At 43.6% G+C, this 542,684-nt stretch overlaps 3 protein-coding genes and 1 pseudogene across 6 annotated transcripts; 2 read left to right on the top strand and 2 right to left on the bottom strand.

Moving 5' to 3' along the window:
- Positions 1-1,268: 1,268 nt before the first annotated feature.
- LOC309554346 (proteinase-activated receptor 3-like) lies at positions 1,269-47,570 on the top strand. Its single transcript, XM_082256005.1, has 2 exons — positions 1,269-1,432; positions 46,361-47,570. Exons 1-2 carry the CDS (start codon positions 1,357-1,359, stop codon positions 47,374-47,376), a joined length of 1,092 nt encoding a protein of 363 aa, XP_082112131.1. The 5' UTR covers positions 1,269-1,356; the 3' UTR covers positions 47,377-47,570.
- Positions 47,571-68,252: 20,682 nt separating this feature from the next.
- ARAP3 (ArfGAP with RhoGAP domain, ankyrin repeat and PH domain 3) lies at positions 68,253-413,773 on the bottom strand. Of its 3 annotated transcripts, none has more exons than XM_082254616.1 (34): positions 413,755-413,773; positions 242,402-243,422; positions 216,014-216,075; positions 213,277-213,347; positions 206,777-206,853; positions 197,334-197,597; positions 194,506-194,575; positions 190,205-190,325; positions 187,414-187,601; positions 184,213-184,319; positions 181,528-181,727; positions 178,858-178,943; positions 175,160-175,342; positions 172,775-172,925; positions 162,131-162,265; positions 158,352-158,505; positions 151,955-152,057; positions 150,007-150,205; positions 146,941-147,004; positions 145,855-146,018; positions 139,463-139,675; positions 134,585-134,690; positions 128,950-129,097; positions 125,999-126,067; positions 123,838-123,912; positions 119,904-120,018; positions 117,694-117,822; positions 114,372-114,505; positions 113,504-113,586; positions 111,827-111,862; positions 111,632-111,695; positions 89,039-89,176; positions 72,049-72,087; positions 68,253-69,409 (listed from the first exon to the last, which is right to left on the bottom strand). In XM_082254616.1, exons 2-34 carry the CDS (start codon positions 243,343-243,345, stop codon positions 68,765-68,767), a joined length of 5,337 nt encoding a protein of 1,778 aa, XP_082110742.1. In that variant the 5' UTR covers positions 243,346-243,422; positions 413,755-413,773; the 3' UTR covers positions 68,253-68,764. The 3 variants fall into 3 exon arrangements, with proteins under 3 accessions (XP_082110742.1, XP_082110741.1, XP_082110743.1); XM_082254615.1 differs by lacking the exon at positions 413,755-413,773 and adding an exon at positions 295,370-295,538; XM_082254617.1 differs by lacking the exons at positions 72,049-72,087; positions 413,755-413,773 and adding an exon at positions 295,370-295,538.
- Positions 413,774-419,332: 5,559 nt separating this feature from the next.
- Positions 419,333-419,837, top strand: KRTAP4-16 (keratin associated protein 4-16; the record flags this gene model as incomplete). Its single annotated transcript, XM_082253613.1, is given in 3 exon segments — positions 419,333-419,377; positions 419,642-419,664; positions 419,666-419,837. Coding segments are annotated over 3 exon segments (240 nt in total), but the record flags the coding sequence as incomplete, so codon positions are not given.
- Positions 419,838-465,794: 45,957 nt separating this feature from the next.
- Positions 465,795-472,640, bottom strand: LOC309552686 (putative nuclease HARBI1; annotated as a pseudogene). Its single transcript has 3 exons — positions 472,203-472,640; positions 470,860-471,618; positions 465,795-465,866 (listed from the first exon to the last, which is right to left on the bottom strand). The product of its transcript is annotated as a putative nuclease HARBI1 (transcript).
- Between the last annotated feature and the right edge of the window lie 70,044 nt (positions 472,641-542,684).

The following is a 542,684-nucleotide window of genomic DNA, read 5'->3' on the forward strand; positions in this document are numbered from 1 at the left end:
GGCCATCTTTCTCCCCAATAGAGCTGTACCATCCCCATTAAGGTGCAGCCCATTCTGTAGCCGACTGAGAAGTCAGCCTAGTTCTCCAGGAACCCAGACCCCTCCTTCCTACACCAGTTCCTCAGCCACTTGTTCAATTCCCTAAGCTCCTTCTGCCTTTCTGGTGTGGAACAGGCAGTATTTTAGAGAAAATCACCTTCGAGGTCATATTTCTTAATCTATTCCCTAAGTCCCTGAAATCATTTTTTAGTATCCTCCACCTTCCTCTCACTTGGTCATTGGTGCCTACATGCACCATGACCGCTGTCCCAAGCCCCGCCCAATAATCTGTTCACCTGATCCGCGATGTGCCGAACTCGAGTGCCCGGTAAACAACATACTTTTCGGCTACCACGATCGTTTTGATTGCCCTCTTTGTCCTTTTGATAATTGAGTCCCCTACTACCACAACCTGTCTAACCTTTCCTGAGTCATGGCCCCCCTCCTTCCTGGAGCCGCCGCTCCCCTGGCAGTTGCTCCAGAACTGCCGCCCCTGAGCTTATATCTCCATCATCATACAACTTAGCATATTTGTTGGGGTGTACCAACTCAGGACTGGCCTCCCTAGCGCTCTTCCCTCTTCCCCTCCTTCTAACTGTCACCCGACTGCCTACCTCCAGTGCCTGCATTTCCACTTCTCCACTCTCCTCAATGCTGGCCCCTGCCAGCACCTGCTGGGTAATGTCCAAGCCCCTTTCCAGGTTGTTGATATTACGCAGTGTTGCCACCTTGTTTTCTAGATCCAGGATCTGAGCTTCCAGAGAAACAAGTCGCTCACATCTTGCACAGCAGTAGAGTGTACAAAAAGGCACCCCCTAAACTCTTTACTGAGCTGGAGTGGATGGATGCCACGTGCCTTGCTTTACGGCACTGATTAGAGAAGGAACCTGTTCTAAAATACAGTGGCCCCTCTAGGGGTAGCACTACATGCAGTATACACAATATAGTTGCATGTCAACAATTTATTCATGCAGACTTGTAAAGTCTATTTTGAAGTGTTCTGAGAAAAAAAATATTTGTGTTCAAACAGTTCTGGCATGAATTTTGTTGACATAGTTTCGATAGTGCATCAATTAACAAATATCCCTAAATCCTATTTTGATTACTCACAGCAAGCCCTGACTGTAAACTTCTGACCAGAAAAGAATGGAAGAGGAGGTACTTTCTTTTTTTTTTTTTTTAGCTTCGTTTTTAGTTTTGTGTAATGTACACATCATGCTACAACACTTCTGCTCTGGTGATAGATGTATCCTGTTATTGAAAAAGAGGATTTCAGTAAGAACAGATGTAGATAGCCGTGCTGGAGCAAAAGGCAGAATGGCTTTACGGGTTTTATTCACTGCTGTGATCCTCTTCACTCTTTTCAGCATCTCTAATGCTTCCTGCGGTCAAGGTAACTATTGATCTATTATTGTTGTATATTTTTCTGTAAAGATATAGAAGGAAAGGCTGAGGGGGAATTTTTTCAACAGAATCCCCCATCCATGCAACACAACATGGATGGACTGATCTAGAAGGAAAGGCTGAGGGGGGATTATTTCAACAGAATCCACCATCCATGCAATACAACATGGATTGACTTATCTCCCACTATGTCTATTGTATTTTGAAGGCCAGCCCTGCCAGCTGTCAAAATACCTAAACAGTGCCTGCAAATAATTGAATGTAGATACTATTCGGAAACCTAAATGAGTTGGTGATGAGTAATTCAGGTAAAAAGTGCAGCAGATAAAAGCGAATAGTTTGAACATCAGTGCCTGGAAACGATAAGTCTAAAGTATTTCTGATTTTTTTTCTTTTTTTTTTTCAAATTTTTTTTTTTACAATTGTTTAATGTTGGTATTGTAGCTGTTGCTATTGGTGATCACTTACTAGGTTTTGCTGGTACAGGGCTAATTGTTTACATTGTTTAGTGGCCACATTACATATCGGATGTAGAGTTTGAGTAGTCAAAATTCAAGGAAAACGTCTAACGCAGTTGCATTTAGAAGCTGAATGGATCAAACTGATTTAAGCTTTCCACACGACTCAAATTCCCAGGCAGAACAAGAGAAATGATACCTTGTATGGACAGCTTTACAATCATGCTTCAAGCCAAGCACCGCTATTTATTTTTCTCAGCAGGTCTACTTTTAGGTTGGCATTTTCTCCCCTTGCACACTCTTTTTAGTTCAATATGGTTTTATTTAACAGATAGAGAATAGTAAAGCTGGCTATACACTAACAGATTTATGAGTGAAAATTCTTATGAGAAATCTCAGCACATTAATCGGCTTAAAAAATGTTCAAAAGTAGTTAAAAAACTCTTTGATTTTAAAAATTGATTTTGGGACTAATGGACTTTACAGAATGAAAACCACATACACTGTTGGAAATTTTTGTCAATTTTACTCCACTAACAAGTGGGATTTACGCAACGAAAACCACATACACTGTTAGAAATTCATTTTTTTGTCTATTTTACCCCACTAATATTTAGAAAAATGAATTAATTTTCCTTTTAACTAAACTTTTCAAACACAGTTCTACTAGTGTATAGACAGTTTTATATCTTAGGCTGGCCATACATTATACAATTTTCATATTTTACATGTAGTGATTTACATGTAGTGAAAGGGACTGTCTGATTGCATATGAATTAAAAGTGTTTAGGCTTGACCTCAAATTATATTGTTTTTGGTAAATCTAAAGGAAAACCATAGAAAAAAATTGTATAATGTATGGCCAGCCTTAGGTACCTGCACATACCTGCACTTATTTACAATTGCACGGACACAAAGTCCTCCAACCCCTTCATGCCTCACAAGTGCTCACCCCCTCACCCTGTTCATGCAAACCACTGCGGGTGTGTATGTTAAGTTGATACCCCACAATTGTTTTGCAAAACAGTGCGATTTGCAAAATTGGATCAAATTTTTATGCGGCCAAATAAAGGATATTGCAAGATTTTGGTGCGGATTCAGTGCGATTTGAGGCATACAGAATAATGGCTTAAATTGTACTGCTGAAAAATCGCATGTGATTTGAACAGAAATGCGGTGTAATTCCTGTTCAAAATCGCATGCGGTTCCCACATCGCATAGTGTGAACAGGCACTCAATGGTACATACAGTAGTAGATCAACAGAAAGGGAGGCAGAAATATATGACAAGGCTTAAACAATAGGGGAATAAAGGGGACAGAAAGGAAGGATGAAGGGAACCTGAGTTTGGAGCCATGTCTTGCAAACACACTGAAACAATTAGACCACCAGTGTGAACTATGTGTATGCAATGCTGCTACAGCAAGTCACTTAGAAATGTGATACTAGAGTTGTATATTTTGTAGTGATTATGAAGTGGTTCCAACCAGCCCAGCTGTAGTCGAACTGGTAATCTGTGTTTTTAACTAGATAATTATTCAAGCAAACAAATTTTGTTGAGTTTTTGCAGCCATTTCTAGCTGTGGGGGTACTTGAGCCTTCTAACAAGTAGGAAATAAATTGTATCTATAGCCCAAACTTTTGTTTTTCTTAATTTTGGATAGCCTGGGGAAGGATTGGAACCCCTTTTAGGTTTTGCTGCTATACAGGGCTCTGTAAGTGAGATCTGTCCTTACACACTGTTCTGAAAAAAGATTGGGACTTTAGATGAGGCATGAGTCTGAGTCTGATTGTAAAACACAAGAATGTAGGAGTATAATGACAAATGTATTGAATACAACAGATAGTAACAATGCATAGAGTCACATACATGAATGATATTGATCTAACCAAGACATATTAAACGTATACAATGTATCAATGATTCAAAATGAGACAATGATAAAGGACAGATACATATAAAAATTGTATAAAATGTTATTTCATGAAGATTGCATTCTGTTATGCTCTACGCATTTCGTGTTTCCACACTCTTCAGGAGCAGAAGCAATCGATTGTCTATCAAAAAATGATGTGTATGTCAGAAAAAATATAACAAAAATGTAAAGCAGTATCATCGCCTGGTCAGGGCAATGTCTGTAATAATGGATGATTTACTTACAAAATGGTTCAAATTGTCGCCACATGGGGCTTATGAAGGGGGTCCTCTGAGACCGTCTACCCCGGGAGCTGAGGGAGCAATGCCATGCGGATGTGGGGGCAAAAGCAAAGAGTAAAGCAAAAACCATCTCCATGGGAAGAAAACCACAGCCTCAGCTGAACGTCCAATATAATCCTAAAAATATATATATTGAAGTAAGTATATACATGTATAAAAAGGGTATGGATATGATGCAGTATAAATGCAATAACTGAGTATCATGCATAAAAAATGGAAGGGACCAATACGCTACCATTGAGGTAAATGACGTAGATAGATAGCAGAAGAAGATAAGTGGAGCACCGAAATCAGCTGCCGATTGTAATAGTGTCACCACTTACTGTTAAAAAGTGAAGGAAAGGGGGAATCAGCGTTTAATTTCTAAAATGGTGGGCCACAAAACACAAAGTGGATGAAAGGTGTTCACAAGAAATATATGATGAATAAACAATATATATAATATGAAACATACAATGAAGATCATAAAATTAGCTAAATAGCTGATAGGTGATAAATATTCAAAAATATGCAAATAAGCAAAAAGTGCTGAAGTGCTTAGTGAAGTGATAAATAAGTAATCATAAAAGTGCAAAAGATGCAATAAATCAACACATACAAGTGACTGTGACAATACTGAACAGCAAATAAATAAAAGTGCAAGTGATGCAATAAAGTAGCATACAAAAACACTGTGAGGATGCTAGCAGCATAAATAGTCCATGTGTCACTGGATGGTGTGCATAGGTGTGCGCAGCCTAAGGCATTAGGGTGTGCACACCAAAGATCAAACACACACTACCGATCACTTACGATGTTCATTCAGAAAGGGAGGGGGCCAGCAAATTATATATTTACCGGCCCCTTTCCCCACTCATCCTAAAATATCCCCACAGCAACAGCCGGCTGGAGAGGAGAGGAGGGAAGCCGGAAGAGCTGTGGGGGTAAGAGGGAGGGGAGCCAGGGCAGTAGGGGGAATCTGTGCTGCACAGGGTGATTAGGGTGTGCCTGGGCACACCTGGCACACCCTGTGCGCACACCTATGATGGTGTGCACAAAATAGATATGCATAAATAAATAAATGCAAAATGAGGTGAAAGAGTTCAAGGGTGTTCCAGTGTGTAGAACAAAGAATCTCATCCAGTGTTATACGTGTGCAATTAATTTGTGAGCTCTAATCCTAGATTAAGTGCAATTGCCGCTCACCTCCATTAACACTGAAAAGAGCGTTTTTGGTGTGTTAGATCACCATCAAGGACATCAGGGGGTTTTCCAACGAAGTATAGCTGGGAATGGACAGTGGATATCTCTTTAGATCATAAAATAGTTGTCTGTAGTGGAAATTCCTCTCCTTAAGGGGACTTTTATCCTGATGTATTCCTATGCCACTCAATCATCAAAATGACAAGAGGGGGCGCTCATAGTGTAGTAGGTAAATACTTTAATAAAGCAAGCAATAAAAACACTTACAGTTGAAGTAAGGGTAAGCAAGCAGGAACAAGTAGCAAAACAAACTGTCGATGCGGTGTCCACAGATGCTTCCGGTCTCGGCCGTAGACTGGAAGTGACGTCACCTGGCTTCTCCCGGCGCGTTGCGTCAGAACAGACATGTGACTTTATCAAGGGTATAGACATGGGAGTGATCAAAAAAGCAAATGTGCATCCAGGAAATGCTCAGTGAAAGTGACCGGTAGACAAGGTACATATGTACCCCCTCAAATCCACACAGGGTATGCTCCCAGCCTCACGTGGCAGTTCGTAGGAGGGGGTACGTGCCAATCCTGTCAGGAAACCCGACAGGCATATGGCGCCAAAACTCCCTCGTGAATGAACGCTGATGGAGATATCAACGTGCAGGAGGTACGCCACCACCATAGTGATGTCACTTCCGGCACTGATAGAACGTGACGCCGATGCGCTGCGGCCGCAACCCGCCCACATCCTGTCCACCATCACGGCTCTTGAAGAGTGTGGAAACACGAAACGCGTGGAGCGTAACAGAATGCAATCTTCATGAAATAACATTTTATTCAATTTTTATATGTATCTGTCCTTTATCATTGTCTCATTTTGAATCATTGATACATTGTATACGTTTAATATGTCTTGGTTAGACCAATATCATTCATGTATGCGACTCTATGCATTGTTACTATCTGTTGTATTCAATAAATTGTCATTATTTTTTACTCCTACATTCTTGTGTTTTAAAATCAGACTCAGTCTAATGCCTCATCTAAAGTCCCAATCTTTTCTTTTTGTTTCCAAATAATTAGGGATGGAGGTACAATTTTTAGTTGTAATCTCATTTAAAGTCCCAACCCTCTCTCCATATATACATATGTCCCAGGGATGGAGGCATTTGACCTACCCTGATTGTACCCTGTTACTTGTTTGATGTCCTACAACATCCAGGGGGCTGACTCTATTTTTCTTTTGGGTCGGCAATTATTTTCAAATTTTATTTTGTATTCTTTACTCATTTATTGTTACTATACATTTGGTTGATATTCATTGTGACATGATCCTGACATTGATTTTTTGGTTCTAGCGCTCTTTTTTTGGTCATGAAGGGATGGATGGTCTGGGCTCTACCTTGTCCTGGGAGCTGCGATGCGCCCCTGCTGCTCTTTGCTCATTTCCTTCTCCTTCCTTTCCATGATGGTGGACAGGATGTGGGCGGCTTGCGGCCGCAGCGCATCGTTGCCACGTCCTATCCGTGCCGGACATTACATCACTATGGTGGTGGCGTACCTCCGGCACGTTGATATCTCCATCAGCGTTCATTCACGAGGGAGTTTTGGCGCCATATGCCTGTCGGGTTTCCTGACAGGATTGGCACGTACCCCCTCCTACGAACTGCCACGTGACGCTGGGAGCATACCCTGTGTGGATTTGAGGGGGTACATATGTACCTCATCTACCGGTCACTTTCACTGGGCATTTCCTGGATGCACATTTGCTTTTTTGATCACTCCCATGATTATACTTATCCAGACAAGGTAATCCTTCCATGGTATCTGCCACTTGATTTTCTTATGTGTTTTTCCTTTTTCTCTAACCCCAGTAGGGTGTCTGGGGTTTAGGTTACTTCCTTATCCATCACCTTTTCACCCCCACTCTCTATCACCTTTTCATCCTTTTCATGCCTGCCACACCAGTGATTATCCTTGGGCACTCCTCCCCTTTTTCACTCACGTTCATTGCACTTCTATTGTGCACACATCCACATTCAGTACAGACTCTCTGAATAGACTCTATGCTCTTTTCCTTTTTTCCCCGCCTAGTTTTGGGACTTATTCCCAGCCTCACCATGCATGATACTCAGTTATTGCAATTATACTCCATCATATCCATACCCTTTTTTTATACATGTATATATTTACTTGAATATATACATTTTTAGGATCATATTTGCTTTACTCTTTGCTTTTGCCCCTACATCCACATGGCATTGCTCCCTCAGCTTCCGGGGTAGACAGTGTTAGAGGACCCCCTTCATAAGCCCCATGTGGTTACAATTTGAACCATTTTGTAAGTAAATCATCCATTATTACAGACATTGCCCTGACCAGGCGATGATACTGCTTTACATTTTTGTTATATTTTTTCTGACATACACATCATTTTTTGATAGACAATCGATTGCTTCTGCTCCTGAAGAGTGTGGAAACACGAAACGCGTAGAGCATAACAGGATGCAATCTTCATGAAATAACATTTTAAACAATTTTTATATGTATCTGGCCTTTATCATTGTCTCATTTTGAATAATTGATACATTGTATACGTTTAATATGTCTTGGTTAGACCAATATCATTCATGTATGCGACTCTATGCATTGTTACTATCTGTTGTATTCAATAAATTTGTGATTATTTTTACTCCTACATTCTTGTGTTTTACAATCAGACTCAGTCTCATGCCTCATCTCAAGTCCCAATCTTTTCTTTTTGTTTCCAAATAATTAGGGATGGAGGTACAATTGTTAATTGTAATCTCTTTAAAATCCCAACCCTCTCTCCATATTTGCACACTATTCTGGGACAACCTTATAACCAGACAGAACAGAAAGGAAACCCTCCAATAGCAACACATACAAAAATATACAAAAACAGATACAAAAATATCATTTCTCTTTCGTTCACTGATGGACACAGCTCCATATCTTCTTAGACCCTTGGGCTTATACTGCTCTCTGCACAGGAGTAGGACTAGGTGGAAATAACTTTGGGTACCCCCCCTGGGGCAGTCCCAAGGGGTATACTCCAGTTCCTGCTCTAGGACCTCCGTTTTTTCTGCCTAGTCAGGAGTAAGGACCTGGTTCCCTGCTTGGATCTGCGGTTCTTTTTTTTCCTCTTTTAGATGGAATCTCTTCTTCTTTTTTGATTTTTTGTTCTTGTGAGAACTACAATCAATTCTGTTCCTGTGAGAACTACAATCAACTGCCGGACTGGGTGACACACTGGATATCAGAGATCCTTACTGTCTTCCCAGTCTGGGCAGTGACCACGACCCAACTATTAGCACCACGCTAGGTTGGCCACGACATAGCCCCATTGGACAGGGGCTAGCCGGCAAGTGAAACTGCTCGTGAGGACGCATAGCCCTGGTCACGATAATGGTCACGGCCAGAGTCGCAGCGTACCTCTGACCCGAAGCACCCCAATTACAATATGGTGAGGTGGACTGTCAGGTGTGGTGGCCGCTCGGTTCCCAGGTGTGGTGAGTAGTGTCCCCCTCTCCTCTGGGGAAATACTGGGGTGGATGCGGGCCCTTCCTCGGGTTGGTAGGCCCCTTTTGTGCCCCTCCTTCCCTCATGGTTCCCCCTCCCTCACTAGTGGGGTTTCCCTGTACTGGTCTCCCTCCCTTCCCCCCCTTAATCCCCCCTCGGGATGCACGAGCTGTTGTGATGTTTGGGGTGTCATTGGTGATGGCCTCGAGGGAGGTGGGAGCACGCCGCTGGCGGCTCATTTTCTGATGCTCCTGCGGCAAATTGCTGCACTGTGAGGGCCTCCCCCTGGTGGACTATAAGTACCTGTAGGGACAATCTGCATCTTGAGTGCCACGCTGCGCTGCGTGGTGCCGCCATTTTGTTGTGGATGGCTGTATACAGCCTCAGCGGCCATGTTTGTGTAGTCTGGCGGATATGTTTTTGGAGTTTCCCATTGAAGTCAATGTGTCAGCCATTTTCTTGTAGTCTGTGGAGCGGTGATGCAGCGGTGGGCCTCTAGTGGCAGTGACTGCACTTCCTCTTCCTCTCTGATTGCAGCATTGCACGCAGCTTGGAGCTCTGTATCCAGCTCTGAACAGGTGGCGGTGAGTCCTTGCAAGTATACAGCTCCTTCTTCATCTATAGCAAAGCGGCTGGTGCGCTGGGTCTTGCAGTACCACAGCGGTGGCGGTTTGAGGGGGGGAGGAACCTGACACAAATGTTTTTTTCCTTGCATATTAACCTTCCATACCTACATCTTCTGCCTCCTCAGAGTCTGAGGTAAATTTGGCCGCCACGGACGCGAGTCAACCCACTGGTTCTGCATCCACGCACCCTGAGTGCTCTGATAGTGAGGATAAATCCTCTTCCACTACAGACGAAAAGGCGCTTGTGGAGGCACTGATTGTATTAGTGTAGGAAACGTTAAAATTGGAGGACTCAGCTGCTGAGTTGGCTGCGCCCAGGGCTGGTGCAAGGATTTTTGACACTCTAGGCGAAACCTGATTTTGCCACCCCCCCGGCTCTACCCCTGACTCCTCCACCCCCTCTTCCCTGCCCATGAGTGTGGTATGCTTATTGTGGAAGGATTCAAGAGTGCATTTTGCAAAGTTCAGGGGTGCATTTAATACAGGGTGCAAGGTTTAGAAATGCGTTGTACAGGGTGCAAGGTTCAGGAGTGCATTTCATAAAGGGTGCAAGTTTCAGGAGTGTGTTGTGCAGGGTGAAAGGTTCAGGAGTGCGTTTCGTACAGGGTGCAAGGTTCAGGAGTGCATTTCATACAGGGTGCAATCTTCAGGAGTGCATTGTACAGGGTGCAAGCGCCAGGAGTGCGTTTTGTACAGAGTGCAAGGTTCAGAAGTGCATTGTAAAGAGTGCAGGTTCAGGAGTGAGTTGTACAGGGTGCATGGTTCAGGAATTTGTTAAACTGCAAAGACACCAATGAATTAAACATAGCACACTTACATCCTAAAATCTTGATTAGCGGCATACAGGAGTCGAGGGAAGAATGCAGGCATCAGATAGATAATAAATGAGAGCAGCCTATAGCAGGACATTCAGCAGTATAAACCTCTATCCAGCACAGCCAGGGATTGGTGGGCAAGCTAGCGGGGTGTACGGCTGCAATGAGAGTGAGTGTGAAAGAGTAAATGACTCCTGCGCTTGAGGGGTAGCCTTGGGGCGGGTATCCTAAGAATGCGATTCAGGTCTAGTGGAGGTTGTCCCTGCTGTGCTGCCAGTCTCAACAGGTCGTGGTAACCCAAACAAACTCTAGACTAGGAATGGACAGAGGGCGCACCAGCCTAGCGCATTATCCTTAAAACAATTTATTAAAATAAAAAGACATACACATTATACTCACAAAGCAAATGTGAAACACCGGCAAACATGAGCAATAAAGATTTGCTTTGTGAGTATAATGTGTATGTCTTTTTATTTTAATAAATTGTTTTAATGATAATGCACTAGGCTGGTGCGCCCTCTGTCCATTCCTTTTCGAGAGTGAGTGTGAGTCTGAGTGGAGCTGTCAAATCAAAGCTCTGATGGCAGGAAGGGTGGGGCCAAAATGCAGGGACCCGCTCATTTGTCCCCTGCATAGACAAAACAGTCGGCATTTAGACATTGGTGAGTGGGGAAGAAGGTGGCAGGGGGCGGGACCAACTATTGCATGTGCACCAACAGCTCTGTATAATCAACCTGAATTATACACAGCTGTGGGTGCATATGCAGTGGTTGGTCCCGCCCCCTGCCACCTTCTTTCACCGTCCACCAATGTGTAAAAGTTGGCTGTTTTCTCTATGCACAGAACAAAGGGATGGAGCCCTTTCCGACATCAGAGCTTCAATTTGACAGCTCCACTCGTGGACTCACACATGCTCTCATTGCGGCCATATGCCCTGCTGGCTTGGGACTGTTGGGACTCAAAGTATGCTACTCCACAAGTGATAGACGCTGGGGAGGAGAGAGGGATGCAGAGAGGGAGGGCGAGTGCCGCCCCCTACTGATGTGCGCTCTAGGCCAGAGCCTACCTTGCCCAGAGGTAGCACCGGCCCAGGCTGCGCAGGTGCAATTTGGCACCTGTAGGCCATCCAAGGTGACTAATGTGTTCCCCTTTCCTGCCTATTTTGATGAGATTGTCGCTAGTCAGTCCCCGAAAAACACATGTTCGGAATACCTAAGCGTTTCGCTAGGGGGTATCCCTTTGAGGAGCCTCTTTTAAAGAAGCTGATGGTTCCACCAGCGGTGGGCTCCCGGGTCTCCAGATTGAATAAGGCCACACTTCTTCTGATGGAGGATTCTCCGTCTTTTAGGGACCTTGTGGACAAGAGAGCTGAGGCCTTGGTTCGATATCTCTTCACCGTGGCGGGTTCAATTTTGAGACCGCTGTTTGCTATCACCTTGGTTTTCCAGACCTTAATGGAACGGGTGAAGTTCCTTCCCCAGGATCTGGAAGGAGGTCAACATCCTCCTGAGCTGGCAGATCAGTTGATACAGGGGGTTACAGTATATCTGATGCATCATTGGATGCGGCCCCTTTGGCTTGCAGAGTATCTGTGACTACGGTGACCCTTCGCTGCATGATATGGTTGAAGTACTGGTTGGCTGACCAGGCTTCCAAAAAGGTGCTGACTGACCTTCCCTTTACAGGAGCCTGTTTGTTCTGTGCGTCTATGGAAGAGATCATTAAGGGTGAGATTTAAGGAGTGTACTGTGTACATGCAGGTAGATTCTTGGTCGTCATCTGTTTCCGCCATGAGTGCATGAAGGGTAGGCACGTATATGTGAGAGCCGCAAGTCTCCAAGAGGAAAGCTGTCCTTGTAAACACAGAAGGCTTCTGTGTTTACAAGTGATAGTGATGAGGGGGAGCAGAGGACAAGAGCCAGAGGTGGCGGAATAGAGTTTTGCCATGTTCTGGATGAAAGACCTGGCTGCAAGGGCCACATGAAATGGCCGAAGGGCCGGATTCGGCCCCCGGGCCTTGTGTTTGACCCATGTGTTCTAAAGTGATCCTACAGGTATGGGATATGCATAGTTTGTCCAAGCTAAACTAATGTAACTAAGTAAATACTGTATATCCATACCTGGAATTCTTCTTTCAACATGTAATGCCTAATAAAAGGACTGCTAGAGCAGATCTAAGAAGACTACACAACAGAACCTCCTTGCTTCAAAGCTGCTTGCCCTAGTTCAAATCTGAGACAGTCATCCAATAAGCTGTATAAGAAGACATATTCTTCTGACTCATTCCCTTGTGTGTGTAAATTTCAGCTTGAGCTATTGAACTGAACAAAGCTCTACCTGCTCACTCAATAGAATATTGATATGTAATATTTACTTAATATTTATGTGCAATTGTTCATCTTTACCTTGCTAATTTTTTTTAGTCCTTGAATGGAATAAAAAATAATATAATAAAAAAACAATGTACATCCTGTGTATCCCCTTCCTGGGAGGATGCAGCAGCTTTAATACTGGGATGCAGAGTAGCTTCCCGACTACATGACCACTGTGATTGGCTCTGACAATGGTCGCATGATTAGGAGCCTATCCTGCACAATGAGGGCATGCTGTCAGCACACAAGCTCAGACTGCCAAGGACGCATATGTTCTGTGGTTGGGCATTAAAGCCCACTTTTCCTGCCCCAATCAGAAAGCGGTTAGGCAAGTCTTGTGAAAAATAGACATTTACCACGTTTATAATACAATTATTTGTGAAGATAAGTTTGAGGATGTAAAAAAATCATAAAACAAAAGATTCCCAGCAAGAGCTTTCCACCCAAAAACCCAGCCTTATGCACATTTCATCTTCTGATTTCATAATTACCGGTATACTTTGTAGTTTTCCAGGATATGATGAAATAAGGTACATTTCAGAATATTTTTTTTCTTGTGCAAAATCCTCAACTCCTGTGAGTTGTCTTATATCTTTATATAGTATGTAAAGCTGTAGTGTATGTGTCATTGTGCCTGGAACTCTTCAGAGGTCTCAGGCCAAATCTGTATTTGTATACATATTCCCATTTCAAATAGGTAGAGGAGTAATTGCCAATTTACGATGCAGATATCTGAAGAATATAATTTCGTTAGCAGACTTTGTTCACATTGTATTCAATGCAGTAGAGCATTTGTTGCAATTCGTTTTCTGGACAGCTTTTTTTCTCTGTGGCTTTAAATGCTGTCGTGGCACCATGAAAAACAAGCCATTCAAATGATAAGACAGCATTCAGCCAGAAGCATCACAACACTTCCCCACCACCAAGGTGCCTGCAGAGTGCCAGGAACCCCATTAAACCCAGTGCATTTGATCCCTAAAAACCAAATAGCATTGCTACATATAGTATATATACTGTATAGTATGTTTTCACACACACTCACTCACTCACTTTGTAAATATCATGATATTGTTGACAGGTTTATGGCAAAACCTTGAGTTTATAGGAAAACATAAAAAAGTCCTATACTGTAAAGCTTTTATCATATCACAGCTGGGGGACCTTAATGACTAATGTCATCCTTACTGTTTGTGTTGGAAATTCTGTATTTAGCCATACAGAACAAACAGACAGTGCACAGTCCACATGGGCTTTGCTGCTTAACTGCAAACAGGAAACAGCAACCTTTTATTATACAGAGAAAAGACATAGAGTTTAACCATGCATGCGATAAAAAAGTAGTGGTCCAGGCATGGGATACTTAACCACTTCCTTCTGGGAGGACATCCATGTCCTCCAATTTCAGTGGTTATACCAGAATGATGCCTGCACCTACAGGCATCATTCCAGTATGTATCTATTCAGCCAGTGATTCTCTTTCATGCAGATGTGATTCGAGTGGCTAATTAGCAACTTGATCACTTCTGCAGGTGGCGAAAGGCGGTCCCACCCCCTCCTGCACCCGCCGCCGTCTCTCCTGGGCTCTAGCGTCCCATTGCGGGAATGATGAAGCCAGCGGCGATGGGCTGCCCTGAACAGAGAGAGAGAGGAACTGACGTCAATCTGTTTCTGATCAGCTGCATGGGAGGCTAGAGGAGAGGTTTGGGGTCTAATAGACCCCAGATCTCTCCATAAAGAGGACCTGTCATGTCCCATGCTGTCACAAGGGATGTTGTGATAGCAATAAAGTTCATCCCAAAATAAAAGTTAAAAAAAAACTGTATAAAATACATAATATAATAAAAAAATGTAAAGCGCCCCCATTCCACCGTGCTTATACACAAATGCAAGTGTATACGCTACTCCCGCATGTATATGTAAATGGTGATCGCACCACACATGTGAGGTATTGTTGTATTCAAAAGTGATGCCACGTTCCCAAATACTAATGTGCTACTATCCCTTTAAATATGTTTGCATAGCAATTTTCAGAATCAGCATATCATATCAAACCATATATAACATTAACAAAACAAACCAAACAATGCATCAGTCCAAATAGTGTCCTTTGGTATGAATTCGCTTGCATATGCTTAATCTTTTATAAAAGCAGGCTTGTGTTCACAAATCCGAAGGACTGCTTCCTTAATTAGTGTTCACCACTATGTGCTCCAATCATTCACATACATTAGTGATAATCCCCTCATCCGATGTGCCCTTACCTGGGGGATAGGACCAACCAATGGTCTATATGTGCTTTTGTGCCTCTCTTGGGATCTGTTTTATACTGTTTCACTCCTTTTGTGAAAATCTAGAGTTAAGAATTTCCTTTTCTTACACTTTCAGTGCCTTAAAAAGTATTCATACCCAATTAAATTTTCCAAATTTTTTCATATTACAACCAAAAATGTAAATATATTTTATTAGTATTTTATGTGATAGACCAACACAAAGTGGGTATGTCTCTACCAGCTTCGCACATCTAGAGTCACATTTTTGCCCATTCTTCTTTGAAAAATAGGTCAAGCTCTGTCAGATTGGATGGAGAGCATCTGTGAACATTTATTTTCAAGTCTTGCCACAGATTCTCAATTTGATTTTGGTCTGGACTTTGACTGGACCATTCTAACACATGAATATGCTTTTATCCAAACCATTCCATTGTAGCTCTGGCTGTATGTTTAGGGTTGTTGTCCTGCTGGAAGGTGAACCTCCACCCGAGTCTCAAGTCTTTTGCAGACTCTAACAGGTTTTCTTCTAAGATTGCCCTGTTTTTGGCTCCATCCATCTTCCCAATAACTCTGAACAGCTTCCCTGTCCCTGTTGAAGAAAAGCATCCCCACAACATGATGCTGCCACCACCATGTTTCACGGTGGGGATGGTGTGTTCAGGGTGATGTGCAGTGTTAGTTTTCCGCCACACAAAGCGTTTTGCTTTTAGACCAAAAAGTTCAATTTTGGTCTCATCTGACCAGAGCACTTGTTTGCTGTGTCTCCCACATGGCTTCTCACATGCAAATAAGACTTCTTATGACTTTTTTTCAACAATGGCTTTCTTCTTAGCACTCTTACATAAAGGCCAGATTTGTGGAGTGTGCAACTAATAGTTGTCCTGTGGACAGATTCTCCCACCTGAACTGTGGATCTCCGCAGCTCCTCCAGAGTTACCATGGGCCTCTTGGCTGCTTCTCTGATCAATGCTCTCCGTGCCCGGCCCATCAGTTTAGGTCAATGGCCCTATCTTAGTAGGTTACCTTGGATTGTGGGGGGGGGGGGGGGATGCTGTGTTTTTAATTCATTTTTTCGATGCCATAATTTTTTTTTTTTTACATTCAGCTTTCAGTTTGTTTGTTAGTTTTTTTTTTTTTTACATTCAGCTTTCATCGGTTGTTAATGGCACGGCAGCCTCCGACCCCTAACAACCAGCTTTTTACAGTCTTTGTTAAGGACGTAGGCCTAAAATACCGCATGACTTCATAAAATAGTGCATGCGGTATTTTAGTAGCATTTTTTAGTCAATGCCAGCATTTTTTTTTTAAAGATGCCATGTGATATCTTACCGCTAACTTGGATGCTGTAGGATACTGTTTTGTGAATGAAGCCCATAGTGCAGTATACATGGAGTAATCATCTATAAAAGTTAGAAAATACTTCTTTCCTGGAGTAATTTTTTTCATTGGACAGCAAAGATCTGAATGCATTAAGCCCAGAGATTTCTTAGCTCTGCTGTTAATCTGCTTTGGAAAGACTTCTTGTAATTTTTTTCCTTCATACACCTGGTGCATTTTATTGTTTGATCACATGGACTAATTTTTATTCTACTTGTATAGTCATTCTCATTTAATTTCTTTATTATCCTCCTTGGCTGTATTAACCACCTCATTACAGTTCAGCTGATACAGTTCATCTGTAATTTTAGCCTTTGCAAGTAATCCTCTTTTGTGATGACACAAGTGTCATCTTGGAAGGTCAGTATTTTGCCTTGTTTTGTGAGCTTCTTCACTGACAGAAGATTAGTTTCAAGAGACATAGGGGACATTTTTCACAGGTATCTTGCTGGTGACACTCCGGGAAATAGGACCGTAAAGAAAACCATCTCTTATTCATTCAAATGCCCTTATTTGCCTATTAGCTGTGCTGATTTGTTCTTTTTTAAATCTGGTAAAGGTGAATAAAGAAATTTCTGTCATTTGTCATGTTACTCCTAGCTCCTGAATCAACACACCATGCCTAAAAAAATGAGGTACAACTTTTGGATTGAAAAACATATTCATTATCTGAAGCAAAATCTGTTTCCTGACAGACTCCATGGCAGCATATGTTCGGGTAGGCCCCACCTCCTCTCCTACGCTATAGGACCCCACTCCCATAAATCTTTGCTTCCTTTCAGCATCCATTCCCTTTTTTTGTCTTCCTCATACATATGGTGTTATGTTCCTACATACGGTCCTATATGCTGGAAGCAGGATTGGGTCATGGAGCCTCCGCTAAGCCCTTGCTCTTAGCAGGGTATGGAGGGGGCAATAGAAGAGACCCTTTGCAGGAGCTCTGTGGTCCGGCCAAGAGAGCCCAGCTGCTGCGGGTGGCCTATCATTGCCCGAAGATACAGCCCGGTGTTGCGTCTCTGGACCCGTCTCTGCTCCGGGCAGGGTGGTAAGCCCTGTTATAGGACCCATTTTTTCTCTCTTTTATCTCCTTCTATGGCTTTATTTTGTGTCTGCTAGTGTCTTAGCATGTTTTCTGGCCGAGTACTTCTGCAGGGCCATCCTGCTTACCAGAAAGAGATCTCCTGGTTCAAGATCCTTTTGAATCCTCCCAGCCATCCTTCCATTCTCCCTTCAGAGGCTGAGTCCGATTCGGATGACTCCGGTAAGGGGTTTGAGTTCAACCTTGTCTCTCCTTTGGTAAGGGCAGTGAGAGAAGCCCTTGATTGGGAAGATCCTGCAGTCTCCCCCCCAAAGCAGAAGAAATTTTTCAAGCAGTTATGCAAAGAACGCTTGAACTTTCCCTTCCTAGGGGAATTGGGAGATATAATAAAAGGGCAAAGCTTTATCCGTTCAAACAGGAGGAAGTGAAGGACTTGGAGTCCCCTCCACTGGTGGATTCAGCTGTGATGCGGCTTGTGAAACACGTCACTCTTCCGACGGAAGATACGGTGTCGTTTAAAGATCCCCTGGAAAGGAGAATTGACGCCGACCTTAAACGGGCGTATCTCTTGGCTGGCATGGCCTGCAAGCCAGCCTTAGCCTTGGCCAGAGTATCAAAAGCCATGGAGGTTTGGATCAACGGCCTTGATGAAACTCTTAAAGGAGTTTCGGAAGAAACAGTTCGGAGCTCTCCGGTTCAAGAACTGAAAATGGCTCCGGGTTTCTTGGGGGAGGCGTCTATAGACATCATTCGCCTATTGGCCCGAGTCATGTTGTCTTCGGTCATGGCTAAACGTGCCCTCTGGCTTCGTCCATGGGTGGCTGACGTTGCATCAAAACAGGCATGGTGCCGGATTCCCTTTGAGGGATCTTCCCTCTTTGGGAACAAATTGGATGCGGCCATAACTTAGGCCATGGGTGGTAGGTCTGGGTTCCAGGAGGCCACCAAATCTTTTTGAGGTTGGGCCCGCCCAGGCATCCCCGGTAGGAGCCAGGTTACTACAATTTCGGGATATTTGGGCGGCCTCAATCCAGGATCCCTGGGTTCTAGACATTGTGTAACAGGGGCACTCTTGGGTGTTCAACAACGTTCCCAAGCCCAGGTTCATCACTACATCTCTCCCTCCTTCAACAGAGAAAAAGAAGGTCCTTCTATCTTACCTAGACACCTTAGTGACTCAGCAAGCGGTAGTTACAGTTCCCGATGCGGAAAGAGTTCAGGGAGTCTAATCACCCCTCTTCCTTGTCCAGAAGAAAAATGACACATGGAGGCCTGTGATAGACCTCACGTACCTCAACAAATCTATCCTTCGGGAGAAGTTCAAGATGGAATCCCTAATCACAATCCAGAAATCTGTTCTTCCAGGAGACTGGCTAGCATCCATAGATCTGAAGGATGCGTACTTTCATGTGCCAGTGGCAAGAGAGTATCAACAGTTTCTCTGATTCGCCATCGGTCATCCTCACATGCAGTTCACATGTCTCCCCTTCGGGCTTTCAACATCGCCTCGCACGTTTTCCAAGACCTTATTGGCAGTTGTGGCCCTTATCAGGATCAGAGGTATCAGGTTACACCATTATCTGGACGACCTGCTTCTTCTGTCTCAAGACAGGTCTCAACTTCTTCTACATCTAGAGCAAGTGACCTTGACTCTCCAAGATTTTGGGTGGATCCTGAACCTCGAGAAGAGCCATCTGGTTCCAACACAGTCGCTTGTGTTCCTAGGGGCATTGTTCAACACAGTAAAATGCACCATCTCTCTGCCCGAGGAAAAAATTCCGGTGGTTCAAGGCAGGGTGGCTCTCGCCCTAGCTGCCTCCCGTCACACTGCTCGCCAGTGTCTGAAGATAGCACAGCCCCCATGGTGAAGTGGGCTCTGTGGAAACTGAGACCTTTCCAGAGGGGTTTTCTCCAGCAATGGACGTCAGAGAACATGGCACAGGTTATTCACCTAACCCCATTCATGAAGGGATGCCTTCCTTGGTGGCTACGTTGAGTGAACCTCACAAATTTCCATTCGATTGCCCCAATCACTTGGGTCACTTGCCAGCAGTACCGGCTGGGGAGCCCACTGTCTATCAGAAGTGTCACAAGGCAGGTGGAATTTTCCTGCTCGCGGAGTAGTGTCAAATATTCTGGAACTGCGAGCTGCCTTCAAAGCCCTTCAGGCTTTCCGCCATCTGATCCAGGGAGCTTCAGTGTTACTCAGAATGGACAACACTACAGCAGTGGCATATGTCAAAAGGCAGGGAGGAACACGCAGCATGACTTTACTCCAGGAAACGGAACCGATCATGTCCTGGGCCCAGCAACATCTGGCCAATCTTTTGGCAATCTTTATTCCAGAAGTACTGAATGTGGAAGTAGACTTTCTGTCCAGATACAAACTCGACAACAACGAGTGGTCTCTCCATCAGGAAGTGTTCGATTGGTTTCTGTCTCTGGGAATATCTCCAGAAGTGGATCTTTTTGCGGCCCCCCGCAACAAAAAACTCTGGAAATACTATGCGAGGTTCCGGGATCCTCAGGCCTTTGTGGTAAACGCCCTCACGGACAGCTGGAATTTTCAAACAGCCTATGCTGAAAATGGAGGAGGTAGAAATCTTAGCGATAATCCCCTTCTGGCCCAACAGGCCCTGGTTTCCCCTGATGTCTCTCCTCAGCTTCAGGGATCCAATCTCTCTACCCCTCAGGCAGGACCTTTAATCACAAGGTCCTACTCTGCATCCATGCCCTGCACATCTGCACCTTAAGGCTTGGTTCTTGAGAGGGGGAGGTTGGAGGCCCTCGGATGTCCAGAAGAGGTAATTCCTACCCTTATGAATTCAAGAAGAGGTAGCCACAACATGGTTTAGTCCAAATTTACTAGTCACCAAGTACCGGGGTCAGGCGCACATACGATCCAGCAGGTCCTGAGTTTCTTGCAGTCTGGCCTGGATCTCTCCCTATAGGTCAGTTCACTCCGGGTGCAAGTTTCAGGCCATTTCGGACTTCACCGGAATTTCATGGGCAAAACATCAGCTAGTCCAACAATTTTTCAAGGGTGCGGTCAGGCTCAGGCCTCAGAGAAAACCAAGATTCTCTAAATGGGATCTCCCGCTAGTCTTTGACTTCTTTTCTTCTGTCGATATGGCTTCAATGTCGGTCAGAGAGCTTACGCTGAAGACAGTGTTTTTGGTGGCCATTACCTCCGCCAAAAGAGTCTCCAAAGTGCATAATCTAGGTTCGAAAGAGCCTTTTCTGACCTTCTTCCAAGACAGAGTGGTCCTAATCCCTATGTTAGGGTCAAACCCTAAGGTGACCTTCGTCTTCCATGAGAACTCGGAAATAGTCCTTCCCACCTTCAGAACCAATGAAGGATCTCCAGTCCATCCCCTAGATGTGGACAACACTTTGAAGCAATACTTGGAGTCTACATCCTCCTTCCGTCAGTCGGATTTTCTTTTTGTTCCTCTCCATGGGAAGAAAAGAGGAATGCGTGCTTCTTGTAGAGCGGTGGCTGCGTGGATTGTCCAGGCTATCCAATTGGCATACAGAGCAAAGGGTTTGGCTCCTCCGGAGGAGGTTACGGCACATTCAACTAGAAGTATTTCCACTTCTTGAGCAGTCTCTAAGCATGTAGCGCCCGATGTGATCTGCAGGGCAGCCTCCTGGTCATCTATCAACACTTTTCTTTCTCATTATTGTGTTGAACCAGCTGCATTATCCTCTGTTAATTTTGGTGTTCAAGTCCTGTCAGTTGACGGTACCAATTAAAAGATTTTTGTTCAGCATCTTCCACCCGGGAGAGTATAGCGAGTTATTTCCCGAACGTATGCTGCCTTGGAGTCTGTCAGGAAAACGGAGAATTGATATCAAAAACTTACCGTAATTTTCCTTTCCTGATGGACTCCATGGCAGCAGGAGTCCCCTCCCAATTCCTGGGTAGGCTAGTTACAGAACATGGATGCTGAAAGGAAGCAAAGATTTATGGGAGTGGGGTACTATAGGGTAGGAGAGGAGGTGGGGCCTACCCGAACGTATGCTGCCATGGAGTCCATCAGGAAAGGAAAATTATGGTAAGTATTTGATATCAATTTTCCGTTTTCTTCCTTCATACTTTTGTTCTTTTGTAGTTTAGTGTGTTTTTGCATTCTAATTTTCCAGATTCTGCAATCTGCTTTTAAATGACCTCGTTTCTTGCACACAAAACATTCACGAGTTTCTTGTTGCATGTTACTGTTTTTAACTTTCAATAGATTTTTATTGAGATATGCAAAAATAATACAAAGATAATACAACAACAAATGGTCACAGTAAATTGCATAAGAGGCAGTAGAAGATTAGTAAACATAGTCTACAGATGCTCAACAATAGTCATTAAAAGGAAGGGAAGGTCACAAGACCGTTAATAAAAAATTAATACATGAGGTCAAGTATTGAAATGAAAGGCCAATACAAACAGAATAATAGGAGAATCCCTGGCACCCCTATCGGGAACCTGCTGTGTCCAGAGACCCTCCTAGTATAACAATAAAACATAGGCCATAGAACGGGCTGAGCCAAGTCAAACCTCATATAAGGCACCCCCAATTTAATGTCAAACCGAGTAGACCATAAAAAAAAAAAAAAAAGGGGGGGGGGGGAAACCCCAATTATAGAAAATCATAACAGTGACATGCAGTATCTAAAAACCAAAAAGATGATCCCTTTAGCTGAAAACAGCCCGGGAGAGAGAAGAAGAAAGAGAGGTCGGAAAAGGAAAGGGAAAGAAAGGAAAAAAGAAAAAGTGGAGACAGAAACAGAGTCCACGGAGAGTGAACATACCGATAGGCATAAAAAATCCAGGCACCCAGAACAGAATTTATACCAGTGATACCTTAATATATTCGGCCCAGGGTTCCCAAGTAGCTTCAAACCGTGCTGACGAATTTTCCAATACACTGACCAACTTTTCCTGTGACATGATCCATGATATTTTCCGTTTAGCCCTGGCGAAGGAAACCGATGGGCATTTCCACATACCTGCTATTGTCAATTTGGCCCCCGTAAGGATAAAGTGAATGAGTCGCTTAGCAGACTTACTGGCTTGGAAATCCCTGGCATGTAGCAATGCAATCAGAGGAGATTGAATTAGGGCGACTCCAGTAATTCTGCGGATAACATTAAAAATTTTGTTCCAGAAGCCCCTAATTCTAGGGCAAGTCCACCATACATGCATCATGTCACCTGTGGAAGCACAACCTCGGAAGCAAAGAGGCGATGTGGACGGGAAAATACGTGAGATTTGCGATGGTACTAGGTACCAGCGCATCATTACCTTTAGATTGGCTTCAATCAGAGATATATTGAGGACACCTTGATAAGCTCTAAAAGAATTTCGATACCAATCCTCCGTGGGCTATTCAAAAGCTAGGTCAGACTCCCATGCCAGCATATATGGTGTTTTCGAAGATTGTGACGCTAAAGAGTTGTAAATAATTGTGATTCAACCCTTCCGTTCCGTTAATTGTCCACACCAAGCTTCATAATGAGTGGTATGAGGTGGAATAGGTTTGGAATCCCATAGGGAGTGCAAAAAGTGTGATAATTGAAAAAATCTAAACTTTTCAGAGAGCGGCATTTTCAATTCCTGAGTGCAATATTTTTCAGTAATGGGACCAGAAAGCGTAAAAAAGTGTCCAATACGATATAGCCCCTTGTCCAACCACCATTTGAACGCCATTATGTCGGTACCCGGGGGAAACATTGGGTTCCTAAATATATGTGCCAGCGGTCTGATGGATGATGTGAGAGCTGGGTGATCCCTAACGGAATCCCATAAATGGAAGGAATGAGAAAGCGTAGGTGAAAGCAAGGGCGGTCTAAGTTTAACGGAGCACCAGAGGAGAAAGTCCAGAGTATGCCGGGGGGTCGCCTGCCGTTCAATCGATACCCAGTCGGGAACACCTGAGCATTTGTAGATATCAGATAGTTGAGCTAGATGGGCCGCTTGGTAATACCAGTGCAGGTTTGGTACCCCTAACCCCCCTTGCTTCCGTGAGCGAAACAGCACCCCTTTAGTCAGTCTACAGCCTTTAGATCCCCAAATAAACTGTGTGATTCTAGCCTGCAATTTCTTCAAGAACGCCCTGGAAACTGGAATCGGGAGTGAACGGAAGTAATACAAAATTTGAGGCAATAGGGTCATTTTGACCGAGTTAATCCTACCCAACCAAGATAACCGTAAACGAGACCAACCGTTCATTTCAGCTTCTAATTGTTTGAGTAGTCCCGGGTAGTTAGCCCTGAACTAATGGTCAATTGTTGATGTTAATGTGATACCCAGGTAGGGAATAGAGGAAGTAGCCCATACGAAATCAAAATTATTCTGGAGGTGGAGCACCTCTGGGGGGGACAGGTTTACATTCAACGCCTGTGACTTGGAATAGTTTATCTTTAAACCAGAAGCTTTTGAGAATGCGTTAAGAGCCTGGCACACATGTGGATGAGAAACCATTGGAGACGTAAGAAATAACAATAAATCGTCAGCATATAAAGCACATTTATGCATAGTAGGCCCACATTGGACCCCTTTGATGTCAGGATTGTCCCTAATGGAGATGGCCAACGACTCAATTGCAATGGCAAATAAAAGGGGTGATAGAGGAGACCCTGTCTCGTACCGCTAGAGATCTCCAAGTTATCCGAGTAGAAGCCCTGAAGTTTAATTTGTGCCACTGGGGTGGAGTAAAGTGCCCTAACTAGGTTCAAGAAGTAGTCACCAAAGCCCCAACCCTGAAGTACCTCAAATAGGTACCCCCAAGAGATGGAGTCAAAGGCCTTATGAAGATCTAATGAAAGTATTAACCCTTTCTGAGGAGTCCCACCATCCCAACGTGACTGAAGGAGGGAGATAAGGTCAATCGCCCTGCGTGTCTGATACGGTCCCCCCCTCCCCGGAATAAAGCCCACCTGATCCTTATGAATATAGGACGCAATAAATGTGGCTAAGCGGTCCGCCAAAATTTTGGTCAATAGTTTAATATCATTGTTGATAAGCAAAATAGGATGATAATTATCCACCAGACTGGGATCCTTCCCTGGCTTGGGCAAAACCGAGATGAATGCGGAATTCAAAGTCTTATCCAGTGGAACACCAGACCGTAGACTGTTGAAAAAGTCCGTCAAGTAAGGTGCTAAAGTGGGGGCAAAAGTTTTATAATACTGTAAATGTTGGGAAAACCATCTAGACCTGGTGCTGAAGCTGTCTTAAATTTTTTGATAGTCAAGTTGACCTCCTCTACCGTAAATGGTTGTTCTAGTATAGACCGGTGCTTCTCCTTAAGCTTAGGAAGAGCAACGGAAGATAGATAATCGTCAATCACCGAGGGATCCGGGGAGCAGGATGGATTATAGATCTTCTGAAAGTAGTCTTTAAAATGTTGCATAATGCGCTGTGGATTTTGGGTCAATCGCCCGCCTGCCACTTTTAGTTTTGGAAGGGTGTATGAATGCGCCTTGGGGTGTAGCCTTCTTGCTAAGATTGTGCCAATCCTATCTGTGTGGCAATCAAATCTAGCTGAGGACCATCGCAAATATTTTTTAGCTTTGGTAGTCAGAGCCATGTTTAGTTCAATCTTATTTTATTGAAAGAGAAGGGTTTTACAGAGTTAGGGGAGAAGCATGGGGTATGAAACATACAGTGAAATAAATTGTTCAGGTATGACATATGGTAAACTGTGAGTAAGTGCATACAACTATCAATATCAATAAGTGCAAATAAGTAACCTAAACCGCCAGGTCCATCAGATCCTGGCAGCAGCACAAGGTCAAGAAAACAGCAACTTGGGGTGTCAGGTGGTAACATAAATAAGAGAAAAGTCAAGGAAAGGCCAACACCAGTATAAACTCTTTCATGGCTGGCATCACTTGAGGAGATTGTGGGAAGTGTGGTAGGCATTGATAAATATCCCGGATTTCCATTGAGAAGCGCCTAAAAACAACAAATAAGCAAAAGATGATTGCCTTATGGTGTCAATGGTACAGCCAGAGAGGGGAATAAAGGTAAGAGGATGGGATAAAGCAGGAGAATGTAAAGAGGTATGCCAAGGGGGCAAAGAAGGCGGAGGAAATCAGGAGGGGCCGCCCACGTCCCACTACTGCCCCCCAGCACCAGGTAGCACAGACGTCTCGAGCCAGGATGGAAAGGCGTCCGAACACCGAAACATGTCCCAGGACCTCCAAGCAGCAGAGAATCGGTCCTCCCTGCCCCCCTCCCGCGCCAACAGGTTTTCCATGTCTCTAAGCCGGTCCAGTTCCAGAGCCCACTCAAGTTTAGAGGGTACATGCTTGGTCCTCCAGTGTCTGGGTATCACCGTCCGAACAGCCGCCAAGAAAAACCTCAAAACGTCTCTCTTGATCGACCGGAAGGAGCCGGGTAACAAAGACAACAGGGCCAGCTCCGGTGTCGCAGGGACATTGGTTGCCTGGAGCCTGCAATACAGAGCTATAATTCCAGTCCACAATTCATGGATCTGGGGACATTCCCACCAGATGTGAATAAGTGTTCCCCTAGAGGACTTGCACCGCCAACATTGGTCCGATTGGAGTGGGTCAATGTAGGCGATCGAGGAAGGGCACCTGTACCATCTGCTCAAGAGTTTGAACCCCTTCTCCTGAACTTGGGTAGCAGGAGACAGTGAGTGGGTCATCGCAAAACATTTGTGCCAGTCGGTAGATGAAAGGGTTCGGCCCAGGTCCCTGTCCCAGACAGCAGTATATGTCGGCAGGTCAGGGCGGAGGGCATGCAATAACAAGGAATATAAGAGAGACACCGTGTGCGTGGGGGGAACATCCTGGAGCAGGATAGAGTCCAACTCCGAAGGGTCTCCCCTAACATCAGTCAACGAGGGTAGAGTGTGTATATAGGAGAGGGCCTGGCGGCGCTGCAGCCAGTTCAAAAGATCACCACTGGGGGTGGCGGATGCAGGAGACATCAACAGGGACGGGTCAGCTCGGAGAATTTGGGATACCCGTCGGTGGTCCGTCGCGCTCCAGGAGCCAAATCTGGAACACGAGGCCGCCGGAGGGAACGCTGGGGATCCAAAGAAGGGCGTCATGGGGCCCTGAGGACTTGACAGATGTCCCGATTTATTCAGGCAATCCCAGACCCGTAAGGTCTGACGCGTTAAGGCGCCGAAAGAAGAAGTGTGGCCATGGAGATGTACCGGGGTCCAGAGGAGTGCCCTGAGATGGAAGAGGGCCAGAAGATGTTCAAGTTGCACCCACAGTTTAGTTGGGGCATTGTGAAACCAATCCACTAAACGCGTCAAGGTCGCCGCTCGGTGGTAAAGAGCGAAATCTGGGATACCAGTGCCCCCTCTAGACTTTGGAAGGGTGAGAGTCGCATATTTTAAGCGGGGTCGGCTATGAAGCCATACAAATCTCGAGAGTGCTTTGCGTAGCTTGTCAGAGAAGGAGGCAGGTATGTGGATAGGAAGCGCTTGAAAGAGGTATAAAAAACGAGGTAGAACATCCATCTTCAGAACATTGATCCTCCCAAACCAGGACAAGCGTTTCGTGGAGTAGGTAGATAGGTCAGATAGGGTTTTAGTGAAGAGAGGGGCAAAATTGTCAGCGAAGAGTCGTGTCGGGTCAGAAGGTAGCTGAACGCCTAAGTAGCAAACGGAGGATGATCCCGTCTTAAAGGGATAAGCATCCGAGATACGCTGGAGAGTTGAGTTAGGCAGGGAGATATTTAGTATCTCCGATTTAGAGTGATTAACTTTAAAATTGCTCATAAGGCCAAATTTGCGGAACTCGTTCAGGATCGCAGGGAGGGACTTTTGAGGAGAAGTGATGTAGAGCAGTAGGTCATCGGCAAATAGTGCCAGCTTAGAATGTATGGGGCCAATGGTCAGTCTGCAAACATTGGGGTTGTTGCGAAGTGCAACGGCCAAATGTTCCATACCCAGGACATAGAGGAGCGGAGACAGGGGGCAACCCTGGCGCGTGCCGTTGTGTATGCTGAAAGCAGGGGACAGGGAACCGTTAATTCGGAGCCTAGCGGAAGGCGACTTATAGAGGGCCATAATTCTAGCTAGCATCAACGGGCCTACACCGATTTGCTCCAGGGTAAGACGTAAAAAATGCCAGTCCACGCAATCAAAGGCCTTCTCCGCGTCCACCGTCAGCAGGCATAGGGGTATAGCTTGGGAGCGGGCATAGTCAGTAAGCAAGAGGGTCTTCAGGGTGTTGTCCCTAGCCTCTCGGCCCTGGACAAAGCCCACTTGGTCCTTATGGATAAGGTCCGGCAATAAAGGCTTCAGTCGGGTTGCTAGGATCTTAGCATAGAGTTTAAGGTCAATTCCAATTAAAGAGATAGGCCTGTAATTGGCGCACGAGGCGGGGTCTTTCCCCGGTTTTGGAATTAGAGATATGTGGGCCTCTAACGTCTGAGGGGGAAATGCAGAGCCGTCCGGAATCGAGTTAAATACCCGGGCTAGAAAAGGAGCCAGAAGGGGGCCAAACACCTTATAAAACTTGGCAGTAAAGCCATCGGGGCCAGGACTTTTACCAGTAGGGGAGGATGCAATCGCCGCTATAACCTCGTCAGCTGAGATCGGTACTTCTAGGTCCGATACTGCTTCAGCAGGCATGGATGGGAGAGCGGTCGTCGACACATATGCGGCCTTGTCGTCGAGGGAGGCCCGTGGGGCACCTTGGGGCAGGGACACAGAAATATGGTAAAGCGACTGATAGTAAGTCGCAAAGGATTGACCAATTTGTGTCGGGTTTGTCGCCAGGGACCCTGTAGGGTCACGAATCTGGGTGATAAACGCAGAGGCAGTGCGTGGGTGGAGAGCGCCAGCCAATGGGTGTCCACATTTATCCTGGGACTTGTATCTGTGTAGGGCCATTTTCTGGTCAAACGTGTGGGCGGAGGCCACATATAGGTCTCTAAGTTGGGAGCGGGCCGTAGAGAGGTCTGCCAGAATGGCATCGGAAGGGGTCCGGCTGTGCTTCATTTCTAGTTCGTGCAGTTTTAGAGTCGCGGCTGCAATGGAGGCCGATCTTTCTTTTTTAAGCCGGGTACCCATCTGAATAAAGGTACCCCGTAGCACTGCCTTGAGCGCTTCCCACTGATAAGGGAGGGGCGTAGGGTCGTCAGCGTGGTCCGAAAAGAAATGGTTAACGACAGTGGAGATCGTGTCCACACAGCCCGGAGTCGCCAGTATAGAGTCATTAAGCCTCCAGGTCCATTCTCTCAGCCGAGTATCCGGGGGGGAGAGTGTGAGAAAAATCGGGGAATGGTCGGACCAGACCAACGTCCCAATGCCATCCTCGGGGGACCAATCAAGACAAGCATGATCCACGTAAAAATAGTCTATCTTGCTATATGACTGATGGGCTGACGAAAAGTGAGTGTAGGTCCGAGAGGTCGGGTGGAGGATTCTCCACACATCAACAAGGCGCATGCCGTGAAGGGTACGCTTCAGAGCGCGTAACTTCGTACAGGAGAGGGATGAGCGAGAGGAGGAGGTATCTAGCAGCGGGTCCAAAGGGAGATTGAAGTCGCCACCCAGGATGACCCTCCCCTCCGCGAACCACGCAAGCCGTTCAAGGTACCGCAAGGCCCAGGCGACCTGATTAGTATTAGGCAAGTAGAAGTTGGAGACTGTGTACGTCGTCCCCCAGAGTGCAAACTTAACTAGCACGTACCTCCCCTGTGGGTCTGCAACCTGGTCAATCACGCTGACAGGCATGGATTTATGAAATGCCACAGACACCCCTTTGGACTTCTGAAGAGGATTAGAACTGTGTATCCATCGGTTGTAGTACCTGTTGGAGCAAGCAGGGACAAAGTCAGAACAAAAATGAGTCTCCTGGAGTAGCAAGATATTGACATGGTGCTTATGCATATGATATAGAACTTGCCCCCGTTTAGAAGCTACATTGAGGCCCTGTACATTATAGCCTAGGGTCAGTCGGGGGCGAGTACTTACCGTGTGGGCCATAGTGGGACGCGAGCGGGCAGGTAGAGGATAGTAGGTCACCAGGGGTATGCAAGCCGAGCCCGGAAAAAGGGGTCGGGGCACAGAAAAAAGGAAGTGGTAGATGGAAACCCGGAAAAATAGGAAAAGAAAAGAAAAAGAAAAATAGAGAAGAAAAGGAGGGGAAAACTAAGTGGTACACTGAGGAGTAGACAGGGGGCACTCCAGGAAAGGAGCCTAGGAAACTATGGTGCCTGAATACAGGACACCGCACGTTACATACGATACGGGCACAGAACCGTGCTCAACCTATGGGGGGGTGGAAATGTGAAGAGGGAGTTAGAAGCACATGAGTGGGTCCGGCAACACAGCAGACCTAAAAGAATCAGTTATGAGTACACCAAAGAAAAAATGACAATAACAGAGCTCAATACAGGGAGAATGGGAAAGATGCCGAATCGCGGCTATCGGGGTGAAAGTTACAACCTCATGACATATGGCAGATCAACAACGAAATAGCAATTGAAATACTAACTGATAAGACAAGATCCAACAGAATCATGCGGCGTCAGGCGTCCCCCCCCCCCAAACCCCAGCTGTTCAGGACAACAGCAAAGGGCAGGAGTAAGGGCAGGTTAAAACAGTAAGTGCAGGATGCCATGGGGCGATGAGCAGTAAATATGGAGAAAAATACATATACAAATTGTCACCAACTAGAAGAAGCCTCATCATTGTATATCAAGCAACACCAATAACATGGAACAGAGAAGCAACTAAGAACTTGTGGACCAGAAATCTTCAGCGGTAATGGTCACTCCGCGACCCCCTCAAACCCCAGCCAGATATAGCAATAGCAAAGGGCAGAAGTAAGGTCAGTCTCCGACGGATAAGGCTGGTAGCTGTGGAGAGAAGCATGATAGAGCGGGAGAGGGAAAACAGGGGGTCAACAGATAGGGTCCGGTCACATCAGGACAGTCAGTGTAGAGTGCGGTATATGCGGTACTCAAGCTTCCGGTGACTGAGGGCGACTAGCCCCACTCCTGGGTATGGCAGAGCGTGAGCGGGAGCGCCATCTTCTCTGAGGAAGAGGGCCAGATGTCTGTGGTCGCACCCATTCAGCAGGAGGATCCAGCCAATTCGGAATGTCCACCGGAGTGTGACCCAGGAAGGAGAAGAAGTCGGTTAGTTGATCAGGATCCGCCAGCACAAACTTCCGGGAGTTGAAAGTTACTTTAATGCTGAAGGGGTGCCCCCATGTATAAGTGGCCCCAATTTGGCGTAGCAAGTCCAGTAAGGGACGGACCACTCTCCGCATGTGTAGGGTGTTGCAGGATAGGTCGGGGTAGAGGTGGATGGAGGAGCCATCAAAGTCTAGAGGACCCTGTTGCCAAGCCTTCCTCATAATTTCTTCCTTCAGGGTATAGAAGTGAACCCTACATAACACATCACGGGGACGATCATCACCCCTACCTCCTGGGCCCCCCACTCTGTGCACCCTGTCTAGTTCGATGGTTGTGGTAGGGGCTCTACCGAGAACCAGATTGAGAATGGCAGTCACAGTGGGTTTAAGGTCCGTGCCAGAGGTGGCCTCAGGGAGACCCTGAATCCTAATGTTGTTCCTACGACTCCTGTTTTCGCCATCATCAATGCGAAGTTGTTGCTGAGGTGGTCACGGGAAGCAGCCTCCAGTGCGGAAATGCGGGACTTATGGGCTTCTTGAGTAGCGGTGACGGAGGCAACAGTGGAGTCAGTAGTGGAAATCTGCTGATGGATCGCATTTAATTCAGCATGCAGTGAGAGTTCCATTTTAGAGGCCCAGGAGTCGAAGTCCGACCTGAAGGCCGAGAGAAGGGAGGCTGCCTCCGACCGGAGGGCTCCCCCACAATCCCGGACGTCCGGACCCCCATTTAGTGCAGAAGAGCTGGGCAGGGGAGATGAGGAAGAGGACGTTGTTGGAGAAGGAGGTCGATCCGTGCAACCCGCGTCCACACCAAGGGAAGCCGGCTGAGACGGTGGAGGGGGGAGGTTTAGCTTTCCCCACTGCGCGACCGGTCGCCATCTTGTCAGGTCTAGGGGGGCGGGGTTCCGTTGGCGCAGTGCACAGCAGGTAACGTTGCATAGAGCTCTGTTGAAGGTCTGAAGAGTCGGCGGGGTGGGAATTGCCCGCCGACATGTATATGGTAGGTGTAGCTAGACTAATACGTAACTACTGGAGCCGGATGATCTCGTGGCTCAGCACCGCATGACCAGTGTCTTCAAATCAGTTGCAATGAAATCCACACGGGAGTGAAGACACGGGCAGGTAGTGCAAGTCTGTCAATGTAGGATAAATTTGAGCTTAGCAATCCACAGCAAAAGAGGAGCAGAGAGACAGATGATCTGGCACAGGTATTCGTGAGGCAAGGAGTGGAGGCCTGGTGCAATACTCTGCAGAGCTATGAGGATGTAGCTGTGAAGCCTCAGAAGCAGCAGACAGGCCCTTGTCAGACTGAGGGATACTCAGCAGGGGCTATAAGCAATACTCTGCAGGGGTTGTGAGCAATACTCTGCAGGGGCTGTGAGCAATACTCTGCAGGGGCTGTGAGCAATATTCTGCAGGTGTTGTGAGCAATACTCTGCAGAGGTTGTGAGCAATACTCTGCAGGGGTTGTGAGCAATACTCTGCAGGGGTTGTGAGCAATACTCTGCAGGGGCTGTGAGCAGTATTCTGCAGGGGCTGTGAGCAATACTCTGCAGGGTCTGTGAGCAATACTCTGCAGGGGCTGTGAGCAATGTTCTGCAGGGGTTGAGAGGTAGTAGGCAGGTAAAGATGGCAATTGAAAGGGGGCCAGTATACAGGCTTCAGGACCCCCTCCCCCCAGCGTCCGCAGGATAACAGCAGCAAAGAGTCCTTGTCCAGGCCACAGCCTCCCTCAGCAGTGGGAATCTGGAGGAGCAGAGCGTGCCCCTGAGCAGCAGCAACACAGCAGGGGGGAGAGGATGGGACCCCCAGTGAACTCTCTGTGGCTAGGTGGGTCTTCCAGGACGGCGTGGGTAGGCCGCAGGCGCCTGTCCGGCATGATCCCCGACAGGATGGGGAAAATAGGAGGATAGCAGGCTCCCTAGACCTTGTCAGCTGCGGGGGAGAAGCCCATGCGTCGATCTGGAGGCCTGGTGAGTGGATGGCTGTGGATTAGATTTTTGCTGGAACGGAGCTCCCTCTTCATGCGGCCATCTTGGCCAGCGTCCGGACACGCCCCCCCAGAGCCATGTTTAAAGCTAGTCTGGCAGCCCCTAATGCTTCTGCAGATTGCCTGGAAGGATTCAATTTATGAAGCCTACCCTATTCCTGAAACTCCTTTTCAAGCTTCTCAACTTCAATTTTCCTCGATTTACGGGTGCGGGAAGAAATTTGGATCAATACCCCCCTAATCGTGGCTTTGTGAGCCGCCCAGAGGATCTCAGGTTCAAATGGAAATATTCCTGCATAGCCTTTTCAATCTCTGTAACAATGCTAGGGTTGCTAAGGAGAGACTCATTGAGTTTCCATCGAAACTCGCGAGTAAGGTTCTCCCCCCCCCCCAAAAACTGCAGGAAGACTCCAGAGTGATCAGACCACGGGGAGTCCTTGATGTATGCTTTTCTGGCTAGGGGAACATGCTGCGATGAAACTAGGATGTGGTCGATCCTGGCAAAGGAAAGGTGTGGATGGGAAAAGTGTGTGTAGTCCTTCCCATTGGGGTTGGTTTCCCTCCAAATGTCCACCAGGCCCTGGCTGTCTAGCAATTTGCATATACTCAAGCTTTGTTTAGAAGGAGCCAAACCCTGGGCATTGGGTGGTTTCTGCTTATCAAGACGTTGGTCAAATGCCACATTAGAGTCACCCCCAAAAATCCTCACTCCCTCCAAGAGAGGACCCAGAGTATCAAACATAGATCGAAAAAATTGGAGCTGGTTCTGATTGGGGGCATAGTAAGAAATCAGAGAATACAGGGTACCTGCAATATATCCTTTAACTAGGAGATACCTGCCCGCGGGGTCTGAATAGGTGGAGACAAGGGTAAAAGTGCAGTTACGCGACAATAGGATTGCAACCCCTTTAGTTTTATTGGGGGCGTTGGCCATATAAAAGGTTGGATACTTTGCATGTAAGAAGGATGGCCGATAGTGTGCTCAGAAGTGCATCTCCTGAAGCAAGAGTATGTCCACTTTCTAGGAGTGGAAGTATTGGAGCACCTTTCTACGCTTTATCGGTGAATTCAAGCCCTGCGTGTTTTGAGAGGCCATACGAAGTTGCGGAGTTGAATTATTGACTGGAGCCATACATGTAGGGAGTGCGACCTAGCTGTAAATAAATGGCCTTACCTAAAAAAGGAATGATGACATCAACCATCTTGTTATCGGACGTAGAGATCCTGAAGTGCCATGAGAAGATCTCCCTGGACATCAAGAAAAAAGAAAGGGGGTCAAAGAAAGGAAAACGAGGTGAGGATAGGAAAGAGAAGTAGAGTTCCAGGCACAACGTGTGCCCGGCCTGGAGAAGCAATATTAATCCCTGGAACTCAAGTAATGAACATCGAGTTGCATAAACAAGAACAATGTACACATATACATATAAGACATACAAGGACAAACCACAAACATGGTCTAAGAGGACCTTTTGAACAGAGTGAGCATCCCCCTCAGTAGAGAGGGGCGATCCCATGTTGGCTAGCCGGAAAAACCAGTAACCAAGATGGGAAGTGGGGCATGATCACCGCCCCAGAGATCCGGATCCCCCAACAGAAGCATAGTAGCACTATAAAGTGAATACAGCAGCCAAAAACCCACATGTAGCCTTGAAGGAAACAAAAGGCTACATATGCAACTAGGTAAACATTATAAAAAAAAAAAACATTGCAGTTAGAAAAATGTTAATAAGACCTCAGGCCCCGACGGACCCAATGAGCCGGACAGGCGAGCCCATCCATGGGGTAGCCAAAACTGTCAATAAAGGAAACCAAAGATATGCGACGGGATATATTTTTCTTCTTTGATACTTAACCTAAGCACCCGAGAGTCATGAAGGTCTCAAAAATGAAAACTGAAAAAAAAAAAAAAACCCACAACCAGGGGGAAGCAAAAATTACAACTGTCACCCGCCGGTGCAGGGTAGCAACTGGAGAGTTCCACATGTCACTGTGAAATGAAGAACAAGGTTCTAAGTGCGAACTGAAGCGTTTCAGGGAGGACGACCATCTTTAGACTTCTTGGATGCTGACTTGTACCACAGAGGGGAGACAGGGCTAGTAGGCAGCTGACGCTTGGATGAGCTGGGAGCTGCCGCACGTGGAGGTGAAGAAAGGTTCCAGAGAAATGATGCGCAGTTTCAGCAGGAGCTTCTCACCCTCCTGAAAGGAGGAGAAAGTGTAAGACTTCTGCTTATAATCGAACTTGAGGCTGAATGGGAACGACCATCTATACTTGATGTTATGCTGAACCAGGACAGCCAGCAATGGTTTGAAGGATCTGCGGCATTGAATGGTGGAAGGGGATAAATCTGTAAAAATTTGAATGGGCAAACCTTGGAAAGTGAGGTGGTCATTATAGCGAGACTTGCGCATGACTTCTTCTTTGACGCTATAATAATGGGGCTTTACTAAAATGTCTCTAGGAAGACCATCTTGGCACGGTGACTGCAGCGCCCTGTGAGCCCTGTCCAGCTCGAGCTTGTGAGGAGCTATATCAGGCAAAAGATCCTTAATTAGGGATTGTACTGTGGTCTGAATGTCTTGGAAAGATTCTGGGATCCCCCGTATCGTAAAATTGTAACGCCGACTCCTATTCTCAAGGTCATCAATTTTTAGGAAGGCGCCTTCTAATTGGTCGTGTAGCTCTTGAATGCGGTCAGAATTCTGGTTCGTTTTAAGGATAGTGAGATCCATTTTGCCCTCAATAGCCACAATACATGAGCCTATGTTAGAAAGGTCAGCTTTAATGTTCCCAGTAATTTTAGAAGCAGTGGTAGTGAAGCCCCTGTCTAACATCTCAGCAAATTTAGAGAACATGGCCTCCATTTGAGCCTGAGGTCCAGGTGAAAGCACAGCCCCAGAGTAAGGTGATGGCGGGCAGGCCGCGCTTGCCTCCATAGGAGATCCTGGGAGGGTATGGAGCATGAGACCCAGTAATGATTCAGTGGAGGCAGGAGATGCTGATTCCACATGAGGAATACTCACAGGCGAATCCCCAGCCGGGCTAAGTGTGTATCCCTGTGAGCTGTGCTCCGGCGGTATGTGTGGACTCTGGAGAGCGGCGTCCGCCATCTTATCTCTCCCTGTCAGGCAGTCCGGAGTGGTAAAAGATGCTGAAATGTCCCTGCGGACAGATCCCGAATACATCGATTGGTGCCGCTGATGTTCCCCCACCTGGCGGTAGTTGCGGTGACTCGTTAATGTAGTTGATGTAGACCTCCAAAAAAACGCTTACGCATTTCGGGGTGTTCCCCCTTCATCTGAGCTCTGATGAAGGGGGAACACCCCCCCCCCGAGACGCGTAAGCGTTTTTTTGGAGGTCTACATCCTTCCACGGCCTGCGGCAGCTGAGGATGCCCAGTGGAGACCCCTGGTGGTCCCTCATTGCTTATTGCCCGTGTTTCATAATCGTTTTGTGAGTATAATGTGTATACATGTCTATTACAATAAATTGTTTTAAAGATAATGCGCTAGGCTGGTGCGCCCTCTGTCCATTTCTCTTTTCCACTATTTCTGACACATGTTGTTTACAAGTTGAAATCAGTATTTTTTGCTAGAAAATTACTTAGAACCCCCAAACATTATATATATATTTTTTAGCAAAGGCTCTGGAGAATGAAATGGCGGTTGTTGCAATATTTTTTGTATTTGGTGGCACAGTGGTGTAGTGGTTAGCACTTTCACCTAGCAGCAAGAGAGTTGCTGGTTCAAATCACAACACTACCTGCCTGGAGTTTGCATGTTCTCCCTGTGCCTGCATGGGTTTCCTGTGGGTAATCAGGTTTCCTCCCACACTCCAAAGACATGCTGGTAGGTTAATTGGATCCTGTATAAAAAAAATTGGCCCTACTGTGTATGTATGTGAGTTAGGGACCTTAGATTGTAAGCTCCTTAAAGGGCAGGGACTGATGTGAAAGTACAATGTATATGTAAAGCGCTGCGTAAATTGACAGTGCTATATAAGTACCTGAAAATATTTGCGCAGCAGTCTTTCAATCGCATTTTTTTTGGGAAAAAAAAAATAAATAAATTTCACTGCATTTAAAAAAAACAAAACAGTAAAGTTAGCCCAATTTTTTTGTATATTGTGAAATATGATGCCACCCTGAGTAAATAGATACCTAACATGTTAGGGTTTAAAATTTCACACACTCGTGGAATGGCGACAAATTACAGAATTTAAAAATCTCCATAGGCGGCGCTGTAAAATTTTTTAACGGTTACCAGTTTAGAATAACAGAGAAGGTCTTTTTCTAGAATTATTGCTCTTGCTCTGGCGATCACGGCAATATACCTCACATGTGTGGTTGGAACACTGTTTTAATTTGCGGGGCACGACTTAGGTATGCGTTTTCATTCGTGCGCAAGCTCACGGCGACAGGGGCACTTTAAATTTTTTTTTTTCCTATTCATTTTATGAATTTTTTTTATTTTTAGCACTTTAAAAAAAAAAAATCTGATCACTTTTATTGCTGTCTCAAGGAATGTAAACATCCCTTTTGACAGTAATAGGCAGTGGCAGGTACTCTTTATGGAGGGATCGGGGGTTTAAAAGACCCCAGACACCTCCACTGCACTTCAAAGTATTCAAAATGCCGAAATCTGCATTTTTCAATACTGGCAGTTTTTTCCGGGTTACTACATCGGAGACCCGATCAAAGCTAAATCTGGCTTTGTACGGGATTCCAACCAGCTGGCGTACGTGCCGGCTGGTTGCTTGGGTCTTCCGGGAGGGACAGGAGACCCAGGCAGAGCTGTGGAAGGTGGCGGGGGGTGTCCCCTACTGCTCGCTGCCATAATGGCCGAGTGGCTGCTGAGCTGCATCGGCTGTTATCTCCTGAAAGCTGACCGCCTGCTCTAAAAAACTGTACCGGGTTGATGCCTGCAGCTCCAAGCATCATCCAGGTACAACCACTTCTGCAAGCCGATGTACAGGCACGTCGGTTTGCGAGAAGTAGTTAACAGTGAGAGATAGAATAACAACAAAAAAATCCAGAAAAACGCATTTCAAAAAAGTTATACATTGATTTACATTTTAATGAGTGAAATAAGTATTTGACCCCTTTGCAAAACATGACTTAATACTTGGTGGAGAAACCCTTGTTGGCAATCACAGAGGTCAAACATTTCTTGTAGTTGGCACACATCTTAGGAAAGATTTTTCCCCACTCATCTTTGCAGATCCTCTGCAAGTCTTTAAGGTTTCGAGGCTGACGTTTGGTAACTCGAATCTTCAGCTCCTTCCACATTTTTTCTATGGGATTAAGGTCTGGAGACTGGCTAGGCCACTCCAGGACCTTAAAGTGCTTCTTCTTGAGCCACTGGTTTGTTGTCTTGGCCGTGTGTTTTAGGTCATTGTCATGTTGGAATACCCATCCACAACCCATTTTCAATGCCCTGGCTGAGGGAAGAAGGTCCTTACCCAAGATTTGACGGTATGTGGTCCCGTCCATTGTCCCTTTGATGCGGTCAAGTTGTCCTGTCCTCTTAGCAGAAAAACACCCCCAAAGCATAATGTTTTCACCTCCATGTTTGATGGTGGGAATTCTGTTCTTGGGGTAATAGGCAGCATTCCTCCTCCTCCAAATACGGCGAGTTGAGTTGATGACAAAGAGCTCTAGTTTGGTCTAATTTTACCACAACACTTTCACCCAATTCTCCTCTTAATCATTCAGATGTTCATTAGCAAACTTCAAAGGGGGACCTTGCGGGCTCTGCAGGATTTCAGTCCTTCACGGAGTAGTGTGTTACCAATTGCTTTCTTGGTGACTATGGTCCCAGCTGCCTTGAGATCATTGACAAGATTCTCCTGTGTAGTTCTGGGCTAATTCCTCACCGATCTCATGATCATTGAAACTCCACGAGGTGAGATCTTGCATGGAGCCCCAGACCGAGGGAGATTGGCAGTTATTTTGTGTTTCTTCAATTTGTGAATAATCGCACCAACTGTTGTCACCCTCTCACCAAGCTGCTTGGCGATGGTCTTGTAGCCCATTCCAGCCTTGTGTAGGTCTACATTCCTGTCCCTGACATCCTTGGACAACTCTTTAGTCTTAGCCATGGTGGAGAGATTGAAATCTGATTGATTGTTTGATTGCTTCTGTGGACAGGTGTCTTTTATACAGGAAATAAGCTGAGATTAGGAGCACTCCCTTTAAGAGAGTGCTCCTAATCTCAGTTCATTACCTGTATAGAGGACACCTGGGAGCCAGAAATCTTGCTGATTGATAGGGGATCAAATACTTATTTCACTCATTAAATTGCAAATCCATATATAACTTTTTTTAAATGCTTTTTTAGGGATTTTGTGTTGTTTCTGTCTCTCGCTGTTAAAATAAACCTACCATTAAAACTATAGACTGACCATTTCCTAGTCAGTGGGCAAATGTACAAAATCAGCAGGGGATAAAATACTTTTTCCCTCACTGTATACCTCTCAGGCAGTCAACCTTTTCCAAGGTGTGCCTTATGTATTCCATGTATGATTTGATCCTCTTCTGTCTTCAGCTTTTTAGTCTTTCTCTATCCACTCATCTGAAGGGTGTTCTGGCCTGACTTAATTTATACATTTCCATGTACCTTCTCTTATTAGCAGCATTGTCATCGTACATTTCCAAGACTGGTATTTCTGGTTGGTCAAATTTGCAAATTAAAGCTTTGAAGCAGCTGTGTTACTGGCCATTTTATTCTTTTGCAGTCTTCTTTCTGTTGTTGTATCTTGCAATTATTTGCTATAGGTGGCTATGACTGGATTCTCAGCTTTTCTCTGGGTGTATGGATAGGTGTCTATGCCCATAACCTGTTAGAAACTCTGCATATAGCCCTACAAAACAAACAGACAGTGCACAGTCCACATGGGCTTTGCTGCTTAACTGCAGACAGGAAGGACATAGCATTTAACCAGTGTTTATAAACGTATAAACACTGCCATCTACTGGCTGATGTAGTTGTTGCACAAAATACATGAACAATGTATTCCAACAGGTTGTCCTTGACAATCTGTCTCTACAATTATGGATGAGCTATTAGTTAGAGTTTGGGCTGAATTTCAGCTGTTCAGAAGGTTCGGTGAATCGCAATACTAAATTGGTGTTCCGCCAAGCTGAAACTCCAGCTGCAGCAGAAAGTGAAACATTTACTAGCAGTATTACTTACCACTAAATGTGACAGATTCCTGTTCAGGGCTCCTGGTAGTTAGGGAGCCAGCAGGGACAAAAAAACAACATGGAGTTCCCCCCAAAATTCATACCAGGCCTTCAGGTCTGGATTTTAAGAGGCAATTGCAAAAAAACCAGGGGGGGTGTCTCCCCGAATTCTATATCAGTCTTTTCAGTTCTGGTATGGATTTTAAGAGGAAACCCTTCCCAAATAACAAGAAAAAAGTGTGTGGTCCCTCCCAAAAACCATAGGGCGCAGCCCAACTACAAGTGAGCATTTTAGAGCTTCACAGAGTTCAGTTTTAAGTTTGCAGCATGAGCCCTGCTGCAGTTCCTACATAATTGTTAATGCACGTGTCTGCAGTGTAACTATTTTTCAATGCCTATTATGTATAAGTACACATTAAAATGTGTTTCAATTCAATTCAGTGTGTGTGTGTAGTCAGTGGTGTATTTTGGTTTTGTGCTGCCCTAGACAAGACTAAAATCGGGCGCCTCGCCATTTAAATTTGTCCCACTTCATCTACATTAGTCCCACCCCTTCCTGTTTAAGATCCACACCTTTATCTGTAAACTCCACCCCTTCCTCATTAGGCCCCGCACCTTCCTATTAGAGCTCCACCTCAGGAGTTGGTCAGAGACTGCAGACATAATACAGGAGATGGTCAGAGACTGCAGACATGATACAGGAGATGATTAGAGACTGCGGACATGATACAGGAAATGGTCATCATAGGGAATAGAAAAGTCGTCAGTCATTTATTCACTGTAATCACAGTGGGGAACAGCTTAAGAGACCGCCTAGCTGAGCCGAGACTGCCCCCTGAGCCCAGCTGAGACTGCTCCCCCCCAAGCCCAGCTGAGACCAATCCCCCCCAGCCCAGCCCAGCTGAGACTGCCCCCGAGCCCAGATGAGACCGCCCCAATGCCAGAGATGAGCCGAGGCCGTCGGAGCCCAGCCAAGTCCACCCAATACAGTCTGCTCCTGGCAGGGAGGCACTTGCCCCTCTGTAACAATGGCACTGATCCCTTCTGCCTAAGGGTAAAGCAGCAGCACCCCCTGAAAACTGCCACCCAAGGCAAAAGCCTTGCTTGCCTTGCAGCAGATATGCCCCTGTGTGTAGTGTGTGTGCTTGCATTTTCTATATGTATATGGATTCACTTCAGTTTTTTTGAGAACACTAGCTTTCTGCAAAAATCCTTCTGACAAAAGCATTGCGAAGTGCACACCAGGAACCCAAATGTGTCTTTTAGATTTTAAGCAAACTTGTAATGTTTAAAGGCTGACATTGCTGACCTCTTCCTCTGAAAATGCTTCTAGCCTGGATGTCATGGCAATCCACTGGCTTTATTACTGTACATTGTTTTTTTCAATTATTTATTTATTCATTTTTTATGTAAAGTTATATCAACCGTGCAGCAGGAGGATAAAAGTAAAGAGTATAAGACAAGCAGTCAGACATAATTCTGTATGGTCGTCACCACTGACACCCAGATGAGAGGATGTGGTTGGTAAACAATTCTAGCATTAACATGAAAAGAAGATCCAATAAATGCAAAGAATGTGTGGACATTACCTGCCCTTTGAGGTCTGCAGCATACGACCAGAGCAAGTCTGATCACATGAAGCAGATGGTACTAAACTAGAGGTTCACGGAAAAAAGCTGATACTAGTCCTCTGAGATCTGAAGGTAGAGGGCTGCTAAAACAGCCCTGAAAGGAAACAAAGAAAAAACATATAATAAGCTACCAGAGTGACATCATTGATGTTCATGACAGGTGTTGGAGGGGCAAAGACCCCTGACTTCCATAGGCAGGGGTTTTATTTTTCCTAATGATTTCGATACATTGGCCTTGGCATACCATTCAGTGACCTGGAATGACACCATGAGTTGAGTTATTTCTGAGGTAGTGAAAGCATACTCAATGAAGGGTTTCCATCCTGTGAAAAATATTGTACATTCTGAGTCACAGTTATTGGTTATTATTGCCCATTGGTATTGATCAGCTTGTAAAATTGGGTACACACGTATCAAAATTCAGCCAGTTCAGCAGGATTTCTATCTGTGTGTGGCCCTCTCTGTTCAACAAAAGCCGATCGTTAGACTAGCTTCCGTTGAACGGTCCTGCTGGAAAAACAGCATTTGGTCAGCGCTGATCGGTGTATTCTGATGGGGGGGGGGTCCCTATTGTCAGATTACAATAGTGCAGCAGGGAAGATTCATCCATCTACCTCACTTGTGTGGATGCAGGAATCTGTGAGTTTTTTTTTTTCATTCAGTCCACTGGTTGAATGAAAACACACTCACATTGCGCACTCAGCTTAAGAGCTTTGAAGCCAGGAGCAGCCAGATAATGCGCATTTTCAGAAGGAGGTCAGCAATGGCAGTTGTATTTCTCTCAGTACTGCTTTCCTGATTGCAGAGGAGCCACCTCCACGGTATATAGAGGTAGAGGTTTCACTGCCTCATGTCAGAGCCTCTAGCAAGAAGAACAGTAGTGACATAACCAAATCTCACTCCAAATCTCCTAATGCCATGAATTTTCGGCCAACGTCCGATCGGCCGATTTTCGGCTTGTTAGTATGATGCTTCCGACAACCGACTGCGACTTTTCAGCCGAACAAAATCTGGTGTGCATGCTATAAAATTTTTGTTGGCCGTCAACAGAACGGCCGATTTTTCGTCAGTCAGTACAGATTTCGGCAGACAAAAATGTGATGAGCAAGACTGGGCATGCTCAGAGAAGAAAAAACACACGAAAAGTAAACCAGAACATGACATCACTTCTGAAGTTGGTTTTTGTTGGCCGCTAAAATTTGTGTGCAGTCTAGAGCACATTTCAACCAACACAACAACACTGGACAAAAGACGGCCGATCGGTCGGCCGATAATCGTTGCGTGTGTACGAGGCTTAAGACTAGTAGTCAGAGAAAGCAGTGCCTTAGATCTCACACTGTAGATACACAACTATGAACCAAACACACTCCTCTATGGCTGAGCTGCGATGGTGCACGGGAGTCACATCCACGGCACAGTGCTCTGAAAAGACAGCGCACTTGAGAATGCCGTCCATGCAGAGCGCAATGTGCATGCGCTGGTAATGTCTCCAGCTGCTACAGATGTAAATATCTTCAAAACGGCACACATTTAGGAGATATCCACTGTACCTACCTAGCCTTATACCTTACCTGTAGGTACAACTGAAAATGCAGACTTTAATATTGCTTTAAACATAAGCTAAGACAGCTTCCTTGGCTGTAAAGGATAGGAGGGCTTAGTTGTTTTTCAAAGTGGTCGTAAACCTTAGACATGAAATTTGAACAAAGCATATCCCTCTGTAGCGTGTACTTGTCTCAATCTAGAGCACTATGTATTTAATTTCTGTCTGCTGCTTCATTCCTCTGCTATCAGCATGAATCACTTCTGACAAGTTTTCCTGACAACAAGAGAAAAAAGTTGACAGAGGAGGGACCTCCGGCACACAGCCTCAGCTCTGTTCCTGTGTGCTATGTGGAGTGGGGTGTGTCCCTTCCCTCAAATCACCTGTCAGAACTCTTAACTGAGCTCTGAAGTGTGTCATTTCAGCTCTCCAACCCTGTTTTCTATAAGCTTAGACAAGCTTTAAAAATTCTGGACTTTGAAAGATTGTAGAGAAGAGTAGACTACAGATAAACAGGTACAACTTGTGTAGGAGGATTTGTTTTACCTGAGGTCAGTCACTTTGCTAGAGTAAATGTTGTAACTGCATTTAAGTGATTCAGTGAACAACTTGTGTATTTCAGAAAACTTTGCAATATGGCTAAACTCAGAATTTCCACTTAACCACTTCTGGACCAGAAGGTTTTACCCCTTAATGACCAGGCCATTTTTTGCGACACGGCACTGCGTTACTTTAACTGACAACTGTGTACACAAATAAAATTGATGCCCTTTTTCCCCACAAATAGAGCTTTGTTTTGGTGGTATTTGATCACCTCCCACCTTTATTTTTGCGCTAGAAACAAAAAAAAAACAGCAATTTAAAAAAAATAATTTTTAATTTCTGCTTTAAAGCATAAACCAATAAAAAAATTTAAAAAATCAAATTCTTCATCAATTTAGGCCAATATGTATTCAGCTACATATCTTTGGTAAAAAAAAACAAAAATCCCAATAGGCGTATTTTGATTGGTTTGCACAAATGTTTTCGCGCCTTCAAACTAGGGGATAGATTTATGGTATTTTTATTTATTTTTAATTTTTTTGCTATTAATGGCGGCAATCAGCGATTTTTAGTGGGACTGAGACGTTGCGGTGGACAGATCGGACACCTAACTGACACTTTTGAGGGAACCAGTGACATTACTACAGTATTCAGTGCTAAAAATATGTTCTTTTACTGTATTAATGACACTAGCAGGGAAGGGGTTAACACCAGGGGCTATCAAACGGTTAAGTATGTCCCGAGGGGGTGTTTTCTAACTGTGGGGGGATGGACTCACTACATGAACACAGAGACCTGCGTTCTTAAATAGCAGGAACACAAGATCACTGAACGGCGGTCTGCCTTGTTTACATCAGCAGACCACCATTCTGTCTTTCTGTGGAATGATTAAGGGGGGCTGGCGGACATCGTGTCCGCCAGACCCGCTGATTGGCTCCACCTCTGGCCAAACGTTGAGATATAACAGGACTGCCTACCCACTGGAGACATCGCAATTGCTGTCTATTTAATGTTTGATAAATTATCTATCTTACTGATGTGTTAGGTGTCTACACCTTGCTATGGTAGGGTCCCAAGGAAGGACTATTTTATTTTTTTGTGCTATTTTATGGTTTTAAAATCACTTTTTGGAATAATTAATCAAAAACTAGAGATTGTATTGATAAGTTGTTTGTTGGCATTTCAAAAGTCCATTTTGTTTCCATTTCTCTTTATCCTGTTGATCTCTTTATCCTGTGGATCTAGCCAGAAATGCAGCCACTTTCCGTAAGCTCAGATGCACAAATACATATTATTTTTCTTCTGCAAACTAATAATTTCCCCAACCCCTTTATAATAGAGATTAAAAAAGGCAGACATGTGAATCAAATAAATGTGTTGCACAATCTCTTTAAACTCTTAATTATGAAAAATCACATGTGAATAACAATCAGAAACGGACAATAAAGGAACAAAAAAATCACACAACAACACTACAGTGTCATAAAAAACAAAAGTGCTTAAATCAGTGACATAAAAGACATAAGTGTCGACACTCCTTGCTTCAAAACGTGTGACTTGTTTTTAGAGAATAATCCTCCAAGTGCTCCACCACCAGCTCATTAATTAAACTGCTTGCCAAAACTAGTGAATGCAAAAAAAAAAAAAAAAGGATCAATACTCACAAAACTTTAGTGTACAAATGAGCATTGCTTGAAAATGCATATCACTGCTACGTTCCGCCCATATTTTACATTTTTAATCTCAAAATATGTCTTCCAGAGTCATTCAGGTTATATATACAGACACGTATTTGAGGTCCAGCCTAGGTGACAACCATGGCTCCTTCCATAGTTACAGTGGAGATGCAAACGTAGCCACCTAGGGACAGGAAATGTGTTATTCACAGGGGCAGGATTACCAGAAGAAAGAAGCCTGGAGAAAAATGAATGCAGCTATTTCAACTGAGGACTAGTACCCTGTAGTATATTTAAAGATTGTTTTTAGGTTTATATAAGCTGAACTGTGGTGGAGAAAGGACATCATTATTTTCTTATGATAGCTTGGGTGGGGTGTACATTTAGGGGACATAAGCTTTATGATGGGCAAGGTTGAGTAATCCTGTACTGTAGAAGTATGATCTTGGGTTTAGGTTTTTCCAGAATAACAGTTTAGTAGCAAGCAGATGTTTTTACGCTAAGGTTTGACACAGTGCTTTAAGTGGGCCGGTATGCACTGGTACTCAGTACCACCACTTCAAAATATGGCTCTTGAGCATACCGCCACCGCCTTAGCGTACGCTCATTTTGGACATCTGCACCCTCAATTGCCCCCCCCCAAGAATATTTCCCACTCCAGAGCCAGAGCAGTCACCACCAGTGAGTTACCCTGCTCCGGAGTTCCAGCCCAGGCCGCGGGGGGGGGGGGGAGCTCTGTGGGGACCCTGATGTGGGGTGGGGACAACAATATTTATAGGTTATAATAGAGTATGGCACCTCTTTTGGGCCACTTAAAGCACTGGTTTGATATAATTGTTGTAGATAACTGTGTAAAGTGGACATCTACCTCCAGAAGAAGACTTCAGGTTGAAACGCGTCAGGGCTTCTGTGTCCACTACTTTTGATGTCATTAATGTCCTCTTGTATGCTTTCATGGTTTTTTATCTTACCCAACAATGATCTTTCATTGATCTATTGTACTGCATTTTGTATCAATAAAAAATCCTTTTTAGAATATTAATTTCCAATATTTACATTTTTATTTTCTATTACATTTTTCTTTATTTGGTATCACATAGTCCCAATCCCCCCCCCCCCCCCCCTTGTCCCTCTGTGGACTTTTTACTTACACTAAGCTTTCATCCAGTACTCCCAACTGACTGGGTGAAAAACAAAAGCCATTGACAGCCTTTGCATCATACTTGTATTACCATGTTCATTTTTATGTTTACCTGAATAGTACCTTTAAAAAAAGAAAAATGGCTAGTATTAACTTTTTTTGTTCTTTTTTTTTTTTATTTTACAGTTAAGAAAACAGGAAGAGTTCTCCGCCCAAACAATTGTAATTCTTCGGTACTTGATAAAGACATTCAGTACTATCTAACGTTTCCTGTCACCGTCCTCGTTGTGCCATCCTTCTACGTAGTGATATTCCTCCTGGGTCTCCCAGCTAATGGGATTGCTTTCTGGGTACTTCTCTTTAAAGCAAAGAAGATGCCATCTACTGTTCTACTAATTAACCTGGCAGCTGCAGACTTGTTGCTCGTGTTGTCATTGCCTTTTAAGTTTGTTTATCACTTCCTGGGAAACAACTGGATTTTTGGGGAAACCATGTGTCGGATAGTCACTGCGGTGTTCTATGGGAACATGTACTGCTCTGTGTTCTTTCTCATGACTATCAGCATTGATCGATACTTTGCTCTGGTCCATCCTTTTCTGGCCAGGAGTCTACGAGGTTGGAGAAGTTGTGCATTTGTCTCTACGGTAATCTGGCTGGTTGTAATAGCTGGTGTCTCAATATTCCTTATAGTCCCCCAGTCAAAAACATTTAAAGATCCAAATATGACAACCTGCCATGACGTCTGGCCGACTTGTGATGGTTATGAGTGGTACACCAAATATTTCCTTGTGCTCTTCGGCGTGGGATTTGCCATTCCTTTGATTGTTATTTTGTTTTGTTATGTATCAATTTTGGTGACCTTGTCAAAGAATAAGGAATCTCACAGTCAGGTGATAAGGCTGATGATTTTGGTGGTTGTCATGTTCATCTTCTGCTTTACCCCCAGTAATATTCTGCTTATACTTCATTACTTGCAAACAGAGTGGGATTGTCACAACCAACTGTACATCTGGTACATGGTGGCATTATGTTTGACATCATTCAACAGTTGTATTGATCCATTCATATACTATTACATGTCAGAGGACTTCCGGGCAATGGTAAAAAATACCTTTCAGCGGAGCAGCAGTGGAAACAGTGAGTCAGTGGAGAGCACAAAAAAAACCAAACTGATTTCAGAGATGGGCAGAATAAGTACTTAATACTATCACACTATCATGTTTATTCCACATCTCATAATACTGACAACATATATAAAATATGCATTTATTTTTTGGACAATTAAAAAAATATATTTTTTCTTTGTGGACATTTATAAATTATATTTTTCTTCATGGACAATTATACATTTTGTTTTTCTTCCTGATCAATTTAAAATTCTATTTTTCTTTCAAGGCATTTTTTGTTGACAATAAAAATTGCTCTAAATTGAAATGGCTGTTTTTTGGTCTTAACATGCTATAATGTTTTTATGAAAGGTCAATATAATAAATGTATTTGTTGATATCTGTGGGCTGCTTGAAACTTTTCAAATAGTTACTGAATATGTCAGTGCGATAACAATTGTGGTGTTTTTCTTTGTGTGTTTTAAGGTTCTTTGCAGTAAAAGCAAGGAAGCATAGAAACCTCTGCAAAAGAAAAAGAAGTGGTCAAACTGGGGTGTAGTAATCCAAAGCTACAAAGAAGCATTTGTTTATTAACCACTTCTGGACCGGAAGGATTTGCCCCCTTAATGACCAAGCCTTTTTTTGCAATTCGGCACTATGTTATGTTAATGGACAAATGCGCGGTCGTGCGATGCTGTACCTAAATAAAATTGATGTCCTTTTTTTTCCACAAATAGATAAACATTTCTCACATTCTGCTATATAAAATATTCCCCCCCAAAAAAAAAATTAAAAATCTAATTTTTTAACATTTTAGGCCAATTTGTTTTCGGCTACATATTTTTGGTAAAAAAAATAGCAATAAGCGTATTTTGATTGGTTTGCGGAAAAGTTATCACATCTACTAACTACGGGAAAGAGTTATGTCATTTTTATTGTTTATTTTTTTACTAGTAATGGCGGCAATTTGCAATTTTTAGCAGGACTGCAACATTGCGGGGGACAGATCGGACCCCTAACTGACATTTTTGACACTTTTGGGAGGTCCAGTGACATTACTACAGTAATCAGTGCTAAAAATATGCACTGTTACTGTAATAATGACACTGGCAGGGAAGGGGTTAACACTGTGGGTGATCAAGGGGTTAAATGTGTACCTAGGGAGGTGTTTCTAACTGTATGGGGGCGAGGCTTTTGAAATGATCGCAGAGACCTGTGATCCTATATAGCAGGATCACAGGCGCTCTGTGATCATTCCAGTGTGTTTACAACAGCTGCCCGTCCTTCTCTCTCAGCGGGGAGCGATCGTGTATGGCTGGCGGCAATCAGAGCTGCCAGCCTCATGCATCGGAGTCCCCGCTGTTGAGTGGGGGCGGGAGTGTGCTGCCAGCAGCGTGCACTCGCCCCCTAGCTGCAGGCGAGTGACCGATGTAGGGCTACGTCTGTTCGCGCAGGAGGGCCAGCCTGCGGCAGTATATCTGCGGCGGGCGGTCTGAAAGAGGTTAAATTTATCAGGTTATGAGTTATAACCAAACAATAAAAAGAGCGCAATCCTTGTGCCAGGTATAAGTTAATAAATAACATAAGAGACACAATAAAAGTGCATTAAACATATGATGAACTCGTCCTAAATTGACATATCTGTCCAATTAAAGCGATAGTAAACTGCTGCAAAAAAACCCCCAAAAACCTGCAACACAAAAAAAGTAAAAGTAAAGTCATTTCGAGTCATATGTCTCAAGTCAAAGTCAAGTCTCAAGTCATGAATACCAAGTCAAAGTCAAGTCGAGTCTTTTATTAATTTTAGTCAAGCAAGTCTCAAGTCCTCAAACTGGTGACTTAAGTCTGACTTAAGTCAAATCATGTGACTCAAGTCCCCCACCTCTGGTGTTCAGGCAGTGGTTGGCAACAGGAAATCAGGCAGATAAACAGATATCTAGATATGAGAGTAAAATTAGCGCAACACAGTGGATATATAAACTGAAATGATTGTGCCGTGAAAACACAATTAATTTAAAATCATAAGAATGAAAATAATGTGCTAGTGCTAAATGAAGTACAAAAGTTGAATATTAAGTGTCAGATGAAATCAAGCAGCTGCTAACACTATAAATGCTTCCAGTGCACATCTAAGATCAATAGTAAAGAGAAGAAGAGCAGCGCCACCTAAATATATATGAATGTTAAATGTGCAACATTAGTAAGTGCAAATAAAGTGAGAAAGTGCCATACATAGATATACACAATCACAATTCATATGAATATAAATCGTGCATAAAAATATTGTTCCTTAAAATCGCACAAGATAAATGAATAGAAAACATACAATTTCCGGGGAAATTGTGTGAAGTGTTCTTGTGGGGGGTGTGTGTGGTGTGTGTGGGGTGTAGTGTGTGTGTGTGTGTGTGTGTGGTGTGTGTGTGTGTGGTGTGTGTGGGGTGTACTGTGTGTGTGTGTGGGTGTGGTGTGTGTGATGTGTGTGTGTGTGTGGTGTGGTGTAGTGTGTGTGATGTGTGTGTGGTGCAGTGGTGTATTTAGGTTTTGTGCTGCCCTAGGCCTGACTAAACTTGTGCACCCCTAATTTAAATATGACGCACCCCTTCCTGTAAAGGCCACACCTCTTCCTGTTTATGATCCGCCCTGTCATCTTTAAACCACAGCCACAGTCTATCAGTGCCCATCAGTGTAGTCTCATCAGTTCCCATAAGTTCAGCCTCGGCAGTGCCCATCATCATACCATCATATCATACCATATCATACCAGGAGGTAGCAAAACTACCTGTGTGGTGTGTGTGTGGTGGGGTGTGTGTGGTGTGTGGTGGGGTGTGTGTGTGGGGGTGCAAGACTGATTTGCCTCCTGGACCCTGCCCTCCAGCCCAATTCGCCCTATAAGACTGGCACTATACTAAAAGTGTGTAGCGCAAGCCGTCAGGAACTCTTTTTAGTGGGGGAGGCGGGAGGAGGCTGTTTTTTACTCGTGCGTGGTGCAGCTTTTTTGCTGCCCCCCTGCAAAGTGCTGCCCTAGGCCTGGGCCTTGTTGGCCTAGGCCAAGATACAGCACTGGTGTGGTGTGTGTGTTTGGTGTGTGTTGTGTGTGGTGCGGTGTGTGTGTGTGTGGTGTGTGTGTGTGGTGTGTGTGGTGCGTGTGGGGTGTGTATGTGGGTGTGCTGTGTGTGTGGTGGGGTGTGTGTGTGGTGTGTGTGTGTGTGGTGGGGTGTGTGTGCGTGTGGTGTGTGTGTGTTGTGTGTGTGGGTGTCCTGTGTGTGTGGGTGTGCTGTGTGTGTTTTGGGGTGTGTGTGTGTGTGTGGTGTGTGTGTGTGGTGGGGTGTGTGTGTGTGTATGTGTGTGTGGTGTGTGTGGGTTGTGTGTGTGGGTGGGCTGTGTGTGTGGCGGGGTGTGTGTGGATGTGCTGTGTGTGTGGTGTGTGTGTGTGGTGGGGTGTGTGTGTGTGTGTGTGGTGTGTGTGTGTGGTGGGGTGTGTGTGTGTGTATGTGTGTGTGGTGTGTGTGTGTGGGTTGTGTGTGTGGGTGGGCTGTGTGTGTGTGGCGGGGTGTGTGTGGATGTGCTGTGTGTGTGGTGTGTGTGGTGGGGTGTGTGGTGTGATGTGTGTGTGTGTGGTGTGTGTGTGCTGTGTGTGTGGTGGGGTGTGTGTGTGGTGTGTGTGTGTGTGGATGTGCTGTGTGTGTGGTGTGTGTGTGGTGGGGTGTGTGGTGTGTGGATGTGCTGTGTGTGTGGTGTGTGTGTGTGGTGGGGTGTGTGGTGTGGTGTGCGTGTGGTGTGAGTGTGCTGTGTGTGGTGTGTGTGTGTGGTGGGGTGTGTGGTGTGGTGTGTGTGGTGTGGTGTGTGTGTGTTGTGTGTGGTGTGTGTGGGTGTGCTGTGTGTGTGTGGTGTGTGTGTGTGGATGTGCTGTGTGTGTGGTGTGTGTGTGGGTGTGCTGTGTGTGTGGTGTAAGTGTGTGTGGATGTGCTGTGTGTGTGGGTGTGCTGTGTGTGGTGTGTGTGTGTGGATGTGCTGTGTGTGTGGGTGTGCTGTGTGTGTGGTGTAAGTGTGTGGTGTCTCACTGTCCTTAGCAATTTCTCCAATGGGAGACAACAAATAGGGACAAATCTAGTGCTCTCTATATGTATAGCTTTATTAGGGCAAAAATACAATAGATATCCATTAGATGATGCCATTAGAGTTCATGTGCGCAGGAAGCCATGCTGGAAGAGGAGGTGATGTCACAGATGTGCAATGCATTTCCGAGCTTGCCTGCGAGCTTGCATAAGTCATCGCAGCCAGCAAGCTCGGAAACGCGTTGCGTATCTGTGACATCACCTCCTCTTCCAGCATGGCTTCCTGCGCCTCAGGCCTCTTCTTTGGCTCGTCCATCAGCCAGCGTCAGTCGGGCGTCCCTGCTTACCAAACAGCCGGCTTTTCAACACGGTGCACGGATCCCTCCTGACAGCCTCTGCCGTTGCCAGAAGATAACTGACGTCTCACCCAGGACATCAGCCTACAGTCTTTTAATTCCTCTTATCTTGTGAGTTGCTTTATTACTACGTTCCAATAAATCCCGAATCTACTACACTTGGAGGCGCCTCCTGTTCTCTTTTCTCATTTAGAATTATGAGATGCATAATAAGTTCTGTTTTACGTCCTGGAGCCCAGAGGTTTTCTGGAGCTTTGAGTGGCATTAAACTTGCATTCCTAGGCCTTCATCTTACTTTGTAGCCTGGTAGCCAGACCTCATTATCAGTCTCAGCTGTCCATGGGTCTTTATATATGTGAGCTGATTGATGCTTAGGTTTTTTCGCTCTCATTTTCTCTCTGTCGTGGAAGTCTACTGCTGTATGTAAAAAGGCCAAGTGTTCAGAAAACATGAAAAAAAAAAAAATCCAAATGCGGTTTGTGTTGAGGAATTCATTCTGTTAGTCAGAAACAGAGCTGCGTTTTAGTTAGTGGCTCAGATGAGCAGATGATTTAGGTTGTTTATGCTGTAGACTTGTACAAAGCCCTCTTGCAACGAAATTGGTAAAATACAGTCAGCAGAAAGAGGACTTCAGCCCGCTGTCTGCTGAAAACAGGTCACAGGAGTGCAGAACGAACTGCACTCCTGTGATCCATAGGAGATGTACAGCCAAATGGGCTTTGCCTGTACATCTCCTTTATATGTGTGATTACTGAGGTCACTCCCTTTTATTGATATATTCTAAACAGATTCATTTTGTTCTATCAGATGCACCATTAAAAAACAGTAAGAGCATAGGATTTTCCCAGCTGATAAGTTTGCAATTTGCATTAGGTCTAGACATAATTTCCTCTTTCATTCTATTTTAAGATTAAAATATACTGAGATCACATGAGAAATGGTGACATTTTTTTACTTTTCTGCTGCTGACTGTTCTGATACAGACTGTTCCTGTTTGCAGAATGCGTAATTTGTGTCTTGCGTGGCACGTGAGGACTATTTGTAATACTGCCAACAGTTTTGTGTAACAGCTGCTAGCGATTCTTTCATTTGTGTTATTTCACAATGTAAACCATTAGGCCAAATCAGTAAGGTAATGCAAAGGGCAAAGGAAAGCACTGTAAACCATGGCACGCAATGGGAATTTATCTTGAAACTGATCTGCCGCACTGAAAAATCAAGTATTTTAAGCATTTCAATTTTGAACAGTCAGGAATGAGTTTTATAGTTTACACTGTGTCCCAATATTTGTGTTAAAGCCCAAATGAACTTCCAGTTTAATCACATGCCTACTGGGCACTTTTACCCCTTTCCTGCCCAGGCCAATTTGTAGCTTTCAGCGTTGTTGCACTTTGGATGACAATTGCGCGGTCATGCAACACTACCAAAACAAAATTTTATCATTTTTTTTCACAAAATAAAGCTTTTTTTTTATTTTCAATAAATTTTAATTCGAAAATATCGAGTACAAACAGTAACTGGAATGGTACAGAAATGAAAACTGTAACACAACATGCGGTAGTAGAAACATGAAGTACAGCAATATGGGGAGGATGTGCAGCAAGCAACACGTATATATAAACACCAGGAATAAGTCAGTGTAAGTGGGACCAAAACTTGACTCAGAAAAGCCTAAAAAGTGGGATACCAGCTAGCGGATAACAGGGGCGACCCCCCAATGGCAGAGCTCCACCCCCGAGACACCCCAAAAGGGAACATACTGTGCCTCGAGGTGGGAGCACCTAACCAATATTATTGAAACGAGTGGAATCCCAATCACCAGGACTCCAAAGGAGAACCAGGTATAGGTAAGCAGATCCCAGTCCCTAGCTCAAACAGAGATGGACCTGTATTCCCGATCATAGAGAAGAACAGAAAAATAAGAAATTATCGTTATCAAAGACCCATTCCAAACATTTGGCAGGGGCTCTGGGCTTAAACCAAGAGACCCCACCAAGCGGGTTAGTAACCAAACACTCTGAGTACAACATAAACCAAATGTGAGCAATCAAGAGGAAGAAAAGAAAAAAGAAAAGGAAAAAGAAGAAGGCAGAATAGATAGGATAGGAAACTGACAGGCATCAAGAGAAGAGAGGAAAGAAAGAGAGGAAGAGCAAGAGGGAGTAGAAGGTTCCAGCGGCCCGACGCCGGTCAAATAGTAACATTAACATAAGCTGCCCAGGGTTCCCAGATCCGCTCGAATTTAGCTCTGGAGTCGTCAAGAATGATATACATCTTCTCCTGTGCCATCATCCACGAAATCTTACGCTTAGCCAGCTGCAACGGAACCGAAGGCATTTTCCACTGCCTGGCTATCGCCATTTTGGCACCGAGGAAGATGTAGAAAATGAGGGCCTGGGTGTGTTTGGGAATTGTAGGAATGCGCTGACCCAAAAGAGCATGCAAAGGGGACGGATGTACCGCAAGACCAGTGATTCGCCTGACCATACCATAAATGCGTCCCCAGAACTTCCGCAGCCTTGGGCATTCCCAGAAGATATGGAGGACCGTTCCCGTCAGGGTACAATCACGAAAGCAAGTGGGTGGCGTGGAGGGGTAGATGGCAGCCAGCCTAGCCGGCACCATGTACCATCTCATAATTACTTTTAGGTTAGCCTCCATGAGCCCAACATTGTGAATACCCCGAAAAGAACGTCCTACACACGTGTGCCAATTAGGGAGGTCCCATTCTATATTGAAGTCCTGTTCCCAATTAAGCAGGGGAAATACCCCCCTTAACATCAGTAATTTGGGCACACCATTGTTCATAAGGCGACACCCGCAGGGGCTCAGGAGAACGGAGCCTGAGGGAGTGAATATAGTGCGAAATTTGAGTCAGACGGAACTTCTCCGCAGATGGCATCTTCAGCTTAGAAGTACAATGTGAGAATGTTATGGGACCCGAGCTATCAACAAAGTGTCCGATCCTATACATGCCCTTGTCAGTCCACCACTTAAAAGCCCCTATGTTTCCCCTGGAGGGAAGGCCGGATTGTGAAATAGATGAGTGAGCGGAGCCCAATGTGAGGTCACTTTGCGCGTCTTGTGAATGCGATCACAAATGGAGAATGAATGTGAAAGGGTCGGAGACAATATTGGAGGACAGGCAGGGGCAGGACTCCAAACCAAATAATCAATAGTGTGTCTGGGGACAGCCTGACGTTCCATATGACACCAGTCGGGTTTCCCCCCCCTGGAATATATAACAGAAAACTGTGTCAGCTGTGCTGCTAGATAGTAGTTCCAGAGGTCAGGTACACCCAAGCCCCCCTGTTTCCGGGAGCGTAGAAGCGTATGTTTATTGATTCTATGTCCCTTCTGTCCCCAGATAAATTTAAAGATGTGGCCTTGTAAATTCTGAACATGGGATTTACGCACAGGGATCGGGAGAGACCGAAATAAATAGAGAATCCGGGGCAGTTTTCATTTTAACTGCGTTGACTTTCCCCATCCAGGAGATGTGATAGCGCGACCAATCAGAAAGTTCCCGCTTCAGTCGTCGGAACATGGGCGGGTAATTGGATGGGTAGAGCTTATCTATAGAGGGGGTTAACGACACCCCTAGGTAGGGGATGGAATCCGAGTGCCAAGAGAAAGAGAAATGGTCCTTTAACCGATCCACTAGAGAAGAGGGGAGGTTGACATTAAGGGCCAGAGATTTGGACATATTGACTCGTAATCCAGACGCTGCCTCGAAGGCGTTAAGGAGGGAGACGATATTGGGTAGAGAGATCAAGGGGGAGGTGACAAAAAGCATAATGTCGTCTGCGAACAGCGCAACTTTGTGGGTCGTGGATCCACACTGTATACCATGAATATCAGGATGAAGGCGGATGGCTGTTGCTAAAGATTCGAGAGCCACCGCAAAAAGGAGCGGAGAGAGGGGGCATCCCTGTCTCGTGCCTCTCCGGATGGGTATGTGCGCCGAGTAGTAACCCTGCATCCGGACCTGAGCTACCGGTTGCGAGTAAAGGGCCCGAAGAGTGGTGAGGAAAGAGGGGCCAAAGCCCCAACATTCCAGAGTGCGGAAGAGGAACGGCCAAGAGAGGGAATCAAAGGCCTTTTGGAGATCAAGGGACAGGAGGAAACCATGTTGGGGAGGGCCACCGTCCCACCCAGAGTTCAACAAAGAGATGACGTCAATCACCCTCCTTACCTGGTCAGGTCCCTGCCTACCTGGAATGAACCCCACCTGATCCTTATGAATGTATTTGGTAATAAAGCTAGATAAACGATTAGCGAAAATTTTTGTCAGGATCTTGAGATCGTTATTAATAAGCGAAATTGGTCTGTAATTGCCCACCTCAGAGGGATCCTTCCCAGGCTTGGGGATAACCGATATGTAAGCTGTATTAGATGCTTCCTCAAGACTAGCACCTCCCCTGAGGGCATTAAAGAACCTGACCAAATAAGGAGATAGGACCGACACGAAAATCTTGTAATACGAGTTTGAAAAACCATCAGGGCCTGGGGCGGAATTGGATCGGAGATTCTTAACGACATCAAGCACTTCCTGTTCATCAATAGGGGCTTCAAGAAGGGATCTATGTGTAGCCGATAGGCGGGGAATAGGTACTTTGTTCAAGAACGAATCAGGATCATCCCCCTTGTGGGGGGCAGGGGCCGCATAGAGATGTGAATAGAAGGAGTGAAAGGAATCCATGATGGAGACGGGATTACTCGAGAGAACGCCAGAGGGAGATTTAATCTTAGGCATGGAGATCGCCCGAAATTTGGGGGAGAGTTTCCGCGCTAATTTCGTGCTCAATTTGTCCCGAGAAGCGTAAGAGCGAGCAGATTGCCACCTCAAGGCCTTCCCCGCCCTGGAAGTCAGGGCTAAGTTCAACGACAGCTTGACAGCATCCAGTTCTGCCAGCGAGGTAGGGTTCGGGGATCTCCTATGGACTCTGCGGAGACGATAGTATTCAGTCTCCAAACGGGCAATGTCGATCAGTCTTTCCTTTTTAATTTTTGCCCCCAGTTGAATGAGGTAGCCCCGAATAACCGCCTTATGAGCCCCCCAAAGGGTGGAGGGGGACACGTCAGGAAGATCGTTGAGCTTGAAATAGTCTCGGAGTGCAGCCTCTACCTGAGAACATCTAGCGGGGTCACTCAGGATGGACTCGTTAATTCTCCAAGGCGAAGGGCCTCGGGGAGGCAAGGAGCAGGAGAGCTGAAGCGAAACTATGGAGTGGTCCGACCAAGGAACATCCTTAATTTTAGACTTCTGCGCAGATGGAACATCAGTTGTGGGGACGAAAATGTGATCTATACGCGCAAACGTATGATGGGGTGCCGAGAAATGTGTATAGTCACGGGAAGAGGGGTTAAGTTCCCGCCAGATATCAATCAGACCTAGCGAGTGAAGTGTTCGAGCTACTCGCAGACTCTGCTTGGAGGGACGTCGAAGCCGACCACCAGAGGAGTTAGATTTATCTAGGGAGCAATCAAGAGCCAAATTGGAATCCCCCCCTATGAGAACTCACCCCTCGAAGTGAGGAGAGAGTATGAGGAACATGTCCGAGAAGAATTTTGCCTGACCCCGATTGGGAGCGTAATAGGATACAAACGTGTATAACTCCCCTTGTATGTGGCCTTTGACTAATATGAAGCGACCGTGGGGGTCCCGAACCGTTTGTAGATGGGAGAAGGGAAGGGATTTAGCGAAAAATATGGCCACCCCTCTCTGCTTGGAGGGGGCGTTGGCCAGATAAAACAAGGGGTATTTGTGGTGGACATAGGAGGGTTGATAAGAATCTGGGAAGTGAGTCTCCTGAAGCAGGAGAACCCCTAGTCCCTGGGAATGGTAATGTTGGAATGCCTTCCTACGTTTAACCGGGGAATTTAAGCCCTGGGTGTTGTGTGATGCCACCTGCAAAGAAGATACCGTACTCACGTTAGACGTCATGGTGTGCCATCATAGAGTGCGCTGGAGTGAGCTCAGTAGTGGATTCCCAATGTATCCCATGGGAGAGGTCAGGATCTGTAACGCAAGGGAAGAAGGGACATAAATAGACCAGTCGGACCGCAGGAACCCCCTGAAAAGAACAAGAACCCCGTGAAGGGAGAAAAAAGAAAAAGAAGAGGACAGTAAAAGGAGAAAAAGGGCGCAAGAGCAAGCCCTTGCGCATGGATGAGGTGACCGCAGGCAAAGCCCACAGCCCCCCATCAAACGTACAGATGCGCCCTGATCCAGTCAGGACACATTCCTGTGGGAAGCAAGAAGTAAACAACTTACGTCCGACAGGAGGAGGCGCAATGAAACCTCCCCGGTCAAAGAGCCCCAACCCAGCACCCCCATAAAACATTAATACAAAACAACATCAAAGCACTACGATCCCTCTAGTTACAGAGCGGGATCAACAACCCAGCATATACTGTGAGGAGCATGGGAGTAGATGAAATGAGAGGGGAAAAAGGGTCTGGGGAGAGGAAGGGAAGGGAGAGAAGGGAATCGGGAGGGGGGGAAGGGATAGATAGACGGTGGGAAGGGAGGGAGGACGAGGAGGGGTAAGACAAAGAGGAAGTATGAGGGAGGGGAAAGGGACCAGAAACAAATTAGCCCAAAAACATTCAGAGGAGAAGGAAAAAAAAAATAAATAAATAAATAATAATAATAAATAAAAAAAAAATAAGGAAATAGAAAAAAATAAAAACAGCAACCAGTTCAGTCGTAAAAATCAATACCAGAAATGGCCTAAAGTATGGGAGAGCCAGTTCGCTGAGGAAGAAAAAAAAAAAAAAAAAAAATCAGTGAGCAGTCCAAACACGGGCCAAAAAAAGGGGGTTCAAAAAGTGAAGGCAGGAATCAACGGGGACCCCAAATCAGGCTAAGTAGAGTAAACTCTAACAGCCTAGAGGAAGTGTTGAAGGAGAATCCACGCGGTCATCAGGGTGGCTTGACATCACGGTGGCGTTTCGTATGTTGTGCGGTCCATACCGAGGACACAGGGCTGATCGGTGGAGGCCGCTTGGCAGATTCTCTCCTGTTGGTAGATGAAGTGGGGACTGGGTCCCTGGTGAGAATTCCCATCTGTAGGAGCAGGTGTTCGCCTTCCTGGAAGTTGGCAAAGCTGTAAGTCTTGTTTTGAAATAGAAAATTCAGGCGGAAGGGGAAGGACCACCAATATTTCAGCGCCCTAGCACATAACGCCAATGTAAGCGGCTTAAAGGATCTACGGCGTTGAATGGTAAAGGGGGAGAGGTCAGCAAACAGTTGAATCTTGTGGCCTTGGATGCTCAAATCCTCCCTACCCCTGCTCTTTCTCATGAGCTCCTCCTTAACCCCGTAAAAGTGCGTTTTGACGATAACGTCTCTGGGCAGGCCATCTTTGCGGGGCAATTGCAGGGCCCTATGAGCTCGGTCAAGTTCCAGGCGATGTTCAGAAATGTCCGGTATAAGGTCCTTAATAAAAGCTTTAATAGTGACGGGGATATCTGTGATGGTTTCAGGGATCCCCCTGACTCTGAAATTCAAGCGTCTGCTCCGGTTTTCCAGATCATCCAGTTTACTGAGCGCAGTGTCCAACTGATCCTGCATAGTCTGGATGCAAGCTGTATTCTGATTGGCCCGTGCTACTGTGTGGTCCAAGGTGCTCTCAATCGCTTCTATCCTGGTACCAAGATTCTGGAGTTCTGCTTTAATAGACCCAGTGATTTGTGCGGCATTGTGAGCTAGACCAGTGGCTAGCATTTCCGAGAAACGTGCCATAAGTACTGACAGGTCCGGGCAGTGACCAGGCAAATTGAGGCCTAGTTGAAGAGGCAAAGCAGGGGCCTCAGGTGATAGCAGCCCTGGATTCCCTGGGGCCTGCTCCACGGTCCTGCTTAGCAGGGATTCCGTGGACGCTGGGGAGGCTAGTGGGGGCTGATGGAGGTATGCGGGGGTAGAAGGTGATGGCCAGGGGTCTGGAGAGGGAGATTGGGAGTCCATTTGGAGTGCCTCAGCGTCTCCTACCTCCGGCGGGCCGCGGTTCCCTGAGGTGAAGGAAGGCGCGGTCGCCATTTTGTTTGTATCTGGCTCCGGGGAGAGAAAGAGTAGATGGCGGGAGACTTCCCGGCGGCGGTCCGCCGACATCCACCGGAGGTCCGCGGGAGGAAGGGGCAGCGGAGTGTGCCGATCGTAGGGCACAGTGTACAGGAATGCCGGTGTCGGGGCTCTCCGATGGCCGAGGAGGCGCGGAGCTCCGGGCTAAGGCGCCATCACGGAGCTGCCGCGCATGCGCACTCCATAAAGCTTTTTTTTTGTGTTTTTTGTAACCACCACTGAGTATTGTATTTTTTGCTAAAAAAAAACAAAACAAAATGCAACAATCTAGAAAACTAAAAAAAAAAAAAACGTTTTCATAGTTTGTTATAAAATGTTGCAAACAGGTGATTTTTCTCCTTCACTGATGTGTACTGATGTGGCTGCACTTATGGGAACTGATAGGCTGCACTGATTAGGCTGCACTGATGGGCACTGATGGGCACTGGTAGGTGGCACTAATGGGCACTGGTAGGTAGTAGAGATAGGCCGAACACCCCCCGGTTTCGCGCAATAACTCTTGAACATCGCAAAAGTTTTGACCCAAACCGCAAACCCTATTAAAGTCTATAGAACCCAAACTTGAAAAATCATTTTGAAGGCTTATATGCAAGTTAAACGGTATCGGGGCCCAGGTACTGCCCCGGGGGACATGTATTAATACATAAAAAGTTTTTAAAAAGGATTTTTTTAAAGAAGCAGTGATTTTAATGGTGCTTAATGTGAAACAATAAAATTAAAAATCCCTTTAAATGTAGTGCCTGGGGTGGTCCCCTTAGTCTACCTATAAAGTGGCACATCTGTACCATGTATAGAACCTGCTGCAGCAAAACTGACATTTATAAAGAAAAAAATACGATTTAAATTGATTTTCCCGGCAAGCTTTCTTTATTTTGTAAACAACGGCTTGAGGAGCCAGTCTTTATGATAAAGCCACAATTTAATGCCCTATGAACATCAGTAGAGATTTTTTGGATAAATTCTGGTGTCTCTTTGGCAGACTTTGGATGGAAATAACAGCGTTTTTGCACCACAGTGAGCAAGCCTTATATGAAGAAGCCACATTATAGTACACTCAGGCCAAAATTAACAATTTATTTTTTTTAGGTAAAGTCTGGTGTCTCTTTTGCAGACTTTAGATCGATGTACCAAGTACAGAAAAATTGGTCTTTGGGTGTTGGTGGTGCGTTCACACTGTAACCCTATAGAGGTTCTGTTATAAACAAGAATTTGCCTTGCTATAAAAATGTCTAACTATATGCCCTGGTCAAACAGGTGCGGAAAAATTGGTTTTTGGATGTTGGTGGTGCCTTCACACTGTAACCCTTTAGAGGTACTCTTGATGAAAACAAGAATCGGCCTTGCTGTAAAAAAATTGCAATGATATGCACCTGTCAAACAGGTGCGGAAAAATTGGTCATTGGGTGTTTGTGCCCATGAAACCTTTACCAAAAAATGTTTTCAAGATAAAATCAACACCCACAAAGTTAGGCAGCTTAGACAGTCTTGCAGAGATCCAAGATCTCAAAAACACTTAATCAGTGACAGCGACATCAAGGACTTGATAACCGCTGCTAATCCAGGACTGATAAATTTTGACAAATGTCAGCAGGGTAATGGAATATGTGGACAGATGAGCTCTTTTATTTGTCACAAAACCTCCAGTAGCACTGAATGCCCATTTGGAAAGCATGCTGGATGCAGGGCAGCCCGCTAACTCAGTTGCATACTATGTGAGGCCAGTGGTCTATTTTCATGACCTAGTAACTCAGTGGATCATCTACAGATAATCTTCCACCATATGATGCAGACGCTGCCAATGGGATGTTGCAGCTGACAGCCCTGGGCGCCGAGGACTTAAACATTTTTGAAATGCTTTAATTAGGCAGCCCTCTTCTCCACCACTCTTCTCTTGACCAACAGAAGCCTTAAAACTACCTTTTCCATGAGACTGTAACCTGCCAGAGTCTGGAAAGGCCCTCTTTAACCTCTTGCCGACTGTGGGGCGGTGGCTCTTCTATGCAAAATAACATACAGGTACGTAATTTTTCACTCCTGGGTCTGCAGTGCACAGGCGTGCCGCCGGTGACTCGCTCCCAGTGTGATTGGACACAGCGAGAGCCAATCCGCAGGTCCAGAGGACCCAATGTCTGCCGGGACCCACTGATCGTTCCCAACAGAGGCAGAACGGTGGTCTGCCTATGTAAACAAGGCAGATTGCTGTTCTGTTAGCAGGTAAGACAGAGATCCTGTGTTTCTGCTAAGCAGGAACACAGATCTCTGTCTTCCCACAGTTAAAGCATCCCCCACACAGTTAGTAAGCACTCCCAGGGAACACATTTAACCCTTTGATTGCCTCTGATGTGAACCCCTTCCCTCCCAGTGTCACTAGCACAGTGACAGTGCATATTTTTTTACCACTGATCATTGTATTGGTTTCACTGGTCCTCACAAAAGTATCATAAGTTTCACTTAGTGTCTGATTTGTCCACCACAATATTGCAGTCCTACTATAAGCCACTAATTGCCACAATTACTAGTAAAAAAAAAAAAAAATATTCTGAAGTTACCATTTCTATGAGCAGGGAAATAAATGCGGCCGGTTGTTAGCTAGACAATTAAAGAAACAGCAGGATTCCCGTCATGTCCACTCCCTGACTACCCACAACAAATAGATAGTGGATACTCAGTCCATAGCTGCAGAGTTCTACTGCTTCTATGAATCCTTGTATAATATTCTCCCATCCTCCCCAACGGGTAAGAGTGGGCACCAGGTAAATAAGATTCGGGCTTACCTGGAGGAATCTGCCTTGTCTGACCTGACTCCTTCAGTTATTGATGAGTTCGATTTACTACTGAGGAATTGAGTTCAGCAGTTAATGTCCTGCCACCAGGCAAAAGACCAGGGCCAGATGGCCTTACAAATGCTTATTACAAACAGTTCTTCTCCACCCTAGTGTTGCCTCTCTGTAGTTACTTTAACTCCATCACTACTTCTAACCCCCTTCCTCCAGAAGCTTTGTTAGCCCATGTAATGGTTCTACCAAAACCTGAGAAGGACCTCCAATTTTGCGCAAACTATAGGCCCATCTCCCTTCTAAATTCTGATACTAATCTTCTAGCTAAGATGTTGGCTCTTAGATTATAAGACCATGTGGCGACGCTGGTCTAACCCGACAAGACAGTATTCATGGTTGGTCGCGAGGCCAGAGATAATACTATTAGAGCCCTTCACATCCTTCATAGAGCACAAAATGGACCTGATTGCGCTATCAATGGATGCCAAAAAGGAATTTGATTGGGTGATTTGGGTCTTTATGACAGAAGAATTACGAAAACTTGGCCTAGGCGACCATGTGATGGGCTGGGTCTCAGTGCTGTATACAAACCCCAGAGCCAGAGTTAAAGTTAATGGCACATGTTCTGATTATTTTTATATATGCAATGGAACCAGGCAGGGTTGCCCCCTTTCCCCATTGTTGTTTGCACTGGTATTGGAACCCTTTTTTTGAACAATCAGGAGAAATACGGATATCTCAGGAGTGCATATCGGCTCCGCAGAACACAAGCTTTCTGCTTATGCGGACGATTTATTATGTTATCTTTTTCACTCCCCAGGTGTCCATGCCCACCCTAATGTTGGAAGTCCAAAAATTTGGCCTTTTATCCAACTTTAAAATCAATTTTGGGAAACCTGAACTTTTGCCTATTCACGTTCTCCCAGCCATGGTAACCTCCCTGCAACATTCCTTCCGCTTTATCTGGCGTTCTACTTCCTTACCTTATATGGGGATTCATATTACTCCAGGCCTTAAGCTCCTTTTCAACCTCAATTATGGGTCTCTACTAACCGGTATTCTGAGGGACTTGCAGGATCGGAGAGGTTACCTCTTGTCATGGTTTGGTTGAGTAAATGTCCTTAAAATGACCATATTGCCCAAAAAAAATGTATACATTATATACCATGCCTATCACCCTCCCACAGACCTTTTTTAAACATGTTCGTAGAGAGTTTATAAACTTTGTATGGAAAGACAGACTCCCTAGATTAACTTATGACATCCTTCATAGGCATAAACTAAGTGGTGGAGTTGGGCTCTCTGACATAGCTCTATATTAGAAGGCTATGTCCTTAGTGTGTATTTTCAATTGGTGCCATGATTCTTCCACTAAACTGTGGGTGGAGAAAACGTTGGCCGGTAGGAACCTAGTGGGAGCTCCCTGGATTCCAACTGCCTCTAGGGGGTCTCTTGGACTGGCTGTCTCCATTAACCCGAGCTTCTCTCACTGTGTTGGACAGGTTGAATATATCAGGTCACTATGCCCCCCAAACATCCCCTCTAGCACTGAGCTGATATCCATGACCCATGTATAGACTTGTCCTCAACGCCCAATCAGTCACATATTATGTTGGAGAATGGGAAAGAGGGATAGACCAAACCTTTACTCTTCCACAGGTCCAGAGAATAATTAAGCTAACACATTCCACCTCCATAAGCTCCTGGGTACAGGAAATGTCTTACAAATTCCTTAGCAGATGGTAGCGGACTCCTTCCCGTCTAGCGCAGATATACCCGGTGGTGGATGACCGCTGCTGGAGGGGTTGTGGGCATCAGGGCACGATCCTCCACACATGATGGTCTTGCCCTAAGATTAAATCGTTTTGGGGGAAATCACCCTATGGAATAAATGGATGACACTGAGACCTATAGAAATTTCTCCTATGCATCTTCTTTTTCATGGGGTCCCCTCCTCCACCAAACTCTAAAAAAAAGCGTTATTCCTCATTTACTGAACGTGGCCAAATCCCTAATACCCAGATTTTGGAAACAATCAAAGTGACCAACCCTGCTAGATTGGAAACGGGAAGTTGATACGATTATGGAGGCTGAATGATGGGTTCATATGGTCAAAGACCAACAAGACAAGTTTAAGGATATATGGTCAGGTTGGATATATTGCTCGAATAACAACACTTCTGGGTTTTTTTTTTTTTCTCTTTTTACTTTCTTTCTTTTATCATTTCGTCCTCCCCTAATAAAGGTTGTCTTCCTAACCCTAAAGTTATTCTCTATCAATATCCATGATGTACAGCTCCAATTGGGATAATGTTTATATAATGTCTACTTTTTGTTCCATAGGCTAGTGCCAGGAAATTTGCAGGTTCATCCCTCGTGAGTTACCTTAATTTGTCCCTGTCTGCCCTGTCGTGTCTGTGTTGACGATGGCACAGGATCGGATGGGACTTCGAGGTGAATCATTTTTTTTTATTTTTACGCTCTACCTACTGCCAGCTAGGGCTTATTACATTGCATAAAAAGGTATACTGTACAGCACTGTATACAGCACTAAATGTCATGTAATGCTGTGTTAAACACTGCACTACACTAACACACTACACTATACTACTATACTATACTGCACCACACTATACTCACACTGTACTGATACACTACACTATACTCACACTATACTGACACACTACACTATACTTAAACACTATACTGACACACTACACTCACACTATACTGACACTATACTCACACTATACTAACACTACACTAACACTCTACACTTTGAGACACAATAACAGACTAACTTGCTAGTAGCAAACTAAGCCCTGCTATCTATCTCCAACAACACACTGCAAAAGGTTCTGGTGGGAAGAAACCATTTATAGTGTGGGGTGGGACTATGAGCAGTGAGCCATGATTGAGCAAGGGCCTGGGTGGCACACAGTGCATTGTGAGGTGCTCGGCAGGCGAACATATCGCTGAGTGCCCTGCAAATTGGGGTGTTCACACTGACCACGTGGGAGGACTCTTAATCAAATACATTCCAGGTGAAAAACTAAAGGAGCTCAAATCTAACAATTCACTTTCTTTAGAAAGGATCCACAGCATAGGTATAAAAGCATGTACCCTGCCAGCATGCTGTAGAGAAAGACTTTTTTTTCTTTGTGGGGAAGCAGAAGTTTCTCAGCAGAGGTCCAACACACCCTGCTGAGTTGCAGCAAATGTTTTTTTGGGTCAATACTAACCAAAATATTAAAAATTAATTTAAAGCCTAAACTCTAGCCTAAATGATATATTTAGTTTTGGATAGGTGGAGGGAAGGATTTTAATTTCTATCAGGTTGTTATTACTTTTTGTGTCCCCACCGAGAATACACAGAAAATAAAATATTATTAGTAACATAGGGAAGGGTTAAGGGTCCATTCACACTAGCGCGACTTGTCAGGCAACTTGGTCGCCTGACAAGTCGCGGTCGGTCGCTCGCCATTGAATAGTACAGGACCCGTTCTAATAGGAGCGACACAAGTCGCTCCGACTTAGAAAAAGGGTCCTGTACTACTTTGGGGTGACCTGGAGGCAACTTGCATTGACTTTTTTGCTATACTACTGAGCAACCATCCTTGTGATGGTCCGCTGGTGGTTTGCACAACCCAGAGACAATGCTGCTGTTCACACATGAAGCCGCGTTGCTTGGCTCTTATGCAACCCTCAGTAATTTGCCTTTCTGAGGACCCCAGTCTAGCCCTGTTCTTTCTATTCTGATAAAAACAACACTTTTTGTTTGTAAAGAAGCTAGAGCTCAATATGTGGCAGATGACACATACTCCCCATTTACTCCCCTGTGGGGCAATCCCAATCTTTCCCATTTCCACACAATCTCAGATCCTTCCCTATGGACCAGACACGTAATTACGCTACTCAAGCATATTATGCCACAGGGTTCCCTTATGTCCTTTAATACGCTGCAAGACCGTTATCAATTACCTAATCATATGTTTTTCTGGTTTCTTCAATTGCGACATACGGCAGCTACACAATTGTCTCGTAATGTTATACTGACCTCTGAGCCTTTAGAACAGCTGTTGTCCTGGGGAGACCTCCCTAAACCACTATCAGCACTTTATTTTCAATTGATTCCTTTAACCCTACCCAAAATGGCTGATCTTTATAACAAATGGCGAGCTGATATTCCCTCACTGACGGATGATGACTGGGAAGACTGCGTGCTCCAGTTTCTAAAAACTATGATTTCCTCTAGAGATCCGTTTCTTCAACTGAAATTCCTCCATCATGTTTATTACACACCCCAGCGACTTTCCTTTATATACCCTGAGTCCTCAGATACTTGCTCTTGTTGTGGCACGAAAGTAGGTACCTATTTTCATGTTTTTTTAGGCATGCCCTGCTCTACAACGTTATTGGAATGGAGTGGTGGATACAGTTAACAATGTAGGTGATCTTTCCCTTCCATTGGATCCGACCATTTGGTTGTTGGGCCTGGTGGAAAGGGTGGTGACTGCCAGGTACCCACGACTTTTTGTGTTTTTGTGTTCTACACGGCATATTACGCACGTAAGGAGATTCTTGTCATGTGGGTTTTTCAAGCTGCCTATGACCTTGCTCTCTACTCCCCCTTACCCCCCTTCCCATCCCTCCCCCCTTTTGTTGCTGGTTGTACATTCTGATTTACCTTCAATTCATATTAATATTGTCTGTAATCCTACTACATTATGATAACGCACTATACATTGGGCCTATTGCTCTTACCTTTCTTGTGAATATGAGATACTGTACGTTAGAGGGTAACTTACTGTTTGTAAATTTCCCTTTTTTCTCTTTTTTTAATTTTGTAATTTTATACTGAACTGTATATACTGCAGACTTTATTTAAAACTTATTCTCCCCTTGTGCTCCCAGTAGTTACCTGTTTATGCTATGAAACCATCATTACCTGTGGAGGGCCAGCAAAAATATAAGATTGATGGCTGAATTTGCAGCAGCGTTGCCGGCTCTCTGATTAGTGTCCCCCTATTCCTATTCACCATCTGGAGAAACAGAAGTCTGAGATAAGTATCAGTGGATAACCGACTCCAGCAAATACAGAGAAAAAAACTATTTAGAGGCATTTTCTTTAAAGCATCAATTACTAAAGGGCTATTCATGATGGGCTGTTCTGTATGTTTGATTGTGTATACTTGCCATATACTATAAAACATAATATTAAAAAAGTCCTAAAAGTTCAACAAAGTGCATCATTTTTATAAACTCATCATAATGAGAGAAGTTTTTATTATAACAGTAATAGATGAATATGAAAAATTTAGAAATTATCAGAATTATTAGCGTCTGGTGACCATTACAAAACAGTGTTGCACCGACAAATTTATTTTTTCTTGTTTTTTCCTGTTTTTAGTTTTCAAGGATAATCATTTAACATCTACTGTAAGATAATTACAAATCAAATGGTTGGCATTTTTAAATGTTTTAATTAAACAGAAGTAAAACAGTTTTTTACAAACATAATTCATTGCATGTGGACTACCAACCTTACTTTAGCCAGCACTTGCATCAACAGTTTTGGTGAAAATTACTTAGAGGTCCATTTATCAATGCTTTCACCCAAAATTTACCCAATTTCCTAATTTAATCCTATGCGAAAGATGGGCAAAATGATGTGAATCTTGGGTAAACTTTAGTAAAGCCTTGGTGAAAACACTGATACATAGACCTCTTAATGTCAAACATTGATGTATGAATTTGGAGAGCTAATAAATATTGTAAGCCATGAATTATATTTTTGTGTACTTCAACATCAAATTTATGTCCTCTTACAGTTCAAACAAGCTTTTAATACAAAAGGTTTGGACAAAAATTTTGAATTGCATAACCATAAATCCTTAATAAAATATATAACTTAATAGTCACAGAAATTAAATAGTTTTAAAACATCACAGACTTTATACATTAATGGATGTTGAGTAGGCAATGTGCTAAATCTTGATACTGGTCCGAAGATGACCATGAATAACTTTGTACAAAGAATATTTAGATTACATACATATCAATCAAAGCAAAAAGCCAATGATTTCATAGTGCCATGTTAGCTCATGGTTACAGTTATCATTGTTTGTTCTGTATCTAAATCAATAAACAACAGAGTGCCAAGCTGAAGATCAAGACTGAAAATAATTCATGGGATGGGGATGTACTAAGTCACGTCACTTGCTGGCCTGCTCCTGACCCAGTTTCATTTTTCTTACTAAGCATGGTGTTGAGTTCCTGTACCAGCTTATCTTGTATATTTATGGAAAAAGGAGGGGTCTTCTTCCACGCAGGAACCTTTGATGAGTCTGAGGGGGCTGTTGGCTCAAAAAACAGTGGTAATGTGCTCAAATCAAGAGTGCTTTTCCCACCCTGTGTTCTTGTAGTACCTAACGGAGTTCGGTTTGGCTCCACCTGCCTTTCGAGTGAATTTGTTTTTGTGATACTAGGACCGCCACCTCTGTCTGACATTAATGTTTTATTGCTATCACTTGGGAAAGTCTTAAAATTTTCCACACAGAAGTTTCGGTCAAGAGACTGAGTCTTGTTACAATGCTCCCTGTCAGACTTCTCTGGCGAGCTGGACTTAGTTGGGGCAGATATAGCTGTCTTTATCTGGTCTGAATTAGGGTTTAGTACAGGCTTTTTTGTTCGGTCCAGTGGGGGAGGCAGATGGAGTCGTTCTGTTGGTAGTATGCAGTCTAGTTCTGCCTGTGGTAGGCTGTGAAAATTTCCTACTTCTTCATACACAGGCTCATGTTCATCATCTTGTTTTTCCTGAAGCTCTTCTAGAGAGTCCTGATGCATCTTCATAGGCTAAAACAATACAACATTTTATGTCAGAAAGCAACATAAACATTTTCCTATTACCACTACAGCGTTAAAGCAAACCCCTGCTTTACTTACTCATGCAGGACAAAGCAAAAGGTTTGCTTTAATGAAGTGAAAGACGTTCACAGTACTTTCATGTATAGAGAAGTACACGACTCATTCCATTTGACAGTGATGGTGCTTGTTGATTTTTCCAGCTCCATCACATGGGAATGGGGAGATTTTACCCCAGCCCTATGTAAGCTCTAACTGGAGCAATTCAGAACTGACACGGGGCTTTCTTAAATCTTGATGGTTAAAACATTTTGCGACGTGTGACATAAGGTATGTGTTACTAAGGAGTGGGGCACCTGTGACTTTGTATTTAAATAAAGAGGTAACACAGACCCATTCTCTCTGTTCCTGTTCTATTATGCTGAGCTCTTTTCCCTAAAGACGGAATGAAGTTCGCATGGCACAAGAACCTGGGTTAATTAAACTGTCCTTCGAACACTGCATTGCTGGAAATACCAAGATATTGGACCATGTCCCATTGGCTTGTGGTCAGCATTGTGTATGATATACAGTGCATCCACATATGATATACACCGATACAGTGGCAGGTGCATTTGCTGCAATGTTTAGTGAATATTTTTTTTTTTTTTTTTACAGATAAAATATCTTAACCCTGTGGTCTATGCAGCTCAGCAGAACAGAACATAAAATGACAAATGGTAGTTTTTATTTCTTTCTTTTTTTAAGTACAGCTCATGCACGAAGCAATAGACAAACATATGGTAAGTAAATGTACCTTACATGCACATGCAAACTGAAGTACATTCATGTTAGTCTGTGGCTAAACACTAAAAAATACTAGGATTTTAATTTATACTCTCTCCTGCAACCTAAAGCTTGTGGCACCGATTGTTGAAAGCAGCACGATCACATCCAACTTCCCTAGCTCTGTAAGGTTGACCATCACATTGCTTTTTCATTAAAAATTATTTACATATGGGTACTACTTATGACAATTTTTCCATGTATAAATAGTTAACAACTAGTTTAAAAACAAATGTATTATAAGGAATGAAAATCTGCAGGATTGGTAGAAGCAGACTCCCAGCATACTTAAAATTAATGGCACTGGAATGCCAGAGACCTCTGGAGTCTTATATGTAAAGGACGATAGGGAGAGGTACAACTCTCAATGAAGGCCTTTGAAGGATTTTTTAAGCAAAGAAAAAAATATGTGAAGGCTTCCTATTCTCTAATCAAGTGCAGAGGGTTTGTCCTTCACAAACTCATTCAGAACTGCGCTCATTGATACTGATGATCCCCCTGCATCCAGCATAGTTACATATCTGATTTAACTGTCCGAACTATACAGTTACAATCTGGAATCTGTCTTTCCAGAAAAATGTGTGACTGAAGAATTATCTACACTGAAAGGTGTTCATATCAGGGGCACTATTTGCGCCCTGGGGGCCCCAAAGCAAAATAATTTTATTCTCATTAAGGACTCACTGTTTCTCTTTGAACTCAATTGTTTCAAGGACAGACAGTAATGCAAAGTTCACAATTAAAAGCCATCCAGAACATAAAATAAGGAGCATGAACTTTGCTGATTGCATAGCTATACCTCAGACTAAGCAGGAGGCGTGTGAGACCTCTGCAGAGGGACCACTGTTTCCTTATCTACACCATGCTAATTGGGGGCAGGCATTTCTACTGGTGGTTTTCATGTGATGGTCTTCTCAGTTAAACAAACTGTAAGACTTTGCAAACCTAAAAATGACTTTAGATATGTTGCATTTCTTTTTCTGCATGGATAAACCATGCAGTTATAAATGTACTAATCTTTGTTACATGCTTCATAGCATTCATGTGGTTCTACTGGTGTGATCCCTTTTGGGTGTTCCTATAAAATCTTACAATTCTTTGGGAAACTGTAAAATATTTAAACTTATTTTGTTACATTAACATTCTGTTTCATTAACTGAATTCCAATGACGCCCACCAGCATTACAGAGAAGACCCCAAACAAAGCAAGGCCAGTGAGAGCCAGCAGATATGGGGAGAACTTGTTACCATTTAAATATGATGCTTACATCAAAGTTATTACCAATTAAAATGTTTGATATACATGGAGAACCACACAACAGGTGATTCTCCATTAGGCAGTAATGGGGCACAAGGGTATAAAAGAATGGATAGAAAAAAAATAACTTGCCCAATCAAAAGTAAATCTGTTGATCATTCCCATACCATACACATACCAACACTGGCACAATTCAGCATATTGTCAAAATATATATGCTTATTTATGGCAAACCTTTGTGACAACATAAGATGTCCAACTTTCATTAAAATAAAAAAGTGTCCTGTTAGCTGCATACCACTGGTGTTGAATTGTACAAAGTTAACCAACCTACAAAGTGCATTATGTTCTATTTGCTAACGTATCTTTTGGTTTAGTCTTATTACAGGCAGAAATGGTTACAAATGTCAGAAGATTACAGAAAACAGCAATCATAACATTTTTGGCTGTCCATGCTACTGTACTTGATGCCTCAAAAACTGACATGCATTGTACAAAGCATGATGAGTGCACATGCAAGGGTGTATACTACCACATATATACTTACAAAGAACATTGACAGAGTTCTTCTTGTATGGAGACGACGCTAAGGAACAGAAATAAGGTTTGAAAGAGAAATATGGAGGCATTAACATTGCTAAAAAGTTAAAGGGGCGTTCCTTGGGCCTGGTCTCTTTCCCTTTTCAGAATCTTTGTCATTTTTGTTTTTTAATATACAGCATACTCTACTGTCTTTGATTTTAATATTTTTACTACATCCTATAATGTTCATTTACAATAGTACACTTGTCACAAACCTGAGCAAATAAAGCAGAACACATGACGATAAAATGAATAAGCAGTGATTAAAACACATACTGTATCTAGAAGAATAGTAACTCCAGAGGTATTGGCAACTAAAAATGCATGCAAATCTCAACTTTTCACATAAAATCAGAGGTTAGCCCTAATCTCCCTAGTCATTAATGAGGAAGCTGTGCACATCCTCAAGAACTTTGCTTACAAGGTGAGAAGGAGCACAGCATTTACACATTAAACTAGATTTTTACTTTGTTTCGCCCTATTGTCTTGCAAAAACACTTTTTCATTAGCAAATCAACTCAGTCCTGTCTTTTCTGCAATAAAAAAAAAAAAAAAAAAAAAACCTTCCTGCTCACAAATTTTGGTTTTACAGAGAACATTTTTTTGCCTTTTGCAGTGAACAGTTTTCTGCCGTTATTTGTGTCACATTGTGATATATCTAGTTTCACAAGATACCACATCCTCCAACTCCCTCCTCACATGGCTAAGTGAGTTTTGTAACTGAGGTTATAAAACAGACCTCTTAAAGGTAACTTCAAGGGAACCAACCAACCTAAATTCAATGTTTGGTTTTAGGCTTTTCTTTTTAAATAAAAACTATTAGGCCCGCCTCATGCACACTGGATGTTTTCGGCGTCAGGCGTTTTTTTCTGCAGCCAGTAAACTGCCCAGCATGTTATGCTATGTGTCCATGCACACATAGGCTGTTATCAGCAGTTTTTGGCAGGGGTGTTTTCTGGCTGGGAAAAAAAAAAACATAAACTAGTGGCTTTTAGCGTGGCATTTTTCAGCTGTAAAAACACTCTAACGTCAATAAACCCCGATAAACGCCAAAAAACGCTGCTAACTGGTGTTTTTTGATGTTTTTGATGCCATTGCTTTTTTTAAGCCTGGGTTCTGTTTCGAGGTGTCGTTCATGGAACATAGCCTGGGTTCACACTGGTGCATGCTGAACACCGCATGTGATTTGCACCAAAAATACGCCGCATTCCTGTGCACATCACATGTGATGTTTGGGCAATGCGATTTGAGCCATATATTTTGTATGGCTCAAATTGCATCACATTTGCACCAAAATGTTCTAGCACCCTTTTTTTTCTCCACACCTAATAGCATTGCATAGGTGTGCACACCCCTGCGATGCGATTCTGGCAAGCGCACTGCATTTTTCAATCTGTTTCGGGGGGGGGTATCATTCATGGAACATGAAGTCCCCATTGACATTGTGCTGACTTAGCATGCGATTTTTCATGTCGAATCGTATGTCAAATTGAAGCCTATTGCCGGCACCGGTTCACACTGAGGGTGGGTTTGAAATCATTCAGCTGAACGTGCACAATTTCAAACTCGCATGTCAGTGCGAGTTCTGGGGGCGATTTGACAGACATCTGTACAGGTTCATGCACATATGTCTATTGAAATCGCCCTGAAATCGCAGAAAGTGCAGAATCTACTTTTGGAAATCGGTGCAGCGCCGCAAAGTCAAGGTTGCACCTATTCGGACAGTGACGTTGCCAACAATAGGTCTCTGATTTGGCATGCAATTTGACATGTCAAATCTGCCCGATGTGAGCGGGAGCTTAATATTCCATGAACAACACTCCAAAACAGATTGCAAAATGCAGTGAACTTGACAGAATCACATCGCATGGGTGTTCGATTGCGATTTTGATGCAGGGAAAAAAAGGTCCACATTGGCACCAAAATGTTGTAGGACTCTTTTTTTCCCCCACACCTAAATCTTATCGCATGGGTGTGAACACCCATGTGATGCAATTCTGGCAAGCATTGCATTGTAGGAAACTGGGAGTTACTAAAATAGCAGAGAAAACTGAATTTTTGTAAAATCTTACCTGTAAAATTCCTTTCTCTGAGTCCTCCGACAGTCGCCGCCTCTTCATATTCGTCACAATGGGGTATTAGACTTTGCTCCGAAGGAGTAGCTAGGCAACAGAATATGTTAACATTAAAGCTTTTAACATATCCCACTCTCAAGGGGTGGTCCCCTCAGTCAATACCCTCCTACTTCCTGCAACCATATCTCAGTTTCAGTGGAATAGCAGTAGAGTATACAACCAAACCCCAAAAGAGGGGCGGGGGCGGCGACTGTCGGAGGACTCAGAGAAAGGAATTTTACAGGTAAGATTTTACAAAAATTCCGTTTTCTCTTACGTCCTCCGACAGTCGCCGCCTCTTCATATTCGTCACAATGGGGACGTCCCAAAGCAGTGCAAACATGAGGGGTGGGAAACGCATCCGCGCCGTAAGGCAACGCAGTTTCCGCATCAAAGAAAGGAACCTTACCAAAGGAAGGAAACCAGCTGGGCAACAGGAAAAAAATTGCTCAACAGGAGCAACAACCCAGGAAAAAACAAAGAACCAGGGGATAAAAACCTATCCCAACAGCCAGAGGTCCCAACAAGGGACCCTAGGGAACTGCCGCACTAAGAACCTTGCGGCCAAAGGAAGCATCCGCCGATGCCTGAACATCTACCTTGTAGAATTTTGTGAAAGTGTGCACGGTCGACCAGGTCGCCGCCTTACACACCTGGGCTACAGAAGCCCCATGACCAATGTTCCCTCTAATTTTTTACTGGGCTGAGCAAATAAAAAAATTTCTGAGCGCAGTGCTCCCCAACCTTTTTATCGCCGCGGACCGGTCAACGTTTGATCATTTTTCTGTGGCCCCCAATCAATGCAGAGTGCCCACAGCATTGCCCCCAATCAATGCAGAGTGCCCACAGCATTGCCCCCAATCAATGCAGAGTGCCATAGCATTGCCCCCAATCAATGCAGAGTACTACAGCATTGCCCCCAATCAATGCAGAGTACTACAGCATTGCCCCCAATCAATGTAGAGATGCCAGCGTGCCCCTTTTCAATGTAGAGGTGCCAGTGTGCCCCCTTTCAATGTAGAGATGCCAGTGTGCCACCTTTCAATGTAGAGATGCCAGTGTGCCACCTTTCAATGTAGAGATGCCAGTGTGCCCCCTTTCAATGTAGAGATGCCAGTGTGCCCCCTTTCAATGTAGAGATGCCAGCGTGCCACCTTTCAATGTAGAGATGCCAGTGTGCCCCCTTTCAATGTAGAGATGCCAGCGTGCCACCTTTCAATGTAGAGATGCCAGCGTGCCCCCTTTCAATGTAGAGATGCCAGTGTGCCCCCTTTCAATGTAGAGATGCCAGTGTGCCCCCTTTCAATGTAGAGATGCCAGTGTGCCACCTTTCAATGTAGAGATGCCAGTGTGCCCCCTTTCAATGTAGAGATGCCAGTGTGCCCCCTTTCAATGTAGAGACTCTTCAGTCCCGAGTCTAGTAATGGTTCTGCCATTTTTTCAGTTTTTAATTAATGCAGAGTGCCCACAGCATTGTCCCCAAATCAATGTAGAGATGCCAGTGTTCCCCCCCCCCCGTGCACTTACCTCATGGTCACGGGCGGCAGCTTCTCTTCAGTTCATTCCCCGGCTTCCTGCCTCTCCTCAGTCCTCCTGACTCCCCGAGTCCCGGCGCCTCTTCCTCGGCCAATGGCATGAAGTTGGCCTTTCGGCCAATCAGGAAGCGGGAGGACCCGCTCCCTGATTGGCCAGGAGGAGGATCCGTGTGACAATAGCGAATTTTCATTCGCTATTGTCACACAATGGGCGTGCTCTCGCGGCGCACGCTCTGCTACACGGCCGCCACGTCTGCGGCTGCGCGGTTTGAATAGGTGCTTGCGCGGGACCTTCATTCACACTGCGCGCCCGCGCATGCGCGCAGGCTAAAGGGAACACTGCCCATGACGACAGGCCCAAGACGTACTCAGAGATCTAGTAGAGTGCGCCTTCACAGGCACAGGGGGAACCTTCCCCTGCAAAGCATATGCCTGTTCAATGGTCTGCCTGATCCATTTGGCGATGGTAGAGGCCGACGCCGCCATGCCCTTCCGAGGACCCTCAGGAAGAACAAACAAGGAATCCGTCTTTCGAAAAGACTCAGTCGATTTAAGGTAAACCCTTATCGCCCGAACAACATCCAAAGAATGTAGTCTCACCTCTTTCGGATGTTTAGGCTTCGCGCACAGCGAAGGCAAGACAATATCCTCATTTAGATGGAATTCCGAAACTCGCTTCGGAAGAAAAGAAGGATTAGGTCGCAAGACCACCTTATCCAAGTGAATAACCAGATACGGAGACTTGCAGGACAAAGCCGCCAGCTCCGACACTCTGCGAGCCGAAGTCATCGCAACCAAAAAGGCGACCTTTTTGGACAACTTAGACAACGAGATCTCCCTGATCTGTTCAAAAGGAGCACGTTGTAACACAGATAGAACGAGATTCAAGTCCCAAGGGGGCAGAGGATCCCTCCTAGGAGGAACCAGATGCTGCACACCCTGAACAAAAGTGCCAACCAAGGAGTTGGAAGCCACGGGACGTTGAAAAAGAATGGCCAGCGCAGACACCTGACCCTTTATCGTAGCCAGCGCCAAACGCTGATCGACACCTGTTTGAAGGAAGGACAACACTCGGGAAACCGAGTACGTGCGGGGTGAAAACCCCCTGGACTCACACCAGGCAAAATAGGCCTTCCAAGTACGGTAGTAAACCTTCCCCGAGGAAGACTTCCTCGCGTTGATCAAGGTATGAACGACCTCAGGGGAGAGACCCCTCTCCTTCAGGACCTCGGTCTCAACAGCCAGGCCGTCAAAGCCAGTGACTGTAAAGCAGGATGGTATATCGGCCCTTGAGACAGGAGATCGTCTCGAAGAGGCAGACGCCACGGGGCGTCGACCGCCAGATTCACGAGGTCTGCGTACCAGGACCGGTGTGACCAATCCGGCGCCACAAGAATCACCGTGCTGCGTTCCGAGTGTAACCTGCGAAGGAACCTGGACAGCAACTGAATCGGTGGAAACGCGTACATCAGCTTGTACTGATGCCACGGGGCCACTAACGCGTCCGACGCGTCTGCCCGAGGGTCGCGCGCCCTTGCCACGAACCTTCTCACCTTGTTGTTGAGACGAGACGCGAACAGGTCCACATCTGGAAGACCCCACTTCGCGCACAACATCTGGAAGACAGCCGGGTGGAGAGACCATTCCCCCTGATCTAGGGTCTGGCGACTCAGATAGTCCGCCTGCCAGTTCTCCACCCCCGGAATGTGAACCGCCGTTATCGCCGGGACATGAGTCTCGGCCCAGGACAGAATGTCGGCCACTTCCCGAGCCGCTCGGGCACTCCTGATGCCCCCTTGGTGGTTGATGTAGGCCACCGCCGTGGCATTGTCCGTCTGCACCCGAACCGGGCAGCCCTGCAGCCGGTCCGTCCAACGATGAAGACAGAGATTTACCGCACGCAATTCCAGAATGTTGATCGGAAGGGAGGACTCCTCCTCCGACCAAGTTCCCTGGGCGGACAGAACGCCCAGAACACCACCCCAGCCCGACAGGCTGGCATCCGTGGTGATTACCGTCCACGAGATAGGACGAAAAGACTTGCCCCCCGACACCATCGGGGACTGGAGCCACCACAGAAGGTCTCTTCTGGTGCGATGGCCCAACAAGATTTGAAGATCCAGAGATTGAGGTCGCCCGTCCCACCTGGACAGGATCTCCGCTTGGAGACCCCGCGTGTGAAACTGGGCGAAGGGAATCGCCTCGAAGGTCGAGACCATCAATCCCAGACATCTCATGCACGTCCGCAGAGACGAGTGTGGAACATCCCTGAGGGACCTGACTTCCTCCTGAAGAGTTCTGAGTTTGTCTCCCGGCAGGAAGACCTTCGCCTGAACCGAGTCCAGGATCATTCCCAGGTAGGGAAGACGAACCGACGGACTCAGTGTCGACTTTGGAAAATTTATCGTCCAACCAAACTCCTGCAGAGTTTGCATCGTGACAGACAGGTCCTTCTCCAGACCCTGGCTGGTCGCAGACCGAACCAGAATGTCGTCCAGATACCCCAGGACAGAGATACCCTGGGCTCTAAATAATGCCAGAACCGGTGCAAGCACCTTGGTGAAAACCCGCGGAGCCGAGGCGAGACCAAAAGGTAACGCCACGAACTGGTAGTGATCCTCCGCAATGGCGAATCGAAGGTACCTCTGGTGACCCTCGAAAATGGGAATGTGAAGATACGCATCCTTCAAATCGATGGAGGCCATGAATTCCCCTGGAACCAGGGCAGCCACCACCGACCGCAGGGATTCCATGCGGAACTTGCGAACCCGCACAGAGCGGTTTAGAGCCTTCAAGTCCAGAATTGGACGAACCTTGCCCTCCTTCCTGGGCACGGTGAACAGATTGGAATAAAACCCCCGAAATCTGTCCCGATGAGGCACCGGAACCACCACTCCCTGAGCCCTCAGGTCTCGCACCGCCAGGTGCAGGTCCCGTAAACGCTCTGGAGACAGTTGTAGATTTGAGGGAAAAAATCTGCTCTCTGGCCGAGAGAGAAACTCGATCTTGTAACCAGATCGAACGATCTCCTGAACCCACCTGTCCCGCACGCGGGCCAACCAGGGTTGAAGAAAACCGAGCAAGCGTCCCCCCACCCCAAAACTGGGTGAGGGCGCCCCTTCAGGCCGCACTGTTATGGGCAGCGGGTCCGGACTGACCGGACTTCTGTTTACCAGACCAGGGGTTCTTTTGAGAGCCTTGTCCTTTGAACGGTTTGCCCTTGTAGTGCGACCGAAAGGCACGAAAGGACCCCTGAGGGGGCCGAAAATTAGCATGCTTCTTCCCAGAAGCCCCCTTAGCCTTGGGGAAATGGGGCAAGAGAGTGCTCTTACCTCCGGTGATCCCCTTAATCAACACATCCAAGGACTCCCCAAAAAGGCGAGACCCATCATAAGGCAGATTGGTTAAGGTCTTACGTGAAGATTGGTCCACCGACCAACACTTCAACCAAACCAGGCGGCGAGACAACACCGCCACGCTGTGCACACGTGCAGCCAACGGGACTAAGTCCAAGTCCGCATCACACAGATACATGACACCCTGGTGGATCTGATCCACCATATCCAGGGTCGCCGGCGAGGCCGAATCGGCCACTAGGACGCGCCTAAGCATCTGCGTCCAACTTGCGACAGCCTGGGCCGCCATGAGAGAGGCAAACAGAGCCTTAAGCATAGAACCCGTAACAGAATAAGTATGACGGGCAAGAGATTCCATTCTTCTATCCGTGGCATCACGGAACACCGGGGAATCCTCTGCAGGAATCGCAGTGGATTTGTTCAAAACCGCAATTGCGTGATCCACCGGGGGTGGTACACACCACCGTTCATCAGTGGAAGGCGAAAAAGGATAACGCAGCTTGAACCTACTTGGCACAGTAAAAGGTTTGCGTAAATTGCGCCATTGTTCCTTAACAGCGCGCTGAAAATCATCATTGCAGGGAAAAACCTGCGGCGTCCTGCGTTTTCTCTGCGTCCCATAAGCGGCCAAGGCAGCGGGGGGACACACTTCATCCTGCAAACGCAGCGTTTGTTTTATGGAAGCAATCAATTCATCCATGATTGCAAGCTCTTCAGGCGAGCCAGGGGGAGAATTATCCCCCCCTTCAACTTCAGCCTCCACCTCGGACCCCACTAGATCCAGGGAGGAGCGGGACCCCGATAAGGAGACCCCCGCCATAACAGCCCCATCACCTTCACCCTCAGAATCAGAGGAAATAGAAACTCTGGGTCTTTTAGTAGATTGAGCAGCCACCAGCATCTGCACCTGAGCAGCAAGGCCAGCCACAATAGTGGCCAAATCCCCCCCTGGGGGGGAAACAGCGGTCCCCTGGCTTTCCACCAAGGTGGCAGGAAATTTGCCCTCCTGAGAATCCATTGCCCCAATATGATATGCCGGAGAATAAAGGGTTAACTGCCCCTTTAACAAGCGCGGCGAGCGCAGCCCACCGCACCACACACAAGCACAATGAGACCCCCACAGGGACAATAAACTGACACAGGCAATGGATATAGCAAGAACAGAAGGATAGAACCTGAGGAGACCCTCGCCGCTGCTGCTGCCTCGATCGGTGTACCCAGGAGAAGAGGAAGTGATGAGACCAGGGCGCTCTATTAAAGCCTATGGGAGGCTACAAGAAAATGGCCGCCATGCATGTAGAACATGCGGCCGGAGCGAGTGTAGGCAAAATGGTGCCGTTTGGCGCCGAAACCGCCGCTCCTCAGTACAGTAATGCACATAACACCATCCACATAAAAAGCATGGCAGATCGCCGCAGCGATCGCTGTATAGTGCCCAAACATGCCACAAAACATGCCCCACAGCACACAGCTTCTCACACTGACAAAGCTGACACAGACAGTGTCACACAGCTCTCCCCCCCCCCTTGCAGCCCGCAGCATGCAGCAGAGTGATAGGGAGACAAACAGTGAGAACAGAGGCAGGTTACACAGTCCCAGACTGACACCCCCCAGACAGACAGGTCCCCACATAGATACACTTACCTCTCAATGGCGTGGGGGACCCGCACAGGCAAACAAGCCGCTGCACATGAGGCAGGGAGAGTCGCATACAAGACGCACAAAATGGGGGTTAAGAAACCGCACAGCGTCCAGTGAGGTAGCCACCTCACCAATCATCCCTGCACCGAACAGGGATGGGTCGTTCACTGTGCCAGGAGCGTTACCTGGCTGAACGCTCGATGGCAGGCTGGGAAGCCACTGACCCACGACCTGCGACCAGGGGGATCAGCCCGAGACCCAGCCCGCATAATCCTCTACGTCAGAAGAACTAACTAATGCTGACAAAAAGAACAGCTAGGTAAAGATAGAGAAAAAACTCAAACAAAAAATCAAAAAAGAAGAAAGAGGCTGGGGCACAAAGCCCCAGCACAGAGAGAACCAGCTACTCCTGACAAGCTAGACATTGAAACTGAGATATGGTTGCAGGAAGTAGGAGGGTATTGACTGAGGGGACCACCCCTTGAGGGTGGGATATGTTAAACATATTCTGTTGCCTAGCTACTCCTTCGGAGCAAAGTCTAATACCCCATTGTGACGAATATGAAGAGGCGGCGACTGTCGGAGGACGTAAGAGAAATTATTTTTTTTAGCTAAAAACGCCAAAAAACACTAATGCCAAAAAACGATAAAAAAACGACAATGTAAAAAAAGCTGAAAAACGCTTAAAAACTCACTACAAAGCTACTGGCTAACCTCCAGTGTGCATGAGGCTTTATAATGAAATAATTAACATAACAGGAAATGAAAGTTCAGTATCGTGCTGTCATTAGATTTATTTAAAAGAAAACGTATTAAAATAAAAAAAAAACAAAAAAGAACTAAAAATTCCAGACAGTGTTCTCATTTCATCTTTATAGAAAAGCGGATATTAGTTTTACTCTGTTGCCAGTTTCGGGGCATAAAGAAGAACCAGACCCGAATGGTACTTCTACTTTGCTAGAGTAAAAGTATCGCCACCACTAAAAATGTGAATCCCCCAGGGAATCAAGTGCGTGTAGTCCTTGGTCTAATTCTGATCTATGATATGGTTTTGCACCAAAAGTTGGCTGTAGACCCAACCCAGGCTGTTGCCCAGTTCATGGGCATTCATATGGGTGGGCTACAGCATAGCATTGAAGCCACTGTAAGGTCTTGCAGATTCTCACTTTGCTTTGCACACTCCCCTGGTTTTTATGTTTATGTATAGTTAAGTATGCCAAGTGTCCCCTGGTGCTTCCGTTCAATTGTACTTAAGAGGTCTGACCATTCGCAGCCCCACCAGCACTGATTCATTCTTTATTACTGTAAGTGGGGTGGAAAGGTGATTCACAGACTGCAATCACCACAGTAAAGTATAAAGGCCCGTACACACGTACCGATCGTCGGCATACAAACGTCGGTGGACGAAGGATCTGCCGATTGTACGCATGTTAGTATGGTGCCTCCGACAGATGTCTGCGCACAATCCGCAGACAAAAGTCTTTCGTGCAAACATGAAAATATTTGTATGCCGACACCAGAACGGACGATTGTTCGCCTGTCAGTACACAATTCGGCCGACAGACCGCAGATTTGCAAGACTGGGCATGCTCAGAAAATAGAAAACACAGGGAAAGTTAACCATTACATGACATCACTTCTGCAGTCGGCGGACAAAATTCTTGTGCTGTCCTTGTGCTGTCTTTGCACTTTTCAGCAGACACCGACATCCCGGGGAGAAAAGAGGAACATTTGTAAGCCGACCATCGGTACGTGTGTACGGGGCTTTAGTCAGCACCGGTGGGGCTGTGTGATCTATTTTTTGACTGGTGCTAAACATTCCCCTGCATTTTCAATAAACATCCAGCAATGGCAATGCTGTCAGCCCCACCAGTATTGACAAATCATTGTAAGGACAGGGGAATTTTTACCAGCCATGATTTATATATTCTTAGCTAAACCCTGCTAATGCCGAATGATGGCGCTCATGCACCTGTTGGTACAGACCAGCACCATCAAAACGTGTTCATTACACATTCAGCTGAATGGTCGGATAATGGTGTGAGGAGGGGTAATGCATTGTGGTGCTATGCTGTGCTAGCTAAGCTTTAACACCACCTGGAAAATTGGGAAAAAGGGGTTTAATTTACTAAAGGAAAATGCACTGTGCACCTTTGCAAGTGCAGTTGCACTCTGCAAGAGTGATTGCTCCACAGCTTGGTAAATGAGCAGAAGCATTGCTGACTTCCATCATCCAATTATGTGCAAGCAAAAGTATAATTTTCTAAATTTCCTTGCATGTGATTGGATACTCTTTGCAAAGTGAGGCTTTACCTTATTTACTAAGCTCTGGAGCAACTGCACTTGCAAAGTGCACAGTCTATTTGCCTTTAGTAAATCAAACACAAAGTGTTGCAAGCACTGTGTCCCCTGGAGGACAATATTAACATTCTGTTACAGGGCATGGAGCATTGCCAGCTCAATATGATGTAAGCTATAGACCCTATAGCAGTGGCTAAACCTTGGCACCCCAAATGTTTTGGAACTACATTTCCCATGATGCTCGTGCACTCTGCAGTGTAGTTGAGGATCATGGAAAATGTATTTCCAAATCATCTGGGATGCCAAAGTTCACCATCACTGCCCTATAGGGTTTATATTATTGAACATGTAAATAGTGGGAGTTCTGACTCTTACTTATCTTGGAGGCCGGGAATCATACAGAAATTAAGTGATAGTATCTTCATTGCGGTAATGCACAGAAATAGTGCTCTCTACTTGAAAAACAGTCTCAGCTGCATGCTTCTGCTATATACCAAGACTGTGAGCATTTTGGTGTCTTAGTGGTCAGAACTCTTGCCATGCTTTGTGAAGTACAGTACCCACAAGAGACATCTGTATAGTATTTAAAATAATTTTCTTTGTTTGTGTAGATTTCACATTTTCTTCTCACAACTCAAGCACTTCCAAACTAACCCCACTTTGTGGATCTGTGGGTGAGAATATTACAATGTAAAAGTAAATGTTTTTTTTTTTTTTTCTATGCAAAGATTGATATAAATGGTTCTATGCATTTTAGAATGTACCCTGTGACATAATATCAATGCTTTACAAAATGCCAAAGAGCAATAGGAGAATGATAGGAACAGAGTGTGAATAGACCTTGCTTATGGTGCAGGAATTTCCCTGTATATTATACAGTTTCCTGATCAGCTCTGTAGTTAAGCGTCGTAGCTCTTTGACATGGCATTTCAAACACAGGATTGTATGACAGTAATTAATATTTTAGGTCTATAATATACAGTGGCAATAAAAAGTATGTGAACTCCTTGGAATTAGTAATTTTTGCCTATATTTTTATCTGTAATCTTGTAAAGAAATCCTTCCTATTGAAGAGTGACTACACTCAACTGCATCTTTGGGTTGGACAAGCCCATCTGCCTTTATCTTTGTTTATGTGAAGAATGGTTAGATTTGTAGTTTACAGAAGTAAATGTACATTGTTTGATGCTTTTAGCTACAGTAAATGTACAGGAAGTGATAAGGACACTGCATTTCTAGCAAGATCAACTGTGACTTTCTGTACTTGCTAAAAATGCAAAAGTCGCTTGACCAGACTTGAGTTCAATATTGGATCCCTCAATCTTAACTAGATTTGAATCCACTAGTCTGGCTAATTTTTTATAATACAGTCATTGGCATCTTCACCACATTTCTGGATCAAGCAGCACAACAAACAAAATGGATGTTGATTACTGCATACAGACAGAAATGTAGTTATCTTGTATCTGACAGTAGATTTCTACCGACAGAAGAGATCTCATAAACCAGTATGATGTCAAACTATTTTCTTTAAAATAAATTGCATTCACCCGACTGGCAAAACAGACGTAAAATCTCATACCGAAACTACAGTGAGTTATCTTGTTTTGTTGCCGTCAGAAAACATCTAAATTTATCTTCTTCCTGGAATCAGCAATGTCCGAGGCTACCGTATTGCTGGTTAGCTATACTGTACAATTCAGACACTTCCCCAAATTATGGGGAAAAGGTTATTAAAAGGCACATCACTGACAGCTGGATTCCAGCAAGAGGTAACACCATAACTATGAATCTTCAAAGTAAATATCTGTGGTTAAAGAAAACCTGTCATGAAATAAATATGTTAGTTAATTGGATGTCATACTGCTGATTTGGTTTTCCACAGAGCAGCCGCGATCCTCCTCTTCTCAGGTCTCAGGTCTGGTGTTCCTGGCTCCCCCCGCTGAGTGTCCCCATAAAAAGCCAATTTCTATGGGGGCACACATGCAGGCTCAATCCTAAGCCGCTCTGTCTGAATCTATTGACACAGACACAGGTGCCAGCCCCGCCCCCCACTCCCTCATCATAGGATTTGATTGACAGGAGCTGGGACAATGGCTCCTGCTGCTATCAATCTCCCCAGTGAGGAGGAACAGTGCTGGAAGAGCCAATGCTCTTGTGCACAGCACTGGATTGAGATTGGCCGCAGGTAAATAAAAGGGGGCTGGGGGGATCCTTTGCAACAGAAGGTTTTTTACCTCAATGCATAGAATGCGTAAAGGTGAAATACCTTAAAGTGGTTGTAAAGACACAAGGTTTTCTACCTTCATGCATTCTATACATGAAGGTAAAAAAACCTTCTGTGTGCATGAGCCCCCCTGACTCTCCTAATACGTACCTAAGCCCCCTTTCGATCCAGCGATGTCTATGAGAGCCTTGCCTCTCCGGGGACTCACAATCCTGATTGGCTTTTGGCCAATGGCTCCCGCTGCTGTTAAACACAGTCAGTGAGCCATTTAGGAGACAGAGGGGGGCAGGGTTGAACTGCGGCTTCATGTGTGAATAGACACACAGACCTGCTTGCTGTGGGAGCACCCAGCAGGAGGGAGGAGTCAAGAGCGCTGGAGAGGGCAAAACAACTGCACAGGTAAGTATAACATGTTTGTTATTTATTTTTATTTTTTTTTAAACCAAGGCTTTAGTATCACTTTAAGGCTTTAGGACCACTTTAGGAATCTATCTAGCTATTCACTGATCATTAGGCTGCTGGCAGGTGCTGGCTCCTTCACAACCAGCATCTTTTTAAAAAAAATGCTATGTGACCCGTAAAATTGCATTTTTGGTATGTCTTTATTCATTTAAAATGGAAGGTGCATTTTTGGTGCGCTTTTGAAAAGCGCACCAAAAATGCAGCATGCAGGACTTTTCAATATGCAGCACCAACGCAGCATGGTGATGTGATAAGTCGCATAGGATTTAAAGGGGAATAATTCTGATGCACTTTTTTCACGCTGAAAAGGTACTTTCTAGAATGGCAAAAGCGTTCCAGGGTGAAAGGGTCCTTAAAGTTGTCAGGAACTTGAAAAACTCTCAGTTGAACAGGCACAGAGTCAGGAATTATGGAGAAGAAGTCTCACTGCTGTAGTATTGGAGACACATAAAAAGCCTGGGCTGAGCAAGCTTAATAGGCTCTGCCTATAACTAAAGTATCATTTTCTGGCTAGCTGATTCATTAAAGTATGTACAGTACATCTTTTTATAAGGAAGCAAGTATCCATTGAGTGTGTCACTTAAGTACTCCTCCATATCTATACATTATTGACCATATTGCCTGTGTAATGCATGTGCTGCTGTTGCCATCATTGGAGCCACCAAATTGTGTTAACGAAATGAAAATAATTGACACAGTCCTTTTTAAGCCCCATACACACACGCAGATCGTCGTCATACAAACGTCGGCGGACGAAAGATCTGCCGATTGTACGCGTGTTAGTATGGTGCCTCCGACAGCTGTCTGCACACAATCTGCGGACAAGAGTCTTTCTTGCAAACATGAAAATTTTTGTCTGCGGACACCAGAACGGACAATTGTTCGCCTGTCAGTACAGAAATCAGCCGACAGACCGCAGATTTGCAAGACTGGGCATGCTCAGAAAATAAAAAACACAGGGAAAGTTAACCATTACATGACATCACTTCTGCAGTCAGCTGAAGTCTGCGGACAAAATTCTTGTGCTGTCCTTGTGCTGTCTTTGCACTTTTCAACAGACACCGACATCCCGGGGAGAAAAGACGAACATTTGTATGACGACGATCTGCGTGTGTGTACGGGGCTTAAAGTGTGCCACTTGTGACTGGAGCGGAGTTCTGTTATGTGAATTTGTCAGGGCTTTCTTTCTCCAACTTTTTATTTGTTTTAGGCATTCAGATGAATGGTGCTCAATTGTAAAGCTCCATGTTGTTCTTTATAATTATAAGGCCATATTGCTGCTTTATAACTGTGGCCCTTAGTTCATTTAGCCAATGCTCCATGCCATGTCCATTTAGCAGGATCCACTTGGTACAATTTTCTTTTTATACAGTAATTGGCAAGATCTTTCACACAAGTGAACACCAAATGATAATACTTTGTCTATTGGTACCTCAGGCACCCAGCAGTATATCATGGAAAGAAGGGGGAAGGTTATTTGTTGCCAAATTTGACAAAATGGGTGGGTTCAAAGGCAGCATCATGAGGAGGCACTGGAAGGCAATTCCTCAACGTATCCTTCGTGCAGCATTTACTAATATTTATTCTTCCATACAATGCCCCCCTACCTCCAGTCAGTGTCTAGAGCCAGCTTTAAATGGTGCAGGATATTTACTCTTTAAAAATTGAGCTGCTAAAAAAAAAAAAAAAATGCTTTAAAGCGGTATTAACCTCCCTGGCGGTATGATTCTTTTGGATTTTAGGTGCTGAAAGTGGTACCATTATTTTGCATGTAATTCTTGTGAATGAGCAGCCCAAACCAACTGTATACATTTATTATATATATATATATATATATATATATATATATATATATATATATATATATATATATATATATAATGTATACAGTTGGTTTGGGCTGCTCATTCACAAGAATTACATATATATATATATATATATATGTGTATATGTATATATATATATATATATATATATGTATATATATATATATATATATATATATATATATATATATATGTATATATATATATATGTATATATATATATATATATATATATGTATATGTATATGTATATACATATATATATATATACACATAAAAAGTACAGTAAAACTGCAGGAAAGGGCACTGGGGGTCAAACTAATGTGATTTTTTTTTTTATTTTGAATGGTATCAGTGTGTTTGGTGCGTTTTTACATTTGAATTTGCCGCTGGTTCCACCCCCCTGCGAACGTCACGTCGCAGGAGACGGAAGCCTGGGGCACGGAGAGGATCGGGAGGAAGATCCGCCGCGAGACACTGCCGAGACACATTGCTGGATCCCGGTGACAAGGTAAGTAACCTCTTTTACAGGATCCAGCGATGCTTCTGGCGGTACCCCGAGTGTGGCTCGGGGTTACCGCTTTTGGCTCTGAAATGTAACCCCGAGCCACGCTTGGGAATACCGCTAGGAAGGTTAAACCCAAATGCAAAAATGTAATATATTGCAGTTCAGCAATCATTACATGCGGTGGCTATGTTAGTTTTCTTTTTTAAACTTTTCCCCCTCTGTTTTTACCTAGGAATTTGGCCAGTAACATACCTCCTGTATTAGAGTACCCCCACTTTGGATAAAGGAGCATAGGGGCACCTTTGGACAGCACCATTATTATTCTGGGGTGAGGGAGTGTTAGATCTGCTAGCAGATTTAGATATACTAACAAGCTGAAGTAAAACACCAGGTCACACTGCTGTTACAGCAACAGTTTTTTTTTTCTTTTGGGGTAAAGGTTTTACATGAATTAATAAAAACTGATCATTGTTAGCACCCCTGTCAGTGGTAAATGGTTTGTCTCAACACACTAATGGCTACATTTAGAGGAGAGCTTGTTCTTTTGAAAAACAACAGACTTACTGGCTAGATTGCCATGTAAAAATAAAAGAAAGAAAGCCTAAAAAAGAAAACGAATGCAGCCATCACATCTAATGATCTAAAGACTTGGAAAGCTGCAATATAATACATGGTTGTTTTGGGGTTTAATGCTGCTTTACCAATGGTTATGATTTGCGCCCCCCTATTACCTTTTTTGACATATTTATTGAAATCAAGTTGCTAACTAGCACTGTTCGGGAATGGGCTGTTTCAGGTATGTGAAAGTTAAATAATGTGGATATCACACTTCCATCTTTGGTCCTACTCAAACAAATACCATTATTTTTTCACACAGTCTTCAGGATTGCATAATATTGTGTAACAAAAAGACATGGCTGCAACACTCTACCAAGCATGCATGATTTGCCCCAGTCAACCATGGACCTACTTCACTGAAACTTACCAGTGTCTGATTAGCAGTCACCATGGTAGAGTTGGTGTCATCCCCACGAATCGGTACTAAAGGCATAGTACCAAATTTCTGCTTTGTTACATCGGAGGAGGAATGACGTCTTAAAATCACTGGCCGTAGATCATCATGCTGCAAAACAATAATGTTTGTTTTTATTTATAAATAATACATCATTTAAAAGCCTTGTATCCCCATTAAAGGGATGTGTGATGTTTGTGTATAAATATTTATATTAATATATTATTATATGTAGCACCCTCCTAGGTAGGTGCTAGGAAAGAGCATATTGTGGCCCTGTCTGCTATCAGAGGGGCATAATCATTTAGTTAGGCTGTCATGTGCTTCCAGGTGTGTCTGTTAAGCTTGGGGAGTCTCCCCACTGTATGCAATGAGGGCACTTGTTGGGCAGTGGAGGAAACCTGACAAATAGCACACCAGGGCTTATATTAGTCTCAGTGGGCAGAATCTGCCACAATGCACTCTGCGATGGGGTATAAGTCTGAGGGGAGCACATGACAGAGTGTCTTTGGCGGGAAGCAGAGTCCCAGGAGGAGGGTGACGGCTGTCTCTCCTCTTGTCAGCGCGAGTGAGGGTGTCGTGGGCAGTCGGCCTACAGGATGAAGGTTGAGCTGAGCTGCAGAGAGGGATCCAGTGTGCTGTGGACCGAGTGGAGCTGCTGGGCAGAAGTTTCCAGGAAAAACAGTATTGTGAGTACTCGAAACTGCCCAGGGGTCTGCCTAGGAGAGAGGACCACTCCAGAAGGTTTGAGGGATTCAGGAGCCAGCTAACCAGTGGAGGAAGGCTTAGAAAGGGGGTGCCAGAGTTTAAAGCCCTGAAGATAAGTGAGTGAAAGGGGGCGCCGGTGTGGGCCCTGAAGTCTTCAGCAGCGCAGCAGTAGTACAAGTAGCTACCTCAGCAAGGAGTGCTTAAGGGAGCTCAAAGAGGACTTCTTTATGCAAGAAAGCAGTCCAAAGTCAGTTTGGAGTTAACATGCGGCAAGCCAGCGTTAACCAGCGTTAACCGGCGTTGACCGGCATCTAGCCAGCGTCAAGTTAGCGCCACTCGGCATTTTTCAGTTGTCCCTAGCAATTTGTGTATAGTTGAGCCAAAGGAGTATCCCACTCATTCCCTTCTCCCATCCAGGTTCTCAATAAATACAAAAAACCCAAAGATACTGGACTGGTCATTGTCTCTGTGCTCACACTTGGAGAACATGCTTAAATGTGCTGTTGTTGCTAGCGGTAACCCAGGCGGACCCATATCCAGCAAAACGGCTGGGAATCCTGCTACTATATATATATATATATATATATATATATATATATATATATATACAGGCCCGGACTGGGACAAAAAATAGGCCCGGGCATTTTGGACTGAGCAGCCCGGGAGGGAGGGGGTGACAGGGGCGTGGTGGGGCGTGGCGGGGTGTTCGTCTGGATGGTTGATGACAGGATTTAATGTTCCAGGATGTGTGGATTTGATTACGGTACCTTTTTTAGTTTAATCTGACAGACTGGGTTCAATTTAGATCAGAGCTGCCATATGATGCTGTTTTTTTTTGTCTTACTTTAAATCCTGCTTTGATGGTTGAGTCCTAAAAATATTATGAAGCAGCACAAGATGAGGGTTACTCTAACCAAGGGGTAGACAACCTTTTTGGGCACAGTGTGCCGAAAAATGTTTTCAAAGAAATTGGGAGTGCCAGATACTTAAAAAACAACTGTCAACTTCATATAAAGTAACTGCTGTAAACCGCTTGAATGATAGTAAGAAATCAAGTGAGCTTTGCACCTTCACACCTCAGATCACCCCAATTCCTGCACCTTCACACATCAGATCTCCCCAATTCCTGCAGCTTTACACCCCAGATCACCCCAATTCCTGCACTATCACACCTCAGATCACCCCAATTCCTGCACTATCACACCTCAGATGGGCCCCAATTCCTGCACAACCCCCCCTTAGCTCACCCCAATTCCTGCACCTTCATACCTCAGATCACCCCAATTCCTGCACTATCACACCTCAGATCACCCCAATTCCTGCACCTTCACACCTCAGATCACCCCAATTCCTGCACCTTCACACCTCAGATCAGCCCCAATTCCTGCACTATCATACCTCAAATCACCCCAATTCCTGCACTATCACACCTCAGATCACCCCAGTTCCTGCACCTTCACACCTCAGATCAGCCCCTGGTAGGCTGGCACTGGCAGCAACAATTTTATTCAAATCAGGATTTCTTCTGCAAATAGCCTGGCCTGGCAGGCTGACACTGGCAGCAAATATTTTATTCAAATCAGGATTTCTTCTTCAAATAGGCTGGCATCAGTCAGACAATTACCAAAACCAATGTCATCATGTCACCTATGTAAACCCACTATTAGGGATAAGAAAATAGTGAATCAATGAGTAGGGTGGGGTGGTATGTGCTAGAGAAGAACAAAGTGATGGGGTGCAGAGAAAATTTGAATATTCTAGGCTGTGTGGGGACAGGACAGAAGAGCTAAAAGCAAACTGGGATGGAAAGGGTGTACGATCAGTTAGTGGAATGCTGAGCTGAGCCCAGAGGAAATGTTTTTCTCTTTTAAATGTCTGTTCATTTTATACTGATGATTTGAAAATTTAATAAATTACGTTTTTTCAATATGTGAAGTGATTGTGTCATGCTCACCCATCAGGAGCCCTCCTCAGCATATCCACTATTTTTATCTCTAGGTACCAGTATCCTATTACCCTTTGGGGTGATGGATCAGAGTCCTTGGTTCTTTTATCTGTTTACTAGGATTGGAGGTCTCCTGTATGATTAAATCACACCCACTAAGGCTATCTTTGTTTGATATCATGTTCTATTCAGGGTGAAATACCCAGCTCTATTAGCCCTGTGGGAGTGTACTCTTGGTGATCATTAATTGATTATGTGTTATGTTGATTCAAGGTTTGTTGCTAGAATTTAATTAGTAATAATTTATGTATGATTTATTTTTGTGGTGGGAGTTCTGGGTTTAAGCAGGCTTATGCATTGCCTCTGAGAACTGGTTTGTGATTTGGGTTACAAGACAGGGGATATGCCCCTCGATATTACCCTCAACACCTGCACTGAGTGTCCATCATAGACAATTAGTCCACTGTTGTCTTATATTTCCCCGTGTCTCTTGGTCAGGATACTTCTATTTCTGGGAACGAATTCCCCCTCACTTGGCTCTGGCCCTGTTTCCCCCTTCTCCTCCTCCCCTTCCTCTCTGGCAAGTGTGAGGAAATGGCATGCTATGGAGGAACCAAATGGGATAAGTTTATGGATTTAGTTGAGAAGTCCTATAAAACAAGTACCCAAACGCACATAGGCTTGGAGGTCTTCTTCCAGCAACTCACCAGACTAATGGAGAAAAAGTCCACCGTTAGCTGGCATATCAGATATTTTGACTTCTATCTAAAAGAAAAAATCAACCCCATTGGTCTCCGCATTCAAGTGTTCCCTGCGTTTGAGATACAGGATGAAGTGAAGTGTAGGAGGCAATGGGAAGCGAGCCTTACCAAATGCACGGCTAACCTAATGGGGCTGTTGAGAACTAGGCAGGCTCTGGAGGTTGCTGAACTGGACAAAGAAATAGATAAGCTACGTAGTGCCAATGAAGAAATCTTTCATGGTTCTAGTCGTACCCGCCAGACAGCTAGGCGTGGCCACCCCACTGGTGCCTTTAAGAGGTATTGAACCTGTGTCCTTCTGGCTTCCCAGTCTGCAAACTAGCCTCTGAGCCACTTCAGGACTTTGGATAACTCCTGTTTATTCCTGTATTGCCTGCAGCACTAGGGGGCTGGATTTCACCAGAGGCTCAGACCTGTCAGTAACTCTCCAGCTGTATTTGATACCTAATTAACAAGGTATAAGACACTGCCCCTCCCTAAGGGCAGTGTCAGTTCATTGATTCTGGTTTCCTGGTTTGGTTCCTGTTGTTTGAGTTCCTGCATTCCTGTTTGTTTCCGGCATCTGACCCCTGGCTTCACCTGACGGTTCTCCTGCTCTAGTCCTTGCCTGTATTTGGACCTGGTTATCCTGAACAGCCCCCGTGCACAAACTCACAGGCCAGGTGGCTTCTTACCTGGTCACCCTGGTCTGTGTTTGTTTGCAAGGGTGAGCATAAATCTCTGCCTGAATGACTCCCAACAAAGGTAAGCCTTGACAAAATCTCACAACATCCAGATTTTGCTAAAAGGGAAGAAACCTTGATGCAACATCTGGAGCGTTTCAACAGAGATATTCAACAGAGATATTTTGGAGAAAAAAGATACCAAGTTTATTAAGGACAAACTTGCCTTTGCTGGGGGGTATGCCTATCGCTGGCAGCGGGGTCGCGGCCAGAGGAGGGGCAGACCCGTACGGCGCCAGGATTGGCAAACGGACAACTTGTCAAGATCTGAATCGGAGTTCTCCTTGGTATCTTCTGTTTCCTCGCAACGCTCTCCGTCCAGACGACAGAGAGGAATGGGGGGGACGGGCACGGCAGGAAATAGAGGTCGAGGCAGGAATAGGGGGAACAGTGGGGGCCACGACATCCTAGTGAACGAAAACAAGAAACGGGGAATATCAGGACAGGGCCAGCGTACCACAAAGGGGAAACAATTAGGAACTGAGACTGATCAGACCCCTAGGGGCGAAAGTAATTTATCTATGTTTAGAGGGAACCAGAACAACGCTGGTAGAACTCAGCGTGAGTTAGGAGCGGTCCCCAAAACGTTATCTCACAACTCTAGTGAGGTGCCCTCTATCCCCGAAACAATCCCTTTAGGAGCCGTGGGGCCCAGCCCAGGATCAGAGATAGACAAGAAATCAGGGACACTAGATGCTTATATGATAAGACAACAGGGAACTCCAGCTCCCTTGATATAATTAATCTATCTTCTTATCAATTGAGCAATTGTGAATGTGAAGTTCTCAGGCTGGGCCTGAGCTTCTGTCCGGCGCGTGGCTTGAATAAATTCGATGTGGTCAAGGATCTGCACCTCTTTGCCAGGAACCTAACATTTAAATATCTATATGATAAATAACGCACTAAATGTTCCGGAGGGGATGAAAATCCCTATAAGGACTTTAAAGTGCAGGATTTTAAGATGTTGAAAATTCTAATGCAGTTATGGGAGGAAAGTGGACAGGAGGGTTCAACCTCTGAACAAGATTCCTCCTCAGATGAGGACAAATCGGCTCCTTGTACCAGACCGTCTTCATTCAAGCCACGATCCAAGAAGTTTCCAGGCTTACAAACCTGCCCTGCCATCTGGGCATTTTTAAAACAAACCACGAGAGATATCGAGGGTCTCTCAGCAGACTTGCCTTTTCAGTCTAACCTTACAAGATCACAAAGGGAGGCTTTACATAATTTAACCACCAACACAGACATTGTCGTGAAACCCTCCGACAAGGGGGGCAATGTCGTCGTGATGGACAGTTCCCAGTATGAGAGGATGTGCGAGAGAATATTGTCCATCTCCGACTGGTACTCCGTTATATCCTCGGAGTTGGCCAATACTCTCTCAGCCAGATATAATACCCTGATCTTGAATGCTTACCAACAGAATATCATCAATCATGACGTATATCTTTTTCTCAGGACGGATTGGCCCATTACACCTACTTTCTATGCGCTCCCCAAGGTTCATAAGAACCTTGGGGATCCGCCAGGGTGCCCCATCGTATCGGGTGTAGGTTCACAGACTGAGCATGCAAGTCAGTTCGTGGATAGTCACCTGAGGCCTCTTGTTGAAGTTCTGCCTTCGTATCTTAAGGATACATTGGATCTCCTTCGGGCAGTTGAGGGGGTGCTAGTTCCGACGAATGCATTGTTGGTAGCAATAGATATTGAGGCCCTCTATTCGAGTATCCCTCATGGGAGGGGTATCGAAGTGGTGTCCTCATTTCTATACGAACAGGATGAATCCTTATGGCCAACAATTGATTTTGTGGTTCTGCTATTGGACCATATACTTCGGTCCAATGTTTTCACTTTTAAGGGTACCACCTACCTCCAGGTACAGGGCGTGGAGATGGGGACTTCGTGTGCCCCGTCATACGCGACCCTGTACCTGGGGGGTGGGAAAGGTCCATTTTCCATGATGACTCCTTGTCTATATACCTGCGCCATATTTTGTTATGGCGCAGGTATATAGACGACGTGTTCGTCATTTGGACTGGGAGTACCCAGGAGTTACAGGAGTTTATGAAGGTTTTATCGGTGAACTCCTTTAACCTTAAGTTTACGATGGAATACAATACGGATAGTATTCCGTTCCTTGATACTCGTTTATTCTTGGATCAAGATCGGATACTCAGAACCACGTTATACCGAAAGGAGACCTTGGGAAATACTATCCTGCATTTCAATAGCAGTCACCCCAGATCTCTAATTAGGAGTATCCCCTATGGTCAGTACCTTCGCTTGCGCAGGAATTGTGGAAGACGAAACGCCCTTTGTCTTTCCGCATTGGAGACCACCTATACTATCTGGAGGTAGGGTTGGTCTATACCCCCATATGCAAACATGTGGGGGTATATCATAATTTCAACCCAGAAGTGATTAAATTCTTTGTACTGGAGGTAATTAAACCAAATGTTCGGGGGGGAGAATATTGATCAGAAAGTCCTCCAATGTGAGGCGAAATGGATTTATGACCTGCGAGCAACCCAGCCCCCAGGACTAAATTCCTCCATCTCTTATCAAACTTTCCTCACTTGATTGGGGATTGGGAACTGGTTCCTGTGCTCATATACCCTTCTTTTGGAATATACTCGATTCCCTCCAAAAGTACCCATATATCCTTCTTGAGGAGTATGTTCGATTTCCTCCAATAAATCCTCTCAGGGCCCGTCAATTAATTAGTAGAGGCATATGCGGTGCTGATACCTAGGATTCCCTGAAACACATTGTTTTGTTAGTGGTTACAGTATGTTAAACAATATATTCTGTTGGTTATTATAACTATTGGTCTCTTCCCTTGTAACTGTATAGGGATACATTCAAATTATTTTGTTTATTTTTATGTTGAAATATATTTGTGTCTAGGAAGTACCCTGGGGATATACATCTCCCCTGGGTTGCTTCATGGGGTAAGGTTGTGTGGTGGGCATGGGGGTTCCATGTTGCGGCTGGTGCGGGTTATCGCCTTGTGCTCTATGGGGGTGCAGCGGGATGTCCCTCTAGTGGTGGGATGTTCGGGCGCAAAGCCCGGTGAGTGCGGGTGTCTTTATGACGCTCCACTTCCGGGCCGGCCTTTGGCCGGTGACGATGGCGGAGCGCGGTGCGTGATGATGTCACATGCGGCGCGTCCGTCCATCATTCAGCGCCCGCACCGGAAGTGGTTGAGATCACTTCCGGTGGAGTCCGGCCTTCTTTAGGAGGGGATGTGCACGGCCAGGTCATGGTGTCTCAGCCTCCGTCCGTATGTGGCGGCGGGGGCGTCCTGGTTTGGTGTGGCGTGCAAATAACAGGTATGTGGGGAATAGGGATATAACTGCTCAGGGGCTCCTTTTGTTTTGGATGGGATTATGGCTCTATTCTAACCTGGCCTTCGGGTCCAGGCTATTTTGCCGATGCCTGCCTCTTCCCTCTCTCCCCCTTTGGTGGCTATAAAGAGGGCTATACCTGTCTCTTCCCTCCCTTTCCTCTCTCCCCTGGTCTGGTGGCTGCTAACATGGTCCCTCTGCTCTAGCTGGTGTACTCCCAATCCTCACTATCTATCTATGCTTGCTGCCCCCTCTCCTCTTCTGGTGACCTACAGTATACCTCACAGTGAGGGAGGGGGACTGGGACACCAATTAAACCTCTAATAGAGACGGTTCCCTTTTCCCGATTCAGGATCCATTGGATGGGACGTTCTCCTTGAGGTGGTGTGTATCTTATCTACTTAATTTCCTACTTTTTCACTGAGTGTTGGGTGCGGCTCTCAATCTATCTAGTGATATGGAATAGCCTGATATGATGCAATGAGGGGGAGGAGGGGGAGTTGTGGGAAACATCAGGCCTATTATGTATATATACGCTTCTTGTTTTTCAGAGCCCACCGAGCTACCCCATTTAGGGGATATTTTATTCCTTTTTCTGGATAGCCTTTGTTCCCCCGAGGTCCTTGATTTTGATCTCCTTCGGAATAAGGGGCGGGGCTCGACACCCCATCTTTTGGGACAACTCTTCTTGCCCCTTTGGGGGCCGGAGGTGCTCAGTCTGTACTTCCTTGAGCGCGAGTGTGAAATTGTGCATCGGGTTGTATGTGGAACCCCTGGTCACCAACAACTATCCTTAATCTCTCTTTTCATGTGGTGAGCATATATTATATATTTTTGATGTAGTAGAGTAATGTTTCATAGTAGATACTGTTGTACTGGAATAATACGATGTTGTTATATTTGTAAACTTAATGATACATTTTCTCTTTTTGTAATAGTCCACCCGGGACTGGCTATGGTCTTTGAAAAAGCCCATCCAAGGGCGAAATGCGTCATTCCTGTCCCAGGGCACATGTGAGATTTATCTGGACTGTTGTACCGAATGTACCATGGAAAATGTTTTTCTCTTTTAAATGTCTGTTCATTTTATAATGATGATTTGAAAATTTAATAAATTACGTTTTTTCATTATGTGAAGTGATTGTGTCATGCTCACCCATCAGGAGCCCTCCTCAGCATAGCCACTATTTTTATCTCTAGGTACCAGTATCCTATTACCCTTTGGGGTGATGGATCAGAGTCCTTGGTTCTTTTATCTGAGCCCAGAGGATGTAGGACAAGTGTTGTAGAGATTTATAGACAGAACAGATAAGAGAAGGACAAAAATCAACAGGGCAGAGAAGCAAGGAGGATCGGTGTGGCTTTACTGGCTTACATTCACTGCATGTCAGACAGTCTTATCTTTGTGACTGATGAGTGAGAGCCGCGGCCCACCGGGAATATGCCCGGTTTTCCCTATGGCCAGTCCGGCCTGTATATACAGTGGGTACGGAAAGTATTCAGACCCCCTTAAATGTTTCACTCTTTGTTATATTGCAGCCATTTGCTAAAATCATTTAAGTTCATTCTTCTTCCTCATGAATGTACACATAGCACCCCATACTGACAGAAAAACACAGAATTGTTGACATTGTTGCAGATTTATTAAAAAAGAAAAACTGAAATATCACATGGTCTTAAGTATTCAGACCCTTTGCTGTGACACTCATATATTTAACTCAGGTGCTTTCCATTTCTTCTGATCATCCTTGAGATGGCTCTACACCTTCATTTGAGTCCAGCTGTGTTTGATTATACTGATTGGACTTGATTAGGAAAGCCACACACCTGTCTATATAAGACCTTCCAGATCATAATGCATGTCAGAGCAAATGAGAATCATGAGGTCAAAGGAACTGCCTGAAGAGCTCAGAGACAGAATTGTGGCAAGGCACAGATCTGGCCAAGGTTACAAAAAGATTTCTGCTGCACTTAAGGCTCCTAAGAGCACAGTGGCCTCCATAATCCTCAAATGGAAGACGTTTGGGACGACCAGAACCCTTCCTAGAGCTGGCCGTCCGGCCAAACTGAGCTATCGGGGGAGAAGAGCCTTGGTGAGAGAGGTAAAGAAGAACCCAAAGATCACTGTGGCTGAGCTCCAGAGATGCAGTCAGGAGATGGGAGAAAGTTGTAGAAAGTCAACCATCACTGCAGCCCTCCACCAGTCGGGGCTTTATGGCAGAGTGGCCCGACGGAAGCCTCTCCTCAGTGTAAGACACATGAAAGCCCGCATGGAGTTTGCTAAAAAAACACCTGAAGGACTCCAAGATGGTGAGAAATAAGATTCTCTGGTCTGATGAGACCAAAATAGAACTTTTTTGCCTTAATTCTAAGCGGTATGTGTGGAGAAAACCAGGCACTGCTCATCACCTGTCCAATACAGTACCAACAGTGAAGCATGGTGGTGGCAGCATCATGCTGTGGGGGTGTTTTTCAGCTGCAGGGACAGGACGACTGGTTGCAATCGAGGGAAAGATGAATGTGGCCAAGTACAGGGATATCCTGGACAAAAACCTTCTCCAGAGTGCTCTGGACCTCAGACTGGGCCGAAGGTTTACCTTCCAACAAGACAATGACCCTAAGCACACAGCTAAAATAACGAAGGAGTGGCTTCACAACAACTCCGTGACTGTTCTTGAATGGCCCAGCCAGAGCCCTGACTTAAACCCAATTGAGCATCTCTGGAGAGACCTAAAAATGGCTGTCCACCAACGTTTACCATCCAACCTGACAGAACTGGAGAGGATCTGCAAGGAGGAATGGCAGAGGATCCCCAAATCCAGGTGTGAAAGACTTGTTGCATCTTTCCCAAAAAGACTCCTGGCTGTATTAGATCAAAAGGGGGCTTCTACTAAATACTGAGCAAAGGGTCTGAATACTTAGGACTATGTGATATTTCAGTTTTTCTTTTTTAATAAATCTGCAACAATGTCAACAATTCTGTGTTTTTCTGTCAGTATGGGGTGCTATGTGTACATTCATGAGGAAGAAGAATGAACTTAAATGATTTTAGCAAATGGCTGCAATATAACAAAGAGTGAAAAATTTAAGGGGGTCTGAATACTTTCCGTACCCACTATATATATATATATATATATATATAATGTGAGGGATTAGCTCGGTGGCGGGTGTGGATGACCCCTTGGGGGGTGCGTTTTCCCAGAGAGGTAGCCGACAAGTGCTTGCAAACAAACAGTGTGGTTTATTAAATGGTGTTTTCTTCACCAGGCTGTATGCAGCAAAACATCCAAAATAAAATAAAACAGAAAATAAATCCTTGCCTCTGTGGGCGGCTACCTTCTCACAACTGGAACCTGCCTAAGTGTCTGTCTCCAACCTACCGTCGGGCAGACTTCCTTGTCCTACAGCGGACACTCAATAGTCCTTTTATAATAGCTTCACAGGGCAACACAGTCCTTTTGTTTCTTTCACATCAACAGTTCGTCTTCTCACCTTTGAGACGTATTCACCCTTGGTTACCGTCCCGGGCACACATCACTCCGGGGGGTCTTCTCCCAGGCCCACACATCCTGTCGGGAGGCACACGCTGACTGTCCTCCTGCTCCCAGCCCACATGGCTTCAGGATGCAGCTTCTGGAGGCAGCAAACAATAGGAATTTCTCTGAACAAATTATAGAGCCTTAACTCCCTCATTCTGAACAGGTGAAGGCCTTTCAACTTCCTGCTGGCTAGCTCTGTAGCCAACACCCTAAATTAATTAATGGACTTTCTAAATCAGGTAGAAATGTATCTCCTTCCTGTGACTACATTCCCAGATTTAGCTGACTTCCTGTTACATACCCCCCCCTCTTGTTTCAACCCTAGGGTTGGGACACAGATTTCCAGGCACGCATGTGTCAAGCACTGCTGACTCACTGATAAGCCTCCTATTATCCTCAAGCTTCCGGATGAAACTGTTTTGTCATCTTCATTGACGGATTTCTCATAAATGCCACACAGTTTGTCTCTCATCTCATATACACATTCTTCAACTGCATTTTTGGCATCATTTCGCTCCTTCTCGTTTCTGTCATCTTCATTGACAGCTTTCTCATAAATGTCAGACAGCTTGTCCCTCATAACCGTCTGTCCAATCCACCATGGAGGACCGTGATCCATAGGCAACTCAATTGGGCTAGTCTTAATGTCTTCAACATTCTTAAGACGCCTCTCTCTGCAATCCATAAATGTTTTCCACAAAACTTTGAGAACCTTTGCTTCACTAAGCTTTGTTCCAAGTAGGGACTCTTGACATCCCTCTGTGACTTGAGTTGCCTCTCCATACAGCTGTACACAATCATTGACTTTTTGTTGTAAAAGGGAATGATCTTCCTTCTTGAGCTTTGCTTGCTCTAAGATGCTGTGCAGAGGATTTTCCAATTGAGACAACAGGCTGTCACACATTTCTTCAAAGTGACCCCTGTTCCTTTTCCCAGAGATATCAATATCATTCAAACATTTCATATTCATAGGCAGATCTGAAGCATTTGCACTCATCAACTTCTTAAACTTTTCGCCCTCCTGAGCGAGTCGCAGTAAAGGCCTACTACTTGATTTGATATTCAGTTTATATTTCTTGCCAAACTCTTCACAGAAGTAGCCAACCAGAACATCATCAACTTTCCTTCCACCAACATAGGGGTCAAAGGCAACAACACAGTTGAACCCAGCGATCTGGGTGGTATCCATTATAGACCTCCTCTCTGCATCAGTGAAGAAGCATGGAACTGCAACACATTCTTTTACAGGTTTCTTCAATGCACTTTCTGCTGAACTATTTGACCGCTCAAGGTCACCTAGTTCTTTTTCTCTATCTGAATTCCACATGGAATGCATCTCAAGATCACGATCAAACTTCTGCCACCCGTCTTTCACCAGTTCCATTTTGGAAACACTCCCTGAAAGGCACTTATTCATTTGCTTCACGTTTTCACCAACAGCCTTAGTTTTCTCCACTAGGTTTTCAGCCTGAACTGAGAAATCACCACATTTCTTACTCAGCTCCTTTGTTTGCTGAAGCTCTAATGATACATTTTCCAATGCTTGAAGTTTTTGAAGGAACGGTTTATTCCAAAGGGGTGATTCAAGCCACGTGTCATCACATTTCTGAGGCTCACTCAGGACAGACCCCAAAACACTGATCCTTTTAAAAACTGCATCAGGCACACTATCCCCTCTTTGGGACAGATCCTCTGTTGCCTGGAATTCCTCTTCCAGTTCCTGCAACGGAATCTTCATCTCTTCTACTTGCTGTTCTAAGGCTCGTTTAGACTTTTCTAGCTCCTGAACGCTTTTCTCAACCTCATCCTTGTAGCTGACCACATGTTCCATCTCTGTACATAGCTGCTTGTTAACTCTTTCTAGTTCAGCCTTGGACTCTAGAGCTTCCTCCAAAGAGCGAGCCAAGAACAGGGCTTTGCTCTCGTTATCACGCGCCTCCGCTTCTGCGCGGTCGCGTTCTTCTGCATATTTTGCAGACACAGTCTTCTCTTCACCAAGCATCTGATCAAACTTCTTTTTCACATCTTCAACACACTGTAATGAAGCAACGCTTTCTTCCATGCGTTTTTTCATATCCGCTATCTGAGCTTGCAATGTTGCGACTTGCTCTGATAGGTTTTTCTTTGCTTCCGCCTCCTCTTTTAATTGTTCCAGGAAGCCATTTTTCTCATCTTCCATTTGTTTGAGCTTTGTGCTAAAACTCAGCCTTTGACACCTCTCTTCCTGTAAGAGTTCCTGCGTGTCTTGCAGCTGCGATTCCAAGATAGAAAAATCTTCCGCAATTTCTCTAGATTTGCTGTCTGCTTGAGAAAGCTGATTTGTAACATTGTCCAACTCAACCTGCAGTCGGTTTGCCTTCTCTGACAGCTTAGCACACAATCGGTCACCTTCTGACACCTTGACTTGCGATTCCAGAAGCTGTGCCTCTACTTTTTCCCTCTTATGTTCACAATCTTCTTTTCCCTGCATAAGAGCCTTCACCTCATTGGCTAGCATCTGGGAATAAGAATGTAATTCTGCCACACAGGCTTCTTTCTCCTTTAACTGCTGCTGGACACGTTGGGCTTCCCCTTTCCAACTTTCACAGTCCGCACGCCATTCATCTACCACATTGCTTAAAGTAGTGAGCTCATACACAGTACTCAGTAATTTAGCCTCTCTTTCACTTTTCTCTTTGTCGCTGAGAGACAATGTCGCTTTCAGAGCAACATTCTGTTCCTGCGACTCCTGCAGGTCTATTTTTGTAGCTCCCAAAGACTGAAGACTTTTTTCCAGCTGATTACGCAACTCCAACATATCAGCCATACTTTGCTTCTGCAAAGTCTGAATTTCACTTTCCTTTTCCATGAGGATGGTATCTTTCTCCATTATAGTCTCTCTGCGTTTTTGCAACTCGACCAAAAGAAGAGCAGTGGATTCTTCCCACTGTGACACATGAGACTTGAGTAGTTCATTCATTTCCTGCAAGTTTCTATGCTCCATTTTAAGCAATTCCAAGGCTTGTTCCTTTTCTTCCATTTTCCGTTGCAAGGCATCCAACTCAGCCCTGCACACATACTCGGTTTCCTCCAAACCGATGGCCTCCATTGGCTGCTGGCGTCTCTGTTTCCAGCCTGCCATGCTCTCTTGATGAGCCTTTTGTTGAGCTGCAAAGCTCCGCTGAAAATCCGCATTTGCCTGCTGTTGAGCTGCATTTGCTTGCTGTTGAGCTGCATTTGATATAATCAGATGTTTCAACATCTCCTCCATTTTGAGTTTACTTTTCATCTGAGCACACTGCGTCTCCATAGCAGTTTCATCAGTGTTGCTAGGGACAACAACCTTCCTCTTTAGTAGACTCTCTTTAGGCATGGATGGGGCTGGTTCAGACGGTAGCATCCCCTCCATCCATAGAATCCGGTCTCTCATTTCATCTATCTTTGCATTCTTCAGGCGTTTTGAACGCCCCATCTTCAATAACTCCACAAACAAATTTTTCACAGTCCAGCAAAAAATTTTCAGACCACTGTCTCTTTAACACATGTAGTTTTTCTCTCTCTTGCAAGATCTCTTTTCCTGCGCACACAGTTTGTGCAGTCACTTGCACCAGACACAACAAAGTTCATCAAATAATTTTGAGACCCCTGTCTCTTTAAAACACTTTTTTTTTTTTTTTTTTGTCAGGATCTTCTCTCCTGCACACATAGATTGTGCAATCTCATGCACCAGATAAAGTTCATCAAACATATGCACTTCCTTGCAGGGATCTCTGCTTATGCCCACTGCATACCTCCACCATATGTGAGGGATTAGCTCGGTGGCGGGTGTGGATGACCCCTTGGGGGGTGCGTTTTCCCAGAGAGGTAGCCGACAAGTGCTTGCAAACAAACAGTGTGGTTTATTAAATGGTGTTTTCTTCACCAGGCTGTATGCAGCAAAACATCCAAAATAAAATAAAACAGAAAATAAATCCTTGCCTCTGTGGGCGGCTACCTTCTCACAACTGGAACCTGCCTAAGTGTCTGTCTCCAACCTACCGTCGGGCAGACTTCCTTGTCCTACAGCGGACACTCAATAGTCCTTTTATAATAGCTTCACAGGGCAACACAGTCCTTTTGTTTCTTTCACATCAACAGTTCGTCTTCTCACCTTTGAGACGTATTCACCCTTGGTTACCGTCCCGGGCACACATCACTCCGGGGGGTCTTCTCCCAGGCCCACACATCCTGTCGGGAGGCACACGCTGACTGTCCTCCTGCTCCCAGCCCACATGGCTTCAGGATGCAGCTTCTGGAGGCAGCAAACAATAGGAATTTCTCTGAACAAATTATAGAGCCTTAACTCCCTCATTCTGAACAGGTGAAGGCCTTTCAACTTCCTGCTGGCTAGCTCTGTAGCCAACACCCTAAATTAATTAATGGACTTTCTAAATCAGGTAGAAATGTATCTCCTTCCTGTGACTACATTCCCAGATTTAGCTGACTTCCTGTTACAATATATATATATATATATATATATATATATATATAAATAAAGGTTTCTTCATACCTATAGGTGAATAATCAACTTTCCAAAATCTGCTCTCCAGCTCTTACATTATCTGGACTACCTGGGTCTAATCTTGGACACAGCCCAAACCAGGAGAAAGTTTCTTCCCTAAGGTCTCATAAGATAGCCCTCAAGTTAAAAAGGAAAGCTCAGTTCACTTCTACATGAGAGTTTTGAGCTTGATGGTTGCCTCATTTGACACATTTTCCTGTGCCCATTATCATTCCAGAGCTCTTCAATCTAACACACTCATGAAGTGGAGCAATGAGCCCTGGCAAACAGACCAAACTTAACTTACTGGCCCAAGGTCCCCAATTCCATCCTGCTTCTCAGCCGCTGGCTTTAACAGCATGGCTGCTGAAACCCGAGTCCTAATGGAAAGCGTTACTTGTGATTCTGTTATGCATGCCTTACTCAGAGCAAGACAATACAACTCCAGCAAGAATTATCATTGCACATGGAAGGTTTAATTTGCCTGGTGTGATGACAGGGAATAATCTATCACTCATATTTTGGCCTTTCTTCAGGCTGGTTTTGATCAGCATCTGGCCCTGAGTACCCTTAAAATATAGGTTTCTACCTTATCCATTTAATTTCAGAAACCTCTTGCCTTAAAACCTCTAACTAAAACTTTTCTTTGGGAAGAAAGGGTCTAAATCCCCCAATTCAACCTCCCGTGCAGTGGTGTATTTAGGTTTTGTGCTGCCCTAGGCCTGACTAATCTCGTGCACCCCCTAATTTAACTATGATCCACCCCTTCCTGTCAAGGCCACACCCCTTCCTGTTTAAGACCCGCCCTGTCATCTGCAAACCACGCCCATTCCTGTTTAGGCCCAACCTCTTCCTCTCTGTACATTACGTCAAATCTGGACGGATGGAAATCCTATTTTCCATCCGTCCAGCGGATCGGATGGGATCGGATGAGAACGGACAGACTGTCCATTCCCATCCGATTTCCCCCATAGAGATGCATGCGGAGACACAGCTGTCCTCCTGCTGCTCAGCGGGGGATCAGCGGCTCGTTTCCCCGCTGAGAAAAACAGAATCCGTCCGACGGACGAATAGTGTGAAAGGGGCCTAATAATTTCACAGCATGTAAAATAAAATTCACCAAAAAAGAACTGGCTCTTTAACTGGAATTTCAGTAGCGCAGGGAGGGTGATGACCTCCCACTATAACACACTGCCAAGTGCCAATACAATGTGATTACTCAAAATAACTGGATCTGATAAGATGCATAAATATGAGATAAATAAATAAAATCACATCCATAAGAGTCCATAAAGTCCATTAATAAAGTGCATAGAGCATTTCAAGGTGCATTCATGAGGAGTCCAAAGTGCAATCATGCAGGATCAATGGTGTGAATTATAGGACCACCCTTGCTTGCCACCACCTTCAGTGCCGCGACACTTTATTAATAATGCACTTTATTAATGGACTTTATGGATGTGATTTTATGTGATTTTAATTATCTCATATTTATGCATCTTATCAGATGCAGTTATTTTGAGTAATGTGGAGCCTGTGGTGGTGGGAGGCAGCATGGGACAGGTCAGGGAGGGCGGGGGCTTTTTTGTCTGGGGGGGGGGCTGCAAAAAATCCCTAGAACATCCATAGGCCTGGGCCTTGTCGGCCTAGGCCAAGATACAGGCAGCGTAGTAATTAGAGCATATTTTGCAGTACATTTTTTCTTTTTTTTTTTAGATTTAATATTATTTTACATTTTTTTAACAGTACATGAACCTTGACAGAATGTAAACTGTTTAATGATTTTTCATTGATTTCAGCATGCATGAAACACTTGATGAAATCACAATGCAACGTCATTAAACAGTTTACATTCTGTTAAAATGTACTGCAGTCAGTGCACAGCTGCAGCACAGTTACATTTTAATTTTATAGTACCTGCTCGCTGCTCCTGCTATCCTGGCCTGGGGGTTCCCGGGTTCTCCTCTGAAGCTGTTCCGTGCTCTGAGACTGCTCTCAGACTCTATCTCCTGCAGTGCTGTCTCTCTCTCTCCTCGTCCTCTCGTCTCTGGAATGGATGTGCAGGGATGGCGGCCGCGCGGAGGAGGGTGGGTGGAGAATTAGGCTCCGCCCCACCACCTAAATTAGGAGAAGCATCTATGGGGACCGTGACACTGTCCCTCCCCTCCCTCCCCCCTGGCAAAGTACGTCGCCGCGACGCCGCCCCTTCAGCAGCTGCAGACTGCAGTGAAACAAGCCGCAAGTGTGTTTACTTCCTCAAGCCGCCGGCCGCCTGGGACTGTCACTGCTTGTGTGTGGCGGAGGGCGGCCGCGGGAAGGAAGGATGCAGAACATTGCAGCGGGTCCCGGGAGGATGGGTTGGGGGGGGGTTCCTGCAGGGGGGGCGGCTTTTTTGCCGCCCCCCGCAAAGTGCCGCCCTAGGCCTGGGCCTTGTCGGCCTAGGCCTAGATACAGCGCTGCTCCCGTGTCACCTTGGGATCTTAAGCTGGTGCTCTCTGTTCTTCAGAGACCCCTCTTTGAATCAATTAGAGACATTCTGTTGAATGACCACACTTGCCTTCCTGGTGGCCATTACATCTGTCAGGTGTGTTTCTGAGCTTGAAGCTCTTTCTTTAAAGAACCCTTTCTTGTTTTGTACAAGTACAAGGAGGTTTTGAGGCCAAAACCTTCCTTCCTACCCAAGATGGTTTCTTCTTTCACCACTGCCAGATGTCTCTTGTGCTTTTCAGCATCAAGCATCTTCTTCCCAGATTTTATCAGGTGGCTGTTCAGACCTCAGCGAGCTAGCTCTGGTGCTTCAAGCTGTTATCAGAGTTTTACCTTTGGGTTTTTTAACCCCTGTTTTTCTTGTGGGCCTGTTGGCAGTTCTGTTTTGCTGAGTTGCTGTCTAACCTTCATTTTATTGCTTGGGTACGTCCCATGGTCCATGAATACAAGTTCTCTGCCCTGTATTATACAACTAAGATAATAGGAATTTTGGCATAACTGTAAATTCCTTATCTTGGAGTATAGTACAATACACATGCCCCACACTTCTTTGTCTAGATCACTCCTCGTTGCTTGCTAAAAAACTGGATTCTCACAGGCTGTGCATGCTTATATTAGTATTCTCTAGGGGCAACCCTAGCAAGTTTTTTGCCAATGTCCAGTACTGGAGGTAGCATGCTCATAACTCATGGCATATAAATACAAGTACTGCATTCTGCACTATACTTCAAGAAAAGGAATTTAAAGGTAATTCAAAATTCCAATTTTTTTAATTTCCAGCAGTGAAAGTACCTTAACTTTGGTATTAGCCTTTTACAGTCCCTGTACAGCAGAGCTCAGCCTTGAAATGTCAGAAGCAACACAATGAGCCAAACAGCTGTAATGTAGTGCTCATGTGCTATAAAGAGACACGCTAATAGGAGAAGGTATGAGTTTATCAGTCTGCTGCTTCTCCTTTCATTGTCCAGTCATAGCCTGGGGGAGGGGCAAGACTTTTAAATGTTACTTTACTTTAGCAGAGAAAAATGAGGTTTCCTGCCCTGCCATGCAGAAGTTTGGTGTGCTGCAAAGCAGCATAAATCTCAGAACTGGATACACATACAGATAAATACTTTGGTAGGTAAAACAGTTCCTTATATGTATTTCATTTGTGTGTTTATTGGTTTGCCTGGAGTTCAGCTTTAAAGTGGTTGTAAACCTCAGACAAGCAATATGAACAAAACATACCCCTCTATAGTGTGTACTTATCTCGATCCAGAGCACTAAGTGTAAATTCTGTCTGCTGCTTCATCCCTCTGCTATCAGAATGATTTACTTCTGACAAGCTTTCCTGACATCAAGAGAAAAAAAGGTGACAGGGAGCTCCAGCCTGTAATTGACAGCCTCAGCCCTGTTCATGTATGTTGTGTGAAGAGGGGGGGTGGGGTGGGGTGGGTGGTGTTCCTTGCCTCCAAACAACTGCCAGTGCTCTCCTTAACTGATCTCTGCAGTGTATACTTCATGCTCCCTGCCCCCTGTTTTCTGACTGCTCAGAAAAGCTATATACATTCTGGACTTTTAATGGATGTAGAGAGGACTGCAGAGAAAGAGGTACAACTTATGTAGGAGGATTTGTTTCATTTCTGTGTATCACATGAGGCCAGTAACTGGAGAGATATGAAGTCCATTATACACGTGTATAGAGGGATTGTACAGGCCAAAGTCAATGACCTTTAAACTGAAATAAAAAGGCACATTTAGAGAAAGTCAGCTATAAATATACATCAAGAGGCCTAATAATAGCAGAAAACAAATTCCACTATCAGCTCTCCACAGGATACTCCACAGGAAACTACAGTTTTTATTCCAGGCAGAAACAGTTATGCTCAGTATAAATTGCTCTCATGTATCTATACATTTGCTTTGTCAGAATATACTGCTACTACCCCCCCCCCCCCCCACCCTCATTAGCTAAAGTAATGTGTGTGCTGCTGTGCCAATGCTTTCTCTATGGGGTAAAGATTGCTTGACAGTACTGGGTGCTCCCTCACACCCATAACATTACCTCCAGCGTTGTATTATGGTAATGAATGATGGGACTTATATTTCCAAGGGAACAATTAAATACTGTATCACATGTATTTGACATTAGTCTCTATACCAATTGTTTCTCCTCACCAGCATTTTAGATCCATTTTCCATGAATTCCACTCATTAAAAACATATATGCACCTGGGACTTCTCTTTCCACTGTGAGCTGCAGCAGTATTTACACTGAAAATCTAACATTTTGCAGCTTACTAGTTCTTAGATGTGGTGTCTGCATTGGGTTTTTTTTAGGATAAGAACATTTTTAGCAAGTACAGAAAAATATGATTTTTGTAGTTACGGTAAAATATGTTTTGGTGTCCAAAAAGTGACACAGGAAAGTAAATCATCTTAGACCAATTGGTTATATTCTATTGCTGCCTTCAGGAGGTTATGATGCTGGCAAACAAAGAAATGTTAAGTCAGCCCTCTAAATACCCTCAACTCTAACCGTCGTGTTTTAGTTTTGTGAATAAGCAGAATACAGGGACAATAAAAAAAGAGGGGTAGGACTGTTCCTCAATAGGCACAAAAATAAGATTTTACAGTGGAGGAGTGAACATAGCCACCCAGAGACAGGAAGTGTGTCAGGTGAAAAATCACCTAGTGAAATGAAAAGACAGAATTCATAGGTGTGCGCAGCCTATTGCATTAGGGTGTGCACCCCAAAGTTTAAATACACATGCATGTGTTTGCCTACATGTACATGGCCCCTTTACATTACTCTCCCTGCTGGCAAAGTGAAATAGAAGTGTGTGGCACTTCTCTTATGGCAGAGCAGGTCCGAGGGAGATCTTTCCCATCTCCTCACTGGCAAACAGAGCGATAATGCTAATGTGCCCTAGGTGATTAGGGTGTGCCCAGGCACACCCGGCACACCCTGTGCGCACGCCTATGACAGAATCCTTAAAGCGAGCGCAGCTACCTCGTCTAAGGACTGGTAAGCTGCAATATACTGCATTTTTGTTTTGAGGTTCATATACACTTTAGGTGGAACATCGGGATTGGTTATTGGATGGAGCTGCACTGTGTATATTTTGTGTCCAGAAGCAGCATTGCACTGTATAAAGTATTTGTTTCTTCTCCAGGATTTGTTGAACAAAACAGCTGTCCACTTTGCACATTGTTTCATTTGGAGTTGTTTACAGGCTATCAATTATCCAGCTTTTATAGCACAGAGAATCATTTAGTCATTACATTACTTTCCCTTAACCACTTGATGACCGCCCACGGTTCAATTACGTGATTACTTTGATGTTAAATACCATTGTTATGGCAGCATAGCGCCGTATTATTTTGTACTTTGGCCAATTCTGCGTCTGATAAAAGTGGTCCCGACAGCAGATTCTCCACAAGATTACTTTTAGAGGCGGAGGGACAGGTGCCCCCCCTTCCGGACGCTTCCTGGTAGTTTGCGAGCTTACCAGACCTGTCGGTAAGCCCGGATCCAATCCGATTAGTCCAGTTCTTGGGCAGGAAGCCGAGTGAGGGTAAGATAGCCCCCACTCAGTCCTATGCCCTTGGAAGACCAGAACGGAGCGATATCTGATGTCACTTCTGCCTTTCGGCCTTAAAGGGATGATTTTTTTTCCTCTTAAAGCAGGGGTGTCAAACGCAATTTCATTGCGGGCCACATCAGCATTATGGTTGTCCTCAAAGGGCTGGCTGTATCTGTTAAACAAGATGTCTGGACTCACCCCTCCCTTACATCACATATTAAGATCCCCCCTCCACCATCAGAAGTCAGGAGTCCCCCACCCTCCCTTACATCACAGTACACCCCCCTTTGTACTGCTGCTGGAAAGAAACTGGGCAGCGGAGCTGGGAAACAGAAAGTGCAGGGTCTGGGGGACCAGCTTAATGCTGAGACCAGGAAAGGGGGAGAGGACAGAGTGCTGCGGCTGCATAAGGAGGCACAGCATCTGTAAGAGGAGTTCTGTCCTCCTCTCTGCTGCCAACTGCTGAAACAAGATAGAGGCAGAGACCAGGCAGCTGCAGGAGAGGCGTGAGGGCCACATGAAATGGCATGGAGGGGCAGATTCAGCCCACGGGCCTTGTGTTTGACACATGTGCCTGAAAGGCAAAATTACTTTTTTTTTTTTTTTTGCTTTTAAAGGTGAAAGAGATCTGGGGACTTTTTGACCCCAAATCTCTCAATAAAGAGGCATGCTTATTTCTATTACAATGGATGTTTACATTCCTTGTAACAGGAATAAAACTGATTTTAAAAAAATTAAATAAATAAAGGGTCAGTGTAAAAATCAAAAACAAAAAGTAAAAGAAAAACATTTATTTTTAAGCGTACCGTCCCTCTGTGCTCGCACGCAGAAGTGAACGCACACGTAAGTGGTGCCCGCATATGTAAACTGTGTTCAAACCAAACATGTGAGTTATCGCTGCAATTGTTAGAGCAAGAGCAAAAATTCTAGTTAATTCAAGTAGTATGCATTTTATACATATTATTTTATTACCTGTGCCTTAAGAATGCTGGTGATCCAGTCCCACATCTCTGCCTGTGTTGTGCAACACAAGCACCTGCAAAATATGTAAAATATATACATGTTTATATCTATACGTGATTTCAGCTTTCAAACAAATATTTTTTCATGAATACTTTAACAATCATCATGAGTTTGCCCAAGTACATGAGCACTCAGAATACTTACAATTGCTGTTTATCCAAGTGTATAGTGAAGCCCCACCTAGTGAAGAAACAAGGAACTGCAATCAGCATGAATAAAATGCAATACACACTGTAAAGCTAATTCAGTAAGGCAGTGCAGAAAATACATTTTATTTTAAAGTGTATGTAACTAAAACCTATACAATGATCTTCCTCTATTTTCTCAATTTAAGTTAGTTAAATATACCAAGAACACTTTTTTAGGAAAGCCTATAAGAGCTAAAGAAAAAAAAACGATTGATCTTCCCAGAAATCTTGTGAGTGGATAACTTTCTGTGTGCTCTGCCTCTGCTGACTGTTATTAGTTCACATCATTCCCAGTTCTCTCAGTTATAGAGAAGAGGAGAGGTGTTCTGTTGTTCTATATCACTTTCTGTCAAACAGTGACAACGTAGCCTCTCTATAGATACAGTACAGTGAGGGTTGTGACCCTAGGACAGAAACCTTTAATTTGCAGGATTACCAGATGAAAAAAAAAAAAAAGGAAACACAGCCCGAGAAGACAATAAATTAATAAAACCTAATCCAAGGACTTGTGAACTGCAAAAAAAAAAAATTGTACATACAGGTTCATCTCTCAAAATAAGAATATCATCAATAAGTTAATTTATTTCAGTAATTCAATTCAAAAAGTGAAACTCACGTATTTTATATAGATGTGTTACACACAGAGTGATATAATTCAAGCATTTCTTTCTTTTCGTTTTGATGATTGTGGCTTACAGCTAGTGAAAACCCAAAATTTAGTATCTCAGAAAATTCGAATATTAGATACGACCAATAAAAAAAGGATTTTCAATACAGAAATGTTGGCTTACTAAAAAGTTTGTCCATGTTCAGTATAGTATGCACTCAATAGTGATTGATGCACGAATTTATGCAAAAGGAGCTCCAACCAAACATTGAGTGCATACTATACTGTACATGGACATACTTTTCAGTAAGCTAACATTTCTGTATTAAAAATTCTTTTTTTATTGGTCTTATGTAATATTCAAATTTTGTGAGATACTGAATTTTGGGTTTTCACTAGCTGTAAGCGGCAATCATCAAAATAAAAGAAAGAAATGCTTGAAATATATCACTCTGTGTGTGAAGCATCTATATAAAATAAATGAGTTTCACTTTTATATTTGAATTACTGAAATAAATAAACTTTTTGTTGATATTCAAATTTTATAAGATGCACCTTTATATATATATATATATATATATGTGTGTGTGCCTGTATACTTTCTTTCTGGGTTTACATACACTTCAACCCATCTTTATTAAAATCAGTTCAATTACAGGAAAAATAGACATGGAATTGACTGTATTGAACTACGCCATTATTTTGTCCGTTATCATTTTTATCATATTCATTGCCTAATGTATGTTGCGCATTAGTTCAACAGCTAAGGTGACATGAGGATAGAACAGGCATGTAAGAGAAAGTATTTAATCTTGAAAATAAAGTTTTGTTTAATTTTTATTTCTCACAAATGACCTAGTTCTTACTTCATATCAATTCATGCCAACACAAGTTTTATTAATATTTTATTCCAACTCTAAATGTAAAGTCCTTATTTTTTTTTATTATGCCCCAGTCTTGAGGGATCAATGCATTTTTTATAGTTTAAACAGTTATTCTTTGAATATGTATAAAAAAAAAACCTACGGAGACGGTGGCTTTACTTTTTTTTTAATTCCCATGTAAACCTTGGCAGTATCAAGAGTCCATTCTCTTTCTGGCTTGGAGCTCTGCAACACAAAATAATTTTAACAGTGAATACAGTGAATATGATGCTTAGGTTAGGGCTTCAGTGGTGATTAAAGCTCTTTGCTACTGAGAGATTTACTTTATGTAACCATGTAAACTAAATCACTAAAAAAAAAAGATTTAAGCATTAACATGTTTATGTAATTCCAAAAGTCAAAATCTGCAGCTTTCTTTTAAATAATGTCTGTTATCCTACCATGAAGGCCTTTGTTTAGATACTTCATGGTATGGGGTGACAACACTCTGTCCCTGTCTCCCAATTGTTCTAATACATTGTCACCTGACCATACAGACTTCCAATGGAGACTACAATTGTCTGTGTCCACAAACACTATGCAAGCATGGTATGTTGCTGTCACTATCAGGAAATCCCTCCTGAGAAATTCCAAGCAGCCATTACTGTAATGCATGTAGACAGGAAATTGGAGCAAAGAGGCTGCAGGAGATCAGAAGCACTGGGATGCAACAAAGTATAAAAAGGTAAAAAAAAAATCTGACATTTTTCTAACTGAATCTTATATGAAAGGAACATTGGTAAATACATTCTAGTAGTGTAACCCTGGACTTAAAGTGTAACTGGCAGAAAAAGAGACACCTTATTAGGGTTAACACATTCACTACTTCTGTTTTGTTATCAAATTCCTTGATTTATGTTTGGTTATACTCAAAAAGAAAAAGCATTAAAGCAAGGAGGAGGGAAGAAAATAAAAAGAGGGGATGAAGAAAAGGCATGCAGAAAGGATCAAATGGGTTTTAGACATTAAACCTTTTTTTCTTTAAGCAGAAGAAGTTTTCGATCCTTGATAACAAAATATCTCTCCTGAAATTTGCTGGCCAGCAACTTTGGAGTTTCTTCTCTGCATTTCAACAAGCCACATTTTGGGCTTTCCCTCTTTGTACCTAAAAGACACATGTACGTTAGTAGTCCCTATGTTTTTTTAAATCTTTATTAAGGGCAAAGATGCATATACATTGAAAGCAAACATTTAAATAACTATGAATTCCTTGAAAGCTTAGTGTGAACCTGTGGTTAGACTATGGACATCACTGACTTATGTAGCTGCAGACACTGTATGCTCAGACTTACAGCAGAAGCACTGAAATTCTTAATGGCCGCTCTCTCGGCAGCTCAGCTCATTCTGAATTAGTAGTGAGAGGGGAAAATGCCCCTTACAGTGAAAGTAAGAATGCCCCCCTTGCAGACAGCAAAAAGAGATCACTAGTGTCGGTAACCCAGAACACCTGGTTGAAAATGGCTTCTCTAATGTAAACCCAGAATAAATGTTTCTGGAGGAGGCAGGAGAATAAGGTAACCTGTTCAGAGAATCTATTAATTAACTTTAAAGTGGTTGTAAACCCTTACATATACTCCATAAAGTGACTGGCCTCACAGAGATGAAACATCCTCCTACATATGTTGTACCTGTCTATCTGCAGTCTTCCCTTCTCTACAGTGCCTTGCGAAAGTATTCGGCCCCCTTGAACTTTGCGACCTTTTGCTACATTTCAGGCTTCAAACATAAAGATATAAAACTGTAATTTTTTGTGAAGAATCAACAACAAGTGGGACACAATCATGACCTGGAAGTGGAACGAAATTTATTGAATATTTCAAACTTTTTTAACAAATAAAAAACTGAAAAATTGGGCGTGCAATATTATTCAGCCCCCTTAAGTTAATACTTTGTAGCGCCACCTTTTGCTGCGATTACAGCTGTAAGTCGCTTGGGGTATGTATCTATCAGTTTTGCACATCGAGAGACTGATATTTTTGCCCATTCCTCCTTGCAAAGCTCAGTGAGGTTGGATGGAGAGCGTTTGTGAACAGCAGTTTTCAGTTCTTTCCACAGATTCTCGATTGGATTCAGATCTGGACTTTGACTTGGCCATTCTAACACCTGGATATGTTTATTTGTGAACCATTCCATTGTAGATTTTGCTTTATGTTTTGGATCATTGTCTTGTTGGAAGACAAATCTCTGTCCCAGTCTCAGGTCTTTTGCAGACTCCATCAGGTTTTCTTCCAGAATGGTCCTGTATTTGGCTCCATCCATCTTCCCATCAATTTTAACCATCTTCCCTGTCCCTGCTGAAGAAAAGCAGGCCCAAACCATGATGCTGCCACCACCATGTTTGACAGTAGGGATAGTGTGTTCAGGGTGATGAGCTGTGTTGCTTTTACACCAAACATAACGTTTTGCATTGTTGCCAAAAAGTTTGATTTTGGTTTCATCTGACCAGAGCACCTTCTTCCACATGTTTGGTGTGTCTCCCAGGTGGCTTGTGTCAAACTTTAAACGACACTTTTTATGGATATCTTTAAGAAATGGCTTTCTTCTTGCCACTCTTCCATAAAGGCCAGATTTGTGCAGTATATGACTGATTGTTGTCCTATGGACAGAGTCTCCCACCTCAGCTGTAGATCTCTGCAGTTCATCCAGAGTGATCATGGGCCTCTTGGCTGCATCCAGTGTTGGGGTAGTTACTCAAAAAATGTAACTAGTTACTTCTGTAAATTGTAATGAGATTACTTTACTAGTTACTGCATTTGAAAAGTAACTTCACTACTTTTTACTTTACTTTCCTCTTTCTTAATTGACTGTGTAGAAGAAGATACATGACACTCTTTCTGCATAGAGTTTATTGTATAAACACAGGCTTTGGGAAAGATGAGAACAAAACCTGAAAAAACAGAATAAAACATAAAGTGCAACAAAAAGTCATAAACGTCATCCCTCTCTATTCTTCGAAAATAACGATTGTATCGCACGGCTTGGGTAACGCAGGAAAGCGCGTTCCTATAGCCTAGTAAAGTAGTGTAGTTACCAATATTAGTATTGTAACTAGTTACTTTACTTAGTTACCAAAAAAAGTAATGTAGTTACTGTAATCAGTTACTTTGTAACTAGTTACCCCCAACACTGGCTGCATCTCTGATCAGTCTTCTCCTTGTATGAGCTGAAAGTTTAGAGGGACGGCCAGGTCTTTGTAGATTTGCAGTGGTCTGATACTCCTTCCATTTCAATATTATCGCTTGCACAGTGCTCTATGGGATTTTTAAAGCTTTGGAAATCTTTTTGTATCCAAATCTAGCTTTAAACTTCTCCACAACAGTATCTCGGACCTGCCTGGTGTGTTCCTTGTTCTTCATGATGCTCTCTGCGCTTTAAACGGACCTCTGAGACTATCACAGTGCAGGTGCATTTATACGGAGACTTGATTACACACAGGTGGATTCTATTTATCATCATTAGTCATTTAGGTCAACATTGGATCATTCAGAGATCCTCACTGAACTTCTGGAGAGAGTTTGCTGCACTGAAAGTAAAGGGGCTGAATAATTTTGCACGCCCAATTTTTCAGTTTTTTATTTGTTAACAAAGTTTGAAATATCCAATAAATTTCGTTCCACTTCATGATTGTGTCCCACTTGTTGTTGATTCTTCACAAAAAATTACAGTTTTATATCTATATGTTTGAAGCCTGAAATGTGGCAAAAGGTCGCAAAGTTCAAGGGGGCCGAATACTTGCGCAAGGCACTGTATATCTGTTAATGTTATTGCACTGATAGTGTTTAGATGGGATGCAGTATATGATCATTCAAAGACTGAAGTACTATAATGCATTAGCTCAATGTTTTCTACTTTACCCCAAATTAAATTCATAGTTGGTACCTTTCTAGACTGTCACTATGGAGGATATTTATTAAAACTGGAGCACTCAGAATCTGGTGCAGCTGTGCATGGTAGCCAATCAGTTTCTAACTTCAGCTTGTTCAATTAAGCTTTGACAAAAAAAACCTGGAAGCTGATTGGTTACTATGCAGAGCTGCACCAGATTTTGCACTTTCCAGTTTTGGTAAATCCCCGCTATCTGTCAAACTTTCCTATCATCTTAGTGTTAATTTGTTATAGAATAGGGTCTCCAAGAAATAGGAACCTGATGTGTCCATGTATGAACCCTGTTCATATGACAAACATGACAATGCACAAAGTCTGGAGTGGCCAATGGAAAAGAACATGTGCGGGATAACTGTTTTAACATAGGACAGTGACAAATTAGTTTTTAGATCTGTGACTATGATCCACCTGTGAACAGACAGATTCCTTCAGCGAATGAAATCTTCTTTACAAGCAGATAAGCAGAGCTAGGCTCCGCCAGCTTGCACCACTGCAGGGCTTGCTCCAGGACTCTCTCCTTGGGATGTAATGGTCTCTCTGTGGAAAAACAGGAATATAATAAATATCCGAGAAGAGTCTTAGCGATTGCTCATCAAGGTTATCATTGCAATTACACGAGATGAAAAGAAGGCATAGCTTTACAATGACCACATTCAAGGGGATTTTAGATGGGCAAAAGCAGCAAACTTTCAGGTGCACTCAGCTTGTAGTTATGTCAGTTAAGCCCCGTACACACTAACCGATTGCCGGCCGTAAATATTCGGCCGACGACCGATCGGCCGATTGTAGGCTTGTTAGTATGATGCTTCCGACAGCCAACAGCGCATTTTCGGCCGAACAGAATCTGTCATGCAGGCTTTAAAATTTTTGTTGGCCAACACCAGAACGGCCGATTGTTTGCCAGTCAGTACAGATTTCGGCCGACAGACAGCAGATTTGCAAGACTGGGCATGCTCAGAAAAGAAAAAAGACAAGGAAAGTTAACCATCACATGACATCACTTCTGCAGTCGGCTGTTGTTGGCCGACAAAATTCGTGTGCAGTCTTTTGCAGTTTTCAACAGACACGACAGCCCTGGACAAAAGACGGCCGATCGTTCGGCCGACGATCAGTACGTGTGTACGGGGCTGTAGAGATGCTTCTGATCTTGTTCCGTCACAGGTGCATCTGCAGGCAATTGCCAGGCCTAAACACCCTCCTGTTGACAGGATGACACGTCATCAATCCTGCCTAAACTCTGACACTAAAGCCCCGTACACGATCAGATTATCGAACGATCTGTCGTCCATTTTTTGTTGCATGCTAGTCTCAAGTTGAAAGTGAAGAGATTACTTTTATACGAAAATACCCATACAACAGAATTCTACTTCAGAGGTGATGTCATGTGTTGAATTGTTTTGTATGTGTTCTTTCTTTGCTGAGCATGCCTAGTCTTGCTCTTACGATTTTTTTCAGACGAAAACTGTACTAATTAAACAAAAATAGGACGTTGTGTTGACGTACGATAAAAACTTTATAGCCTGCACATCCAGTTTTTTATCGTCTGAAAATTTATAATTGGCTGTCGAAAGCACTATACAAACAATCCGAAAATCGGCAGATCGTTTGTCGGACGAAATTTCCCTTTTTTTCGTATCGTATGTACGGGCCTTTAGGCCCCTTTCACACCTGTCCGTTCCGCCAACGGACTCCGTTTTTCTCAGCGGGGATTGATCCACTGATTCCCGCTGAGCAGGTGGATGACAGCTCCATCTCCGCACACAGATCTTAGGTGTCAGATCCCCGCTGTCCTCTATGGGGTAATCAGATGAGAACGGACCGCCTGTCTGTTCTCATCCGATCCGCCAGATGGATGGAAAATAGGGTTTCCATCCCCGGATTTGACGGACAGGATCGGGTCAGATTTCAGCGGACATGTCTCCACTGACATCCACTGCCCCATAGAGATGCATGGGGCATCCGTTCAGCCTTAGACTGGGTTTACATATGCAATTTGGATGCGGGTTTCCCCAGCATTAAATTCGCATGACAGGAGAGTGTGACCGGGTCCCAATGGAGCCAGTTCACACGGCTCTGGGCCCGCCAAAGTCTGCATCTGGAAAGGGTCCTGTGTGTCTTTAGTTCCGATTCAGGTGCGAATTCAGGCAGAAATTTGGACCTGATTTGCACCTGAATCAGTGAACAGGAACGCATCAGACCCCCTGCTGTGAACTGTGGCCGCAGCATGCGTAAACCCAGCCTTAGCATTTAGTCATCCCCTAAAATGAGCCCTGGACACTTAACCCCCCCTAAACACCTTACACCCTAAAACAACCCTCTAAATACCTAATACGTCCAACCATAACACGTATAGCCCTATTACACTTTTAAAAGCTTAGATTCTCAATGGGTATAAAACTAACACAGCTGGCTGCAATACTTGTCTTCAATACAGAGATATCCCTAGCAGTACTTTTTCTCTGCCACTAGCTTTCCAGGTTGAATGATACCCAGCAGCAACTGTGAGCCAAGCCATCAAGGACAGAAAGAGCTATAACTTGGTTCAGTGACAAGCCTGACAATGTTTTATTATCAGCGGTTCTTAAACCAATACGCGTACATTCACCACCTTTGCTTACCCAGTTCACCATTTTCAAAAACTTCATAGGTCAACCAGATGTCTGTGCTGGCTGGAATATTCCTCATATCTAAAACCTGATTGGTTAGTTCTTCTGCAGCCATTAAAGGAGAGACCTAGCAGAGACAGAAAAGTACAATTTGAACCTTCTTAATGTTTATATTAGAAGTTACATACTCAACGTTGTATTTTATGTCCTTTAGCAGTTGTTGATCGGCATGGGTGTCCCTTAAAGTATTGGTAAACTGAGTTTTTTTACAAATAAACATGTTATACTTACAAAATGATTGTACAGAGCTGCCCCGATCCACCTCTTCGGGCCCCTCCCCCCACTGAGTGCCACTATAGCAAGCTGCAGCAAGTGTGGCTTGGCCCTGTCCCTTTTTCACTGGATTTGCCCCTGCTGCTCTCACTGAGTCTGCTGCTCTCACTGCTGGAATGGAGACCGGGCTCAGGTAAGTATCTGGGGTACTGGAGGGAGCTGCTTGTAAAAGATTTTTGCCTTAATGCAGAAAATGCTCTAAGGTAAAAAATCTTTAGCCTTTACAACCACTTTAAGGCCTAGTTCACACTGTTACACTGTGGTATAGTGAGGGGAAAAAGGCGTTTGATCCCCTGCTGATTTTGTACGTTTGCCCACTGACAAAGAAAAGATCAGTCTGAAATTTTATTTGTAGGTTTATTTTAACAGTGACAGACAGAATAACAACAAAAAATTCAGAAAAACGCATTTCAAAAAAAGTTATAAATTGATTTGCATTTTAATGAGTGTAAAAAGTATTTGACCCCTTCGCAAAACATGACTTAGTACTTGGTGGAAAAACCCTTGTTGGCAATCACAGACGTCAGACATTTCTTGTGGTTGGCCACCAGGTTTGCACACATTTCAGGAGGGATTTTGCCCCACTCCTCTTTGCAGATCCTCTCCAAGTCAATAGGGTTTCGAGGCTGATGTTTGGTAACTCTAACCTTCAGCTCTCTCCACATATTTTCTATGGGACTAAGGTCTGGAGACTGGCTAGGCCACTCCAGGACCTTAATGTGCTTCTTTTTGAGCCACTCCTTTGTTGACTTGTGTTTTGGGTCATTGTCATGCTGGAATACCCATCCACGACCCATTTTCAATGCCCTGGCTGAGAGAAGGAGGTTCTCACCCAAGATTTGACGGTACATTGCCCCATCCATTGTCTCATTGATGCAGTGAAGTTGTCCTATCTCCTTATCAGAAAAACAGCCTCAAAGCATAATATTTCCACCTCCATGTTTGACAGTGGGGATGCTGTTCTTGGGGGTAATAGGCAGCATTCCTCCTCCTCCAAAAACGGCGATTTAAGTTGATGACAAAGGGCTTGATTTTGGTCTCATCTGACCTCAACACTTTCACCCAGCTCTGCTCTGAATCATTCAGATGTTCATTAGCAAACTTCAAATGGGCCTGTACATGTGATTTCTTGAGCAGGGGCACCTTGCGGGCTCTGCAGGATTTCTGTCCTTCACGGAGTAGTGTGTTACCAATTGTTTTTTTGGTGACTATGGTCCCAGCTGCCTTGAGATCATTGACAATATTCTCCTGTATAGTTCTGGGCTGATTCATCACCGTTCTCATGATCATTGAAACTCCACGAGGTGAGATCTTGCATGGACCCCCTGACTGAGGGAGATTGGCAGTAATTTTGTGTTTCTTCTATTTGCAAATAATCGCACCAACTGTTGTCACCCTCTCACCAAGCTGCTTGGCAATGGTCTTGTAGCCCATTCCAGCCTTGTGTAGGTCTACAATTTTGTCCCTGACATCCTTGGACAGCTCTTTGGTCTTGGCCATGGTGGAGAGATTGGAATCTGATTGATTAAACGCTTCTGTGGACAGGTGTCTTTTATACAGGTAACAAGCTGAGATTAGGAGCACTCCCTTTAGGCCCCTTTCACACATGCTGTCCGTTTGTCCGATTTTCATCCATCCGTTGACGAATGAAAAACGGACATCAATGTATCTCTATGTAAAAACGGATGACAACAGATGATCATCAGTTAACATCCGTTTTCATCCACTTCCGTCAATGTCCGTTTTTTTGAATGGATGAATGCCCTATTTTTCATCCGTCAAAAAAACGGATCGGACGAAAAACGGATGACAACGGAAGAAAAACGGATGACAACGGATGAAAGATGGATAACAACTGACGAAAAACGGATGACAACTGACGAAAAAAGGATGAAAAACGGATGAAAAACTGATGAAAAATGGATGAAAAACTGATACGTTTTGACGTGACTGAACTGAAGAACTGAACGGACCGTATCTGTGAAAGGGGCTTTAGGCTTCTTTCACACGGTCCGCCTCCGTAGGCGGATCCGTGTTGCTCAGCGGGGATCTATCCGCGATCCCCGCTGAGCCGGCGGATGATAGCTCCGTCTCCGCTTGCAGAGCGGAGAGGGAGGTGTCTCAGCACCCGCTGCCCTCTATGGGGGATCGGATGAGAGCGGACCGCTTGTCCGCTCTCATCAGATCCGATCCGCTCCGATTACTGAACGGATGGAAAAATAGGGTTTCCATCCGTCCAGATTTCAGCACAGGATCGGATGTGGATGGCAGCGGGTGTCAGCGGAGGTGTCTCCGCTGACACCCGCTGCCCCATAGAGCTGCATGGAGGATCCGATCAGATCCGCCTAAAAAACTGACAGGCGGATCTGATTGGACCGCCCGTGTGAAAGAGCCCTTAAGAGAGTGCTCCTAATTTCAGCTCATTACTTGTATAGAAGACACCTGGAAGCCAGAAATCTTGCTGATTAATAGGGGATAAATTACTGATTTCACTTATTAAAATGCAAATCAATTTATAACTTTTTTGAATTGTGTTTTTCTGGATAATTTTGTTGATTTTCTGTCTCGCAATGTTAAAATAAACCTACCATTAAAATTATAGATTGATCATTTCTTTGTCAGTGGGCAAATGTACAAAATCAGCAGGGGATCAAATATTTTTTTCCCTCACTGTAACACATAGTACCATGCATTCCTAATTGCACCCCAATGTACCTCTCCAACAGATTTGCGTTGTACTGTACCACAATGCAGGGTAACACACTACCATGCATTGTTGTGTGCTGCATTGCAAAAAAAAGTACATGTACCTTTTTTGGTGTGTTAGTATACCCATTCAAATGAATGGGCTGCTAATACGCAAAGCATATTAGTGCATTAAATAACACATGTGATAACACACAGCAACAGTGTGAAACCAGCCTGAGGCTCCATTCACACTAGTGCAACTCCAAAGTTGTGAGATTTTGAGTGCAACTTTGATGCAACTTGACACTCTCTGGCACTCAAGTCGCAAGAAAGTCACATCAAAGTAGTGCAGGATACTTTTTAAAGTCGTTGGAACTTTAAGTCGCATAGACTGGAATGGATGCCATTGAAATCAGTGGGCTGTGACTTGTTACGTGACTTTATGTGTCCAGAGTCACATGATAAGTTGCACTAGTGTGAATGGAGCCTTAGGAATCCCATAATTAGCTTTTTTAACAGATCAGCTAAGCAGACACAGGTGCTCACTCTGGCTTTTGTTTCTTTGACTACCCCTGAGGGACCCTTACAAAAAGAAGACAACTAGCTGCCTATTTTATAACAACATTTCTGGGAGTGTGTTTCAGCACAAAATCATTCTGGAAGTCAATGGCTCTGAAATTCTGGTTTAAATGTCCATGGTTACATGCACTCATGTTTTAGGTACAAAAGAGTGTAAAGATTGAAAATGTGATATTTATGACATTTAAAAAGTCTTTTCAGGGTTGCCCATAAAGGCCAGTAAACAAAAAACATTCAACCTTTATGGTCTATTTGGGTTGGGGACACTCTAAAAAACCTTGGATTTATACATGCCCCTACAGTATGTTACAGTTCTATATCCTATTATGGTTTATTGATCACTGACCTTTAAAGTGACACAACAGTCTTGTTCTTTCCTTTCCAAGTAAACCTCAATAATGAGATCTCCGGCTTGAGACAGCTGTTTAGAAAAAAGTATATTTTTGTATTAGATGTTTTTTAGATTTTTTAGATGCGGTTTCCTGTTACGTTTTGCGTTTTTGAACATGCTTTTTTGGTGCGTTTTTGCATGCATTTTTTTTCTCCCTAACAAATTGTGAAATTGCCAGCAAAGAGAAAATAATAAAAAAAAAATGGCATGCTGTCGTCCCTCCCCCCCCCCCTCCATCTATACTAGGCCCTTTGGGTCTGGTATAGATTTTGAGGGGAACCCCATGCCAAAATGAAAAAAAAATGGGGCGGGCCGGGCCCCCCCAAAATCCGTAACATACCTTTATCTGAGCATGTAGCCTGGTAGGCTAGGAAAAGGGAGGGGAGACCGCAAGCGCCCCCCCCCCTACTGAACCATACCAGGCCACATGCCGTGAACATGCCCTGCCCCAAAGCACCCTGTCCCCATGTTGATGGGGACAAGGGCCTCTTCCCCAGAACTCTGGCCTTTGGTTGTGAGAGTCTGCGGGTGGGGGCCTATCAGAATCTAGAATCCCCCTTTAACAAGAATCAGGAAGCCCCCTAAAACAGATCTGCAAAGAATACCCAATCGCATGGAAGGAAAATAAAAAAACAGCATTTTTGCATGCACGTGATTGGATGGTGGAAGTCAGCAGAGCCTTCCCTCATTTACTAAGCTCTGCACTTGCAAAGTACATAGTCTGTTTGCCTTTAGTAAATCAACCCCAAAGTGTAACATGCCCCCCCCCCCCATAGCTAGCATAGCTAGCACTGGTGTTGGTGAGGGACTAAACTATCTAGCACAACATAAAGTGCACCTTTTTCTGTATGAAGAAAACACACATTGAGTCTAGGTAACCAACTACTAACCCCTCTAAAGCTAATAAACTTATGGTGCCCAGAGTTCAACTTTAACCACTTGCCGACCGCTCACGTTGAGCCTAGTGCGGCAAAGTGGTTCATTATCGTCCAGCCGGAGGCTCGCTCCCGCTGTATTCAGTCACAGCGGGAGTTGGGCCAGGGGAGGAGCGGCGGTAATCACCGCCGCTCTTCCCCGATCGTCGGGGATCGAGTGTGGAGATCCGCCCGCTTGTGTAAACAAAGTGGGTGGATCTCCTAAGTGACAGGCAGGGACAGATTGCAGGATTCAGCATAACTGAACCTGCGATCTGTGCCTGTGTCACACAGTCCCCTCCCCCCACACACGTCAGTAAGCACCAGGCATACATTAAGCCCTTGATCACCAATAAAAGTTAACCCCTTCCCAGCCAGTGTCATTTTTACAGAAACAGTGCATATTTATAGCACTGATTACTGTAGTAATGTCACTGGTACCCCCAAAAGTGTAAAAAATGTCAGTCAGGGGTCCGATCTGTCCACCGCAATGTCGCAGTCCCGCAAAAAAAATCACAGATCGCCGCCATTACTAGTTAAAAAAAAAAACAATAAAAATGACATAAATTTCCCGTAGTTAGTAGCTGCGATAACTTTTGCGCAAACCAATCAAAATACGGAAGTGACGTGCGGGGCCGGTGCCGTCGCATTGATTCCTGGGAGCGATGACGTTCAGCTCCCAGGAATCATCGCGAGGCAGGAAGTGACGGGGTGAGCCGCGGCGCTGGAGGAGGAAGTACCCTGAGGTGAGTATTTACGATCTTCGATTACAAGGTGAGTGTACAAAAAAAAATAAAAATAACTATCCAATTCCTTTTCAGGTTATGTGTAGCTAGCGGAGGGGCACAAAAAAAAATACAGATTTTGTGCCCGGAACTCCGCTTTAACTGTCAAAATAGAAATATATTGTTATTTTTTCAAAATTGTCGCTTTTTTTTATTAATATCGCAAAAAATGAAAAGCGCAGAGGTGATCAAATACCACCAAAAGAAAGCTCTGTTTGTGGGGAAAAAGGATGTAAATTTTGTTTGGGTACCACATTGCATGACCGCACAATTGTCAGTTAAAGTCGCACAGTGCCGAATCGCAAAAAGTGGCCTGGACGTAAGACAGCAAAATCCTCCGGTGGTAAAGTGGTTAATCCTTTATGAGAAAGCATTTAGATGGAATATATAACCAAGATACACAACAGGATGTGTTACCTGTACATCCTTCCAGGTGGTGATCAGGCTGTTTTCCAAATCCATTTGTGTCACCTGCTCTTCATCAATCTTAAATAAAAATGAAATGCATTTTTTTTTTACATTTTTTGTTGTTGTTGTTGATTTGTTTAAATGGTCAAATAACATAACTCCTCTAAACAAGAAAAAAAATAATGTTTGTGCTTTCTGTCATACAGTATGCAGTAAAAAGGGATACTGCATTTAGCAGTTATTTTCCTGTACTTGCTGAAAAATGTTCTTGGCCTAAATGAAAACAAATGTTGCCACCAAAATCTGAACCAATAAAATATATTATTTTTTGCTCTGGTATTTAGATATACTTAAAAGTAAGTCTGTCTAGAAAGTAAGGGGTTGCCACAGCTGACTTCTCCTAAGGGTCCATTCACACGGGCTTTCCGCCCAGCGGACTCCATTTTGCTCAGCAGGGATCGATCCGCTGATCCCTGCTGAGCAGGCGGATGACAGCTCTGTCCCCGCTAACTGTGCTGAGACGGACCTCTCAGAGCTCGGATGAAAACAGACCACCTGTCCGTTTTCATCCGATTCGATCCTCCAGACTGATGGAAAATAGGGTTTCCATCCATCTGGATTTCCCAGACAGGATCGGATCGGATAGCAGCGGGTGTCAGCAGATATGTCCCCGCTGACATTCGCTGCTACTTAGGGGTGCATGGAGCATCCGATCAGATCCACCTGAAAAACTGACAGGTGGAACTGATCAGAAAGCCCGTGTGAAAGGGGCCTAAGAGAATTTTAGCACCTGACTATGCTGTGAGTTATTTTTTCAGCATATTAAGGTGTTTTTGATCTTATAGACTTTCATGGAAATGCCTATAAATGCATGATTTGTGTATTATTTGTGCATGTTTATGCCTTAAAGAAGGTCTCTCCTCCCCTTGCCCAGCCAAGAAACACATTTCTAAAGCTTGATACAATTGCAAAAAACCTTTAAATCTCATGTAAAATGTCTATAATAAATGCCGTAAAATGGCTGAAAAATATCTGAAAAAAATGCTTTAAAATCACCAGGCACAGGTGTGAATGCAGGCAAGTCTGCTACTTTCTTGCCTGCTGACCCAGAACAGTATTCGGTAAAGTAATTCTGTCTCTTTTCTCACCCCTTTTTACAGCATGCTTTTCTAGGTCTGTGGTTAAAATTCTTGAAGCCAGACACAGCCAAGAATCATTTTTTATAAAGTGAATCGGCAATGGCAGACCCCTTCCCTTCTAAACACAGAGTCACTTTAAAAGGTATTTATAATGTATTTTTATATCTATACAAACATGTTTTGCCTTTCATTTCTATTTTAAACTGAATGGGTTGTTTTACAAGATGTTTGTTCACAATCACTTTAAGTTCCAACACATTTTTTGGTCTGCTCTTCCAATATGGCGTCAAATATAATTTTTAGGTGTTGCCTGATTTTTTAAAATAAAACATTGGAATTCACACTGGTTAAGATTGGCAATATTTTCTATTGCCCTGTATGAACCAAAAGTCGGCAACAAGAAAGATCTTTATTTTCGTTGCTTGTTGATTGAACTTCTGGGGTTACATTTTAACACACACATGCGCTGTAGATTTTTTCAAACTATTTTCAATCAATTCCACTACTGTTTAGAAAATCAATTGTTTTGGCTCAGAAAATCTGACATGACGGTTCATTTTTTTTTTTCCATTAAACTTTGCATTTGGATAACTAAATTTGGCCACTAACATTTCGAAAGTCAAATGATCGAGCATATCAAATGATTTTCAAACCAAGTATGGCCAGCTTTACTCATGGCCTCCAACTTTCCAGCTCGGTGTAGACTGCACATTTATAACAACTTGAGTGTCTCATCTGAGGTTTGTATGGGGCTTATGTTAATTGCTTAAAAAGACAAGAGGGGCCAGTTTTCCATAAAGTTTTTCCCTTTTTTATAAGGGATCACATCTCAGCTGTATAAGAGCTGGGGGGAGGAGAAGCAGCAGCACACTGAGCTTACCAGTGAATGGCTGTGCAGTGGGGGAGTGTCAGCACAAGTCTGATCATTGGAGGAGAGAGGGCTGAGTTCCCACCATAGCTAGAGAACTGACCATGCTGTGCTCCCCTTAGTGTGGTCAGTTTTTAATAGGAAAGCAGATGGGCTGGCAGGAAGGAAAACCAGGGATTTCACACAAAGGTAGCAATACAAAGAAAACAGGATACTTTCTCATACAAGTACTTGATACAGCCGACACATATCATGAATATGAACTGTAGGGGAGACAAACGCTTTAAGGATGTTATTATTGATCGATAATATATTGATAATTGTGGGACAGCTGTCAATACAAAGATGGCATAATCTTATGCACGTTCAACAGATCTTTTTAAATCCAATCATTTTTTCAAACGATTTTCTAAACATGTATGGCCAGCTTTACTGTACCTGCATGGCTTTCCATGAAAATAAAGTGGAACCTACCTCCTTGCAGGCTTCATAATCTGTAGATAAAAAGTCAGCTAAGCACAGTATCCAACTGGAGAGGCTAGAAGCTGCCTGCCCAGGCATCTTTTGGAGCAGCTTATGTAACTAATCTGAGGTCTTTGTAGTGCATGCAGCCCTGCTTGGAAAAGTCTGTGTGGAGGAGTCAATTAACTTTAACATTTTTAGAATTATGGGAGCTATAATTGCTGCTTGTGTCTGAAGATACACACTCCAGGGCTGTCCTCCTTACACGTCATTCACTACCTGGTGAGTCAATGACCTGGAAAAAGCATAACGTATGCTTGTTGCAGGTCAGTAACTTCCTAAATAATAACAGATAAGGATGTTAACCCTGAAACTTGAACATTCCAAGACAAGTCAGCAGTACTAGTTCCCTTATTTCTATGATGACTAGGTCACACATAAATACCAGTAACTCATCCAAGAAAATAAAATGTATTAAGTACATTACTTACAGAGAAAACACTAGGATAATTGTCAATCAAATCCTCCATTATCTTCACTTCATGTTCTCCTTTCCCCTCCGTTTGAAACAAACTCGGAGCAAATAGAAGTGCAAGATTTTTGGTGCACATCTGGTTTAGATCTGCACATTTTTGGACCCTAGAATATCACAAAAAAAGGAATGCACAAAGATCATCAGAAATATTGTATTAAACCAATTTGTAATGTAACTTCTATAATACAAAAAATACCCAGGGATATCTAAATATGGAACAATGAATAATTAACAGAGAATACCATCCAAAAGTTACCCTTGCAGCAGAGTTAGCTGACTATGTATGAATATTACCTAAAGGATAAGTATAGGCAAAGCTAGTTTGGCTATACTCCTTCTGGGGATCGTGGGAGTGCAGTTCGTTCTGCACTTTTGTGATCCATTTTCAGGTGCCAGCAGGCTAAAGCCCGCTGTTGGCTGACCTCACTCAGTCAGGTTAGGCTTCGCAAAGATCCCAACATTAAAGTCAGAATCCATCGAGAAGCCTGGATCGTCATCTCGAGGGGCAGAGCAGAGAGCTGGTGACTGACATTCACCACTTTATGATAGGAGCAGGGGAGAACTGAGCAATCAGCTGTGTTTAATCACTCATTTCACAGCACAGAGCCGGTGGGGGACAGATTTAGCAGCGGATCAATGCTGCATCCACCTAGTTGAGTTTAAATCTTTTGTTTTTTCAAAATCCATACTTCTTTAAAGTGCAACTCCAACCAAAATGTCACTAATTACAAGCAACAAAGACCCTGTGAAATGGCAATTCTTCTTTGCTTGCAGTCTCATTTTAAGCTTGGGGTAGAGTGGGCCCCCAGTGCTTCTTAGTCCTGCCAAAGGGGCTTGCTCACAAAGCTGCAAGGGTCCCTGGAAATCAGGAAAGAACTCAAACAAAGTATGTCACTAGTCAATTGGATGCAGAGTGTGCACACGTGATCATAACAATTACAGAAAAGAACGAAAATTACATTAAAGAGTACCAAATAACATACACAAGAGCCTGTATTCTCCCTGTACTCCACCCTATATATAATTGAAAATATCATCTAAAAATATGTTTTTTAGCTTTTTGCAGTGTAAAGTGCCTTAATATGCATCCTAAGCAACAAGGTTTAGAACAGCCACTTTTATTTTTAATAGTTTTCCTTTACCTATGTGAACTGACACAAATATCAGATGTTACCAGGGCCACCCTGAACGCAGAGGCCCCATTATAATCTTGCATTACAATATGGATACTTTGCCAGAACAGTCACAGGCTTTATACTAAACTGTTCTGAGATAGCCTTGGCACAGCAGCCCCTCCCTCCTGTCCATCTCAAAACATTCCTCCCTGAGGGATTCCTCCTGAACCAATGCAGAGCACTGCAAGCTGCCAGGGGAGGGTAGAGGGGGGAGATGTCATTCCGGATTGTATGTTTAGCCCAATGACAGGCTATCAGAACAGGTAAGATATGTGCCAGCAGCTTCCCTGTGCAGCTCTGCTTTAGGAAACCTTTTCTGTATTGTATATTACTGCCCCCTGTACTGTGCCCCCCCATTCAACCACACTGTGCCCTACTGCATCTGCACTGTGCCCTCTTGACCCACTCATACTGTGCCCAATTGCCCCTTGTACTGTGCTCAAGGTTTAGAACAGCCACTTGTATTTATAATAGTTTTCCTTTACCTATGTGAACTGACACAAATATCAGATGTTGTTACCAGTTCAACCTGAAGGCAGAGGCCCCATTATAATCTTGCATTACAATATGGATACTTTGCCAGAACAGTCACAGGCTTTATACTAAACTGTTCCGAGATAGCCTTGGCACAGCAGCCCCTCCCTCCTGTCCATCTCAGGAGCTTACATCACAGGAGATGGGCAGGAGAGAAGGGTCAGCAGGGATCAAAGCAGTACACATCCTGCCGACACAAGCAGTGACAGTAAAACATTCCTCCCTGGGGGATTCCTCCTGAACCAATGCAGAGCACTGCAAGCTGCCAGGGGAGGGTAGAGGGGGGAGATGTCATTCCGGATTGTATGTTTAGCCCAATGACAGGCTACCAGAACAGGTAAGATATGTGCCAGCAGCTTCCCTGTGCAGCTCTGCTTTAGGAAACCTTTTCTGTATTGTATATTACTGCCCCCTGTACTGTGCCCCCCCATTCAACCACACTGTGCCCTACTGCCCCTGCACTGTGCCCTCTTGACCCACTCATATTGTGCCCAATTGCCCCTTGTACTGTGCTTGCCTGACCCACCCACACTGTGCCCTCCTTAACCCCATATTGTGCCCTCCTGACTCACCCACACTCAGGGCCGGACTGGGAATAAAATTCAGCCCTGGAAAAAATTTCATACCAGCCCCATAGCATTATTATACCGGCCCAACAGCATAACGCCATTATTTTCTTGTTCATAAAAGGGAAAGCCATGCATTTTAAAGTAAATTTGAAGAGTGTACTATCATAGATAAGATAGATATAAAAGCATATAGGGCTTTATATATAAAAGAGCAAATTCTAGTAAAAAAAGGGGTAAAAGTGCGGACATGGTAAAGGAGAGGTCAGAGGATGTGAGGACATGGCACAGGACATGTCAGGGGCTGTGCGGACATGGCACAGGACATGTCAGAGGATGTGAGGACATGGCACAGGACATGTCAGGGGCTGTGCGGACATGGCACAGGACATGTCAGAGGATGTGCGGACATGGCACAGGACATGTCAGGGGCTGTGCGGACATGGCACAGGACATGTCAGAGGCTGTGCGGACATGGCACAGGACATGTCAGAGGCTGTGCGGACATGGCACAGGACATGGCAGGGGCTGTGCGGACATGGCACAGGACATGGCAGGGGCTGTGCGGACATGGCACAGGATGTCAGAGGCTGTGCGGACATGGCACAGGACGTCAGAGGCTGTGCGGACATGGCACAGGACGTCAGAGGCTGTGCGGACATGGCACAGGACGTCAGAGGCTGTGCGGACATGGCACAGGACATGTCAGAGGCTGTTGCGGACATGGCACAGGACATGTCAGGGGCTGTGCGGACATGGCACAGGCCGTCAGAGGCTGTGCGGACATGGCACAGGACGTCAGAGGCTGTGCGGACATGGTACAGGACATGTCAGGGGCTGTGCGGACATGGCACATGACATGTCAGGGGCTGTGCGGACATGGCACAGGACATGGCAGGGGCTGTGCGGACATGGCACAGGACGTCAGAGGCTGTGCGGACATGGCACAGGACATGGCAGGGGCTGTGCGGACATGGCACAGGACGTCAGAGGCTGTGCGGACATGGCACAGGACATGTCAGGGGCTGTGCGGACATGGCACAGGACATGGCAGAATTATCAGGGGCCCTAATACAATGCTTATCCCTCTCCCCCTAATACAATGCTGATCCCCCTAATACAATGCTGTTCCCCTCCTCCTAATACAATGCTAACCCCCTCCCCCTAAATTTGGGGGGGGGATCAGCATTGTATTAGGGGGAAGTCATCATTTTATTAGGGGGAGGGGGGTTAGCATTGTATTAGGAGGAGGGGAACAGCATTGTATTAGGGGGAGGGGCCCCAGGGGGAATGGCAGATAAGCATTGTATGAGGGGGGGGGTAGGTTAGCATTAGGGGCCCTAATATGCGGATTCTCTCCCCCAAATGCAAGAGGACGAGGTCCCCTACGCCCCAGCCCATTTACACTTGCCTGGCTGTGCTGTCTCAGGCTCTGCTCCGCTCCACTCCACTCTTCCTTCAGTCACACAGTGTGACCTGGCTGCGATCATGCTGCTACCGCTGCTGCTGGCTTCTGTGAGGTGTGGGAGGGATCGGAGCCGTGACCGTCATGCAGACAGTCAAATGATCCACCGCCGTGCAGCCGCTCCCGCCGGATGTGACGTCATGCCGCTCATAGCGGCTGACGTAGGAAAGACTCCAAGAATGTATCTGTCACTGGAGCACAGCGGGGGCCGGGGCTGCAGCCGCCATCACAGCGCGGCCGCGGCGCGGTCCCAATGCTTAAAGCGGTCGCATCTCAAAGCAGCCCCAGGGCCGGCGGCCCACCGGGGAAATTCCCGGTATCCCGGTACGCCAGTCCGGCCCTGCCCACACTGTGCCCTACTGACCTCCATACTGTGCCCTCCTGACCCCCCCCCCCCCACACTGGGCCCTACTGACCTCTGTGCTATACCCTCTTGACCCACCCACACTGTGCCATCCTGGCCCACCCACATTGTGCCCTACTGATCCCTATTTTGTGCTTTCCTGAGTCACCCACACTGTGCCCAACTGACTTCCGTACTGTGCCCTCCTCACCCACTTACACTGTGTCCTACTGACCCCCCCGCTGTGCCCTACTGATCCCATGTGCTACGCCCTGCTGCACCTTGTACTGTGCATTCCTGACCTCTTGTACTGTGCCATGCTGATCCCCCCGTACTGTGCCCCATTGACCCTTCTGTACTTTGCCCTGCTTGAATGTACTAAGAAATATATGTTTAATTCTATCAACAATTTATACTTTAATTCTTGAGAGTAGGTAAATAAATTGCTGGTAAGGCCTTTACGTTGCCCAGGGGCCCATAATTCTATTAAGATGGCCCTAACGTTAACTCATGTAAAATCATATAAACTAAAGTAGAAACATGCACAATAACTGAGGTCATTGTGCTTTTCCATGCTGAAGAAAACTACTTTTGTGAGAATACTGCCATGGGCAATTTTATTTAATAACTAAGCATTCCATCGCAAAAACAACTGAATCAAAACCAAAGAAACCATACAATATCCCTAGCATATACATTTAAAAATATACACTCTTGGTGGTAGGTTGCTTTGAACCTAACTGTTAAACTGTTTTCTGTGAAAGAATAAAGCCAGAAGATTCCAGCTTTAACTTTTCATTCATTCAGGTTTAAAGAAAAAAATGTAAGACATAGGTTACTATGAGCAATACAGAAACTACGCTTTGTAAACATGAAATCCACTGGTTGAGAATCAGTGTTATAGGCAAATAAACTGTCAGTAATTAGTGAGGAGAAAACCCACACCACTAGTAGTGGATCCTGCTATTCTCTCAGCCAGCATGTATTTTTGATAAGTGTCATCATTGAGTGAACTAGTAAGGATGTTTGACCTTTTACTAGTTCACTCTGGTATCTAAATATCTAAGTGCGCAGCAGACATCCCTCCCCTGCAGAAATGGCATGTTCCATTGAAGCGGACTGACTCTCATTGGTGATCTTAGGTCACCCATATGAGAATCCCCAGCCCTGTAATGTCACTATCCAAATAAATAGGTACTTTGTTTCCTTATAACAGTTTATCTTCCCGGCCACTGTACCAGTTAACAGAACAAGTTGTATAGAAGGTGAGTGGATTGGCCAGTTCAAGCAAACTTATGTTTGGAGTAGTCCTTCATGAATTCTGACTTGCACAAACAAGTTTGCTCATCTCTATCAGTCATGTCAAGTCTTTCCTTTTTACAAACTCTGATTCCATCAGTTTATTTCCTAAATTCTGATTGGAAAACCACAACAGAATGAAATATTATTGCAAACTAATATAACATTAGAAATATATTCAAAAGTTATGGCAAATGTAGAGGTATTACCGGTAGAGGTGACCAATCAGTGCAGCCAGCGTAGCTCGATTTACTTTAGGAAGGTGGTTTATCAGCTCCATGTAATTTTCTAGCCTTTTAGACTTTTCTTGATGTTCTTAAAAAAAAAAAAAAAAAAAATATTTGGCATTTAAAACAGGAAGATAATGAAAATACTCACAAAAACAAATGTATACATATTCACTGTAAAATCCTTTTCTTGGAGTCCATTAAAGTCCACAGTCTTAAGCCTTCTAGCTATACTGCCACCTGCAGAATGATTGGATACTGAGAAATAAAACTGTACTGTAGGGAAGCCCAGGAAAATCCCTCCTACTACCAGCATGCCTCTGTTTTCTAACATAGCAATATTGAAAGCATAATCAGAAACATAGAGGGGCGGGACCTATGTCCCTTCATGGACTCTAAGAAAAGGATTTTATGATGAGTACAAACATTCTGTTTTCTTACTCGTCTCTTGAGGGACACATAAAGTCTAACTTTCAGGACATCCAAAAGCAGTTGAACTGGCATATAGCAAACAGCCACTAAACGACCCAAGAAAGAGACAACAGAAAATCTGGGGACAGCCTGCAGCTCAAAGAGTAGCCTGAAGGATCGTATGCCTAAAGTTGGCATCAGATGAGATATAAACATCCTCCACCTGGTAGAAATAAGAGAATGTGTAAGCAGAGTACCAGGTCACAGCCTTGCAAATAATGTTGATGGTCTGCCTGAGCCACCTAAAGGTAGTGAAATAAGAAGCTGATGCACCCTTACGAGGTCCATCTGGGATGACAAAAAAAGAATTAGTCTTTTTGAAAGAAGCAGTGACTGAGAGACAGACTCTCCCAGTCTGAACCAATCAATGGGTGGTCATTTCTTTTTGATGAACTGAAGCCAAACAAAGGGTTGAAATAACAATGTCCTGATTGAAGCAGAAACTACCTTGGGCAAGAAGGAAGTCCTGGGACTCAACACCACCTTGCCCAATTGCAAAACTAGATAGGGTTTCTTGCAGGATATGGCCACCAGTTCAGACGCTCGTCTTGCATACCTGATGGCTTAAGAAACATGACCTTGTGAGTAAGAGTAGAGAGAAATGTCTCTAATGGGTTCCAATGGCAGTTTCTGAAATTCAGAGAGAAACAGATTTAGAGCCCTCAAAGTCACTGGGGGATGGATGGGGAGAGCTACATTGGAGACAATGTACAAACCTAACCCTTAACAGTGCTGAGATCCAAAAACTGGTCAAGACCCAGCTGCATGAAGGAGAAGATTTGTCCCACAGAGAAACTACTGGGATGGAAGACCCTAGACCCTTCCCAAATCAAGTAGGCCTTTCATGTCTGATGATCAACCAATGTGAAAAGTAGATTTCCTAGCTTTTATATCGTAGAGGTCGCAGACTCAAAGATTTCCCTGTCCAACAGAAGCTGGGTTTCAAAAGCCATCCTAGTAAGGCCAGGGGCCATTAAGCAAAATGGCAATAACAATCTGGAACAGCCTATGAAGCATCTGCCAGGAGTTTTACCAAGCTGGCATTCCACATCCACCTGGGCCAGCTGAAGCAATACGGATTACTGGATGCACTCCATCTTGAAGTTGCAAAGCGGACAAGGAAGAGGTTTCAGAAAAGGTATAGTAAAGATCAGGGTGTACTGAAATCCCATAACTACCTGTGCATTCTATACTTCTACTAAAGGATTTCTGTACCTGAAGACAATCCTATCCAGTTTGTTGTTAAACTTGGATGCCAGGCAGTTCACATCTGGCATCTTTTGCCTGTGACACAATCCTGGAACACCTCTGGGTGTAAGGATCACTTCCCCAGCTCCAGGTGCTGCCAGCTGAGAAAATCCGCCTTCCAAATGCCTACGTCTGGAATGTACAGGGCAGGCAAAGCTGGAATGCAAAGTTCTACCCAAGACAGGATGCAGTCTACCTCTCTTGCTGCTGTGAGACTCCTTGTTCCTCCCTAATGATTGATGTATGCTACTGCTGTGATGTTTCTGAAAGAATCCAGACCAGATGCCCTCCAGTAGCATAATCCAACTCTGCAGACACAGCAAAGAAGTTCCAAGTTGTTGATTGGGAGACAAAACTCATCAGACAATCATGTTCCCTGCACAGAAAACCAGAAATTTTCCGTGGCCCAAAAGCCTGAAATTCAATGTAAAGAGTCCCCTGAAAACAGGAAGCAAGGACTGCCACCACTTCAGGGCCAGATTCCAGAGCCACCAAGCCAGGGACAGCCTGGTTCTTGGTGACAGACAAACGTTGCATTGCTAAGGTCTAAAGATTAAAAAAGAGCAAATGGAACAGTTGTGAAGGAGGCTACCATTAGACCTAGGACTTTTATGCAAAAGTAGAGAGTCAGACGTCTCCTGGACTGTTTATGCTGTGGTCTAAACCATTTCCAGGATTAGACGTAGATACTCTAAACCAGCCTTTCTCAACCATTTTACCATAGGGAAACCTGTAATATAATTTTCTGATTTCAAGGAAGTCCTGCTAGCTATTGCTAAAGATACAGTAAACAGTAAATAAGTATGATGGTCAATGCTCCTTATATTGTTGGTCAGTGTGAAGGACAACTATTAGTCGTGCAGTCCACAAATCTGCCCTTCAGGGAAGAGTGGCAAGAAGAAAGCCATTGTTGAAAGAAAGCCATAAGAAGTCCTGTTTGCCATTTGCGAGAAGCCATGCGGGGGACACAGCAAACATATGGAAGAAGGTGCTCTGGTCAGATGAGAGCAAAATTGAACTTTTTGGACTAAAAGCAAAACGCTTTGTGTGATCGAAAACTAACACTGCAGATCACCCTGATGGTTTATATCAAAGCATATTCATGTTTTCGAATGGCCCAGTCAAAGTCCAAACCTAAATCCTATTGAGAATCTGTGGCAATACTTGAAAATTGCTGTTCACAGACGCTCTCCATGCAATCTGACAGAGTTTGGGCTATTTTGTAAAGAAGAATCGGCAAAAATGTGACTCTCTAGATGTGTAAAGCTGATAGAGACATACCCAAAAAGACTTGCAGCTGTAATTGCAGCAAAAAGTGGTTCCACAAAGTATTGAAAATCATTGATCATTTTCCTTCCACTTCACAATTATGTGCCACTTTGTGTTGGCCTATCACATAACATCACAATGAAAAGCATTTCCGTTTTTGGTTGTAACATGACAAAATGTGGAACATTTCAAGGGGTATGAATACTTTTTCAAGGCACTGTATATACCCCATATCCCTAGTGATGAGAAATATACAAGCTGACTGTAAAAAAAAAAAAAAAAAAAAAAAAAACGGAATCATAATCTGTTTACAACAAGAAGAATTAATAAACATGCAGATAAAGCAAGTACTTTTGCCTCCCTGTTACTTTTCTTGATTTTTAATTTCATGGTTTAATGAACAGTATTTTTCTTTTATGGTAAACAGCAAACATAACAACAAAGATAAATGTGCTGCTGCTGTAACAAGACTCTGAATGTCACATGTGGAACAGTACACATGCTTAACATAAAATATTTAAAGGAGAACTCCAGCCAAAAAGAAAGGCCTCATGCACATGGACATGTTTGGCATGACAGCATCAAATCCTGGTATTTTCGGGTGCCCAAAAGACACATCTGCAATGTTCCAGCCCAGCAGCTAGTCAGGAATGCTGCACTTGGTATATACGTTCTTGAACCTAAACATGAGTACCGCTCAGTAAGACCTCCATCCTTGCATTTCGACCTGTCATACATTTTGACAGGCTGCTGGAAGGGGGGCTGGATGCTGCACCTGTGCTTCCCTCTCCCTGTGACAGCATGCAGGGGTTTTACTCCTCTGCCTCCGCTGTAACTTTTGAAATCAGCACAGGCACAGAAGCACACGGTCATGTCATTCATTCACACAGACATTAATGAATGAACTACAAATCTTGTCTGCTATCACAACACTGGTAGTCCATTGGCACATCCTCCAGCTCTCCAATTTTAAGCCCATTACCTAGGTATGGAGAGGGAGGCAAAGGATAAGTCCTCAGGAACCTGGCTTTGCACCTGTGAGCAAAAAATCTAAAATACGCTTTTTTTTTTTTTTTTTTACCTGCAAATATGCATTTATTATTTTGCTCTAAAAGGTGGCTTTAGCATTTAAACCACCCATGTGCATGTAACCTATCAAGATAAAACTGAACAGCCTGATGAGCTCATCTAGCTTTGCTTTCTCTTCAAATCTGCATTCTCCATGTTTGCACCTAAACTGACTGACTCCTTGTCTCCTTGTGCTGCTTTGTCCCCTCACGTTCCAGCCCTGCTGTACAAAAACTGCAGGAGGCTGATACCAGGTCAAATTCAGATACTGCTCATATTTATATTCATATATTCATATTTATGATTAGAGAATACATTTAATTTTATATTAGACATTACAGAATTGCATTCATTTGTCTAGAGTTCAGCGTTAAAGTAAAATTCTGCATATGCAGAGAAACAGTTCTCTTGAGTCAGTTAAATAAATATTGCAGATTTCTATTTGTTCTGGTCATCCATGTGACTAGCTTCCTCAAACTTCCTCCAGCAGACTGCTAAATGATAGCGCCTACTTGCTATAACTCCCCAATCAGTCCCAGTGTTGTAAGCTCAGAAAACCTGTATCTCAGAATCCTTCAAGATGTGCAGATCCACTATTAATATTCTCACCAATGGCAGCAAAGCTAAGAACAGAGCTCAGAATGGCTGTGATTTTACCTCCAGCATTGTGCACACTTCTGGAAGAATCAAAGAGCCAATCAGATGAGCGGGAAATTAGATTTTAGGGGGTATACTAAATAATAATATCTGCTTTATCTTTGGGCTGATTGGGGGGACATGGGCAGATTGCTCCTCTTTTTTTACCTGCAGCTTCTCTCCATTGTGGATGTCGTTCTGTTGTGAAAATGGGATCATCCAGCTCCCTGAAAAACCTCTTCAACACATCCGTGACATCTTCAACAAAGTTGTCGCTGATGCGAAGTTTGACGTTTCGGGCATCTTTTCGAAACTCGTCCATCAGCAGTTTAATCCGAGATTTTGCTCCATTTTTCCGATATATCCCCTCATGACAAAGACCTGTACAAACACAGCGCTATGAGCCATTCATATCCAAAGATAATTGGCAGACGTGTAATGTGTTCCTGAGTCAGGACAACTAGTCAGATTATGGTATGACATGCACTAAATTCTTTATCTTCTGAACATTGATGCCTCCACTGTGCACCCTAATATTTCCATTCATATAACAACTGTGCTTTATATAATGTGGAACAATGGCAGAGCTGAAGATAAGAACACATTGGGGTTGATTTACTAAAACTGGAAAGTGCAAAATCTGGTGTAGCTCTGCAAAGAAACCAATCAGCTTCCAGGTATTATTGTCAAAGTTTAATTGAACAAACTGAAGTTAGAAGCTGATTGGCTACCATGCACAGCTGCATCAGATTTTGTATTCTCCAATTTTAGTAAATTAGTCTCACTGAGCATTCGATTCATGAAAGTTAATGTGGTAGTTTGGGAAGACAAATGCATCAGTTATCTGCAGGATTTATTTATAAATGGTATTATCTGACTGCTTCTTATGGGTCATTCCCATTCCTGCCATTTTAACACAATAGAAATAAATAAGAAATCTATGACTATAAAGTCCATGGCTAGAATGAATAAATGATAGGATGCATATGGAACTTATTAAAGCAATAGGCAGGGATACCATATAGAATTTGAACAGAATCTGGTTGAACTGGATCATCTATAAAGAATCTTAAAGACTCAATTCTCTCTATAAACTATAACTAAAGGCAAAAATTTTTTTTTATTAGTTTTGGATAGAGTGGAGAGGGATTAGAACGCTTGTCAGTTTGTTTTTGCTGTCTGTGCCACCATTAACCAGTTAAGGACCGCTCGCCGCAGTTATACTGCGGCGAGGCAGCCCCTCCTGCACAAACCTCCTGCAGCTAGGGGGCGGCTCCCGCCCCCACTCGTTAGCGGGGAAGCTGGCGAGTGTGTCAGGTGGCTCCTATTGCCGTCTGACACCCTTGATCTCTCCCCGTTGAGAGAGAAGGACGGTCGGCTGTTGTGAACACAGCCGTCCGTTCTTCTCCCTGGGATGATCACAGAGACCATGTGATCCTGCTATATAGGATCGCATGTCTCTGTGATCATTTCACAAGCCCAATCCCCCAACAGTTAGAATCACTCCCCTAGGCTTACATTTAACCCCTTGATCACCAACAGTGTTAGCCCCTTCCCTGCCAGTGTCATTATTACAGTAAGAGTGCATATTTTTAGCACTGATTACTATAGTAATGTCACTTGTCCCCCCAAAAAACTGTCAAAAATGTCAGTTAGGGGTCCGATCTGTCCACCGCAATGTCGCAGTCCCGCAAAATATCACAGATTGCTGCCATTACTAGTAAAAAAAAAAAAAAAAACACAATAACAATGACATAAATCCTTCCCGTAGTTAGTAGACGCAATAACTTTTGCGCAAGCCAATCAAAATACGCTTATTGCGATTTTTGTTTACCAAAAATATGTAGCAGAAAACAAATTGGCCTAAAATGTTAAAAAAAATTTGATTTTTAAACTTTTTTTTTGAGAATGTCATATAGCAGAAGGTGAAAAATTGTCGCTATTTTTTTGTTTATAGCGCAAAAAATAAAAATCGCAAAGGTGATCAAATATCACCAAAAGAAATCTCTATTTGTGGGGAAAAAAGGACAAAAATTTAGTTTGGGTATAGCGTCGCACGATCGCGCAATTGTCCGTTAAAATAACGCAGTGCCGAATGTAGGGCTGCAACTAACGATTAATTTGTCTGTCGACTAATCTATCGATTATTTTTACGATTAGTCGACTAATCTAACGATTATTTTTATTTTATTTTTTTTGCTTAATTTAGTGTTTTTTTGATTAGCTAATTAATCCTGTAATTAATACAGACCCCTCAGTAAGCCCCCTCCCAGTACAGACCCCACAGTAAGCCCTCCCACCTAGTACAGACCACTTAGTAAGCCCCCCTCCCAGTGCAGACCCCTCAGTAAGCCCTTCCACCTAGTACAGACCACTTACTAAGCCCCCCCTCCCAGTACAGACCCCTCAGTAAGCCCTCCCACCTAGTACATACCACTTACTAAGCCCCCCCCCGTACAGACCCCTCAGTAAGCCCTCCCGCCTAGTACAGACCACTTACTAAGCCCCCCTCCCAGTACAGACCCCTCAGTAAGCCCTCCCACCCAGTACAGACCACTTAGTAAGCCCCCCCTCCCAGTGCAGACCCCTCAGTAAGCCCTCCCACCTAGTACAGGGCTTACTGAGGGGTCTGCACTGGGAGGGGGGGCTTACTAAGTGGTCTGTACTGGGTGGGAGGGCTTACTGAGGGGTCTGCACTGGGAGGGGGGCTTACTAAGTGGTCTGTACTGGGTGGGAGGGCTTAATGAGGGGTCTGCACTGGAAGGGGGGCTTACTAAGTGGTCTGTACTGTACAGACCACTTAGTAAGCCCCCCTCCCAGTACACTAGTACAGACCCCTCAGTAAGCCCTCCAACCTAGTACAGACCCCTTAGTAAGCCCCCCCTCCCAGTGCAGACCCCTCAGTAAGCCCTCCCACCCAGTACAGACTGTACTAGGTAGGAGGGCTTACTGAGGGGTCTGCACTGGGAGGGGGGGCTTACTAAGGGGTCTGTACTGGGTGGGAGGGCTTACTGGGGGGTCTGTACTGGGAGGGGGGCTTACTAAGTGGCCTGTACTGTACAGACCACTTAGTAAGCCCCCCCTCCCAGTACAGACCCCCCAGTAAGCCCTCCCACCTAATACAGGCCATTACAAGCCGGTGTAGCGCCGCACATGTGACATGTCTAAGTAGCTGGGTGATCGGGGAGGATGGCGAATGTGTTGCGGCAGAAGCTGTGGCAGTACAGGCAGTACAGGGGTGCTGGAGACGGTCAGCGCTCACCTCTTGTCTCCGACGGAGCCCGGCGGGGGAATTTCACCCGGCCGGCAATGCTTCAAGCGGCGCGGCGGCCGGCCAGGGGGCGTGTGACGTCACGCGTTGACGCGTCGACGCTTTTCACGCACGTCGATGATTTTTTGTAGTCAACGTAGTCGACGCATCGTGGCAGCCCTAGCCGAATGCTGAATCGCAAAATAGGGCCTGGTCAGGAAGGGGGTAAAATCTTCCGGTCCAGAAGTGGTTAAGGAGATAGATTCACCCTCTCTATTTCTCCTGTTTACCACTATCATTGAAAGTGAAAGAAAATCCTAAATTTTGGGCTGTGCCCAGAAAAGTAATAGAGGGGAAATCTTCCAATTGGGACACTAGTTCTGGTGATCTGGGGGTTCCCAAGAAAAGTGCTGCATTTGTGCTTTTCAGCACTAAACTACCCCTCTCTTCCCTCCTTTCCACCATTTCTCTCCATACTTATCTCCTCAGCTTTTCCCCTTCTGTAGTTCACATTTAAAGACACCCCCTCCACTCTCTCCTCCATCCTTTCTCTGTAGTTAACCACTTCCCCACCAGGCCTATTTCGGACACTTTGTATTTACAAGTTAAAACCAGTATTTTTTCCTAGAAAACTACTTAGAACCCCCAAACATTATATATATTTTTTTAGCAAAGACTCTGGAGAATAAAATGGCGGTCATTGCAATATTTTTTGTCACGCGGTATTTGCGCAGCGGTCTTTAAAACGCCATTTTTTGGGAAAAATTACGTTTCACTGCATTTAAAAAATACTAAACAGTAAAGTTAGCCCATTTTTTTTGTATATTGTGAAAGATGATGTCATGCCGAGTAAACAGATACCCAACATGTTACTGTTTAAAATTGCGCCCCCCCGTGGGATGGCGACAAACTACGGTCAATAGAGATCTCAATAGGCGACATTTTAAATTTATTTAACGGTTACCAGTTTAGAGTTACAGTGTAGCTCTTTTTTTTTAATTATTGCTCACGCTCTGGCGATCGCGGCGATACCTCACATGTGTGGTTTGAACAGCGATTTCATTCGCGGCTCGACTTCCGTATACGTTTTTTTTTGTGCGCGAGCTAACGGTGACGGGGGCGGCTAAATTTTTTTTTTCCCATTTATTTTATTTATTTTTTTAACTTTATTACAGTTTTTAAAAAAAAATCTGATCACTTTTATTGCTGTCACAAGCAATGTAAACATCCCTTGTGACAGCAATATGCAGTGACAGGTACACTTTATGGAGGGATCGAGGGTCTAAAAGACCCTCGACCCCTCCACTACACTTCCCTGTATGCAAAACGCCGAAAACAGCGTTTTTGCATACAGCCGTTTTTCAAATTTGCCGCCGTTTTTCAGCACACTAACCCGGAAGTGACGTCATGGACGCCGCCTCCGGGTTACGTCATCGGAGACCTGATCGATGACGTTTCCGGCATTCATCGGGACTCCATCCAGCCGGCAGACGTGCCGGCTGGGTGCTCGGGGCTCCCGGTGGGACGGGAGCCCCGGTAAAAGCCGCGGAAGGCGGCGGGAGGGGGGGACGTCCCCTCCCGCCCCCCCGGGTAACGATCGAGCGGCTCCCGAGCCGCATCGATCGGTACCGACGGAAAGCCGACCGTCGGCTTCAAACAACGGTACCGGGATGATGCCTCTAGCTAGAGGCATCATCCCGGTATACCCCCGCAAAGTTTAGGACGTCATATGACGTCCACCTAGGGGGAAGTGGTTAATTTGACAATGCAGTGTATGTCCTTGTATCAAGCTAAAGCTTTGTTTTTCTTTGTGAATGTACCTTTACAATGCTGTACTCTTTAATGTATGTAATGTAACACACACATCATTTATGTACCGATGGTCAATGTATGGGTACCTTTTCTGGATGCTCCCAATTAAAATTGAAAGAATTACATTGGCCTTTAGATCATAATTAAGTATGTTGAAAACCCATTATGTGGGATAAAACCATTTCCACATAACATGGAATACTAAACAAAATTGAAAAAATATATTAACATAAAGAGAGAATCTAATTGCAGTACAGATTTTGAGATGCTTCACATTGTAAATTATAAGCTTAGAGTAAGTTAATGGCCATTTCAAACTGAGAAAAGACTGACTGCTATGTGACTGTCACTAATATATGAATATTTAACCTGCAAATAAACCCAGCTTTAATATAGGACTCTAACTTAAATATATGTAATATTTTTCATCCAAAGCGGCTGTGAAAAGTTAAATACACAAGCATAAGGCCCCTTTCACACATGCTGTCCGTTTGTCTGTTTTTCATCCATCCATTGACGGATGAAAAATGGACATCAATGCATCTCTATGTAAAAACGGATGACAACCGATGATCATCTGTTAACATCCATTTTCATCCGCTTCCATCAATGTCCGTTTTTTGGAACGGATGAATGCCCTATTTTTCATCCGTCAAAAAAACGGATCGGGTGAAACACGGATGTAAACGGACAAACTGTCTGTTTTTCATCCGTTTTTGCATTGGTAGTGAATGTAAAAAAAACGGCCAAAAAAAAACGGGTGAAAAACTGATGAAAAAAACGGATGAAAAACTGATACATTTTGACGTGACTGAACTGATGAACTGAACGGACCGTATGTGTGAAAGGGGCCTTAGGTCCGTCAGGCGGACTCCGTTTATCTCAGCGGGTGATTGATCCGCTGATCCCCCGCTGAGCAGGAGGATGGCAGCTCTGTCTCCGCGCTGTGAGTGGAGAAAGAGCTGCCAGGTCCCCGCTGTTCTCTATGGGGGAATCGGATAAGAACGAACCGTCTGTCCATTCTCATCCGATTCCGGCAGACGGATGGAAAATAGGGTTTCCATCCGTCCGGTTTTGACGGATCGGATGTCAGCGGACATGTCTCTGCTGACAACCGAAGCCCCATAGAGATGCATGGGGCATCCGTTCAGATCCGCCTGAAAAACTGACAGGTGGATCTGAACAGAGTCCCTGTGTGAAAGGGGCCTAACTTTTAATTTTATCTGACTGCAGTGTCAGTATACTGGAAAGTAATGATCAGGCAGTATAAATAAGACTGGGTACAGAAAACTGTTATTAAATGACATGTCTACACAGTGAAACAATGAGAAGAATTGAGTGAAAGCTAATTGCTGAATGAACAGGTGACATATAATCTAATGCTAGAGCCATAGACTCCTTCTAGCACAAACAATATTCCAGATTTTTATTTTTTAGTTTGGCTTATTAAATCACTTTAATATATCAGGTTAAAAAAAAAAAAAAAAATCACACCCACCGTATTGAGTAAGGAAAGCGATGCAGCTGTCTACAATGATAGGAATGTCATTCCTACTAAGTTGCTGATCACGTAACATGTTTCCGCTACTACATGCTGCTACTTGGATATCCACACTCCATGCCACAAAATCTGCTCGTGTGATACCCTGCAGATACAGGGTCCTAAAGAGTGGAAATAATGTCAAGTCAAGTCTATTTTAAAAATCCAGATGCACAGAAAACATCATTTGGTTCATGTACACTTTAAAAAGCCATAAAATCATGACCACTGGTCCTTCATCGTGTCAACATAAGGCTGCATTCACACCTGAGCGTTTTGTAGCTTGAAGCTCAAAGAAGCTTAACAAGCAAAATCCCATTCATTTTAATGGCCCTGTTCACATCTGAGCATGAACAGGGTCATTAAAATGAATAGGGTTTTGCTTGTTGAGCTTCTTCGAGCTTCAAGCTACAAAGCGCTCAGGTGTGAATGCAGAAGAATGGGGCTTACTCCACCCATTGATTCCACTGGTATGTTGATATGATGGAAGATAGAAAAGGGAGGAGCGTCCTGTCAATTGTTCACCATAATTAGTAGGATTAGAGAAATAATTTAAGTATTTGAAAAAAATGTATTCCTATCCTGAGTCTCTGTCATTGCAGCAAACCAATCTGATCAGAAGGGGCAAACAGACTCATTATTATGTGGACATGAATAGGACCAGAATAAGAAAATTACAATTAGTATCTGACAAAAATTCTCTCCTCACAATCCAGCAATTGCAATTACCTGAATACTATCCACCTGAAACATAGACATAATGCGTGTGTGAATTTTGCTGGAGTTGCCCTGTAAACTGTAACACTATTTATATAGTTAGAAGAGATTTTGAAACATAACAATTAGGTAAGTGAACTACAACTTTTGTGAGATAATGCACATAATAGATGGTCTAGGTTATAGTTTAACTCTTCTCTGTTGTTCTGAAGAATGGCCACCAGGTGGCAGAGGAGCACTGTGTAAAATCAGCAGACTTCTTATGTAACGAAATGTAAAATAGTGACAAAAATCAACAAAAAAAAAAAAAAAAGAATTTACACATACCTTCCTTTTTCTACAAGGATTAATATATCTTTCTTTTCAGAATTTTCTGCGGCTGGTGATACAGCTAAATATCAAGAAAGGAAAAAGTAAGCAAAGACTCACTAAAATGAACAGAATCTTGTTTTCAATATTTTACACTATTCACATGAACTGCAGGCACAAACACTTTTATTTAAATATATTCCTCGGTAGTCAACAGGATATAAATTCATCTGCAAACCCAGATATTAGATTGTAAAAATAGCAGTGACATTTTTTTGTGAGTGGAGCCCACTACAGGCTGCCTGCAGAAACTATAGAGGGGGCAAACACGAGACCAGACACTCTGCACAAGGAGTGTAGTGCAATGATCTATCTTTATAACAGGAACTCCTGCACAGAGGCAAAGCTTTATTCTGGATTAACGTAAAAATGCACATTGTTTTTGTATTTAGAGAATATTTGGTTAGCCCGGATATCAGTTTTAAAGAAAGCATTTGGCTTCATAACACAGTGAAGATAAAATGATGATGAACAATTGGTACAGCAACTAGTCAGACATCAGGTGTGAGCCAAAATAATGAAAGGTGATATTTAATTGGTTACCATGTGTTTAAGAAAGCCTAGGACATAGGATGGTGGTCTGAAGTGTGTGTAAGAAACAACATGCTCATTTATTTTAAATTACATTTTTTTTCTTTCTTCTTTACTAATGCATAGAAATTCATGTTCATATAGCCTAAAGTGCACCTGTCCCCAGATTTTGATGAAGTAGTTTACATATTTTAACCACTTTACCACCGGAGGATTTTCCTGCTTTACGTCCAGGCCACTTTTTGCTATTCGGCACTGTGCGACTTTAACTGACAATTGCGTGGTCATGCAACGCCGTACCCAAACAAAATTTACGTCCTTTTTTTCCCACAAACAGAACTTTCTTTTGGTGGTATTTGATCACCTCTGCGCTTTTCATTTTTTGCAATATTAATAAAAAAATGCGACAATTTTGAAAAAATAACAATATTTTTCTACTTTGACAGTTAAAAAAAATCCAATATATTAAATTTTTGTCCTATATTTAGGCCAAAATTTATTAAGCTACATGTCTTTGACAAAAAAATTCTCAATGAGCGTATTTTTAACCGCTTTAAGACCGGAAGATTTTACCCCATTCCTGACCAGGCCATATTTTGCGATTCGGCACTGCGTTAATTTAACGGACAATTGCGTGGTCGTGCGATGATGTACCCAAATTAAATGTACGTCCTTTTTTTCCCCCCACAAATAGAGCTTTCTTTTGGTGGTATTTGATCGCCTGTGCGATTTTTACTTTTTGTGCTATAAACAAAAAAAGAGCGACAATATTTTTTCAATTTTTTTTATTTGAAATTCCCCCCAAAAAAATTAAAAATCAAAATTTTTTAACATTTTAGGCCAATTGCTACCTATTTTTGGTAAAAAAAATCGCAATAAGCGTATTTTGATTGGTTTGCACAAAAGTTATCGCAGCTACTAACTACGGGAAATTTATGTCATTTTTATTGTTTTTTTTTTTAACTAGTAATGGCGGCAATCTGGCGGTAATCTGTAATTTTTTTTGCGGGACTGCGACATTGCGGCGGACAGATCGGACCCTTGACTGACATTTTTGACACTTTTGGGGGTACCAGTGACATTACTACAGTAATCAGTGCTATAAATATGCACTGTTACTGTAAAAATGACACTGGCAGGGAAGGGGGTTAACTTTTATCGGTGATCAAGGGGTTAATGTATGCCTGGTGCTTACTGACGTGTGTGGGGGGAGGGGACTATGTGACACAGGCACAGATAGCGGGTTCAGCTATGCTGAATCCTGTAATCTGTCCCTGCCTGTCACTTAGGAGATCCGCCCGCTTTGTTTACACAAGCGGGCGGATCTCCACACTCGATCCCCGACGATCGAGGGAAGAGCAGCGTTGATCACTCGCCGCTCCTCCCCTGGCCCAACTCCCACTGTGACTGAATACAGTGGGAGCGAGCCTCCGGCGGCGCGCGTGCGCCACCCACAGGGGGAGGAGTCCAGCGACGTAGACCTACGTCGCTGGACGATAACAAGCCACTTTGCCTCAGTACGCTCAATGTGAGCGGTTGGCAAGTGGTTAACAAGCTGTAAAAGAAATGTAAAACAAACCATCCCTGACCTCTGTTGCTGCTGATATTTTGAAGTAATTCATATTTAAAGATCACAACAAAGTCTCTAGCATTTCTGTTAGTTTCTAACAGCTTAGAGCCCCATTGGCTGATTACATTGGAGGGATGGTAGGCTGCTAAGAATAGTTAAAGCTTTAGGGCCCCTTTCACACTGGCGGAGTCTGCTTGCTCAACAGTGGATCTCTCCACTGATCTCCACTGTCCACTCCGCTGGATACAGCCTGCTGTACTCTATAGGCTGTTGGATGGAAACGGACCACCTGTCTGTTTCCATCCAACTGTCAATCGATCCGATCCGCCAGACAGATGGAGAACGATCACCATACGTCTGTTTTTCCTGGACAGGATCGAATTTGATGTCGGCAGGTGTCAATAGACACGTCTATTTATATCCTGCTGCTCTATACAGAGCAATGGATGGTCCGATCGGTCTGTCACTGTCAAAGGGGCCCAAGATTTCAGTGCCACTGTTAAACACTGATTTCTCCACAATGGCTATAACTAGAGATGAGTGAGGGCTTGTTTTAAAATGATTCTACTTCTTGTACATAATATGTAAGACTATACTTCAGTGTGTATAGTCTGGGCACACGTTAGTTTTAAGTGTACATATCTTAGCAATGGTCTGGGAATAATGGTGACTGGATGGGAGGCACTAATCCCCCCATTGATGCCAACCATGGGGCACTATTCCTCCTGCTAAAACCAACAATTGGGCACTTTTCTCCTTTTAAAAACCAATGATTTAAAAGTTTGGAGACCCCTGATCTAGTGTTTCAACTCAATAAATGGCAATTTTTGGATGCACTGTGCAACATACACTTTATTCTTGATTACGCCTGTACCAACTGAGGTCATTTATCACATTTATTGAAAGCTGTCTATAATACTTACTGAGCTCCTGGATCCGACGTAAATTGACGCTGTCCTCTGCTGCACCCTGTTCTTCTGGACAGATAAAAAGGTGACTTTTCTGTAACAGAAAGAAGCCTTCCTTCCACTGATCTGGGTTCAGCATTGCTTTGTAGCGCATCTTACCCACTCGCTGGAACTCATATCCTAGCAGACAGTGGCAGCTGATTGGAGTGAACCACTGCATGGAAAGAAAAATATCTGCTGTCACAGGTTTTAAAGAACAACCCCTAAGGCCCCTTTCACACATACAGTCCATTTGTCCGTTTTTCATCCATCCGTGACGGATGAAAAATGGACAACAATGTATCTCTATGTAAAAATGGATGACAATGGATGATCATCCGTTAACATCCGTTTTCATCTGCTTCCGTCAATGTCCGTTTTTTTGAACGGATGAATGCCCTATTTTTCATCCGTCAAAAAAAAGGGATCGGACGAAAAACGGATGACAACGGATGAAAACATATGACAACGAATGAAAAACGGATGACAACGGATGAAAATGTAAGGGTAACTCCAGAACTCATGGGTTTCAGTAACATTTTGACTGTTGAAGCCAGATTGAAAATCACATTACATTCTTGATCATGAAAATCATTTGCTCTAACTTCCTAAGGACTTGTATTACAATTTATACATTCTGAAGTGGGTGTCACCTATCTATCTAAAGGTTCTTTGAAGTCACATCTTTATTGAAATGCGGGATAGTTGTTCACAAAGGCTTGTTACTTCCAGTAGGGCAGTAAACAACTGGACAGGTCTTTAAAGGTTGAGATAGCAATCTAACAACAGGAGGTATAAATGGTATAAATGAAGACAACAGCTGTTATACAATATGACTTATCACAAAATATACATCTAATATATCTGCTTAATCATAAATCCATGTTTGATAATCATAAGTAAATATTGATAAATAAAATGGCTGCTTTCCTTTTCCTCATCAAAAACATATGACAACGGATGAAAACGGATGAAAAACGAATGACAACAGATGAAAAATGGATAACAACTGATGAAAAATGGATGAAAAACGGATGAAAACTGACGAAAAAAGGATGAAAAATGGTTAAAAAAACGGATGGAAAACTGATACATTTGACGTGACTGAACTGAACGGACCGTATGTGTGAAAGGGGCCAACCCATTTAAGTAGATTCTCCAGCTGATAGTTAAGAACCCATGGGTTTCACCTGCAAAACCTCTGCAATTACCCAGATAGAGTAGCATATTTGTAAATATAGAAAGAAAGAAAGAAAGAAAGAAAGAAAGAAAGAAAGAAAGAAAGAAAGAAAGAAAGAAAGAAAGAAAGAAAGAAAGAAAGAAAGAAAGAAAGAAAGAAAGAAAGAAAGAAAGAAAGAAAGAAAGAAAGAAAGAAAGAAAGAAATAGTGTCACCTGTTCAAAGGGAAGTGTTATTTATGACTTTCTTCTCCAGTCTACTGTTCTCTGCTTGGCTGTGGTGTATGGAGTTGCCATTTAAATTTAAAGACACTTTTGCCAGTGTCCATTTTATATATAAATATATATATATATATATATATATATCTTTTTTACTAAATCTGATTTCTATTAGCTTCCAATAAACCTTGCTCATCAGAGCCAGGATAGAAAGGGGCAGCATTGCCTTGTATTATTATCTAACACTGGGAGCTTATGTATAAGAAGCGAGCACAAGGGTGACCTTATAAATGATCTACTGCAGTTTTTTTGTCCAGTCACAAGCTAAGGAGAATTGGCATCCAAGCTGTGGAGCCTGAAAGGAGTGCAAGAAGGTAAGTTACTAACATTACTGTACTATATAGTTAGAGTGCCTGGATCATAAGACTGAAGAGAATTTGACATTTTCTGGCAGCTAAATTTGTATATTAAATGTGAATTTAGCTGGCATATGGTTGTTGCCCGATAATAAAAAACATTTCAGCTCACCTTCCCAATTGCACTGGTCCATGTTTGCAGTGTTTCAGCAGCATCAGTCCCAAACAGGTGCACTTTTTCACAAGCCAAGACAATTTCAAATGTGTACCGAAACCTAAAATGTTAACACATTTAGCACGAATCATTACGCATTCACGTGTTTTCAAATGGAGAAAATAAACTCAATGGAACAAAAAGGCTGTAAAGACAGTTATGGGCTGCTGGGTAATAAATAAACTGACTTCCACAATGGTATATATCTGTAGTATTGTTAAAACTATTAAAAATTTATATTTTTCTGTACACAGTTTATTCTTTAAAGATCAGTTAAGCTGGGTACCATTTGAAATTACTATGTGGGTGCCCCTGTCAGCTATCCCCCACTCATCACCCTTAAATTATAAATCCAATAATCCAAGCAGAACATTTTTAGCTTCACAGCAGCTGCATCCAATCAAATGCAGCTTCTGCTTCAGTATTCTGGCAGACGCCTGCTGAAACTGTCAGAATACAATAGCCACAGCGGGATTCCTCCATCCATGCTATACAGCATGGATGGAGGAATCAGCTAAAAATTTTCATTCATCGCAAAGACTGAATGAAAATAAACTAAGCCTGTATATCCAGTATAAGTCTATGGTGCTGTGATTTGAGTGTAGGATGGATATGGAGTTTTTGGAGACAATAGTTCTGCGGCTTGAAATAGTAAATATGGCATTTCAGGGATTATTCAGTGTTAAGCACAAACTAGGGATCAAGTACTTACAGAATATTTTTTAGGTAAAGAGATAGGCTAAAGCTGAAGTTTAATCTGCTAATTTGCCTTCCTTGGTTCCTCTTTTCTCTCCTATTCAACATGCTAAAGCAAATTTTAAATAGAACCATCCTGATTTCATTACACACCTTGTTTTATACCCAGTGATGTCACTGTACTTTGCTATGCAATGAATGCTAATCATGGCTGGTGGAAGGGGTTGGTAGGTTGCTGTATATACTGTAGCTTCTTGAAAACACCACAGCACCCTAGATCAGTACTCCTCTCAAAAGCCCTCAGCCCTGGTAGGAGGTATGCAAATATCAAACTGCATTAATAGGTGAGTATCAGTCTGGAGGAATAGGTGCTCCTAGGCAAGTTCTATTTGCATGCAGACCATCCTATGTAAAGCCCACTTGTAATGCTGAGCATCCATTATTGAAATAACTGGAATCGAATGAATGAAAGCATCAGGGACAGTAAGGCTAGGGGGGAGGATGCTGGACATCGGAGTCCAGCCAGAAAATGGGACAGGCTCTATCTGACTTGTGAAGCTTCTAATGCACACTGTGAGAAACTTACAATGTGTAGTGAGTTTAAAGTAAGCAATTTCAGTACAATAGCGGAGCCTGTGCTACTTTTCATGACTAAGGGTAGGGCTGGAGTTTTAGGAATCAGGTTGGGGTTCATTTTAAGGGTATTAAGAGTAAGTATTAGGGGCTCGTAGGGGATATTTTACTAAAGGGAGAGGTGCCACACAAAAAATATATATATATTTTTTTTTTCAGGAATTTAATCATGAAAAAAAAAAACAATGATCTTGTGATTTTGAGACATTGTTAACAATTTTAAAATTGTATTTATACAGTATATAGCACAAAAACACTCTACTATATCAGTAAATGTATATCTGTTTATCTTCCTACTCTAGTTTAGTGGCTACAAAGTGGTATACTTTCTAATAGAGGTAGTTCAGAAAACTATTCTGCATTTTGGCCACTAGATGGAGCTGACAATCACAGGATGTCACCCCTATCCCCACTGCCACTGATGTCATTCCTATTCCCACTGCCAATGATGTAACCCCTATCCCCACCACCACTGCCACTGATGTCACCCCTATCCCCACCACCACTGCCACTGATGTCACCTCTATCCCCACCACCACTGATGTCACCCCTATTCCCACCACCACTGCCACTGATGTCACCCCTATCCCCACCACCACTGCCACTGATGTCACCCCTATCCCCACCACCACTGGTGTCATCCCTATCCCCACCACCACTGATGTCATCCCTATCCCCACCACCACTGATGTCATCCCTATCCCCACCACCACCATACGAAACTACATACAAATTTTGGGGGCGCCTGTGAACAAAAACCTTGATTTTACTACACGTGTAATATATGACCCTGCACACTGGAATGAGAGCAATAATTATAGGATCATTATTCATGGTTAACTCTGAACTGATGACCTGTATGATCTTTAACTACCTCCCACCCGGGCCATTGTAGATATACGGCCGGGCGGGAGTCTCGTCCTTCTGAATGGACGTTCCGGAACGTCCTTCAGAAGGAGAGAGATCGCGCCGCCGTGGGCACGCGCAGTGGCGCGATCTCGATTTGCCTGTGTCCCTCGGACACAGAGCAACATCATTCGGCAGGAGGGCCCTGTGATTGGCCCTCCTGATCACATGACGGCTGTGTCCAATCACAGCCGTCATGTAATGTAAATAGAGCCGTTGTAACGGCTTCGATCTCTTCTCCTCCTGACAGATCCTGTCAGTGAGGAGAAGAGAAGAGGATCGGTGCTGCTGCTGGGGTGATCAGTGAGTATTTCTAATTACTCACTGATCACAGGGGAGGTCTGTGCTGGTAATCAGATGATTGATTACCAGTGCAGCCTTGGGGGGGGGAGGGGTGCCACTAAGCCACCAGGGATGCCCACCCATGACCACCAGGGATGCCCACCATGGCCACCAGGGATGGCAAGCAGGGCTCAGAGAGCCCCCCAGTGCCCTCCCTATCAGTGTTGCCCACCAATGCCATCTATCAGTGCTGCCCACCAGTGCCGTTATTGCCATCTATCAGTGCCGCCCACCAGTGCCCATTACTGCCCACCAGTGCCGCCTATCAGTGCCCATCAGTGCCCCCCATCAGTGCCGATCAGTGCCCCCCATCAGTGCCGATCATTGCCGCCCAACAGTGCCACCTATCAATGCCCATCAGTGCCCATCAGTGCCACCAATCAGTGCCCATCAGTGCTGCCTATCAGTGCCCATCAGCGCTGCCTATCAGTGTCCACCAATGCTGCATATCAGTGCTATCTATCAGTGCCACATATCAGTGCCCATCAGTGCTGCATATCAGTGCTACCTATCAGTGCCCATCAGTGCTGCATATCAGTGCCACCCCATCAGTGCCACCCAATCAGTGTCTCCTCATCAGTGCCTGTCAGTGCGGCATCATCAGTGCTCATCAGTGCAGGAAAAAACATATCTATTTACAACATTTTATAACCTAAACAAAAAAACTTTTTTTTTTTTTCAAACTTTTCAGTCTTTTTTTATTTGTGCACCAAAAAAGAAAAAACATGACGGTGATCAAATACCACCAAAAGAAAGCTCTATGACTGAAAAAATGACACAAATTTGGTTTAGGTACAGTGTTGCATGACCGCGCAATTGTCATTCAAATTGCAACAGCGCTAAAAGCTGAAAATTGGTCTGGGAAGGAAGGGGGTTTAAGTGCCCAGTATTGAAGTAGTTAATAGCTTTGCCTATGGAAAATATAGGGTACTGAAATGTGTTGCTATTTTCAGGCATGCATAGTCTTAAGGTTTGACATGTTGGGTATTTATTTACTTGACACAAACTCATCTTTTATATTTTACCCAAAAATTCGGTAATATATTTTTAATGTACCCTAAAATTACCTGTTATCTCTTAGCCTGGGTTCACACTAAATGCAGACTTCATCTAAATAGCAACCTGTCCACGCAAACAGATTGCGGAGTGTATGTTAGGTTAACGACACCCCGCAATCAGTTTCCAAAACGCAGTGCGATTTGCAGAATCGGATCGCATGGGTGTGCAGGCTAAATATAACTAAAAAACATAGAGAAACCGGTAGTTGTTCATCATTGGTCATTTTGTTAAAAAAAAAAAAAATGGGCTGCTCAGCCTAAAATGCCCGGGCCTATTTTTTGTCCCAGTCCGGACCTGCGAGTCCAGCCAGAAAATGGGACAGGCTCTATCTGACTTGTGAAGCTTCTAATGCACACTGTGAGAAACTTACAATGTGTAGTGAGTTTAAAGTAAGCAATTTCAGTACAATAGAGGAGCCTGTGCTACTTTTCATGACTAAAGGTAGGGCTGGAGTTTTAGGAATCAGGTTGGGGTTCATTTTAAGGGTATTAAGAGTAAGTATTAGGGGCTCGTAGGGGATATTTTACTAAAGGGAGAGGTGCCACACAAAAAATATATATATATATTTTTTTTTCAGGAATTTAATCATGAAAAAAAAACAATGATCTTGTGATTTTGAGACATTGTTAACAATTTTAAAATTGTATTTATACAGTATATAGCACAAAAACACTCTACTATATCAGTAAATGTATATCTGTTTATCTTCCTACTCTAGTTTAGTGGCTACAATGTGGTATACTTTCTAATAGAGGTAGTTCAGAAAACTATTCTGCATTTTGGCCACTAGATGGAGCTGACAATCACAGGAATGAATTTGTTATAGAAAATATGGGGGAAAATTTGCCTAGCCTGCATGAACATGTGTGATATTTGTCCATCAAATGTTATGTAAGTAGACCCCTTAGCGTTTAATGGCAGCCATTAAGTGAGACTGCTTTCCAGAATCAACAAAAGTCAATTACTCGACTCTATCTACTTGTAGATGGAGCCAGGCTGCAAATTGTCAGCCAAAAAGTGCTTGAAGCCAATCAGCTGCAGACCCTGCTTAGGTATCCTAACAGAATACAATGTCCCAGCAAAGGGGATTTGTCTATCCATGCCGATTGTGTAGAAGCAGGAATCTTTTAGATATATTTTGTTTGCCTGCAGACTGAGTGAAAGAAATCTATTAGTGTATGGTGAAGCCTAGGCACCTTTCACACAGGGTGGATCCGTTTTGATGGACTCCGCTTGCTCAGGGGGGATTGCTTCGCTAATCCCTGCTGAGCAGGCGGATGACAGGTCTGTCTCCACTCACTGTGCAGTGATGGACCTGTCAGAGTCCGCTCTCCTATATGGGGAGATCGAATGAAAACAGACAGCCTGTCCATTTTCATCTGATCCTAACCGATTTGACCTGCTGGACGGATGGCGAACGTTTCGCCATACGTCTGTTCTCAGGAGATTTTGGCGGATCGGGTGTCAGCGGACACATGTCTGCTGACATCCGCCTCCCTTATAAAGGCCAATAGGTGGCCCGATCGGGTCCGCCTGAAAAATGGACAGGCAGACCTGATCAGTCCGATCGTGTGAAAGGGGGCTTAGATTACTGTATATCAGGTAAAAGAAGATAATATAAGGCTGTCCATACATTATTCAATTCTCTTTACAATTTTCCTTTAGATTTAACAAAACCATATAATATGAGGTCAGACCTAAACATTCAATCAGGCAGGCGCTTGCACTACAAAGTTAAAGGTAAATCTAAAGGAAATTAAATGCAAAATATGTATAATGTATAGCCAGCTTTAGCATGAAGAACATATTCTATCTACAGGTACTTCCTGTGGCTACTTGAAAGTGGTCTTCTTTAACACTGGAGCGATTTGTCATGCAATTTGACAGGTCAAATCACATGACAATTCGCAGCCTATTGCTGGCAATGGCACCTTTCCAATCGGTGTGACGCCAAATTTGCGGCGCTGGACCAATTTTCAAAAGTAGTTCCTGCACTACTTTTGCTAATTTTGGGTGCCACTTTAATAGACATCTGTGCATGAAGCACAGATGTCTTTCAAGTAGAACCTGAAATTGCGCTGACCTGCTACTTTGAATTGAAATCGTGCTACTTCAAGTGAAGTAGCACATTTTCAATGTAGAATCAATATGAACTAGGGCTCACTACAGTATTTTGTAACCTACTGTTACCTACATCACTAAGTGCCGGTTCACACTAGTGCGGATGCGCTAATCGCATGTAATTTGGAGCGCACTGCTCCTTCATTACATGCGATCTCCTGTGCGGATGCGAGTTCAGACATATACTTTGTATGGCTGAATTAGCAGCGCATCCGCACCAAACTCGCACATGAGGCATTTTTTGAGCTGCCTCAGAATCGGATCGCACAGTGGTTCACACTTGTGGGAACCGATTCTGTGCGAACTTGCAGATCGCACTGCGATATGCGATCAAACTGGGGGTGTTGTTAACATTTAATTGACACCCCCTGCGTATCGCATATAGCAGTGTGAACTGCCAGATGTGCGGATGCGATGCGGGAACACGCTGCATATTCGCCTAAATGTGACATTTGTGTTTGCTTCAGTAAATATACAATATAGATAGATATGCAAGGTTCATAACAGTGGATGACATATTAACAGATGACTTCCGCATAATAGCAGTTATTTAAAAGAAAATCAGGCTGGCCTACACATGCCATATGTGATTTCTGACCTTTCCACAGGTGCTGGGCTGTTCAAGATGTCCAGTTTGTTCACTCCCAAGCAAATCACTTCTGATGGACCAATCTTTCCAACCTGTTCTGAGCTTCTGTCATTCTCGTAAAATATAAGCGATCTTTCCAGGACACACCAGTGTTTGTGGAAGTCTGTTCATGAAAACAAATGTTACATATCTGTAAAAAGGATGGGACAAGAGCAACTAGGCCTCTATCTGTTTCAGTAGATACTTTCTTGTATTAAGTGCCGGTTCACACTACGTCGCTTCGGGGGCGACCTGTGGAGTCGCGTGCAGGGCGACTTCGGCGCGACTTGCACGGACTTCATAAAATGAATGTCTATGAAAGTCGCCTCCAGGTCACCCCGCAGTAGTACAGGACCCTTTTTTTAAGTCGGAGTGACTTGTGTCGCTCCTATTAGAACGGCTCCTGTACCGCACAATGGGAGTGTGACGGACTGCGACTTGTCAGGCTGACAAGTCACAGTCCAAGTCGGACTAGTGTGAATGCGGTCTAAAAGGTATAGACTCCAGAGAAGAGACAATCGTGCCCCTATACAAAACATTAGTAAGACCTCCTCTGGAATATGCAGTTCAGTTTTGGGCACCAGTTCAGAAAAAGGATATCAGGGGACTGGAGAAAGTGCAGAGAAGGGCAACCAAACTGATAAGAGGCATGGAGGAGCTCAGCTATGGGAAAATATTACCTAAACCCTCCAAAGATCATCTTTTATATATAATATCCACATAGAGAACTTGTTTTATTTTATTGAAGTGTCACAAAAAATCTATGCATTACCATGCCATGTGGTGACATGCACTGAACCGCATAAAAATGCAGACATGCTGCATCACGCTTTAACCCAACATAGGTGTGAATGGGGCAAATAAAAAAAAAATGTTTTCTATGTGCCCTTGCATTGAACCTGTGTTGATCTATGCAGATTAAAGCAGCTCAACAAAGATGGTGTGACTGAAATGTGGATGTTACAAGGCAATGTTTCCTTTTTAAAATTTTATTAAAATGTATATTAGTAATTTCTTTGCATTGCAGTTCTGCTACAGTACAATGACTGACAGTGACATCAGGGGAGCTCCAGTGTGGAAAATGCACCCACCTAAAAGAAGGGTTGTGATCTAAACAGGACACATAGAAAACAACTGCTTTCTATGTACCCTTGCAGTGACGTACATTGATCAGGTGCAGAAAAATGCAGGCCGCAGCATACAGTGTAATCAAATCCAAAGGGGGTGTGCGTTGTGAAGGGCGATGCAATGTGTTGTTACAAAGTATTGCACTGTTAAAATATATTTTTTAACCCCTTTGAAATGTTACAAAATTACATTTCATTCATCTGTATGCATTGCAGTGCGTTCACATGCCATGCAGCATGTACCACTGCAGAAAATGCAGACATGTGGCATTTTTAAGCAGTGCACATCACTACGCATGTATTGTGTGAACAGGGCACATACAAAACAATCAAAGTAGAATTTTGGGCTAAATCTAACTAATCTTAAAAGTTCTGCCTCCCCCCTCCTAACACTTATGCCAAACAACCTGTGTAAGAAGGATGTATATACTTACCTGTTTTTAGCCCACTCTGGTCCATTCACGTGATCCCCTCTGTCAGCCAGCAATGGCTGCAGAGGAGAGGAGAGGGCTCTTGACAACAGCTGGGAGTGGTGATATCCACAATAGGCTTCAATTGCTCATCCATTGTCGGTGCTCCCTCCTCTCTCCTGTAGCTGCCACTAACACTGGTACAGGGGAGCCAGATCATGTGACCAATCCAGAGCAGGCTGAGAATAGCAGAGGTGGGGGACTTGAGTCACATGACTTGACTTAAGTCAGACTTAAGTCACCAGTTTGAGGACTTGAGACTTGCTTGACTAAAATTAATAAAAGACTCGACTTGACTTTAACTTGGTATTCATGACTTGAGACTTGACTTTGACTTGAGACATATGACTCGAAATGACTTTACTTTTTTAAGTTATAAAATATTTGCATTTTCTCAAGACGTGTTAAAGCTAAATGAATGTGTCTGTTATGTTTCTGACACCACAGTCACTTAAAACACCTCAGTGTGTTCTGATTTTTAGGACACTGGCTGTTTAACAATGGAAATACTTAACATGTTTTTAGTGACTGTGGTGTTGAAACATGACCGGACGAAGGATTTTGAGCTGTTTGGGCATTCAAAGTGTTTCTTTATTATGCCAAGAAAAAAGCACTAAGCAGTTTTGTTAATGTTGAAAATAAAACAAAACCTTTCCTGACCACTGACTTTTAACTGATTAAAAGGTGAAAATTGGGGTGGATCAGTATTTTGACTTGATTTGTGACTTGACTAAAATAAATGACTTGACTTGACTTGCTTGATTTCTAGCAGGGACTCGACTTGACTTGCTTGCTTTTCACCACAGTAACTTGGGACTTGCTTGAGACTTGAAGGTTAAGACTTGAGACTTGCTTGTGACTTGCACATGTGTGACTTACTCCCATGTCTGGAGAATAGGTAAGTATATACATCTTTTTTTTACACAGGTTAATCAGCATAGGTGTTAGGAGGGGGGAGGGAGCATTTTTAAGACTAGATAGATATAGCCTGGAATTCTACTTTAAGAATTTAATAACATTTACTGAACAATTCTATCTTGTACTTTCTTTCGGAAAACTGTTAAATTAATGGGTTAAGTTACGCTCTAAGTCCACTAAAAGTTTTGGTTGTGGGTGCAATGACTACTATATGAAAAGCAATACACTACACATATTTAATGAGTGGCTTGGGTGGGATCACACTTAAATTATTTCTGCCGTGTTGTTTAATTTGTGATCAGCTATTATTAGTATATGAATCCACATGTGCCATGACCATATTTAATAATGCAATACAATGCAATATGTTATTTATTGCAGTTATTCAGATTTCAGTATACTGCAAACTCATCAGTCAAGAGGTCGTGTCTGATTGACCAGTGCAATTTTACTATTTCATGGCACTTTTCCTTGCCTTACTAAGTAACCCTTAATAGATCTGGTACAAAAAGGTTTTACTGACAACAATAGGCAATCACATATATAAAAAAGTACAAGATAATGGGCACACCAAATAAATATGATCTCCCCTAGACTGCAAGCCCATGAAGGTGATTCAGTGTATATCAAAAGAACCAATTCCAAGATCTATAACAACTGATAACAAAAGTACAAGGAGTACCAAACAACATAAAAAGATACAATAAAAAGAAAGTATCGGTATATATCTAGGTGGTCGTGTGGAATTGCTTCATGAACCACAATGAAAAAAAGTATAAAGCATTATCAGCATGGAATTGATGGTGTATAAATGATTCAAGAGTGGAGAGGAAGGAAAGAAAGCAGGAAACTGGTAAAAGGCTAAAGACAGGGAAAGGAAATAAGAGAAGAGAAAAGAACACAGGAAAAAGAAGATCACAGAGGTTGCCTAAGGAAGCATCCCAGGCCAATAATAAGAAAGAAGGGTAAAAACATCCTAAGTTATCAAAGCTGGATACATGAAGAATGCTGCCCGGGGCGGAGGGGGAGCGGCGTAGTAATCCATCCAGGGCTGCCAGATCGAAAGGAACTTATCTTGCTTTTTCTCCAGGACCACTGTTGACTTATTATTCACAAATTACCCTGAACCCCAGATTTGACTTCTTCAAAGTTGAGTTAAGGAGACTTCCACACACGCGCCATGGCCTGCTTAGTCGCTATAAAAATACCTGCTGAATCCCTTAATAGTTCTTACCATCTTTTGTTTTCTTGGCTGTACATGTTTTGCTCAAGTTGGCAGCCTTGTTCAAGTACCCAGAATGCACCACGGGCTGCATTATCTCATCATATACTCTTCCTTGGTTCAAGTCATCTGGAAAGAGTCCTTCAGCTATAAAATTAACAAGCACATCATAATTATTGGTTTAATTATACATAAGAGCACATTGGATAGAGGCTCATTTATTTAATAGTGGTAAAACTGCAGCTGAACTATAACTGATTGTTATGAGTAACACAGCAATTTTCAACCCAGGCACATTTTATAACCAAAGCCCTTTATACATTTTTTTTTTTTTAATTCTAAATATCTATACAACATTAAGGGGATCACTTAAAACGCAGTGGTATGGCCATACCAAGGCCATACTGCTGCAGTAACAAGGCACCTAACTTCAAAAGCTAGTTATAAATTGGGGCAGTTGCCATTTTTGTATAGATTGCTCGCTGCAATTGGCATGGGGACATATTGGTCACCTTCAGCATCCACTGTGTTCTTGCTGGGCTTTTAATGTGTCACTGTGCATTTAAGGAGGTATGAGCTGCCTCCAGTGTGGAAGACAGGGGGGAGGGGAAGCCGCTCAGGTGCAAGCCCAACCTGGTGCTGGCCAGATCCGCCATCCAGAAACATGCATAGTAGGTTTTGAAGCCGCACACAGGTAGATGAAATAAACAGTGTTTTTATTCTTCAAAAATCATCAAGGACAAACAGACAGTCTCAGAGTAATGAGTAAGCGGCCGTTTGTGCTGTGAAACGCGTCTACCTTGGACTCATCTGTTCCCGTCTGTTTGTCCTTGATGATTTTTGAAGAATAAAAACACCGTTTATTTCATCTACCTGTGTGCGGCTTCAAAACCTACTATGCATGAGCTGCCTCCAGACACACCTGCCCTTAATGTATCCATTGCTATATACAGTGCCTTGCGAAAGTATTCGGCCCCCTTGAACTTTGGGACCTTTTGCCACATTTCAGGCTTCAAACATAAAGATATAAAACTGTAATTTTTTGTGAAGAATCAACAAGTGGGACACAATCATGAAGTGGAATGAAATTTATTGGATATTTCAAACTTTTTTAATAAATAAAAGACTGAAAAATTGGGCATGCAAAATTATTCAGCCCCCTTAAGTTAATACTTTGTAGCGCCACCTTTTGCTGCGATTACAGCTGTAAGTCGCTTGGGGTATATCTCTATCAGTTTTGCACATTAAGAGACTGAAATTTTTGCCCATTCCTCCTTGCAAAACAGCTCAAGCTCAGTGAGGTTGGATGGAGAACGTTTGTGAACAGCAGTTTTCAGTTCTTTCCACAGATTCTCGATTGGATTCAGGTCTGGACTTTGACTTGGACTAACACCTGGATATGTTTATTTGTGAACCATTCCATTGTAGATTTTGCTTTATGTTTTGGATCATTGTCTTGTTGGAAGACAAATCTCTGTCCCAGTCTCAGGTCTTTTGCAGACTCCATCAGGTTTTCTTCCAGAATGGTCCTGTATTTGGCTCCATCCACCTTCCCATCAATTTTAACTATCTTCCCTGTCCCTGCTGAAGAAAAGCAGGCCCAAACCATGATGCTGCCACCACCATGTTTGACAGTGGGGATAGTATGTTCAGGGTGATGAGCTTTGTTGCTTTTATGCCAAACATAACGTTTTGCATTGTTGCCAAAAAGTTTGATTTTGGTTTCATCTGACCAGAGCACCTTCTTCCACATGTTTGGTGTGTCTCCCAGGTGGCTTGTGGCAAACTTTAAACAACACTTTTTATGGATATCTTTAAGAAATGGCTTTCTTCTTGCCACTCTTCCATAAAGGCCAGATTTGTACAGTATATGACTGATTGTTGTCCTATGGACAGAGTCTCCCACCTCAGCTGTAGATCTCTGCAGTTCATCCAGAGTGATCATGGGCCTTTTGGCTGCATCTCGGATCAGTCTTCTCCTTGTATGAGCTGAAAGTTTAGAGGGACGGCCAGGTCTTCGTAGATTTGCAGTGGTCTGATACTCCTTCCATTTCAATATTATCACTTACACAGTGCTCCTTGGGATGTTTAAAGCTTGGGAAATCTTTCTGTATCCAAATCCAGCTTTAAACTTCTCCACAACAGTATCTCGGACCTACCTGGTGTGTTCCTTGTTCATCATGATGCTCTCTGTGCTTTAAACGGACCTCTGAGACTATCACAGTGCAGGTGCCTTTATACGGAGACTTGATTACACACAGGTGAATTCTATTCATCATCATTAGTCATTTTGGTCAACATTGGATCATTCAGAGATCCTCACTGAACTTCTGGAGAGAGTTTGCTGCACTGAAAGTAAATGGGATGAATAGTTTTGCACGCCCAATTTTTTCGTTTTTTATTTGTTAACAAAGTTTGAAATATTCAATAAATTTCGTTCCACTTCATGATTGTGTCCCACTTGTTGATTCTTCGCAAAGCAAAGCCTGAAATGTGGCAAAAGGTCGCAAAGTTCAAGGGGGCCAAATACTTTCGCAAGGCACTGTATATAGAATTATATACTACACAAGTAATAGAGGCTGGGGGGGGGGAGTCTGTCAATTCTAAGGAAAAGGGAGAATATGGACCATATTAGTGTTGGGAAGAGGTACTAAAGGTTTTAGTTTCCTGCTCTAGTGAATTTCAAGAAGCTATAATATACTGAATTAATATATTTTAATGGCAGCATTTCATACAGATTTTTATCTTTTTCCCTTTTGATATTAAACCTGTTTTGCATTCATTCGTTTCAACAATAAAGTGGCAATAATAAATGACTGTTGTGCTATTTATCGCTGCTCTTGAGGATAATGTGAGTCATTTTTATGAATCAGATTGAGGGCAGTCATTGCTATAGTGTATTCATGCATATCACATGTCATTGAGCACCCCCCCCCTCTTTGGGCAGCACGTGGTTTGCTACAATGAGCTGTTGTTTGCAGTGGAATTAAACTTTAAGGGGAATTTATAGCTACAGCTGATTTGCCTTATATGGACAGGAAACACATCAACATGATTTATTGTAGGCTGACAATATGCCTTTTCTCTGAGATTGTTAATGACAGACTTTCCTATACTCGTGCTGTATAAATGTGTGGAGCACCTTGTGCTTCAGGCTCCACCATGCCCTAAACAGACCCTACCCTGTATGTTGTTAAAGTTCCATCTGTCTATAGTGTCATTTAAATGTTCCTGTCTGATGATAATAGTCACTGGGACACTAAGTATATTTAAATTGATCAATAAATTAATGAGGGTAAATCACCCTAAAGGGAGAAGAGGCAGCAGTAAAAACGACAAAGGTTCTGATCTTTTCACACCCCATCTAAAACAAAACTTTTTTTTTTTATGGAGTCCACTTAGAAGGACAGCAAACCTCAATCACAAAATAGCTTTAGTTTTAAAAATGTTTAACATTCATAAATGTTCACAAAAATGTTTGACAATGTTTCTACTAAGGAAGTTTGACATGTTTATAACTTTGTTGGACAATCCATTTGTCGACAGCAGTTTTATTGTAAAGAAGGCGAAAAAAGCTGGGTATAGACTAAGCTTTAAAAAAAAAAATGTAGGATACAGAACTGCTTTAAAAGCTCAGACAAATGAACAAAGCATGTCAAAATATTGTTAAAACATAACAAAGCAGCTTTATTTACCCTACAGAATGAATTTAGCCTCAGTGACTTTTCAGAGGATCCTACAGAAAATAGACACAGCATCATGGCGCTTGGTACCCAGCTGCTGTGAGCAGACAGGGTATCATGTGATCGCTATGATGAATCATAGCGATCGCATGATTACATGTACACAAAACAGTCTTCCATTCATGACTTCATGCTTACAATTGTGATGCTTTGATTGGCCCACAGCTATCACATGGTACCTGGCACCCTGTACATGTGATTAGCTGCTGCCAATCACAGATCACAATAGTCAGAAAGCTGTCATGAAAGAAAGCCATTCATGACAGTTAAAACTATAGCTTATAAAAGTGATCTTTACTGTTATGAGGGATTCCTGTTTAAAAGAAAATACCTGATCACCCCCCCCCCCCCCATATAGAGTAGTACAGTGAGAGAATGTAAAAAAAAATCTTAAAAAATGTAATATTTTTTTTGTTACCATTTAGTATTCCTTATCGCCACCACACCAGTCATATACTGTTGTAGTGTACTGGTGACAGTATGTAAAAAAAAAAAAAAAAAACTTTATTTAATTTCTTGATATTCAAAAAAATTGTGACAAAAAATTACAACTTAAAAAAAGCTTGCTGTGCCTTTTACTAAATACCTTGGACTGTCTACTTTCCGAAAAGGGGTAATTTGGGGAATATTTGTACTGTCCTGGCATTTTAGGGATTCAAGAAATGAGATAGGCCGTCGGTACACCAGGATTGCTCAATTTTCAAATTTCCTGTATATACCATAATTTGTAGACTCTATAACTTTCACACAGACAAAAAAAATGTATTTGATCACGGGTACTTATATAGTGCTGTCAATTTACACAATGTTTTACACATATATTGTACATTCACATCAGTCCCTGCCCTCAAGGAGCTTACAATCATAGGTCCTTAACTCACTTTTATACATCCTTGTACACATATTAGGGCCAATTTAGATAGGAGCCAATTAACCTACCAGCATGTCTTTGGAGTGTGGAAGGAAACCAGGGTACCCGGAGGAAACCCATGCAGGCAGAGGGAGAACATGCAAACTCATGTCAGGTAGTACCGTGTTTTTTTTCAAATTTTTTTTTTATTTATAGAGCAAAAAATAAAAAAACCCAGAGGTGATTAAATTCCACCAAGAGACAGCTCTATTTGTGTGAAAGCTCTATTTGCGAAGGGGCCCCTTACCCCTGGAAGCCCAAGGAAGAAAAGAACTGTTTCCACCTGTGAGGAATTTGATGATGTCATCCAAGGAAGCTCCAAACAGGCGATCCCTCACGAATGGAAGATTGGACAAGGCCTTCTTAGAAGCCTGGTCCGCAGACCAGCACTTCAACCAGATGATACGCTGCAGGACCACTGCTGAGACAGTCTAGAAAGCAGGGGAGGGGAATCCAAAGAGGTGTCGCAGACGAACTGTAACCCTTGGACCAACTGATCCTCCAGCTCCACAAACTCAGGAGGGAGCTGTTTCTCCTCCAGGTCAGGCGTAAAATTTTGCCCATTCAGTCATAGCTTGTGACACCAAGGTGATGATAAACACCGGCCTAAGTGCCGACCCAGCCATAGTGAACATATGGCGGGTCAAGGCCTCTGACCGCCTATCAGCCGGATCAGAGAAGACCGGGGACTCTTCTAGCGGTATGACAGTGACTTTATTCAACCTGTAAACTGGGGAGTCCACTACAGGAGCTACGGTCCATTTTTTAAGGAGGGACTCCTCATAAGGGTAACACATTGCAAAACGCTTATGGATTGTAAAGGTGCCTTTTGTGGAACCCCCACTGTTTTGAGACAATATCATCAAAGAAGGCGGGAAAGGGGAACACCCTCGCCGTTTGGAGGACTTGTGGGTGCCAAATGTAACCCGCGCCTCTGATGCTGCGTTAGTCGCATCTTCCATATGTAAGTTTTCCCGCACCGATACAATTAGTGCATCCACTAGTGCCTTTTTATGTGCGGCTAGAGAAACAGAGGAATCATCGTTACTATCTGAGCACGCAGGGTGCGTGGACGCAGACCCCGAAGGGGTAACTAGCATCTGCGGCGGCCAAATCAGATCCTGGATCTGATGAGACAGAGGAAGCAGGTGAAGGTGGGGGACGCATTTTGGTAGCCCAAATTCACTTTGGACACCAGGGACTCCAGGACCGCCGTCAGGGCACTACCGCTGTATAGCAGCAAGAGGGAGAGACAACCCCACCAGGCACTCACCACTGCCAGTCACAGCAAAGCTATCTGCACCCACACGGCAATCAGGGAGAGGGACAGTGCTATTTCAGACACTAGAGGCATGGAGGATACTTGCCACTGCCGAATCACCGCCCATCTGAATTCCAAAAACATGGCGGCCGCTATTTGCAATGGGAAACCATGGGAAAATGGCTACACAAGTGGGAGTATACCCCCAGGGACTGCCCCGTAGACATGCTCAAGCTTTTCTCTGCCTAGTGTCCTACTCCTGTTGGGGGCAGCATAACCCTATGGTCATGAAGATAAGGAGCTGTGTCCGTCAATGAATGAAAGAGAAAATTATATAAATTTAATTTGCGTACAGTGTTGCATAACTGGGCAATTGGCAGTTAAAGTAGAACAGTGCTGAATAGCAAAAAATGCCCTGGTCATGAAGGGGGTAAAAGCTTTCATAGGTGAAGTGGTTAAACTTTGACAAAAAAAAAATGATGCTGATTGGTTTCTATGCAGAGCTGCACCAGATTTTGCACTCTCCAGTTTTAGTAAATCAACCCCTATAAGTTTTAAGGACCCGTGATAATTACAGAAACCACTTTATACATCATGACACTTTATTCATGTCTCTGCACAGCAGCACGATGGGTTGAGCTGATGTTTGGTGGCATATGGTGCCATACAGTGTACTGCGAAAAATCTCAGAGATGCTGCATTTTTCTGCACTGCACCATACATTACACCAGTGACATGGTGTGAGTGGGGCACATAGAAAACATTTGTTTGCAGAGTGCCCAAGCAGTGACTTGTGTTTATCCATTACGGAAAAACAAAAGTCACAGCACATGGTGAGCCCTAAAGGTGTCAGAATATGAATATGTTAGAATTTATTTCATAAAATTAAAAGTATTATTTATTAGAAATGTAGCACCTTCCTAGGTAGGTGCTAGAGAGAAAGCATAGTTTTGAGCTCTGCCTGCTTACCAGAGGGGCTGCAGGTAAATCTATATTGTTCTCTGCCTACCAGAGAGCAGAATCTGTTAGTGAGGTCTGCTCATTGTGCTCAGTATGGGATTCATTCAGTCTGGAGAGTGTATCACGCTGGTCCAATAGGGAGGCATGTTGGACAGTGGGAGGAAACCTGACGAATGAGTGCATAGGTTTTTGATACAGTCCTGATGATTGGCAAAGGGCAGGTCGCCTCAGTGCATGTTGGGATACTGTATAAAAACCAGAAGCACGGGTCTTTCGTTGGAGAGTGGAGTCCCGGAGGGAGGGGGTGGCTGCCTCCTCCTCTGTAGAGGTGTCATGCGGTCGCAGGAGGCCGTTCTGAGGGCCAGAGGAGCAGTTAAGAGGAGCTGAACCCAGAGGTCCAGGGAAGCTGGCTGAGAGGGGAGACACTGGAGGTCCTGTTTCTGTAGTATCGTGAGTACAGGAACTCGTGTCAAATGGCCTGACCTGAGGGGGGCCACCTCTGCTCATAGGATAGTGAGTGGACGGGTGTCAGCAGAAAAAGGATACTAGGGAGAGTATCCTGAAGATAAAATATTGTTCACTAAGTCGTCTTGTGAGAGAGGATAAAGAAAACAAGAGACTTAACCCCATTCATCTAAAGTGGCAGGATGAATTAACAGCCTGGCTGTTCCATATCTACAAGTAGAGTTGTGAAGATGGAAGTCCTAAGATATTGTGAATAGTTAAATTGGAGTATCCTACTATCCTCTTCTCCTATCCCCATTACAAAATAAACAACCAAAAACCCAATACCCCTGGACTGTTTATTACATTGAAAAGCCAAGAGGAATTGTGGAACTGTATTTACTTACAACTGTGTGTTGGTAACAAGGGGAGCCCGCAGAGTTAATATTCAGCAGTCCCTACGGGGGCTGTGCTACAGAGAAATACTAAATACACAATGAATTATCCAAGTAAGTTTGTGCAGCCCATATCACTACCTCTTATCATTCACTGGTCAGCATGGTATAATATAATTACAGGGATATTGTCTTCTATTGAGTTAGTAATGAGTGCAAATCAAAGTGGAATAGAGATAGCGTGCATTCATCACAATCGTACCATCCCCCATTCCACTGGGAATTTTAGCCATATTTGCATGATCAACTGTCTATTATCATTGGCTGATGAGTTTACTCTGACATATGTTCTGTGTGTTTTTAATACTTTTGTAACTAATAATACTTTACATTTCCATAAATAAATTGTAATTTCTGTGCTGGAGACCATTAAAGTCCCAGTTACTGGAACATTTTTCTCTTTTTGCTTATATCATATCTCAATAACCTCAATATATGAACTGCATACTCCAAAACTATTTTTCTATGACAAACTAAAACATCCTTTTAATGTGAGCCAAAAAATGACCTGTCTTTAATTATCTTTCTGCAGACTAAATTGTCTAGATTTCAGTGACATAAATTAGTCAGTTTACCCTGTTACTCATGGCTCTAATGTGAGGTCACAGTTTCCTCTGGAAATCAAAATTGCCATTTAGAAGGATATTAATCACCCCACAAGGATGATATATTGTAACTCAATATGCTTTCCTAATAAATGAAATGCTTAGCCAGCAAGTAACTACAATACAGTATCAGGTCTTTATTTGTCAGAAAATCGGTGTAGAAACTCTCCTCCCCCCACCAACCCCTTCATTTGCAGGGGGGAGTAGTATTGAAACGCATTGTGCACATCATATCATCAGGTGGGTGTGACCAAATAGAGCAGGTGGCAGGGTCTTATAGGGGCATTGTTAAAAAAAAGAAATAAATAAGTGTGTGTGTGTATACAGAATGGCAGTGTACGAGAGGGGGAACAACAAAATCCTAACTGCTGCATTACATATTCTTGACCACTGAACTCTGTATGCTGTGCTGTCCCTCCCCACCAAGTAAAAATCTTCCCGAGTGAAAACTTCCTCCCCCCCTAAAAAAAGAAAAAACCCTTTATTTACCTGTACAACCCTCTTCCACAACTTACCTCTGCAACTCTCATCTAAAGCTCATCTCTGCATCTTCTGTCCACAGTTTTCCTCTGCACTCCCCTGTCAACAACACACCTCTAAACCCCCTTCCACAGCTCACCTTTGCACCCTTGTCCAAGCCTGAGCTCTGAGCTCTTGTCCAAAGCTCACATCTACACCTCTCATTCACAACTCACCTCTGCTTACCTCATCTCTGCAACCCCCCTCCTGCCCATAAACACAATGTTCCTGTGCAGCTCTTCCTCTCCTGCCCCGCCCTGAGTGACGGGTCAGAGAGGTTTCTGTGGGAGCCGTGCTGTAGAGAGGTGCGCTGTCACACACAAACACGGAAGCTGGGCTTTTGTGTTTACAAGTGACAGAAGATAGGGGTGAACCCAGGGCTGGTGCTGGCGGAACATTCCAGCACAAAAAACCCATGTACTGTATACTATATCATATATATACAAAATACGTAATGAATTGTCTGATGGTGTTTTTAGATGCAAGATAATGTAAAAAGAAAAAAAATCGATGTCTCAGGCTTGATTAACCACTTGCCGACCGCCGCACGACTATCTACGTCGGCGGTCAGCCCCTCACAGGCAAAGTGACGTAGGGCTACGTCACTAGCTTGTGAGGGTCTAGGGAGCGAGCGCGCGCCCCCGGAGGCGCGCTCCCGCTCCCGAGTGGTCACGGACCCCCCCGCGCGTGTGACCGGCGGACCCGATGTCCGCCGGCCACTCTGCGATCGGCGGGGGAGAGGGAGAAAGTCAGGCAGCTTGTGTAAACAAGCTGCCTGTCATTCTCCTCGCTGTATGAGAGCTGATCATCTGGATCTACTATGTAGATCCGTTGATCACTCTGCATACAGCTGAAGCCCCAGCCAATCACAGTTAGAATCACGCCCCTAGGGACACACACAGCCCCTCCCTCTCAAATAAAGTTAACCCCTTCACTACCAGTGTATTTTTACAGTAACAGTGCATATGTATAGCACTGATTACTGTAGAAATGTCACTGGTAACCCCAAAAGTGTCAAAAATGTCAGTCAAGGGTCCGATCTGTCCGCCCCAATGTCGCAGTACCGCAAAAAAAAATCGCAGATCGCCGCCATTACGCGTTAAAAAAAAAAACAACAAAAATGACAAAAATCTTTCCCTTAGTTAGTAAACGCAATAACTTTTGCGCAAACCAATCAAAATACGCTTTTTGCGATTTTTTTTACCAAACATAGGTAGCATAAAACAAATTGGCCGAAAATTTTAAAAAATTTTGATTTTTACATTTTTTTTGGGGGGAATTTCATATAAAAAAAAGGGAAAAATATTGCTATTTTTGCAAAATGGACGCTCTTTTTTTGTTTATAGCGCGTGATCAAAAAATCGCACAGGTGATCAAATACCGCCAAAAGAAAGCTCTGTTTGTGGGAAAAAAAGGACGCCAAATTCGTTTAGGTACAGCGTCGCACGACCGCGCAATTCTCCGTTAAAGTCACGCAGTGCCGAATCGCAAAATACCCCCTGGTCGGAATGGGGGTAAAATCTTCCGGGGCTTAAGTGGTTAAACTACTACACCTTCTACTTCTACTGGATTCCACTCCTGTGCCTTCCCGGTGCGTTAGCTGTCTCTGGGTCTAGTCAAATAAGCAAGCTATTATATAATCCAGACATTAAACATAGAGCATGCAGCTGAATTGATTGCATTTTAGGTAAATTTACTTTAAGATATTTTTAGAAATCGCTGTTTGTTATAAAAAGAAATACAGAAAATATATAATTACTGTTGAGACTGTAGGAGCTTGCCCTCCAGTTGTCTGGTGAGTTGGAGGAAAGTGTAGAGCTCTCAAATGGATCGGCTAAAGACTCAGCATCAGAGAAAAACTGCATGACTGTCTTTAGCAAGTTTGGTCCTGAAACTGCACCAGAAAGCACCTGAAAAACACAATTATCCATATGAATCAGCAATTACACAAAAAACATCATGTTTATTTGAGATTTTGCAAAATATTATTTGCAGAAAATTACCCAATATTCCTAATTGAGTTCATAACATTTTGCTTTTTAAAACAGGCTACTATAACCTACTATAATCTTGTTTGCTCCAACCTGAAATTAATATGGGTACTCATGTGATGGCTATGTAATAACTACAAATGCCATTAAAAAAAAAAAAAACACTTGAGTTTTAGCTAGCTACAGTTTCAAAATGGCACAAGGACAGCGGCAATCATCCCAGCACGAATTTAAAATGGCACCTGGACTTAGCGGGTCCTGTGGATCCCAGTCCAGACTAAGAACCTGCTCCTGATCTTGTTACATCGCACAGCACTACTTCCTCTTACTACAGATGCCAGTACAGAGCTGTTGCAGCTCTGTCCTGCATCTCCCTTTAGCAACAGATCACTGCTATAGAAACCTTAACAGAATGCAATGATCAATCAAAACAGAATCAAAACAGAATGCAATGATCTGCAAAGCTCATAACCCCATATTTTATTCACAACAGAAAATAAAAAAACATCAAATGTTCAAACTGAAAAAATGTACCATTTAATAAAAAAAAAGGAAATTGATGGCAGCAACACCAAAGGTTGGGACAGGGCAACAAAAAAGCTGGCACAGTATATGTTTCCAAGAAGGAAGAGCTGGAATGACATTTTTCCACTAATTAGGTTAACTGGTAACAGGTCAGTAACATGATTAGGTATAAAAAGAGCATCTTAGAGAGGCAGAATTTCAAGTAAAGATGGGCAGAGGTTCACCATTCTGTGAAAAGCTGCATCTAAAAATTGTTGAACAATTTCAGAATAATGTTTCTCAATGGAAAAATGCAAAGGCTTCAAGTGTATCATCATCTACAGTACATAAAATCATCAAAAGAATCCAAGAATCTGGAGAAATCGGTGTGCACAAGGGACAAGGCTAAAATGCAATATTTGATGCCTTTGATCTTCAGGTCCTCAGACAGCACTGCATTAAAAAAAAAAAAACAGGCATGATTCTGTGATGGACATCACTGCATGGGCTCTGGAATACTTCCAAAAATCACTATCTGTGAATGCAGTTCACTGTGCAATCCAAAAAATGCAAGGCGAAGCTCTATAATGCAAAGAACAAATCATATCTGAACATAATCCAGATGTTTTGGTCTTCTCTGGGCCAAAGCTCATTTAAAATGGTCTGTTGTAAAGATAAAAACTGTTCTGTGGTCAGACGAATGGAAATTTGTCGTCCGAACTAAAGAGGAAATGGACCTTACAGTTTGTTATCAGTGCTTAGTTCAAAAGCATGCATCTCTGATGGCATGGGGGTGTATTAGTGTGCATGGAATGGGCAGGCTTGGACACCTAAAAGGCGCTATCAAAGTTGAAAGCTATGTACAGGTTTTAGGTCAGCGTATACAGTACTCCCATCCAGACAACGTCTTTTTTAGGGAAGGCATTGCATATTTCAGTAGGACAATGCTAAACCACATACTGCATCTACGATAACAGCAGGGCTTTGTAGTAGAAGAGTCCAGTTGCTTAAATGGCCTGCCTGCAGTCCAGATCTTTCACCAATTGAAAAAATGGGGTGCATCTTGAAACACAAAATATGATAAATAAGGCCAAGGACCCTTAGAATCCTATATCAGCAGTTAGAGCAGTTAGAATCCTATATCAGACAAGAATTGGACAACATTCCTCTCCTAAAACTCCAGCAACTGGTCTCCTTAGCTCCCAGACATTTACAGAGTGTTGTTAAAAAATGAGGGCATTCTACACCACGGTAAACATAGCCCTGTCTCTACTTTTTTGAGACATGTTGCTGCCATCAATTTCAAAATTACCTTTTATTTTTCTTAAAATTTGATATTTTCTCAGTTTAAACATTTGATGAGTGCTCTATTTTCTATTGTGAATAAAATTTGGGTTTATGAGATTTGCAAATCATTGCATTCTGTTTTTAAGTAGATTTTCTACAGGATTTTGTCTCCTATATAATGTACATTTACACAGTAAGTGTATGATTCTCAAAACTTTGTTACCTTTGTTCACCTTCAATGTATCATAAGCAAAGAATTTAAAAATTGAATTTTTAGTTGCTTTTCATTCATACTAACAAAAATTGTACAGAAAGCAATATTCTTTCCAACGTTCACACTTGACATTTACGGTGTATTTTACCTTGAGAATTTCCTCTTGTGTGCTGTAGTTGGGGTGTGGACCTCTATATTTCCCATCTCTGTACTTGTGTGCAATAAAGTCTCGTCTTTGTTCAATACTGTCTTCTGGATGGAGAATCTCCGATGATGGCAGCCGTGCAGCCCAGAACCGGTTTGCTCGATCATTACCCAGGATAATAAATAACTGCAAGTGCAAATATAATTTTCAGTTATAATTGTTCACTAATGCTTCTCCTGTGATAAGTCATCAATGGGACAGTCGAGAGCACATTAGCAGTGTTTCCCTCCTGTAAAGCCTAAACAGAAGCTATCATATGACCCATATGTCTAAAGTATGACTGAAAGTGGACAGTAATACATTGTTACATAGCCAGAACACAGGGCCGGCGCTACCAGTAAGGCGACTAAGGCAGCTGCCTAGGGCGCAGCTTAACAGGGGGCGCCGCCATTCTGCACCCCGAATCAGTAGTGGACCGGCCGGTGTGGCACTCCTCATGCTGTGCCGCCTGAGCGCTACAGCAAGCGAGCCCCAGGCAGCACACACCACTTGTCTAGAGCGCACATTAGAATAGTCGGGGCGCCAGAAGTGCCCTCCATAGAATCCTGGGGATCCAGCTCGGCGCTCACTGCCCTCCGGTCTCCGCCCCTCCAGCTGATTTCTGCTTGAAGAAGATCAGGAGCCGATCTCCAATCACACTCAGGGAGCTGGGCTTGTGCCTCTCCAGACGCCCCCCCCCCTCTGCTCCGTGTTCAACTTCTGGCAGAAGCAGATTGCTGGACACCGGACAGTCTCCCATCCCCCATCACATGCCGAGGACAGCATGCAAGGTGAGATGATGTGTGTCCCGTCCTCTCCCACCCCTCACACAGACAACACAGTACACTCCCCCACCCGGACACTGGCCTCACTCTTCATACATGGGGGGCTGCATTGTATGATATTGGGGGGGGGGGCTGTATTGTATGATATGGAGGGGGCTGCCTGCATTGTATCATGGGGGGGGGGGCTGTATTGTATGATATAGAGGGGGCTGCCTGCATTGTATCATGGAGGGGGGGGGCTGTATTGTATGATATGGAGGGGGCTGCCTGCATTGTATCATGGGGGGGGCTGTATTGTATGATATGGAGGGGGCTGCCTGCATTGTATCATGGAGGGGGGGGGGCTGTATTGTATGATATGGAGGGGGCTGCCTGCATTGTATCATGGGGGGGGGCTGTATTGTATGATATAGAGGGGGCTGCCTGCATTGTATCATGGAGGGGGGGGGCTGTATTGTATGATATGGAGGGGGCTGCCTGCATTGTATCATGGGGGGGGGCTGTATTGTATGATATAGAGGGGGCTGCCTGCATTGTATCATGGAGGGGGGGGGCTGTATTGTATGATATGGAGGGGGCTGCCTGCATTGTATCATGGGGGGGGGGGCTGTATTGTATGATATAGAGGGGGCTGCCTGCATTGTATCATGGAGGGGGGGGCTGTATTGTATGATATGGAGGGGGCTGCCTGCATTGTATCATGGGGGGGGGGGGGCTGTATTGTATGATATGGAGGGGGCTGCCTGCATTGTATCATGGGGGGGGGCTGTATTGTATGATATAAAGGGGGCTGCCTGCATTGTATCATGGAGGGGGGGGGCTGTATTGTATGATATGGAGGGGGCTGCCTGCATTGTATCATGGGGGGGGGGGCTGTATTGTATGATATAGAGGGGGCTGCCTGCATTGTATCATGGGGGGGCTGTATTGTATGATATGGAGGGGCTGCCTGCATTGTATCATGGGGGGGGGGGCTGTATTGTATGATATAGAGGGGGCTGCCTGCATTGTATCATGGGGGGGCTGTATTGTATGATATGGAGGGGGCTGCCTGCATTGTATCATGGGGGGGGGGCTGTATTGTATGATATAGAGGGGGCTGCCTGCATTGTATCATGGGGGGGGGGCTGTATTGTATGATATGGAGGGGGCTGCCTGCATTGTATCATGGGGGGGGGCTGTATTGTATGATATGGAGGGGGCTGCCTGCATTGTATCATGGGGGGGGGGGCTGTATTGTATGATATGGAGGGGGCTGCCTGCATTGTGTCATGGGGGGGGGCTGTATTGTATGATATGGAGGGGGCTGCCTGCATTGTATCATGGGGGGGGCTGTATTGTATGATATGGAGGGGGCTGCCTGCATTGTATCATGGGGGGGCTGCATTGTATCATATGGAGGGGGCTGCATTGTATCATATGGAGGGGGCTGCATTGTATCATATGGAGGGGGCTGCATTGTATCATATGGAGGGGGCTGCATTGTATCATAGCAGCCCCCTCTATATCATACAATACAGCCCCCCCCCATGATACAATGCAGCCCCCTCCATATGATACAATGCAGCCCCTTCCATATCATACAATACAGCCCCCTCCATATGATACAATGCAGCCCCTTCCATATCATACAATGCAGCCCCCTCCATATCATACAATGCAGCCCCCTCCATATCATACAATGCAGCCCCTTCCATATATCATATGGAGGGGGCTGCATTGTATCATATTGAAGGGGCTGCATTGTATCATGGGGGGGCTGTATTGTATGATATGGAGGGGCTGTATTGTATGATATGGGGAGGTTGTTTTGTGTAGGCTGTATTGTGTGATATGGGAGGTGTGCTGTATTATATGGGGGGGGGGGCTGTATTGTGTGATATGGGGGGGCTGTGTATAATGGACAGTGTCCCCGTCTACCCAAATGCTGACCTCGTCTGACTGATGGTGATCTGTGATTGGCTGTCTCCATGACCTTATTCACATGGATGGCGGTGAAGCTGCATTATTACCAACCACCAACCGGGAGGAGAAGCTGAGGTTGGTGGGGACTGTACACAGGTCACAGCAGAAATTACCCCCCATCAGTGTTCCTTTAAACTGCTTCCCACCTCACTACATCAACCACTGCGCTCACACTTGCGTAATGCAGAGATCTTCTGGCTCTTGGCTGATGTAGTGAAGGTAGGTCATATGGGGGGGGGGGGGGGGGCGGCAATTTTTATTTTGCCTAGGGCGGCAAAAATCCTTGCACCGGCCCTGCCAGAACACTAATGTCAGGCCATGTTCTGATGTCCAGCTTTTGTGTGAAGCTGTCCTGGGACTGCAGTCTTACATTGCACAGTGGATTTGTGGCCAGTTTCTCTATAACACAGAACTAGTAACATAAGTTCTTTTGTTGTGCACTGTAACATAGACACTGGATTGTTAATGAGATTCAATACTATCACAGGACTAATAGCTCCTTTTCCCAATGCAACCAAGGACATCTTGGTGATGCCTACAGATGGAGCTGTGGCTGCTTGCCGATGCAGCTGTGGCTGCTTGCAGATAAAGCTGCGGCTGCTTCCAGCTAGAAATAGCAATTGGTTAGGATTCAAAATCAATTCTGATGTTTATCGTTCTCCCCTGATACGACGGTGCTGGCCACTCCCCTCCTATTTTTATGTACGCTTGTAAAATCAGCAGTCAGTCGTACAAGAGTTATATGCAGACATCCGAGTGATCTTGCTTGCATGAATGACCACCTTCTCAGTTTTATGAACAAGGAGAAATTTGTACAGACAGACAATGTAGGAATATTGGAGAAGATCCACAATGCATCACTATTTAACAGTAGTAAATATGATTGTATCTACAGACTGAGTTGAATCATACCTGTACAATTTCATTGCTCCAGATGCTTATGTCTAGTTTCAGACTCTGCACTTTAGAGATGCTGGTCCCCAGGCTTCTGTGTTGACCTGTACAACAAAGACAAGTATGCTAGTGAAATTGTTCAGCTTTCCAAACAAAATAAACTTCAACTTTCTTGCAACTATGGCAGCAGTGTACAGTTTGTAGTTGTGATTTCCCAGACTCCTAATAACCTCATCTGGCAATTGGTTCACTTCCTGTCCAAGAAATCTGAATGAAAGTTGAAATGAAACTACTGACAGCGTGTAGCATGAAATATACATTTGATGGACAATTTATTAAAGAATACTATACTAATGAGTAGGGCCTCTATTTGCTTTAAAAGCAGACTTAATCCCTTATCCTATTTCACAAAAGATCCTTTGAGATTCTGGTCTATGTTGACAATCCTGCATCATTCAGTTTCTCCAGATTTGTCAGCTGCACATTCATGCCATGAATCTCCATTCTACTACATCCTAAAAGGAGTTTTAGGCTAGTAGCTTCACATCCATGCATTCTCTGCGTGAAACGTTTGCATGGGCACAGCAGCCTATTCTTTTAAATGGGCTGCTGTATCTGCAGCCTCAGGAAAAACTGCATGGTGCTTTTGCACGTGTTTCATTTTCAGATGCCTGATGGTGTCAATTATAATTAATGGCAACCTGCACCTGCAGGTGCTGTAACTTGTGCCATTTACGTGCATTCCCACACCCTCAACAGTGTGAACCTAGCCCTATTAAATAAGACCTAGTGACTGACCTACCATTATGGGGTCTCTACAGAAACTGAGATTTACCCGAGCAGGCAGCATTTTTCCAGTCTTCAACTGTCCAGTTTTGCTGAGCATGTGCAAACTGCAGCCTCAGTTGTCTGTTCTTGACTGACAGTAGGACAACCCAAAGTGATGTTCTGATGTTGTAGCCCATACACCTCAAGGTTTGAATTGTTGTTAAATGTGAAATGTTTTCTGCTCACTGCAGTTGTAAAGAGTGCTCATCTGAGTTACCATAACTCTGTTAGCTCAAAACTCAAAAGTCTGCTCATTCTCCTCCAATATCTCCTACCAACCAGGGATTTCTGTCCACAGACCTGATGCTCACTGGAATCTTTTGACACCATCCTGAGCAAATTCTAGAGACTGTTGTGCGTGAAAATTCCAGATCAGCAGTTCCAGAACTTCTCAAACTACTCTTCCTGGCACCAACAATCATAGCACAGTCAAAATCACTGAGATCATATTTTTTCCAATATTTGAAGCAAACATTAATGTTTTCTGGAGAAAGTGGTTATCAAGACAAACAGGGATACTAACTCTCCTCTGCAGGGGCACTGACAGTAATTAAAACCTGACAGAGGTTCAAACGCCTCACTACCATTCAAAACTAAAAAATGTTTGTTTATATGCATTTTAACTGACCTGAATCTGCATTATTGCATTCACTGCCCTACTGCTACACGATTGTCTAATAATTGCACAATTAAGCAGGTGTACAGGTATACAGTATACTGTATTGTTTTTTAAGATTGCAGTGTTTCTGGTATGTTCTTAGTTCTACTACACTACATTTTATCTATTGTGAAACACAGCCACAGAGTTATAAATCTAAAGTTATGCTAAAATTGCAGTTACAACACTTGATCTGAACATGTAATATAGTAAAGGTTGAACCTCCCACTAAGCACTCAATTTGAAAAATTTCAGCATTTGGAATATCTTATTTTATCCCCAAGGCTTTCCTGATCATGTGATCGTTGTCACAATGATCACAATTGGCAGCCTCTTCTACCTTCTCCCAATCATCACTGTGTGACCAGGAGCTGTCAGTGACAGTGTGGTAACAGGGCTAGAAGCATTAATTTCAGTGAGCTCCGAGCACAAAACATAGCCACATATACTGAATGTGGCAGCACAACTCTATGCTGCCACATATATGTATACAGCCAATGCTAAGAGGTTAATATCTCAAAAATAAAAATGAGCATAAAAATGAAAAAAGTTTGTTACATTCTGTTTAGTCTGTATCTTCATTGATCTTATTTCAGAGCTCACGTAACTTCCATCTGGGGGAGTGCACCCCCACATACTAAATCACCCTTCTTTCAGGACTACATGTCCCAGCAGCCTTTGCAGTTTATTTAAGCAAGCTGACATGAGGGAAATGACTTGCCCTGTCAGCTGAAGAAATCAACCTCCCAGGCAGGCCCATTTACCACCCTTCCAAAAGCGCCCATTGCACCTTATCTGTGCTTCCGATACAACAAGAGCTGTCAGTCACAGACAGGAGGCAGTATTGGTAGGACTTCTGTTGTAGTGTTGACAGAATAACCCGCACATGTTTATTTGAAGGGTGGTGGTACAGAAGCAGGGCTGTGGTGTCCTTCACTTTTGGTATGCCTGTGTGTAAGGGCACAGGCATCGTTAGGACACTAGGATGTAGTCCTATGTCTGGGAGCGTGCACGCACAAATGCTTCCTTGGGATTGGCACAGGACAGGGTGCACTTAGCTGCTGGATGTTGATAAGCAGCAGCCACAAAATACTAAGACACAGCTTCACAACAACAGCTTATGGTTTAGACATATTTATATGGAACATATACTGTTTAGGAATACATAAGACACTTTGTATGATTTGATTACTAAAACCCACCTGCACACTGCTTGCATATAATTACACACAGGTTAATGGAGGCCCAGTCCGGGTTGCATGCTCGGCAGTCTGCACATGACTTGTTGGCTTTATTTGACCAGATCTTCTCAGCAACCTCATAGTCTGACAGGGACTCAGATATACACTCCAACAGGGCTTCCATCCATTCCTTCTTCTCCCTCTCTGACTCTGCAGTGAAACTGAGAAACAATGGCATTTTGTGAAAGAAAATATCTTATATAAAATAATAATATTAATTTTAGGATCCAAGCAACCAGTATGCCTACACCAAGTTTTTGTTTTTTTGTTTTAGATGCAGTAAGAATATAACCCCTGACTGGTTTTTATTGCTGTCTAGGGCTTTATTCGAGACAATTACACACACTTCCTGTCCTGGTGACAACATTTTCACTAGGTAGAAAGTGAAGGAAAATCTCTGACAGAAATAGGAACTTTTATTTCATAGAGCAGGAAAGACTATGGGGCTGATTTACTAACGGCAAATAGACTGTGCACTTTTGCAAGTGCAGTTGCTCCAAATCTTAGTAAATTAGGTGAAGCTTTACTTTACAAAGAATACCCAATCACATGCAAGGAAAAATGTAAAAGATATTTTGCTTGCACATGATTGGATGATGGAAGTCAGCAGAGTTCTCCCGCATTTACTAAGCTCTGAAGCAACTGCACTTGCAAAAGTGCACAGTATATTGCTTTTAGTAAATTAACCCCTATAACCCCAGTCAGCTTTTAATGTTTAATATTTAATCAGATTTTCTTTCACTCCCTCTTTGACAATACTATTGTCACTGGGGCAGCAACTGAAATCTCTCTAAATTGGCCCCAATATCCAGATTCTCTCCCCTCTTTACTGCAGCTTCTCATTCTCATTCCATTTTCGGCAAGTACAGAAAAATACCTGTTGATACTGTAGAAAAAACAGTGTCCTTGTAACTTCTTGTGCACTGAATTGAAATCCTAAACAATGTTATCAATCTTTCCCCCTATCTTGTATATACTACAAAACACCTTCAAAACAGTTAGATACAGTAAAGTGAGTGAGCGTTGTCACCTTAGGACAGGAAGTGTGTTATAGGCAACATTAACACCCGAAAGCCCGAAGAAATAAAAATATATGAAGACATCACATCTAAGGATGGCTAAACTGCAATTTGCTAGATTTTGTGTTTCTGAGTTTGTATAAGCTTAGCTACTATGAGTCCTTTGCAGTCACACATGCTAAGGTTCTGAAGTACTGTATACTAAGGATTCGAAGCAGGATTTTTTTCACACATGAAACTGTTGCCTAATCTGGCTCTTTTCTCTCTATAGGTTCAAAGAATGTAGATTATAATTTAATAATAATATAATGCTCATAATAGGGGTTGGAGAATTTTAGTATTGTCCACTTGCAGTGAAAAGGCCCAGCCAGCCATGTGCACTTTCCTCTGTAAGTTATACATTTAATTTGTGGCTGCCACTTTCCAATTCTGCTGTATTGGATGCAGACATACACAAGGGGGTTTCCAATGTGCCCATAGACACAAGATAACAGTCAAAATTAGCCAGATCTAATAATGTGCTAATGATTATGAGGAAACTGCAAACCCTATTGGTTGAGGAGACTATCAATGGCACATGTTAAAAATGTTGCTCTTTTTAACTCCTTGCTCCCATCTCAACTATCTAAGCATGAACAACTGCCCAAAGTGACTAATTATGTTTAAGGAAGTACTGGTTTGAAAGGATGGCCCTTGGAGCAGTTGGATCTTAGGAAAGCAAAAGTATGAAAATAAGAAAAGCACGAGATGAAGGATAACCCCTAATACCTGAAAAGCAAGACACACTGCGGTTGATTTATTAAAACTGGAGAGTTCAACATCTGGTGCAGCTGTGCATGGTAACCAATCAGCTTCTAACTTCAGTTTCTTAAATTAAGCATTAAAAAAAAAAGCTGGAAGCTGATTGGTTTCTGTGCAGAGCTACACCATATTCTGCACTCTCCAATTTTAGTAAATTAACCCCATTGATTCACCAGTGTTGATTAGTAAACCAACCCTAGAGGGTGGGTCTCTTGACAGGAAAACTACTCAATCAACAATAGACAAGATGTTTCACAGAAAAGCAGCCAGATGATCTGACACCAAGCAGCACTGTATTGCAAAAATTAGAAAACATTTTTATTAAAAGACAATTCAAACCACTGGAAAAAATCACCACCACCAACCAGTTGGACCTTGACTGTATGCTCTCTTATCTTCTAGAGTCTAGATCAGCTTTAAAATGGTTGTAAAGGCTGAAAGTTTTTTACCTTCATGCATTCTATTCATAAGCGTAAAAAACCTTTTGTGTACATTCCCCTCCAGCTCCCCCTCCCCATTCAATACTTACCCAAGCCCCATCTCGATCCAGTGATGTGCACGAGAGCAGCGGCTCTCCTGGGTCTCTCCATCCTCATTGGCTAAGACACAGCCAATGAGGAGTGAGCGGGGGGGCCGTCCTCCTGTCAGAACACAATAGAACAGCAGGGGAGACTGCTCTACTAACATCGTATTGTTAGTACAGTGGCTTTGACCGCTCTGGTGTGTACTAGGCATTTTTAGGAGGGCTCTCATTGTCTATCAGTAAGCTTATCCTTTTATGTAAATCACAATAAACATGCAAGTTAACGAAAGTTAATGTGTTTACCTGAAAGTTTTATGTGGTGTGATCAACTCAAAGGTCTTGTTCCTTGGATCTCGGATAGTAGAGCCATTCATATCGATTATAAACATCCCGATGCCCATTTTGAAAAACTGCCAGGAGGAATAGATAATCATTGCATAGCTAATGTATAACAGTCAAATGATATCAGACCCAATTATTTTTTAATCTTTAAAGCCTCATGCACTCAGGGCTTGAAAAATGCCTCTGTTATAGACTTTTTTTTTTGAAGCCTATAAAAGCACCTTGATGTTAGCCTATGTATCCATGCACATGGGATCTTTTGAGCAGAAAAAATGGTTGATGTGCCTAAACAACTAGGCGTGTTTCAGCATTTCAATGGCCAAAATAAACTAATATTCTGGTCAAAGGAATCAATCAATGCTCCATCAATGTGCAATATGCAATATGCTGCTTTAGGTGTGTTTTTTTATTTTACCAGATTTCCTCCTGTCTGCCAGCAGTTCTTGCATTCAGAGGAGAAATGCAAATGGCCTGTATGCATGAGTCCTAATATTCACAATAATACTCTAGTTTATTTTTTTAATACTTTAGGAGGTATATGAGCTCTGTAGAGCTATTCTGGTATGTAAATGGTGAAACAGGGGGGATATCACCAGAACTGGTGTTGAACTTAGAACCAGTTCTGAGGTAGTGGGGCTCTGGAAGTGTTGTTCCCTGCTGTATAGATGTGGTTTGCTACAGTATGTCCAATCCAACTTTCTTGTTCTCGTTTCCCTCAAAATAAACTACTGTATATTAAAACACACTGAAGCTGAACCCCAGGAGATTAAAGACACAATCTACTGCCACTAAGTTTTAATTAATAAATAAGTACAAGTATTTTAAAGTGGTTGTAAAGCTCAGACATGAAATATGAACAAAGCACATCCCTCTGCAGGACATACTTGCTTCAATCCAGAGAACTAAATGTAATTTCTCTCTGCTGCTTTGTTCCTCTGCAATCCATCCGCATGCATCACTTTTGACAAGTTTTCCTGACACCAAGAGAAAAATGGTGACAGGGGAGGGACCCCCAGCTGATTGACAGCCTCAGCTCTGTTCCTGTGGGCTATGTGAAGGGGGTGTGTCCCTTCCCTCCAATCAGCTCTTAGAGCTCTCCTCACTTCAGCTACCCACCCCCTGCTTTTCAGAGCTGAGAGATCCTGTGAAAAGTTTGCACTTTGAATGGATGTGGGGGGGGGGGGGGGGCAGCTGTCGATAAACATGTACAACTTATGTAGGAGGATTTGTTTAATCCTTGTGTATTACCTGAGGCTAGTAACTTCAAGGGTAATTTAAGGGTTTACAACCAATTTAGGAACCTGAAATAAACTTAGTATCATTCTCTTGCAATCAGCTATATAGCAGTACTCAGCCTTGGAGAGAGAGGGACAGGACTGGGAACCAATTAGGTGTGATGCATGCAAATGTATTGAAATGGAATATGCTGATAACACAAGAAAGCAAAGTGAGCAGATGATGCCATTATTGGTCTCCAGTTCTTGCCATGTCCCATCACCATGCTGGGAGTGGACAAAGGACAATGATATATCCTTTCTACAGTCTATAAGTGTAATAGAGAAAGAGGTGTAACCCTTCTGACTGTGCTGCATGGAAGGTCTGTGTAAATCACAAAACTGGATGGATAGAAATAATAAATCCTTTGGAAGTTGGAAAGAATATCCAATAATCTGTCCTTAGTTTGCTACACAGACAATGCACAACTGTCACTGTGCTCACAGAACTAAAACTTTCTAAATACAAGTTATCGCCATTTAGCCTCACTCGCCCTAGCGTTACTTTAGTTTTATCTATGAAAAGGAAATGTTTGCTTCCTTTTTTGTTACCAAGAAAATAATAAGATGTCACAATTCTTACGTAATATGCTTAAGGGTTGAGTAAACAAATATGTAAGTTGTGTAATTGATGTTGTTTTTAAAATAGCCTATGGTGTCTATTAAGGTGCTCAAAAGATAACAGATGGAAATTTTCCTGTCTTTACATTTATTGTCTATATGGCAGGTCTTAACAACCATGAACAGTCTTCCTCAGAATACAAAATTACTGAACAGGATAAATAATCTTGTCCAACTGCTATTGTTCATGCTAGGCTACCCAAACATGCCCTCTCCTTACCTTAGCCAAGGCTACAGCTGCAGCTGTCCATTCCTGACTGCAATTGGGGGCAGTGTGGTGCCTGATTTGTTGTACAAACTTTATTTGAAGTGTACAAAAGCACACTTCATTCATGTCGCTGTACAGCAGCACGATGCAGTGCGCTGTTGTACAGTGCCATGCAATTCTGTACAGCATGCTGTGATAAAATGCTGCATGTTTGCATTTTAGTGTAGCTCCAGGCTCCATAACAGTATGAATTGGACACACATAAAACAATTGTTTTCTGTGTGTCCTTGCAGTGACAGGAATTTTAAAATGCAGTAAAACACCTGTCACCCTTAAACTAAATGTAAAGCCTTTTTTTTTATTTTTATAGAGTAAGGTATGTTTAGAACCTCAAGTCAGGTCAAGTTTTTTGCTTTCTTGATGGGGAGATAAACCCTCTCTCTCTGTCCTGATGCCCATTGTCACCAGTACTGAAAACAAGCAAAAAGCTGACATTCTGAATTGGCATTGAGTCAGCAATATCTTAAAGGGGGACACTTGTTACAATGGCAATTAGGAGAAGTTACTTTGGAGAGACTGCCTCTCATTTCTCATTGTGTCAAACTTGTCAGGAGTTCCAGCCACTTCCTTCTTTTGGCTTAAAGTGGAATTCCAGGCTAGGATTAACTAAGCTTATAACAGCTCCCACCCTCCTTCTAACACCTATACTAATAACCCTGTAAAAGGAAGATGAATATATTTGGCTAGTCTCAGGGAGGTCAGGTCTGGTCTTCAGGGGAGAGATGGGAAAAGCGACGACAGATGCCCTATAATAAGCCTATAAGTGACATCACTTCCCTTGCATTCCCTCCGTTGTCAGTCTCTCCCCTGAAGCCAGCCATTGGAGAGATCATGTGTTTGGAACAGAGCAACCTGGAAATAGGTAAGGATATGCATCCTCTTTTTACAGGGTAGTTAGTTTAAGAGGTAGAAGGTGGATGGGAGCCGTTTTAAGCTTAGCTAGCTCTAGCCTGGAATTTGACTTATAGATAAAAGAGCACCTCATCTTGTATTGCTTACCTGTTCATTCTTATGAATCCATAGTTGATCTGTGGTGAGAACGGCATAGATTTTTGACTTATAACCTTTGAGTTCCAGATAGCCAAATTTCTGACCGAAGAGAAGACAGCTTGAGCGTGAACGAGGATTAAACATGCGCTGTTCTTTCACCTTGTTTTGGATCGTTGAGCACCATTCACTCCTTTGAGCTATTGACATAGGTTACATTATTTCTTAAAATCATTTTTGTAAAAAGTCAATAACAATATTTCACCTAATTTTAGACGTGTTTGTACAAAAAAAAGTCCACATCTATTAACCAAATGTGATATGATGACCACATTGACGGATGCTAATAACCCACAAGTTTTATACCCATGTTTTCTTGCAATTTTACAGCACAGGCAGACATCTGTTACCCATAAAATTACATTATTATTGTTAGGCCTCATACACACGATGAGGATATTGGATGAATGATCGTCCATTTTTAAATTTTTTTTGCATGCTAGTCTCATTACGAAATTGAAGAGGTTACTTAAGTTACGATAATTCTCGCACAACTTCGGAAGTGATGTAATGTGTTGTATTGTATTTTAATGAATTCTGTTGTTTCCGAGCATGGCCTTTCAATTTTCTTTGTTCGAATACTGTACGGATTAAATTAATAATGTATGTTCTGGTATCATAGGAGAGAAATTTTCGTACTTGTCCCTTAGGATAATTTAGTATGAACTGTCATATTCGGCTCTCAAAAGCTGTGTACTAACGATCAGATTGTCGTACGATACCTTCAAAAGCGGAATTTTTCTTCTATTTTCTGTACGTGTGCACTAGGCATTATTGTAATTATTATAACTATTTTTATTATCTTATTGTTAGATGTAATAAAGCCAAATATGTCATGTATGGGTATTTAATTTATATCAATATATCAGGAATCTTTCTGCAAATAATTGAAATCTGTGTACTTTAGTTGTTTCCTTGCTAAAACTGCTTTAAGGTATGATATGACTCTATAAAGGAGACTTCAACATATAAGTATAAATGACAAAGTTAAAACAAATGTTTCAGAAATAGAATATTGGGGACAAAGCAATTGTTAGCCTAAAACAATACCCTGTCATCTGCTTACACTAAGGAAAAACGTTTCTTTGAATGACATCCAGACATCCTGCTCCCCAGAACAGGAAGTCCTACTTTAATGCAGTATAAGTCAGGAAGCCACTGAGATCTACTGTTGGAAGGTTTCAGGAGACAGTTCCTAAAGTTCAATATATCTAGTGTTCCTGGCTATTAAAGGTACACTCCAGTCAAAATAAAAGTTAAAGCTCCAGTTTTTCATAGCTGTTGTACATCACTGTTTTCTGTTCTGGTTCATCATCAGATTATATGTCCTTTATTCATTGGCCTATGTAAACTCCAAGCTGATAGTTTGAGCTTACATTGTACTAATGGCTCCCTCAATGCCCTCCTGTAAAAGTACTGGGAAAAATCACCAAGCACTAGCAATGGCTTATGAGCGCATGGGCAGTGAAGCACATACTGCTGCATACCAGAAAGTATCAGGTGCTTCCTTGGCATTTAGCAGATGAATGGGGCAAAGTTAACTTGATGCTTTGCCAGGCAGGTATACTTTAAAGTTTAATTCACAATGGTGGAGAGGGAAAAAGTTCTACAGCACAAATGTCAACAGTCCTCTACATGTGCGTAGGAGCTCTCAATTTTCACCCAAGTGTAGCACAGGGCTGTTAAATTGGAAGCAAGCTATTTACGGCCATGTTTTCTTTTGAAAGTGGGAAAGATTTTATATGTGAGTTTTATTTCCATATTTTATAGAAATCCTATCACCAAGTTTGAAATAAATTGTTTGTAAAATCACAGAAACATCAAGTACTTTTAAAAGCCTACTTACAAAATGTTTCAATTCCATTAATGACTTTTGAAATGACTTGCAATGTGACTCGATTCCTTTAGCACAGCTCTCTATTTCCTTGCACGTCATAGCCCTCTCCTCTTCTAAGAGTGTTTAATTACTGTCTGTGGTGGATAGGAAACCCCCGTAGTCCAAAGAATGGGGGCTGGATTGTTTTGGAGCTCAGCTGGGGACACTTGTTTCCTGCTAGACCGGCAGAAGATACAAATAGCACCTGAGCTTAAGCATACCGCTTTGACTCTTATTAAATATATATTATAAAAAGGCCCATTCTTTGGAATAGGGGGGATCCTATCTACCACATAGCTGTATGGTTTTGGCTGCTTAAGAGGAGTCCTATACTCTTGTCCACTGACCAATGTGCTTGTCCTGATCCTGGGTGATCTGAGGTATTCCCTACCTGGTTGTAGTGCCTACAATGGCATATTATGGTCATATACTTGGTCTCTTGATGAAGCAATTGAAAGGCAAAACGCGTTGAAGCACATGACCATAATCCTGCATTCTGGCTATATGTGACATAATGTTAAAACCTTATGAATATTTATGTATTATCTTTCCTTGATAGTTAGGGCCAGGCATGATTAGCGCTCTTTCAGGGATTACCAATATGATAATACTGTGATTTTATAATATTCTTTGTAACTAATAATGATGTCAATAATCTTTATTGATTTTACTGAGTTTCATTAGGGGTTATGTTTGGCATCTTAAAGTCCTCTCTTTTCCCTTTATTTTGTTTCATTTGTGAAATGTTAGAGTAAACCTAATTGAATGAAACCTTATGTAATGGTCTTTCAGAGCTTAGCCTCTGCAAGAGCATTATGCTAACCACCAAATTGATGCATCCTAGAGTGTAAAAATACTTTAGCATACCTTCACACTCAGCTCGGAAGACAAAAATTCTGTGTTTGGTGACCACTTCAAATTTGTTTTCCTTTGTTGAGCGAGCCATTTCAATGGAGGCCAGTGGAATCACACCTTTAGAATACATGTCCTAAGATATGAAAGAAGAGAGTCAATAGAAATTCCTCCTTGTACCAAACACAAGCTATAGATTTGGGACAGCAGTCTAATGATAAAAAACAATTCAAACTTTATTCCCACCATCATCAGGATGCATGTTCAAGGAGTGGTGTATGGCATATGCCAATAATCCAATCTAGCCAACATAATTTACTCCCTAAATCTATCAGTCAGAGTCTCTGTGAAGTCTGAAAGTATCTAGCCTTTTTTTTTTTTTTTTTTTTGCTTTTAGCCAGTAATCAACAAATCACAAGGCAGTAAGAAGTTAGTTTTCTTGTTTTAGTCTTTATTCCCTCTGTTTTCACCTTGTAATCTGGCCAGTAACACACCCCCTATATTAGAGTGCCCCCGTTCTGGATAAAGGAGCACAGGGGTGCCTTTTGACAGCAGCATTGTCAGTCTGAGGGAAGGGGTGTGTTAGATGTACTAGCAGATTTAAAAAAAACGAACACATTGAAGCCAAGTTCCAGCTAACACATTATAAGCAGTTAAGGCAATGTTTTTTCCTTTTGGGATTAAGGTTTTACACAAATAAATAAAAGCTGACCATTGTAAGCACCCCTGTCAATGTTAAATGGTTTGTCTCATCCCTGTGACTGCAAGAGAACGTGTTCTTTTGAAAAACAACAGACTTACTGGTTGGATCACCAGATGAAAATAGAAAAAAAGAAAGCCTAAAAAGAAAACAAATGCAGTCATTACATCTAAAAATTGGTGAACCGCAATATAATGTAATATATGTTTGTTTTGGGAGCTTAATACCTCTTTAATTGAACAGGTCAAACATGTTTAAAGTTTTTAAAGTGTATCTAAACCCAAGAACATAAATGTAAGATATTACAGCTTATTAGTTCTTAGATGTGGGGCTGCATTTTCTTTTTCTTTCCTGCTTTTTTTCCTAGATTTTCACCTGTCAACCCTGCCAGTAACACACTTTCTGTCCTAAGGTAACAATTGTAGCTCACTGTACTCTGGTATGGAAAGTATGTTGGACTACAGAACACCTCCCCTTCTCCATAAGGTCATCTGCAATCTTCATACATTTTACAAGTTTAACATTTTGTTATTTTTTTTGCATTTAACATAAACAACAAAACACTTTCAGTGGTATTTACCAGACCAAAAGGGGGCAAGCCAAAAGTTCATTATTAAGGTTTACATACATTTTGAATACACAAATTTACAGATTATTGTTGTTTGATCATACTATTATTCGCGCAAACAAAGACTGGTTGGTTAGTAAAACATCTCCTAAAGCTCCAATTGAATTTTATTGAATTTTATCATTTGATAAATTCTGTTCTATAGGCAAAACTGTAAATAGACTGTCTTCAATTTCCCTGCAAATGTCTTTAAAACACAAGCTTTATTTTTTTTTTTCCCCAAAAAAAAAAAAAAAAAAACACAAGCTTTTTTAGGTCTTTTGATACATCTGTAGATCTAACATTTAAAAATGTTATTTGCTTGTGTGTTCCCTTGTAAAATGACCATTCTCAGCAGTAATTTGTAATTAAACAAAGCAATTACACCAGCTCCCAACAGCCATTTATTTAATTTTTAAGGGAAATCTGAAGTTAGATGTGCCCTATCACTGGGCTGCTGAAGAAAATAAATAGGCAGTTCCAAGTACCCATGCCTTTCTTTAGTTCCCCTAATAATGCAAACAAAAGAGTCAAAATATGTATGACAAGAGTACTAGTCTCATAAAATAACTCACTCCCCGCACAATACTAAAATGGATAGATGGCAACAGTAATGAAATAAAATGTGTTAAGAAGACGTAAAGTCTCAAAGCAGCTGCTATACAGAAATAGATACTAACAAAGGTGTTGTAGAATATTAGAACTAGTAAAATAAACTATAACACTAGCAAAAAAAAGAAACGAACTGTTGTGTAAAACAAAGTCCTTGGCAGCTCATGTGATATACTAGCATATAGTCCATACAGTGATTAATCAGGCAAAATCCATCCACCAGGGTAGGGGAGTGAAGGGTCTTTACTGTTCTACCAAGCTTCCACCACACTGCGGTGCTCCCCCCTTGAATGGAACACTCACCAGAAAGCGGTGAACAAAAAGCCTTCAAATATATCCACCACTCGACGGGTATAGGGATCACTGCTGGGCATTACCTAGCTCCTTCCTCTTCCAATTTTCCTCCGTTCAAAGCACATGCAATTGAACAAAGTGGGGGCAAACAATAGTGTAATTCCGCTAAAATTTATTGAAAAACAACACAAAATTACAGCCCCTCTCCCCTTCAGATGTCTCTCAGGGCTCTCAGAAGAAGTCGAGAAGACGAAACGTCAGAGCTGATGTGCGCGGTCGCTTATTATCACACACAGGACGTCCTCTAGGGTTCCTATTAGGCTGCAGGAATTGCCTGTGATGACCATCCGGTGTGCATATTTTTATCTGTATGCCTTCACTCCATTGCCCTCCTGTAAGTAGACATCTGGAGGGGAGAGGGGCTGTAATTTTGTGTTGTTTTTCAATAAATTTTAGCGGAATTACACTATTGTTTTCCCCCACTTTGTTCAATTGCATGTGCTTTGAACGGAGGAAAATTGGAGGAGGAAGGAGCTAGGTGATGCCCAGCAGTGATCCCTATACCCGTTGAGTGGTGGATATATTTGAAGGCTTTTTGTTCACCGCTTTCTGGTGAGTGTTCCATTCAAGGGGGGGAGCACCGCAGTGTGGTGGAAGCTTGGTAGAACAGTCAAGACCCTTCACTCCCCTACCCTGGTGGATGGATTTTGCCTGATTAATCACTGTATGGACTATATGCTAGTATATCACATTAGCTGCCAAGGACTTTGTTTTACACAACAGTTTGTTTCTTTTTTAGCGCTGCTAGTGTTATAGTTTATTTTACTAGTTCTAATATTCTACAACACCTTTGTTAGTTCCCCTAATAAGTTCTCCTAGGACCTAGGTCCTCAAATCCTAGGGTTATTTATGCGCATAATTTGACCTGCTTTCCAACTTGGCTCCACCTCCAACTTTTTCTGTGAAAGGCGATTTTTCTGGCCAAAATTCAGGTAGGGGAGTTTGGAGAAAGCAAAGCATTGCTGTCGACCTGAAGAATGGGCCAAAATCAACATAGTACAATGCCTTTGGACCTATGGATTATCTAAGGGTAATAAAAGCAAAACCAAAATAAAGAAACTCTGGGTGTCTTCTAATGCATCATAGCAGTGTGCCCAGACCCTCCCTCTTTTACTTTTTGACTCGTTCTTCATATGCACCCTGGCAAAATTGGTCTTTAATATCTTAAAATTTGGTTGACCTCCTGCCGCATTACTGAATTGCAGGCTGTTGGCACACATGTAGAATACGCACATACAAAAGCATCAAGTTTACTGCTTACAAATGTCAGTCTGGAATTTAGGAAATTAGTATTTTAGCACCAGTGACATCCCCATAAAGTTACCTTGTTTCCAGTTCCTATGGCATGGCAAGGGAAAACAGAAGATAGAGGCAAGGTTAAAGAAAGAAGAAAACATAATGTTTGAAAAAGAAAACAGACATTTGTATAGGACAATAAAGACTGCTGGATTGTGTTTATATACTGTTTGCTGGCCCATTATGATGGGGGTTCAAGTACCACACACTAATGTCAGTGGGCAGTTAAAAAAGACTGAAACCAAAAAACAAATGGAAATATCATTGTATGGATTTAAGATGAAGTAAACTGAACTGAAGTTCTCAAACCTTGGATGGGAAACTGTTTAACACCAAGACCAGATAATGCTAATGGTGATGAGTAAGTGTTATAGAGCCAGTAAGAAAAGGGAGTTATCTCAACATTGATAAGGCGTAAAAAAAAATAAAAAAAGACATATATATATATATATATATATATATATATATATATATATATATATATATATGGGTCCACTTCTGTTTACCACAGAGCAAATGGTGCCAAGAGGGTGCTAAGTGCAAGATGTGTATGTGATATGTCTATTACGTACATATGCATCAATTTGTGTGCATAGATAAGTCAAAGAGTATCAAACAAGTCACAGTCTAATTTGCATCACATAGTTTACTTTGTTATGATATGACTACTACCACGAGCGCCATCACGCCTTCTATTTCTCCATGTGAAAGGTCACATAAAAACTGAACAGCAAATGAGCCATTTACCTTATCATTACTGAAGTACATTAGATTATTTCCATCAAACTTTACAAATCTTCTCTGGAAAACATAGTTCCTGCAAGAAATAGCAAAAGGCACTCATTATATCTTACGGCTGGTTTCTACCTTTGAGGAGGTACAGAGATAGGTGCATGGAATATTGGTAAACGAAAAGCCCACGGCAATACTCGAAGACACTCAGCACAAATTTAAGGGCATCTGGCAACCCTGGTTAGATCAGTTTCTATCGATGCGCCTGTCTTCGCATTTTTTGGACTCATAGAATCTCCATTGTGCTCAGCTGGGCTTGCCAAGAACGCCCCAGTGGAATGTACTATTATATTGATACCCTAACTTTGGTATTATTTGATTAGAGTATATGCTGAGCCTCTTTGATTGTGGCGATGACCTAACTTTATGATATTCATCATAATTTTACCTGCACCAAAAATAGACATATGTAAAAAAAAAACTAGATGTGTAACTGAATAAAGGAGCTATATAGAGCAGAGAAAGGGGTATTTTTCCAAAGTGAGGATTCTGATGTAAACGCGGTTCTTGAGCTTCAGTTAAGTGAATTTTCCTAGGCTGAAAAAAAGTGACCAGTCTGCTGCAGGCAGGAGAAATCATTTTCTTAATTTTCTCTCCCTCAGTAATCAGACTGCAAGACTCCTTTCACACGGTTGGTGCGCCCAACGGACTCTGTTTTGCTCAGTGGTGATTGATCCGCCGATCCCCGATGAAGCAGGAGGATGACAGGTCAGTCTCCGCTTACTTTGCAGAGATGGACCTGTCAGAGCCCCACTCTCCTGTATGGGAGATCGGATAAAAACAGACCGCCTGTCTGTTTTCATTCGATCTTTACCGAACCCATCCTCCAGACGGATGGAAAATAGGGTTTCCATCCATCAGGATTTCACGGACAGGATCGGATCAGATAGCAGCGGGTGTCAGTGGAGGTGTCTCTGCTGCTCTATAGGGCTGCATGGAGCATCCGATCAGTTCGACCTGAAAAACTTAGTGGCGGACCGGATCGGAAAGCCCGTGTGAAAGGGGCCTGAAACTGTAACTTTGTGTCAAGTGAAGTGAAAGCTGAGGCTAAGCCTTGTCAGACTCAGACATCTGTGAACACACCCGTGACCTGTTCAGGCATCAGGATGTATATTGTGTTATCTATGAGCCAACATCCCAACTTTGACTTTAAATGTTGCCTGAACAAAGATGGAACCATCCATCAGGAGAAAGAAGATAACAGCATTGTCAGGGGGAGTACTGTGATATCTCTGAGAAGTAGTAAATACCTGTAAGTGTCACATTAGGGTTGATTTACTAAAGGCAAAAAAACTGTTCACTTTGCAAGAAAAATTTCCCCTGAGCATAGTGAATGGAGGTAAGGCACTGCTGACTTCCACCATCCAATCATGTTCGAGCAAACATGCTACTTTTTTATATTCTTTGCATGTGATTGGGTATACTTTGCAAAGTGAGCTTGTACCACATTAACTAAGCTCTAGGGAAAATCCCCTTGCAAAGTGAGTAGCCTATTTACCTTCAGTAAAATAAACCACACTTTGTAGCATGCATGCACAGAAAGTGGAAGAAAGCCTAACTATAATTATTTTTAAAAATGTTTCCTCCCCTACCCTCCTATCTATTCCGTCCACCCTGTATAAAAAAGATATGTGCACTTACCTATTTTTATTCAGCTCTGGTCTGGTCACAGGATCTTGCAGCTCCAGCTTTCCAGTGTAAGGGAGCTGCTGCTGCTGCAGGTGAGAGGAGGGAGTGCCGACAATGGCTGGGCCATGGGAGCCTACAGGTGACGTGATAGCTCCCGGAATTCACAGCCGTTGCTAGCAATCCTTTACACTGGGGAGCCGAAGCTGCAGGATCACGTGACCAGAGTGGAATGGATTAAAAATATGTAAATACAAAAATCTTTTTTTGAACAGGGTAGGCAGAATAGGTAGGAGGAGGGGGAGGGAACATTTTTAGGAATAGTTATAGTTAGGCTTTTCTTCCACTTTAACAAAAAAAATATATGTAGGTTCAGACTAAGATAAACCTTGTAAACATGTGAAAAAGAACCTAAAGCTTTACCTGCTGGCTGAAAAAAAGTGTGAAATATTTCAAAGCAATATTTCATATTTCTCTTCTCACACTTAGAATATCCATCATTAGGGTTGCACTGATATAGATACCGGTATCGATACTAAGCAATTGCCCGGGTATTTTTACTCGTGCAAACGCTGCGATACATTAATCCAGTACCTTTTTGTGTGGTGCAGTGTGATTTGAGACCATATAAAATGAATGGGCTCAAATCGCACTGCAAAAAATTGCATGCGATTTGAACAGGAATGCTGTGTGATTTCTATCTGAATCACATGCGGTTTCCCCCACTGCTCCTGGATGAACCCAGGCTTGTCATAGTAACTTCAGCCTGGGTTCACAGAAGAGCAGTGCGGGCAACCCCCTGTGATTCGATAGGGTAACGCACCATATCCCTGTTCAAATCACATGCGATTCTTTGCAATGCGATTTAAGCCCATTCAGATATCAGTAATTGGTATTGGCCAGCACTCGGTACTCGTACTCGCTCTAAAAAAACTGGTATCAGTGCATCCCTATCCATCATTTTATTCAAATAATGGTTTTACTTTTCTCAATATATACTTTTATAAACGCTTTATGCGTTTTTGGATCTTTCTTCTTTCGTATATGACCTTTCTTTAGTAAAAATAGAATGTTATAAAATCATAAATAACTAACAGCATATAAATAGAATAATCAATCACACAACAACTTATTTTAAACATGATAACATTACTTACCCTTGTGGGGACAGTTTATCCAGCCACCCGACTAGCACTGGCCTTGACTTGTCATGCATGGAAGTGAAACTAGCGTAGGGTGAAATGGTCATATCATCTGTTATTTCATCTGTGTACAGGTGAGATGGGAGGCTGAACCTTTTGTTTTCCTCAGGAGAGTCCACAGTGGAGTAACCTTCCTGCTCGTTGTGTACAATCTGTGTGATTCGCTGTGTTTTTCCATCTTCAACCTCACTCTTCTCCTTTGATGCATCACCAGTATTCCTATAATAAATAAACACACTCATTTATAGAAGTGTATATAATTGTGGGAAAAAAAAATGTTTACAATAAAAAGCACTAATCCATGGTAGTGGAAGATGAGTAGGGGAAAAGAATATTAGTAGTAATGAGATTTACAGTACGTTTAGCTATATCCATCCATGTAATTTGTTTACAAAATCTTTATTTTCATCATTATGGCTTTCTAAAATTAATAAAATTCTACTTTGACAACCTAGTTTTAAACCACAAGAAATATTTTACACTATCTCAGCTTATAAAAAAGGATGGAGCTCCTCAGGTTCCTGTCTCTTGGATCTCGGCCCTGTGGACTTGGGCCGACTGGCACCAAGACACCAATATTGCGCTCCCGCCGGCTGCTGGCCCATGGCTCCCTGACTGGACCAAATAGGATTCTAGAGGCCGCAAGCACCCCTCTGGGGCGGCACACCCTGACTCTCGCACCAGTCCTGCCTGAGGACCCGGAACAACCAGGAATTTTCCCCTTTCTCTTTGCCCAGCTGCTGTTTGACTTTTTTCCTACCCCAGCGTCCTAGCGGGGTCTGCCGCCTTCTGTCGCTGCCCTTCCACTGGCGGCCCGCTGCTTACTGAAGGTATCGGCGGTACCCCCCCCCCCCCTTTTTTTGTTTCTCTATGGACTCTGGAGTGTGTTAATTGATGCTTTGATATGTTGGGACTGTGCTGGGTTCTGCTTCTCGTGTCTGAACACGTTTCCCTAGTAGGCCTAGCCCCTTTTTATTACTACCTATGGGTATTAGCCCTCTTTTGGGCACCATGTCTGGCCTGGGTGGCCTCTCACATAATGGGGGGCTGCCGGGGTCAGCCATGTTGTTTTGTGTGGGCACAGGGGGGGGGCTCCTGCCCGTCCCTGGTCCCACAGTCCAGAGTTTATCTCCAGGATGTTGTGTTTTATGTTTTTCATGTTCTTCATTATGTTTTTTAATGTTTCTCTTTTCCTTCCTGCCGTTTTTTTTTTTATGTAGGTCTGGAGATGTTCACGCCTGGCTCCTCGTTTCAGTAGCTTTCTTTCTGGCAATTCTCTTTCCCATATCATGGCGGAGGTTAAGGTAGTGTCTTACAATGTCCAGGGCCTCTGCTCCCCCAATAAACACAGTAGACTGTGGCTCCAGTTGAAGCGTCTTAGGGCGTAGGTGGTCTTCCTGCAGGAGACTCATTTTACAGTTACCTCTACCCCTAGGCTACCGGTGCACCTGTATCCCCAGTGGTACCTGAGCTACTCTCCGACACCTAAATCCCAGGGTACTGCCATTGCGATACACAAGAGCTGCCCTTTTCAGATGTCAGCACATCAATCTGACCCCCAGGGCCGCTTTGTGTTTCTCAAGGGTACTATATCAGGTCAGGTCTACACAGTCACTATGCTTTATGCCCCCAACTCCCAACAGATAACTTTTCTTGACAAGGTACTGGAGCTGCTAGCCGGTTTCCATGAGGGCCGTTTTATACTAGGGGGGGGATTTTAACTTATGTCCTGACCCGTCTTTGGATGCGTCGTCCTGCCGCTCGACACATTCTTATTCCTTCCTGCGTCACTTTCGCAAATCCCTCCAGAGCCACACCTTAGTTGACAGTTGGCGAGAGTTGCATGCTACTGCACGTGATTATAGCTACTATTCTAATGTCCACGACGTGTATACTAGGATTGAAAAGCAAGGCGGATAAATGAAGGTGTGTGAAAAACAGCCGGTCCCTAGTATTAGCAGCATGTCCTTGCTTTTGGGAAGACACTCAGACACTTAGGTTGAGCAGTGTTATTTAATGTTAGGTTCTGCAAGATACACAGTATGCCTTGTTGTTGGCCTTGCAGCTTTCGCATACATTTGCAAATATGTGTTAACTAAACTCCTGTTTTTAACCTATATTGTTAGACAGGTTTATTTGGATTGTTAGCAGACTGGTGGGTAAGTATTTCAAACTAGGGACCGGCTGTTTTTCACACACCTTCATTTATCCCCCTTGCTTTTCAATTGACCATTTACAGGGATGAAGACACTGAGCAGTGCTCTACAGTTCTTACATAAAGTCCCAAATTGCCCATTTCTTGTATCTTACTAGGGATGGAGACGCTTGCTTTACATGCGGGTGTCTCACTCAAAGTCCCCATTTGCCTATAACATCTTTACTAAAGGGATGGGGGTGTGTGTTTCCCAGCTGATCACATTTAGTTTGCACCCTATGGCTATTATACAGCCATTCGTTTTTCATTGCCAGTCATGGATTGGAGCAGATGGGGGAGGATTGGGCGATCTCCAATCCCATCTGTTTCCCATCCATCTATTAGCAGCATGTCCTTCCTTTTGTGAAGACACTCAGGTTGAGCAGTGTTATTTAGTGTTAGGTTCTGCAAGATACACAGGATGCCTTGTTGTTGGCCTTGCAGCTTCCGCATGCATTTGCAAATGTGTGTTAACTAAACTCCTGTTTTTAACCTATATTGTTAGACAGGTTTATTTGGTTTGTTAGCAGACTGGTGGGTAAGTATTTCAAACTAGGGACCAGCTGTTTTTCACACACCTTCATTTATCCCCCTTGCTTTTCAATTGACCATTTACAGGGATGGAGACACTGAGCAGTGCTCGCCAGTTCTCACATAAAGTCCCAAATTGCCCATTTCTTGTATACTAGGATTAACCTACTGTACGTTGACCAGGGTACCCTTGACCTGCTGATGGACTCTACCATTGTACCATTGAGCAAATCTCTATCTCCGATCATGCGCCCGTTACCTTGCGCATCCCGTTACCGTCGGTGACTGCCAAGCCCTGGTTGGAGGCTCAATGAGAATCTCCTGGACGACCCGTGGGTGTCCTCTAGGGTGGCTCATTATTTCGTTGAAAATGCTACAGGGGAGGTTGATGATGGCTTAGTGTGGGAGGGCCATAAAGCGTGGTTAGGGGCTCCTTTATTGCCTGGGGGTCTAAAATTAAGAAGGAGAGACAGGCAGATTTTCAGCATGTCCTTACTGCTTTGCAAAGCGCCGAACTGGCGCATAAACTTAACTCTGGCCCAACGGCACTAGCCCGGCTGACTGAATTGGGTACGCTGTTTACCAAACTCCTAGACCGTAAGATTAACCACAGGTTATGATACATGGCCCATAAGTACTACGAGTTTGGCAATAAATGTGGTCGGATGTTGGCTAGGGCCCTCCAGAAACACCTGATGGCAATGCATGTCGCTAAGCTTCACTCCCCCACGGGTGACCCAGTATACCCTAATTCCAAACTTGCGTTTATGTTCCGCGACTATTATGCGGCACTGTATAATCTGGACCCGGGAGTGGACGCGAGCGAGCTGTCACGAAAATGTAAGGCGATTGATGACTATCTCTCCTCTTCTGGCCTGCCCAACATCCCCCCGACAAACGCGTGGACTTGGAGGCTCCCATCACGCAACGTTCTGGCCTCGGAGGGCCGCCTTCCCAGAGCCCACATTACCGTCCTCCCGAAGGAGGGGAAGGATCATACCCAGCCGCAAAACTATCACCTGATCTCGCTCTTGAACACTGACTTCAAGCTGTTTGCTAAGATTCTGGCGAATTGACTCGAAGGCTTGATCCTTGGATTTGTACACCCGGATCAGACGGGTTTTGTCATGGGTTAGGAGGCCAGGGACAACTCTGTCCGTGCTTACACCTCATTCACTGGGCTCGTACTCGTGACCCCCAGCCCCCGTATTTGCTGCTTTCGACTGACGCTGAGAAAGCTTTCAATCGGGTCGATTGGAACTTTCTCCAGGCCGTTTTGCGGAAGCTGGGCCTGGGTCCCCATATGTAAGGCTGGATCTCTGCGCTTTACGCGTCTCCTCTGACTCAGGTCAAGGTCAATGGATGCCTCTCTGAGACGTTCCCCATCCAGAATGGCACGCAACAGGGCGGTCCCCTCTCGCCCCTCTTATTTGCTCTGGTCTTGGAACCTCTGCTACGAAGGGTGAGGGCGAACGCGGAAATTAAGGGGGTCCAAGTGGGCTCAAAAGAGCATAAGCTCTCCGCATATGCGGATGATATTCTGTTCCATGTGATGGACCCGGTTGTCTCGTTGCCTAACCTGATGACGGAACTCTCGGCGTATGGTAAGGTTTCAAACTTTAAGATTAATTATTCCAAGTCGTAAATCTTACCGATCACTATACCCCAACCCAAGACATTCGCACTGAGGGGGTCTTTTCCCTTCGTGTGGACTGTTTCTTCTATGAGATACCTGGGCATACAACTTACTAGGTCCTTAGACTCCTTGTTCACATGTAACTATGCCCCACTACTTCAGAAGATCAGGGTGGATCTTGACTCCTGGGATAGGTCCTCTTTTACCTGGGTTGGCCGCACTAATGTTCTTAAAATGACGGTCCTCCCTCGTGTGTTGTTTCTCCTGCAGATGATCCCTGTGCCCCTCCCCAGACGCTTCTTTACCGAACTCAAGAGTCTCTTTCTTAAAATTGTATGGGGGAGGGGGGGGGGGTAAGAGACCTCGGATAGCTGTTAAACTGTTACAGAGGTCTAAGAGAAGCGGCAGCCTTGGCCTGCCTGATGTCCTCCAGTACTATCGGGCTATAGCTCTTCAACATTTGCTGGACTGGAGGTTTCAGGCTTCCTCCAAAATGTGAGTTACCTTTGAAAAAACGGTCGCGGGTCGCAACCTGGCATACGCCCCCTGGGTGCCAGCTGAGAACAGGGGCCAGTCGCACTGGGTGTCCCGTTTTCTGTCTGGTGGGGCCCTGGTCCCCTTGGCATCTCTTAGGGACCACTATGGTGGCTTTCCCTTTGATTTCTGGAGAGACCGCCAACTGACGCATTTTGTGGCCTCTGAGCGGCGGATAGCCCAGATCAAAACCAAGCTCACTGACTTCAAAAGCCTGTGGGCGACCCGCGATCCGCAGCCGCATTTGATCTCGGTTTTGTATAAGCTTCCAGAAGCAGTCTCAGTTTATTGTGTTCAACTTGGGGCACTATGCTGCTGCTCACCCTGAGGTGGTGGGCCTGACTTGCCCGTACTATTAGTTTCTTTTTCTTTTATGGTTGTTTTGATACCTGGGGGGTGGAGGTTCCCCTCTCCTGTCTCTACGGAGGGGGAGCTATGGGTCAAATGGGGCCGAATGCCCGGACCTGGGGAGCCCTGTTCCCGCACTGGTCTGAGCCGGGCTTGGTCTCTGCTAATGGGTGAGGCTTTTTCATGTTTAGATGCACTTCAGCTACTATTTTTATAGCATTGTTTTGTTCAGAAGAGTGCCTTATGCCCTCTCTAATCTCCTGGTTTGTCTTTTTCTTGTATCTCACTGTTGATTGTTACTTGTAAATATTTCTAAATAAAGATTATACAAAAAAAAAGGAGATAGGCATTACCATCTAGGGGAAAGCTTGTAAAGCAACACCCCAACTAAAGAAACCATGCGGTATCTACCACGAGCTGTTTATTGGAGGAAAACATATTTGGGGGAATTATCTGCATGTAAGATGATGTAAGAGAACCTGCGTGGTGTAGATCCTATAGCAAAAAAGGGAATTCAAACTAAAAGAGGTCAAAGATGGAGAAAGGAGGAAGGAAAGGGGTGTGTGAAAGGGAAAAAGAGAGACTATGGTCATGGAGAAGAAAGGGGAGGTTGGAGCGCTCCATCATGGCTAGGTAGGGTTAAGGGGGTAGATTAGAAAATATAGTAAGTAAGCAGAGTGGCTTGGGAAAAAAAATTTAAGTATAACTAAAGGCAGTTTTTAGTTTGGGATAAAGTGGAGAGGGATTATAGCGGCTGTTAGTTTTTATTGCTGTCTGTGCACCCCTCCTCCTCTCTATTTGTCCTGTTGTCACTAACATTGAAAGTGAAATTAAAAGAAAATCACAAATTATGGGTTGTCCCCAGAAAAGTAATAGAGGGGAAATCTTCCAATGCGAACACTAGTTCTGGTGACCTGGGAGTCTCCGAATAATTCCCTTAATTTGTAGGAACACGACAAGAAGGGAGATCTCAACAATGGGACACAGATGGCAAAAAAATAAATAAAAAATCTGTCAAGGGTTATAACCCCCTTTACTCCTTTACTTTACTCCCTTTAAAAAAAAACATAATTGAATATAGTTCTACTTTAACAATGGAGTTTATTTTGCTTTGAGAAAATTGTGTTTTTGGACCTAAATCAAAGTCCTGATAAGGATTTAATAATAATTGCACTCTTAGAAATCTTGAAAATTATATTTTGACTGAAAAAGGTTCCCTTGAGTAAAGAATGTACAGAAGCATATGTCCCACTATATTATACTGAAGTTTTATGATTAGGTTTGTGAATCCTCAGTCAAGTAATGGAAGGTGGTGTAGGTTTCTGCAGCAAATAATAGGATGGTAACAAGTGTTGGATGTTTTATGGAGAGTAGGATACATTTTTGTAAGATGAAAGTGTTGTCTTTTTTTTACTTTTTTTTTTATAATAAATACAAAACAAAAAGTTTTAGAATTTGCAAAGCACTTAAAGTGGTTTTGAAATCATTTTTTTTTTTTTTTTACCTTAGTGCATTCGCCGCATTAAGCTAAAAAAATGTCCCAGTAGTTTATCCCCTTCATCTTCCAAAACACTTACCTGAGTTTTTTCTTGATTTAGCGCTGTTGCAGCCTCTTACCAAAGGACAGGAGGACAGGAAAGTGCTGGTGGGGGACCCCAGAAGAGGCGGTGAGAGACCACTCTGAGCAATACCATTGCACAGAGCAGGTAAGTAAAACATCTTTTTTTTGTTTGCCTTTTTAACCACTTTAATCATTCCAACAACCCTGGCTAATGCATAGCAAAATATCAATCCTATATTAGTCTTAACAACTATAATACGTGCATTTTAACCAGAACTGCTGCTTGAAATCAAGCTTTACCCTCAAGGTACCCAAAAGCACACATCCCTGCTAAATATCACCTCTTTTAGCCAAAGCAATTGTTTTTATCAGTGCTTACCTGGCTTAAAAATTGTGACAAGGTAGAATGTGTAATGTGACTAAAGGATAGGTAAACTTTTGCAACTGATAACTGTACAGGAAAAAGCTAACCATATATCTCTGCCATGTATAGACACAAGTTTTGTCTAATAGTAAATCAAGACTTGTTTCCAAGTAAATGTCAGGTGGAGGACAATGCCACCTCCAGAGGACACAGAGAATAAGGATTTCCAAGAAATACTTGCAAGTAATAGTCCTAGTTAAAACCTAATGTGATTGTAAAGTCTTGTTTTTTTAATTAAACATACCAAACTTTTGCAGTGGTTTGCAAAGAGCACCCCAGATCCTCCTCTTCTCAGGTCCCTCCTTGGCTGTTCTGGCCCCTCCCTCCTGTTGGGTGCCCCCACAGCTAGCAGCTTGGGGGCACCCGAGCCGAGTCACAGCTTTGTGTGTCCATTCAGACAACCTGCAACCCGGCCCCGTCCCCTTTTTGTTCTCATTGGCTGACTGACTTTGATTGACAGCAGCAGGAGCCAATGGTGCCGCGCTGCTGTCTCAGCCAATGAGGAGGTGAGTTCTGGAAGGCTGAGGCATTCCTACAACATTGCTGGAGCTAGAGGGACCTCAGACAAGTATTAGGGGGGCTTAGGGTGGCTCCTGCACACAGGAGGCTTTTTATCTTAATGGATAGAATGCATTAAGATAAAAAAAACCTTCTGACTTTACAACTCCTTTAATGAATTCTTACATTAAAGCTGAAATTGTAAATAAAATACCACCAAATTCCCTCTTCCACCCACCCCATGACAAAACTTCGAAAACACAGAGCTCAGGTCATACAGATCTGTAATTTTTTTAGGCTGCTCTAATTTTATGCAGCAACTTCCCCTCCTGCTAGGCAATTGGTTGCTTAGTAGTGCACATGTGCTGGCTTCGCTCTAGACTATAATAAGTGTTTGTATATATACAGGTAGTCCAGTATACTCTGTGGCAGAACTCTATGCTCTGTACCAAAAGTATTGGGCAATCCTTATGTTAGAAGAAGAGGAAGAAGCTGAATTGAGCATGGGCAGGATACAGAGCTGAGTATCCCATCAAGCCTAAGGTCTTTGTCTATGTAGGGTTAGATCCTGAAGATATGAGAGTGAAAAAAATGGTATTTTATTTATTAACCACTTAAGGACCACCCACGCAGTTTTACTGCAGCAGGCAGCCCCTCCTGTGCGAACCAACGTAGTAATACGTCGGTCGTGCGCCTGGTGCTAGGGGGCGAGGGCACGCAATTGCCACGGCCACCTGCGATCGTTCCCCGATGAGAGAGAAGGACGGGCAGCTGTTGTAAACACAGCTGACCGTTCTTCTCTCTGGAATGATCACAGAGCGCCTGTGATCCTTCTATATAGTAACACAGGTCTCTATAGTCATTTCAAAAGCCCATCCCCCATACAGTTAGAAACACTCCCCTAGGCTTACATTTAACCCCTTGATCACCCACTGTGTTAACCCCTTCCCTGCCAGTGTCCTTATTACAGTAACAGTGCATATTTTTAGCACTGATTACTGTAGTAATGTCACTGGTCCTCCCAGAAGTGTCAAAAATGTCAGTTAGGGGTCCGATCTGTCTGCCGTAATGTTGCAGTCCCGCTAAAAATCGCAGATCGCCGCCATTACTAGTAAAAAAAAAAAAAACAATAAAAATGACATAACTCTTTCCTCTAGTTTGTAGACGCAATAAATTTTGTGCAAACCAATAAAAATATGCTGCGATTTTTTTTTTTTTACCAAGAATATGTAGCAGAATACAAATTGGCCTAAAAGGATTTTTTTGGGGGGAATGTTACATAGCAGAATAATATTTTTTTTGTTTATAGCGTAAAAAATAAAAATCATAATCAAATGATCAAATACCACCAAAAGAAAGCTCTATTTGTGGAAAAAAAAGGACATCAATTTTATTTGGGTACAGTGTCGCAATTCTCCATTAAAGTAACGAGGTGCCGAATCTCAAAAAATTGCCTGGTCATTAAGGGGGCAAATCCTTCCGGTGCAGAACTGTGTAATGTAGTTTTTGTGATCTGAAATATTTCAGATAATGCTCTATTGTTCTCTTCTATTTAGGCAGAGATAAGCAGGCACCTCAGCATGTTCCACTATCTATAAATCCAGACATTTCACTACAATTCGTTAGTTTGCAAAGGTTCATAGAGACATGTAATCTGGTAAATAAATCTCACCAGGGATGACTTCTTTCTTCCCCAGGTGTAAACATTGGCATGGTGGAACACGTTCGTATTTTGCCATTCTTGACATCCTGTGTAATTCAAAAATATTTCTTAAAACATATTTCGTTTTCAGGTCATAGCCCTAATAAAATATCAACATTCAGTTACTGAAGTATAGAGGTCCATGCATGAAAAGATAGACAGGAACATAATAAAAATGAAATGTTTGCAGTGTTGGCTGCCAGTGTTGATGTCCGACTGCTACAGTGAGGCTGAATTACTAAAACTGGGGAGTGCAAATTCTGGTGCAGCTCTGCATATAATCTAATCAGCTTCGCTTCCAGTTTTTTTTTTTTTCAAAGCTTAATTCAATAAGCTGATTGACTACAATGCACAACTGCACCAGATTTTGCATTCTCCAGTTTTCGTAAATCAATAAATTTATAGGGTACATAAAATCTCACTGGAGCACCAGGTCACGGGAACTTGAAGGTCTTAAGGGGAAACAACATTGCAATCACATATTTTGAGTTATTGTTGTACTATTTTAATGTGTCATTACAATTTGAAATGCTTCCTGTACCATAGTTTGATTACTGTATTACATATATAGTTTTATAGCATCCCTTTCTAATGGCTGTCTGTATTTTACTTCAGGCACTTTAGTAGCACACAGACACAGGATGACAGTGGCCTGGTTTTGGCTGTTTTGGGCTAGAAGGCTCCATGTACACGGGACGTTGTTAAAAGTCCCTTTGAATGCTGGAATTTTTAGGACGTTTGAAACGTCCGTTCGGTCGCGTTTGTACCCGTGTTTAGCGGGCGTTTAGCGGCGTTTGCGTTTAGAAGCGGTCCTAGAGGTCAAAAAAATTATTCCCCTTTAAAATGGAAGAACGCGAACGCTAAACGCGGGTCATCGCGTTCGGACGCGTTCAGACGCGTTCGGACACGTTTGTGAGTTTGAAACGCCGGGAAACACACGTTCGAACGCAAATAATTGCGTTCTAAAAACAGTCCCTGAACGCAACTGCCTGCAAATGACTGCAAACGACCTGGTGTACATGGACAGATAAGATAAAATGTAGATGGGTTCAGGGGCTTCTGAAAAAAACGCCCAACTGCTCCTAAACGGCCATTTCCAGCGTCCCGTGTACATGGAGCCTAAGAGTCTGATGTCTATAGGTCAGGCAGATATCAACAGGTGTTCTATCACAATACGGCTACCCATCAGAAAATGTAACGGAAATGACGTTGCGAACAAAATTGCTTACTGTGCATGCGCTATGTCTTCCAACATGGCCGCTATGCGTTTCAAAAGGTTCCCTAATCTGACAGAATACAAAGGCGTCAGCGGACATCTTCTTACACCCAAGCAAGTCTTAAATTTTACACTTATTTTAGCAGTTAACTTACATTATATATATATATATTATATATTTATCTGTGACTGAGTAAAATAGTCTATTTACCTATAAAATTAGTTTGGCGCTGAGCAGTGCGTGGTGTACCAAGATGGCTCTCGCCCTCACTCAAAACCTGTGCATGAACAGTGTGCTCCCCCTGTAGTGGCATCCTAGTTGGCCTACAATGGGAATTTTATCGGCCAGGCTTTGGAGGTGGCACTCATGGCCTACTGGTATGGCATTTAAACTAACTTTTTTTTAAATCAAAATAATGATGTTTTTTTCTGAAAACAGATCCTGTTTCTGTATACTGTGACACGTCAGGAAGAGTTTAATAAGAATTTATTTAGTTTAATTCTGTGATTACTTCAACGACCTTAAGGTATACTATTTCTGCAGGACAGAAGCAGAACTTGTGTATGTAAAGCACAAATATGGCTGCCGCCATGTACATATACGATTTAAAGTTATACATAGAAACATAGTTTTTATAACATTAAAGATTATATAAGATTGTGTACATCAAGTTGATCCCTTTTACATAAATATTTAAAAAATTCAAAATTACTATACATTCCCTTTAAAGTAAACCAACATATCAGTAGAATAAACTTTATAAATTGAATACATTACCAATGGCTACAGGTGCCAGCAGATACTTTTACATATTTGGAGTGCCCCAGTTCACTGGAAATATATTTTTGTAATTTTCTTCTTGGAGACAACATCGAGCCTTGGCTTGCTCTCTGCCACTTTTTAAAGAAACACTATTTAGTAGTCTGGTGGGCTATGGACTAAACTTTTGCTGGAAAAGCCAAGATTTGCGTAAGTTGAGTTTCGAGGTTCCCAAGGCGCCATGGCACACATGAAATTGCTTTAAAGTCATGTAGGCAGTATATGAGGTTTGTTACGCTGACAGAATAACTTGAAGCACAGATGTTGCATATAGCATCTGTGTGACAAGTCTGTTTTTGATGAGTTAAGGTATTAGGTATAATTTGAGATAAGAGTTTTATAAGGCAGGTTCTTTTCTTCTGTCAAGATTTTTATCTGCTTTGTATCATTCACTGTGTCCTATCATGCTGTCTTAAAGGAGAAGTAAAGCCAAAGCTCATTTTTCTGTACTCCTGTGGATCACAGGAGTTCAGTTTGTTCTGCACTCCTGTGATGCATTTTCAGCAAACAGTGGGCTGAAACCTGCAGTCGGCTGACGTCACAGAACGCCCACATGCCTGGACCAGCGCCTGACTCAGCCTCTCAGCGAGCCACTGTGAGCCTGAGCCGGCTTTCCTGCCCCCTCCACAGCCCAGCACTTCAGTGAGAGCTGGAGGGGCAGAACAGAGAGTTGCTGACAGTCAGCAGCTCTCTGCTCCGGGAGCCCTGAGAACCGAGCGATCAGTGGTGTTCGATTGCTCCGTTCTCAGTGTTGGAGGCACTGGGGGACAGATGCAGCATCGGACAGGTGCTGCATCCACCTAGCTAAGTATGATTCTTAAAAAAAAACATACATCTCTTTTAAGTCTTAACAAGTATGGCCATCACATCTTTTTTGATTCTTGTGTTTTATATTCTTGAATTAAAATACATACACAGCATAAAAATCTTGTGAGTGCACAAGTACGGTACTTATTTTCCTTTGTTCAAAGTGGTAGTGGAGATATTCTTGAATTTTACTTTTTTATGTGGCTAATCCCATCAATCTGCAACAGAAATTCAAGCATGTACCCTCAGGTGTGCATACAAAACTTTTGAGCTCTTCTCAAGCACATCAGAATCCCCAAAAATTCAAAAATGCCCTAATATACAAATATATGACTTAACAGCTGGAAAAATGTATTATAATAAAAGCCAGTAAAGGTATGCTTGTTGATAGTACATGCTTAAATGTGAAAGTCGTTTGAAAGAGTTAAATGTGGAGTTGTATGAATAAGTTCTGGTTTAAATTCTATATACCAATATTGTGATACTTAGGGTTATGGAATATATACAGTAATGTACAGCATAGCATTCAAAGTGGATCACTATGTAGCATGTACAGCATGAGATAGTTTGGGGGATTGTAACTTACTGTACAAACAGAATGAGCATATTTTAGCTACTATCATAGTAGACTTGGAGCTCTCTGTCTGCAACACACAACACATCTAATTGTGAAAAGATGTGGGTTGGGCCACCTCTAACTCATGTCTTGGGCTTCTCCTTTAATATTAATATAGTTTTGGAAGGCTGGGTAAAACACATCAGCTTGTATACTCCATTAAAAGGTTTTCTTTTGCAACATGCATGTTTTGGGGATCAGCTCTCCTACTTCATCAGGGCTAAAAAAACAAACAATAGAGAAAATAAAAAAAATCCTAAAACATATTAAGAGCTATATAAATGTATAAGGTAAAAAAACCTTGATGTATTGTTATTAGAGCCAAAAAGACACACACCATTGCTCAATTAAAGCAGAGTTCCAGCCATTTTCATGTTTATTAAAAGTCAGCAGCTACAAAAAGTGTAGTTGCTGACTTTTAATAAACACATACTCACCTGTCACACAGTGCAGTGATGTGGCCGGGGGGAGCCCCGGTTCTCTCCGTCTTCTCCCCGCGGCACCAGCATCTCTGGTGTGGGCACCCGGCTGTGACAGCTTGCTGCTTCAGAGCTGGGTGCGCACTGCACATGCGCGAGTTGCGCTGTGCGTGCTGAATGAACAGGCAATTTTCTGGGACCTCTGACGCGTGGGAGGGGCAGAGGGAAACTTCCGCCCGAGCCACCTAGGTGGCCCGAGCAGAAGTGGGAGTGGGTACCTGTCAAATCTAGGTACTCGCTCCCCCCCCCCAAAAAAAAATGTGGCATGTCAGCGGGTCAGGACCACTTAAAGCGGAAGTGGAACTCCGCTTTAAGAAGTATACAAGACTAAAAAAAATCAAAATCAAATGTTTGTTAACCAGTTCCTGCCCAACCTATAGCAAAATGGCAGCCAGGCAGGGCTTACGTCGATCCGGGTGGAAGTCATATGTCATACTTGTGGTGCGATCTGTCACTGACTGTGTCCATTGGACACAGCCGCTGACTGATCAGTGTACCGGCCTGCTGCTGGTACCATGTGACCACTGTGACCAATCACAGCAAATCAAATGACAATTGTAAACAATGGATGGCTTCTTTTCATGCCATCCATTGTGTACAATTGTGTTGCTAGCTGTGATTGGTCACAGTGATCACATGGTACAGACAGGGCCAATCACAGCCCATTTGTACCATGTGGTTAGCTGTGGCTAATTACAGCTAATCATAACAAAACAAACTAAATGAATCAATTTCATTTAGTAAAATGCTTGCTTATAGCAGTGAAATTAAAGTGATTGTAAAGGCAGAGGTTTTTTTCTTATCATAATTCATTCTATGCTTTAGGGATAAAAAAAAACCTTCTGTGTGCAGCAGCCCCCCTCAGCCTCCCAATACTTACCTGAGCCCATCTTAATCCAGCAATGTTGCAGGAGTTTCTCAGCTCCCCTGAGGCTGTGAAAGCAATGCGGCTTGATTGGCTCCCGCTGCTGTCAATCAGTCAGTCAGCCAATCAGGAGAGAGAGGGGTCAGGGCCGGGACATGTCTCCGTGTCTGAATGGACACTCGGGTGCCCCCATACCAAGCTGCTTGCTCTGGGGCACTCAACAGGAGCGAGAAGCCAGGAGCACAGAAGAGGGACCCAAGAAGAGGAGAATCCAGGCCACTCTGTGCAAACCCAACTACACAGAGCAGGTAAGGAAAAAAAAAAAAACGAGACTTTACAATTACTTTATTTGCTATGAGCATGTGTAAATGTGTAAAAAAAAAAAATACTGATCACTCCCCAAAGTAGTACAATGTTACTATGGTAACATATTATTGCTCTGGCTACAGTGTGTTAAAAAAAATCGTAAAAAAAATGATTACATTTACTTTTTTTGTACTTTCACCAGTCAGTTTCCTCGATCACCCCCACATCCATTATATGATGACGTTGCACTGCACTGGTGACAGTATGTAAAACAAAAAAAAAATTTTATTTACCAAAAAACGATGACAAGAACTTACAAATACCTTGGACTGTCTACTTTCCAAAAAGGGGTAATTTGGTGGATATTTGTACAGTCCTGGCATTTTTTAGACCTCAAGAAATGGCTAATCAATATTCAGATATTCAGTATACCACAGTTTGTGGACTCTATAACGTCCTACAGGCTAAATAATAAACACTGATTTCGGTTATTTTCACCAAAGAGATGTAGCAGAATACATTTTGGACTAAATTCATGAAGAAGGGATATTTATTTGCAAAATTTTATAACAGAAACAAAGAAAAACGTGGGTTTTTTTTTTTTTCCCACAATCTTCAGTCTTTTTTCGTTTATTTAGCAAAAAATAAAAAACCCAGTGGTGATTGAATATCACCAAAAGAAATGTCTAGTTGTATGAACAAAATGATAAAAACTTTGCTTAAGTACAGAGTTGCATGAACGTGCAATTGTCATTTAAAGTGCAACATTGCTGAAAGCTGGAAGTTGGCCTGGGCAGGAAGAAGGTGAAAATGTATTGAAGTGGTTAAGGCAACAAAACAATGCAAAAACAAGGAAAAAAAAACACACATACATAAAAACAAATGGTGTTCCTGTTAAGGCAACAAGACAACACAAAAAATAAACACACCTACACACACACACAATTGAGAAGTATATAATCCAGTTCATACAATCCATAAACAATGTAGTATTCTTGCAAATAGTCTTTAAAAGGACTATACAAGCTGGTATGGCTCTCCCATTCTTTCAAAACTTTAGTAAACTCCTCTGGGGGTCCAGCCTGAGCAACCTCTGGGACTGCAATTTATTATGTTATAACGCATCTCTATCTATCTATCTATCTATCTATCTATCTATCTATCTATCTATCTATCTATCTATCTATCTATCTATCTATCTATCTATCTATCTATCTATCTATCTATCTATCTATCTATCTATCTATCTATCTATCTATCTATCTATCTATCTATCTATCTATCTATCTATCTATCTATCTATCTATCTATCCAATAATGATAATACAATTACTGTATTAAGAATAAACCAAAATTCTTACCTTTGGTTCCTGAGTCTGAGGGATTCGGTTGAAGACAGTTTCACAGTAAGGGTTTAATGCTTCAGCGTTTACTAAAGTAAAACATATACAATTAAATACCGAAAAAATAATAACAGCTTGTTCCAATTTACTATAACATTCTGGGGTTGATTTACTGAAGGCAAATAGGCTATTTACTTTGGAAGTACATTTTTACTTTGGAAGAGATATTTCCCTTAGCTGAGTGAATATGTTATATATCCACGTTGTCAAGAATACCCAATCACATGCAGGGGGAAATTAAATAAATAAAAAAACAACAAAAAACAACAGTATGATGCTTGCAAAAGATTGGATGATGAAAGTCAGCAGGGCTTTACTGTGCGTCATTCACTAAACGAAGTGAAAATTCCCTTGCACAGTGATCATACTATTTGCCTTTAGCAAATGAACCCCTTTGCCACATACGACCTTTCCACTACAACAAACTACAAACAAAACAAAGCCACACCACACACCCAAAGTGCTTTAAAAATACAGTATATCCAAATAGTAAGTAAAAAGATGTATTTAAACAATATAACAAAATCATGTTTCATTGGATTGCCTATATCATAAACATCTTCCCTTCCTTATTTCTTTCCTACCTAATTATAACTAAAGGCAAAACTTTTTTTTAGTTTTGGATAGAGTGGAGATGAATTAGAACGCCTGTCAGGTTTTTATTGCTGTCTGTATCCCTGTTAAGGAGATTTCCCCTTTGTATTTGTCCTGTTTATGAATATCATTGAAAGTGAAAGTAAAAGAAAATCCCAAATTTTAGGCTTTTAAAGTAATAGAAAGGAAATCTTCCAATGGGGAAACTAGATCTGGTGACCTGGGGGTCCCCAAGGGATTCCTTTCATTTGCAGGGATTACCTCTTACTTCCTGTTTGACTATGGGAAAGGAAGTGAAGTGAAATCTCTGCAATGGGACACAGATGGCAAAAGAAAATCTGCCATAACCCTTAATTACTCCATCCAAAATGAAATAAAAGTTTTGCCCATAGTTCTACTTTAACCCACTATACTCGATCTCTTTCCACCTCTATATTTTAATAACTAATTTGTGCAATGGAAAATTTAATTTAATGAATCTTTGTCTGGATCGTAAGTAACAAGATGAAGTAGCATCTTTTTTGCATATACTAAAAGCATACCTTACTTAATGAAAAGCTAACAGTCCAACACTGACTATGCCTAAGGGAAGTTTTGTAAGTAATGCTATGAAGATCCATTCAAAAAGCAAAAAGTGTAACTTTCATTATGCCTTTGGATCTGTAAAATCGATGACTTGATAGGGTATAGGTACATGATTTTACCTTCATTTGTAGATGCTCACAATGGAAAAGTCCCTATTGAGGATTCAACTTCAAAAGTTAATTAAAGTGTATCTAATCCAAAGAACAAACATTTAAACCAGGTTTCCGTGGAATCCCAAGGTTCCTTCTGAGGTTGCTAAGGGTTCCTTAAACAATGGGCAATTTCTGCCTCTCAGATAAGTTCCCAATGACACCATTGTTCCTTTTAGCTATCTGTAAGGGGGTAATTCTTCCCAATGATGACAAGAATAAGGAGCATTCTTCACACTGACTGTCACACTAATGCGTGTCATGAGTTGTAGATTTTTAATTTTGAGCAGGGGTTCCCTGAGACCAGAAATTTATTTCAAGGGTTCCTCTGTGTTAAAAAGGTGGAGAAAGGCTGATTTAATATATTGAAGATTATCAGTCCTTAGATGTGTTGGTTGCAATTGTTTCCTTTTTTGGGGTATTTTTTCTAATATGTTCTGCTGGTAATCATGCTAATATCCATGTCTGTTGTAGGGTAGTTACTCTCACTCTGTCTATTGCATTTGTGGAGGGGACTGTGGTTGTCAATAAGCTTCTAAAGCTGGATACACACTATACAATTTTCTTTATATTTTTTTCTTTAGACTTACCAAAACCATATAATATGAGGTCAGACCTAAACACTTTCAATTTGTATGTAATCAGGCAGGCCCTTACATTACATAGTTGAAGGTAAATCTAATGTGTTGCAGGAAACCAAGGATCTGTGCGTGCTTCCTGCACCGCATTTAAATCGCACTCACCCTGCAATCTGCAGCGGGTATCAGTGGAAACTTAATGACACCCCAAATGCCGGTTGCAAATGCAACACTTGAAAAAAGAAATTCATGCAGTGGCTTCATCTAAAGCTAAGTAAACTCCAATATAATAAATATCTGCTTTGGGGTTTATATATAATTTAGCCCCCGTTCACATTTGACCGATTTGTCATGCGATTATGACAGGCCGCATCCTATTGCAGTGTACAAATTGGTTTCATGCTGACTTTGCGGTGCTGCATTGATTTGAAAAAGTAGTACATGCACTACTTCTGTCGATTTTGGGTGCAACTTCAATAGACATCTGTGCATTAGGCCACACAGACTTCTTCAAAGTTGCTCGTGAAGTCGCACTGAGATGGGCTTTGAAACCGTGCGATCTCAGGTGAAATCGCACGTCTTCAAAGCCACACTCAATGTAAACAGGTGCTTATTCTTATGACATTAACCATATATACAGCATATTGTGTAGCTCATCCTTTACACTGGATATCTGTGGCATCAGATGAACATCATTGGTTCCAATGACAAGCATTAGGAGGTAGAAGCACGTTTCCACTGTGCCCTGCTGTCTTCAGTTGTTAAAAAAAAGTAACAAAGAATTCTTACCTAAACTAGAGATGGGTCTTTCCGGAACCACTGGCAATTCTGCTTCTGAAGAACCTGGGCAACTTCAAAAAATATTAATACAGTTTAGTACAATGATTAATATTACTATAGACTTAAAATGTGTTGCTGAACTTTATTGGCATAACATTTGTATCCTTTCTCAGCATGTAACATTAAAGTAATATTAATCCCTCAGTTTTTTTAAAGCAGAATTCTGGAATATAACTAATCCTAAAACTGCTCTCGCCACCCTTTTAACATCTATACTAACTATCCTGTAGAACAGGGGGTCCCAACTGCTGGTCCACAGAGCCCTCTGATGTGGCCCGATACTTTCTGCTCTGAGATGGTGGGTCGGCAAGCCCAGATAGCAGGTTGCCAACCCACATCCCAGAGCATCAGTGTTGTGGATGGAGCCCGGCGGTAGAGAAAGCAAGCGGCTGTGGAGGGAGCAGAGCTGCAAAGGCCAATGTTTCCTCTATAGCAATCTATATAGGAGTGGTACCAAATGCCCTCCGCCTGGGACAGCAACATTTTCTACAGCCGGCGATTCCTGCAGATGCAGTAAGTGAAGGAAGGTCAGTTTATTAAAAATCACAGTTTGGGTATTACAGCAACCACCGCAACTAGAGATTGGGCATATATGAGCAAACATTTTGCAATGGTTATTAGACTGCATTCACATTGATCTTCAGGTGCAGCACAGTGCCCCTGGGGCTTTCCTGCAGGTTCGCTGCACTGAGCCATAGACTTCGATTATATTCTGTGGGTTTGGTGCACTTTCAGAGAGTGTACCATACCCACAAGATGTAATAGAAATCTATGGGGTTGATTTACTAAAGGTAAATATGCTGTGCTTAGTAAATGAGGTAAAGCTTCACTTTGTAAATATACCCAATCATGTGCAAAGAAAATAAAAAACATAATTTTTCCATGCACGTGATTGGATGATGAAAGTCAGCAGAGCTTCTGCTCATTTAGCTTTGGAGCAACTGCTCTTGCAGAGTGCAACTGCTCTTTGTAAAGTTCACAGTCTATTTGCCTTTAGTAAATCAACCCTTATGGCTTAATGCAGCTAAGCTGCAGGAAAGCTACAGGTGCTCTATGCTGCTCCCATGGTGCGGATAAACCACAGGGCATCAGTGTAAAAGCAGGGGCTCAGGACAATAGGGGTCATTTACATTTGCAGTTTGGGGTATGGTAAAAGCCCACAGTTCATTGTGGCCCTCAACCATTTACCAAAATACTTAAGTGGCCCTCTTGCTCTTTAAATGTTGAGCACTCCTGCTGTAGAAGAAAGATGCACATGCTTACCTATACTCAGGCCATGTGATTAGCTCTCTATGTCATACAGCAGCTGCTTCAGGGAAGAGGAGGGAGCGCTGACAACGGATGGCCCATAGTAAGCCTATGGGTGATGTCACCGCTCAGGCACTCCAGCCGTTGTTGGAGCGCTCTCTGCAGCTGGCACTGGCTGACACAAGGGACATTATGATAGTACAATTAAATACAAAAACAAAACAGTAAAGTTAGCCCAATTTTTTGTAGAATGTGAAAGATGATGTTAAGCCGAGTAAATAGATACCTAACACGTCATGCTTTAAGATTGTTCGTGGAATGATGACAAACTATGGTACTTAAAAATCTCCATAGGCGACGTTTAAAATTGTTTTCCAGTTTAGGGTTACAGAGGAGGTCTTGAGCTATAATCATTGCTCTCACTCTAACGATCTGGGGGATATCTCACATGTGTGGTTTGAACACTATTAAATTTTGCGGGCACGACTTACGTATGCGTTTGCTTCTACACGCAAGCATGGAAGGATGGGGCGCTTGAAATTTTTTTTTTCTTATTTATTTATTTTACTTTTTATTTTTTATGTAAACATCCCTTGTGACAGTAATAGGCAGTGACAGGTACTCTTTATGGCAAGATCTGCGGTCTATAAGACCCCAAACCCCTCTTCTGCACTTGAAAGCATTCAAAACGCCAAAATCTGCATTTTTTAATACTTTAACATTTTAAAAACTGGTACCTTTAAGACTCCAGTAAACAGGAAGCGATGCAGTGACATAGCTTCCGGGTTACTACATCCAAGACCCCAACAAAGCCGACTCCAGCCGGCTGGACACTCGTGTATCCCAGTGGGATTGGAGAGCCCGGGCGAGTGGAGAAAGGCGGCGGGGGGGGGGGGAGGGTGTCGTCTCCTCCCACTGCCTAATATATGCTGTATTAAAACTATATGGTCAGGTATGACAAAAGGAGGAACTGTGAGTTGAAATCACTTCTTTTGTGCATGTTGTAACATATGGGCTATACAATTGTATTTATTATTGTATACAAAGTAGTTGTTAAGCCACTACTATAAAATAATCTAATCCTCTCTGTAATATAACACTAAGTGCTCCTGTGCCTGTTTTATAGAAAAAAATTTGCCGATCTGTACCTATATCAGATCGGCTCCTAGCGAATAGCTGATTCCTCGGCTCTTTTCTCTGCCTGGCTGACAGCTCCAGTGGGCTACGCCGAACACTACAGCTGACGTCAGACAGGGAGGAGGGCAAGAAAGGAGAGAGAATGCCAAGCGGTCACGTGATTGCTGGGAGCCACTCTGATATAGGTACAGGTTGCATATTTGTTTTATAAGACAGGCACAGGAGCACTTAGTGTGATATTACAGAGGGGATTAGATTATTTTATATTAAATATGAGAGCAGCAGGAGTGGAGGGGCAGGTGCTGACACAGCAGACAGGCAGGGAGGGGAGGGGGGAGGAGGACACAGGAGACAGAGAGCAGGGCTGCAGATGAAGGAGGCACATACACTGACCACGGTGTCAGGGCTCAGCAGCCATGATATACCGTGGTCAGTGTACTGAGGGGAGGGTAGAAACTGGCAGGATCAGCCAGGTTTTTTAGGTGATAGAAGGGGCCAAATTGCCCAGCACAAGCACTGTGCTGTATAACATGCTTTAAGGGAACAGAATCTATTTTTTTTTTTGGGTAACAAACACTTTAATCCTTTACAATAAAAATGTAGGTTTACAAAATAGAGTTTACATTGTGAAAACAATATTTGGTGCCAGGATAATCCTAAATATCTATGTTCAGAATTCATATAAAAACAAATGGTAACCACCCCCAACCTGTAATTGACCTATAACAAACTGAATTGTCCTGTCTAACAGTTACCGTTAAAAACAGGGGTTTAGTTTACACACATTTGCAAATATATGGGTAAGCTGCAGGGCCACTTCACGGCACCCCAGTGTACTGCAGTCCTAACTCTAAATTGTGAGAGCCTCCAAAGTTGGACATAAATAGAGAAAAAGCAGACTGATGAGTTCATCTCTCTGTCACTCTACTCTCTCCTCCTTTCAGCATGTCCCATTTTGGCACTGCAGCATAACTGAATGGCTCCTTGTGCTGCTTCCCAGCAAAAATAAATTGATTCATGTATTACTGAATACAGAGCTGCATAATTTTGCGTGTGGAGCTTTAGGAGCTTTAGGATGGGTTCACACTTGTGGTTTCCCCGCATCCAATTCGCATGACAGCAGAGTGTGACTACGTTGGAAAAGGGTCCTGTGTGTCTTTGGCTCTATTTCAGGACCTGAATTGGTGAACAGGGAAGCACCGCACCCCCTGCTGTGACCAGCGGCCACATCAGTGTGAACCCAGCCTTAAGTTAAAGCTGCACGATTCTGGATAAAATGAGAATCACATTTTTTTGTCTTAAAATAAAGATCACGATTCTCGGCGTAATATCATCTTCCACATTATACAAAAAAATTGGGCTAACTTTAATGTTCATTTATTTTTTTTAAATTCATTGAAGTGAATTGCGTTTCAAAGACCGCTGTGCAAATACAGTGTGGCATAAAATATTGCAACGACCGCTGTTTTATTCTCTAGTGTCTCTGCAAACAAAATATATATAAAGTTTTTGGGTTCTATGTAATTTCTTTTAGCAACAAAGACTGAATTTAACTTGGCTTAGTCTTTAAGTGGTTAAACTGCCTTCATTTAGGGATGAAATTCATCCCTTTTGATCTAAGGCTCCATTCACACCTGAGCGTATCCTTTTCAGGAGTTTGTTTGGGCGTTTTTCAGGCATTTTTTGGGGCGTTTTATAGGCGGTTTTTGCAGGTGTTTGGAAGCAAGCATTGACATCTAAGGCTCCATTCACACCTGAGCGTATCAATTTCACGCATTTTTTTGGGCTTTTTTCAGGTAGTTTTTTGGGGCTTTTTACAGGCGTTTTTTCGGGCTTATTTCAGGCGTTTTTTGCAGGTGTTTGGAGGAACGCATTCGACATCTAACAAAAAAACTTGTAATCTGCCAAAAAAGAAGCTCATGTACTTTTTTGAGCTTCAGGGGTTTTGCTTCAAGAGACAAAACGCTCAAATGTGAACAGGGGCCATTGAAATGAATGGGATTTTGCTTGTTGGGCATTTTGAGACTTCAGAGATGAGCGTTTTACGAACTGAAAAACGCTCAGGTATGGACAGGGCCTAAGTGTCCATTCACATTGATCCGACTTGTCAGGCGACTTGTCAGCCTGACAAGTCGCGGCCCTCACGCTCCCACTGTGTAGTAAATGAGCCGTTCTAATAGGAGCGACACAAGTCGCTCCGACTTAGAAAAAGGGTCCTGTACTACTTCGGGGCGACCTGGAGGCGACTTGCATAGACATTCATGTTATGAAGTCCGTGCAAGTCGCGCCGAAGTCGCGCTGCACGCGACTTCACAGGTCACCCCCTAAGTCGGAGCGACCTAATGTGAACGGGGGCTAAAAGAACCAAATGATACAATGTTTCTATTTATCTCTCAGTGCTAGGCAATGTTGTGATAAACTTTGCCGGCTATTTATTTATTTTTTGTTTCGACGGCTGTGAGCACAGAACTGCTCTGCACAGTTACATGAATCGTGGAAATGTCGGATTAAGATTGTGAGGGGGGTTGAATGCCGAATTAAAACAAAAGGCAGGTAGCTACTGCTGAATTGCCTTTCTAGCAAATTCACAGTATTCTAAGAATCCTTTATCACATATTACATTTTTATTTTTAAAACATAAAACATAAATTGTCATCTATAAACAGAAACTAAATGGACCTTTTCAACTTTGTGGGAACTAACAGATGCAGAATAATGCATAGAAACATAATTAATAAAAAACAATAAGTTGATGGTTGTAAAGAAAATCAAAACTGTATTTTTAAGATCAGGGTCAGGAAAACATTTTTTTTAAACAATTATTATTTTAAGTAAAATAAGGTATGTCTTGCCTTTTCAGTTTAGCTAGTCTCACCTTTATTTTAGTGGATACAACTTTATGAAAGTTGATGTGTACCCCTAGTATAGTAGACCATGTAGTTTCAAATTATCCATGATGTGGCCACAACCAGAACCCAGAATACAAATGTTCTCCAAACAGACCATCATGTTTTTTAAAAAATGTTTTAAAATTTTGTTGGCCCTGCTTGGTATCCATGCGCTGTTATATGAGAGAGTGGAGTTCCACTTTAACTTTTTCTATTACTCCAGCCCACCCCTTACCTCCATTCTTGCCTAGGCAAGCTTGTCGTGTCTCTCCTCCTGACACTTCCTGGGATATGCATGTAAGATATCCCAGGAGGCATCGGCTTCCATACCACAGACAGAGGAGTGCAGACCTTTTGCTGCATCATCAGGGGACTAGCTGCAAAAGGGACAACTGGCTTCTGGTGAAGAAAGTAAGAAAAATGGCAGCATGGGACGAGGCGTGTAGTGGGGGTGCAGCAGATTACCAGAGAACAACACTGAATTTGTTGGATGTGTGGGTATGTTAATTTAAACGCACCCAGTGAAAAAAGAAAGGGGGTGAAAAAACACATGGAGGTAGGTGGAGTTGTGAAGCTCCTCTTTGAGGTTTCAATGAAGATCTCACAATTATTTTTTGTTCACTGCTGAAGTGCAAAGCGTGGTAACCCATGGCAACCATAGCAGTCCAAATTTAGTTTCTTGAAGTCAGTTTCCTACAATGTGATTGGTTGCTATAGGCTACTTCAGGTTACTATTTGGCTCTGCACTTTCCTGAAGAATGCTCTGATCAGAAGCTATTTTTGAGGTTCCACCACAATGAAAAAAAAAAAAGAATTTCAGATTAGGCTGAATAATTCATACATAACAACTTGACAAATCTAAAGTAAATAATGACAAGAATACAGCAGCAAAGTGCTTTCACCATCTTTATTGTGTAAATTCTTAACCCAAATGGACAAAATAAAAAAAAATACAAAAATAAACTGAATCCATATTGTGCAACATAGAAAAGTATACTAACAGAGAGGAGAGAATCCCGAAAAAAACAATGAATTAACAGCTATGAAAGCCAACTGATGGTTGAATTATGCGCTGCATCTTAGTTCATTGTAAAATTTGGATTTAATTGAAAAGACAGGTTTACTAAATTAGAAGCACATCAAATTAGTTGTTTAAAAAATCCAGCTTGCAAGAATAGGATCAATACTATCAATACAATACCTGTCCAAATACATTATTCTTTGCTCTGTGGTCCCATCTGCCAGCTCCTATGCCACTACAGGACACAGTACTAGTGTTGGAGCAAGTGGAACGAATGACAGTACACAGAGGGGAGGAAGGCAATCTACACCCTTAAAGAGAAAAAAAAAACAACATCCCTCTCTGGGTGATCTATGTACATTACAAGGATTTTAACAAACTTTGTTGCAGATTCCTAACTTATGGTGTTCTGAAGAAATAGCTGTTTGCTTGTCTGTGTCCAAGTGCTAAGTGAATCTGTATGGAAGTGGTTTTACAACTATCAATCAGCTGCTGCACCTGCAGGTTTCTAATTAGGAAAGTGACAGGGTCTGCATCCATATATGTGATTTCCCTGTAGGAGTATCTCACAAAAAATGACATTTTTGCTGCAGGGGATGCAAAAATCTGACTTGTATCTTAGTACAGACTTCTGGGAAAATCAGTAAGCCAATTACACAAGCAGGAAATGACATTTCTGGTGGTATACTGTATACTACATATATCAAACACAAGGCCGCGGGCCAAATCTGGTCCACCAGGTCTTGTCATGTGGCTCTCGCATCCAGTTTTGCAGCTGGAATATGGTAGAACTCCATTTTACCACCTGTGGCTCTCATCCTCTGCTCCCCGCTGTCGATTGTAAACACAAAACCTTTCTATGTTTACTAGGGACAGTTTTGCTCTCAGAGGCTCCTGGAACTAACAGATACCTGCACGCACTCACTGAGGGACACAGCAGGGACAGATCTCCTAAATCTGAGAGAGAGAACGGTCTCCCTGCAAGGTGAGGCAGAGCTGCGTATACAGGGAAATACTAGCGTTGGGCCAGATAGGGAGAGATGTGAGGAAGCATTGGGGGGGGGGGGGGTTACGTACGTATTGCACTCCTGAACCCTGCACTTTGTACATAGCTCACGCCTAAACCCTGCACTCTGTACATAGCGTGCCCCTGAACTCTGTAACCTGTATGTAGTGCACTCTTGAACTCTGCACTCTGTACGTAGTGAACCCCAGATACAGCCAGCCCTTTGAGGGTAACCCTGCTGATGATGCCGCCCGCGTTGAAATTGAGTTTGACACCCCTGCTCTATACCAACTGTGTACAGAACCCCTCCAGGTAGACATATTGCAGCATATTACAGAAAATGACAGTGCTGCAGACTTAAAAGGAAAGGTCAGTTTTAATAACATTCAATTACAATATGACATGCGTTACAATTGTATAAGCTATATTATTTTTTATTTCCCAATTTTTTTCCCACGAAAGTGGAGTTATCCTTTAAGCTGGCTATACACAGCTCAAACTGCATCCAATTTCTGCTAAACTGGCCAAAATTAGAGCCATGGGTAGCCCTGTTGGCACAGCCCAGCTCCAAAAACTTTGAATGGAAAATTGAAGGAGATTGATGGAAAACTCAACTGAACAACGAATGGACCCTATCAGTTGCAGACACTGTTTGGGTATTCAAGCAGCTGCGGGTGTCATGGCTGCTTGAATAAAATAGTCAACAGTGGAGATTCCTCCATCCATGCTGTTTGGTGTGGATGGAGGGATCCATTAGGTTTCTCTTGTTCAGCCCCTGGGCTAAAATCTATATGTGCATGACTAGCTATAGAAGTGTGTTGGATACAAAAGGTTTTTTTTTTTTTTTTTAAAAGCATAGCTTTTCAATGGAGTGATTGCACAGTCGCACTGGAATATTTTTCTGTTTCAGTAAGGCAAAGCAATTAGATATTCTGCAAAGGGCAGTGGCCTACAGCACCCAATAAAATTTCAGTTCTCATTGTAGTCAGCTACTCTGAAAGATTTCAAAAATCTATATCTGATTGGCTGCTATTAAAAAGCCTGTTTGAGCCTGTGAATGGCCACATTTAAAGATAAAAATCTCTAAAACTGCAAGATCTGTGGTCAGGTAAATATATAAATAAGCTTTATACTTTGTTTGATGCCTCTGATTATGAGATCTACAGATGAAGTTTTTGGATCCCTGAAAGCTTCTGACCATAAACAGCAAAAAATAATTTGAAAAAAGAAAACTGTCCTAGACCTCGGGATCAATGACATACAAAAATAATGTGGCACATCGCCAGGGCCAGATTAACATAGGGGCTATTGGAGCTGCAGCTCAAGGCCCCTACCTTTATATAGGCCCCAGGTTGGCCATATTCACTGTTACCGCTCTTCTGTCACTTGTAAACACAGAAGTCTGGCTTCTATGCTCGCTTCCCCAGGCAGCTCCCTCAGAACCTCCCCACACAGCACGAAGGCTGGACAAGGAGGGACAGTTGCCGATGCATGGATGTGTTTATGGGCTTCAGAGACAGCATCCCTTGTTGAATTAGGCATGCATGGCTGCACCCTTCCTCCTCTGGGTGCATGCCAAGGCACGGCCCTTAAGGCCCTTCAAAATCCTCAGCACCAAGCCCATGATGCTCTTAATCCGGCCCTGCACATCGCAGTCCCCCTGCCCCGATCCTCAGGTCAGGAGATGCTGGAGGTTTCTTTAAAGTGGTACTCCAGCCCAAATTTTTTTTTTGTTTTAGAGTGGGCTAGAACCTCTGCCAGTTTTTTTTATATCTTTGTGCTAAGTGTGGAAATAAATCACACCTTAACAGTTGTCACTGGAACAGGGGGATTTACCCTCTATTCATATTCTGCTAAAATGTAAAATTGAAAGGTCTCAATTTCTATAATAGTGACAACACATATGGTTGAATGTGAGAAAGAATTTTCCCAGTGGGGACAAAGGCAGCAATTAAAACCTTACAGATAATCTAACCCTTCCCCACTCAATCCAGTACTAGAAAATACATTTAGTTTAAATGTAGATCAAATCAAAACTAATAAAATAACGACATTACAGCCTGAGTAAAAGTTGACTGATGTCACAATAAATGTGAATGTTCCCTATATTTCCTTCCTATAAATGTATTGCTCTGATGACAGGTGTAACATGGGACAACATTTGACCATCAGCCTATCAGCAACTCAGGCTTGTCTCAAATGCAAAGTAAGGCAGGCCATACATGTTCAATTTTCTTGTACGATGTTCTGTTAGATTTACCAAAAACCATATAATATGAGGTCAAGCTAAACAACACTTTCAATTGTATCCAATTAGGCAGGCCTTTGTACTACATAGTTAAAGGTAAATCTGAAGAAAATTGTACAGAAAATTGTAAGAAAATTGTTTAATGTATGGCCAGCCTTAGCCTTCTCATATTTCATGGGAGCCTGATTACTAAAGTAAAAAAAGTTGAATCAGCTTATATTTACAAGTAAAAAAAAAAAGAAATACTGTTTTTATTTCATACCTTTTTTTGACCAAGTGATGTCATCACGGGGTCCCTATGCTTCTCTAGGAAATACAGACAAATCATGGCTGGTTGGAGGGGCCAGCAGGGTGCTGTACACAGTGATCTGAAAATATCACCCTGCCTCAGTACTCCTCAACCCTGATGCAAGCAGTGGAATGGCTCTTGGGAGGAAATATCAATATGGCTTGATCAGGGGAGAGTGGCCACTTCTAGGAAGGCTACATTCGCATGCAGACTGCCCTAAGCAAAACCCACATGTGATGCTGAGCCTCCATGATTAAATGTACCAAAGTCCAATTAAGGAGCAGACCAGGAAAAGTAAGGTTGGAGGAGGAAAGAGTTAGATGATAGTGAACGTCCTCCAGACAGGAAATGAGGTGGGATATATCCTGTTGCAACTTCCAGTGCATGCTGAGTATACAATTTTACAGGAGAGGAGCCTATTCAACTGTGCAAGACTGAAGGGAAGGTTGGGGTTCAGATTTCAAAGAAACTGCACATGTGTGAGTATAAGAGTAACATGGTGGGTCCATGGGCATCCGCAGATAGGGGCGGGGGAGGGGCAAATCCCCCCTTGAATCTCAACTTCCCCTTTAAAGTGGATTTTTTTTTTTTTTCTGTTCAAACGGTTTTTATTGAGGCAGAAGGAATGTAGTACAAAACAATACCAATAGGTAACAGTGGTGCATAACAGATGAATACACGTCAAAATGACATCATGAACAGCAAGTAGTAGCATAACAATCAGGTTAAGGAATAGGAAAGGGGCAAGCTGGGCGCCCGGAATACAGGTACAAGGGATAAACACAGTGCACAGGGGCGGCTGGGGGTAGGGCAAAAAGGGAGGCCGTAGTGCAGCAAAAGTTTGTGGTCCAGCCACAATAGGGAAACAAATTAGGTAGCGGCCAACTCGAGGCAACAAGGGGGGGGGGGGGGGAGAAAAAGAAGGGAGTAAGAGGGGCAAGAAGGACGGGGGGAGAGGAAGGGCAAAACAGTGGGGGGGGGGCTTATGCGGGAGAGGAAGGGTGCCCGGAGGGAGTCCCGGGCCACTGATGTGGTTCAGATCGACAAAGCCATCAGGGAGTCGGTAACCACAGGTCAAGCTAGTACAAGAGATTCATCAAAGCCTATCGGAAGACAGTTGTCAATCCATGGTTTCCAGAGCTTTTCGTAAGGTATAAGTTTATCCAGCAGGATAGCTTCAGTTTTAGCATGGATCATAGCTTGAGTGACTCTATTTTTCATGGTCAGGAAACAAAGGGAGGAAGTTTTCCAGGCCTTCGCTATGGTCTGTTTGGCAGCTGTGGTGACATACAGGAAAAGTTTAAATTGGCGATGTGTGAGGTCAGGTGGCTTGCGGTTAAAGTGGATTTTAAGCCACTTTATATCATCCTGTCTGGTCTGTTTAATAATTCTGTGTGCCCCTGTGTCTGTTTTAAAAAATAAGCCATTCTTTACCAGTTTTTAGAGCGCTGAGCGCCGCTCATGTCACCCGTCGGCTCTCTCCTTTCCCCATCAGACAGCTGCCTGCCGCGGGCGGGGCAGAGGATTCCCAAATCTTGCTGACGTCATTTGGAAGGGGAGGGGGAGAGGAGGGGAGAGGTGGTGGGTCACGTGAGCGTCGATTGGCACTATGAAAACCTGTAAAGAATGGCTTATTTTTATAAAACACAGACACAGGAGCACACAGGATTATTTAACAGACTGTAGACAGGATATGAAACTTTAAATTAAACTACAGCAGCCGGAGGGGAGGGGGCTGGCACAAACACACAAGCAGACAGGCAGGGAGAGGGGGGGGGCAGAGGAGGACAGGAGGGCTGCAGATGACGGAGGCATGTAAACCGACCACAGTGTCAGGGCTCAACAGCCATGGTATACTGTGGTCAGTTTACAGAGGGGAGCACATAGCCAGGCAGGATCAGCCAGGTATTTTAGGTGATAGAAGGGCCAAATTACACAGCAATGCACTGTGCTGTATAACATGCTTTAAGGTAATAGGATCGACTTTTTAGGTTAACAAATGCTTTAAAAATAAATTCTGCCATTTGCCCTTTAAAATAAATAGTCAAAATAAGTATAATGACTAAGCCCCTCCCCTTCATGACATTGTTGAAAAGGGGTGGAGCATAGGTGACCTTATAATTATGCCCCCACCTGAAAAAAGTACTGCTGAAGCCCATGGGTGGGTCTGTTATGTGCTGGAGTCATGTCTCCTTTATATCACTGGTCAGCTGAAATCCAGAAGGGACAATGGTATACTGTATGACTTTTCCGTGCTTTTGTGTATAAGACATGACCTTTTGGGATATATCAATTACTCTACCATTCCAAGGGGGTCTTTCTGGTACACAGTACTCAATAAGGCCCCTGTCACATGGGCTGGATCTGGTTTTTCTCAGCAAGTGATCTGTCCGTTGATCCTTTGGTGAGCTGAGTGGAGCACCCGGATGACAGGTCTGCATAAGAGGAGCGGATACGGACACAGCCACACTGCACAATGGGCAGTCGGATGTAAACACACTGGCTGTCCATTTACACCCGACTACCCTCCTAATTGGATCAGGCCAGATGAAGGCGAACAGATCTCCTTCCATTTGTTTTTGCCAGATCAGATCAGAGGTAGCCGGTTGTAAATGAACACAAGTTCGTTTACATCCAAATGCCTATGGAGGAGAATGCAGGGTCCAATCGAGTCCATCTGAAAAACATTGGTCCTCTCGTGTGAAAGGGGCCTTAACCAGTAAGGAATAGAAAAAAATATATATAAGACTCGTTGCCTCTGTAGGGCAGAAAAAATAGTGAGGGACTAAACTCATCCCGGTTATCATTTCTTTGAATTACTGTATTGCAGTCTGGGAGACGTTTTAGATTGATTATAACGAGGACAAATAGATTTAAAGAGAGCTTTTATACCCAGGGCTATTAAGGCTATTAAAGCAAGAATAAAATGAAAGTGGTCACATAGTTCTATTTTATTGCTTTGTCTTGTTTTTAATATGGAGACATTTTTAATATTTTGGTATATTTAAGGCTGCATTCACATGTCAGCTTATAATCGCGGGCAGAACCGCCGCGGTTCCGCCCGCGATTCGGAGATTTATTGCAAATCGCGGGACGCCTAGCGTTGCCTGTTGATTTGCAATAGCCCCCCAAACGCCGAGCGATGTTGCCGCGATTTACACCCGCCGAATCGCGGCAACATCACGCAAACAAAATTGCGGGACGCAATACGCTCCAAAGAAGCTCTTGTACTTTTTTGGAGCGTATTGCGTCCCGCGATTTTGTTTGCGCGATGTTGCCGCGATTCGGCGGGCGTAAATCGCGGCAACATCGCTCGGCGTTTGGGGGGCTATTGCAAATCAACGGGCAACGCTAGGCGTCCCGCGATTTGCAATAAATCTCCGAATCGCGGGCGGAACCGCGGCAGTTCTGCCCGCGATTATAAGCTGACATGTGAATGCAGCCTAAATCATGTATGGTAAATGAATAGTTGATGATTGTGATGTATGAATAATGTGTGGAGTAGAAATGTGATTTTATTGTAAATTTGTTTTCTACAATGGCAATAAATCTTATCCATCTATCTATCAAAAGAAAGAAAATCCATTTAAAGGGAAACTGTAGTTTATTTTCAGTATGTCCACATTACTGTCATTTTTGATGTTTACATTTCTCCCTGTTTTACATTTTGATATACTATATTTCATATAAAGATTTTTAAATTCACATTTTTGTGGTCAGGTACAATTTACAGTGCCTTGAGAAAGTATTCGGCCCCCTTGAACTTTTCGACCTTTTGCCACATTTCAGGCTTCAAACATAAACATATAAAATTGTAATTTTTTGTGAAGAATCAACAAGTGGGACACAATCATGAAGTGGAACAAAATTTATTGGATATTTCAAACTTTTTTAACAAATAAAAAACTGACAAATTGGACGTGCAAAATTATTCAGCCCCCTTAAGTTAATACTTTGTAGCGCCACCTTTTGCTGCAATTACAGCTGTAAGTCGCTTGGGGTATGTCTCTATCAGTTTTGCACATCGAGAGACTGAAATTTTTGCCCATTCCTCCTTGCAAAACAGTTTGAGCTCAGTGAGGTTGGATGGAGAGCGTTTATGAACAGCAGTTTTCAGTTCTTTCCACAGATTCTCGATTGGATTCAGGTCTGGACTTTGACTTGGCCATTCTAACACCTGGATATGTTTATTTGTGAACCATTCCATTATAGATTTTGCTTTATGTTTTGGATCATTGTCTTGTTGGAAGACAAATCTCCGTCCCAGTCTCAGGTCTTTTGCAGACTCCATCAGGTTTTCTTCCAGAATGGTCCAGTATTTGGCTCCATCCATCTTCCCATCAATTTTAACCATCTTCCCTGTCCCTGCTGAAGAAAAGCAGGCCCATACCATGATGCTGCCACCACCATGTTTGACAGTGAGGATGGTGTGTTCAGGGTGATGAGCTGTGTTGCTTTTCCGCCAAACATAACGTTTTGCATTGTTGCCAAAAAGTTTGATTTTGGTTTCATCTGACCAGAGCACCTTCTTCCACATGTTTGGTGTGTCTCCCAGGTGGCTTGTGGCAAACTTTAAACAACACTTTTTATGGATATCTTTAAGAAATGGCTTTCTTCTTGCCACTCTTCCATAAAGGTCAGATTTGTGCAGTATACGATTGTTGTCCTATGGACAGAGTCTCCCACCTCAGCTGTAGATCCCTGCAGTTCATCCAGAGTGATCATGGGCCTCTTGGCTGCATTTCTGATCAGTCTTCTCCTTGTATGAGCTGAAAGTTTAGAGAGACGGCCAGGTCTTCGTAGATTTGCAGTGGTCTGATACTCCTTCCATTTCAATATTATCGCTTGCACAGTGCTCCTTGGGATATTTAAAGCTTGGGAAATCTTTTTGTATCCAAATCCGGCTTTAAACTTCTCCACAACAGTATCTCGGACCTGCCTGGTGTGTTCTTTGTTCTTCATGATGCTCTCTGCGCTTTAAACGGACCTCTGAGACTATCACAGTGCAGGTGAATTTATATGGAGACTTGATTACACACAGGTGGATTCTATTTATCATCATTAGTCATTTAGGTCAACATTGGATCATTCAGAGATCCTCACTGAACTTCTGGAGAGAGTTTGTTGCACTGAAAGTAAAGGGGCTGAATAATTTTGCACGCCCAATTTTTCAGTTTTTTATTTGTTAACAACGTTTGAAATATCCAATAAATTTCGATCCACTTCATGATTGTGTCCCACTTGTTGTTGATTCTTCACAAAAAATTACTGTTTTATATCTTTATGTTTGAAGCCTGAAATGTGGCAAAAGGTCGAAAAGTTCAAGGGGGCCGAATACTTTTGCAAGGCACTGTAGGTAGAATCAAGATAAGCTAATCTTTTTGCCTGATTAGCTCTCCCTCCCTCTGACTGAGTGCTACTATACAGGGAATTACAGTAGGCTGATGTTAGGACAAATATCAGTACTTAAAGCGGAGCTCCAGCCCCCCCACCAAAAAATGACTTTTGATATTAGGATACTTTCCTGTCCAGGGATTCCGCAATGTCGGCACCCCAGCCGATTTTTCAAGCGGCTCTTGGGTGCTGCCGCCACCGTTTTTTGTAAGGGAAACCGGCCATGAAGCCTTGCAGCTTCACAGCCAGTTCCCTACTGCGCATGCGCAAAGCGCTTTGTTTATGGCCCGGCAGCAGGGGAAGAAGGAGGGGGACCGAACTTCCGACTGACTTCGTTGCAGTGAATTCACCTGGAAGTGTAAGCGGGTACCTGTCAAAAACAGGTACCTTCTCCACCCCCCGAAACGTGCCAAATGTGTCAGTGGAGGGAGGAAGCAAACAAGCAGAGCCTCCCTTTTTGGGTGGAGCTCTGCTTTAAACTGATTACATTTAAAAATACATATACTTTTTTTTAATGACTTGCTTTTATATCTGCCTGGAGTTCAGGTATACACTTACAGAGAATCTATTCTGGGAGATCAAGCTAGGCCTGAGCTTTGGTTTGGCACTGAGAAAGTGGAGCAGTAAAAGGCTTTGTTCACACCATGTGAAGAGACGTGAGCTTTTCTGCATGCATTCTGCAAGGACACAAAGAAATCAATTGTTCTCTATGTGCCCTGATCACAACACTTCTGTCACAGATTTTTGGAATCTGCGATGTGCATGCAGTTTTCTGCGCATAAAAAAAAAAAACCGACATGACATTTTCATTGGGGTGTGAACAGAGCAAAAGAGAAGGTGATGGCACAGGGTGTGATGTCTATCTGTGTATAAAAAGAAAGCATATGGAATTCAATCTCAAAGTGCCAGGACCGTCTTTAATATTGATTGGACCCTGGGCAAACATTTTTTTGCCCACCAACTTTAAGGCATACATGAAATAGCAGCTTGACTCAAAATCAGTTTACTGCAACTGATCACAGCACATTTTTTCTGCTTGCTGATTGGTTGCTAGAGATTACTGCACATCATTAACGCCCACTGATTGGTTGCTAGGGGTTACTGCACATCATTGCCACTCACTGATTGGCTGCTTGAGGTTACTGCACATCATTATTGCTCACTGATTGGTTGCTAGAGATTACAGCAGATCATTACTGTTCACTGATTGGTTGCTAGAGGTTACTGCATATCATTACCTCTGCATCAAATTGTGGGTGTGGCTCAACTGCACTAACAGTGTGGCATTGTTATATACCCGGATTTCAGGAGTGCGCTATATAAAGACTGCAGGGTTCTGGAGTGCACTACATAGAGTACAGGGTTGAAGAGTGCGCTATGTACAGAGTGCAGAGTGGAGAGAGTGAGCTACGTACAGAGTGCAGGGTTGAGGGGTGAGCTACATACAGAGTGCAGGGTTGAGGAGTGCGCTATGTCAGGAGTGCAGAATTGAGGGGTGCACTATGTATGGAATGCAGGGTTGAGGGGTGCGCTATGTATGGAATGTAGGGTTGGGGGTGCGTTATGTACTGAATGCAGGGTTGAGGGGTGCGCTACTTATGAAATGCAGGGTTACATAGTTACACAGTAGTTGAGGTTGAATAAAGACAACAGTCTATCCAGTTCAACCTGTGCAGGTGTGCGTGTGTGTCAGGGACATGATCATTTCCCATAACCCTGAATGTTGTGATCTGTGAGATGCACGTCCAAGAGTCTTTAAAAAGTAGCCATACTCCCCGCAGCTACCACCAATTGTGAAAGAGAGTTCCACATTCTCAATGCCCTTACAGTGAAGAACCCCTTATGCAGCTTAAGGTTAAACCGCCTCTTATCTCATTGTGTGGCCACGTGTTCTCTTGCACTCCTTGAGACTCAATAGTTTTTTCCCCTATGCTGGGATCACCATTGAGGTATTTGTAAATCCCTATCATGTCTCCTCTTAGGCGTCTCCTCTCCAAGCAGAATAAATTAACCGCTTGTAATCGCTCCTCGTAAATAAGGTCCTCCAATCCCCTAATTAGTTTAGTTGTCCTTCTTTGGACTCTCTCCAGTTCCAGCACATCCCTTCTGAGGATTGGCGACCAGAACTGGACAGAATACTCCAGATATGGGCGGACCAGGGTTTTATGGCAGAATTATAGCTTTATCTCTGGAATATATCCCCTTCCTTATGCATGCTAATATTCTGCTGGCTTTCGCAGCTGCAGCTTGACATTGCATGCTATTGCTTAATCTATCTTCTACTAGAACCCCCAGATCTTTCTCCATCCTGAATTCCCACAGAGATTCCCCCCTAGAGCATGATTTGAGGAGTGTGTTATCTATAGAATGCAGGGTTGAGGGGTGCGCTACATATGGAATGCAGGGTTGAGGGGTACACTATATATGGAATGCAGGGTTGAGGGGTGAGTTATATACTGAATGCAGGGTTGAGGGGTGTGCTATGTATGGAATGCAGGGTTGAGGGGTGCACTGCGTATGCAATGCCGGGTTGAGGGGTGCACTGCGTATGCAATGCAGGGTTGAGGGGCGTGTTATGTACTGAATGCAGGATTGAGGGGTGCGCTATGTATGGAATGCAGGGTTGAGGGGTGCATTATGTACTGAATGCAGGATTGAGGGGGGGGTTATGTACTTAATGCAGGGTTGAGGGGTGCGTCATGTACTGAATGCAGGGTTGAGGGGTGTACTAAATATGAAATGCAGGGTTGAGGGGTGCGCTACCTATGGAATGCATGGTTGAGGGGTGAGTTATGTACGAAATGCAGGGTTGAGGGGTGCATTATGTACTGAATACAGGGTTGAGGGGTGCACCATGTATGGAATACAGGGTTGAGGGGTGCGCTATGTACGAAATGCAGGGTTGAGGGGGTGTGTTACATACGGAATGGAGGGTTGAGGGGTGCGCTGCATAAGGAATGCAGGGTTGAAGGGTGCACTGCATATGGAATGCAAGGTTGAGGGGTGAGCTTTGTATGGAGTGCATGGTTGAGGGCTGTGTATATCCAAGTTCTCCATCTGCGTAAGTACAAAACTCTCCCCCCAGATTCTAGTTATGAGCTTACAACCACGATCTACCCCAGTGTAGAGCTTTTCGACCACCCCAAATCCACTCCCAAAATCTAGAAACCTCACAGAGTGCAGCTACAGAAAAGTAGCTAAACGTACAACATGTCTGTGCAGGATGCTGGCTCCACAAGGAGCTTGTGCCTGTGTAGATTCTCCGCCCCCCTCCCTCCTCGGCTCTTCCTTCTCTGCTCTCATATAGAGATGTGCAGAGCAGGGATGGATGTGAACGGCTGCCAACAGAGGAGCGCTGTCACTTGTAAATGCATAAGCAGAGCTTCTGTAGTTACAACTGACGGCAGTGAGCCGCCAGCAAGTGACCAGCGTGGATGGAGACGGAGCTCCGGCGGGCAGCAGTGCGGGCTTAAGGGACAGCTGCTTTTGGCCCCCCAACAATGACAGGGCCCTGGGCAGATGTCCCTTTTGCCCCCCCCCCCCCAGTGAAGACGGCCCTGCAAAATGCATAAAAATTCACTGAAACATGCATGAAAATTGATGTAAACAGTGTTTATGCAGATATGATGTGAACAAGGCCTTAGTCGCTGTCATTGTGCAGTACTATGAAAAAGGAAGCACGATGAGCATATGTAACATTTACAAAAATATACAAAGAATGATTTTTCTTTTACATTCACACTCATCGATAACGATACCACATTACGTTGATCACATTCACATATTTATCTTAAAAAACTCTCAAAAAAGGCTATAGTTTCCCTTTAATAATGACAAAAGATGGAAAAGTGCTTAACAAAAGAACAAGCATTTACAAAATATTTCTGAATATTTAAAATAAAAATATTTTACAAAGCTGTATCTTCCCTCAAGAAAGGCTACAAAAGTATAAAATTGATTCATTCTTAATATGTTAAAACAAGTGCTCTAAAAATAGTATTAAATGACTCCCCACTATCCAGTAGTGGTAGCATAATTATACAACAAAGCTATTGAATACATTCTTGTAATATGATTTTATGATATTGCTTTATGTACTGTACTCGATTTTATAAAAATATAATATATTTTACAATGGCAGCTACCTAAAGTGTTAGCAAAGTCTAAAAGTTTATAAAGGCTCATCTGATGTTTTTAGTTATGGGGGAGCACGTGACTTCCTCCTAAAATTAAGTGCTCGGGCGTGAGTGGCTAATCACCAGGATGAAGAGGAGGATGTCATCAACCTTATGCAAGCGCCAACACAATCTAGCATGAAGCCTACAAGTATTTAACTTTTAGAGGAATGGAGTAGTGGGAAAGCATAAGTCTAAGTGGGTCCATAGGGTAGACAAGCAAGAAATCCTATCACTGTGCTCCGAATAGGCCAATAAGCAATAAGGAAAACAGAAAACAAAAATAATTCATGTGTTACTGATCTGAATACAGCAAACAGAAATCTGATTGATTGTTTTCAGTTAAGGCCCATACACACGATAAGAAAATCTGTAGGGAAAATTCGTCCGACGACCGATCTGTAAATTTTCGGATTGTTAGTATGGTGCTTTCGACAGCCAACTCCGACTTTTCAGCTGACAAAATCCTGATGTGCAGACTATATAATTTTTGTCCTCCGTAATACAACGTCCGATTTTCGTCTCATTAGTGCAGATTTTGACGGAAAAAAAAACTTAAGAGCAAGACTAGGCATGCTCAGAGACGAAAGAACACATACAAAGCAATCCAACACATGGATGACAAAATCCTGATGTGCAGGCTATATAATTTTTGTCCTCCGTAATACAACGTCCGATTTTCGTCTCATTAGTGCAGATTTTGACGGAAAAAAAAACTTAAGAGCAAGACTAGGCATGCTCAGAGACGAAAGAACACATACAAAGCAATCCAACACATGGATGACAAAATCCTGATGTGCAGGCTATATAATTTTTGTCCTCCGTAATACAACGTCCGATTTTCATCACTTCTGAAGTAGAATTCTGTCGTACGGGAAAATTCATATGAAAATAGCCTCGTCACTTTCCACATCAGACTAGCATGCCACAAAGAACGGACGACAGATCGTTTGATAATCTGATCGTGTGTACGGGGCTTTACTGCGCTTTTCACATCATCATTCCTCTTTATACTATCTTTTTTAAACTTTTACATAAATGGGCTTTCCGCAGTAGTGAACACCACTAGTAGGCCCAAACAGGGAAGAGGACCACACTGTAGCCTGTGATTCTACCACTAATAACCAATGCCTTTCGGGTAGTGTTTATTTTGAGAAATGAGGAATCTCTGATGTTCTTCATTGGCTTTTCTCAACCATTTAACATGGGGGAACCCTTAAAATAACTTTCTGGTCTCAGAGAACCCCTGCTAATAATCTGTATCTATAGCTATATCTATAGCTCACGTTACAATAACACGAGTGGTCAAAATGTTTCTTACATTTGTGATCTTTGGGAAAGATTCATCCCTAAAGCTGCCCCTTCACTAGTAAATGTTTTTCATTCAACCTGTGGGATGAACAAAAAAAAATCTATACAGATTGGATGGATGAATCTCTAGAACCGGTTAAATTTGATCACTGTAAGGGCCAGCTTTAGAGACAGTTAAATAGATAATTGGTATAAGAATGGTTACATATCTGAGAAGCAAATTTGCTCATTGCACAAGGAACCCCCAGTAATTTCTGGAGGAACCTGTTGGTTACAAGGAACCCTGGTTGAGAAAAGCTGTTTTACATGGTTATGCAATCCCTGCTATGTCCTCTATAAATGAGCCATGACTATTTTGTAGCCAGTTAAATGCTAGTCAAACAGTAATATCTTCTCTTTTCCATGAACCCCATTAGAGAAAAAAAGAGGCTACCAGTGGTCTCCTTTCCTCCTGAAAATGCTAGCTGCTTGCCTGTCACCCAGACCCTCTTGCTTTAATACTTTGAATAATTAACCTTTGACAGGTATTCAGAAAAGAACTTCCTACTTTTATTGTACATTCTTGATCTGAATGCTTGTTCCAGATCAGTGACTAAAAGATAGTGGGTCACCATGACAGCAAAGCAAGTAGCATTTTAAGAAGATCAGTAACAGCTGACCTCATTTGCCTCTCATGACAGGTTTATTTTACCTCACAATACACTTCCACTAGCTGTTCTCACACTTACATCATAGGCCTCATATACAAATATATATCAAGTAGGAACTGTTATGATTCTCGTAACTACTCTCATGGTTTTGACTGGTAAATTGGGCGAGGTTATGAAAATGCAAGCTTTAACTTTAGCCCTCTATATAGGATTTTTCTTCGCAAGCAAGCTTTCAACAGCATGATTTGCAGATTACTTTGTATCGACAGGACAGAACAGTAAAAAGATTCTATAAACCTACATTATTATTTGTATAGCATTACTTGTTATCTTCTTCCTCGATCAGACCCCCCGAGACAGTAAACATGTCCCCCTGCCATATTTATGTATATATATATATATACATAAATATATAATGTATATATATATATATATATATATATATATATATATATATAATGTATCTATGTATGTATGTATATAAATATATATATATATATATATATATATATATATATATATATATATATATATATATATATATATAATGTGTGTGTATATTTATATATATATATATATATATTATTTTTTTTTGTGTAGGGGGACTAATTATTTTATTACCATTAGGTGTGGGTCTCCTCTGAGATTGCCCGTGTACTCAGCAGTGATAATTTACCACTGCTTAATAAACGGGCACCAGAGTATTTCTTGCACTGTAATCTTACTATGTCTCCTCTGATCTCCCTCTGAGAAGTGAAGTTCTCCGCTTCATAAACAAGGTGCCAGAGAAGATCATTTTCCTCTGAGAACTGCCGAGAAGTGAACTGAGAAAAAAAATTCTCAGTTTCATAAATGTACACCTTAGAGCCCATTCACACTTCTGTGTTACCACACTGGGGTGTATACAGTAGTGGCAACACAGCAGCACTGCAGCACACTATAAAGCACATGTCACAAGCGATGTGGTGCACTGTGTAAAGAAAAAAAATCAAATGCATTTTTCTAGTTTGTTAAGGTGTGCTGCAAGCCCATTCAAAAGGAATGGGCTACCCTAATGCATTTGAACACATAATAATGTGTGCCATCAAAATGTTACAATGCATAGTCTAAATAGGCCCTCAAGGCCATAAAAACAAATACTAACAATATTATAAAGAGGGTTTCAAATTTCACAAAAAAAAAAGAGAAATGTATCTACAAGGCAACTAAATCCTTATTGCCAAGCGCCTCCCTTTTTGCAGTATAGTTCCGCATTTTAAAAATATTTTACCACACTTAAAACCGTGTCACAAAACTCTTAACCCAAAACCCATTGCTGTAAAGCTGAAAAGGGTCAAACAAGCACACATCATCAGGTAAATGCAGAGGGTTTCCGGGGTCCTGCCATGTTAGGAACTTCAGTAACGTCCCTTGGGGACAGAGTAAACTACACTTAAGAACACATTTTGCAGACAGTTGTAGGAACCATACAAGCAGTAACATTAAAAAAAAAAAAAAACAGAAAACATTAGAAATTGGAACATGCACACCAAATAAGACTTTTGGTATTTTAAGATGTAAAATGATTTAGACTTTCTGTCCATCAACATTATGAAAAGTTTAATCATTTACCATCTTTAGCTTTGGAAATCCGATATTTTTGCTCAAGGTACTCATCACTTATATGAGATCCCAACAGCCTTGGCCTAACGAGGACTAAATGTTCGTCCTGTATTGGCCTGAATATAGCTGCATTTGCCCTAAGTGCTGCCTCTAGAGACTCTTCTGTTAAAGTTGTATCCCAATTGTCTGAAAACGTATTATGTAAATCAAGACTGTCCTCTACCGGAGGTAAGTCCTGCACTGGATCTGTCACATCATTTTCCTCTACTGTTACATTAGGAGAAACTTTCCACCCTGGTGAACAAACCATATAACTATTATCCTCTGCTCTGGAAACAGGACTTTTCATAATAGTCATTTTAGGAGATTTCTTTTGCATAAATGGCAACCTAGGCAAAAGCTGGCTGGCTAATTTTTTCGGCGGAGTTCGTGCAATGCTCTCAATAGGCTTTTCATAATTAGGTGAACTCTTTGATTTACAAGGTATAGATTTATTTCCCAATGTTTGTGGTCTTGGTGAGACAGTATTAGTAGTAGTGTCATTCTGCTTTGCTCTTGCTGAAGGAGTTTTTTTGATCACTTTTGAAAGTGATATGGTGGAGGTGTTTGCAGGCCTTGCTACTTCAGCATTCCCTAGTGGCCTTGGCACAGTCACACTCTGCTGTGAGTTTTTTGTACTTGACACAACATTCCTGCATTTAGCTGTTTGGGAACCAGTGTTTCCTGTTTGCTTTGGCCTCTGGAAAGTTACGCTTCCTGCAGATTTCTGTATTGATAATCCATATTTTTCTGCTGGTTTCTGCTTCAGTGAAAACTTGCTTCCCTTTGTTTTTGTCCTTTCAGCAGGGCATTGTTCTGCTTCTATTGGCTGGGGCGATAAATCGTTTTTTGTAACTTTTACTTTTTGTGTGGCTGAAATCCCTATACATTTTGTCCTTGGCACCCATCCAGCTGGCTTTATTTTTGGTTTGGCAGTAGTTTCAAGAGGTCCTTGATGTGAGAGAGCACTGTCTCCAACCTTTGATTTTAGTGTAGGAAGAGCACTTACCGCTTTTCTGGGTGAAGGAATAATTGAAGCAGTCTTTCCAACAAATGATTTTTTGAGAGTCGAAGATGGTGACATTCCCATTGGAGATGGTCTTTTTGATTCACAATTATCAGTAACATTTGCTATATTTTTCTCGTGTACATCCTGGGCTACATCTAAGCATACTGGAGAAATTGGTTTAAGTACACTTGTATGCGTTGTGAGGGCATTCTTTGAAATTGGTAGCCTTGCGGGAATGTTATACCTCATCAGAAAGGATTTCTTAGATGGAACACTTCCTGACGGTGTATTAGAAGTACTTGCATTTCCAACTGGTGTTGGCCTGTGTGACATGTCTTTCGCTGTCAGGTTAGATCCCGTGGAACCAACTTTGACGTCAGCTGTGGATCTGTTTTTTGTAACAGACCTTTGTCTCTGCAGTGATGCGCTTCCTATTACATCCTGACGTCCTGTCAACTGTTTTTTCTTTGTTTGCTTTGCAGATGCAGGATTTGTTAGTGAAGAGACATCATTTTTTGTTGTGTCTGCTGCTTCTGGAGGTGAGCTCTTCCCACGGGGAAGCAATGGAGAAGCAGAATGTCCTATCGGAGAAGGTCGTGGAAAAGCTGCATGTCCTGTTCGTGAAAGTCTTGGTGATCCAGAATCTCCTACTGGATTTGGTCTTAGAGAGGCAGCTGAGAAAGTAACAGGTATAATGCTTTTTTTATGGCTGGGTGGAGGATGAGCTTGATAGCCAGCTGGCACCTGTCTTGCTGGGGCAGATGTTTTCACTCTGGAAGCAGTTGGTGATGCTGAAATCCCTACAGGTGCGGGCCTTGATGAAACTCCATCTCGTATCCATGCTGGAGTCGGTGAAGGCGTGTTCCTCATTTGGGCTGGTTTTAGAGTTGAATTCCTCATCGATGGTGATCTAAATGAAGCAGCCACTAATCAGGTTTAAATGCTAGTCAAACTATGCATCCACCCTGCTCAAGCTGCAGCAGTATCTACTATCCATACATGTAATGGTGGAGCGGACTCTACATAAACTAAAATTTTACTGCATCAGATAAAATGAGCCTGTGGATTTTGCTCCCCTGAAAGCAAGCATTGCCTGGCTGTGGCTATTGCCCTTAATGAGTTATGTAAAGTCATTATTATAATTTCAGCAAGGTCAAGACTTCCTTCAATTGTCTGAATCCAGCTGTAAAGTAATCTCCACCCTTTCCTCAACCACTGGCTCCAGGAAACTCTCTTAGACTTCCATGGTTGGCTCCCTCTATATACTTATCTGTAATAACCCAGAGTTCCCACTACTATGCTCTGAGCACACACATATTAACCACTTCCTAACCAGTTTTTATGCCCAAATTTTTATATTTATTGCATTTATAAATTAAATATTAAATATAAATTTTTATATTTAATATATTTATTGCTCTAACAATAATATTGGCTATAACATCAACGATACCCAAACACAATACCCAAAACACTATGCACCATGTGTAGTTCTATACCTAGCCAAAATGAAGCTTATAAAAACCAGCGGTCCTCCAGGTGATCAAGAACTTGGAAGTACCAACATGTCCTGCCAACAAGGCGCGGTAGGCAGGCATGTTTAGTTCTCAAACCAGTGAACTATGGGTTGTTCAGGACTTCTGTAAATTATTCTTTTACTCACATGTCTTAAAAACAAGTTTACACAAAGGGTTACTCTAAAGAACCAGCACTAGCACGTAAGTGTTTCTACACCAAAAAGTATTTTCTCTAGTACTTTTATTTGCATTAATTTTAAAACCTTCTATCCATTTTAGAATCTAACACTTTTATATAGACAGCTGCAGCATATATCTTTTCTACATAAAAATGAACACACTGTATTTAAATGACATATTCATGTAAATACAAATTTGAAGCAATGGTCTTCAGTTGTTTAGAAGAAAGAGATCTATACATTTTCTGAAAGTCAAGAAAAATATATACTGTACTTTATGTCCAATTTCTAGATTTTACTTGATAAAATGATTTTACCTGTTTAAGATCTTAACCTTATTAAGAAACTTTGCAATGCAAGTTTTTTTTTTCCCATGGTTTTTACTGTATTTCCAAATAAAGATGAAATTACTTGTTTTTTTCAATAAACCGTAATAAACTTAGCAAGTTTAATTGCACTTATATCTGTCGCCAGTCCATAATATAATTTGAAGCTACATTTAGTAAACAGATCATGCAATGTCAATGCATGTAATGCTTCTTAGAATATTGCAAAAAAGATACCTGTTTAGGTTTATGCATTATAAACACATATAAGGTAGGAGATTTAACAAAATATACTTACTTTCGTTCTTGTGTTGATGTTGTTTCTTGATTAATCATGTCAAGAGGGTTTATATGTATTTGTGGGGCTTCAGTGTCTGGGGCACAGCTGACACAGCCAGTCCTGGAACCAAACCCAGAATAGATTTCATTGGATATCATTGTTAGTGTTTCCTGTGGAGAAGAAGGATTGGTTGAAAAGGAGGTGACTTCCTCTTCATTTCCAGCAAAGGAAGACAAGCTTGATAACGGGGAACGCTGCATAGTATCCGCTTCCATCTGAGTCTTGTGTTGCTGGTAAGAGGATCCAGGCTGTAGACTTTCTTTGTTCTGACGCATAGGCAGAGTAGGAATGGGATGAAATGGTTTCCCAGCCTCAGCGGATGTATTCTTAGGAATCCCAGCCTCTAACTCCACCCCTCCTGGCTTCAACTCTATCCATGAATTCTCTGTATCTAAGCTGTTTCCCCTTGAAACAACTGTTTCCTGCAGAGAAGAACTTCTAGCAACACTTGAATATCTGTCTAAAGAAACAGGTGATTGTACAGCATGTATGCTAGCTGCGGCTATAGCATTTGCATTGTATTTATTAAATACTGTCCTAGGTTTCGGTACTGGTTTGACAGCCAACTCTAAATCACCAATTTTTTCATGGCTGTTGTTTTTATTATTAATAGCATCATTTTTTTCAGATATCTGGGGGTATTCCAAAGAATTAGTCTTCTCAATGTTGCATAAAGTTGGTAATGAATTTGATTCTTCAGAAACGTGTCGCAATCGACTCATTATTCTTTTTCTATGGCCTGTTGCTCCAACACCAATTTTCTGAAGAACATCATTGTCCACGGAAAGAATATCTTTGACTCTATGGTACCCGTGCTGCCTAAAGCTGTCCTGGTACCTCTCAAGATGGATGGCAGAGAGCCAATCTGCAATGTCCAGCTGTTCGTTGTCAGAGGAAGACATGGCCACTGTGGCCCCCAATCATCTGCTTACCAAAATAAGAGCCAGGTGACCATATTGGTGAGGGACAGCAGATAGATCTAGAAAGAAGTAAATAATTTACACATTAGGCACATTAAGTAAAAAAATTTAACACATTGGGGTTGATTTACTAAAACTGGAGAGAGCAAAATCCGGTGCAGCTCTGTAAAGAAACCAATCAGCTTCCAGTTTTTTTGTCAAAGCTTAACTGAACAAGCTGAAGTTAGAAGCGGATTGGCTACCATGCAGAGTTGCACCAGATTTTGTACTCTCCAGGTTTAGAAAACCAACCCCATTGTTTGACTACATTTTACAGCTCTATTTGTCATTATGCCCCCATAACCACATATATGCACATATAAGTAAAAGTTGTATTTAGAATGCAAGTTTGGAGATAGCTACAGAACTGTATTTAGGTATATAAGTGCAGCGCTCACATACGCAAAACTAAAATGATAAAAAAAAAAATAGTAATGAAAAATAATCCTATGAATCACCAAGATCTTAACCCTAATGTCTTCTATCCATCCAAGTACTAACCAGGCCCAACCCTACTTGGCTCCCGAGATCAGACGAGATCGAGCAAAGTCAGGGTGGTGCAGCTGTAGGCCTTACACCCCTAATGTTAACAGCAATACGTATAATCAAAATGCTTTATTTAAAAAACCATATTGTGGTAATATACAAAAACACAGTGATATTGTGGTAATATACAAAAACATAAATCAACAAAGTGCCTAAATCCAATAATTCATATAGAGACATGTACAACAGAAAATACACTAGGACAAAATAAAAAGAGTCCCACAAGCCTTGATGAGAAAACAGGATGAGCTCCTCAAGCCATCACCATCACACATTTGTAAGGTCTCCCAGGTGTCATTCGTCACACACAAGGCTTACCAAATAATGCGACCCTATATATAGGAGTGGTTACATATGCATAGTGAAATTCCTCCAGAGAAAAGACACTCTCTCCAGCCTCCAAGGGACCTCCACACTCCACAGAGACACCAGGGATTTTGCTGTCAGTTGTCACCATATACATCCACAACTTGCAGGGAACCGCTGCACCACTGGGAATTAGCTCAGCAGAACCGATGCACGCATGATAAAAAAGACACTTTAAATAGCGTAAAAACCACCCATAAAAAGGATTTTGATAAGTGTAAGCACTTACAATCATCCAGAAGTAATACATGGTAGAGCAACATGGAATTCCAGCATCTAAGATGGTCGCCAATCCTTTGCACATGCTCAGTAGCATGCATCTGGGTTCGCCCTATCAGTTTCATCACAAATGACATTAACACCCTCATGATCCAGTGTCTAGTGGAACATGGTAAAAAGGGACAACACCAAGGCACAATTTGTTTTCTTGTTTCTTCTTTACAGGGCTGGACTTAAGAAATGAGGAGCGTCTGAGAGTACTTTTAACACAGTAGCTTAAAATACATGTAGCCACCTGGTCACTGTTTTTTCTACATAGCCCTCCTTCATTCTGACATGGAACATGATTGCAGGTGCACTTGACCCTCTTTTCCACTTATATTTCATATACTACATATACCTGACCCTACTTCCCTTCTCTTCTCCCAATCCCCTTCTTCCTCCCCTTCTCTCCCCTTCTTTTTTTCCCTCTTCTCCTTCCCTGTTTGTTGGTCTTCCCCGTCACTTATCTCATCTACACTTTACTCTCTATCCTGCTTTAAAGTCCCTCCCCTCACATTCCTTTCGGCCATATTGCTGACCCACACAATTACCTTACCTCCCTGTAGGATATATTTTTGGATATCAGCTGGCCATTTTGTTGCCCACACAAACTTTGTACCAAAACCTATCTCTTGTTTTTCTTCTTTATCACAATACTTAGTGGTCCAAATGTACAAACTTTTACTACCCCTTTTCTATCCTCCTACCTCCTTTACTGAAAAATACAAGACATATAGGCATTATATACTTAACTATCCACATTTTCTGTCAAATGATGTATTCCATGCAGATGTGGTTCTTGTTTCCACTTGCATGCATCGTCACTTGAAATGTCTGTATTTTACTTTTATTAATGCCTTGTTAAATAAAGTTATTCTAGGTTCTCTGCAGTCTTCTGAATAAGGGACTAGAAGGTTCAGTTGTAGGGCGCAGCTTCCTCAACAGACCCGGAGATATGATTAGTCCAAGTGCCATATATAGAATTACTTCCCATGATCTGATGGTCATGGTGACACTTCACTTGTGTGGGCTGATCACTGTTTGCATAAATGCAGGATCGACATGTGTGTACGCCTTTGCGCGCGAACACAGGAGGATGGGGGGCACTATGATTTTTTTATTATTTTTTTTTTTATTATTTTATTTTTATTTTTACACTGTTGCTTGAATTTATTTATTTATTTTTTGGTCACCTTTATTGCTGTCAAAAGGAATGTAAACATCCTTGTGACACCAATAGTCAAGTGACAGATACTCTTTATGGAGCGATCTGGGGTCTGGGGTCTATAAGACCCCAAATCCCTCCTCTGCACTCAAAAGCGTTCAAAACACCAAGTTCGGTGTTTTTGAATACTTTCAATTTTTGAAAACTGGCACTGATGGTTTCCGAGTAAACCGGAAGTTATATCATGTCATCGCTTCCTGGTGACTGTTACGAACAGCCGATCCCGGTCAGACGGGAGTGCCAGAGAAAGCCGTGGGAGGCGTTGGGAGGGGGGACATCCCCTCCCACTGCTTGTAATAGCAATCGAGCGGCTAGTAAGCTGCTCTGATTGGGAGGGGGGACATCCCCTCCCACTGCTTGTAATAGCAATCGAGCGGCTAGTAAGCTGCTCTGATTGCTGTTACAAGACAGCCGAACGCTGGTACAACCTAAAGAAGTGGTTAAATAGCCATTTCTGCCTTTCTGACTGGGGGCGGCGCAGCCCCCCAAAAAATGCCGCCCAAGGCAAGTGCCTTGTATGCCTCGCGGTAGATATGCCCCTGGGGCCATATACAGTATTCTTGATAAACAGTAAACTCTAGGGTAAAAATGCAGAGCAAAACGTTCAATCTAGTTTTGAGTCGATTTGGAAAGGATTAGTATCGTTTTCACCAAGTGTGTTATTATTTTTTTTATGTATCTGACCCTATTCCCTCCTTTATTTTACTGTTTGTCCCATTGGTACATAGCCTTTCCAAAGGAATGAATAAAGGTTCTTCCACACAGAAGAAAAAGAACCCGCCATGACACCTCTAGCACAACAGCTATGTGGTGCCCAACATACTAGACATTGAAGATCCCTGAAGGGAGACAGGTAAGTAGCACTTGGAGGAGAAGTTTCAGTGGAAGAGGGTGAGCATTAAACTCAAAACCATAAAGCACCAGTCCTTTGATTCGAGAGAAAGAGGAATGTTTTTGTCAATCTCATCTTCTGAACAAATAGGGGACGAATTAAAGAAATAGCAAGCATATGATGCTGGGAGGTCATTTTTAATGCTGATAGTGGGCCAGGTCTTATCCAACATTAGTACCTGACCTCACAAATGCTCAGTTGGTGCAAATTCTCAGGGACACACTCCAAAATCTTTTGGAATGCCTTCCTAGAAAAGTGGAGTGTTACAGCTGTAATGGTGGGCCCACCTTTATAACTGCACATGGTTTTGCAATGGGTGTCTAGCAGCTCTGCAAATATCTGCAAACTTTTGGCAGTTAAGTTTATCTTTGTGTATGACGAATTTAGTTTTGCACGTCTATGTAAATGAGTCTGAGGTGAGAGGGAGGGTTTGGATCTAGTTTACAAGAAGATTAGAAGGTAATAAAAAAAAAAGATGAAAATGTCTGCTTTTGTGTAATTGTCTTTAGGTGTCCCCCAGTTTATGTCCCCAATGAAGAGAATACTGAGGGAAAATGAACGCACAAAACTACGTTATGCTGAAATATGATTTTTTTTCTAATTAGACAGTGTTCTTGTGGCCCAAAGCACACTTCTCAAAAGGGAAGACAAAAAGTAACATCAGGGAAATTTCTCACTTCAGAAAACAACAGAGATGGGTTAAAGTGGTAATAAACAAAAATTGAATACTGTATGTTGAATCTTACTGTTTCCTTTTTTGAAAAAATGTTTTATTGAATTTTACAACATGAACAGAGTAGGACAGTTTCAAAGACTCAAACATATCGAAGCAACCTAACCAAGTTGCAGACATATAACAATTTATCTCGTTTCGTTCCGCTCGCAGGTGGAATACTGGCCAAGTTCTGGAATTTTTGTACAGAGAGCAAAGTACATAGTTGGAGATAACAGCCAATAGGGTAGGTAGTGGATGTGAACAAGGGAGGTAATTCCATTCCCCCCGACTCCCCCCTCCCGACCCAGCGGGGTAGAGGGGGAGGAGTCCTGTTTTTTAGATGCATTAGTTTCATTTTTTAAAGCTTTAATTTTACAGTTTTTTTTTTCCAGCCAGTAATTGTTTTTTTTTTTCAACCCACTTCAACAGGACAGGCTATCCAGAAAAATTGGGAAAGTGTTAAGACAAACCATTTGAAGTGGAACTAAAGTCTGAATTAAAAAAATTGCAAGCAGTCAGGCTATTTATTAGAAGAGACATGCCATGTCTCTTCTGCGATAAAATTAACTTACCTTCCTGCTTGCAGTTTTCTATTAAATGTACACTGAGCTGTGTATGAGCAGCTCAGTTTACATTCTGGATATGGTGCCTGTGTACTGGGATGACTAAACTTCAGAGTATGCATGGCTGCTACATCATCCCGCGCTGGAGAAGGAGCTGGAGAGAAGATGCCATTAGGGGACTTTTCGAACCTCAGACTGTTAGAGACAAAGTAATATTGCAGACATAGTTCTGCTTTAACACTGACAGGAGGTATGTACAATGGTCGGCTTTTATTAATTTATGTAAAACTTTTACCCTAAAAGGAAAAAAAGGCCTAAATATGTTGGCCAAGTCCATCTAAAATTTCTAGTGCATCTAACACTATCCTCTCCCCAAAATTACAATTTTGCTGTTCAAAGATATCTCCGTTGCTTCTCATCCCAAAGTAGACTGAGTAAAGCCTAGTACATACTGGCCGAATGTCGGGTGGCATCTGCCGGTTCAATAGAAACTGTCCAACATTTGTCCCGTGTGTACTGGAGTTGGTCTGACAGAAGCCTTCAGTCGAAGGGCCATGATTGATGTCAGTACTATTAACATTAACACGCATTGATAGTCAGTGGCAGTAAAAGCTAACACGCCCCCTCCCCACAAACACCCACACACACACACACACACATTAGTGGCCATGGCAGTGAAAGCGTAAACCCCCCGCCCTATTGGTTGCCATGGCAGTAAAAGTGTTAATACCAACCACCTCTCATTGGTGATCATGGAAGTGAAAGTTAGCCTACCATATTGGTGACCATGGTAGTAAAAGTGTTATCCACCTGTACTGGTGGCTGTGGCAGTGAAAGTGTTAACCCCAGGCCCATTATTTCTCTCCTTCCCAGGCTGGGATATCACTTGTACTGTGGACGGAGATAACTCCACCCACTGTACAGTCTCTCTTTTAGTACTGAGTGCTGGAACACAGACAGCATTCCAGCACCCAGCACTCCGCTGCCACTTTGCAATCTGATTGGTGCCCAATAGCCCATGGGCTGAACGTAGAGGGCAGGGAGGCCACATGCGAGCCACGTATTGGGCACCAGGATCCTAGGCTTTCCCCACATCCCCCTCCTACCCTGTATGCCTGTACATGCCTTTGTTTCAACACAGGGCCGCTTCACAGTTTACAAGGCAGTGTTTACATAAAACCTTGTGCCTGTGGTGCAGTGTGGCACAACTACAAATGCTATAGAGATGAATGGGAGATCCATGACAACTCTCCTCCTGACCTTTTCAACATCTTCCCATGTAGCCGCTCGGAAGTTGAGAAGCCAATGGCAAGGCCCTAAAACTCTCACATGGAGGTGAAGGGGATAATAATTAGCCCACATATACTATATTGTCAAATGTATTGGGACACCTGCCTTTACATGCACAGGAACTTTAATGGCATCCCTGTTTTAGTCTGTAGGGCTCAATATTGAACCCTACGGACTAAGACTGGGATGCCATTAAAGTGCATGTGCTTGTAAAGGCAGACATCCCAATACTTTTGACAATATAGTGTAAGTGTCAAAACAGGCTGACACAAATCTTGCACAGGGTTAAGGAGAGGGGGGAGGGTGAAGCTATCAAAATGAACCGGTATATTTTAGGCTTGCATATTACGGTACTTGGAATAAAATTCATTCAAATGTATATTTGACTAGAAGGGATCCAAATACAGAATACAGACTGCAACAAACTAGGAAACCTTTAGATCACTGAAGCATGAGGATCACTGTGCATCATGTCTTGTGACTTCTTGTGTCCAATATTGGCTTTACCCCCAAAAAATGGATATAGTTGACTTTTGAAAAATGCACCCAATAGGCAATGGAGCTAATCAACCCAGGCATATGCCTGCACACTTCATGTGCTGACATTTCTGTACTAGGGACATTATATGTTAGATGTTTAGCTTGCCAATGCACAGCATTATTGGGCCAGACAGTCGTAATATAATGCAGGTAGATGGGCCACCTTGTAGATGGTAAACAAAGGGATCCATGATAAGCAGCAGGACTTTTGAGCACAACATTTACCACAAATGTAAAAGATTCCCCCAAGATAATGGCTTCTATCTTGAGGTCACTGCCATTGGTGCTGAGTACGTATATCAGTACCCCACCAGTATAGTTTCTCCTCAGCACTCTCTCTACCCGAAAGCAATATATCCTTCCTCCAATAATCTACTGTAGCCCCCCCTTCAGCAATACAAATCCACCCTGTCAATATTATCCATCCCAGCAATATATCCCTCCACCCAACAAATAGAGTTGCCACATTTTGTATTATAGAAGACTGTCAAAGTCAGAGTGGCTCTCCTCCAATCACATAGCTCTCTCTGCTCCATTTAGCAGAGAAAAACTTAGTGGAGCTGTGTCCCAAACTTTCTGATGAGCAGTCCACAGTGTGTGTAGTGAAAGCGAAGAGTTAGAAATGGGTTTCAAAGAGTTAATAAATGGTCCTGCTGCTTGTACTGATGATGTTTGCTCCCACTCATGCCAAAAACTATTCAGCATTGGGACTACTTCTGGTCCCCCTTCATGCTGGGGTTCCTTACGTTGGTCTCAAGGTAAGAACCCAAAGTGTGCAGAGGGGAACCAGGCATATGACACTCCTTGAAGATTTTTCAGCAAGGCTAACCCTTCAAATAAGTGGAGATCAATGGCATAGGTTGGAATTTAGTATTTCAGAATGACTTTAAAACATAACACTGCTAAATAGGCTTGCACCTAACGCACCCATATACGTTATATACGTTATGCCTGTGTCCACTCCATCGCACTACATGATGCTAACTGAAAGTGTTGAAGATTGGTCACTATTTTTAAATTTCAATCTAAAGGTGTTGCACTATCCATATCAAGTGCATACATTCATAACAAAACATCCAGTCAAGTGAAGAATAAAAACACAAATCATAATAAAATAAGAAAACGTTCATATAGGATCCAATAAAGTCCCTCAGAGGTAGAAAAGTGCTCTTGTGCAAAAAGTTAATTGATACACGTGTGTGTCCAGAATTCCGTTCATGTGTAACAGAATTCCATTTATGTGTAACAGAATTCCATGCTCCCGCATGGGTGAAAAATGTCTTCACACCCAGAAAGTGCGCACCCCACTCTAGCTGCTTACCAGCTATTATGACTCCACGATGGGAGTCTGGCTGCACCTTATCCTAATATGCTCATGGGATGGATGAATATCATGAGCCGAGATTCCAGGGTGGGTTGTCACATACCAAGAGGATCATCAATAGGCTCAGTAAGAGGGAAAGACAAGGGGGGACTCAAAGTGTAGTAACTCAAAGTTCAAAGCTTTTAATGAAGGTTAAAATTACTCACAAACCGGTAGGAATAAAATTGTATATAATGCAGTCAATCACATGCAGGCACCCAGGTAGTTGCAATAAGGACACCGCAGTGGTTCACTTTTTGGTTATAAATATGTTTACATTATTTAATTCCTGATGGAACAAAGTACACATAGTACTCCAGCTCATCTTCCTTGAAGGCCTCTTTGGCGATCAGTTGCCTGCACACTTGTATAAAGTACTCGAAACCCATACTTGAGTAAAAGTACAAGTGCTCGATCAAAAAGTGACTTGAGTAGAAGTGGAAGTGCTCTATCAAAAAGTGACTTAAGTAGAAGTACTAAAGTATTCAACATTTTTTGTACTTAAGTATTGCAAGTAGTTTTTTTTTTCTAATTTTGCTACTGAAGTACTGAAAGTAAAAGTACCAGTAGTTTAAAAAAAATTGCTACTCAAGTACTGAAAGTAAAAGTACAAGTACTGTGTTATGTAGTTATTAAAGAAAGAAGTCAAAAGTTTGAACATCATATTGTTTTTTATTATTTCAAATGATTAACCTAAAGGACAATCACAATTCCTTTGGCTGTAACTTTTTGTAAACAAAAACAGATAAAGTATGTCCCTCCCTTCCCCCTTTAAAGCATCCCTCGTTCTCTTCCCTGCATGTTTTTTTTTCTCCACAGCTTATTGGTGCGCAAAATCATATATAAACCAATGTGATATATAACAATATATTCCAATAATGAAATAAAGGAAGAGTGTGTGAAATCAAAGTCAATAAAAAGTCCATATATAAAATGCCATAACGCCATAATACCATATATATGTGACAAAAGAAGATGAATATATTTTCAAAGGTGCAGGAATCAAATAGGTGCTACAGTATTCCAAATAATAGGTGCAGACTCCCACCACCTTGTGGATTTCCCCCTTACCCGGCGGATGAAGGTAAGTGCAAAATTATATCCAAATAGACTCTTCCAGTGAAACAAAACTGCAAAACCCGTGCTCTCAACTTCCAGTGAAAAAAGCAAAATCAGCCTCTTACCAGAAAAAAGGTTCTCTTTCCCCTTAACAGCAGATATGTAGACCATTTTATTTATACATACAGTAGCATTTATTTTCGTATGCGCTGATTTACACATGACATTATACACATTTTTTTGAACTTCATGAAACCTGCCATCTACTGTTCTGGCAGTGGTCATTTTTATAATAGTAACGAGTAACTATGCAGCACAAAAAAAAATATCGGAGTAGAAGTATTAAAATCATCGAAAAAATGTAGTGAAGTAAAAGTGGAAGTAGGAGAAAAAAATTCTACTCCAGGAAAGTACAGATACCGCCTTTCGGTACTTAAGTACAGTAGTGAAGTAGTTCTACTTAGTTACTATACATCTCTGGCTGCCTGACACTCCAGCTATTGAGAAGCCAGCTGCCTTGAAGACAAGCACCGATAGGAGGAACACAGCCTGATGTGAGACTGACACATATCATCTCCCCCTGCACTCTTTGTGCTGGTGCTTGCCTCGGGCAAGTGCTGGGAGCCAGAAACGGCCACTAGCTATCAAAGCATGCGTCCCCTTTCTAGCTCCAGTGTTGAACAGCGATGTGCCAAGGCGGGGAACCCTGTCTACTATAAGGCCCACCTTTTTACAAACAAAATCGGAGAAACTAAATACAAGAATCATATTTTGAGATTATTATGACAAAAGTTTGAATTAATTTAAAAATACAAGTAAACATCCGTAGATACAGGAAGCATTTACCGTGTTAATCATTAGAACTCTGCTAAGCAGTGCTTTTATAATACAAAATACTCCTACAGTTGTGGAAAAATGACAAGATTGTCGGGAAAGAAACAAGCTTTCTTGTCTCTTATTCATTCCTCTGTCTGGAGTCATGTGAAGGAGATTAACTTCTTGTTCCAGTGTGTGATCACTTCTCCTTCTCAGTATGCTGCAGCTGACAGATCAGAACCCAGAAAAAAAGCTTAGGACACAGTGCCAGTCCAACAAAAGAATTGCAAGTTGAGCTACTCGCCCCAAAACCGTGTATCATGTCATAATATTTGGTGACCACAATAAGCACTTCCTGTGTATGAATCTCAGTCTCCTTTTGTCTGGACCAACCGTGTGAGTGGCAACCTGGAGTATAGCAGTATCTGTTCTGTTGTCTCACAATGCAACACAGTATTTGCATGCTTTGCAAGCTGACAATCAACATACTGTGCTGAAAGTGAGGGCAGATACAAAACACCTTACTTACTATAGACTAAGCAAATTAATATATTCTACCGCTCGACCAAATAAAATTATGTGAACTACTGCAACTCAAGTATCCCGAATACTGGGCCAATAAATAAAGTGAGAAACAAAATATGGTGTGCTGTCCCTTTAAATCTCAAAAACCACAAAATACTATTTTGTACATGAGTGCAAGCATAAAAACAAAATGTACACATATTAACACATGAATCAATGCAAACAAACAAATGCAAATTATTAAATAAAACAACAAAACAAATGCTGATGCTAAATCATGTGTGAAAAGTGCAAGTGCAAATAAATAAAAAATGTATAATGTGCAATATCTCTCACAATATTAAAGTCCATCAAAAAAAACACCTACTCAAATGAAATCCATGTATGGTTGATAGTGACAAAGTGCTCAGTGCTTAAAGTTGTTGTAAAGGCAAATCTATCATCCATGCATGAAGGTAGAAAACCTTGTGTGTGCAGCAGCCTCCCAATACTTACCTGAGCTCCCTCTCGATCCAGCGATGTCCACGAGAGCCTTGCCTCTCCAGGGACTCGCACTTCTGATTGGCTTTAGAGACTTTAATATGACTTTAAGGAAATTTCCACTCAAAGGTGCTTCAGTGCTCAAAGTGCTTGCATAGAGAGGGAGGCCTCTTACCAGATGAAATTGATCTCACATTACAGAGATCAAAAGTGCACAAACTCCATTTTCCAAATTGCACTTACATTGAGGCATTGAAAAGTGAGCAGTATTGTTAAAAACAGTCAGGCCGCAGTGTCACCCAACTCGCCGGGATGTGGTAATGTCACACATAGACCCCCTCCGACGCGTTTCCCCACAAATGACGTCCTCTGCAGTGTTAATTTCGTCGACTAAAACCGACTAAAACGTTTTCGTCGACTAACACAATTCAGATGACTAAAATACGACTAAAACTAAAATGGCATTTTAGTCTTAAGACTAAAATACGACTAAAACTAAAATGGCATTTTAGTCAAAAGACTATAACTAAAACTAAATCGAAATTTGCTGCCAAAAATTAACACTGGCGCATGCTCAAACCATAAATAATAACACATTAGATTTTTCACTCCAGGACCAGCAGTAGTATATAATGAGTTTGGAAATTGTAGAGAAATGCTTAAATAATGCATTACAAATTACAATTGAACTACACCCATTTGATTATAGATGCCTAAAATGAGTTTTAGTCGACTAAAATGTAGGGCATTTTAGTCTACTAAAATATACAGGAGTTTTAGTCGACTAAATACGACTAAAACTAAAACACTTGCAGAAGACTAAAATAGGACTAAAACTAAAATGCCATTTTAGTCCTAAGACTAAAACTAAAACTAAATTGAAATTTGCTGCCAAAATTAACACTGGTCCTCTGGGATAGGAGATGATCAAAAGAGTGGGTTCACTGTGCTTAAAGCAAACTGTGCTTCAGCCATTATTTCATCTTTCCATCTATTAAATCTTCTGCCCTTGCTGTTTTAACTTTGGATAGTAACATTTTTCTCTGCCCATAAATACCTTATACAGCTTGCTTCCTCCTTCTTGTCTGGTGATTCGCCTAGGCGAGTGACGACCTGTAAAGCACTCGCACTGCCTCCCGGGATAGAAATGTCAGGTATCCCAGGAGTTTGCCAGCGGGGTGAGTCGCAGGAGAGATGAGTCACAGCTTCTGAGAGGTGCGTGAGTCTGTGTGAATCCAGGAAGTGAACAGGCAGCAGATCCAGCTGCCCACAGTTAAAATGGCTGCAGCCAGACTTAGTGGAGGAAAATTTCCTACAGCATATTGGGCAAGCACAGAATCTCAATATACACTATATTGTCAAAAGTATTGGGACGTCTGCCTTTACACGCACATGAACTTTTAATGGCATCCCGGTCTTAGTCTGTAGGGTTCAATATTGAGTCGGCCCACTCTGTGCAGCAATAACAGCTTCAATTCTTATGGGAAGGCTGTCCACAAGGTTTAGGAGTGTGTCTATGGGAAAGTTTGACTATTCTTCCAGAAGCTCATTTTCGAGGTCAGGCACTTATGTGGACGTGAAGGCCTAGCTACCAGTCTCCGTTCTAATTCATCCCAAAGGTGTTCTATCAGTTGAGGTCTGGACTCTGTGCAGGTCAGTCAAGTTCCTCCACCCCAAACTCGCTCATACATGTCTTTGTGGACCTTGCTTTGTGCACTGGTGCGCAGTCATGTTGAAACAGGAAGGGCCCATCCCCAAACTGTTCATACAATGTTGGGAGCATGAAATTGTACAAAATGTCTTGGTATGCTGACACCCTGAAGAGTTCCCTTCACTGGAAATAAGGGGCCAAGCCCAACCCCTAGAAGACAATCCCACACCATAATCCCCCTCCACCGAATGATTTGGAGCAGTGCACAAAGCAAGGCCAATAAAGACATGAATGAATGAGTTTGGGGTGGAGGAACTTGACTGGCCTGCACAGAGTCCGGACCTCATAAAACACCTTTCGAATTAATTAAAGCGGAGACTGCGAGCCAGGCCTTCTCATCCAACATCAGTTCCTGACCTCACAAATGTGCTTTTAGAATAAAGGTCAAACGTTCCCATAGGCACACTCCTAAACCTTGTAGACAGCATTCCCAGAAGAGTTGAAGCTGTTATAGCTACAAAGGGTGGACCAATTCAATACTGAACTCTACGGACTAAGACTGGCATGCCATTAAAGTGAATATGTGTGTAAAGGTAGGTGTCCCAATTCTTTTGACAATATAGTGTATATAAAATGATATGAAAAGTGATTGGAGGGATGCTTCAGACTGGCAAAGATGTTTTTATTACAAATTATGTGAGCAGACTGTAGTTCCTCATTAAGCACTGAGCATTTTTCACTACCAACCTCACATAGACTTTTATATGAGTAGATGTTTTTTTTTGGTTTTGTTTTTTTTTTTGATGGACTTTAATATTCTGTTTGAGAGATATTGTACATTATACATTTTTTTTTTTTTTTTTATACATTTTTTATTTGTTTATTTGCACTTGCACTTTTCACACATGATTTCAAAGCCTCTGCATTTTTTTTTTGTTTTTTTTTAATAATTTGCCTTTGTTTGTTTATATTAATTGATGCGTTAGTATATTTACATTTGACATTCAGGGCCGGTTCACACTATTGCGAGTGCGGCGATCGCATGTAATTCGGAGCGCACTGCTCCTTCATTACATGCGATCTCATGTGCGGATGCGAATTCAGCCATACACTTTGTATGGCTGAAATTCGCACTGCACCCACACAAAAGACGCACAGGACCCATTTTTCCAGCCACATCAGGATCGGATCGCACAGTGGTTCACACTTGTGCGATCCGATCCTGTGCGAACTGTCAGATCGCACTGCGATATGCGATCAAACTGGGGGTTTCGTTAACATTTAATTGACACTCCCTGCGTATCGCATATGGCAGTGTGAACTGCCAGATGTGCGTTTGCGATGCGGGAACAGGCTGCGAATTCGCAGCCTTCCCACATCGCACAAGTGTGAACCGGGACTTATGCTTGCACTCATAAAATAGTCATTTGTTGTTTTTGAGATTTTAAGGTACAGCACACCATATATTTTTTTCTCAAATAGAATAGGCTGAATGAACATAATCCAACAGATTACCACATCCACACTATACAGCGCCGATGGAGGAATCTGCTGCTGTACCTACTGTAATTGCTATTTAAACTGCACAAGTGCAGTGTGTCAGTGGTAGTCAGGTCTATTACGTTCCTGTAACCAGTTCCTGTTGTTCTGTTGGCAACCTGATCCTGCCTGTACACCGCCAGTACTGACCCCTGGTTTATCCCAGGATTACGTTTCTGCCTGCTACTCCATTCTGCTGTTACCGAGCTTGATCCATCTCCTGATTACTCTCCTGCCTGTCACCTGAACCTGATCTGCTCGCTAGTTGTTGACCTGGACTGTCTGTCTCTGTCTTGTTGCCATCATTGTGTTGCAGACGCATGCCAGCACCTGCCAGCAAGAGACTTATGCCCCGTACACACGTTCAGATAATCGGACAACTTATCGTTCGCATTTTGTTGCATGATACTAACATCGAATTCAACAATGCGTACAAACCGTATGATTTTTGTCATACGATTCTGGAAAAGCTTCCTGGTTGCTTAGCTATGTATCAGATGGTGCAAAACAAAAACAATGGCAGCCAGGCTTTTTCCGTGCTATTTTAGTGTTTCTGATCATGCGCGGTCTTTGTCGATCAATTTTTAGCGGACGCATAGTGTACTGATGAAACGATTGTCGTTTGCGGGGCTATAGTATGACAGAAGTTTTCCTGTTTGTCCCTTCGGATTTTGTTGGACCAACTGTCGTGATCGGCTGTCGAAAGCTGTGTACTAACGATCAGATTATCGTGCGATCAGGTCGAAATCGAGTTTTATCGTACGATTATCGGAACGTGTGTACGGGGCATTACTCCTGCATCTGCACTCTTCACTGACTTCTGCTCTTCCGCCAGCGTGTCCAGTCCTGTCATCCCTACATTCCAGACACATGCCAGCACCTGCTAGCAAGAGACATATTAGGCACTCATGCCACCTCGAGCACCGGCATTCCCGGTCACCCTATCAAGGACTCCAGAGCCAGGTCTGTAAGAGGCCTTCCTCAAAGCTCCAGCCTCCTCCACCAGGTACATTACACTCACATTAGAAAAGTCCTCTCTCCTGCTCTCATCCCACTCCTGCACATTCCCCAAAATAAAAACTGTATTTAAAAAAATTAAATGGAGGACATCAGGTCCCAGCAATTCGCCCACATGTGGAAGGTTCCTAGAGGCAGGCAAGGCTCTCTCTTGAGATTGAAGCAGCTCTGTGATGTGGCTGGAGATTACATGCTGTGTCCTGTGTCTTCTCTCCCATGCAGTCTAGGCAGAGCCCTCCCCCCTTTTTTTCTTACCAGCATGGGAAGAGAGGCAGAGCTCAGAAGAAATTGCAGGAAAACAGGTTAACTGTTTCCCTCCTGGCTGGGGCAGCAGCTGTCTTACTGACCAGAATTTCAACCTGCTTACAAGTAGGCAGATCTTTTTTATACAGGCTTGGCAGGATAGGTAGAAGGAAGTGGGAGGGAACTTATTAAGAATAGCTAGTTTAAAGCAGGGTTGAAGGGAAAAAAAAAAAAACGATCCCTCCATCAACCCCTTCAACCCAAGCAATGTGTGGGGCAGGGATCTCTTCCACTGAGCTATTGTATTCTGATATGTAAAGAAAGCACAAAAAAAAGATCAGGTGTCCAAATAGGGAGAACAGACCATGGGAATTCGTCCCAAAAAGTCCATAGCCGCTAGAGATGACCCTTGGAACGGGTAACAAGAACAAAAACATCAATTAGTCTGTATTTAAGTGCCTAGGACAGTGCAAGTTTACTAGATATTCACAGTACTTACAGATAAGCCTTATTATAGGCCTACTTGTACATGTTGTATAACAGAGTTTACAACCACTTTAAGCCTTGTACACGAAAATCGGTCAAAATCTTATCGGCTTATAATTTCCTGTGATGCACTCTTATCAGTTATATTGTTCTAAAAATGACAGGACCCGACCCATATACAGGTGCATCTCATAAAATTAGAATATCAAAGAAAAAAAAAAAGAATATCATCAAAAAGCTAATTTATTTCAGTAATTCAATTCAAAAAGTGAAACTCATATATTTTATATAGATGCTTTACACACAGAGTGATATATTTCAAGCATTTCTTTCTTTTAATGTTGATGATTATGGCCTACAGCTAGTAAAAATCCAAAATTCAGTATCTCAGAAAATTAGAAAATTTCATAAGACCATTAAAAAAAAAAGGGGGATTTTTAATGCAGAAATGTTGGCTTACTGAAAAGTATGTCCATAAACTGTATAGTATGCACTCAATACTTGGTTTCATGAATTACTGCATAAATTTGGCGTGGCATGGAGGCAATCAGCCTGTGGCACTGCTGAGGTGTTATGGAAACCCAGGTTGCTTTGATAGCAGCCTTCAGCTCATCTGCATTGTTAGGTCTGGTGTCTCTCATCTTCCTCTTGACCATACCCCTGCAGATTCTCTATGGGGTTTAGGTCAGGCGAATTTGCTGGCCAATCAAGCACAGTGATACCATGATCATTAAACCAGGTAATGGTACTTTTGGCAGTGTGGGCAGGTGCTAAGTCCTGCTAGAAAATGAAATTAGCATCTCCATAAAGCTGGTCAGCAGAGGGAAGCATGAAGTGCTCTAGAATTTCCTGGTAGAGTGCTGCACAGACTTTGGACTTGATACAACAAGGTGGACCAACACCAGCAGATGACATAGCTCCCCAAATCATCACGGACTATGGAAACTTCACGCTGGACATCTCATGCAACTTGGATTTTGTGCCTCTCCACTCTTCCTCCAGACTCTGGGACCTTGATTTCCAAATGAAACGCAAAATTTTCCACAGTCCATATGATTTCTCATCTAGTGCTGGTCCACTGTGTATTATCAAGTCCAAAGTCAGCGCAGCCCTCTACCTGGAAATTCTAGAGCACTTCATGCTTCCCTCTGCTGACCAGCTTCATGGAGAGGGTGATTTCATTTTCCAGCAGGACTTGGCTCCTGCCCACATTGCAAAAGTACAAATACCTGGTTTAATGGTCTTGGTATCACTGTGCTTGATTGGCCAGAAAACTTGCCTGACCTAAACCCGATAGAGAATTTGTGGGGTATGGTCAAGAGGAAGATGAGAGACACCAGACCGAACAATGCAGACAAGCTAAGGCTAAGCAACCTGGGTTTCGGGAGGGGGGGAGCCTTTATGGTGCGCTTGTGAGAGGGGAATGCCAGGCGCTAACAACCTACGCGATGGCGCATACATGTACCCTCATAGCCACTCTCACCTGGCAGTTGGAGTGCTGCAGACTCCTGGACGGCGCTGGTGCCGGTGGCAGGGACCGTCTTGTTTACCGCTTGTTGCCCAGAGTCCGCGGTGAGACAGTCAAGCCACGAGCTGGCAGCTGGTGTGCCATGGACTCCTGGGTGGCGCATTGTCGGGGCGTGCTGCGAATCATAGGGTCTGTGCAGTGCAGTGCCCTTGTCTGCATATGAGTGGTTGGTCTCCCTGGCTGCTGCTGTTTACTTGCTGGCCATGTGACGCTGTTGGGGCATGTGTGGCTGCTGACTGCCAGAGATCTGGTGCACTATGAGAGGGAAGAAGGAATAGGCGATCCCCCTTATAACTCCCAATCCCTAATTGATGACATTCAGTTGCAATACATCATAATATATTGTTACTGTATTTGAAAACTCCTAATTCCTAAAAGTGGAGTGAAGACATTATATTATTAATTGCAGCCTTCCTGTGATTAATATCGAATTAATCAGTAAGCCCAGCCTTGAAAAAAAAAAAAAAACATTTTATTTATTTATTTATTTTTTTTTTGACCTTACAGCTCCTTAAATGCTCTTTGGCTCTCCTTGAGGCTACGTTCACATGTGGGCATAGCGGATCACGGCAGAATCACCGCGATTCTGCCTGCGATCCGGAATCATTGCAAATCGCGGGACGCCTGTGCGATGCCCATGATTTGCAATAGCACCCCAAACGCTGTGCGATGTTGCCGCAATCTCCACCTGCCGAATCCCGGTAACATCGCGCAAACAGAATCGCGGGACGCATGATGCACAAAAGAAACTCCTGTACCTTTTTGAATGTCATGCGTCCCGCGATTCTGTTTGCGCGATGTTACCGCGATTCGACAGGTGGAAATCACGGCAACATCGCACAGCATTTGGGGTGCCATTGCAAATCACGGGCATTGCACAGGCGTCCCGCGATTTGCAATTATTCCGGATCGTGGGCAGAATTGCGGTTTCCCAGCTTGTTTGATATATATAAATAATCTAAATCTGTTCATAGAATAAAATGGAATGGGGTATTGGAGAAGGGAGGAGGTACTGTGGGAAAGGGAGGGGGGGGGTTGTGGGGTATGGTGGAGGATGGAGGGATAAGGAGACAGGATTGAGATGTGGTTTGGCTGCACAGATGGGGATTGAGTCCTTTTCACCTATTAAGGAGGGAGGGACTCTTCCACAAGTGGGTTCGTTGAGCATCACCCCGAAGGAAGTAGAAAGTGGGAGGAGCTTAGGGTTTGATTTTCCTTACCCTCTACTAGAAGACCCTTAACTGTTCAGGAACATCAAGATGGAAACAGGAGGAGGGAGAGATAGGGGAGCCATAGCGGGGGGTGGGGTTGGAGAAGGAAGGGAGGGGAGGAGGATATGGGGAGAGGTTGTGGGGAGAAAAGGGAAGAAAAGAAGTAAAGGGGGAGGATATGGGGGGATTTAGTTGTGTAAAATCTGTGGTTCCACCATATAAGCTTATTGGTCCTTATGAATGTAAAGGTCGACTTTTCTGGAAGTATTATGAAGAAAGCTCCCCACTTCCCTCACTCAGCTTGTCCCGGTGTGAGAGGAGGGGAGCAACAAATAGGAAGAGGATAAGGGGATGGAGAAATCAAAATAAATCAGCTAAAAGACATAAATTACTGGAAGAGCTTAGACGTATCTCTACTAAGATTGCCTTTTTACAGGAGACTTAAATCACACAGGATACAAATGTAAATATATACTCAAAAAACTTTCTGATTTGGTATTATGGAGATTCACCCATTAAAAGAGCAAAGGAAGTAGCTATAGGATTCGCTAAAGATATAAGGTTTTCCCTGGAAGAAATACTGGTCGACCCACAAGGTCGATATATTTTTCTGAAGGGACAACTACAGGGGTTAGATTATACACTGGCAAATATATATTGTCCGAACAAGAACCCAAAAAGGTAATTAAAGAAAGTATTAGATAAACTGTCTTCTTTTAGAAAGGGTATTCTACTCTTGGCAGGCAATTTTAATTTTGTATAGACCCATCTTTGGATTGTACGTCAAGTGAATGGATGAAAGAAGGACGTCAGATAAGGAAAGTAAGAAACAAGTTCTATCAATGTGGACGTTTGGAGAATTCAACACCCAGGAGAGATTCTATTCCCCCATGCACTCAACGTACTCAAGATTGGATTATATAATGATATATCATAGGTTGATAGAAGCAGTAGTGAGTACATCATTAGGAACAATAACCATAAAAAAATAAACTCATGGAGAATAAATAAAGACTTATTGCAAGATGAGGAAGTGGGAAAGAGAGTTGAGGAAGAACTCAACCAATATTTCCTGGTCAATGAAACTCCTGATATCTCTCTAGCCACAATCTGGGAAGCCCAAAAAACTTACATAAGAGGAATATTTATTTCAGTAGGTTCCAGGAAAAAAAAGAGAAAGAACCACAAATATAAATAGATCAATATCAGAATGGGCTGGAACAGAAACATACAGTAAGTTTAGAGGCTGAAATACAAAAAGCTCTGGTGTTAAAAAGAGACGAATAAAAAGACCTACTTAAAGAAGAGACAAGAAGACAGTGTTTTAATAGATTGGCCAAAAGACAGATAGAAATGGGGAAATAAATCGGGAAAATTTGTGTCTGGACTATGAAAAAGTAAGAAATCAAATAATTATATAGAAAACATAAAGAATAGTAAAGCAGAAATGGTGTTTTCTATTAAAGAAATAGCGAGTGCTTTCCAAAATTACTATAATAATCTGTATACCATGTGTTAAAAAGATTTACCTGAAGTGGAACAATAAAGAAAACAAAAAATTGTGGAATATATTCAAGATTCAAAGCTCCCTAAAATAAACACAGGGAAATTAGTAGCTCTAGAGGCACCAATTTCTCAGGAAGAAGTAAGCAAGGCCTTAAAAAATACTCCAAATGGAAAAAGCCCTGGCCCAGATGGTTATACAACTAGTTACTATAAGAGATTTAAGGAAATATTGGCCCCAAAAATCTGCTCATATATGAATCAGATAAGTGATGAAGGGGAAATGAGAACTGAATCATTTCAGGCACATATAACAGTGGTTCCTAAAGAGGGGAAAGATCTTACCCTATGTTCTAGTGTTAGGCCAATATCACTATTGAACACAGATACAAAATGATACGCTAAGATCTTGGCGACCCAACTAAAGGACCTAATGTTGGAATGGATCTATTTAGATCTGACACAATTCCCCCCGCGAAGAGAGGGAAAAGATAATGGGATCAGAATGCAATTGCTGGTACATAGGTCTAAAAGCTGGAGGGTCCCGGCCCTCCTGCTGTCAATTGATGCCGAAAAAGCATTTGACAGGGTGGACTGGGAGTTCATGGCTAAAACAATTTAGAATCTAGGTGTTGGACCCAGGATGAACTACTGGATAGGAGCTCTATATAGAAATCGCTCTGCTCAGGTAAAAGTAAATGGCAGTCTGTTAGCTGATGTCAGGATGAGCAATGGCATGAGACAGGGTTGCCCTCTCTCGCCTCTGTTATTCGTCCTGTCATTAGAACCTTTGTTGGCATCTATTAGAAACAATGTAGATATAAAAGGAGTGAAGATCGGCAGGATGAACACAAAATTGCAGTATATGCAGATGATATATTGTTCTATATTAGTAACCCTAGAACAAGTCTTCCAAATGTCAACAAAGAACTGAGGAGATTTGGAGAACTGTCATACTTCAAGATAAACCCAATAAAATTTGAAATTTTAAATATTGGACTAAAGAAAAAAGAAGAACAGTAACTACAGAAAGAATTTTCAATTACTTGGCCAAAAACAAAATTAAAATATCTAGGGATATATATAACATCATAATCAGAAGATCTTTTTTTGGCTAATTATATACCATTGTTAGAGGAGATAAAGCAAAACATTAAGAATATATCAATTCGTCCAATTTCTTGGTTGGGTAGAATAAATATGTTTAAAATGATCTTGCCTAAAGTAATACATAGATTCCAAATGCTACACATTTCTATTCCATCTGCATATTTTAAAACCATGAAAACAATATTAATAAAGTACATATGGCAAGGGAAAAAACCAAGGGTGCAGTATGCGGCTCTTAGCAGAGAAAAGTTGTCAGGGGGATGAGGGGCACCTGATATTATAAGATATTACACAGCTGCAGTGTTATCACGGATGATAGAATGGACGAAAAAAAAATCTGAAAAAAGATGGATTAAATTGGAAATCACATTAAGTCGAACACAAATAGAAAAGTATATCTGGATTCCACCAAAGTATAGAGAAACACACAAAGACACACACAAAATAACTAGAGTTGTTTTATAAAACATGGGACGTGCTACATAGGCAGGCCGGATGGGTATACAACTCTCCGTTATTACCATTAGAGACCACAAAATGTTTTTTACCTGGATATGGGAAACAATATGGGGTCGGGTTAGGAGATTTACGGTTAAAAGACATAATACACAAAGGAAAGATTAGGTCACTTTATGAACTCAATAGGATGAAAAAATGTACACTAAACGAGTGGAAATACATGCAACTAAAACACTTAGTAGGATCTCTGCCTCATCCCATCAGATCAGAAAAAGAGTTGACCTTTATGGAAAAGCAATGTAATCCGTTAATAAAGGTAAGACATGGTTTGTCTCAGATTTACAAGATGCTAACTGTTCTGGTGGGAATGAGGAAAGTCACTTTTATTCAGAAATGGGAAAGAGAAATTTAAATTAGTTTAGAGGAGCACGAGGAGAAAACTGTGTTGAGAGCTGCACTGCTAGAGATCTGAACCCCATTGAGATGAACTATAAGTGCTTCTCAAGATTGTATATTACACCAGCCATAGCTCACCGATGTCAACCAGAGAAGCCTATTTTGTGCTGGAGGGGATGTCATGACCCATATATGGTGGGAATACCCTAAAATCCATGAGTATTGGTTGAAGATACAACTTCTAAACCAAATTATGTGAGGGCGAGGATATTTTAGACGATCCTTGGATATGTCTTTTTCACAAAACAAATAGACATTTAAAACATTGTAGAAACGTATTAGTTCCAAATTTGCTTAATGCTGCGAAGGGGACAATCCCAAAAAAATGGTCCTGAAAAAGAAGCCCCTATGGTTAGGGAATGATGTGGGAGGGTTGAATGAATATATATATATATATATATATACAGTATATATATATATATATACACACAGTATATATATATATATATATATATATATATATATATATATATATATATATACAGTGGGTACGGAAAGTATTCAGACCCCCTTAAATTTTTCGCTCTTTGTTATATTGCAGCCATTTGCTTAAATCATTTAGGTTCATTCTTCTTCCTCATGAATGTACACATAGCACCCCATACTGACAGAAAAACACAGAATTGTTGACATTGTTGCAGATTTATTAAAAAAGAAAAACTGAAATATCACATGGTCCTAAGTATTCAGACCCTTTGCTGTGATACTCATATATTTAACTCAGGTGCTTTCCATTTCTTCTGATCATCCTTGAGATGGTTCTACACCTTCATTTGAGTCCAGCTGTGTTTGATTATACTGATTGGACTTGATTAGGAAAGCCACACACCTGTCTATATAAGACCTTCCAGATCACATTGCATGTCAGAGCAAATGAGAATCATGAGGTCAAAGGAACTGCCTGAAGAGCTCAGAGACAGAATTGTGGCAAGGCACAGATCTGGCCAAGGTTACAAAAAGATTTCTGCTGCACTTAAGGTTCCTAAGAGCACAGTGGCCTCCATAATCCTCAAATGGAAGACGTTTGGGAAGACCAGAACCCTTCCTAGAGCTGGCCGTCCAGCCAAACTGAGCTATCGGGGGAGAAGAGCCTTGGTGAGAGAGGTAAAGAAGAACCCAAAGATCACTGTGGCTGAGCTCCAGAGATGCAGTCAGGAGATGGGAGAAAGTTGTAGAAAGTCAACCATCACTGCAGCCCTCCACCAGTCGGGGCTTTATGGCAGAGTGGCCCGACGGAAGCCTCTCCTCAGTGTAAGACACATGAAAGCCCGCATGGAGTTTGCTAAAAAACACCTGAAGGACTCCAAGATGGTGAGAGATAAGATTCTCTGGTCTGATGAGACCAAAATAGAACTTTTTGGCCTTAATTCTAAGCGGTATGTGTGGAGAAAACCAGGCACTGCTCATCACCTGTCCAATACAGTCCCAACAGTGAAGCATGGTGGTGGCAGCATCATGCTGTGGGGGTGTTTTTCAGCTGCAGGGACAGGACGACTGGTTGCAATCGAGGGAAAGATGAATGCGGCCAAGTACAGGGATATCCTGGACAAAAACCTTCTCCAGAGTGCTCTGGACCTCAGACTGGGCCGAAGGTTTACCTTCCAACAAGACAATGACCCTAAGCACACAGCTAAAATAATGAAGGAGTGGCTTCACAACAATTCCGTGACTGTTCTTGAATGGCCCAGCCAGAGCCCTGACTTAAACCCAATTGAGCATCTCTGGAGAGACCTAAAAATGGCTGTCCACCAACGTTTACCATCCAACCTGACAGAACTGGAGAGGATCTGCAAGGAGGAATGGCAGAGGATCCCCAAATCCAGGTGTGAAAAACTTGTTGCATCTTTCCCAAAAAGACTCCTGGCTGTATTAGATCAAAAGGGGGCTTCTACTAAATACTGAGCAAAGGGTCTGAATACTTAGGACCATGTGATATTTCAGTTTTTCTTTTTTAATAAATCTGCAACAATGTCAACAATTCTGTGTTTTTCTGTCAGTATGGGGTGCTATGTGTACATTCATGAGGAAGAAGAATGAACTTAAATGATTTTAGCAAATGGCTGCAATATAACAAAGAGTGAAAAATTTAAGGGGGCCTGAATACTTTCCGTACCCACTGTATATATATATATATATATATATATATATATATATATACATATAATACGGAATAATATGGAATATATGTGTAGTAGAGATGAAAAACGAGTTGACAGCTTTTCAAAAAAACTGGAAAAAGTTGTTGGACTTGAAAAAAACTGGAGAGTTTATACAAATATGGGAGAACTAGGGAAATTAGCAGGATCATGATGTGTTAAAGATACGTTGAAAAGACAGACATGGTTAAAATGGTGGAACGGGGTAACTTGTAAAAGGATTGGAAGGGAGAGGGGAGCGGGGTAGGGGGGGAACAGACTGTGTAATATGTAATATTGATAGAACATTGTTTGTTTTTAAAGGCTTTATAGAATTGATTGAAATTAATAAAAATTATAATTAAAAAAAATAAATAAAAGCAACCTGGGCTTCCATAACACTTCAGTGCCATAAGCTGATCGTCTCCGTGCCACGCCACATTGATTCAGAAATTCATGCAAAAGGAGCCTCAATCAAGTATTACGTGCATACTTTACTGTACATGGACACAGTTTTCAGTAAGCCAACATTTCTGTATAAAAAATCCTTTTCTTAATGGTCTTATGTATTTTTTTAATTTTCTGAGATACTGAATTTTGGGTTTTCAGTAGCTGTAAGCTATAATCATCAAAATTAAAAGAAAGAAATGCTTGAAATATATCACTTTGTGTGTAAAGCATCTATATAAAATATATGAGTTTCACTTTTTGAATGAAATGACTGAAATAAAATAACTTTTGATGATATTCTAATTATATGGGATGCACCTAATTATATGAGAGGAGTTTCAAGTAGTCCTGTCCTGTTTTTGTTTTTCTTATAAAATACAGTTAAGTAAATCTTGCCATATAGGGAAAAAAAACAAAAAAAAAATGAAAGCAGCCATCACACCCAAGGACTGGTAGGCTGCTATATATTACATTTTGTTCTTGGGTTTAGATATCATTTAAATGTACCCGAGTCTGTAGTAAAGCAACATAGTGCTGAATTTTCTAAGTTTACAAGTTGACATTACTCTGGCCCTGAATTCTAAGCATCATCCAAAAGAAATTATTGCTTATGTTTTATCCTATGCTGTATGAGTAAATGTGTTATTTTCCATATACACAGACATGTTACTTATGTATAAACTGTATACATGTGTGTGTGGGTATATTTAATACAGATGTAAAAAATATTTATAGGTATTGGAGACAGGCCTGATACTTTATTTGCAGATAAGATGCGCATAATGTCTACTAATTCTATAAACAAATCTAAAACCAAAAGATTTTGTCTAGACTTCTTCAGGCTTGCTCATAGTAGACTGACATCCAGCGGGGGAGTGAAGAGGAGAAGAGGAGCCAGAATATCTCATGTCTTCTCAGCCAGAGCATGAGAGAGGTCAGTTTACCACAACATCAGACTACAGAACAAAATATAGGAAGCAGGAAATCTGTGATTTCTAAACATTTCAATCTTATCTGGAATCCACGCTGCCCCCTGATCTTACTTCTTCTGGGCAAACTATACAAATTAGTTGTTATGTGACTTCTGTTGCTGTATGGTGTTAGATTACTTTAGTTGTTATAAGTTTAATCATTTACTTTTTAGCTATCTGTCTACAGTGTATTAAGACGTATGATTAACCATTGACGTATGGTCCTATGGCTTCTTCACACCACAATGCACATCAATACACGAAATAGAACTATGCATGTGTGTCGTTGTTGAGCGTTGCCATTTATAGTTAATTTCTAACAGTGTATGTGGTTTTCATTCAGGTCCAAGTCCATTCATTCCAAAATCATATGTTTTAAAGCAAACAAACTTTGGAAGTACCTTTAAACTACATTAATCAAGTCGTTGAATGTATTAAAGATGTTCACACAAATTTTTGTAGGAATGTTAATTTATGCGTTGCATACTAGCACAATAAAAAAAAGACTTACCTTGAAACGAAACCCTCCAGCGGTGAGCATGTCACCGCTGCAGAGGCTTCCATCTTCATCTGGCCTTCCTTCTGGGTTTGCAGGCTGCAGCCGCTTGAATGGGTACGGCACGCAGCTCTGAAGGAATGGCACTGGTATGTGACATCACCGGCTGCTGCTCACTGGAATAGCTCCTAAATGGGGCACATTTAGGAGATATTCACTTATTTATTTACAATCTTACCTTTAGGTAAAAATCACAGAGGGTAGTTTACTACCACTTAAGTGGGATTCTGCTAAGTACTATTGGCATCTAAAGGAACCAGGTAATGTAGGCACCATTCACACGAGGTCTATAGATCTGTACCCCATGTAAGGGCCGTGTTTACTTGCATGCAATAGATGTTCCGTGGGTGTGTTCTGAGCTGTACACCTGTACAGATGTCACTTTGGAAGATTGGGAGCTGTTGCATATCAACTGACAACAATAAAACTGTGGGCATGGGGATGCACGGAACACTTGTGCATCCCCGTATTAACACGACCCTTAAAGCGTATGTTACCCCCCCAAAAAAAAAAAAATAAAGATCCGTTCCTTTAAAGCATGTTATACAGCACAGTGCTTGTGCTGTGTAATTTGGCCCCCTGTATCACCTGAAATACCTGGCTGATCCTGCCAGCTTCTGCCCTCCCTCCTGTAAACTGACCACGGTGCATCATGGCTGCTGAGCCCTGACACCGTGCTCAGTGTACGTGCCTCCATCAGCCGCAGCCCTGCACTCCTCTGTCTCCCTCTGTTGTTCTCCCCTCTCCCCTCCCTGCTTTCTGTTCCTGTGTCAGGTGCCCATCCCTCCCCTCCTGCTGCTGAAAAACCTTTTAATATCTAATATAATCCTCTTTTTTTTCCAAATGCTAGGTGCTTTTGTTACTGTGTTTTATAAAAAAAATGCTGGCTTTACCCGATTTCAGAGCACCGCTCGGCCATCATGTGACAGGCCAGCTCTCTCCTCCTCCTGACTGACCTCAGCGAGGGGGAATCTGGGCCCTGGCCCGCTGCAGCTGTCAGGCGGGGAGAGGAGAGAGGCAGCAGGTCACATGATGGCCGATCTGCGCTCTGAAATCGGATAAAGCCAGTATTTTTTTTATAAAACACAGTGACAGGAGCACCTAGCATTAGGAAAAAAAGAGGATAGTATAAACTTAGCAGTGTGGGTTAACAACCACTTTAAACCTGGTATACACAAAGGGGTTGAAAGGAAAAAAATTGACAGCTCCGGTTGGTGCCACTGTACTAACGATTCAACATAAGTACAGCGATCTCCCCTGCTGTCTTTTGTGTTTTGACAGGGGGACAGCCTGGGGGACACATCCCCACCCCCACCGCCAGAACATTCTGGCCAGTGCTTGATTTGGGGGCCAGTCGGCTGCTGGTTTTCAAGCTTGCTCGGCTGCCTTCTGTCGGACCAGCTGCCCCACACACGGGCCGAATGTTGGCCGGCTTTTATTGAACCGCCTGATGTCGTCCGACATTTGGCCTGTGTGTACAGGGCTTTACATTGGGTGTGGATTCATACGCCCCATGTAAACGAGACCATAACCTCAATGCAATTTTAGACATTTTACCATATCTGTTAAACAAAAAAAGAGGGGTCAACAGATCCTTGTAAGTGTGACCCACAAAATTGTATTTATCTAATCTATTCAAGTAATTTCCGCTAAAGATCATCAGAGGCACACAATGCAGGTAAACTCAATATAATTTATACTACTTAATATTTATTTAAAACTGGTGGTTTAATGTTACATTATCACCACAGCCATTAGCAGTCCAATCATGCCCTTGCTAATTCGCACACATCATGGTGGGGGATCCTGCGTATTCACAGCACTACAGTCGTTTGCATAGTTGCCCAAATGCACAGTATCTTAGGTTGTTTTCTCCTGGCCTAGAAGCACACAATATTTACTTTAGTTTTAAAATTAGGGACATTGTGCAGCATTGATGGTAAGCTCTAAGTAGCAGGGCCCCGTGATTCCTCCTAAAAGCTAAATACTGATAAAGCTTCTGCCTTCTCTTGTCTCACTATAACCACTTCTCTAAACGTAGCAGCAAGATTCCAGCTCAGCCATTGTCTAGTTAGTACCTCCAGAACTCTCCATTCTGCTTTCATACTGCTGATATAACACTACCACTGTATGTGGGTAAAACATTCTTCTGAGAATATGTAATAGTTCCCCCTTCCAAGATGACACAAAAATATTCCCATGAGCTTTATAAACAATATACCTTGTGTTGTAATAACAGCAATGTTCAAGTGGAACTTCAGCCAAAATGTTTCCTTAGTTTTGGGTAGGCTTGGGAAAGTTATAACCTGTTAGCATGTAGTGCTGCCTATGCCCTGTTGAGGTCTATTTTTAAAGTGGTTGTGAACATACAGTTATAGACAGGTATAGACTGCTTTTGCTTAATTTCAGAAATTAATTTTCTTACCTTTTTTACAAGGAAAAATGGGATTTCTGACTTACTGTAAAATCCATTTCTCTGATGTTCATTGACGGACACAGCTCCAATGATGGACACACATCTTCTTGACCATTGGGTTAGGCTGCCCCCTACAGAAGTAGGACACTAGGCAAGAAAAAGCTTGACTACGCCTATTGGGCAGTCCCAGGGGGTATACTGCCACTCTCAGCTATAGGCATTCAGTTTTGTCAAGCAGTGTCAGAAGAAAACCAACTCCACAGAGGGGTGGGTGCTGTGTCTGTCAATGAAGATCCGAGAAATTGCTTTTACGGTAAGTCAAAAATCCCATTTTCTCTTACGTTCATTGACAGACACAGCACCTCATCTTCTTGACTGTTGGGACATCCGAAAGCAGTGTCAAACATGAGGGGTGGGAACAGCAAGAAAAAATTCCCAAGGCTAAACCGTAGCCAACCAGGTAACATGGAGCTCAACCATAAACACCTGGAGCTCACCTGAAAAAAACAATACAACCTCAAAGGACCAGCTCCTCTAAACAGCAGTCTGCAAAACCTTAAAGCCAAAAGAAGCATCTGCAGAGGCCAAGACATCCACCTTATAAAACTTTGTGAAAGTGTGCACAGTTGACCAGGTGGCCGCCTTGCAAACCTGCAGCACTGACGCCTGATGATGGAAATGCCCAGGAGGCACTGAGCGCCCAAGTAGAGCGCGCCTTAACAGGAAAGGAGGAACCTGACCCTTTTTTGAATAGGCCTGAATCACCGTCTGTCTGATCCATCTGGAAATGGTCGCAGCAGGAGCAGCCAACCCTTTTAGAGGTCCATCCATGAGTACAAATAGTGAATCTGACTTCCGAAAAGACTCCGTAGCTGCCAGATACACCCTGATTGCCCAAACCACATCCAAGGAATGCAAGGCAATTTCCTTAGGATGGAGAAAGATATATAATAGATAGATAATCAGCAATATCCCTATATATATATATATAGTAGCGCAAACTTGTCAAGAAGTGGGCACAGTATTTTTTTGGCACTTGCTTCTTGACAAGTTTGCGCTACTATATATATATATAGGGATATTGCTGATTATCTATCTATTATATATCTTTCTCCATATGTTTTAGTTAAGTAGCTGCATAGCCAATTTATTTATTGGTGAGTGGTCCTCATTTGAAGCGCTTGGGATAGCTTATACCTTTATTTGGTTTTCGTTGGGCATTTAAGCTGTCATATTATATAAATTTCCTTAGGATGTTTAGGTCTGGGACATAGGGAAGGCAACACAATGTCTTCATTCAAATGGAAATCAGAGACAACCTTTGGAAGGAACAACGGACAGGGACATAGAACCACCTTATCTCTGTGAACCACCAGGTAAGGTGTATGACAAGACAACGCCACCCTGTGCGCAGAAGTAATAGCCACCAAAAAGGCCACCTTCTGGGACAACGTAAGCAGGGGAACCTCCTGAAAACTTTCAAAGGGAGGCTTCTGAAGAACAGACAGTACCAAATTGTTGCCCTATGGTGCCAATGGAGACCGCACTGGAGGAGCCAAGTGTCAAACTCCCTGGATAAGGGTGCGCACCAAGGAATGTGTGGCCAATAGACGTTAAAAGAAAACCACTAAGGCCAAAACTTGGCCCTTGATGGTACTCAAGGCCAGGTGCTGCTTAACCCCCATTGGAGGAAAGCCAATATCTGAGCCACTGAAAAGGAGCGAGGGTGAACCCCAAGAGACTCACACCACGCAACGTACGTCTTCCAAGTATGATGGTAGATCTTCCTAGAGGTAGATTTTCTAGCCTTTAACAGGGTAGGAATCACATATTCAGACTAACCTCTATCCCTTAGCACCTGGCTTTCAACAGCCAAGTCGGTAAAGCCAGCGACTGTAAAGCAGGATGGAAGACTGGCCCTCGGGACAGCAGATCTTTACTGAGAGGAGGTCTCCAAGGAGCATTGGTGACCAGCCGTACCAGATCGGCCTACCAAGACTGGTGGGGCCAGTCTGGAGCCACTAGAATGACCAGAATCTGTTCTGCGCAGGAGTCTTGGCAGAATTTTGAGAGGGGGGGAGCGTAAATGAGACGATACTGGCTCTAAGGAGCAACTAAAGCGTCTGTGACGGCCGTGGCATTGTCCGATTGAATGTGTACTGATACCCCTGAAGGCGAACTGTCCAATAATCCAGACAAAGTCTGATCGCTAGGAGTTCCAGTACATTGACTGGCAGTCTGGAATCTGGAAGAGTCCCTATCCCCCGAGCACAATCTGCGCTGAGGACACCTCCCCACCCGGACAAGCTGGCATCCAGGGTGACAACTGTCCAGTACAGGGGGAGAAAGGATTTTCCCCGTCAAAGTGTCGGAGAACGAAGCCACCAGATCAGGGACCCTCTGGTATCCCGGCTCAACAGGATATGATTGTCTACAGACTGAGGATACTTGTCCCATTTCACCAGGATCTCTCTTTGCAGAGATCTCGTGTGGAGCTGTGCAAATGGAACAGCCTTGAAGGTAGACACCATCAGGCACAGCACCCACATGCAAGCCCGAAGGGATGACAGTCTGCTGGACAACAGAAGCTGGATTGTCTCCTGCAATTTCTGGAGTATTTCCAGAGGAAGAAATACTCTGGCTGAGGCCAGAGTCAGACCCAGATAGTCCAGTCTCAAGCAGACTTTTGAATGTTCAGAATTCAACCGAACTCCCTCAGAGTTTGCAGCATAATCACCAAGTTGTCCATCAGAGCAGTCGGAGACTCCGCTCGCAGAAGAAGATCGTCCAGGTACCCCAATACCATGATCTCTCCCTGACGCAACAATGCTAGTACCGGGGCCAACACTTTTGTGAAGACCCGAAGAGCAGAGGCGAGACTAAAGGGTAATGCCACAAACTGATAATGCTCTTCGCCCACAGCAAAGAGGAGGAAGGGCTGGTGCCTGGCACATATTGGAAGAGGAAGGTAGCTATCCTTGATGTCACCAGAAGCGAGAAAATTCCCCTGACATAGAGATGCCACTACTGTGCGAATAGACTCAATTCGGAACTTCTGTACCCGCACAAAGCAGTTTATCGCCTTAAGGTCCAGAATTGAACATACCTTGCCTTCCTTCCTGGGAACTGAAAACAGGTTTGAAAAAAAAAAAAACCCTGTAAACGTTCCAAAGTTGGAACTGGGACAATCAACCCTTGGAGTAAGAAGTTTTGCACCGCCCCAAAGAGACCCTGTAAACGATCTGGGGACAAGCACAGGTTGGAAGGGAAGAACTTTCGCAGAATTAGACCAAAACTTGATCTTGTAGCCGGACCGAATTACTTCGTGGACCTACCTGTCTTTTACCAGGGAGGTCCACGGATCCGGAAATTAGCAAAGACGTCCCCCACCCCAGATACGGATGAGGGCGCCCCTACATGCAGAGGAAGCCTTGTCCGCAGGTCAGGTCAGGCTCGTGACTTGCCAGACGAGGTCCTCCTGGAACCTCCAGTGGGGGCTCTGAAGGGCTTAGATCCCTTGTCTTGAGACCCTGAGAAATGGAAAGGCCTCCGTCTGCGACAGGGCTCCTTGCCCTTGGAAGCCTGCGGAAGAAGAGTATTCTTCCCTCCTGTGAGGCCCTTAATGATGTCATCCAAGGAAGCTCCAAATAGGTGATCCCCCATAAATAGGAGATCAGATAAGGCCTTCTTAGAAGTCTGATCCGCAGACCAGCATTTCAGCCAGATAATAAGCGAAGGACCACCACGCACACAGGCTTGCATTTAGGGAGTCCATCCCTCCAGCAGCTTCCACTCTGTTCCTCCAGCGCAGCGAGTGACGTCATTGACAGACACCTCACACACAGATGCGGTATCTCCACAGGTGATTAGCTGCAGTTTCCTCTGGTTGCTGTCCATTTAAGTGCCGCAGATAGTGCTAGACATCAAAAGCTCCTACTTTTCGCATTAGCTCTCCAGTACTGCCCAGCTATACATCTTTGCAAGTGCCTGCCAGAGCTGAGGTATTATCCCGGACATCTCCATCTGTGGGCAAGGTTTCAGCCATTGGTTGAATATACATATATTTGGAGAACCTGGTTCACATAGCCGTTTTAGCATCATTTTTAGACTGTTGTTATGGTTTATCCTATGATCTCATAGGTATAATAAAACTGTTCATCAATTCTGACTATCCATATCCAGGACATTACAGCCTGTTTCTAAGCGCTTTTAAGAAATAATTGTTACTACAATTAATGATGCAGTCCTCTTTTACTTGCTCTGTTCCCTCTGGCTAGGCCCACCACATATAGTAGCAGACTCCTAAGGGTCAATGTAGGAAACTGCTGGGATACAAGTGATGGATGCGCTATTGCATACAAGTCTATATATACAATACATAGCTTAGGAGACAACACGCTTGACTTGACAGAAGTACAGGAATATTTGGAGTTATTAATAGTAGGCAGGAAGACAATGGATTTAAAAACAAGATTTCACATACAAAAGGATGTGCTTTAAAACAGAAGAGAGGAAGGCTGAATGGTAGGAAAAACAAACATTATGAGGTGTAACAGATCAATGCATTAGGACCCAGGAGGTGTCTATTGTTGTCCACACACACTTCAATCTGATTGTTTTATTTTGCAAATGTTTCTATATTTAAGGCCTCTTTCACATGGCTTACAGCAGTGGTCCTACACTCCGGTCCTCGGGGCCCACTAACACGCCAGGTTTGCAAGATAACTAAATTACATCACAGGTGATCTCATTTGCAGTATTTTAGTCTGCATTTCCCCAAGGTAATACTTAAAAGCTGGCCTGTTAGTGTGCCCCGAGGACCGGAGTTGAGGACCACTGGCTTACAGCAACGGATTCTTGCATCTGGAATGACCGGGACATGCAAATAGCAGCAGCCGCTCAGCCTATTTGAACTAATAACAAGCTGTTCGTATGTAGCCACACGCAGAGCCGATGGGGATGGATGTCAGGCCTTGGACACAGTCAGCTGAGCTCATCAGAATTGAGACAGATGAAAAATAGGTCTAAAGCGGGGGTCAGCAAGCCATCAGGGTGTAGGCGGGAGCTGCCTCAGTGATTGTTTTGGTAGGCAGTCCTAGCAGCCAATTATGGGAAGAGATGTTAAGGGGGCAGAGGTCACTATTTGTGGGGGGGGACACCAATGGGGGGGGAGGGGGCAGAGGACACTGCTTTGGGGGGTGATGTGAAGGGGGGCAGAGAACACTTCTTTTTATTCAGGGCTTGATTGTTCTTTTTTTTTTTTTAGGGCACCGCCTACTAACCCCCCCCCCCCCCCCCCGAACTTTGCTTTCCTTCATGTTGAAAGGTTGCCTATCCCCGGTCTAAGGAGTATTACAAAAACTAACAAAAAACAATAGCAATTATGATTCACAGTGGTTTTGCAAACTAAAAAATATTCAGTAAGGGTTTACATGTACCTTCAAAGAAATATACAGTGTATATGATAATAGGTAAACACAATAAAGCATCATCTCCATCTAATATCATAGTATGGAATAAAAAAAACTACCCACTTACTGAAAATCTTTATGTGATAAGTATTGTTTACATTAGCAGTGTGTGGGAGAGATGATATATACGATGTAGAAGAAACTATTAACTGTACTGGCTGACCACAGCATCACTGTATTGGAGTGAGTCATGGGGAGCCTGCAAGGTTATATACATATATCATGAATGGAGGTCAGTAAAGTTCAGAGTTCAGTTCATGAAAAGAATAAAGGACCATCATATATCTACAACAGATGTATGCAGCAATGCAGCATTTAAAAGATAAGATTAGGCACAAGCATTCCAGAGATAAAATGCATAGAACTCTTTTTAGTAATGGATTATGAAGTAAAATGATAGTTAACTTTCCACCAGCACAATGAACCTATCATGCCTATCAAACTGTACAAACTAATATTATTGCTACAGATAAGACACCTTACGGTGCCTGCATGTTCATGCTCTTGACTTCAATTCCTTTTGTGTTTGGGAACGTTAAGACCTTGCTTTTTTTCGGGATATGAAATATTTTCTGTTCCTTCCTCTTCTAAACAACATCTCCATTATTCATTAGTGTGATTGTCAGGTAAATGACAGGGGATGGGACTTAAATGCACCTTAGAGAAAAGTGGAGCCCCTGTATCCAGCCTGAGCTTAGTATTAAAGTGATTGCAAAGGTTCTTTTCACGGCACTTCACTTTTTCCACCTTTTGTTATGTTTAAGTCTTATTCCAAAATGGATTAAATTCATTATTTTCCTGAAAAATTCTACAAACAATACCCCATAATGACAACGTGAAAGAAGTTTATTTGAAATCTTTGCAAATTTATTAAAAATAAAAAATAAAAAAATCACATGTATATAAGTAGTCACAGCCCTTGATCCTCAATACTCAATACTTTGTTGAAGCACCTTTGGCACCAATTACAGCCTTAAGTCTTTTTGAATATGATGCTACAAGCGTGGAGTTTCTCTCATTCTTCTTTGCAGGACCTCTCAAGCTCAATCGGGTTGGATAGGGAGTGTCGGTGCACAGCCTTTTTCAGATCTCTCCAGAGGTGTTCAATTGGGTTCAAGTCAAGGACATTTACAGAGTTGTCAGAGTTGCCACTCCTTTGTTATCTTGGCTGTGTGCTTAGGATGATTGTCCTGTAAGAAGATGAACCTTAGCCCAAGTCTGAGGTCCAGAGTGCTCTAGAGCAGGTTTTCATCAAGGACATATCTGTACATTGCTGAATTCATCTTTCCCTCAATCCTGTCTAGTCTCCCAGTTCCTGCTGCTGAAAAACATCCCCACAACATGATGCTGCCACCACCATGCTTCACTGTAGGGATGGTATTGGTTAGGTGATGAACTTCCTTTTGGACTCCTTCCCCTATGGACTTTATACATTGCTTATGGACACTGTTTTGATGTACTGTGCCTATCATTGTTTCAACTTTTGACGATCCTGGTGATTACTTTAACAAGCGCTGCATACCTTGTTTCCAGGTGATGAAAGGTGCCTGGTTTCCTCCAGACATTAGGCTTGCCATTTCAGGCCAAAGAATTCAATCTTTCTTTCATCAGACCAGAGAATTTTGTTTCTCCTGGTCTGAGGGTCTTTAGGTACCTTTTGGCAAACTTCAGGGGGGCTGTCATGTGTCTTTTGGCCACTCTACCATACAGTCCTGATTAGGGGAGTGCTGCAGAGATGGTTGTTCTTCTGGAAGGTTCTCCTTTCTCCACCGAGAAAGGCTAGAGCTCTGTCAGAATGACCATCAGGTTCTTGGTCACCTCCCTGACTAAGGCCCTTTTCCTCAGTTTGGCCAGGCGGCCCCCTCTAGAAAAAGTCCTAGTGGTTCCAAACTTCTTCCGTTTATGGGTGATGGAGGCCACTATGTTCATTGGGACCTTTAATGCTGTAGAAATGTTTCTATGCCCTTTCCCAGATCTGTGCCTCGATACAATCCTGTCTCACAGGTCTACAGACAATTCCTTGGACTTCATGGTTTGGTTTGTGCTCTTACATGCGCGGTTACCTGTGGGTCCTTATATAGACAGGTGTATGTCTTTCCAAATCATGTCCAATCAACTGAATTTACCACAGGTGGACTCCAATCAAGTTGTAGAAACATCTCAATGATGATAAGTGGAAACAGGATGCACCTGAGCTCAATTTTAAGGGTCAAGGTAAAGGCTGTAAATACTTACATGGAAATGATTTTTTTTTCATTTTTTATTTTTAATAAATTTGCAAAGATTTTAAACAAACTTCTTTCACTGTGTCATTATGGGGTATTGTTTGTAGAATGTTGATAAAGTATTAGAGTTAATCCATTTTGTAAAAAGGCTGTAATAAAACAAAATGTGGAAAAAGTGAAGTGCTGTAAGTACTTTCCGGATGCACTGTATATTTACTGCTCAAAAAAATTAAAGGAACGCTTTGAAAACACATCGGATCTCAATGTGGAAAAAGATCATGCTGGATATCTATACTGATATGAACTGGGTAATGTGTTAAGAATGAAAGGTTGCCACATTGTTTAGTGGAAATGAAAACGATCAACCTACGGATAGCTGAATTCAGAGACACCCCGAAAATCAAAGTGAAAAAGTAATGCAGCAGGCTAGTCCATTTTGCTGAAATTTCATTGCAGCATCTTAAAATGGTACTCAGTAGTTTGTATGCATCCTTGAAAACATCAGGGCATGCTCCTTTTGAGATGATGAATGGTGTCCTGTGGTACTTCCTCCCAGATCTGGACCAGGGCATCACTGAGCTCCTGAACAGACTGAGGTGCAACCTGGTGGCGTCAGATGGACCGAAACATAATGTCCCAGAGGAGTTCTGTTGGATTTAGGTCAGGCCAGCATGGAGGCCATTCAATGGTATCAACTCCTTCATACTCTAGGAACTGGATGCATATTCTCGCCACATGAGGCCAGGCACCAGGACAATCCCAGGACCCACTGCACCAGCGTAGGGTCTGACAATGTGTCCAAAGGTTTCATCCCAATACCTAATGGCAGTTAGGGTGCCATGGTTTAGCCTGTAGAGGTCTTTGTATGCCTCCCCAGACCATCACTGACCCACCACCAAACTGATCATGCAGAACAATGTTACAGGCAGCATAACATTCTCTACAGCTTCTCTAGACCCTTTCATGTCTGTCACATGTGCTCAGGCTAAACCTGCTCTCATCTGTGAAAAGCACAGGGCGCCAGTAGTGGACCTGCCAATTATGGTGTTCAATAGCAAAAGCCAATCAAGCTCCATGGTGCCGGGCAGTGAGCACAGAGCCCACTAGAGGACATTGGGCCCTCAGGCCACCCTCATGAAGTCTGTTTCTGATTGTTTGGTCAAAGACATTCACACCAGTGGCCTGCTGGAGGTCATTTTGTAGGGCTCTGGCAGTGCTCATCCTGTTCCTTCTTGCATAAAGGAGCAGACACTGGTCCTGCTTATGGGTTAAGGACCTTCTTTGGCCCTGTCCAGCTCTTCTAGAGTAACTGCCTGTCTCCTCCTCCATGCTCTTGAGACTGTGCTGGGAGACACATCAACCTTCTGGCAATAGCTTTTATACACACCTTGGTGTGTGTGTGTGTTTGTGTGTGGGGTCTATTTTCTTGCAATTGCAATAATATAATGTTATCATGAAGAAATCCATTACAGCTCTTAGAACCTTCACAGGTTCAAAGGGTCTGACTTGGGGGCAAGCATGGGTGTTGGTGTCTGCACATTACCAACTAGTGTTAGTTAATACAATTTTATAGACATGACAGGTTCACTTTAGATGAATTCAGACAATGAGTTGGAAGTTCACAGATCAGTAGTTGCAGGGGATGTGACAAATCAAGCATCACTAGGGATAAACAAGATTATTAGCCCCTGTAAATTTTGAGTAGAGGGTGATAGTGAATACTTGTGACTGTCAACATGTTGGAAAACCTCCATTAGACACAGGAAATGGAGAAAAGGAAATGACCCTTCCACCCCCTCTAGTACATCCTCGACATGCTGGCTGACATTGACAGAAGAAAATACAGATCTAAGTGTTTCAATAATAAGAAGGATGGCAGGTTTACCAAGAGTTGCAGAACAAACCTGTGGTCTAAAATGCTTTTTTATAAACTGGTATCTATTTTTATAGGATATAGGTCACCATGGAGCCTACAAAACTGGTGAGCTCAGAGCTCCGCATTTCCTCCCCCATATCCCCACTATTAGTGCGTTCACCCATAATTAGGATGGCAAGGACTGTATAAGCCAGCAATTAAGAAAACTGTCAATTGTTACAGATTAGAACACCCCAGTTTTGTGCGTCAGAGCGAAAGAGGAGTCGCGCCGTCAGTCACAACAGCCGCGGCTTGCACTGCAGGCAGCCGCCGCTCTCCAGACAGAACTTGCATCTTCATTTTTTCCTGTAAGTGCAATCTTTACTTTTCTAATAAATGTGATAAAAGGTAATGCACTATTAGTCTCTTCCCTCATTTTCATGGTGCACCTTATATGAGTGTCATTCCGAGAGAAGAACCAGGAAACACCAGGAGTCCCTCATTTACGTATCCAGAGAGAGTCTACACTCATTACATGTTTGGAAACAGTGGGATCTGGTAAGCAGCTCCCTCCCCTGTCACACACGAGGGTGGATTCCAACATAGCACTCCCTTTGGTTATCTACAGAGGTCCCTTTGGATTCATATTCTGTCTATCTGCCCTAAATCTACTTAAAGCTGGTAAGCGGTGAATTCACCAGGTGATGGGATTTTCACGTCACGTTCGTTGATTTGCAGCAGCACTTGGTTTTCTCACGGCCACCAGTGATTATTTTTAGAATTTACATGAACACTGGACTTTATTTGCACATTTATCTATTTAGCTTTTTTCTGGTGGAGTTGTTCACGGAAAACACATTATATTGATTTGCAAGAGAAACCAGAGACTTTGTTTACTCACATTTTCATTTGTTTCAAATTGTTTGTACACTATTTTGTATGCATGATTGACATTGTTCATTTTATTGCAATTTAGTAGCGCACCAGACTTTTTTACGCTATTTCATTCATACACCTTTGGTAGCCGCAAACTCAAATTTATCAGCACACTTTTTCATTTATATAACTCTGGAATGTTATGTCAGGTTTTCATGTTCACAAAATGCGTGTAAAGTGACATCAAATAAAGAAGTGATTCTGGTCCTGTAGTGATCAGAAACACATGACAAGGCATTTTTATAGTGTAACTGGGTATATTAGAGAAGAGGAAGCAAAGAATATGACCTTTCCAGTAATATATTTAAGAATATTTAGGCAAAAGAGCATGTAATATATTGTAGCTTACTAGTCCTTAGATGTGGTGGCTGCATTCATTTTCTTTTTTGGTTGTACTTTTTATGCAAGTAAAGAAAATACCTGGATACTATTACTGCATCAGTCCTAGGGGCAGCCTACATACCCACATCCAATTGATAATAGAAAACAAAAAGAAAAAGGCATGACAACTGAATGACATGGTCCAAAGACCCAGTCGTGCTGTGACCTAAATAGCTAGGACTTTATGAGGCTATCAACAATTGAATTAGCATATGTAAATAAATCAATTCTTAAAAACAAATATTAGATGCAGTTGTCCGACCAAGTATGCTCCACCAATTCATGGGTAACCCATGGTTTCCAACTTATCCCCATAGGCAGCGTGAGATACACCCACCCTAGGGATTTGCTGATGTGAACTGGACTGAGCCTGAGTGGAATAGAAGGGCAAGGAGACAGCAGACACTTAACCCCCTGGATGGCGAATCCCGGGAGATGAAATAGTATTTGTTGCTTGTACGATTCCACTGTAGTACATCGCGCTGACAGGAGCCGACCGCTCCTGTCAGCACGCTGTCTGCTGTCTCCTTGCCCTTCTATTCCACTCAGGCTTGGTCCAGTTCACATCAGCCTATCCCTAGGGTGGGTGTATCTCATGCCTTCTATGGGGATAAGTTGGAAACCATGGCTTACCCATGAATTAGTGGAGCATACTTGATCGGACAACTACATCTAATATTTGTTTTTAAGAATTGATTATGTCTGTAGAGGTGATATAGCCACTTTGGTGGTTCCTGACAAAGCAGCTATTGGTTATTACCAATTTGCGAAAACGCGTTGAACCAGGCATACTATGAACCAGGCATACTATGTCTTTACCTACAGTTCATGGACTCTGTATATATGATTTGTTTTCCATCATTGATGTAAAATATTTTTAACATTTGTGTAAAACTTTAATAAAATTATATTTTAATTACATATGCTCATTGAATTGTTGACAGCCTCATACCCTTAAAAGTCCTAGCCATTTAGGTCACAGCACGACTGGGTCTTGGGACCATATCATTCAGTTGTTGTGCCTTTTTCTTTTTGTTTCCTACAGAAAATACCTGTATCCATGTAACATCCATTCAAGTACAGAATGCAAGGGTCCATGTAACTTCTTCTGCACTGGAACGGTATCACAAACACTGTAATCAACTTTCACAGATCTCTTCTGTAAACTACAAAACCACATCTTCCTATGTAATGGAGATAAGGAAAGCAGAAGTGGTTTGTAGGCCAAATCAGGAGAGCTGCCTAGGGTGCCGATGCTGACCCCCCCCATAGATACAGTGCACTCCTTTGACATCTATAGTGAGATCATTGTAAATGATTTTGCAAACATGCAGCCTAAAAACAAAACTAAATAAAAACTAAGAAGTAAAGAAGTATATTTTTGAGTAAGGCATTTATTTTTATTTGCATGCATTAGCAATGTTTGGTAGAAAATAATTACCCAAAAACACTTTAGTACCTGCTGGTTTTAGGTATATCTGTTAATCTCAGTTTATATACAGAAGAAATAGGAAACTGTTTTTTCATGGACTAGGAGAAAAGATAGAACCTACTCAGTTTTTCATAGCTGTCTGTCCCTGTCTCAGATTTTCCCTCACTTCCTTTTTCGGGGAAACCACTGTCACCATGACATAAGGAAGACGGAATCTCTCTAACAGTATTCAAATCACGATCAGAGTTTTAAACCTTCCCAGCTCTATCAATATCTAAAAAATCTGTAGCTAGATACACACTTTCAATGTACTTTAACATTAGAGACAGTTTGCAAAGTAGGGATCGTTAGCAAGTCGACACAGTTTGTTTGCAGTGCCAATATTACCAACACTGTGCTGTCAGTACCAAAAATTAATACCAGAAATGATGTACATGTACGTCACAGTTAGTGTGGGCGAGTCCGGCTGCCATGATGTCTGTCCGCGATTGCTCCCCGTGGAGACAAAACAGCGGTCTGTCGATGTAAACACGGCACTCCACTGTTCTGTGAGTGATGAACACAGGGGTACTGTGTTCCTCCTATTTAGGAACACAGGTCTCTGTGTTCATCCAGTGAGCCCATGCCCCATACAGTTAGAAAGCACCCCCTAGGTGCACATTTAACCCTTTGATCGCCTCTGGTGTTAACCCCTTCCCTGCCAGTGTCATTACTACAGTAACAGTGCATAATTGCACTGTTACTGTGGTAATGTCACTGGTCCCCTCAAACGTGTAAAAAATGTCAGTTAGGGGTCCGATCTGTCCGCCGCAATGTCGCAGTCCCGCTAAAAATCGCTGATCACTGCCATTACTAGTAAAATAAATAAATAAAAATGACATAAATCTTTCCTCTTGTTTGTAGATACGATAACTTTTGCGTAAACCAATAAATATAAACTTATTGGGATTTGTTTTACCAAAAATATGTAGCAGAATACATATTGGCCTAAATTGATGAAAAAATGTTGATTTATTTATTTTTTTTATTGGGAATGTTTTATAGCAGAAAGTAAAAAATATTGTTTTTTGTAAGAATTGTCTTTTCTTTTTTTTTGTTTAAGCGCCCATTCACACTGGCGTGACACGACTTGCTGGACTTGCGTGCATCGCGACCTCAGCGCGACTTGCACGGACTTCATATCATTGAAGTCAATGCAAGTCGCCTCCAGGTCGCCCCAAAGTAGTACAGGACCCATTTTCTAAGTCGGAGCGACTTGTGTCGCTCCTATTAGAACGGGTCCTGTACTATTCAATGGCGAGCGACCCACCGCGACTTGTCAGGCGACCAAGTCGCCTGACAAGTTGCGCTAGTGTGAATGGGGTCTAAAAAATAAAAACCGCAGAGGTGATCAAATGCCACCAAAAGAAAGCTCTATTTGTGGGAAAAAAAGGACATCAATTTTACATGGGTACATTATTGCACAACTGCCCAATTGTCAGTTAAAGTAACGCAATGCCGCATCGCAAAAAACGTCCTGGTCATTAAGGGTGTAAAAAATAAAAAAAGTGGTTAAGAAGGGAGGCATAGACTTCAAAAAGAGATTTTTATATAGAATGACTAGTTCAGTTTTGGACATCAGTGGCAAGCTGATGCTGGTGGCAGGCTGGTGCAGAGAAGGGCAACTAAATGAATCGGGCAATGAGGACCTCGGCTATGAGAAACTAATAACTGAACTGAATTTACCTTATAAAAAAGCCAGAAAGGGTGATAGGTGCAGAAACAGATATATAAAAATTCTGAGCAAAGTTGATCAATTTAACCACTTCGGGACAATTTTGTCATTTTTTTCCTCTGCCGACTATTGTATTTAGCAGTTATGGTAGTTACGACTGGATACAGTTGCACTGTTGAACTGCATCTGATAGAATGTCCATCATTTTCCACCCAGCTTGATTTTGAAATCAACTTTTGTTGAGCCAGGTGCTTGCAGGATCACCTACAGCTCGACATTTGGCCGATTCAGGTTGCTAGTAACATGTCAGTATTCTCAATCTAGCTTCTCTCTGGTATCTTGCCAGTCTTAGCACCATCTTGCAGTAGACACAGTAAAAGAGAATCAAGTCTCTGCCAACATCTTATTATTTTCTGCACCCAAAATGCCTTACTTTGCCCCCTCTGCAAAAAAGTACCTTTTTTGCCAGATGGTTCACGTGGCTTTTACCTTTGCTATTGTCTGACTTCCTCTTCTGGCATTTGAGCTTCTGCCATGCTTTTGACTTTGGCATTTTCTCTTGATCTGAAACTAGGAGTGTCTAAGCCCATAACCATGATCATCAGCACTCTGCTGGTCACATGAGCTCATCAACCAAATGCCAAAGAATAGTGATCCCGATGATACTACCAACCCTTCTCCTTGTCCCCACACCAATAACAACATCACATGTGCTGACTTACCATAGGGACTGAAACATCAAGTCCTAGTATCTCTACTACAATTAGCTGGGTACATTTTGGCCAAATGGTTTGGTTTTTCCATGTGCTAAGCTAAAGTTTCAGGTCCTACTTCCCTTATTGTCTGCACAATCATGTAAAAGTCTGCAAAAATAGAAAAATAAAAATCTGTGGGCAGGCACAATCTGAATACCCTGTGTACGCAATACATGGGGTGCTGGATTGTGTGACCACATATTTCGAGGATCAGTGGCGGTTTTAGGCATGGGCAAATTTGGCGTCCTTTTTTTCCCACAAACAGAGCTTTCTTTTGGTGGTATTTGATCACCTGTGCGATTTTTTGATCACGCACTATAAACAAAAAAAGAGCGTCAATTTTGCAAAAATAGCAATATTTTTCACATTTTTTTATATGAAATTCCCCCCAAAAAAATGTAAAAATCAAAATTTTTTAACATTTTCGGCCAATTTGTTTTATGCTACCTATGTTTGGTAAAAAAAATCGCAAAAAGCGTATTTTGATTGGTTTGCGCAAAAGTTATCGCGTTTACTAACAAAGGGAAAGATTTCTGTCATTTTTGTTGTTTTTTTTTTTAACGCGTAATGGCGGCGATCTGCGATTTTTTTTGCAGTACTGCGACATTGCGGCGGACAGATCGTTTCTTCAGAGCCCTGTGCCATGACCAGCAGCTCCTGCGCGCATGCGAGTGACGTCACGAGGCTCCTGCCAATAATACAGCCGGAGTCCGCAGACCTGGAAGGAAGACAGGTGAAGATGGATGCGGCGGTCAGCGGGGACAACGAGGGCTTCATTTGCAGGTAAGTGTCACATAATGTGCTAGCATGCGATGCATACTAGCACATTATGCATTTACTTTGCAAGGAAGAAAAAAACAGAAAAAATAAGGAAGAGTTTACTTCCTCTTTAACTTAAATTACATTAGTCTGTCTGTGAAGGAAACAAACATCAATGCTCAAATGCTCACACTTGTGACAGAATTCCATAAGACAACTCATCTTTTCTTATGGCATCACTCCCTCGCTTCCTAAATCAGCAGTGTTGAGCTGGTCATACGCTGATCGAAATTCAACTGTTCTCTGCTGGACTGGTGACATTTTGATCAGTATGTGGGCTCCCTCATGCAATGGAAGTAGATTATTTGATCAAGTTCTTGTCGAAGGGACATCTTGGAAAATGTTTAGTCGATCAGCTGCTGGAGCCGATCATTCTGACAATGTCCCAGCAGGGTGAATTCCTCCATCCACCTCGTTTATGGATAGATGGATATATTTGTTTTTTTCATTCACTCTGCTGGCTGAAAAAAAAGACATTAAAAGCGTATGACCAGCTGTGCTCCATCGCTAGTAATCACCATTCTACTGCAATTTTGCCAGCGAAGGAGCACCTTCAGAGAAAGTAGCAGCTGTTTTTTATTACCAGTAGCAGAATCAGCGGGTTGACATGACCTTTATTAGATGATTACTGACATATGAAAAGAACCTATCCAAAAATGTCATCATAAATGTTGAAATACAATCTCATCATGCAACATCCTTCTCTTTTTCTGCATGCCAGGCCTGTGCAGGGCAAAGACAAGTCACTGAACAAATGTCACAGTAACACATTTCTGACCAAGAATTGCCCACATTCATTTTTCAGTTGATTCTCTTATGTAGTCACTCCATATGCACAATGTATTCCAATAACACAGAACCAGAGCTAACAGCATACTTCCTACTACAAAGCAGGAGCTGTATTTAAAGAGTCAAAACATGACTATTATCTCAGGCTCAGTCACTAACACAAGTGTGTGTTTTTCCCCCATGATAGTTACGGGGTCAGTCTAGCCAAATCTGGTATTTCATTTATAGGTGAGCTTAAGTCCCGGTTCACACTATAGCGATGACAGACATCGCATGTGATTCGGAGCGCACTGCTCTCAAAATCAAATGCAATGTCTGTGCGATGCAAATTCAGCCATAAAGACCGTATGGCTGATTTGCATTGGATTTGGACAGAACACGCAAAGGACCCTTTTTTGGGTCTGCAGCAGAATCGGATCATATGGGTGTTCACACCTATACGATCGGATTCATGTCCGAACTGTTAGTTCGCACTGCGATATGCGAACTGATCTGGGGGTGTCGTTAACTTTGTATTGACACTCCCAGTGATTCGCATAAGGCAGTATGAACTGCCCACGCTTTGAATGCGATGCGGAAACCCGCATTGGATTTGCAGGGTTCCCGCATCGCATATACTGTATGTGAACCGGCACTCAGTGCCGGTTCACACTTGTGCGGTTTGCGAGAGCGCATGTCGGATTCGGAGCGCACTGTTCCTAAATTACATGCGATCTCATGTGCGGATGCGAGTTCAGGCGATACACATTGTATGGCTGAATTTGCAGCGCATCCGCAGCAAACTTGCACATGAGGCTTTTTTTGAGCCGCATCAGATTCTGTGCGAACTTTCAGATCGCACTGCGATATGCGATCGCAACTGGGGGTGTCGTTAACTTTTAATTGACACCCCCTGCGTATCGCATATGGCAGTGTGAACTGCCAGATGTGCGAATGCGATGCGGGAACAAGCTGCATATTTGCAGCGTTCCCGCATCGCACAAGTGTGAACCGACACTCAGTGTGTTTTAAAGTGATTGTAAAGTCTTGTTTTTTTATTTGAATAAAAATAACAAACATGTTATACTTACCTCCTCTGTGCAGTTGGTTTTGCACATTGCAGCCCGGATCTTCCTCTTCTCTGGTCCCTCTTCTGCTCTTCTGTCCCTCCCTCATGTTGAGTGCCCCCAGAGCAAATAGCTTGCTATGGGGGCATCCAAGTCGAGTCACAGCTCCGTGTGTCCATTCAGACATGGAGCTGCAGCCTGGCCCCACCCCTTTATCTCCTCATTGGCTGACTGACTTTGATTGACAGCCGTGGGAGCCAATGGCTCTGCTGCTGTGTCTCAGCCAATCAGGAGGGAGAGTACCGGGACGGCCGAGGCATTCCTGTACATCGCTGGATAGTTACATAGTTACATAGTAGGTGAGGTTGAATAAAGACAATAGTCCATCCAGTTCAACCTGTGTAGGTGTGTGTGGCTGTAATCATCTCACATAGCCCGGAATGTTCTGATCCTTGAGATGTACGTCTAAGAGTCTTTTGAAAGCTACCATACTTCCCGCAGAAACCACCTCTTGTGGTAGAGAATTCCACAATCCTGTAGCCCTAACAGTAAAGAACCCCCCACGTTGCCTGAGGTTAAAACGCTTCTCCTCTAATCGCATTGTATGCCCTCGAGTCCTTATGCAATCCCTTCGACTGAACAGCTTTTTTTCTAAGCTGAGATCCCCATTGAGATATTAAAAAATTGCTATCATGTCCCCCCTCAGGTAAGATGGGATCAGGTAAGTATTAGGGGGGCTGAGGGGGGCTGCTTCACACAGAAGGCATAGAATGCATTAGGAAAAAAAAAACGTTCTGACTTTACAACCCCTTAATTCTTCTGTGGACCCGGAACTCTGCATATACGACTGGTTGGTTCCCCTGTTGTTTTGGGAGGACCTAGCAGTATATACTCCATACACCAGGAGCTGAGCTGCTATGATTGAACACAATAGATCACAAACAAAGGGTACCAAGCCAATTGGGGTGGCTCTGTACAATGGGATCGCTGTGACCAATCACAGCATCACAGAATGTAAATCTAGGCTGAAGCTAGCAGTCACTTTTGCTCCCACACACCTCTCTGTGTTTGAAAGGACAGAAAGCCCCTGACTGCCAGCCAGCATCTGTTCAGTACAATACAGTTCCACCAATATTAAAATCCACTCCTCTACTGTAATTCACCTCTGTCTCCTACATATGTCAGCCCCATCGTGTCTGTGACCTGACCTATATATTAAAGTGAAACTGTACTGCATCTGAGCACCACAAACCAAAAATGCTATTTCATTCATTTTTGATATTGAAAGCAAATTTCCCCATCTATTTATGATTCAATGCCTTAATTTGCTGCAAAATCATTTTAAAAAACACTCTCTGGCATTTCTGGCCATTTTGAGTATGGGCAGATGATTCATGTAGCATTTACTTCCTGTAATCCATCTGCCCTTAGCTCAGGCATTGGCTGAGCTGAGAACCCTCCCTCCCCTCCTGAAGACTCCTGGGATGTATGACATCATTTGCCTAGACCTAGAAACCAGAAAGTAACCGAAGAGATTTAAAAAAAGTTTAAATATATACTTTCCTTTTTTATTTATAATGCTAGCAGCATAAGCATTACAAATAGTCCATGCTGGTTGAGAGAGTGAAGTTCCACAATAGAAGGAACTTTTTTTGGGTTAAGAATACATACTTGAACAGATTTTTTAAAACCAGATTTTGACCTAGTGCACCATTACCAAGAACCAGATTTATTTTCCGAACAATTGTGTGAAAAAAATAAATCAGTTCACCTTAGGGCACATACTGTATGTCAAGCACAAGGCCTACGGGCAGAATCCTGTCCACCAGGCCTTGTCATGTGGTCCATGACATGGCACTGCATTCCGGATCCCCTCTGTCGCTTGTAAACACAGAAGCCTTCTATGTTTACAAAGGACAGGTTTGCTTAGTGGTTCCTGGATCTAACAGGATCTAACAGATCCCTACATGTTCTCACAGTGGGGACAGATCCCCAGAGCGAGAGAGAACAATCTCCCTGCAAGGCACGCCGTCTACACAGGGAGGGACTCGAGCCGAGCCAGGTAGGAGAGAGATGTGAGGAAACTTTAGGGTGGAGGGTTGGAGTCGCCCTCGGTACAAAGCACACACCTCAACTCTGCACTCTTTGCTTACTGCAGCCAATACACATTCAACATTCTCAGGTGTTCAGCTTGCTGCAGGCCATCCAAAACATGAATCACTTTCAGCAGATTCTCGACCATCTTTGAAGCGTTAATGTCACATTTTATTTTGCGCTGCATTCATTGCATCACATTGCAAACCTTCTGAATCATCCAAATGACTATTTGAATCATCCAAATACTGACTAATACAGTAAAGTCGTCATTGTTCATGCATGCACATTCCAGTCCACTCTCCTTGGCTGCCAGGTTACATCGATGTCACGCAAACAGTTCTTAGTATAATAACAATGGCTAAGCTTTTTCCTGGACAAACCTCATACAGTGTATCTTTTCAGTCATAACTGGCTCTCTGCAATTCCAAGGGTCAGGTCTCTGGTTTCCAGATCTAATACGTTTGAGAGCCTTTTTTTCAATGGCATTTTCTTCAACCCTCTTTAATTTATTGGCCTGAGAATGGCATGCAGATTGAATAACACATGCAGCATACGCTAGGGCCAAGTAACCTACTAGTATGAAATGTAGGAGGAATCCCATGCAAACACAGGGAAAACTCCATGCAGATAGCGTCCTGGCCTGGATTTGAATGAATGCCTCGTACACACGCAACGATTATCGGCCGACCGATCAGTCGTCTTTTGTCCAGAGTTGTGTTTTGTTGGTTGGAATGTGCCTAGACTGCACACAAATTTTCTCGGCCAACAAAAATCAACTTCAGAAGTGATGTCATGTGCTGGTTTACTTTCCGTGTTGTTCTTCTCTGAGCATGCCCAGTCTTGCTCATCAGATTTTTGTCTGCCGAAATCTGTACTGACTGACAGAAAATCGGCCGTTGTGTTGACGGCCAACAAAAATTTTATAGCCTGCACACCAGATTTTATTCGGCCGAAAAGTCGAAAAGTCGGAGTCGGTTGTCGAAAGCATCATGCTAACAAGCCGAAAATCGGCCGATCGGACGTTGGCCGAAAATTCCCGGCCGATAATCGATGTGTGTGTACGAGGCATAAGGGTGAGGAGACACAGGTGCTAACCACTAAGCCTCATTGCTGTCAAAAATAAAGGTTTTAAGAAAAGAACACTTACCTGCCTCACTAGCTGTGCTGTACCAAGCTGATCTTCATCTCTTGAAGAGCTGAGTTTAATGTGGAACTTTCAGCAATGAGCCACATAGTCCCCTGCTGCACACTGTGGTTTATTCTGTTACTGTCCTACTATTGTTTCCTGTAATGATGTAGGAGGCTGGAAGATGAAACCACAGAGTGCAGAGGGGGACCACACATCCAACATTGCTGAAAGTCTCTGATGTCAAAGATCATTTATCAAGCTTAGCTCTTCAAAAGGTCAAAGATCAGTGGTGGGACAGATACTGTACGTATTAGTTGTTTCCTGTTCAGGAAGTTTTTTCCAGCTGCTGTTAGGAGCGTCTGACGTTTTTTTAGTGCCTCTAAACACCCGTCTATGTTAGCCTATGTGTCCATGCACACATAAACTTTCAAAGGCATTTGGAGTAGGGTTGCCAACTCATCCCTTTAAACCAGCACACATGTTAATTACACTGGCTAATATAATGCACGTAAGGCACTAAGGGTTCTTTCACACGGGCTTTTCACTGCCGATCCCCACTGAGCAGGCGGATGACAGGTCCGTCTCCACTTACTTTGCAGAGACAGACCTGTCAGATCCCCACTCTCCTCTATGGGAGATCGGATGAAAACAGACCGCCTGTCTGTTTTCATCCGATCCGATCCAATCCTCCAGAAAATAGGGTTTCTATCCGTCTGGATTTCGCAGACAGGAACCGGATAGCGGGTGTCAGCGGACATCTCACTGCTGATATCCGCTGCTCTATAGAGATGCATGGAGCATCCAATCAGGTCCGCCTGAAAAACTGACAGGCGGACCTGATCGCAAAGCCCGTGTGAAAGGACCCTAAGGGCTCTTTCACAAGGGCGGTCCAATCAGATCCGCCTGTCAGTTTTTTAGGCGGATCTGATCGGATCATCCATGCAGCTCTATGGGGCAGCGGGTGTCACCTCCGCTGACACTCGCTGCCATCCGCATCCGATCCTGTGCTGAAATCTGGACGGATGGAAACCCTATTTTTCCATCCGTTCAGTAATCGGAGCGGAGCGGATCTGATGAGAGCGGACAAGCGGTCCGCTCTCCTCCGATCCCCCATAGAGGGCAGTGGGTGCTGAGACACCTCCCTCTCCGCTCTGCAAGCGGAGACGGAGCTGTCATCCGCCCGGCTCAGCGGGGATCGCGGATCGATCCCCGCTGAGCAACACGGATCCGCCTGCGGAGGCGGACCGTGTGAAAGAAGCCTAAGTGAGTTTCATCACCACCTTAATAAGCTACAGAACCTGTGTAATTAATGTGTGTCCTAGTTTCAAGGGATGAGGTGGCAACCTAGTTTGGAGGCATAAACGTTCTAAGGGGCAGTAAATGACAGCCTGAGCTGTGAAAGCGAAAATGCCTAGAAACGCTACTAAATGCTGCCAAACACTGTAACAAGCTTTTAGCCGTGTTTAGCCACTTTTGGCGTTTTTCCATTATAGGGAGTGTTTTTATTGTAAAAATACCTAAAAACGCTAACGTCAAAAAACGCGTATAAACGCCAATAAACCCTAGTCAAAAACGCGGCTAAAAGCACATTTTTACAGCTGCCGTTTCCTGGCAGCAGCACTGGCCTTCAAAACCCATGCCGTAAACGGCGGCTCCCGTGCGCATGCGTGGGAGCGACGTCCTTGCGCCCACTGGCCACTCATATAGCCAGAGGCCGTGATCCTAGAAGGAAGACCGGGTGAAGTTGGAAACCCTATCAGCGATGACAGTATGCCACTGGAGGGCTTTATTTTAAGTTAAGCCCCGTACACACGTAGCGATCATCGGCCGAACGATCGGCCGTCTTTTGCCCAGGGCTGTCCTGTCGGTTGAAAACTGCAAAAGACTGCACACGAATTTTGTCGGCCAACAACAGCCAACTGCAGAAGTGATGTCTTGTGATGGTTAACTTTCCGTGTGTTTTTTCTTTTCTGAGCATGCCCAGTCTTGCAAATCTGCTGATTGTCAGCCGAATTCTGTACTGACTGGCGAACAATCGGCCGTTCTGGTGACGGCCAACAAATATTTTAAAGTCTGCACAACAGATTCTGTTCGGCCGAAAATGCGCTGTCGGCTGTCGGAAGCATCATACTAACAAGCCTACAATCGGCCGATCGGTTGGCGGCCGAATATTTGCGGCCGACAATCGGTACATGTGTACGGGCTTAAGTCTCTCATAATGCGATGCATACGAGCACATTATGACATTGCCTTGCAGGGGAAGTTTTTATTTAACTGCGGTTTACTACCGCTTTAAGTAAGGGTTAGTTTTCTAACACAGTCCTTAAACATCACAGTCCTCTTCTAGGAGTCTCTAATTACTGTCTGTGCTGGCCAAGCTCCTCTGCTCCTCCTCTCCCTACATAACTTGTTATGTAGCAGTTGTGGGAGGAGCGAAAAGGAACACTATGGAGTGTCGCTTGAGTGACAGCTTTGAGTCTGACGGGGCTGCTGAGTTCACATCCAAGCTGGTGGAGCCCAGGAACAGTCTCAGACATTTTGGATGTCTACACAAGGGAGGTTTTTACAGGTAAATAACATAAAAAAATATAATGATTGCACATGTAATGAGAAGATTTTTGTAGAAATGAATGATCCGACGGCAGGGATTTTAGGGCTTCAATTAAAATAGAAATAAACAAGCGCAAAATATTCTAAATGTTGTCTGTGTTGCTCATTGCAACCCATTAGAATCCTCTTTTCACTTTCTTAACTGCATTAGAAAGTCAACAACAGAAACCTGATTGCTTGCTGCAAGCAATACACTTTCCTTTTAGACACCTTCTACACATTTCTCTCATCAGGTCCATTGTGCAACAGAGACGAGTTGTTCTTAGTACAATACACATTATGGCTGAATTGAACTTTTCTAGCTGAAATGACATTTGCATCATTGATTTTATTTACCTGAATTATAGATCTAGACAAGCCCAACCCCTTTTCCAAATGCAGCAAGGTCGTTGGCAAGTGGGGCTGAGGGAGCAAATGATGGCAGCCTCTGTCCTACTGGCTGCCGCTTGTTACGACCTGGGCATCCTCCCAACCAAGACATCTTCTAGTTTTCTACTAGGCATGAGGGCTCTCGTACAAAGGAAAAGGAAAGGGAAGTGACGGCAGCTGAGAACTACACTGTGAGCAATGACCATTACTTGCGATGTTATCAGTAACACTCGAAGCTTATCCTCCCTTCCCTAAAACACGACTGCTACTTTGTTACAGAGTTCAGCCTTTCCTGGTCGTACAACTGAGGGTACATACACAGCCCAATCTCAGCTCAACTGGATCATTGTTGTGATAATTGGCCAAGGATCAGATTGTCTGACCACAGAAAGCAAAGTTCCACATAGCAATGTTCCATTTTGGAAATACTCGTGCAGCAGGTGTTGCCCTTGCTGAGGGCAAAGAAATGTTATTTGGGTGTTTGCTAGCTCTTAAATAAAAAGAACAAAATCATGTACATGGATCACCTATGGGTTAACATAATCCTAAAGTGAGTGTAAAGTCTATTTTTGTTTTTTAACCACTTTACCACCGGAGGATTTTGCTGTCTTCCGTCCAGGCCACTTTTTGCGATTCGGCGCTGTGCGACTTCAACTGACAATTGCGCGGTCGTGCGACGCCGTACCCAAACGAAATTGACGTCCTTTTTTTCCCACAAACAGAGCTTTCTTTTGGTGGTATTTGATCACCTGTGCGATTTTTACTTTTTGCGCTATAAACAAAAAAAGAGCGTTTATTTTGAAAAAATAACAATATTTTTAACATTTTTTATATGAAATTCCCCCCAAAAAAGATGTAAAAACCAATTTTTTAAAAAAATTTTGGCCAATTTGTTTTCTGCTACCTATGTTTGGTAAAAAAAATCGCAATAAGCGTATTTTGATTGGTTTGCGCAAAAGTTATTGCGTTTACTAACAAAGGGAAAGATTTCTGTCATTTTTGGTGTTTTTTTTTTTTACGCGTAATGGCGGCGATCTGCGATTTTTTTTTGTGGGACTGCGACATTGCGGCGGACAGATCGGACCCTTGACTGACATTTTTGACACTTTTGGGGGTACCAGTGACATTACTGCAGTAATCAGTGCTATATATATGCACTGTTACTGTAAAAATGACACTGGCAGGGAAGGGTTTAATTTTATTGGAGAGGGAGGGGTTAATGTATGCCTGGTGCTTACTGACGTGTGGGGGGGGAGGTGACTGAGTGAGTCATGGACAGATCGGATGTCCAGCTATGCTGAACAGTCCGATCTGTCACTCCCTGTCACTATGGAGATCCGTCCGCTTGTGTTTACACAGGCGGGCGGATCTCCACACTAGATCCCCGGCGATCGGGGCAGAGCAGCGGCGATCGCCGCTGCTCCTCCCCTGGCCCGACTCCCGCTGTGAATGAAAACAGCGGGAGCGAGCCTCCGGCGGCGCGCAAGCGCCGCCCAGAAGGGGGAGTGTCTGACGACGTTAATACTACGTCGTCAGACGATAACGAGCCACTCTGCCGCAGTAGTATTACTGTGAGCGGACGTAAAGTGGTTAAATAACAAACATGCTATACTTACCTCGTCTGTGCAGTGGTTTTGCATAGAACAGCCCTGATCCTCCTCTTCTCGGGTCTTCTTCGGTGCTCCTGGCCCCTCCCTTCTGTTAAGTGCCCCCACAGCAAGCAGCTTGCTATGGGGGCACTAGAGCCGAGCCATAGCGTCCTGTGTCCATTCTGTGCCCCACCCCTCAATCTCCTGATTGGCTGGATGATTTTGACTGACTGCAGCGGAAGCCAATCGCACTGCGCTGCTGTCTCAGCCAATGAGGGGAGTCCCAGGCAGCTTAGACATCCCTGCAACATCGCTGGATAGAGACCAGCTCAGGTAAGTATTAGGGGTGCTGCTGCACAACAAAGGTTTTTTTATCTTAATGCATAGAATGAATTAAGATAAAAAAAATCTTCTTCCCTTTAACCTCTTGTCAACTGCACAATGCATACAAAAATATATATACTAGTAATACAGGGGTTGGACAAAATTATGGAAACATGCAGAGCTTTTTTTCAATGCAGTTCCGGCACTTCCAGAACTGAATGTATGTAATTGCAATAGGTGCTGGGGTGTGCTGGAGGGTCTATTAATGCTGGCTGCTGGGGGATCTACTGTCACTGGAAGGTACTGTATCTATTTTTGCATGGGGGTTTATTGTTGCGGTGGGTCTTATGTTGCTGGGGGGGGGTCAATTGTTGCTGGGAGGAATTTACTGTTAAAGCGGTTGTAAACCCTATGAAAAAAAAAAATAAAAAAAAAAAACCTGCAAGACAAAGGCATAATGAGCTAGTATGCATCGCATACTAGCCCATTATGTTTAACTTACCTTAAAACGAAGCCCCGACACGGACCCCCGGACATCGATGCGGGCGCTGCCATGATCCCTCATCGTCTCTTCCGGGTTCGGCGGCTCCGGCACGCTGATTGGCCGGAAGAGACGGCTCCAGCGCGCTGATTGGCCGGAGCCGCGATGACGTCACTCCCGCGCATGCGCGCGGGAGTGATTTTTCCGGCAAGCTCCCGGCAAGTTAATTGAAGGTCCCCCCGGACCTTCAGAGCGCATGCGCCGCTCGCGCGAGCGGCTGCATGCACTGTAAATATCTCCTAAACCGTGCCGGTTTAGGAGATATTATTTGTACCTACAGGTAAGCCTTATTATAGGCTTACCTGTAGGTAAAAGTGTCAAGAAGCGGGATACAACCGCTTTAAGGGAGAGATCTAATGATGCTAGCTGCTGGAGGGTCTATTGATGCTGACTGCTGGAGGCTCTGTTCATGTTAAAAGCTGGGGGATCTGCTGTTGCTTCTGGGGGTCTATTGTTGCTGGGGTGGTAATTTGTTGCAGGAGGTCCATTGTTGCTCGGGGGGTCTATTGTTGTGTTGAGGATCTGCTGTTGGTAGGGAGAGGGGTGCCTATTGCTGCTGAGGAGGCTATTGTTCCTGGCATGGTCTATTATTGCTAGGTGGTCTACTTTTGCTGGTGGCAGGGGATCTATTTCTAGTTTCTAGTTATCAATCACAAATTCCATAGAAATTTCTTAGCACCACAAAATGATACTTGGTTCTGTATTCTCTAAAAAGGGCAATACTGGGAGGTGGGTAGGGGGTGAAAACAAGAAACGGTGCTCTGAGCTGGGTAGGGGGCAGAGACATGGGGTGATTCAGAAGGGGGGAGTTCCTGTACCAGTCCTCTGAGAAAAAAAGCCCTGAAAACAAGTATGGTAACTGAATTGTTACCTAATATGGTGTTGGACCATCTTTGTATCCAAGACGGCCTGAATTCTCCTGGAAATTGCCAAATATAAGTCTTGGATGATGAATAATGGAATCTGATACCACTCTTCATGCAAAAATCTGGGTCACAATCCTGGGCAATGTCCTTTTTTCTCTTTCGATCAACTGACCATTTCGACTGCGCTAATGCTTATCAGATGACGTTTTCCTGGAAACTTTATTTGCTGTCATAACCTTTGATACCGTACCTCACGACACCGCAAATAAATTGACAGCTTCAGTCACAGAGGCATCAGCTAAACGGGCACAAACTATTTGCCCTCTTTGAAGCTCAGCAAGCTCTGACATGACTCTGTATTACTAGCAGCGCAGCGAACAATGAAAGTGATGCTTTCCACCTGTTAGGTGTCTCAAGCAAAAGAATGTTACATCATTTCCGCTTTCAACGCAAAACATGTCATCACTTTCACACCTGCAAATCATCTAGTGTTTCCATATTTTTGTCCAACCCCTGTATGTTACTCTATGGGGCAAAAAAGGCTGGCTTTACCGCCCAGCTGCCACACAAATGCCTCCATGGCAGCAGGAGATTGTGTGTCGAAAGCAAGTTCCCAGCACTCTGACCAAGCTGTCACTAATGGCTATCAGTCAAGGCTTCTGATTGGGATCCAGTGGGACCGGTGCCCAGTCCCAGCCAGTCACAGCAGTCACATGATACAGAAGTCGCCCCTCCTCCTAGACAGCCATTTTTATTGGCCACTGCAGGCTGATGTCACTTCTGCACAGGCATTTGAGACATTCATCCTCACACACAGACACTGTGCCGAAAATGTAAATGAAGCTGGACTTGTACAGCTCCGTGTACATTCTGCACTGAATTATGGACAGGCAGACACCTTTATTTTATTGTAGAAGAAACCTAGCATGTCTCTTCTGTAATAAAGTGCCTGCCAGTTTGTAAGTTTTTATTTTGTCTTCAGTTCAGCGTTAACACTCTGCCCCCTTTTATTTATAGCAGGTGTCCTTGTCTTGAGACCTAATCGCCCTGTTCTTTAGGCTCCATTCAAATTTGACATTTTGGGGTCTCTGAATGCATGGGCAGCAATCGCAACGAACGAAGCATGTGGCCCAAAAAGAAGCAGGAGTTTGGTGTGCAATATTCATGGCACTGCGTTTAGGTGCTATTGAAAATGAAAGGCACCCGAACATGCAATTTGTTATTGTACTGCAATTTGAGATTGTGGGCACAATCACAGCAATTCCACCAGAGATCACAAAACGCCAAATGTTCTTTTGTCTTTAACTGCCAAAGTTGTTTATATTATACTAAACTGTACAGTATATCAATCCTGTTACATTATTGGTTCATTTTAAATGTTAAAAATATATTCCAGTCATGGTTGATATTTACATACAGTACTATAGTTACATTGGTCCAGCTTGGATAATGTAAATATGTATATACCATATTCAGCTAAGGAAGTTGGAAAGCGCTGAAGTAAACTATGCTTTCTGGCTGGCCTAATGCATTGTGAATACATGGGAGGGGGGCAGCCGCTCAGCCTGGGCACCATTCAGAGAGTGCTTTACATTGACATCACTGCCCTGCCTCTACACCTTGTCCACCTAGTCCTTGTGCCAGAACTTTGTGGGCTAATAACTTCCTGTACCGCCTGTCCGTTCTCATCTGATCCCATCTGATCCGCCAAGCGGATGGAAAATAGGGTTTCCATCCGTCCGGATTTCAGGATCGGATCGGAGAGCAGCAGGTGTCAGCAGACATGTCACCGCTGACATCTGCTGCCCCATAGGGATGCATGGAGCATCCGATCAGGTCCACCTGGAAAACTGACAGGTGGATCGGATCGCCTGTGTTAAAAGGGGCCTAAGGGTTGCCATCCTAGGACTGGAAAAAAGTTACTAGCAGTATCACCAGGTAAAAATAAAGGAAAAAAGGTTAAAAAAAAGAAGAAAAATAGTGCAGCCAAAACATCTAAGGACTGATAAGCTGCATTATATTACATTTTTGTTTTGGGGTTTATATACATTCTTTAATTATTCTTTCTCCATTTTTTGACTTTTTCTTTTTTTTTTTACTTTTTTTTTGAGTTTTTTGGACTGGGGGCATCAGAAGTTTTTTTCTATTACCTGAATATTCTGTGCCAAATGGTGCCACTTTCCCATCTTGGAAAGTTGGGAGATATGTCTGTGTCTCTGTTGGATATATTCTTCCACTTCCTATCCTACTGTCCCTGAGAGAGGAAATTGTGGGAAATTGCCCCAACAAAGTCACAGGCAGAAGTAAAAACCTAACAGTTTTGACTGCAGTTACACTTTGTTAAAAGTAGTTTAGCCCTGCAGGCTTTCAGCTTATAGGGTATCAGAGCGCATGTGCCTAACACAAAAGGATACCTCAGCGCCCACCTATCTATGAAAACTCAATTATGTCCAATCATGCTTTTATCCATAAAGTGGGATTTTGGGCTTAAACCTAACTACTCTTAAAAGTGTCTCCTCCCCCTCCTAACACCAATGCTTACTAACCCATGTAGGAAAGATCTGTATACTTACCTTTTTTCAGCCTGCTCCAGTCCGGTGATGTGATCTCCCCTGTATCAGCCGGTGCTGCTGCAGGGGAGAGGAGAGAGCGCTCAGACGGCTAGTAAAGCCTGGAGTGGTGACGTTATCTATAGGCTTCAATGGACCATTTGTTGTCGAGCGCTCTCTCCGTTCCCTTGCAGCCATGCTGGCTGACACAGGGAAGAGGGATCATGTGACTGGCCTTCAAATAGGTATGTAAATACACCTTATATAGGTTAGTAAACATAGGTGTTAGGAGGGTAGTGGGTACAGTTTTCAGCGTAGCTAGGGTTATATCAGAGATCCACCTTAAGTCCTCATGCAGAACTGGACATTTGCCCAGCTCTTCTAAACACCTTTCTCCTAGCAGGAGACAAGCAGCATTAAAAAGGCGCCTAAAGCCATGTTTAAGCGTGTCAAGTGATTGGGCGTTTATTCATTTCATTGGCCAGAATATTAATTTATTATGCCCTTTGAAATGAATGAATGCCCAAACACTTAAGCACATTTAGATGCATTTACGCGCATTCAAGTGCGTAAGACTTTTTCTGCCATTGCATCTCCTCAATGCGCTGGCAGTGGGGATTTTTCTGCCTCTAAATGCCCCCTGACCTCTAAGCAACTGTAAATGCCTATGTGTGCATGGACACACATGCTACATAAAGGGGGATTTAGAGGCGAAAAAAAAAAAAAAGCAAGATGCCTCTAGAAATTGCGTTGTACATGTAACATGCTCGTACATGCTCGGGAAAATCGCTTTTATGTGTTCTAATGATCTTGAAGAAAATCCTGTCTACTCCCTCTGAAAACCTCCTCTGGAAAATCTGTGTCTAATGTTATCTAGGGAATCTGGATTGTGCACACTCACTAACACTGAGTCAATAGGCGCGTGTTGATTTATGTTAAAGTTGCTAATTAAATTTGTCTTGGGATTATTGTACGGTTTTTAACTGGATTTACATGAACAAATCACTAAGGATTACAAGTCAACTTCAAAGCTTTGCTTCAAAGCCCCTTTTGTTGCTTCATGTACATTTGATTCATAGTTTTGTGAGGCCATGGATCACTTTACATCAAACAATGCATACAATGGGCTTTTAAATACAGATATGATGACTAGAGTGGTGAAAAGGGAATTATTCTGTCCTAGCAATACCATCATATATGTTTTTGGAGTATAATCATTCAAATATACACCATCATGATGTAATAACAAACAAATGTAGAAAAGCTATGCTAAATTGTAACGTAGTGTGTTGCCTTGACTCATCAGGGGTACCAGGCTCAGGCTGTGTCTGACATTTTTGCAAAGCTTCAGGCATATTCATGCTCAGAGTTGTATAAAGTACTCGAAACCCATACTTGAGTAAAAGTACAAGTGCTCGATCAAAAAGTGACTTGAGTAGAAGTACTAAAGTATTCAACATTTTTTGTACTTAAGTATTGCAAGTAGTTTTTTAAAAATTTTGCTACTCAAGTACTGAAAGTAAAAGTACCAGTAGTTTTGAAAAAAAATTGATACTCAAGTACTGAAAGTAAAAGTACAAGTACTGTGTTATGTAGTTATTAAAGAAAGAAGTCAAAAGTTTGAACATCATATTGTTTTTTATTATTTCAAATGCAGCTTTTATTTATACATACAGTAGCTTTTATTTTCGCATGCGCTGATAATACACATGTTTTGAGCTTCATGAAACCTGACATCTACTGTTCTGGCAGTGGTAATTTTTATAATTGTAAGGAGTAACTATGCAGCACAAAAAAAAATATCGGAGTAGAAGTATTGAAATCATTGAAAAACTTTAGGAAAGTACAGATACCGCCTTTCGGTACTTAAGTACAGTAGTGAAGTAGTTCTACTTAGTTACTATACATCTCTGTTCATGTTGCAGGTTTGTTGCACTACGGAAGGAAGCACATGATGCTAATCCAGGGCCTGTGGCAGCCCCTTGTGAATGCTGTATTGTAATGCACCGGTGAGTGTGCGGTGTAACCCAGCCTGGTCAGCGCAGTGCTTGAGCGCCTATCTCGGTGCATTGCACTGTTCACTATTTTTTTAAATAAACTTTACTGAAATGTCACAGAGACATAAAGTTCCACTGGCCTTCAGACCTCACTGCCTAGCACTGCGCTGCGGTGAAAAAGTACTGCATACGATGCGGTAGTGTGAACCGGGCAGATACACATGGTATTTTGCCTTGTTATGCGGCGGGACTGTGCCGGAATAGCCACCCAATGCCGTCTCACTGCATGTGGTGTGAATGTACCCTCAGGGTGGATCTTTACTCTCTCTCTCTTGTGGAGCCACCCTTGCATGCAGGAAGTAGAGTTGTATCTCCCTACACTGTGTGCATCAATAGAAACACACAGCACCCTAGCCTAGGATTGCAAGGCACTCCCCTATAAGCGAGAGGACCAATGCGCTACCTGAGGGGTAGGACTAAAGGAAAGCCAATGAAATAAAGTGAGTGTAATGTAGAAACTGAAAATAATGACAGTGGAATAAAATGTAAGGAAAAAGCAGCCAATTCTATTCAGTGTCCCCACCGTATAATAAAAATAAAGAGAAATCTGCGCTAAATTCATAAAGTGCAACAGAATAATATATAGTGAGAAAGATCCTAAATATAGTATTGCACAACAAAGAAACAGTGCTCCAAAAAAACAAATAATAAAACGTCTGAATACAATATGGTGAATATGCTCTTCAAATCAGTGAATAAAAAATGAATAAAAACGTCCAAAAACAATGAGGTGAATGTGAAAAGCCAAAATAATGTCAATATACGTGAAATTGCATCACAGGATGCAGGTATCAATCCGTATAAAAAGCAATCCAATAAAGTGACTTCTAAAGCAAATACAAATATTCAGTGATATAATTGATAAACATAAACCGTGACTCCTATATCCAAAAACTGTGTGCAGTGGCCGCTCACCTTACTACACACTCAAATGAGCGTGTTAGAGGATTTCCTCCGATCAAAGTACTCCAAGACTCCCTCAGATGCAACACCTTAACTCAGGGATAGATGGTGAATCTCCAACAAAAGGTCTTTGATCTCCTGGTGATGTTGGTCCTCAAATCTTACCGATAGACAGGAATACGATCTCATAGGGATGAAATGAAGACCATCATGGTGCAGTATGTCCAGAAAAACTCACACGTGACTTTTGATAGAAATCTGCAATGATATGACATGAGATATAACCTTTTAGTCTGGTGGACACAGCACAGAAAGAAAGAAAAAAAAATGTTTTGCCCCTGGAGGATTATTTTTGGAACACATGCGTTTAACCCATTACTAGTCGGTGAGTAAGGGCACATAAGGAGGGGAGCACAACAGCACTTGTTGGAACATACTGGCAAGAGAGAATAAGATAACCAGCACTTTAAAGAACTTTTTGTTCATGCACAGTTTTTGCACTGATTGCACTTTAATCTTTTAAAATTATTATGTATTGTGATTTAAATATTATGTTTCTGCACAAATAATGAACATAGTAACCACTTCTGGACCGGAAGGATTTCCCCCTTAATCACCAGGCCATTTTTTGCGATTCGGCACTGCGTTACTTTAACAAACAATTGCATGGTCGTGCGACGATGTACCTAAAAAAAAAATGATGTCCTTTTTTCCCACAAATAGAGCTTTCTTTTGGTTATATTTGATCATCTCTGCGATTTTTATTTTTTGCGCTATAAACAAAAAAAGAGCTACAATTCTGAAAAAAAAATTGTTTTTACATTCTGCTATATAACACTCCCAAAAAAAAAAAAAAAACAATTCTAAATTTTTTAACATTGTAGGCCAATTTGTTTTCTGCTACATATTTTTGGTAAAAAAAATCACAATAAGCGTATTTTGGTTGGTTTGGGCAAAAGTTATCGCGACTACTAACTACGGGAAATATTTCATTTTTATTGTTTTTTTTTTTACTAGTAATGGCGGAGATCTGCGATTTTTAGCGGGACTGCGACATTGCGGCAGACAGATCTGACCCCTGACTGACATTTTTGACACTTTTGGGGGGGGGGACCAGTGACATTACTACAGTAATCAGTGCTAAATATATGCACTGTTACTGTAATAATGACACTGGCAGGGAAGGGGTTAACACTGTGGGTGATCAATGGGTTAAATGTGAGCCTAGGGGAGTGTTTGGGGGAGGGACTTGTGAAATTAACATAGAGACCTGTGATCCTATATGGGAGGAACACAGGCGCTCTGTGATCATCTTAGAGAGAAGAACAGTCAGCTGTGTTTACAACAGCCGACCATCCTTCTCTCTCAGCGGGGAAAGATCGCGGGTGTCAGGCGACAATCGGAGCCGTCTGCCCTGTGCATCGAAGTCCCCGCTGCCGAGTGGGGGCTGGAGCGTGCTGCCGCCTGCGCATGCTCGCCCCCTAGCTGCAGGCGTGCGACCGATGTATACCTACATCGGTTTGCGCGAGAGGGGCTGCCTGCCGCAGTATTACTGCGGCGGGCGGTCCTTAAGTGGTTAAGAACTTTATGTTTAGACAGCGCTGGGTACACACATAAAAATACCTGAGAGGAATATACACCTTACATCCCAGCCTTGTAAACGCATTCCACACACTACATAGCGCGGGGATCACAATATTACAATATTTGCAATGGGCTGCCCGTTGTGTAAGACAGCCCTCAAAATTTCCACTCGCCTGCTCGCATTTGGCGAGTGGAATTTATTTGAGGGCGACTGTTTCAGCTTGGCTCAGGTGGTGGCGGATCCGCTTGGCTTGGCTAGAGTGGGGGGCGGGTCTGCTCGGTCTTAAACAAGCCGCACGAGCCACCTCCCCAGTCATCACTATGAAGCGCTCTGTGAGCCGCGCTGCACGCTGTGAAGTGTAGTTTCCAGCACAGCTGGTGGCGGATCCGCTCGGCTTGACTAGAGTGGGGGGCGGGTCTGCTCGGTCTTAGACAAGCCGCACAAGCTGCCTCCCCAGTAATCACTATGGAGCGCTCTGTGAGCCGCGCTGCACGCTGGGAAGTGTAGTTTCCAGCACAGCCCCGTGGATTCTCTGGTAGTGGATACTGGTCTAGTAAGCTCCTCCCTATAATATTCGCACAGTGGTGTCCCCTACTCACACTTCCCTGTGGTTGCCTCATAAGAAGTTTTGGAAATAAGTTTCCCTTTCCTGGATGAATACTCACAATTTTGTTTTATTGGGACTTTTTATCACTTTTTGGACTCTCTTTGAATTTCCTACCACTATTTGTGTTATATATTTATCAATTTTTTATATGACATGTATTTCTGTTTATCATATTCACATGTGATTTAATTAGTTTAGCGCTGCACTGTTTTTACTTTTTATTACTTTGGATTACTGTCTGTTTGGTCTAGTGTCAGCAGCTTGTTTAAAATTTCTTTCCCTCACTCCATTCAATATTTTTTTAGCGCAGAAATTCCCTATTGTTTTTTTGTATGTAAACATAAAAAAATTCAATAGGTATTGTGAACGGCTTAAAACATCCCAGTGCCAGGTTCCAAAATGGCCCTTTTGGAACCTGGCACTGGGATGTTTTAAGCCGTTTGTGGAGTATACGTCGGCACCCCTCAACCCTGCAGTCTGTACGTAGCACACCTCTCAATCCTGCACTCTGTATGTAGCGCATATTTACTTAAAGCGGAGTTCCGGGCACAAAAACGATTTTTTTTTTGTGCCCCTCCGCTAGGTAGAGCTCACCTGAAAAGGAATTGGATAGTTATTTTTATTTTTTTTGTTTACTCACCTTTTTATTGAAGATCGTAAATACTCACCTATGACTGCTTCCTCCTCCAGCGCCGAGGCTCACCCCGTCACTTCCTGCCTCGCGATGATTCCTGGGAGCTAAACGTCATAGCTCCCAGGAATCAATGTGACGGCACCGGCCCCGCTCGTCATTTCCGGGCGACGCACCGGAAGTGACGAGAGGGGCCGGTGCAGTGCATTCTGGGACACGAAGACGCGGAAGAAGACAGAGAAGAGGACCGCGCCGGCTTCAGCTGCCCACAACAGAGATGGAAACGCTGTGGAAGAAATTTTCTAAGTAAGTATTTCTTCTTGCAGGTAAGTGCGAACCGGGACAGATCAGAGGCTAGCCATTGTGGAATGTGCTAGCCCTGACTGTCCCGGGGGTATGTTCAGCAAAAAATCATTTCTGTGCCCGGAACTCCGCTTTAACAAGGCAATAATGATATGTACAGTGCCTATAGTAGCCAATCGTATTATATCCTTATTTCTTTTTATCAGAGTCAAATCAATGAAATATACTTTATATTATTAATGTTAAAGTTGTTGTTAATATTTATTTTTGCAACCTAATTCTGCATACAACATTTAACAGTGTCACTTAACCACGCTAGCGGTAAACCCGAGCGTGACTCGGGGTAGGAATTTCCTGCTATTATCGGTATCCCCGAGTCACGCTCGGGGTGAATGGGCAGACAGCGCAGCGGAGTGTCTTACCTTATCCTGGCGATCCAGCGATGAGCTCTCATTGCTGTGACCGCCAGCCGAGATCTCCGCCGCTCGTCTGTCGGTAGGAGGACTTCCTAGTTCCGTTCCCTGCAGCAGCAATGCTGCATGGGAGCGGAACTAAGGAGGGAAATTAAAAAAAAAAAAAAAAAACGTTGCACAAAACACAAACACATTTATATGCATATATATGTATATATGTGTATATATATATATATATATATATATATACCTATATACACACACATATATACAGTAAAACCTTGGTTTGAGAGTAACTTGGTTTAAGAGCACTTTGCAAGATAAGCAAAATTTTCAAATAAATTTTGACTTGATATACAAGCGATGTCTTGATATACAAGTAGCCTCAAGTCACAGCTGAGTGTAAAAGCGAACAGAGGCGCCTTTAAGTGTAGCAATATGGTTAAATTTAATGAAGGTTCAACATTTAGCAACTCACATGGTTGATGATTGGAACAGGCACATCTAAGGATGCAGGCATCAGGGGTAAAGCTGTCCACATAGGACCATCCTCCGCACCTTCATCTACGTCATCCTTTCCATGCTGCCCCTCGCTTACAGATCGCTTTACTGCAGGGTGGTCTTCCTGGTCAGGATTACAGACTGGCAGCCGGCGGTGCAGAAGATGGTCTATGTGGACAGCTTTACCCCGGATGCCTGCATACTTAGATGTGCCTGTTTTATTCATCAGCCATGCGAGTTGCTAAATGTTGTACCTTCATTAAATGGAACCATATTGCTACACTTAGAGGCGCCTCTCTTCTCTTTGATACTCTGTAGCTCCTGCTGGATTTTGCTTCTAATCCCCTTGTGGAAGCGGCTATTTCTGGATGGACATTTTATGGTTACACAACCTATCACAATGCTATAATATTTTTATATGGACTATAAATTGAAGGATTTATGAATAAATGGTTGTGGAACGAATCATCTGAGTTTCCATTATTTCTTATGGGGAAATTCGCTTTGATATAAGAGTGCTTTGGATTACAAGCATGCTTCCGGAACGAATTATGCTCGCAATCCAAGGTTTTACTGTATATATAAAATTATAGTATTGATTCGATTATAATTCATGCGTTATATATATATATATATACACACACACACACACACATATATATATATATATATATATATATATAATATATAACGCATGAATTATAATCTAATCAATAATATAATTTTATTATATATATTATATATTATATAATAAAATTATATTATTGATTCGATTATAATTCATGCGTTTGTGTTTCAAATTTATCACATCTGGGATGTCTACTAGAGTCTTGTTTAGGTCAGGTTTAAGTCAGTAATTACTAAGAATTGTAGGCCTATAATACATAACGCCAAATTTCCATGAAAAAAATTGTACCACTTTTGGTAAAGAATTCCTGACAGAATCATACCGCCAGGGAGGTTAATGAGATAATTTAAGAGGGCGTTTTTAGGGGTGGAACAATAGGCGGGGCAGGGTAAGGTTGTAAGGTGGGGCAACTGGTGGCGAGTAACTCTTAAGGCCTGGCTAGTAGCTCAGGACTTGAAATTTTGAGCCCTGGTGTAAGAAACACACAAACAAGGTGCCTGCACAATTTTTTAAATCGCACCGCACTAAATTGCATGCTACTGCAGTACCATGCATTTTGTTGGGCGAATGTGTGTGCCTTTGCTAGATGAGTGGAAATGTCATAATTATGTCAGAATTAATGGCATCCATGCACATCTGCAAAAGGGCAGTGTGATGCAGGGAAATTAGCAATTTTGCATGCTTTCCTGCACTGCACCTGGTGTGACAAAGCCCTAAATGTGCTTTACTTTAATACATTCTCATGCTAAAACCTTACTTGGGTCCATCACGGCTCCTGGCTCCAGCACTTCTCCCTTCACTGCCTGCTTTCACAAGAGAACCCGAGGGCAGCGGAGCCATAGGTTCCTGCTGCTGTCAATTACACTCCTGTGATGAGAGAGCAGGGGAGTGGCTTACTAGCACTGCGTGCCTATAGACACACACAGCCCAGCTCGGGAGCATGCACACATTGCTTGTTGTAGTATGCACCCGGAGGACAGAGCCAGTAGGGGACTGCCAGAAGAGAAGATAAGCTACATTTCTGTGCAATATTGTTGCGCAGAGCAGGTAAGTATTACCTCTTGCAGTGCAGTGCCAGTGCCAGCAGGGCAACTGCAAGGGTAAAAACTGTAATTGACCAGTTCTGGGCCGGAAGGATTTGCCTCCTTAATGACCAAGCCATTTTTTGTGATTTGGTACTGCGTTACTTTAATGGACAATTGCACGGTCGTGCGACACTGTACCCAAATAAAATTTACGTGCTTTTTTTCCCACAAATAGAGCTTTCTTTTGGTGGTATTTGATCACCTGTGCGATTTTTATTTTTTGCGCTATAAACAAAAAAAGAGCGTCAATTCTGAATATATATACATATTTTTTTTTTTTTTTTTTCACATTCTGCTATATAACATTTCCAAAAAAAATAAATGCAAAAATAAAATTTTTTCATCCTTTTAGGCCAAATTGTATTCATTGTATTCATTACATAAATCTTTCCCCTAGTCTGTAGATGATTTTTTTTTTACCAAAAATATGTAGCCAAATTGTATTCTGCTACATATTTTTGGTAAAAAAAAATCATCTACAGACTAGGGGAAAGATATATGTAATTTTTATTTATTTATTTTTAACTAGTAATGGCGGAGATCAGCAATTTTTAGCGACATTGCGGCGGACAGATCGGACCCCTAACTGACATTTTTGACACTTTTGGGGGGATCAGTGACATTACTACAGTAATCAGTGCTAACAATATGCACTGTTACTGGTGATAAATACGGTGCGCTAAAACAAAATAAATACTGAAAATGACCCAAATCGGTGGGAATACCAAAATCAATCTAATGTGACATATGAATATAGGTTCATCCTCAAAAAACAGTGGCACTGGTGATCTTCATAGTGATAAATCAACATTAAGTTCATAAGTGTCCATAAATAGTGATGACTTAAACTTGTGAAAAATGAAAACGACGTGCATCCAAATCCAACGTGTAAGCCCACCACCTAGGTGAAATTCCTCCTTACCAGACGGAAAAAATAAGGTGCCAAAATATATAACAAATGAACTGAAGGTGAGACAGACAATCCCACTGTGCTCCAAGATGCCTCGTGAAAACACCCAGATGAGTCTCTTACCAGATAGCAAACAATATGCGCTTGTAAATCCCTCCCAGAGAACACAATCTTCTCCTCCTCATCCGCAATCAAGCAAATTTTCCCCAATGTGTCAAGCTGACGATCACTCTCCAACATATAACACAAGGATAGAAGCAACTGATAGTGTATTACCTCTTAGACTTTATTGAACAAACGGTATTGCACTTACATGAGTTGTCTTGCATTCAGCATAGGTCACAATAGATGCAGGGAATTTCTGAAGGTACTCGCGTCCGGCGTGTGTGACGGGTACGCCTCCTATTCTGACACGTTTCTTCCTATTGGACTTCGACTGAGACAGGAGGGCTGCACTGTTACTGTACTAATGACACTGGCAGGGAAGGGGTTAACCCAGAGGTGATCAAAGGGTTAAATGTGAGCCTAGGGGAGTGTTTTCTAACTGTATGGGGGAGGGACTTGTGAAATTAACATAGAGACCTGTGATCCTATATAGGAGGAACACATGCGCTCTGTGATCATTTCAGAGAGAAGAACGGTCAGCTGTGTTTACAACAACTGACCATCGTTCTCGAGTGCCCAGCGGCAATCGTGCCACCAAGCCCATAGATTGGCATCCCCGCTGCCTGGGGGGGGCGTGCGTGACTGGTGGAGTGCGCTCGCTCCCAGGATCGCTACCACGAACCGCCGTACAAGTATGTCGATTCACGCAGCTGAGCCAGCCTGCCACAGTATATATGCGGCGGGCGGTTAGTAGTTTAATGGGGAATCATTTTTTTGTACTCAGTGGGGGAGATTTACTAAAACTGGAGAGTGCAAAATCTGGTGCAGCTCTGCATAGAAACCAATCAGCTTCCAGGTTGAAGTTAGAAGCTGATTGGCTATGGCTAGAAGGCACAGCTCCACAAGATTCTGAGTGCACCAGTTTCAGTAAATCTCCCCTATTGTGTTAAAGCTTCAAAACGCTGAGGATTTGCTACTACAATAGGGTTCTTTAAACCGTCTGTAACACTGAAGCAAATTGAATAGGTATGAAGGCAGGCTTGTTGTATGGAAGTTTAGCCATTGTGCCCTCACAAGCCGACAGCTGCGCTGCTGTATCCAGCTCGCTAACTGCCAGTTTCCATCTTCTTGTCTGTTTCCAGCTATTGTTAAAAAATCAGACTTCCTTCCTCTCTGCAGATCTCCCACGCGCCCATTCCCTCTTCCCAGGAGAAAGAATAACAATCACACTCAGTCCTGCCTGAATGGAACGGTTTGGCTATTTTCTGCAAAGTGCACAAGGCAGATTATTGGCCCACCTGGAAGTGATAATCACACACATACAAAGAATCATAAAACATACAGAATAACACATCACAAGCTTTGCCAATAAGCACATCTGGCAACTCTCTGAAATGTAGCTTTCTTTCTATGCCAAGAATCACCTACTACTTGATCTGTTTGTCTGCCCTTATATTCTTTATAAACAAGCCAATCCCACATCTATCACTCCATTCTATTTGAAGGTACGGTTTTCATGTAGAACAAAGCAAAGCAGGAAACCTTAGTAATTAAATCCATGACAACTGGAGAGTCACTGTAAAAAGTACTTTCTCCCAGATGTATTAAAAAAAAACTGTATGTTGGCCCAGTCTGGAAAAAGTAAGGGCTCTTTCACACGGTCCGCCTCCATAGGCCGATCCGTGCTGCTCAGCCGGGATCGATCCGCGATCCCCGCTGAGCCGGCGGATGACAGCTCCGTCTCCGCTTGCAGTGCGGAGAGGGAGGTGTCACAGACCCCGCTGCTCTCTATAGGGAATCGGATGAGAGCGGACCGCCTGTCCGCTCTCATCCGATCCCATCCGATCGGATCCCCAGGATGGATGGAAAATAGGGTTTCCATCCGTCCGGATTTCACGGACAGGATCGGATGCGGATGGCAGCGGGTGTCAGCGGTGTCACCGCTGACCTCCACTGCTCCATAGGGCTGAATGGGGCATCCGATCAGATCCGCCTAAAAAACTGACAGGCGGATCTGATCGGACTGCCTGTGTGAAAGAGCCCTAACAGGTCCACTTCAGAGCAGGAAGAGTAAAGGCTCGTACAGACTATAAGAAAATTGGGCGAACATTTTCATCCAGAGAATTTTTGTACGATTTTCCTATAATGTGTACACAACTTCTGACAGCCGATTCTGACTTTTTGTCTGAAAATTCCAGGAGGGACAAAATCCAAAATTGTTCTCGTACGGGAAAAGAACGAACAATTTTCGCTTAATGTGTACCATTTTCATCCGATTTTTGTACAAGAAAAATCATAACAGAAAGACTGCACATGATCAGAAACACTTAACAACAAAAAAAAGCCTAAGTCGTACGAGAATTTTGCTACGAATTTTCGTTCATCGGTTCTGATTTGCTGTGAAACAAAGAAAATCGGACGATCGTTTGCCCGATTTATTTATAGTGTGTGCCCCCACTTAAGGCCGGTCATACAGGAAACAAATTTCTTTCCTGCAACCACAGCTTGCCGGAAAGAAATTTGCTCAATTCTCCCATCAAAATAGACAGTATTGATACAGGAATCCCTTCTGCTTAGCCATTGTTTTCTCCCAGGAGGAGAAGACAGTGACTATCGCTAGTAGCTATAGCAGCCACTAGCGAAAATCGCAAGAGAATCTGGCAGGTTGGTTGTACCTATGATAACCGATCGATTAACTTGGTACATTCAACCTGTCCAATAAAAGTTCAAATTTTTGTTGAAATGGCAGAGATTCAAACCGTGTATGGCCAGCCTAAGGAAGCAGGGCCGGTGCAAGGATTTTTGCCGCCCTAGGCAAAATAAAAATTACCGCCCCCTGGAAAACATATTAGTTTTCCTGGCACTGCAGGACCCTGTAGTGCCCCTCTCCCTACCACCCCCCATCCCAAGTTGATAAAACCCCTTCAGTGACTTACCTCGGTGCTGGGTCAGGCTCCGCCTACTCTCCTCCCCTGCTGACGTCGGGAAACCTAGTGGGTGAACTTTCCCTTTTGTAAAGTGAACCTGTTACTTTACTAGGGTTGGGAAAATGTAGGTTGCTTTAATGCTTCCATAATAATTGTTAAATCTGCTAGATCATAAAAAATGTTCAAACCAACATTAATGTCAAAGTGCAGGTACCTTATGAGTCTTGCAAAGTACCTTTGTTTACCCTAAAATACTATTTAGTGTTTTAGAAGCCCCTAAACAAAGGCCTTTTTTTTCTGGTCCAAGACTTTGGTTCGGTACACACTGCTGGAACTTGGGATCCGACCTGTGAGACCCCAAGTTGGGTGGCAAGTGAAATCCCATTTTAGTCAATGGGAGCTGCCTTAATTAGCAATAGTAAAGTCGCTCAGAGTTTAGAAAAGATTCTTGTACTACAGGTGCATCTCAAAAAATTTGAAAATCATCAAAAAGATCATTTATTTTAGTAAATTCAATTCAAAAAGTGAAACTCCTATATTATATAGATTTATTACACACAAAATGATATATTTCAAGCATTTCTTTCTTTTCATTTTGATGATTATGGCTTACTGTTAGTGAAAACCCAAATTTCAGTATCTCAAAAAATGTGTATATTGTGAAAAAGTTCAATATTGTAGACTCATGGTGTCACACTCTAATCAGGTAATTAACTCAAAGCACCTGTATAGGTTTCCTGAGCCTTTAAAGGGTCTCTCAGTAGGTTACACATGGGGAAGACTGCTGTCTTGACAGTTGTCCAGAAGACAGTCATTGACACCCTCCACAAGGAGGGTAAGTCAAAAAAAGGTCATTGCTAAAGAAGCTGGATGTACACAGAGTGCTGTATCCAAGCATATAATGGAAAGTTGAGTGGAAGGAAAAAGGTGCACAAGCAACAGGGATAACCACACCCTTGCGAGGATTGTGAAGCAAAGGCTATTCTAAAATTTGGGGGAGAGTCACAAGGAGTGGACTACGGCTGATGTCAATGCTTCAAGAGCCACCACACACAGACGTATCCAAGACATGGGCTACAACTGTTGCCTTCCTTATGTCAAGCCTTGTGTCAAGCCAATCCTGAGACAATGTCAAAAGCATCTTACCTGGGCTTAGGAGAAAAAGGACTGGACTGTTGCTCAGTGGTCCTAAGTTCTATTTTCGCATATAAGTAAATTTTGCATTTCATTTGGAAATCAAGGTCCCATAGTATGAAGAAAGAGTGGAAAGGCACAGAATCCAAGTTGCATGAGGTCCAGTGTGACGTTTCCACAGTCAGTGAGGATTTGGGGATCCATGTCACCTGTTGGTATTAGTCCTCTATGTTTTATCAAGTTCAACGTCAGCGCAGCCCTCTACCAGGAAATTCTAGAGCACTTCATGCTTTATTCTGTTCAGCAGCTTTATGGAGATGCTGATTTCATTTTCCAGCAGGACTTTTCACCTGCCCTCACAGCCAAAAGTACCAATACTTGGTTTAATGATTATGGTATTACTGTGCTTGATTGGCCTGCAAACTCGCCTGACCTGAACCCCATAGAGAATCTGTGGGGTATTGTCAAGAGGAAGATGAGAGACACCAGACCCAACAAAGCAGACGAGCTGAAGGCTGCTATCAAAGCAACCTGGGCTTCCATAACACCTCAGCAGCGCCAAAAGCTGATCGCCTCCATGCCACACCACATTAATGCAGTAATTCATGCAAAAGCAGTCCCGACCAAGTATTGAGTGCATACTATATTGTACATGGATATACTTTTCAGTAAGACAACATTTCTGTATTAAAAATACTTTTTTTTTATTATTGGTCTTATGTAAAATTCTAATTTTCTGAGATAGTGAATTTTGGGTTTTCACTAGCTGTAAGCCATGATCTTCAAAATTAAAAGAACAACATGCTTGAAATATATCCCTCTGTGTGTAATCAATCTATATAATATATGAGTTTCACTTTTTAAATTGAATTACTAAAATAAATTAACTTTTTGATGATATTCTAGTTTTGTGAGATGCACCTGTACCTCAAGGTGACTTCTATCTGACTTGTGCCCACAGACCTTAATGGAAGTCGCTTCCAAGTCAGATCCTCATCTTAATTTATGTGATTTGGACCTGACATTACAGGAGAATTACCCAAGCATTCCCTGAAGTTGCTTCAAAGTTGCTTCAAGTCACACTCAGGTCGCCTGGCAAAGTCGCATGACTTTCAAGTCGCGGCAGTGTGAACCAAGCCTAAAGCCTGCCAAACAACAGTCGAATTTCTGCCAATTTCTGCTGAACCGACCGAGCTGTGGGTGGCCCAATCAGCCCTGAAAAATCAAAGGAGCTGCGTAGAACTTGTTGGCCGAACAGTAATTGCATCCAATCAGATGCAATCATTGTTTGGGTATTCAAATAGATGTGAGTGCTCAGGCTGTTTGAATACAAAAGCCTGCAGGAGAGATTTCTCCATCCAGGGGAGATTCCTCCACCCACACTGTTTAGCCCTGCAAGCTGAACATAAGAAATCTATGTGTATATGGCTGGCCTTACTCCCCACATTTCAATAATCCAATGCAAGAACCAATATTGATAACTGAAGGTCTTGCTTTGGATTCATAAATGAAAGGAAACCAGGTGTCTGCACAGGTCAGAGCAGCTTTTAGACAGTAGTTTCTTGGCTGGTTCTATCATCTCATGTAATAAAAAAATCATGAAAAGTATGCCTAATCATCAAATAGGATGAAATATTAAAGTCCGAAGGAACATTATACAGAATGAAGCTGCTTAGAGTACCGTGTGTGGCATACTGCACCAGCCTATCAAAGGGCAAAGAACTATATTTTATATATATAATTTCTACAGAGTGGATTGGTCCAGAGTATGTTATGTACAACACAATGTGTGTGTGGTACAGCCCAGAGTATATCACATACTGCACAACATACAGAATGAAGTGGCTGGGAGTATGTCATGTACAGCACAATATACAACACAGCTAAGTATTTTGTTACATACAGTTGAGAGGGTGTATAACACACATCAATGTTATAGTGGAAACTGTTTTGCTATTAAATATTAAAATAATGAAAATGACTTTACTTTAAAACTCAGTTTTACAGATTTGGTTTACATACTTTAAGGTTAACAATGAAAAAATAATTAAAATATTTTTTCACTGAAAATACAGAATACAGTTCTTTTGATCTCTGTTTCTCAAGTCAAAGTGAACACAGAAAAAAAATCTTGAGGGCTTTGTTATAAAAACATTTTGTTTACTGGAAGTTCAAAATATTTCCACAAAGGTCATAAAAAAGTAACAGTTACTGGTTACGTCTAGCCACATCAAAGGCAGGAAGATTGCTTTGATGACACTATAATTAAATACTGCTGAGACAAGCAAGTATTTGTTTTGATTCATTGCTCTTGTAATATCTATCTACTTTATCTAGGGCCTGTGTCAATGGGCTTTATATTGTACCAACAGTCTGAGATCATTTAGAATTTATTGACAGCTGCAGCTGACCTCCTTCTGACCTGAATTTGGCCTGCCTCAAGGGGTTTTGCATTCCTATACTTATATGAAAATGCAAGACCTGCTTGAAGTAGATAAACCCCCATAAAAACAGGCTCCTAAATCATATTAAAGGGGTTGTAAAGGCAGAAGGTTTTTTTCAATCTCAATGCATTCTATGCTGCCACTGCGTTTTTATTTTTTGCGACAATCTTGAAAAATATATATATATACCGTATATACTCGAGTATAAGCCGACCCGAGTATAAGCCGAGGCCCCTACTTTTACCACAAAAAGATGGGAAAAATCATTGACTCGAGTATAAGCCTAGGGTGAGAATGCAGGGTGGCGGGCATGGTACAGGAGAATGCAGGGTGACTGGCATGGTGCAGGAGAATGCAGGGTACTGGCATGGTGCAGGAGAATGCAGGGCGACGAGCATGGTACAGGAGAATGCAGGGCGGCGGGCATGGTACAGGAGAATGCAGGGTGACTGGCATGGTGCAGGAGAATGCAGGGTACTGGCATGGTGCAGGAGAATGAAGGGTGACTGGCATGGTGCAGGAGAATGCAGGGTACTGGCATGGTGCAGGAGAATGCAGGGTACTGGTATGGTGCAGGAGAATGCAGGGCGGCGGGCATGGTACAGGAGAATGCAGGGCAGCGGGCATGGTACAGGAGAATGCAGGGTGACTGGCATGGTGCAGGAGAATGCAGGGTGCTGGCATGGTGCAGGAGAATGAAGGGTGACTGGCATGGTGCAGGAGAATGCAGGGTACTGGCATGGTGCAGGAGAATGCAGGGTACTGGCATGGTGCAGGAGAATGCAGGGTACTGCCATGGTACAGGAGAATGCAGGGTACTGGCATGATACAGGAGAATGCAGGGTACTGGAGAATGCAGGGTACTGGCACGGTGCAGGAGAATGCAGGGTACTGGCATGGTACAGGAGAATGCAGGGTACTGGCATGGTGCAGGAGAATGCAGGGTACTGGCATGGTACAAGAGGATCCGGGGTTGTGGGCATACTACAGGAGATGCAGTGCTGTGGGCATGGTACAGGTGGACCATGCCCGCAGCACTGCATCCCTTGTAGTGTGCCCGCAGCCCTGCATAATGGCAGGTAGTGAAGCTGTTTCACTTACCTGTTCCAGAGGCGCCTTCATTTTAAAAATGGCGCCGCCCGGCGCCGACACGTCATTGCGCACGAGTATATACGGTATATATTTTTTACTTAACTTTACTTTTACTAAAAAAAACATATCCAATAAAAAATGTAAAAAATCTAATTTCTTCATCAATTTAGGCCAATATGTATCCTGCTATATATTTTTGGTCAAAAAAATTCCAATAAACGTATATCGATTGGTTTGCGCAAAAGTTATAATATCTACCAACTATATATAAGGGATTATATAAGGGACTTTTTTCTTTTTACTAGTAACAGCGGCGATCAACGACTTATAGGGGGACGGCTTAAAACATCCCAGTGCCAGGTTCCAAAATGGCCCTTTTGGAACCTGGCACTGGGATGTTTTAAGCCGTTTGTGGAGTATACGTCGGCACCCCTCAACCCTGCAGTCTGTACGTAGCACACCTCTCAATCCTGCACTCTGTATGTAGCGCATATTTACTTAAAGCGGAGTTCCGGGCACAAAAACGATTTTTTTTTTGTGCCCCTCCGCTAGGTAGAGCTCACCTGAAAAGGAATTGGATAGTTATTTTTATTTTTTTTGTTTACTCACCTTTTTATTGAAGATCGTAAATACTCACCTATGACTGCTTCCTCCTCCAGCGCCGAGGCTCACCCCGTCACTTCCTGCCTCGCGATGATTCCTGGGAGCTAAACGTCATAGCTCCCAGGAATCAATGTGACGGCACCGGCCCCGCTCGTCATTTCCGGGCGACGCACCGGAAGTGACGAGAGGGGCCGGTGCAGTGCATTCTGGGACACGAAGACGCGGAAGAAGACAGAGAAGAGGACCGCGCCGGCTTCAGCTGCCCACAACAGAGATGGAAACGCTGTGGAAGAAATTTTCTAAGTAAGTATTTCTTCTTGCAGGTAAGTGCGAACCGGGACAGATCAGAGGCTAGCCATTGTGGAATGTGCTAGCCCTGACTGTCCCGGGGGTATGTTCAGCAAAAAATCATTTCTGTGCCCGGAACTCCGCTTTAACAAGGCAATAATGATATGTACAGTGCCTATAGTAGCCAATCGTATTATATCCTTATTTCTTTTTATCAGAGTCAAATCAATGAAATATACTTTATATTATTAATGTTAAAGTTGTTGTTAATATTTATTTTTGCAACCTAATTCTGCATACAACATTTAACAGTGTCACTTAACCACGCTAGCGGTAAACCCGAGCGTGACTCGGGGTAGGAATTTCCTGCTATTATCGGTATCCCCGAGTCACGCTCGGGGTGAATGGGCAGACAGCGCAGCGGAGTGTCTTACCTTATCCTGGCGATCCAGCGATGAGCTCTCATTGCTGTGACCGCCAGCCGAGATCTCCGCCGCTCGTCTGTCGGTAGGAGGACTTCCTAGTTCCGTTCCCTGCAGCAGCAATGCTGCATGGGAGCGGAACTAAGGAGGGAAATTAAAAAAAAAAAAAAAAAACGTTGCACAAAACACAAACACATTTATATGCATATATATGTATATATGTGTATATATATATATATATATATATATATACCTATATACACACACATATATACAGTAAAACCTTGGTTTGAGAGTAACTTGGTTTAAGAGCACTTTGCAAGATAAGCAAAATTTTCAAATAAATTTTGACTTGATATACAAGCGATGTCTTGATATACAAGTAGCCTCAAGTCACAGCTGAGTGTAAAAGCGAACAGAGGCGCCTTTAAGTGTAGCAATATGGTTAAATTTAATGAAGGTTCAACATTTAGCAACTCACATGGTTGATGATTGGAACAGGCACATCTAAGGATGCAGGCATCAGGGGTAAAGCTGTCCACATAGGACCATCCTCCGCACCTTCATCTACGTCATCCTTTCCATGCTGCCCCTCGCTTACAGATCGCTTTACTGCAGGGTGGTCTTCCTGGTCAGGATTACAGACTGGCAGCCGGCGGTGCAGAAGATGGTCTATGTGGACAGCTTTACCCCGGATGCCTGCATACTTAGATGTGCCTGTTTTATTCATCAGCCATGCGAGTTGCTAAATGTTGTACCTTCATTAAATGGAACCATATTGCTACACTTAGAGGCGCCTCTCTTCTCTTTGATACTCTGTAGCTCCTGCTGGATTTTGCTTCTAATCCCCTTGTGGAAGCGGCTATTTCTGGATGGACATTTTATGGTTACACAACCTATCACAATGCTATAATATTTTTATATGGACTATAAATTGAAGGATTTATGAATAAATGGTTGTGGAACGAATCATCTGAGTTTCCATTATTTCTTATGGGGAAATTCGCTTTGATATAAGAGTGCTTTGGATTACAAGCATGCTTCCGGAACGAATTATGCTCGCAATCCAAGGTTTTACTGTATATATAAAATTATAGTATTGATTCGATTATAATTCATGCGTTATATATATATATATACACACACACACACACACACATATATATATATATATATATATATATATAATATATAACGCATGAATTATAATCTAATCAATAATATAATTTTATTATATATATTATATATTATATAATAAAATTATATTATTGATTCGATTATAATTCATGCGTTTGTGTTTCAAATTTATCACATCTGGGATGTCTACTAGAGTCTTGTTTAGGTCAGGTTTAAGTCAGTAATTACTAAGAATTGTAGGCCTATAATACATAACGCCAAATTTCCATGAAAAAAATTGTACCACTTTTGGTAAAGAATTCCTGACAGAATCATACCGCCAGGGAGGTTAATGAGATAATTTAAGAGGGCGTTTTTAGGGGTGGAACAATAGGCGGGGCAGGGTAAGGTTGTAAGGTGGGGCAACTGGTGGCGAGTAACTCTTAAGGCCTGGCTAGTAGCTCAGGACTTGAAATTTTGAGCCCTGGTGTAAGAAACACACAAACAAGGTGCCTGCACAATTTTTTAAATCGCACCGCACTAAATTGCATGCTACTGCAGTACCATGCATTTTGTTGGGCGAATGTGTGTGCCTTTGCTAGATGAGTGGAAATGTCATAATTATGTCAGAATTAATGGCATCCATGCACATCTGCAAAAGGGCAGTGTGATGCAGGGAAATTAGCAATTTTGCATGCTTTCCTGCACTGCACCTGGTGTGACAAAGCCCTAAATGTGCTTTACTTTAATACATTCTCATGCTAAAACCTTACTTGGGTCCATCACGGCTCCTGGCTCCAGCACTTCTCCCTTCACTGCCTGCTTTCACAAGAGAACCCGAGGGCAGCGGAGCCATAGGTTCCTGCTGCTGTCAATTACACTCCTGTGATGAGAGAGCAGGGGAGTGGCTTACTAGCACTGCGTGCCTATAGACACACACAGCCCAGCTCGGGAGCATGCACACATTGCTTGTTGTAGTATGCACCCGGAGGACAGAGCCAGTAGGGGACTGCCAGAAGAGAAGATAAGCTACATTTCTGTGCAATATTGTTGCGCAGAGCAGGTAAGTATTACCTCTTGCAGTGCAGTGCCAGTGCCAGCAGGGCAACTGCAAGGGTAAAAACTGTAATTGACCAGTTCTGGGCCGGAAGGATTTGCCTCCTTAATGACCAAGCCATTTTTTGTGATTTGGTACTGCGTTACTTTAATGGACAATTGCACGGTCGTGCGACACTGTACCCAAATAAAATTTACGTGCTTTTTTTCCCACAAATAGAGCTTTCTTTTGGTGGTATTTGATCACCTGTGCGATTTTTATTTTTTGCGCTATAAACAAAAAAAGAGCGTCAATTCTGAATATATATACATATTTTTTTTTTTTTTTTTTCACATTCTGCTATATAACATTTCCAAAAAAAATAAATGCAAAAATAAAATTTTTTCATCCTTTTAGGCCAAATTGTATTCATTGTATTCATTACATAAATCTTTCCCCTAGTCTGTAGATGATTTTTTTTTTACCAAAAATATGTAGCCAAATTGTATTCTGCTACATATTTTTGGTAAAAAAAAATCATCTACAGACTAGGGGAAAGATATATGTAATTTTTATTTATTTATTTTTAACTAGTAATGGCGGAGATCAGCAATTTTTAGCGACATTGCGGCGGACAGATCGGACCCCTAACTGACATTTTTGACACTTTTGGGGGGACCAGTGACATTACTACAGTAATCAGTGCTAACAATATGCACTGTTACTGGTGATAAATACGGTGCGCTAAAACAAAATAAATACTGAAAATGACCCAAATCGGTGGGAATACCAAAATCAATCTAATGTGACATATGAATATAGGTTCATCCTCAAAAAACAGTGGCACTGGTGATCTTCATAGTGATAAATCAACATTAAGTTCATAAGTGTCCATAAATAGTGATGACTTAAACTTGTGAAAAATGAAAACGACGTGCATCCAAATCCAACGTGTAAGCCCACCACCTAGGTGAAATTCCTCCTTACCAGACGGAAAAAATAAGGTGCCAAAATATATAACAAATGAACTGAAGGTGAGACAGACAATCCCACTGTGCTCCAAGATGCCTCGTGAAAACACCCAGATGAGTCTCTTACCAGATAGCAAACAATATGCGCTTGTAAATCCCTCCCAGAGAACACAATCTTCTCCTCCTCATCCGCAATCAAGCAAATTTTCCCCAATGTGTCAAGCTGACGATCACTCTCCAACATATAACACAAGGATAGAAGCAACTGATAGTGTATTACCTCTTAGACTTTATTGAACAAACGGTATTGCACTTACATGAGTTGTCTTGCATTCAGCATAGGTCACAATAGATGCAGGGAATTTCTGAAGGTACTCGCGTCCGGCGTGTGTGACGGGTACGCCTCCTATTCTGACACGTTTCTTCCTATTGGACTTCGACTGAGACAGGAGGGCTGCACTGTTACTGTACTAATGACACTGGCAGGGAAGGGGTTAACCCAGAGGTGATCAAAGGGTTAAATGTGAGCCTAGGGGAGTGTTTTCTAACTGTATGGGGGAGGGACTTGTGAAATTAACATAGAGACCTGTGATCCTATATAGGAGGAACACATGCGCTCTGTGATCATTTCAGAGAGAAGAACGGTCAGCTGTGTTTACAACAACTGACCATCGTTCTCGAGTGCCCAGCGGCAATCGTGCCACCAAGCCCATAGATTGGCATCCCCGCTGCCTGGGGGGGGCGTGCGTGACTGGTGGAGTGCGCTCGCTCCCAGGATCGCTACCACGAACCGCCGTACAAGTATGTCGATTCACGCAGCTGAGCCAGCCTGCCACAGTATATATGCGGCGGGCGGTTAGTAGTTTAATGGGGAATCATTTTTTTGTACTCAGTGGGGGAGATTTACTAAAACTGGAGAGTGCAAAATCTGGTGCAGCTCTGCATAGAAACCAATCAGCTTCCAGGTTGAAGTTAGAAGCTGATTGGCTATGGCTAGAAGGCACAGCTCCACAAGATTCTGAGTGCACCAGTTTCAGTAAATCTCCCCTATTGTGTTAAAGCTTCAAAACGCTGAGGATTTGCTACTACAATAGGGTTCTTTAAACCGTCTGTAACACTGAAGCAAATTGAATAGGTATGAAGGCAGGCTTGTTGTATGGAAGTTTAGCCATTGTGCCCTCACAAGCCGACAGCTGCGCTGCTGTATCCAGCTCGCTAACTGCCAGTTTCCATCTTCTTGTCTGTTTCCAGCTATTGTTAAAAAATCAGACTTCCTTCCTCTCTGCAGATCTCCCACGCGCCCATTCCCTCTTCCCAGGAGAAAGAATAACAATCACACTCAGTCCTGCCTGAATGGAACGGTTTGGCTATTTTCTGCAAAGTGCACAAGGCAGATTATTGGCCCACCTGGAAGTGATAATCACACACATACAAAGAATCATAAAACATACAGAATAACACATCACAAGCTTTGCCAATAAGCACATCTGGCAACTCTCTGAAATGTAGCTTTCTTTCTATGCCAAGAATCACCTACTACTTGATCTGTTTGTCTGCCCTTATATTCTTTATAAACAAGCCAATCCCACATCTATCACTCCATTCTATTTGAAGGTACGGTTTTCATGTAGAACAAAGCAAAGCAGGAAACCTTAGTAATTAAATCCATGACAACTGGAGAGTCACTGTAAAAAGTACTTTCTCCCAGATGTATTAAAAAAAAACTGTATGTTGGCCCAGTCTGGAAAAAGTAAGGGCTCTTTCACACGGTCCGCCTCCATAGGCCGATCCGTGCTGCTCAGCCGGGATCGATCCGCGATCCCCGCTGAGCCGGCGGATGACAGCTCCGTCTCCGCTTGCAGTGCGGAGAGGGAGGTGTCACAGACCCCGCTGCTCTCTATAGGGAATCGGATGAGAGCGGACCGCCTGTCCGCTCTCATCCGATCCCATCCGATCGGATCCCCAGGATGGATGGAAAATAGGGTTTCCATCCGTCCGGATTTCACGGACAGGATCGGATGCGGATGGCAGCGGGTGTCAGCGGTGTCACCGCTGACCTCCACTGCTCCATAGGGCTGAATGGGGCATCCGATCAGATCCGCCTAAAAAACTGACAGGCGGATCTGATCGGACTGCCTGTGTGAAAGAGCCCTAACAGGTCCACTTCAGAGCAGGAAGAGTAAAGGCTCGTACAGACTATAAGAAAATTGGGCGAACATTTTCATCCAGAGAATTTTTGTACGATTTTCCTATAATGTGTACACAACTTCTGACAGCCGATTCTGACTTTTTGTCTGAAAATTCCAGGAGGGACAAAATCCAAAATTGTTCTCGTACGGGAAAAGAACGAACAATTTTCGCTTAATGTGTACCATTTTCATCCGATTTTTGTACAAGAAAAATCATAACAGAAAGACTGCACATGATCAGAAACACTTAACAACAAAAAAAAGCCTAAGTCGTACGAGAATTTTGCTACGAATTTTCGTTCATCGGTTCTGATTTGCTGTGAAACAAAGAAAATCGGACGATCGTTTGCCCGATTTATTTATAGTGTGTGCCCCCACTTAAGGCCGGTCATACAGGAAACAAATTTCTTTCCTGCAACCACAGCTTGCCGGAAAGAAATTTGCTCAATTCTCCCATCAAAATAGACAGTATTGATACAGGAATCCCTTCTGCTTAGCCATTGTTTTCTCCCAGGAGGAGAAGACAGTGACTATCGCTAGTAGCTATAGCAGCCACTAGCGAAAATCGCAAGAGAATCTGGCAGGTTGGTTGTACCTATGATAACCGATCGATTAACTTGGTACATTCAACCTGTCCAATAAAAGTTCAAATTTTTGTTGAAATGGCAGAGATTCAAACCGTGTATGGCCAGCCTAAGGAAGCAGGGCCGGTGCAAGGATTTTTGCCGCCCTAGGCAAAATAAAAATTACCGCCCCCTGGAAAACATATTAGTTTTCCTGGCACTGCAGGACCCTGTAGTGCCCCTCTCCCTACCACCCCCCATCCCAAGTTGATAAAACCCCTTCAGTGACTTACCTCGGTGCTGGGTCAGGCTCCGCCTACTCTCCTCCCCTGCTGACGTCGGGAAACCTAGTGGGTGAACTTTCCCTTTTGTAAAGTGAACCTGTTACTTTACTAGGGTTGGGAAAATGTAGGTTGCTTTAATGCTTCCATAATAATTGTTAAATCTGCTAGATCATAAAAAATGTTCAAACCAACATTAATGTCAAAGTGCAGGTACCTTATGAGTCTTGCAAAGTACCTTTGTTTACCCTAAAATACTATTTAGTGTTTTAGAAGCCCCTAAACAAAGGCCTTTTTTTTCTGGTCCAAGACTTTGGTTCGGTACACACTGCTGGAACTTGGGATCCGACCTGTGAGACCCCAAGTTGGGTGGCAAGTGAAATCCCATTTTAGTCAATGGGAGCTGCCTTAATTAGCAATAGTAAAGTCGCTCAGAGTTTAGAAAAGATTCTTGTACTACAGGTGCATCTCAAAAAATTTGAAAATCATCAAAAAGATCATTTATTTTAGTAAATTCAATTCAAAAAGTGAAACTCCTATATTATATAGATTTATTACACACAAAATGATATATTTCAAGCATTTCTTTCTTTTCATTTTGATGATTATGGCTTACTGTTAGTGAAAACCCAAATTTCAGTATCTCAAAAAATGTGTATATTGTGAAAAAGTTCAATATTGTAGACTCATGGTGTCACACTCTAATCAGGTAATTAACTCAAAGCACCTGTATAGGTTTCCTGAGCCTTTAAAGGGTCTCTCAGTAGGTTACACATGGGGAAGACTGCTGTCTTGACAGTTGTCCAGAAGACAGTCATTGACACCCTCCACAAGGAGGGTAAGTCAAAAAAAGGTCATTGCTAAAGAAGCTGGATGTACACAGAGTGCTGTATCCAAGCATATAATGGAAAGTTGAGTGGAAGGAAAAAGGTGCACAAGCAACAGGGATAACCACACCCTTGCGAGGATTGTGAAGCAAAGGCTATTCTAAAATTTGGGGGAGAGTCACAAGGAGTGGACTACGGCTGATGTCAATGCTTCAAGAGCCACCACACACAGACGTATCCAAGACATGGGCTACAACTGTTGCCTTCCTTATGTCAAGCCTTGTGTCAAGCCAATCCTGAGACAATGTCAAAAGCATCTTACCTGGGCTTAGGAGAAAAAGGACTGGACTGTTGCTCAGTGGTCCTAAGTTCTATTTTCGCATATAAGTAAATTTTGCATTTCATTTGGAAATCAAGGTCCCATAGTATGAAGAAAGAGTGGAAAGGCACAGAATCCAAGTTGCATGAGGTCCAGTGTGACGTTTCCACAGTCAGTGAGGATTTGGGGATCCATGTCACCTGTTGGTATTAGTCCTCTATGTTTTATCAAGTTCAACGTCAGCGCAGCCCTCTACCAGGAAATTCTAGAGCACTTCATGCTTTATTCTGTTCAGCAGCTTTATGGAGATGCTGATTTCATTTTCCAGCAGGACTTTTCACCTGCCCTCACAGCCAAAAGTACCAATACTTGGTTTAATGATTATGGTATTACTGTGCTTGATTGGCCTGCAAACTCGCCTGACCTGAACCCCATAGAGAATCTGTGGGGTATTGTCAAGAGGAAGATGAGAGACACCAGACCCAACAAAGCAGACGAGCTGAAGGCTGCTATCAAAGCAACCTGGGCTTCCATAACACCTCAGCAGCGCCAAAAGCTGATCGCCTCCATGCCACACCACATTAATGCAGTAATTCATGCAAAAGCAGTCCCGACCAAGTATTGAGTGCATACTATATTGTACATGGATATACTTTTCAGTAAGACAACATTTCTGTATTAAAAATACTTTTTTTTTATTATTGGTCTTATGTAAAATTCTAATTTTCTGAGATAGTGAATTTTGGGTTTTCACTAGCTGTAAGCCATGATCTTCAAAATTAAAAGAACAACATGCTTGAAATATATCCCTCTGTGTGTAATCAATCTATATAATATATGAGTTTCACTTTTTAAATTGAATTACTAAAATAAATTAACTTTTTGATGATATTCTAGTTTTGTGAGATGCACCTGTACCTCAAGGTGACTTCTATCTGACTTGTGCCCACAGACCTTAATGGAAGTCGCTTCCAAGTCAGATCCTCATCTTAATTTATGTGATTTGGACCTGACATTACAGGAGAATTACCCAAGCATTCCCTGAAGTTGCTTCAAAGTTGCTTCAAGTCACACTCAGGTCGCCTGGCAAAGTCGCATGACTTTCAAGTCGCGGCAGTGTGAACCAAGCCTAAAGCCTGCCAAACAACAGTCGAATTTCTGCCAATTTCTGCTGAACCGACCGAGCTGTGGGTGGCCCAATCAGCCCTGAAAAATCAAAGGAGCTGCGTAGAACTTGTTGGCCGAACAGTAATTGCATCCAATCAGATGCAATCATTGTTTGGGTATTCAAATAGATGTGAGTGCTCAGGCTGTTTGAATACAAAAGCCTGCAGGAGAGATTTCTCCATCCAGGGGAGATTCCTCCACCCACACTGTTTAGCCCTGCAAGCTGAACATAAGAAATCTATGTGTATATGGCTGGCCTTACTCCCCACATTTCAATAATCCAATGCAAGAACCAATATTGATAACTGAAGGTCTTGCTTTGGATTCATAAATGAAAGGAAACCAGGTGTCTGCACAGGTCAGAGCAGCTTTTAGACAGTAGTTTCTTGGCTGGTTCTATCATCTCATGTAATAAAAAAATCATGAAAAGTATGCCTAATCATCAAATAGGATGAAATATTAAAGTCCGAAGGAACATTATACAGAATGAAGCTGCTTAGAGTACCGTGTGTGGCATACTGCACCAGCCTATCAAAGGGCAAAGAACTATATTTTATATATATAATTTCTACAGAGTGGATTGGTCCAGAGTATGTTATGTACAACACAATGTGTGTGTGGTACAGCCCAGAGTATATCACATACTGCACAACATACAGAATGAAGTGGCTGGGAGTATGTCATGTACAGCACAATATACAACACAGCTAAGTATTTTGTTACATACAGTTGAGAGGGTGTATAACACACATCAATGTTATAGTGGAAACTGTTTTGCTATTAAATATTAAAATAATGAAAATGACTTTACTTTAAAACTCAGTTTTACAGATTTGGTTTACATACTTTAAGGTTAACAATGAAAAAATAATTAAAATATTTTTTCACTGAAAATACAGAATACAGTTCTTTTGATCTCTGTTTCTCAAGTCAAAGTGAACACAGAAAAAAAATCTTGAGGGCTTTGTTATAAAAACATTTTGTTTACTGGAAGTTCAAAATATTTCCACAAAGGTCATAAAAAAGTAACAGTTACTGGTTACGTCTAGCCACATCAAAGGCAGGAAGATTGCTTTGATGACACTATAATTAAATACTGCTGAGACAAGCAAGTATTTGTTTTGATTCATTGCTCTTGTAATATCTATCTACTTTATCTAGGGCCTGTGTCAATGGGCTTTATATTGTACCAACAGTCTGAGATCATTTAGAATTTATTGACAGCTGCAGCTGACCTCCTTCTGACCTGAATTTGGCCTGCCTCAAGGGGTTTTGCATTCCTATACTTATATGAAAATGCAAGACCTGCTTGAAGTAGATAAACCCCCATAAAAACAGGCTCCTAAATCATATTAAAGGGGTTGTAAAGGCAGAAGGTTTTTTTCAATCTCAATGCATTCTATGCTGCCACTGCGTTTTTATTTTTTGCGACAATCTTGAAAAATATATATATATACCGTATATACTCGAGTATAAGCCGACCCGAGTATAAGCCGAGGCCCCTACTTTTACCACAAAAAGATGGGAAAAATCATTGACTCGAGTATAAGCCTAGGGTGAGAATGCAGGGTGGCGGGCATGGTACAGGAGAATGCAGGGTGACTGGCATGGTGCAGGAGAATGCAGGGTACTGGCATGGTGCAGGAGAATGCAGGGCGACGAGCATGGTACAGGAGAATGCAGGGCGGCGGGCATGGTACAGGAGAATGCAGGGTGACTGGCATGGTGCAGGAGAATGCAGGGTACTGGCATGGTGCAGGAGAATGAAGGGTGACTGGCATGGTGCAGGAGAATGCAGGGTACTGGCATGGTGCAGGAGAATGCAGGGTACTGGTATGGTGCAGGAGAATGCAGGGCGGCGGGCATGGTACAGGAGAATGCAGGGCAGCGGGCATGGTACAGGAGAATGCAGGGTGACTGGCATGGTGCAGGAGAATGCAGGGTGCTGGCATGGTGCAGGAGAATGAAGGGTGACTGGCATGGTGCAGGAGAATGCAGGGTACTGGCATGGTGCAGGAGAATGCAGGGTACTGGCATGGTGCAGGAGAATGCAGGGTACTGCCATGGTACAGGAGAATGCAGGGTACTGGCATGATACAGGAGAATGCAGGGTACTGGAGAATGCAGGGTACTGGCACGGTGCAGGAGAATGCAGGGTACTGGCATGGTACAGGAGAATGCAGGGTACTGGCATGGTGCAGGAGAATGCAGGGTACTGGCATGGTACAAGAGGATCCGGGGTTGTGGGCATACTACAGGAGATGCAGTGCTGTGGGCATGGTACAGGTGGACCATGCCCGCAGCACTGCATCCCTTGTAGTGTGCCCGCAGCCCTGCATAATGGCAGGTAGTGAAGCTGTTTCACTTACCTGTTCCAGAGGCGCCTTCATTTTAAAAATGGCGCCGCCCGGCGCCGACACGTCATTGCGCACGAGTATATACGGTATATATTTTTTACTTAACTTTACTTTTACTAAAAAAAACATATCCAATAAAAAATGTAAAAAATCTAATTTCTTCATCAATTTAGGCCAATATGTATCCTGCTATATATTTTTGGTCAAAAAAATTCCAATAAACGTATATCGATTGGTTTGCGCAAAAGTTATAATATCTACCAACTATATATAAGGGATTATATAAGGGACTTTTTTCTTTTTACTAGTAACAGCGGCGATCAACGACTTATAGGGGGACTGCAATATTGCAGCAGACAATCTGACACTAACTGACACTTCTGAGGAACCAGTGACACTAATACTGTACAGTAATCAGTGCTAAAAATATGCACTGCCACTGTACTAAAAACAATGGCTGGAAGGGGCAATCAAAGAATTAAATGTGTGCCTAGTCAGTGTTTTGGTTTGCACTGTGTGGTGCTTTTACTAAGGAAAGTGATGGATTTTCTTTCCCTGCTCTGACAAAAAGGAGCTCTGCCTTTTATACATAGGCAGAGCTCTGTCCTATGTGTCTTCCCGAAGATTGGCATCTGCTGGGTCTAATCACAGCACAGCCAGATCACTGGTGCAATGAGCACGTGACCCATACCTAGAAGTGCCGGATCACGTACCTAGTACAAAATCCAGCTCAGCAGAGCCGTCTTGCCACCGTACATGTAAGTATTACGGTCAGTAAGCAGTTAAAGCACCTTCAGCAGCTGATTTACAGTGTTAGGGCTCTTTCACACGGGCGATCCGATCAGATCCACCTGTCAGTTTTTTAGGCGGATCTGATCGGATCCTCCATGCAGCTCTATGGGGCAGCGGGTGACACCCGCTGCCATCCGCATCCAATCCTGTGCGTGAAATCTGGACGGATGGAAACCCTATTTTTCCATCCGTTCAGTAATCTGAGCGGAGCGGATCTGATGAGAGCGGACAATCGGTCCGCTCTCATCCGATCCCCCATAGATGGCAGCGGGGGCTGAGACACCTCCCTCTCCGCTCTGCAAGCGGAGACGGAGCTGTCATCCGCCGGCTCAGCGGGGATCGCGGATCGATCCCCGCTGAGCAACACGGATCCGCCTATGGAGGCGGACCGTGTGAAAGAGCCCTTACTAAACCCAAAACAGTAAAAATCAGTGTTTATATGCAGTAAAGCATGCTTGTTATACTCACTGTGGAACCTAAGGGGTTAATCCTTTGCATTGTGTAAAAAGACTGCTTGATCTTTGTCTGAGCAGATTCTCCTCTTCTTCTACTGACTCCAGAATATGTCCAGATAAGACAGAACCTTTGGAGTCAGGCTGCACATGCTCAGTTTGGTGTGTATTGCTAGAGTTTTTTTTTTTTTTTTTGGGAGATTCCATTTAATCAGCACAGGACCAATCAGCACTGTCCAGACAGAGGGTCAGGGGTCCTGGATCCTGATAGGAGCTTTTACCAGGAATGAGAGCAGTCACAAGACTGCTACATACTGGCGATGAGTAAAGGTATTTAGCAGCTTATATTTACTAAAATAATTTCATTTCCATGTTCTGTGTATTGTGGGAGACCTAATATAATAAGTGCAGGGTCTTAGGCTTAAATCACTTACTACTGTGTATGTAGCTTTTAGTCCTTGCCTATATTCCAGTGTAAGCTGGAGCCGTGACTACTGTCTCAGGTTTCTTGTTTCAGAGTAACTCTTTTCTCTTACAGCATCTTATGGAGCCACCCTTGCATGCAGAAACTGGAATTGCATCTCAGTAAACTGCGTACTTCAATAGAAACACACAGCCCTATAGCCTAGGGTGGCAAGGCACTTGCCTGCTAATACCTCCTCCTCCCACCTTCCTTCTCCAAGCCAACAGACCGGATCCTGACAACACTGTCCAATGTTAAAATGTATCTATGGTCAAAATGTAAAATCCTAAATTCATTTCCGCATTGTATTTAAACTCCTATTACTCTGTGCAATCTTGCAACACATAAACTTACTTTGTGAAAGTCCCCACACATTTTCCTTCCTTAGTTCTGTGACACCTATACACTCCATGTCCTGTGAGCATGCACTGCTGTGTCACACATTCATTCCACTGAGCCTGCCTTCTGATCTACAGCGATTCAGAGAGGAGGAGATTCAGGAGACAGAGTCAGTACAGGAGTCACTGCTTGCAGGAAGCAATACTGTATGTAGGCTACATACATGGGATATGTAGCTCTTAGAATTCAAAAGTAAACAGCAGAAGAAAAGCTGCAAAGCATGCAGAGAATTTAGGAAACTATGAAGAAACACGGCTAGCAGACAGGCAGCACTAACAACATGAAACAATACTTTTCAAGTAAGCATACAGTATATTATAATGTCAAAAATAGGTATTGCTTTTATTGTTATTACAGTATTGATGTTATAAAATGAAAGTGCAAGCTGTCACCATATATTTCTTTTAACTTATTCCTGTGAAGACTGGATGTTCAGGGAAGCAGCGCTGAGAGAGCAGGAGCCAGTAGTAGGCCTGGACTGGCCATAGGGCACATCGGGCACCTGCCAGGTGGGCAGGGGTCACCCAGTCCATGGCCTGTTGATGACCAGGCCACACAGAGGGAGGTAAGTGGCGACCGTGTCCTGGACAGGGCTAATACACACTGCGGTCACCACTCATCTCCCACTATGTGACCATGCCTGTGTCTCCTCTCCCGGCTCTCCTGCCCTGCCAACTATGTCATCCTATCAGCAGAGCAGGGGTTGGGAGGAGCTGCACAGAGAGCGGGAGTCTTTTCATGTTAACAAGTGGGCAATCACCTGCTTGATAATATGATCTAGATCCTCCCACCCCCTGCCCTGCTGATAGGATGACATCCTAACAGCCTGAGAGGACACGCAGGATGATTCCTGCCTCTGATATGCTGAAGGTAGGCCTGTGCAGGGGAGGCAGAGAGTAAAAGGGGGCACTGTGATTAGAGAGAAAAGGGGAAGGGCATGACTGCAAGGGGCACTGTGACGGTAGGGCTGTGATTGCTAGATGCACTGTAATTAAAAGGTCACTGTGATATAAAGTGGCACTGTAATCATTGTAGCTCCTCTTTACAGTGCAGTCTCCTTTATATCACAGTGCCCCTTTACATTACCGTGCCCCTTTACAGTGAAGTCCCTTTTATATCGCAGTGCCACTTTACATTACAGTGCCCCTTTACAGTGCTGTCCCCTTTATATCACAGTGCCCCTTTACATTACAGTGCTGCCCCCTTTATATCACAGTGCCCCTTTACATTACAGTGCCCCTTTAAAGTGCTATCCCCTTTATATCACTGTGACCTTTACATAACAGTGCCTCTTTACAGTGAAGCCCCCTTTATATCACTGTGACCTTTGCATTACAGTGCCCCTTTATGGTGCCATCCCCTTTTTGTATCACAGTGCCCCTTTACAGAGCAGTCCCCTTTATATCACTGTGACCTTTACATTACAGTGCCCCTTTACAGTGAAGTCCCCTTTATATCACTGTGACCTTTACATTATAGTGCCCCTTTACAGTGAAGTCCCCTTTATATTGCAGTGACCTTTACATTATAGTGCCCCTTAACAGTGAAGCCCCCTTTATATCGCAGTGACCTTTACATTACAGTGCCCCTTTACAGTGAAGTCCCCTTTATATTGCAGTGAACTTTACATTATAGTGCCCCTTTACAGTGCAGTCCCCTTTATATCACTGTAACCTGTACATTACAGTGCCCCTTTACAGTGAAGTCCCTTTTATATCACAGTGACCTTTACATTACAGTGCCCCTTTACAGTGCAATCCCCTTTATATCACAGTGCCCCTTTACATTACAGTGCCCCTTTACAGTGCAGTTCCCTTTATATCACAGCACCCTTTACATTACAGTGCCCTTTTACATTACAGTGCCCCTTTACAGTGTAGTTCCCTTTATATCACAGTGCCCCTTTACATTACAGTGCAGTCCCCTTTATATCACAGTGCCCCGTTACAGTGCTGTCCCCTTTATATCACAGTGCCCCTTTACATTACAGTGCAGTCCCCTTTATATCACAGTGCCCCGTTACAGTGCTGTCCCCTTTATATCACAGTGCCCCTTTACATTACAGTGCCCCTTTACAGTGCTGTCCCCTTTATATCACAGTGCCCCTTTACATTACAGTGCAGTCCCCTTTATATCACAGTGCCCCGTTACAGTGCTGTCCCCTTTATATCACAGTGCCCCTTTACATTACAGTGCCCCTTTACAGTGCAGTCCCCTTTATATCACAGTGCCACTTTACATTACAGTGCAGTCCCCTTTATATCACAGTGCCCCTTTACATTACAGTGCAGTCCCCTTTATATCACAGTGCCCCGTTACAGTGCAGTCCCCTTTATATCACAGTGCCCCTTTACATTACAGTGCAGTCCCCTTTATATCACAGTGCCCCTTTACATTACAGTGCAGTCCCCTTTATATCACAGTGCCCCGTTACAGTGCTGTCCCCTTTATATCACAGTGCCCCTTTACAGTGCAGTCCCCTTTATATCACAGTGCCACTTTACATTACAGTGCTGAGGACTGACTGAGGCAAACATTTTAACATTTTAAGAAATACTTTACTGGGTAATGTTTATTTGATTGTGCTCAATGTGTTAAGCTAAAAAAACACAAAGAGTTTAATACCACTTTAAGAAGGATGGCTGTAAAATAGAATTTAAAAATGCTGTGTTTATTTTCTCTTTACACAGCATGTGTTTGTTAAAACAAATGCAATGAAATGACTTGAGCTAGTGATGCAGAGATGTTATGGACAAAACACCCAGTCTACTGTTTAATCTAAATCCCACTTAATTCTCAGACGCTCTATAAAAAAAGTCCTTTTTTCTTTCTCTTTCTTCTCGCCCACTGTGCACAGGTCTTTGGAAGTGACTCCCACTATAAATATACAAGGAGCTATTCTTCTGGCTCCTGGGCTGTGTTGTATCACTCTGAGTCAGAAGGAATGTCATCACTCACAGTGGACAGATAATGCATCTCTAAATGGACTCTGTCACTAATCTCAAATCCTAAATAAGGTTGTTACCTGTAAAGACTGAATACTTACCTCTCCTGCTGCTGCTTCCTCATCACTCTGTTCTACAGCAAAACTGCCACTTTCAGGACTGTTGATATCCTGGTCCCCCACAGCTTTTATTGGTTCCTCCCACCGATATCCATGTCAGTCCAGGAGACAGTGGCGGTCAGCAGGAGGAACCAATGAGAGCTGCAGGGGACCCAGGAGATCAGTGTTCAGTGGCATTGGCAGAAGGAGAGGTAAGTATTCAGCCTCTTCTTAACAGGTAACAGCTTTACCTGAGATTTTAGATTGGTGATGGGGTCACTTTAAAGGAAACCTTTACTAAACGTAATGGAGGGAGCACAGTGGCTTAATGGTTACCAATGAGTTCCCCAGCACATATCCTAGTCAGGACACTATCTGCATAGAGTTTGTTTAGGTTTTCTCCATCACTCCAAAGACATGCTAGTAGGTTAAATGGCTCCTGTCCAAACTGTCCTCAGTATGTGCACGGGAGATAGGGTCCTTAGATTGTAAGCTCCTTGAGGGCCACCCAAAATCTTCTCTTCTCAGGTCCTGGTGCTCCTGGCTCTCACTCTTATTAGTGTGTCCTCATAGCAGGCCGCTTGCTATGGGGACATACCTGTGGGCTGACTCCCTAATTGAGCTACCTACATCTACAGACACACACAGCGTGGCTAGCCACCAGCCCCCCCCCCCACCCTTCATTCCCACATCACAGGATTCGACTGACAGCAGCAGAAGCCAATGACTCTCACTGCCCTCAGCAAGTCTGTGAAAATGGGGAGAAGAATGAGAGCCAATAGAGACAGACACAGCGCTGAAGCTAGTGAGGACTCAGGTAAGTATTGGGGGGGGGGGGGGGGCTGGCATACTGCTAGCTAAACATTTTTTACTTTAAAGAGGAAGTAAACCAACATAAAAAAAAAAAATGAGAAAAAAAAAAAACCTGTAAAGACAAAGGCATAATGAGCTTGAATACTTACCTTAAAACTAATCCCTCGCAGTGCGGCCGGCTCAGCGACAGGGCGGCCGACATGTCCGGCCGTCCTGCTTCCTTGTTTGATTACATCACTCCTGAGCATGTGCGCGGGAGCCGCCGTTCACGGCATAGGGCTCTGAAGGAATGGCACGAGTGTCCGTTCCTTCAGAGCGCGTGCGCCGATGACGTCATATTTATAGATATTTATAGCACCTATAGGTAAGCCTTAATATAGGCTTACCGATAGGTAAATGTAAAAAAAGTGGGTTTACAACCTCTAATGCAAGGAATGTATAAAGGTAAGAAATATTTATTTCAAGTGATTGTAAGTTATTACCTTATATAACAACCCAATCAGTTTAAAACAGAAATGAAGGAAAAACATAGATATAAAGAAACATTATAAATAACTTTTTTTCCCTTTTTTTGAAAGTAATCACATTCCCTCTGTTCTCAGCTGCATAAGTGCTGGGTGAGGATAAACAGGAGCACACTAAGAAAGGCTGTGCAGGGAGGGGTGTTTCAAGTCTAAACATTGGAGAAGAGTACACTGAGTTCCCAGTACAGCTAGAGAACCACATTGTGTTCTCCTGCTTAGTGTGGTCAGTTTTTAGGAAAGCAGAGGGACTGGCAGGAACACCAGGGCTTTCAACAAAGAAAGCAATACAAAGAGAACACGATATGTTTTCATGCAAATACATGGTACAACAGGCACATATCAGGAATATGAAATGTTGGGTTTACATGTTTTTTTAAGCTTTAGAACCACTCTCAATTTACATGGAACTGTTAGGGGTCTAACAGTTTAGGATAAATCAGAGATAGGGACAGTCGCTTTGCTTATATTTTTTTGTGGAGGGTTCAAAAGCACCATGACAAGAAATACCACAGCTCCCAACTGTCCTTAATTTCGAGGGAGTGTCCCTGATTTGAATCAAAGTCCCTCTGTCCCCTTTTCCTGCTCATTTGTCCCTCATTTTGGTCTGATCTATATAGTTGTATATAAAATGCACTATTTATATTTCAAAAAGTGTTTCCCAGTGCTAAACCTTTCATCCAATTTCTAAATTCCAGCATTTGTAATTTTCAAAAACCAGTATAAAGGAATAGTAGTGGTGCAGGTTTAACTTATCAATTTTGTTTAATTATCCTTTTAGGGGGCGTGGCAAGGGGTGTGTCTTATGCCTACCTACTTTTGCTAATAGGTGTCCCTCATTCCCATCTCAAAAAGTTGGGAGGTATGAAATACTGTGCTAAAAACAAACATACTACAACAGATAACTATTGCAAAACATTTGCTATCTCCTTGGATAAGCTAGCAAAATGGTAGTTCCAGGTATCATCAGCATCTTTTAGAGCCCATTCACATTAGCACGACTTGTCAGGCGACTTGTCAGCCTGACAAGTCGCGCTCGGTCGCGGTCCATTGATTAGCACAGGACCCGTTCTAATAGGAGCGACACAAGTCACTCCGACTTAGAAAAAGGGTCCTGTACTACTTTGGGGCGACCTGGAGGCGACTTGCATAGACTTCCATTATGGGAAGTCTCTGCAAGTCGTGCCGAAGTCGCGGTGCACAGCGGTGCACGCGACTTCTCAGGTCGCCCCCCAAAGTCGTGTCTGAATGGGCTCTTAGAGAATACGTTTCTTTTTTACAGCTTTCAGATTTACCCAAATGATCTAGCAATAGACTTGGATGACAAAGTCCCAGAACATGTGGATTCTGGTACATGTGTGTCATCATTCCAATGCTGATGTGTAAGTCAGCTCTAGAAAGGGAATAAGTAAATGCAACTGGCAGCACATAATCATGCAGCAAACACTGCAGAAGTCACTGCTGATACTGGACTGGTTCACACTCATGCTTTGAGGGTAACTGTTTTGCAAAATAGTAAAATTATTGGGTTTAGTTCAGCTTCAAATAGTTTCTCTCAACCCTCTATTTGCCATTTTTGTTGGGCAGCGTGGTCTGTTGGAAACTACCAGACTTACTGGCTGGATCACCAGGTAAAAAAAAAAAAAGGAAAAAAGTCTAATAAAGAAACCAAATGCAGCTATCATAATTAAAAGTTGGTAAGCTTCAATATATTACATTTTTATTTTTGTGTTTTGGCCTGAGTTAACACTGCCGCGACTTTAAAGTTGCGTGACTTTGAATTTGACATCCCTGTGCGACTTCATTGCGGCTTGCATATGACTTCTTTAACAGAAATCGATGCAAGTCGTATTGAAGTTGCGCCAAAAGTAGTGCAGAAACCTTTTTCTAAGTCGGAGCGACTTGAATCGCACCAATTAGAACGGTTCCATTGCAGTTAATGGGGCGCGATTTGTCATGCGACTTAGGACTCTCAAGTCACATGACAAATCGCAGCAGTGTGAACCGGGGCTTTCTACAACTTTTTACAGCTGTTCAGGAAGTACATTTAGGATGAATAGATGCTAATGGACACATGGACACTCCTATATGTAAAATATCAAGGATTACTTGGGTGGAGTTCTTAGTCCACATTTAGATGTTTTAGAAACAAAATGCAAAAGCACTCTGTTAAATTGTGTCAGTCTACAATTACTAAACTGATTACAAATTCAGTAAGAACTTGACCTTTATTGCCTAAGACCTTGTGTTATATCTGTTTGAATGTTTGTTCCTTTTTGAATAGAAAACAAGTTATTCTTAACTAAAAACAGAGGAAGTATCAGTTTTAGAAATGTCAGTATATTACCATAACGCACAATAACATTTTTATAATACAGCACTTCTCAAATATGCATTATTTGTGCTCATTCAGCCAGTGTCAGAGCTCAATTTCTTCTTGGAAAAAAAAAAAACCCAAGTATGGACCACTGATCGGCTCTTTAAAAAAATCTACTCTGGCTGCCCTTCTCCGACTCAGCCGCACTCATGGGTAACATACAATACATGATTATCCATGCTTTTCTTATGTATATTTCCACCACATTTACATTTACTGTACATATATTATACCTAGAAGAAGGTATGTGTAAAGATTATTTTATGGGTGCAGGGGTTGGGCTGGAGTTGGGCTTTAAATATTGAAGGGTAGCTGTGCCTCTATGTGATGCTCTATTTGCATGCTCTTAGAAGAATCCTGTGTAAGGTGAATATTGCGCAAACACATGCATGCGTGCGGGCATACCACCCTGAACACAGACGGTCTGCATACATTCAGGGGCATACATCCATATGAATACACATGTTTTATGCAAGTAACAGGCAACAGGAGAGGTGAGTATTCCTTTGCTTGCAGATTGTGTCTAGTGCTGGCCTGTCAATTCCCTACCTGTTGGGCAATAAGGCCTTCTGCCATCATTACCTCCTTACCTCCTGCAATCCAGCATCATCACGTCCAGGTATTACATAGAGTGCCACAACCATGCATCATGTGACAGAATAGCTTGTTCGGTCCAAATCAAACGTTGTATATACACATCCCTGAGCTACCAAATTCAATCAAATTGTTATTTGCTCCCTCGAGCTATCAAAGCTATAGCCACAGCAATACTGCCCAGTGCATGCTGATCTGGCAGCCACCCATGCATTTTGGTCGCATTATCCACAGTCACTACTGCACCCTTAGCCTCTGCTGCATCTCTGCTACATCCATAGCCTCCACTGGACCCTCAGCCACTATTGTACCTCTGCTAAATGCAGTCTCCACTGCACCCTCAGCCTCCAGCCTCTGCTACATCTACTGCACCCTCAGCCTACAATGTATATCTGCTACATCTACTGCACCCTCAGCCTACAATGTATATCTGCTACATCTACTGCACCCTCAGCCTACAATGTATCTCTGCTACATCTACTGCACCCTCAGCCTACAATGTATCTCTGCTACATCTACTGCACCCTCAGCCTACAATGTATCTCTGCTACATCTACTGCACCCTCAGCCTACAATGTATCTCTGCTACATCTACTGCACCCTCAGCCTACAATGTATCTCTGCTACATCTACTGCACCCTCAGCCTACAATGTATCTCTGCTACATCCACTGCACCCTCAGGCTCCGTTTTATCTCTGCCACATCCACAGTCCCAACAGCACCCTCAGCCTCCGCTACACCCCTGCTACATCTCCTGCACCCTCAGCCTCCATTGTACCTCTGCTACGTCCACAGTCTCCACTGCATCCTTAGGCTCAATTTTATCTTTGCTACATTCACTGCAGCCTCCATTGTACTTCTTGTACATCTACTGCCTACAATGTATCTTTGCTGCATCCACTGCACCCTCAGCCTCCATTGTATCTCTTCTATGTCCACAGTCTCCACTGCACCCTCAGCCTCTGCTGCATCCCTGCTACATCTCCTGCACCCTCAGCCTCCATTGTACCTCTGCTATTTCCACAGTCTCCACTGCATCCTCAGGCTTCGTTTTATTCCTGCTACATCCACTGCACCCTCAGGCTCTATTTTATCTTTTCTACATTCAGTCTCCACTGCACCCTCAGCCCCCATTGTACCTCTGCTACATTCACAGTCTTGACTGCACCCTCAGCCTCCATTGTACCTCTGCTGCATCCACAGTCTCCACTGCACCCCCAGCCTCCATTGTATCTCTGATATATCCACTGCACCCTCAGGCTCCATTTTATCTCTGCTACATCCACAGTCTCCACTGCACCCTTAGCCTCCACTGCACCTCTGCTACACCCACTGCACCCTCAGCCTCCATTGTATCTCTGCTACATCCACTGCACCCTCAGGCTCCATTTTATCTCTGCTACATCCACAGTCTCCACTGCACCCTTAGCCTCCACTGCACCTCTGCTACACCCACTGCACCCTCAGCCTCCATTGTATCTCTGCTACATCCACTGCACACTCAGGCTCCATTTTATCTCTGCTACATCCACAGTCTCCACTGCACCTCTGCTATATCCACTGCACCCTCAGGCTTTGTTTTATCTCGACTACATCCACAGTCTCCACTGCACCCTCAGCCTCCGCTGCTGCATTCACTGCACCCTCAGCCTCTGTTGTATCTCTGCTACATCCACTGCACCCAGGCTCCATTTTATCTATGCTACATCCACAGTCTTCACTGGACCCTCATATGTCCTAATTGATATTGTTGTCCCCACATTCAGCCCCTTGCTTTGTGCTCCAAGACCCTAACTCATTGCATATATGTGTGCCGATTTTATGTTCCCCTGCCCTGCACCCTCAGCCTCCAATGTATCTCTGCTACATTCACTGCACCCTCAAATTCTGCTGCACCCCTGGTTCATCCACAGACACTGCTGCATCTCTGCTGTACTAAAGCTGCACCCACAATATTTCCTGCACCATCTCTGCATTTACAGCCCGAGCTTCCGGTGTGCCATTTCTGTATCAATAGTCTCCGCTGCATTCCCATTCTGTACCTCTGCTGTGCCCCTTCTCCGCACACAGCCTCAAATGTTACTCCACAGATACACATTTTCCCAGTGCCCACACTCCAGTTCTCTGTTACATAGCACCTTCTCTCCTTCACAACTGCAAGTATCTGTGCAGTGACCCAGGGGTAGCCAGCAGCTAATCCCAAACCCCTGTGAGCTCTCAGATTTCACATTATTGTTATTATTATTATACAGGATTTATATAGCGCCAACAGTTTGCGCAGCACTTTGAGGGCAGACAGTACAGTTACAATACAATTCAATACAGGAGGAATCAGAGGGCCTTGCTCGCTAGAGCTTACAATCTAATAGGGGGAGTAAAGTGATAAAAAAGGTAATAACTGTGGGGGATGAGCTGATGAAGAAAATAAAAGTACAGTTGTTAGGTTCAGTGAAATCTACTGCACAGAGTAGCAGGGTCCTCACCTTGGGTTGTGACACCTTCCATCATATTGAAGAACCAACAGGAAGATGCAGAAGACAGGAAGGGGGCCAGCTCTCAATACTAATAAGCAAGTTATGAAATGTTCATATTAGGGACTGCCAAGGCGGCTCAGAAGATGTACAAAAGGTATGTGTACATAGTAGTGCTACAGCCTGATTAGTTCCTTTATGCAAAGCAGAATCATTGGAACATTATGTCAGGTGGGTAGAGATTTGTATCACCCGGTAACTTACAGAGACAATAAAGACGCATTATATTCCGGTGAGCTGCAACGTGCATATACTAAACTAAAGAAGATGTCAGCTGCCCTCCTGGTGCTATGGATACCAAATAACTGTCTGGCCATGGCCATGTATACCAGCTATTCCATCTGAGTTACAATTGTTTTTAACCTCTAAATTTATAATGAGGCCTGCAAGGAACATGGTTTATTTCTATGTCAATGCTACCTGGTAAATACAAGTAGTCATTGTAGTACAATGTTGTATTGTCCTCTGTAATTTGGCATGGTTACCACTTTGATGAATGCAGTTGGCAGCGCATAATGCAATTCAGAAAAAATAAGATGTACATTTGATCCAGTTAGAAATATTTGCTTACTGACACCAAAGCTGTTGTAGTGTATTAGGCACTAGTTCCATTACAAGGGCGGACACTAGAATTCTTTTTGATGAGCTAAATAATTCCATCCAATCATTCCAAATCCGTACATAACTCAGATATGATTAGTTCTTTTAGGCTAGTGTGAATTTCCAGTTTTCAGTTTAGATAATACAATTTAAAACTGAAGCGCAATCTACTAATAATTTGCCTTCCCTAGTTTCTGTACAGACGCAGTCACATGTCAAAATTTTACATGCGCGCAGGAGCGGATGCACGAATCAGAACACACAAATGTTAAACATGTGGCTGTGTCCATGCACCTGCTGTATCTGCATTCCCTTCTATAGGCTGCTTGCACACATCTGCAAGGCATATGAAGACGCAGAGAACAGCGGCTCAGCATGCAAAAAGGTTGTCAACGCCCATCTGAATGAGCCCCAAAAATAGGACTTTTAAGAACTACCAGATTCTGTCATAAGTTTTGTTAAAGCTACTGAAACTAGTGGCAGGTGTTTACTGGATCTGGTACAGGACTTTTTAAAGGGCCATACTGTCAAAAAAATGGCACAAATGCATTATTGCTTTCCTCGCTATATGCCCAGCAGAAAGGTGCGGGAGGGAGAAGCAATTGTCCCCTCCCATTCACCTATGGGACCATAGCAGACCAAAGAAGATTCTAGAAGTAAAAGGTCATTTTCATATTCAAATACAATTGAACAGATTTGAAATGTCATTTAAAGTAGAAGTCCACTCTAACACTATAATCCCTGCATCTCCAGGATCTAACACTACAACTAAAAAAGACCCTGCATAGACACAGGAAAAAAGCTATTTCATTGACAAATAAATGGCAAAGGGATACAAAGTAACAAATACATGTGTAACTTTATTGATCACAATGGATACAATTAAATAACCCGGCTGGGAGAATACCTGCTATATCTCAGTGCAAATAGGCTACAGACATAAATAAGCAAAACAAGACAAAATACAATATGGCTAACAAACTCGTCCGGACGCCAGGTATAACCAGCACACAAAGGAAATACCCACGGCTATCGCTGTATCGCCTGTATCAATAGGTATATTGACTATCTGGGCATTTCTTGTGCGTTAGCCCCTGGGAGCTTGGGCCATGGGATAGAAAGAAAAGAGGATGGTGCTGGAGACAAGTATATACTGTAACAATGGAGCTGCATGGGCCTGAATACCATTGATGGGGGGATATCACGTGCTGGGAACTGAACCATGATGACATAGGTGTAATTCATGAATGGCAATATCCAATCAAGGGGAGACAGTCAATCGATTAGCGATAGTTGCATATGCTAGTTAGCTTCGGCAGTGGCTAAATGCCATCAATGTCTCTCAAATACCTTATATTGCTGTATCGCCTCCCATACTGCATCCAAACACAGCCCTTGTAAATGTAAAGTTCCATGCATGAATACCTGATGTGCCACCTATATCCTGTGGCTGGGTAAGTGGTGCTCGTAAGATCTGGATAACAGGTCTGTGCTGCAAGGGAGATCTGTGTATATCAGCCTGGTCGGAGTGTCATGTGAATGTCAGGGGGTAATGCGTGACTCAAGCAAATGGTTGTATGCTACTTTACCCCTCTTGATATATTGCTGGTCTTTCGCCAGTCGCTACCTAATTGTGGTGAACTCTTGACTGGGGTATTCTGAAAGTATGTGGGCCAATGAAACCACATATCCTTCCATCCAGTGTCTATGTGTACAGGAGCTAGATGTCCCTAAGATACTCAATAGTCCTCACAGCTGTTCCTCTTTCCTCCAACAACACGGCTCGCCACCCATCTGGGGATACCTAGACGGCGTCATAGCCAACGATGACGCCAATGTGTTTCGCAAGGCCAATGCATAGCTTCATCTGGTCCTATTTTCTTTCTATCCCATGGCTCGAGCTCCCAGGGGCTAACACACAGGAAATGCCCAGATAGTCAATATACCTATTGATACAGGCGATACAGTGATAGCCACAGGTATTTCCTTTGTGTGTTGGTTATACCTGGCATCCAGACAAGTTTATTATCTATGTTGTATTTTGTCTTGTCTTGTTTGTTTATGTCAGTAGCCTACAGTCAGGTCCATAAATATTGGGACATCGACACAATTCTAATCTTTTTTGCTCTATACACCACCACAATGGATTTGAAATGAAACAAACAAGATGTGCTTTAACTGCAGACTTTCAATTTTTATTTTAAGGGTATTTACATCCAAATCAGGATTTTGCTTTTTCAGCCTAATTACATAGTTACATAGTAGGTGAGGTTGAATAAAGACAATAGTCCATCCAGTTCAACCTGTGTAGGTGTGTGTGGCTGTACTCATCTCACATACCCCTGAATGTTCTGATCCTTGAGATGTAAGTCTAAGAGTCTTTTGAAAGCCACCATACTACCCGCAGAAACCACCTCTTGTGGTAGAGAATTCCACAATCTTGTAGCCCTAACAGTAAAGAACCCCCCACGTTGCCTGTGGTTAAAACGCTTCTCCTCTAATCGCATTGTATGCCCTCGAGTCCTCATGCAATCCCTTCGAATGAACAGCTTTTTTTCTAAGCTGGGATCCCCATTAAGATATTTATAAATTGCTATCATGTCCCCCCTCAGACGTCTCTTCTCCAGGGAGAATAAATCGAGCGATTGTAGACGCTCTTCATAGTCAAGGTCCTCCAATCCCCTAATTAGTTTAGTTGCCCTTCTCTGGACTCTCTCCAGCTCCAACACATCCCTCCTGAGGACTGGCAACCAGAACTGGACAGAATACTCCAGATGCGGTCGGACCAGAGTTTTATAAAGTGGAAGGATTATAGTCTTATCTCTGGAATACATCCCTTTCTTTATGCATGCTAATATTCTGCTGGCTTTGGCAGCTGCCGCTTGACATTGCATGCTGTTGCCTAATCTATCATCAACCAAGACTCCCAGATCCTTCTCCATTTTTGATTCCCCCAAGGGTTCCCCTCCTAACGTGTATTGTGTTTTTATGTTTTTAGTCCCCAAGTGCAAAACCTTACACTTCTCCACGTTAAACCTCATTTGCCATGTCGTTGCCCACTCTGTAATTTTGTCCAGGTCATTCTGTAGGATATCTGCTTCATGCTGTGCAGTTATTGCCCTGGCCAATTTTGTGTCATCTGCAAAAACTGATAACGCACTACTGATCCCGTCCTCAATGCTGTTTATGAATAAATTGAACAAGGTTGGTCCCAGGACTGAGCCCTGGGGCACCCCGCTTACAACCTCAGACCAGTCTGAGTATGCGCTGTTTATTACCACCCTTTGGACACGCCCTTTAAGCCAATTCCGTATCCAAGAGCAAACTCTGCTGTCGATACCTGCAGACCTTATTTTATAAATTAAGCGCTTGTGGGGAACTGTATCAAACGCCTTAGCGAAATCCAAGTACACCACATCTACTGGTCTGCCCCTATCTAGCTCACAGCTTACCTCCTCGTAGAATGCTAAGAGATTGGTTTGACAAGAACGCCCATTTGTAAACCCGTGCTGATTACTGCTGATGATGTTGTTGTCTTTAGCAAACTCTACGATATAGTCCCTTATCATCCCCTCCAGAAGTTTACATACTATTGATGTCAAACTGACAGGCCTATAATTTCCCGGGATATGCCTCTGGCCCTTTTTGAATATCGGAATCACGTTAGCTTTCTTCCAATCCCCTGGTACATCTCCTGTCCTAATACTGTCAGCAAAGATCAGGAACAGTGGTCTGGATATAACCTTACTGAGTTCCTTGAGTACTCTCGGATGTACGCCATCCGGGCCTGGTGATTTGTTTGTGTTAAGTTTATCCAGCCTTTCCCTGATTTCACCCTCTGTTAGCCATAGTGGCAAATCCTGTGTATTACTACTAACCATACAGTCATGGTCAGTGTACCCCTCCGTTTCCTGTGTAAAGATTGACGAGAAAAAAGCATTCAGCACGGTTGCTTTTTCAGTGTCCTCTGTAACCATCCCCCCATCATCGCTAATTATGTGTGCAATATGCTCTGCCCTAGTTTTTTTGCTGTTGATATATTTAAAGAATTTCTTTGGGTTTTTTTTACTATCCTCCGCTATTTGTCTCTCAAAGTTGATTTTAGCCATTTTGATTTCGTGTTTACTTTTCTTATTTGCCTCCTTGTATTGCTCGAAAGCCAATACATTGCCCTCTGATTTATATTTCTTGAAGGCCAATTTTTTTCCCCTAATAAGTTTTTTAACGCTACGGTTTAGCCAGCCAGGTTTGGCTTTGTCTCTTCTAAATTTATTTCCCATAGGAATGCACTGCAAGATGCCTTTGCCTAATATGTTCCTAAAGCATTCCCATTTTTCCTCTGTGGTCAGGGATCCCAGGGTTTGGTCCCAGTTTACCCTTTCCATCAATGAGTACAATTTTGGAAAGTTTGCCCGTCTGAAGTTTAGGGTTCTTATGTTCCCCACTTGCTTTGTTATATTGTTATTTATATTAAATGTGATCATCCTGTGATCGCTAGAGCCCAGGTTGTCCTGGACTCCTACCTCCGAGATTATGTCTGGGTCATTAGTGATCAATAGATCCAGGACTGCATTTTCTCTAGTCGGAGAATCCACCAACTGTGACATGTAATTATCCAGTAAGGTTTCTGTGAATAGGCGGGCCTTCTGTGAGTGTGCAGTCCCCTCGTCCCAGTCAATGTCAGGATAATTGAAGTCCCCCAATATGATGACTGATCCCAATTTTGCCACTTTACTCATTAGTGCTAAGGATTCCAGCTCTACCTCCTCCCCTTGGTTAGGTGGCCTATAGCAAACCCCCACAATTACTTTCCCCTTTTCTCCTTCCCTATGGAGTTCAACCCACACAGATTCTAACTCCATGCTCATCCCATCCGTAATGTCACTCCTTTCTATCACCTTTATATTGTTCTTGACATAGAGACATACCCCTCCCCCTCTTTTTCCTACCCTGTCCTTCCGGTACACTGAATACCCTTGGATATTGGCCAGCCAGTCATGTGAGGGGTCGAACCAAGTCTCTGTTATTCCCACAAGGTCTATGTCCTCCTCATGTACTAACATTTCCAACTCATCCATTTTATTAGCTAGGCTCCTGGCATTAGCATATACCCCTCTTAGTTTTACGGAAGTTGAGCGCAATTGGTGGTTATGTTTATTCCTGTTTGGTCTGAGGTTTTCCCGCACAGACCTACCGATTGGCGTTGTGGACCTACTGTCGCTGCTGACCCTACAACTGCCTTCAGTCCTCTGCTCCCTCCTGACTGATTCTACTTCTGAGCCCTCCCCCCCGTCTCCTAGTTTAAAAGCCCCTCCAACTTGGTGGCCATCTTTCTCCCCAAAAGAGCTGTACCGTCCCCATTAAGGTGCAGCCCATCCTTACTAAAGAGCTGGTAGCCGACTGATGGCTTGCTTCACTGATAGTGACATCTCTTTGGATCTCATATTGAGAGTTGACAGCAACAGATTCCAAATGCAAATAGCACACTCAAAATTAACTCTGGACCTTGTAAATGGGATAATGAGGGAATAACACACACCTGGCCATGGAAGAGCTGAGCAGCCAATTGTCCCATTACTTTTGGTCCCTTAAAAAGTGGGAGGCACATATACAAACTGCTGTAAATTCTACACGTTCACCTGATTTGGATGTAAATACCCTCAAATTAAAGCTGAAAGTCTGCAGTTAAAGCACATCTTGTTTGTTTATTTCAAATCCATTGTGGTGGTGTATAGAGCCAAAAAGATTAGAATTGTGTCGACGTCCCAATATTTATGGACCTGACTGTATTTGCACTGAGATATAGCAGGTATTCTCCCAGCTGGGTTATTTAATTGTATCCATTGTGATCAATGAAGTTACACATGTATTTTTTGCTTTGTATCCCTTTGTAATTTATTTGTCAATGAAATCGCTTCTTTTTTCCTGTGTCTATGCAGGGTATTTTTTGTTCTATGCTTATTAAGCTAGGTTGCGTGCAGGCAATGATGGGATAATTCATCTTAATTAGCCATTATTCCATTGTTATTATCCAAGATCTAACACTAAAGTGGGGTACACACTATAAGAAAATCGAGCAAACGATCGTCCGATTTTCCTCGTTTCACAGCAAATCAGAACAGATGAACAAAAATTAGTACGCATATCTTGTACAACAAAGGCTTTTTTGTTGTTGTTTTTGTTTCTGATCATGCGCAGTCTTTCTTTTCTGATTTTTCTTGTACAAAAATTGTACGGAGACGGTACACATTAAACAAAATCCTTGTTTTGTTCCCGGACGACAAAAATTTTGGAATTTGCTCCTTCGAGAATTTTCTTACAAAAATTCTGCATCGGCTGTTGAAAGTTGTGTACACACTAAAATTCTTTGGACGAAAATGTTCGCCCGATTTTCTTATAGTGTGTACTAGCCCTAACCTATCCAGCCCTGTAAAGAACAAATCTGTATACCTACCTTTTTTTAAGCCCATCCGACCTGATCCCACACTGAACTGTCAGCCGTTGCTTCGCTATGGTGGCCGGTGCAAAGGACACAGCCGACAACGGAAGCCCCATAGTAAGTCAATAGGTGACATCACTTCCCATTCAGTTCACAGCTGTTGTTGGCCGTGTCCTCTTCAGTGGTCCGCCGCTGGAGATCGGATCGGCTTCAAAACAGGTATGTATACTGATTTCTTCTTTACAGGGTTAGATAGGTTAGTGTTAGATTGTGGAGGTCTAAAGATGTAGGGATTTTAGTTTTGGGGTGTCCTTACACTTTAACAGTTTTTTAAGAGCTGTCAGCCATTTGAATAGGAAAATACGCCAGCAGCAGATAGTCAGCGGTTGAAGACAGAAAAAGCAACATCCTGCCGCCCACCCTCCCTTGTCGCAGCTCTGATTATGCAGCATTTGTCTCTTTCCCTTGTAAGGGAACTGTAAGTTGGCATTCTGTATTGGATAACTCAAGCTTTTATTAGCTGAGTTATAGATGTATGTTTATGTTGTGGTACTCTGGTTATATGTTGCCATTGAATGCTAGTTAAAATATAATTAAAAGTGTTATGTCATGCTTATATTTATTTAATTATTTATTGCCTATAATAAGGCCCCGTTCACATACGGGCGACGCTACTTCGCACCGCGACCTCCGAGGTCGCGGTGCGAGCAGCGCGCCGCGACCTCGGAGCGGCCGCCACGGACTTCATAACATTGAAGTCTATGGCGGTCGCCTCCTGGTCGCCCCAAAGAAGCTCCGGACCCTTTTTCTAAGTCGGAGCGACTTGTGTCGCTCCTATTAGAACGGGTCCGCAGCTTCCCTATGGGAGGCGACCTGCGGCGATCTGTGCGGTGATCACAGGTCGCCCTAGTGTGAACCGGGACTAAAGGTCTGCGGCTATTTCAAGCCAAAATGTTTTGGTGTCCAGTTCATTATTGGTATATATCTTCTTTTTTTTTTTTTTTTTGTACCTATGCTCCCATTGAGCTTTCTATTTTATACTTATGACTTACATTTGTGTTTCATCTGGAGTTACCACTTTGAAACAGACATCACTCAGCACAACTTCATATGAAAATCCCTAAAATATGAAGTCTATGAAAGATTACTGCCACAAAGACTTTTGTAAATTTATAGAAACATTAACATACTTGTAAGAACTCATTAGAACTATTGACATCAAGATCATGTATAAATTGGGAGAATTGCCTTGCTCACTGCAGTGTATCAATAGTCTGGTTTCACTGTCTAGAAAAACACCAGAATCAGACCAGTTGCTAGTGGCAATACTTTGCAACAGTCTATATTCCGCTCTGGTTTGACTCAGCACATCTGTTTAGGCAGTTTTAGAAATGACGATGAATTGGACAGCATTCGTTATTAGTGATTTTCAACATTATTATTAGACAGAACGGGAATTTCTGTGCACCTGCAACTCTCCTGCATCTGGAGACAAGACTAGTAGGAGTGACTTCGTTTCTGCTTCTCTATTAACCACTTCCATGCGGGGCCTATTCTGGCACTCCTCTCCTACATGTAAAAATCATCATTTTTTTTGCTAGAAAATTACTCAGAACACCCAAACATTATCTGTTTTTTTTTTTTTTGTTTTTTTTTTAGCAGAGACCCTAGGGAATAAAATGGCAGTTGTTGCAACTTTTTAGGTTACACTGTATTTGTGCAGAAATTTCTCAAACGCATTTTTAAAAAAAAAACGGTTCCATGAATAAAAAAAAAAAAAACCACTTAAGTGAGCTCAATTTTTATGTATAATGTGAAAGATGATGTTACGCCGAGTAAATAGATACCTAACATGTTATGCTTTAAAATTGCGCATACTCGTGGAACTTAAAAATCTTCATAGGCGAAACTTTAAAAAATGTTTACAGGTTACCAGTTTAGAGTTACAGAGGAGGTCTTGGGCTAAAATTGTTGCTCTTGCTCTAACGTTTGTGGCGCAACTTCACGCTACTTCACGTGTGTGGTTTGAACGCCGTTTACATATGTGGGTGCAACTAACGTATGCGTTAGCTTCTGCGCGTAAGCACGCGGAGACGGGGGCACTTTAAAAATATATATATATTTTTAACTTTCCCTTTAATTTTTTTTTTGATCACATTTTTTGTTAATAAAAGGAATCTTAACATCCCCTATAATAAGAATAGGGCATGTCAGGTCCTCTTTATGGGGAGATGTGGGGTCTATAAGTCCCCACATCTCTCCTCTAGGCTGGAAAGACTGAGATAAAAAGAAAAAAAACAATCTCAGCCTTTCCAGCCGAGATCACAGCAGTATTTACAACTGCCAGGCCAGACATGACATCATAATGTTGTGCCCGGGCCTCCGAGAGTCATAGAGAATGCCGGGGACCATCTGGCACCTATCATTCAGCTACCTCCACTCAAAGTCCAGGAATTCATATGATGCCCTTGGGCTGGAAGTGGTAAAAATTGCTGTTATTTTCTGCCTGTGTTTTGTACATAAATGCATGATGTATGGTGTATTATAAATACTTGCCTTTTTTTTACAAATTCTTTGCTTTTAACTTTTTTCATCCTTATTCCCATCTCAGTGCTGCTGATCTCCTTCAGCCTCTTTTAGCCACCTCCTATGTACATGAACTCATTCCAGCGTCAGCTTCACATTACTCAAATAATAATGGTGATATAATCAGCGCAAACCATATACAAGAAATATAATGAAACACATAAATGCACACACAAGTGAAAAAAAGTAGGGATGATTATAAGTTTTATGCTCAATATACGGATCTACCTCAATACAATATTTATTCCCGTTTTTAAGTTTTTTAGTACAAATTCGATAACGGATGGTAGTCTGCATTTTAGGATAAGCATAAGCGCCATTTTTGCATAGTCCGCACTGCAGCACTTACTTCCGCACTATGTAACCATGTAAATCACATGATGATTGGTTGCCAGGCTACCGCATGTGTATTTATAGGAAGACACCGGAGGCGACCTGACGCTGCTGATGACGTATGTGTTACGAAATGCGTACAGCGTGTCGAGTCACTTCCAGTTTGGATACGAGATTGAGGCGTGGACCGCATAGCGTTCGGATCCATCCTTATTTTGCCTGTTATATCTACTTTAATGTGAGTACCTCTCCTTAATTGTATGAGAATAAATATCATACAGTATTACGCTATGTCCCTTGTTCATTATTTTTTGGCACACACTTCTGAGTGATACCGGCGGGTACTTTGGAACATACCTGTACTGGGAGCCTTAATAGGAACCATAAGAGGGGAAACCTTACATTAGGACCATCCAGGTTTCCAATAGGACGTTCCCATCTGACACAAGTGGATATCGCTGGGCTGCTGGATTTGCTCTAATACACCCGCCATATACCCCTGTGTGGGGTGGGTGTTTCTGGTAAGTGGGCTCTCTTACCAGAAAGGATCACCCAGCACCTCATCACTTACCACGGAGTCACCCCCCTCTTTTTGAATCATTCACCAGAGTGTTGTCACTTATATTGGATTGGGGATCACATACCTGCTTGTGGTCACTGCATGTGACTTATAGACTGTTTTATTCATTTTGGACTTTTTCTGCGGTGTATACCGAATACCGTTTATTGTTGGCACCTTATACCCTGATAGCATATTACAGAATTTAACTGTTTATATAACACTATTGCACTTTTTCTGTGGTGTAGATTGAATACCGTTCACTGTTGGCACTTTATATCAACTTGATACCATATTACATAGTCAAATTGTTTTTTATGACACTATTGCACTTTCCTCACTAGCACCTTTATTTTATTGAGTGTCATACGTTGCTCATAGCCATTTATATATTTATGCACCAGTCACTTTATAATAGCACTTTATATATTGCACAGTGATATTTATATTATTTATTGTTATTTATATTACTTACACAGGACGGTTGTTATTATTGTCACTTCATATTTATGAGCATATTTACACATTTTTTACTAGCATCAACACTCTTGTTTTAATAATAGGCAGCGCCACCATCCCTACTTTTTTTCACTTCCATGGTATAGCCTTCGGACTATCATTTAGGGAGGCTGCAGCCTATTCACATTTATTTAAATTTATTTCCATTTATTTATATATTATTCATTTATATAAACTTTGGACCACACACTTATCCTCCCTTCCAAATAAACCATTAGCGCGGTAGTTTTATATCTTCAAATGCACACACAAGGCCGCCAACAATCAGTGTTAAACACAAAACACCAGTGAATAAATAAAATAATAAATATTGCTGCGCCAAGTGAATCAATCAAAGTAATGAGTAAAGTTGCATATATAAATCATAATATGAAAGCAAATCAATACTTATATATCAATTAATAGAAATATAAACCATTCAATAATCCAAGTGCTTAAAACCAAGTGATTAATAAAAGTCCCAATGGTGCAAAAATATATATATATAATAAGTGAGCAAAAAAGATCAAATAGAAAGACGAATCTTCATCTGTGATCTAACAGTGCAAAAAGTGCTCCACGCTTCACTCAGGTGCTCCCGGTGATTGGTGCAGGATAAGCAGTTCACCTTAGGGATAGACTCCGAGGAGTCATACACGCTTAAAGATTATATGGATACACAGCCTGTTCACTCCTCTCCTTCTGCTTCAGCTAACCCCCGAGTGCGCCAGGAACCCAGCATAAAATAAATGGAAGAAGGGGCTCTCTGTTTATACTGCTTTATTAAATCAAATGCAAAAAAATCCACTTACATGTCCCAGATGCTTCCAACATCAGACAGTACACGATCTCTGAACCTCCGAGGACCGACGTGCTGCGAGTAGGCTCCTCCCCCCGTACGCGTTCCGTCAGATGACTTCGTCAGCGGGGTCATTTGAAGTCATCTGACGTAACACGTACGGGGGAGGAGCCTACTCGCAGAACGTCGGTCCTTGGAGGTTCAGAGATCGTGTACTGTCTGATGTTGGAAGCCCGCACTGCTTAAGTGCTGGGACATGTAAGTGGATTTTTTTGCATTTGATTTAATAAAGCAGTATAAACAGAGAGCACTAGATCCCCTTCTTCCATTAATCACTTGGTTTTAAGCACTTGGATTATTGAATGGTTTATATTTCTATTAATTGATATAAGCATTGATTTGCTTTCATATTATGATTTATATATGCAACTTTACTCATTATTTTGATTGATTCACTTGGCGCAGCAATATTTATTATTATAGCTTCACATTACTGCTCTGGATTGGCTTGATAGTGACATCAGTGGACCATGCCTATGCAAGGTGTGAAAGCATGACCACTTGTAGTCTTGCATGTCACTTTGGGGAGGATTTAGTAAAACTGTGCACTAAGAATCCGGTGCAGCCGTGCATAGTAACCAATCCAGGTTTTATTGTCAAAGCTTAAAGTGGTTTAAAGGCAGGTTTTTATTTTTTGTTTGCATTAACCTTTTGTGTGCAGCAGCCCCCCTCAGCCCCCTAATACTTGCCTGCCCCATCTCGATCCAGCGATGTTGTACAAGACTCTCGGCTATCCGGGACTCTCCCTCATGCCATTGGCACCAGCTGCTGTCAATCAAAGTAAGTGAGCCAATGAGGAGAGAGGGAGGGGTGGAGCCAAATCACAGCTCCATGTCTGAATCGACACACAGAGACACGGCTTGGCTCAGGTGCCCCCATTGCAAGCTGCTTGCTGTGGGGGCACTTGGCAGGAGGGAGGGGTCAGGAGCGCTGGTGAGGGACCCAAGAAGAGGAGGATCTGGGTTGCTCTGTGCAAAACCAACTGCACAAAGCAGGTAAGTATATTATGTTTGTTATTTTTAAACAAATTGCATTAAGATAAAAAGTATTTTATGTGCAACAGCCCCCCAAGTACTTACCTGAGGTCTTTCTAGATCCAGTGATGTTGCAGGAGTGTCTTGGTTGCCCGGGATTCTCCTCCTCATTGGTTGAGACAGCAGCATGGTGCCGCTGACTCACACTGCTGTTAATCAATGTCAGTCAGCCAATTAGTAAAAATCAAATAATAAAGTGCAGCGCAATTATTTGATATTGATTTGAAGGCTTTTTTAGGATTGTCCTTGAGTGCTTAGCTGCTGATCTTTTAGGGTAATTAATTAGGGTTCAGCGCTGAATATTCTTATTTTATAGCCAATTAGTAAAGAAAGGGGGCAAGGCCGGACCACGGCTTTCTGTCTGAATGGACACAGGGAGCTGTGGCTCAGCTCGGTTGCCCCCATAGCAAGCTGCCTGCCGTGGGGCCACTCAACAGGAGGGAGGGGCCAGGAGCACAGAGGAGGGACCCCAGAAGAGGAGGATCTGGACTTCTCTGTGCATAACCAATGCACAGAGCAGGTAAACATAACATGCTTGTTTTTTATAAAAAAAGGACTTTAGTATCACTTTATTTGAACATGTTGTAGAAGCTGATTGGTTACTATCCACAGCTGCACCAAATTTTGTGTGCACCAGTTTTAGTAAATCTCTCCCAGAGTGACAATGCAATTGCAGAGGCCAATTGTCACCCTATAGCAGGAAGTGGCTGAACAAGGACATTCATGACAGGATCACCAGGTATTCTTTTATTGAAAGCAGCAACTTTTGAAGTATTATAAATTACTTTTGAAATGATATTGATATATTATATGATAAGCTTTTTGGAGATTTTAGTGTTACATCTACTTTTGTGTATTTTTTTTAGAAGCCATAAAGACAGCAAAGAGAAATTTTGTAAGCCTTACAAATATTACATGGCTTCTACTACTGGAGACTTGAAGTGTAGTTTTCTGATCTTATGTCCCAAAAGTAAAGCCCCAAAAACGACTCCATTATTTATAGCATGCAGCTCTGCTAATAACACTGGTGAGGTATTTTTCTATGCCCATTCATGTCTTGTAGGCCTGCCTCATACAACCACCCAGAGCCGGTACAAGGGGTGGGCGGAAGGGTCAGATGCCCTGGGCAGTACCATTTACTGGAAGAAGGGGGAGCGCAAGTGAAGTGTCGGCAGAGTACACTGTGTGTATGTGACTGACATCTGCTATATAGCTGCAACAATGTGCTGAGTGCGCTCCTGCACTTGGTACAAGCCTAGAACAGCCAAGCCCTTCACTTCCCTGTCAGCAGAGATACTCCCCCTGACAGGCGCTTCGCAGTGGCGACTTGGCGTGACGCCGGCCAGAGGTGGCATGGCAGAGGACTCAGAGGAGTGCTGCTGCCAGGGCTGCAACCTAGAGGAGCCAAGGAGGAACCAAGTCTGTATCACGCAAGTGAGCAGACTGCCAACCAGTGGCAGGTAATTAACCTCTTTGTGCTGCATAAGTGGTACAAATATCATTGGTAATTAACCACTTGCCTACTCATCGCTGTACATACTATATACTGCGATGGGGTGGCAGCTACAGGCGTACGTTGCTGCCTGTTTCAGGGTTTCTGGCTCATGCTCCCACCCACCTACTTCCCTGTGATTTGACACAGTAGGAGACTGTCAGCAGATCTAAGCCAATCATTCACGGCTGGGACCTGCTGATCGGCTGTGTCAAATCACAGCTCAGAGCTCTGTGTTGACAATCAATACAGGGCTCTTTACAGAGAGAAAGCAGAGAAAATAAACAAATCGATCTGTAGTAAAAATCAGCACACGTTACATATAGTTAGGCACACAATTAACCCCTTGATTGCCCCTAGATCAGGTCCATCTTACCGAATTGGCATGCTAGGCAGTTGCCCGGGGGGCCCCACCTGTCCAGCGACCCATCCAAGCATTATTCCCGATTCCCGTGTGCATCCCGCCGCTGAACTTAGCAGGTGGCAAGCGCCTGTTGGCCCTGTGCTGCTGTCAGGCCACTTGGGCCAAGGAGGGGGAGCCCACAACTGCAGGAATGCCTGTCTGCCTCCACGGGAACAGGCACACACAGGACAGTCGAGTCTGACTCTTGTCCGTGTGTGTGTTTACCAGACCCAGCTGCCGAACTTGCAAGCTGTCATTAGCCTGGCACTGCTGTGCCAAGAAATATCGCCTTATCGAAAATTTTCATTTTTTCTGTCGTGGGTTATAGTGTAGCCAGGGCTCCTGTGCACTGCATTGCCCGAGGCCCTTTAATGCTCTTAAGATGGCACTGCCCTAGATGTTAACCCCTTCCCAGCCTGTGTCATTAGTACAGTGACAGTGTATAGTATTATCACTAATCACTGTATTGTCACTGGGGATGTCGCAGTTAGTCAGTTTCCACAAAGTGTCAGTTAGTGTCACTATCACAGTCCCACTAAAGGTTACTTATCGCCGCCATTACTAAAAATTCCATTATATATCCCATCTTTTGTAAGCATTTTAACTTTCACACAAACAAATTAATATACACCTATTTTTTTTTTACTAAAGACAGCAGATTATATTTTGTCCTAAATTTATGAAGATTTTTTTTTTTTCATTGGACATTTTATAGCAGAAAGTAAAAAAATATTGTTTTTTTTCAAAAAAAATTTTTTCATAAAAGCTAACACAACTCAGTGGTGTACAAATACCATCAAAAGAGAGCTTTTTTGTGTGAAAAAAAAAGTACATACATTTTGTTTTCTGGCCATTATTATTTTCCACTTTTTTATGATTATTAGGTAAAACACATTCTTTATTATTTTATTTAAACCTCTCCACAACTTCCTGATCACACTAATGTGCTACAATGGTCCTTTCCCACTGATGTGCTTTTGAAGCATTCCTATTGACCCATGTGCCTTTGAAAAACTGCATCAAAGATGCAACATGCAGGACTTCTCATAGCATTGCACACCTGCAGTGTGCACAGTTACATTTAGTTTTCATGTGCTTTTGTCACCCTAGAAAAGCATGGCAAAAGTACACCAGTGTATAAGAGAACAACACGGTAGGTCATATTTAGCTTCCTTCGAGACAAAAAAACTATTTCAAGGGGTTCCTCCATGGTGAAAAGATTGAGGAAGATCACCAGAAACAGACCAGTTATTGAAAGCAATGATCAAAATCCCCTGCAATGCTTGCTACTATAAGCATAGCTCCCAACTGTCCCTGATTTTGAGGGTCTGTCCCTGATTTAGAACAAAGTCCCTCTCCTCCTCATTTGTCCTTCATTTTGGCCTGCTCTATATAGTTGTGTAATTACATACACTTTCCCGACACAAGCATGAAAGCATACAAGTATGGGTATAGGCTCCGCCCCTCGCCCAATAAGGACTGGTTATCCTATATAAATGAGTCGCCTCCCCTAAGGCAGCATTCTGTTTTTGTTCCTCAAATGGTTATAACTATGGAAAGAAGATTTTTATGTTTGCCCTCTGGTTCAGCCTCTCCTGTGAGGAAGCTCCCTCCATTTGGGTGTAAACCACCTATATGAGAGAGGCCTCCCCCAGGTCCAGGTACTGGGGTGCAGGATACTGGTCTCTGGATGCAGGTAAAACAGTTCTGCCTTGTTGTTTGTTGGGACTGATCCCGTCTCTCCTCCCTGGTGAGTTGTGGTCCCACACACTATTTGGTTAGTCTGGAGCTCTATGTATGTTTTGTTTCCCTTGCAAAACACTGGCATTGTTGTTACAGCGGCTGCCCCCTTCCAAGATGGCTCCTTGTCTACTTCCATTGGCTGTACTGCAAGCAGCCCTTTCCAGATGGATGTGTGGATGGTAGGGTTGCCACTTCATCCCTTTAAACCAGGACACACAATAATTACACAGGTTCTGTGGCTGAATAAGGTGGTAATTAAACTCACTCAGTGCCTTATGTGCATTATATTAGCCTTAGAACCTGTGTAATTAATAGGTGTCCTGGATTAAAAGGGAAGAGGTGGCAACCCTAGTGGATAGTGGATGGGGATGGTGCCAGGCAGACTTACAGTCGACAGGGAGCAGCAATATGGCATTGGGATAACTTCCGGCTTGCGGTAGTAGAGATCAGGGGCACCGGGTGACTGCCTTGGGGTGTATTGGTGGCCACCTGTTCAGGAATAAAGCCTGACCGGAGTATGCCATTGTCAATGGAAATGCTAATAACCAAGGTCCTCAGTGATCCTTTGCATGAAGGTAGTTATGAAAGAAGAATATAGCCCGATAATGTAAAGTTCATACCTCTGTGTGATGTATCCTGACTCAGCCGGCACTTACAGTCCTCTGTATCGGCGTTCCAACACCATGCTTGCTCGAGCCCCGTTCCGAGTTGGCGTGTGGGTCCGTCAGTGGCGGCCTGGCGTCATGTCCGGTATGGCGAGCTTGAAGCAGGAGGAGCCGCGGGAAAGCCTGCCGTGCTTGAGTCGGATATACACAGGGAAGGCTAGTTCAGAAGGTGCAGTTCAGTGGACGCTGCCGCTGACGCGTTTCACCGACTGCGTCGGTTTCTTCAGAGCTGATTAGGGAAGCAAAGGGCGTGCATATAACGTAATTTTTGTAAAATCTTACCTGTAAAATTCCTTTCTCTGAGTCCTCCGACAGTCGCCGCCTCTTCATATTCGTCACAATGGGGGTAATTGACCTTTGCTCCGTAGGAGTAGCTAGGCAACAGAATATGTCAATATTAAAGCTTTTAACATATCCCACCCCCAGGGGGTGGTCCCCTCAGTCAATACCCTCCTACTTCCTGTATCCATACCTCAGTTTCAGTAGAATAGCAGTAGAGTATACAACCAAACCCCAAAAGAGGGGCGGGGGCGGCGACTGTCGGAGGACTCAGAGAAAGGAATTTTACAGGTAAGATTTTACAAAAATTCCGTTTTCTCTTACGTCCTCCGACAGTCGCCGCCTCTTCATATTCGTCACAATGGGGACGTCCCAAAGCAGTGCAAACATGAGGGGTGTAAAACGCAGCCGCGCCTAAGGCAACGCCGTCTCCACATCAGAGAAAGGAACCTTACCAAAGGAAGGAACCAGCTGGGCAGCATGAAAAAACTTGCTCAACAGAAGCAACAACCCAGGAAAAAACAAATAACCTAGGGATAAAAACACATCCCAAACAGCCAAGGGTCCAAACAAGGGACCTTAAAGAACTGCCGCACTAAGAACCTTGCGACCAAAGGAAGCATCTGCCGATGCCTGAACATCCACCTTGTAGAATTTTGAGAAGGTGTGAACGGACGACCAAGTCGCCGCCTTACACACCTGGGCCACAGAAGCCCGATGATGACAGGCCCAAGGCGTACTCAGAGATCTGGTAGAGTGCGCCTTCACAGGCATAGGAGGAACTTTCCCCTTCAAAGCATATACCTGTTCAATGGTCTGTCTGATCCATTTGGTGATGGTAGAAGCCGATGCCGCCATGCCCTTCCGAGGACCCTCTGGAAGGACAAATAAGGAATCCGACTTGCGAAAAGATTCAGTCGATTTCAGGTAAACCCTGATTGCCCGAACAACATCCAGGGAGTGCAAATCCACCTCCTTCAGATGTTTAGGTTTCGCGCAGAGCGAAGGCAAGACAATGTCCTCATTGAGGTGAAATTCCGAAATCCTCTTCGGAAGAAAAGAAGGGTTAGGTCGCAAGACCACCTTATCCAAGTGGAGCACCAGATACGGAGACCTGCAGTACAAAGCTGCCAGCTCCGATACTCTGCGAGCCGAAGTGATCGCCACCAAAAAGGCGACCTTCTTGGACAACATAGACAACGAGATTTCCCTGATCTGTTCAAAAGGAGCACGTTGTAACACGGACAGAACAAGATTCAAGTCCCAAGGAGGCAGAGGTTCCCTCCTCGGAGGGACTAGATGTCGCACCCCTTGAACAAAAGTGCTAACCAAGGAGTTAGATGCCACAGGACGTTGAAAAAGAACGGCCAACACAGACACCTGACCCTTGATCGTAGCCAGCGCCAAACGCTGGTCAACACCCGTCTGAAGGAAGGATAACACCCTAGACACCGAGTACGTGCGAGGGGAATACCCCCTGGACTCACACCAGGCAAAATAGGCCTTCCAAGTACGGTAATAGACCTTCCCTGAGGAAGACTTCCTCGCATTGATCAAAGTGTGAATGACCTCAGGGGAGAGACCCCTATCCTTCAGGACCTCGGTTTCAACAGCCAGGCCGTCAAAGCCAGCGACTGTAAAGCAGGATGGAATATCGGTCCTTGAGACAGGAGATCCTCTAGAAGAGGCAGACGCCACGGGGCGTCGACCGCCAGATTCACAAGGTCTGCGTACCAGGACCGGCGAGGCCAGTCCGGTGCCACAAGAATCCCCGCGTGCGGTTCCGAGTTCAACCTGCGAAGGAACCTGGACAGCAGTTGAATTGGCGGAAACGCGTACATCAGTCGGTACTGATGCCACGGAGCTACCAACGCGTCTGACGCGTCTGCCCGAGGATCGCGCATCCTTGCCACGAACCTCTTCACCTTGTTGTTCAGATGAGACGCGAACAGGTCCACCTCCGGAAGACCCCACTTCGCGCACAACATCTGGAAGACATCCGGGTGGAGGGACCATTCCCCCTGGTCCAGGGTCTGGCGACTCAGATAATCCGCCTACCAGTTCTCCACCCCCGGAATGTGAACCGCCGTTATCGCCGGGACGTGTGTCTCGGCCCAAGACAGAATTTCGGCCACCTCCCGAGCCGCTTGGGCACTCGTGGTGCCATCTTGGTGGTTGATGTAGGCCACCGCCGTGGCATTGTCCGTCTGCACCCGAACCGGACGGCCCTGCAGCCTGTCCGTCCAACGTCGAAGGCAGAGATTTATCGCTCGCAATTCCAGAATGTTGATCGGAAGGGAAGATTCCTCCTCCGACCAAGGCCCCTGGGCGGACAGAACGCCCAGAACACCACCCCAGCCCGATAGACTGGCATCCATGGTGACCACCGTCCATGAGAGAGGATGAAAAGACTTGCCCCCCGACACCGTCGGGGACTGGAGCCACCACAGAAGATCCCGTCTGGTGCGATGACTCAACGAAATCCGGAGATCCAGAGATTGCAGTCACCCGTCCCACCTGGATAGGATCTCCGCTTGGAGACCCCGCGTGTGAAACTGGGCGAAGGGAATCGCCTCGAAAGCTGAGACCATCAATCCCAAACAGCGCATGCACGTCCGGATGGACGAGCACGGAACGTCCCTGAGGGACCTGACCTCTTCCTGAAGAGTCCTGAGTTTGTCGTCCGGTAGGAAGACCTTTGCCTGGACCGAGTCCAGAATCATACCCAGGTAGGGTAGACGAACCGACGGGCACAGTGTCGATTTCGGAAAGTTTATCGTCCAACCAAACTCCTGCAGAGTCTGCTTCGTGACGGACAGGTCCTTCACCAGACCCTGGCAGGTCGCAGACCGAACCAGAATGTCGTCCAGATACCCCAGGACAGAGATGCCCTGGGCTCTCAACAAAGCCAGAACCGGTGCAAGCACCTTGGTGAACACCCATGGAGCCGAAGCGAGACCAAAAGGTAGCGCCACGAATTGGTAATGATCCTCCGCAATTGCGAATCGAAGGTACCTCTGGTGACCCTCGAAAATGGGGATGTGAAGGTACGCATCCTTCAAGTCGATGGAGGCCATGAATTCCCCCGGAACCAGGGCAGCCACCACCGACCACAGGGATTCCATGCGGAACTTGCGAACCCACACAAAGCGGTTCAGAGCCTTTAGGTCCAGAATTGGACGCACCTTGCCCTCCTTCCTGGGCACGGTGAACAGATTGGAATAGAACTCCCGAAATCTGTCCCGATGAGGCACCGGAACCACCACTCCCTGAGCCCGCTGGTCCCGCACCGCCAGGTGCAGATCCCGCAAACGCTCCGGAGACAGTTGAAGATTTGAGGGAAAAAAATCTGCTCTCCGGCCGAGAGAGAAACTCGATCTTGTAGCCAGATCGAACGATTTCCTGAACCCACCTGACCCGAACACGGGCCAGCCAGGGTTGAAGAAAACCGAGCAAGCGTCCCCCCACCCCAGAACTGGGTGAGGGCGCCCCTTCAGGCCGCATTGTTATGGGCAGCGGATCCAGACTGGCCAGACTTCTGCTTACCTGTCCACGGCTTCTTTTGAGAGCCTTGACCTTTGAAGGGCTTGCCCTTATAATGCGACCGAAAGGCACGAAAGGACCCCTGAGAGGGTCGAAAAGAAGCATGCTTCTTACCAGGAGCAACCTTAGCCTTGTGGGATTGGGGCAAGAGCGTGCTCTTACCACCCGTGATCCCTTTTATCAGTGTATCCAAGGATTCGCCAAAAAGGCGAGATCCGGTATAGGGTAGATTAGCCAAGGTTTTTCGCGAAGATTGATCCACAGACCAACACTTCAGCCAAACCAGGCGGCGTGACAACACCGCCACGCTGTGCACACGTGCAGCCAACGGGACTATATCCAAGTCCGCATCACACAAATACATGACTCCCTGATGGATTTGATCCACCATAGCCAGCGTCGCCGGAGGGGCAGAGTCAGCCATCAGGACGCGCCGAAGTACCTGCGTCCAATTCGCGACCGCCTGAGCTGCCATAAGTGAAGCAAAAATAGCTTTCAGCATAGAACCGGTAACCGAATAAGTATGACGGGCAAGAGACTCCAGCCTCCTGTCCGTGGCATCCCGAAACACCGGAGTATCCTCAGCAGGAATCACAGTGGACTTATTCAAAACCGCCACCGCGTGATCCACCGGAGGTGGCACACACCAACGTTCATCAGTAGCGGGCGTGAAAGGATAACGCAGCTTGAACCTACTAGGCACAGCAAAAGGCTTCCGTATATTGCGCCATTGTTCACTAACAGCGCGCTGAAAATCTTCAGTGCAAGGAAAAACCTGCGATGATTTGCGTCTCCGCTGCGTCCCATAAGAGGCTGGGACAGCAGGAGGACATGGCTCATCCTGCAAACGCAGTGTTTGTTTGATAGAAGCAACCAATTCATCCATGAGTGAAAGCTCTTCAGACGAGCCAGAGGGGGAATTATCAACCCCTTCAACCTCAGCCTCCACAAGATCCAGGGAGGAACGGGACCCCGATAAGGAGACCCCAGCCATAGCGGCCCCATCACCATCACCCTCTGAATCAGAGGAAATTGAAACTCTGGGCCGTTTTGTGGATTGAGCAGCCACAAGCATTTGCACCTGAGCAGCAAGGTTAGCCACAACAGCAGCCAAATCACCCCCTGGGGGGGAAACAGCAGCCCCTTGGCCTCCCACCAAAGTGAGAGGAAATTTGCTTTCCTGAGAATCCATGCCCCCAAAAGTTTGCAGAAGAACAAAGGGTAACTGCCCCTTTAAAAGCGCGGCGAGCGCAGCCCACCGCACACACACACCAGCACAAAGCCGACCCCCACAGGGAAAAGCACAAACTCAGGCAAGGATTACAGGAACAGAGAGGATAAAAACCTGGAGAGACCACTGCTGCTGCTGCCTCGATCGGTGCGCCCAGGGAAAAGGAAGTGATGCAATACAGGCCGCTCTATTAAAGCCTATGGAAGGCTACAAAAAAATGGCCGCCTGCAGTGTTAGCATGAGGCCGGAGCGATCGCCGCCAAAATGGCGGCGCTTGGCGCCGAAAACGCCGCTCCCCACATACAGTGAAAACACCAGTACACGTGCAGTATATTAAAACAATAGCGGACCGCAGCAGCGGCCGCCTCATGTATGCATAAACACGATCCAATCATGCCCCGCAGCATACAGCCTGTCACACAGTAAAAAAGCAGCACACAGTCTGACACAGAAACAGTGCAGCATAGCCCCCCTCCTTGCTGCCCACAGAATGCAGCCAAGACAGATAGGGAGTCCAATAGTGTGAACAGAGGCAGGGTTACACAGTCCCAGACTGACACCCCCCAAACAGACAGGTCCCCACACAGATACACTTACCTCCTAAATGGTGTGGGGAACCCGCACAAGCGATCAAGCCACTGCACATGGGACAGGGAGAGTCGCAGCCAGGACGCAGCAGAACTGCAGTGCGAAACCGCATGGCATCCAGTGAGATAGCCACCTCACCATAGCATCCCTGCAGCGAACAGGGATGGGTCGTTCACATATGCCAGGAAAAATACCTGACTGAACGCTCGATGGCAGGCTGAGAAGCCACTGGCCCACAACCTGCGACCAGGGGGGCCAGCCCGAGACCCAGCCCGCGCGATCCTCTTCATCAGAAGACCTAACTAATGCTGACAAAAGTAACAGCTAAGCAAAGAGAGAGAAAAAAACTCAAATAAAATCAAAAAAGAAAATAAAGGCTGAGACAAAATGCCCCAGCATAGAGACATCCAGCTACTCCTGACAAGCTAGACAATGAAACTGAGGTATGGATACAGGAAGTAGGAGGGTATTGACTGAGGGGACCACCCCCTGGGGGTGGGATATGTTAAAAGCTTTAATATTGACATATTCTGTTGCCTAGCTACTCCTACGGAGCAAAGGTCAATTACCCCCATTGTGACGAATATGAAGAGGCGGCGACTGTCGGAGGACGTAAGAGAAATATAGTGTTCATCCTCTGATTAACAGATCAGGTACAAGTGTATATGGTCAATTAACAATACTGGCTGAGCACTATCTTCTTCCACCACAAGATGTCAAGACTATCAAGGTGCAATGATAGCAACATCGCCTGCTTCCAGGCGTCCCAACGATTGACCACCATGGAAACCCGAAGGATATACTAGTATAATGCAGAGAGCAAATAGTATTTAGGTATTCCATGAGGGCGAACCTGGTTTTGTGTAAAATATATAAAAAAGTATCAAAAGGGTCGAGACTGCATCCACATCATAAATTGAGGAAAAATAATCAAACGTAAATATATACAGAATTATATATAAAAAATTATATATAAAGACCCACCACCAGTGCTGTAATATAAACAAAGATAAAAAATATAAAGATACAAATATAAATAAATGCCAGCGCATTGATCACCAACATCAATCTGGCGTAGGCATGGCCCCTCTTACCAGTTAATTACTGGGGTATAAGATAAATGGGCCGTACATGGGACCCTGAAGGAGATCTTAATAACTTGGCCTGAATAACTGCCAAAATAAAGGATGGCAGTGATTTGGAAAAAGAATAATTTTTCCTATATGTTATACAAAACGATGAAGTATATTACAATGCCAAGAATAGACTGAACCGAAAGGTACATCCCTGTCCACCCAACTTTTCCCCAGAATGGATCATGTGTATGGTGCTATACGAGAAGGATGAAGTTATCACGGATGCAGGAAATTAAATGCATCAATAATAATAATAGTAGTTCCTTCATACAGTGGGCCGGGATTAATACCCCGCATCACCCAGATCCATATAACTGAGGGCCATAAAATGCCTGAACAGGTAGAGGGGCAGGTAAAATAACATGCCACCAAAGAAGAACATCCCCATAGTATTGGCCCCTATTTGACGAAGTTGCCAGAGACCGTTCTCCCGAGGAGCATAGTCCCGGCACTCATATTGATTAGAGCAAGTTAGATCTTGGGGACAGTGGCACCTCACAGTTAGGTCCACTAGTGATCGCAGAACAGATCTCAAGCAGAGCAATACTGGAAAGGAACTTACGTTATTACTAAGGGGACAGAAAAGGTTAGAGACTGAATTCAACGTTTAATCCAACCAGAGCAAGGGAACCCATCTTATATATCCATAATTTTTCTTTCTGTAGTAACACTGTATCAAAATCGCTAAGCGTCTGGCAGGCAGCTTTAGGGCATAGAAAGCAGTCCGTCAGGGTTGGCATTATGGTATTCCAAGAAATGTAGGGGGATAGTTTTGTTATTAACCTTATTTTTGATGTCGGCCAGATGTTCAAGGATTCAAATTTTTAGTTGGCGCTTTGTCTTGCCTATATAAGATTTATTGATTATTAATATGTCAGGCTGCCAGGGTAGATTAATTTGCTGTTTATAGTTCTGTTTGTTTCATTAATGCCTCACAGGTTTTGTTTTGTCTGCAGTACTGCTAATGCGTGGCCTGATATACAGGTGTTACTGGGCAAAGTTGGGTCTTTCCTATTAACTCAGCGATGCCTGGCTCTGCAGGTTGGATATTGCTTAATGCTCTAATACCTGGGTTTGCTGTTTTTAACCTTTGCAGACCAGTGGCCTAGTGGCAGGGCTTTTGGTCTGAGGTATATTTAAACCTTCCTTGTGCTGCTTATGATATAGTAATTCTTCAGTATTAATGGCTTCTATGCAATTAATGCCTACTCCTGGCTGCTAAATGTTGATGTCTGCTATATGTTAAGGGCTGCTATGTATTTAATGATTGTTATGCATTAACCAGTTATGTCTAAATGCTAGAGTGAAGTTCAGTGCTCTGCTTAAGTTTACAGTTCCTTAAGTAATTTGTCTATTTGTCTATTTTTCTGAGGGGTTAATCCTAGCTCACAATAACGTATAGGTCCATTTGCTGCTTCAATGTCTGCAGGTGGATGTGTGGACGGCCACTGGGAGTGTATTCATGCTAATGTCCTAGCCAGTACTTACAGACATTTATTATGACCAGAACCCTGCAGCTCATATCCTTAAGGTATGAGCTTACCCAGAGACCAGCCATGACCATTAGGGTGAGGGTCAGATAGGTATACTATCCTAAAAAAAAAAAAAAGTGTGCGGGCAGTATGCATGGTAAAAATCTCCAGCCCTTAATACTAGCAATACTCAAGGAAAAGAGGCAACTTGTTCCTCTCTGGCTCTGAAGAAAACTGCTATACCTTCAAGGTGCTGCTAGGAGGGGCAGACTAAAGGCAATCACAAAAAGGACCATCCTGGGCGGTACCGGGAGTGTGGTTAGCTGACGTGGCAGCCAAGATGCTATGCCAAGTTGCATATCAGGCAGCAGTAAACAAAAAGGCAGATGTTTTGGCACTGTTCAAACTGACTAGGTGGATCCCTAGTCGCTAACACTCGGGTACTAAGCTAATTAGACAGCTAAGTTTGTTTAGACTCGGATACAAGAGCAGCAGGTCAAGGAGCTTTCATCAGATTGACCAGACGTGTCTTCATGCTAGCAGTAGCAGGGGATGTCAGATCCTTTCTGTATAGACCACATTTACTTCAGAGGCAGTTGGCCAAGGAATCTTCATTAGACTAGCCAGAAGTGCCAGTCTAACAACAGATGATGTACCGTATATACTCGAGTATAAGCCGACCCGAGTATAAGCCGAGGCCCCTAATTTTACCACAAAAAAATGGGAAAAATTACTCGAGTATAAGCCTAAGGTGAGAATGCAGGGCTGCGGGCATGGTACAGGAGAATGCAGGGCGGTGGGCATGATGCAGGAGAATGCAGTGCTGCGGGCATTGTACAGGACAATGCAGGACTGCGGGCATGGTACAGGACAATGCAGGGCTGCTGGCATGGTACAGGACAATGCAGGGCTGCGGGCATGGTAGAGGAGAATGCAGGGCTGTGGGCATGGTACAGGAGAATGCAGGGCTGCAGGTATGGTACAGGAGAATGCAGGGCTGCAGGCATGGTACAGGAGAATGCAGGGCGGCAGGCATGGTACAGGACAATGCAGGGCTGCGGGCATGGTACAGGACAATGCAGGGCTGCGGGCATGGTACAGGACAATGCAGGGCTGTGGGCATGGTATAGGACAATGCAGGGCTGCAGGCATGGTACAGGACAATGCTGTGGGCATGTTACAGGACAATGCTGTGGGAATGGTACAGGATAATGCAGTGCTGTGGGCATAGTACAAGAGAATGCGGGGCTGCGGGCATACTACAGGAGATGCAGTGCTGCGGGCATGGTACAGGTGTGCCATGCCTCGAGTATTAGCCGAGGGGTACGTTTTCAGCACATAAAAATGTGCTGAAAAACTTGGCTTATACTCGAGTATATATGGTAATATCCTTGGCAGAGGCATGGGAACAGCAATATGGATTTGGAAATTAGGTTTATTCTACCATTAGGTAGTGTTGTGTGGCCTGCGTGAGAGTTCACTTCAGTAGCCAAGGCTATATGTTTCTCAGCAGAAGAGTTGAAGGCAAACTGGACCAGTAATAATTCTCTGTTGTGTGTGATCCCTGAGTTAAATTAAAGTGACTAGCAATGCAATATTCTGTGTGGTTAGTCAAGCCCTATGGCTTAACATACTGACTGCATATGCCTCTTTCTAAAGTGAATCAACTGCTATTCAAGATGGAATCAGTTATGTCTAGATTTGGGACTAATCCTTTAGGCTAGTCACCTAGGCCCAGAACAAAGAGTTGGTGACAGGGCATGAGAAGAGCTATAGGAAAGATTGAAAGTTCCATAATCGTCTTTCTTTGGTCGCCTAAATCCAAGTCTGGTCCTCGATAGGAGCAGCAAAATTCCTTTCAATCAAATTTGCCCAGTAGGTGTTATTGCAGGAATTATCGCAAATTTGGGCAGAAGAGGCTCAGGTTCGGTGGGGTCTGTGCAGTAAGGCAGTCGGTGAAACTTTCTTTCCACTCAACCAACTCCTCTAATTCCTACTATGGTTCTTTAAAGCTTTAAGCAAATGTTACCAAATCTTGTTCCAACACTGAGCCATTGATCAAGTGTTCTTTGTCAAAAAGCAGATTTAGGCAGAAAATGGAATGAAGAATCAAAATCCAAAACTTTATATGGAGTTATTGAGAACAATCACTCAAACCATCAGATAAAGCAGCTGTAGTTTTCTCTAGATCTAGCTGATGTTTACATACGCTTTTCAGTACACCCATGCTTCTAAAAGTTTTACTTCAGGTCCTTTCAACAATCTTTGGCCTTTCCACATACTCAAGACATTTTTCCAGAACATTGCTTCCAGTAGTGGCCATCTTGCGGAAGCAAGGGCAGCATGTTCCATAGCTGGACAACAGCCTGTGGGTGGCTCAACATCTTCCAGGGCCTGGCAAATTCTGATTCAGACTCAGATCAAATTTGGAGGGATCACCAGCTTGGGAAGGCCAACTCATCTCATTATAATAATGACATTTTTGGCACTCAGGAGAATACTGTAGAGTTGCCCTCACAAAAGGTGACAGTATTAGGTTCTCACTTGGGGCAAGTTGGGGCTAGCTCTATACCATCTGTTCCCATGGTCTCAAATGATCGAGAAATAGTCTACAGTAATCCATGCAGTTGGTTGGACTCACTGGAAGATTGAGAACATTATAATCTGACCTTCTAAGGTAATGGAAGATTTGTTTCTTACTCCAGAAAAGATGACCCCACATTTGAGACAAGTTCTGTTGGTGGTGGCTAAAGATAGTTAATCTTTTCAGCTTTCATCAGCTTGCTGGCATACTAGTCATCACAACCTATTTACTTTCTTGGTATTCACCTCAGTGACCTTCTAGCTCACAGTCAATGACATATGCCAATGGAGAACAAAGCAGGTAACATCAGGGGTGCAGTGATTCACAAGCGTTGAAGTCGTTTGGGCAACACAGCCTAGGAGGCCTCAGTTATGCTCCAAACAGACGGTATAGGTAATCTCCTATCTTCATGGCAAGAAATAATTCAATATTAAACTTTTGTCAAAGGTATCTCCCTCATTAAGGTTTGCCAACAGTAGAACCTGTTTCATACCATTGTTCTTTGTGTTCTGGCCTCCCAGAGCTTCCTGTCAGACACTGTAAGATACAAAGTCTTGGATGTCAAGAGTGTGTCCCTAGACCAACAAGCAGTTCAATGAATCTCAACCTGACAGTAAACTCTATGGTCATAAATGGAAGTTATTCCTGCAAGAAGGAGCTTCCTAGAAGTTGAAGCAGTGGATCTAACATCAAGTTGGGTCGACAGGTTAGCCTATATAGCCACCAGACGCAGTGGTCTCCAGGGCAATAATGTCCTGGTGGCCTTGGAGGCCGCCGTGTCCTCAAGTACAGTCTTTGGTGCAAGAACCTCCTTACACGGTGGGGCCAAGTGTCTCCAAATTCAGCCAAGTTAGATCTAGCAGCTGGGAGACCAGGTATGGAAGGCTCATCTAGGGGTCTCACTTTTTAATATTTGAAACCCTATGGAAACCAGGGCACCTGCTACAAACTTCAGGTATATGAAAACATAGGAAACCTCGCAGAAGTTAAGGATGGAATTCTCTGCTCCCTACTGTAAAGATTAAGATGTCTGCAAGTATTTCCTAAGGCTATCACGCCAGGGAGAAGGTTTTTGGATATCCAAGCATTAAGGGGTAAACTACCTTATTGCTACCATTATCAAACAAAATAGCTCTAGTTTCATCTTCTACAGCACCATACAAAGGTCTGCATCCTTGCATCTGGAACAGGACATCGGCCTTCCAGCATGTCCAAACTGTAATGTCTAAGTCACCACAAGCTTGGGTAGCGGACTCGATGTGGATGAAATACATGGAAGTGGTCCTTCTCTAGGTCAGACAGTGGCCTCTTCAGGCCGGCGGTATCAGAAGAAGACTTTCACTGTCCACTAGGACGATGGCATCATCTTGGGTCAAAGTAGCCTAGGGGGCTTATAGGGCATAGATTAATCCATCAATCTAGTGCAGAGCTCACTTTATCAGATAGGTGGCATGCTCATGGGCAGAATTTATAGGTCCAGAATTATTTTTACAGGATACCAACTAGGTTCATATACTAAAAAACATTTTTAGCCTATTACAAAGTTACATAGTTACATAGTTACATAGTAGGTGAGGTTGAATAAAGACAATAGTCCATCCAGTTCAACCTGTGTAGGTGTGTGTGGCTGTAATCATCTCACATACCCCTGAATGTTCTGATCCTTGAGATGTAAGTCTAAGAGTCTTTTGAAAGCCACAATACTACCCGCAGAAACCACCTCTTGTGGTAGAGAATTCCACAATCTTGTTGCCCTAACAGTAAAGAACCCCCCGCGTTGCCTGAGGTTAAAACGCTTCTCCTCTAATCGCATTGTATGCCCTCGAGTCCTCATGCAATCCCTTCGAATGAACAGCTTTTTTTCTAAGCTGGGATCCCCATTAAGATATTTATAAATTGCTATCATGTCCCCCCTCAGACGTCTCTTCTCCAGGGAGAATAAATTGAGCGATTGTAGACGCTCTTCATAGTCAAGGTCCTTCAATCCCCTAATTAGTTTAGTTGCCCTTCTCTGGACTCTCTCCAGCTCCAACACATCCCTCCTGAGGACTGGCGACCAGAACTGGACGGAATACTCCAGATGCGGTCGGACCAGAGTTTTATAAAGTGGAAGGATTATAGTCTTATCTCTGGAATGCATCCCTTTCTTTATGCATGCTAATGTTCTGCTGGCTTTGGCAGCTGCCGCTTGACATTGCATGCTGTTGCCTAATCTATCATCAACCAAGACTCCCAGATCCTTCTCCATTTTTGATTCCCCCAAGGGTTCCCCTCCTAACGTGTAATGTGTTTTTATGTTTTTAGTCCCCAAGTGCAAAATCTTACACTTCTCCACGTTAAAACTCATTTGCCATGTCGTTGCCCACTCTGTAATTTTGTCCAGGTCATTCTGTAGGATATCTGCTTCATGCTGTGAAGTTATTGCCCTGGCCAATTTTGTGTCATCTGCAAAAACTGATATCGAACTACTGATCCCAACCTCAATGTTGTTTATGAATAAATTGAACAAGGTTGGTCCCAAGACTGAGCCTTGGGGGACCCCGCTTACCACCTCAGACCAGTCTGAGTATGCGCTGTTTATTACTACCCTTTGGACAAGCCTTTTAAGCCAGTTCCGTATCCAAGAGCAAACCCTGCTATCGATACCTGCAGACCTTATTTTATAAATTAAGCGCTTGTGGGGAACTGTATCAAACGCCTTAGCGAAATCCAAGTACACCACATCCACAGGTATCCCCCTATCAAGCTCACAGCTCACCTCCTCGTAGAAGGTTAAGAGATTGGTTTGACAAGAACGCCCATTTGTAAACCCGTGCTGATTACTGCTGATGATGTTGTTGTCTTTAGCAAACTCTACGATATAGTCCCTTATCATCCCTTCCAGAAGTTTACATACTACTGATGTCAAACTGACAGGCCTATAATTTCCCGGGATATGCCTCTGGCCCTTTTTGAATATTGGAATCACGTTAGCTTTCTTCCAATCCCCTGGTACATCTCCTGTCCTAATACTGTCAGCAAAGATCAGGAACAGTGGTCTCGATATAACTTTACTGAGTTCCTTGAGTACTCTCTGATGTACGCCATCCAGGCCTGGTGATTTGTTTGTGTTAAGTTTATCCAGCCTTTCCCTGATTTCACCCTCTGTTAGCCATAGTGGCAAGTCCTGTGTATTACTACTAGCCATACAGTCATGGTCAGTGTACCCCTCCGTTTCCTGTGTAAAGACTGACGGGAAAAAAGCATTCAGCACAGTTGCTTTTTCAGTGTCCTCTGTAACCATCCTCCCATCATTGTTAATTATGTGTGCAATATGCTCTGCCCTAGTTTTTTTGCTGTTGATATATTTAAAGAATTTCTTTGGGTTTTTTTTACTATCCTCTGCTATTTGTCTCTCAAAGTTGATTTTAGCCATCTTGAGTTCTTGTTTACTTTTCTTATTTGCCTCCTTGTATTGCTCGAAAGCCGATACTGTGCCCTCCGATTTATACTTCTTGAAGGCCAATTTTTTTCCCCTAATAAGTTTTTTGACGCTACGGTTTAGCCAGCCAGGTTTGGCTTTGTCTCTTCTAAATTTATTTCCCATAGGAATGCACTGCAAGATGCCTTTGCTTAATATGTTCCTAAAGCATTCCCATTTTTCCTCTGTGGTCAGGGATCCCAGGGTTTGGTCCCAGTTTACCCTTTCCATCAATGAGTACAATTTTGGAAAGTTTGCCCTTCTGAAGTTTAGGGTTCTTATATTCCCCACTTGCCTTGTTATATTGTTATTTACACTAAATGTGATCATCCTGTGATCGCTAGAGCCCAGGTTGTCCTGGACTCCTACCTCCGAGATTAGGTCTGGGTCATTAGTGAGCAATAGATCCAGTACTGCGTTTTCTCTGGTAGGGGAATCCACCAACTGTGACATGTAATTATCCTGTAAGGTTTCCGTGAATAGACGGGCCTTCTGTGAGTGTGCAGTCCCCTCTTCCCAGTCAATGTCGGGATAATTGAAGTCCCCCAATATGATGACTGATCCCAATTTTGCCACTTTACCCATTAGTGCAGAAAATTCCAGCTCTACCTCCTCCCCTTGGTTAGGTGGCCTATAGCAAACCCCCACAATTACTTTCCCCTTTTTTCCTTCCCTATGGAGTTCAACCCACACAGATTCTAAATCCATGCTCATCCCATCCGTAATGTCACTCCTTTCTATCACCTTTATATTGTTCTTGACATAGAGACATACCCCTCCCCTCTTTTTCCTACCCGGTCCTTCCGGTACACCGAATACCCTTGGATATTGGCCAGCCAGTCATGTGAGGGGTCGAACCAAGTTTCTGTTATTCCCACAAGGTCTATGTCCTCCTCATGTACTAACTTTTCCAACTCATCCATTTTTTTAGCTAGGCTCCTGGCATTAGCATATACCCCTCTTAGTTTTACGGAAGTTAAGCGCAATTGGCGGTTATGTTTATTCCAGTTTGGTCTGAGATTTTCCCGCACAGACCTGCCAATTGACATTGTGGACCTACTGTCGCTGCTGACACTACAGCTGCCTTCTGTCCTCTGCTCTCTCCTGACTGACTCTACTTCTGAGCCCTCCCCCCCGTCTCCTAGTTTAAAAGCCCCTCCAACTTGGTGGCCATCTTTCTCCCCAAAAGAGCTGTACCGTCCCCATTAAGGTACAGCCCATCCTTACTAAAGAGCCGGTAGCCGACTGAGAAGTCAGCCCCGTTCTCCAGGAACCCAAACCCCTCTTTCCTACGCCAATTCCTCAGCCACTTGTTAAGTTCCCTAATCTCCTTCTGCCTCTCCTGTGTGGCTCGAGGTACAGGCAGTATTTCAGAGAAAACCACCTTGGAGGTCCTTTTCCTCAATCTATTACCTAAGTCCCTGAAATCGTTCTTAAGGATCCTCCACCTACCTTTAACTTTGTCATTAGTGCCCACATGCACCATGACCGCTGGGTCTTCCCCAGCCCCACACAACAATCTGTCTGCCAGATCTGCGATATGCCGAACGCGGGCGCCCGGTAAACAACAAACTGTTCGGCTCACGAGATCTTTTTCACAGATTGCCCTCTCTGTCCTCTTGATAATTGAGTCCCCCACTACCACAACCTTTCTAACCTTTCCTGAGTTACGGCCCCCCTTCTTCCTGGAGCCGTCCCTCCCCTGGCAGCTAGGGGAGGGCGCATGCTCCAGCACTGCCACCCCTGAGTTGATATCCCCCTCATCCTGCAACTCGGCAGGTTTGTTAGGGTCAACCAACTCAGAATTGGCCTCCCTGACTCTCCTCCCACTAACATTCCTAACGGTCACCCAGCTGCGTACCTCTGCTGCTTGCGTCTCCTCTATTCCTCCCTCCTCTATGCTGGCCCCTGCCAGCGCCTGATAGGTAATGTCGAAGCTCCTTTCCAGGTTGTTGATGCCACGCAGTGTTGCCACTGTGTTCTGTAGGTCCAGGATCTGGATCTAATATACTAACCAGTCACTAAGATACTCACCAGTCGCAAAGATCCAACAGACGCAAAGATACTCACCAGTCGCAAGATACTCACCAGTCGCAACAATACTCACCAGTCGCAACGATACTCACCAGTCGCAAAGATACTCACCAGTCGCAAAGATACTCACCAGTCGCAAAGATACTCACCAGACGCAAGGATACTCACCAGTCGCAAGTTAATCAAGCAACATTGGAAACAGGGGAGTTGAGTTCTTTCCAGTGTTTTCCAGTTCTAAACTTTTCTTTCAGTTTCTAAATTGCTGCATTTGTAAATTTCAAAAGCCAGTGTAAAGGAATTTAACTAACCTTTTGTATAATTCTCCTTTAGGGGGGCGTGGCAGGGTGTGTGTGCCCTAAGCCTAGTTGTCTGCATACTTTTGCTAATAGGTGTCACTCGTTCCCATCTCAAAAAGTCCAGAGGTATGTATAAGGCTATTTATGGCTAGAGGAATGTGCCCCAAATCATATTCATTTAAGAGCATATACCCATCTAAAAAAACTCCAGTTTCTACATATGTATATACAAGAGTACAACAGCAGCAAACAGCAAATACATGGCAATATAAGAAAAGCAAAAAATTGCTTTATTCTTTACAGAATTTATTGTGAGTGCAGAGGAGAGTAACATAACTGCACTCTCTTATTCAACATGGACTATGTTTAATCCTTATACTGCTAGTATTAGTACACAGATAGGAAAGTTTTTTATTACATTTCTTCAGTTACTTCCTGGTTTCCAGGCCTAGGAAAATTATGCCATACATCCCAGGAGTCCCCAGGAGGGGAGGATGGCATTTCTTGGCTAAGCACACCCTCCTACCTGCATACCTAAGCTAAAGGCAGATGGGTTCCATTGAGTAAATGCTTTCAAGAACAATCTGCCCTTACTCAGGATGGCTGCAGCTACAAATGCTAGGGGGGTGTTTTTCAAAGTGATTTTCCAACACAATAAAGCATAGGGACATAAATGGATGGATGAGTTTGCTTTGATATTAGAAATAATTAAATAGCATCTTTGGTTTGTGGTGCTATGGGACAGTGTAGTTCCGCTTCTAACTGGCTCCCATGACACCTTTATCTCTATATTTAGGTTTTCAGAGTCTACACAGGACATCACTAGAAATATTCTAAACTGGGCTGGTGTTTTAAATTTTATTTATACAATGAAGAGCGCAGTTTGGAGATGTCCTGCACTGTGTTCTCTGCATAAGCATTGCAGAGAACACTGAATAGGAGAAAAGAGTTGTCACATGACCTATTTCAGGTCAAATAACTGGTCATATGACCAGTTTCCTCCTCCACCAGGCACACTTTTTCTCAGAATTTACTTATTAGAACTAATGGTGCATTGTTAAGGGCCATACACCAGTGTTAATTTTGGCAGCAAATTTGAATTTAGTTTTAGTCTTAGTCTTAGGACTAAAATGGCATTTTAGTTTTAGTCCAATTTTAGTCTTCTGCAAGTGTTTTAGTCGTATTTAGTCGACTAAAACTCCAATGCATTTTAGTAGACTAAAACGTCCTACATTTTAGTCGACTAAAACTCATTTTAGTCATCTATAATGGACTGGGTGTAGTTCAATTGTAATTTGTAATGCATTATTTAAGCATCTCTCTACAATTTCCAAACTCATTATATACTACTGCTGGTCCTGGAGTGAAAAATCTAATATGTTATTATTTATGATATTAAGCTTTGAGCATGCACCAGTGTTAATTTTGGCAGCAAATTTCAATTTAGTTTTAGTTATAGTCTTTTGACTAAAATGCCATTTTAGTTTTAGTCGTATTTTAGTCATCTGAATTGTTTTAGTTTTAGTCGTATTTTAGTAGACTAAAATTGTGTTAATTTAGTCAACGAAAACGTTTTAGTTGGTTTTAGTCTACGAAATTAACACTGCCATACACACTATAAGATTTTCTGAGGACTTTTTCTTTCAGATTTACCTTTTCTATGTAGTGTAAGGGCCTGCCAGATTGCATACAAATTGAAAGTGTTTAGGTTTGACCTCATATTATATGGTTTTAGTAAGTCTAAAGGAAAAAGTCTTCAGAAAATCTTATAGTGTGTATGGCCCATTAGGTTCAGAGTCACAGGGCAAGGGATGGGAAGCCCAAACTATATTTCAGGCCCATGCACATGGACGTATAGCGGCGCCTGTATGCTAAAGAGTAAAACCCCCAATGCCTTCCTGCACCCAGGGACCTGCACATGCTGTATACATCCACCAATAAAAGTTGGTAAAAATTCTGCATTGGCGTTTGCCCACACATGTGTGTATGGCATTTCTCCCCAAACACACTCCTTTTGAGTTTGGGGAAAAATACCCTACCCCTAGGAAAGCACCAGGGATTTTACACTTCAGCATACAGACGCTGCTATATGTTCATATTCATGAGGCCTAAATCAAGCAGCAGGACTTACTAACTGTTGCAAACAGCCTTTTATTAGAAAACATATCGGACTTACCAAAGTTAGACATTACCAATACATTATAAATGGGCTTCCTAATGTATATTCCTTTTGAAATGATTCTAACATTTTAAGCAAACTATTATAACCGAATACATAAATGGAAAAGAAGTAGCGCACAAAATCACTGTTAGATGACTCAAAGTGTTATAAGCATACTGTCAAAGATATTGCTTGATAAGCACTCAAAAAATGAATGAAGAAACAACAATGTCCTTAAAGTGGCAACTCACCAGAAATCAATGCTCAGGTGTTCTCACACATGAGCAAACTGAGCAGGAATCATATGTAGATGTAAGGAATACACATATGGAAGACCGGAGTCTGTTCACCACTGCTGCATAGAAATCACCTTCACACACTTCTCCTTCGCCATATCACCCACTCCAGCTTCTGCCCAGGGGTGTTGATGGTACTTCACTATTCACTTCACTATTTGGAGCCATTCTTTCTCTCTATGATACCATTGAACTGAGGGAAGTGTGTGAAGGTGATTTCTATGCAGCAGTGGTGAACAGACTCCGGTCTTCCATATGTGTATTCCTTAAGGCCCGTACACACGTACCGATCGTCGGCATACAAACGTCGGCGGACGAAAGATCTGCCGATTGTACGCGTGTTAGTATGGTGCCTCCGACAGATGTCTGCGCACAATCCGCGGACAAAAGTCTGTCTGCGGACACCAGAACGGACGATTGTTCGCCTGTCAGTACAGAATTCGGCCGACAGACCGCAGATTTGCAAGACTGGGCATGCTCAGAAAATTAAAAACACAGGGAAAGTTAACCATTACATGACATCACTTCTGCAGTCAGCTGAAGTCTGCAGACAAAATTCTTGTGCTGTCCTTGTGCTGTCTTTGCACTTTTCAACAGACACCGACATCCCGGGGAGAAAAGACGAACATTTGTATGCCGACGATCGGTACGTGTGTACGGGGCTTTATGCCCCATACACACGTGCAGATTATCTGCAGACTTTTGTCTGCAGACTTACCTTTTCTATGTAGTGCAAGGGCCTGCCGGATTGCATACAAATTGAAAGTGTTTAGGTTTGACCTCATATTATATGGTTTTGGTAAGTCTGCAGACAAAAGTCTGCAGATAATCTGCACTTGTGTATGGGGCATTACATCTACATATGATTCCTGCTCAGTTTGCTCATGTGTGAGAACACCTGAGCATTGATTTCTGGTGAGTTGCCATTTTTACTATATCTCTCGGTGTGACACCTGGTGGTGGATGGTGATCCAGTAACAACTTCACGCACCCCTGGATTTTATGGACTTTAAGGACATTGTTGTTTCTCCAATTAATTTTTTGAGTGCTTATCAAGCAGTATCTTTGACAGTATGCTTATAACACTTTGAGTCATCTAACAGTGATTTTGTGCGCTACTTCTTTTCCATTTATGTATTTCCAAATATTTTCCAGTATTTGTTAAAGTAGCAGCAGTTTATGTACATTGTAGCAGTCAAGTGACTGACCCCTCCTAAAGCGCAAAGATATTTTGCTTGACAGTGGGTGTCCAAGTATATATATATTTGATTGTATTATAACCGAATGTTTCATGCCAATCTCTAACTTCTAAAACAATAAGTCCTTGTATGCCTGTACTACACCCTCTCTAGAACAAATGGGTTAAACTGAAAGCAGGACACCCTTCTCTGACTTGGCAATACTTTAATCAGCCACTTCCTGTAAGGCGCAGAGGTTAAAGGCCGTGCTGGTTTCACTGCATGTCCAGTTAACAATTTTTCTTTTCTAGCTTATAGTGCTATTTCCTGTTCAAAGAATAGTGGGCTTATATTTAGGAAATCCCTTGCCTTCCTTTTTTTTTTTTTTTACTTTCTAAGCTTGCTTTTTGGATAAGGATTTCACTTCTGTTTAGAATAACTTTTTCTGCCTGATAGGAAAAATGGAACTTCCGCACCCTTGTATCCGTCCTTGCACAGTTTAATTGATAGTCATGTGACATGCAGGTCAAGAGTGATTTAAAGAGACCCTGTTGCCAGGCCATTAGGGCTTGTTCCCACTAAGTTCACTGGGGCAATGCTGGCAGCTATTTCCAGTGCAGTCCCAATTCATAGACAAGACAAAATGTGCTGCTGTTTTGTGTGCTAAAAAAAAAAATGACTGCATATATAGTGTCTTTTTCAGCAACCCTTGGATCGCAATGCCGCAGCGATGAAAAGAACTGTATTGAAATGTGACTCATGACAATTCAATTGTTTTGTGAAAAAAAAAGTAAAGAGTGTGATGCGCTAGGATCAGAGCCCAGCGCAGACCAGTGGCAGTGTGATCAGAGCAGCTCACTGGTGTTAACAAGCCTACAAAGCCCAACTCTGGAGTGGAAAAAAACTTTGCAACTAACTAACTAAAAGGGTTAAATGCTTTTTAATTCTATGGGGTAGAGGAAGAAGATGTACTACATAGGCCTCATTCACATGGGGTGTACTAAACCAGTTTTTGTCAACCTTTTTTCAGTTGCGGCACCCTTTAAAATTCTGCACAATCTCGAGGCACCCCATGATGTGACTGTACAATGTATATGTAAAGTGCTGCGTAAATTGACAGCGCTATATAAGTACCTGAAATAATAATAATAATAATAATAATAATTCTAAAATGTAAAAAAAAAAAAAACGAAACTAATAGTTTTACAAATAGCAGCAACATCTATACACATGGGCCATCCAACGTTACAAGTGATTTATTTCTCCACTATTGCAAACGGGTACTGACAAGTATTCTAGCGTTTCTTTTCTCCTGTAAATTCTCTTCTTCTACTTGCTAATGTGACCCCAGTGCTGATGGAGAAGGGAAGAGGAGGAGTAAACATAGATTCTATGCAAGCACCTGTCATTCTCTTTATCAACCAGTGATGTCATTGGTTGTCAGGATGCCAATGGCTTGACCAGCATGGTGCCCAGGATTGTAATGCTGCAATGTAAAAACTTGTTTTAATTTGTTGCAATTTTTAGGCATTTTGCCAAGGCACCCCTGAAGAACCCAGGAGGCACACCAGGGCCACGGCACCCTGCTTGAAAAAGGCTGTACTAAAGCATACACCCATAGAGAGCCATGTTTACTGGCATGGGGATGCACAGGTGTTCCCTGCTCAGACACAGACGTTGCTCCCAATCTGACATTCGTGCACGTGTGCGACCCCAGACACACACTGTTTGCGATCAGAGCCATGCAACCACACCCTCAACAATGTCAGATTGTGAGCAGCCTCTGTGTCTGTGAAACTGCAGTGTCCCAACTGACATAATGTGACTGCCTCTACAAGAATGCACAGAACACCTGTGCATACCGTACAGGTAAACCCAGCCCTCTATGGACATACGTTTTAGTACACCCTATGTGAACAAGTTCTGTGGCTGGCCATACATTATATAATTTACTTGTACAATTTTCCTTTACATTTACCAAAACCATATAATATTACGTCAAAGCTAAATACCTTCAATTTGTATGCAATCAGGCAGGCACTTGCACTACATAGATGAAGGTAAATTTTAAGGAAATTGAATAACTGTATAATGTTTGGCCAGCTTTACCTTTCCCCTCGATCCAGCAGGTTGCCTTGCTCTCCTCTTCTGCGAACTGTGGGTGGTGCCTAGGAAACATCACTGACAATGCTATTAGTCCTGCCTTGGATGTGAGGAGGTGAGCTTGCATCCGCAGTCAGGGGTGCCTGTTTTTGTTGGGCTTTAACATCAACAACAATTTTTCCATAGGATTATATGACAATTAAAGGATTTCATGCATGGTATTCACCAGTAAAAGCTTTCCCTGTGAAGACATCCAAAAGCACTGAGACTGCTCCTGGGTAAGACTATCTTGGATGTGAAGTTAGCAGCTCACGCAGACTCAGAGCTGTCACTCAAATTGCACTCTGTAGTAGGCATGTGCAGAACGGAAAAATGTGATTCGTTTTATTTCGGATAGATTCGTTATGGTAATAATTTTGTTTTGTTCATTGGTTTTGGAATTAGTTTTGTTCCATTTAACCGCTTGCCGACTGCGCACAGTATATTTACTGCGGCAGTCGGCCCCGGCCAGGCAGAGTGACGTAGGTCTACGTTGCTCACCTGTCACTCCTTCCAGAGCCAATAGCGGGCGGGCGCACGCCCGCTGAGGCGCGCGCCCGCCTCGGCTCGTTCACGGAGGAGTGCGGGAGTGTGACTGGCGGACCCGATGTCCGCCGGTCACACTACGATCGCCGGTACAGCGGGAGAAAGACAGAGCGGCTTGTGTAAACAAGCCGCCTGTCAGTTCTCCCTGTGTAAAAGTGAAGATCAAACAGTTCTACTATGTAGAACTGTTGATCTTTGTTTTTACACTAGTAGACCTGTCCCTGCACAGTTAGAATCACGCCCCTAGGACACACTTAACCCCTCCCTGTCCAATACTGTTAACCCCTTCCCTGCCAGTGTCATTTTTGCAGTAACAGTGCATATGTATAGCACTGATTACTGCAGTAATGTCACTGGTACCCCCAAAAGTGTCAAAAATGTCAGTCAAGGGTCCGATCTGTCCGCCGCAATGTCGCAGTACCGCAAAAAAAATCGCAGATCGCCGCCATTACTCTTTAAAAAAAAAACACCAAAAATGACAAAAATCTTTCCCTTTGTTAGTAAACGCGATAACTTTTGCGCAAACCAATCAAAATACGCTTTTTGCGATTTTTTTTACCAAACATAGGTAGCGTAAAACAAATTGGCCGAAAATTTTAAAAAATTTTGATTTTTACATTTTTTTTTGGGGGAATTTCATATAAAAAAAAGTGAAAAATATTGTTGTTTTTGCAAAAATTACGCTCTTTTTTTGTTTATAGCGCGTGATCAAAAAATCGCACAGGTGATCAAATACCACCAAAAGAAAGCTCTGTTTGTGGGGAAAAAAGGACGTGAAATTCGTTTAGGTACAGCGTCGCACGACCGCGCGATTGTCCGTTAAAGTCACGCAGTAAAAAATCGCAAAATAACCCCTGGTCTTTTAGCAGGAAAATCCTCCGGTGGTAAAGTGGTTAACTTTGTTACGTTTATTCATTTTTTTTTTTTTTTTTAATGAATTCCAAATTTTAGGAACGATTCGAAATTGGATTGAATTGGAAAAATGAAGGATCGAATTCTGTGGGAACAATAGCTGGTTGTTAAAGAGGTTGTAAACCCCCCCCCCCCAAAAAAAAAAAAAAAAAAACCCTGTAAGACAAAGGCATAATGAGCTAGTATGCATCACATACTAGCTCATTATGAAATACTTACCTTAGAACGAAGCCCCCGCAGTGCCGTCCGCTCTCCAGTGACATGGCCAACATGTTCGACCGTCCTGCTTCCTGGTTCATGTCCTCTGGCCATCTGATTGGAGCCGCCAGTTACGGTGATGATGTCATAAGCTGCATGAAAAGTAAATATCTCCTAAACGGTACATGTTTAGGAGATATTTACAGTACCTATAGGTAAACCTTATTATAGGCTTACCTATAGGTACAAGTTAGAAGAGTGGGTTTACAACCACTTTAAAGAAGAGTTCCAGCTGTGGAAAAAAAACATTTAAAGTCAGCAGCTACAAATACTGTAGCTGCTGACTTTTAATAAATAGACACTTACTTGTCCAGGGAGCCCGCAATGTTGGCACCCCAGCTGTTTTATTGGATTGGCTGTCAGGTGCTGCCACCACCATTCACTGTAAGGGAAACCGGCAATGAAGCCTTTCAGCTTCACAGCCGACTCCCTACTGCGCATGCGCGAAGCACGCTGTGCATTCTGATTGGCTCGGTGGTGGGGAAGGAGAAACTGGAGGGAATTTCGGAGGGACGACGACACAGCGCTGTCTTCCAGAAGTGGGGAAGGGTACCTGTCAAAAACAGGTACCTGTTCCCCCCTGCTCCTTGAAAGTATATATGACAAATATGGCACCAGAGGGGGGAGGAAGCAAATGAGCGGAAGTTCCACTTCTGGGTGGAACTCCGCTTTAAGGAGCGTGCCTAACAACCAATGACTCATCAGCTGTCAGGGGGCTTCCCAGTTGAGAGCTGAAATGTACACAAAAGAATGCTGGCAATTAAAAAAAAAAACAGCATGGGCCCCACCCCCCCAACCATACCAGGCCCTTCAAAAAATGCATGGGGTCAGACCCTTATCCCAGCATCTAGCCCGGCAGGCCAGGAAAGGGGGTGAAGAGAGAGCAGGTGCCTTTGAGCGGTGGGGTTGGGGGGGGGGGGTGGGGTCAATCACGATGCCTGCCGCATTGCCGGACCCGACAAAAGAAAAAAAAAAAACCTCCAGCCTCATCAAACGCTCCCACTGACTGTCTGCTCCACTATCTGACATTTCTTAAATAGCTAAGGGGCACAATCACTTGATGACATCAGCGGGTGACCCCCCCCCCCCCCAGGAGGAACGGTTTCAAGCAGGACAAAAGAGAGAAACTCACAAGCCCTGAATAAAAAGCGGGCACTGCCGGAGTTAACTTTGCTAGGTAATGAGCAGGCGATTGGTTGCCAGGACCCCCTAGCAACTAATCACCTGCTCATTAACCAGCAAAGTTAACTCCGGCAATTCCCGCTGTTTATTCAGGGCTCGTGAGTCTCTTTTCTGTTCTGCTTGAAACAGTTCCTCCTGCTCCGCTCTCCTCCTAATAAGGTAGGTAGGATGGGAGGGGCTTTGTATTCTAAAGGGTTCTATTGGGGGGGTGGGGTGGGGGCTGTGTGATGTAAAGGGTTCTATTTGGAGGCGCGGGGGCTGTGTAATGTAAAGGGTTCTATTGGGGGGGAGGGGGCTGTGTAATGTAAAGGGTCTATGTGGGGTGGAGGCTGTATAATGTAAATGGTTCTATGGGGGGGGGGCGAGGCCTGTGTAATGTGAAGGGTTCTATTGGGGGCGGCGGGGGCTGTAAAATATAAAGGGTTCTAGGGGGGGGGGGTATGTAATGTAAAGGGTTTCATGGGGGAACCGGGGGCTGTCTGTATAATGTAATGGGTTACATGGGGGGGGGGGCTGGCAGGGGCTGTGTAATGTAAAGGGTTCCAATGGGGGGGGCTGTGTAATGTAAAGGGGTCCAGAAGTACGGGGGCTGTGTAATGTAACAGGTCCAGAGGTAAGGGGGCTGTGTAATATAAAAGTCCCACGTGCTGCATCTTTGGCGCACTTTCAGAAAACAGGAAAATATATATATTTTTTGGGGGGGGGGGGGAGTGACGCCAACCCTAGTGACGCCACTGGCAGTAGCACACAGTAAGTGTGCCACTGCCAGTTACATGTATTTCTGTCTGGTGCCTCAGGTCAGTCAGCTGCGTTTTTGCAGAGGAGGAGGGGCCTGGTCGCCGGGGGGGGGGGCAGAGGGAGGAGTATTCTTTCGGGTTTTCGGGTCGCAGTGAGCGGAGGCGCTACACAGAGGTGGGGGACTTGAGTCACATGACTTGACTTAAGTCAGACTTAAGTCACCAGTTTGAGGACTTGAGACTTGCTTGACTAAAATTAATAAAGACTCGACTTGACTTTGACTTGGTATTCATGACTTGAGACTTGACTTTGACTTGATACATAAGACTCAAAAAGACTTTACTTTTTTAAGTTATTAAATATTTGCATTTTCTCAAGATGCGTTAAAGCAAAATGAATATGCCTGTTATGTTTCTGACACAACAGTCATTTAAAACGCCTCAGTGTGTTCTGATTTTTAGGACACTGGCTGTTTAACCATGGAAATACTTAATATGTTTTTAGTGACTGTGGTGTTGAAACATGACCGGACAAAGGATTTTAAGCTGTTTGGGCATTCAAAGTGATTCTTTAATATGCCAAGAAAAAAGCACTAAGCAGTTTTGTTAATGTTGAAAATAAAACAAAACCTTTCCTGACCACTGACTTTTAACTGATTTAAAGGTGAAAATTGGGGTGGATCAGTATTTTGACTTGATTTGTGACTTGACCAAAATAAATGACTTGACTTGACTTGCTTGACTTCTAGCAGGGACTCGACTTGACTTGCTTGCTTTTCGCCACAGTAACTTGGGACTTGCTTGAGACTTGAAGGTTAAGACTTGAGACATGCTTGTGACATGCACATGTGTGACTTACTCCCATGTGTGGCGCTGCATGCAACGTTACTTGATGGCATGTCAATGTACAGTGTGTCGCCTGCCCGCCTGGGGGGGAGGGGGTGTGCCAGATATAGGATCTGCCCCGGGTGCCAGATGCTCTAGGTACACCACTAGGACAGGAATAGCTCTGTACAGAGCTTCCTGTTTATTGACAAATTGAAGCATAGTAAACACAGCTTCCGTTATGAATGAACAGAGTCAGTGATAGGTACCGATCACTGACTCTGTTCATTCAGAAAAAAAAAGCGCCAGAAAATAACATATTTCTTGGGTGCCCTGCTCAGGGTTTTGGGGCCATCCTTCCGCCTCGTAATGGCAGCAGGATGAGTTGCCTTGACGGGTGAAGGGTAAAGGGAGGATTGTAGAGGGTGAAGGCTGGAGAATCTACGGGATGAGTCGCCTAAGCCCTGAAATGCGCCGTTAACCACATTCTGCCCCTCCTATCTAGTAGAGCTGCAGGATTAATCGTTAAAAAATCACCCCCCTCACAATCTTAAAACTACATGCCTTTGATTCTTACAGAGTCGTTCTCTTCTCACTTACAGCTGTCAAAAAAAAAAAAAGCTTCCAGCAAATGTTTATTAACATTGTAAAGGCTGCTAGATAACTATAAAAATGTTTTACAATGTATCATTTCGCACTTTTAGATCAAAGGAATGAGCTTCTTTCTGTAAAGGAGGGCAGTTTAACCTCTTAAAGACTAAGCCTTTTTCTGACACTTGTTGCTAACAAGTTAAAATCAGTTTTGCTAGAAAATGACTTAGAACCCCCAAACATTATATATATATATATATATATATATATATATATATATATATATATATATATATATATATATTGTAAGGGTTTGGCTCGGTAGCGGGTGTGGCCACTTGGGGTGTCTACCTTCACAACACAGGAACCTACCTATGGTGTCTGTCACAACCTACTGCTGGGCAGACACTGCTGGTCATACAGCAGAAAACCAATAGTCTATTTGTTTTTCTTTTCACACAGAAAAAGTCAACACCACCTCACCTTCAGAAGTCTTTCTCAGCTCACTGCTCTCCTTAACGCAAAAAGCCTCAGGATGCAGCAATCAGTAGTCATCCTCTGGATAACTTATAGAGGTCTTAATTGCCTCATTCTGAATAGCTGAAGCTTTCCAACGTCCTAAACCTTTCTGGCTACCTCCGCAGCCGACACTTGATAGTAATTAGTGAATTGTCTAAACAAGGCAGAAATGTATCTCCCGTCTGTGACAACACCCACAGATTTACCTGACTTCCTGTCACGATATATATAAATATATATATATATTAGGGATGCACCGAAATCTCATTTCGGCCGATAATGGGTTAACATTGCCGAAAATAAATATGGCCGCCGTGGGGAAGGAGGAGGGCGCAGCGCAGGGCAGGTTTTAAAAGTCCCGCCTCTGGCCAGCGGCACCGCCTCTCAATGACGTCCCTACTACGATCTGTGCTTAATCAATAGTAATGATTAAGCACACAGTCAGTGTGTGAAACGCGTCTACCTTGTCACGATTGTCATATTTGGATGTCCAGTCAATAAACCTGGATTTTGACTCAACCTGGAGTGCTGCCAATTCCTTTTCTTTTATCAAGTTTTCACGGAGGCGAGCCGGGGCATGCACCTGTGTGAGTCATCAGGCAATTACACCACCTTGAGCAGTGACTCCTTGTCTGTTCAAAGGTAATTAACCCCTTTGTGCTGCATTAGTGCAACCAGTATCAGTGTTAATTAACACTGGTTGCACTGATACTGGTTGCACTAATGCAGCACAAAGGGGTTAATTACCTGCCACTGGTCGGTCACTAATAGATGAGTGACCAGCAGTGACAATACATTAACCCCTCATGCTGCATAATACTAATACCATTGGTAATTAAATTAACCTCTTGCCAACCCATCACAGTACATATACTGTGACAGGATGGCAGTGACAGGTGTACGTCACTACCTGTTTTTGGTGTATGCCCCTGTTCTATCCATTTTAAAAAAATTTTTGAGGAAAAAGTAATTTTCGGTTTCGGTTTTCGGCCAAGGGCATCCTGCATTTTCGGTTTCGGTTTCGGCCCAAAATTTTCATTTCGGTGCATCCCTAATATATATATATATATATATATATATATATATATATATATATATATATATTTTAGCAGAGAACCTAGAGAATAAAATTACAGTTTTTTGGGGAAAAAATACACTTTAATAAAATGTAAAAAAACTAAACAGTAAAGTTAGCCCATTTTTTTTATAATGTAAAAGATGATGTTGACGCTGGGAATCGTGATCTTTATTCTAAGCAAAAAAATAGTGATTCTCATTTTATCCAGAATCGTGAAGCTCTCCTGTCTAGGTGTACAGAGGAGGCACACGGGCCTCATTGAGTATAAGGGCTCTTTCACACGGTCCGCCTCCGTAGGCGGATCCGTGCTGCTCAGCGGGGATCGATCCGCCGATCCCCGCTGAGCCGGCGGATGACCGCTCCGTCTCCGCTTGCAGTGCGGAGAGGGAGGTGTCACAGCTCCCGCTGCTCACTATGGAGGATCGGATGAGAGCGCTCATCCGATCCGATCCCTGGATGGATGGAAAAATAGGGTTTCCATCCGTCCGGATTTCACGGACAGGATCGGATACGGATGGCAGCGGGTGTCAGCGGAGGTGTCTCCGCTGACATCCGCTGCCCCATAGAGCTGCATGGAGGATCCGATCAGATCCGCCTAAAAAACTGACAGGCGGATCTGATCGGATCGCCCGTGTGAAAGAGCCCTAAGGTTCCAGGGGTTGGGTCAGAATTGTGACTCCTGTAGGTACGCCCCTGGTGCAGGCACCTCTGTGATGTCCATTTCTGCTGGTGCTTTACCACACAGATGTGAATGCTCCTATGTATTCTGTAAATCACAGTGTAATACATTTGGTACATAGGGCAAAGAATTCCCACAGCAATATAGCTGTTTTAAAGAGGAATGTCACTCTTATTCTAAAAATTGCAACAAAGGCACATTTATAAATGTTTAATAATGGCAAGCTAAAAACAGAAACTTACTAGACAATGACTTACTAGACAATTGCAGGTCTTTGCATATTTCATTTTTCTTTACTGCTCTTCTCACAATGGCCATTTTCACTTAGTTCCGGTTCACAAATATGCGATGACAGACATCGCATGTGATTCGGAGCGCACTCCTCTGCAAATCACATGCAATGTCTGTGCAATATGAATTCAGCCATACAGATTGTATGGCTGAATTTGCATCAGATTCGGACGCAACTTGCACAGGACCCTTTTTTGGGTCCTCACCAGAATCGGATCGCATGGGTGTTCACACCTATGTGATCCAATTCATTCCTGAGCTGACAGTTCGCACTGCGATATGCGAGCTGATCTGGGGGTGTTGTTAACTTTGTATCGACACCCCCAGCGATTTGCATTTGGCAGTGTAAACTGCCTGCGAGTTAAATGCAATGCGGGAGCCCACAGTGGATTCGCAGGGTTCCCACATAGCATGAGACTAAAGGCAGTTAAATCCTTTACTTCCTGGAACTCTAGGTTTGTCTCCTAGAATATGTGATTGAGATATATGCAATATGTGCACATCATCTAGGGGGGGAAGCACTGGTGGAGCAGCCTTCCCAGGATGCATCTGGTTACATCACCTATTCTTTAAAAACAGGAAATGGAAAAACAGTAATTGTAAGTAAAAACAAAAATGAATGTAGGATGATTTCATATTACCATACAAAGCTGCACGCTGAAGTGATTTTTAGTGAAGGGTGGGAAGGGTCTACGTTACAGAGAACCCAGATTTCCAGCTGACCCGGTCCGACTAAAACCCCAGATGTAAAGACTTTCAATTATTTATGTAAACTCCATCTTGAGCTATTGAAAAGACTTTCAATTGTGTATGTAAACTCCAGCTTGAGCTACTGAGCTCTCTTAAAAAAAAAAAAGCACTTTGTAGAAGATGAGGTACCATTCTACAGGAAAACATGGAAAGGAGCCCAAACCTACACCTGCTGGACATGTAAATATTTCATATTTACCTAACTAAAACATTCTTAATTTTTTTCTGACTTTGATATAATAAGGAATTTAAAAGACAGTAGGACATAATTATTAGAAAGGGGGCTAAATTAGCCCCTCTTTCATATGGGATGGTGGAAGGGATAACTTAAATATAGCATGGGTTAAGTGGTTAGTGTATGAGGCCCATATCTCTCCTCAGTTAGGTTTCCCGCCAGGATGGGTTACCAGGCAGGTTAGTGGGGTCTCTTAGGCGATTAGGTAGTTGTCAGGCAGTTTAGGTCTTCTCTCAAGGGAATCAGCGAATGAGCCCCTTTTCTCCGCCCGCTCACCTCAGCCTATGAGGTGGAGGTTACCTCAGGGAGAAGCATATTTAAGCTGCTTCCCGCCCCTCAGGGGCTCAATCTCATCATACCTCTCATCTGGATTTTCCCCTCCCTCCCTCCCCCTGGTTTTGTCGCGGCTTCAAGCAAATTAACTGGTTTGGGTCACCCCTGTTTCAGAGGGGGACGTGTACTTTTATTATATATGATGATTTATGTTGTTTGAAGTATGGTGGATGTTGATCAATTGTTTTGATCTCCTGTGAATGACAACCCAAGTTGTTTATGACTGGGTTGGTCTGTTATTTTATATTTATATTTATAAAGATGGTTATGTTATATTGATACCAGTTAATAAAGAAGCCGCGGCCGTTTTATCCAATCTTGAGTCCGAGTGCCTTTTTTCAAAAAAAAAAAAAAAGAGGACGTATATACATATATATAAGGTACAGTGTATAAGGTTATATGAGTTAGGTTTTAGATGAGCAATTCTCCTTCCTACCATCCCATGTCAAGTGTTAAATGTAGTGGTCAATCTAGGACTCACTCACTAACATCAGCAGCGCAATGCCCACCAATGAGGTGCACCTAACAGCTTTAGAACAACTACAAATAAGTCAATCTGCTATGCTATGATTGCTAACACTTTTTAGGAAGTTATTTAACCGGAAAGTTAGAATCAATTGCAAGATACTGAGATATCCTGTTTACAGTACAGTAATACCTACAAATATTACAATATAATCTAAGTGGCCCTAGACATAGCCGAAAGCACTGGTAAGATCTAACTCCGTGTCTTTCAACCTTTTGCCGTTTTTTAAAATGTTGCACAATCATTCAAGGCACTCCTGAAAAAGCCTGAAGGCACCCTTCAAAAAAGAAGAAAAAAAAAAGCTGGTCTACCTAACTAAACATTTATGTATCCATTTCTATATAAACAGACTATGCACAAAATGATTTCTGTCACAATTGTATGCGCTCTATTGTTTTTTTTTATTTGCTGATATTTTTTCCCCACCAAAGTGGATTAGTCCATTCACACTAATACGACTTGTCAGGTGTGTATAGGTTTTAAATGTGTTTTCTTTTTTAAATTATATTTTAACCCCATAACTCAGTTCTGGGGATGATCCTTTAGTCTCCATTCACACTAGTACGACTTGTCAGGCGACTTGGTCAGCCTGACAAGTCGTGCACCGTTGCGGTCCATTGTGTGGTACAGGAACGGTTCTAATAGGAGCGACACAAGTCGCTCCGACTTAGAAAAAGGGTCCTGTACTACTTTGGGGCGACCTGGAGCGACTTGCATAGACATTCATTTTATGAAGTCCGTGCAAGTCGTGCCGAAGTCGCGCTGCACGCGACTTCACAGGTCGCCCCGAAGTCGTGCCGCTTCAGTGTGAATGCGGTGTTACCCTTTAACCTTCCTAGGGGTATTCCCGAGCGTGACTCGGGGTTAGATTTTAGAGCAAAAAGCGGTAACCCCGAGTCACACCCGGGGTAGCGCTAGGAAGATCGCTGGATGCTGGAAGAGGTTTTACTTACCTTTTCTCCGGGATCCAGCGAAGACTGCGAGCGGTATGCGGCGGCGGAGCTCTCTCCCGATCGTCTGCGAGCCCCGGCTTCCGTCTCCTGCGACGTGACGTCCGCCGGGGGGTGGAACCGGCGGCAAATTCGAATGTAAAACACACCAAACACACTGATACCATTCAAAATAAAAAAAAAATCACATTACATTGCCCCCCAGTGCCCTTTCCTGTACTTTTTATGTAAATATATGTATATATACACATACATACGTATATATATATATATATATATATATATATACATACATATATATATATATATATATATATATATATATATACATAATTCTTGTGAATGAGCAGCCCAAACCAACTGTATACATATTATATATATATATATATATATGTATACATAATATATGTATATATATATATATAATAAATGTATACAGTTGGTTTGGGCTGCTCATTCACAAGAATTACATGCAAAATAATGGTACCGCTTTCAGCACCTAAAATCCAAAAGAATCATACCGCCAGGGAGGTTAAGTACAATCTGTGCCACTGATCTAAAACAAGCATGCAGCAAATCAAATCAGAGTAAAGTCTATAAATCCTTACCTGCACCCTTCTTTCAGATCAGTAAATGGGGAAAAAAATAAAGACACTAAGTCATCATGACAGCCAGAAAGCTAGCATTTTCAGAAAGAGGAAGACAACAATGACAATTCCCCTTAGCATGGGCTTTTTCAGTCACCACTACTACTGCTTTGCAGCACTGGACTCCTGATCTCTGTGCCCACCAGGGACATTGTCTGCTTGTTCTTCCATTGATTTAGTGTGTTATCTCTGCTTTCCTCCCACAAGCCAAGCATCCTGTGAGGTTAATTACTGACCCCACTATGTGTCTGTTTAGCTGTGACAAGGAGGGCCATTAGATCCTGCAGAGTCAGCAAAATCATCAATATACTCCATCAAAGTTCTGTGGAATCTGTGTTACGTAAATAAACAAAATCCACAGGAAGATATGCTTTCCCTGTGCCAGGTCTACATGTCTCAGATGACAGCACTGGCCTCTGGCGATACTTGGCAATCTCTTCCAGGAACTTGTGATCCCATCTAAGATCTGGGTGAAAAATTCTTGATGAACAGTGCCCTCAGCCAACAAGGTGCAATCACTGTCTAAAACCTTGTGTCCTTGGTAAAATAGCATTGGTAAATACACAAATATAAGTGGATCATATATAAATATTGATATCATAAAATCAAACACTGGTTCCTAGATAGACTCTAATATAGTGATTACAAATGTGAAACACAATATGTACTGTGAAAAAATTGCAACTGAATGGCGTAATCGCAAAATCACAATATCGCAATATAATCGAATGAACTGAAAAAAGTCCTTAAAAGTGCAACATGTATATACAATTCATAAGTGAATCCATAATAATAATCTATAATCAGAATAGTGCTGGTGCTTCGGTAATCCCCACAGTCTATTTGTCTTTAGTAAATCAACCCCTAACTACCTGGAGTTTGCATGTTCTCTATGAAGTTGATTTACTTAAAGCGGAGTTCCGGACTCAAAAGTGAAAAAAATTGATTTTGAGCCATCCGTTTGCTGAGGGCCACCTGAAAAAGAAATGGATGCTCCCAATTTTTTTTGGTCACTTTCCTTATTATAGAAGAAAATATTCTCACCTTCCTTCCACTTCCTCCCTCGGCGGCCGCGGCCCGCGCCGTCACTTCCGGCTTGTGATGACTACCGGGAGCTGAACGTCATCGCTCCCAGGAGTCAATGCGCCTGCACTGGCCCCGCTCGTCACTTCCGGTGCAGGCGTGTCATTCCCTGCTACACAGCTTCTGGGCATACCCAGAAGCTGTGCTGGGATGACGCGCTTGCACCGGAAGTGACGAGAGGGGCCGGTGCAGGCGCATTGTGGGACTCCGACTTCACCGAAGAGGCCGCAGAAGAGGACGCGCTGGCTTCAGCTGCCCACACCTGAGATGGCAGCGCTGGAGAAGAACTTTTCAAGGTAAGTATTTCTTCTTACAGGTAAGTGCGACCCGGGACAGTTGAGAGGCTATCCATTATGGAATGTCCCGGGGGTATTTTTATCTAAATTTGACCCTCGAGGCCGGAACTCCACTTTCAGGCAAATAGACTGTGCACTTTGCAAAGTATAGGTGCTCCAGAGGTTAGTAAATGAGCAGAAACTCTGCTGACTTCTATCATCCAATCATGTGCAAGCAAAAATGCTGTTTTTTTTTTTGTTTTTTTTTGTTTTTTTTTTCATTTTCCTTGCATGTGTCTGGGTACTCCTTCCAAAGTGAAGCATTACCTCATTTACTAATCTCTGGAGCAACTGCACTTTGCAAAATGCACAGTCTATTTGCCTTTACTAAATTAACTCCTATGTGTTTGTGTGGGTCTCCGGTTTTCCCCCCAAGACATGCTGATAGATGAATTGGCCCTGATATGTGCATGTATGAATGTGAGTTAGCCCAGCCATAGATACATTGATTTTCTTTCCTTCCACCATGGGAGGAAATAAAAGAAAACTGCTATATCCCCCCATCAACACAGTCTTTTCTGTGCATTTGGTATTTAAAGGGTATTTAAAAGGTATCTAAACCCAAGAATAAATATATAATATTTTTCTGCTTACTAGTCCAAAGATGTGATAGCTGCATTCAATTTTTTTTTCCCCAAGCTTATTTCCCCTTTATTTCTACCTGGTGATTCTGCCAGTAACACATAAGGTGTATGTTTAGTAATCAGTGTTAATTTTTGCATTATCACCGTTCTCCTTACACTCTCTAACACCGCCGATTTTTACTCCTGCTCTGAGGCTGTTTAGTAAACCGTGCTGACTCCAGGTCGGTGATAAGCGGTGTTAGCCAGCAGTGTGTTAGCACCGTGTGTTAGAGAGCGAAAGGAATGTGGGGAAGGATTATCTAGCTGCACAGCAGCCATCCTGTGTGAGAAAACCTATGATCCACAGTAAAGGATCATTGATTACTTCTCAGAGCTGTTGAAAAAAAAACAAAAAAAACCACACATGTCAGCGTATTGATCGCGGGCAGAATCACCGCGATTCTGCCCGCGATCTGGAAATCATTGCAAATCGCGGGACACCTGTGCGTTGCCCGTGATTTGCAATAGCACCCCAAACGCTGTGCGATGTTGCCGTGATTTCCGCCTGCCGAATTGCGGTAACATCGCGCAAAAAAAACATTGCGATTTGCAATGATTTCCGGATCGCGGGCGGAATCGCGGTGATTCTGCCCGCGATCAATATGCTGACATGTGAATGCAGCCTAAGCCCCGGTTCACACTAGGGTGACCTGTGAGGCGACCTGGTCGCCTCACAGGTCGCCGCAGGTCGCCTCCCATAGGGAAGCTGCGGACCCGTTCTAATAGGAGCGACACAAGTCGCTCCGACCTAGAAAAAGGGTCCGGAGCTTCTTTGGGGCGACCAGGAGGCGACCGCCATAGACTTCAATGTTATGAAGTCCGTGGCGGCCGCTCCGAGGTCGCGGCGCGCTGCTCGCACCGCGATCTCGGAGGTCGCCCCTGCAAGTAGCGTCGCTCATATGTAAACCGGCGCTGAATGTTTCTCAGAGCTGTTGAAAAATAAACACATGTAAAAGCACATACACACCCTGACTAATATTATAAAATATAAACTTACATATATTATTTTTTTTAAACTACTATTCCTCTACCATCCTCCACCCTAAAGGATCATAGGTTAATCCTCAGAACTGAGTTATGGGGTTAAAATATAATAATAAAAAAAAAACATTTAAAACCTATACACACCTTTATTAAAATACTAAAGATTTTTTAAATATTACCCTGCCATCCCTCCCACCTTAGCTAACTGCATTAATTTGCAGACACATTTCTTTTTCTCTTTTAGGGCCGGTTCACACGATGCCCACACATGAATCGCACATTAATGTACTGTGCATTCCTATGCGGTTCTGACTGCATGCAAAATGCACTCCATTTGCCAACTGCAACGGGTGTCAATAGAAAGTTAATGACACCCCAAAAGCAGGTTGCAAACGCATTGCATTTTCCCATACCTGTCCGCATTGGACTGCATGGTACAAAAGGTTACAGTGCGATTTAAAAAGTAGTGAATGCACTACTTTTGGTGCAGCGTGGTGTTATTTTAGTCCATTCAAAACTAATAGGCTGAAATCATACTGCACAGAACCACATGTAAATCGCACAGGAATGCACAGCTTGTTTCTGTGCGATTCATATGTAGGCATAGTATGAACCGGCCCTGAATGGGCTAAAATCGCACTACGCTGCACCAAAAGTAGTGCATACACTACTTTTTAAACCACGTGTTGGACCTCCATGTCTCACATGGGCGTCTGACCGGTCAACACCCCACCATATCGGCCACATTGCTGGCTTGGAAATACTTTCTGGCCAATATGACTGTAGGCAACGACCCTTCCCTCCTACCCATTAGATTGACCACCTTGAGCGCTCTCTCTCCTGACCTGCATATAGCTCACTGGACAACATATGGCTTGACTCATATATCTGACTTATACCAACACTCCAACTTACTTTTGTTCCCAGATCTATGCCTGAGATTTTCTGGCTTCAAAACTGAATATCTGAATTACAAGAGAGTATTGCACATCCTCAACAATCTCCACAACTACACTCACCCTTCCAAGACAGATATACTCATTTTGCTTCACAGACACATCGGGAAGCCAGGGTATAAGTTTGTGTTACAATTTTTTGAATGATAGATCTCTATTTGTCCTTCCCCCAGTTGAAGTGGGAGCGGGTCTTGCAACAGAATTTCACAGAGGCACAGTGGCTGAAGGCCTTTCGGTTGAACTATGCACTTATCAAATGTTCCACCTTTCGGGAAGGGGCACAAAAAATCCATCTCCGTTGGTACAGGTCTCCATATATTTTAGCCACATTTCACACTGCCTGTTCCAATCTCTGTTGGAGGGGATGTGGTCAAGTAGGCATACTGTTGCATATGTTCTGGTCTTGTCTCTCCTTGAGGGGATTCTGGGCATCGATCCATCGACTGATAGCTGACATTACTGGTATTTTCAACAAATTGAAAGTGGAACAGGCCCTCTTGGGCATTGGGCTGGACTGGTTCCCACCCTTTTGTAGAGTGATCGTCCAACACATCATATATGCCGCTAGACTAACCATAGCTCACCGGTGGAAGGATACACTACTACCATCTCGCCAAGAGGTGATCCAGATTGTAAAAGAATCTTATGAATATGAGAAAATGTTATCCTGTTCTCCCCACAACTTTAGACAATTCAAGGAACGTTGGAAGTTATGGGAGGCTTATGTGGCTTCTGTAGCTTGAACTTTCGCTCTCTCCTCTCTGGCGGGATGGATGGGGCTCGGTACGGCCGTCCCCATGGGGCAAAAAGTGACCCCATTTTGGGTGCCCCAGGGGGGACGTACATGTCTGTACAATCCTAATTAAACTATCTAATTGGTCTAAGGGTACATTTTGCCACCTTACCATTGCATATCGCATTGTTGTTTTGTCCATATACGAAATGTTATTTTTTCATGCTTCCGCTGAAGTGTTCTCTTAAGACCCCGTTCACACTGGGGCGACCTGTCAGGCGACCTGGTCGCCTGATAGGTCGCCGTAGGTCGCCTGGCATAGAGAAGCTGTGGACCCGTTCTAATAGGAGCGACACAAGTCGCTCCGACTTAGAAAAAGGGTCCGGAGCTTCTTTGGGGCGACCTGGAGCGACCTGCATTGACTTCAATGTTATGAAGTCTGTGCCGGCCGCTCCGAGGTCGCGGTGCGAGCTGCGCGCCACAACCTGTGAGGTCGCTCCGGGAAGTCGGATCGCCCCAGTGTGAACGGGGCCTCAACATGTAATATTGTTGTTGCCTTGAACTTTTGTATTTGTACACTGTTTTGCATACAAGTACTGTTTGTTTTATTTGCTTAAAAAAACAATAAAAATAATTAAAAAAAAACACACTGTAACCAGATCGCATGGTACAAAAGTATTTTCAAACTGCATTTGGGGTGTTGTTACCTTTCTATTGACACCCACTGCAGATTGCAATAGGAGTGCATTTTACATGCGTTCTGATCGCACAGGAACTCACAGGGCAATTCTGTGTGATTCATGTGCTGGCATGGTGTGAACCGGCCCTTAGAAGCCCTGCCAAGCTTCAGATATGCTAAGGCATACATTAATCATTTTTTCTTTTTGTTCAACCAGCGAGTTAAATGAAAAAAACGACTTGATTATGTGGATGGGGGAATCATTTCCAATGAGCTATTGTGTTCTGATGGCAGGGATACTTCCCTTCCGTCAAAATACTGATCAGTACTGCAGGCTATAGCTGGCAGCACTAATTGATCAGGGATAAACCCGACAGGCTGGTTGTACAGAAGTCGATCTTCCACTCGACTTTTGTACAACCAGCCTGCCCATACATTGATGGAATTTCAGTCGGTCCGTGCTGAACCAGCCAAATTTCGATCAATGTATGACTGGCTTAAGATAGCGGTCTCATGCAGTAGGAAATATGCACCTCTCTGAGGTCTACTGCTCTCCTTCCTCAGCATAGATGTCCCCTCTGCTCTGTCATTATATATGCGTGATATGTGAGTGCTGCAGACACCGGGTTCTAGATGAACACATACCCTGCATTCTACAATAGTGTTGTCCTGAAGCACTTACTGACCACAATAAGCAGTGACATTCCTCTTCTACACTGAAAAAAGGCTTTAACACCTGGTCTGACTAGGTGTTAAATCCAGGGGATTTAACACCAAGTTTACACTGGATTTAAGACTCTTCTGAGCTAACATGGGTTACTAAACAGGTACATTCCTATACTAACACTGTACTTATTACAGAGACAACACCGTAAGGTGAAGAGATGTGATATTTGGTTCCTACCTTAGTTAACACTGTTTACTAAACACGTCTTAGGGAATTACCACCCTTATTCACTTTTTAACGAGATTACTCGTTAAAAAAAACCCACCAAAAATGACAAAAATCTTTCCCTTTGTTAGTAAACGCAATAAATTTTGCGCAAACCAATCAAAATACGCTTTTTTACCAAACATACGTAGCATAAAACAAATTGGCCGAAAATGTTAAAAAATTTTGATTTTTACATTTTTTTTTTTTGGGGAATTTCATATAAAAAAAATGTGAAAAATATTGTTATTTTTGCAAAATTGTCGCTCTTTTTTTGTTTATAGCGCATGATCAAAAAATCGCACAGGTGATCAAATACCACCAAAAGAAAGCTCTGTTTGTGGGAAAAAAAAGGACGTGAAATTCGTTTAGGTACAGCGTCGCACGACCGCGCAATTGTCCGTTAAAGTCACGCAGTAAAAAATCGCAAAAAACCCCCTGGTCAGGAAGGGGGTAAAATCTTCCAGGGCTAAAGTGGTTAAAGCCTTTTTTCAGTGTAGAAGAGGAATGTCACTGCTCATTGTGGTCAGTAAGTGCTTCAGGACAACACTATTGTAGACTGCAGGGTATGTGTTCATCTAGAACCCGGTGTCTGCAGCACTCACATATCACACATATATAATGGCAGAGCAGAGGGGACATCTATGCTGAGAAAGGAGAGCAGTAGACCTCAATGACAGAGAGGTGCATATTTCCTACTGCATTAGGCCACTATCTTAAGCCAGTTATGGATGGACATTTGGCTGATTCAGCACGGACCGACTGAAATTGTATGGGCAGGCTGGCTGTACAAAAGTCAAGTGGTAGATGGACTTCTGTACAACCAGCCTGTCGGGTTTTTCCAGATTAATTAATAGCCTGCAGTACTGATCAGTATTCTGAGGGAGGGGAAATATCTCTGCGTAAGAACACAATAGCTCAGTGGAAATGATTCCCCCATCCACATAAATTGAGTGTATGAGTGGGCGAATCAAGTCATTTTTTTCATTTAACTCACTGGTTGAAAAAAAAAAAAAATGATTAATGTATGCCTTAGCATATCTGAAGCTTGGCAGCTGACACGTATGATTGATATGTACTATTTCTAAGGGCTGGTTCACACCACGCCAGCACATGAATCACACAGAATTGCCCTGTGAGTTCCTGTGCGATCAGAACGCATGCAAAATGCACTCAATTTGCGATCTGCAGTGGGTGTCAATAGAAAGGTAACGACACCCCAAATGCAGGTTAAACATGCAGTACCTTTGCCCGCACCAGATCGCATGGTACTTTTTTACCATGAGATCTGGTTACAGTGTGGTTTAAAAAGTGGTGCACTACTTTTGGTGCAGCGTAGTGCGATTTTAGCCCATTCAGGGCCGGTTCATACTATGCCTACATATGAATCGCACCGAAACGAGCTGTGCATTCCTGTGCGATTTACATGTGGTTCTGTGCAGTGCGATTTAAGCCTATTCATTTTGAATGGACTAAAATCACATCACACTGCACCAAAAGTAGTGCATTCACTACTTTTTAAACCGCACTGTAACCGGATCTTTTGTACCATGCAGTCCAGTGCGGGCAGGTGTGAGAAAACGCAATGCGTTTGCAACCTGCATTTGGGGTGTCATTAACTTTCTATTGACACCCGCTGCAGATTGCAAATGGAGTGCATTTTGCATGCAGTCAGAACCGCATAGGAATGCACAGTACATTAATGTGCGATTCATGTGTGGGCATCGTGTGAACCAGCCCTAAAAGAGAAAAAGAAATGTGTCTGGAAATGAATGCAGTTAACTAAGGTGGAAGGGATGACAGGGTACTATTAACCACTTAAGCCCCGGAAGATTTTACCCCCTTCCTGACCAGGGTCTATTTTGAGATTCGGCACTGCGTGACTTTAACGGACAATTGCACGGTCGTGCGATGCTGTACCCAAATTAAATTGACGTTCTTTTTTCAACACAAACAGAGCTTTCTTTTGGTGGTATTTGATCACCTGTGCGATTTTTTGATCATGCGCTTTAAACAAAAAAAGAGTGACAATTTTGCAAAAATAACAATATTTTTCACATTTTTTTATATGAAATTCCCCAAAAAAATGTAAAAATCAAAATTTTTTAACATTTTAGGCCAATTTGTTTTCTGCTACATATGTTTGGTAAAAAAAATCGCAAAAAGCGTATTTTGATTGGTTTGCGCAAAAGTTATTGCGTTTACTAACTAAGGGAAAGATTTATGTCATTTTTATTGTTTTTTTTTTAACTAGTAATGGCGGCGATCTGCGAATTTTTTTTGCGGGACTGCGACATTGCGGCGGACAGATCGGACCCTTGACTGACATTTTTGACACTTTTGGGGGTACCAGTGACATTACTGCAGTAATCAGTGCTATACATATGCACTGTTACTGTGAAAATGACACTGGCAGGGAAGGGGTTAACTTTAATTGAGAAGGAGGGGTTAAGTGTGTCCCTAGGGGCGTGATTCTTACTGTGATTGGATGTGGCTTGTGATGTAACAGCAGAGATCTACAGTCCTACATAGCAGGACCGTATGATCTGTGCTGTTACACAGGGGAGAAAGACAGGTGGCTTTGTTTACATTAGCTGCCTGCCTTTCTCCCGGTGTAACCGACTATCGCGAGTGACCGGCGGACATCGGGTCTGCCGCTCACACGCGCGGGGGGGTCGGTGAACGAGCAGGAGCGCGCCTCCAGCGGAGCGCGCGCGCTCCCTAGAGCCTCACAGGCTAGAAACGTAGTACAACGTCACTTTGCCTGTGAGGGGCCGACCGCCGACATAAATCGTCGTTAGGCAGTCAGCAAGTGGTTAAAAAAAAAATCTTTATTATTTTAATAAAGGTGTGTATAAGTTTTAAGTGTTTTTTTTTTTTTTTTTATTTGTTATATTTTACCCCATAACTCGGTTCTGAGGATTAACCTATTCTCCTTGAAGGTGGACGATGGTAGAGGAATAGTAGTTAAAAAAAAAAATGTGTAAATTTATACTATGTAATATTAGTGTATGGGCTTTTACGTGTTTTTTTTTTTTTTTTCTCAACAGCTCTGAGAAATAATCAATGTTCCTTTACTGTGGATCATAGGTTTTCTCACACAGGGTGGCTGCTTTGCAGCTAGATAATCCTTCCCCACATTCCTTTCACTCTGTAACAAAGAGCTAACACTCTGCTAGCTAACACCGCTTATCACCGACCTGGAGTCAACACAACACTGTTTATTAAACAGCCTCAGAGCAGGAGTAAAAATCAGCGGTGTTAGAGAGTGTTAGGAGAACGGTGATAATGCAAAAATGAACACTGATTACTAAACATACACCTTATAGTACTAGGGTGAGCAGTGTTATCTCTCCAGAAAAGAAAGATATTAGCACTACAGAACACCTAACCATCTCCTCTTCTCCCTAACATGTGGGAGGTGTTTTGCAGCTCACAAAAAGCAGGGTTGATAGCACACCCATTTAGAACTTTGCACGTATGGGGAGTGTTTTTTCTGTAGCATTCGGCAAGTACGTTGTCATTCACCAATGTGAATTTCCTTTGTGCATTGTTATTGACGTGTGTTCCCTGTGCATTTTGTATTTAGAACTTGAGGTGGATAGAGTTACAAGCCATTTTTTTTTTTTTTTTTAATCTTAAAGCAGAACTACTTTGCATCTGAGCACCACAAACCAAAAACACTATTTAATTCATTTTTAATATTTAAAGCAAACTCCCCGTCCATCCATGTCTCCATGCTTTATTTTGCTGAGCACTCACTTTGAAAAACACCCCCCTAGCATTTCTGGCCGTGGCCATCTTAAGTAAGGGCAAGTGATTCATGTAGCAATTACTTCTGGTGTTCTGTCAGAATACTGCTACCTATCAAAATCTGCTACCGGAAGTGACGTAGGGACTAGAACAATTTACTGCACATGCGCCTTGCGTTCCAACATGCCTGCTATGCGTTCCAATAGGTTTCCTAATGTGACAGAACATGAAGCAGAGGCAGAGTTGTATAAAGTACTCAAAACCCATACTTGAGTAAAAGTACAAGTGCTTGATCAAAAAGTGACTTGAGTAGAAGTGGAAGTGCTCTATCAAAAAGTGACTTGAGTAGAAGTACTAAAGTATTCAACATTTTCTGTACTTAAGTATTGCAAGTAGTTTTTTTTAAAAATGTTGCTACTCAAGTACTGAAAGTAAAAGTACAAGTACTGTGTTATGTAGTTATTAAAGAAAGAAGTCAAAAGTTTGCACATCATATTGTTTTTTATTATTTCAAATGCAGCTTTTATTTATACATACAGTAGCTTTTATTTTCGTATGCGCTGATAATACACATGTTTTGAGCTTCATGAAACCTGCCATCTACTGTTCTGGCAGTGGTAATTTTTATAATAGTAACGAGTAACTATGCAGCACAAAAAAAAAATATCGGAGTAGAAGTATTGAAATCATCGAAAAAATGTAGTGAAGTAAAAGTGGAAGTAGGAGAAAAAAATTCTACTCTAGGAAAGTACAGATACCGCCTTTCGGTACTTAAGTACAGTAGTGAAGTAGTTCTACTTAGTTACTATACATCTCTGAGCAGAGGCGGACATCTTCTTACACCCACGCAAGTCTTGAATTTTACATTTACTTTAGCAGTAAACTCACCTTATATACTAAAATAGACTTTTACCGCGACCGAGTGAAATAGTCTATTTCACTATATAGTCAGTTTATCGCTGAGCAGGGCTGGGTGTACCAAGATGGCCGTCGCCACCTTCTACCTGCAGGTTTCTCACTATACTTTATAGAATAAAATAATATTACAAATGTAATACTGTTATTCAGTCTATAAGGTGAGTATACTGCTAAAATAAATGTAAAATTCAAGACTTGCATGGGTGTAAGAAGATGTTTGCCTCTGCTTTGTGTTCTGTCACATTAGAAAACCTATTGGAACGCATAGGGGGCATGTTGGAACACATTGCACATGCGCAGTAAGCTGTTTTAGTCCCTACGTCACTTCCGGTAGTAGAATTTGATAGGTAGCGGTATTCTGACAGAACACCGGGAATCCATTTGCCCTTAGCTCAGGCAGGAGGTTGTGCGTAGCAGAGAAAGCCCCTCCTCCCCTCCTGAAGATTCCTAGGAGGTATGACATCATTTGCCTAGGCCTGGAAACCAGAAAGTAACTGAAGAAATGTAAAAAAAAAAAAAGTTTAAAACAAATAAATATGATATACTTTCCTATCGGTTTATTAATGATAGCAGCATGAGGATTAAAGATAGTCAATGTTGATTGAGAAAGTAAAGATCCACTTTAAAGTGAAGCTCCACCCAAAAGGGGAAGCTCTGCTTGTCTGCCTCCTCCCCTCCCCATCCGCTGTCACACTTGGCACCTTTTGGGAAAGAATGGGTACCTGGTTTTGACAGGTATCCCCTCCCACTTCGAGCCTCCCTCCTCCTTCCACCTAAGCTGGCCCATTCAGAGTGCAGCACACTTCACTGCCAGTTTCCCTTAGGCTCCATTCACACCTGAGCGTATCTGAGGCTCTTAGGAATACTGGCTTGATTGGCCGGTGAAACGCGTCAGCAATTGCGTCACGAACATGTGACAAATAGGGAAAACAACGGTGACTACATCCTACTGACCGGAGGTCACAAACATCTACGTCTTTGAGGTGTGACGGCTTGCTACATGCCTCACACAGCCTGCTACGGTGTGTAGGAGAGTTGGAAGAGACCGTCCGGTCTGGATGGACGCCGAAGCACAGGTATCCTGCAGACATTCTGAGTCGGCCCCTTTATTAGGACATTTGCCGGCGGAGCAGGTACAGTCCATGTATTTACCAACAAAGGAGAATCCCAATCGGGTTGATACACATTAGCTTTTTTGCATGTTTGGGATGCCCTGCTTACCATGCTGGTCATTATGAAGTGCTGCTACAGTTCTTTTAATCTTATCAGTGGCGGCTGGTGCTCCATGGGCAGGGGGGGGGTCGGCAGACTGACCGCACCATACACCCCCCCCCCGAACACACCAGGCCGCACACCCCCAGACCACAGCATGACAGTACAGTACAGTACAGGACCCACAGCATGACAGTACAGGACCAGGACCAGAACCCCCCGCTCACTCACCCATCTGCAGCAGCAGGTAAAGGTGACAGCGACGGCGGTGGCTTCTTCCCCATCTTCTGCGTTTCCTCCCTCCTTCTCCATGCCCAATGGCATGGCTTCTCCTTTCGGCCAATAGGGAAATGGGTCTCAGAACCCGCTTCCCGATTGGCCAGGAGGCGGATCTGTGTGACAATAGCAAATTTTTTTTCGCTATTGTCACAAAACTGGGTGGGCTCGGGGGGCAGTGCTCTGCGCCCCGAGCCAACCCTTTTTTTTAGCCTATTAGAGCCTTTGGCTCTCATCACATGGCTAAAAAAAAAAAGCCCCATTTGAAGTCCATGTGTCCGATGCCCCGCATGTAGATTAGGGGGCCGGACCAATGGATAGGGGGGGCAGCGTCCCTGCGCCCCCAATGCACAAGCCGCCACTGCATCTTATACTGAATAACCTTGAGGAATATTGAAGACAAGCATTTTTGTCCATTCTGTGCCCTTCTCAACTGTGGATACCTGTCAACTGACTGTCCATGATTATTCCTGTTCCAAGTTGCCACCTTCCTGGGATTAGCGTACTAGAATCCACATAGGAATCAGGATGAATGTTTTGTGAAAGGGTAATGCATGCACAGCTGTTTAATCCCCTCCCTTTCTTTGTTTTAACCACTTAAGCCCCGGAAGATTTTACCCCCATTCCGACCAGGGGATATTTTGCGATTCGGCACTGCGTGACTTTAACGGACAATTGCGCGGTCGTGCGACGCTGCACCTAAACGAATTTGGCGTCCTTTTTTTCCCACAAACAGAGCTTTCTTTTGGTGGTATTTGATCACCTGTGCGATTTTTTGATCATGCGCTATAAACAAAAAAAGAGCGTCAATTTTGCAAAAATAGCAATATTTTTCACATTTTTTTATATGAAATTCCCCAAAAAAAAAATTTAAAAATCAAAATTTTTTTACTTTTTCGGCCAATTTGTTTTATGCTACCTATGTTTGGTAAAAAAAATCGCAAAAAGCGTATTTTGATTGGTTTGCGCAAAAGTTATCGCGTTTACTAACAAAGGGAAAGATTTCTGTCATTTTTGTTGTTTTTTTTTTTAACGTGTAATGGCGGCGATCTGCGATTTTTTTTGCGGTACTGCGACATTGGGGCGGACAGATCGGACCCTTGACTGACATTTTTGACACTTTTGGGGTTACCAGTGACATTTCTACAGTAATCAGTGCTATATATATGCACTGTTACTGTAAAAATACACTGGTAGTGAAGGGGTTAACTTTATTTGGGAGGGAGGGGCTGTGTGTATCCCTAGGGGCGTGCTTTCTACTGTGATTGGCTGGGGCTTGAGCTGTATGGACACTGATCAACGGATCTACATACTAGATCCGAGTGATCAGTATCCTAACAGCAAGGAGAATGACAGGCAGCTTGTTTACACAGGCTGCCTGACATTCTCCCTCTCCCCCGCCGATCGCCGAGTGACCGGCGGACATCGGGTCCGCCGGTCACACGCGCGGGGGGGTCCGTGACCACGCGGGAGCGGGAGCGCGCCTCCGGGGGCGCGCGCTCGCTCCCTAGACCCTCACAAGCTAGTGACGTAGCCCTACGCCACTTTGCCTGTGAGGGGCTGACTGCCGACGTAGATCGGCGTTAGGCAGTCGGCAAGTGGTTAAACAGACAACGTTGTCTTTTTACATGGTAATGGTCAGTTTGTTTTTTGGAATTGGTGTTTAATTAATTTTCAATTAAGTTTACCTTGATTAAAATCCGGGTGTCCCGTCTTGGCATCTAGGAGGCTCCCCCCCCCCCCCCCCCTTTTTTTTAGCATTGCAGTTAGATCAGTAAAAAAACTGGACTATGTTTTGCACACGTATGGGCAAATACAACTCAGTGAAAAGCCTAGTACACACGGGCCGAATGTCAGGCCCATTCGGCCCGTGTGTGCTAGAGCCGGTCCTACAGAAGCTGGCCATTCACTTGGCTTCTATCAAAGGGCCATGCCTGAAAAAGGCCTGCCGATCGGTCTGAATTGTTGTTTTTTATATTTGTTTTTTTATATATGATATTTTTTCACTTCAAATTTTTTATAATTGCCTTTATCATTACAATTTTTGCACAGATTTTTAGACAACGTTTGATAGGTGATATTAGTTAATAGGATTATTGCACTTTTTGAGTGAGAGATTCCAGGATTCTAAAATATCGAAGGGTATTTTTGCGCTGATTTCATAGTTTGTTGATTCACATTATGCTGCATTTTATGCAGCATATGTGAATCAACAAACTATGAAATAATGTGAATCAACAAACTATGCTGCAAATATTTATATTTATATAAATATAAATATTTTTTAAATATTATTATATTTTATATGTATATTTATTTTATTATTTATAGCCCATCCTCATGTTTTTTAAGCAGGAATTTTCAGCCAGGAATCTGATTTACGTTCATCAGTACACTAAAGTGGGGTACACACTAAGAAAATCGGGCGAACGATTGTCCGATTTTTCTCGTTGTTTCACAGCAAATCGGAACCGATGAACGAAATTTCTTAAGAAAATTTGTACGAAAATTCCCGTACGACAAACCCTTTTTTTTGTTGTTTTTTGTTATTGTTTCTGATCATGAGCAGTCTTTCTTTTCAGATTTTTCTCGTATAAAAACGGTACACATTAAACGAAAATCATTTGTTTTTTCCCGTTCAAGAAAAATTTTGGAGTTTGTCCCTTCGAGAATTTACGTACGAAAATTCAGAATCGTCTGTAGAAAGTTCTGTACACACAATACATAATTTCTTTGGATTTTCTTTGGATTTTCTTATAGTGTGTACGAGCCTTTAGGCTGGCCATAGATGGGTCAAAATTCGTCCAGTTCAGCAGGGTCAATGTTCTTGTTGGAAAACTTTTTTTTGATCAGCGCTGAAGCCAAGTGATCAGGTCCCATGCACCGCGCAACACTGCAAGACCCTGTGGATATGTGAAATGACAGCTACAGCCAAGCCACGCCCCCAATGTGCTTCACTCCGCCCCTGGAGCTTATTTATGGGGATTGCGGCGATTTTTGTCTCTTGTATCATTGGAGCTGGGATGAGCTCTGTCCTTACCAGCACTCCCAGCGCTGTACTACAGGAGAGGACCCAGCTGGAGCCATGAGCGGCAACCCCTATTTGTTGTCTAGTTGAAATGCAGAGGAGAAGATTCCCCCATTCTCCTCAAATGTGTGAATCAAGGAATGTTTTTTTTTTTTTCTCTTTGATCAGCCATTAAAAAAAAAATTAAAAAATACATCTATGACCAGCTTTTGTGTCTTTTTTGATTAGTTGCCTTCCAAGGCTTTATAATTGATTTCTAAGGGCCTAAAATCGCACTAAAAATGCAGATAAAAATAGATATAATTTTCAAATTGCACGGCACTGCAGGATAGAGATGGGAAGAAATGGGAAGAGGCACTATTTTTAGTAAGGGGAAGTTGGACACATACGTTCAGTGCGCTGCAGCACGTGCATTAAAACATAACAATGGAAATGGGCCCTTAGTGTAATGCAGGCATTTAGGCTCCAATCACACTTGTGCGATTCGCCGTGAGACTTTAGACATCAAAGTCACATGAAAAATCACATACCATTTTTTTTTCAATGGCACCTGCTCAAATTGGTGCAACTTAACCACTTCTGGACCAGAAGATTTTCCCCCAAAAACTGGCAAAAACTGGGCTCAACTTCAGATTTTTGTATATCTGTTGCAGTTTTGATGCCCAGGGTTCCAGGCTAAGGGGTTATAAAAAGTGTTGAGTGGACTTTTCTGACAGGTCGCCTTTTAACTAGATCTGGACCGGAAGGATTTTCCCCCTTAATAACCAGGCCATTTTTTGCGATTCGGCACTGCATTATTTTAACGGACAATTGCGCAGTCGTGCAACGCTGTACCCAAATAAAATTGATGTCCTTTGATCACCTCTGTGACTTATTTTTTGCGCTATAAATTAAAAAAGAGCAACAATTCTGAAAAAAAAAACATATTTTTTACTTTCTTCTATAAAACATTTTCAATAAAAACATGTAAAAAAAAAAAAAAAAACTAATTTCTTCATAAATTCAGGCCAATATGTATTTTTTTTATATTTTTCAGTTTCTGCTATATAACATTCCCAATAACAAAAATTAAAAATCTAATTTTTTCATAATTTTAGGCCAATTTGTATTCTGCTACATATTTTTGGTAAAAAAAAATCCCAATAACCATATTTTGATTGGTTTGCCCAAAAGTTAATGTGTCTACAAACTAGGGGAGAGATTTATGTTAATTTTATTTATTTTTTACTAGTAATGGAGGTGATCAGCGAATTTTAGCAGGACTGCAACATTGCGGCGGGCAGATCGGAACCCTGACTGACATTTTTGACACTTTTGAGGGGACCAGTGACATTACTACAGTAATCAGTGCTAAAAATATGCACTGTTACTGTAATAATGACACTGGCAGGGAAGGGGTTCACCCAGGGGTGATCGAAGGGTTAAATGTGAGCCTGGGGGAGTTTTCAAACTGTGGGGGGGGGGGGGGGGGGGTTGGGCTTGTGAAATCAATACAGAGACCTGTGATTCTAAATAGGAGGAACACCTGATTCCTGAGAGAACAACGGTCTGCTTTGTTTACAACAGCAGACCGCCATTCTCTCTCCACGGGGAGCAATCACAGGTGCCCGGCGGGAATTACGGCTACCGGCCCCATGGATTGGCTTCCCCGCTGGCGAGTGGGAGACCCCAGGATCGCTCCTGTGGACTGCCATATAGGTACGGTGATTTGCGGGAACCTCCTGACCTGCCGCCGTATAACTGAGGCAGCTGGACGGCAAGTGGTTAAAGTCGCAGAAGCTTTAAAAAGGTGCCTGCACTACTTTGGTGTGACTTTGATCCAAACAATGTGAAGTCGGATCAAAATCGCACCAAAAGTCACATCAAAGTTGCGCGATTTCCAGATGCGCTAATGTAAATGGAGCCTTATGCTGTCAGCTCACTACCAGCAGTTAAAAGCTCTCTGGATTTCTGGAGGGATCAATAGGTATTTGTACTTATGGAATAGATATAACCAAAAAGGGAGCAAATAGAAGATTATTGGCTGATGACACACAGGTGACTTTGCCACTAGCGTTCCTGCGATGTGCTTAAATGGCCAGTGTCAGAATTGCTAAGAGGCTGCTTGTTTGTCCCTATGGAGTCGCTCTAGGGCAGCGATTTGTCACTCCCATCACTAAAAACCAGGATTCGGCAGCATTCAGGCCAGCGATGGAGCAATATAAAACTGCCCTAAAGCAATTCCATAGTGACAGACAAGCAGCCTCTTAGCGATCCTGACGCTGGCAAATGTGTAGCTGGTGACAGAATCGCTTGTGTGTCATTGGCCTTATGGTGGCCATAGGTAAATGATCGATTTATTTTCCAATCAATCCTTCCCCATAGGAATTATTCTATAGTTGACAACCCACAACGCCCATATGACACATGTGGGGAAGTGGATGGATTTCCATTAATAGTTGGAAGATCCATTGGATTTCCATTGAATTTCCATTAATAGTTGGAAGATCCCATTAGTTATCGACCCCCTTCTCTTTTTCCCCTATGCAATCTCATAACCTGATCAATCAAAATACCATGCGATTCATGAATAGAGCATCTCAGTGCAGCCACCTAATGCATTGCAATTGGTCATTTAATTGACGTTCACGCTGGCGATTAAGGCGGTTCCTGCAGCGGCTCTCAGCAACCAGGTACGACTGGCGGCCTCGTTTGCTATAATGACAGGCTGTCAGTGCCCGCAGCTATTGGCGGCTCTAAGCAACCAGGTACAGCTGGCGGCCTCGTTTGCTATAATGACAGGCTGTCAGTGCCCGCAGCTATTGGCGGCTCTCAGCAATCAGGTACGGCTGGCGGCCTCGTTTGCTATAATGACAGGCTGTCAGCGCCCGCAGCTATTGGCGGCTCTCATCAACCAGGTACGGCTGGCGTCCTCGTTTGCTATAATGACAGGCTGTCAGCGCCCACAGATATTGGCAGCTCTCAGCAACCAGGTTACTGCTGGCGTCCTCGTTTGCTATAATGACAGGCTGTCAGCGCCCGCAGCTATTGGCGGCTCTCAGCAACCAGGTACGGCTGGCGTCCTCGTTTGCTATAATGACAGGCTGTCAGTGCCCGCAGCTATTGGCGGCTCTCAGCAACCAGGTACAGCTGGCGTCCTCGTTTGCTATAATGACAGGCTGTCAGCACCCGCAGCTATTGGCAGCTCTCAGCAACCAGGTACAGCTGGCGTCCTCGTTTGCTATAATGACAGGCTGTCAGCACCCGCAGCTATTGGCAGCTCTCAGCAACCAGGTACGGCTGGCGTCCTCGTTTGCTATAATGACAGGCTGTCAGCGCCTGAAGCTATTGGCGGCTCTCAGCAACCAGGTACGGCTGGCGTCCTCGTTTGCTATAATGACAGGCTGTCAGCGCCCACAGATATTGGCAGCTCTCAGCAACCAGGTACGGCTGGCGTCCTCGTTTGCTATAATGACAGGCTGTCAGCGCCCGCAGCTATTGGCGGCTCTCAGCAACCAGGTACGGCTGGCGTCCTCGTTTGCTATAATGACAGGCTGTCAGCGCCCACAGATATTGGCAGCTCTCAGCAACCAGGTACGGCTGGCGTCCTCGTTTGCTATAATGACAGGCTGTCAGTGCCCGCAGCTATTGGCGGCTCTCAGCAACCAGGTACAGCTGGCGGCCTCGTTTTCTATAATGACAGGCTGTCAGTGCCCGCAGCTATTGGCGGCTCTCAGCAACCAGGTACAGCTGGCGTCCTCGTTTTCTATAATGACAGGCTGTCAGTGCCCGCAGCTATTGGCGGCTCTAAGCAACCAGGTACAGCTGGCGGCCTCGTTTGCTATAATGACAGGCTGTCAGCGCCCGCAGCTATTGGCGGCTCTCAGCAACCAGGTACGGCTGGCGGCCTCATTCGCTATAATGACAGGCTGTCAGTGCCCGCAGCCATTGGCGGCTCTCTACGCAGCCAGCGGTGATCCTTGCTGGACGCATACAAAGTGGGTCCTGCCGCTACTATTCGCACCGACCCTAATCGCCGATCTCAACGTAGCCTTACACCCTGTTCGATGTACTCAGTTTGATCAAATTCGGGAATGGAAATTATTATTATAATATTATTATACAGGATTTGAATTGATGCTTATTTTATCGTTTGCCGATCTGACCAAATCTCACAGCGATTGGATAATAAAATCAAAGTGTATGACCGCCATACAATCTCTAATGCCTCGTTTCCACTGAACGGTACGGTTGGGTACGCAATTTTTGCCGTTTCCATTGTCAAAAGTTGTGAATGGTACCCTAATTCCGTACCGTACCGTACCACTTTTTTGGGACCCTTTCGTTGGGGTACCAAGCACATTAGTACCGTACCAACAGGGTGGAGCTACACTGTCAAGGTACTGTTGAGCTTAGGTACTGTTGGTGGTGGAAACGCAAGCCGGATCAAGGTGTACCGTTCCGAACCGGACTGAACCGTACCGAACCGGACTGAACCGTACCGAACCGGACTGAACCATACCGAACCGGACTGAACCATACCGAACTGAACCGTCCGTATCGCTCAGTGGAAATGAGGCATAATGGTACAATTCCTGTATAATGTCTAAATTTCCCAAAACTGTGGAATATGAGGACACACCTAGAGAATCCATTGTATTTGTATCAAATCAGGCAGGTCCTTGCACCAGGGACAGATTGTACAGATTGTATAGTGTATGGCCAGCTTTATGGCTTCCATACACTAACAAATACACAACTCCTGTAAAAAGGTGACTTGCAGCAAATCCTAACTGAATATAAGTGAATGGAACAGACAGCCATTGAGTACATACATAGCACATTCCTGTGTGATCACCCCCCATGTACTGACCTCAATCACAGGAGCTCAGTGATGGACCCAGCCTCCTCTTTGTCATCCCAGGAGAAGAGAATGATGGTGATACAGACCCCTGATGGAGCTGCCAGTCCTCTGCTCTCAGCAGCCTTGCCTGCCTTCACTCCAGCTCAGCAGAGACCTCTCTTTATCCCTGCACCCAGAGACGTACACCGCCACAGCCTATGTCTCCGGTATCAGTGTCCAGGCATCCGTACAGTGGCCGGGACTGTGCTGAGCTCCTTCCCGTCCTGCAGAGCTGTATCCGGCCGGTCGGCTGTATGAGGCGCTCTGCTCCCTCCTGCTCGGTATCCCCAGATACATTCCTGTCACAGCTCCCCCTCCCTCCTCTCTCTATACACTCAGCACTACATCCTCCTCTCTGCCTCTCATCATGTCTGTACAATAAAGTATACAAGGACATGTGTTTACCACCACACAATGTATACTGTGTATGTGTGCTACAACATTCCACCATATATTGTATACTGTGTATGTGTGCTTACAACATTCCACCATATATTGTATACTGTGTATGTGTGCTACAACATTCCACCATATATTGTATACTGTGTATGTGTGCTTACAACATTCCACCATATATTGTATACTGTGTATGTGTGCTTACAACATTCCACCATATATTGTATACTGTGTATGTGTGCTAGAACATTCCACCATATATTGTATACTGTGTATGTGTGCTTACAACATTCCACCATATATTGTATACTGTGTATGTGTGCCACAACATTCCACCATATAATGTATACTGTGTATGTGTGCTACAACATTCCACCATATATTGTATACTGTGTATGTGTGCTTACAACATTCCACCATATATTGTATACTGTGTATGTGTGCTTACAACATTCCACCATATATTGTATACTGTGTATGTGTGCTTACAACATTCCACCATATATTGTATACTGTGTATGTGTGCTAGAACATTCCACCATATATTGTATACTGTGTATGTGTGCTTACAACATTCCACCATATATTGTATACTGTGTATGTGTGCTACAACATTCCACCATATATTGTATACTGTGTATGTGTGCCACAACATTCCACCATATATTGTATACTGTGTATGTGTGCCACAACATTCCACCATATATTGTATACTGTGTATGTGTGCTAGAACATTCCACCATATAATGTATACTGTGTATGTGTGCTACAACATTCCACCATATATTGTATACTGTGTATGTGTGCCACAACATTCCACCATACATTGTATACTGTGTATGTGTGCTTACAACATTCCACCATATATTGTATACTGTGTATGTGTGCCACAACATTCCACCATATAATGTATACTGTGTATGTGTGCTACAACATTCCACCATATATTGTATACTGTGTATGTGTGCCACAACATTCCACCATATATTGTATACTGTGTATGTGTGCCACAACATTCCACCATATATTGTATACTGTGTATGTGTGCTACAACATTCCACCATATATTGTATACTGTGTATGTGTGCTACAACATTCCACCATATAATGTATACTGTGTATGTGTGCTACAACATTCCACCATATATTGTATACTGTGTATGTGTGCCACAACATTCCACCATACATTGTATACTGTGTATGTGTGCTACAACATTCCACCATATATTGTATACTGTGTATGTGTGCTAGAACATTCCACCATATAATGTATACTGTGTATGTGTGCTACAACATTCCACCATACAGTGTCTCACAAAAGTGAGTACACCCCTCACATTTTTGTAAACATTTTATTATATCTTTTCATGTGACAACACTGAAGAAATGACACTTTGCTACAATGTAAAATAATGAGTGTACAGCTTGTATAACAGTGTAAAGTTGCTGTCCCCTGAAAAAAACTCAACACACAGCCATTAATGTCTAAACCGCTGGCAACAAAAGTGAGTACACCCCTAAATTTAAATGTCCAAACTGGGCCCAATTAGGCATTTTCTCTCCCCGGTGTCATGTGACTCGTTAGTGTTACAAGGTCTCCGGTGCTGAATAGGGAGCAGTGTGTTAAATCGCTCTCTCATACTGGTCACTGGAAGTTCAACATGGCACCTCATGGCAAAGAACTCTCTGAGCTTTTCAGTCGCAAGGATTGCATGAGGACTCGAGGGCATACAATGCGATTAGAGGAGAAGCGTGGAATTCTCTTCCACAAGAAGTGGTTTCTGCGGGAAGTATGGCTTTCAAAAGACTCTTAGACGTACATCTCAAGGATCAGAACATTCAGGGGTATGTGAGATGATTACAGCCACACACACCCACAGGTTGAACGTGATGGACTATTGTCTTTATTCAACCTCACCTACTATGTAACTATGATCTGAAAAAAGAGTTGTTGCTCTACATAAAGATGGCCTAGGCCAGTGATGGCAAACCTTGGCACCTCAAATGTTTTGGAACTACATTTCCCATGATGCTCATGCACTCTGCAGTGTAGTTGAGCCTTATGGGAAATGTAGTTCCAAAACATCTGGGGTACCAAGGTTCGCCATCACTGGCCTAGGCTATAAGAAGATTGCCAAGACCCTGAAACTGAGCTGCAGCACGGTGGCCAAGACCATGCAGTGCTTTACCAGGACAGGTTCCACTCAGAACAGGCCTCGTCATGACCAAAGAAGTTGAGTGCACGTGCTCAGCGTCATATCCAGAGGTTGTCTTTGGGAAATAGATGTATGAGTGCTGTCAGCATTTCTGCAGAGGTTGAAGGGGTGGGGGGTCAGCCTGTCAGTGCTCAGACCATACGCCGCACACTGCATAAAATTGGTCTGCATCGCTGTCATCCCAGATGGAAGCCTCTTCTAAAGATGCTGCACAAGAAAGCCCGCAAACAGTTTGCTGAAGACAAGCAGACTAAGGACATGGATTACTGGAACCATGTCCTGTGGTTCGCTCGCACCCCCCCCCCCCCCCATCCAGTCCTTCCAGGCTGCTTGCTCAGATAAGGGTCTGGTATGGATGATAGGGGGGACCCCACACCGTTTTTGTTTTCACTTTTGGCATTTAAACTTGTTTGCGGCTGTAATGTATTGTCGGCTCCTGGCAATATAGATAAAAAAACATGAAAAATACGGCATGGGGTCCCCCACAGTCCATACCAGGCCCTTCGGGTCTGGTACGGATTTTAAGGGGAACCCCGCACCCAAAATTGAAAACAAAAACGGAATGGGGTCCCCCCAAAATCCATACCAGACCCTTATCTGAGCAAGCAGCCTGGCTGGACAGGATGGGGGGGGGGGGATGAGTGAGCGCCCACCCCCCCCTCCTAAACCATACCAGGCCACTTGCCCTCAATATGGGGAGGGTGCTTTGGGGTCAAGGGCCTGTTCCTGGACAACCCTGGGCTGTAGTTGCGAGCGGAGGGCTTATCAGAATCTGGATCCCCCCTCATGTGAATGGATATCGGGTACATCGTACCCCTACCCATTCACCAAAAAAGTGTACAAAAAAACAGTTTGTGGCCCTGCCCTTCGGGTTAGCCACAGCTCCACAAACAGTGTTCACAAACATCCTAGCTCCAGTATTGGCTGTTCTAAAGTCCCAAAGGAATATCTGTAATATGATATCTGGACGATCCATTACTAATAGATCGATCGGCTTCAGCTTTAAGCCGAAATGTCCTCCAGACAGTACAGTTACTAGAACGTCTGGGTTGAATACTGAATTTAGCAAAGTCAGCATTACAGCCAGTCCACCGTCTGGAATATCTGGATCTTCTTGTGGACACAGTATAGGCAAAGATATTCTTGCCAACAAGAAGGGTCACAGACTTGAAGGATCTTGTTGGGTCCGTAGTAAGGCTGAGATAGCCTTCTATACATCTTTGCATGATATTGCTAGGAAATTCCCTAAGCTCAATTCCATGCCAGATCCTTACAGAACAACATTCTGTCTACATGGACCGGCAGGGCCGGCGCTACCGCTAGGCAGACTAGGCAGCTGCCTAGGGCGCACTGCTGCCAAGGGCGCAACCACGGCCGCTGGCTTACCTACTCTCCACTGGGAGGAGAGGGCGTCTGGAGCTGCTCAGTGTGTCTTTTCCTTTACGATCGGCCCTGTCTGTGGCGGCGCGGCAGCAATGAGCAGCACTCTCGGGGTGTAGGTGGCTGGGCATTCATCGCTACACAGCGCGGTGATCATCGAGGGGCCAGCCAAGGGCAGATAGGTCTGAGCCTGGGACTTGGTAGAAGAGCTCAACAGCGGCCGCCTCCTCCCTGACCTCGCCCCCTGACCCCGCCCCCTAAAGAGGCGAGAAGCAGCGGGAGCAGCGTACCCCGTGCTTCCAGAGCATGGACGGCTCCAACTTCCTCTTCTTCCAGACCCGGAGCGGAGGAGGACAGGCTGATCGGGGGCACAAACTGTAACAGAGCACGGGCGGGAGGCGCAGGCTGCAGCGGGACTCAGTGTAACTGGACGGAATGAAAGAGGATCAAACAGCCAGACTGGCATCATGGCACGGAAGGTGAAGGTACCGTCCATCATACACAGACCTGGCCTGCACATCTTCAGACAGAGACTGGGACGATGTAACACAGGAGGGACTGCAGATAGGGACAGGGCTAGGGGTCTCTCTAATCACCCACCTCACTCCCTTTTCTCTCTCTCAGCCCTCCTCCCCCCTCCTCCTTCTCCTCTCCCCCCTCCTCCTCCTCCTCTCCCCCCTCCTCTCACCCCTCCCCCCCTCCTCCTTCTCCTCTCCCCCCCTCCTCCTTCTCCTCTCCCCCCCCCTCCTCCTTCTCCTCTCCCCCCCCCTCCTCCTTCTCCTCTCCCCCCCTCCTCCATCTCTCCCCCCTCCTCTCACCCCTCCTCTCCCCCCCTCCTCCTTCTCCTCTCCCCCTCCATCTCTCCTTCTCCTCTCCCCCTCCTCCTCCATCTCTCCCCCTCCTCTCCCCCCTCCTCCTCCATCTCATTCTCCCCCCCCTCCTCCTTCTCCTCCCCCCCCCTCCTCCTCCATCTCATTCTCTCCCCCCCTCCTCCTTCTCCTCTCCCCCCCCTCCTCCATCTCTCCCCCCTCCTACTTCTCCTCTCCCCCCCTCCTCCTTCTCCTCTTCCCCCCTCCTCCATCTCTCCCCCCTCCTCTCACCCCTCCTCTCCCCCCCTCCTCCTTCTCCTCTCCCCCTCCATCTCTCCCCCTCCTCCTTCTCCTCTCCCCCTCCTCCTCCATCTCTCCCCCTCCTCTCCCCCCTCCTCCTCCATCTCATTCTCTCCCCCCCTCCTCCTTCACCTCCCCCCCTCCTCCTCCATCTCATTCTCTCCCCCCTCCTCCTTCTCCTCTCCCCCCCTCCTCCATCTCTCCCCCCTCCTCCTTCTCCTCTCCCCCACCTCCATCTCTCCCCCTCCTCCCTCTCCCCCTCTCCTCCATCTCTCCCCCTCTCCCCCCCTCCTCCCTCTTCCCCCTCCTCCATCTCTCCCCCTCCTCTCCCCCCTCCTCCATCTCTCCCCCCTCCTCCCTCTTCCCCCTCCTCCATCTCTCCCCCTCTCCCCCCCTCCTCCCTCCTCCCTCTTCCCCCTCCTCCATCTCTCCCCCTCTCCCCCCCTCCTCCCTCTTCCCCCTCCTCCATCTCCCCCCCCTCCTCCTTCTCCTCTCCCCCCTCCTCCTTCTCCTCTCCCCCCTCCTCCTCCATCTCCCCCCCCCTCCTCCATCTCCCCCCCCTCCTCATCCTCCCCCCTCCTCATCTTCCCCCCTCCTTATCTTCCCCCCCCTCCTTATCTTCCCCCCTCCTCCTCATCTTCCCCCCTCCTCCTCCTCTTCCCCCTCCTCCTCTTCTCCCCCCTCCCCCCTCCTCCTCTTCCCCCCCCCTCCCCCCTCCTCCTCTTCCTCCTCTCCCCCCTCCTCCTCTTCCTCCTTTCCCCCCTCCTCCTCTCCCCCCTCTCCCCCACTCCTCCTCTCCCCCCTCCTCCTCCTCTTCTCCCCCCCCTCCTCCTCTTCCCCCCCCCTCCTCCTCCTCCGCCCCCCTCTGCCGCCCAAAGCTGAAGAAATAGGTGGAATGGCGCTGAAAAAATCTCCATCACCGCCACCTCTACCATATCCATGGGCAGGGTGAAGGGGGTGGAGTCAGGGGAGGGGCCAATGGGGCGGCAAAATAAGGTTTCGCCTAGGGTGTCAAAAATTCTTGCACCGGCCCTGTGGACCGGAAGGGTTCAGTCTCTGGACTGGTTTATGTCTCTGGTACCAAGAGTATGTCAGAGTCTGAATTGGTGGTTGTTGACCAGATATCTGAAGAAGGGGAAATCCTTTCTTCCAGCGACCTGGAAAGTGGTGACTACAGATGCCAGTCTCTCTGGCTGGGGAGCGGTTCTGGAGGAAGCCACTGTCCAGAGGAAATGGTCTTGGGTAGAGAGACGTCTCCCCATCAACATTCTGGAAATCCAAGCAGTCAGTCAGGCTTGAAATACTGGACGCCCAGACTTTGGGATCACCTTGTCAGGGTGCAGTCCGACAATGCCACGGCTGTGGCTTATATCAACCATCAAGGAGGCACAAAGTCAGTCAGCCCAGAAAGAAGTGGATATCATCCTCTTCTGGGCAAAGAAGTTTGTGCCATGCCTGACAGCAGTTTTTATTCCTAGAATAGAGAACTGGCAGGCAGATTTTTTGAGCCGTCAACAGATGTTTCCAGGGGAATGGTCCTTACATCCTGAGATTTGTCAATTATCCTACGCTGGGGGGTCCTAGACGTAGATCTGTTGGCATCCAGGCTCAACAACAAGTTGAAGAGATTTGTGTCCAGGACAAGGGATCCACTCACAGTCGGAGTGGATGCTTTGGTGACTCCTTGGGAGGAGTATTCCCTGATTTATGCCTTTCCTCTGGTGCAGCTGATACTGCGTCTGTTGCGCAGGATCCAGCTAGGGGGGAAACCAGTAATTCTGGTAGCTCTGGCATGGCCGAGGGGGGTTTGGTATGCACAAATGCAAAGGTTGGCAGTGACGACTCCTTGGGAGGAGTATTCCCTGATTTATGCCTTTCCTCTGGTGCAGCTGATACCGCGTCTGTTGCGCAGGATCCAGCAAGACGGGAAACCAGTAATTCTGGCAGCTCCGGCATGGCCAAGGGGGATTTGGTATGCACAAATCCAAAGGTTGGCAGTGATGAGGCCTTGGGTCCGGACCTACTCTCTCAAGGTCCGATATTCCACCCTGCTGTACAGTCTCTAAATCTGACGGCTTGGCTATTGAAGCCTTAATCTTGAAGAAGCAGGGTGTATCTGGCCCTGCAGTTCATACACTGATAAATGGCAGTTTATATATTGGCATCCCTGCAAATATATAATCGTGAGAATTCTAGCTTTCCTTTAAGCAGGGGTGGATATGAAATTAGCCTTGAGCACTATTAAAGGGCAAATTTCAGTCTTATCGGTATTCTTCCAGGAACCAATCGCTTCCCATTCCTTGGTGCAGACCTTTGTCTGGGGAATATTAGGTTTGCTCCCGCCTGTGAAGCCACCATTGTGGCCTTGGGACTTAAATTTGGTGCTGGCAGTGTTACAAAAACAGCCTTTTGAACCTCTGGGGCAGGTTCCCCTGTTTTTTTTTACCAGAAAACTGGTCTTTTTGATTGCGATAACTTCGGGTAGAAGGGTATCGGAACTGGCAGCTCTTTCTTGTAAAGAGCCATTCTTGATTTTCCATCAAGATAGGATGATTCTACGTCCACACCTAGGTTTTTTGCCCAAGGTTGTGTCTGCCTTTCATTTGAATCAGGACATAATACTACCTTCCTTTTTTCCAAATCCTTACTTAGAGGAGGAAAAGTTATTGCATTCTCTTGATGTAATATGTGCACTTAAGTTTTACTTAGAGAAATAAGCTCAGATTCGTAAGACCAAGAGCTTGTTTGTGCTGCCAGAAGGGCCCAGGAAGGGGTTGGCAGCATCTAAGACTACGATTTCCCATTGGATTTGCCAGGTATTACCCAGGCGTATGGTTTAGAAGGGAAGGTTTCACCTTTTTCTGTAAAGGCACATTCTACCAGAGGAGTAGGTGCCTCTTGGGCACATCACCATCAAGCCTCTACTTCTCAAGAATGCATACCTTCACTAGTTTCTATGGAGTGAATGTTGGGACCCAGGAGGAATCTGCATTTGGCCACAGTGTTCTGCAGGCAGCAGTGTAATCCTTTTTGTGGTCAGATGGCGGTACTTTTTTGGTGTCCCCCTCCCCTCAGATGCATTGCTTTGGGACATCCCATATGTTATGATTTATGGCTCTGTGTCCCGAGAATGTAGGAAAAGAAAAATAGATATTTTAATACAGACTTACCTGTAAAATCCATTATTTTACATCACAGGACACAGAGGTCCCTCCCCTCTTCTATGGGATCTTTATTGCTTGTTACAAAACCAAGTTACTTACTGTGTGACAGGGGTTATATAGGGGAGGCAGCCTTTCTGATTGGTTGCAAGTGTCATTCACCTAAAGGTGGCTATATAACCCATATGTTATGATTTTTGGCTCTGTGTCCCGTGATGTACTTCAAGAAATGGATTTTATAGGTAAGTCTATATTAAAAAATCAATTTTTTTTGGCACAGAATGGACTAACAGACACTTTGATATTTTTTCTTTGATATTTTTTCTGTTACTCATAAGTCTGTATACGAGATCTGAAATTTTAGTTTAATAGTGTTGGGGACACATTGTTTACTACATAGTTTCATGGGATTTGGTTGCACATCTTTATAGTGGTGAATTAAATGAGCAGCATGATTGTTGCTTGCACATTTAAGGTTAGCACAACTATTTACACATTTTTTATTCATCCACACTCCTTTGTAGGGAGTTTAGCTGCAGTACACCAAATAATTATAGTCTAAGTTTATGTTGCGTCGGTGACACACATACAACAAATTTGACCCTTGCAAGATAATTTGCATGGAAAATGTATTACTGTTTACAAATTTAAAACCTTTCTGGGCCTATCCCTCCTCATGGGACTTGCTAAAAAGAGTGAGTTGCGGCCATATTGGTCCACTGAACCAATTTATTATATGCCCATGTTCTCTGCAGCCATGGCCAGAATTAGATACGAGCAAATCTTGTGGTTCATGCCTTTCAATGACAATGAACTCTGTCGTCCTCAGGGTGACCCTGGACCGGCTCCACAAAATTCGGCCTCTCACTTCAACCAAACATTTACAGCCTTGTATACACCCCAACAAGCTGTCTGCACTGATGAGTCCCTGATTAAATTTTCTGGCCACCTTATTTTCAAACAGTTTCTCCCCAGCAAGCGTGCCAGATATAGGGTCAAGATGTATAAGCTCTGTGACGTGTGTATAAATGTAGTTTCCGGATTTACGAGGGAAAAGACTATCCAGACTACCTAAGGAGCAGCGGCAAGCTTGTTTGGGACTTGGTGTCACCTTTATTCGAAAAGGAGTACCATTTATAAGTGGAAAGTTATTACACAAGCGTGCCACTTTTTAGTTACCTTATTGATTCTGGAATTGGTGCAAGGGGACCCGTGTGACCTGATTGCCGGGGCTTCCCCCAACGGATTGTAGATTTCAAACTTAGACGGGAGGAGAGAGCCTGCTTGAAGTGTAATAAAGTGTAATAAATTGCTTGCAGTGACGTGGAGGGACACACAGAATATTTTCGTTCTGTCTTCCATTCACACAGATACAACAGTCCAAATTGCGACAGGTATTATTGAAAAGCCCCTCTGGGTCCATTAATACATCCCTAACATGGGAGGGGTGGACTTCAATGACCAGATAATGGCACCATACTTAATTGCTCGTAAGGCCAAATGCTGGTACAAAAAAGTGTCTGTATACCTATTCCAATTTGCTCTGCTGAACGCTTATGTGCTATGCAAAGCGTCAGGAAGAAGTGGATCCTTCCTAAATATCCAGCAAGAGATCATCACAGCCCTTCTGTATCCAGAAGGTGCTGTGGCCCAAATTCACAATCCAGATGCAGTGAGCAAGCTGCATGAGAGGCATTTTACAGATGTCCTCCCTGGTACCTCTACCCAAAGAGCACCCCAAAGAAGATGTCCTGTCTGTCAAAAACATGGATATAGGTGTGACATCTTTTTTTGTCCCCCCTGTCCTGGCCAACCTGGTATCTGCATCGGGGACTGTTTCCGTCGCTACCACACACTAGTGGAGTATTAGTATAGGGTACAGCACGGAACAGTCTAGGGCACACTTTCACACAGGGTCTCGAAAGATGTTAGATGGCTAATGCATTTTGAGAGACCCTTGCCTGGAACGTTTAAAGTTTTTTTTTACAGTTACAAAAAAAGTGTAAAAAAAAGTAAAAAAAAAAAACAGAAAAAAAAAAAAAATAAAACTAAAAAAGCCAAAAATAGTTGTCGTTTTATTGAGTTAATGTTTTATTGTTACTGTTTTTCATTGTTAACCGTTTGCTTTGCAGATATCGCCATTCTGCTGTTTTACTGTACTGTACTGTATACTATTATATTGTAATGTCCGGTGGGACCGGCCTATATAAAGACTGACGGCGGCACAGGTAAGTCGGACACGACTACCGGACGCTGCGGTTTCTCCGCTATACCGAAGGTTTTAATGGAATAGACTTCTTTTGAGCCGTGGTAAGCGATCACTACAGTCTCTTTTCTTTTCTCTCTAATTGCACTTATGGGTTGGTCTGGCATCGCCTGCACCCCACAACATGTACTATATACTTGCACTACCGGTACTCTTTATGTCTATCTTCATTGGTTCCACTATTTATTATCCCCTGAGGGTCTTGGTACTAATATCTTGACACTAGCTGAATCTGGCCACTTTCTAGCCTAATATGCACAATGGTATCATGTCTGATTACCACCTTGATACCATCCCCCTTTGGCACACTTTTCTATTTCTATTTCTGTATATCGCTACATGATAAAGGAAGCTCAAAAGTTTTATATCTTCTTTTTTCTTCCCCCATTTTTCTTAGAGGCTTGGACTTCTTGTTTTCCTTTTCCTCTCTCTGGTATATTATTTGTCTGCTGTTGGCCTTAGCCCGGTCCAGTACCTGCCATGCTTCATCATTTTATGACCTGGGTTGGGTTACCCTTGTGGATGTCTGCTATACAAGGACCTCTGTCGTTGTTAATGAATATATGTTTGAAGTTTTAATCATTGATGAGCACTATGATATATACATCTGTATAGATTTGTGAATGCTTTGTCACTGCATTCAGTATATGTCTGCAGTGAGTTATTCCAATGTTATCTTGTAGTACTAATTTAAAGTTTTTTATGTTGTTGCTCAGAACCACAAAACAGGTCACAACCACCACTTGTCCCTGAAGAAGCCCACTATGTCGGTGAAACATGTGGTGACCTTCATTACTGTATTTTTGGTTCACATTTACCAATTTTTTGTATTCTGTATGTGTTGATGTGTCATGATGTAATTTTTGCATCACTGATTTTTAACAATCATATCATGTTAATCTTCAATAAAGCGGATGTTTTATCTTTTAAAAAATTTGTTTTGTCTATATTATCTATTCTCGCTACCCTATATCAATGCCTCTAAAGTCTCATTTTTTTCTGGGTTTATGTCTACACTCCCCCCTTCACAGTTGTGAATCTGTGGGCAGATGCAGACATTATCACAATCCATTTTTTCTAGTATTATATTGTAATGTTTTATTATTACTGTGTTTTATTGTTAACCATTGTTTGCTTTGCAGGTACGCCTATCAGCTGCAGCACTGATTTTTTTTATCCTGAGAGCAACAGCATTTGCTCTAAGCATATACGTAAATCAATGATTGCAGAGCTGTATGAGGTGATTTCACCACCGCAGTTAAAAAAAGAGCTTATATGATGAAGCATAGAGGATGGGGTGGACACAGAGGGCGGGTCTCCCCTATGCTTTGCCATATATTTTTAACACTTTTCTTGGCAGAAATTTCTTCATCCACATTGATTTGAATGAGTGAATCTGTTTTGTTCCTTTTTTTCGTTCAGCCCATTGCATTGCATGTATGCCCATCATTAGAAGTGGGTGGATGCTGGGAGGTGCAATGGGGCGGGGGGGGGGGGGGGGCTTACCACGCACTTTCTGGCAGAGATTTCTTCATCCACATCGATCAATGTGAATGGAGGAATTTGTTAGGTTCTCTTTTTTCATTCAGCCCACAGGCTGCATGAAATAAAAACGAACCTTACAATATATGCCCAACTAGAAGCAGCAACAAAAAGGTACATTGCTGGACTTTGTGGTCATACGGGGATATGATATCTGCAGGTTTGGGCATCATCTTGCTACTGTTTTTTACAGCCAGCGGTCGGCTTTCATGTAAAAGCTAATTTCCCCCCGGCCTTTTACTGTTTTCTCTGGCTCTCCTGTCCCCCTGGGTAACCCAAGACTGCAGCCAGTGGTTCCGTAAGCTGACCATACAGGTGATTGGAGCCAGAATGGCTCCAATCATCTCTATGGCCTAAGATACCAGTGTAATGTTCCGGTACCTTTGGTACCCTAAATTACACTTTCCACAAGTGTATGCGCCCCACCACTTACTTTTGGAATGGTGCGCATACACCTTTAAGACTGGAGCTGTCATCACCCAGCGCCGGACTAGATGGCTATTTAAAGCGCCGGTTCTCACTCACATGTGTTCGTTCAAACACCCTTACCTGGATGCTAACCTTGCTTGAAGCTTCCATGCTTGCAAGCTTACTTCGCTGACGGAACCTCGCTGCGCTGATCCCTGTATCCCGCTACTGGATCATCCGCCTCTCCTGAACCACCCTTCGGCTGTATCGCTAATAGTGCTAAGTACCCCGCAGGGGAATTCTCTATAAACTTATACTAAGCTTACACTATCTAGCTCTGCATAGTAAAGACTGTTTATCACATCTGCATAACTAGATTGCTAGCTCTTGAGACTACTGCTACTTTTCTGCACTGGGTTGATCTCTTCTGTATGTCCACCTGCTATTCTATCATCTGCTATCATACAACATTGCTAAACCTTCCTGCATCCATCTGCTACTGTCTCACCTTCAAGTGTCTATCACCTACCACCTCCACTCAACCTATCCCTCAACCTTCATCATTGTGTTACCACATACATAAAGTCACTCTAGGAACCAGCTTGCTAATTGTGTGTATTTACTGGCTGAAATAAGACCTTCCACACATGATGAGTCATTGAGGTTGGGAATGGTATCTCAGCATATCTCTTACATGACTACTGACGTGGAACTATTTCTGCAGCTGACAATCCACACCATATAAGAAATGCAGAAGCGTTACAGATTGAACGAACCAAAAAGTGGATTCAGCAGAAATAACCACTCAGGTGACACAATTAAAACAGCAAGTATCTGCGTTAATACACGCACTTGCTGAATTAAAAGAAGATAATCAGGCTCTGTCGCAGCAGGTAATTAGACTGACACAACTTACCTCTGCTCAGTCCCCTGAACCCAAGATAAATCCCCCTTTGGTATTTACAGGCGATCGCAAAAAATTTTGCGAATTTAAAAATGCATGTGAGTTATTTTTTTTGCTAAAACCTCGTACCTACCTTACTGATCACATTAAGGTTTGTACTATTATTTCTTACCTATCAAACGATCCTCGAGCCTGGGCAGATTCTCTTTTTGAGAAAAACGACCAGCTTCTCAACTCCTATGCCTTGTTCCTGGCAGAGCTCACTAGCCTATATGATGACCCCAATAGGCAGAGTACTGCTGATCTTCAGTTAAGATCCTTGAAACAAGGAAGGAGGCCTGTAGAAGACTTTGTCGCAGAGTTCAAGAGATGGACCCTTGATTCAGAATGGAATGATGCATCTCTGAAAACCCAATTTAGGCTTGGCCTATCAGAAGCCGTTAAGGACAAGCTCGCCCGAGCGGATCTGCCAAAAACCCTGGATGCACTAATACAACTCAGTATTACCATAGATAGAAGACTACGAGAAAGAAAGGCTGAAAAGATGGGAATGCCATTATCCGTTTCCTCTCGGAGTCTGGCCGTTGACCCCGTTCCTATGGAGATAGGAACCATACGCCCACCGCTATCAACTATGGAAAAAGCCAAAAGACGAAATGAAAATCTCTGCTTGTACTGTGCATCCCCGGATCACAAGATAAACGTCTGTCCCCTAGTCAACAAAAAGAAGGGTGAGTGTTCACATGTCTCCCTAGGAGGATTGACAACTTCATTCACTAACCCCTACATTTCTGTTTTTTTGACATTACAGTGGGACCAGAACAGGATTACTACTAAGGCCATGATTGACACAGGATCTTGTGGAAATTATAAGGATATATGTTTTGCTGCTTTAAATAAAATTCCTATTATTTCTAAACTCAAACCTGTCTCAGTAAGTCTTATTACCGGTGTTCCGTTATCCTCTGGTCCGATCACCGATCAGACACAAGCACTTCTAGTCACTATTAACGAGTCTCATAGGGAGACTTCTACCTTCGATTTAATACCTTCACCCCACTTTCCCATTGTGTTGGGACTTCCCTGGTTGCACACACACCAACCAACCATAGATTGGAAGAAACGGTCCTTGACCTTCCCTTGTTATTGCGAGGAAACGTGTAACCTCCCGTTTTCCGGGAAGATTCTGTCTGTGGTGACAGATGAGATTGCACCACTATGTTATCAGGATCTTTCTGAGGTTTTTCTTGAGAAAAATGCTCAAGCATTACCTCCTCATCGAGACTATGATTGTAGCATTGATCTACTCCCAAATAGCAAATTGCCGTTCGGTCATGTTTATCCTCTTTCACAGGATGAACTTGCCCATCTCAAAACCTATTTGGATGAGAACTTGGAAAAAGGTTTTATTAGACCTTCCACTTCTTCCACAGCAGCAGGACTCTTTTTTGTTCGCAATAAAGATTCAAGTCTCAGACCTATCATCGACTACAGGAAATTGAATGCCATCACAATAAAAGATCGCTATCCTCTACCGCTTATCCCTGAGCTCATTGAGCAGGTGCGTGGAGCTACCTATTTTTCAAAATTAGACCTGAAAGGAGCATACAATCTCATTCGAATCCGTGATGGACACGAGTGGAAGACTGCATTCAGAACTAGATACGGATTGTTCGAATATCTTGTGATGCCATTCGGCCTATGCAATGCCCCTGCAGTTTTCCAACGATTTATAAACGATATTTTTAAAGACTTACTAGATGTCTGTGTTGTGGTATATCTGGACGATATACTTATATATTCACGGACTCTGTCTGAACACATAAGACATGTAAGACTTGTATTATCGAGATTGCTTGCACATAATCTTTATGTGAAGCTGAAGAAATGCTTGTTCCATAAAGATGAGGTACTCTTTCTAGGCTACATCATATCCAAAACAGGAATTGAGATGGACATGAGTAAAATATCCTGCATTCAGGATTGGCCTACACCAACTACACGCAAGGCGCTACAGCGATTCCTGGGATTTTCAAATTTCTACAGGAAGTTCATAAAAAACTTTTCTGCTATTGTGAGACCCCTCACACAGCTCACTAGCATAAAAATACCATTTAAATGGTCAGAAGAAGCAAATAAGGCTTTCCACTTGTTAAAGACAAGGTTTACTTCCGCTCCCATATTACGCCATCCAGACCCATCCCTCCAATACATTCTGGAGGTAGATGCGTCAAACATGGCAGTAGGAGCAATACTCTCCCAACGACCTACCCACACTTCACCACTTCATCCAGTCGCTTTTTTTTCTAAATCCCTGAGCAGTCCCGAGATAAATTACCCCGTGGGTGAAAAGGAACTGCTTGCTATAAAATTGGCTCTGGAGAATTGGCGACATTTACTCGAAGGCACCCAATTACCAATAATTATATACACGGACCATAAAAACCTCCAATATCTTCAGACTAGCAAAACTCTCTTGCATCGACAGGTATGATGGTCACTATTCTTTCTAAGGTTTAACTTCCTAGTGACCTACACACCTGCAGATAAGAACAAAAAGGCGGATGCACTATCACGACTAACTGAAGAAAACTACTTTGAAATCCCTTCCGTTCCTATAATACCTCACAAACGCATTATTGGAGTTGTCCGTTCCTTAAAGGAAGAGGTTCTGCATGGTATAAGTTTGGATTCACCCCCACCACAACTAAATACTGATGCAGAAGGCTTCCTCTACTACAACGACAAACTTTACATACCACCTACCATACGCACCAAGATCTTGGAATTATCCAGTGGCGGCCGGTGCATAGGGGGCGCCAGGGCGCCGCCCCCCCTGAAAAAAGGAAGAAAAAAAAAAAAGATAAAAAAAAAAAAAAAAAAGATTGCAAAACGAGCAATAAAGTTTGAAAAAAAAAAAAAAATTGCGTTCGCCGCCGCCGCCAGCCGATGTGGAGGGGGTGGGGGGGTGGGGTTACCACCCAGAAGAGGCGCCGATTGGCTGCCTTCTGGGGGGCGTGGGGGGCGTAACCTGGGCGCAAGGCAGATTCCTTGGAAACCCCCACTTCGTGGATTCCTGGCTGTGATTGGTCCAGCCTCCAGCCTGGACCAATCACAGCATCCAGGACATCCAACGCTGACCAGGCTGACGTCACTCGCAGCAGTGGACCGGACCGCGGGCGATGGAGTCGGGTGGACACCGGACGGGAGTGACGTCGGCACCGGAGAGGAGACCAGACCACCGGAGGTCATCTGCTGGAAGAAGACATCACCACCGGTGAGTCCTCGTGGTCCTCCTGTCCTGTCAGTCCTCCATGACCATCCATCCAGCTTTTCCACCGCCATCCCCCTCTGCTCTGCCTCATCCCATGACCATCCATCCATCCATCCAGCCAGCCTTTCCACCGCCGTCCCCCTCTGCTCTGCCTCATCCCATGACCATCCATCCATCCATCCAGCCTTTCCACCGCCATCCCCCTCTGCTCTGCCTCATCCCATGACCATCCATCCATCCATCCATCCAGCCTTTCCACCGCCGTCCCCCTCTGCTCTGCCTCATCCCATGACCATCCATCCAGCCTTTCCACCGCCATCCCCCTCTGCTCTGCCTCATCCCATGACCATCCATCCATCCATCCAGCCTTTCCACCGCCATCCCCCTCTGCTCTGCCTCATCCCATGACCATCCATCCATCCATCCAGCCTTTCCACCGCCATCCCCCTCTGCTCTGCCTCATCCCATGACCATCCATCCATCCATCCAGCCTTTCCACCGCCATCCCCCTCTGCTCTGCCTCATCCCATGACCATCCATCCATCCATCCAGCCTTTCCACCGCCATCCCCCTCTGCTCTGCCTCATCCCATGACCATCCATCCATCCATCCAGCCTTTCCACCGCCATCCCCCTCTGCTCTGCCTCATCCCATGACCATCCATCCAGCCTTTCCACCGCCATCCCCCTCTGCTCTGCCTCATCCCATGACCATCCATCCATCCATCCAGCCTTTCCACCGCCATCCCCCTCTACTCTGCCTCATCCCATGACCATCCATCCATCCATCCATCCAGCCTTTCCACCGCCGTCCCCCTCTGCTCTGCCTCATCCCATGACCATCCATCCATCCATCCAGCCTTTCCACCGCCATCCCCCTCTGCTCTGCCTCATCCCATGACCATCCATCCATCCAGCCTTTCCACCGCCGTCCCCCTCTGCTCTGCCTCATCCCATGACCATCCATCCAGCCTTTCCACCGCCATCCCCCTCTGCTCTGCCTCATCCCATGACCATCCATCCATCCATCCAGCCTTTCCACCGCCATCCCCCTCTGCTCTGCCTCATCCCATGACCATCCATCCATCCAGCCTTTCCACCGCCATCCCCCTCTGCTCTGCCTCATCCCATGACCATCCATCCATCCATCCAGCCTTTCCACCGCCATCCCCCTCTGCTCTGCCTCATCCCATGACCATCCCTCCATCCATCCATCCAGCCTTTCCACCGCCGTCCCCCTCTGCTCTGCCTCATCCCATGACCATCCATCCATCCAGCCTTTCCACTGCCATCCCCCTCTGCTCTGCCTCATCCCATGACCATCCATCCATCCATCCATCCAGCCTTTCCACCGCCGTCCCCCTCTGCTCTGCCTCATCCCATGACCATCCCTCCCACTGCCATCCCTCTCTGCCTCATGCCCTCATCCCTCCCACCGCCATCCCTCTGCCTGATCCCATCTCTCCCACCACCATCCCTCTGCCTGATCCCATCTCTCCCACTGCCATACCTCTGCAGGGGGCATGTACGCTGGTCACTACATTGAAAGGGGGCATGTACGCTGGTCACTGTATTGAAAGGGGGCATGTACGCTGGTCACTGCATGGAAAGGGGGCATGTACGCTGGTCACTGTATTGAAAGGGGGCATGTACGCTGGTCACTGTATTGAAAGGGGGCATGTATGCTGGTCACTACATTGAAAGGGGGCATGTATGCTGGTCACTGTATTGAAAGGGGGCATGTACGCTGGTCACTACATTGAAAGGGGGCATGTATGCTGGTCACTACATTGAAAGGGGGCATGTACGCTGGTCACTACATTGAAAGGGGGCATGTATGCTGGTCACTACATTGAAAGGGGGCATGTACGCTGGTCACTGTATTGAAAGGGGGCATGTATGCTGGTCACTACATTGAAAGGGGGCATGTATGCTGGTCACTGTATTGAAAGGGGGCATGTACGCTGGTCACTACATTGAAAGGGGGCCTGTATACTGGTCACTACATTGAAAGGGGCATGTATACTGGTCACTACATTGAAAGGGGGCATGTACGCTGGTCACTACATTGAAAGGGGGCATGTACGCTGGTCACTACATTGAAAGGGGGCATGTACGCTGGTCACTACATTGAAAGGGGGCATGTACTGTGTGGTCTGTGCTAGGGGGTCTGTACTGTGGGGTTTGTACAAGGGGCCTGTACTGTGGGGTTTGTGCCACTCTGTCAGTGTATCCCATAATAGGGCCCCTGCTCCCTATTATGGGATATACTAGTACTGATGGAGCCCTTAATATGTGATATATTGGGAAAATTGGTTCACGCAAGCAAAATACAGGGGACAAAATGGGTGGGGTCTATAAGGGGTGTGGCTTCTGAGAAATGGGAGGGGCCAAAATAGAAGGGCGGGGTCTTGCGCCCCCCCATCTTAAAACTTCACCAGCCGCCACTGGAATTATCGCATGATGTGCCTATGGCAGGACATATGGGTATGACAAAGACTTTCAATTTGATTTCTCGACAATTCTGGTGGCCTGACATGAAAACATCTATACAAAAATTCGTCTCTTCATGCAATGTCTGTGCCAGGTCCAAAATTGACACTATGAGACCATCCGGTCTACTATGCAGTCTACCAATACCCCAAACTCCATGGGAGGTTTTGTCATTGGACTTCATCGTAGAATTGCCTCCTTCCAAAGGATTTAATACCATCTTGGTGTCAGTGGACCATCTGACAAAGATGGCACATTTCATTGCTATTCGCAGACTACCTTCGTCCAAACAAACGGCAGAACTCCTGATGAAACATGTCTTCAGATTACATGGTATCCCAAAAACTCTTTTGTCTGACCGTGGATCCCAATTTATTTCTAAATTCTGGCAAGAACTATGTCACATACTACGGATTGAGCGGAAGCTCACTTCTCCTTACCATCCGCAGACCAACGGACAGACTGAAAGAGTCAACCAATGCATCAAGCAGTATTTACGTTGTTACACTTCTTACCAACAGGATGATTGGTTGGATCTTCTCCCCCTGGCAGAATTTGCCTACAACAACGCAACTCACAGTACAACCAAGCAGAGTCCGTTCTACTTGAACTATGGGTTCCATCCCTCTATTCTCCCTCCACGCATCCTTCCTTCAAATAACCCAGTAGCCTCAGACTATCTTACCCAAATAAAGGATTCTCTGGGTTTACTAAATACTACCATTGCACACGCTCACAGTCAACAAAAGAAGTACTATGATCTTCGTAGAAGACCTTCTCCACAGTATACTATCGGGGACCTCGTTTGGCTCTCAACAAAAAACTTGAGACTGAAGATCCCTAGCAAAAAGCTTGGACCTCTATTCTTGGGACCTTTCCCAATCAAGAAACTTATTGGAAAAGCTGCAGTGCAGCTTACATTGCCAATGGACCTAAAAATCCATCCCATTTTCCATGTGTCGCTACTAAAACCCCATGTTCCGGACCAAGGAATAAGGCCTAATATTCCACCTCCCCCTCCTGTACAAGTTGAAGGTGGAGAAGAATACGAGATAAAAGAGATTCTGGATTCTTGTATCTACAGAAGAAGACTTCAGTACTTGGTTAGATGGAAGAACTATGGGCCCCAAGACGACACCTGGCTAAACACCTCTGACATACATGCCCCTAGATTAATCCTCAATTTTCATGCGAGATACCCAGACAAACCAGCTCCAGAGGCCTTCAGGAGCAGGCCTTAAGGGGGGGTATTGTAATGTTCCGGTACCTTTGGTACCCTAAATTACACTTTCCACAAGTGTATGCGCCCCACCACTTACTTTTGGAAAGGTGCGCATACACCTTTAAGACTGGAGCTGTCATCACCCAGCGCCGGACTAGATGGCTATTTAAAGCGCCGGTTCTCACTCACATGTGTTCGTTCAAACACCCTTACCTGGATGCTAACCTTGCTTGAAGCTTCCATGCTTGCAAGCTTACTTCGCTGACGGAACCTCGCTGCGCTGATCCCTGTATCCCGCTACTGGATCATCCGCCTCTCCTGAACCACCCTTCGGCTGTATCGCTAATAGTGCTAAGTACCCCGCAGGGGAATTCTCTATAAACTTATACTAAGCTTACACTATCTAGCTCTGCATAGTAAAGACTGTTTATCACATCTGCATAACTAGATTGCTAGCTCTTGAGACTACTGCTACTTTTCTGCACTGGGTTGATCTCTTTTGTATGTCCACCTGCTATTCTATCATCTGCTATCATACAACATTGCTAAACCTTCCTGCATCCATCTGCTACTGTCTCACCTTCAAGTGTCTATCACCTACCACCTCCACTCAACCTATCCCTCAACCTTCATCATTGTGTTACCACATACATAAAGTCACTCTAGGAACCAGCTTGCTAATTGTGTGTATTTACTGGCTGAAATAAGACCTTCCACACATGATGAGTCATTGAGGTTGGGAATGGTATCTCAGCATATCTCTTACATGACTACTGACGTGGAACTATTTCTGCAGCTGACAATCCACACCATATAAGAAACGCAGAAGCGTTACAACCAGAAGCTACGAGCATTTTATCACTTCAGTTCCGCAGGATATAAACAGTGCCATTTTTGAATTGGAAAGCATCTTATCACACAGATCTTGGTGTGGTCAGATGCTTTAAGGGCAGAGGAGAGATCTAGCATCTAACAGACCCCAATTTTTTCAAAAAGAGTACCTGTCACGACTTATTGCTATTATAGGGGATATTTACATTCCCTGTGATAACAATAAAAATAATAATAAAAAAAAAATGAAAGGGAAGGTGTAAAAATAAAATAAGGTAAAGGTGTGGGAATGGCGCTGTCTACTATTGGAATGGTAATGGTATCTAGACAGGATAAATTAAATAAGTGAGGTAAAATAGGAGTAAATGAATAAAGGAGTAAATGAACACAGATATAACACACTGTACAAAAAAATAATACAAAGTGCCAGTGCAGTGAGTAATAGATATACACAAGTGCTTGGGGTGAGTGAATAATATACGTATGTATCTCCAATAAATATACACACAATGAAAATGCGCTAAACCAGTAATATCAAACAGTAAAAAATTATGGAATCAGGAAATAAATGATAAAGTGACACGTGCCAATGATTGTGCTGGATAAAATTAAAATATAAAGAGATAAAGTGATAAGCACAAATAAGATATAATATGTGAATCAATAAAAGTGAATAAATATTGTTAAAAATCAGATAAGGTGACTGAGTGACCTAAATAATGCTAATAGTCCAATAAGGTGACTGGGTGGCGTGTATAGTCCATTCAAGTGAGAAATATCTTCATAGATATCTTCATAGGAAAATGATAAATAAATAAATAAAACCCCATGGTGGGTGATGAGTGAGGTGCTAAGTGCCCCCTAGGGTAAGTAGCCCACTCACCGGATGAACCCACCCCACACAGGGGTAAAGAGCGGGTATAGTGGTAAAGAATAATCTGTCTGCTGGGTCTTGTCCTCCTCCAGGGGTCCTGGATTAAAGGTGTACCGGGAGATGGCCAGTGAGGTCCTATGGAAAGGCCCAGGAAACAGGGGGGTCCGCTCTTGGATGGGGTATGTACTCCGGTGTCAGACAATCCAAACAAATCAAATAAGCATGTAAACGGAGCTGTGGAACGCAATGTGCTCCAAGCAGATGCCGGAACTGGAAGTGATGCGACAGCGCTGTACGCGTTTCGTCATCCAACGTCTTCAGCAGCTGCATTCAGAAGTAGTGGCGGGAATGCATGCACGAGTTTGATCAGAGCAGCGTTCGCGGTTATACACGCTGGTTTCATTGTGTAGTTTTAGGCACAAATTAAACTTCATTGTTAACTACAGTGTGGGGAGACGGGCACGCTGTTCTGCTCTTTCACAATCATGTACTCCCCCTTTCTATTGTATATTCAAATTTATACAGGTGTGTCATTGGCTGACTCTATGTGAGTAACTTATGACATGTGACTGGACATCTGGAACTAATTTGCTGATGTTGTATAGCCATCACTTCCTGCTGTTATCCCTGTGTCCTCCCATAAATAAACTGAGCTCAATGCTGTAGACAGGACATTCTATCGAGCATCCAATGTGATAACAGCCTGTGTATCTGTATTACTGGATACTGCTGAGCGTGCTCCATTACCTTATACAAAAGAGCTGAGAACTGTGCTTTTTACGACAACAGGATTAATTGTGCTCGGCGTATATAAATATCCAAAAGTGCACATATTAGCGCAATGGAGTTACTTGTGCATCAAGCATATATTAGGATCCAAGACAGCAGTAAGAAAGTAAAAGCTGCGTAAATTCCAGTATGTACACTATAGTTTGTAGACGCTATAACTTTTACGCAAACCAATAAATATATACTTATTGAGATTTTTTTTATCAAAGACATGTAGTTAAATACATTTGGGCCCAAATGTATGACAAAAATGTAGTTTATTGGATATTTATTATAAAAAAAGGAGAAAATGTCCTTTTTTTCTCTAAATTTTCGGTTTTTGTTTATATCGCAAAAAATTACAATTCCAGTGGTGATCAAAGACCTCCAAAAGAGCTCCATTTGTGGTAAAAAAAAAGGACATACATTTTGTTTGGGTACAGCATTGCATGACTGCGCAATTACCAGTTAAAATCACACAGTGCCAAGTTGCAAAAAATGGCCTCGTCATGAAGAGGTAAAACCTTCCGGTCCTTAAGTGGTTAATGTTATTTATAAGTTTTTGTTTTTTCATTGTCCACTCACCTGTTGTAGCACTGCACATTTTTATGTTTCCATTGTATGACGTACAGGCATGGCAGTGAAAGGTTAAATATTTTGGAAGGGGGGTTGTAAGGATCTGCGATCATTTGACTACTATCACATTGGTCAAGCGATCAGAAACCGGTCCCGCGGGTTCCATTCTGTAGCCTGGCCTGAGAGCTGTCTGCAAAATATTGGTCTTTGAGCTTATTGGGTAGGTGTATTGTGGTGTGGTAGGCAGCAAACACATAGAGTCCCGATTTGCAAGGAAAGATGTATTGAAACAGCAGGTTAACAGCACAAAAAGGCCAGGCAGGGAGGCTCACCCCCAACTATGCCACTTAGTTGTGCCTCTTACAACTTTGCAGTGGATTGACAGTGGTCAGAAGACTCAGGAATGCCAACAGCATCTGCCACGAGGAGCAAAGTGTGGTCTGGCCGGTCTGACCCAAATGGGAATCTTCCTGAAAAGGTAGATGTAGCCCCTGCTCTCTCCTATCTCCACCGGAACCTCTCCCTATTGCTGACACTGTCCCTGTGAGATGGGGAGCCTGTCCTTACCCTGTCCACTCACATAAAGTGTGCCAAACCCAGGGGTCATAGTCTTGAATAGACTCTGCTTGACCTAAGATGGCTTTCAGGGTCACATGGGGCATGTGCATCCAACCGGCTCACTGCCCAAGTGGCCGACAAAACACTTCCTTTACCATCTACATTGCCACTGCGGTCGAGCACCACCTGCAGTGGAGAATATAGACTTCACCTGTCTACATGCTGAGAGCTACAGTCATCTATAATATGACAGCTCAAATATATGTATTTTAAAGTCGTTGTAAACCTCATACATGAAATATGAAAAAAAAAAAACTATCCCTCTCTCCTTTTTTCTGACAGCTCAGAAAAGTTTTATAAATGATGGCTCTTAAAAGGCTGTAGAGAACATACAGAATAATGCAGATAAACAGGTACAACCTACTGTAGGTAGGAGGATTTGCTGCATCTTTTGTATCACCTGAGGATAGTCACTTCACTGTGTATATAGAAGGGTCTAAAACCACTTTAACTATGTATTCAGCTGTTTGCTTGGACTTCAGCTTTATATGCTAAACAGAAACAGTTGTCTTCCTGTTCACATCACAAGGCTGCTTTAAGTAGGGTGTTGTGCACTGCATAAAAATGCTAAATTTCACGCAGTGCAACTCACTGCACTACATGTCATAGATTTGAACAAAGTGTCATTTTGTGACGCTTTAATTAAAGTCAGGGAAAAAAGTAAACAGCCCCTCATTGCCTCTAAACAATTTACATCAACACGTAATTGGGTTGGTGTGCATGAACCCTTTTACCTAGGCAATGTCACTTAGAGCTGAAGAATTGCTTTTTTATATACTGCGGCAGGCTGGCTCGGCTGCGCGCACCGACGTAGGGATACCTCGGTTCGCAGGAGCACTCCTGGGGGTGCGCCTCCCCCATTAGGAAGCGGGGAAGCCGATCCACGGGACCAGCGGCCGCAATTGCCACAGGGCACCCGCACTGACAGAGAACGATGGTCTGCTGTTGTAAACACACCCGACCGTTGTTCTCTCTGAAATGAACACAGAGAGCCTGTGATCCTCCTATTTAGGATCACAGGTCTCTGTATTGATTCCTCAAGTTCCTCCCCCCTCACAGTTAGAAAACACTCCCCTAGGCTCACACTTAACCCTTTCATCGCCCCTGGGTTAACCTGTTCCCTGCCAGTGTCATTATTACAGTAAGAGTGCATATTTTTAGCACTGATTACTGTAGTAATGTCACTGGTCCCCCCCAAAAGTGTAAAAACTGTCAGTTAGATGACTGATCTGTTCGCCGTAATGTCGCAGTCCCGCTAAAAATCGCAGATCGCCGCCATTACTAGTAAAAAAAATTAAATGAATAAAAATGACATAAATCTTTTCCCCTAGTTTGTAGATGCATTAACTTTTGCGCAAACTAATCAAAATACACTTATTGCAATTGTATTTTGATTAGTTTGCGCAAAAGTCAATGCATCTACAAACTAGGGGAAAAGATTTATGTCATTTTTATTTATTTAATTTTTTTTACTAGTAATGGCGGCGATCTGCGATTTTTAGCGGTTGTGGCAAAATAAAAATTGGCCTAAAAGGATTAAAAAATTTGATTTTTACATTTTTTTTTTTTTAAATTGGGAATGTTATACAGCAGAGTGAGAAAAATATTGTTTTTTTTTTTCAGAATTGTCGCTTTTTTTTGTGTATAGCGCAAAAAATAAAAAATCACACAGGTGAGCAAATACCACCAAAAGAAAGCTCTATTTGTGGGGGAAAAAAAAGAAAATTTATTTTATTTAGATACAATATCGCACGCCCGCGTAATTGTCTGTTAAATTAACGCAGTGCCGAATTGCAAAAAAATGGCCTGGTCATTACGGGAGTAAAACCTTCCGGTGCAGAAGTGGTTAAAAGAAAAGCACTATACTGTTTCTGTATATTATAGCAACTAAGGAATTTGTTCTTGAAACACCCAACAATTCTCAGTCATGGGATCATTACATTAATGGCAGAACATGTCATTTAAAGCTTGTGATTCAGGGTAAACAGATTTATGGCAACATTTAATGAAACATTCCTTTTAAAAGACTAAAAGTTACTGTAGCATGTGAAAGTATATTACACAGAAGATGTGACAATGAATCGCTGTGTATTCTGAATGAATAATGAATATCTTACCGTTTCAAAGTTCTGCTAAATAGGTTCCCACCCTACTCAATATTACCCATTAACAAACAGCTCCCATAGGTACATGTATCTACTATTTACATCATTAATAAGGTTAAAAATGCTTACATTTCATCTTTAAGTTTCTTTTCTTATATAAAGCTTAAATCACTTCTACTGATTCTACTTCTACTAAATCTACTGTTTATACTTATAGTTAATGTTATAAGCTGGTTGCATTGGTTCTTCTGCTCCCAATTACTTTGCTTACATTACAGGGCGAAATCACGTACCTGTGCGTCATTTTTCGTCCTGGGTCTGGGGCGCACATGCGCGCCCCCGGGTACCCGCTCCCGCTGTGATTGGACACAGCAGCAGCCAATCAGCGGGTCCGGCTGGCCCGATGTTCCCAAGCACCTGGCGATTGTTCCCGAGAGAGGAAGAAAGAAGATTTGCCTAGGTAAACAAGGCAGATTGCCGTTCTGTCAGAGGGGAAGATGGAGATCCTGTGTTTCTGCTAAGCAGGAACATGGATCTCTGTCTTCCCCCCAATCAAAGCATCGCCCACACGCAGTTAGCAAGCACTCCCAGAAACCCTTTGATCGCCCCTGATGTTAACCCCCTCCCTGTCAGTGTCATTAGTACAGTGACAGCGCATTTTTTTTAACAGTGATCACTGTATTGGTGTCACTGGTCACCCAAAAAGTGTCACTTTACTAAAGCTAGAGAGGGCAAAATTAGCCACAATTCTCCAGAGAAACCAATTAGCTTCTAACCTCAGCTTGTTTAATTAAGCCTTAGCACAAAAACCTGGAAGCTGATTGTATTCTTTGCAGAATTGTGACTAATTTTGCCCTCTCTAGCTTTAGAAAATAAACCTCTTAATGTTAGATTTGTCCGCCGCAATATCGCATTCCTGCTAAAAGTCACTGATCGCCGCCATTACTAGTAAAAACAAAACAAAAAAATAAAAATTCCATAAATCTATTCCATTGTTTGTAGACGCTATAACTTTTGTCCAAACCGATCAATATATGCTTATTGAGATTTTTTTTTATTATCAAAAACATGTAGCAGAATACATATTGACCTAACTGATGAAGAAATTTGATTTTTCCATTTTTTTATTGGATGTGTTTTATAGCAGAACGTAAAAAATATTGTTTTTTTTCACAATTGCCGGTCTTTTTTAGTTTATAACGCAATAAAAAAAAAAACACAGAGGTTATTAAATACCACCAAAAACAAGCTCTATTTGTGGGAAAAAAAGGACCTCAATTTTATTTAGGTACAGCGTCCCAAACACCGCACAATTGTCAGTTAAAGTAACGCAGTGCCGTATCGCCAAAAAATGGACTGGTCATGAAGGGGGGTAAACCTTCCATGGCTGAAGTGGTTAACCGCTAGCCAACCTCATCACCAGGATGTATGGTGGCAAAAACTTCCTTCCTGTTTTTCTAGGTACTTCATCAGCATGCGCACGCCAGCCCGACTATACTGTGTTTCGTCATTTCACAAATGAATCAGAGGGTCTTGGTCAATGATTGGCTGCCGGCTCCCGCTGGTCAATATACATGTATTGTGATTTTTTTTTTTTTTTTACCAAACACATATCAGAATACATTTTGGCCAACATTTATGAAGAAATTGTATTTTTTTATTTATTTTTTGTTATAGGATATGTTGTATAGCAGAAAGTAAAAAAAAAAATGTTTTTTTTAATTTTTTTATTATGATATCATTGTAAATGATGGCCCACTCCCTCCCTCTTCCTCCATGCCCACTAACCAGTTAAATACAATGAGGGTGGGATATTATATGTAGATTAATGGAGGCTTCGCCTCTCTCTTATTCTAAGAAACAGTGTGTTTAGTATCCCTTTAAAGTGTGAAGGATGTTACTTTTTTAAAACTATGTAAAACTCGGAGCCAGGAAGTAACTTTGTGATATCAACTATTTGGTTTATTACAACATACTGATAGCTGAAAGCCAGCAGTGAAATGTTTTATACCGATATCTTTCTTTGTGCAACAATCTGCCCTAAATACATACAAAAATGCGTGACAGCTGCTAGCACTGGCCAATAGATAAACCCAAAAGTATGTATATGCAAAAGTGCTGCGCTAATCAACAAAAACAAATGAACCATAAATGTGAAAAAAATGGTCTCACTCAGTGTCATAAACCAATACCATGAAAATGTCCATAACACACATAAATGAAATAAATATTATGTCCAAAATGCAGGGTGCCTATTTCCACCTAAGAAGAGAGGTGAGGAGACATCAGTCACAGCTGTCACCACTACCAGTCCTTCAGACGCTTTTGCTGCTTCAGCCTGGCCCAGGACATCATCAGAAAGGGACATTGAGAGCTGCCAGCATGGTGTGTGGAGGCTTCACGTGCTCCAAGAACTCCCTATGTGCGCTGATGCCTGTTAAGCCTGTTCTACATTTGATAACCTAATCAGAAGAACACGGGGACTCACAGTATCCATGTGCAAGTGTTTGGGTGACCCATCCCTTTCCATTAATTTGGAGGCCAATTTGCTTTGGTAAGCAGCCATTCACATGTAGTATCTCACAAAAAAGTGAGTACACCCCTCGCATTTTTGTAAATATTTTATTATATCTTTTCATGTGACAACACTGAAGAAATTACTCTTTGCTACAATGTAAAGTAGTGAGTGTACAGCTTGTATAACAGTGTAAATTTGCTGTCCCCTCAAAATAACTCAATACACAGCCATTAGTGTCTAAACCACTGGCAACGAAAGTGAGTACACCCCTAAGTGAAAATGTCCAAATTGGTCCCAAAGAGTCAATATTTTGTGTGGCCACCATAATTTTCCAGCACTGCCTCAACCCTCTTTGGCATGGAGCTCACCAGAGCTTTACAGGTTGCCACTGGAGTCCTCTTCCACCCCTCCATGATGACATCATGAAGCTGGTGGATGCTAGAGAACTTGCGCTCCTCCACCTTCCGTTTGAGGATGCCCCACAGATGCTCTATAAAGTTTAGGCCTGGAGATATGCTTGGCCAGTCCATCACATTTGCCCCCAGCTTCTTTAGCAAGGCAGTGGTCTTCTTGGAGGTGTGTTTGGGGTCATTATCGTGTTGGAATACTGCCCTGCGACCCAGTCTCCAAAGGAAGGGGATCATGCTCTGCTTAAGTATGTCACAGTACATGCATTCATGGTTCTCTCAATAAACTGTAGCTCCCCAGTGCCGGACCATGACACTCCCCCCACCATGCTTGACTGTAAGCAAGACACACTTGTCTTTGTACTCCTCATCTGGTTGCCGCCACACACACTTGACACCATCTGAACCAAATACGTTTATTTTGGTCTGATCAGACCACAGGACATGGTTCCAGTAATCCATGTCCTTAGTCTTCTTGTCTTTAGCAACTTGTTTGCGGGCTTTCATGTGCATCATCTTTAGAAGAGGCTACCTTCTGGGATGAAAGCCATGCAGACCAATTTGATGCAGTGTATGGTCTGAGCACTGACATGCTGGCCCTACACCCCTTCAACCTCTGCGGCAATGCTGGCAGCACTTATACGTCTATTTCCCAAAGACAACCTCTGGATATGACGCTGAGCACGTGCACTCAACTTCTTTGGTCAACCATGGCGAGGCCTGTTCTGAGTGGAACCTGTCCTGTTAAACTGCTGTATGGTCTTTGCCACTGTGATGCAGATCAGTTTCAGGGTCTTGGCAATCTTCTTATAGCCTAGGCCATCTTTATGTAGAGCTACAATTCTTTTTTTTAGACCCTCAGGGAGTTCTTTGCTATGAGGTGCCATGTTGAACTTCCAGTGACCAGTATGAGAGAGTGAGAGAGCGATAACACCAAATGTAAAACACCTGCTCCCCATTCACACTTGAGACCTTGTAACACTAATGAGCCACATGACACCGGGGAGGGAAAATGGCTAACTTTGTCCAATTTGGACATGTTCACCTAGGGGTGTACTCACTTTTGTTGCCAGCGGTTTAGACATCAATGGCTGCGTTAAGGTATTTTGAGGGGACAGCAAATTTACACTGTTATACAAGCTGTACATTCACTACTTTACATTGTAACAAAGTATAATTTCTTCAGTATTATCACATAAAACGATATACTAAAAATGTGAGGGGTGTACTTACTTTTGTAAGATACTGTTTTTGTGTTGATCTACAGAGAAGTCTTGGAAAGTTGGTCTTCTCCTTCTGCATGTATCTACAGATCCCCTCTTTTTTTCTGTGGAATTCACTTTTGGGACACTTATTTTTATTATTACCAATTATTTTTCTGGATTTTTGCACTCGTTTTGCTTCCATATGAATTGTCACCATTTTGGCGTATTATTTATTGCATTTATGTGTTTTATGGACATTTTCATTGTATTGATTTATGATATCTTTGCTATAATTTCATCTTAGAACTATATTCCTCCTGTCCTGTGTTAATAATTATATCTTTCTCATATGCGGTTATTCTTTTTTTTTTTTTTTTTTCCAGTATTTTTATATCCTGTACCTAGAATCCAGTGCCGCCTTAGTATTTTTTTCATCTGCTGTGAATAGCCCTATGCTTCAGTGTTAGGAAGTCAGAACCAATGGAAGCAGATATTTTCATAAGTATTAGAACATGTCTTTCTATCCACTTCCTGTAATTCCCTGCACAGCAAGGTTAAGAGTAAAAGAGGGAAGGCCTGCAGAGTCAGCCATTCAGGCTTTGATGCACTGCACAGTGCTGTCAGTCTAATGCAGGAAATATGCTTTGGAGGTATGGCAAACAGTGTCATCCAATCAGGCTCGGTTGCACTGCACAGTGTTGTCAGTCTAACACAGATAATATGCTTACTCTGGAGAGTAGAACACAATGATGACCTCATCAGTGTACTGCTGCTCCTTGATTTTCAAATAGGCAGCCTGGAGCAAGGAGGTGACAACACTGCCTTAACTATAATAGAGAAACTGTTGTCATTCTCTTGGCTATACTGTGTGGCAGAGGTGTGTGAAACAAAAAATAGGTGAATGGAATCACATGTATTTTGGCAGGCACACCAGTTCATATCTACTGTATGTATTTGGCTATTTTGACAGCTCCATCTGCATAAATTCATTTAAGTTAATTTATTACAGCAAATTATTTAGTAAAATTGCAAGATTTTTTCTAGCAAGTGTAGCAGGATTCCCAGCCGTTTTGCTGGATATGGGTCTGCCAGGGTTACCGCTAGCAACAGCAGCACAATTAGGCATATTTTCCATGTGTGAGCACTGAGACAAGAATCAGTCCAGTATCTTTGGGTTTTTATATTTATTGAAAACTTGGATGGCAGAAGGGATGAATGGGATACTCCTCTGGCTCAACTATGCACAATATTAGGGGGACAACTGAAAAAATTCCTGCTGACGCTGACTTGATGCTGGCTGAATGCTGGTCAACGCCGGTTGAAGCTAATGAACGCTGACTTGCGGTCTGTTAGCACTGAACTGACTCCTGTCACTTTCCTGTGGCACAAAGTCCTTGTAGAAGCTCCCTTAACACTTTCCTTTGAGGTAGCTACTTGTACATCTGCTGCAACGCTTAACACTTCAGGGCCCACACCGGCGCCCTCTTTACACACACACTTCTCTTCAGGGCTTGGACTCTGGCACCCCCTTTCTAAGCTTCCTTCTGGTTAGCTGGCTCCTGGATCCCTCTGACCTTCTGGAGTGGTCCCCTATCCCAGGCAGACCCCTGGGCAGTTTATAGTACTCACAACACTGCTTTCCTGGAAACCTCTGCCCAACAGCTCCACTCAGTCCACAGCACACCGGATCCCTCTCTGGAGCTCAGCACAACCTTCTGTCCTCTAGGCCGACCGCCAAGGACACCGTTCCTGACACTGACAGGAGGAGAGACAGCCGTCACCCTTCTCCTGGGACTCTGCTTCCCGCCAAAGATGCCCTGTCATGTGCTCCCCTCATAACTATATCCCCTCCCAGGATGCTCTGAGGCAGATTCTGCACTCTGGGGTAGAAACAAGCCCTGTTGTGCTATTGGCCAGGTTTCCTCCACTGTCCAATGAGAGCCCTCATTGGACACAGGTGAGAGACTCTCTAAGCTCAACAGGCACACCTGGAAACACATGACAGCCTAGCTGAATAATTAGGCCCCCGGATAAGCAGGGAAGGCCTCCCTTATGCTTTTCCTAGCACCTACCTAGGAGGGTGTTACACAAGGTTTCTACTTGCTGTTGTCCTTTCTCTTACACTGAGGCTCAGTGTTAAATAAAATCAACTGTGGACATGGACGGCACAGACCAATCAGAATCCACCAGGTCTGTCCTTGCAGCAGTGGATGGAGAGGAGAAAATGCAGTGGGGATCAGTGACAGCTCAGGGTTGCTGGGAGGAAAGTACAGTGGGGACCACGGGGGTAAGGAGGGGGTCCGATGTTATGTCACCTTTACAAATTTTTTTCAAAAGTGAACTAACCCTTTAACATTTTTGAAGGGTTTGAAGTAGAAACCTTTTTGCCTCAAAGACAGTGGACAGAGCAGATAAGATGGGCGAATATCCCCTGTGGGAGAACCTTAGTGTACTGAAGTCAGAGCAGAACCAGCTGTGTGCGAATTGGTTACTATGGGTCACTGCACGTTTCGCACACTCACTGCACTTTTCACTGCTTTAAATGAACTTGCAGATATTTTGTAACCTTGAACAAGATAAATATTATAGCAATAGATACCAGTCCAGTATGAAATTGAGAGCCAGCTCAGTGGCTTTTATGTTCTTTGTTTTGAGCTTATTTGGTAAGTACTGATAAGCGCTTGTTTAAGTTCCTCTTAGACAATGCCAATGTTAAAGAGGAAGCATTAAAAGCAATTGACACATACTCTATGTCCACACATACTTTTGACTCCCTGTGTAGAATCATAAAGAGAACATTAGAATACAAAGTCTTAAAAAAGACCTGTAATATTGAAAAAAAAAAAGAAAAAAAGCTGATTGAAATAATTATCACCAGAGGCATAGCTAGAACCTTCAGGGCCCCATTGCAAGAAACCATGAAGGGACCCCCTGACCTTTGGTCCAGGGGGCCTTCCATCCGAGACTGGGGCCCTTCCCACTAATTCCAGAGCTCTTTACGTCCATCACAGGGCCCTTTATTATGGTCCCTCAGTGGGACCCTTACACATGTTCTGCAGCAGGCTCCCTTCCTTCCCTCTTGGGTAGGGTTGCAGCCACCTTTGCTTCAAGCCAAACCCAAGCATTTTAGCGGCACCACAGCAACATTTTTTTTGTAGTATACACTATACATATATTTTGTCATTAAATCATTTTTCTACAGAGGTCCCCTTTACATCTGAATCCACAGAGTTGAGTTCCCTGTTACATCTGAACTCACAGAGTTTCCCCTTTATATATGAACTCGCAGAGTTTTCCCTTTACATCTAAACTCAGAGTTTCCACTTTTACGGCTGAACTCTGAACTCGTAGTTTCCCCTTTGCGGCTGAACTTGCAGAGTTTCCCCCTTTGCGGCTGAACTCTGCAGACTCTGGTGTAAAGGGGAGTCTCTGGTAACCAAAGCCCCCACATACATTATAGTTCCCAGCATTACCCTTTAATCAGGGTTACAAGAGTCCCCCCTACATGAGTCCAGAGAGCCCTCCTTACATCACAGTCCCCCTTCTTTCCATCAGAGTTGGCAGAATTTCACTGTAAGGGGGAGCTCTGTGGACTCTAATGTAAAGGTGAGCTCTGATGTTAGGGGGTCTCTGCTCACCAAAGCCCCCTTTACATCAGAGTCTGCGGAGTACCCCTTAAATCTGAGGTCCCCTTACATTATTGTACTGATCAGAGGCAGGAGAGATAAGGGAGGGGGTGAATGGATAGATGTGAGCTCACTCACTCCAAGAAGGAAGGAGGCTTATGCAGTTTGCATTTGCTCCATGTTTATTCTCCATGCTGTTCCTGGCTGCTGGGCGTCCCCGCCCACTCATCCCTGGCTTCCCCGACCACACTCCAATCTGATTGTAGTGTCTGCGGGGCCGCAGGCACACACAGATGGACAGGGGCGGAAGGAAGAGTAGATCAAGCTCTTTCTCTCCTCTCCTGTCCTGTCCGTGAGAGGTGGGGGGCGATCAGGCTGTCAGTGCTGGCTCTGTCTGGGCAGTGTAAGTGAGAGTGGAACAGACACTGTCTGCTTAAAACTGCAGCCAGCAACTCCGCCGTGGATCCGCAGACCGGGCTTTCGGGCCCCCCAAAAGTGGTGGAACACCAGGGCCCAGTCGCATGTGCGACTCCTGTGACCATGGTAGTTCCGCCACTGATTATCACAAAAGGTGCACACATAAATGAAAAAAGGCTGTTGATTGGGCTACCTGTGCGATTTGTCCTTCAAAGACAGTTTGAGGGTGCAAAATTTAGTATAAAAATCTATACAGTAAGGCCTTGGATTCGAGCATAATTTGTTCCAGAAAACATGCTTGTAATCCAAAGAACTCTTATATAAAAGGGAATTTCCCCATAAGAAATAATTGAAACTCTTTTATACTCTGTTATGACATGACGCTACTTGTATATCAAGACATCGCTTGTTTATCAAGTCAAAATTTATAAAAAGATTTTGCTTGTCTTGCAAAATGCTCTCAAACCAAGTTACTCTCAATCCAAGGTTTTTATTTTGAGTTTTGAAATAGTCTACTGTCCTAAAATGTGCCGCGTAATAAATATAAATATAGGGCAATTTTACATTAACAGTGCTTAACCACTTTACCCCCAGCCCTATTTCGGACACTTTTTGTTCACAAGTTAAAACCAGTATTTTTTCCTAGAAAACTACTTAGAACCCCCAAACATTATATATATTTTTTTAGCAAAGACTCTGGAGAATAAAATGTCGGTCATTGCAAAATTTTTTGTCACGCGGTATTTGCGCAGCGGTTTTTAAAACGCCATTTTTTTGGAAAAAATTTGAAAAATCAAATTTCACTGCATTTAAAAAATACTAAACAGTAAAGTTAGCCCATTTTTTTGTATATTGTGAAAGATGATGTCACGCCGAGTAAATAGATACCAAACATGTTACGGTTTAAAATTGCGCCCCCCCGTGGGATGGCGACAAACTACGGTCAATAGAGATCTCAATCTGCGACGCTTTAAATTTATTTAACGGTTACCAGTTTAGAGTTAGAGTGTAGCTCTTTTTTTTAAATTATTGCGCACGCTCTGGCGATCGCGGCGATACCTCACATGTGTGGTTTGAACAGCGATTTCATTTGCGGCTCGACTTGCGTATACGTTTTTTTTTGTGCGCTGTCCGGTGACGGGGGCGGCTAAATTTTTTTTTTTTTTCCTATTTATTTTTTCTTTTTTTTTAACTTTATTACAGGTTTTTTAAAAAAAAAAAAAAATCTGATCACTTTTATTGCTGTCACAAGCAATGTAAACATCCCTTGTGACACCAATATGTAGTGACAGGTACACTTTATGGAGGGATCGAGGGTCTAAAAGACCCTAGACCCCTCCACTACACTTCCCTGTATGCAAAACGCCGAAAACGGCATTTTTGTATACAGCCGTTTTTCAAATCTGCCGCCTTTTGCAGCTCAGTAACCCGGTGGGATGGGAGCCCCGAGCATAGCCGCGGAAGGCGGCGGGAGGGGGGGGGACGTCCCCTCCCGCCCCCTCCCGCCCCCCGGGTAACGATCGAGCGGCTCCCGAGCCGCATCGATCATTACCGACGGAAAGCCGACCGTCGGCTTCAAACAATGGTACCGGGATGATGCCTCTAGCTAGAGGCATCATCCCGGTATAACCACTCAAAGTCAGCCGACGTAGGTCTACGTGGCTGGTCGTTAAGTGGTTAAATAAATAAGACATGTGTGAAACTCCAACGGATCTCAAATAGCAAATATGTGCTAGATAACAAAAATAAGATTATAAACCTACAATGCATATAATTGTGCTTATATAGTTATATTGTGCAGTGATAAAAAAAACATATAATGCAGTGCAGAAAAAATCAATTTAAATATATAAAGTGCTATCAAGAAAAATCCTCTCTCAAAAAAGCGCCAATAGTGCTGTAAACGTGAAAATATCAAGTGCAGAAACAAAAGTGACGATGTGCTTCAAATAAGTGTCCCAGTGAAAGTACACCTCGGCTGTGCACCCCCTCGTGGCTGGGTCCTCACCATAATTTATGCTACCTTGCAATTAAGCTTGGTCATAAATGCTTAGTGCCTTCCTAGGCTAGGAACTGTTTTCCAATCCCCCCAGATGGGGATCCTCCCTCCGAGATCGCTCTTAATAGCGTGCAATGATGATATCATACATAGCTGAAAAAAACACGATAGTGCTGAACAATGTTCCCTCTAATTTTTTACTGTGCTGAGCAAATAAAAAAATTTCTGAGCGCAAACCTTTAGATTGAGCAATGGGGGGGGGGGGGGGGGGGGGACGTCAATGCAGAGTGACCAGCTTGTCCCAATCAACTGCAGAGTGCCACAGCAATGCCCCCAATAAACTGCAGAGTGCCACAGCAATGCCCCCAATAAACTGCAGAGTGCCACAGCAATGCCCCCAATAAATTGCAGAGTGTCACAGCAATGCCCCCAATAAACTGCAGAGTGCCACAGCAATGCCCCCAATAAACTGCAGAGTGCCACAGCAATGCCCCCAATAAACTGCAGAGTGCCACAGCATTGCCCCCAATAAAATGCAGAGTGCCACAGCAATGCCCCCAATAAATTGCAGAGTGCCACAGCAATGCCCCCAATAAATTGCAGAGTGCCACAGCAATGCCCCCAATAAATTGCAGAGTGCCACAGCAATGCCCCCAATAAACTGCAGAGTGCCACAGCAATGCCCCCAATAAATTGCAGAGTGCCACAGCAATGCCCCCAATAAACTGCAGAGTGCCACAGCATTGCCCCCAATAAATTGCAGAGTGCCACAGCAATGCCCCCAATAAAATGCAGAGTGCCACAGCATTGCCCCCAATAAAATGCAGAGTGCCACAGCATTGCCCCCAATAAAATGCAGAGTGCCACAGCAATGCCCCCAATAAAATGCAGAGTGCCACAGCAATGCCCCCAATAAACTGCAGAGTGCCACAGCATTGCCCCCAATAAATTGCAGAGTGCCACAGCAATGCCCCCAATAAAATGCAGAGTGCCACAGCAATGCCCCCAATAAAATGCAGAGTGCCACAGCAATGCCCCCAATAAACTGCAGAGTGCCACAGCATTGCCCCCAATAAACTGCAGAGTGCCACAGCAATGCCCCCAATAAACTGCAGAGTGCCACAGCAATGCCCCCAATAAATTGCAGAGTGCCACAGCAATGCCCCCAATAAAATGCAGAGTGCCACAGCAATGCCCCCAATAAACTGCAGAGTGCCACAGCATTGCCCCCAATAAACTGCAGAGTGCCACAGCAATGCCCCCAATAAACTGCAGAGTGCCACAGCAATGCCCCCAATAAATTGCAGAGTGCCACAGCAATGCCCCCAATAAAATGCAGAGTTCCACAGCAATGCCCCCAATAAACTGCAGAGTGCCACAGCATTGCCCCCAATAAACTGCAGAGTGCCACAGCAATGCCCCCAATAAACTGCAGAGTGCCACAGCAATGCCCCCAATAAATTGCAGAGTGCCACAGCAATGCCCCCAATAAAATGCAGAGTGCCACAGCAATGCCCCCAATAAACTGCAGAGTGCCACAGCATTGCCCCCAATAAACTGCAGAGTGCCACAGCAATGCCCCCAATAAACTGCAGAGTGCCACAGCAATGCCCCCAATAAATTGCAGAGTGCCACAGCAATGCCCCCAATAAAATGCAGAGTGCCACAGCAATGCCCCCAATAAACTGCAGAGTGCCACAGCATTGCCCCCAATAAACTGCAGAGTGCCACAGCAATGCCCCCAATAAACTGCAGAGTGCCACAGCAATGCCCCCAATAAATTGCAGAGTGCCACAGCATTGCCCCCAATAAATGCAGAGTGCCACAGCAATGCCCCCAATAAACTGCAGAGTGCCACAGCAATGCCCCCAATAAACTGCAGAGTGCCACAGCAATGCCCCCAATAAATTGCAGAGTGCCACAGCAATGCCCCCAATAAAATGCAGAGTGCCACAGCATTGCCCCCAATAAACTGCAGAGTGCCACAGCATTGCCCCCAATAAACTGCAGAGTGCCACAGCATTGCCCCCAATAAACTGCAGAGTGCCACAGCAATGCCCCCAATAAAATGCAGAGTGCCACAGCAATGCCCCCAATAAAATGCAGAGTGCCACAGCAATGCCCCCAATAAAATGCAGAGTGCCACAGCATTGCCCCCAATAAACTGCAGAGTGCCACAGCATTGCCCCCAATAAACTGCAGAGTGCCACAGCAATGCCCCCAATAAACTGCAGAGTGCCACAGCAATGCCCCCCCGCGACCCCGTGCACTTACCTCACGGACGGTCACGGCACTCTGTCTTCAGTCCCCGGCTTCCAGCTTCCCGCGTCTCCATCCTCCCGAGTCCCGGCGCCTCCTCCTCGGCCAATGGCATGAAGTTGGCCTTTCGGCCAATCAGAAAGCGGGAGGACCCGCTCCCTGATTGGCCAGGAGGAGGATCCGTATGACAATAGCGAATTTTCATTCGCTATTGTCACACGATGGGCGTGCTCTCGGGGTGCACGCTCTGCTCCCTGGCCGCTCCGTCTGCGGCTGCGCCGTCTAACTAGGTGCTTGCGCGGGACGTAATTTCCACTGCGCGTCCGCGCACGCGCGCACCTTAAAGGGAACACTGGTGCTGAAACCTTCTAAAAAATGATATTTGATAAAAAGCAGTAGATTTACTCACAACTATAGGTGCGTTGTGTGCATCAATTTATCTTTAGAATTAGCAACCCAGCATCAGAAGAAAGAAAGAAATCGTGGTGGTATAGTAGGATCACTGTCAGCTTTCAGTTTAAGGTTTACTCCAGTTTTCTTCCTCATATCCTTCTGTGGAAGACACGAGGTCCCAGTGTTGTCATGCGTTGGGGAGGGGCACGGATTGAGCACTGTACTCCTTGAGGGATGGCAGGTGAATGCAGTAAACTGGAGGATGACATTGATCCTAGGGTTGAGCGAACACCTAGATGTCCGTGTTCGACGGGTTCGGCCGAACTTTAAAAAAAAGTCCGGGTCCGTGTCCCGGACTTTTACCGAACTTTTCCCGGACACCGAACCCCATTGAAGTCAATGGGGACCCGAACTTTAAGGCACTAAAATGGCTCTAAAACACCAAAGGAAAGGGCTAGAGTGCTGCAAATGGCAGCAAAACGTAATTAAGAGCATGGCAAGTGCTCTGCAAACAAATGTGGATAGGGAAATAACTTAAAACAACAAAAAAAAAACAGAAAAATAAAACAATGTTCTTCTTCATCTCTGAAGGACGAGGCCCATATGGAGTAGGAGGGAGGTTGAGGTGGTGGTGGATGTGGCGGTGACATAGGCGTGCGCACAGGGTGTGCTGGGTGTGCCTGGGCACACCCTAATCACCTAGGGCACATAGCATTGCCAGTGAGGAGATGGGAAAGATCTCCCTGGGACCTGCTCTGCTCTATTTCTCCTTGCCTACAGGTACATGGCCCCGATACATTACTCTCCCTGCTGGCAAACACATGCATGTGTATTTCAACTTTGGGGTGCACACCTTAATGCAATAGGCTGCGCACACCTATGGGCGGTGTAGGTGGAAGCGGCGGTGGAGGAGGACCAGGGCCGGATTAACAGCATCATGGGCTTGGTGCTGAGGATTTTGAAGGGCCTTAAGGGCCGTGCCTTGCCATGCACCCAGAGGAGGAAGGGTGCAGCCATGCATGCCTAATTCAACATGGGATGCTGTCTCTGAAGCCCATAAACACATCCATGCATCGCCAACTGTCCCTCCTTGTCCGGCCTTCACGCTGTGTGGGGAGGTTCTGAGGGTGCTGCCTGGGGAAGCGAGCATAGAAGCCAGACTTCTGTGTTTACAAGTGACAGAAGAGCGGTAACAGTGAATATGGCCAACCCAGGGCCTATATAAAAGGTAGGGGCCTGGAGCTGCAGCTCCAATAGCCCCTACATTAATCTGGCCCTGAGGAGGAGGACGAGGTAGCCAACACTGCTTCTTTTCAAAAATTTTAAATGAGGGTACACCCCAAAAGAGTGAGAAAGAGCAAAAATGGAACAATGGGTGGGTAAGGTCGGTATCCATTGCTATTCTGCATAAGGTACGGAAAAGTCCCGTGGGATCCATGCCTGGTTCATTTTAATGAACGTGAGCTTGTCCACATTGTCTCTGGACAGGCGGCTGCGCTTGTCTGTTATAACGCCCCCAGCCGTGCTAAATACCCGTTCAGATAATACACTGGCTGCAGGGCACGCCAGCACCTCCAAGGCGTAAAGGGCAAGCTCAGGCCATGTGCCCAATTTGGAGACCCAGAAGTTGAAGGGGGCAGACCCGTCATTCACTACATGTAGGCGTGTGCACACATACTGCTCCACCATGTTGGTAAAATGCTGCCTCCTGCTAAGACGTTCCATCTGAGCTGCTGGTGCTGCTGTTTGTTGTGGCGTGCTGACAAAGCTTTTCCACATTTCGGCCATGCTAACCCTGCCTTCTGAGGTGCTGGCGGTGCCCTGGTTGCGTTGGCGACCTCCTCCTCCTCTGCCTTGTGCTTCCACTGTGGCCCCGCTGTCAGATGGGAATGCCAGCAGCATGGCGTCTACCAGCGTGCGCTTGTACTCGCGCATCTTGCGATCGCGCTCCAGTGAGTGAATTAAGGACGGTACGTTGTCCTTGTAACGGGGATCCAGCAGCGTGGCCACCCAGTAATCAGCACAAGTTAGAATGTGGGCAACTCGGCGGTCGTTGTGGAGACACTGCAGCATGTAATCGCTCATGTGTGCCAGGCTGCCCAGAGGCGACGAAAGGCTGTCCTCTGTGGGAGGTGTATCGTCCGTGTCCTCTGTATCCCCCCAGCCACGCACCAGTGATGGCCATGAGCTGGCCTGGGTGCCACCCTGCTGTGAACATGGTTCCATCTCCTCCTCCAGCTCCTCCTCCTCCTCATCCTCCTCATCCTCCAGAACTGTGCCCCTGCTGGACAATTGCGTCCCTGGCGTTTGCGTGTGCAGGAACCCACCCTCGGAGCCCCTTGCGAATGACTGCCCTGAAAGCCTTGGAAATGTTACCTCTTCATCCTCCTCCTCCTCCTCATCCTGTGCCACATCCTCTTCCATCATTGCCCGAATTGTTTTTTCAAGGAGGCATAGAAGTGGGATAGTTAAGCTGAGAACGGCGTCATTGCCACTGGCCATGTTGGTGGAGTACTCAAAACAGCGCAACAAGGCACACAGGTCTCGCATGGAGGCCCAGTTATTGGTGGTGAAGTGGTGCTGTTCCGCAGAGCGACTCACGCGTGCGTGCTGCAGCTGAAACTCCACTATGGCCTGCTGCTGCTCGCACAGTCTTTCCAGCATGTGCAAGGTGGAGTTCCACCTTGTGGGCACGTCACATATGAGGCGGTGAGCGGGAAGGCCGAAGTTACGCTGCAGCGCTGCCAGGCGAGCAGCAGCAGGGTGAGAACGCCGAAAGTGCGCACAAACGGCCCGCACTTTCTGCAGCAGCTCTGACATATCGGGGTAGTTTTTAAGGAACCTCTGCACCACCAAATTCAGCACATGCGCCAGGCAAGGGATGTGCGTCAAACCGGCTAGGCCCAGAGCTGCTATGAGATTTCGCCCGTTATCACACACCACCAGGCCGGGCTTGAGGCTCGCTGGCAGCAACCACTCATTTGTCTGCTGTTCCATGCTCCTCCACAACTCCTGCGCGGTGTGTGGTTTGTCCCCCAAACAGGCAAGTTGTAAAACTGCCTGCTGTCGTTTACCCCTGGCCGTGCTGAAGTTGGTGGTGAAGGTGTTACGCTGTCCGGATGAGGAGGCGGTAGAGGATGAGGAAGCGGAGTAGGAGGAGTTACGAACAGGAGGCAAACTGAAGCGCCCTGCAATCCTCGGTGGTGGAAGGACATGCGCCAAATTGCTATCCGCCTCAGGCCCATCCGCCACTGCATTTACCCAGTGTGCCGTTAGGGAGATATAACGCCCCTGACCGTGCTTACTGGTCCACGTATCCGTAGTTAGGTGGACCTTGGCACAGATGGCGTTGCGCAGTGCACACCTGATATTTTCCCCCACTTGGTTGTGCAGGGAAGGGATGGCTTGCCTGGAAAAGTAGTGGCGGCTGGGCACGACGTACTGTGGGACAGCCACCGACATAAGGTTTTTAAAACTGTGCGTCTCCACCAGACGGAATGACAGCATTTCAAAGGCCAATAATTTTGAAATGCTGGCATTCAGGGCCAGGGATCGCGGGTGGGTAGGGGGGTACTTCCTCTTCCTCTCAAGTGTTTGGGAGATGGAAAGCTGAACGCTTCCACGGGACATTGTGGAGATGGTTGTTGGTGACCCAGGTGGTGGTGTTGCTGACAGATCGTCTGTTTGCGGGGTGGCAGGTGCCGGTATCACTACAGATGTGGCTGGAGCGGCCGAGACTGCAGCAGAAGAGGAAGCAGGATGAGCCAGAGACGTTTCTTGGTTTTGAAGGTGTGTACTCCACTGCAGCTCGTGCTTTGCACTTAGATGCCTGATCATGCAGGTTGTGCTCAGGTTGAGAAGGTTCATGCCTCGCTTCAAGCTCTGATTGCACAGGGTGCAAACCACTCGTGTCCTGTCATCAGCACATTTTCTAAAGAACTTCCACGCTAGAGAACTCCTTTGAGCTGACTTTGGTGCGCTCGTTCCCTTGCTGCGTTGGGCAGTAGCGGGCGTAGTGTCTAGGGCACGGCCGCTCCGCTTCTGCACCCTGCTCCCTCTTCTGCTGTGCTGGTGGCTCTGTGCGACCACCGCCTCTTCCTCCAAACTACTCAGGTCACCTGCATGACGTTCATTCCATGTGGGGTCGAGGACCTCATCGTCCTCCACATCATCTTCCACCCAGTCTTCACCCCTGCCCTCCTTGTCGGTCTCCACAATGCTGAACGCCGCAGCAGTTGGCACCTGCGTTTCGTCATCATCGGAGACGTGCTGCGATGATCCTTGCATGTACTCATCTTGAGAAATAAGTGGTTGGGCATCGCTGCACTCAATCTCTTCCACTTCTGGGGCAGGGCTAGGTGGATGGCCCTGGGAAACCCTGCTGACAGAGTCCTCAAAAAGAATAAGAGACTGCTGTATGGCTTGGGGCTCAGACTGCTGGCCTGATTTGCAAGGGGGTGAGGTGAAAGACGGTTGGACATTGGCTGCAGGTGCCAACTCTGACCTTTCTGCAGTAGACTGGGTGGGAGACAATGTGAAGGAACTGGAGGCACTGTCAGCAGCAAACCAATCTACTATCGCCTCAACTTGTTCTGGCCTCATCACTTCTAGGGGCGTTTGATGCCCTACCAAATACTGATGCAGGTTCTGTCGCCTACTCACACTTGAGGAAGGTGTTTCACTTGTGCGTGTAGCTGGCACAGATCGACCATGTCCTCTCCTTGCAACAGGAGCTCTACCAGCAGCACCACGACCCAGGCCACGGCCCTTATTTGACGGTCTCCTCATATTTCTGTAATTTAAGATCTTGCCCTAGAAAGGTTTTTATTGAATAGCGGAATAGAAAATATGATCCAAAAAAAGTGTATGTATATCACACGTACACAACCACACTAGGCCCCAATTACTATTGTTTGTACCCCTAAAAGGCTAGATGAGGAGTAGGGGGAGTATGGAACAGGCAGCACCCTCAAACCTTCAGAAGTATGAGATGAACCCCAACAACTTGGAAAGGTGGATCTCTCTCACACGTACCAACACAGACTATCCCCCAATTTAACTGATCCCCAAAGGTTTTTGATTAAATAGCGGAATAGAAAATATGATCCCAAAAAAGTGTATGTATATCACACGTACACAACCACACTAGGCCCCAATTACTATTGTTTGTACCCCTAAAAGGCTAGGAGTAGGGGGAGTATGGAACAGGCAGCACCCTCAAACCTTCAGAAGTATGAGATGAACCCCAACAACTTGGAAAGGTGGATCTCTCTCACACGTACCAACACAGACTATCCCCCAATTTAACTGATCCCCAAAGGTTTTTGATTAAATAGCGGAATAGAAAATATGATCCCAAAAAAATGTATGTATATCACACGTACACAACCACACTAGGCCCCAATTACTATTGTTTGTACCCCTAAAAGGCTAGGAGTAGGGGGAGTATGGAACAGGCAGCACCCTCAAACCTTCAGAAGTATGAGATGAACCCCAACAACTTGGAAAGGTGGATCTCTCTCACACGTACCAACACAGACTATCCCCCAATTTAACTGATCCCCAAAGGTTTTTGATTAAATAGCGGAATAGAAAATATGATCCCAAAAAAGTGTATGTATATCACACGTACACAACCACACTAGGCCCCAATTACTATTGTTTGTACCCCTAAAAGGCTAGGAGTAGGGGGAGTATGGAACAGGCAGCACCCTCAAACCTTCAGAAGTATGAGATGAACCCCAACAACTTGGAAAGGTGGATCTCTCTCACACGTACCAACACAGACTATCCCCCAATTTAACTGATCCCCAAAGGTTTTTGATTAAATAGCGGAATAGAAAATATGATCCCAAAAAAGTGTATGTATATCACACGTACACAACCACACTAGGCCCCAATTACTATTGTTTGTACCCCTAAAAGGCTAGGAGTAGGGGGAGTATGGAACAGGCAGCACCCTCAAACCTTCAGAAGTATGAGATGAACCCCAACAACTTGGAAAGGTGGATCTCTCTCACACGTACCAACACAGACTATCCCCCAATTTAACTGATCCCCAAAGGTTTTTGATTAAATAGCGGAATAGAAAATATGATCCCAAAAAAGTGTATGTATATCACACGTACACAACCACACTAGGCCCCAATTACTATTGTTTGTACCCCTAAAAGGCTAGGAGTAGGGGGAGTATGGAACAGGCAGCACCCTCAAACCTTCAGAAGTATGAGATGAACCCCAACAACTTGGAAAGGTGGATCTCTCTCACACGTACCAACACAGACTATCCCCCAATTTAACTGATCCCCAAAGGTTTTTGATTAAATAGCGGAATAGAAAATATGATCCCAAAAAAGTGTATGTATATCACACGTACACAACCACACTAGGCCCCAATTACTATTGTTTGTACCCCTAAAAGGCTAGGAGTAGGGGGAGTATGGAACAGGCAGCACCCTCAAACCTTCAGAAGTATGAGATGAACCCCAACAACTTGGAAAGGTGGATCTCTCTCACACGTACCAACACAGACTATCCCCCAATTTAACTGATCCCCAAAGGTTTTTGATTAAATAGCGGAATAGAAAATATGATCCCAAAAAAGTGTATGTATATCACACGTACACAACCACACTAGGCCCCAGTTACTATTGTTTGTACCCCTAAAAGGCTAGGAGTAGGGGGAGTATGGAACAGGCAGCACCCTCAAACCTTCAGAAGTATGAGATGAACCCCAACAACTTGGAAAGGTGGATCTCTCTCACACGTACCAACACAGACTATCCCCCAATTTAACTGATCCCCAAAGGTTTTTGATTAAATAGCGGAATAGAAAATATGATCCCAAAAAAGTGTATGTATATCACACGTACACAACCACACTAGGCCCCAATTACTATTGTTTGTACCCCTAAAAGGCTAGGAGTAGGGGGAGTATGGAACAGGCAGCACCCTCAAACCTTCAGAAGTATGAGATTGTGTTCACTGTACCCCACAAAGATTGAGTTCACTGCACCCCACAATGATTGTGTTCACTGCACCCCACAAAGATTGTGTTCACTGCACCTCACAAAGATTGTGTTCACTGTACCCCCCAAAGATTGTGTTCACTGCACCCCACAAAGATTCTGTTCACTGTACCCCACAAAGATTGTGTTCACTGCACCCCAAAAAGATTGTGTTCACTGCACCCCAAAAAGGATGTTGTTCACTGCACCCCAAAAAGGATGTTGTTCACTCCACCCCAAAAAGATTGTGTTCACTGCACCCCACAAAGATTGTGTTCACTGCACCCCAAAAAGATTGTGTTCACTGCACCCCAAAAATGATTTTGTTCACTGCACCCCAAAAAGGATTTTGTTCACTGCACCCCAAAAAGGATGTTGTTCACTCCACCCCAAAAAGATTGTGTTCACTGCACCCCAAAAAGATTGTGTTCACTGCACCCCACAAAGGATTTTGTTCACTGCACCCTAAAAAGATTGTGTTCACTGCACCCCAAAAAGGATGTTGTTCACTGCACCCCAAAAAGGATTTTGTTCACTGCACCCCAAAAAGATTGTGTTCACTGCACCCCACAAAGGATTTTGTTCACTGCACCCCACAAAGATTGTGTTCACTGCACACCAAAAAGGATTGTGTTCACTGCACCCCAAAAAGATTTTGTTCACTGCACCCCAAAAAGATTGTGTTCACTGCAGCCCAAAAAGATTGTGTTCACTGCAGCCCAAAAAGATTGTGTTCACTGCAGCCCAAAAAGATTGTGTTCACTGCAGCTCACACACAGAAAAATGGATGTGGATCACTGACACCTGCCTATCTCCAATCCCACACCACACAGCAATATCGATTGTAGTTTGTAGAACACAGTTTCCCTAAAATTCAGCAGACTCTGTCCCTAACAGGATTGAGAAGAGATCGTAGATCAGGATTGAGTGCAGACCCCACCCCCCACACAGCAATATCGATTGTAGTTTGTAGAAGACACTGACCCTATAATTCAGCAGACTCTATCCCTAAAATGCCTACAACTCGCCCTGCCTAAACACTCCGACCTGTCCCTCAATTCTATCCGGACACAAATGTTTTTTTCCTGCCTATCTTTCCCTAATCAGCAGCCAGCACGTTGATGTGTGCTCTGTCCCTGAATCTAAGCAGCATAATGACGCCGCTGCGGCTGCCTCGAACTTATAAAGACTTGGTCACATGCTTCAGACGGCCAATCACAGCTACTGAGACATTTGCAGGCATGGCTGGGATGGCTTAAGGCACACCAGTTAAACGATTGTTGATTGGCTGTTGAAAGCCCGCCATGAAAAGAGCGCCAAAGCATGCAAAACCCGGAAATAAAACGACCGAACACGGATTTTTACCCGAACATACAGTAAAGTGTCCGTGTCCGTGTTCGGGTACAAAAAATCCAATTATTCGGTACGAACACGAATAATACAGTCCGTGTTCGCTCAACACTAATTGATCCTACTATACCACCACGATTTCTTTCTTTCTTCTGAAAGTTACACTTTAACTTTCTACACACAAGCCCACATTATAGTATGTGAACAATTTTTAAACTCAGTTCCCCTAACAGATCAAGCTGCAATAGTATCTAAGGCACAGTAAAGAGCTTTTAAAGTGAACTTACGGTTAGGCTATTGACATTCAAATATTTTCTCAGTCATAATAAACAGTAAATGAGCTTTAAAACAAGCTATCACTGACCTCTGTAGCTGCAGACACTGTAGAGGAATTCATCCGCAAATGTCACAGCAAAAGCACTGAATCATCTCACTCCATTCCCTTCTCCCAGAAATGAATTTGCAGCCTTTTAGCCTTCTAATCTCTAATGTAAACACAGTGCCCGTATCTAAAGATTTTTGTAAGAGCTTAAAAATTATGCTTGTTAACAGGGCCACCATCAGACAGCCAATAAACATGTAGAGGGCCCAAGCATCTGGAGGGGCCCAGGCCCCGGCAGCCAGGAAGTGTGCAGGAAAGAGGAGCCAGGGGAGACATAAGGCAGGAGAGGTGCTGAAGGCTAAGTGCATAGTAAGCACAGTAAACTAGCTGGCAGAGCTGGGCAGGGCTGGGACTCGGGAGATGTTATGAGGGAGGGACTTAAGAGACTTTCAGCTACTCATTCGCTGAGGAGGCACCAGGAGGTTGGATGCTCCGCCTCCTGTTGCCTCCTTAGCTAATGGGTGCACAGGTTGCACTGTCCATCACTGCAGAGCCTCCTGCTTCCTGTGCTGGTTCATAGCCTGTGACCCGCCCCTGCCCTGTTAATAACAATAACTGTATTTTCAACCCTATTACTGTCCTTTTAGCAGGGTGAAAGTAACTTTACACATGTGTAGCATAGGTGTCAGTTTATGTCACCATGTTAAAAGGACAGCAATATGGGTAGCATTACTGTTATTAGTCCAGATTCACCAAACTAACCAATCCTCAGAAAAGCAATCCATGCAGATTGCTTTTCAGGTCCCTTTCACATGAGCAGTCTGACCGGGTCTGCCTGTCCGTTTTTCAGGCAGACCTGATCAGATCCTCCATTCACCTCTATGGGGTGGCAGATGTAAATGGAATTGATTCATTTGAAATACAGATTCAAACTATATGTAGGCAGGCTGAATGTACCCAAGTTGATCGATCAATACAAAGTACAACCAGCCTGTCGGATTTTACATACGAATATTGCTAGCAGCTCTTGTAGCCGCTAGCAATGATCAATGTGTTCCCCCAGCAGGGATTGTTTCCCTCCCATCGGGAGAACACAATGGGTCCGAAGGAGGGATTCCCCCATCAACACTGTCTGTGTTGATGGGGAAATCGAGCAAATGTTTTTCCTGGGACACAGATGGGGAAAAAAAAACAAATGGGGTTTTAACTCTTCCATAATTTAGCCAAAATGGGAAAAAAGTTCTTGCTTTGTATATTCTTTAGTTTTATACATAACTAGAACATCTAACAGAGTTATATCATTGCAGGAGATTTCCCCTCACTGCCTGTCTTGGTGTCACCAGGACAGGAAGTGAGGGAATTTCCCTCTGGGGATATAGCCAGCAATTTTTTCCTTATATATATTAAATATAATATATAATGTGGACATTATAAGGCAACAAATGCAAGCTTTTTCCCCACAGTGAAATTCCCCCCCCCTTCTGTTCTGGTGACACTAAGACAGAAAGTATGGGTAAATCTCATGCAATGATGCAATGATATAACCCTATTAGGTGTTCTAGTTATTTATTAAAAGTATATATAAAGCACACACTTTTTTATCCCATTTTGGCAAAATTATGGAAGAGTTAAAACCCCATTCTTCTTTTTTTTACCATCTGTGTCCCTTTGTGAGGTCCCATGGACACAACAGGTAGTTAGAGGTAAATGCCATTGGAGACAGTTGTCACTAGAATTGGAGTCCCCATTGGAAGGTTGCCTCTCTTTTCCTGCTCTGGGGACAGCTCAACATTTTGGATTTTCCATATGGGGTCACTGGGACAAGGAGCTCTTTGTCCTGGTGACCAAAAGGAAAAAAATAGAGTTGTCACCAGAAGGGGGAGGCAGGGGTTCGAACCCTTCACCACTCCATCCAAAACTAAAATAATAATGTGGATTCAGTTACACTTTAAAATGATGAGTTTCTGAATATCTATAGTGGGATCCTGGGATATGACGCTGTGTTCATACACTGCTGATTGTGTCTGTTCATTGTGTCTGTGCTGAATTAGGACGAGAATAGGGACATGGGATGGAGGAGATAGCACAGAGAAGGATGACATAGGATGGAGGTGATGGGACTGGAGGAGGAGGAGAAGGACATGGGATCAGGGAGATGAGGTTGGAAGAGGAGGACATGGAATTGGATTCGGTGAGACTGCCAGTGGGCGGGCTCTGGGGAATGTTGATGGTTGGGTCCAGGGGAGGTCCAGGCCTAAAACTGTGTAAGGGACCCCAAAATTTCTGATGGCGGCCCTACTCGTTAAGGATCTTTAAATACTTAAATGTCTACTTTTAGCCTGCAAATGGGCCAGACTCTGATTACATAAGAGAACCCCGGTGTGAAGGCAACCTTGATCCATGGCCGATCATTTAAAGGGGATGGCTACTTGAGTGATTACATGTGAGCAGCCGTGACTAGCTTACGGTTCCAGTAGCCTCCCATTACATTCAATGGCGCTGGGAACCCCTGCTGGGGTTCTTGCATGTATTTGGAGTTGGGCCCATTCTCAGGTGTGAATGTGGCCTAAGGCATGCTAAAATAGGCCCCTCAACTTGTATTATTGTATGTCAATATAACATGCCTTAAACACATGTAACCACCATTGTAAGTGATGACTGCTGCAGAATTTCCTTTGTTGCTGATGTTTTATCCTTCTGCAGCATGGACAGGCTTAAACTCAATATTCATTAATTCCAGAAGGGCAGCCATTTTTAAGGCGACCACTTTGCAATGCTTGTCTATGGAATGTCTTCAGTACAGAGGGCAGCCATCTTGGCTGGGTCTGATTTTACCCTGAATGACGAGGAATGACTGATGCAACAGAGCAAGGAGAAGTGTGGTCTGCAGGCTGGTGAGGAAAAAGCGGAGGACTGTCTGCAAGCAAGCAGTTGTGTGGAGAAAAGACTGAACTGCAGCTGGCTGAATGGGTGTCTGCCATAGCTGACCACAGTCAGTTCAGAATTCAGAGAAGCAAAGAGACTGGGAACCTTCTCCCCAGGAGGGCGTGAGGTACAATTTGGATGCCTGGTGAAATCAGACTGTACTGGAGAGCACTCCTACTGCTTGTGAAAGGAGTAAAAGAAAAAGGAGGGACTATCTCAGCAGGATTGAGATAGAGATATCACAGAAATTAATTTCCTTGTCTGAACACTTGAACTGAACCAGAGCTCCATGTCTGAGACCAAGAAGAGGGTACCCAGGGTCTGGCAAGAGACTAAAGGCCTGTACACACGATAAGAAAATCTGAAGGAAAATTTTGTACGACGACCGATCTGCCGATTTTCGGATTGTTAGTATGGTGCTTTCGACAGCCGACTCTGACTTTTCGGCCGAAAAAATCCTAATGTGCAGGTTCTTATAATTTTTGTCGTACGTCAACACAACGTCCGATTTTCGTGTAGTCTGTACAGAATTAGTCAGATAAAAATCTAAAATCTGAACACGCATGATCGGAAGCAAATAACGACCGGAAGAATTTATGCACGAAAAATAGCCATTGCATCAAGAAAGAACTTGCGGCAGGCAAATTAATGTTTGAAATGCAGTGCACATGCTCATCTTGGTTAATGTGAGAAGAAGGAAGCTGCTGCTGATAATTGTATATTTTTTAATTAAAGAGGCATTGATGATAATGATTTGGCTATTATGCATGTTGCATGGTGTTTATTTGTAAAGTTAACTCCACACCATTATCAATGGATTATTCATGGAAAATATCTAACTATTTATGTGTCCCTTTATTTTTTTCATAAACGTATAATACATATATTGCTGACTACTCCCAAGATGCTCTATTTTTTTAAAAAAAGGAAGGCAAGTATTGTAGTAACCATTTTATTTACTTGTAAAATAAATTTATACAAAAATAAACATAGAGATCTTCTCATTCAAAAATATATTGCTGTAACCAAAAGTGCATTCCGTGCTCAAATAAACAAAAGAAAACATACTAATCTGGAACATAAAAAACACATGATAAATTAAATTTATTTATAAATGTGCATAGTGGATCAGGTGCATATTGCCACTGACTGCCATGCGGCTGTGGTGGCTGTGGTGGCTGTGGTGGCGGTGGAGGTGGTGGTTGGTAGACGGACAGGTGTGTGTGTCTGTGGATTTCGCCACAGACACCTTTGTTGAGCCCCTGTAGTAGGAGGACCTCAGCCATTTGGCGTTGCTTCTCTGTCATCAGGCGCAATTTGTTGGCAGTTAGAAAGCCAAATGAATCAGCCTCATCTGGCTTTCTTTGGAGGGCCATAGAGGCCTGGCTTAAGAAAGAAGCAGTGGCCTCCTGCAAGTTTTTGTTTTTTTTCCTTCTTTTTTCAGGAGGTTGGGTGGTTATTGGCTGCTCTGACGCCATGCTCTCCACATGACTCCTCCACATTGACACTTTCCTGTGTAGGAAATTTGTACATTATTATAATGTTATAGTGTATACAAAATTTCACGTTTGTTTGATTATTTTCACAAAATATCAGACTTTACATTAAGGCTAAATTATTGCCTTGTTACTATTTGTTTAGCATCATTATATTTTTTGGAGACAATATATTCTCAAATGCTATACCTGTGTCAAAGTTGGCTCCTCTACATCTTCCTCCTGGGTTTCAGCACATGAGCCCTCTGCCGAAGTGGAAGGCAGAGTAGAGAGCGATGGCCTGGGTTCAGACTGTTCAGTCAGGGAGCGGAGGTACAAAGTACCAGAGCCTTGGTACATAGATATCCTCTGCAGCTGCTCCTGACTCTTCTGAATCTTTGATTTTATTCAGCTCCCTTTTGAAGGTGCTGCACGGATTTGAAATTTTATTTCGTACATAATTTATGTCTGCATTGGGGCAGAAGGTTTTGCATAAATCTGACAATTTTTGTAAAGCAGCATTTCTTTTTTGTTTATTGGAGTAGTCTTTACTCTTAACTCTCCACAAACATGGCGTCTGCCTGTATTCATCTATGGAATGTGGCAAAAAATCTGGTGATGTGAACTTGTCAGCCATGATGCCTGCAAGACGACACAACACAAGACAAAACATAGTGAAAGTACATGTTGTTTTCCCATAAGCTAGGCCCAATATAAGCTGTATAGGCCACAAAACACCCATGCTCTAATATAAAGTTGTACCTTCGTTTGCTGAGATGTTTTGTGCTTTGCCGATCGATCGTCCTCCTGTCACAGATCTTTCTGATGGCGAATCGTCGAACGATCTTGCGGCCTTTAAACACTGCGCATGCGTCAACTCCGCCTCCAGTGGTGTGCTGACACAGGGGTGTGGACGTGCTGAATATTAAGCTGCATGTGACACACAGACACGTGAGTCGGCGGAAGAATTGTGGAGGAGATGGCAGAATCGGGGAGTTGCAGTCATGGCCGCAGTGGTTGGGCTAAGAAAAAACCCAAAGCCACACCTATGAGCAAGGGTGAGATGGTTAAGATGGTGGCCGTACTTGAAAAAAAAACGATTATGATGGCAAGCTGGAGAATTATGGAAGGCCCAACTCCAGAAAAGACAGAATTCTCGAGAAGGTCATTTCATCTATAAAGAATCTTTATGGTGCTATCGATCCAAGGACCAAATCAGAAAAAGATGGTCAGATCTCACACATCGGTAATAAGAGCAGCTAGGTCACATCCATCATATCCTGAAAATAAGTAAGCAATAGTTGTGTCTAAGCAATATGTATTGTGTATATTTGGTGTGTGTTATTTTGAAATGTATATATACTAATTTATATAAAAACTTTGAATAATTTTAAAATTTGTCATGTATTTTAACTTAAAAAAACATGAATCCAAATATAAACTATATATGCATATTATTGTTTAAAATTTTTAAGAATAACTCATATTTGTTCCATATTGTATTTTTCACCTTAAAATAGGAAAAAAGAGAAAAATGAAACTCAAACAAAGACAACAGATGAGGAGAAGGGAATCTACCATGCCTCTTCCATTCACATTGGAGGAAAATAATGATGACATGACACATTCCAAAAAAAAAAGGTAATTGGTCCCTTTGCTCCCTAAATCATTAGTGCCCCGATTTTTTAGGAGGTAACATGTGCATTTCAGAATATTTTAGGTGAAAAGAGCTGTCAAGCAGTGCACCATGTCATTGCTAACTTGCCCCCTGTCAAATTTCTGACATGCCACATTTTTATGATGTTTCTGTAGAAAATGATCAACCAAAAGCCAGTGGGAATACTATTGAGGAAAGCAATGTGCCATGTAGTCCAGAGTGCAGCATGGTGGAGTCAAGTGTTGACCAAATCAGCTTACCACCACAGCAACTTCAAGGTTGGTAGCCAAATAATGTTAAGAAATTGGAGCCAGTAACAGCTTTTTGTATTTCAGACAAAATGGACATTCAAGATGTCCCTGAAGTTCCCTCATTTGAGCCATGGGATCTGTCACCTACAGCCGCCTCAGATCTGGAATTATTTGCTCCAAGATCCCCTGACATGACTCGGAGTGAGTGCCAATGCCAAAAAAAATACACAAACAGAACCAAGTGTTGGGGAGCCTGTTTTGTGCCCAAGTAAGTATTATTCTAATGTTAGTTATTGTGTATTTCCATTTTTATGTATTGGATTTAAAGCTTAAAAGGAACAACCTGTTTGCTACATTAGCAAGGTGTGAAACCATACAGTGCTAATGTACATAGTATAAAGTGCATTACCATGGGGGAGGAAGAGGTGTAAGGAGCTGTTTGTGTCAACAGGTTGAATTGTTTATGAGCCACAGACACCAGTGCAAAGAGAACATAATGTTTGCACTGTGTACTTTCATAGTAGTATAGGTGTCTTAAGGGCAAGCAGGTTACACACAACAATGCACAGGGTAGGTACTAACTATTAATTAGTTTATGATGAACTTGACCAAAAATCAAAAAAATTCTGACCTCAGCCACTTGCTTGTCATTGCCTTACTTTTTTTGTTGTCTTATTAAAGGTCATGTTATTCACAGTTGTACAATTGCCAGGATGACTGTTGATGTGTTGAAGATGCTCCGAACTAGAAAAAAACATAAAGGAGGCTGCTACAGCTTTACAGTGCAAAATACGTGACTTTGTTGACCTGCTGGCTAAATTCTAATGTTACTTGCATTTTATTATGTTTTATTTTTCTATTTGGGATTCATTTTGTGTTTTCCCAATTTTTATAAAAAAATGTATTGAATATTTTTTGGCTACTAATTGTTAAGGTGCAAGAGGTGTCCAAATGTTTTTAAAATTTTTCTACAGGGCTCCTCTGCATATGGCTATTTTTGTTTAGTCAAAAATAATAAGAGTTGAAGAACTGTTTGGCGTAAAATTTTGTTACATGCCTACTGAACGAAGTTAGCACAAATTATAAGGAAGCTAGATGTTCTCACCCAAGAGAGTCTGGTGCTAAAGCACTTTACAACACCCTAACCCTAACCCTGTGAATGTGTTTTAATAAAAAAACATTTTTCATACAACAATGTGTGTTCTAATATTTCTTTGCCTAACATCTGTCATCTTCAAAAGTTGCCTAATTTAAGTTGACAAACTTGCTCTTTGTACATGTTGTGCACACATGCAAATTGTAGCTTGTCCAGTGGCATTGGGGGGGGGGGGGCTAGAGGATATGGATTGGAGGGTGCTTGGGGAGGAGATAGGACTTTTGCTAGTCTGGGTAATAGGATCATCACCTCTCCCAAAGCAACCCCCCAAAAATATCCTCTTCACTCCAGAAAACACACCCCCTTTAACTGCAGTGGCCAAGGGTGTACATGCCTCAGCAGGAATTATTCACCCTGTCACACTTAACAGGTGTAGCATCTGCCAAGTGTGCCCAATTCAAGTGAAGAGCAGGCGCTCTGCAACCTTGTGCAGTACAGCAACCAAGGGGGTAAAGGAGGTGGTGAGGAGGCGTTTATCACCTCTTCACTACCTGCTTTAACCTCTTGGACCCCACATGAGCATGCATTGGACACAGTTGCAGGGGGCTTGAAGACTGGCCCCATTCACTTGAATAGGTCACACTTGCCAGGAGGTACACCTGTGTGACAGTGTGGATAATTCCTGCAGTGCAGCTGCAACATGTGTACACTCCTGGCCAACGCAGTTAAAGAGAGTGCAGGGGGGGATAGAGATGGGGGGGGGGGGTAGTGATCAAATATGGCATTTTAAATGCCCACATAGTGCAAATTTGGTATACACCTCTGGCCAGTGGCCATATTTGGGGGAATGGTAGCGGTCAGGCCTGTGGGGGGGGCCCAGGCCTAAAGCTGCGTAAGGAGCCTCCAAATTTATGATGGCTGCCCTGTTCGCATAGTTTTAGGTAATTAAAGCAGTTTAGTTTGTGTGTATAATTACCAGCCTGACAGAATGAGTGTTCCTTATTGCCCAGTGCCCATCTAACAAGTGATATTTACTAGTACACTGAGTGCACAATGATATCAGTAGACTAACTGGCACTACTAGTGAGTCTACACATATCAATGTTATATTTAAGGAATAGCACTCATTGGATTTGAGATGTCAGTGTTATAGGTACTAGCACTCAGTGTACTGAGATCAGTGTTATATATAGTGAATTGCATCTTTGTTTGTTCATTTCCCTTTAGATTACCTATATATAACACTTATATCTCTACACTGAGCGCTTTTTACATAAGACTGACATCTCCTTACATTGGTGGTCAGTAAGAAGGATGTCATAAATTAACACAACACAACACAACATAACAGATGGAACTAAGTTTGTATTACATTAATGGTTTAATTAAAAAAACGCCAACAATGTATGGGGGAATTCTGCCCACTGACCACCAATGTAAGGAGACATTGGGTGGACCTTGGGCGGGACCTACTTTACAATGTGAGAGGGGTTATCTAATTTACCTGGGGGGCTGAAGCCCCTGGTCTTTTGCCCACCTAGCAATGCACCTGAGCTTGGCGATTTCATATTTTGCATATTAAATTGTATGATAAAAATATAAATCAAGATACTTGACATATGTACCCAAATGCACGCGTATCTTCTACAATTTAGAATATCTTTACTGAAACATGTGGTGGTTAAAAATAAATAAGATATAGTGACCTCGTGGATCAATGAAGGTCTAATTTCAGTATTGGAGCAAGTGGTAAACCAAACACACATGTTAAAAAATATAATTTTAACAGCAGGGGAGAGACAACAGTAGATTAACACACTGATCAATGTATTAACCCTCAAAAAGTAACACATATATAACACATGCTGAACCAAAAACATGTTGCTTTTGGGATGTACCAAAAAAAAAAAAAAAAAAACCACACTCCTGAATAAATTACACATTTTTTAATTTCACAACACTGAAAAAATATATACAAATTAAACTTTATTGGGCAGGAATTGCTGCCAAGAAACGGCCCCTTTACCATAAAATATTCAAGATATTTTTGGCGCAAATCCCAGGCACTTCTGGAGGCCAAGCCAGAACGGGCTACTTCAATGGGCGTCATAGGATCAACAGCCCCACATCCTTCAACCTCTACACTAGGCCCTGGCATGGCAAGGTCACTGTCAATTGGCAGACAGGTGACATATCTTTCTGCATGCCTGCGCAAAAAATTATGGAGGATGCAGCAGCAGAGGACAATGTGATTTATTTTAGATTATGCCTGATTTATAGAGGTGAGAAACAGTCTAAAGTGATTGGACATAATTCCAAAAGCATTCTCAACCACCCTTCTGGCACGGGATAGACGATAATTAAAAATCCTTTGCTCGGGGGTGAGGTTGCGCAGAGGAAATGGCTTGAGAAGATGTTCCCCAAGAGCAAAGGCCTCATCTGCCACAAAGACAAAATTAAGGCCCTCAATAGTTTGGTCACTGGAAGGCAAGTTTAGAGTGCCATTTTGTAGATGCCGGGCAAACTCTGTTTGATTGATGACTCCAACATCAGAGTTTCGGCCATTCTTCCCAATGTCCAAAAAAATGAACTCATAGTTTGCATTGACAATGGCAAGCATTACAATGCTGAAAAAACCATTATGATTAAAATAATAAGAGCCAGAGTTCGGTGGTGGGATGATGCGGACGTGATTGCCATCTATAGCACCCCCACAGTTTGGAAAATCCCATTGCTCCTGAAACTGGGCAGCAACTTCCTGCCACTGCTCTGGGTTGTTTGGAAACTGTATGAAAAAGTATAAAAAAAATTAGTGCTTGTGCACATCACAATATTACACACACATTTGGCACACAAATGCTTATGCAACTTAAAGATAAGAACAAAATGAAGGGAATTTTTAGCATTTTTTGGTATAACATCTACATACATTTAATACTCGCCTCCTAATGTCATAATATTCTAAGTCACCAGATACAGTATTTGTATATGCTGACTTTTATATTTAGCATGGGTGGGTGGGTAGAACTATGCTTTTAAACATTATTAAGGACACTGGACGTTTTTACAGCAGAAAATAAACATACACAATAAAAAGGGAGAATGGATTCTGGGAACGTCAGAAAATGACACAGATAAAATATACTGTTAACAGGCTATGCGTTGATGGACACAAAGGAGAGGATGCTGGGGTGGTTACTGGCTAATTGTAAAAATGCTTAAAGCAAAAAAGAGCATTACAACAATGTGCATGAGGCCAGAAGGCAGTTACAAAATAATGAAATATGTAATTTGATGTACATCCAAAATAAACTAAATTATGTTGACATGACAAACACATAGAATGTAATTGAAAAACAATAAACATACCTTGATATAGTCCTTCTGCAACACTTTAATGATAGCAGAGCACGTCTCACGGATGATGACTTCAAGAGCTTGGGATGAGATACCTGTGGTAAACTTGAGATCCTGCAGGCTTCTCCCTGTTGCAAGATACCTCAATGTTGCAATTAGCCTTTGCTTAGGAGTAATTGCAACCCGCATACATGTATCCTGCTTCCGAATATAGGGGGACACCAAGGCAAGTAGACGGTTAAAACAGGGATCCGTCATCCTCAGATAATTCCTGAAGTAATCAGGATTATTTTCTTGTAGCTCCCGCAGCAAGGACATGTGGGACAATTGCTCATGGTTGAGCAACCAATTTATGGACCAGGAGGTCCTCTTTTGCTTTTTCTTGCCAAGAACTCGGCTTAGAGCAATTACTCCAAGCCCAACAACAGCAAGAGTAGAATCCTCGGTCATCGTATTTGGTCCTCGAACGATGTCTCGGAATATAGCAAAATGTCGTTTACCAAACAAAGGCTACCGAAATCAGCAAAGAAGCCCAGAAGGGTCACGTCCACAAACTCACTTCCTCTTTTGTAGCGTAGGACGTAGCTACGTCCTCTTTTGTCGGATGACAAAATTCTGGCAGTCTAGAACACATTCCAACATCATGGACACGCACTCTCGACAAAAGACAGACGATCGGTTGGCCGAAATTCGTATCGTGTGTACAGGGCTTAACATTGTACAAATTAATCTCTGCTGAGAACTGTTTCGGTTTCTTCAAGGGGCCCAATTTTGCCGGCCAACATTTTTTTTCGCATTCACTGGCCAGTGTGACAAAAACAGAGACTATTATAGCAAGTTAGGACTGTCAGGTGTGCAAAGAAATCACAAAACATTTCAGAGGCTCCTACTGGGATAGCACTACACAATGTTTAACACACCTTAGGTAATACTGAAGCTTAATGTATCACTACCAGTGAAGTAAATATGTTTATGTACTGGCACAGATGGCAGCTCAGCAAAACAGAGGAGGATATAAAAATGAAACCACCCCAAACCGTTTTTATTTTCTTTCTTTTACTTTTACCTCTTGCGAATTCAAGAGTTGTTATATTTTTCTAAAAGAATACAGTGAGACACTAGGCTTTGCTGTACATGTGTGTCGATAGAGGTCGCAGTTTCCAAGGCACGGTGGGCCTTTAAAAACCTTTACTTCTTTGCCAAAGTGAAAAAGTATAAAAACATTGACCTTTAAAATGATTAGAAATAAAACAAATCTTCAAACCTTCCTCAACAGGTTATTAAAACAGTGAATGTCAACCCAATTGGCACTTCTGCTTTCCTTTACCACAAAAAAAAAGAAAAAGAAAGAACACATTACTGAAGCTCAGTTAGCATACATACTGTATTAAAGCATATTTAAACAATAAATGAATGCAATATATTGCTGCCTATCAGTCCTTAGATGTTGTGCTTGTGTTAGGTTTTTTTCAGGCTTTTTTCTTTATTTTCATCTGGTGATCCTGCCAAAAAAACACACTTCCTGTCCTAAAGTGAAACTCCAGGCACGTGACTAACATCTCTTGCTGGGCGGATTTCTTAAAATACAGATGAATGGGCTGCCCTTTTGCAATGCACGTTAACGTGCGACACCATGCACCACAGTGGACTGGGCTGTTGTGAATAGAGCCTAAAGCTTAAACTTGTGCAATTTGTTTAATCGGTAGTGGAAATGTGTAGACAAAAAAGCTATTAGAAATTGTGTGTCAAATGAGCCAACATCTCTACTACTTGTTCCCCATTCCACACTGCCTTACTCCATATTCTCTGCTGTATGTTCCCTATTCAACATCAGCTCATTCTATATACTGAGCTGTGCATTCCCTATTCCACACTGCCTTATTCTGTACACTGCACTGTAAATTCCCAATTTCACACCACCTCATTCTGTTCATTGCATGGTGTGTTACCCATTCCACACTGCCTCATTTTGTACACTCTCCATTCCACAAAACTTTAATTAGCGCATTGCATTGTACAATCCTTGTTCCACTCCAACTCACTGTGTATACTGCGCTTTACGTTCTCTATTCAATGCTGCTTAATTCTGCATGCTGTACTGTACATTTTCTAATCCACACCACCTCATTCTGCACACTGCACTGGGTGTTTTCTATTCCACTCATTCTGTATGTTATATTATACATCCCCCAGGTACTTTAATAGCACTGTCAATTCACACAGCGATTTACATACACTGTACATTCACATCAGCTCCTGCCTTCAAAGTCCCTAACTTACATTTATACACATACTAGGGACAATTTTAGACAAGAGCCAATTCAGCATGTCTTTGGAGTGTGGGAGAAAACCCATGCAGGCACAGGGTGAACATGCAAACCTCAAAGCAGGTAGTGCCATGGGTGGGAATCGAACCGATGACCTTAGTGCTACTAGGCGGAAGTGCTAACCACTTGGCCACTGTGCTGCCACATACACGTACTCTGCATCTCCTTGATGTGAAACCAGATCAGGGGAATACGATGGATGATAGAGAACAGGTATGCTGCGCTGAGCCAAGATTTGGCGCACAGGGATCACACAGGGCGCAGGAGCGTTATTGTGCAGCAACATCCACTGTCCAGTCCTGTGCAACTCTGGCCGAACACGGATGCGTTGTAACAACCGATTCAAAGCTTCCTCATAGAATATGGATTTCACGGTTGGACCCGCAGGAACAAATTCCTTATGGATGATGCAGTTGTTGTGGAAGAAGGCAATCAACATTGTTTTGACCTTGAACTTTTGCAAGCGACTCTTTTTGGATTTCGAGGAAGATGGTGAAAGCCATTCCACTTGGATTCTGGACCAAACTGGTAGTACCAGGTCCATACCTCCCAACTTTTTGAGATGGGAAAGAGGGATACCTATGTAGCACTGCCCCCTCGAGGACTGCTGGATATTACACTTTCGGGTCCCCCTGGGTTATCGTTAGCAATACTGTCATTCACAATTTAACGCTTTACTTCTTGGCTCAATCAATGATCAGTTCAGTGGTATGCAGTTGTTTTTGGTGTTTTATTTTAAATAGGGATGGGAGAAGGGAAAAGTGGGATACTCCGTATTAACTATTCACAAGTTGCGAGGACTCCTGTCTGATGATGCAGGCTACTGATCCACCTTGCCACTTAGGTAGATTTGGGTTTGAGTCTCTTGCTAGAAGACTTGGTGAACTACATTCATCTTCAGGACACTCTCCTCAGTATCCCCTTTCTGGACTGCTGACATCCATCCACTGACTATCTACTTTTGTGATGGCCCCCCTCAGGTCAGCCCCCTTGACATGATCCCCTGTACTCACTATATTGTTTTTCTAGGGTCTCCAAAGTCTCCCCACTCAGTCAACTTTCCTGGACCTCTGGGTTCAGCTTCGTTCCTCTGGTCACCAGGCGACTGCCTGTGACCACGTGCCACTGCTACAGAGGAGGAAGCAGCCGCCACCCTCCCTCCGGGACTCTGCTCTCCAGCCAAAGACCCTGCAGCACATGTGCTCCTGGCTTTTATACAGTATAAAATACTGCACCAAGACAACCGGTCTCTGCCAATCACCGGGACTGTATCAAAGCCTGTGTACCCATTGGTCAAGTTTCCTTTACTGTCCAACATGCCTTTCTATTGGACCAGTGTGAAACACTGTCTAGACCCAACAAATCACACAGTGAGCAGACCTAACTCACAGATCCTGCTCTCTGGTAGGCAGAAAGCAATATAGATTTACCCGCTGCTCCTCTGATATGAAGACAGAGCCAAAATGTATACTCTCTCACTAGCACCTACCTAGAAGGGTGCTACACCTTTTAGTAAAAGTAAGTAGGAATAGGACACTACTCCTGCCATGCCCCCTTAAATGAGAATTTAAAAAAAAAAGAAGATTAGGTAAACCCACAAGTGCTTTTTTTTTAACCACTATTATTCCTTTATATCGGCTTTTGGGATTTACGAATGCAGCAATTTAGAAATTGGGTGAAAGGTTTAGCACTTTATATACAACTATATACAGTAGATCAGACCAAAATGAGGGACAAATGAGGGGGAAAGGGGGACAGAGGGAATTTGTCCTGAATCAGGGACAGTACCTCGAAATCAGGGACCGTTGGGAGCTATGCAGGTCTCATTACCTGTGACGATGGTTCGCAGAAAGGATGGATCCTGATAACACATGGTAATGAAATCTAAAGAGGTTTCCATTTGTTTTTCTTTCTGTTCGTCTGTCAGCTTGTGTGGCTCAAATCGGGAACAAATCTTACACCTACCCAAATCTTTGCAGACGATGGGGAGCACCGTGTCCTTGTTAATGCCCAATTCCTCAGCCATCAATTGTATAGAGCCAAGTCGTCGATCTCACGCCAGCATTTGTCACACTTGCTTGCTAATATTTGGGGTTCTGCTTGTCAACAGCCGACCCTAATGTGGCTCATTCTCAGTAATTATCTTCCCCTTGCGAAAGCGTTTGCACCAGTCGTAAACTCATTTTGCGTCTCCATCGCCATTTTCCCCAATTTGTAGCAGAACTTGATGTTCACTCTTTGCTCCATTGCACTGTGACCCTACCTCTCACACTGAGTATGTTTGATTGTCTGCAGCAGGTTTACCCTAATGGTGACGTTTACTCCAAGCTAAGTGGCACTTCTCGATGTGTCTCTAGATAGCTATGTGCATGGCCCACATTGCCATTGAGATATCGGAACATTCACTGAACATTTTAGACACACCTCGTAGATCTCTTTCATTACACTAGCAGCCAGTGTACATGGCCCCATTACATTGGTGGTCATGGTAATATTCTTATTACATTGGTAGTCAGTGTTAAGCCCCTCCTGTTATATAAGTGGGCATTGTAATTACCCTTGTTACATTGTTTGTCAGCGTACGGCTGGATTCACACGATTGCAAATTGGATGCGGGTTTCCCGGCATCCAATTCGCATGTCAGGAGATTGTGACCTAAGGAGCTGGTTCACATATCTCCGGAACAGCTCTGGTGCAAATTGCACAGGAGTCCTGTGCATCTTCTGGTCCGTTTCAGGTCCGAATTCACCCAAAAATTCAGACAGAAATCGGACCTGAAACGATGAACAGGGATGCACCGGACCCCTGCTGTGGGCCTGCTCCGTGCGGCAGTGTGAACTCAGCCTTAAACTTCCCCCTTATACTGGTGGTCAATGTAGCATCCCCCTTACATTTGTGGTCAGTGTGGAATTTTCCTTTGATTGGTGATCAGTGTATTTTCACTATTACATTGTGGTCAGTGTAAAATGTTCTAGATATGTTCTGATAACTCTACACCTGTGAAGCATAGGTGTCAGCTTACTGTCTCAGTGTTATAAGGACAGGAATATAAGTGGCATTGCAATCAGTATTAGGTTCACACTAGCCAAAGCTCTGAAAAGAATCTGCAGTGGATCACTTTTCAGAGTGCACTTAAGTGGTCAATTGGCAGTTTATTATGCTGCTAATGCACCACAACCAGGAGCCTTGTGTTTGGCTTGCAGTTGTGGTGTGCCCCCCTTGACTGTATTTGGTTGATAGTCAACTCTCCATAGTAAATTTTCGTGGCTGTGACGCAAAGTGCAACAGCCATGGCTGTGTAGCCTCCTCTAGCTGCATTTTAAAAAATCAGAGCAGCCTCATCAGAGCAACAGAGCAGTATCATCAGAGCAGTCTCCTCAGTGCAGTCTCATCGGTGCAGTCTCATCAGTGCCTGCCATCTCATCAGAGCAGTTAGAGCAATCTCATCAGTGCAGTCAGAGCAGTCTCATCAAAGCAGTCAGAGCAGTCTCATCAAAGCAGTCAGAGCAGTCTTATCAATGCAGCCAGAGCAATCTCATCAGTGCAGTCAGAGCAGTCTCATCAGAGCAGTCTCATCAGAGCAATCTCATCAGTGCAGTCTCATCAGTGCAGTCTCCTCAGTGCAGTCTCATCGGTGCAATCAGAGCAGTCTCATCAGAGCAGTCAGAGCAGTCTCATCAGCGCAGTCTCATCAGTGCAGTCAGAGCAGTCTCATCAGAGCAGTCTCGTCAGTGCAGTCAGAGCAGTCTCATCAGAGCAGTTTAATCAGTGCAGTCTCATCAGAGCAATCTCATCAGTGCAATGAGAGCAGTCTCATCGGTGCAGTCAGAGCAGTCTCATCAGAGCAGTCTCATCACCGTGCAGTCAGAGCAGTCTCATCGGTATCAGTGCAGTCAGATCAGTCCTCTGCTCCGCTTACCATCCGCGGGCCCAGCAGGCTTACGGCTCCTATTTTATAGGCCGGGCTGCCTCTCCACGTGCTCCTACATCAGCCACGCCTATGCTGCCTTCATCCCAATGTCCAGGACAGAGGCGATTTTGCCTGGGACATTCTCAGACCGGGGCATTGGCCTGATCTGTGGGAATGTCCCTGGCAAATCGTGACTGTTGGCAACTATGCCCTCCCCCCCTTTATTGTGTATAGTTCCCCTGCCCTGTAATATTCCTCCAGCCCCAGCCTACAGTTGGGAAACCAGGTAGAGGTGTGGGTAGTGCTGTGCTCTCTCTCACTGCAGTCCGTGGAGCTATCCTCCATACAGCAGACGGCACAGAATTGGGCTGTACATAGTTTGATCACCCTGCCCTATCTCCTTAAATGATTGTTTATCTCCTGGCAATAGGGAATGAACGTGCTGATGTAAGAGCGATCCTGCGTCATACGCTTTATGGAGGATCCTTTGTGGACACTGCTCCAAGTTGCTCTCCCCTTGTCCTGGCTGTGAGTGCGGGGATGGAGGAAGGCTTAGTACAGCATCCTGGGTGGGGGGCACAACTAAAATCAGCACTCCCCCTAGATCCAGCCATGGTGTAACCCCTCTGGCGGGTGTCACTCGTGTTCGGTCCACACCCCCCGCACCCCAAAAGCGACCCCACTGCATCAGGACAAACTGAGAGGCAGAATCTCTACAAAGCAATGATATCTAACAGAACATGCCTCCTCCTTCTCATACCCCCAGGGTAGTTCCTTCATGCTGTGAGGATCAGAGGAGGCTGTCTACTTGGTGTGGGAGACTCCCATGGTCACATGACTGAGACATATTGTGATCCTGTCGCAAAAATCATCTCTGCGGTTTAGATTTAAGGAATAACTTAATTTTTATTAACATTAAATTACAACATGACTTGTCTCACAAGTGTATATGCTATATTATTATTTTTTTTTTATTTGCTATTTTTTATTTTCCCATGAAAATTGAGTTTTTTAGGATTCCTCCTTTATTTTCATCCAATGATTTGGTGAGTGCATGCTTCCTGTCTAAGGTTGGCTATGCTCGCTTATACTGTATCTATGGTGGAGACACCCTTGGACAGCAGCAATGTCACCCTGTGGAGTAGGTAGTGTCAGATGGGCTTTACATGAGAGAATAACACATTTAAACCTAGTGCACACACTATTTTATTTTTTTTTCATTCAATGTATGTTGGTACAGCAATCTCCCCTGCTGTTCTACTGTGTTCTGACAGAAGGATGCCCCCCCCCGCCAGAACACACTGGTCAACGCTCTCAGCCATTGGCTGAGAGCGCTGATTGGATGACAATCGGCATACCGATTTTGGTCATGCCCCTTTAATCACTTCTGGACTGGAAGGATATGCCCCTTAATGACCAGGCCATTTTTTGTGATTCAGCACTGCGTTCATTTAACAGAAAATTGCGCGGTCGTGCGACACTGTACCAAAATAAAATGAATGTCTTTTTTTCCCCACAAATAGAGCTTTCTTTTGGTGGTATTTGATCACCTGTGCGATTTTTTTTTTTTTTTTTTTTTCGCTAGATACAAAAAAAGAGCAACATTTCTGAAAAAAACAAACAAACCAAAAACTATATTTTTCACATTCTGCTATATAACATTCCAAAAAAAAATGTAAAAATCTAAATTTTTCATCCTTTTAGGCCAATTTGTATTCTGCTTACATATTTTTGATAAAATCAAATCGCAATAAGCGTATTTTGATTGGTTTGCACAAAAGTTATCACATCTACAAACTAGGGGAAAGATTTATGTCATTTTTATTTATTTATTTATTTTTTACTAGTAATGGCGGTGATCTGCGATTTTTAGCGGGACTGCGACATTGCGGCGGACAGATCATTTTTGACACTTTTGGGGGGACCAGTGACATTACTACAGTAATCATTGCTAAAAATATGCACGGTTACTGTGATAATGACACTGGCAGGGAAGGGGTTAACCCAGGGGTGATCAAAGGGTTTAGTGGGAGCCTAGGGGAGTGTTTTCTAACTGTGGGGGGGATGGGCTTGTGAAATTATCACAGAGACCTGTGATCCTTATAGAAGGATCACAGGTGCTCTGTGATCATTTCAGAGAGAAGAACGTTCAGCTGTGTTTACAACAGCTACCCGTCCTTCTCTCTCAGCGGGGAACGATCGTGGGTGCCCGGCGGCAATCGCGGCCGCTGGTCCGTGGATTGGCTTCCCCGCTGCCTAGTGGGGGCTCGCCCCCCCAGCACCACACGTGCCACCGCCGAAGGGCTATGTTGGTTCGTACAGAAGAGCCAGCGATCGCAAATGTAAACACCTCTTATGTTTACACCTGAGAGCCCTCCCCTTCCTGTCAAAAGGTGGAAAGGAGGGGGGGGGGTGAAGATATGTGGATAAAGGGATCAGCAGCAGATTAATGGTGGGGTCATTTAACCCCCTTCACCCTCTTCCTCTCCCGTACATCTCATCTCCATGCTGTGCCCTGTATATTAAAGTAGAACTAAGAGCAAAACTTTTTTATTCATTTTGGATAGAGCAAGCGAGGGTTATTATAACCCCTGTCAGATTTTTATCAGCCATCTGTGTCCCATTGGGTACATTTCTCTTAACTTCCTGTCCCATAGTTCAACCAGGTCACCCCTTCCAATTCAAATATTTCTCTAGGATAAGGTGACCAGATTTTTAAAATGAAATCCGGGGACATATTTTTTTTTTTTACTAATAATGGTGACAAATTGGACACCAAGGGACACTTTTGACACTTTGTGACACTAATACAGTGATCAGTGCTAAAAATATGCACTGTCACTGTACTGATGACACTGGCTAGGAAGGGGTTAATATATAGGCCAATCAAAGGGTTAAATGTGTGCCTAACAAGTGTTTTCTCACTGTGGGGGAGGTGCTTTTTCTAAGGGAAGGCATTGATTGCATAGATTGCCGTCCCTCCTTTGCAACAACACAGGATAAATGTCTTCCATACTGACAGAACGGCGATCTGCCTTGTTTACATAGGTAGACCGCCGTTCTGGCTGTGTACATAATGATCGGCGTATGCCAGCGGACATTGAGTCCCCAAGACCCGCTGATCGGCTCCGATACCCAGAAATGCAGGATCACACACATATATATATATATATATATATATATATATATATATATACACACACACACACACATGATCCTGCGTAGCGCGACCGCCCTGTAGCAGTAAATCTGATAAATAAATAAATAAAATAAATAAATAATTATATAAATAAATATATAAAATAAATAAAAAATATATTATAAATTATATATATTATTTTAATATATGTATTTAAATAAATTATATTTAATAATTTATTAATTATTATTTATAATATTATTTTAATTATTTTAATATATAAATATATAAAATAAATAAATTATAAATAAATACATTTATTATTATATTTATTTATTCTCATTGGGCAGTGGAGGAAACCCAATCAGTAACCCACTCAGGCTTGTATCTACCCCAGAAGGCAGATTCTGTTGCAGAGGATTCTGGGAGTGGGTATAAGTTTGAGGGGAACGCATGACGCAGCATCTTTGGTGGGAAGCAGAGTCCCAGGAGGGAGAGGACAGCTGTCTCTCCTCCTGTCAGAAGGATCAGGAGTCTCTGGTAGCTGCCTGAGAGTTGCAGAGTGAGCTGAGCTGAGCTGCAGATGGGATCTGGTGTGCTGAGGACCAGTGGAGGAAGAGGGAGTTCAGTTCCAGGAAAGCCTGCCCAGGTCGTGAGCACTGTGAACTGCCCCAAGGGGTCTGCCAAGTGTAGAGGGAACCGCTCCAGTGAAGGTCCCAGGGATCCAGGAGTCAGTTAGCGGTAAAGGGGGTGCCTAGTTTGTGGACCCTGAAGTGTAGATGGGGTACCTAGTCAGAGGACCCTGAAGTGTTAGAGGGGGCACCAGTGTTTGGGCCCTGAAGAGTCAGTGTACAGAGTTAAGAGTTGCAGCAGCACAAGCAGTGACAAGGAGCTACCACAGCCAGTGAAGGGCTGGAGGGAGCTGTTCAGTGACCTTTGAGCTAAATCGAGTGTCAGGAATCAAGTGTTCTACAGTCCTGGATCTTCTGAGTTAACAAACAAGTTAAAGTCGAATTTCTAGCACTATTCAGCAAGTCGGTGTTTTTAAGCTCCAGGAAGCGTTGACCGGTATTCAGCTGGCGTTAAGTCATTGTCTCAATTCTCACACCTGGGTTCACAACTTAAAGAGGAAGTAAACCCTCCTCTGCAACTTTTACCTATAGGTAAGCCTATGATAAGGCTTACCTACAGGTACTGTAAATATCTCCTAAACATGTACCGTTTAGGAGATATTTACCTTAAATGCAGCCAGTGACGTCACTGGCGCACGCGCTCTGAAGGAACGGCCGCTGGTGCCGTCCCTTCAAAGTCCCGTGCCTGACCGTCAGCTCCCGGGCGTGCACGGGAGTGACGTCACCGTGGCTCCGGCCAATCAGATGGCTGGATGCTGCGATCCCTGAAGACAGGCGACTGGACATGTCGCCCATCATACAGGTAAGCGGACGGCGCGGCGGGGGCTCGTTCTAAGGTAAGTATTTCATAATGAGCTAGTATGTGATGCATACTAGCTCATTATGTGTTTCTCTTTCAGGTCGGAAAAAAAAAATGTTTGTATGGGTTTACAACCACTTTAAATGTGTTGGAAGTGTCTCCGGTAACAATGGCAGACCCATCTCAGGCCTAAGGCCTGGAAATATTGCTACATTTAATAATACATATATTATAATAAATAATTAAAATAATATTATAAATTATATTATTATAAATATATATAATAATATATTTATTTCTTTTTTATAATTACAAATAAATAAATCTACATAACATAGCTGCTGGGGGCTTATGACCAATATGCATGGAACAAAGAATACATAATGGCGCAAGCAGGGGATGCAATGAAATTAGGTAGTGTCCATAGAACAGAAGACCGACAAATCTATTCATGAAATAAATGGGACACCGTCTCTGAGCTCAGGGCCAGCCTGGAGGGGACGTAAGTGATCTCCAAACATGCAATAAAACAGAGAGAACAGGCGCCTCTGAGTATAAACTGTGAATGATTTAATAGCGAGGGACACAATAAAAACTCACATCAAAGATGTAGAATCGGGCACATAAGATGTCCGGTGATCAGAGTCTGCATAATGCCGCCTTCCAGATCTTTTGATGCTGACCGCGATGCTGTCCTGACAGGCAGGATGTAGAGATAGTGTAGTGAAGCGAATCCGAGGGCTGGACCGCAGGCTGAGCCGCAGCATCTTCCGTGTATACGTCACCGTCATGCTCGAGGCGCGTTTCGGAGCATGTGAGCTGGAGTAGGCTGACAGCGCGCGCCCCTTTTTCAAACTTCAAACAGTGCCGTGTAGCAAAAAATGTCCTGGTCATGAAGGGGGGTAAATCTTTTCCGGCGGTCAAGTGGTTAATGCTAATGAGACATTGCATCATATAGGTATTATATAATTTTGCCCATATTTACACTTAAATACCTCATTAAATTGATTTAAACATTTTTATTTTGTTTGCTGGTTCTAATGTCCCCTTTGTTCATTATAAATGAAGTTTTATTTAAAAAAAAAAAGGCACCTCCAACTGCCACTTCTGCAGAGGCTTTCCAGCAGAGCAGTTGCCTTGGAGCTGTCTGAGAATGTTTTACAGTTTCTGGCTTAATTTTCTTCAGCTGAGGATGAGTGGTAAGCTGATTGATTAATAATTTAACACGTTTTATTAGTAATTATAGCCGTTTAATCAATGTAGTTTTCAGGGGTTAGGCAGCCTTTGGCACTCCAGCTGGTGGGTTGTATGGACTATGACAGTCATAGGAATGACGCATGATGGAATAAGTAGTTTCACCTAAACTGGAATGCCAAATCCTGTCTACCCCTGCTGTATACTCTGATAATTGTGTGTATTGAGGATGATCATCAGCAATGGAGACAACCCATGTATTCACATGTTCATTGGCAAAGTGTGATCAAAGGGGGAATGGTGTGTTTATGTGATCAGCCATGGCCTTAAATTCTCTACGTCTTTCAGAGGCTGAATATATATCCGACTGTCATACCAGCTTCCATTTCATTGGTTAAGCCCCGTACACACGTACCGATGGTCGGCTTACAAATGTTCCTCTTTTCTCCCCGGGATGTCGGTGTCTGCTGAAAAGTGCAAAGACAGCACAAGGACAGCACAAGAATTTTGTCCGCCGACTGCAGAAGTGATGTCATGTAATGGTTAACTTTCCCTGTGTTTTCTATTTTCTGAGCATGCCCAGTCTTGCAAATCTGCGGTCTGTCGGCCGAATTGTGTACTGACAGGCGAACAATCGTCCGTTCTGGTGTCGGCATACAAATATTTTCATGTTTGCACGAAAGACTTTTGTCCGCGGATTGTGCGCAGACATCTGTCGGAGGCACCATACTAACACGCGTACAATCGGCAGATCCTTCGTCCACCGACGTTTGTATGCCGACGATCGGTACGTGTGTACGGGCCTTTACTTTGCAATATGGGCACAACTGGATGTTGGTATGTTGGTTGGAAATGGTGCTAAATCTTTACCAAAAGAGCAGGGTCTGTTCACTTCCCATTGTGAATGTTGATAAGGGGAGGGATTGGGGGGGGGGGAGGGGTGTTGGTGCAGCTGTGCAAAGTAACCAGTCAGCTGCTAGGTTTTATTGTCAAAGCTTAGGCTGAAGTTAGCAGCCGATTGGTTAGTATGCACAGCTGCACCAGATTCTGTGTGTTCCAGTGAGGCCCCTTTTACATGGGCTTCCCGATCAGGTCTGCTTGTCAGTTTTTCAGGCGGACCTGATTGGATGCTCCATGCATCTCTATGGAACAGCGGATGACAACGGTGACATGTCTGCTGACACCTGCTGCTATCCGATCCAATCTGGTCTGTGAAATCCAGACTGATGGAAACCCTATCCGTGTCTGATCGGATCGGATGAAATCAGATAATCAGATAGGAGGTTCATTTTCATCTGATCTCCCATAGAGGAGAGCGGGGATTTGACAGCTCCATCTTTGCAAAGTAAGCAGAGACGGAGCTGTCATGACAGCTTTAATATACAGGGCACAGCAAGGAGTTGTAAAGTCAGGAAGGTTTTTTAAATCTTAATGCATTCTATGCATTAGGATAAAAAGCCTTCTGTGTGTAGCAGCCCCCCCAGAACCCCTAATATTTACCTATGCCCCCTCTCTGTCCAGCGATGTCCACAAATCCCTCCTGGGACTCTCTCTTGATTAGATGAGATACAGCCGTGACACCATTTTCTCCCACGGATGTCAATCAAAGTCAGTGAGCCAATCAGGAAAGAGAGGAGGCGGGGCGGAATGGCAGTTCCGTGTCTGAATGGACACATGGAGCTGCAGCTCGGCTCGGGTGCCCCCATAGCAAGTTGCTTGCTGTGGGGGCACCCAACAGGAGGGAGGGGCAAGGAGCAGGAACGAGGGACACGAGAAGAGGAGGATCCGGGCTGCTCTGTGCAAAACCAATTGCACAGAGGAGGTAAGTAGAACATGTTGATTTATTTGAAAAAAAAAAAAAAAACAAGACTTTACAATCACTTTAATTCCCCCCCAAGGTGAAGCTGTGATCGCTTTAAATGCCCAATATGCATAAATTTGAGCATTTAAAGTGAACACAGCTTTACCCCATGAACCAACATTCTTTTTGCAAAATAAGCAACTTCTACTCCTTATGTGAATCAACCCTAATAGCTATCATTATGTATTATCATCATTATTATCATTATTATAATAATAATTTATCCCAATTATTATTATAAGCTTAACCACTTGCCGACCAGCCGCCACAGTTATACAGGGGCAGGTCGACAGGTTCCCACGAATCGCCGTACCTGTACGGGAGAGAACATGGGGGCGTGAAGAGAGATTGGCAGTCTGCTGTTGTAAACACAGCAGACCGTTGTTCTCTCAGCTATCAACACAGAACCCCTGTGAACTGGTAAAGAAACCTCGCGCTTATGGTGTGACTAAATATGTGAATAGATATAAGTATAAATAATGGCTTACACTCTAAAGTGTCTGTGTGTTAGCTGCTAGCTGCAAATTAAAGTGCATGTGCCTAAAGTGTTGCAGCGCTGCTAAATATAATAATTGTGCAAGAGAACAAAAAATAAGGAATACGTGCAAAAGTGTGACAATGTGCAAATATCGTGAGTCACACATTTGATATTTGCACATTGTTGCACTTTTGCACATATTCCTTATTTTTTGCACTTTTGCACAATTATTATATTTAGCAGCGCTGCAACACTGGTACTACAGAGCCCCTGTGTTCCTGCTATTTAGGAACGCAGGTCTCTGTGTTGATATTACAAGCCCACCCCCCACAGTTAGAAAACACCCCCTAGGCTCACACCTAACTCTTTCATCGCCCCTGGGTTAACCCCTTCCCTGCCAGTGTCATTATTACAGTAACAGTGCATATTTTTAGCACTGATTACTGTAGTAATGTCACTAGTCTGCCCAAAAGTGTGAAAAATGTCAGTTAGGGGTCCAATCTGCCGCTGCAATGTCGTAGTCCTGCTATAAATTGAAGATCGCCGCCATTACTAGTAAAATAAAAATAAATAAATAAATAAAAATGACAAATATCTTTCCCCAAGATGCGATAACTTTTGCGCAAGCCAGTCAAAATACGCTTATTGGGATTTTTTTTACCAAAAACTTGTAGCAGAATACAAATTGGCCTAAAGTGATGAAAAAATTTGATTTTTTCATTTTTTTTTGGAAATGTTATATAACAGAAAGTGAAAAATATTGTTTTTTGTTTTCAGAATTGTCGCTCTTTTTTTGTTTACAGCGCAAAAAATAAAAATTGCAGGGGTGATCAATTACCCCCAAAAGAAAGCTCTGTTTGTGGGAAAAAAAGGACATCAATTTCATTTGGGTACAGCATCGCACTCGTAATTGTCCGTTAAAATAATGCACTGCCCGAATCGCAAAAAATGGCCTGGTCATTAGGAGGGGAAATCTTCCGGTCCAGAAGTGGTTAAATGAAAAATAAAAAAAAATGAATGCTTCTGTTTTACAATTACAACTGATTATACTGCAGTATTGCAGCCCCATACTAAAATGTTAATTTTCTTCTAGGCTTTATCCTGCCCCCCAAGGCACCGATGAGTCCGCAAACTATCAGGCCAGTTAGACGCCACCTACTGGCCAATGAAGATCGACAGGGGATCCTGCTCGGGCTTCAGAGGATGGTTCGCCATCATCCTTTCCGGAGACCATCCTTTAGTGCCTCCACTACAAATGTAGCCAGCGTATAAAAGGTAAATCTCCTCTTTCGTAGTTTTAAGAAAAAAGAAAAAAAATTAAAAATAAAAATGTTTTAAAGTACAAAAAATAAAAGAAAAAACGTATTTTTACATTTTACAAAATGACATTCATAAAACTATGAAAAAGCAAAAAGTAAGTAAGAACTTTGGTGTATAATATATGTTTGCCTAAATTTTCTTCCATTTAGAGATAGTGGAGGCCAAACATCTGGATCCTGAACAAGATCTTGGTGGTGGCGGTCAACAGCAAGGTATCATGCTGCATCTTAAAAAGATGAGTACTTATAAGTAGAACATACATTTTTAAAAAAATTACAAATGTATAACAAATCCAAACTGTATTAACATTTTGGTGTATTTTAGGCTGATCTGCTTTTTTTTTCTTCGGAACAGTGGAGGCCCCACACCTGAAAGCAGAACAGGGAAAAAAAACATTCTCCATGGTGGTGGTTAGCAGCTGGGGATCAGTCTGCTTAACCAGGACCTATAAATATTAAAAAAAATAAAATAAATGTAAAATGCAAAAAAATGTAAAAAAATGATAAAGATCCTTTGAAAAAAAAATGTAAAATTACAAAATATAAGTAAAGAGTATATGAACTTTGGTGAACTATTTACTTAAATGTTTTCCTACATTTTCTTACATTTAGGGATAGTGGAGGCCAAACATCTGGACCCAGACCCATAACAAGGCATTCTTTGTGGTGGCGATCAGAAGCTGGGCATCATGCTGCATCGTTTAAAGAAAAGTACATTAATATTACTTACATTAAAAAAAAAAACTAAAAAAAAAAAAAAACTAAAGTATGAGAAAGTAAAAATGTATATGAATTTTGATGTATTTTTTTTTTCTTCCATTTAGGGACAGTGGAGGCACAAGATCTGAAACCAGACTCGGAGTAAAAACTTTTTTGTGGTGGTGGTCAGCAGCTGGAGATTAGTCTGCTGACCATCAGGCCTATTAAGTGTTACAAAAAAATTATAAAAAAAATACTAAATTCAAAATGCAAAAAAAATAAAAATAAAATGAAAAAACCCTTTAAACAATTCCAAATCACAAAAAAACCCTAATAATTACATAATGTTTAACTTTTAGAAAACTACGGAAAAGCCAAAAAGTCTACAATTGCTTGTGATTTTTTTACTAATCTATTTCTCAAATCTTCTTTATGGGGAGACAGTGGAGATCTTTTGATGTGCCAAAACCCCCGGAACCAAGACCTTCAGGAATCAAACAGCAGAGGTCCACTAATGTCTAGAAGACCTGGCACCGAAGACTCCTACCTGGAAATGAAGATCTAGGAATGGACTGAGACAAAAAGTGAGAAACTCTTTAACCCTTTCACTGCCAGATCCATTTTTATGAGCTTTTGCATACATTTAAAAGGCCTGACAATTTGGTAAAGTGATTGTAAAAGTATTTTCTTTTTAACCACTTAAGCCCCGGAAGATTTTACCCCCATTCCGACCAGGGGGTATTTTGCGATTCGGCACTGCGTGACTTTAACGGACAATTGCGCGGTCGTGCGACGCTGTACCTAAACGAATTTGGCGTCCTTTTTTTCCCACAAACAGAGCTTTCTTTTGGTGGTATTTGATCACCTGTGCGATTTTTTGATCACGCGCTATAAACAAAAAAAGAGCGTCAATTTTGCAAAAATAGCAATATTTTTCACATTTTTTATATGAAATTCCCCAAAAAAAAAATTTAAAAATCAAAATTTTTTTACTTTTTCGGCCAATTTGTTTTATGCTACCTATGTTTGGTAAAAAAAATCGCAAAAAGCGTATTTTGATTGGTTTGCGCAAAAGTTATCGCGTTTACTAACAAAGGGAAAGATTTCTGTCATTTTTGTTGTTTTTTTTTTTAACGTGTAATGGCGGCGATCTCCGTTTTTTTTTTGCGGTACTGCGACATTGGGGCGGACAGATCGGACCCTTGACTGACATTTTTGACACTTTTGGGGTTACCAGTGACATTTCTACAGTAATCAGTGCTATATATATGCACTGTTACTGTAAAAATACACTGGTAGTGAAGGGGTTAACTTTATTTGGGAGGGAGGGGCTGTGTGTATCCCTAGGGGTGTGCTTTCTACTGTGATTGGCTGGGGCTTGAGCTGTATGGACACTGATCAACGGATCTACATACTAGATCCGAGTGATCAGTATCCTAACAGCAAGGAGAATGACAGGTGGCTTGTTTACACAAGCTGCCTGACATTCTCCCTCTCCCCCGCCGATCGCCGAGTGACCGGCGGACATCGGGTCCGCCGGTCACACGCGCGGGGGGGTCCGTGACCACGCGGGAGCGGGAGCGCGCCTCCGGGGGCGCGCGCTCGCTCCCTAGACCCTCACAAGCTAGTGACGTAGCCCTACGTCACTTTGCCTGTGAGGGGCTGACTGCCGACGTAGATCGGCGTTAGGCAGTCGGCAAGTGGTTAAATAACAAACATGTTATACTTACCTGCTCTGTGCAGTTGGTTTTCACAGAGCAGCCCTGATCCTCCTCTTATGGAATCCCCTGCTGGTGCTCTTGGCTTCTCCTCCTTTGCTATGGGGATACTCGTGCAGGCTGGATCCCAAGCTGAGCTCTGTGTGTGCATTGACACAAACAGCGCAGCTCAGCCTCCTACCCAAGCTTTCTTCTCACAGGCTGTGACTGACAGCAGCAGAAGCCAATAGCTTCGGCTGCTGCCTCTCTGTCCTGTGAGGTGAGAGAGAGAGGAGAGAGCCGCTGCTCTCAGGCACAGTGCTGGATTGGGATCAGGCCTTAGGCAAGTATTTTTAGGCTCCATTCACACCTGAGTGTATCATTTTCAGGCGTTTTTTTGGGGCGTTTTTCATGCGTTTTTTTTTTTTTAGACATTTTTCAGGCGTTTTTTGCAGGTGTTTGGAGGCAGGCATTGACATCTGACCAAAAACGTTTGTAATCTGCCAAAAAAAGAAGCTCATGTACTTTTTTGAGCTTCAGGCGACAAAACGCTCATATGTGAACAGGGGCCATTGAAATGAATAGGATTTTGCTTCTTGGGCGTTTTGGAACTTCAGAGCTGAGCGTTTTATGAGCTGGAAAATGCTCATGTGTGAACAGGGCCTTAAGGAGGGGAGGGTGGGGGGGGGGGGGAGCCGGGAGGGAGCTGAACACACAAAGTGTTTTTACCTTAATGCAAAAAGAATGCATTAAGGTAAAAAAAAAACTTCTGCCTTTGCAACAACTTTAAAACCCCCAAACACTGTACATTTTCTGAAAGCAGAGACCCTGAAGAATAAAATTACAGTTTACATGTTTTTTTTATCACACACGATTTTTGTGTAACAGTTTATCAGGTACAACTTTTTAGTATAAAATAGACTAAAGAAAATTTTAGAGCAAACAAACATTACCCTATTGTTTGGTAAAATATAAAAAATAGGGTATGCGGAATAAATAGAAACCCAACATGTTAAGCTTTAAATTTGTGCTCACCTGCAAAATGCACTTGGTTACCCTATATTTTTTATTGGTAACATTTAAAAAGCCCCTACAGGTCAATAGTTTAGAGTTACCTGTGGATAGTGACCCTAGAAGCATTGCTTTCACTCCGGCGTGCAAGGCGATATGTAACGTGTATGTAGGTGTCCCTGATTGATGCATTTAGTCCCCGTTCACACTGGGGCGACCTGTGAGGCGACCTGGTCGCCTCACAGGTCGCCGTAGGTCGCCTTCCATAGGGAAGCTGCGGACCCGTTCTAATAGGAGCGACACAAGTCGCTCCGACTTAGAAAAAGGGTCCGGAGCTTCTTTGGGGCGACCCGGAGCGACCGCCATAGACTTCAATGTTATGAAGTCCGTGCCGGCCGCTCCGAGGTCGCGGCACGCTGCTCGCACCGCGACCTCGGAGGTCGCCTGGGGAAGTCGGATTGCCCCAGTGTGAACGGGGCCTAACATTCATGTGTGTGCAAATGTATGGGGGGGGGCGAAGTGTTTTTAGTTTTAGGTGCTTGGTTGTAACTTTATTATTTGACAATTGTTTCACTTTCACTTAAACTTTTAAAAAAGTCCACTATGTGATATATTTTTAAGACAGGGTCTCTTCAATGAGGCATCAGGGGCATTTTAAAACCCTGATGTCTCACCTGCTCTCCAATGAAGCTACTAAAGCTTCTTCCCTGGCCCTTGAGGGAGTGACACTAGTAACTGCAAGTGACGTTTTACACATTGCTTCCGAATTCATTCTAGCTAAGGGTGATCAGTGAACAGATGTTTGCTGGTCTTCCTACACTCCACCCAGTGACACTTGCCATGTGGGATAGGACCCTCAGCTGGGATTGTGGAGTCCAGAAAGCATGGCAGGGGAGGTTATGTCAGGAGGACACTTCAGGGGTCAAAGAAAGCCGATAGCTGACTTGTAAACGCTCCCCGTGGCAACTGCCAAATGACATATGGCAATGGCAGTAAAAGGGTTAAAGTGATTGTAAAGTCTTGTTTTTTTTTGTTTTTTTTTAAATAACAAAAATGTTATACTTACCTGGCCTGTGCAGTGGTTTTACACAGGGCAGCCTGGATCCTCCTCTTTTCGGGTCCCCTTTCGCTGCTCCTAGCCCCTCCCTCCTGTCGAGTGCCCCACAACAAGCAGCTTGCTTTGGGGGCACCCGAGCCGAGCCGTAGCTCCGTGTGCCTATTCAGACACAGAGCTGTGGGTCGGCCCCATCCCTCTCTCTCCTGAATGGCTAACTGACTTTGATTGATAGCTGCGGGGGAGCCAATGGCACCGCGGCTGTGTCTCAGCCAATCAGGAGGGAGAATCCCGGACGGCCAAGGGTCAAGTGGACATCGCTGAACAGAGATGGGGCTTAGGTAAGTATTAGGGGGTGCTGGGGTGGCTGCTACACACAGAAGGCTTTTTATCTTTTTAAGATAAAAAACCTTCTGACTTAACAATTCCATTAAAACATGACTAAATTTCACACAAAATATTTACAAAACTATGAAAATGTAAAAAAAACAAATAAAAATGTTAAAAACACATAATGAGCTGTGTCATTTTTGTAATCATTACATCTATTGTGATCATTTGTAGAGCATTCTAAACTTGAGTCCCATGGGTTCACATTATTTCCTTATGCATAGTTGCCAACAGTTATGGAAATTTGACAGCTGTCCTTGTCTGTGTCCCGAAAATCAATGCAGATTATGGACAGCCACTGTCAGTGCCACAGGTGCCCAGCGCAGACTGTGTCACTCACATGGGGACACTCAGGGAGAAGATCAGCTGTGCTGTGAGTTGGTGGGGAGAGACTGAAAAAACCCCAGTCATTGCTTCCCAGGGGCAAACATCCCTTCCCCAGCAGCTGAGCGCTCCCACAGGTGCCTCCACTTGGACTGGACATCCCCTAGGGGTGGTTGTCAGAATGATTTGAAGTTTGATTGGGCGGGACTCGTAGTGCGGTCTGCCTCCTGCTGGGGCACATGTGAGGCTATGTGTGAAGCAACATGGAGGAGAAGGTAAGTGAATGTGGCGGTGGAATGGTAAGTTAATTCCAGAATGGCTGCCGCTGTGACTCCTTCATCAATCTGCTTACTCAATGGTTTGCTATAAAAGTTACAGTTATATAAAAGTTACATGTAAACAAAAAGTGCCAGAAAAGGCCTGGTCTAGAAATGGATAATACATCCCCCCCCCCCCCACACACACACACATAATATACCTCCTGTCCTGTTTTGTGTAGGGTTCTGCTTTTTTGCTGCCCCCCTGCAAAGTGCCGCCCTAGGCCTGGGCCTTGTTGGCCTAGGCCAAGATACAGCACTGCAAAAAAGACATAACATTGTTTATGCTGCCTTTTCAGCTTACTGTACATCTGCATATTTGGCAAGGTTGTCTGTACTTGCTAAAAATCATAACCTGAAAGCAGGAAATGAATGCAGTTATCACATCCAAAGACTGGTAAGTGCCAATATATTACATTTTTGGTTTAGGATCCTTTCACACTTGTCAAATGACAAAGTCGTGCAACTTGCATTGCGACTCTTATAGAAATACATTGAATTTCACATGTTCTGCGACTTGGGGTCTCACAAGTTGGATCCCAGGTCGCACAAGTGCCTTAAATTTACTTACTATTAAAGTACTCATTTCCTCTGCTAGAAGTCTGTTCCTTTAGTAAAATATTATCATATAACATATGTTAACATACCTCAAAGAAGGAAATGGGCCCTTAGGGTTTGCATACATTTTATTTGTGGAGCTCTGAGACCCAATCCAGCTTTCTGCCCCAGTTCCTCAATGGATCTTCAATGCAGTTTACACAAAGTAAATTCATTTTTTCCAAGGAAATCATAAAAAAACACTTCAAGCAGCATTTCTTTTTTAAAACGATGGTTTCCCAGTCGGGCTGGGTCCTCAATGGCTGTCCCAGGCTGTGCTAAGCCCAATGCTAGGCCTTGCTGAACCATCTAACCAGATCCCATACATGATCTGTGCATTAGGATAATGCAGATAAGGCTAAAAACTCCCGAAAGTATTTTTTTCCATCTTTGTTGGGAGATTTACCCTTTTCTCTTAAACAGCCCATAGCTTATATAATTATATAGATTATATAATTTTCTTTTCTTCCACAATGAGTGAAAGCTAAAAAAATCACTCGATTCCCCCATCAATACCGTCACTATTGATGGGGGCATCTCTCCTGCTATGCTATTGTATTCTGCCGGCAGAACACAATGATCACTACTGGCTGGGTAGATAAGGGTGGGTCAGGGGGGTCAACCCCCCCCATCTACTCCAGAGAGTCCGACAGTGGCGCAATATCTAGACTAATCTAGCCTTTCAGCTGCAGGACTGGGAGGGGCAGTTGGTGGCACAGTCTGTAGCCTAGAGGCTGCAGCCCCTCCCACTGCCTCTTCAGCCATTTAGTAAACACAGTGCGCTGTCCATCCCTAAATGTTCGTCCCATGGGCTTCCTGTCAGTGCTGGAGCGGGATAAAGCGATAATGGGGGAAGCCTGCCTACAGACAAGCTGCTGAACTAAAAGCAGCAAGGCTCCCACAATGATCAATAAGGTGAGGGAGGAGAGAACAAGTTTTTTTCCCTAGGAAAAATGAGGAGCTGCTAGAAGTACCTCCTGTATTGTACATAGCCTGTGCCTCTATTCAAAGCAGAGCTCCACCCAAAAGAGGGAAGCTACGTTTGTCTGCCTACTCGCCCCCCACATTTGGCATCTTTTTGGGGGAGGGTGAGAGCAGGTACCTGGTTTTGACAGTTTGAAGTTTGGCCCCCCTCCTTCTCCCTGCAGCTGGCACATTGACAATGCGCAACCCAATTGGCGCATGCGCAATAAGAAACAGCCTGTGAAACTGCAAGATGGAGGCCCCAGAACTTGAGTCCATTAAGAATCGTCTCAGGGACACCGCTGGATGCCTAAATTGGTAAGTGCCCTAACAGTAAAAATCAGCAGCTACATTTATTTCATTTATTTTTTTTTTTGGGCAAATCCCTCTTTAATAACAATAATTGTAATGCCAGCCATATCCCTGCCTTTTTCACAGTGCCAGAGCAGCCTGATAATTCTGCACCTGTGAAGCATAGGTGTCAGCTTACTGTCTCAGTGTTAAAAAGAGAGGAATATAGGTGGCATTGCAATGAGTGTTAGGTTCACATTAGCCGAAGCTCTGAAAAGCAATCTTCAGTGGATCGCTTTTCAGAGTGCACTTAAGTGGCCAACTGGCAGTTGATAATGGTGCTAATGCACCAAAACCAGGAGCCAAGTGTTTGGCTCGCAGCTGTGGTGCGGCCCCCTTGACTCGATCAATCAAATGGCTGATTTGGTTGATAGTCAACTTGCCATGGTACATTTTTCGTGGCTGTGATGCAAAGTGCAAAGTGCCACAGCCATGGCATCTAAGTAGCCTCCTTTAGCTGTATTTTAGACGTGGGTGGGTGGCCAGTGGCATGTGAGATTGATCACCACGAGGAGGACATCTGCAGTATTGATGTGCTGAGGTTCGTAAATGTCTGCTAGTCTCTGACTTTTAGCACAGGTAAATAAAGTGTCATTTTGGATACAAAGGCTGTGGCATATGTTACTATGCACACAGTGAGTGGAGTCAAGCGCCTCCCACTGTTAGTACAATTTGCAACACTTAAAATTTGTCACAGAGTGGCAAGTTCACAAATTTTTGTCTTATGGGTACACAAGAATGAACTATCCCCCCTCCCCCGCCCCCCACAAAAAAAAAAAATCTATGGCCCTGCCTGGCGTCTGCAATGGGACTTTGCTGCAACATTTATCTGGAGGTTTCTCTATTAATAACTACAGTGCCTTGCAAAAGTATTTGGCCCCCTTGAACTTTGCAACCTTTTGCCACATTTCAGGCTTCGAACATAAAGATATAAAACTGTAATTTTTTGTGAAGAATCAACAAGTGGGACACAATCGTGGTTGATGTTATAAGCTGGTTGCAGTAGTTCTTCTGCTTCCAGCTACTTTGAATAGGTTACAGGTTCATTTTCCAGGAAGGGAATCCCCTCTGTTCACAGAGGTCCTGTCCTGGGTGGGGGCACTGTCAACTGTATTATCAAACCCACTCTTCCACTTAGCAAAGATTCTGGTTCTCTAATTTACCTAAAGGGTTTAGCGCAATATCCTGTTTGGGAAGGCCATTTCTGATATCCCCCCCCCCCAAAAAAAAGGGCTACGCTTTTGATGAACTTTTTGATCTCCCCTCCCCATGTAGCACTGTCCCAGCAGGGCATGCTGAATAGTGACTTGACAGGCTCCCCTGATTACCAGCACACAGTTACCTTGAAATATAGTCCATGAATCCCTCCTTGCTCCTGATGGCTCGTCACACAAATAAACAGTCTATGGGTGTTGGTTTTTTGGTGTTTATTTGGAATTGGGATAAGACAAGGGAAAAGTGGGATACTCCAACTGAACTATTCACATTGGTTGAGGACTTCTTTCTTCAGGACTTCTATGTATATTAGAAACAGCTAGGCTGCTAATCCAAACTGCCTCAAGTGTAGAAAGGGTTAAGTCACTTGCTCTCTTGTTGGATGATAATTTATCTTCAGGACACTCTCACTAGCATCCCCTTTCAACTGACACCCGTCCAATGACTATCCTAGGAGCAGGGGTGGTCCTCTTCAGGTCAGGCCCCTTGACACGAGATTCTGTACTCACTGTACTGCAGAGACAGATCCTCCAGTGTCTCCCCTCTCAGTCAGCTTCTCTGGACCTCTGGGTTCAGTTCCTGACTGCTACTCTCCAGGCCCTCAGGACGACCCCCTGAGGCCACATGGAATCCTCTGGGATTCCGCTATCCAGACGAAAGCCCTCCAGCACATGTGCTCCTGGCTTTTATACAGTATCCCAACTGTAAGGGATCAACACGCACCCCAACTGTTGACGGATGCTCCTAGTGCTTCCCGAGGGCTCCAAGCACTCCACCAGACACCATAGCCACCTAAGACCCCCCGAACCGCCGCAGCTTGGTTGGGGTCTCGCCATCTCCTACCCACCCTGGACCTAGGACAAGGCTCCAGGTTCCAGTGGGTTAACCTCTCTTTCCCCAGAGAGGGCAGCAGGCACAGGTACACGCTCTTACACAAGCTCTTACAACAGCTTAGTGATTATCCAAGGGAGTATGAAGAACATAGCAATCCCTTGTAGCATATTCCCCCAATAAGAGACAGAACTCTAGATTGAGGGGGAACTAGAACTCTAACTTTAATGGTACAGCTGCTCTTTTATACTGTTTTCCCCCCCACAAGGTTACCGCCCAGGTGGACCTTGTTTTGGACAGGACATGACATTCACAATCCCATAGAAATAGGTTTTTACACTCAGTCATTCCCATACAGTGTACACAATCCCTCCCCTCTGGGTGATTACAGTATCATATGCAGATGAAAGTGTATACAGGAACTAAACTAATTATCTAGCCATCTGGACAGAACAATGTGAGGTCATTAACATTTAACAATGGTACAGACACAATCCACATTCCATTTCAATACACAAACAATAGGGGAGTCTGTCAATGACAGTCTGTGTGTCTCTCTCACAGACAAGCACACAGAATACACATTATCTAGGAAGCAGACTTCATGGCAATGGTCTATAACAGTCTTAGTCTCCCAGTGTAAAGTGCGAATAAATCTTCATATTTCTTTATGAAGATATTGCTGACCAATATTACTGTCCCATCTGAAGCAATTCAAACCATTAAGTATCTGTTTTTCACCTCCAGTGACGGTGAATACCGTCACATATCTTCCCCCCAAAGGTAGACTAACCAAGTACCAGACCTCCAACTGGTCTGTGCCTGAGTTAGTTGGGTAACAAGTCCCAAAGAGTCAATCCATCATGGCAGCTTCCTTGACAAAGTTCCACATAGTTTGCAAGTTTGTCTTGGCAAGGCGCATGGAGCTCTCATAGCCGATCAGTCTGTGGAAGTTTGGTTTGGGCAGGCCAGACCTGGCTTCTTGAGCACCCTGTGTCCCTAATAGACACAGATTGACTTAGACATAAGAGGGGCCTAGTGGGCTGAGAGAGCGGTTTTCTAACCTCTCTAAGGTAGGCTGTGTTCCACAGGCCCTCCCAATGTCTGCACCCTCCCAGTACCCAAAACAAACTGTCCAGAAAACAGCGTTACTCACCCAGCCAACCTCTGCCTCTTTCATAGACGATACCAGCCGCTGTGGATAAGCTTGGACTGGCCCTTCTCCCGGGAGTGCTTTCGGTCATTGGAGAGAAGACAGGGTGGCGGGGCTCACTTTCTCAGGCTGTTGGGGATCTGGGCCGACTGTCCCGGGGTATACAAGTGAAGACTGTAGTCCCATCCACTACCACAAGAACTTCATCTTTTGTATGTTGAGGACAGAGACCAACTGCACTCTGCTCTGTTGCCAGCTCTTCTGCTGGGTTGGTGTCATCATTCTGGGGCACCAACTGCTTCTGGGAAGGGGAGTCAGCTGCACCATCTTCCCTACCCCCATCTGGCGGTTGGGACAACCTTTCTCCGGTACTGTCTCCCAGATGCACAGATCCTGGCTGGGGAGGAAAGACGGTTTCCTCTGCTCTGACTGACTGTTGGGGAGGGAGGGCAGCAACCTCCTCTCCCTTCTTGCCCTGGGCCTCCGGAATTGCCACAGGTGTGGGGCAGAGGTCATTGACTCTCTGTCCTGCTGCCAGCGCTTCAGCTGGGTGTAGAAGCTTTACTTCATCAGCTTGTTGCTGGGGCAAGGGGCCGATTTCCCCAGCTTCCTGGAACTCTGTAGCTTTTGCGGGTGCTGAGTAGAGGTTGGTAGGACTCTGCCCTGTTGCTAGCACTTCTGCTGGAAAGTAAATTGTAAAGTCATTGGCCTTGCACACATCTTCCTGGGTCACCAATTGTTGCAGGCAGAGGTCAGCAGCAATAGGCCTGGATGCCCGCTTTTCTGCTGTAGGCTCACTGGGACGTTCCTCCTCAGCAGAAAAATCTATTAAATGCCCAGTCTATGGAATTGCTGAAAGTCCACGGCATGGGCTGGTGGCACTTGGGCCCAGTGCCAACACTTTGGCAGGTGACTTATCATCCATATCATCCTCCGATGAAAAGTCAATTACATCTGTGATCCGTGGTTGGGTAATGAAGATGGCTTCCTCTTCTCCCATGAAGAACAAAGAAAATGGCCTCTTCCCCCACCTATAAGTGGCCTTCATAGCAAAGAACACATGGAAGAGTAACGCACATGAGATAAATACAGATAAAAATTTCCCAGTTCAATTTGCTAACGAGTTTGCTTACCAACCAAATTGACCTGTCTAACAGTTTGCGTCAAAACAGGGGTTTAGTTAGAACACATTTGCAAACGCATGTGTAAGCTGCAGGGCCACTCCACGGCACCCTGCATTACCTGCAGTCCTAACTCTTGTAAATTTATGAGAGTCTCCACAGTGGAAGCACATGCCAGCTAATGGATGGATAGGGGGCAGGTGAGCCTGGAGGTAGCTCAACCCTCCTAAAGGTACTAAGACTCTCATAAATTTACAAGGATTTTTACTGCAGGTAATACAGGGTGCCATGGAGTGGCCCTGCAGCTTACACATGCATTTGCAAATGTGTGCTAACTAAACCCCTGTTTTGACGCAAACTGTTAGACAGGTCAATTTGGTTGGTAAGCAAACTGGTTAGCAAATTGAACTGGGGAATTTTTATCTGTATTTGATTCCTCTTCTGCCTTACCTTTATGCAGTGGCTGGACAGACGCATTCCTCCATCCACGCTCGTTCTGTGCCGAAACAGGTTCATTCAGGTGAGTCAGCACTTGCTGCATCCACCATAAGACCTCCGCATCCAAGACCGTGGGTGCAGGTGAGAAAAGCACACCATTACTGTGCCATATGGTCGATTCTTCTGGATATTCCCAGACAAGGCTAGCCCAGGTTTGGTGCTGAGCAGAGTCTAGCAGCCGTCTGTAGGCGATCTCCAGCTCCCATTCCTGAATGGCCAGAAACTCCATATCTTCCAGTGCCCAGAGCACTTACAAGATGTTCAGAATCCTTTCTCTGTAATCCATAATTTCCTCTAACCGCTACTCCAAATCACTCCCAAAGTTAGGGTTCCCTGACAGCTTCTCGTACAACAGTCCCCCGCCGCCATAGGCCAAAGCCTTCCGTTGGGCTGTCATCCATTATCCAGGGGCATGTTTGGCATACATGCCACTGGAGGGCTCTATAGCTCTCTTCCAATCGCATCTCTGCCCAGACCAGCCTGCTTAACTCAGCTGGCTGCTCCTTGTGCGGTGTATCTCCCAAAAACAGCTCCCGCAATCCATACTGTGACCAGTACCTTTTCTGGATGGAGGGGAGGATTTTTTCCCTGGTGGTGCTGCTCATGGACTAGCGTTTCCTTCCAGAGATCCAAGCAGTGGCCGCCCCCCCTAAAAAAAAAGAAAAAAAAATAGAAAAAGAAAAAAAAAATTACAAAAAGAACAAATAAAGTTTTGAAAAAAAAAAAAAACGTGTTCGCAGACCTATGCGCTCGGCCTGGTGGCTATGGGGGGGGGGGGGGGTTTACGACGCAGAAGAGGCGCCGATTGGCTGCCTTCTGGGGGCGTAACCTGGGCGCAGGAAAAAGCGCTGAGCCACCCCCACCTTCGTGATATCCTGGCTGTGATTGTTTCAGTCTCCAGCCTGGACCAATCATCATCCAGGACATCGCTGACTCGCAATGGGGGCGGTGCCGGTGCGTGCGTCAGTCACGCAACGTCACCGCCCGATCTCCTTCCCGCCACCCAAACCGGAAGACAGAAGACTGAAGAGGAGGACGTCCACGGCGCTGCTCGTCTCGGTTCCCGGAATCCCGCCATCCCGCCGCCGTCAGAAGGTAAGTGATTGAAGCCGACCTGTGCCCTCACCTGTGCCATGCCTGTACCATCACCTGTGCCATGCCTATGCCATCACCTGTGCCATGCCTATGCCATCACCTGTGCCATGCCTATGCCATCACCTGTGCCATTACCTGTGCCATGCCTATGCCATCACCTGTGCCATGTCTATGCCATCACCTGTGCCATCACCTGTGCCATGCCTATGCAATCACCTGTGCCATCACCTGTGCCATGCCTATGCCATCACCTGTGCCGTGCCTATGCCATCACCTGTGCCATCACCTGTGCCATGCCTATGCCATCACCTGTGCCATGCCTATGCCATCACCTGTGCCATGCCTATGCCATGCCTATGCCATCACCTGTGCCATGCCTGTGCCATCACCTGTGCCATGCCTATGCCATCACCTGTGCCATCACCTGTGCCATGCCTATGCCATCACCTGTGCCATGCCTATGCCATCACCTGTGCCATCACCTGTACCATGCCTATGCCATCACCTGTGCCATGTCTATGCCATCACCTGTGCCATCACCTGTGCCATGCCTATACCATCACCTGTGCCATGCCTATGCCATCACCTGTGCCATGCCTGTACCATGACCTCAAAGTCATGCAATTTTTTTACCGCATTTTTTGCCGCGAAGCAATACCTATTACATTTTTCTTTTTGCGCCCCCCCAAAATTTTGAGCACCAGCCGCCACTGGATCCAAGCGCACAGAATCATGCCATCCTAGCAGGACCTGTTCTGACACTAATTATCTAGCCATCTGGATAGAACAATGTGAGGTCATTAACATTTAACAATGGGACAGACACAATCCACATTCCATTTCAATACAAAAACAATAGGGAAGCCTGTCAATGACAGTCTGTGTGTCTCTCTCACAGACAAGCACACAGAATACACATTATCTAGGAGGCAGACTTCATGGAAATGGTCTAGAGTAGTCTTAGTCTCCCAGTGTAAATTGTAAAGTGGGAATAAATCTTCATATTTCTATATGAAGATATTGCTGACAAATATTACTGTCCCATCTGAAGCAATTCAAACATTTAGTATCTGTTTTTAACCTCCAGTGACGGTGAATACCGTCACACTAACATGCACCAAAGCACTTTCCCTTTGCCAATCATCAGGACTGTATCAAAAGCCCATGCACCCATTCGTCGAGTTTCCTTCCACTGTCCAACATGCCTCCCTATTGGACCAGTGTGAAACACTCTCTAGACTGAATGAGTTGCATCCTGAGCACAATGAGCAGACCTCACTAACAGATCCTGTTCTCTGGTAGGCAGAGAACAATATAGATTTACTTTCAGTTCTTCTGGTAAGCAGATAGAACTAAAAATCTACTTTCTCACTAGCACCTACCTAGGAGGGTGCTTCATCCATATTATACGCACCTGCTATACCATCCATATACATTTATAACTAGAGTATATGAACGTTATGTGAACTCACTTTCTAGGTTGCATTTGTTGCAGTAGTTGTGCTACAATACATTTATTTTTGTTAAAAATGAAAGAATGAGAAAGAGAATATAAGGAAATAGATTGGGTGGATGCAGTGAGAAGTGGGCACATCCTGAGAGGCTGCAAATGAAATCTGTATGCTGTTAACCATATTTTTTGTTTTTACAATAACTAATTATGGCTTATATATGCGTGAGACTAATATTGCAGTTTTGTCTTATCTTTCGCATGTCAAACCAAAATTGAGATTTTCTGTAGCATGTGTGCTGTCTATATTTTGTTTGCTCTGAAATGTGCACACTTTTTGTTGTCAGTGCGGTGTATACTGTGACTATGCTCTGTCTGTTCTGTGCGGTGTATATGGTATGCTATCTATGCCCTATGCTGTGTTTGAGTGCTAGTTGTGCTCTCTATATTTTTTGCTGTATATACGGTGTACCTTACTGTGAACTCTCTATTTTCTGTGCTCTGTCTGCTGTGTATACTGTGCCTGTGCTTTGTGTTCTCTGTATGCTCTGTGTTGTCTATGCTTTGTGCTACGTGCTCTGTGCACTCAGTATGCCAAAAAAAAAAAAAAAACACTGCCCCTGCTGGCAATGGGGGTGACAAGTTTCTAGGTTTGTGAAGTAAGGACCACATACCAGAACTGTATTTACTATAAGTCAGTGGTCAAGGCCAGGTTTAGAGAGGCAGCACCAAGCATTGAAATGTACAAATTGTGATAACTTTTTCCTTACATAGGGAATCCACCTTAAAGTCATGGCGGTCCTGGCTCCTCTCCCCTGTCAAGTGCCCCTAATCGCAGCCTTTGTTATGGGGGCACTTGTGCAGGCTCACTCCCGACCTGCGCTCTGTGTGCCCATTTACACACACAGAGCATGGCTCGACCCCAACCCTGCTTTCTACTAATGGGCTCACTGATTGTGATTGACAGCAGCAGAAGCCAATGGCTCCCGCTGCTGTGTGAGCAACTGAGAAGAGAGAGACCTAGGAAAGCCACTGCTTTTGTGTGCTTTGCTGGATTGAGTTAGGGCTCAGGTAAGTATAAGGGGAGCTGAGGGGGAAGCATAAAATGCATTAAGGTTAAAAACCTTGAGCCTTTAGAACCACTTGTACAGTGTTGTCCCAGGTAGCCTGTAGTCAGCCTGAGAATTGTTTTTGTTATCTGTGTTTGTTGAGTTTCTCAGAACATTGATGGCTTCTGCTTACTGCTGTTGAGTGTTTTCCAGTAGTTAGGCCTCATTCACATGGGTGCTTACACCTGAAGTCCATGAATGTGCCACATCTTTAACTGGCTCTAGCTGCCAAGTGCTGCATACAGGCAGGTCTGTGTGATTGCAGAGGCTGCACAGACACTGCTGCTTTCCCCAATTTGACAACTATGCAGCAGGTGTGGGAGAACAGCCCCAAATGCAGACAGTGTAAGTTGAGGGTGACCCCCTCAACACAGCTGTCAAATTGGGATAAGTGGCTGCGTCCATGCAGCTACTACATTCCCATAGACATGAATGGGCTACCTGTTCACAGCACTTTGCCTCTTCAGCCCATTTATGGGCTATGGATGTAAGCATCTGAGGGAATGAGGCCGTAGAGGGAGAAGTTACAATGTATTGTGTTAAAAAATGTATTCTGCCTTGTTTATTTACAGATGAGTTTATGCCAGTGATGTAGGCTGGGGATTTTAGATAGATATTTAAAATGATCTTCCAGGCTTTGCCTGGAGAGGATGTGGTTGTAGAAGGTTTCTTGCCTCCCAGGCTTTGACTGGTGAGGATGTCTGTTCAGCAGGATCTGGTCCTTTGCCTTTCAGGCCTTTGTCTTGGGGGAAGCCAGAAGAAAAAGAGTTTTGGTTCTCCTTGTTGCCCATCTGGGCGTAAAGTATCCAGGTTGCCCTGTGGCAGAGGCCTATAAAGCTGGTAGGTAACTGGGCCTACAGAATCTATTCTGGCCTTTGGCAGAAACCTAGAGATTCTATACTGACTTGTGATGAGGTCTAAATATTCTGGATGGAATTCATAGCTGGCCTGTGGCAGAGACCTAGGAAGTAGGAAAATTGATGCATATTTTTAGAAGCCTGCTGTGCAATTATTTAATGTACTTGACACTATTCTGCTATATAGAGTCAATAGGCCTATCTTTTATTGGAAGTATGTTACTGAAATGTTAGCACCACCATCAACTTTGCTGGTTGCTTTTTATGGGCTGCTATCAGTTTGTTACTTCTTGAAGGCCTGGGATATTTTTTTGGGATATTTTTTTGTTTTTGGGTAGTCTGCACTGCTACCGTAATTCTCTCTCTACAAGATATTGAGCAAATACATCTTTAAAATGTCTGTTTAAAATCCCATTGTTGATGTGCCCTAATTTAAATCTTAGATTCTCACCTGAGAGGGGATGGCATTAGTTGTGTTCTTTGTGTACTGAGCCATCTGTGCCTTGAATGTCTTGGAGGCCTTGTTATCCATTTAAAGTGTGTGCCAGATGCCCAGTTTTGATTCCCATGCATAAAGTGCAAAAAATACATTTTGAATTAATGTCTGTGGAAAACTACAAACTGCTTAGAAACCATACAGCTGAAAAAGTACACGGTACATACGGCGCTCCTAGGAGAAGTGCAAAGTCCCTTGGTCCATTGGAACTTTCATCTGTATCTGTAGACCATCAACAAGGTAGAGGAATGGATGAGGCAACTGGATGGATGAACAGGAGAAGAGACCGAGACTGGAACCTCTGCAGCTCCCGCAAGGACAATCATACTAGTACAAACAAAATTACCATTACTTAGAAGCAAAGTATACCACTTTTTAATTCTTTTAATAAAATAAAATATGAGGCAGACAGCAAAAAAGAGACCAGTAGGTCATATAAGGTTCATGCTTTGAAGTCTGTTATTTCAGAATCAGCTGGGAATTCCTGATCAGGAAGAGAAAAAAAAATGTGCTATCTCTCCTGTACTCATTCCGAAATAAAACAAAACCCAGCAGAGGTAAAAGCAGTCATCCTCTGTTTACCATTATCTGCCCTCTTATCAGCTCTTCTCCACCCCTCCCTGTGTGCTGAGGAAGGAAGCTTCCCTGGACCCAGCAATTATCAGCTACGGTAAATTATAATGTATAAGCTGCTGATCAGCAGGTGTACAATTCTGGGTCTGGAAAACTCCTCGCTTGTAAACACATTTAGTGAGGAGAAATAAAAGATGTGTTTAGAAGTATATTTCAAACATCCCACCTATCAAGAACCCACTTATCCAGCAGAACAGAACCCTGAAAAGGCTGTCCTTAATCTGTCCCTCTAAAACCCTGCAGGTTGACTGTCCGTCATGCTGATCCAGCAGCTTTCTAAGGGACTGCCTGCAAGGGGATGTACACAACACCTGTATATCCCTGTGCAGGTAAACACAGCCCTCACATGGGTGTATGATACAGCACTCCCTGTGTAAACGAAGACTAAGGAATAAATATGGAGATCACCGGATCTGACATTACACTTACTTACTGCATGCTTGCTACGGCTCCAAAGCTCAGGAAAATTTGAAACCAAAGGCAGCCAGTTAAGTAATTTTGAAAGAATCTCCCCTGCGAGGGACCCACGGCAATCCTCCTAAGGCCATTGGATGTCCACTAATGTAGGTGCCTAGAAGTTACATTATTCCAGGCACCCAGCTTTATTTTTCACATACCACTTTGCATATTTTTTTTTTGTTAAAAGCTGTTGCTCTTGGCAGTTTTTCAAGGTGGAACCTTAGTTCTGTATTAGGCTGGGTTCACTTAATTGCACTGTGGCCAGGGGCATATCTACCGTGAGGCAAACAAGACATTTGCCTTGGGTTGCATTTTTCAGAGGGGTGGCGCCAGCCTCTAGGCAGAAGGGACACAACCAAGTTCCATCTCCCCCACCTCTTCTCCCTCTCTCTCCCCACCTCTTCTCCCTCTCTGCCCCCTCTCTTCCCCCCACCTCTTCCCTCTCTCTCTTGGCCCCCCCTCTCTCTCTTGACCCCCCTCTCTCCACCCCTTCCCCCTCTCTTTCTCACCCCACCTCTTTCCCCTCTCTCTCCCCCACCTCCCCCTCCTCTCTTTCCCCCCTCTCTCTCCCCTCTCTCTCTTAACCCCCCTCTCTCCCCCTCCTCTCTTCCTCCCCCCTTCGGTCTCCCCCATCTCTATCCCCCTCTCTCTCTCCCCCTTTCTCTCACTCCCCTCTTTCCCCTACCTCTCTCTCACCCCCTTTTTTATACCCCCTCTCTCTCTCACCCCCTCTCTTTCACCCCCTCTCTCTCTCACCTTCTATACCCCCCCACCTCTGAAGGGGTGGAGTTTACAGATGAAGGGATGGATCTTAAACAGGAAGGGGTGGGACAAATTTAGATGGGGGGGGGGTGCCTGATTTTAGTCTTGCCTAGGGCAGCACAAAACCAAAATACACCTCTGTGGCAACACATGTTCTGTACGCTGGGGCTCTGCAGTGCTATTCATTCTTCATTCTTGATTCAGTAAACTTTTCATTACCATATCATTCATTCAGGGAACCTTCATGTACTGAAATGCATGGGAAGGAACTAGCTTGCATTGGGATGTGTGGCATTGTGAAATAAGGTAGGTTTTTATTGCATTCCGGTGCATTGCCCATCCATTCAAAATGAAACGGGTGGGGTTGATTAATTAAAACTGGTGCAGCTCTGCATAGAAGCCAATCAGCTTCCAGTTTTTTTTTGTCAAAGCGTAAAGGATAAGTTCACTTTTCATAACAAGTTACACCCATATTCATGTAACATGATACAAACAGACCGGCCCACGCACCCTCCCTGCTCTTCTGCTGTGACAGCTAGCGGGGATCTTAAAGCTGTCCGTTTGTAGTTTTCAATAAACTACCACCGCGCTGTGAGCACTGTGATAGTTCATTGAGTCTTCTTATAATATAAATAATAGTATCCTGTGCCTGGCTTAAATTAAATCAACCACCATGTAAAATGAAAAGCAGCCAGCACAAAATCTTGAATATAGTAAGAGATCATTCAGACAGTAAACATAGGTGTAGCGCTAATCAAAAAAAAAAAAAAAAATACAGATCAAATCAATGTCCACAAAAGAAGAAACCAAAAGAGTGTCCACTTGTTGAGGGAATCCTCTATGAGTGATAAAAGGACCGTCACCAGCACCCAATCACACAGCCTCTTACCGAATCATATTGACCCTCATCAGTCATCACAAAGGTCAATATAGGCAGCAAATCCTATGTGAAGCATGTATGGCCGTAAGATCCTCCTAGCGTTCACCCTGTTGTTCCTCTTCCTCACTCCCAGTGGTCTCATCGAATCATGCAGGGACAAGTAGGACACCTCTCATAGTGTAGTATTGTCGGAAGATTAATGTAGTGAGGCAGTATTATTTTCACCAATATCCAAATGCAATTAAAAATCCAGTTAGGTTCTGAGTTCCATAATTGCTTTCGGCATCACTTAGCATTGAGATTGTACCTTGCTGAATTATGCTGGTATAGGTAATTCTCTGCTAGTGTCTCCACCAGTGTATGCACAACAGAATTAAGGATCTGGTAGGGTGATATAGGGGCAATTCCCAAAGAAAAGCCAAACCCTTGACAGTGGAATAGAGAAGAAATGGGGTATAGCCCAATGGGTATCCACAGATGCAATGGTGAATGACCTTGACTGTGGAATCCTAGCGAGTAGAGAACCGCTTCTCTATTTCACTGTCAAGGCTTTTCTTTGGGAATCGCCCCTATATCACCCTACCGCATTCTTAAATTTTTTTTGATTAGCGAGACACCATTGAGTCTTCTTGTCTGAATGTATTGGCTTCCTCGTATCAGGAACGAGCAATCCGATACAATGACAGATCTGCAGAAGACCTGGATGGCATCAGTGATCTGCTGATGCAGGTGGATCCATTGTTGCTGGGGGGTCTTATGTTGTTGGAAGGGATCTCCTGTTGAAGTAGAGGTCTATTGATGGCTGATCTATTGATACTGGTTGCTGGGAGAGCCGTTGTTGCTACTGGAGGGGGTCTAATGTTGCTGTGGTGGATCTTTTGTTGCCTGGTGAGGTATTTTGTTGTACGTGGGAGGTTGGTGGGGAGTGAAACCAAGGGACAGTGCTCAGAGGTAGGTAGTGGGTGGAGACAAGAAGTGACTCAAAAGGAGGGAGTTCCTGCACCTATTCTAGACAAAAAAAAAAAGCCCCGCTTTTCTCTATTTATCTATTTTTTCTAATGAAAAGCAAGGGATTAAAAATATATAGTATGTATTTATCAGCTACCTGATTAAACCCATATGTGTTCTGAAAATAAATTGTGTAACATTTTAGGATAGCTAACAAAAGATGAGATGTAAGGTACAGAACTGGTACATCTCCAAAAAAAAAAAAAACGCTTTGGGAATTATCTGAGATTTTATAGCGGGTTATAGTAGAGAAAGGATCTGGGATTAAGGTGCCTAAAGAAAAATGGGCGCTGCTGTGGCTGACCCTCTGAAAATGCTAACTGCTTCATTGTTAAAGTGGAACCTCAGTCTGCCTCCATGTGCCTCAGCCCCCTCAGGCGCTACCATTTTGTGGCGATGTGCTCTGCCCTGCCTTCAAATCTTGGTAGAGCACATCTGCCCCTGTGCAAAGACACAGAAGGTAGTAGACTTCCCTGGTGGCAGTCTTTGCTTGTGCAATGGAAACCCTGCAGGGGGTGGGTGGGGATAGATTCTCACCTAGGCAAGAAAAGTAAAAACACAAATAAATCACTTTTTTCTTAAAAAATGCCCATTTATAAAAGGGGGAGGGGGAGGGAAAGAGGAGGCCAGGGCAGCACAACATAACCTTTAGGGTGAAGGTCTTCTTTAATCTGACTCTCTGGCCTTATTATATTCTGTACGCATGACTAAAATAAGTATGCAGATCAGGGTAGTGAGATAAAAGTCAAAAGTCCTTAAAGAGGAGCTTTAGTCTCTCCCCAAAAAAAAAAATAAAAGTCAGCAGCTGTCCTCACCCCAACACGTTCTTCACTGGGCTTCAGGTCCATAGCACTGCCATCTTAAATAAGGAAAACGGCTGTAAAGCCTTGCATCTTCACAGCCAGATTCCCACTGTGCATGCGTGAACCTCGCTACGCTTGGTGAATGGTCCCGCAGTCTTCTGGGACCTGTAATGTGTCTCAGAAGGCTACAGGCGAAGAGGGGGAAGTGAACTTCTACTCGGGTCCAATGGACTATTCCCAACACATACGGTTCTGTAGAAATGACTGTGCATATAAGTGGGTGCTGAAGTGAGGCTGGAACTGTGTATAGTCAGAGCAAGAGAGTGTCACCAGCACACCAAGGAGTTCCAGAGCGAGTCCAAAGCTTTATTCAGCGAACAAATCCTTACAGCAGATAGCAACTTTTTGGAGATATGCAAGACCCTTTTATCATAAAGGGGTCTTGCGTGGCCCTGAAACATTGCTATCTGCTGTAACAATGTGATCGCTGAATAAAACTGTGGACTTCTTCTGGAGATCCTTGGTGTGCTGATGACACTCTCTTGCTCTTCCACTTGGTTCGCCATGGTGTTGGTGATCCGGGCGAAAGTGGGAGCATGTACCTGTCAAAAGCAGGTACCCCCCCCCCCCAAAATAAATAAATAAGTGCCAAATGGGAAACAGGAGGAGGGGTGGAGAAGTCAAACAAGTGGAAGTTCCCCTTTTGGGCAAAGATCCCCTTTAAGCTAGCCATACACTGTTAATTTTGGCCAGCTCCTGATGAACCAACCAAAATTAACTATGTGTGTGGCTCTGCTAGTTCCTCCTGTCCAACACCCTTTGATTAAAAAATTTAGGGAGTTGGGTGGAAACTTGTTGGGTGGACAGCTGCTGCATCTGATTAGATGCAGTTGCTGTTTGTGTAATCTGACAGCTCTTGCTGGCACCTGTCAGAATACGGGGAGATACGATCAATGCTGTTCCCATGGATGGATGAATCCGTTTTTTTTTTATTTTTTATTCAGCCTGAAGTGTATGGCCACATTAAATACTTAAGGATCAAAGGATCACCATGACAACCAGGCAGCTAGCATTTTCAGAAAGTCATCAATGGTAGCCTTCCTCTTTCTTTCAGTAAAGGATTTCTTTAATCCCTTAGTGCAGGGGTGTCAAACTCAATTTAATCAAGGTCCTGAATCAGCAATATAATTGCCCTCAAAAGGGCCGGTTGTAAGACTAGATGTTCAGAGCATCCCCTACCCTTACATAAGACGTCAGGAGCCTCCATCAGAAGTTGAGTCTTCCACCCTCCCTTGCATTACAGTGCACCACCCTTAACATGTGCTGCTGATGGGAGGAAGCTGGAGGCATTGCTGGAAAGTAGAAAGCACAGGGACTGGAGGGCCACATGAAATGGCCCGTAGGGCCGGATTCGGCCCGCGGGCCTTGTGTTTGACACATGTGCCTTAGTGACTGAGGGTAAAACAAATGTTAACGCCCAAACACAATTTTGCAACTTTGACATACTGTATATTAGTAAAACTGTACCTATCATTGCAACGTTGTGTATCCAGATTATACCTTGTTTTTTTTTCAGGACAAATTGGGCTTTGGTGGTAAATAGTAACAGAAAACTCCTGATAAAAACTGGCCCAAAATAGTAAAAAAATAAGTAAAATGTAGCTGTATTTTTCTTGCTATTACCATAACCTACCACTAAAGTACAACCAAAAATACATTTTCCAGCTCCTACCAATTAAACTAATAGCACATACAGTGCATCCGGAAGGTATTCACAGCACTTGACTTTTTCCACATTTTGTTATTCTTGTCTTAATACAAAATGGATAAAATTCATTATTTTCTTCAAAATTCTACAAACAATATACCATGATGACAATGTGAAAGAAGTTTGTTTCAAATCTTTGCAAATTTATTAAAAAAAAAAAAACAAAAAAAATCACATGTACATAAGTACTCACAGATTTTGCCGTGGCACTCAAAATTGAGTTCAGGTGCATCCTGTTTCCACTGATCATCCTTGAGATGTTTCTACAACTTGATTGGCGTCCACCTGTGGTAAATTCAGTTGATTGGACATGATTTGGAAAGGCACACAACTGTCTATATAAGGTCCCACAGTTAACAGTGCACGTCAGAGCACAAACCAAGCCATGAAGTCTAAATCCTCGCACACACGCAACGAATTTCCGCCGACTGGTCGTCCATCTTTTGTCCAGAGTGGTGTTTTGTTGGTTGGAATGTGCTCTAGACTGCACACGAATTGTCCCGCACTACAGAATTTGACTTCAGAAGTGATGTCATGTGTTGGTTTGCTTTCTTTGTGTTCTTTCTTCTCTGAGCATGCCCAGTCTTGCTCATAAGATTTTTCCCTGTCGAAATCTGTACTGACTGCACGAAAATCGGACGTGTTTTGATGGAGGACAAAAATTTTATAGCCTGCACACCAGAACTTTTTCGGCCAAAAAGTCGGAGTCGGTTGTCGGAAGCATCATACTAACAAGCCGAAAATCGGCAGATCGGTCGTCTGACGAAAATTCCCTGCCGAATTTCGACTCGTGTGTACGGGGCTTTAAGCCTCGTACACACGCAACAAATTTCCGCCGACCGGTTGTCCGTCTTTTGTCCAGAGTGGTGTCTGTTGGTTGGAATGTGCTCTAGACTGCACACGAATTTTCCCGCACTACAGAATTTGACTTCAGAAGTGATGTCATGTGTTGGATTGCTTTCTATGTGTTCTTTCATCTCTGAGCATGCCTAGTCTTGCTCATAAGATTTTTCCCCATCGAAATCTGTACTAATAAGGCGAAAATCGGACGTGTTTTGATGGTCAACAAAAATGATATAGCCTGCACACCAGGATTTTTTCGGCCGAAAAGTCGGAGTCGGTTGTCGGAAGCACCATACTAACAAGCCAAAAATCGGCAGATCGGTCGTCGGACGAAAAATTCCCGGCCTAATTTCTTCTCGTGTGTACGGGGCTTAAGGAACTATCTGTAGACCTCCGAGACAGGATTGTGTCGAGGCACATATCTGGTGAAGGGTACAGAAAAATGTATGCAGCACTGAAGGTCCCAATGAGCACAGTAGCCTCCATCATCCGTAAATGGAAGAAGTTTGGAACCACCAAGACTCTTCCTAGAGCGGGACGCCCAGCCAAACTGAGTGATCGGGAGATTAGGAAAGAAGGACCTTAGGGAAGTGACCAAGAACCCGATTGCCACTCGGACAGAGCTCCAGCATTTCTCTGTGGAGGGAGGAGAACCTTCCTGAAGAACAACCATCTCTGTAGCACTCCACCAATCAGGCCTGTATGGCAGAGTGGCTCCTCAGTAAAAGGCCCATCACAGCCCATCTAGAATTTGCCAAAAGGCACCTGAAGGACTCTGAAGGACTCCCCTTACCGACTGGTAGCAAAGGAGATTGATACACCCCTGGGAAGGGATAGACACCTACATCTTATAGTCGGGAGCTGATTTTGGATACTGTCCACGCTACCCATAGACCAACAGAGGTTTCAGACCTACCCTCTTTAGAATTCTGGTAAGAAGCCACAAACACCACTTGGGTGACACCAGACACGTTTTTGTGCACGTGTGGAGGTTTTATCATATTGCACCTGGCTTTTGCTACCAGTCGGTAAGGGGCCATCTTATTCACGTTTTGTGTAACAGAGTTGTCGTCTCACACCGGTCTTATTTGAAGATACTTTTTTCCTTGAAAAGACTTTTTGTGTGTCATCACGTTTATGCAATAGTTTAAGAGATTGCTTTTTCTATGGACTTTTGATGCATTTATACTTTTCACAATTTGTATGTACTTTATTACCACAGTGCAGCAGTGTATACCGATAGCTACCTCAGCAAGGAGTGCTTAAGGGAGCTTAAAGAGGACTTCTTTAGTGAAAAAGCAGTCACAAGTCAGTTCAATGTTAACAGGCATCAGGCCAGCATTAACCGGCGTTGACTGGCATCCTGCCAGCGTCAGGTCAGCGCCAATCAGCATTTTTCAAGTGTCTCCCAAAAGTTATACATAGTTGAGCCAAAGGAGTATCAAACTCTTTCCCTTCTCCTATCCAAGTTAAAAAATAAATACAAAAACCCAAACATACTGGACTGGTCATTGTCTCAGTGCTCACACTTGGAGAAACATGCACAAAGGTACTTTTGTTGCACCCGGTGACCCAAGGGGACCCACATCCAGCAAAACGGCTGGGAATCCTGCTACACACTTTTGTTTGCTTACATGTTCCTCCCCTGCAAAGAGAGACAGATACAATGTATCTTTCTCTCCATTCAGAAAATAAAAGAAAACACAGGGGTGGGCTGCACAGTGACTGATCACCGTGATAGCCAATCAGAGGCTATCACAGCGATCAGGTGATGGGGAACTGGGAATCCTGGGTCCCGACTGTTAATACAGTCAAGGCTCTCACCTGTGCAATGTGTTCCCAGCGCAAAGATAGGTATGCATATATGCAGCCTCACAGATAAAGGCCCATTTCCGTGAGGCCGTGTATATGCGTACTGTCAGTGGGAAGGAGGTAAGGATAAAGTAGTGCAAAAGCCAAAACTTTTTTTCATTTTGGATAGAGTATTGGAGGGTTATAACCCCTGTCAGGTTATTTTTTCATTTGTGTCACATGGAAATCCCTCCAAAGTGAGAGAATCCCTAGTTGCCACAAGAACTAGTGTCCCCATTGTAAGATTTCCCCTCTGTTCCTGTCTTGTGACAACTCAAAATCTGGGATTTTTTTCACAATATGCTCTGTGATAACAGAAAAAAATAGAGGCTAAATCACACTAATGGAGGCACCGACAGCAATAAAAAACTGAGAGATGTTCTAATACCTCTCTGTTCTATCCAAAACTAAAAAAACAATGTTTTGCCTTCAGTTATACTGTAAAGCATTTTTGTTATTTTGTAGAACACAGAATTTTGCTATCATGGAAAACGTTAACTTGTAGCTATGGCTAGATCTCTGCTTCCCCCTGTCTGTAAGGCATCGTTCATATCTCTGCCATGTTTAAAAAGCTGAAATGTGGCGTTTTACAAAAAAGGGAATTCCCCAAACTCTCCTGAATTTAGTTATTGTGAACAGACAATTGTCCTTGTGAGCAATGCTGTGTATTCTCCTGGATCTAAACAAAGGAAAATGAAATTTGTTGCAGGTTCTTTGTTTGCTAGCGCGCTCGACTACGGGTTTGCAGCTGTTCACTTATCTCTGAGTGAACAGAACTTCCCATTTCCTGGACCATACAGTCTCCGGAAGATAGACGTCAAGGCTCAATCAGTTGGCAGGAAGTCAGTGTGCTTTACTGTTGAGTCAGAATCCATCCAGAAGATTTATAAAATCTGCTCATTGTTTGGTAGTGGGCTTTGTGGTCTTATTTTGTGAGGTCACATACAGAATATTCCTTCATAGAAAATGTATAGATACAAAGAATTCATTTTTCATTCATTGAATGCCATGTATTGTATTAGACTTTATTTGTCTGTGTTAAAATGGAACTGGCAGCAAAGAAAAATCCTTTCCAGCAGCTGCTTTATATTGGCTGCTAATGATTTATTATTATTATTATTATTATTATTGCAGATATGAATGTGGGTCCATCAATGTATGCAGCACTTTACATAATTAATATTCACATCAGTCTCTTGTAGGCAGGTGTAGGTGGCATTGTGCTGTTCTATACTCACATCAGCCCCTTGTAGTCAGATTTAGGTTCTCTTCAAACCTGTAGGTGGCACTGGACCATTGTTACAAGTGGAGAGGGGTCTGATAAGGGAATTGTCCTCTTAGGCCAGCTATCCAACTGGACGCTGCAATCTCTCAAGACCTCAGACGACCATCTTCACTGGGAACCTTAGGCTCCTTTCACACTATCCGTCCGTCGGACGGATTCTGTTTTTCTCAGCGGGGGATTGAGCCTCCGATCCCCCGCTGAGCAGGAGGATGACAGCTGTGTCTCCGCGCTGTGTGCGGAGACACAGCTGTCAGTTTCCCATGCATCTCTATGGGGGAAATCGGATGGGAACAGACCGTCGGTCCGTTCTTATCCAAACCGATCCGCTGGACGGATGGAAAATAGGGTTTCCATCTGTCCAGATTTGACGGATCGGATCTGGTGCCAGTGGACATGTCTCCGCTGACATCCGATGCCCCATAGGAATGCATGGGTGGACCGTTCAGATCCGCCAAAAAAAGGGACAGGCGGATCTGAACGGTCCGCCTGTGTGAAAGGGGCCTAAGGGTCTTCTGCATCATTCGGGCACACCTGCAGCAAGATGTACACTATATTATCAAAAGGAATGGGATGCCTGCCTTTAAACACACATATGAACTTTAGTGGCATCCCACTCTAAAGGGCCATACACACTATAAGATTTTCTGAAGACTTTTTCCTTCAAATTTACCTTTTCTATGTAGTGCAAGGGCCTGCCAGATTGCATTCAAATTGTAAGTGTTTAGGTTTGACCTCATATTATCTGGTTTTGGTAAATCTAAAGGAAAAAGTCTTCAGAAAATCTTATAGTGTGTATGGTCCATTAGTCTGTAGGGTTCAATATTGAGTTGGTCCACTCTTTACAGCTTTAACAGCTTTAACTCTTCTGGGAAGGCTGTTCACAAGGTTTAGGAGTGTATCTATGGGAATGTTTGACCATTCTTCCAGAAGTGCATTTGCGAGGTCAGGCACTGATGTGGGTGAGAAGGCCTGGCTCGCAGTCTAATTCATCCCAAAGGTGTTTTCTCGGGTTGAGATCAGAACTCTGTGCAGGCCAGTCAAGTTTATCAACCCCAAACTCGCTCATCCATGTCTTTATGGACCTTGCTTTATGTGGAGGTGGAGGGGGGATAATGGTGTGGAGTTGTTTTTCAGGGGTTGGCCCCTTAGTTCCAGTGAAGAGAACTCTTAAGGTGTCAGCATACCAAGACATTTGGGACAATTTCATGCTCCCAACTTTGTGGGAACAGTGTGGGGATGGCTCCTTCCTGTTCCAACATGACTACGCACCAGTGCACAAACAAGGTCCATAAAGACATGGATGAACTAGTTTTGGGGTGGAAGAACTTGACTGACCTGCACTGTCCTGACCTCAACCTGATAGAACACCTTTGGGATGAATTAGTGGATTCATTGGAGCAGAGACTATGACCCAGGCCTTCCCGTCCACATCAGTGGCTGACCTCACAAATGTGCTTCTGGAAAAATAGGCAAACATTCCCATAGACGCACTCCTAAACCTTGTGGACAGCCTTTCCAGAAGAGTTGAAGCTGTTATAGCTGCAAAGAGTGGGCCAACTAAATATTGAACCCTACGGACCAAGACTGGGATGCCATTAAAGTTCATGTGCATGTAAAGGCAGGTGTCTCAAAACTTTTGGTAATATAGTATATGTCAGGGACAGGTATTAGCGCAGAGAAGGTTTTCAATGAGTAGAGTGAGAACAGGGAAAGCGCCTGCAGCAAGGAAAGTACACGGTGACCAGAATAGCAACATATTGCTTCCCCTAGTAGAATTACAGTACCATCCCAGTGCACCGCGAACAGCAACCCTTTCAGCAGAAGCCATCCTCTGGTAATTCAGGCCAAAGATTGATAACACGGTGGCATTACAAGCTATTGCATTGCCTTGTATCAGTGCCTTCAAGAATTGTCAACACTTATTATCCCTAACCTGTATACAATAATACAAGACAATTCACAACAATCAAGGAGCATAGGTGTGCGCAGCCTATTGCATTAGGGTGTGCACCCCAAAGTTCAAACACACATGCTTTTCTCTACAGATTATCTGCTGATACTAGAACATGGCCAGATAGTACAGAACCTTTGAAGTCAAGCTGCACATGCTCAGTTTGGTGTGTAGTTCTAGAGAGATTTTTTTTCTTGGAATGTGCATGTGATCAGCATAGGGCCAATCAGCACTGTCCAGACAGAGGGGTCAGGGGTCCTGGATCCTGATAGGACAGCTCAGTGCAGTATTAAAACTACTCCTACAAGTTTTACAAGGAACTGATAGAAGTCACAAGGCTGCTATGTACTGCTGATGAGAAAAGGTATTTAGCAGTTTATTTTTGCTAGAAAAATTGCATTTCCATGTACTGTGGAAGACCAGATATAGTGAATGCAAGGCACTAGATTTGGTAACACTTTAAATCATAGCAAACACAGTTTACTATGCTTCAGTTATGAATGAACTTAGTGGGCAAGTGTGTTCACTGTGTTCATTTAGAAAAGTAAGAGGCTGGTATATGACGCATACAGTGCCTTGCGAAAGAATTCGGCCCCCTTGAACTTTTCGACCTTTTGCCACATTTCAGGCTTCAAACATAAAGATATAAAACTGTAATTTTTTGTGAAGAATCAACAACAAGTGGGACACAATCGTGAAGTGGAACGAAATTTATTGGATATTTTAAACTTTTTTAACAAATAAAAAACTAAAAAATGGGACGTGCAAAATTAATCAGCCCCCTTAGTTAAGTTAGTTAATACTTTGTAGCGCCACCTTTTGCTGCGATTACAGCTGTAAGTCGCTTGGGGTATGTCTCTATCAGTTTTGCACATCGAGAGACTGAAATTTTTGCCCATTAATCCTTGCAAAACAGCTCAAGCTCAGTGAGGTTGGATGGAGAGCATTTGTGAACAGCAGTTTTCAGTTCTTTCCACAGATTCTCGATTGGATTCAGGTCTGGACTTTGACTTGGCCATTCTAACACCTGGATATGTTTATTTATGAATCATTCCATTGTAGATTTTGCTTTATGTTTTGGATCATTGTCTTGTTGGAAGACAAATCTCCGTCCCAGTCTCAGGTCTTTTGCAGACTCCATCAGGTTTTCTTCCAGAATGGTCCTGTATTTGGCTCCATCCATCTTCCCATCAATTTTAACCATCTTCCCTGTCCCTGCTGAAGAAAAGCAGGCCCAAACCATGATGCTGCCACCACCATGTTTGACAGTGGGGATGGTTTGTTCAGGGTGATGAGCTGTGTTGCTTTTACTCCAAAAATAAAGTTTTGCATTGTTGCCAAAAAGTTCGATTTTGGTTTCATCTGACCAGAGCACCTTCTTCCACATGTTTGGTATGTCTCCCAGGTGGCTTGTGGCAAACTTTAAACGACACTTTTTATGGATATCTTTAAGAAATGGCTTTCTTCTTGTCACTCTTCCATAAAGTCCAGATTTGTGCAGTATACGTCTGATTGTTGTCCTATGGACAGAGTCTCCCACCTCAGCTGTAGATCTCTGCAGTTCATCCAGAGTGATCATGGGCCTCTTGGCTGCATCTCTGATCAGTCTTCTCCTTGTATGAGCTGAAAGTTTAGAGGGACGGCCAGGTCTTCGTAGATTTGCAATGGTCTGATACTCCTTCCATTTCAATATTATCGCTTGCACAGTGCTCCTTGGGATGTTTAAAGCTTGGGAAATCTTTTTGTATCCAAATCCGGCTTTAAACTTCTCCACAACAGTATGTCGGACCTGCCTGGTGTGTTCCTTGTTCTTCATGATGCTCGCTGCGGACCTCTGTGATAGTCTGCAGGTGCATTTATACGGAGACTTGATTACACACAGGTGGATTCTATTTATCATAATTAGTAATTTAGGTCAACATTGGATCATTCAGAGATCCTCACTGAACTTCTGCAGAGAGTTTGCTGCACTGAAAGTAAAGGGGCTGAATAATTTTGCACACCCAATTTTTCAGTTTTTTATTTCTTAACAAAGTTTGAAATATCCAATAAATTTTGTTCCACTTCATGATTGTGTCTCACTTGTTGTTGATTCTTCACAAAAAATTACAGTTTTATATCTTTATGTTTCAAGCCTGAAATGTGGCAAAAGGTTGCAAAGTTCAAGGGGGCCGAATACTTTCGCAAGGCACTGTATACTAGCCCCTTCTCCTGCTCTCCATCGGGGAGAGAGGAGAGCAGAGGAGGGGAGGGGAGGGAAGCCAGCAGCACTGCAGGTGGGGGGAAGGTGCAACACCGGGACAATTAGCACCGTACATAGTGATTAGGGTGTGCCCAGGCACATCTAGCACACCAAAAGAAGAGGCGCCTCTAATGTCCCGTACACACGTGCAGATTATCTGCAGACTTTTGTCTGCAGACTTACCAAAACCATATAATATGAGGTCAAACCTAAACACTTTCAATTTGTATGCAATCCGGCAGGCCCTTGCACTACATAGAAAAGGTAAGTCTGCAGACAAAAGTCTGCAGATAATCTGCACGTGTGTACGGGGCATACTACATAGAAAAGGTAAGTCTGCAGACAAAAGTCTGCAGATAATCTGCACGTGTGTATGGGGCATAATGCCCCGTACACACGTGCAGATTATCTGCAGACTTTTGTCTGCAGACTTACCTTTTCTATGTAGTGCAAGGGCCTGCCGGATTGCATACAAATTGAAAGTGTTTTATGTTTGACCTCATATTATATGGTTTTGGTAAGTCTGCAGACAAAAGTCTGCAGATAATCTGCACGTGTGTATGGGGCATTAGTGTAGACTGTAGACATTTTATTGCACAATAGAAACAATATTAACTCACATGGAGTAGGTATTTAAGAGCACTTCGGGTGGAAGGATAGTCAGGATTTTCTCCGGTTGGCATGTAGCCATTCACTGTCACGGCAGTGCCGTGCAAAATGCTCCCCGCTGGTCACTGTAGGGCTGGCTGTGCGGTGGGTGGAAATCCAGAGCAAGGCTTGGAAGGCAGAAGGTACGGCGGTGTGGCTGAATGACGTCAACGGGTTGAGGTTTTCCGAGCATGCTTCATAGCAATCATGGTGACGTCATCCAGCCACGTCGCTGCACCTTCTGCCTTCCAAACCTCACTCTAGATTTCCACCCACCGCACAGCCGGCCCTACATTTACCAGCAGGGAGCAGTTCGCACGGTGCTGCCGTGACAGCGGATGGCTACAAGTCAACTGGGGAAAATCCAGACTATCCTTCCACCCGAAGTGTTTTTAAATACCTACTCCATGTGAGTTGATATTGTTTCTATTGTGCATTAAAATGTCTACAATTTACACTTAGAGGCGCCTCCTATTTTTTCTGTCCTTCACAGCCTACTGGAACCTTGGTTTGTTCCCATTGATGGCAGCCCTAAGTCTTTGGACTTTTATCCCTGCTATACCACCATATAACATTTCCACCTGATATGGACTTTTTAAACAAACTTTCATATGGACTTATTTGGGGCCTGCAGCCCATGCGCCTGTTAACCCTTTTTTTACACCTGGCACACCCCCCTGCACACACCGATGTCAAGGACTGTGTGTTATCTCTCCTTCCAAAGAGAAAAAGTGACCGCACTCAGAGGTGAATGAACTTGAAGTGTTTATTCCCATTCATAAAAGACAACGGTGCATCGAACACACACTTGTATGTATTTATACACATACAAACATATAGGTGTTATAGGAGCGGAGCCATATTAGTGTGAATTAGCGCAAGCATAGATTTCTGCTATTTTCACACCTATATATGTGTATATATACATACATGGGTGTATATACCCCTACACAGAAGTTCAGCTGTTATGCCCGCCTCCAAAGGCGCCCAAAAAATGCCCAGAAAAAACGCCTGCAAGAACACACCTGGGCATTTTTTTTTGGTGCAGGCATTTTTTTGGGTCTTTGGAGGCAGACAAAACATCTGAACTTCTGTGTAGGGGTATATACACCCATGTCTGTATATATACACATACACATATATAGGTGTGAAAGTAGCAGAACACTATGCTTGCGCTAATGAAATAATGAACACCAATATGTCTCCGCTCCTATCACACCTATATATGTGTATGTGTAAAAATACATATAAGTGTGTGTGTGTATATATAACCCTATACAGAAGTTGAGATGTTTTGCCTGCCTCCAAAGAGCCCAAAAAAATGCCTGCGCCAAAAATAAATGCCCAGGTGTGTTCTTGCAGGCGTTTTTTTGGGCATTTTTTGGGGGTCTTTGGAGGCAGGCAAAACATCTGAACTTCTGTATAGGGCTATATATATATATATATATATATATATATACACACACACACACACTTATATGTATTTTACACATACACATATATAGGTGTTATAGGAGAGAAGCCATATTAGTGTGAATTAACGCAAGCATAGATTTCTGCTATTTTCACACCTATATATGTGTATGTGTATATATACATACATGGGTGTATATACCCCTACACAGAAGTTCAGCTGTTATGCCCGCCTCCAAAGACGCCCAAAAAATGCCCAAAAAAACGCCTGCAAGAACACACCTGGGCATTTTTTTTTTTGGCGCAGGCATTTTTTTGGGTCTTTGGAGGCAGACAAAACATCTGAACTTCTGTGTAGGGGTATATACACCCATGTCTGTATATATACACATACACATATATAGGTGTGAAAGTAGCAGAACACTATGCTTGCGCTAATGAAATAATGAACACCAATATGTCTCCGCTCCTATCACACCTATATATGTGTATGTGTAAAAATACATATAAGTGTGTGTGTGTGTGTATATATAACCCTATACAGAAGTTGAGATGTTTTGCCTGCCTCCAAAGAGCCCAAAAAAATGCCTGCGCCAAAAATAAATGCCCAGGTGTGTTCTTGCAGGCGTTTTTTGGGGCATTTTTTTGGGGTCTTTGGAGGCAGGCAAAACATCTGAACTTCTGTATAGGGCTATATATATATATATATATATATATATATACACACACACACACTTATATGTATGTATTTTACACATACACATATATAGGTGTTATAGGAGAGAGCAAGGTGTGAAAATAGCGGAGCCATATCCCTGTTCTATAAGTGACCTAATACAAACAATCTTTTTTTTTTTTATGGTTCTGGACATGCTACAGAGCTGAAACTTCACAGGTACACTTTTTAGACCCCCCAGACACTAAATCCAAAGAAAGGTTTTATTTTTTTTAATTTTTTCAATAATTGGCTCTATCAAAAATGACAATTTTTAAGAACTTTTTTTGTGTGATTAATAGTCCCTGGGGCATGGCCCAGAACCCTAGGCACTTTTTAGGGGCATTTATTGGGTTTTAGGGCTTCAAAATGGTGTTTTTTGCTTACCGAAGTTCGGGTCCCATTGATTTCAATGGGGTTCTGAAATCCGGGCCGAACTTTCGGGAAGTTTGGATGTTCTGGCCAAACCGAACTTTAGAAAAGTTCGATCATCCCTACTCAGCATTACACGTGAGTGATGCCTAGGGCAGTCTGCCTAGGAATGCCCACTTCAGGGGCGGACTGACAACTCATGGGTCCCCTGGGCAATATGAGATCATGGGGCCCACTGGGTCTCTGCCTACACTCAAGCCATGCCCACACAAAGCCCCACCTACATATTGCAGTGCCCACATTACATATGTTCATCACAGAATTTCTCTACACTATATTCAAAATACATGTTTAATAGGTGAGTGATCTATAGGATTAATAATCTGAATACAAATTTACAGCAAATTAGGAACAAAAATAAATATGTGGGGAAAATTGTAGATTTTAAAAAAGAGCACAAAAAAAAACACATCTAGGTCTTTTCAATCTGACAAACTATATTCAAATTTCTGAAGCAATAGCAAAATAATAAACTAAATTACCTTAACCACTTGACCTCCTGAAGATTCTACCCCCTTCATGACCAGAGCATTTTTTGCTTTTCTACATGGCATTACTTTAACTGGCAATTGCACGGTCATGCAGCGCTGTACCCAAATGAAATGTATATCATTTTTTTTCACACAAATAGAGCTTTCTTTTGGTGGTATTTGATCACCACTGGGTTTATTTTTTGTGATAAACGAAAAAAAATATTTTAAAGAAAAAAAAAAGGTATTCTTTTTTTAGCTATAAAACATATCCAATAAAAATGTTACAAAATCAAATTTCTTCATGAATTTAGGCCAAAATGTATTCTGCTACATGTCTTTGGTTAAAAAAAAAAAAAACCCAAGTAAGTGTATATTTGGTTTGCGTCTGGCATAGATACTGGAATTTTTTCTATTTGTTATTTTATACTAGTACTGGCAGTGACATAGTAAGACGGCGGACAGTCTGACACCAACTGATGCTGGCTGGGGGGTACACTGAGTAATTGACACTGATATCACTAGTGACACTAATACAGTGATCAGTGCTAATACTAGACACTGTGCCTAACTGTAATGTGTGTGTTATGTGATGCTTTTACTAATCAATCTTGCTGTTTTTTTTTCCCCTGCTTTAATGCGACTGATTCCCTGAGGCTGGATACCTCCAGCACTCCAGTTTCACAGTCCCAGTTCAGTCTTTAAATTTTCCACCCCAGCACACCGGCTCCATGCTCGCTCTCTCTTGCCTGCTTCCTCCTCTGGGCACACACCTCCCAGCGGACCGGCACCTCGCTCACACTTCATTTAGAGGTCCTCCACATCTCAGCCACTGTACGTGCATGCCGCCATTTTCTGTCATGGGGTCTCCTACTGGCACCAAACCAGTTCACACCTGGGTCTACCACATGTGTGCTACCATGAAAATTGTATCAAATACTTGCTGTAATTTTTTTCTCCTGGAGCCAATTGATGGCAGCACACTACCCCCCCCCCCTCACTCCTTCCTAGTGTTATAAAGGAATGGGCTGTGGAGTTGGTGTTAACCAAGGGTGGGGTCAGTAGGGGGCCTCATGATAGAAAATGGTGGCACGTATGGATGCAGCAGGTGAGGTTCTGCCTCCCCTGATTGATTTAGATCCCAGCGCTTTCCCTAACCTGGACTGACAGCACAGTGTGTAGGATGATGGGATGGATTGGCTCTCTCCCTCCCCGCTGAGAGCTGGAGGAAAGCAGCGCTGAGCCCTGGTCACCTACCTCCCACCACTTGGGACGTGAACGGTCCCAGCGACTGTAGCAGAGTTCAAGGGGAGGGGAAAGGCTGGATCTGGAGTAGGGGGAGAAGGAATCTGGGTCGGGTGACACTGGGAGCACTATTACAGCATGGCAGGGGGAGGAGGGAGGGGGTCTCCATCAACTAAGGTGCTCTATAATATTACCATATGGCTGGGACTAAGTGATGAAGGACAGCATACTAAACACTCAGTACTACAACAAAGGTGTCTGATAATATTAAATGCAAAAGTAATACAATCAAACACTAGCAGCGCTATATAGGCGGACTGAAGTATACAAACAAAAGTCCTTCAACATTCAGATGGGTATTTCAGGTCCTGAAGTGGGTAGGTTAAACACAGTCCTTTATAACAGGAAGGGTGTGAGGGGTCCTGACAGCAGCACCAGACTTCCACCACCACTTTGTGCACCCCCCCTATTCTTAAAACTCACCAGATGACAGTGAATCAAGATCCTTCAAAGTTTTCCACCACTTGGCTAAAACGTTGGACACTGGACCCACTTTTCCTCTATTATCCACACAATCTCCTCCGTTTCCAAAGACCATGTAAGTGAACAAAGTGGGGCAACAATAGTGTAATTACGCCAATGACGTTTATTAAAACACACAGCAAACAACACAATGTAGCCCCTCTCCCCTCAGGATGTCTACTTACAGGAGGAAGCATATAGTGAAGGCATTGAGTGGAAGTATAAAATCCGCTGGAAAACTCTGTCCCAAAATTATGGGATCTGGGATGAGCTCCGGCGTGTCTGTAGGTGTCCTATGCGACCGCGCACAATGGCTCCGACGCGTTTCGTCTTCCGACTTCAACAGAGAGCCCGTGTGCGCGGCGCGGTCGTGGGCTATTTATACTGACGCCGGCGCGTGCGCACTCGCGCCCAATCAAGCGTCACCCGGAAGTCAAACTGCAATGAGCATTTCCGGTAGTGACTACTTCCGGCGTGCATCCTCGCTCCGCCCAGAGTCATGGCGCGGGACACGCGTCAGACCGGAAGTGCGTCACTGATGTAAACATCTGGTCGGCTTCAATGACAATAACACAGGAAGTGATCTCCCTGCGCTAGTCAATCGTGTCTCACATCTCATATGCACGATGCTGACCCCATCTATGCATGAGGGAGTTGTCATCTAGCCGAATCCTTAAGCCAAACCACAGGAACTCCAGAATACTTAGCCTCAGTTTATAATTTTTAAAAGCATAAAAGCATAAATAAATTACACTGAATGCCATTCACCGTACATAAAATATATGTCATTATTAAATAAACATGTATAAAACTCATTCACAGTCTCATGAAAATGGAGGGGGGGGGGGAAGAGGCAGGGGCGGGAGAAGGGGCGGCAGACCCTGGCGGGTGAAACCCCAATATTGGGGTCCTCCACAATCGCAGGGATTATACAACCCTCATTGGAGGCCACAATCGGATCTACAGCCCCCTATGAGAGATCGACCTCGAGAGGATGTAGAGCAGGACGCAGGGAACAAAAAAAGAAGACTGGACAGCGATTAGACGGAATTTATAATTTGGCGGAAGTATCCCTAACCGATAAAGAAATCAACATTCTACATGCTGGTTTGTGTGCGAAGCAAAGGCCCGTTAATAAATTTAACGTATATATAGACTTGCACATGTTTGTAAGGAAGATTAACCTTAAAAAATATTATCTGAACCCCGCAAGAGTGATAGGAGCCCCTAAAGCTGGTTTGGCCAACTATACAGTGGGAACTGATAGTGGTCTCAAGAATAAATCACTTTTTAACCCCCAACAGTCATCCAACCAACATATAGAGGTGTTCAAGAACCTCGTAATTAAGGACCTGAGGGAAATTCCCAACAAAAAGGGTGTGAATCCAAGGCACATCCAAGAGGGGCTGGAGGCCCTTGAAAAAAGAAAAGACGTCATTGTACGTCCGGCGGATAAGGGAGGGGGGGTGGTATTGCTTAAGAAGGAGTACTACCTCACCCAACTTTCCACAATGTTATCTGACAAGGACACATATAGGATCTTACCAACTGATCCTACCGTACAATATAGACGTGAGTTGGGGACATTGGTAAGAAGTGGATATGAGAATTATATTTTAACTAAGAAGGAGAAACAATACCTGGTACCCAGCTTTAGCCGTATTCCAACCATTTATACGCTACCGAAGGTCCACAAGGACCAGGTTAACCCTCCAGCGAGACCGATTTTGAATGGAATTCAGTCAGTCACAGCAAGGCTTGGAGAGTACCTTGACTCCTTCTTACAAACTAGTGTACTCCAACTTAAATCCTACTTGCGAGACACCAAAGCGTTTTTGTTAGCACTAAGAGAGGTGCAGTTACCGATTAATCAAGACATCTTCTTGGTCACTGGTAATGTCTCCTCCTTATATACAATCATACAACATGACGATGCTTTACTGGCTTTCAACTGGGCATTTAGCAAACGGGATGACATCCCAGATATTCAAAAACGTTTTTTGAGGGATATACTAGACTTTTGTCTAGCTAGAAATTATTTCTGGTTTGATCAAGTGTTTTACCAGCAGCAGAGAGGGGTAGCCATGGGGGCCAAATTCGCTCCGAGTTTGACCAACATCTTCATGGGTGAGTGGGAAGATAGGTTTATCTACGCAGCCCAACATGAAGAGCTTATTTTATATCGCAGATACATTGACGATCTGTTTTTCTTGTGGGCTGGTCCTCCCTACAATCGTTCTGTGATAAATTGAATGATAACCGGAACAACATAAAATTGGACTTCAATTGGAGCCGAGAGAGGATCCACTTTCTGGATGTGGAGATATCCCTCTTGGAAGGTGGGCTGAAGACACAAGTTTACTTCAAGCCCACCGACCGAAATGGGTATCTCCCCGTCCAGAGTGGGCATCACCAACAATGGTTATCTAATATCCCCAGGGGACAGTTCCTTCGGGTCAGAAGGAATTGTACCCTTGATGAGGACTATAGGACACAGTCTCTAGTTCTCAAACAGAGGTTTTTGGAAAAAGGCTATCAAGAGACCAAACTCGATAACACCATAAGGGAAATAGGCACTTTGTCCCAAGAGGAATGTTTGAAAGACTCCGCTAAAGTAAGAACGCAAACACATGAATGGAGCTTCATCTCTCAGTACAGTGCCCAATACCGAGAGGTAGAAGATATTGTGAATAGACACTGGCCTGTTCTTTGTATGGACAAAGTCTTGAGAGAATTCCTTCCTGAGCGCCCAACCTTCATATACAAAAGGGGACCCACGTTCGGTGATGAGGTGGTCAAAAAAGTATTGGACCCCCCTGTAAGACCGAATATGTTCTGGGACAATACTACAGGCTTTTTTGCATGTAGGAGGTGCAAGTCCTGTAAACAGGTTAATACTCATTTAAGAAACTTCACAAGTTTCTCTTCTCCATCAAATGGACTTACTTTTGTAATTAAAGATCTAATCACCTGTAGCAGCACACACGTTGTGTACTGCATACAATGCCCTTGCAACTTACTGTATATTGGAAGGACAAAACGCACATTATCTGTTAGGATTTCGGAGCACATTGCTAATATTAAAAAATGGCTTTAAAGATCACAATTTATCCTTACACTTTCGAAACGTTCATAACAAAGATCCAACTATGTTGAAGTTTTGGGGTGTGGAGAAGGTTGATCCAGTTTGGAGGGGATCCAACATGGTCCGCGAAATATCGAAACGCGAGACAAATTGGATTTACCAGACGGACTCCCTGCACCCTAAGGGACTCAACGTTGACCTAGACATCAACTGCTTTATTAGCAATTATTGATGTCTGGGTACAACATGTCTATCTATTTAGAGCAGTGGAAACATACTGTATCGGTTGATCTAAGGGCCTTTCTCTGTTTATTCGTATTAATCAGTAACATACAAGTGTTTTTGATAATAACCTTTTATTAATGGTGGTTCATCAGACCACCACAGAACTATGAGCTTCATTTTGGTGTATGTTAATTTATATCCGCACATAATTTTGAATTTTATTTATTTATTAGATAAATATAATTGTGGTATTTAGCCCCACAATTGGGGGATTTTAAATTTAAATCTATTTTATTAATTTAGTTGTGTTTACTAGGCATGTGAATTCTTATATCAATTTCATTTCTAATTTTAATCATATACTCATTTTCATGAGACTGTGAATGAGTTTTATACATGTTTATTTAATAATGACATATATTTTATGTACGGTGAATGGCATTCAGTGTAATTTATTTATGCTTTTAAAAATTATAAACTGAGGCTAAGTATTCTGGAGTTCCTGGGATTTGGCTTAAGGATTCGGCTAGATGACAACTCCCTCATGCATAGATGGGGTCAGCATCGTGCATATGAGATGTGAGACACGATTGACTAGCGCAGGTAGATCACTTCCTGTGTTATTGTCATTGAAGCCGACCGGATGTTTACATCAGTGACGCACTTCCGGTCTGACGCGTGTCCCGCGCCGTGACTCTGGGCGGAGCGAGGATGCACGCCGGAAGTGGTCACTACCGGAAATGCTCATTGCAGTTTGACTTCCGGGTGACGCTTGATTGGGCGCGAGTGCGCACGCGCCGGCGTCAGTATAAATAGCCCACGACCGCGCCGCACACACGGGCTCTCTGTTGAAGTCGGAAGACGAAACGCGTCAGAGCCATTGTGCGCGGTCGCATAGGACACCTACAGACACGCCGGAGCTCATCCCAGATCCCATAATTTTGGGACAGAGTTTTCCAGCGGATTTTATACTTCCACTCAATGCCTTCACTATATGCTTCCTCCTGTAAGTAGACATCCTGAGGGGAGAGGGGCTACATTGTGTTGTTTGCTGTGTGTTTTAATAAACGTCATTGGCGGAATTACACTATTGTTGCCCCACTTTGTTCACTTACATGGTCTTTGGAAACGGAGGAGATTGTGTGGATAATAGAGGAAAAGTGGGTCCAGTGTCCAACGTTTTAGCCAAGTGGTGGAAAACTTTGAAGGATCTTGATTCACTGTCATCTGGTGAGTTTTAAGAATAGGGGGGGGTGCACAAAGTGGTGGTGGAAGTCTGGTGCTGCAGTCAGGACCCCTCACACCCTTCCTGTTATAAAGGACTGTGTTTAACCTACCCACTTCAGGACCTGAAATACCCATCTGAATGTTGAAGGACTTTTGTTTGTATACTTCAGTCCGCCTATATAGCGCTGCTAGTGTTTGATTGTATTACTTTTGCATTTAATATTATCGGACACCTTTGTTGTTGACCATTTGTTTTATAGCAGCTGCTTTTGACGTCAAGTCTTTACTATTTATTTTACTTGTGTGCCATCTTGTATCTGTTGAAGCACAGGGTGAGTGTATATATGAGATTGGTATCTTTACATATTTATCACTCCTTTTTGTCCAAACACTCAGTACTGCCAGCCCCACAGCTAGGGGGAGCCATGCTGTCATCACTGATCTACCTACCACCTCATCCACCTCTTACAGCACTACAATCTTTATCTTCATGTTAATTGATGCATCTCGCCTTCTGCACCTGAGCCAAGCACCAATTGTAGGGTGTCTACAGAGCCTAGCCTTGAAGTCCCACATCAGGAAGCAGAACCTTACTGTGTACAATGTGTGTGCCTGCCTGCTCCTCCCCTCCCCCTGAGCTTCACTGCGATCATGTTCATGCACTGTTAATGTCCCAGGTGAAAGGAGGTAGGTGGCTGCAATGGCCCGGGGCAGGGCTCGGCGCTGCTTTCCTTCAGCTTTCAGTGATGAGGAGGAGAGCTGATCTGTTGCATTCTTCCACTCACTGAGCTGTCAGCGGCTCAGCCCAGGTTAGTGATCTACACAGACCAGTAGAGGGCGATCACTATCGGACCTCAACAGCTATATCCATGCACGCCGCAATCATGGGGCCCCCTAAAGGACAGTCCACCCCTGGCCCACTTCTATCAGCGGGTATCTGCCCATCAAGGCATTGTAAAACTGCTTGCACCAGAGTTGAGGGAACTTGAGAGGAATACTGAGGCAGGGTGTTGTGATGTTTTCTGTGTTCTGCTGGTCTCTCCCACCAGTCATTAACTGCCTACATTACATAAAGAAGCATGTGAGTGGGGCTTAACCAGCTTACTCCAAAGATGGAAGGAATCAAATTGTAGAATTTGAATGTTCACAAAAGTCAGTTAGTTTACAGAAAATTGTACCACATGTGTTGCAGGTGACGCACTACTTCAAGCAGCAAAGTAATGTCCGTCAACAAGGCCTTTTTTCAATAGCAATATGAGCCTACAGACCATGGGATGCCTGCAGTGTGCTTTCCTTGGATGTGGTATAAGATTACTGGGTTGCCCTGATATCCCTTGATGTTCACCCAGCAGATGGTGGGAGACCGTTCCAAGAAGCTGGTAGAAGAGATACCCTGTGAGGGCAAACCTACTTTTTCCTTCCTGGTCAGATACCTCTCCCTATCACTACTCCTACTCTCTTCCCTAATAAGCAGGGCTCTGACCTGCCCCCACACTGAGTGCACTGAATAATACAGAATCTGCTTTTTAAAGTGTTACTAAACCCACAACAGTAAAAATGGATTTTTGTAAGAACTTACCGTAAAATCCTTTTCTCTTAAGCTCATTGACAGACGTAGTCTTCTTGATTCTCAAGAGCTGGGTTATGTTGTCTCCGCAGGAGTAGGACTAGGCAGAAAGACAAAACGTTCTGGCTCCACCTTAGGGGCAGTCCCTGAGGGTATATCCTCCCTCTCTCTGCTACAGGGAATCAGTTCTGTTTAAAGCAGTACAGAGAATTTAACCCAATCCAACTCAATAATAGAGGGGCGGGTACTACGTCTGTCAATGAGCTTAAGAGAAAAGGATTTTACGGTAAGTTCTTACAAAAATCCATTTTTCTCTATCGCTCATTGACAGACGTAGTCTTCTTGATTCTCAAGAGCTGGGACATCCAGAAGCAGTGCCACAAATGAGGGGTGGGATTGACAAAATCAAATCCAATCTAGAAGGCCCAACCGGTGCCAAACTAGAAGTTTTAAAGGCTCATTATAAACAAAGAATGAGGCTAAAGAAAAATTTTCCAACAGAAAAAAACCCTCGAGGTAGACCACTGGTCTCCTCAAATTGCGGCCTGCAAAACCTTGCGGCCAAATGAGGCATCAGACGATGCCATTACATCAACTTTATAATGTTTAGAAAAGGTATGCACCGACGACCAGGTAGCCGCCTTGCACACCTGGACCACTGACGCCTGATGGCGAAAGGCCCATGACGCACTAAGTGCCCGAGTGGAGTGCGCCTTAACAGGGAACGGGGGCTCCCGACCCTTAATGGAATAAGCCTGCACTACCGTCTGTCTGATCCATCTGGAAATGGTCGCGGCAGATGCAGGCAACCCCTTTTTGGGTCCATCTGGGATCACAAAAAGTGAATCCGTCTTGCGAAACGAGTCTGTCGTTTTCAAGTATACCCTGATCGCCCGGACCACATCCAAGGAGTGTAAAGCAAACTCCCGAGGATGACTGGGCTTAGGACACAGGGAAGGTAATACAATTTCTTCATTCAGATGAAATTCTGAAACCACTTTTGGTAGGAAGGATGGATTCGGACGAAGAACCACCTTATCTCTATGAACCACCAGATATGGTGAACGACAAGATAATGCGGCCAGTTCTGACACCCTGCGTGCAGAGGTAATAGCCACCAAGAAGGCCACCTTCTGGGACAACGTGGGTAGAGGAATCTCCCTAATATCTTCAAAGGGAGGTTTCTGAAGAACCGACAACACTAAATTAAGATCCCAGGGGGGTAACGGCGCGTGCACTGGCGGAGCCAGATGTTGCACCCCCTGGATGAAATTCCGCACCAAGGAATGAGTAGCCAAAGGCTTCTGAAAGAAGATGGCTAATGCTGAGACCTGACCCTTGATAGTACTCAAGGCCAGTTTCTGCTCAACCCCTTGTTGCAGAAAAGCCAATATTCGACTAATCGAATAAGACCGAGGACGGAACCCCAAAGGTTCACACCATGCAATGTAGGACTTCCATGTGCGATGATAAATCTTTCTGGAAGTCGCTTTCCTTGCTTCAACTAGAGTAGGAATAACTGAAGCTGACAAACCTTTGTCCTTCAGCACCTGGGTCTCAATAGCCAGGCCGTTAAAGCCAGCGATCGTAAAGCAGGATGGAAGATCGGTCCCTGAGACAGTAGATCTTCCCTGAGAGGAAGTCTCCATGGGACGTCCGCCACCAGTCTGACCATGTCGGCGTACCAAGCTCGACGAGGCCAGTCCGGAGCTACCAGGATTACTGGGATTCCTTCCTCCTCTACCCTGCGAAGAAGTCTTGGCAGTAACGCGAGAGGAGGGAAGGCATATATTAGCTGGTATTGCCCCCACGGGGCGATCAGTGCGTCTGCGGTTTCTGCTAGAGGATCGCGGGAGCGAGCCACGAATCTCTGAACTTTCCTGTTGAATCGTGATGCCAACAGATCCACATCCGGGGTGCCCCACCGTAGGCACAACTGGTGGAAAACGTCTGGATGGAGGGACCATTCCCCCTGATCCAGGGTCTGACGGCTGAGATAATCTGCCTGCCAATTCTCCACCCCCGGAATGAACACCGCAGAGATTGCTGGAACAAATCGTTCCGCCCAGCGAAGAATGCAAGCCACTTCTTTGGCCGCTCGGACACTCTTGGTGCCCCCCTGGTGATTGACATAAGCCACGGCCGTGGCATTGTCCGACTGGATCCGAACCGGGCTGCCCTGGAGCTGCTCGGTCCAGTGAATCAGACAAAGTCTGATCGCTCTCAGTTCCAATACATTTATCGGTAACCTGGATTCTTCCGGGGACCAAAGTCCCTGGACAGATAACTGACCAAGAATTCCTCCCCATCCGGATAGACTGGCATCCGTGGTCACCATCGTCCAATATATTGGCAGAAATGACTTTCCCTGGCTGAGCATTGGAGACCGAAGCCACCAAACCAGAGACTCTCTGGTCTGTTTGCTCAATCGTATCTGATTGTCCAGGGATTCCGGATTCCGATTCCATCTGAGAAGAATCTCTTGCTGAAGAATTCGGGTATGGGACTGGGCAAATGGGACTGCTTCGAATGAAGCCACCATCAACCCCAGAACCCTCATGCAAGTCCGAAGGGAAGACCAGCTGTTGGACAGTAACAACTGGACTGCTGATTGAATCTTTCGGAGTTTCCCTACCGGAAGGAAAACTCTTGTCCTGACTGTGTCTAGAATTAGACCCAGATATTCGAGCCTCTGGGTGGGAACCAGAAAAGACTTTTGCTGGTTCACCAGCCACCCGAATTCCTGTAAAGAAATCATAGTAATTTCTATGTTTTGTAGCAAGGTCTGAGGAGACTCTGCGTGAAGCAGAAGATCGTCTAGGTAACCTAGAATCGATATACCTCTTTGGCGCAGAAGTGCCAACATTGGGGCCAACACCTTTGTGAAGACCCGCGGAGCCGTGGCGAGACCGAAAGGTAACGCCACAAACTGATAGTGGTTCTCCTCTACGGAAAAGCGTAGAAAACGCTGATGTCCTGCGAAAATGGGAATGTGAAGATAGGCGTCCTTGATGTCTATGGACGCTAGGACATCCCCTGGATGCAGGAAGGCTGCTACCGTGCGAATGGACTCCATTCTGAATCTTCTTATGTTGACGAAAGAATTGAGTGCTCTTAAGTCCAGAATTGGACGCACTTTGCCCTCTTTCCTGGGTATTGTAAACAGGTTTGAATAAAACCCTTGAAACCGTTCTGTCCAAGGAACGTGGACTACCACTCCTTGATGTAGTAAATCTGTGACTGCTCTCCGCAGATCTTCTAAACGATCTGCGGATAGTCGGATATTGGAAGGGAAGAATCGCGCCGGTGGGAGAGATCGAAACTCGATCTTGTACCCTGACCTTATGACTTCGCAAACCCATTTGTCCGGGATTCTGGAAAGCCATGGATCCGGGAACCGGCGAAGACGTCCCCCCACCCCGGTTATGGGTGGGGGCGCACCTTCAGGCTTTGGATGGTTTATCTTCAGGTCTGGAGGGGGCGGGCTTTTGCTTGCCCGACCAACGACCCCTGACGCCTCCTGCAGGAGCTTTGGAGGACTTAGTTTTTTCACCCGCTGGACGAAAAAACCTCTTGTGAGCAGAAAAAGAAGGCCCTCGTCTTTGACGAGTTCCTCTACCTTTAAAATTTTGCGGTAAAAAGGTGCTTTTTCCACCGGTGAGATCCTTAATGATCTCATCTAAGTTGGCTCCAAATAGACGCTCTCCTGAAAAGGGGATATTAGCCAATGCTTTTTTGGAACCTTGGTCGGCTAACCAACCTTTTAGCCACAGTGTACGCCTGAGAACCACTGCTGAGACTGATGCTCGCGCCATTAATGGAGTGGCGTCTAACGCCGCATCACATACAAACTGTAACCCCTGTATCATTTGTTCCAACAAATCTGATACCGCCTGAGGGACTTCTTCTAAGTCCCGGCGTAACCACTTGGTCCATTCAGTTACAGCCTGCGAAACCAGACCAATAGCAATTATTGGTCTGAAAGCTGATCCAATCAAGGAAAACATGGTGCGAGACATAGCTTCTATCTTGCGATCCACTGGATCTTTAAAAGACGGAGCGTCTTCTAAAGGAATAACCGTGGCTTTATTCAATCTAGCAATAGGTGAATCCACCACAGGTGGTTCTGTCCATTTCTTAATAAGGGATTCCTCAAATGGATAACGCCTGTCAATGCGTTTAGAAATATTAAAAGTGCGTTTTGGCAGACGCCATTCTTCTTCGATTGGATTGCCAAAACATTTGGGCAATGGAAAAACCTTCGCCACTTTGATGCGTTTTTTAGTCCCAAAAGGGATCTCAGTTTCAGCTATTTCTGATGGAATACCCTGTAACCTTAAAGTCTCTTGAACAGATACAATGAGTGCGTTTACCAACGCTTCCTCTCGGGCTATGGCGGATGCCGAAACATCCTCCTCACTGTCTGAAGAGACAGGACCCGAGACACCAATACCAGATGAAGTACCTGCAACTGCAGAAATAGGCTCAGAGTCTGAATCCGAGGTTTCAGATAATAAGGGGTTAGGCGGGGGTCGCTTTCTTGCGCCCTGTCCCTGACAAGCCACTTCCACCCGGGACACAAAAGTTTCCATAATAGCTGACAAAGATTCAATTGTCAATGGGGTGCTGGAGGATCCCGCAGACCCCTCGAGGGGATCCGGAGGAGATACATGAGTGGCAGGGTCCATGTTAATACAGGACACCTTTGCCAGCAAACAAAAAAACTTTTTTTTTTTTTTTTTTTTTTGTGTGTCTCCCCCTAGCGCAATAGCGCCCCTCAGAGTACCTGCTTCTCGATCCCAGAGAGAGAGAGAGAGAGAGGGACCCCCAAGGCTCACCAACCGATGCAGTGCAGTTTCCAACAAACTGCAGTCAGCGTCTGTCTTACACAGACTGGAAGGAGCTGTTTGCTTTTTCCCGGGCAGAAGGCGTGGCTCCGCCCCCTGTGTACGCCTTCCGGCGTTCCCAGCCCTCCACGAGGTAGCTGGGCTCACAAAACATGGCCGCCCCCATAGAAGAGACATAAGACTCCAAAAACATGGCGGCCGGCGTGACCTGAGGACATACATGCATACGGTCTACGGCAAAATGGCGGCGGACCGCCGATATCGTCTTCCCAGCACATCCACTTGCACTCTGCTAAGAGGTGATATATGGATCTGCAGAGATACACTGCACATAAGGTAGGATTATACCTCCTATGTCTGCTGTAATGTTACAGTCTGCTGGGTAGAGTGTTAGCTCTTGAACCAAGTCCACTTCCCACAAACACATGCTGTATTACAAGGGGGACTTGTAAGTATCAGATATATACTGACCATATATGGAGGGGCCCATAATATATACTGCCTCATAATGAGGAAAAAAGGGAACGTTTACTCACCATACCGAACCGACAGGCACCCTCTCTTCACAATACCCTCTCCACCGGGGTGGGGGTTTGTGGACGCCTCGACTCTCTGGTACCTGGCGTCCAAGCGAGACTTTTAACTCGCAAAGTCAGTCCCTCCACTGGGACTCCGTCGCGGCCGACCCATCGCCGAAGCTCTGGTCTGCACGCGCTCGTAGGCAGAAACCGGGGTGACCACTGGATCTCAACATCCAGCCCGTCGCCCGGCCCCGCATACTTACTTGAATATGTCGCGGCCGACCAAGCGCAATGCCATGGTCTGCGCGCGCGAAGATCTCACAGGAAAAAAACACTGGAGAAAACTACCTAAAAAAGGTCTTTTTCTTAAAGAAAAAAAGTCTTGCCAGGACCAAAAGATCCCAGCAAGGAACTTAGGTCCTTACTCCTGACTAGACAGAAAAAAACTGATTCCCTGTAGCAGAGAGAGGGAGGATATACCCTCAGGGACTGCCCCTAAGGTGGAGCCAGAACGTTTTGTCTTTCTGCCTAGTCCTACTCCTGCGGAGACAACATAACCCAGCTCTTGAGAATCAAGAAGACTACGTCTGTCAATGAGCGATAGAGAAAATCAGTCTGTATATGCAGTAAAGCACGCTTATACTTATACTCACTGTGGAACCTAAGAAGTTAATCCTCTGTATTGTGTAAAAAGGCTGTTTGAGCCTGTCTTCTCTGATCCTCCCCTTCTTCCACACTCCCCAATATATCTGCTGATAGAACAGAGCCTTGGGGGCAAGCATCACATGCTCAGTTTGGTGTGTATCGCTAGAGACTTTTTTTTGTTTTCTTGGGACAGTGCATGTGACCAGGGGTCATGCAACCTCTTAGGACAATCAGGGGAATTAAAACTTTTCCTAAAAGCTTTAACCAGTGCTCGACTGGACACGGATAGAAGTCCCAAGACTGCTAAATACTGCTGATGAGAAAAGGTATTTAGCAGTTTGTGTTTACTAAAATAATTGTATTTCTATCTTCTGTGAACTGTGGGAGACTAGTTATAGTGAATCCAGGATCCTAGTTTTAGTAACACTAAGCACATCTGTGCCACATTGCTGCTCCAAATCCGTCTAGATTTCAGCATCCAAAAGGAAATGCCAGCCTTTCCAAGATGATAAAAGAATGAATCCTGCGAGCAACCTTGAGGTTCTAGATTAATAGGCTATCTGCTGCAGACACTCCACTTCTCATAACCATGTGAATAACTTAAGTAAATAAATAGTGCTGCGCGGATATATAATCATAAATTGCACTACATATATCAGATCTGTGTGTAATATGCAATATTAACCACTTTACCACCGGAGGAATTAGCTGTCTTACATCCAGGCCACTTTTTGCGATTCGGCACTGTGCGACTTTAACTGACAATTGCGTGGTCGTGCGACGCCCTACCCATACGAAATTTACGTCCTTTTTTCCCAAAAACAGAGCTTTCTTTTGGTGGTATTTGATCACCTGTGCGATTTTTACTTTTTGCGCTATAAACAAAAAAATAGCGAAAATTTTGAAAAAATTAACAATATTTTTCAAATTTTTTTATATGAAATCCCCCCCCCCCCCAAAAAAAATGTAAAAATCTAATTTTTTTAAAAATTTTTGGCCAATTTGTTTTCTGCTACCTATTGGTAAAAAAAAAAAAATCACAATAAGCGTATTTTGATTGTTTTGCGCAAAAGTTATTGCGTTTACTAACTAAGGTAAAGATTTCTGTCATTTTTGGTGTTTTTTTTTAACGAGTAATGGCGGCGATCTGCGATTTATTTTGCGGGACTGCGACATTGCGGCGGACAGATCGGACCCTTGACTGACATTTTTGACACTTTTGGGGGTACCAGTGACATTACTACAGTAATCAGTGCTATACATATGCACTGTTACTGTAAAAATTACACTGGCAGGGAAGGGGTTAATTTTATTGGAGAGGGAGGGGTTAATGTATGCCTGGTGCTTACTAACTTGTGTGGGGGGAGGTGACTGAGTGACACAGGGACAGATCGCAGGTTCAGCTATGCTGAACCCTGCAATCTGACCCTGTCTGTCACTTAGGAGATCCGCCCGCTTGTGTAAACTCGATTACCCGACTCCCACTGTGACTGAATACAGCGGAAGCGAGCCTCCGGCGCCGCGCGCGGCCCACAACAGGAGGAGCCCAGCGACGTAGGTCTACGTCACTGGACGGGAACAAGCCACTTTGCCGCAGTACAGTCAACGTGACTGGTCGGCAAGTGGTTAAAGTGCCAATAAATATATATGAATAAGAGTAAGTATATAAAAGTGAAAAAGATATAAATGAGTCCAGTGTAAAATTATAAATAAATGTGCTGAAAATGAATAAATGGATATAGTCCAAACAATCATAAAAGTGATCTGTGAGGGGGTGCACGGTTGTGGCTGTCTACTGTGACACTCTAGTCACACATCTTTGGGAGCACAGATCACTTTTATGATTGTTTGGACTATATTGATTTATTAATTTTCAGCACGTTTATTTATAATTTTACACTGGACTCTTTTATATCTTTTTCACTTTTATATACTTACTACTCTTATTCATATATATTTATTGGCACTATTTGGTATTTTAATATTGCATATTACACACGGATCTGATATATGTAGTGCAATTTATGATTCTATATCCACGCAGCACTATTTATTTACTTAAGCCTTTCCAAGATGGCTACCTGGAGCCCATAATAGGGAACAAAGTAGTCCCCAGTGGTTTCCTGCCTGCCTGAAGAAGCAACAGTGCCGCCTTCAGGTCAGCAGACAAACTGCAGCCCAAAGCCTGTCTACAAGCACAAAGACCTGGTGATGTCACTGAATTTAAAACCATGAAAACTGAAAGTTCTTATTTAAAAAATGTAATTACCGTATATACTCGAGTATAAGCCCACTTTTCCAGCACTTTTTTTATGCTGAAAAAGCCCCCCTCGGCTTATACTCGAGTCACAGTCTCACTTACCTTTCTCCGGTGCTGTGCGCATGCACCTCTGCCGCTCGGTAAAGCCCGTACGCGTTCGGCTATTCCCAGAATGATGGCGCATGCACGGTGACGTGTTGGCGCCTTTTTTAAATGTGATTCGCCTGAGCAAAAGGTAAGGGAGACTCCTCTGCAGCCCCTGCATTTCCTCAGGACATGCAGTGCTGCGGGCATGGTACAGGAGATTCTCCTGTGCCATGGCAGCAGCACTGCATCTTCTGTACTATGCCCGCAGCCCTGCATTTCCTGTACCATGCCATGCCTGTACCATCTCCTGTACCCAGTGCTGTATTTTGGCCTAGGCCAACTAGGCCCAGGCCTAGGGCGGCAATTTGCAGGGGGGCAGCAAAATAGCTGCCCCCACCTCCACCTGAGAGTCTATTGGCCACTATTTGCTAGAGCCGGCTGGCATCTAGCAACCAGTGACGTCACGGCTGTGACACCCTGGCCCTGGCCATGATTCAAAGTGGAGGAGGTTTTAACTTCCTCCTCCTCCACACCTAGTGCTTGTGGGGCCCAAAGAGTCCTGCTGGTCCAGTGACAGTGGGGTGCAGGGCAATAAAGCAAAATTCACCAATCCACCGCCGACAGCAGCTGCTGCTGCTGCTGAGCTGTGACGTCTTCACACAGCAAGCGGGCAGCCGGCCGACCCTGGAAGCTGGCTAGAACTGAGAGCCTGCGAGTGAGAAGACCTCAACTGCCACGGCGCCACCCTGTCCTAAGCAGCAGCGAGTGCAGCATCCCTGGCGCCTCCCAGAGCCTGCACTCCTTCTCAAACCTCCTCTCTGCTCCCAGCTGGGACATCAACAGGCTGACCGAGGGCCCAAAAGATGAGGACAGGCCGGAAGGCATCACACAGGAAGGGGTGGGCAAATTTAAATGGGAGGGGGAGGGGGGGCGCCCAATTTTAGTCTTGCCTAGGGCAGCACAACACCAAAATACACCACTGCCTGTACCATCTCCTGTACCATGCCCACAGCCCTGCATCTCCTGTACCATGTCCACAGCCCCTGTTTAGGGTCTCGTGGTGGTCCAGGTGCGTCCAGTAGCTGCTGCATTTCCCACCCTAGGCTTCTACTCGATTCAATAGGTTTTCCCAGTTTTTTGTGGTAAAATTAGGTGTCAGGTCAGCTTATACTCAAGTATATACAGTAGTATTTAGATAAAGGGGGAAATAAGGAACTAGGGAAGGCAAAATATAAGCAGATTCAACTTCAGTTTTAAAGACCAAACTAGTACAAACTGGCTTCACTCATTTTATTGCTCAAGAAAAAAATATATAATTTATAAGCACACACTTTTTTCTTTTAGACAAAGATTATCAGACCACACTGCCATTTTCAAAACAAGAGTCAATTGCAATCAACGATTTTTACTTATTAAACTTATTCATCTAAATTAAAGATTCCTAAATTAAACATGAAGGGGTGATCCACTTGTTAAACAAAAAAAAAAAGAAAACCGACTTCTAACTTGGAATTAAGGCAGAAGTCTTTGTTAAATGTATGTGGAACCCATACTCCACCTATCAGGGTGCTTCAATAATTATGGTTCTGCTCTAAACTATGGGAGGAAAAATATCGAGACACAGAAAATGAGTCACCTCTATAAAGGTTTTACAAGAGTATCAAAGCAGTCGCAGGCCTCTCAGAGGTCTATGGGAGTAATAACTTAGCCTCTTTGTAGTAAACATTTCTGAAACTTTATTCTGTTGTCTACATTGTATTAATGGATGAACCTACACATGCTGATTGGATATGCAGTCCCTTATAAAATGTCAGAACATTTATTGGCTGTTGTGGAAAATTCCATCAAGTTTTGTTCTCTGGGTGCTGTGGAAAATTCCATCAAGTTTTGTTCTCTGGGTGCTATCTGTAGAACCATATGAACATTTACAGTACGTGATTTTTTGTTCTGGGAGAATAGATTCCTATTCGAAGAGGAAGCTGATAAACATATTTGCATAATGTAGAAAGTAAATTGGGGATTCAATTTTAAATTATATAAACATAAAGGTTAGGAAACTACATAACAGGGCATGGATATATAGTAAAGGTGCTCACTTTTAAAGTGTATAAGGCCTGGATCACACCTATGTGTTTTTTTGGGGCTTTTTTCAGAAACGCACTACAGTACATTTAACATGGTTTCCTATAGTACACGTTCACATTTATGCTTATTTCAGCCCCTGCATTTTTGTAAAGGGTCAGGGACTTTTTTAAATGCAAAACCAGGGATGTCCAACCTATGGCCCCTCAGCTGTTCAGGAACTACAATTCCCATCTTACCTAGTTATGTCTGAATGTCAGAGATCAACAGACTTCAATGGAGACGCTGGCAAAAAGCATGCAGTAGGTTTTTGCATTTTTAATCTGCCCAACGACAAATTGCCCAAAAAAAGTATAAAAATGCGAAACACATCAAAAACGCGTTTTCAAAAAAACGCACCGCAAAAAGCACTGCAGAAACTGATCAAAAGCAAACTGCATAGGCGTGAACCAGGCCTAAACCCGATAACAAAAGGTTTTATATTACAGGTTACCAGTCTTTGGGTCCTGGAAAAAGAAGACAGCCTGAAAAGTAAACTAATGGAACCACTGCATCCAGAATACAGGAGAATCATTGTAGTGGTGGCGGCTACTGCAGTGATCCTCCTATTTCAGTGATCGGCCAGGTATTGAATATGCATCCCTGCGTTGATCCAAGCTGGACCAATGTAACCATGCAGAGAAGTCCGTACCTGGAATTTAGCTTTAATCATGGCTGCCTTTGTTTCTCTCCATTACATAGGGAATGATGGGATTTGTAGTTACAAGAGGGACATTGGGTATAACTCATGCCAAAAAGGTTCTTCGTTGTCACCATATCTTAAAGGTAGCCTATCACAAGTAGTATTCAGGCTTCTATGGATGACCTTATTCTAAAGTGATAGCTTCCTGGCTGCCTCTGGCTTCAATAAATTAACTGACCCCCAATTAATATACAGCAGCTGTATAGCATATTTGTTCCAGGTCAACAACTTTCCAACCAACTAGATTTTTTTAGGGGTGGTCAACAAAGGCAGCCTAGGGATACCTCTTTTGTAAGTTGTCCTTTAAAAGTAACCCTGGGGACAGGTTGTTGAAATTAAAAAAGTATTTACATACTCTTAAATGAAACTTTCCCAATGGGAAGGCTACA

Source organism: Pelophylax lessonae, assembly GCF_965119305.1.
Source record: "Pelophylax lessonae genome assembly, chromosome: 4".
Lineage (NCBI taxonomy): Eukaryota > Metazoa > Chordata > Amphibia > Anura > Ranidae > Pelophylax > Pelophylax lessonae.

What these genes read in the sequence shown, in the direction of transcription:
- ARAP3 (XM_082254616.1), bottom strand. Translation starts at nt 243,345, where the DNA reads ATGTCTTCCTCTGACAACGAACAGCTGGACATTGCAGATTGGCTCTCT. An exon ending in TATATGCAAGCAGTGTGCAG is followed by an intron (nt 178,944 to 181,527) that starts GTGGGTTTTAGT and finishes TTTGTTGTACAG; the next exon opens with GTCAACACAGAAGCCTGGGG. An exon ending in CTGATTGGTCACCTCTACCG is followed by an intron (nt 129,098 to 134,584) that starts GTAATACCTCTA and finishes GTGATATTCTAG; the next exon opens with GGTCCAAAAATGTGCAGATC.
- LOC309554346 (XM_082256005.1), top strand. Translation starts at nt 1,357, where the DNA reads ATGGCTTTACGGGTTTTATTCACTGCTGTGATCCTCTTCACTCTTTTC. An exon ending in TAATGCTTCCTGCGGTCAAG is followed by an intron (nt 1,433 to 46,360) that starts GTAACTATTGAT and finishes TTTATTTTACAG; the next exon opens with TTAAGAAAACAGGAAGAGTT.